Source organism: Aricia agestis, chromosome 17, assembly GCF_905147365.1.
Source record: "Aricia agestis chromosome 17, ilAriAges1.1, whole genome shotgun sequence".
Taxonomy (NCBI): domain Eukaryota; kingdom Metazoa; phylum Arthropoda; class Insecta; order Lepidoptera; family Lycaenidae; genus Aricia; species Aricia agestis.
The window spans coordinates 5,848,003-6,394,188 of NC_056422.1; the positions used below are offsets into that span (position 1 = coordinate 5,848,003).

Here is a 546,186-nt window from a genome sequence, read left to right on the forward strand (position 1 = left end):
TAGGATAACATTTTGATCTCTTACTGTTTGTAATCATGTTTTGTGTGCCAATTTATTTAATTTATGCCGGTTTTCTGAAGAGATTTGCTGGTTACTTCAATTTAATAGCATTTTTTAATGGTTAACGAAAATGTGTTAAAAAATAAGGTGTTATTGAATATATATCTACAAACTCTCTTCGGATATCCGGCATTAGACATGATTGTTAGTGAAGAATAGAACTGAATAAATGTGTAAAATTTTGTTATTATAAATACTTAGTTGTAAATAATGTATTCTGTATATCGTTTTACATTAAAAAATTAATGTTCCACATTTGTTTCATTTTCGATTACTTAGGCTGGTATAAATAGTCAGTACTCAAGCTGCGATCCGGTCTCAAGACGCGGTTCGGCTCTGTGATTGGTCCAAATTTTGACAGCCAACCAATCACTAAGCCTGAACCGTGTCTTGAGACCGAGATGCATCTTGAGTACTGACTATTTATACCAACCAGCCTTACACTTACAAAAATAACAATTACTTAGTCCAAAAAAAAATTATATATTTAAATTTTGCCTAGTATTTATAGCACATGCATCATAATAATATGAATGCTGTAAATATACATTTGAATTTTACTAGTAAATTGGTATACCAATATTAGATTAAAAACCTATGTTAGAATTCAAATCTTACCCGACAGGTGTAAAAAATAAAACAATATCAATATTATCATTCAGTTTTATCTTCATACAAATCCACCTCATCACTTTTCACCATGAACGGAGCACTGGCACACAGGAACTGAACATTGTTTTGAATCTTCTTAACATTTTCTTTACTATCAATGTCCTTTTGCAGTAAGTCTAGCACTTCCATGTCCTTTTTGGCGATTTCACACACATTCTCGACCATGGCGAGTTCTTCTTCTTCAGCTGTAAGGAAAGCTTCCAACAATGCCGCCCTTTCCACCCTTCTCCTTAAAGTAACTACGTCTTCTTTAAGCTTGTTGTATTCTTCTGTAGAAATTTGATCTCGTTGCACTTCATCTTCTGGCAACAGCACATTCTCAGGTACTTTTAGGATACGTTCAATCTCTTTGTCAACAATATCTAGGGAGGGCTCGGCCCTCTGACAATACAACCGTATAAGATTATCACATGATTGTGTTAGTGTTTCCTTATCAGTGTCGTTAAGGTCCAAAGTTTGTGCTAAATAGGTTTCCATATCCTTCACACCAGTCCTAATTTTTTGATCAACCATTTGCCGAACCGAAATTTTCAGTCTTTGAGCACCAAAGCCAAAATGCTGAGTTTCATATTCTTCGTCCGAGCCACCTACCCATTTAGGTAACTTAATCATTATATTCTTGTTCTCTTCTCGTAACTTATAAAAAGTTAAAGCTTTATAATTATAACTTTTGAATAGTTTTACAAAGTTTTGAATTGTTTACAGTAAATTATGCTGCGATTGACATGACAGATAGGTAACGCAATTAACAATTTTTGAATATTGACAGTTGACATTTGACAGCGGCTTTCTTTTTAATATTTATGGTCATAAAGTACACAGCCATAATTATGACGAAATATTACCAGTTGTTATTGTTTTGCGAGTTTTGCGTGTTTTGCGAGTTTTGCGTGTATCTCGACGTTAAATAAGTGTTATAAGTTAAATCCATAAAGTTAATATACCTAGCGGAATAGAGCAACAATCTCGAGCTGTCAAACGTAACCAAAATTGGTTTTCATCTGTGTGAAAAATATGTGTACGTATACACTTACGCAAGCATGATTGAACATGAATTCTATGAGACTAAATTGTGTAAAAAAGAGTGCTGCTGTCATGTATCACACGTCTCTTTTTACCACGCAGTGTTACTGATAGTGACATGTCTCTTGCTCAGGTCTTTGTTTCTCTATTCCGCTAGGTATATTAACTTTATGGTTAAAACCAACTGATTTTGAGTTCAATAATATACGGCAGATACACCGCGCCACGCGGCGGCCGGCGCTGCACGATATTACGAACAATATTGTAGTTGTTTGTTCCTTTCTACAGATGGCGTTAGTAGTATTAATGTATTTTATTTTAAAACTAAAGAACTGCAACTTACCTGGCACAGTGCCAAATTAATCAATGAGAGAAACTAAATCGTTATTTAAATTTTTAGCCACTTGTGAATTATTGTCACCTAGACCCATATTAATTTGTATATTATTTTTCCGTAAGTGAGGCAAGCGTAAAGTCTGTTGATTGTTAGACAATGGAAATGTAGACCACGCACGACTTTGAGATCGCTTCATGTTTGTAGCTACCTATAATAGGACTTCAATCATTAAATTTTAAAGGTAAACAATAAAAAGTTGAAGGTTTCTTTTAATTTTTAGTAAAAACCAGTTACTTAAGGGGCCGGGTGCCATCGAAATTCTAATACATACGTAATACCAAAATCATTTTCTCATACGAAAATATTTAACATGTTTGAGTTACTTTTCAGTTCTGTACTTAGTAAATTTACTATTTTTTATATATTTTTTAGTGTTTTACTATATTTTTAGTGTTTAAATATTTAATAGTAAATTTACTACAAAATATTTAAACTCTAAAAATATTTTTTTGTTTAAATATTTTGTAATAAATTTTTGTGCTGGAACCTAGGTAATTACTATTTTAAGCTGAAAATTATTAAGTCAAACATGTTAAATATTTTCTCGTATGTATGAGAATTTCGATGGCACCCGGCCCCTTAAGCACTTAAGACATGCTAAAACTTATAAAACTGCGTGATATTTTTGTCAATATTTTATGTTACGTGATGTTATGATAAAATTAATTTAAGTAGGTACTTAAATGACTAAAATCATCATTAATCAATGTGTTTGTCTAGTTTCAAATTTAAATTAAAGTGGCACTTTCCAGCTAATAATATTATCTTGTAGAATTTGTTGAATATATTTTTTGACAATAATTAACCATCTCCTTTACACAATTTACTTTACTTTAGAGTTTAGACAATTATAATATCAAGTGTTACGTATAGCACGAAAACTTGCCAAATTCAAATTAGTATTATGGATCAGGATCAGGATTCAGGCTGTTGATGAAGATGTACATTGATGAAGTGCATCTGAACTTCGAATTGTATTGGATTTCAACTCTTTTTTAGGCCAAAAATTAGCTGATAGGAACTTGGCCTCATTTTAACAGGTATGTTTTTGGTGGGATAAGGGATTAAGTGTAAGTATAGGGCAGGGGTCACCAAATGGCGGACCGCGGTCCGCATCCGGACCGCCGCGACGCGGCGGTCCGGACGACGCCCGCGCCGCCGACCCACTGTGTGCGGACCAATAAATGTTCGAAGATGAACTTCGATAACAATAAGTTTAGGTCTCGACTTACTGATGTCCAGGATTTAATTTTAATAGCTTGCACCAATTTCACTCCAAACAAGCAACGAAAAAATGTCACCTTTCTCATATATCTGTTAATAAATACCTACGGTCTTTGTAATTTCCGTAATTACATTTTTTTATGTGCGGACTGTGAAGGTCGTTTTATTTCTTAAAATGGACCCCGAGCGAAACAAAATGGTGACCCCTGGTATAGGACGTCTGTCGGCAGTGCCGGTTTTAGCACTACCAGTGCCCTGGGCGAGATTTCTTCGGTGCTCAGGGTGCTGGTAGTGTGGGGGGCTTGCGGCGCCCCTTTGTTTCCCTTCGGCACCGGCCCCCGTTTATCCGGCGCCCTGGGCGGTCGCACAGCGTCGCCCCCCCCCCCCCCCCCCCTAACGCCGCTACTGTCTGTGGGAGCTTCCGCGAAATAGGATTCCAGCCCAGAATAGATTGGTTATTTGTAATGGTATCAAATTAACAGCTGCATAAGATCCGCGGATTCACTCGAACGAACTGTCGCCAGCAGCATTTCCGGACCATTACAACCTTCAAGTAGAGAGCGTATCCCTCTTTAAAGGCCAGCAACGCACCTGCAGTACTTCTAATGTTGCGAGTGTCCTTGGGCGACGGTAGCTTTCCATCAGGAGACCAGTTTGCACGTTTACTTAAAAAAAAAAGAATTTAAGGTTTCTTACATCGATTAGTTAAAAACTAAAATGAAAAGCAACTTGTATTTTATACTTCTAGATATTCACAATCGGATGCAACTTGCAAACAAGCTGTATTCAAATGTATGACCTATTTCCCTACATCCGGTAGATACTATTATTCAAACCTCCAAAGAAAAGTAATTTCAAAGTTTTCCAATATTTGCTTGACTCGCTCTACATCTGCTATTTACGTAATATTATATTATATGATATTAATTAATAATTAATAAGAATATTTTTATTTTTATGAAACAAGGGGGCAAACGAGCAAACGGGTCACCTGGTGGAAAGCAACTTCCGTCGCCCATGGACACTCGCAGCATCAGAAGAGCTGCGAGTGCGTTGCCGGCCTTTTAAGAGGGAATAGAGTAATAGGGGAGAGTAGGGAAGGGAAGGGAAGGGAATAGGGTGGCGGATTTGGGCCTCCGGTAAACTCAATCACTCGGCGAAACACAACGCAAGCGCTGTTTCACGCCGGTTTTCTGTGAGAACGGTATTTCTCCGGTTGAGCCGGCCCATTCGTGCCGAAGCATGACTCTCCCACGTATAAACTTTTAAGTTTTAACCCATCAATCCCCAAGCAATAGCAATTGAAAATCTATTGTTTGACAACCTCTGTGGCTCAGTGGTGAGCGCGTCGGTAGCTCAAGCCGGGTGGTCGTGGGTTCGAATCCCGCCGACGGAACAAAGAGTTTTCAAAGTTCCCGGGTCTGGATGTGTATTAAATATGTGTATGATATAATAAAAATCTTAAATATATGTATAGTATAAAAGTATTAAATATATTTCCGTTGTCTGGTACTTGTAACACAAGTCCTTTAGGTACCTTAGCACAGGGCCAGACTGACGTGGTGTGAAGCGTCCATAGATATTAATATTGTCTGCGACAATAATAATATCTATGGACGACGACCACGACGGAGGTGCTACAGTAGAAAATTCTTTGCCGACATCACACTTTTTTGGAATAGATGAGTTGCGTCAGGAGTGAGGAGTAAGGAATCAGTCACGTGCTGATCAGAAATTCGTAAGACGGAAGGAAAGCGGACTACCGGTCCGGTGTAGCAGAGGAGGTAAAAATGTGTGGAATGAAGACAGATGGGCTGACGTACCGTACGGCGTACCTTAAAATAATCCATGGTTAATTTTTATACGTGGGAGAGCCATGCTTCGGCACGAATGGGCCGGCTCGACCGGAGAATTACCACGTTCTCACAGAAAACCGGCGTAAAACAGCGCTTGCGCTGTGTTTCGCCGAGTGAGTGAGTTTACCGGAGGCCCGATCCCCTACCCTATTTCCTTCCCTACCCTCCCCTATTCCCTTCCCTTCCCTACCATCCCCTATTATCCTATTCCCTCTTAAAAGGCCGGCAACGCACCTGCAGCCCTTCTGATTCTACGAGTGTCCATGGGCGACTCAAGTTGCTTTCCATCAGGTGACCCGTTTGCTCGTTTGCCCCCTTATTTTATAAAAAAATGTGAGGGAATTTAAAGTTACTTACTTCAAAACTTTATTCTTTTTGACAATTCTGCGTTAACAAGTTATAGACTAGCACGAGTCGGCGCATGAGTACCGAAAAGTTTTCGGTACTAATAATGAATAATAAAATTAAAATACAGTAATTGTTTAAGGGGGGCTCCCATACAAAAAACACAATTTTTGTCTACTTTTGCTAAGTTAAAAAAAAGATATAAACAATAAAATTTTTTGAAATCTCTATTAACAATATTATTAACTATTGTATACAGAATTTAAAAATATATAGTACTTTGACATTATTATTATTTTTAATATATTTTTCATCGGTCGAAAGTACCCAAATTTAAGGTTTTTCGAACCTTTAAAAATTCATATCTTTAAAAATATTAACTTTATCGTAAAAAGTCATAGGACCTTTTTTATTGGTATACATTTTAGTACTTACAACTTTTATTAGGTTAAGAATTTCTACGAAAATGATTGAGATAAACTAAGTACAACTAATAAATTAAGCAATAATGCACCGGTTCATAGATTGCTATGCATCTATCTAAAGTTGTTTTCTTTTTTGTTCGGTTACAAAAAAATAAATGCATGTGACCTGATCTTATCATTCTTTGCTAGTCATATTGAACGTATGTGCAACTTAAATGTAAGTAATTCCCTTATCTTTGCTAAGCATTAGCATCATAATTGTACAGTACCTAGACATAAACAACGCAACTGTCACACATGCGTTGGTTATGCTTAGTAAATTAACATTATTGCAATCCATGTTTCGTAAACAATTTTCCGTCTTTAAAAATATTAAAAATAACTAAATATGTAAATATAGCATCGCATATGCAAAGTTAACATTTAAAGGCACCAATTAAAATAAAAATATTTGGAATATTCCTGTTAGTTTCAAAGGGACAATAAAAAAAAGGAATAAAACTTTAGGCGCGAATTACTCGAAAGTTGCCGCCATGCAGATGCGTTGTTTATGATAAGGACGGCAGCTGACTGTATCGTATACAAAACAAAATACTGATACTTGAAAACCGCTGGTGAGAGGCAAGCTCTAAGTTCTAACCGCAAGATTATGAGAGAGACGTGCCTTTGCGACTGCATGCGAGATTAGTTCTACTAAATAACCGACCAAGAACAAATGTGACGATAGAAAGTATTCAGCTCAGACTAACGGCTGATCTCAGAGTTTAATGATTATTCATTTAAGACTTTGACCAAAAATCGGTTGGCTATGTAACATTTTTTAAAGACGGTCCGGGGAACTGCGTTAGGAGTTGGGTTCTTTCATCCTTCACGAGGTCCTGCTCATATCTGTCGTGTCAACTGTTCATGAACTTCATGACGTATCGGTCTATCCACAGATTAATGCTTCCAGTGTGTACTTAGCAATGAGTTAATTATTAGTGTGGTAGTTTGTGCCCTACACAAGCATAATAATGCTACTTTCTGACTTCTTTCCGAGCGCCAAAATTCGTAATACTATCCATTTTCCATTTTCCAGTCTAAAAAGTATTCTTAGATGGCTTTTCCAGGACTCAAAGTTTATACCTAATAGCAAAATCAATAAAGCAGTTTGGGTGTGAAATGTGAATGAAAGTTCAACTATGTCCATACTAATTTTACTTAATAGTACATACTATTAAGTAAAATTAGTATGGACATAGTATTCATATTAATATGGATAATTTGACGACCTCTGTGGCTCAATTGGTTGAGTGTGTGGCAGCTCAAGCCGGGGGTCGCGGGTTCGAAACCCGCCGACGGAACAAAAAGTTTTCAATGTTCCCGGGTCTGGATGTGTATTAAATATGTGTATCATATAATAAAAATCTTAAATATATGCATAGTATAAAAGTATTAAATATATTTCCGTTGTCTGGTACCTGTAACACAAGTCCTTTAGGTACTTAGCACGGGGCCAGACTGACGTGGTGTGAAGCGTCCATAGATATTATATTATTTAAAAAAAAATGGGGTTGAAAATGCATGTAGGTAGTTATCTTTATTCTTTTCTATTTACATCATATCTACAGGTGTAACAAAACTAAGTGATAATACTTAAGGGTGTATAAGTACGTGTACGTGTGGCAAGCACCAGAGTGTCGCGAGTTACCCCCCCTAAAAGTGAAAAAAAATTTGGTCTTTCAAGTTTCAGCGCTGTTACTTTCACACCAAGGAACACGTACACCCTTAAGTATTATCACTGATCAGTTATCACTGTTTTGTTACACCTTGTATAGTATTAATGCTTGATATCGCAATAGTTATCGGGCACACGCGGTTCAAAGATGTTTGTTTTAATACAGAATACTTATACCTATTACCTATTACAATCTAAACTTGAAAAATGAACCACTTTTTGCATCTCGTCTGCAGGGCTGGGGGGAGGAGTGTCGACATCGAACGCGTTTTGTTCAGAGTTTTGCGACCCGCGGGCCGCGATTCACTAGTTCGGTGTTGCTAGTCTAGCGATTAATCACCAAAGGCGGCGAAAACCCTTACCATGTGGCAGGGTATAGGACTATTGCTAGCTAGCAGGTTTATTCGAACTCACCTAAAATTCATTAACTTGAATGGTATGAAGCTAAAACTTTCATACCTTTTTTCAATTCTTGGTCTTAATGTAAAGAAAAGGTTTATTCAACAGAATTAATTTAACAATACCATAGAGGAATAAATATATGTACTTAATCTAATTATATTACTATTTACCGCGGTAGCATTATAATTTATAAACATTAATAAAGAGCTTTGTTTACAATTTACATTTTGATGAAAATGAGTTGAAACTGATTTGTAACCTACTTGTTAAGTTTGATAGGTTAATACATTTCGGTGCACAAACTACAAACTATCATACAATAATTTCTAACGTCTTTATTATTATAATACATATTATATGTTACTTATAGCAAATTGTTAAGCTAACATTTGGTAAAACTAGTAAGCATTGTTAAAAAACTAAAAGTTACTAATATAGTATTATTAAACATTACACTCCGGACAAACCTCAGTGGTTTATGGAGAGTAATTATACTTGTATTGTGTGTTTTTGTGAAAGTAAATAAATAAATAAAATAAAATAAAAATTGTCGAAACAGGGAACGTAAGTTGGCAACACCGCTTAGCGGCGGCGAGCCAGTAATAATATCGAGTCGGTGGAGCGCTGACGTCCGCTTATCTCGAGCCTAACCTTTGTGTTGTTATAAAAACTTTGCGAGACGCATTTTTATCGCGTGTGTATGTATTAATTGTGCTTCAATTTAAAAATTATATTTTAGAATCGACATTTCTATTCATTCTACTTAATTTATCGTGAAAATCACCTGGGTGGAACGTGTGTTTACAAGTGTATTTTGTGACAGTGTTGGTTTTGAGTGACCGTGATCTTGCTGCTTTTCTGAACCGAGAGGTACTTAGCAATATATTGCTTTGCTTATCTAATTTGAGTACAGATAAAGTTATTTAAACAGCGCGTTACCAGCTGTTAATTAGTTACTTTGCTTTCTTTTTTTTTTATATTGCATTTTTAGAATGTTGTGTGTTGATTCTGCGTTTATAAATCTTCATCGCCTAATGTTTTAGGCGCAACAGGTTGACATGGAAACAAATGCTCATTTATATTATACCTAAAGGTTAGAACTACATTACATTTGAATACCACGTTTTTGTTTGTGACTCGAAACAGCTTAAAACACGTTTGCACTTTGTTGTGTGAGTTTCTTTAAGTATTTTTTCTGTATATTCTTATCTAAGTATTGGTTGTGATAGCGGGCAGCGGCACCAATCCACGCTGTATACATTATACAATACTTATATCCAAATGAACTTCTATGAAAATGTGAAAATTGTTAAGGAGATACAGTGTGATATTTTGACGAGGAAACCTGAAATTCGAAAAGAACATCAAAATAGAACTATAATAAATAAAAAGTTATAGTCTGGATTCTGGAACCCGACCTACATTGCTGGCTTATGACATCAAGACACATTTTTTCACGTCGCAATTAATGTGAGATATGAAAAATGTGTATGTGTGTCGGTGTATGTAACAAAATTCATTCATTTAATGAAGATGTCTAAGGCACAGTAGAAATAATAATTTCATTATGGATTCCATTATCTTCTCGAATATAATGGAATCCATTATCAATAGCCAGCTTCTTCGATACTTGGACGGCCAGGGATTGCTAAGCGACAAACAGTACGGGTTCCATAATGGTCGCTCGGCTGGTGATCTCTTGGCGTACCTGACTCATCGTTGGCCCAGGCAATTGAGACGAAGGGAGAGGCATTGGCTGTTAGTTTGGACATTGCGAAGGCCTTTGATCGGGTTTGGCATAAAGCCCTGCTATCAAAGCTTCCATCATACGGGCTGCCCGAGAAATTATGCAAGTGGGTTACAAGTTTCTTAGCATACAGAAGCATAAAGGTCATAGTTGACGGCGAATTCTCGGAAACTCAATCTGTTGATACTGGGGTCCCTCAGGGCTGTGTGCTATCGCCTACCCTATTCATACTGCATATCAATGACATGTTACAGAGTACAGACCAACGGCATTCATTGCTATGCGGATGATAGTACAGATGATGCTGTAAATACCAGGTCCCCCAATATTTCTCGGCTGAATGTCATTGAGAGTCGAAACGAACTTGCGTCTAAAATAGACAATTCATTGGAGAAGTCTCTGAATGGGGTAGACGTAACTTAGTCCAATTCAACCCCGCCAAGACACATGTCTGCGCGTTCACCACTAAAAAGTCACCAATGGTCGTATATATCCTCGTTTTGAGGGCACATCTTTAACCATCTCCCCTAGCATTGAAATACTTGGCGTTAACATATCAAGGGAAACCCAGTTTCGACATCATCTAGATTCTAGAGGGTAAGGCCAAGTTGGCCTCGAAGAAGCTTGGTAGTCTGAACAGTGCGAGACAGTACTTCAGTCCGTACCAACGCCTACAACTCTACAAGGCGCAAGTTCGGCCTCATATGGAATATTGTTCTCATCTCTGGGCAGGGACGCCAAAATACCAACTGCTCCCTCTGGATCGTATCCAACGAAGGGCCGCTCGAATTGTTGACTGCCATAGTGTTTCGAGATGTAGCTTCACTCTGCATCCTCTATCGGTTGTATCACGGGGAGTGCTCTAAGGAATTGTTCGGAATCATACCAGGTCTGCAACTTTTCGCCATCGTCTCACGCGAAAAATATACCATCCTCATCACCTTGATGAGTGGCAGTCTTCCACCGTGCGTTTCTCGCGTAACTTTCTGCCGCGCACTGTAAAACTCTGGAACGAACTGTCACCAGCAGTATTTCCGGACCTATACGACCTGCAAACCTTCAATAGGAGAGCATAATATTTCCACTTAAAAGGCCGGCAACGCATCTTTAGCTCTTCTGATGTTGCGAGTGTCCATGGGCGACGGTGGTTGCTTTCCATCAGGTGACCCGTTTGTCCGTTTGCCCCCTTATTTCGTAAAAAAGACAAGTGATTATTATCTTCAAAAAGCAAAACAATGCAGTATCCATCGGCTTTTCGTAAGCACGTTCGTTTCCTTCTACTCGTCTTCGTTTCGTCATTATCAGGCAATTTGACACCACGTTTGCCACCACCACCTATAAGACCATAGGAACACTGCAGACAACAACCATTTAATATATTATATTGTTCTTCTTTTACATAATATCGGTCTCAAAGAAATGTAATTTAAAGTTTTCCAATATTTGCCTCGCTTCGTCCGCGTCTGTTCTAGATTGGAATGTGCGTTTATTTTTATTTCTTCGTAAATCCCTCCTACTAGTTTTTCCCCTGGCTCGTTCGCGTTAGAATGAAGAATCCCATGAGAACACAACTTTTTGCGTAATTAAAAGTATAAATAATTATTATTATTAATTAGTGACTTGTCGATGCAACTTGGATGCGCCGAAATTCTCGCGGGAACCGTACAAATTCTCCTCCCCGTCTCGCAAATCGCAATCGCAAAGTATCACCATCCATTTATAATAATTATTATTATTTTTCTTTCTATATTATTAATTAGGGCTGCTTTAATAAATCATTAGTCTTTACTAATCCTTACTTATTTAATCCTTCGATCGCGGATTATTGGAAATCTATTGTTCTCGCGGCCACGTCATGTGGCCATACGAAAGACCCAAAATTTCCACCTGTAAGTCCTTACTCCTTACTCTCTTCAGTTATGATTTATTTTACCTCAGAGTTTCTACGAGTAATATAACAGTGAATAGACTACCTAAGTAAGATTTATCTTGTGCTCCTGTGCGGATTTACTCTAGTACAAAACATCCATCACCGTGACATCGCCGTAACTCTATTACGTGAACGTTCATCATCATCAAGCTTTTCCAGCTCAGTGGCTCAGATAGCAAGTTTTTAAAAATATTACCGATACTCTTGTCTATTTTGTTTTTAAAAACACCGGCCAAGTGCGAGTCGGACTCGCGCACGAAGGTTTCCGTACCATTATAGAGAAAAATTAGGGCAAAATGTGTTTTTTTGTATGGGAGCCCCACTTATTTTTTAAGTTTTTTATATTAATATTATTATTAAAGTAAACATAAAACTAAGGATTATGTGAAAACTTCAAGTACCTACCTATTATTGATATAGAGCAAAAAAGGCCAAAAAAATCACATTTGTTGTATGGGAGCCCCTTATTATATTAATTTTATTTTGTTTTTAGTTCTTATTTGTTGTTATAGCGGCAACGGATATACTTACACAATCTGTGAAAATTCTAACTCTCTAGCTTAATAGCTAGAGAGTTAGAATTTTCACAGATTGTAACAGGCTGCAACTCAAGAACGGTAATCCGTTCTTGAGTTGCAGCCTGGTGACATACAGACGGACAGACAACGAAGTCTCAGTAATAGGGTCCCGTTTTTACCCTTTGGTTAGGGAACCTTAAAAAGTTTTAAATGGTCGTGAATCGTGATGTTACTTGCAATTTGTCGCACAGCGGCCAGCGGCATGCCTCTTCGTTTGAGCACTATTATCTATTCTGTGGTTTGAGCTTGAAAGCACAGATTGCTAAATAGTTACTCCATAATTGAAAGCATCTCCATACCAACTTTCATCAAAATCGGTTTAGCGGCTCTAGCCGTAGTAGCCCAACTGTCGAAAAGCCAGAATTTTATTGGCTGGTTTTCTGTCAAGCGTGCATAGTTTTACTATTGTTCTTAAGCCAGAATAAGCATGGTTCTAACAGGCGCGGTCGCAGTTTTGGAGGGCGTCACACAAAAAAAAATTATCGCTGTTATAGGATAACTAGAAATTTCCTTTTATTATTTGGCAAGATTTTGAGATTTTTCAATTTAGATGTAGATTTTGGAGGAGGGGGGGGGGGGGGTGTCATGTCCCCTGTGACCCCTCCCCTTCGGACCGCGCCTGGGTTCTAACATCTAGTACTAAGAAGCCTAAAGCTATATAGCTAGCTACTTACACATACAACATTTTACATTCAAAAACATTATATCGTTCTTGATTCTACTTATCTCGAAATCGCCGAAGCCGCTTCAAGGTCGTCTCGGAAACAAGAATTGCTTGTTCAGTGGAGGAAATATTCGGCTTGCAACTAATAGCTCTATTAAATTTATTAGCTTGCAATATGATAATAAGTAATAACTTTTCATATATTAATACGCAAGCGAAAAACTTTGTATCCCTTTTGACGAAAAATGCGGAAACGTAGGTGAATGAAATTTTGCACAGTTATAGTTTATATGGTGAAGGAGTGCATCGAGGTAATATTATTTTGAAATTATGCTTTTATCACACTTTTTTTTAACAAATAAAACATTACACACACTACAATACGCACACTCAAGAAGATAATAATAATAATAATAATATTATTATTATCTTCTTGATTATTATTATTATTACTCAAGAAGATGACAGATTTTCGATTGACAAACCTATACAATTATACGAATTATACTCTTTTATTTATGGTTAAAGTCTGTTGACAACAAGGTGACAAATTGAAAATGGATTATAGTTTTTTTATTGAATCTTAGATACTATTAGACAATGCTTACACGGCCAGTCTGAGATCAGCTAGTCCCAGAGACGAGAGTTTAAAAAAAATATGATAAAGTCAATATTTTTTTACAAATTAAACGTAGTAGTCCTAATTTCGTTGAAACTAAGGTCGAATTTCGACCATTGGGCGATCTCTAGTAACTTTAAATATCCATAATGTTATAATATGCTCATTGCCATTATAATAATAATCATCCTTCGATCACGGATTCTTGGAAATGCTATTGTATTCTTTTGTTGTCGCGATCACCGGTGCTCTTATGGGGCTTGAAAGTTAAAGGTAGCTTTAAATGTATGAACCTTGTCACTTTACATAATATTTAAAATATCTTTAAAAGTGTATGGGATTTGACATAAATTATATTAATTAATATCAGTTCGATTAATATTTTCTACACAAGCGAATGAATTACGATTTACAGGAGACTTAGATAAGGATTTATGTAATACTAATAGGTGTTATGACTAATTCTTAATTTAATAATATAATAGTCGCGTAATATGTCTGGGCTTAGGACGTCCTAGGACTAAAAGCAATAAGGACCAATATTCGAGATCATTCAACTCTGGAACGAACTGTCACCTCACCAGTAGTATTTCCGGAAACCGGCCGACGAGTTTCGACCTACAAAGCACAAACCTTCAAGAAGACAGCGTATTCCCCTCAAAGGCCGGCAACGCATCTGCAGCTCTTCTGATTTTGCGAATGGATGATGGTAATTGCTTTCCATCAGGTGACCCGCACGTGACCCGTTTACTTTTACCCTCTTATTTTATAAAAAAATCATTTTTTCAGATTTTGATCATTCCAGTCAGCTTTGTTATGTTATCTTATTGTTATTACAAGTAGGTATCATTAAACTAATTGATCACTATTCACGGGCAATTAATCTTTGACGTTTAAACACTTGCCTAACTGATATCGACAGTCAAGGCTAAAAGTTAGTACCTATAGTTTGTAACTTTGTACATTGTTAGTTGTTAATTTGGAGCTCATAAGGCTTTAAATGAACGTGGCGAAAAAAGAAACTAACGCGAACGCTACTATCATACAAAAACGCCATTTTTGACAGTTCTCCTTTACCAGCTGCGCCCCCGCCCACGTTAATTTAAAGCCTTGTTGCACTTTAACCACTTTTTTTTTACTACAAGATAATATGACAGACTGATGAGCCGGAGGCTTATCAGCCACTCTGACCAAAAGTGACGCTGGAGCAAGATATAAGTGGAAGGCTTTGGAGGTGGTCTTTGGCCAGCAGTGGAGCATCATAGGCTATTAAAAATCAAAACTTATGGCATGATCTAGGTCCAATAGACTTTGATCTCAGATGAAATAAATAATCGGCCAAGTGCGAGTCGGACTCGCGCACAAAGGGTTCCGTACCATTACATATTATGTCATCTGTTCTGTGCCATTACTGAGCAAAAATAGGCCGATTATATGCTTTCCGTTCAGAATTAACGCCGAAACTCTCAAACTTGTATCTATAAAGAGTCAGGAGTTCTCTCAGCAGCTTCCGAACCATGGGGTGGGTAACGCTGGGTCCAAAATCTTACTTGTTGTTAGCATAATCGGAATACTTCTCATGAAACCGAAGTCAGCACATGTTTGGAACCATATAAATTTTGAGGAGTTCCCTCGATCACTCAGGGATTCCTTCATCAGGTCACCACTTAATTTGTGAACATGATACCAAATTGGGATGATGGCCTATACACCATAAGAAAAAATTTGAAAATCGGTTCATAAACGGCGGAGTAATCGTCGAGCATACAAAAACGAACATAACACCTCCTCCTTTTTAAAGTCGGTTAAAGTGTGTTATTCTGATGTATAAGCTATATTATTGTAAAGTTTCATTAAAATCCGTTCAGTAGTTTTTGCGTGAAAGAGTAACAAACATCCATCCATACATCCTCACAAATTTTCGCCTTTATAATATTAGTAGGACAAGCAAAAAAGACCAGAAAAATCACGTTTGTTGTATGGGAGCTCCTCTTAAAATATATAAATATTTTAATTATTTTTAGTATATTTTGTTGTTATAGCTCCAACAGATATAATATAATACATCTGTGAACATTTCAGAAGTCTAGCTATAGCGGTTCTTGAGATACAGCCCGGGGACCATGAAGCTAACTGAAGACAGACAGACGGACGGAAGGACAGACTGACAGACATCGAAGTCTCAGTAATAGGGTCCCGTTTTTACCCTTTGGACTATCAATAATACCATATTAAATTGGACGCTGTTAAGTATTCGTGTACTAACCCACATAAAAATTACGTATTGAGTTATGAATGCTGTTATGTTCTGTAGATGATTTAGAACAAGACAGCATTCAAAATTTAACAACAAAAGAAATTGTGGGTTAAGACACTAATGCTTAACAGCGAGCATTTATTGAACGCCTCCGTGGTCTAGTGGTATAAAGCGCGGCTCTTGACTCAGGGGTGTGGATCCGATTCCCGCGTTGGAAACATGTTATTTCCAAGTTTGGTTAGGACAATGCAGGCTGATCACCTGATTGTCTGATAACTAAGATGATCCATGCGTCGGATATGGGCATGTAAAAAGTCGGACCTACGCCTGATCTCTCGCCGGTCGTGTCGGACTTCCGTCCCACTGGGTTATGAGATTAAAGGAATAGAGAGTGCTCTTGTATACTGCGCACACACTTGGGCACTATAAAATTACTCCCGCGTAGCTGGCCTGGTTTCAATGAAATCGGCCACCGTCACCGAAACCGGTGTGGGAGCTATTAAATACCATATTATACACCAATGCGGGCCACAGGTAGTAATGAATATAAATCAAAACTACTGAATGGTTTTTTATCATTTTTTCAGTGAGTGACATAGGCTATATTATATTTTATAGCCGTGCGAAGCCGGGGCGGGTTGCTAGTAATGTAATAATAATATGCTATTGCGACGTGCGAATTCACGTGTACAAGTAGTGTCACAACAACATTATTATTCGAAGAATTTGGTTAACAAAATGTCGACGATGTATTGCATTTTTATTTAAATCGTGTTTTACATAATATCTATAGTTGTTCCACGGCCTTGTACATTTTACGATTGTAGGTGATACAAGAGTGAAGAAAAGACGTTTCAAGTAAAGCAAACATCATGATATGACTAAAATGAGAACCATCAGGAAAATTGGTGCACAGGCAGACCGCAGACTTACTTTTTTTTTATGAACATATTTCAATAATACGTTCAAATTTCAATAAATCATAGGGGCAAACGAGCAAACGAGTCATCTGGTGGAAAGCAACTTCCGTCGCCCATAGACACTCGCAGCATCAGAAGAGCTGCAGGTGCGGCCTTTTAAGATTCTGTTTTCTCTATATTATTAATAAGTGTCTGTTCTCTTCAAGCTAAAACTGCAATACCTACATGGATAGTATTATGGTAACTAGGAATTTATCAACCTATTATGGTTTAGGATATTTAACATGAAAATTTAACATGTAAGTACGGCTGATTGTACGACAAACAAAATAATTGTGAGCAACATCTCGTACATTTGATAATACAAAGTTAACTCTTCTGTGAGAGATAAAAGATTTATTTGCCTGATTTTGAGGTGAACGACCGATAACTGCTTGATATTTTATGGCAAAATATTATGAATGACAAGATTTATGTGTTTAAATTGTTGGAGACTATAAAAACAGATATTTTCAGAATTAATTTCATATTATAGCCACTTCTATAACTGCCACCAGTTCAACTCGAAAATAATTCAAGTTTCTCTTCGCGCGCACGGGCGACAAAAAAGTCGCGCAGAACTAGCAATTAGAGCTAGCGCGCACTACGACTTTTTGCCGCGCGATTACTTTACCGACCTACAAAAATTCAAATAAAATTTAACTTTATGACATACGATGTAGGTTTCATTTTGCTCTACAGTCTACGCCACTAAAAAGCAGTCAGCGGCATCATGGGTCGGTCATCGGTAAAATAATCGCGCGGAAAAAGTCGTAGTGCGCCCTAGCTCTTATAATAGGGGTGACAGACGTGCGAGTAAGTACGCGGACTTATGGCTCGACGATCTTAATCGCCTGTGTGTCAGCAAAGAGCCGCGGGCCGCGGGCCGCGGGCCGCGAGTCGCGAGCCGCGAGCCGCGAGCCGCGTGCCTGGGGGCATGGTAATCCAATGTGAGCGATTCTCGTGTGGCACCGACGCGAGCCGAGTAAGTTCGCGAACTTAAAACCCGCGTGCTTTAAGTTCGTACGTCTATTAGGCCTAACGTTTGTCATAACGGGTTTACATTATTCCATACCAGTGATCCAATCCACTGGATTGAATTCCAGTGGCCGTTTACGTTATTCCAGTAGTAATTGAGCGCTGGATTGGGTCACTGGATTGGAATAATGACAATCGGATATCAACTTCAAGTTTCAAGTTTCAACGTACACAGAACTTTTACATGCATTTTTTTCTATACTTTAGCTACAGGTTTTAGGGAGAACAAGACTATTCTTCATTCTTAAAGGTTTTTTAGTAGAAGTTAGAATCGACAATGGCATTTGGCTAAAATTACGTAGTAACTATTTAGTATTCAGTGGCAAAAGGTTCAAATAACAATTTATAGGTGAGGCAGAATAAGAAAACTGTTTGATCTTTGGAACCTTCAACTGGTCTATACTCCATACTACGGATTATTCCAAAAAGCGAAACGAATCTTATTCGTACGTGTTTATTGTGTCAGGTCTCTCAGACAGACCTTTACGTTAAGAGGGCGACTAACCCAAAAAATCAAACATCTCCCTTCTCTCTTCACACTCACGCCCGTCTTTCATATGCCAGGTGAAAAAGTACGACGCGGATTCATCGCCAAATTAGTTTTTTCTTAATAACTCGATAAATATACAACATTTAAAAAATCCGCTAGGTCGGTTTCTCAATGATAGAATTTTATACAATGTGTTAAAAATTAAAATATTAACTTAGTTCAATGCACGGTTATGGCAATAAATGAAAAATTCGTGAAAATTAGATGCATCTTTGTGATTTTTTTTCGAAATTATGAGTCATCCTGGGCTTTTCAAAAAATATCTGTTACACTTATTGAGTTACTATCATTAACTTACTTGCACTACTACAATCACACACTTTATAAAATAATAGCTAAAGGAAATATTAGTATTATATTTAATTTTTAAGTAATCATTAAAACATTTTTGGGACTTATGACCTTTACTTTCGTGCTATAATGCGGGAACCGTTGCTACGCGATATTGTTCACTATTAGCTGCAGCGTAAAGCACATTGCCCGGGGGCGCGATTCATGGAATCATTATAATTATATCACGATTGGAGGATAGCGATGTGTGCGTTTTGACAGTAGGCTCTTGATATCGCCCGACCAAATAACGCAGGTCTGCCTATGAATCAATTTTTTCGATACTAATATTTGGAAAATCAGTTGACAATATAAAAAAAAAAACTTTCTTTAGAGCCGTTCGCATGGTATAAAAGTATTAAATATATTTCCGTTGTCTGGTACCTGTAACACAAGTCCTTTAGGTACTTAGCACGGGGCCAGACTGACGTGGTGTGAAGCCTCCACAGATATTATTATATTATTATTTATTATTAACTAAGAGTATTTTGTGAAAATTCCAGGTGCCTACCTGTTGCCATCTTTGACATCGAGCAAAAAATGGCAAAAAATCATGTTTATTGTATGGGAGCGCCCCTTTATTATTGATTTTAATTTATTTTCAGTGTTTCTTGTTCTAGCGGCAACAGAAATACCTAATCTGTGACAACTCTCTAGCTATTACTGTTCGCGACTTACAGCCGTGACAGACATCGAGTCTTAGTAATAGGGTCCCGTTTTGAACCTTTTTGTATGGAACCCTAAAAACATATCGAGCGAAGTCCAGTTCCGATATCATCTTGAGGGTAAGGCCAAATTAGCCTCGAAGAAGCTTGGCGTTCTTAACAGAGCGAGACAGTACTTCAGTTCGGACCAACGCCTACAACTCTACAAGGCGCAGGTTCGGCCTCATATGGAATATTGTTCTCATCTCTGGGCAGGGGCGCCAAAATACCAACTGCTCCCTCTGGATCGTATCCAACGAAGGGCTGCTCGAATTGTTGACTGCCATAGTGTTTCAAACAGCTTGGACCCCCTGGAATTACGCCGAGATGTTGCTTCACTCTGCATCCTCTATCGGTTGTATCACGGGGAGTGCTCTGAGGAATTGTTCGGAATCATACCACCTGCAACTTTTCGCTATCGTCCCACGCAAAAAACATACCATCCTCATCACCTTCATGAGTGGCAGTCTTCCACAGTGCGTTTTTCGCGTAACTTTCTGCCGCGCACTGTAAAACTCTGGAATGAACTGTCACCAGCAGTATTTCCGGACCGATACGACCTGCAAACCTTCAAGAAAAGAGCGTATACCCTCTTAAAAGGCCGGCAACGCACCTACAGCTCTTCTGATGTTGCGAGTGTCCATGGGCGACGGTAGTTGCTTACCATCAGGTGACCCGTTTGCTCGTTTGCCCCCTTATTTAATAAAAAAAAAACCATTAAAATTGGTTTATCAAGACTACTTTCACCTTCAATTGAGAAATATGAAAGATGAAAATAACAACATAATAATAATAGACATGGCAAGTCGAGCCAAGAAACTAGAAAGTGGCAAAAAAGTAGGCCACTTCGGTCTGTTTGGGTCCATTATATGTCATGCTTACATTGACGTAATTGGCAAAACTTTTAAAATATTATATGCCATATCCTGATTTTTTTTTATATTTGGGTTAATTGTTTTTCTGGGTGGTTTATTTTTATACATTAAACATAAAGTAAATTTAACATTAATTAATAGTTAATTACAGCGTTTGATGGTGGAAGGTACCAAAATTAATGTAAAAGCTTTTGATCTTTTAATCTCAATATTCATGTTAAAACGAGGTTGCCAAATTAACGTGTTTTCAAGGCTGCCTCTTTACATACTAATATGTTACCGGCACGCTTAGCATGGCCTCAAAAGAGTCCTTCGCTGTTTCATACCACACATGTTTCATACCGCGGTATGAAACAGCGAAGGACTGTTTTTGAATTGCCCGATTCATGCGGCGGTTCGAAACAGCGAAGACCTATTTTGAATTAGTCAATTCGGACCACAGTGTAGATTTTAGTACAGTTAAGCTTAAAATAATTTAGAAATTAACAAATCTATACTATCTATACTTCTATACTAATATTATAAACGCGAAAGTATCTCTGTCTGTCTGTCTGTCTGTCTGTCTGTCTCGCTTTCACGCCAAAACTACCGAACCGATTGTAATGAAATTTTGTATACAGACAGTCTAAAGCCTGAGAAAGGACATAGGCTACTTTTTTACTGAAAAAAAAAGCGTTGTAAGGGGGTGAAAATTCGTAAATTTGTTCAAATTAAGTTAGTTCCAAAAATCCATAATAGATGGCGCCGTGCGTCTTCTACATCGCGCTAACACTTGCCCAAAAGTCTTTCTATAAGAGGTGGTATTATCTTACATTTGATTTTCGATTTTTTTCGATTGTTATTTCTATTTTACGTTTTACGTTATTTAATAAATCAGTACTTTATCTATGCAGTGACGTAACATTAAACCTATCATTGATAAATAGTTTATGGGTAAAGTTGTGTAATTGGGGGGCTAAATAAGCTTAAAAATTTGGCATAAAATATAAAGTTTAATAAAAAAAATTGAAATATTGAAATAATGTGCACACTGCACAGCTGTTTTGATTTAAGGGGTACCAGGGTTTTTTTTTTTTATAAAAGCTTTTGACACCAATTTTGTAGACATAAACTGAAGTCCACGCGGACGAAGTCGCGGGCAACAGCTAGTACTTAATAATTTTATGAGCACTCTATTTTAGGACCAAACTAAACTGGCACCGTTTTTTATTTTTAGCACTCTAAAACTATTATTATATTAGATACTATAATATATGATATAGTGTTATAAATTCGAAAGTGTCTCTGTCTGTCTGTCTGTTACCTCTTCACGTCCAAACTGCTCACCCGATTTTGCTGAAATTTATAATGAAAATGAAATGAATACTTTGAGTCCCGGGAAAGCACAAAGGATACTTTTTCTCCCGGAAAAACGTACGGTTCCGAATTTAGGCGCAACAGAGTTGCGGGTCATCTAGTTTTAATTATTCTATACGTCTGTACAAATAAATGATTAGACAAAAGAATGTTCACTTAAATTCGTGGTTCGAATCAACCCATAGGTACCAAAAAAAGAATTAGTCGTTTCATACCACTCCAATCACCGCGGTGTCTGGCAATTCAAAAACAGGCTTCGCTGTTTCATACCGCGGTATGAAACATGTGTGGTATGAAACAGGGAACGACTCAAATAGGGTTTTCTACTGAAGAATGGCCTAATAAATTGACGAGTTAGATAAATTGAAATCTGTCATTTTGTCCCTAAATAGTAAATTCTTGTTTCTAATATAGGGAACATGACGCAAAGGTCGAAGGAGTGGGCGCTTCAGCACATAAGTACGGTAACCGTACCCGACGAAAATCCGACATGTTGCGCACGTTTTATTAGAATATTGACAGAATTAGTGTCAATTTTTCACAGCATATTTTTACTTTTGGGACAGTCCAAAGCAGGGGTTCCCAAACTTATTTTGTCTACTGCTTACTTTGTGAAAAAAAGATGTTTTAGCGCCCCCATTGTTTCAATTTAAAATGCATCCAGATGAAATAAATCACCCCCCAAGCTTCTGCACAACGCCCTCATTTTTTCTGGGTCCCACACCGCCTACGGCGTTGTCGCCCACTTTGGGCAAGGCTGGTCTAAAGACGTCTCAAATTTCGTTTTTATCAGGCATGTGCGTCAAGGTAGCCGTAATTTAAAATGACGATAATTATTAATATTATTTCGACTAAATGCAAAATTATACTTTGATATTGACAGAGGGCGTGCAGGGTGTGAAACAGCAGTCTTCCAGTGACACTTTTTATGATGACGGCGCGGCGCGGCGTTAGTCGCGATTTTGGCCACGCGCCAAAACATTCGTAAATCGTCGTTGTATCTTACAAAAAATTATATCTTATACCTTTTAATCTATTTAGGATTTATATGATTAAAGAAAGATTAATGGTTATTAATTATGTAAGTGATAGACTTCATAAGTATTATTTTATGTAAAACTAGCAGCCCGCCCCGGCTTCGCACGGGTGGACATTGATTTTTAAATATTTTTTTCTATTGTGTCTGCGATTCCCATGATCGAGGTAATAATAATTAATATTTACGTGGACTCTCCGGGCGAGCACACCCGCGCGGCGCGCCTTGACGACGCCCAATTCGCAACGTGCAGCAGAAATAGTAATATTTTAATTTCGCCATAACATTAAAACCAAACGTCCAATTTTAATCATTCAAAGACCAAATATTATCTACATTAACTGTACTTAGTAATGAAATAATTTACTTTGATAAGAATTAATGCCATGAGTAAAATAAAGGCATTTAAATGTAGTCCAAAAACATTTCAAGTTTTTAAAAAAAAAAAAAATGGTTATTGTGCCTCACTCAACATAGATAGGTATAGTGTGTCGCGGACTTTTTTGTAGATATTTAAAATATCTACAATTACTTAGAACATTTTATGGTTCTATCTTTTATAGTTTAGGCAGCGTACACGAAAAAAAATAACTTTTCTGGTTGATTTTTTACACCTTGCGTCGGAAAATCCCAAATATCTTACGGAACCCTATTTTTTTCCAAAATAAAATTTAGCCTATGTTCAGCAGAATTAATGTAGGATTCCAATGGTAAAAGAATCTTTCAAATCGGTCCAGTAGTTTCGGAGCCTATTCAAGACAAAGAAACAATCAAATCTTTCCTCTTTATAATAGTAGTGCCCGTTAGTATTAGCTAATGTATAAATTATTATTTAATGTACACAAACCCAAGGTGACTACAACAACGGGTTTATAATTTATTATAATATAACTGGTTATACACCGGTTGTAATAATATAATAAATAATATTAAAAAATATTATGTCCTAATTAATTACGAGGAAACATTTGGACCAAAAAATGTGTTTTTAATTTACGTTAAAATGTTGTTAAACATTAATTAAAACACTCATTAATGTTTTCTGGAATTCCAAAGTATAATAATTGTAATAAGAAATATTAATAATCGGCCAAGTGCGAGTCGGACTCGCGCACGAAGGGTTCCGTACTGTTATAGAGCAAAATAAATAATATCTTATATCTATAAACGAACTTGTATATATCCTACTAATATTATAAAGGCGAAAGTTTGTTTGGATGTATGGATGTTTGTTACTCTTTCACGCAAAAACTACTGAAAGGATTTTAATGAAACTTTACAATAATATAGCTTATACATCAGAATAACACCTTGTACTATTATCTATTCTGTGATAGGCTACAATTTTAACCGACTTTCAAAATGGGGGAGGTGTTATGTTCGTTTTCTTATATTCAACGTTTACTCCGCCGTTTGATTTTCAAAATGTTTCTTTTGGTATATAGGGTATCATCCCTATTTGGTATTATATTCACAAAAGTGGTGATCTGATGAAGGATCCATAAGTAATCGAGGGAACTCCTCAAAACTTAAAGGGAAACATGTGGTGACTTCGGTTTCGTGAGAAGTATTCTAAGCATATGCTACCAAAAAGTAAGATTTTGCACCGAGATATACTTGGTATACCTTGGTTCGGAAGGTGCTGAGAGAACTCCTGATTCTTTATAGATACAAGTTTGGGAGTTTCGGCGTTGTTTTTAGAACAGCAAAGCTACTATGCAAATTACATTCATCATCATCATCATCACTACCATATTATACCATTTCATAGTCTTTTGGATCGAGACTCGAGTTTGTCAAGCGATAATTAAAAAAAATCTCTACCTACCTAATATTATAAACCTGAAGAGTATGTTTGCTTGAACGCGTCAATCTCAGGAACTACAGGTCCGATTTAAAAACTTATCTCAGTGTTAGATAGCTCATTTATCGAGTAAGACTATATTATCACGCTAAGACTAATACGACCGAAGAAACTCAGGAAAATGTGGGAAAAACGGGGGAAATATTTTTTATGAGAAAATGTACGGTTTCCGTAAAACTCCTAATTTACGCGGGCGAAGCCGCGCGGAACATCTAGTACCATTATAATAGTCCATAGCCCATAGCCTAAGGCCCACTTGCAACAGTTTAGAGTTAATCGTGGATTAAATATCATATTATTATCTCTTTCTTTATATTAGTATTTTATAGTAGGTACCTATCTTATCTCTATTGCCCGTATCGTAATATTATGTTTAATATTTTCCTTCTAAGATATTTTAATTTGTTTATTATATCTACATATTACACGCTTAGGACATTTCAAAGGCTTGTACCTACAAGGAAAACTCAAGAAAAATTATGCAGCACCTTTTATGTACTATAAAACAGGGTAATTCATAATAATTTGGAAAGAAATGAAATACAAAAGCATGGTAATTATAATCCATACTAATATTATAAATACTAAGTGTCTGTCTGCCTGTCTGTTACCTGTACTGTGCCTGTTACCCAGTACACTCGAAAGAATACTAAACGGCTTGAGGCGATACGATTACGAGACGGTTCCGAGTTGATGTGTGCTGTGGCCAGCGGGGCTAAAATGGTCACATTTAGCAATTCCTCTCAATCAATTCAGCAAATGAATTGTCAAAACTGTCAAACTGACAAATGTCAAATCACTACAAAAATACAAAAATGAATTACAAGCAGAGTTGCATATTGCGATTTTAGAAAAATGAATCATATTATGATTCATATCATGATTCTTCAAAGCGACCATTTTAGCCCCGCTGTGAGCCTTAACACGTTCACTGCCAGTAGTACAAACAAGGAAACTTTTTGGTCGAAATAGATGTATTAGGTCAATACTTAAACTATGACATAATTTAGGGTTCGATGGGGTGCAGGGTTCCTGAGATATAATAAAAAAACCTGTACGTCATAAATCACACCGTAGCATTTTTCACTTAGCAATGCATTTTACCGTCAGTACGCGTTTATAATCGGTAAGCACCGCGCGTGCTCCCCAGCACCTTTATAATATCAATCTTATGTGGGGCAATAAATAAAATCATATGCTCGGGAACACATTTGGTTTCATTAGCCAAACCCCCACAAAACCCTGAATATACAAGTTTGGGAGTTTCGGCGTTGTTTAAAGAACAGCAAAGCTACTATGCAAATTACATTCATCATCATCACTACCATATTATACCATTTCATAGTCTTTTAGATCGAGACTCGAGTTTGTCAAGCGATAATTTAAAAAGATCTATACCTACCTAATATTATAAACCTGAAGAGTATGTTTGCTTGAACGCGTCAATCTCAGGAACTACAGGTCCGATTTAAAAACTTATCTCAGTGTTAGATAGATCATTTATCGAGTAAGACTATAGGCTATATTATATTATCACGCTAAGACTAATACGACCGAAGAAAATGTGGGTAAAACGGGGGAAATATTTTTTATGGGAAAATGTACGGTTTCTGTAAAATTCCTAATTTACGCGGGCGCAGCCGCGTGGGACATCTAGTATTATTATAAATTATATTATCATGTACATATTACAATTTACAGCGAATTGCAATTTTTATGTTAAATGTCACATATGACATAACACATTGGCGAGTAGGTAATTATGTAACATTGTAATATAATAGCACAATAGACATAATAGCTTTGTTTAATAACTCAACGACATGAGTCATGACTTAATTTGCTAAACTGCGCCCCAAGCAACTTCTAGTGCTTCTAAGTTCTAGAATCTAGCTTATCATTATGATGTAACAAGTTTATACTTACCTACCTAATGACGCCCGCAACTCCGTTGCGGCAAAATTCGTTTATCGCACAGGAACCGTACATTTTCCGGGATAAAATGTATCCTCCGTCCTTTCCCGGGACTCTAAGTGTCTCCTTTACTTAGTCAGATTTCAGCAAAATTGGTTGAGCAGTTTGGGCGTGAAGAGGTAACAGATAGACAGACATACTTTCGGAACACATAAAATAAATTACTAATAAACGTCTGTTCAACAAAAATTTGAACGTTACACAAAGTACCTACTAGTGTCCGACCGAAACTGATTTTTCAGCCGAAACCGAAACCGAAACCGAACTTTCGGCCTTACTCTTAGTTTCGGCCGAAACCGAAACCGAAACCGAAACTTGGTAAAACATTCAAAATTACGATTATTTACTGAAATTTATTGATTTTTAATATAAATTACAATTTTTTAAACTAAAGAAAAAGTACCACATTGAATTTTTTACTTTTTGCGACATTTCTTACCATGAATTCTTAAACTCGAATAACTTTTTGTACTGTATTCCGTTTTTTTATACGATTCCAAGTAGATGCGTTTCGTCACATTCACAGCAAATCCGATTTTTATCTTCTGAACGCCCAATATTCGAGTTTTAACTTCATAAAACACATGTCCTGTCGGTGTAATATATGACAGATCGAAAAACATAGGCGAAAAAATTGTTAAGTTAACAGTTTTCACAGATATGCGTTTGGTTAGCTTATTTATCGTTTCTTGCTATTTGTTACTAAAACAACGTCACAAGGCTCAAAGATGATAAAAACGTATAAAAATCATCAATCAAACGTATAACGTAAACTTAGATTCATTAATCGCGATTAAATGAAGAATGTAAAATCTATTCGAAACAAAACGAGTATCACGTCGCTATATAAACGCGTTCATTGTTCAATCAGAACTCGGTTTAATAAAACGTTTAAGTGTGATTGGTGAAATTCCCCTTAATGTATTATAACGAAGGATTACCCTAAGAAACAAGAGCAGAAGTTATTTGAAGTCATTTTATTTAGGTGCGATTCACCTAAGAAATAGAACGCGCTTAGTGTACACTAAATTAATTCTACACGTATGAACGTACCAAATTGCATTTCATTAACATAAAGTTCACAACAAATCCGAGTTTTATCTTCAGAACGTCCAATGTTGCACGTTTAAATTTCATTAAAGCCGTTAAAGTCCTGCCAGTGTAGTGTTATGGCGAATCGAAAATCATAGACGAAAAAAATGATGCGTTTGGGTAGTTTATATATCGTTTCTTGCTTTTTTATTGATCCCTGTAGGAACGCGTTTCATGAGAACTAAGTTTTATAAAACGAAGTTGTGCGATTGGTGAAATCCTCCCTTAGACATACTACTGAACGACGTACTACTGGAAACAAAATCAATAATTGCAATATATTATTTTTATGGGAGACATGGACACGACCATGGTCGAAGTTCAAAACGAAATGACTAAGCAAACTTGCAGTTGACGTCACATTTTTTTTCTCCAGAAAGCGTTTTGCCGCTAAACCTGAAAAATATACTGAGGGCCGCAAGAGTGTAGCTAGATAAGATTCTAGCAGGGTAGGGACGGTCTAAGTCCTAAGAGATTGCGTGTCCAAAAAAAAAGAGTGAGGCGAGATGATTTACTAGATAAATCTCACAAGATATATCCTTAGATATCTTATAGTCTCACAGACAAACAAAATTCTTAAGTAAATAAAGTTCACACACAATATAATCAATTTATCATAGCATTTACTAAATCGTTTGTTTGGGAAACATTGTTCAAATAGCACGTAATTTGCCAACAGTTATATATATTAAATAAGCCTGCTTTTATCGTAGAAATAAAATTCAATAATATAATTTCTATAAAAATAAGTTAAGACAATTTAATAAAAATAAAACGAAGTGCTAATTTTTGATTTGGAACTAATCTGGAATACATAATCTCAAAACATGATTAAATAGATGGTGGCGAACTGAGCCAGGGCCTCGCTGGCAAGCAAGCTCGAGTTAACTGCAAAGTTTACCGAACGATGCATGAGTTTCGGTTTCGGCTATATTTTGGCCGAAACCGAAACCGATCCGACCGAAGGTTGGTCACTAGTACCTACAGTATGATATGAGTATGGATTTTTTAACGTAACGTAATTGTATACAGATTTTTATATGCTTTTTTAATATTTATCATAATGTTACAAGTTACAACTTACAAAAGATTACATACTGTCTGCTTATCTTTTGCTACTTTATCCTGTCGTATCAGATTTTATCTAAAAAGCCTGTCAAAATGTTACGGTCAGAATGCACACTGCATAATAGATATAAAAGTTATCTAAGTGTATGTAAAGGACATGAAATGGATTCACTTTAGATAGCTCTTTTGGCCTAAATATATTTGAGGCCGAAAGAGTAGTTTGCAACCACGCTCCAAAACATACCTTCTATTAAAAAAATCATTTCATTATCCTCGTAACTAATGGACATAGCTACTGGAATATTATGTAAACGGTCACTAGAATGATTGAATTGCATTCCAGATTCCTGCGGGGCTAAAATGGTCGCTTTGGAGAATCATATTATGAACAATGATGAAAAACTCAAAGCAGATATGTTACTACCGCACGCGTTGTGAAGATTCAAATACGGCCCAATTGGGCCGTCTGTTGTTTAGTCTGTATAGAGCGCAGTCACGAATCTGCCGCGTCTTGTCTTACCTAAATAAATTGAAAATGACGCCGTGCGTGTTTCGAAAATGTACCAATTATGACTCGAAAGTAAACAAAACACATAGAATCTCTTACCACATGTCTTGATTGCAGTAAATACCTCGATTATTTACATTTTCAATAATTTTGTCGAACAATCTGGAAAAATCGAATTTTCGTCATAGCTCAGGCGAAGAAAGAGACAGCGATACGATTCGACGTTTAAAAATAGAACTGTCTCTTTTATGTAAATGGTTTTTGGTATCTTTTGTTTCACTTATCTGTCAAATTTGTCAATGTTTGCAATTTTGAATTTGAAAATTGTTCGGAAGAGATTTAAGCCGGAAAATAGTATGGACGTAACATATCTGTATAAGTAGAATATCATTGATTATGAATCATAATATTATTCATTTTTTTTAAAAATCAAAATGCAGCGTCTGCCTGCAATTCATGTCTAGAAAATCGTTTTGTCAGTTTGACAGTTTTGACAATTCATTTGCTGAATCAATTGAGAAAAATTGCTAAATGTGACCATTTTAGCCCCGCAGTGCCCGGTTACTTTATTCCAGTACCAATCCAGCGCTGCAGCGCTGGATTGGATTGGTTGGAACCTACAACGCAAAACTTTGACTCAGTGTTACAGTTAATTGATAACAAATAACCTTGCACTTAACTGCTAGTTCATCAAATATTTTCTAACGTTATCGCTTTGTTGGTTTAATACGCTCTACTAAGTACTATCATGGTTAATTTTAAAAGAAAATATTATTGTACTTAATGAAAGATTTTTTATATCTTTTATCTTTAAAAATGTATTTTATCCACTTTGAAGTACTTATAATTTGACGATGAGATTTGCTAAATGCAATTGGAGGACTGCTAAATATTAATTTATGTTAAAATTGTTCTTAGCCGCGGATAGCCCACGCTACATACAAAATTGCCCATTCCCCTTTAACATTAACTTTAACCGACCAAAATTGAGCGATTACGGTTATGTTCAAATATGGCGTCCATTATTTACATTAACCAGAGATTTGACATTTTGTTATAGTTATTAGTAAGTTGGTGCAACCCACTTTTAATGCCCCTTTACTAATTAAAAAAGTTACACAGTGGATACGCTGTTTAATGTTTGTACATTGTACAATTTGTACAATCTTGTAGGGAGAGTAAATTAAACACAGAATACTGTTATATCACTCAGCACTACCACTTTGGCTCGTGGATGATAGAAAAATGGAATGTCGAGCGACTATCCTTTTATATATCAACCCCCCCACTCATATTGGGTCTGACTTTATTTATCAATACGCTACATAATATTATATCCAGTGCCTTTTTATAATGTAACAGACAAGGGCAAAACATTTTAAACTTAGCTTATTTATTGTTTAAAAATATTTTTAAGGAAGGCGAAAGTAAACAAACATAATAAACATACGATTCTTAACATAAATGTAAAATATTTTTTAACGAAACTTTCACTGGCATATTAATATAAATAAAATAAATCTCAAATAATAACATTAAAAGAATACCTTCATTATCAGATTTTTCGGAATGTCCCTAAAGCACTCGTAAATCTTGTCATTAAATCTACCATTAAATATAAACACAATATTATTCTTTTTTGTTTATATTCCATAGTATAGACATTTACGTAACAAAAAATGTTTTAATGCCCTTTTAAATTGCCGAATTATTTTAATTTGTTATTTATGTAACACCTTTCTAATGATAATTCGAATTTTTAAACTTAGATTTAAATAAAGTATTATAATGTGGAACATCTAGTAATTTATAATGTGAATAAAATAATGTGTCTCTATTTTTTAAATAACAAGATACGACGTATAATATTTTACATTTACTGCAGAGTTACCGCGCACTGTAAAACTCTGGAATGAACTGTCACCAGCAGTATTTCCGGACCGATACGACCTGCAAACCTTCAAGAAAAGAGCGTATTCCCTCTTAAGAAGAGTCCACACCGCCGTTTTTCCATACAAACGTTGTCCCCTGTTTCCTCCCTGGATAATGCCGGTACTCGTAGAGTTATGATTTTTTTCCTGAATATCTATGGCCACTATTAGCATGTCCCTATGTTTCCTTTTTTTTCTTAATTTTAATAATAAAAAAAGATAAGAACGTCCAAAAACCCAAAAAAAATGGCCAGATTTTCCTCTGTGTTCAAACACCCAGAAAACAAAACTGGCTAAAATATACAAATAAAATAAAACATAGGAACACAGCTCAAGCCTTGCTTTAATTCTTAATGAAAAAAGTAATTAAATCGGTTAAGTTTTGGAGAAGGAATTAGCGGACAACGAATCGAAGATTTTCTGTTCTTTTATTAGAACTTTTGTCGTGTTGTCTCTATCGCGCTCTGCGGTGGGAGACTTGAGATTGGTGAGACAGCAATACATTTTCAAATACCTATTTTCAATTTCTCTCGCCCCTGGTGTATCCTCTTAAAAGTCCGGCAACGCACCTGCAGCTCTTCTGATGTTACGAGTGTCCATGGGCGACGGTAGTTGCTTACCATCAGGTGACCCGTTTGCTCGTTTTTAATAAAAAAAATTTTTATTTAATAAAAAAAAAAAGAGTTATACCCAGTATATTATAAGGTTTTTTGACAGGAGTTGATCTGTTGATAAAGCGTTGTCTATCGGTTATTGTTTCCAAAAAAAATGGTCACTGGTCGCGGGAACAGAATTCAGAAACATCAATCTTTTAAAGTCGGGTAAATAGTTGTAATTAGCATTTCCGTCTCCTAATACATCTGGAACACGAACATTTGGCAGGAAAACAGTGCTATTTCGGTTTGATGCAGTCATACATAAACAAAGCCACGTGCTCGAAACACAGTATGTCAATGTTTTTCGATTGTGACTGTTTATCTTTCTATACCTATATAGTTCGTACTTCGTACTAAACTAATGATAACAAATAATATAGGAATTAGGAAAAGAAATAATATATGGGTGTATGTTAAGGGTGAATTTTTGAAAAGACTAAAATCTGAATTAATAAAAAGTAGAATGGTAAACAGAGGAATTTTAAAAAAGATTGGTACAGGGGAATTTTTAAAAATAGCATAATCTGAATCTAAGGAATTTTCTTTTTGCCATCCAGGACCTGGATTTTTTTAACATAAGAGGGTGAAATTTGAAACTACATAATTTAATCTGATTTTCTGTTCATATTATAATTATTTTGTGATGTAATGCCTTGTTTTGAATTGTTATCATTTATCAGTTATCACTTATCAGTGTTATATAATATGTTTTCCTGATGTTTAGCAATTATCAATTTTTGATTATAGTTCTAAAGATTTGAGTTACATATTTTATACTTCCAGTATAGCGTTGATTTTGTTAAAATTTTTGACAACAGCTAAAATATAGAAAAGATAAACTCCAGTGAAAAAAAACTTTAGAAACCGGACAATAATGACTCGAGCTGAAGATATCAAGCCCATAAAAATGCGTATCAAAGATCGATTATCTTGAAAATCGTTGCGTAAATACGAAATAGGTGATAAATGTTTAGTGTCATCAATGTTACGGCCTCCCAGTCCTCCCCCTGAGTGCGTGCGTCATAGGATCAGTTACGATTATTGACACAGTAACATATTCGTGTGTGACGTCAAACTGGTGATTAACCATAACAGTACATAATATACCCTGAACTCTAATTCAAATCAGTTTCATCTAAAATCCAAATGTATTGTATCAAAAATCCGGTAAAAATGTGACATTTGAATTGGTGCTGAATATAGAACTAAGAGTAACTAATACCACAGAATAGATAATTATAGTACAAGTACTAATGCTAAGTACTCACATACGGTTTTGCTCGATAGTTTTAATCGAAATCGAGCAAAAACTACCGTATAGACCGCAAAACTCACAGCTCGAAGCCCGAAGGCTCGCATCGAGCCAGTTTGAAGGCTCGAATCGAGCTGGCTTGACAATTTTTTTGACACTAGTTTTTATTATTCGTAGCTAATTTCCTTCGAACAGGAGTAAAACTATCGAGCAATGCTGAATGTGTGTATGAAAGCCCGAGCCGTGGTTTTTACTCTACATGATTGCTCGATCGAGCAAAACCGTATGTGAGTACTTACACTTATACTAACTTTTTAAACTATTGCATAGCTTTTATAGCGGGCTTTGAGCGTGGCGACCGAATAAAAAAAAATCGTAAAAAAACCTAACACCCCACTCCGGTCGGTGCTGCGTTGCCACTTGCCACTTCGTTTCATTTAACGTCCGTCTAACGTCGTTTTCGGCCGACTTTGGCACGGTGTTCAGTTTGTGTGCATGCGACTAGACGTATGCGAAATATAAATGCATAAGTTGGTACCGCGGCAGTGCCCGAGTGCCACACGTTTTTCATAATTAGAATAAATTGAGTAGGTAGACAAATTTTGCAAAATAATTTGGTCCCTATGTTACGGATTCAGTATATAAATTTATATGTACGCAAGAAAATTATTGTCATAAATCATAATATTATACAGTATGACATAAAAAGGGTACAGTTAAAGTGAAATTCACAGATTATTATTAGTTCAATAGTTTTTTATCCTCTTTGTTAAATGTTACCATTACATAAAATCATAAGAACTATTGTCATAGGTATAAATATAGCTTACCTAAGTATAGATTTAATTGGTATGACGCGTTGATGGAATAATTTACTGCGTTACAATCATAACTAGGATTTTCCCGTCTGAACTGATGAATAGAGATTGTCTATGTAAACAAAAGATAAAACGTGTGTATGTTTGTGTATTTCTTATATTATGTAAGCAAATACATAATTCTTCTGGAGAAGTAATAAGTATTATATTTTCTTTGATTTTATTGCGCTAGTCCTATTTCTGAAACTTCACACCATAAAGAGAAACGTACGCTTTTACTGATATGAAGATTTTACTTTTTCTCGAATTTGTGCCATATTGTACTTTGGGGCCGTTCATAAAATACGTCACACTAAAATTCATTTTTTTTTAAACCTTCCCCCCCGGTTGTCACGCTGTGTCACACTTTCTGTAAACCCCCTGTAAATATTTCGTCACAAAAACTAACCCCCCCCTAAACAATTGGTGTTGCAACTAATTGGTATTGCATCACTTTCTACATCTTCGAAACTACCATCCACTCCATCGTCATCTATGCATTCTGCATTTTCTGTACCAGCGTTTTCATCTCGAATCAGCGAACGTCACGCTGCCGTAGACCCCCTGTCCCCCCTTGTCACACTCGGCAAAACCCGTCCCCCCTGTATGCGAACGTATTTTATGAACGGCCCCTTTGTGTTTACTTGACTTTCAAGTCTTTTTTTTATCTTCCGAGGCATCCAGCTTGTGATAAGTTATCTGAAATCTAGAATTTCATAACACTAATCACGTGAAATTAATGATAAGATTTTGTTTTTTGGTAGCAAGATTTTGCGGAAAAGATAGTGTAGCACGCACGAGCGCTTATCCGAGAGATTAGCAAAATTTCGCGGAATAACTTGCTATTATTTAATAGTTTAGATTTCGTAACAGATAACGTTATTTTTGCACATAGTATCTAATAAATAATATATAAAAATAAATCGGGTTTTCCTTCCTGACGCTATAACTCCAGAACGCACGAACCGATTTCCACGGTCTTGCATTCGTTGGAAAGGTCTCGGGCTCCGTGAGGTCTATAGAAAAAAAATCAGAAAAAACTTCAAGAGAAAAGCAGGGAAACAGGGAAATTCATTTTATGGCAAAACAACTTCTTTGCAATCTCGGCAAATCTCGGCAAATCATTTTGCCGGGACAGCTAGTTACATAATAATTATATTACTAAGCGTTTGTTCAGGAAAACGATTGGGTAGTTTGACCTAGACATAATATTTAGGGTTCCGTAACCAATGGATTAAAACAGAAATCTAGTACTAATACTTCTCTGTCTGTCCGTCTATCTATCTCCAGGCTGTACCTCAAAAACCGCGATAGTTATGGTGGCCATACACCATCCTTCCTATCGTCCAATCGGCATGACGCTACCGATTGGATCAGCTAGAACTGACCGTGTGTGGGAGTGGATTGGCATGACTCCTGAAATTTTTACAGATTGCATTTCTCATTCCGTTCATTGAACCAATCCTTGGTCACTCAAATATACAAGTGTACCAACTGCTTAAGTATTAAAATATAATATTATTTAGATACTAGATAGTATATACCTAAAAGACCTAAAATCATATAAAATACACGCATTTGTGTATCATCTGACAAAAAATAACGTATTGAGTTATGAATGTAGTCATGTCCTTTAAATCATTTAGAACAAGACTGTATTTATAAACTCAACAAAATTATGGGTTAGTACAAAAATGCTTAACAGTGACCAAATACCAGTACCATAATATTTATATAATAAGTATTTATACGTGGGAGAGCCATGCTTCGGCACGAATGGGCCGGCTTGACCGGAGAAATACCACGTTCTCACAGAAAACCGGCGTGAAACAGCGCTTGCGCTGTGTTTCGCCGATTGAGTGAGTTTACCGGAGGCCCAATCCCCCTACCCTTATTCCCTTCCCTTCCCGTCCCTACCCTCCCCTATTACCCTATTCCCTCTTAAAAGGCCGGCAACGCACCTGCAGCTCTTCTGATGCTGCGAGTGTCCATGGGCGACGAAAGTTGCTTTCCATCAGGTGACCCGTTTGCTCGTTTGCCCCCTTATTTCATAAAAAAAAAGTATCCAGTATTTTAAAAACAATCATTCTATACTCATGATGACCCATATCCGTCCGTGAAGCGAAAATTAATTAACTTAATACCCGCGAGCCGGTAAGCCACTCTAAGCTGGAAATTAAATGTCGGCTCATCTGTCGACGGCACACACATTAAGTGAGAAATATTTAGTGATACGGGGTGAATTTTAAAAAAGCGGGTGAATTTAAAAACGGCGTGGTAAAAAAATATTTTCCGAAAGTTTTTACAAAATATAATCTCAATCATTTTCGAATTTTTGAAACAATAAAAGTCCTTACAGCATTTTTTAATAACAAAAAAGTCAGACATTTCACATCATAATTAAAGGGAAAAGATCTGTCTATTTTTAGATCAAAGTCTAGACGGGATGAAAACCCTAGGAATTGTCATCCTAATTCGTCTCTGCTCAGTTCAATGACCTCAGGTGGATGGTACCGCGGGGCTAAAATGGTCGCTTTGAAGAATCATGATATGAATCATAATATGATTCATTTTTCTAAAATCGCATAATGCAACTCTGCTTGCAATTCATTTCTGTATTTTTGTACTCATTTGACATTTGTCAGTTTGAAAGTTTTGATAATTCATTTGCTGAATTGATTGAGAGGAATTGCTAAATGTGACCATTTTAGTCCCGCTGATAGACTATAGAGCGATCTATAACATCTAATACTATGTAGAATACCAACCATATTATATCTAGACATTTTTATTTTTTCTCTTCAAAACCACTCTTATAATTATTATAATTTGTGCGAAAGTGTCTGTCTGTCTGTATGTTACCTTTTACAAAAACGCTGAACCGATTTTGCTGTACAAAGTAATACTTGAAGTTTTTTTTTATTTCGTCCCCCTAACATTATCAGGGCTATTTATTTTCTATTTGTCTATAAATACTGTAAGTTACAAAAAGGACATAGGATACTTTTGTCCCGGAATTTACGGTTCCTGCGCTATAAACGAGTTTTGGCGCAACGGAATTGCGGGCGTCATCTAGTAACCTCTACATAACAAGAATCAATATTTTTTCGTTTTTAGGGTTCCGTACCCAAAGGGTGAAAACGGGACCCTATTACTGAGACTTCGATGTCTGTCCGTCTGTCTGTCTGTCTCCAAGCTGTATCACAAGAACCTATTTTGGCCTTTTTGGCTCGTAATCTATAATGGCAACATGTAGACACTTGCAATTTTCACAAATTTTCAATTACATGTGTAGGTACTTTAATATTTAATAATAAAATTAAAATAAAATTAATAATCCCATACTAAAAACACATTTTTCCCCTACTTTCGCTCTGTAGTCCGGAACCCTTCGTGCGCGAGTCTGACTCGCACTTATACTAAATCTATACTAATATTATCTATACTAATATTATAAATGCGAAAGTATCTCTGTCTGTCTGTCTGTCTGTCTGTCTCGCTTTCACGCCAAAACTACCGAACCGATTGTAATGAAATTTTGTATACAGATAGTCTAAAGCCTGAGAAAGGACATAGGCTACTTTTTTACTGGAAAAAAGGGTTGTAAGGGGGTGAAAATACGATTTTTTTTTTTCAAATTAAGTTAGTTCCAAAAATGCATAATAGATGGCACCGTGCGTCTCTTACATCGCGCTAACGCTTGCCCAACATCTTTCTATGAGAGGTGGTATCATCATACATTCTAGTTTCGATTTTTTTTAGATTGTTAATTCTTTTTTACGTTATTTAATAAGTCAGTACTTTATATTATATACAGTGACGTAACCTTAAACCTATCAATAGTTTATGGGTAAAGTTGTGTAATTGGGGGGCTAAATAAGCTTTAAAATTTGGCATAAAATATAAAGTTTAATTTTAAAAAATGAAATATTATGTGCACACTGCACAGCTGTTTTGATTTAAGGGGTACCAGGGTTTTTTTTATAAAAGCTTTTGACACCAATTTTGTTGACATTGCGCGCTATAAACTGAAGTCCACGCGGACGAAGTCGCGGGCAACAGCTAGTAAATAATAAAATAAATAAACGACTAAAGTATTTTAATACGTTTAACGTATCATAATCACAGCAATAATTCTACTCACGCTATTCACAAAGAAATTCCAAATCGATTAAGATTCGATACATCGTATTCGGACATTTTATAGCTCGTTGTAAACAGTGATCGATTTACTGAGATTGTTATTCGGTACTCAAACCGATTTCTAATCGACGTGAGACGTGATTTTTGCCGCAAATACTTAGTTTAAAGCTTCTAGAATTTTAAATACCTTTTCCACATACACCTAGTATTAAACTAGATGACGTCCGCAAGTCGCAACTCCGTGGCGCCAAAACTCGTTTATCGCGCGGGAACCGTATATTATTCCGGGACAAAAGTATCCTATGTCCTTACCGGGGACAGCGGTATCTCCATACTTACCTAGCAAATCGGTTCGGGCTTGAACAGGTAACAGACAGCAGACAGACACACTTACGCATTTATAATATTGGTATGGATATTATGTACTAGCATATTTTACTGAGCATATAAAAGGTCTCCAAAGCTGTTAGGTGCGTAGCCAAAAAGGTACCTAACGCCACCATCTTGTAATGTGTAATGTAATGGGCCGTTTACACTCAGCCACTGCCGCTGCCCCTCGCGCTGTCGGCAATATTGCCAATACTTCTGCGGCAGAAACGACGCGAGTCTGTGTTTACTGTTAACGCTCAGCCTATTATCTATTCTGTGGCTCAGCCCTCTACATGCTTGCCGCGTCGGACAGCAGCAGCGGCATGGCGGGTGGCAGCGCGAGTGATTTACATTCTCTCGCTGCACACTTCCCTGCTCACTTCCGGACTGCCCTTCCCTGCCCACTTCCCTGCTCACTAGGGAAGTGAGCAGTGAGCTCACAGGTATGGAATGTAAACGACGCATAAGAGATTGGAGATTGCTGCTTAAATTCCTCTCATACGCTGCGTTTAGCTCTGGCATTCTCCTTTGCTCTGTGTTCTGAGTTTCTGACTCGTCACGCAAATCTATACTAATATTATAAATGCGAAAGTATCTCTGTCTGTCTGTCTCGCTTTCACGCCAAAACTACTGAACCGATTGCAATGAAATTTTGTACACAGTTATTCTAGAGTCTGAGAAAGGACATAGGCTACATTTTGATGTGGGAAAATATCTTATTTCCATGAAAATATCGATGAAAATTAATTCGCATTGCGCGTGGCCAGCGCTCATCCCGGGGGTCCTGGGTTCGAGTCCCGCAGGCGGAACAAAAAGTTTTCAATGTTCCTGGGTCTTGGATGTGTATTAAAATAATATTTCAAAAATCTTAAATATATTTTATGTATAATATTATAAAAAATCCAGAAATATATCGATGCAATGAACATTTTAGTTCTAATACGATTCAACAGATGGCGTTTTATTTTTTACTTCATTGTAACATAGAACTAATCATACTTATTAGTTATAATGTTTTTGTTTATAGTTTTTAATACGTTAGAATATTATGTTTAATAATATTATCACTTGGTATAATAATAATCAATCTATCTTATCTTATAGAACTCCTACTGCATTTCTAAGGAGTTCGAGTGTACCGTGTTGGCCTATATTCCATCCAGAAAATATATCAATGCAATCAACATTTTAATTCTAATATATGAAAACAGATGGCGTTTTATTTTTTACTTCATTATTGTAACAGAACTAATCATACTTACTTTATTATATATTATTGTTTTTATTCATAACTAGCTGTTGCCCGCGACTTCGTCCGCGTGGACTTTAGTTTATAGTGCGCGGTGTCAACAAAATTTGTGTCAAATTTAAAAACTTTTTAAAACCCTGGTAAGTGGTACCCCTCTTAGGGCCGCGCTACACCGGAATGGCAGCGCTGAAAGTGCTCGCCTCGCCGCTGCCATTCCGGTGTAGCGCGGCCCTTAATTAATCAAAATACCCAAAAACAGCTGTGCAGTGTGCACATAATCTATACTAATATTATAAATGCGAAAGTATCTCTGTCTGTCTGTCTGTCTTTCAGTCTCGCTTTCACGCCAAACGCCAAAACTACCGAACCGATTGTAATTAAATTTTGTATACAGATAGTCTAAAGCCTGAGAAAGGACATATGCTACTTTTTTACTGGAAAAAAAGGGTTGTAAGGGTCGTAAATTTGTTCAAAAAATTCATAATAGATGGCGCCGTGCGTCTTCTACATCGCGGTGACGCTTGCTCAAAAGTCTTTCTATAAGAGGTGGTATCATCTTACATTTAAGTCTCGATTTTTTCGATTGTTATATCTATTCTACGGTATTAAATAACTCAGTACTTTATCTGTGCAGGCAGTGACGTAACCTTAAGACCAAATTTCACCAACGACTGTTAAAGTTAATGCTCGAATTAGTATCACGTTAGCTGTTTCGTTTTTCATATGAATGAAAGAGAAGACAGGATATTTTAACAAGCTGTTAACACTAACAGACGTTGGTGAAATTGGGGCTAAACCTATCAATGATAAATAGTTTATGGGTAAAGTTGTGTAATTGGGGGGCTAAATAAGCTTTAAAATTTGGCATAAAATATAAAGCTTAATATAAAAAAATGAAGTACTTATTGTGTGCACACTGCACAGCTGTATTGATTTAAGGGGTACCAGGGTTTTTTTATAAAAGCTTTTGACACCAATTTTGTTGACATCGCGCGCTATAAACTGAAGTCCACGCGGACGAAGTCGCGGGCAACAGCTAGTAAAAAATATATCGCCCGCTAAAGAAGTTTTCTCTTTAAACATTTTCTACGTCGTCAGCAAAAAATCTGAATTCAAGCTAAAATAAACCAAGCTCATATTTTCATTTGAGCCCGTGTACTATACAAGGCTTCAGTATGAACTCAATCTGTGCAATTCAAAAGACGGCATGTAAAAAATTTGCCACAATACAAATGTATATACAGTAGCAATAACTTAGCCGTGTTCTTTTAATTGAAATCAACACATTAAAAATATTTTGGTCGTGCGTTCAGCAGGGCTAAAATTCATTTTTTTTAAATCGCAAAATTTGTACTAATTTGACATTCGTCAGTTATACAGTTTTGACAATTCATTTTCTGTCTTGATTTGGACGAATTGCAAAATGTGACAATTTTAAGTCCGCAGTACTTATGGAATAATGTAAACTCGCTGTAAAAAATCTGAAATCAGGCTTGTGAGTGTGGTCTACTGATATGATTTATATTGTAAATCCGCCGCAGTGGATTTGAAAATTGAAAAAACACGTTGGTTTTGTTCATTTTGCGTACAACCTAACGAGTTGAAAAGGACTTTCCAATTTACGAGTGTTTTATTCGTACTAGAGCCAAATAGAGATTAAGCATAATGGTTGGACCGTTACCTAAAATTCCATTACACGAGGCAGTCCGGGAATATCCAAGAATTTACGGAAAAGTGCAAAGAATTGCTCGATAGCAAGTTAAATAGTGTCAAATTCCGTACATTTTTCTAACATCCAAACTATCTAATACGACTTGACTAAGTACCCTTCGATGGGGAGAAGTCACGCAACTATAAACCCATAAACCGTCTCCTCACGTACGCCATACTGTTCCCGAACACATTACAAAACCGTCTGGGAATTACAACCGACTTAACGTATTTAATATACTGTATAATAGAGCTGTTAATGTATACTTTATTAATGGTATGAATACGCTCGCGACTCCGTTGGGGCAAAATATGTTTATCAAGCTAGAACCGTAAATTTTTCCGCGAAAAAAGTATAAGAGTTAGTGAGAATAAGAGGCTGTTAACAGAGATAGAGAGAAAGAGAGCCTGTTAACTTAAGAGATAGAGAGAAACAGAGCCTATTAACTTACGACATAGAAAAAAAGAGAGCCTGTTAACTTAAGATATACAGAAAAAGAGAGCCTGTTAACTTAAGACATAATAAAGCCTGTTAACTTAAGATATACTTAGAGAGAAAGAGAGCCTGTTAACTTAAGATATAGAGAGAATTATAGATTGTTAATTTAAGAGATAGAGCGAAGAAGAGCCTGTTAACTTATGAGATAAAGGGAATGGAAGCCTGTTGATAGAGATAGAGATAAGATACTATTAACTTTTGAGATGAAGAGATTGAGGGCTTGTTAACTTTAAGAAGCGTTCAGTGGGTACTGGCTACTTCGTTCGGAAGCCATAAACCTCGAATGCGGGTCTGCTTGCTATCGATCACGTTGACATCAACAAGGTCGCGTATATTTTGCACGCGAAAAGGATTCAGAGTTAGTAAACTAAGAGAATATTACTGACTACATTACGTCCGCAACTCCGTTGCGCCAACAGTTGTTTATCGCGCCCGAACCGTACATTTTTCCCGGAAGAGACCTTTCCTGGAACTCAAAGTCTCTGCATTTCAGCAAAAGCAGCGGTTTAGGCGTGAAGAGGTCACAGATAGACAGACAGACACACTTTTCGCATTAATATTGGTATAGATATTGATGTTCTGAAAGCTGACGCAATGTCTATAGCTCTATGTTCTTCAACTAATTACATGGGCTACTTTTATACTAACAAACAACGCCTCGTGCGACGTGCCTATACGCGTTCGTGACTTTAAGAAGAATTCAAACTACAATATTACTTATTTTCCCGTACATTTACAAGCAAGTAACACTAAATACTATTATGTTATCACAGTATACACAATATCGACCTGCCTTCTTTAATAAAATAAAAAATACACAATATACACTAGTCCATCCTCATTTAAAACCGAACCGAGATCACGCACCCAGCAGCTTTATTCTAGTTAACTTGAAGAAAAACAATGCAGTTTTTCGCGTAAAACCTGACTCTGTGTTGAGCAAGTGTGATTTCAAGGACATGGCCGACTCACCACGTGTGCCGCACTCGGTGAGATGTAACTTAGGGGCAATTTATACTAGCGCAGAGTCGAAACGCATCGAAGCGAATTACCAAAATAGAACATAACATAACATTTAAACGTGGGAGAGCCATGCTTCGGCACGAAATTGGCCGGCTCGACCGGAGAAATACCACGTTCTCACAGAAGTCCGGCGTGAAACAGCGCGTGCGCTGTGTTTCGCCGAGTGAGTGAGTTTACCGGAGGCTTATACCTGTTAATTAAATTTAAATCTTAACTAAACTATATGTCTAAAAGAAGGAAAATATATTGGTGATCTGCAGGACAGGCTCAGCCTAGTGCAGGCGCCAAAGTTATACAATATGTGTAAAGTCTGTTATTTATTGTCTTCGTAAGTTCATATACAACTGTATTGTACTCCTAGGTCATATTATAACTACACATTGTAACAGATGCCAAAAGTTTTAAATAAAGATTATTATTATTATTATTTAATGTCTCTAAGCAATAATAATTGAGTCTACTGTATGAAATTTACTGTGGTATCATATTCTGTGTGTGAACTGGCTAGCACTTCCGTAAACAATGTGTACGAGCCATTATGCCGGCTTATCCGTTTACGACTTCTAGTTTTGACGTCATCAAATGTGGAATTGACGGCTAATATTATGACATTTTATCACGTGGATATTAATGTACGTTGTATAAAAGAGGAAAAATTAATAAATTTTATCTTATTAGTTACAAATTACAATGTAGATGACGCCCGCAACTCCGTTGCGCCAAAAGTCGTTTGCCGCGTGGAAACTGTAGGTACATTTTTCCGGGATCAAAAGTATCAGAGAGACAGACAGACAGACACACAGACGAGCTATTTTTGCATTTAAAAATATGAGTATGAATACTTTACCTTTGACTTTAGCTAAGATTTAAGAAGGAAAAACGTCAGACTTATCTACCCGATCTACATTGGATGGTAGGCTTGATGTTATCACTTTATTATGTCTAGAGAAAAATAATATTTATTCTGTTTTATTACTAGCCTTCTAGCTACGCACTACGAAACCATAATTATTTACACATAATACCATTGATTGCAGCTTATGTTAACTAAGCCTATTAGCCTTACATATCAACAATATGATGTTCTTAATTATTCTGTTGCACCAAAATTATTTTTCAGGATAAAAGTACCACATCTTATGAACAGAGTCGCTCGCTAGCTGTAGCATGTAAATATTTTAGATATGAAGTTTTTCTATAGCATTTGCTAGCTGTTTTAACTGTCTGTCGACTTTTTGTGTTACCCTGCTTATTTAATTATGAATATATCTACATAGCCGCAGGCTTGGCCTGGAAGGGATCGCTTATAAGGCCGCCATTGCCCACATTTACTGTAAATATGTTAAGTTAGTCAATAGTTATAGTGCTAATTTGTGAGCAATAAAGAGTTATCTATCTATCTATCTATCTACCCCTACAACACCTACAAGGCCTATGCGAAACTCCGAGGGTCCGCGGACCGCGGAGCACACTTTGAAAATGGCCTTTATCCTAATTTATAATGTCCAATACTTTTCTACCACTTTGTTTCACAACTTCCTGATAAGTGACGAATAGGCTATCCACCAGTTAACTTGATAGAACAAGTATGGATCATCTGTCAAAAAAGTTGTGAATAGCCTATTCGGCACTTTAGCAGAAAGTGGCGAAACAGTCTACGAAAGCTTTAAACATCTTCGTAAAGGTGAATCCCACAAGCACTTAAAAGTTTAAAACCATTTATAGTAAAGTGCATTTGAACTGCATTTGTAAAGTTAGTGCGGCAAACCACGCTAACATAGTGCTTTGCCATTTTGCGGTCAGTTTAACGAAGCACTCGACCAGGACACACCTATACAGCCTATATTACGTGGCTATTTCTCCCCTAAATGACCATAGTTTAAGCTAGCAGCCTCAGTAGTCAGTACCTTAGTTTTCCTTATAATATGTCAGCCATTCTAGAGCTATAGAGCAAGCAATACATAAATTATTTTTATGCTAAGTACTCACATACGGTTTTACTCGATAGTTTTACTCCAAATCGAGCAAAAACCACAGTGTGGACCGCAAAACTCACAGCTCGAAGGCTCCCATCGAGCCGGCTCGATGGAATTAAATATAATATTATTGTCTAATTTCCTTCGATTTGGAGTAAAATTATCGCGTGGGTTTTACTAGAGTAAATTGCTCGATCGAGCAAAACCGTATACAGTGAGTACTATTAGCATTAGAAATGTCATCACTGGACACCCATGGAGACAATTTTGGAGACAATTCATTCCGTCGTGATATAATCTACTATGTTGTGCATGTTTAATGTGACATGCAAAAGTAGGTGAGATTCCGAAATTGGAATGTCTGTAAAGTCTTACCCAAGTGACCTTACAGTAAACTGTACATACCCAGTGACCTACAGGAGAAAGGCCACCTTCAAGATATACCTTTGAATTTTTACTTATACCAGCTTATACTCAAAATTCCTTAGCTTGTAAATATGATATTTTATAAATTCCCGTGTCACAATGTTAGTTACCGTACTCCTCCGAAACGGCTTTACTGATTTTTACCAAATTTTATAGGCATATTCAGTGGGTCTGAGAATTTGTTTGATTTTGATGCGTAATTTTTAATACAGCTTAATTTATTGTTTCAGGTAACGCGACACAACGCCAGAATGGGTTTTTAAAATATGAGAGAAATGTCAGACCTACGTTATTAGTTAGCGTTTTATTAACCTAAACTTAACCGTGTTCAGAGTTCAACCAGCTAGGCTGAGCTTGAAGTAGCACGAACAAATACCTTTTTTACTACTTTTACCTTACATTTTTACGCAAAAAATAGCATATTATGTCACTTCACGTGGTCTATTCTTCATGTGCGCCAAATAACATAAAAAATTGCTCCAGTAGTTCTTAAGATAACAAGCAATTTCGAATAATTTCCCCCGTCTTTTCCACATTTTTATATATTTCTTCGTTCCTATAGTTTTTCGTTCCTTCGTTCCTTCCTCGATAAATGGGCTATCTAACACTGAAAGAATTTTTAAAATCGGAGCAGTAGTTCTTGAGATTAACGCATACAAAGAAACAAACTCTTCCGCTATATAATAATAGATATTACGCCCGAAACCAACATTCGTTTATCGCGCGGGGAACCTTACATTTTCCCTAGATAAAAATGAAACTGATGAATGATGAATACTGAAACCGACGTCCGCTTTTAGGTCCATGCTTAGTATTAAATATGGCTTTTCTTAAAGCAGGCAAATACCCTTAAACCCAAGTTACTACCTGGGCGTGACGTGATTCTAAAAAGAAAACCAAAATCCTCGAATCTCGTTTGCCTGTCGCGTAGCTTATGTGTGCGTTCTGAAAAATAACCTAGTATTAGACAGTGTTCATGACGTCATCGGCACTATACAGGTGATTCCTTCCGATATGTATTAGCCGCATTGACGCTAATGACTTTGGGATATCATTATTGCTAATATTAGTAACAAGCGGGTGCGGACGGTGTTCCGTCTCATATGAAGTTTAAATTCTCAGAAGCGGTAAAGTTGAATGATTCTATTCTATTGGGTTTTAGAGTACATTTTCTTTTGTGACCTACTTTGTGACACATTAATCCTTCGATCGTGGGTTCTTGGAAATCTATTGTATCTCCCTCACCAGTGAGCTCATGGGGCTTGATTGATGGGTTAAAAGACACAAAAAAAAAGAATTAGCAAATTTGCTAATGTTCTCGAGATTATCGTTTACCAACAGATTCAGCGATTCACTTTTATAATAATATTATAGAGAAGATTCGTCACACTTGTATCATCACTAGCACACCGTGGTCATGACTCATGACGACTCATGAGCACAGAGCGCCAGTAAGTATATTGGGTTATATTTCAGAACACCCGCTAAATAAGGCGCGCGATATAATGGTGATTGGTGACATTTCGGTCGACTTAGTATTCAGGCTGCGTGACAGTTTGAACAAAGGCGGGATTCACGCCACGCGCGTGGAACCGCATCACATCCTGATCTATTGATTGATCGATTTTGTTCCTTAGTCCTTACGGAACTTTGCGAAGGAGGAAATTTGGTCCAGTCAGTTTTCTGCACACTATTACTCGTCTACCACAGCTTTATATAGACAGTATTTCCCTTTAGACGTAAGTGGTTAGGTAAGTCAATGTAAGTTGCCGTTGCTGTTATTTTCAAAAACTAACCAAATTAAATTATTGTGTTAAATAGGTCCACCGTATGAATTAATTTCTGTGATAGTCATAACACCACTGATCTCCATTATACGCTGTACGCTAGACTTAAGATACCCAGCTGTTTTTTGTGCCTATTTGAAGCGGAATCAACGCCAGTGTTGCCAGATCAGGGGATTTCCCCCTAGATTTAGGGGGTTTTCGACCAAGATAGGGGCAAAATACGGTATTTCTGGGGAGAAATCAAATACGTTCAGGGGGAAGTCGCCGAGACCATCTGGCAACACTGATCAGCGCCCCCAATGCGGTGGAAGAAAACTAAATCTGACGTTAGTTTGACATTTGAAAGTCGTCATATTGGCGCTGATAGCCGTAGTGAGAATACTTGGAACTAATACTAGTGATGTACAACCAATATCGAGCCATCAAACCCCATAAGCTCACCGGTGAGCGAGACACAATAGAATAACAATAGATTTCCAAGAATCCACAATCGAACGATTAAGCGGCCATTTGTCCAGTACAGTCCAGTACACCATGGTTACGTAAGATTTAGTTCTCTTCCACCGCATTGGGCGCGCTGATTCCGCTTCAAATAGACACAATAAACAGCTGTCATTTCAAAGGGTATCATAAGTCCAGCGCACTTGTATATTGTAGGTCAGTGCATAACACCTATATCTAGATGTTGCTCGCAACAAAACTTTTTGTTTACTGTCTATGCTGCCTCTAGCGTGAAAACATTGCAGTAAATCCTATTAATATTGTAAAGTTAAATTCTTTAGAAAACGCGACAAAGGCGCATCTCGAGTGACGGATGAAGTGAGGAAAGTGTGTCAGGATCACAAGACAGAAGTCTTTTGTCTATGTCTCTTGAGAAACACCTAGATCTCGAGAGAGCACAGTCACAGTATAACGTACAGTTGAGTAACTCAGCTTTGTCTTTGAAATCAAACTCGCTCAGCATAGACAAGTTTAACGTAGCGACATTTTGCATTTGATGCTTGAATCTGAAATCATTCTAATGTGTGTGTGTGCTTGATTAAAATGCGGTTGTCTTGTATGAGAATGGTTTACTTTTTGTTATTTACATTGTGGTAGCTGACTAAGGATGAAGCCAAACGAGCGTAATTTGTGAGAATTGTGACTTGTGAGTCGCAGAATTTCGGCTAGCAGAAATTCTGCTGTATTCAGTTTCACACAAAAGTCCTGTTTGATTCACACGAGCGTAATTTTATGAGTCATGATTTGTATGAAAAGATTTACGCTCGTTTGGCTTCGCCCTAAATTACTTAACTTTTGCTTGTAAAAGTTCCTGATGTACAAAATATACTGTATGCTTTGTTTCACCTTGCTTTCTATCTTCATTTATCTTTTAGGGTAGTAAACCCTACCCGGTAGGTACTATTATAAAAAATCAAAACGATTCCGTACCCTTATAGAGAAAAAAATAAGCCAGAAAGGGTTTTTGGTATGGGAGACTCCCTAAAATATTATGTACTTATTTTGACTTTAGTATTTGATGGTAAATGGATAACGGCAACAGAAAAACACATTTAAAAATTCTAGCTATAGCGGTTCTTGGGATATTCTCCAGACTGGAGACAGACATCGAACTCTTAGTAACAGGTTCCCGTTTTTACCCTTTCGGTACGGAACCCTAAGAAAGAAAGAGAAAAAAAGCGACAAATTATTATTATGTTGCTCCTTGCTATACAAAATCGTCGCTGGTCGCACCAGAATGCTCGCATTTTATGCGGTAAATCTAAAAGTTTGACTTTTGGATCATGTTGTTATTCTAATAAAACCCACATGCATATTATGTTTATCCTTTTATTCGACATTGCATGTCTGATCAAGGTCTTCATGTATTAACAGTTTGAGGTGTCTATAAAGTTTTATTTCTTATTTGATGTTTGTCGCGGCTGAATGGGTAATAAATGTCTTGGGGAAAATTGAAAATTTGGGTAACAACTTACAACAACTACCAAGATGCTTTGGCAAAAGAGGCATGCTAATTATGTAGGTCATACGATGTGGTCATTGCCAATTATCGACTCTTTTTTTTTGGTTCCTCATAAAATCAAAGTAGATTGTCGCGCAGATACCGTCCATTTTTGGAGATGAAAAATGCTCCATGCCTTTATTAGGAATTCGGTTTACATTTCATCATAGTCGGTTCAGCGGTTTTACCGTGAAAAGCTACCAGGTAGACAGAGGGAAAGACCTTCTATAATATTAGTATAGATTATTTAGTAAAGCTATGAATATTCTGTTCGTCATTTGAGCGTATAGTTAGCAATGCATAATTTTAGCACAGTGTTAATTTCTCGTTTCAATTAGACCCATTCGCAGCTAGTATTTAGGTCAGCTAGGTCCGTTATACTGGTACGATTTTTAGTACTTAAAATCCATACTAATATTTTATTATAAATGTCTGTCCCGGAAAAAATATGGTTTCTGCGCGATAAAAGAGTTTTGTAGTTCGGAAGTTGGAACTGAGTAGTGAGTAGAGTATATTTTTTAAATGCTAGTTAACGCCCACGCAGGGCGTTATCTAGCATTTAAAAAATATAATATATTATAGCAAGTGACGAATGAAATTTAAAAAAATCTACTTATAATTTGTTCCCCCACCTTAAAGATTTTAAGTAATACAGTCTAGGTATTGTTGTTTAGAAATATTGATTCAATAGTCCTCAGACATGAGATAGGTTTTCCACGTAATTCAATAGAGAAAACGTCCCGGATATTATCCGGAAACATTTGGACCGAACGGAAAAACGATAAAAAATTTATTACGTAAGTTACTCTCTACAATTTTATATTCGAGGACAAATTATACAGGAATCTACAGTAAATGAACAAAATTCGCATTGAGACTTTGTTTTACGAAAATATTGTAGTTAAATCATTATTTCTATATATTATGTAGTTTCATAAACTTCTTCGTAAATATCATTTTAAGGTGGGGAATTTAAGGAACCGTACATTTTCCGGGAAAGTATCCTATGTCCTTTCCCGGGACTCAAAGTATCTCCATGCCAAGTTTCAGCAAAATCGGTTCAGCGGTTAGGGCGTGAAGAGGTAACAGACAGACAGACATACAGACGGATAGACAGACAGGCCGACAATCGCATTTATAATATTAGTATGGATTATATACGAAAACTGGGCAGTTCTGAAAATAATACTAAACATACGGGTCGAATTGATAACCTTCTTTTATCGAAGTCGGTTAAAAACCGATGTATCAATTATTAGCACCGTCTTTATTTTCTCATTCACATCCGATCTTCCGACATGTTGACATGGTATCTACATTGCAGGCTCGCGAAAACAACAGCCTGTCCTATTTTCGTCGTGGAAATTTTAGCTTTCATTAACCCTGCTTCCGTATTTGTTCAACATGTGACATGGGAGGGTACGTGTGATATGAAGCTTGGCGTTGTCACTCAGTCATATCCGTTCCAGTTCATCTTTTTCATAATTATTAAAAAAGGTATTTATAAAACCCAGTACCTACTTCTTAAAATTCTATTTGCCACCAGGTGCCGCTATGGAGCGGCACCTGGTATGCATGTAGGGTCACATGCATGCTACATAGCGGTTTACATACATGCATGTGTAGGGTCTATCGTGTCAAACCGCTGTCATAATACCTATGTCACGATAATATAATGCCTATTAGACCCTAAGGTTACATAGCGGCACCTGGTGGCAAATAGAATTTCAAACACCTTCATTATTAAAATAGAGAGGTATTGTGATCCTGATTCGTGTGTGACGTGTGTGTCGGTTCCTCCAGGCATCTTTCAAAACGTAGGGCAGGGGCTCCCAATCTTTTTCAGCCTGCGGCGCATTATAACACGTCACAATATTTTGTCACGGCGCCCTACTCTGCCTAGCTATTACAAAAAGATTTATAAATAAACACCTTAAATGATTACAGTCAGGTTAAGCAGGTAATTAATAATAAATATTTATACATCTGCCTGCTTTGTCTAATATTATTATGATTTTGTTTTATAATTTAAGTGGTTTCGGACTTCGGTTAATGATGGAGGATCGACTCACGGCCGCGCCGCGCCCTTCTTGCCTTTCCACGGCGGCGCACCAAGGCGCCGCGGCGCACAGTTTGGGAGCCCCTGACGTAGGGAATTTATTTTCCTATCCGTTCTTGTTGTTTGAAATCTAGCATTTTTAAATAACCATAGTATCCACATTCCACCACATAATATCACCAATACTATTTCTTCAAGAATAATTGTAGAGAATAATAATTGCTGCTTTAAAAAACTTTAATTGTAACACATTATAGCCATGGGCGCCGGCAAAGAAAGAAAACTAAAATTTGCACCCCTTGGAAGTTATTACTTAAAAGGTACTTAAAAATATGACCTTTTTAAAATTATGTATTGTTTAAGTGGAAATTAATAATTAAGTTTCTTGCGAATTTATATAGCAAGGAACACAAAAATTTATGCACTAAGTAAGTGATTCTAAGCTTTTAGTTTTTAAGAAAAGAAAATGGGATTCGACATAAAACACGAAATTCTTTAAATACGGCAAAACAACATTTGCTGGGACAGCTAGTGATTACTAATTATACAGTGTGTAATAATACTAAGTGATAATACTTTAGGGTGTGTACGTGTTCCTTGTAGAGAATTCACTGTGAAAGAAGCAGCGTGAAAAACCAAAAAATTTTTTCACTTTTGTATGGGCAAGTGCCCCAGCGCGGCATCACGACTTTACCCATACAAAAGTGAAAAAAATCGGTCTTTCAGCGCTGCTACTTTTACAGCGAACTCTATACACGTTACTCACACACGTAAAATATTATCACTTAGTTTTGTGACACCCTGTATAAATTACCATGAAAAATCCTCATACATTTTGGATTTTCAACTTCAACAGGCAAATTGACTAAAGCTTTTGGCTTACATCCTTTTTGTTTTCAGTTTTCACCTGATAACTCTCTCTAATGGCCTTTACCCTTTAATTAAACCCAAAAATATCTTCAACTCCAGTCAAATATAATTGTCCCCAAACGTCGTTGGGCGAATTATCCCAAATTGGTCCGGGAAATTCTCCAGTAATCTATTTAAACAAAGCAATTACTGGAGAAAACAACTGAGCCCACGATAAACATCTTAATTGCATTCGTGTCCATAGACAACGAGTGATGGAAGGCTTAGGAATGTTGGTTAAATTAAGTAAACAATGTTATCAATAAAAATTAGATTACATTTCTATCAAAGAAATTTATTCAAGGCAGTGGACCTTCGTTATTCGGTAAGGTTACGTCAAATCAGCCAGATCAGCAATTCAGCAGGACATATCATACAACAGGTTACTTGCAACAGGACAGCAACTTTTGACAGCAGATATTGCACTGATGTCTGCTAAAAACTTGTAGCAGTTTTGTTACTTTGTGCAATATTTACTGTCAAATGCCTGTTGCTACTTGCTCGCTTTTTTATGAAAAAAGGGGGCAAACGAGCAAACGGGTCACCTGATGGAAAGCAACCATGGACACTCGCAGCATCAGAAGAGCTGCAGGTGCGTTGAGGGCCTTTTAAGAGGGAATATGGTAATAAGGGAGGGTAGGGAAGAGAAGGGAATAGGGTAGGGGATTGGGCCTCCAGTAAACTCACTCACTCGGCGAAACACAGCGCAAGCGCTGTTTCAAGCCGGTTTTCTGTGAGAACGTGGTATTTCTCTGGTCGAGCCGGCCCATTCGTGCCGAAACATGGCTCTCCCACGTATCGCTTCTCGCAAGATACGAAATCATCCTTTATTCATTCGGATAATGTAAAATAGTAGGATTATGTTGACACTTGACATAATGCTACTGAATAAAGTATGTAGGCCTGCCATTTGATAATGCCTGAGGAGAGGAGCTTTAAAAAATAGCCACAATTTTGCCGAAAGAAGGTCTCCAGTCTCCTAAATCACTAAGCTTATGAGCTTCAAAGTCCATCAAGATGGGCTTATGTCGGTGATAGATTGTCTATTGATTTAAACTTAGAGCCTGGTAAGCGAAAGATGAGACTGGAAAAAGGCAGCAAATTAAAAAAATCGACGTATAGCAACCCTGTCTATGCCCGAATTATAGTTTTGATCTACGATCTACGAATAATAAAAACTAAGGAACCTTATTATTCGTAGTTCGTAGATCAAAACTATGATTCCGGCTATAGACAGGGTTGATATACGTCGATTTTTTTAATTTGCCGCCTTTTCCAGTCTCATCTTTCGCTAGCCAAACTCTAGCAACATAGACTGAGTTCCGAAATTGAAGTCAGTTTATCATACTAGTTAATACTCATGACGTCATGAACCGACGCCATATTGTGTTCGTTTCGAAATTTTACTGGCCAGTACATTGACGTATATTACTCTATTGGGATGACAGTTTTGCAATTAATTTGACATGTTATAGCTACTACTAATACGTCACACTTGTCTCACCAGTCACCGGGGCACAGCAGTACAATATGCCGTCGGATTTCAAACATCATTAGCACATAGGGCTACCATCCGTCTGGGTTTCCCCGGATTTGTCCTAGTTTGAAGGGCGTCCGGGGACCGTCCGGCCGGGTTTTTAAAAAGTGTCCGGGTGAAATCCGGACACTTTTGTCGAAAGAAATCCAACTTTTTAGTCATGCAACAACAAACGAAAGATAAAACCTTGCTAAGCATACACGCGGCTTCTTTTTTAATCAAAAAGTACGATTTCAAGGATCAGATTTTAACAAATTCTTGTAATTGGAAAAGGAAGATGTTTTAGCAAAAATTAGCAAAACGTAATTGTAAAATGTAATTTATACTTTTTAAGAGGTGTCCGGGGAAATAACCACATTTCGGCCAAATGTCCGGGAATTTTATCGTGCCTGACCGGCCAAGGCAATTTGGGTGATGGCAACCCTATTAGCACATCAATAAATAAATAAAATTAAATAATCGGCCAAGTGTGAGTCGGACTTGCGCACGAAGGGTTCCGTACCGTTGTAGAGCAAGAATAGGCCAAATATTGTTTTTTGTGTGATGAATGGGAGCCCCCCTGAAATGTTTATTTTATTTCGTTTTTAGTATTTATTGTTAAAGCGGCAACAGAAGTACAAAATCTGTAAAAAATTCAGAAGACACAGATAAACATTTGACATGAAAATGAATGAAAAACGAACGAACAATTATAGGTAATGCTTGTCTCCAACAAATATTTCTTTCAGCAATGATAATATGCTGGGTTTTATTTCAGAACTCCCGCTTACCAATATGGCCACGCCTCGGAAGTTACCAGAAATAATCCCATTTGTCAAACAAAATGGAGGCGACAAGCTTTCAGCGCTGACCTTTCTAGGGTTTTGGGTGCTCCCTAACCCGCGTTACACTTGACGTTAAATACGATCAAAACGCTCAAAATTCTATTTTGAGCGTTTTGATCGATTATAACGTCAAGTGGAACGCGGGGTTTTCTTATTATTCTTTAAATAGAAGCCGCCCCTGGCTCCTGGCACAGAATATACAGTGTGTAACAAATACTAGTGATAATACTTTAGGGTGTGTACATGTTCCTTGTAGAGAGTTCACTGTGAAAGTAGCAGCTCTGAAAGACGAACATTTTTTTTTCACTTTTGTATGGGCAAGGGCCCGAGCGTCACGAGTTTCCCCATACAAAAGTGAAAAAAAATTTTGGTCTTTCAGCGCTGCTACTTTCACAGTGAACTCTCTACAAGGAACATGTACACACCCTAAAGTATTATCACTTGTTTTTGTTACACCCGTATATTAGTAGTACTCCTGGTTCGGCGAAAGGTAGCACTTCTATTTGAATAGGGATTGGGTTCAATCAAGTTTTGAGATACAGCTCGTAGTCATTGTTTAGAAAAAAACTTATGAATATAAAAAGTAGTATCTGTCTGTTTGTCTGTTAATTCTTTTATCTCTCTACGCTTAAGAGGATTCCACACCGCCATTTTTTCCATACAAACGTTGTCCCCTGTTTCCTCCCTGGATAATGCTAGTAGAGTTATAATTTTTTTCCTGAATATCTACGGCCACTAATACAATGTCCCTATGTTTTCTTTTTTTTCATAATTTAATTATTAAATAAGATATGAACGTTCAAAAACCCAAAAAAATGGCCAGATTTTCCACTGTGTTCAAACGTCCAGAAAACAGATTTGGCTAGATTATACAAAAAAAGCAAAACATAGGAACACAGCTCAAGCCTTTTTTTAATCTTTAATGAAAAAAGTACTTAAATCGGTTAAGTTTTGGAGAAGGAATCAGGGGACAACGAATCGTTGATTTTCTGGATTTTCTGCAGTTGTCTCTATCGCGTTCTGCGGTATAGGCTTGAGGTAAGGGAGACAGCTATAGATATTACACGTGCTTTTTTTTCATTTCTCTAGCCGCTGTTGTATCCTCGACGAACAACGAGTTCCGAAAATGAAAACTGAAGATAGTTTTTATCGCCTCAAAAGGCATCTCTGAATTTTGGCGCAACAAGAGGCAGGTTGCGAGCTTCATCGGGATTCCGTTAGCTAGGACAGGAGGTTTAAAACAAAAAAAAAATGTTGCGTGTCAAGAGTTTTTTTTTCAGTTAAATCGGTTAACTATAATGGAACTATAAGCCACAATCAAGTCGTCTTTACACAATTCCTTTCATATATTTGCCGCCCGCCCACTATGTCCTATAACAGTTTAATCAACAGCTGCTCTCCTCCTACACTCAATGTTTTACGTAATAGGTATAACATACATTAGAACTAAATACTAGGTATAAAAACACTAGTAATAGTATTTTGAAAAGATAAAACCGACTTCAATATTATTTATTTATTTATTTATTTAAGGTCGCTTTAACATCAGGGTCATTAGCGACCACAACAAAGAATACATTACAGAAGACTTAAATACATTTGTATAAATTTATCATTTTCAAAAATTTAAGAGTTATAATACATCCATTTTCATCGTTTAAACATTCTTTTAGATCGGTAGGTAATTTACAATAGCTTTTTTCAACATTATAGGATAAACATTCAACAAGGAGGTGAAAAACAGAATGTACGTAATTGAGAATTAAAATTACGTTATTTCAAAAACTACTGAACCGATTTTGATGAAACTTGCAGTATTTCCTAAGTTGAACAATACTAAGTACAACAAAAAAGAATTACTCAAATCGGACTTGTAGTTCCGAAGATATGCGAACACAAACATATAAACATACATACATACACTTCTGAAAGGCACATTTGTTCAGACACTGTTCTATAGTAACATATTACATATACATATACAAAAAAAAAATCTCCACAGCCGAACATATAACCTCCTCCTTTTTGGAAGTCGGTTAAAAATAAAATAGTAAGTAATTACTTTGCCCAGCGACATTTTTAACTAATCTAATTTATAAAATAAATAAATGAGTTTAATACTTAAAAAAAATAAATACGTTTAAGGGTACAGTAGGTAATCAACCAAGTTTTGTTGATTACAGAACCCTAGAACGAAACCCTAACGTTAATAGTTATATAATTTAAGAGTAACCTTGTCCTACAAATAAAACAATCCATATTTTAGGACCATCAAGTCAAAGTATGAAATCCTTTCTATCTCTGTTAGCTACCATTTTCGAGATTTTTCGAAAATAAAAATGTTGTTACTTGTTCGTCTTATCAAAATATAGCTACTCACAAAAAATTAGCTTGTTAGTACTTAATCACAAAAAAAAATGTTCTAGGGCTTCCGTACTGTTAAGTAATTAGTATAAATTATAATTATTCTATAAAAAAGTAAAGTAGCTTAATAATTCTTAAATAACTCATATCTTAAGTTAATTTGTGGCAAAATCATGTGAGTTTATTGTTTGCACAACTCTTCACACTATAAAAGGCAAATTCTTATTGTCAATATATTGTGTTTACAATACTATTTACTCACACAATATTTACAAGCGATGTAGGCACTAATTTGTGACGCAGAAAGCATGTGACCTCCGTGCGTATATTAAACTATGTTTTTACTTTTTAACCTCCAAAAACGTTATTCGTAGCTAATCATAAGAACTAGAGATCGCCCGATGGTCGAAATTCGACCTTAGTTTCTACGACATTAGGACTACTACCTATATTTAAAAAAAAAATTGACTTTATCATTTTTTTTAACTCTTGTCTTCTGGGACTTAGCTGATCTCAGACTGGCCGTGTAAGCATTGTCTATAAGTATCTTAGATTCAATAAAAAAACTATAATCCATTTACAATTTGTCAACTTGTTGTCAAAAAGTATAATTCGTATGTAAGTATAGGCTTGTCACTCAAAAATCTGTCATTTCTCATGTGTGTGTGTGTTGTAGTGTGTGTAATGTTTTATTTGTTAAAAAAATGTATAATAAAAGCATAATTTCAAAATAATATTAGTTCGATAATCGATGCACTCCTTCACCATATAAACTATAACTGTGCAAAATTTCATGCACCTACGTTTCCCAAATTTTCGTAAAAAGTGTTAAGTACAAAGTTTTTCGTTCGTGTATTAATATTATGATGATGATGATTATTTGGTTACAGACACGTTACAGATATTACAGCAAACGTCTAATAATTTATGAATAGAATAGTCTAAACTCTAAAGTACTTATAACGTAGTCTGCAGTATAGTTAGTTACTAGATAGTAGATAACAATCTAGTAAAACCCCTAACTCTTAAAATAAATCTTAAAACTCATTTTAGGTATTAGTAATTTCTTGGATTTAAAGATAAGAACTCCTGAATTAGACTTTTCTGTTTAAAATAAACATGTCACATTATATTTCATCTGGGCTTTCGTCAAGTAAAAAGTTTTAACTTTATCAAGTTCGGTGTTTGTGGATTTTCCATATTCACAGTTATAGCGCCATCTAGCGGAAAAGCCATAAATCACTTCCAGCCATTGTTTCCATGAAGACGACCTTTCTATGTGTTTCCAAGGCTTTCGAAGAGATGTCGCTCTGTACTGCATTCCAAATAATAATTATGAATTAATAACCTTTTAATTATTAAACTAATAAAATTATTGTTATTATAAGTTGTCTCCTTTAATTTTTCCTCTTTTAATTTCTTGATTTGGTCGCCGCGCTCAAAGCCCGCGATGAAAGCTATGCAATAGCTTTTAAAAATCGTTTGGTTCTGTGCGTTTTAGGGTTCCGTACCCGAAGGGTAAAAACTTATTAATATAATAATAAGGGTCCCGTTTTTACCCCCGGAATAAATTATTTAATTCAAAAATCAAAAAACCCGACTGCAAAACAATTTTAACTAAAATGACCGAAACAAGACCGGAGGCGTCTAATCCATGTTTTATTATGTCTTGTTTCGGTCTTTTTAGTTAAAATTGTTTTGCAGTCGGGTTTTTTGATTTTTGAATTAATTTATTCTATTTGCCAGCTGTTTTTGCTCTATGACGGCACGGAACCCTTCATGTCCGACTAGCACTTGTCGGTTTTTTATATTGTAATTCTTTTTTTTTTTCAGGTGACGGCTCCAAGCTGGCCTCGTCGGGGCCGGGCAGCCCGGCGCCGCCGGTGCAGTGGCGGGTGCGCAGAAAACCAGGTAAATAGATGAAAGTACAAGGTTCAAGGTGGATTTGAAATTATAGCTTAAACCAATGAGTTTCTAAAATACTAGAGTAGCAATGTCTTACAAAATATTCTCAGAAATGCGTTACCACTTTTTTGTTCAAAAGACAATGTCAAGTCATATATTCGTTATGTCATTATGTATGTGAGATATGCCTGCAGGCATCTTCTAAGTGGCAACGCGTTGCTACCGTAAACTTCCAATCTAGTTACGTTAGTAACATAGAATATCATTGGCTTAAACTGTAAAATGGGACGTAGATCAGATCTCTCTCTCTCTCTATATCTATCTCTCGCGAAGGCTATACAATAATGCCAAGGATATAATAACTATATATAATACTACATGACGTCCGCAACTCCGTTGCGCCTAAATTCGTTTATCGCGTTGGAACCGTACATTTTTTCGGGATAAAAACTATCCTATGTCCTTTCCCGGGATCTCCTTGCTAAACAGCAAAATCGGTTCTGCGGTTTGATCGTGAAGAGGTAACAGACATACAGACTGACACACTTTCGCATTTATAATATTAACTAGATGACGCCCGCAACTCCGTTGCGCCAATATTACCTACATAGTTTATCGCGCGGAAACCGTACATTTTTTCGGGATATAAAACTATCCTATGTCCTTTCCCGGGACTCCAAGTATCTCCATACCAAATTTCAGCTAAATCGGTTTAGCGGCTGAGGCGTGACGAGGTAACAGACAGACAGACACACTTTCGCATTCATAATGGAAGTATGGATATGGATTTTACGTAAGCTTTTGTGGATATTAAAAACGCTCAGATCGGTCCTAACTCCTACCCATAAAGTTAATATACCTAGTGGAATAGAGCAACAATCTTGAGCTGTCAAACGAAACCAAAAATGGTTTCATTTGTGTACGTATACACTTACACAAGCATGTTGAACATGATTTCTATAAGATTAAATTGACAACGTGCGGCACGTGCCGACTGGACGTCAAAAAGAGTGCTGCTGTCATGTATCACACGTCTCTTTTTACCACGCAGTATTACTGATAGTGACATCTCTCTTGATCAGGCCTTTGTTTCTCTATTCCGCTAGGTATATTAACTTTATTGTCCTACCCTACCATTTTCGTTGCTCCAGTTATGTGTTTCAGACAGTAGCTGGAGCCAAATGCTTCTGTAGTAAGTTCTTTTCTACGTCTCATGGTTTAAACTTTGGACTTATCGCTTACTTCAGGTGCTGGTCTGTCGGACTGTCGCTGAGCCTTTGCTGCCTTCTTAAATAAGCTTGGTGTTTAAATATAAGTTTATTCTATTTACGTCTATTTTCCTTTTAAACAAATGTCTTAGGTTGGGTTGCACCAGAGGCGTGGTTAAAGTTAAGGTTAAAGTTATGGTCATAGTTAAGGCTAAATTTAACTTTAACTTTGACCGGAGAAATTGACAGATGACAGGTGGTCCAACAAGGATATACATATATGAACTTGGGCGGGGGCGCTGCTGGTAAAGGAGAATTGTCAAAAATGGCGTTTTTGTATGATGACAGCGTTAGTTCCTTTTTTCGCCACGTGCATTTAAAACCTTGTCGAGGTCTATGGTTATGGTTAAATATGGCGTCTTGATGGCGTCCGCGTCCATTTTTAACTATAACCAAAGATTTGATATAGTGCATTGTAGTTAAAGTTACAGTTATAGTTAAAGTTAGTTGGTGCAACCCAGGTTTATACTTTTCCAAAACTACTTGTCTAAAAGATAAAGAATAATACAAATGTTCTGAACAAACTTTCCTTTAAAGCGTTCGCTGAAAGCGCTGGGTGGGATTTTCCCGAAGTAAAGAATTATGTTTATTTTATTCAAACTGTTCGGAGAACTACAGATTTTACTACTTTAACGGTTATTGAGGGTCGTTGAACTATTGAGTTTTCATTGTATCCACGACGAAAAACTTGATTTATATACTTATTCATTATTTTCTTTACCAAAAAATATTATCGAAGTCAAAACAAAGTTTACTTATCTAATTTTATGTTTATTCATTACTCATTAATCATTATATTAAAATTGCTTTGTTAGTTATATTTTAAAGATAATAAATTAATAATAAACAACTAGGGCCTTTAGTTTAATATTAATAACTAGCTGTCCCGGTGAACTTCGTGTCACTTAAAAACCTTCCCTGGACTTCTACGAATATTTTAAGACTAAAATTTAACCCAATCCGTTCAGCCGTTCTCGAGTTTTGCGCTTAGCAACACATTCAGCGACTTATTTTTATATTATAGATAAAGTACACATATCACACAAAAATGTGTAAAAAATTCAAGTGCCTCTTTCTGCAGTTCTTGCCATTGTTGATATTGAGCAAAAAAGGCCAAAAAATCACGTTTGTTGTATAGGAGCCCCCTTTAAATATTAATTTTATTTTGTTTTTAGTATTTGTTGTTATAGCGGCAACAGATATACACGATCTGTGAAAATTTCAGAACTCTAGCTATAGCGGTTCTTGAGATACAGCCTGGAGACAGACAGACGGACAGACAGACATCGAAGTCTCATGAATCGGGTCCCGTTTTCACCCTTTGGGTACGGAACCCTAAAAAAGGGTTTTACTTTTTGTGAAAGATGTATTCTTATGGTAAACTAGTGCAGTTTCGTTCCTTGTTAGACCCAGTCCGTTTTCTGTCTAGCTAAAAAAAAGTATTCTCATGAAATCGTTACGTTAACAAAATATTATGTAGTAGAATCTGAGGGCTATTTTCGTTATTTTACTCAACGGTCACATTCAAAGTCAGTATTATTGTTTAATTAATTAGTCGCGTAAATGTTTACCTTTCCAAATACCGTAAATAAACACGTTTAAAATGAATGAGTCGCGTGCATGCACTTGTAAACAATAATAATAAACGACAAAACAACTCATAACGGTCAAATATTGTTTTATTGCACACGCGATATCATAACTTGCGCAGACGAACTACTGGAGGGCCGCGTTTGTCGCCACAACTGTCAAACCAACATTCGTCGCAAACGTAATGCCTATTACTATATTATATGCGTTTATATTCAGCCCTGTTGGGCAGGGAAGAGCGAGAGTGTAAATCAGCCTTTCCCAAAGTGGGCGATAACGCCCCCTTGTGGGCGCTAATGGCGGGGCCGTGTGGGACCCAGAAAAACAGGGGAGGCGTTGTGTAGAGGCTTGGGGGAGTGATTTCAGCCGGATGCATTTTAAATTGAACCCCATTGTTTCAATTTAAAATGCATGCGCATAATTTGTTCTCAAAGTGGGCAGTAGACAAAATAAGTTTGTGAAAAACTGGTGTAAATAGTCACTCGCGCTGCCACCCGTCATGCCGCTGTCGCTGCCCGACGCGGCAAGGGAGTAGAGGGCTGAGTGTAAACACTGACTCGCATCGTTACTGCCGCAGAATTATTCAGGGCAATATTTCCGGCAGCGCGAGCAGCAGCGGTAGTGGCTGAATGATATAATGCACAAGAAGAGATATCGATTCATTGGTAGATGAACCTAAATAATATTATTGTCATTGGTCGCCGTACGTCAAAGAACAATGGCCAAATCGTACCAGGTGGGCGGTGGCGTCCCGATATGCCATTAGTAGCAAAAATTCCCTAATATTTTAAGGCATCGAAAATCATTAGAAATGTGTCTATAAAAAGCCACAAAATAAGATCAATATATTTTAGTTTTGTTATGTTCTGACAGCCGGCGATCATTCGCATTCGTTCTATTATTTGGGTAATACTCTAGTAAAATTTAAATTATTAGAAACGAGATCGCCGAATATACACTTGTAGGCCACACTGCAGTCGGGAAAAAGGTAGTTCTTAAGTCTAACCTCAAAATAATTGTAAACGTTATTAATTATTATAAAAAAATCGTGGGTATTTAGACATAATTATTCTCAAACGGAATTATGTTTAGAGCATAAGAACAACCAAATCTAACTATGGTTTATTTTGGGACATCAAAAATAAAAGTCGAGTCCAGCTCCTATACAAATTTGGCCATGATTCTTTAGGCCCAACTGACAGATAAAGATTCACGACTAATATTGACTTAATCTTCGATCAAATATTTCTGGACTTAACGGAACCCTACCAAATTACAAAGGCCATCTGCCTTTGAATCAAGTTCCGTGATATGATACATAGAGTCGCCAAAACCGTTCTGAATCCATACCGGCTATACCAGCACCTGTTGTTCAGCCATCTCACATCTGGCACCAAAATATGTTAATGCCATTTACATTGAAAAATAAAAAATTACAGATAAATACGAAAAAATTAAATTGTTTTAAACTAAAATTATGTAAATGTGTTAATAAAAAATGTTATAAGATAAATTTAAAATAATCAATACTAAAGTATAATATTCCAAAATATTATGGAATATAGATTTTTTAAATATTGAATCTAAATTAAGTTCGTAGCCTGTAGGTGTAAAGCCAAGTCATATAATATGTTTATTATTAAAATATTGGCACTTTTGTCATTCGTAGTTAACACACGCACCGTAAAACTCTGGAACGAACTGTCGGCAGTAGTATTTTCGGACCAGTACGACCTGCAAACCTTCAATAAAAGAGCGTTTTCCCTCTTAGAAGGTCGGCAACGCACCTGCAACTCTTCTGACAATGCGAGTGTCACTGGGCGACGGTAGTTGCTTTCCATCAGGTGACTCGTTCACTCGTCATCCATTTGCTCGTTTGTCCCCTAATGTTATAAAAAAACCACAAGGTCTGCTTGTCTATGTCTGGGGTACTGGAAAAGTCACATGACAGACAGCACATGTATGATCGCTGCGTAAAGGTTGCCATTCCAGCGCGGTCGTCCTCGGTGGCTCGTCTGCGCCAAACAAACACTGTCGCGTGACATTCGGCTGGCCGCTGGGCGATCAATTATTTTCGTTGTTTGTGTTGTCTATCAACCCGTCAGGAGCTCGCAAATACTGCTAATTGCTTTGGACTTGTTTGTCTCCTATACAAGCTAACTGCTAACGGAAAATATCAACGAACTCTATTTACGAGAACTTTTTTAAATATAGCTCAATAAAGACGCTGCGATGGAAACTCAACCTTTGGCATGGATGGGTCGGTTGGATTTTCTTTTGACTTTTATATAGATTTAATATATACTTTTGTGCAAGCGAAGTGTGGTTCAGGATATAATAATTGAGTCCTTATGTTTTCGTTTGATTAAGAAAGATATCGCAAAATCTGCTTCCGCTCGCAAGGATCCAATGTGTTATGTGGCCCACACTTAGTTCCCACAGTCTGTGGGAACTAAGATCTAGCAAAAATCTCAAAAAGGGCCTAACCATTTAAGAAAGCTTTATCTCGAATAAAATATGGCTCATCTTGGCGGGGGCACTCCCGTGCCCCCAGATGTATAATGAAACTATACAGCTAAATTATGGTTATAGGTCTATTTGGTTCACTAGATCTTTGGTCCCAATGCCCATGTAAGGCATAGGCCAGGCAAATAAGGCATCTATGTAAATGGCAAATGATCTTATCGATATCCTAACAGTTTCGAATCTATAAAACAGCCAAAAAACGGTTCATGTCACTTTTATGTTCAAAATTCTATAAATGCTGGTGCCTTCCTAACGGAAGCCGAAATAATGATTATGTCCTAGCCGTTGACCGCAACTCGGTTATTCTCACGAGAACCGCACTTTTTCCCTGAAAAAAAAGTAGCCATTTCCTCAACTGGTAGCAAAACTGTCTTCTTACTAATTTTCTTGCAAATCGGTTCAGTCTCTTGATAGTGAAAAGGAAAACAGACGGACAGGAACATGAAGTCTGAGCTAACTGTTGTCCGGGCTACAGAGCTAAGTGTTTTCATAAGCAGGTCTTTATCACATTAGAAATACAGATAAGAAACGGAATGACAGGTTTCTCTCGTCACTCGGTCTTGTCTATTCATTCATGGGTAGTCTAGAACCTCTTTCTATGGTGACCATGTCAGTCAAAACAGTATTTCGATCCTGTCAAGTGCCAGAGGCCGGTTTAGCCTACTTTCAGCATTATATTTCCAGCGCACTAAATTTTCCCCGGCCCTCCGGATTCCGGACAACGCGATGCAATGTAATTTTCCTCATCAACGGCCTGTGTACAGCGGCATTACACTGGAAATGTCAGCGTGACAGTTTAATCGGGAAAGGCATCTGGTGTGCGCTGAACATTTCGCCGTCCTCGCTGAATGTTTCTTTAGTTACACAATATTATTTTAAATGTTTACCCACAGGCCACAAGATGTTTTCTTTGCACTGAAATTAATTTGTATAGTGCTGGGACCGTACATTTTACCATGGCTAGTACCAGCACGCGTAGCATGGTCACCAGTGAAACGGTTTCTTTGTACGGAAGAATAGACAAAGTGACAGTTAGACAATGGAAATCCGCCATTTTATCGATAAAATTCGTCAGTATGCGATTCTTTCCTATGTCTACTGTTGTTATGCTAGCCCTACAGGTCATGTCCTTTCCCGGTACTCTAATTTCGGAATTTATCGTGAAGAGAGAAGATATATTAAGGGCGGATTCGACCAAACTGGAGTCAAATTTTACTCGAGTATAACTGTTTCCTGATCTAAGAGTAAGCTGGTTTTGCGTTTTTCTAACTTCTAATCCAAGAATGAGGTAATTACACGGGAGTAAATATTTACACGGGCTATTTTGGTAGAGTAAATATTAAACTGTGAATAGTTGCACAACAGGGTTCAACTGTCACGGTCGGTGTCATTGTGAACTATAATTGACATTTTGTTTCATACTCTTTGAGTAACTTGGTAAAATGCAAACGATAATACCCTAGAGTAATTTAAAGGAGTAAAATTATTCTCATGATAGTTTTACTCGTGTAACTTCAAGTTTGGTCGAATCGGGCCTTAGAAGATGTGAGTAGACAGATAGTATATAGTTGAAATATAGTATAAAGATACAGTCACTCTCTATCAACTCTATTGATGAACTCTCTACTTAATCGCTATGAGCGCGGCGACTGAATCAAGAAATTCCGTAACGAAAATAACCTAATACTCCGCCCAGCGGTGTTTGTGTGCGTGTGACTAAATGTAAACGAATTATAATTGCATAACTTGATAAAAAATGTATGCAATATATTTTGCACGGCATCCCCGATTGCCATACACAACAACGTACACACAAACGGTCCCAACGGCCAACTCCCACTTCAGTTATTGTATTAGATTCCTAGAAGCAGGCGATGCGTCAGCTCGTTATATCTAATCATCGGGAAAACTGAAAACGCTCTTGATCACATACGGGATCAATTTAAAAGATTATCCAGAAGGGAATGATTTCAGCGAATTTCGGGAAAACGTCGCGTCATGTTCCGATCATCATTCTGACATTTTTTGTCATCATTCTTTAGTCGTTACTCGTTATTCATGACTAGCCTTCCGTATGGATAAATTATTTTATGAAACTGTCCCATATAACCTACGAAATGTACGAATAATAAAAAATAAGGAAACGTAACTCCCACTTTACACGTGGGAGAGCCATGCTTCGGCACGAATGGGCCGGCTCGACCGGATAAATACCACGTTCTCATAGAAAACCGGCGTGAAACAGCGCTTGCGCTGTGTTTCGCCGAGTAAGTCAGTTTACCGGAGGCCCAATCCCCTAACCCCTACCCTATTCCCTTCCCTACCCTCAACTATTCCCTTCCCTTCCCTTCCCTTCCCTACCCTCCCCTATTACCCTATTCCCTCTTAAAAGGCCGGCAACGCACTTGCAGCTCTTCTGATGCTGCGAGTGTCCATGGGCGACGGAAGTTGCTTTCCATCAGGTGACCCGTTTGCTCGTTTGCCCCCTTATTTCATAAAAAAAAATACTTCAACTTGAATTTGATTGCCAAGGTTCTTTTCGCACACTAAAATAGTATGGCAATAGCTACGAAACACTACATTCAAATTGACAAAATAAAGACATTGACAATAATTGTCACTTCTATAATTAAGTACACAAAATTCTTGCATGTGTTCGGGCCGGGGCAATAAATAAATAAATAAAGTATGCAATATGCATGTTGTATTCGGGTCACATTTAGTAGAATCGGAACAATATTTTTGACACTGTTACTCTTCCTTAGGTTACAAATTATATTCTCTGCTATCATGCAAAATTATTAAAGTTTTTTAAGAAGAAAGGAGGGTGCAGTAACCGTAACAATTAATTTTGTCGTGCGGGCATTGGTGAGTAACCATCTGCAGCACATCTGCAGCACACTGTAATGGATACTTTACCTCATTTAATAAAAAAACAGTGAATGTATGGGACGTAGGCATGGAGCTTATTTCAAAACCTTCATAAAATTATAAAATGTCTAGTGCGGCCGTATGAAGACATGCCTTTTGCCACCATGATTGTGAAGCTGTTATGCACAATCGACATCGCGTACATTAGAAGAATATGCCCCACTACTAGTTTGTAATCGCTCGTATTGGTGCATCGTCCATCATGGGCCAACAGCAAGAGATTTCATAATATTAAGTAATAGCAGTATTTGGCAAAACAAACGCACGTGGGGACGCGCCGGTCAGCACGTGGCGGAATATTTTCGTGACGTCCACTTTTGGACTGAAATAACCCACGAATCAGTCGTTAAACCCAGACCTTGGTTATGGTACAGAATAGATAATAGTAAAAGTAGTTATGGTAGGTAATGTAATAAGACCTTGGGTATATTCAATCAATTGGTATGTTCCATCAGAGAAGTTGAAAAGACCTGCGTAATCGTCAACCCCAGATCGAGATTCACGGATGTTGACTTGACATAATATAAACGACTTTTGGCGCAACGGAGTTGCGGGCGTCATCTAGTACTTTCTTCATAATGTTAAAAATTCAAAAGTGTGTCTGTCTGCCTGTATTTTACCTCTTCACGTCCAAATTGCTGAACCGATTTTGTTGAAATTTGGTATGGGAATTCCTTTAATTCCGGAAAAATGTACGCTATCCCCCACGATAAACGAATTTTGGCGCAACGGTGTTGTAGGCGTCATCTAGTTTGTGTTGTAGGAGAACTTAAGGCCGTATGTCGATTGTCGGGCAGCACGTCCTAGTGCTGACTTCAGAAGACGCATTTCTTGTTAATTTTTTGTCGGCGACATTTCACTTCAAGGCTCATCTGAACAATGAAACATTAAAGAGTAAGATCCAGAGGCAGCCAGACCTATGCATATTATTAATAATACTCCCCACGCCGATTTCGGTGACGGTGGCCAGTTTCATTGAAACCAGGCCAGGTACGCAGGAGTAGTTTTTTAGTGCTCAAGTGTGTGAATAGTACACAAGAGCACTCTCTAATCCTTTACTCTCATAACCCAGTGGGACGGAAGACCGACACGACTGGCGAGAGATCAGGCGCAGGACCGACTTTTTACATGCCCATCCGACGCATGGATCATCTTACTTGTCAGACAATCAGGTGATCAGCCTGCATTGTCCTAACTAAACTTGGAAATAACATGTTTCCAACGCGGGAATCGAACCCAGAAACTCCGAGTCGAGAGCCACGCTCTTAACCACTAGACCACGGATGCATGTTACTGAAAAACTTTCAGCTTTAATAAAATAACGAAGTCCTGACTGACCCTGACTCTTGGGCCGTTTGTGCTGGATAAGTAAAAAAAGTATTCATTCAAGTGAACTAATGAATGAATATACGTATATAACTTTTATAATATCAGTTTCAAGATATAATTCAATTGCTATATAATCACTTTACAAACACTTTACAAATAGTTTCTAGTTCACAAAGTCGTTGACTTGTCTGACAACTGTTTGGAGATTTATTTTCATGATATATTTAACAATTGGCCTAATTTCAAAGTTTGGAGTGCGATGTACTAAAATAGATGGGACTTCGTAAGCAAATCACAAATGAGTTTGAAATAGCTTCTCGTCTCGCGGGCTCTAAATTACACCGTTTACTCTACATGTAAATAGAGCTCAGTATGTGCAGCTATAATGCTATCAATTTAAATAACATATATTAACCGTGCAATCAAATAATATAATATAAGATAGTCAAAACATACACGAACTCTCGTTCTTAAATAAATTGGGTATAAGTAGAGAAGCTCCCGTTAGTGTCCTGCGAAAGTAAGTTTTTGATAATATGACTAGCTCTTTTGAAACAGCTAGTTATATTATCTTTCTATATGTAGCTCAGAACTTACTCAAGTTTTTGTTTTGCCATACAAAAACTTCAGCGAGTTCTGAACCAAAATTATGAATTAATGAATTATCCTTTGAACCTACGATCTCGTAACTTCTAACCGCTAAGCAGATGGCCACAAATCAAGGACAAAGGCCGGGTGTAAGGGTAATGTATGATGGCTGGTATCGATCAGCTGTTTGTTTGGTGACGAGGTCGATCACCCACTACCGATGGTCTATGACATCAATGTACCGCGATGTCGTAGACTAGATGTAGGTAGCTTTATTTCCTGAGAATAAAGGCTCCTAGTACAACAATGGTAAAAGTATAAGAGTTCTTTAGAATTGTATTATGGTAATGCTTTCGAATAATTATATTCCGTTTTGTCTGTTATGTTCTTTTTGTTACTCTCTTGTGGCATTCTTGTAAACTGAAGCTGCTTCTATAAGTAGCTCTACCATGACTTTAAAGCTATAGTATTTATCGTACTCGATACCGACTACGTAAATATTTAGTATGGCGATTTTACCTCCGCAAGTAACCGCAAGAGACGCTGTGAAATTTGCCATACTAAAAATTTACGTAGTCGGTATCGAGTATCGATGAATACTATACTCCACTCGGGCTAACTTGTCGCTAGAGGTCATTGACTCCCTGTTAAAAACTTGTCATTTTCCATATAAAACCACGATTGACAATCTGACACTTCATTGTCAATCGTGGTTTATATGGAAAATAGCAAGTTTTTGACAGGGAGTTAATGATCGCTAGCGACGAGTTAGCCCGAGTGTAGTATATACGCTTTAAAGTCATGGTAGAGCTAAAGATTATTATAAATAGGAGATCTTCGTTTAGTATGATCTCGATGAGGCCCGCAACATCGTTTAATGCACTGGAGCCTTACATTTTAAGATAAAAAGTGGCCTATGTCGTTTCTCGTAACTCAAAATGTTGCCATTCAAAATTCCAGCAAATTCGGTTCAGCAGCTTGGGCGTGAAGAGGCAAAAGACAGACAGACACTTTTGCATTTATATAATATTAGTATGTAAGTAGGGAGTACGTATATTATGGTCTTCGTTTAAGTACTGCTCAAGTTTGTTTCGTGGGAGAGCCATACTTCGGCACGAATGGGCCGGCTCGACCGAAGAAATACCACAGAAAACCGGTGTGTTTCGCCGAGTGAGTTTACCGGAGGCCCAATCCCCTACCCTTTTCCCTTCCCTACCCTCTCCTATTCCTTCTCTACCCTCCCCTATTCCCTTCCCTACCCTCCCCCATTACCTTATTCCCTCTTAAAAGGCCGGCAAAGCACCTGCAGCTCTTCTGATGCTGCGAGTGTCCATGGGCGGCGGAATTTGCTTTCCATCAGGTGACCCGTTTGCTCGTTTGCCCCCTTTTTTCATAAAAAAAAACTTATAAGATTCTCTGAGTCTATTCGTAATGAGAGGTCGGTGGTCAGCACTAAAATACATTCGTGAATGAAAACCGCCGCCCCGGAGGATTCTGTAGCCGTGGAAAATTTCGCATCCGGCTTCGAGCGCACTGAAATGTTTGGAGCGGAGATTGGAACTAGAGTATAGAACTCATCATCATCAGTACAGAGTGCTTTAGTACGTTTGACATGCTAAGTCAGGGGTCTTCAATAACAGTTTCGCTCAGGGCCCATTTTATAGAATGAAATGACCTTTGCGGTCTACACATAGCAAAAAAATATTTAAAAAGGTAATTACTGAAATTAAAAAGGTATTTATTAACATATCTAATATCAATGAGAGAAATTAAAATTTTTGTTGTTTGTTTGGAGTGAAATTGGTGCAAGCTATTGACATTAAATCCTGGAGATGTTTAGCAGTATGTCGAGACCGAAATTTATTTTTAACGAAGTTCATTTTCGAAACTGTAGCTCTACCATGAGTTTAAAGCTATAGTATTTATCGATACTCGATACCGAGAATCTTAGTTCCACAAGTAACCGCTAGGTGCGATGTAAAATTTTCCATACTAAAAATTTACGTAGTCGGTATCGAGTTTCGATAAATACTATAGCTTTAAACTCATGGTAGAGCTACTGCTTGGTCCGCACACAATGGGTCAGCGGTCCGGAATCCGGATCCGGACCGCGTTCCGCCATTTGGTGACCCCTGTACTAAGTTATAACTAAACCTGAGTGAATATTCATAGTTGTGTGATTAATCTACACATTCGCTAGTTTTGACGGCAAAGTTACTTAATATCAAAAACACCATATTATTATTACTAGAGATCGCCCAATGGTCGAAATTCGACCTTAGTTTCAACTTTCATATTTAGGACTACTACCTATATTTTGTAAAAAATATTGACTTTATCATTTTTTTTTCAACTCTTGTCTCTGGGACTAAGCTGATCTCAGACTGGCCGTGTAAGCATTGTCTAATAGTATCTTAGATTCAATAAAAAAACTATAATCCATTTTCAATTTGTCAACTTGTTGTCAACAGACTTCAACCATAAATAAAAGAGTATAATTCGTATGTATAGGCTTGTCACTCAAAAATCTGTAATTTCTCATGTAGGTGTGTTGTAGTGTGTGTAATGTTTTATTTGTTAAAAAAATGTATGATAAAAGCTTAATTTCAAAATAATATTAGCTCGATGCACTCCTTCACCATATAAACTATAACTGTGCAAAATTTCATGCACCTGCGTATCCCCATTTTTCGTAAAAAAGGTAATTAGTGCAGGTGATTAGTAATCGAGAGACAGCGAGTGTGGACAGCGACTAATTAGTGCAAGTTCTATTTATTTTATGAATACGATCACTAATCACCTGCACTTATCACTTGCACTAATCAAAGTGAATACAAGCCCTAATTGTTATGAAATAAAGATTTTGACATCTGTCTCACTTTTGAAGCTTTTGTGTAATGAAGCTTGCTGTAACTTGGCAGCTTTACTTGTAATCTAGCAGGTCAAAATATGTCTTCTAGTTAGAGATCATATTATTATAGCAAGATTTTCCTCGCTCGTATTGGCCTGCGAATCAGTTAACATCACATTCCTTAAAAATTACTTCATACATTGACGATTTTGGGCTAAACTTTGGACTTGATAGATATCGCTTAATCCTATAATACCTATGTCTTTGCAGTGAATATATTATGTCTTTACTTAAACATAGTTTACCAAAAGACGCTTAAGCCTACTTTCTTTTTAAAGGTCGAATGTTTTAGGCGTGTAGGCTTTACTACCCCTAAATGGCATCTATAGAAATAATCTACTCTTAATATTCTGGGAAACTTATTTACTGGTATCAGTAATCGTCAGTCAGGGGGCAAACGAGCAAACGGGTCACATGATGTAAAGCGACTACCGTCGCCCATGAACACTCGCAACATTAGAAGAACTGCGGTGCGTTGCCGGTTAAAGGAGTGAGCACACTGAGACGGGCCGTGCCGGGACTCAGCGTGCCGGGGCTCATCGCAAAAATCCGCCTTCATAAAATTTGTATGCAAGCGGATGCGCGTATCGCACACTGTGTCGGGGCGCAGCGGATTTCCGCTTCCATACAAATTGTATGGAGGCGGATTTTTGCGATGAGCCCCGGCACGCTGAGCCCCGGCACGGCCCGTCTCAGTGTGCTCACTCCTTAACCCATCAAGCCCCATAAGCTCACCGGTGAGCGAGACAAAATAGAATAACAATATATTTCCAAGAATCCACGATCGAAGGATTAAGGCGAGCCAGATCATGACTAACTGAACAGATCCAAATAGTTCGCCTAGAAATCAATTTATTTGATAGTACTTATAGTCTAATACATATTAACTACAATTCTCTAGCATAATATCTTGAGACTGGCATGAGTGGCAGCTAAAAAGCAGACGGATCGCCTGATACAGCATAATTATTATTGGAGTTTATCTATACTTTTAATATTATAAAGCGGAAGAGTTTGTTTGTTTGTTTGTTTAAACGCGCTAATCTCAGGAACTACTTGTCCGATTTGAAAAATTCTTTCAGTATTAGATATCCCATTTATCGAGAAAGGCTATAAGCTATATTTTATAACGCTAAGACTAATAGGAGCGAAGAAATAGAGGAAAATGTGGAAGAAACGGAGGGAAATTATTTGAAAGGGCTTATTTGAACGCGTTAATTTTAGGAACTACTGGTCCGATTTGAAAAGTTCTTTCAGTTTTAGATAGCCCATTTATCGAGGAAGGCTATAGGTTATATTTTACCAAGTTAAGACTAATAGGATCGGAGAAATAGCGGAAAATGTGGAAAATCGGGGGAAATTATTTGAAAGGGCTTATCTCACGAACTACTGGAGCAATTTTTCTGTTATTTGGCACAGATAAGAAGTAGACCACGTGAAAGATCATAGGCTATTTCTGGTGAACTTATTTGTCTGTGAAATATCAAAATTACGCGGGCGAAGCCGCACGGAACGTCTAGTTTAATATAAAACCCAAGTGTCAGAAACGATAAAATATGGCGCGCAATTTATTTATTAGGTAGTCGGTCGTCCGTACAGATGACAATAATTTGTTCGAGATATATTGTTTCTTGTAAAATATTCTGAGGAGTTGTCAGCCAGATGTAATTTATTAGTTCATTAGGACGCGAGCCGAGAATATCCAATTTCGGTATTTTTAAAGAACCGAGTACCGCTAATATTATTATTGCTTTAAAGATTAAATATAGTTTTTAGCGCACTAAAAACGCGCCAAAATTGGTTTATCGCACGGGAATCGTACATTTTTCGGGATAATCCTATGTCCTTTTGCGGGACTCAATATCTCCATACTAAATTGGCGTGAGGGGTAACAAACAGACGCACTTTCGCATAAAAATGTGCACAGTCAGTAACTAATAAATAATTACAAGGTATGAAAATAAAATAAAAATTTATTTATTTGTGAATGAATCAAATGCTCTCAGAATGTCGGACTACTTTACTACTTGGCCACTTTTTACCAAAAAAGTGGAAAATTTGTCTTTATGCTTAGTACTTGGCTTTGCCTAGCATATTTGGAAACCTTACATTCAGACAGATAGTAAAATATTTTTATTAGTAAGTTGCCAAAGAGGTTGAGTGACAGAGTGTTTGGGCAAAATAAAATTTAATTTACAACTAGAGAACTATATATGTATTATATAAAAATGCAACTTTAAAAATCCATAAGAGTACAGGGAAAATATATAATAGCAAAGTTAGTAGAGCGCCATAACTAATAATTTTAATGTAAAACTAAAATTAATTAACGTAGGTATAATTATTAATTACCAACGCATTAGTATGGAAAATTTTTTCTTTTACATTGTATTAAAGTATTTTAACCTAGTTCGAGAGCCCACAGCCTTATTTTAGACATTTTTAGATTCGTTTAGATTTGTAGGAAACCATGAAAAAGCTTGGCTCGATTTGCAAACAGATAAAAATTATTTTGGCACTAAACATTTGTTTTTGACTTATACTTGGCTAAGTATTACTGCAGTATTCGTTAAAAACTATTGCAGTATGACCCCATTTTAATTAATATACGGCTTTAGTACTTCTTTAAGAAAATTAAACATGTAAATTGTAAATATTAATAAAAATTAAACTACGAACTACTACGAATAATTAAAATATCAGTTAACCTGTAAACGGCGTCTCGAGCGTTTGGTCCCATTGAGACGAGTTACGAATTGTGAAGAAAAAATAAGTTTGTGTAATCCTTGTGGGCTAAAAATTGAACTGTTTTCGTTAAAGATTTTTATTTTAATGAACTCTGAAGTTTTTTGTTAAGTCTGAAGACTGTACCTAAGGCAAATTTTAAAATGGTTAACACTCATGAGATTATAAATTGACATATTAATTTACATTCTTAGTATTCTGTAGTCCACATCAGTCACAAAATTGATATTAAATGTTAATTTTTGTACAAAAATATATCCTCATTCGCTTCATGGTTTGAATCTTAAACAACTCTACCTTTCTCTACCTTTCGCGCTTCTTTTTTCCAGTTATGAATGCTTGTTTGCTTATTTTACTAGTTTCATAATTAAGAAAAATAAAATTTTAGGCACGTTGTCAATTATTATGTATTTAAAATAAAAATAAAATCTGAAACAAAAATTATTTACTTAATTTTTTATTTGCTTTTATAACCTTGCTTGCCTTAAATCTAAAACACACTTATCTAAATGCCCTTTAGTGTTTTTTATTTCAGGTAATTTCCATGCACTGAGAAAAATAGATGGCCTTTTACCAAGTGAGTACACATTACTAATACGTTATTTTGTCCGAATTCTAAATCTATACTAAAAAACGATTTTATGGCTATGAGTCTGTAAAATATTATTTCTATTAATAATCAAATAACTGTCATTCTTATTACAAATCTAGGGTTTCTAGACTCTAGACTCTAGATCTAGAGAATACTGCGTATTGTTACAACTTATAAGTTGTAACTGTCTTAAACGGACTTCAGTTATCATATTGTTGTGCTGAAAGACGTTTAGCATATTTGTTATGTTGATGAAAGGAATAGTCTATTTGTCTGGGCAATTATATTCCAAGCTATTTCCTTGGATATATGAACTGACCGTTCACATTACAATATTATATCTTCATACTCCAAGTTAATGTTTAAATTGTCTTTTGGCCAGAGGGGGTTAAATAATTTTTGTATTTTGGTCAAGTGAAAGTCAAATAAAATCTACGGTTAAACAGTCTCGTCTGTGTAACTAACCTTACCTAACATAAATGTGATGTGTGAGTTTGTTCGTTTGCTATTCACTAGTAAAAGGAGATTGTGAATTATTATAAGTCAGAGTAGGTAAGTTCTTGACTGTGATGATTATTAAAATGTTTGATTTTTATGCTAGATTCATTATTACTTATTTTAAAGCATTGTACGGTTAAAACGGGACGATGACTTGAAATTAAATTATCTTCTCTGCGTTACGAACGTTACAATTCTTGATCCACAGTATTTGCTTCAAAATATTAATTAATTATTTTAATTCATATTATATAACTTCGATAAGCTGCCTCAGATACATAAGGCAGGAAACTTCTACTATCTAGTGATAAGTTATTTTAACACAAACAATAATATTATTGTCTTCGTTAGCGTTTAGAAACAAACGTAACTGTAGCTTGAGCCTTTACCTTTTATCCGGTTTGTTTTCCTTGCAATTTAACCTTTGTTAAGGTCGTAGATTTTTCGATAAAAATGTGGTCGCCTCTACTTTCGTGTTCGTCCAACGAAAGGGTTCATAAATAATTCAAGAAAGGAGACTGATGGATGCAGCTTGCAAGGTCAACGCATATTTGAAGACCATCTTATTTGAATTGTTACTACTTTTAACCCTAAAATGTGCAATTGTCGATTGAGCATCTGTTGTTACAATATCATAAATTATTGTGTCAGCAAATTGTACTTCAAACAACATCTGCGATGAATCGACAAATATTGCCAGTTGCAATTATTGTTTGCGGATTAGACGATTCGTGCCATGCCGCATACGTTTTAGACGTATGAACAGGATAGCGGGGACATAAGTGCACTCGTATGGTAGTGTTGTTTTAAAATTGTTTATCAGTTTCGGGTTACGTGCGAGGCGCGCGTGTACATCTGTGTGAGATGCCTCTGTGTGCAGAGTCGGGCGTGTGGGCGTGGAGCGAGGTGCGGAGCGGACGAAGGCGCCAGTTGAGTTCCGAGCGCCGCGGGGTTGTCGCGCTCTCGTGTGATCCCCGTTTTACGATTCCAAGTTTATGTACTGGAAACTTTTAGTCGCGTAGCTTGAGCGTCAATTCATGTATTGCCACCTCGGTAGTGTCTCAAAACCAGTGCCCGGATGTTTGTAAACGTACGCGCGTGTTTTTATTATACGTCCGTCTATTTTTGAATATAACTAAACGCTGCGAAGTTTTCGAAACGCAGCCGACGGCGGGTTAACGGCCGCAGTGTGCAGCGACTGCACCACATTATATCCTCGTGTCTTGTGTTTTTGTTGACGGTTAACATTTGTGTCGTTTGATCGGTGACATTTTATCTGTAAGTATGACCCCGGTCGATTTAGATACTATCTTTATCTATTCACGCTTCGAAAGTACCTGTTGATTGCTCAATACTGCGTACAGTAGGATTAAAACATAAGTGTAATATGCTAAGTGTACATGTGTGCCCCTTATAAATACTCGTACTAGGTCTCGTGTAGGCATGACATTGTGCGCTGTTGCGGGTACGAGTGGTACGAGTCGACACATTATACACTATAATATTACGTACCACAGTCCACAATACGACTACTTCAGTGGCCATCAGTAAATTATATTACCGAGAACAATAAAATTAACATGCTCACCTCAGTACAATAAACCTACATAATATAATGTTTAATATATGCAAATATATTATATTATGGAATATACGACGTATGAGGATTAAAATCTAATAGGTAGTTACTATTTGAAATATTATGTTTAAAGTAGCAATACAAATATTAAAAAAAAACATTCTATTTAAATTTAATGATAACATTAACTTTGAAGTTCTTAGAATTTTAGTAAACACTGTTTTAAAATGTGTAATAATTAACATAATATTTTAGTACCAACGTAACTTCAAAAGGGGTTTGATATAAAAATCATTAAAATGTAATACTCTAAATAACTATTGTTTCCAAGCTAGCGAAACTTAGAATATTATCATTTTTATTTAAACATAATATAATAATAGTCATATTATCAGTACGATTCGTTACAACGTTCTTATATGTTGTACTATACAGTCATACGTGTGTTGGGCTTTGTATGTGTGAGTTTGTTTATAAATACATATTCATATTACGATGTGTCTTGTATTATGTATATGTTTACGTATACACAAGTTTCAATGTCCATGTACATTCAACACTGTTTGCATGGTAATGTTTGTTTAAAATATATGTTAAAATCATTCTCATTTCACTTATTAACAATTTAAATAACTCGATGTCATTAATAATGTCAATATTTAATTAATATTCCAAGAATGATTAAAACTACGAGTAATAAGTTTTATCAAACCATATTAAAATAAATCATTATTTTTAATCGTTAGTAGTACTTAAATTGTACTAACTTTTTAAATTAGTATGAAAACACTTTGAATGCACAATCCACGATAAGATATTATAGTTCATGTAACTATTGATAATTATTTTCTATCATATTTATATATAACTCCGTTGCGACTAAATTAGTTTATCGCGCGGAACCGTACATTTTTCCGGGACAAAAAGTATCCTATGTCCTTTCCCGGGTCTCAAAGTATGAGATGACATGCCAAATTTCAGCAAAATCGGTTCAGCGGTTTGGCCGTGAAGAGGTAACAGACAGACAGACAGACATACAGACAGACAGACACACTTTCGCATTTGTAATATTAGTATGGATAGTCTAGACTCTAGATTCTAGTCAAATGAGATAACTCGTATCAAAGTTCATATAATCATCAATGAGTTAGTTCATGGAAATTCAATTTATCATCCTAATATACTATGTAGCTCTTAGAAATTATGATTAAAAAGTTTTCTTTTTAATCATAATTTTTCAGAGCTATTTTATACTTAAGAACAATAAAATACTCAATAGATATTTGTATATTACTCCAAACAATATTATAATATTATGAAAATAATCCTAAATCTAACATATTTAACCAACTTAAAATGAGGTGTTATCTTTTTCTACTTCTATTTAAAAAGGTTAAAAAAACAGCAACAAACTATTTTACATTCGGGTGGCGTTTCGTCCCATGCTCGATGCAGGCGAGATGTAGTTACGTCGCTTGAGGGTTAATTACATTTCAATTTCACATCGTGCTTCTTGTTAATTCTGCAGGTATAAACTATGGTGTTTTTTAAATATTCCAAGCATATACATTTCTCAGCGCTTTAAATATTAGTCATAATATATATATTTATTGAAAATGTTATAAACACTAAAATATTTTATACTTAGGTGTATAATTATAAAGCATTTTTTACCAAAAATTAGAAACTTCAACATTAAAAGGTCGAGACACGAGTCGGGTTATTAAACTAGTGTTAATAAAAGCTGAATAATAAAATGAAAACAATTTTATAGCCTTCAAATTGCTAAGGTTCTCATCTCGCTTTTATCAGTGCCGACCAAAAAGTTAAAAAAGAATTGAGGTACAGCTCTTGGGTGGGAACACTAGGAACAAAACAAATATTAAAAAATACACTTTTATAATTAAGTGAGTACGATGCTTCTAAATTTAAGTACAGTATGTTACAGCTGAACCTGACGGGTTCACCTGCAGGTGTAGAATGATCACCATAGAGACGGTTTCTTTCTACGGAAGAATCAACATACCTACTGACAGATTTTATCGACAAAATGGCGGATTTCCATTGTCTAACTGTCACTTTGTCTATTCTTCCAAAGAAAGAAACCGTTTCTATGGTGACCGTGGCCTGCAGTATGGGGATCATCAATTAGGTGATGATATGGTAAAAATTGGGCCATTTCCCCTAATTGAGTTTCCTTATTTTTATAAGTATATATAGTAAAAATCTAATTTACTTTAATAAAGTACCCATGAAGATACCATAAAAGTACAACAAATTAATATTTTTCATTAGTTAAAAGTTAAAGCTCTTTTGTTCACTTCATGATTCATGACAATGTTGGCGTCTCATTTTACTGCTGATCAGGTTTCGAAATATGCAATGTTTACAGATAATACGATCGGATCTTATTCAAAGATAGTCTTCTTTATTATATGACAGTCAAAACTCATTCAAAATATGCAGCGCCTCTGTACTGCTATTTACTCTATGGCACGTAGCATCACGAGGCCGCGTAGTAAATTTTCCACTAGGAGGAAACAATATTATCTACTCTTGAATAAATTTATCAATTGTACATAAACTAGATAGTGTCGGCCTGTGTGTACTCTCTGTATGAAATATAGCTGGTGCCCGTATTCGTGATATGAGAATGAATAAGCCGAAGTGTCAAACAGGGCACGTGCAAAGCGCCTAAATTTCAGAGAATTTGTAGAGTGTCAAAGATCAAAAACTTTAAATGTAGGACTTCTTTAAATTATCTTAGGCGAATACTCATTTAAATTTAAAACTATTTTTTCTCGGATTCGTCGGGGGCTAAATCGGGAATGATAAAACTACAAAGTATCTAGAAAACTTTTTATTGTCTTTATAATATATTAACATAATTCATAATTATATTTTTACATAATTCAAATTAATTTTGCTATTATTGTAATTTACAAACCATACTAACTGATTATCATAATAATATAATGAAAACTATGTGTTATCAAGCAGACGAGTACGTCATATTACTTTTATCACGAAGCACAGGCACAAATATTGAATTCTCTTAAACGTATGGACACACCCATTTAAACAAGTTCGGCATTGTTCTTGCCAATCGTCCATTCAATTGCAAAATTGCTTTGAGATACACGATTGTATGTGTGTCGATATAGGCAAACAGTGTGGGGTTCCTGTAACTTCTCTCTGTGTCACATTTTTAAGGATTTGAATCTCTACCGCAGGCTAGGCTAAAAAAGAACCAGTTAGGCTGCATTTATATGCATCCGCCCGACGCGGGTTTGGCGGCTACACCGCGCTATGACAATCAAATTCATGTAAATATTTATTTAAAATTTAAATAGCGACGCTGTCATTTACATTTTACATTTGCTTGTAATCTCGCGAGTCGCGGTGTAGCCCAACCGCGCATTTAGGCGGACGCATATAAAACCAACTTTAGCCAATAATGCGTTTTGCATTCTCAAAAGCTTTTAAAAACCTAACTTTATACCGGAATTAACAAACAGCTTAATAGTTTTATAATTAGGCTACATTTTCATAGAAGTAGAAACAGTAAGGATTACTTGGAGATCATAGGAATGAGAGACCAGCGAACCAATAAACACGTGGCTTTTTTATCGACTGTAACATTAATGTAATGATAAAGTATCAAATTGTATTTTATAATATTATATTTATTTATTCAAAACAAGATGCTTTGTGCTCGTTAAATGTGCTTAAAATTTTTTGGTCTAGTAACTCGTCCCATTAGGACGAGATCTCTTGGGTCGACTAATCAAACTACTATTTTAAACAATATTCAATATTATATTTAAAAAAAACATAACAGTTGAATAAAATATCTATTTTTAATTATTATTTGGAGGTGTAGAGTAGGACTTGGATGAAAGTCATAAAGTTTGGTTCGTTTTTGAAGTTGAGAACTTAGCTCGTTAGGAAATACATTTTTTTGTCCGAGATCTCTTCGACTTTGTTGGAAATATTTCGCTCTAATGATCAACTTTCGTAATAAATGTTTTCCTCATGTATTAAAAATTGTTCGAGAGATGAGATGTTTTATTTAAATATCTTCTTTTTTGTGTCTAGATAACGCCCGGAACCCCCCGTGAGCCAAAATTCATTCATTTCACGGGAACCGTACATTTTTACACGAAAAAAATTATCCTATATCCTTTCCCGGGTCTCAAAGTACCTCCATACCAAATTTTAGCAAAATTGGTTCATTGGTTTGGGCGTGAAGAGGTAGCAGACACTCAGACTGATAGACAATATTATTATGCATAATATGCATGTAAATAAGTAATTAAGTATCTACAGTTTATAGGGTTACAAGATCTTCTTAAATTCTGTATATTTATATTTATTACCAGACGTTCCGCGCGGCTTCGCCCGCGTTAATTAGATATTTCACAGACAAATTAGTCTACAAAAATAGCCTATGATCCATCACGAGGTCTACTTCTTATCATATAGCATAAAAGTTGCTCCAATAGTTCGTGAGATAAGCTCTTTCAAATAATTTCCCTCGTTGTTTTCACATTTTCCTCTATTTCTTCGCTCATATTAGTCTTAGCGTGATAAAATAAAGCCTTCCTCAATAAATGAGCTATCTAACACTGAAAAAATTTTTCAAATCGGACCAGTACTTCCTGACATTAGCGCGTTCAAACAAACAAACAAACTCTTCCGGTTTATAGTATTAGCACAGAATAGATATTAGTTTAGATTTTACCGTAGAACTACGACGTGGGAGAGCCATGCTTCGGCACGAATGGGCCGGCTCGACCGGAGAAATACCACGTCCTCACAGAAAACCGGCGTGAAACAGCGCTTGCGCTGTGTTCCGCCGAGTGAGTGAGTTTACCGGAGGCCCTATCCCCTACCCTATTCCCTTCCCTATCCTCCCTTATTCCGTTCCCTTTCCATCCCTACCTTCCCCTATTCCCTCTTAAAAGGCTGGCAACGCACCTGCAGCTCTTCTGATGCTCCGAGTGTCCATGGGCGACGGAAGTTGCTTTCCATCAGGTGACCCGTTTGCTCGTTTGCCCCCTTATTTCATAAAAAAAAAACGAGTATGAACACACTGTTTGCACACATTAGTATGGAATATTATTAATTATTATATTATTAATAATTATAACAATTATAAAGTAGTTCGCGCTTGTACCTTGAATAGTCAAAGGCATTTACTGTTATTATTAGTTCGATTAGAGAAGCCACTGCATTTGTTTGATCGAGCAAAATGTATTTATCTGCGTTGTGCGCTTTTATGGGATGAGTGAAAAATGTTAAATTCGCGTCTGGGCACGTGACCTGATTGAAAATTCGTAAGAAAGAGACCAGACAGAGAGCAAATCGCTGGTACGGCGCGGCGTAAGAGAAGTCATACAACCTGTCTTCCGTGCGGCGAAAATTTATGTTTATTTTTAATTTAAGAGGAGATACTTCATACTAGTAAGTAACTTAGTAGTAGAGACAAACTTTGTCCCCTATTACCTCCCTGGACAATTCCGGTAGAGTTATACCTTTTTTCCTGAATGTCTATGGCCACTATTAACATGTCCCTATGTTTTCTTTCTTTTCATAATTTAACTATTAAAAAAGATATAACGTTCAAAAACCCAAAAACTGGCCAGATTTTCCTCTGTTTTAAACATCCAGAAAACTTATTATGTAAAAAAGAAATAAAACATGGGAACACAGCTCAAGCCTTGCTTTAATTTTTAATGAAAAAATACTTGAGTCAGTTAAGTTTTGGAGAAGAAATCAGGGGACAACGAATTGTTGATTTTCTATTCTTTTATTAGATCAAGCTGCAGTTGTCTTTATCGCGCTCTGCGGGGGGAGGCTTGAGGTTAGGGAGACAGCAATAGATTTCACAAATACATACTTTTTTATTTCTCTAGCCCTAGTTTCTCTTCTTAAGGCCATTCCCTACGAAGATGCCGTAATTTACCGTATTTAAAGCCTTATAAACTCATAATTTGAAAGCTACAAAGTTATAATAAATACATAATCTTCAGCATATTAACATTCCTTTCCCCGTTTCAATTATGTATTTCCTATTTTTGTTTATTATACTTATTGATATTAGCTTCCAAAGTAGTACCAATTATTTATTAAAATTGAAGCATACTTTCAGCATCTCCCTAGTATTTACAAATTACGTTTATTTGAAACACACGACAATAGATAGACAATTTCATTAACAACATATTCCCTGTTTGAATTTTTTTAGATCAATTTTGAACTAAGATAAGTAAAAAAAATAGGTTTTTGTGCGATCTCGGCAACGCGTCAAATGTATGGTCAAGGTCGTTTGCTCGGGGGATGGCCTTAAGACCAAAACTTAGTATATTAGGTAAACGGGGTCTCGTATAACAGTTACACAGCATCATCTGTTTATCTGGCGCCTCTTAATAGCTTGGAGGAGACTAATTATTATCTGTTCGCATGCTCGCCCCGCCTTCTCCCAGATAACCGCCTAGATTGTAGTAGACACGGCAGCTTAATCATCAAGTTTTAATTTTGAACTTTAAAGCAATGCAATAAGGTCTATCGGTAATTACCGTAGAGCTAGAAAATAGATCCGGCACGTAAGGTGTACCTGATTCTCGTAGACGCGTAATTACTACCGTCTGCGCACAAGTTGATGTAGAAATAACTTTTAGACTGCGTTTATACTTTGTATGCGTCCGCCTGAACGCGCGGTTTGGCGATGAGATTACTGCAAGCAAAGCAAAGTATGTAAATAACAACGCGACCGCACCGCTATTTAAATAAATCGTTACTTGTTTATGATCTCGCGGTGTAGCGGCCAAAACGCGCGGTCGCTCCGCCGCATATATAAACTCCAGCCATACATGCACATTTTTTATAAGTATGATTTTTTATCCGGACCATTACTATGAATCTATTGATACATTTTGACATAATTTTTTAAAATCGTATCCACAGTTCAGGCGCTACGAAGGAACATACAAACATATACTTTCAACTTGTTGCCTTTTTACACGAGCTCCAATTTAATGAACGTCCGCCATTTTAATTAATAATAAAACCCATCGATAAGCACTAAGAAAGTACGTAAAAATAATAAAATTACGATTATTAGCTTAGTCGCCTCGAGCACGCGAGGTATCCATCCATTAAAATAAATGTCATTGGCAATTACTATGCTCTGTGCACGTTAGCCGTGCACGTGCAAAAAAAAACCAAAAAAATATATTTTGTCTCGAGCGTAAATTACGTGAATCTGCATAATCAAGTACTGTTTAATGCTAATAAGAGTCAATTTATGAATAATGAATTAACTATTGCTATTTGTTCGAATCATTTTATAGTTTTGAGGTTTTGAGGAAAATTTATAGTGTCGTTTTCGTATTTTTTTGCCAAGTTTGAGGAAAACTTAAACGTTTTTCTTATATTTTTTGTATTACAGCAGCATAATACGTACATAAATATTTCAGATAATACTTAATGATTATAATATAATTACAATCATCAACAAGTAACAACCTTTACAATACTTTAGATTAGATATAAAAAGAATTCATGAATTAATTTTTGATACTCTACCAATTCTCGTAAACGTAAGTAAACAAAATATTATATTATCTTCTTAACAAACTATTATATTATATAATAGTTTGTTAAGAAGATCTATTCAAATTGTCCAACAAAGATAGGCCGATTTGTTATACCTCGTAATTCGTACAAATATTTAAATCAAACAAATTTTTGTCTCAATTTTAATTGCAATGGATGTAATTATTGGATTAGATTAAATATACTATACTCGATTACGTAAAAAGTATTTATTTTTAAGGTACAGAGAAAAACAGAAAAGCTTTTAATGCTTTAGTTGGCTATTAATTCCTGAGGTGAAGGACCGAATGTCTGGAATAGCAATTGTACGAAACTACGACTAAACCATAAACGATCGCACGGGAATTTTAATGCGGTCATTTTAAATGAAAAACGAAGTGGTTTCGTTTAAAAATTTAAAATAAAACGGATAACAGTTTTAAAACAAAGGTTTAAGTTTACCATTTGGAAATAAATGTTAATATGTTACTAGTTGACGCCCGCAACTTCGCACGTTTTTCCGGGATAAAAAGTATCCTATGTCCTATCCCGGGACTCAAAGTATAACCATACCAAATTTCAGCAGAATCGGTTCAGTGGTTTGGGCGTGAAGAGGTAACTGACAGACAGATACACTTTCGCATTTATAATATTTGTATGGATTATACAAGATTAAATTTTACCTAATACCAAAGTGTTTTGGGTAAAGTTTAAATAAACACGTGTAAATATTTTAATTCCTCAACAGTCAACGTATGGAGCAGGAAAATGTACGAATAACTAGCATTTTCGTGGTAGAGCTACTAAAAGATAAAGCTTTAGAATACATTTTAGTGGTTTTAGTTTGAGATAAGGAATTGAAAACTGAATTCTTGGAGTAATAAAACTTATCCTTCTATTTGTTGTTATGCGTTTTATCTGTAAGTCGAGTTTTGTGGTGCAAGGTTTTAAACCAGATTAGAGATTACATCTTCTGTCCCTTTGGGGTTTAAAGACTAAACTATACTTTCTTATATTTTGTTTTCAACACGTATGTACTATCAGTGAAAACGATTCACAGAAGCAGTTGACGAACCTACGTAATTTGGTAAGATTATGCCAAGCCCAGACGGAAGTACGACTAACATTGATTTGTCATAAACCGATCAAATACCGTAGGTCTGTCAGCCTATGAATCAATCTAAAGTTAGCAACATCATTTCTGTACGCAGAACTACAAGGATGATTGAATCAACACGGGATGACCATGTCATCTCATGTCATTTTCTTCTTTAATAGGATGGTTTTGATTCAATGGTCGTGTCATTTTATTCTCGCCGGATGCAAAATAACCGACTTAGATAATTATTATGGATGATGGATGACAATAATAATTAGAAGGTATCTGTCTCTAAGTGACTTTTCAAAATGTATATTTTCATTTTAATTTCGGCCTAACAATTTTAATATTGTTACAGGATCGTGGTCTATGTTTTCTTGAAATTATGAAGCTCGTGTTTCTACAAGGTTAAAAACCTTTGTCTATGTTTAGGAAAATTCATTAAAATTTAATGTTCCTCATTAAGAGCTATAGTGTGACAGTTAAAATTTTAATTGGCGATGGAAGTATAATATTATTCGACATCTAAAAATCGAGTTTTTTTTTGGAAAAAAAATCCAAAAATTACATATTCTGAATATTAAAGTAGAGTTCCACGGGTTTACAAACAAGTTTATGATAAATTGCTTGTTAAAATTTGATATTTTATCTGTTTTTTCCGTTCCATATCGTAAACTAAAAAATAATGAATTGAAGGTTAATGAGATATTTTTTAATTTATGCATACGTGTCAAATGAGTACCTTTCTATTTTATATTTTTTAACGGGACTTTTGTCCGTACCTTTTTTGTTATTAAAATTATACTGTTAGAGAAATCGATTCATAGACAGATGGCGGAGGTCGGGGTACGTAAAGTCAATGTCATGATCTGTCGAGTGTCGGCTAAGCTTGACTCATGAAGTTTATACCTAGCGGAATAGAGCAATAATCTCTGCTGTCAAACGAAACCGAAATTGGTTAATGATTGAATATGAATTCTTAGGATTAAATTGTCAACGTGCCGATAAGTGACGACTGGACGTAAAAAAAAGAGTCTCTTTTTACCACGCAGTGTTACTGATAGTGACATCTCGATTGCTCAGGCCTTTGTTTCTCTATTCCGCTAGGTATATTAACTTTATGGCTTGACGTAACCCGACCAAATAAAGTTGGTCCGTTAACAGCCTAAAACGTAGTTATTATCTTGTGCGAAAACCAATTCTTATGTCAATGGCTAAAACTAAGATTGACCTCAGAATACGGCCACTCGTTATTACTTTAACTTTTTTGAAATTCGACCGACGGCAAACTGTAGATGTAACAGACTTTTTGGCATTTCTATTATATATTTATATATTTAAAGAACCATGGTTTCACTAAATCTTGATCCTGCAGAGAGTGGCAGAGAGTGGTTCGGAATCTGTCAATTTAGGAATTTGACATTTCAGGAATTGCCATTTTCGGAAGTGGACGAGTTTCGAAATACACGTTATCGGAAATTGACATTTTCGGAAGTTCTCGTTGTCACTTTGAGGGGTCATTAGAACGAAATCATTAAGTTCCAAATTTATCGTAACCCGTGGCCATCCACAAACACAGAGCAAAATTTCACACATATTTTTCTAATATAATATTATTATGTTTCATGATTTCTAACCTTGATGCGCTGAGTTCATTATTGAAAAATGTATAATCTGCATATAAGTACATGTAGACTATGTAAAATGTAGATACCTATAATTAGCATATTATGTAACGTAGTCGAGTATTACTGAAATAGATGTTGCCTGCTCTAAAAACACGTATATTGCGCGGGACATTTTGCAGAAATAAAAATATTCAATGTTTTTTCTCAGAACTCTATTATAACCTACGAATAAAAAAACTAATTATAACTCTATGTTTTTTCCTTAAAATTGTCAATATGTGTGTAACCTATTACTTATCTGGATTTCTTGGGAGTAAAATTTTCTACACCGTTTTTAGCTGCCTGTTGCCTGCTGCTGTTTTGTCTTCATTTCTGCCTGAGCTTAGGAGTGCAATGCTCTGATTTCCAGAGGATTGCACGAGAGTTAATATTTCACATTTTATATGGGATGAGAAAATCAGAAATATTAACCGTAAATTTTACCGGGATAAAAAGTGTCCTATATCCTTTCCCGGGACTCAAAGTATCTTCATACCGAATTTCAGCCGAATTGGTTCAGCGGTTTGGGCGTGAAGAGGTAACAGATACACTATCACATATTTTATAATATTAGTATGACTTAATGACTATGAACAGAGTCACGGGACCCAGGTTACATAAAGTGTGACCTCGCGTTATCGCGGCGAGCCTCCTGTATGTACCGGCCTTATCAGTAGCGGTGTTAACTTCTCAATATCATCATCATCAGTGCACGGGAATTTTAATTTAATGAGGATCTTTTTTAATTTAATGAGGATCTTGACATAGACTTTGTACTTTTTTGTGAGGCATTCATTAAAATTAAGTTATTTTTAATGCATTGCTCCTTCGTTTGGCTGATTCGGTGCGTCTTTACTACGTCTACGTACGTCTTCCTATCAAAGTACGAAATTCTAATATTTCTGATAATATTATGTAAACTAGAGATCGCCCAATGGTCGAAATTCGACCTAACTTGCAACGACATTAGGACTTTATACCTATATTTTGTAAAAAAAATATTGACTTCATCATAGTTTTTTTCAATTCTTGTCTCTGGGACTCAGCTGATCTCGGACTGGCCGTTTAAGCATTGTCTAACAGTATCTAAAATTAAATTAAAAAAAAACAATAATCCATTTTCAATTTGTCAACTTGTTGTCAACAGACTTCAACCATAAATAAAAGAGTATAATTCGTACATAGACTTATGAATTCGTATGTATAGGCTTGTCACTCAAAAATCTGTCATCTTTTTTAGTAGTAGTGTCGTAGTTTGTGTAACGTTTTATCTGTTAAAGATATATATGATAAAGCATAATTTTAATAATATTGTCTCGATGCACTCCTTCACAATATAAACTATAACTGTGCAAAATTTCCCCCATTTTTCGTAAAAAGGGTTACAAAGTTTTTCTCTCACGTATTAATATATAAAATAGATGATATTAGTTTGATATTTCTTCGAGGATTTCTCGAAGCTAAGAAATTTAGTCAATGATCCATTTTATATTAATATGTTCGAATAATCTTTTTGGAAATGTAATGAACGAAAGATCCAAATGCTGAAACAGAACCTACTTTTGGAAAAATGTAAATTAACAGTAAATAATGTGTTGATTCACGTTATTTTACATACAATAATAACCTCACGACCTTGGCATAACATAATTAAAAAAAACAAAAGTTTTTTACGCTCTCCGTCGCTAAGCATTCGTTACCTACATTATTATAATTTAAAATGCGACCTTCGAATTTTGAGTAGGTAATAGGTATACTTAATAAAAATTTTACATTTAAATATGTACTATACTAGATGACTCCGTTGCGCCAAAATTCGTTTATCTCGCGGCAACCGTGCATTTTTCCGGGATAAAATGTATCTTATGTCCTTTCCCGAGACTCAAAGTATCTCCATACCAAATTTCAGCAAAATCGGTTCAGCGGTTTGGGCGCGAAGGGGTAACAGACAGACAAATAGACGCACTTTCGCATTTATAATATTATTATGGAAGTATCAACACGGGTTTTTGCGTGTACGTGTATTGTATGCATGTGTGAAAGTCTGTGTGTGTGTGTGTGTGTGTGTGTGTGTGTGTGTGTGTGTGTGTGTGTGTGTGTTAGGTGTGTGTGTGTGTGTGTGTTAGGTGTGTGTGTGTGTGTGTTTTCAGCTCGTGCGCGATCTCGTGTCAACGCACAGGTTTTAACGTTGTTATTGTAAGATTGTTTGGACGTTTGTTTGTTTATTAATGAGTGTTTGTGGTTAGCGCCAAATATGCTACATTTAATGTTTTACTCCTTGTTGAGTGCCCGTGATAGACTAAAAAGTTAACGTTTTCAAATTTCATCAATTATTTTTTCCCCAATTCAAACCAATATTATTACAGCTTATGGCCGCGCGCGCACTAGCGGCCAGGCTGCAGCGGCTAGGCCGCGGCGGCCATCGAGATAGATACCTTAGTATGAAATCGGCTCCAACGATTTTCATGAGTTTCGGGGGCGATAAATCGATCTAGCTAGGAATCATTTTTAGAAAATGTCATTTTAATAGTGTTTTATATTGTATTTCGAATACCGAGCAAAACTCGGTCGAATAGCTAGTATTATTTAAAGGATTATTAAACAAGCACATCACTAGAAAGTGACATCGATTCTGTAATCGAATCGCACAGTAATGTTTCAGTGATCAATAGAATTAATTATATGTGGGCTCGCGTGTGGTCCCGTGGTACGTGTGGAAGGCGTGGGATACGTTATCTCTTATTACTATCACAATAAGGTACAAAGTACACCGGCTACGTGCTACGGCCACTTGTGCTAGAACAATACATTTCGTAACAATGGAGGCACATTAAGCCAAATGTATTAGACGATTAGAGACCAATACATAGACATGTCACATGACAAGTAGGGGTCTGGCGTAGTTGACAAAACGTCGAAGGATCAACGTATTGCGTCAGAATTCATTTATCGCGCGAACCGTACATTTTACCGGGTTAAAAAGTATTATATGTCCTTTCCCGGGGCTGAAATTCCATGCAAAATTTCTGCAAAATCGGTTCAGCGGTTTGGACGTGAAGAGGGAACAGAGAGATAGACTGAGTTCCCGCGCGACGAATTTCCATGCAAAGGACTTGCAGGCCTTAACTAATTCTTAATAATATTTTCTGTCTCTTCATTAAGTTAAAGAAAAGTAAGCAATCAAAATATTTTGTCTTTGAGTACGACCGTTCTAGCAATAGATAAGTATACCCTATTATCTTTTATCGCATACCCGCAATTGCAGAATCTCAGTTTTATAAAATAAACAGTTTACATCTAGCTGAGCTGGAGACATTACCCTAATGAGTTCACGACCCTCAGATGACGTCATGCTACACATGAATGAACATCTCCCGTCCCCCTCCACCCCTGTGGGAGGGAAAGGGAGGGGTGCGGTCAGTAAAAACTTCCAATATGAGAGCTCTGTTTTGTCTCCAAGTTTTTATTACTATACCTACCTTTTAGAGTAATTTCATATGTTTCCCGAGACTAAGCGCAAAATGGTATTCGTCAGAACCGTCCTCGGTATGAAACAGTGGTCCTTTGTCTACTCTATGTCATTTAAAAATTGTACGTGGGAGAGCCACGCTTCGGCACGAATGGGCCGGCTCGACCGGAGAAATACCACGTTCCCACAAAAAACCGGTGTGAAATAGCGCTTGCGCTGTGTTTCGCTGGGTGAGTGAGTTTACCGGAGGCCCAATCATCTACCCTATTTCCTTCCCTACCCTCCCCTATTCCCTTCCCTTCCCATCCCTACCCTCCCCTATTACCCTATTCCCTCTTAAAAGGCCGGCAACGCACCTGCAGCTCTTCTGATGCTGCGAGTGTTCATGGGCGACGGAAGTTGCTTTCCATCAGGTGATCCGTTTGATCGTTTTCCCCCTTATTTCATAAAAAAAAACATTAAAATTCATGCAGTAGTCTCAGATTCATTCGGCGCAAACAAAGAAACAAAGTTTTTCGTATTCTATTTAATGGCTCTAACAGGACCTTGATTATATTTTTAAAATAACAGTCCTATAAAATTACATAGAGGTAAGTAATACTCTTCAGTGTTCATAGCTTTAAATTCAATTTCTGGTTAATAACTCTTCACCTTTAAATTCCATCTCTGTTAAAGCCTAAAATTTCCTTCCCTTCTTATTGTGAGTCATTCACATTATTAATCATTTAATTGGATTTATAATAATTGTTAAACCATCTTACCTACCTATGTTTTAACTAAAATTTCAGAATAATAATCATAAACTAACTGTCTTGGAAATATTTCACCAGCAGTGTGTTAAGCCCTTAAATATTGAAAACATGATATATCTCATTAATTTTCTTTTGTGTTCTTGGCATTTGTTATTCGTTATCTCAACTGGAACATTTTTCAAAGACTGTTATAAATTACAACGATACTTTTACGCTCATTTTTAGGGTACCCTATTACTAAGACTTCGATGTCTGTCCGACTGTCCGTCTGTCTGTCCGTCTGTCTGTCTGTCTCTAGGCTGTATCTCAAGAACCGCTATAGCTGGACTTCTGAAATTTTCACAGATTGTGTATTTCTGTTGCCGCTATAACAATAAATATTAAAAATTAAAGAGTTCATATTTTAGGCGGGCTCCCATACAACAAACGTGTTTTTTTTACCTTTTTGGCTCGTAATCCATAATGGCAACATGTAGATACTTGAAATTACTTAGGTTCTGGGCCAGGGGGGGGGGGGGGGGGCAAATTACGCAGATTCTGGGCCAGGGGGGGCAAATCAGATTTTTTATAAGCTAGGTGTTTATAAAGAATAAAAAAATAATAATTTTTAGTTGTAAAAATATTGTATTGCAAACAAATGACAAAAATACGTTTTATTATTTTTAATTTTTAAAGATGAAAGTACTAGATAATATACTTAGTAGGGACGTCAAAATGATCCAGGGGGCTGCCCCCCCTGCCCCCCCCCCCCTCGGTACGCCCATGAGTATGCTATTAGTCATCAGCTTATTGTTTTGAAACAAAACTTGCTAAACTTTCATCTATCACATCTCGCTTCATCATGGAAGGTGAAGTTTTTTTTTCATATTTGGCAGGCTTTGTTATCGCTAGTGTCCCTAAGGTACAAGAAAGTATATAAAAGTTAGGAGTTAGAGCAGGGGTTCCCAAACTTATTTTGTCTACCGCCCACTTTGAGAGAAAAAAATTTTTGGCACCCTTCAAAATTGTTTCACCGCCTTTTGGATTGAAGCCTCTACACAACGCCCACATTTTTTTTCGGGGTCCCACATCCCCCTTCAGACCTTCAGCGCCCACAAGAGGGTGTTATCGCCCACTTTGGGAAAGGCTGAGTTAGAGCGATGTAAAGTAGAAGTCGTTTTTGTTGTAAAAGTTGATAAAGTTAGTCAGAATAGTATGGAAATGTTGTTCGCAACTCTCTTGGATCTAAATTCTTTTATCACACGGAAACCGTAGAGTTTTCTTGGATAGAAACTATCCTACATCCTTTCCTAACTAAAGTGTTACTGTCCCAAAATTTTATTAAATCGCCTTAACGGTTATTCTTAACCGTTAAGGCGGTTTAGGCAACACTGTTTTTAGGGTTCCGTACCCAAAGAGTAAAAACGCCCTATTAATAAGACTTCGTTGTCTGCCCGTCTGTCTGTCTCCAGGCTGTATCTCAAGAACCGCTATAGCTAGACTTTTAAATTTTTTACAGATTGTGTAGGTATAGTATCTGTTGCCGCTATAACAACAAATACTGAAAACAAAATAAAATTAATATTTAAGGGGGGCTCCCATACAACAGACGTGATTTTTTCGGCCTTTTTTGCTCTATATCTATCCATAATGGCAAAAGATAGGCACTTTAATTTTTCACAAAGTCCTTTGTTATATGTGTACTTTAATATAAAAAAAACACAATTTTTGGCCTATGTTTGTTCTATAACGGTACGGAACCCTTCGTGCGCGAGACCGACTTGCACTTGGCCGATTTTCCATACAAACGTATTCCCCAATTTACTCCCTGGACAATGAGTAAAAATATGACCCTTCAAAATCGTAAAAAATGAATGCCCCGTCGTACCCCGCCAATCCACCGACCATGAAATAAATTTGAAAGATCTTTAAGATAAACTAAAAACGTAGAGGCTCTCTCTTCTTGAAGATATTTAAAAAAAAAATAGATAGGCTCCACTTTAAATGAGGAATCAGAGGAATATGTTACCTCGATTTACTGTACCAGTCAGCTTTCTCTACTCTATCACAATTCACAATACACGTGCCGGCACAGGGTGAAGCGTGATGGCAATTATAGTTTCTTCGTTTAAATTCTACTGCACCCGCGTTCCTTTTTAAGGTACGCGCACAGTTTTTTGGGCGCGTGCCGGGGCGTGCCGGGGCGGATCGGAGCTCAGCGCAGCGCAAAATGCGCTATAGCATACTATTGCCGGGTCGGGTCGCATCGCATTGACGGATTTTAACGCTCACCGTGCCGGGGCGTGCCGGGGCGAGCCGGGGCGGGTCGGCGCGCAATGCATTGACGGAATTTGAGCCGAGGCTTGCCGGGCCGCATTGCATCACATCCGCGCCCCGCTTGCTATAGCACACTGTTGCCGGGGTGCAGCGGGTCTTGTCGGGCCGTGTCGCATTGACGGAAATCCGCCGAGCAAAAATCCGCGCCGATGCGCCCCGGCACAGTGTGCGATACGCGCATCCGCTTTCATACAAATTGTATGGAGACGGATTTTTGCGATGCGCCCCGGCACGCTGAGCCCCGGCACGACCCGTCTCAGTGTGCTCACTCCTTTAAGATAGACAAACTTTCGGAAATATTAATAAATTAAATTATTTACGTGGTAGAGCCATGCTTCGGCACGAATGGGCTTGATCGACCGGAGAAATACCACGGGCTCACAGAAAACCGGCGTGAAACAGCGCATGCGCTGTGTTTCGCCGAGTGAGTGAGTTTACCGGAGGCCCAATCCCCTACCCTATTCCCTTCCTTACCCTCACCTATTCCCTCTTAAAAGGCTGGCAACGCACCTGCAGCTCTTCTGATGTTGCGAGTGTCCATGGGCGACGGAAGTTGCTTTCCATCAAGTGACCCGTTTACTCGTTTGTACCAACCTTATTTGGCACAGTCGCACAAATAATCTAACGCGTTACGCGCCAACCCTGCGTCTGTGCGCTGCGTTTCTATGCGTAATTATTCTATGCAAGACATAATGGTAAACCAGTAATATTTCATGGCTATCTAGATTCTAGACCGCAAAAACCTCGCCAGGGTTCAGTTAGCGCCGTATTAGGCGCCCGACGGTGACTCACACTCGCTTTACATACTTGTATTACCCACAAAGAGTAGTGTCTTTAACGAGAAAATCGAGGTAATCACAATAGTTTGGTTAGAAGACGTGAGTGGAAGAATACTACAATAATAAATAATAAACAAGTAACATTTCGTAACATACGGACAATAACTCATTTTTTCCCTTATTATAATATTCATAAAACTTGTAACTTATCTACTTCATAACCTAGCTAATATCTCTGGCTACACTTATAATCCACAGTTTTTCTTTTTCAAATAATTTTTCCGGCCCTAAAGCCTCCATTTAAGTAAAAAAACGGGAAGTTTTTTCATGTTACCTTATTCTTCCACTCACGTCTTGTAGCTGTAGTTGTTAGATATGTTACTTTGGATATCTGTAGGACTGTTAGTTATTCTAAATTCATATTATTATTGTGATACTTTGAGTTCAAACCAAAACTTATAAGTTTCTCCATTTGACGTATAATGAATAATGATGATGAGTAATTTGCCCCCCTCCTGGCCCAGAACGTGGGTACGCCCATGATGATGATACTATTTTGCTGTTTGGGATTCAGACTAGATCAAAGCTGTAATAATAATGGATTAATATATCTAGAATAATCATAGACAGAATAAGGCCCCGTCGCTTCCTAGACAATTCAGAGTTCCCATTGCTGAGGTTCCAATCTAACACGATAGCAAAATGTCCTTCTTGAGGACTGATTGCACACCGACCTTACCAGACGCGTGCACACACTCACACGCATACACGCACACACACACTCTCTCTCACATACGCACACACACACACAAACCCACGCACACACATACGATAATGTACAAAACGAATCAGAGCCTGTAGCCAAGACATTTTCTTTTTCGCTTCTTTATAGAATCGCCGATCAAAATTTTAAGGAATTGACATTAGAGTAGTCGAAAGTGAACTGTAATAAATATTTTTGAAAGCTTATATCAATTAAATACATTTTGATCGGCGATTCTATAAAGAGGCGATAAAGAAAAGGTCTTGTCTAAAGAGCCGGATCAACCTGCGATCAGTTCGATCGAAACGACCGGCTTCACCGTATATGGGGGCATTTAGTGCTCTGCCTTCCGGTAGAGTATTCGATTGACCAGTTCTATGACTTCTCTGACCTTGTCAAATTGTTTGTTTGAGTCCGTGCATACCGGTTACTGTTTGTTTTTCGACTTGACTTACGGTATTATAATTGCAAATTCTAAAGATATGTAATAAAGATAAATAAACATGAAGTAAGTATATAAAGTATATTATGTACATTATTTTAAAGAAATTTTGCGAGTCAGGAATAGGTTCTTTATTACTTCAACCAAGAACCTAGTCCGTCAGTCCATTTGACCTATAACCCATCAATCCCCAAGTGGCAGCCGGCTGCCGCATAACAATTGAAAATCTATTGTGCTGCGATACCCACGATGGAGGTGATAATGAGTATACTATGTATTAATAATAATTCGATTAAATAAGAAGGCTCAGGGACAAAAACAGGCCCTATCAATTCATAAGACAATGAGGTTTCCCATTCTTGAATTTTGTACAGCGAAGGCGATGGCTGTTTCTTTGTTCAGCCCTAGCCTGTATAGGTTGATGATATTGAAAATGATAGAGATACGAGAAGTAGACTATAATGTTCTTATAGGAACTTATATATATACGTGGGAGAGCCATGCTTCGGCACGAATGGGCCGGCTCGACCGGAGAAATACCACGTTCTCACAGAAAACCGGCGTGAAACAGCGCTTGCGCTGTGTTTCGCCGAGTGAGTGAGTTTACCGGAGGCCCAATCCCCTACCCTATTCCCTTTCCTACCCTCCCCTATTCCCTTCCCTTCCCATCCCTACCCTCCCCTATTACCCTATTCCCTCTTCAAAGGCCGGCAGCGCACCTGCAGCTCTTCTGATGCTGCGAGTGTCCATGGGCGACGGAAGTTGCTTTCCATCAGGTGACCCGTTTGCTCGTTTGCCCCCTTATTTCATAAAAAAAAAAAAAAACCCCACCCAACTGTTGTGTGGCATCTAGATAACTTAGGCATTCTAATCATAGGCTTATCTCGGGGATGTCCCTTATCTTTAAAAAATATTGTCAGAATTAAAAAAAACAGAATAAATCCGATTAAGATAAATGTTGATGATAAAGATTAGGGCCAATAACAGTATCAGTAATCTGTGGCACCGAAAGTGCCGTTAAAGCACTGACTAAGTGCGCCAAAGCCCGATCACAAAAGTTCGTTCATTACTCATTCATGTCACATAACTGTCTAACTAGTACAGGACAAAAAATCCGCATGGTTTTTGCCTCCCTACGGGGAGTTGGGCTCTAGGGCTGCCGCTAGATAATCAACACATGATGACGTCATGCGTGTTTCCAGGAAAGGGATTACAGGGGACATAATCCTTCCCAAAGTCTAGGTTAAAACCATGTAATTCTTTAATATCGACATGTCACATGGGTAGTTTCATATCCGCTACCCCTCATAGTGTGTGACAAAGATTGACTGTGTGACAAAGAACAATGACAATGACTTTGTGTGACCAAAATTTTAGGCTGTAATGTAACTGTGGCTGTTCGATCTAAATTATTATAGAAATTCATTAGATGGGCTTAGTGTTCTATAAAACATGCAGGTTGCTAATTTTTGTCATTCTACAAAAAAAACTTAATATCATACTCAAAACGTTTAAAGGAGTTATTACAAAATCTAGAATTGCCAGCCCTACGGTACCTTCTAGTAGCAACTAGCAAATGACCCCAAGTCCGTAATTTGCAGACTGTCCTAATCTGTTTATTAAGTATGTGCTGTATTTGATTGATGACTTGAAGTTTGGCTCTGTTTGTACAAAAGATTTAAAACTCAGATCTTTTGTACAAACAGAGCCAAACTTCAAGATAGAAATCAATGACATTAACCAGTAGGTTGACTAAAGTTTTTGAGAGGGCTAAGTTTTGGGTTCTTGCTCTTTTCGCTGTGAAGATGATGTGCCTGATTTCTGAGATTTTTTGACAGGAGCTTGTCTGTCGCTAGCGTTTTTGATTGGTGGTCTTGAAACAGTTGACTAATTATTAACAACGCTATTTGAAAGATAAACTTCAGTCAAAACACTTCAGTAACTGGGCATTAAACTATCATTTTTATGTTGAACCACCGCCTCTAGTATCCTATCTATTTAGACGACATACTCATCAACAGCTCATGTGAGAAGTGCCAAAGCAGTACACTCAACAATAGACAATAAAATAATGATCAATAAGGAAACCGGTTGAGTTATTCGATACAATTATACCATCCAAACTTGTCCTTATTATCGATGTCAATGTCTCAAACGTGTACTGACGTCTGACACACATCCTGAGGTCACGCTAAGGTCTCTTTACACTGCATGTGGTTGCGCAACCAGAACATGCGAATTTAGATTAAGTATATATATTTTTCTATAACGGGCACTTACACTATGAATATTGGATAGTGCTAGTGCTTACTAGTTCTATCCAATATTCATAGTTGCTAGTTAATGCACGGGAATAAAAACTTGACTATGTCCATTCCTGGGAATTTAAGTATCTCCCAAACAAATTTCACCAAGCCGCGGTTCAATGGTTAAAGCGGAAGGTAACAGATACACTTTCGCATTGACGTATCAATTGATTGCGCAACCGGATCCAACCAGCGAAACAATCAACCTTCCCTCTTTCCTACTACAACAATCTGTTTCTTCTTGTTAGTTTGGCATACCTTATCAACGTCTAGTGGTTAAAGTTACTGACAAACAGATACTCCTGCAGTTACGTATGTCTTGGTTGCGCAACCAAACCTGCCAAAACCACCAACCTTCCCTCTTTCCTACTACAACAATCTGTTTCTTCTTTGCAGTTCGTCATATCTTATCAACGTCTAGTGGTTAAAGTTACTGACAAACAAATACTCCTGCAGCTACGTATGTCTTGGTTGCGCAACCAAACCTTCCAAAACAACCAATCTCCCTCTTTCCTACTACAACAATCAGTTTCTTCTTTGTAGTTCGCTATACCTTATCAACGTCAAATGAGTGGCTAAGTTACAGACGAACAGATACTTCTGCATTTCTGCATTAGCATTTATGTCTTGGTTGCGCAACCACGCCAAAACAACCAACCTTCCTCTTTCCTACTACAACCTACCAAATAAAAAGTATTTTTAAAAGACTTTTTATTTGGTCTGAGACTACAACAATCTGTTTCTTCTTTGCAGTTCGCCTAGCGGGCGGGATGTCGCGGTAGTGTAATGGTGTAGCGATGTGACATGAGGCGGCATGTTCACCAAGAACGGCCGGGGCAGATGCCCTCGCCCCGCTAGGAGCTGCAAAAAGAAAAAAAATCCGCACACTCCCTGGAAATACTTGATGAATTGCCCACTCGTTAGGAAATGTTTTGGTACGGTATTCTTTTTAGTTTTTTTTTTTGTTATAGATTAGTTTTTTTTTTGTTGAGTTGTTTGGTTTGGCACGTATTTGACGTTGCGTTTAGGTAAAAATAAGCATTCCTATTTCATAAAAATGTTGATGTCAGAAGGAGGGGACTTCTTGAGACTTATTTTGTATAAGAGGTTCCGCGTGGCTCCGGTCGCATAAATAATTGATTCTGCGGGCCCGTAAATCCCAAAAATGTAGCCTATGTCCCTTCCTGTGGTCTTCTCTTTATCTGTGCCAAATTACATAAAATTCGGTCCAGGTAATTCGTGAGATTAGCGCGTTCAAACAAACTCTTCACCTTTACTTTATTATCTAGATTTGCCTGCAGAATTTATAGAACAAGGGTTAAAATACTTCTCATCAAAGAAACAACTCACAATATACTTCAATCCGAAGTGTTCCCATATTATATGGAAATGTAAAAATTCGACATAAAGGATTGAAATACTGCTTTCGATTTGACTCGCATTGCTTGCATGATTTCGCTTAGAACAGGGGTCACCAAATGGCGGACCGCGGAATGGTTACTTTTCTCATTGAATCCGAAGTGTTCCCATATTATATGGAAATGTAAAAATTCGACATAAAGGATTGAAATACAGCTTTCGATTTGACTCGCATTGCTTGCATGATTTCGCTTAGAACAGGGGTCACCAAATGGCGGACCGCGGAATGGTTACTTTTCTCATTGATATCTAAAAAATACCTTTGTAATTTCCGTAAAACATAAGTATGTTTAATATTATTTATATAAAATGTGTGAACCGCGAAGGTCATTTCATGTCTTAAAACGGACCCCGAGCGAAACTAATTGGTGACCCCTGGCTTAGAATATTATTTGACGTTCTTATGCAATAGAAAGTACTGAGCTAGAATATCCAGGACTCAAGAAATACCCTTTACAGTTTATGTATTCGATAATATCTAGTAATTTATATGTCTGTTCTATGTGACCTAGATTTAAATTATGTATTGGAGTATTCATGAAACTTTTTTGTAGAGTTTAGCTAGGTTTTCCCTAATGCCTAATAGATAAGTTTTCTTAGGCATAAATGAAAGCCAAAATTACCCTGGATAAAAACCATCGCAAAAAGATTTCTGATAAACACACATTCGCTAAATCATTACGACGAATGACCCATGCGAGGCGCAACCGATACGTTTAATGAGATTTTAATGTTTCAGCTATTTTATCTTTGGAGCTTATGCCGACTCCATAAGAGACATTTTATAAATACCTAGGGGTAAAATAACTGTGGACCAAAAGGATTTATTGCGTTTGGCGCCGTGCTGTTTTGCTTATAAATTATTTACACTAGCCACACCGGATTTTCATGGACAATTAATTCAGATTTAAGAGAAAATAAAGTTACTGAGTCTATATGTGATACTTAAATAGTGGAAGGTAATTTATGTTAGGACTGTTTTTGTCGCTAGGATAATATATTGTGGGTGACAAACTTTTAGAGTGGGTTGCACCACAGGCGTTGTTATAGTTACAGTTAAGATTAATTTTAGCAATCTCACAATATTAATACGCGAACGAAAAACTTTGTAACCCTTTTTACGGAAAATGGGGAAACGTAAGGTGCATGAAATTTTGCACAGTTATAGTTTATATGGTGAAGGAGTGCATCGAGCTAATATTATTTTGGAATTATGCTTTTATCATACATTTTTTAACAAATAAAACATTACACCCACTACAACACACACACATATGAGAAATGACAGATTTTTGAGTGACAAGCCTATACATACGAATTATACTCTTTTATTTATGGTTGAAGTCCGTTGACAACAATTTGACAAATTGAAAATGGATTATAGTTTTTTTTATTGAATCTAAGATACTATTAGACAATGCTTACACGGCCAGTCTGAGATCAGCTTAGTCCCAGAGACAAGAGTTGAAAAAAAAGTGATAAAGTCAATATTTTTTACAAAATATAGGTAGTAGTCCTAATGACGTTGAAACTAAGGTCGTTTTTCGACCATTGGGCGATCTCTAGTATTTATAAAATTATATACTTTCCCTGGACATTCACGAATATTTCAAGACTAAAATTAGCCATCATTAATATTCTAGTGACGCCATGACCATTTCATTATCTCATTACATGGCTATAGTTTTTTTGGTGTTTTGCCAGAAAAAGTTGTGTACATGAGCCAACAACAAAATGAACAGTGACCGAAAAACAGTACTGAACAATCCATGTGGAAAATTCCGGAAATCCCAAAATAGTTGCCCAAAAGATTAGAATACAATGTTTGGATTAGGTACATGATTGCAAAATTTTCCCCTAAAAGCATTGTCTTAAAATGTTTGGCCACTTTATTGCCTTATGTTTTGTGTCCAGATTTCATAAACAGTGCATTGGAAATTCTAAACGCGTTTGTGCCACAGTATAGACTATACACAGTAGACCATCCTGTTTTATTTTATTTGAAAAACAAAATATACACAGTAGACCATCCTATTTTATTTGGCTATCGTTAAAATATCAATCAGCAACGCCCTTGCCAAAGACAAGCCCTGTCAAAAAAACATCAGAACCGGGCATGAGTTAAACTACTGTATATGTACCGTGTACTGTATAGGTTATTTTCCTTACAATTTACAATACATAACATACTTAGTATTCTCTCTTACACCCATTGCGTAGTCTTACCTCTGTGCATTTCGCACTTATGAAAACAATACCCTTGTAATACTTTTACTACTTACTACAAGGATGCCATGGTCGAAATCAGACCGTACGCCATCTCGTAAAATGTCATTTGGGATAAAATGGCTAAATCTTATCAATGTACAGCTCGACAAGGCTTTAAATGAACGTGGGTGACATTACGAGGGCTGCTATTTATGTATCCGGAACTGGCCACTTACAAGAACAATATTTAAAAAGTAATTACAACATTTGAAAATAGAACTCTTTGGTTGAAGAATACATTTTGTTTCATGTGACTGTCAATTATTTTTCCATTGTGGCGTCATTTTGAAAATTGCGTGTCTTCATTTGCCATGGATTTAACGCGTGAACATTTTCGTGCAATGATTTACTACGATTTTCGGCGTGGGCTAAATCAACAACAGTGCTTTATTCAACTCACCGCAACTTTTGGAGATGAAGCACCATCAAAAACCACTGTTTATCACTGGTACAGTGAGTTTAATCGTGGGCGGTCTATGCTCACGGATGAAAATAAAGAAGGTCGGCCCAAAAACAGCTGTTGTCCCACAAAATATAGATGTTGTGCGGGAACTAATAATGCGTGATCGTCATGTTACATATCACGAGATAGAGGCGTCCTTAGGCATAAGTATGACGAGCATACATAAGATATTACACGAACATTTGGCTGTAAAAAAAATATGTTCGCGTTGGATTCCGCACAACTTGACAATCGATCAAAAACGGGCTCGTGTCGATTGGTGCAAAAAAGTGATAAAAAAATACAACCGTGGTACGTCAAAAGCCATTTATAATATCTACACAGGTGATGAATCTTGGATCTATGCATATGACCCCGAAACTAAACAACAGTCAACGGTGTGGGTGTTCCAAGATGAGCCGAAACCAACAAAAGTTACTCGTGCAAAAAGTACTTTGAAGCAAATGGTCGCCTGTTTTTTTGGAATTAATGGACATGTGGCTACAGTGCCATTAGAGAATCGTAAAACGGTTAATTCTGAATGGTATACGACCATTTATTTACCAGAAGTCTTTGAAGAAATAAGAAAGGACAACCGACAACGCAGAATCATATTACATCACGACAATGCTAGCTGTCACACCTCAGCTGAAACAACTCAGTTTTTGGAGGGTCAAAAGATCGAATTGACTGGTCATCCGCCGTACAGCCCTGATTTGGCACCTAACGATTTCTTTTTATTTCCATACGCGAAGAACAAATTACGTGGTCAACGTTTTTCGAGCCGCGAAGAGGCTGTTGATGCGTTCAAAATGCACGTTTTGGAGATACCTCAATCAGAATGGAAAAAGTGCTATGAAAATTGGTTCCAGCGTATGCAAAAGTGTGTCGATCATCGCGGCGAATATTTTGAAAAGCAATAAAACCATATTAAATGATATATGTTTGTTTCTTTTTTTAATTCCGGATACATAAATAGCAGCCCTCGTAACAGGAGCGCTGCTGGTAAAGGAGAACTGTCAAACACATGTCAAAAATGACGTTTTTGTATGATAGAAGCGCTTTATTCTTACGCCTACGTCAAAGCAGCACCGTTTAGGGTGCGTTTCCACTGACGTGTAGCGGAGTTTAGCGGTGCCCGAATTGACCAATCGTGCTATTCCAGCGAAATGATGAAATGACAGCGAAGCGGAGCGAAGATTTCGAGCATGGTGATTGGTCAATTCGGCACTTTCCGCTCTTTCCTCTCCGCTCCGCTCCGCGTCAGTGGAAACGCGGCCTTAGGATAAACCACAAGCCACAGCTGTTTTTCAGACAGAAAAATTAATAAAAATCCGAAAGATAGAGATTATCAAACATTTTCGTCAAAATATTCATTAAAATTTACAGGTTTTTTTAAGGTATCCATTACACGGTAGGTTCCTCGTCAGTCAATTCCATCAATCATGACTTTCGTTTGACTGTTGGTGAGTGATGGACTGACGAATGTATCCAGATTTTCGTCAATCACCGTCAGTCACGCTCTTACACGGTAGGTTACCCATCAGTCACAGTCATGACTATGGTAAAACTGACAGCAAAACCTACCGTCTAATGGATGCCGGATTTCATAGGTAGGTAGTAAGTATTTTTAGTGACGGTAACGCGTCACTAAAAATATTTTCACTAACATATTATTATAAAGATCACGAGTAAAAACACTATGCACATAAAATGATATTTTAATTACTTGAATTAAAATGCGAGGTTACAAACAGTTATGATCGGAATAACAATTTAACTTTACGAATTCTAAGTTTTTTCATTCTTTGGTCATTTGTTTTGAGTCTTGTTACCTAACTCTATTTCTAAAGTAGATGAGATAGAGTCAGATATATTTGAGAGTACCATAGACAGAGATAGAGTTCCACAATAATCTGTATACCGGACATCCCCAAAAAACTGTACTTTTTCGGAGTAAAAAGTAGCCTATGTATTAAAACAGAGCCTAAACTACTGCCATACCAAGTTTGATGAAATTTGGTTAAGCAGTTTTTGCGTTACGAAGCAATAAACATTTACGAACTTTTAATAATATTAGTGCCACACGGTAAGATTTATCGTACGATCCGTCGCGTCCAACCGATCGAAACTACAAATCTATGGTGTATGTCAAGATCATTAACGATTTACTTAATCGAAGACGATGTCGGACATCGCAACAAAAACCCATGCAATCATTAATACCGTAACGATGAATCGACAGTGTATGCCTCTTTACGATCAACGATTAGATTTTGTTTCACCCTGGTGCCACATTCTTCTAGGATCTAGGTCATTCTAGGCTTTCTTTTTTCTTTTGAATCCGTATCAACGCTACAACCACATAGGTAATAGTAAGTTCATTTTTCATTTTATGGGGCACGTATTTAATTATTTGAACACGTCCTTATCCTTCAGCTTTAAACAAGTAAATGATCGATCGTTACGACCAATCGTTTCGTGTATGAGCGATTTTGATGCGATAAATCGTCTCGATTTTCATCAGATCAGACGAATCGTACCCTATAGACGGTTTATTAGTACAAAAATGATAATGTAGGGTATCCAATATAAAAGTTTTTTTTATTAACCATGATATAAAGTAAGAGTTATTAGTAATTACGCAAAAGGGAGCTTAATGGAAAAATTAAGTCGAAATTTTCCATACCTTACGTTTCCATGGACTGTAGGTGAGTACAAGGTGTGAGGAGCATCAATGGGTGTTGGCACTCCGCCAGGTACTAGAATAAGTTAACACCGACTGTCCATTGAGTATGGTAATGTCCATTCATGCTTTGAGAGTTGAGACTTATTTTCATAATATGATTACTGAAGGTGTTGTTAAATAATCGGCCAAGTGTGAGTTGGACTCGCGCACGAAGGGTTCCCTACCATTAAAGAGCAAAAATAGTAAAAAAATGTATTTTTTATAATATGGGAGCCCCCTTATTTTTTTTTTTTTTAATTTTATTATTCATTATTAAAGTATAAATACAGCTGAGTATTTTGTGCACATTTCAAGTGCTTACCTGTTGTCATCATTGATACCGAGCAAAAATGTTTGAAAAATCACGTTTGTTGTATGGGAGCCCCCCTTAAATATTTAATTTATTTTGTTTTAAGTATTTATTTTATAGGGGCAACAGAAATACATTATCTGTAAAAATTTCAACTCTAGATATTACCGTTCTTGAGTTACAGCCTGGAGACAGACGGACAGACGTACAGACATCGAAGTCTCAGTAATAGGGTCCCGTTTTTACCCTTTGGGTACGGAACCCTAAAAACACGTTCGTTGCGTCGCGACGTTTATAAAACGTCAAGAATCAAGAAAACTCTACATTTTGCGCCATAGAAACTAATTTTACCTGGGATTTAAAATAATAAGTATTAAGTACTCGCACGTTCCATATTGCCTGTGCCTCGCCTAAAGTAAACATTTATAAAAAACTTAAAAGTCCTTTATCCTAATTTAATTAATTAAAGTAGAGTCAACTTCCAAATTATACCTTATTATAATTATAGGTCTACCAGAATCTGATGGCAAAAAGAGAGAAAATAAATTGACTCTAGCAATACCGGGATAATTGGAATAAAACATTTTGATCCACTGAGGTAGTAAGTACTACTACATACTATGTCAGTGTTTTGATCCTTTTTTTTCTTAAAGCGACCGATTCTGTTTGTTAAACATGCTAATAAAAATTTATCCAATTTTCAAGGATATTTTTTTGTAAAATCTACTGTCAAAAATTACCATCAGATTCTGGTAGACCTATAATTATATTATTATTATTAAGTACTAAATACACATTTCTTCTCTATAATTTACAAAACCAAACTTTATACGTTTTCTTTTTAAAAAGTAACAAGTAATACACAATCTCGTTTAACACCTTCGCTGCGAGACTAAAAGAGACGGTTTTTTATATGGTGCGTTATCAGGCCGATTCGCCTCATACTTAAACTCTCCGTCGCTGCGGTATAGGGCTCATTGACCCAGTAAGGTATCGACCGATATAAATGACTGTAACTATGCGAAAACTTAGAAATTAGGAAAACCACCATTCAATATCGATCGTAGAAGAGTTAGTGTTCATGGTGCTGGCTTCGCCCTGGATTCCTACTATTTACTTGAGAGATACATGCAAAAATATATATAAGGTCTTGTAACCCGATACCGCACTGAATTGTAGGTTTATTTAAGGGAGTTTTAGTGATGGGAAATAAGTTATCGACATATTATTTTTCATATCATTTATTGAAGATACAAAAATATCTGGCCTGTTATTTTGAAAAAATAACGGGCCAGTAAGGATTTTGCTGTGACTATTTTTTTTTTCAAATACTCTATATCAGAACGTTCACTTTCACGATTTCTTCCTTGCTGAAACAATTATTCAAGCATTTTTCTACATTGTTTATTTGGCCGAGGTATTATTAATGATTTAAGACCAATAAAATATCTCAAAACGTAAACAAATGACTGTGTAAATGCACTACCGTACCACTTTTGATAATTACGTCACAACACTAATATGAAGTAAACAATTCAATTACCTATACCAGTGCGGAAGACTTACCTTACGGGTAACGGGTCTTTCGACCCGTTACCCGTAAGGAATGGAAAAAAATATCAATCAGTGCGTTATCAGGTCGAAAGACCTTAGCATGATTTTAATGCTTTATCAAGTAGCCCTTAAAGTCCAAAACTCAAACCTATACTTGTCTCCTTTTAACCTACAAAAATACTTATTATACAGCCCCCGCACCAGGGGAAGTTCGCCGTTTCTCGCCTACGCACAGAGCTCGCGTACATGCATCGGGCGTTTAAGCCTTATAACGCAGCGAACGTGTTTAATACCAAGTGAATAAAATGAAACATTAAATACAAGGAATGGTCGTCCCTATGTAACGGTCAGTAGGAACGCGCCGGCTCTTACGAAGATTAAAATCTGCATAAGTGATTCCGTTGTTTATTCTAGACTGTAAACGATAAACAGTTAACAGACTACACTTCGGTGTTATTGTTATATGAATTTTAAATAATTCTTCTGATTCCTTGACCTTTGAAATAGATAGATAATATAAAAATTAAGAATCGTCAGTTGTAAAGACGGTCCGTCTCTACGTTAGTCCACCATAATTAACTATGATTGTGAAGCCATCAAAAGCCCGTACCATCGGAGAAACTTATTTTTCGGCAGTGGACGGACCTATGTCATTTGGTTGGGTTATGTCAATTCAATAGGTATAAGTCGTGATTTGTCGGCTGTCGGCTGGGTTTGACATAACGCCACCAACTTACGTAGGCCTGCCAACTGGCTATGAATAAACTTCTCTGATAGTACATTTCTCTACTTATTGCTCTACATAACAGTCTTAATATGTTTATGAAATAAGGGGGCACACGAGCAAACGGGTCACCTGATGGAATGCAACTTCCGTCGCCCATGGACACTCGCAGCATCAGAAGAGCTGCAGGTGCATTGCATCTGTACACGGGCAGCCTGTGGGTCAATTATAGTCAAACTACATATAGAGCCCTGCGCACCCAATATAATAATGCCTTCAGGGCGCTGCTGGGGCTGCCCCGATACTGCAGTGCTTCAGGGATGCTAGCTTCAGCTGAAGTGGATAGCTTCTCAGCTATCATAAGGAAATGTGTGGCATCCCTGATACATCGGGTTCGGGGCAGCACCAACAGCCTCCTGAGAACAGTTGCGGAGAGACTGGAAGTGGACAGTGCTATGATGCAGCACTGGACTCGCGTCCACCTAGTTAAAGACACTAATATCACGTATAATAGTTATATTATACGTGATATTGTGCTTGTCCCATAATATATTATTATAATTCGCAATGCTGTTCTCTTGCTAACATAGTTTTTAAGTTAAATGTTTACTAACACTATATGGTCCACAGACCGAAATAAAAACGTTTTATTTTTATTTATTTTATTTATTGCTGGCCTTTTAAGAGGGAATAGGGTAGTAGGGGAGGGTAGGGATGGGAAGGGAAGGAAATAGGGGAGGGTAGGAAAGGGAATAGGGTAGGGGATTGGGGCTCCGGTAAACTCACTCACTCGGCGAAACACAGCGCAAGCGCTGTTTCACGCCGGTTTTCTGTGAAAACGTGGTATTTCTCCGGTCGAGCCGGCCCATTCGTGCCGAAGCATGGCTCTCCCACGTGTAATCTGCGTTTTTATATTGTAAATATAATATTATGCACTTTATATACAACGAATGGTTATAGTATTGAGCAATCAACATTCTCCAATATCCAAATCGACCAGGCAAAGATGTACCTTGGTGGTGTGAGTTGTGAAATTGTGACGTCGACCATGCAAAACGTGTAAAACATAATCTGTGATAAACAAGGACACGGCTCTCTACTCTTTTGTGTGTTATACAAGTCAATATATTGTGGTATTGAGTATAACCCGGCCAAGCAAAGATGTAAAGTGCAGTGTGAGGTGAGGCGGATGGCGGCGCGGCGGTAGCGGCCGCATGGGTCAGGCGGCGAGCATGTGTCGCCTTCACGGATCATGTCTACATCACAAGAAAAGTATGTATTATAGAGCGTTCAAGTATTAATTAATTTTATACAGGGTGTAACAAAACTGAGTGTTAAGGGTGTGTATGGGTCCCCTATGTACTATCAGAGAAGTTGATTCCTATGCAAATCGGGGACCTAAGTAGTTTGGTTGCATTACGTCAAACCCAGCTGACAGATCACAATTAACATTCAATTGACATATTCGACCATGTATATTATAAGTTTATGTATTCGACCAAATAACGTTGGTCTGTCAATTGCACAGGCATCAACTTCCTCGATGGTACATGAAGAGTTCGCTGTGAAAATTGCAGCGCAGAAAGAGTATTAATCTTTCTTTTAACTTTTTTAAAATTCACGGGCTTGGGCGCTTGTCTATACAAATCACAAAAAAAAATTGCTCTTTCGTCGCTGCTACTTTCACAGTGAACTTTATATGTGGGTCACATACAAATCCTAAAGTATTATTTCTTTGTTTTGTAACATTTCGTAGGTGTAGGGTTGCCATCACCCAAATTCCATTCGCCGGTCAGGCACGACAAAATTCCCGGACATTTGGCCGAAATGTGATCATTTCCCCGGACACCTCTTAAACAGTATTTCCAACAAGAATTTGTAAAAATCTGACTAACTCAAGTCCGTGCAAGAAACCGTGTGTATGCTTAGCGAGTTTTTATCTTTCGTTTATTGCTGCATGACTTAAAAGTTAAATTTCTCTCATCAAAAGTGTTTGGATTTCACCCGGACGCTTTTAAAAAAACTGGCCGGCCGCACCCCGGACGCCTTTCAAACTAGGACAAATCCGGGGAAATCCGGACGGATGGCAACCCTGGGCCTACCGTAGGTGAAGCATATGAAATTGGATTTTTTTTTATGTATTTAAAATACTTAATATGTAATAAGTTTTTTGCGTGTACACAATAGAATTCGCGGCGCGCGTCGCTTCCAGGCTATCCGTACAACACTACGAAATACGAATAATAAAAACTAAACAACATGATCCGATGATCTCGATCCTCTAAAGCTGTATCTGTAAATGTATGGAGTTGACATTACATGAGTCGAATGACAACTTCATGTTATCGAACGCGTATGTCAATTCCAAACATTTGTGATCGACGCGGCGATTCTATAAAGCGATATATGTTTTTCTCTACACGGTAAGATTCATAGTGTCTTACGGTGAAAGGATATAAGTAGCTTTGTCCACACTGTGCCTTTTTCTGTTCGTCAAGGGCATGCGTTATAGCGCAGTCAACAGCGAACGTGAGGCATGCCCGCGACGCATGCTCTCTGACCGTATCCAAAACTTCAAAAATTACAATATTGGCGTTGCGTTCCTTGACGCATTCAAATATGAAAGTTGATGACGAAAATTGAAGATGAAAGCGCACAGTGTGGACATAGCTAATGTTATGTGTCAACATCGCTTTATTGATTTGATATTTTTTTGGCAAATTCCGTCGTAACAACTATAATGGCCAAGCGTGCATCGGTGGTCCGGTAGTCGGTAGGATGAATATATTGATTATGTACCCTTGCTACAACAGGCAATGAACAGAAGATGATGTACGAATATTGCCTGTTGCATTGCTGTCGCAAGACACAAAGTCACCTATTAGTGCTCTTTTTATAAGAAATTGGAGAAGTGAATATTATTAAAGCATAGCGAATTTTAGAATAATATTGTTATGAAAAAATATTGTTTTTTTTTTTATGAAATAAGGGGGCAAACGAGCAAACGGGTCACCTGATGGAAAGCAACTTCCGTCGCCCATGGACACTCGCAGCATCAGAAGAGCTGCAAGTGCGTTGCCGGCCTTTTAAGAGGGAATAGGGTAATAGGGGAGGGTAGGGAAGAGAAGAGAAGGGAAGGGAATAGGAGAGGGTAGGGAAGGGAATAGGGTTGGGGATTGGGCCTCCGGTAAACTCACTCAATCGGCGAAACACAGCGCAAGCGCTGTTTCACGCCGGTTTTCTGTGAGAACGTGGTATTTCTCCGGTCGAGCCGGCCCATTCGTGCCGAAGCATGGCTCTCCCACGTAAACGTTTTATTCCTGTAAAATACTAGAATAATATCAGACAAGAATCGCGATAATATACTTTCTTACATTGCGAGTTTACAGATCGCTAAGCGCCAGTTTACAACGTGATAATTTGATAAGTGGAATCTAAATATAGGAGACAGCTCAATATTTCTATTCTTAGACGTCTATTTGCTTGTCGTTACAAAATTTTCCATTTCATCTGTATTTCATTGTAGGAAAAGTAGAAAATGTTTAGTACCTAATTTTAAAATAATTTAAATAAAAAGTATATTTCCTTATCGTTTGGTATTGCCAATTTTAATGTGTGGCAAGATGAAAAAAAAATGAAGGAAAAACAGGTTGAAGTCCTCTCAAAACTTAGTTTCAATACTTCCTGTTAAGTGCCGGTCGCCGGATGAGCTATCCACACAAGTTGAGATACAACTTATCTGACAGATCTTCATACTCTATCTGTCAAGTTAAGTTGTGGATAGCCTATCCGGCACTTATTAGGAAGTGGTAAAACAACCCCTTAAGGCCTTAGGGCTTAGGCCTTAAATTACTAATGCTCAGCAAAGGAAAATGCGTAGTGTTACCACCATTATAGTGGTCTCTTTGATGGAGCGAGGGGTGAGCGGTAAGAGTGAGCTGACAAGGACACGCGTTGGTAGATCAGTGAACAGACGGATCGTTATTGGTAGATCGCCATCAGAACGCGGCACGCCATTGGTAGATATGGTACACATGCGCCGATTGCACCATCCACTTTTTCTGAGCGATTTTTAACTTTTGTGTGGCCTGTTAGTTCTGCTTGTTATAATTTAGCATTCAATTAAACATGTCACAAATCACAATATTACTAGTATATAACTAAGATAAAATTTTTCAATACCTACTCGTGTCGGTTACAGAAAAAGATCCTTGTCTCATGTCGGCTATATAATGTACCATTGTATATGTATAACATCAGTTATTTTGCAGTTGAATAAATTATTATTATTACAATATGCATTTAAGGTTCCCTGTAAGGTTTAACTCTCATGGCTACGTGAAGGATCCTTGTATACCGTGTTACGACGCACTACACCTAGGGCTGCCATCCATCCGGATTTCCCCGGATTTGTCCTAGTTTGAAGGGCGTCCGGGGACTGTCCGGGTGAAATCCGGACGCTTTTGTTGAGAGAAATCCAAACGGTTTCTTCTCTGGTTGATTTCAAGGACTTGAGTTTATCAGATATTTACAAATTTATGTTGGAAAAGAAGGGGAAATAACCACATTTCGGCCAAATGTCCGGGTTTTTTTGTGCTTGACTAGCAATGGCAATTTAGGTGATGGCAGCTCTTACTACACCCAGTATCGATTTCGCATTACCGCCACAGACTAGTGATTTACAAATACATCAGTGATTAGACGAATTGAAAACATTTACTTATTTATTTACCGAGCGAGCTCTGAGGAATCGGGGACTATGAGGCTTCCTTCTACTCAATACCCCTAGTGTCTCAAGACAGACATAGATCAAGGTAGATACCACATGTCGCTCCATTTGTATGAAAACGAGCGTGCCACTTTTTTCCTACCTGCTGTGACGTACCGATGATAAAAAGTGTTCATTATCAAGGCCAACGTTTCTTTTTGAATTTATACAGCTCAATAGGCATAATTAGGCATTTAGGCATTTTTAAAATTTCGATTGACGTCCGATTCCGATAGCAGGCTAAAGAACAGACTTTCGAAAGACGAGCATTGCTCGTCGTTTGGGAACGCGATATGGCACGCGAAGTACATACACACCACTTTGACATTGACTTGTTACATAATACAAGCGTATAAATACCCTAAGTCCTCAATTAATCGCGCAAACCCTACAAACAGTAACAGCTGGGCAAACGAGCAAAAAGAGTATTTTATCTTCACTACTTATTTATGATTTAAGATAGTATAAGTCACGTTTATAGTATAATTCTTATACACTGAAGTTTTACTGGAATAAAAAGGGAAGAATATTCCGGTGCGGGTGTAATCTCAATAAATTCAAAGGGGTATCATTATGGCCTCGTCCCCTCTATTTGTTAAATCTATTGCTTTGGACATAATATACTTGGGCTACTTTTTCTAAGGACTTCCTTTTCTTCGGTCTTATTGGACTTGAATGATAGTTGGTCATCAGAGAGCAAAGGGTGTATTTAAACCATTAAGTTAATATACCTAGCGGAATAGAGAAACAAAGGCCTGAGCAAGAGAGATGTCACTATCAGTAACACTGCGTGGTAAAAAGAGACGTGTGATACATGACAGCCGCACTCTTTTTTTGACGTCCAGTCGGCACGTGCCGCACGTTGACAATTTAATCTCATAGAATTCATGTTCAATCATGCTTGTGTGAGTGTATATGTACACATATTTTTCACACAGATGAAAACCAATTTTGGTTACGTTTGACAGCACGAGATTGTTGCTCTATTCCGCTAGGTATATTAACTTTATGGTCCAAACTGTGCACTTTCATCTTCAACTGTCGTCATCAACGTTCATATTGGCGCATTCAATAATTGAATGCGTCAAGGAACGCAACGCCAATATTGTAATTTTTGAAGTTTTTTTTTGGGCATGAGCATTTGGGCATGCCTCACGTTCGCTGTTGACTGCGTTATAACGCATGCCCTTGACGAACAGAAAAAGGGCACAGTGTGGACAAAGCTATTTGATAATGATACTTGCAGCTTTCATTTGCTACTTGCTATGTCATGTCACTTCGATATTTATAGGAACATCAATCTCCAAACGATTTTAATTATGTTTGGTAATTACTAAAGCAATTACTTTTGCCGGACAGTGCACACAGTCACAAAATAAACATATACAGTAGTAGATACTAGATGGATCAAATCAGCGTACGCACACATAAGCGCAATGGTTTATTATTTTAAAGTGCATAAAAATCAAGTAATAAATTACCGCGTGTGTTTATTACTTGATCCAAATACTTTATTTGCAAAAACCAAGTAGTGTACATAATAACATGCAATTCCAACTCAAGGTTTTGTGCAGGCCACTTCCTTAAATAACAAAAAAATTACATAAAAATATATCTTGTAATTTCTTTTCTCTCTGTTGACAAACTTTTTTATTACTCTACTGTATTATTTTTATACTGTGACCCAGTTTCCTAGTGGTGACTTACATGCAAGTAAATTACTTTCATTAATTAAAAATCAGCTTCATCAGCTTATAACAAACGTTTCAGTAATTTGATTGAATTGCGGTTTCCAAACTGGCCTGGACTCGTCACTCATGAACAATGAGCTTGTTGTGTGGGTTAAAATTTACTGTATGTGCTACTGTAGTGCCCCCTACTCCGACCTTCGCGTAATGTTCCCAATTACTATGATCTTATTGATGATGAGGTTTCGCCATAGTAAAAGGGGGGGAAGTAAGTTATCTTCATACAAAGGCACCGCGCGCGGCTTGTATGTGTGCGCCATAGTATCAATGCGTCGCCACGTACGGCACACAACAAAATCTCGGCCAGTTTTACTAGGCTGGTACCGCCGAGATTTTGTTGTGTGCCGTACGTGGCGACGCATTGATACTATGGCGCACACATACAAGCCGCGCGCGGTGCCTTTGTATGAAGATAACTTACTTCCCCTCCTTTTACTATGGTTCCGCTAAACGAAACTAAGGCTCAGTACGAATAATTTAATAGTTTCCATTGGCATTGAAAATATTCTTTTAAAAATACACAAGAAAAAACTTAATAAAACTAAAAACTTCCAATGAATCTTCGTTTAAAAATTTAACATGAGATTGTTAAAAGCATTTTTCATATTTTCAAAGAAAACAAACTTGCAAGTTTGCGGTAAGGAATTACTCAGAAATAAAATTCTTCGTAAAGATACAAAATGGCTTATAGTTTCTTTTAAGTTTCAACTAAAATGTACGTTTCTTTATTTATATGTATCACTTTGGATTATATTATGTTATAAAATCAAATTAGATCATCAATAATATTTTTATAGTCAGATGATCTGAGTAATTAAGAGGAAGGCAAACCGGAGTGGGGTTCTTTAGTAACATTTACCACTTAGGTCATATGGAAACCTAAAAACCAAGGATTACAATTGGCCAGTGACCTAATATCTTTACTATTAATAGCGTCTCTGTGGTCCAGTGGTTCAAAGCTCAGCTCTTTATTCGGAGGTCGTGGGTTCGATTCCCACGTTGGAAACATGTTATTTCCAAGTTTAGTTAGGACAATGCAGGCCGATCACCTGATTGTCTGACAATTAACATAATCCCTGCGTCGGATGGGCATGTAAAAAGTCGGTCCTGCGCCGCCTAATCTCTAGCAAGTCGTGTCGATCTTCCGTCCCACTGGGTTATGAGAATAAAAGGAATAGAGAGTGCTCTTGTGTACTGCGCACACACCTGGGCACTATAAAATTACTCTTGCGTTTCAAATCGGCCACCGTCACCGAAACTGGTGCGGGAGTTATCCACTGGCTTGTAACTGTCATTGGCGCTTGCCACTGGGCTACTGGTCGGCCACGAAATCCTACCCAATTCCATCCAATTTGACAAACTGCTAAATGTTAACGAGTAATGTATTGTGTTATAGGGAACATAATATAATTTATACACAGTAGACTATATTCATACGCCTGCGCACACACACACACACAAAAGCGTAATTTCATATTTTCTAAACTTATATAGTTTAGAGTCAAAACAACTGTCACGTATCGCGTGAAACTTGTCTCTGTGCTGTAAGAATTTGATTTCACACGGTTGAGTGATTCCACTGCAGTGTTTTTCAACCTTTTGTTATGATACGACCCCCTAGTATAAAAACATCTTTCGTGACCCATAGGTTGATAATCACTGTTCTACTGTATCTATTTATATTATGGTTTACGGGCTTATGGCACGTAAAGGCGGGATTTTACGAGGCCGTATATTACACCGGGTCAGCGCTGATCGATACATCTGTGAAGTGCCTGCTAACGGCTGGACCTGAATAATGGGATCATCATCATGAGCCAAAGCGGATGATGTGTACTAGATATTTTAACCAAAGATATAATAACTAGAAGATGCCCGAAACTAGTTTAATTTTATGCGCAAGGACATTTCTCCATTTCAAACACTATCCATGTTCTCGAACGTTATAACATTTTTACTGAAATGACTTTTTATATTCGGGGAAGCTTCAACATAACTCCAGTGTCCGAAAAACTGACCGAGAGACGAGATGGTATAGCCACATTATGCGCAGAGTCGACAAATGTGTTTTCAAAAAGGCGTTGAGTCTCCCAGAAGCTAAGAGAGTTAGAGGCAGACCTCCAGCCACAAGGTGGACCAGTATGACCAAAGCGCTAGCTATAAATAAATTGCCTAAATAAACAACCCAAGATAGAATTTCTCGGTGCAAATGTGCTAGATGAGCCGACTCTAGTCTCTACGTGAAGAGAAATAGAGCTAAGAAGATAATTATAGTGAAATGACTTTGAAAGTTAGTCTCGGTACAAGATTGGTCTCAACTGTTCTACTGACGTATTAAACACCAATAAAATACTCGTATGCTAGCTGTACTAAAATTAGTTGTTCCGTGACGGTGCTGACGTTACGCGAGTGGGCGGGGCGGATGCCCATCTCAGCGTCCAAACTCATAAAAGCAATTTATGTTGAGTTTGCAGAACAAGGGAACCGCCGCCGGTTGCCGACCGCTGGTAGACAAGTCATGTTTTTTTAAACGTCGGTTTACTGTTTACCGATGTGATTGTATTTAGAGCTAGTTATGTCGAGTCAGACGAAGACATAAATATTTAGGATTAGTGAAGAGTACAAATCGAGCCACTAGTCACAATATACCTCTACAATCATGGGCGTACCCAGGTTATGGGCCAGGGGGGGGCAAATCAGATTTTTCATAAGCTAGTTTCTTAATTTAATTTTATTTCATACTTTTTAAACTTGTATTGCTTTAAATAGTGCAGAATAATTCCTATCAACAGAATCATATTCTCATGATTACCATCTATCCATTCCTTTTCGATGAGGCCGTTAATATGATACTAAACATGAAACCTCCACTTTGGGTCCATACGAAGCTCGGTTCCTATATAATCCAGGTGATGCTGCAGCAGCAGCATGTAGGTACATATTTACTGTTTATCTACTTCTTACTGGTTGTCGCAATTAAAATGAGCCCAAACACCAAACCTCTGCTCTAAGTTGGCGAGGAGTTGGGTATCCTATTGATTACCAGGTGATGCTGCAGCACCAGGTCAACTTTCCATTATTATGTGTACACGTATATTGTATATTCACAAATGTCACAAACTAGAATGAAATATAAAACCCATCAAACGACTACAAGCTGCTAACGGCTTTTCATGAACCAGACAAACCCTGATTGTTCAGCACTGAACAGGCTGATGATGATTAATTATAGCTAAGAACACTCTCGATCATGTCAGCTTTCATTTAAAAAAACTAGATCAAAATCGGTCCACCCGTTTGGATGCTAAGATGCCACGGACAGATACACACACAGACAAACAGACAGACAGACACGTTAAACTTATAACACCCCTCTTTTTTGTCGGGGGTTAATAAATATGTATAAAGAAAAATATACTTATATTTCCCCTTTAGTTTTTCTTCTTTTGCTAAAACATGTAAATCGCCTACCTTTTTGTAATTTTTGTTGATCGATTGAAGAAAAATGATTTATAGTCTCTCTACCCATCGAAAGTTCACCCGTTAATAAAATATGACTCGTAGAAGAGAAGTTGTCTTGAGTACACGCTCGGTTCATTAGTCAAGGGGAGCCAAAAACTAATATTTTATGTGAGATTTATTACATCCCTCCAATAGTGGTTGCAGACATCAGTGGGTGACAACGTTTTTTTAATAAATAAGGGGGCAAACGAGCAAACGAGTCACCAGATGGAAAGCAACTTCCGTCGCCCATGGACACTCGCAGCATCAGAAGAGCTGCAGGTGCGTTGCCGGCCTTTTAAGAGGAAATACGCTCTTTTCTTGAAGGTTTGCAGGTCGTATAGGTCCGGAAATACGTATAACATTGTCATTGGCTTTCAATACGTATGCAAAATTTCGAAATAATAAGACTACTATATAATAGAGGCTGGTACTCGGTATCTCGGCGGTACCAGCCTCTAAAACCCCGCCGAGATTTTGTACGCGGTACGTGGCGACGCATTGATACTATGGCGCACACATACAAGCCGCGCGCCGTGCTTTTGTATGAAGATAACTTACTTCCCCTCCTTTTACACGCGAAAAATATACAATCCACATTACCTTGATGAGTGGCAGACTTCCACCGTTGGTTTTTCGCATAATTTTCTGCCGCGAACTGTAAAACTCTGGAACGAATTGTCACCAGCAGTATTTCCAGACCAATACGACCTGCAAACCTTCAAGACGTGTGCGTATTCCCTCTTAAAAGGCCGGCAACGCACCTGCAGCTCTTGTAATGTTGCGAGTGTCCATGGGCGACGGTAGTTGCTTTTCACCAGGTGACCTGTTTGCTCGTTCGCCCCCTTATTTATAAAAAAATCTATTGATATAATGAACACAGCATCACAAGTAAACAGTCGATATCTCCGGTCGGAATGTGGCATAATAACGCTCGTGTCGATTTCAATTATGTGAAAGTAAACGTTTACACGGTTTAATTGGCACGAGTCATTGTCGATCTGATAACGACCATTAAGATATAGGCCGGACCTGGGTTTTCCAAGCTTCTTGTCTTATGATTAGACATGGGTAGGCGCGGTCCGAAGGAGGGGGGTCACAGGGGACATGACCCACCCCCAAAATCTAATGTCAAATTGAAAAATCTCAAAATCTTGCCAAATAATAAAAGGATATTTCTAGATAGAAATTCCCTAACCACCACTGAGTCCGATTTTAGACAGCTGGCAACACAGAACCGTCCGAGGGCGCAGATAAAAAAAATAGTGTAGTGACCTAGTAGTGCCCCCCCCCCCCCCCTTGATTTTTTTTATGAAATAAGGGGGCAAACGAGCAAACGCGTCACCTGATGGAAAGCAACTTCCGTCGCCCATGGACACTCGCATCATCAGAAGAGCTGCAGGTGCGTTGCCCGCCTTTTAAGAGGGAATAGGGTAATAGGAGAGGGTAGGGATGGGTAGGGATGGGAAGGAAAGAGAATAGGGGAGGGTAGGGAAGGGAATAGGCTAGGGGATTGGGCCTCCGGTAAACTCACTCACTCGGCGAAACACATCATAAGCGCTGTTTCACGCCGGTTTTCTGTGAGAACGTGGTATTTCTCTGGTCGAGCCGGCCCATTCGTGCCGAAGTATGGCTCTCCCACGTATGAGAATTTCAAGCTGCGACCGCGCCTGGACATGGGTATAGTTATTACGGCGCATAGACACAACATAAAATTTTAGGTACCATAGCGATTTTAAGCTATTGCATAGTACTTTGAGCGCGGCGACTAAATCAAGAAATTACGTTACAAAATAACCTAACACTCGCCTAACGTCGTTTCAGTTCGGCCGATTTCGGCACGGTGTTTGTGTGCGTGCGACTAGATTACACGTACCATGTAGACTAGCTATTGCTATGCATTGCATATTATGCTTTACCGCGGCAGTCTCCGACTGCCACACGTATTGGAACGAAGTTCCTTATCGCGTGTTCGGCGTAAGTCTAAAGGCTAGACAGAACGATTTTTTTGACCTTGATTTGACCTCGACACTTTTTTTTTACAACGGAAGAGTAAGTTTTGGGGGTAAGTTTTTATTGGGGGTATTTTGTTCGAAATTGACACATTATGTTTTTTCTTTGTCTGATCACTGATTTTCCAATTTCACTTCACAGGTCGCGGCCCGCGCCGCCAGAATCATGACTCCTACCAAAGTGGTCCTAATCCAACATTACGACTTCCTCTTTTTTTTTTCTCCTATATAAAAAAAAAACTGTCAAATACCTAGTAAAATAATATATTTTATCCGTATCCTGAGTTTGGAAATGTTTGGCTAATAAGTGCTAATAGCTACAGCATGATAAATGGTCTAGAAATCAGGGTTTCCCAACATTTTTGTCATGCCCATGACTAGGAAATGGGTTTTATAGAGCAAGTTATCTAGAATGCAGGGATTTCCAACCTTTTTATCGGGACTATCCACATGACTCATAATATATTTATAACATACTGTCCCGGCAAACTGTCTTGCCATAATCTTTTTTCCTGTTTTCTTGCTTTTCTCTTCAAGTGTTTTTTCTGATTTTTTTTTACTATAGGCCCCACGGAGCCCGAGACCTTTACACCGAATGCAAAACCGTGAAAATCGGTTCGTGCGTTCTGGAGTTATAGCGTCAGGAAGGAAAACCCGACTTATTTTTTTATTTCCTTTAATATTTTAATTTGGTACTAGATGACCCGTAACTCTGTTGCGCCTAAATTCTTGTGGGAACCGTACATTTATTCGGGATAAAAAGTATCCTATGTCCTTTCCCGAGACTAAAAGTATCTCCATACCAAATTTCATCAAAATTGGTTAAGCGGTTTAAGCGTAAAAACGTAAAAGACATACACACTTTCGCATTTATAATATTAGTATGGATGAGCAAAACATAATATTTTGGCTGATATAAAAAAAATAAACTTCAAATCCTTTCCCAAGAGGTACGTGTACAGGGGCAAACGAGCAAACGGGTCACCTGATGGAAAGCCACTTCCGTCGCCCATGGACACCCGCAGCATCAGAATAGCTGCAGGTGCGTTGCCGGCCTTTTAAGCGGGAATAGGGTAATTGGGGATGGTAGAGATGGGAAGTGAATAGGGGAGGGTAGGGAAGGGAATAGGGTAAGGGATTAGGCCTCCGGTAAACTCACTCACTCGGCGAAACACAGCGCAAGCGCTGTTTCACGCCGGTTTTCTGTGAGAACGTGGTATTTCTCCGGTCGAGCCGGCCCATTCGTGCGAAGCATGGCTCTCCCACGTATAAACTACAGGTATATTGAAGAAACCAGTTTAAGAAGTAATAGGATTTAGGACTTTTATTCGCTTATCTAATTTCATTTACCCTTTTTCCTAGTCCCTTAAATTCGACTTATCTTGTTATAAGTTGCGACCGAAAAGTTTTATCATTAAAAAAAGATATTGACATTTGAGTTTTGTCATATTTTTACCGACTTCCAAAAAGGAGGAGGTTATACGTTCGGCTGTATGTATCTTTTTTTTTTTAGTATTCAACTTGGGTCGGCCGTTATTCTACTTCCTACCAATATTATAAAGGGGAAAGTTTGTTTGGATGTATGGATGTGTGGATGTATGGATGTTTGTTACTCTTTCACGCAAAAACTACTGAACGAATTTTAATGAAACTTTACAATAATATAGCTTATACATCAGAATAACACATAGGCTACAACTTTAACCGACTTTCAAAATGGGGGAGGTGTTATGTTCGTTTTCTTATGTTCAACGATTACTCCGCCGTTTGTTAACCGATTTTCAAAATTTTTCTTTTGGTATATAGGGTATCATCCCAATTTGGTATTATATTCACAAAAGTGGTGATCTGATGAAGGATCCATAAGCAATCGAGGGAACTCCTCAAAATTTATAGGGAAGCATGTGGTGACTTCGGTTTCGTGAGAAGTATTCTAAGCATATGCTACCAACAAGTAAGATTTTGCACCGATGTATAAGGCTATATATTATCACGCTAAGACTAATACGAACGAAGAAATACAGGAAAATATGGGAAAAACGGAGAAATATTAGAAATTACGAACTACTGGAGCAATTTTTATGGCAATATTAAGCTCAGATATAGAGTAGACCAAGTGAAGGGAGTAGGGACATTTTTATGGGAAAATGTACGGTTTCTGTAAAATTCCTAATTTACGCGGGCGAAGCCGCGCGGGACATCTAGTTATAATTTAACTGTGTGATATTTATTTTTCAGTTATTTTTTGTGAAAACAACTAGGTATAATAATGTGTCCTAGAATTTTAGTTATTATAATTTGAACAAATTTCTCTCTTTGTTTCCATTCTGACAAAATTTTGCCCAAATATTCTGACATTTCAATTCTTAAACAGTTTAACGATTATTCATTTAATATATTAATAGAAGTAGTGCAATAATTATTAAGTCCTTGAATATTTAAGGCCTGTTTCACCACTTTCTCATAAAGTACCGGATAGGCTATCCACAACTTATCTCACAGATACTCCATACACTATCTGTCCAGTTAACTTGTGGATAGCCTATCCGGCACTTATCAGGAAGTGGTGAAACAGGCCCTTAAACTTTTAAATTCTACCTTCTTTAGTTTATTGCACTGAAATGAACTAATGATGGAGAAACACAAGCTTTCGAACTGCCAAACTGCATGCTATTGGCACCTTCGCAATTTGTGTCAATAATGGTTTTCCATCAGACCATTACGTCAACGTGGTAAGGGGCTTTAATGTTTCAGATTGTAACTATTCACACAGAAAATTGGCCCGATAATGGTTCCATTATTAAGCTAATTAGTTTTGAGTATAATATTAAGTGGTACTTAGTTAACTTTGATCGTAACGAACATTCAAGAGGCTTCCAAAGTCTACCAGCTGTTCTCAATACAGAAATTGTAAACCTTTTTGCGAAGGGAATATTAATATGATTTGTAATGGATTTATTATTTTTGTTATAGTTTACAAGAAACAAAAGGTATCGCTATAAAATGTGGTATTAATAATTATTTAATCTGCAAAGTTGTGTTTTAGACATTTTTAGTTAAAATGCAATTTTTACTTCAAAATTGGAACATACTTTTGAAAACTTATTCAGTTAGAGTTAGTTGCCAATGGTTGTTAATTTCTGTCTTTGAGATAAAATTAGGCGTTTTCATATATTATGTAGTTTATTATTCACAATGGCATGTAATATTCATGTTTGTTGGGCTGTTTATTTATTTAGTAAAATTATAAAATCTATACTAATATTATAATTGGGAAGAGTTTGTTTGTTTGTTTGTATGTTTGAACGCGCTAATCTAAGGAACTACTGGTCCGATTTGAAAAATTCTTTCAGTATTAAATAGCCCATTGATCGAGGAAGGTTATAAGCTATATTTTATCACGCTCAGACTAATAGGAGCAAAGAAATAGAGGAAAATGTGGAAAAAACGGGGGAAATTATATGAAAGGGCCTATTTGAACGCGCTAATCTCAGGAACTACTTATCCGATTTAAAAAATTATTTCAATGTTTGCTCATTTATAGTGGTAGGCTGTATTTTATCACGGTAAGACTAATGGGAGCGAAGAAATAGAGGAAAATGTGGAAAAAATGGGGGAAATTATTTGAAAGGGCTTATTTGAACGCGCTAATCTCTGGAACTACTGGTCCGATTTGAAAAATTCTTTCAGTGTTAGATAGCCCATTTATCGAGAAAGGCTATAGGCTATATTCTATCACGCTAAGACTAATAGGAGCGAAGAAATAGAGGAAAATGTGGAAAAAAACGTGGGAAATTATTTGAAAGGGCTTATCTCACGAACTACTGAAGCAATTTTTTTGGCATGTGCTGTTATTTGGCACAGATAAGAAGTAGACCACGTGTAGGATCATAGGCTATTTTTTGTGGACTAATTTGTCTGTGAAAGCGAAGCTGCGCGGAACGTTATATTTCGCGTGGTCACGACATCACGCGTAAACGGCTGGACCCATTTTGCTGAAATTTGGTATGAAGGTACTTTGAGTCCGGAAAAAAACATAGGATACATTTTGTCCCGGAAAAATGTATGGTTACTGCACAATATACTTTTATGATTTGCGAATAAAGATTTTTATTACACATTTTTAATACACATCTATGACCCAGGGACATTGAAAACTTTTTGTTCCGTTGGCGGGATTCGAATCCGCAACCCCCGGCTTGAGCTACCAACGCGCTCACCACTGAGCCACAGAGGTCGTCCTTGACTTTCAACTTGCACAGATGATCGACAACTGGCGACTAGATCAAATCAGGCGCAGGACCAAATTTTTACATTCCCATCAAAATTGAAAACGACTTTCCAACTCAGGAATCGAACCTACGACCTCCGTGACAAGAGCTTGGCTCTTAAGTCTTAACCACTAGGCGATGGATGGTCTAGTCACCTAGAAGCAACATGGCATAACAGTCAATAGCTTTGTCCACACTGTGCCTTTTTCTGTTCGTGAAGGGCATGCGTTATAGCGCAGTCAACAGCGAACGTGAGGCATACCCGCGACGCATGCCCTCTGACCGTATCCAAAACTTCAAAAATGACAATATTGGCGTTGCGTTCCTTGACGCATTCAATTATTGAATGCGCCAATATGAAAGTTGATGACGAAAATTGAAGATGAAAGAGCACAGTGTGGACATGGCTAATATTATAATAGAGTAGGATCCATAATATATACACACTAATATTTTAAATGCAAAAGTGTGTCTATCTGTTGCTTCTTCACGCCCAAACCGCTGAACTGATTTTGCTGTAATTTGGTATGGAGTGACTTTGAGTCCCGGGACATACTCGTAGGATACTTTTTGTCCCGAAAAATGCACGGTTTCTACGCGATAACCTAATTTGTTGTGTAGCAAAGTTGCGGGCTTCTTCTAGTACTCCATAAAAGACACTTACTTACCACATAACGCCACATCACGATTACATCTGTAGGGTGAAGTGATTAAGGCCAAAGTCGTTACTATTACCTCTAAAATGACCTTTATTACAAATATATAAGGCTCACTCTCAGATCCGAGGTAGAAGGGACACCTAAGTACTGTACTTAAGGGCTATTTGTTGCTTATTGTTGTTATTGAAACTATTATGTTGTACTGATATGACTCTTAACTTAAGCAAAATATGAAATTCATAGTATTAAGCTGAAGACGGTTTGTATTTGTGAATTTGGATAAACGTCACAAAACAAAAAAATACGAAATTTTAACTATTGATGCCAAATTTTAATGACGCTGTGTCAGACGTACATAATACAAAACTACTCTAATGAAAAAGTGTTAGTGTATTGAGTGTTAAAGTCAGTGTAAAAAACCTAAAGTGACTTTGACGAACACAAACAATAATGTGTATTCTCCTTTATAGAACTTTAAGGGTGGTTTGCACCAACTTACTTTAACTATAACTGTAACTTTAACTACAATGCAAAATGTCAAATCTTTGGTTAAAGTAAAAAATGGACGCCATATTTAACTATAACCATAGAGCTCGACAAGGCTTTAAGTGCACGTGGCGAAAAAAAGAACTAACGCTGTCATCATACAAAAACGCCATTTTTGACAGTTCTCCTTTACCAGCAGCGCCCCCGCCCACGTTCATTTAAGTCTTGTCGGATCAGCAACGTCTTCTGTCAAATTCTGTGGTCAAAGTTAAGGTTGAAGTTAAATTAGCCTTAATTATAACCATAACTTTAACTTTAACCACGCCTCTGGTGCAACCTACCCTTAGAAAGTGTTGATGGACACAATCTTAGTTAACTCTACTTAGCAGATTAAGTTAATGTAAAATTATCTATTAGTGTTAGTTAGGTTAGATTGTAATAACGTTACCTACGTTAACTAATAATAGGGATTGTACATTTTTTTTTAATTTTGCTCATTACAAAAACATTTCGAGGAATAAGGTCAGTGATCGTTTTTCTGTATATAAACGAAAAAAATACCCATTAGTTACTTATATTTTTGAACAAATACGTTTAACCTTTGTTTGACCTTCAATGGCGTTAAACTAGCAATAAATTCGACCAACATTACATTTCGAACTTTTGGTAAGCTTCTCGTATCAGCTTTCACATAATGAGAACTTGCATTTGACGAACCAGCCATTATAAATAAGATTGAAAGGAAATTTAAAACATATGCAGAGGTCAATTGGCGGCCGATGATGACGTCAGAGCGAAACTTTAAAAATTTATTGAGAAAAAACTAGCCAATGTATTTTAAAATTATTTAATTTATATTCTTAAAATACCCTATTTTAACGAAAAAAAAATATAAAAAGTACATGTGATTTTTTTTTGACATTGCCCATTATGAAATACCTGTACAGGTATTTTATGTACTTATATAAAAAAAAAAACTGTAATCAATAAAAATAAAACAATAGCTGTAACTCTACATAATAGAGTATAGAGTCATTACTAATAAGGATTATGATTTGGGATTTGGATATTGGGATATTAATTATTATTAATTTATTACGGACCTACAATATCGATGGACGGATGAATAGATCTTGTGGTACTTGGAAAATATTGTTATTTCTCGAGAGTCCAAAATAAATTGTGATACAAAAAGTTGTCAATAATTAAAAATGTAACATAGAAATGTAAAGATTTTAAAACAGATAATATAAACACTCATCTATCAGCCAGTTGCCAACAGATTTAGTTTTATTACGGAAACAGGAAACTGGGATCAGTCATCAATCATCATAGTACAATTATACATTAATAACCACAAATCACAATACAATATTATCATGTTCAGGTGTTTGGAGATTCCTGTCAGCAAAGATGATATTTCATCTATTCATATCAGTCGACTCTTAACATACTTAAATATTATGTTTTATAGTGTAAAATTCTAACGTTATTGTTATCTGATGATATATTTTTTTTTTATGAAATAAGGGGGCAAACGAGCAAACGGGTCACCAGATGGAAAGCAACTTCCGTCGCCCATGGACACTCGCAGCATCAGAAGAGCTGCAAGTGCGTTGCCGGCCTTTTAAAAGGGAATAGGGTAATAGGGGAGGGTAGGGAAGGGAAGGGAATAGTTGAGGGTAGGGAAGGGAATAGGGTAGGGGTTAGGGGATTGGGCCTCCGGTAAACTCACTCACTCGGCGAAACACAGCGCAAGTGCTGTTTCACGCCGTTTTTCCGTGAGAACGTGGTATTTATCCGGTCGAGCCGGCCCATTCGTGCCGAAGCATGGCTCTCCCACGTATAAAATATATGGATAACCAGTAGCCGACACTACTTTCATGATTGTGAAGTTCTCAGCATGCACCATCGACGATCATGGGCAAATATGTCCCTCTATATTTTCCTAATCGCTTGTAATGCTGTATCAACAAACTTATAGAGGCCTTAAAACATGTTTCTGCTTTTTAACCGAATTCCAAAAAGTAGGAGGTTATCTGTTTGGCTGTGGATATTTTTATAATACTTAATATTATGACATTTGATATTACTGCAATGTTTTCACATTAGAGGCATAGACAGTAAACGAGAAGTTTTGTTCGACATATTATTATAAAAATGTTTCAGTCCATATTCTAGTATGAAAGGAGTAAGTACGCGGAGTAATGGCTCGACCACAGTCGACGATCTTATTCGCCTGTGTGTCAGAAAAGAGCCGCGAGCCTGGAGGCATGGTAATCCAGTGTGAGCGATTCTCGTGTGTCACCGACGTCGAGCCGAGTAAGTTCGCGTATTTGAAACCCGCGTGCTTTAAGTTCGTACGTCTATCAGGCCTTTAACGTGTGCAACATGCCGGATTTTGGTCGGATTGTTTACTGTATGTGTTAGTAGCGTCCTCTGCCTAATATTCACTATTCCTATTTTAATCAAAATATAATTTTAATTTGGTTTGACGAGCTTTGTATGGCGGACGGGTCGATCTAATATCGTTTTATTACAAATTCATGGTAATTTAATATGTAATCATGTATGTAAAGGGTTAGCTTGAATAGATTGTAATAACTTTGTTTCGTCGTTAGTGTTATTGAAAAGGATTTTTGTTCGATTCTTTAATCTTTTAAACTTTAGGATTTCGTATGAAACGCGTGAAAAGGCACTTATGACTTTGGTCTCTATGCTTTTACCATAAAGTTAATATACCGCTACCGCTATTAACTTTATGGTTTTTACTAACTGACAGTAAAACCTGGTTAATTGGGATCTCAAGGGACCGAGACTTTCGTACCAATTATTAAAGGCTCCCAATAATCCAGTTATCCAATTAAGCAGGTTTAAAATTATGGGTGTCTCATTTACAGAGGCCGGCACTCACAGGGGTCAATATTATGTGTCGTTATTTAATTTAGAAGCTTTTATTCGTTTGAGTTTTCTTTTTCCATCATCCACTGAGACCGTGAGTGTGTTATTCTCCCTACACAGTTCATCACGCGACTTTCCACAATCAAAATCTAATAGAAGTTTAAAATTTTCTGATACTTAAGTACTGATAACGTTTTATATTTGCGTTTGGACATTATTTACACTTTTATTCCCTTGTTTTTAGGTCAAAAACTGAGATAGTACTGACAAAAATGCATGCACAATAGTTGACGCAAAATATATGTAGGCAAACATAATATTGTCAGTTCAAAACATTAATATTATTATTATGTAATTTATAAAACAATAAATATATATTTATTTATTATATGAATAATACATTATAGTCTATTCATAATATTATTTCAATTATCCTTGGTGCGAAAAATCTAAATAATAAAATAGATAACAAAAAAAGGATATGGACGTTCCAGTCCATAGACGGCCCCAATTTTATAATAATAAAAAAAAACATAATATTGTCAAAACTTGTTACACCTATCATAATTTGTTTTACTAATAGAGGTTAATGAGCTACAGATTCTCAATTATAGAGTTAAATATCGAAAAAGTCTTAGAATTCAAATCTCATTTAATCAGTTTCGAAAAATCCATTAACAGAGGTAATTTAATGAAATAGTGCCGGGACTTCATTGCAACTATCAAAACTAGAGTTTTTCTCTTAGCCAGGTCCCGCTCAACCAGGTTTCACTGTAACTGAAAAATCGCTTAAAAAAACTTCATAAAGTTTAAGGTGATGCTGCAGTAACCAGTGCTTTTGGGAAACAACAATTATTCATCCAATAAAGCCTGTCAAACGATTGATATCGTCAAAATACGAGTACAAATTCATAATTCATAAATTGTGTGTCACACACACACAGAGAGTGAGCCCGTTACACATGAAATTCGAAACCAAATTGCTCAATTATAGAAGTTGCGTTTTTATACTAGGAGTCGGGCATCAACGGTTGAGTGGAGTAATTAATTCGTAGAGCAGCGGCTATGAGCCTACATCCCATGTCAATTGACCATAATTACTGTGGACGCATAGCTCGTTAGATTTCATCTTATTACACACCTACACCGCTGCTTTGGCGCTTGGACGCCGCCATTTTGTAAATATTAATAAAAAGTTGCCTATTCGTTTTAACTTTTATCCAATTTGCAAGAGAAAGAAAATCTCAACAGTAATACTGGCAGTCTGACTATACTAAACGGTTAACGGAAGGACCTTTTGAAATTAGCGGAAGAAGTTAAAAATTAATAAATGCGCCGCGTACGGTGAGGACGAGTTTGCCAGGTTTCTCATCAATTCATACAACAAATTCGAAAATGCGGCGCGTTTGGCGCGTGCGTGCTGATGCATGTGCGATCACCTACTGCCCTCGTTTTCTGGGTGCTTTTTTTTACACATACGTGACAAATCCAAGCGCCAAAACATCTTAGTAGGTGTTCATAGAGCATACGAGAGTTGTGAAGACGTTAAATGGGTTTGAACACGATACACATGTGCGTGTGGACTCTTTTACAAACTAGGCGTTTTTATGGAATGCCTGGAAAAATGCAGGTGGTCTGATGGTAATTGATTAGCGTTGTATAGACACGTAGTAGTTAAAAGTAAAATTTTTTTGTAGACGCTAAAATAAATAACTAATAGTGAACATGCCGTATAATGTATACTAGCTATTTGACCGAGCTTTGCTCGGTATTCGATAAAACACGAACTTTCTAAAAATGATTTCTAGCTAGATCGATTTATCGCCCCCGAAACTCCCTATATACTAAATTTCATGAAAATCGTTGGAGCCGAATTATGCTACTTCTAAATCCCTCTACAATGTTGCATCATTTTATTGGGACTTCTCTTACTCTCGTTAGAATTTTTTTTAATTAGGTCAAAGATTTGTCGTGATATGGTTGTAAAATATGCTGACCGTCAATTTGTCATTGGCATGTAAAGCAGAATTAAGTATTTACACTGCAGATCTATGTGGACTTGAGATATCATTATCTCAAGTCCACATAGATCTGCAGTCTAAAGATTTAATTCTGCTTTACATGCTAATGACAAATTGACGGTCAGCAGCAGGTTTAACATAACAAAGCGATACTACTATAGGATGTGTAAGTACGTGTAGAGTTCACAGTGAAGTAGTGGACTGTACTCAACGCTGGACAAGTATTTTTATTTTTGTATCGGCAAATGCATGATGTTGGGGCATATTTTATCATACAAACTTAGAAGTCAAAAGATCCTTTCAGCTGCTACTTTTACAGTGCCCTCAACACAAAGGACACATACACCATAAACTCTTTAGTATTATCACTTTGTTTTGTTAAATATTGTAGAGTTTGCTGCCCAAACTACAGGTATCCATGATAATCCCCTCTCCTTAAACACCTATGACGTCACTAACCCCCATCCTCCGTTGTTGCAGGTCTTCAGCTGCGGAGTATAGAGGAGCCGGCGGGGGGCGCGGGCGGCGGGGGGGCGCCCGCGCCGACCTGCTACGACGCGGAGTGCGCGCGGACGGAGGCCTGGCTGGACGAGAACCAGGAGTTCGTGCATGATTATTTTTTAAGGTACCTACGCCATGTTCGAGTAGGAACACCCGTTGGGGTTTTAGTGGGTATGCTCGGGCGCGGCCTTCACCGCCCTAGGGAGTCCCGCATGCCCCGGTGACAAATGCATTTCTCCAACTATAAAAAAAGGTACGACATGTTCGAGTTTTCCAGAAGTGGCTGAACACAGGCACTCGCTTAGTCTGAGTAGTCTCTTATGTCCGTTTCCACCAACCATCTCCTAAAGCTAAGTGCTCCCTAGCAGTCTTTAAGGGTCATTTATCTTTAAAAACAAAAACGTTTTATTAATGGCGGCTGTACATGCTTGCTCGGGTTTTCCTCGTGAAAGCCAACGAGACAAGGCTGAGAACGCCCTGTGTCTTGGGGTGTCTCAACGAGTGTGTACAGCCGCTAAAAGACGTTTATCTTTCTTCAATATTCGTAGGCCCTAAAGACATAGGTCACACATAAAATTTGTAAAATCTAGAAAGATAAATGCACTCTTAATGACCGCTAGGAAACAGCGTTAAGAGTCGGTTGGTAAAAATAGGTAAAAGACTCATGTTTCATACATAGATGTACCTAAATCCGATAGAAACAAAAGGTGTAGGAACCCACCAAAACGCTGCTATGTTGCATTTTTCTGTAAACTATATTCATAGTTAAATTGCTTAAGCGTGTGTCTGTTACCTGTTCACGCCTAAATCGCTGAACCAATTTTGATGAAAGTCCCAACTTCCAATAGTTTTTATTATCGAAAATGTAATGTTTCAGCGCAATAAAAGAATATCGGCACAACGGAGTTGCAGAAAACATCTAGTAGATAATAAATCAGCATCAACATGTAATTTCATTCAGCACTTTGAAGGTCATTCCTATGTTAATAAGGCGCTACTGGCCAGTCGGCGGCGCTACCTCACAGTGCACAGTATACTTCTAAACAGTAGAGCAACTCGTGCGTATATTTGTAATGAAAATTTCATCAAACAATATACGCGCTGGTTTTAGCTGTCTTTTCATAGTTTATTGAGAGTGCCTCAAGAGCAAGGCCACATTGCCTCAGTGTATTGCGATTTGCGTCGACACTACAGAATAATGCATTGGATGCCACATCTGCGTTGAAGCCACAGATTTTAGAAGTAAAAGTGGAAACTGTAACGCTATAAATAACAAATCACGTTCCTTCTTCAATTTCATCGTACCAATCGCAATGCTTTTCTTGACTTTCAAGCAATCTTCAATAACGCTTTTGCGCTTGATGCAATACAAAAACTTGAGAAGTGTCAAGGGACACCCGAATGGAACTAAGTTATTTCTTATGTTCAAGAAAACTTTTTTGTACATAGAACTGATATACACTCAAAAAAATTATTTAAAAAAACGCCACTTTTGACGCCCAGGAATACTAACAACGCGTCGCTGTTTATTCTCAAAAAAACGCCATCTAATTGACGCACAGGAACACTATCAACGCCCTCTGCCACTAACATACAGGTACTAATAAAAAAGTGTCGAGGTCAAATGTCGTTCTGTCTAGCCTCCTTTACGCCGACGACCGAACGCGCAATAAGGAACTTCGTTCCAAAACCACTTTATTGGAGACCAAAAATACAAAATAAAACAATTTTACTTAAGAGGATTCCACACCGCCATTTTTTCCATACAAACGTTGTCCCCTGTTTCCTCCCTGGATAATGCTAGTAGAGTTATAATTTTTTTCCTGAATATCTACGGCCACTAATACAATGTCCCTATGTTTTCTTTTTTTTCATAATTTAATTATTAAATAAGATATGAACGTTCAAAAACCCAAAAAAATGGCCAGATTTTCCACTGTGTTCAAACGTCCAGAAAACAGATTTGGATAGATTATACAAAAAAAGCAAAACATAGGAACACAGCTCAAGCCTTTTTTTAATCTTTAATGAAAACAGTACTTAAATCGGTTAAGTTTTGGAGAAGGAATCAGGGGACAACGAATCGTTGATTTTCTGGATTTTCTGCAGTTGTCTCTATCGCGTTCTGCGGTATAGGCTTGAGGTAAGGGAGACAGCTATAGATATTACACGTACTTTTTTTTCATTTCTCTAGCCGCTGTGGTATCCTCTTAATACAATGATGCACAAAAGGCGAACTCATTGCTAATGGGTAATGACTAATGAATGAGCAACCTCTACCGGCCAATCTTTCAGCTACAAGCTTGATTTGAGACATTGTTACTAGTAAAATAAAATAAAAATCGATTTATTTCTGAATAGATTACAATCAAATACTTGGAGAACGTTGTTGCTACTGGTGGTAGGCGGTTTAGGAACTAACCCGGCGAGAAGAACCGGCGTGTTGTGATGAAGATGATCTACTGTGTATGGTTCTACTGTGGTATTGGCACTACGTGTGCCCTTGTTTACTGACTCCGGCCATCAGTCAGCCGTGGCGGCCTTCGTTGTTTCTAAGAAAAAAGAATTTTGAACGTTTATATATGAGACACGTGTATACGAGGTATAATGGAATCGATTAACGTGGATATCGCCCTTATTACCTTCATTAGTCAAGGTTAGGACATCTAGAAAAAAACCTAGCGAAAATCGCTCATTTGGCCTCAAAAATTGGCGTTTTCCTTCTCTACCTGTGCCTACAAAATGGATCCAGTAGTTCCTATTGCATTTTTACAAGAGCGTCGACTTATGTCGCGTCCGTACAAGTTTTTTTACAATAGCAAAACACAGACAAATTTTTACTAGCCCAAAATATTTGTAGTCTAAGAGAGAGCGTTCCGCAGACTTACTGAAAAGTAGCGACTCCACATCATTGTCCTAGGTACATAGATGATGGACCAACTAAACAAGTTAATCATGATTCATGACATAACCCATCTGCTATAGCTATTTAGTAAATCTGAAGTCATCAAAGAATTATAAGTTAGAAGATAGTCAAATTTTTCAAGGTTTGATTAATTAATCTCTCAAAATATTGACCTTCGTACTCAATTACAAATTCATAGCTTCGGTTTCTCAGAATGTAGGTTCGATGAACGAGGTGCTGTGAGATTTGTAAGGTTTAATTCCTCATTTACTTAAGTAAATCTTTGCACTTCTTACATTGTTATGGTACTTATTATACTTAATAGATTTTGTCAGCAAATTCTGAAAAAAAATCTGAAATTAGTTAAGCGCAGAAGAAACATTATATAGATTAATAGTCATATTTAAATTTAAGAGTAACATTGTCCTACAAAAAAATAGTCCATATTTTAGGACCATCAAGTCAAAGTATGAAATCCTTTCTATCTCTGTTAGCTACCACTTTCGAGATTTTTCGCAAATAATAATGTTGTTACTTGTTCGTCTTATCAAAACGAAGCTACTAACAAAAAATTGCTTGATAGTAATGAAAAAAAAAATTAAATAATTATACACTTTCCTTGCACTTACTCCACGTTATTGTGTATAAATAAAGTGGAATAAGTTCAAGGAAAGTGTATAATTATTAAATTGAAGATGAATTTCCACCAAGAAGTGACAGTAGGTACATTCAATATCATAAAAAAAATTGTTCTCTAGGGCTCCCGAATAAAATAGTATATTTCCTTATGCTTAATTTCATCAAAATATTCAACTACTAACAACTCCGTTACGTTAAAGTTCGTTTATCGCGTGGAAATCGTACATTTTTCCGGCATAAAAAGTATCTTCCTTTTTTTATTATGTCCTTTCCCGGTACTCACTGTATTCCCATACCAAAATCGGTTCAGCAGTTTGGGCGTGAAGAGGTAACAGACAGACAGGCACACTTTCGTATTTATAATATTAAGTTTTTTTTTTTAATGAAATAAGGGGGCAAACGAGCAAACGGGTAACCTGATGGAAAGCAACTTCCGTCGCCCATGGACACTCGCAGCATCAGAAGAGCTGCAGGTGCGTTGCCGGCCTTTTAAGAGGAAATAGGGTAATAGGGGAGGGTAGGGATGGGAAGGGAAGGGAATAGGGGAGGGTAGGGAAGGGAATAGGGTAGGGGATTGGGCCTCCGGTAAACTCACTCACTCGACGAAACACAACGCAAGCGCTGTTTCACGCCGGTTTTCTGTGAGAACGTGGTGTTTCACCGGTCGAGACGGCCCATTCGTGCCGAAGCATGGCTCTCCCACGTCTAAGTATGGATTTCGAACTGTGGCATATAGATATAAAAATTCTAACTCAATTCTTGGGACTATCTCGCATAATACTATCCCGTCTATGCGTCTGTTGGCGACGCGACCGCCACCGTACTGCACCTTGCCACATTTTAGAAATGTAAAAAAACGAAAGGTTAATGTCTATGTTTCTCAGGAAAAGGAAGTTATGTTTTTGTCGACGCGAAGCGACGCCTCGATTTTCAACTGTTTTTTTGTTGTATATATAGAGAATTGTCGGCGGATATTTTTTGTCTTTTTTAGTTTTTCTGTATGTACATAAATGTGTTCTTCCGTTAATATACCGTGACTTTACTCGTACATCTAGAATTTTATTCTAAATTCCTCCTCCCGTAGCCTACAGCGTCCATAAGTCATATTATAATCCAATGAAGAACTAATCTATTTTCTAGTACATAATGTGTGCATATAGGTCACACGCGCCGTAGGAAATCGATACGACGTGGTCGCAGGACTAGAAAACGTTCTAATGATCATGCATGTGTATTGCCACAATATGGGATATTTTTTACCCCCGATGTAAAATGAGGGGTAAGGGCTCCCACATATAACTGCGAATTTGCATCGCATCGCAAACATCTGCGAAGTTTTTAAAATGTTAGTATGCGATTGGAATGATTTTGCCACCGTTATTTGCGATGCGATGCGAATTCGCAGTATGGGAGCCCTAAGTAATAAGTATTTGGCCGGCTTTGTAAAAATGTGAGTATTTCTCTGTTATATCTTTCATCACATTACGTTATAAAATATCCCAAAATTGTGAAAGTAATGCTTTGGGCATTTTGATATACTGATATCAAACTGCCTAAAGCAATACATACAACAATTATATAGTGACGAACTTTTGCCTGCGGCTTCGCTCGCGTTAAGAAGTATTATTATATACAAACTTTCATCCCCTATTTTAACTCCTTGGGATTGGAATTTATCAAAATCCTTTCTTAGCGGATGCCTACGTCATAACATCTACCTGCATGCCAAATTTCAGCCCGATCCGTCCAGTGGTTTGGGCTGTGCGTTGATAGATCACCACGTCATCAGTCAGTCACCTTTAAGTTTTATATATATATATATATAGATATATAGATAACTGTATCACACTTGCCAAACTGTGCCTTCTTCAAGATTAATATTTTAGGGCCCAACAGATAAAGCTACTACAAAATTTATTCTACAAGTCAGCAAAACCTTACAAAAAATGTAGAGTTTGTAGGGGATTATATTATTTAAGAGATTTTTTTTTTAATCTTTATTTAGGACTTGGTTCACAAATAGAGATGGTATCCGCAATTTTGTTGCGGAAATTGTGCATATTTTTTCACAATAACATACCCCTTTCCCTAGCTCTCAAGGTCATTGCGATTCAGCGGTTTACTCATGAACAGCCAGAGTCAGACACACTTTCGTATTTATAATATGCATAGTTTATAATACAATATGATAAAATAGGCAGAATATAATATGCGTTGAGTGACAATCACAACGAGATAATATTATAATGAAGCGTATAATACAAACGCGGCCAGAGGAAACCGCCTCGTGGTGGATAGCTACGGTGCGCGGACGTAGACACAGGAATTACATAGATATAATTAAAAAACATGGCCTTTACATCCATTGTGGATGATTTATACGGTATTTTCAGAGGGTAGCTGTAACTACTCTTCAAACACTGTAGTGCCTGGGGCATGATTTTAAATGTCCGTATTGTTGTCCAACGACATACGGCATTCTCGCAACATAGTCGGCCTAATCCAGAGAAATGAGCTGGAGCGTACGTCTAGGACCAACCATGTGCGGGTTCCCTCACGGTGACGGTACGGAGTACGGATTTTGATGGATATGTTACGCTCAAAGACCGAAAACGCTCAGTGAGCGAAAAAATGGCTCACAACGCGTTGTGGTCATAGTGAAACGGCCACGACGCGAAATATAAAATTACTCCTGAGTACCTAACTAACCTGGTTAGAACGCGTCGTGGCCGTTTTCATTAGGGCCGCAACACGGATTCGCGTCGTGGCTGTTTTTAAATGCTCAGAACGCGTCATGGCTTTTCTCGATTACCACAACGCGTTGTGGTCGAATAGCACGTCAGCCACGACACGAATTTCGCGTCGTGGCCGTTTCACTATGACCACAACGCGTTGTGAGCCATTTTTTCGCTCACTGAGCGTTTTCGGTCTTTGAGCGTAACAGATAAAAATAATACAAAATGACGCCCGCAACTTCGTTGCGTCAAAAGTCGTTTATCGCGCGGGAACTGTACAAGTAAAAAGTATCCTATTTTCTTTCCCGGGACTCAAAGTATCTCCATGCCAAATTTAAGCAAAATCGGTTCAGCGGTTTGGGCGTGAAGAGGTAACAGACAGACACATTTTCGCATTTATAATATTAGTATGGATGGATGGTTATTGATTGTACCTATGTATCTGATTTGACTTTGCAAATTTTCGTAAAAGAACCTGATGCAAATTAGCAAAAGTGAAAATTAGATGAAAATTAGGAACATGCACAATAGCTCTTTCTATATTCCATTTTTCTACCCAAGTTTGTGAAACGGCATATCTATAAGATGACTAACTCTACGTACAGTGCACAGCAGTTAATTTATTATCCTGGTTAAATGTACTCGCTGCGTAATGTCACTTGTCGTCCATAACTACACACATAAATTGGACTCCTTATGGAATAGACTTCGTTTGTTCACTCGAAATACTCCTTGTAAAACATTTGAGAAACTTCCGTAGAAATATCACTTTGTGTACCACTTAAAAGTTTCTTACGAATCTATTTCAACAAATTGGATTATCAGGAAAGCGATAGAAGAAATGCCTGTTGGTCATAAAATATGCCAGTATTTGCATGTTAAGCAAACATAATCTTCTTAAGCAAAAAAAATATGCCTTAGAACTGAAAAACTGAAAATGTAGGTCCGAACAAAAGACAAAACCTTCCTAACTTTTGAGAAATACTATAACAGTATCCATTTTAATGCAACTCTTCGATTTTATCAGGAAAGCGACGCGGCAGGTGGTGGACGCGTGGCTGGTGTCGCACGCGACGCCGCCCAGCGCCGAGCTCGCGTCCCCGTCGCGCGCCGGCTCCGGCAGTGGGGCCACCACGCCCGTCAGGTATGGTGTGCTGGAGGTGTTGGGAGAAGTGGTGATCATAGGATATCTAGGGCATAATAATATGGGCCATGGCCCATGGGGTAATGAGGAAGCTGACTCATCATTGGTTCTTGCTGCTACTTTCACAGTGAACTCTCTACAAGGAACACGTACACACCCTAAAGTATTATCATTTGTTTTTGTTACACCCTGTATATGCCATAATATGTAGGTACTGTAATTGTAACAGCAAACAGGACTTCTAAATCTTTCTTTCCATATGTTCAACACTTCGTATACAACTTCTTAATTGAACTCTCATTCGCGGCTAAATGGATACAATTTTTTTGGCTAACAGATAACTGAATTTTGTTCAATGACAGAATCGAACCCTAAACTGGGCTAACTGCTAAGTTCTTCAAGAACATATCACAATTCACAAGACCACAATGTCGTGATTAAATGCCCATTAGTATAACTAAACGCAATTACTACAGTAAGTGCACTGTTCGAACAGGAAGATCTCCGCGCACGAGTTCGAGCGCGGCGGTCTGCTGAAGCCGCTGGTGACGACCGTCGACGGCACCCCCACCTTTCTCAACGACCACTCGCACGCGGCGCCCTCGCGTCCGCAGCGGCGGTCGAGACACGAGCTACGGCAGTTGGATGAGAAGGAGCTCATATTTGAATTAGTAAGTGCTATAATTGTAACTTGTAACTCTTTGGGCGCTTTGAGAAAAAAAAAAAGCTTGAGAGGTGTCAAGGAACACACGAAGTTATTAAAAAAACACAAAAAAGAGGGAGAGGGACAGAGACTCTAGTTGCAATATACCGACACTTTTATGTCATGTCGTTACAGCTTTTTCCATCTAGCCCCCTTTCATAACGCGCGATAAGGAACTTCGTTCCAAAAATTCAAAATTGGCTAGGCTAATGCCTCGGCATTGGCGACAAGAGTTTGAATTGATGAATGCCTTCTGAAACTGCATTTTCTTCAGATGTTTAGCATCCAATGCTAAGTAAGTGTTATAGGAGGCCCGTTGAGTAGGCAAGGCAATAGCGATATTATTTGCGATTGAAGATTTCTGATGTTTTTCGGAAGTTTGGCATATTGGATGCTAAACATCCTGTGAGCTGGATTAAAGTACGATGCCAGACATGTTTACATTGATGGCTGATTAAACGCGCGAATCCAATGATACCGTTACACTTTATTCCGGCTGTGGAACAGCTGTAATATGATTAGTGTAGGCTGATTGCTGCTGTAACAATGTTCCCTAACATTAAGAGCCTGTTTCACCACTTTCTGATGAAGTGCCGACTACGCAAGTAGCACACTTCAGACGCCTTAAATCTATTTATACTTTAGGAGTACTAATCATGGCTTTTTTATAGACAAAATAGACATTGGCATTCTATACATGATTTTAAATAAGAACTAAGTTTCTAATAGAAAAAAATATCTAGTGTTCCTTGTTTTAAAACCTTTATTAGTTCATTACACTGAGTTAAGAGCAAATTGATTTGTTATGGACTATATTTGATCTGTTACAAACGCTGCTGTAGTTCAATTACTCTATAGACTTATTATCACAAATACTTTTTAAGAATTGAAATTATTTGTAGAACAATTACTCTAAAAGTAATCAAAAAGGTTTTTAGATGGATTTGTTAGGCACTTTTTTAAGTCTATACTTATTAGAATCATTGACTAGATACTCAATAGTGTATACTCTAGTGAAAGTATTGTTTCCTCCTTCATTAGGGAACTTAGGCTTTAAACATTTTATTTTAAGAGTATTATAAGTGGATACAGGACTCGTATGGGTCCTCCAAAATGCCATAATATTTGAAGATTTATTACTTGTGCTAATATGCGATAATCGACGGCATTTCCAATCAGTACGACCCTTGTATAACATGACAAACACGTGTTACGTAACAGACGTGCCACAGATAAGGCACGGCCGGGCAATAAGGGGCCACTGTTTACATGTAATTATATCGGCGCCACGGCTATCTGCGACCCGCGGCTATCTGCGACCCGCGGGTCCCGCGATCCGGGGTCATCAGTGACCCGGGTCACGGACTGAATGACTAATGTCAAAAACGCGACGTGACAGGGTAAACTGTAGGATGTTAAGAGACATTGCTAGGGCTGCTCGAAGGCCTGTGAAATTCTCCTCGCTTAGTTTCAGGACCGGTAGCTCAACCAGCAGGACAATCCTAAAAACGTTAAAGTAAGATATAAAACTGTTTTACTGCTTTTATTTTTATGGTTTCATTGGTATGGTAAAGTCAAATTAAAGACAGGCTGGTGACACAAAAAGGGAGACCTTCTATACAACTACATAAATTAAACTGTCGACAATTAACACGCCTTACGCGTCGCGGTTTACGCGTCGCGGTTTCGAGAAATAGCAGCGTAATGAATTCCTGAAGTATGTTTTGCTGGAAATTTAATTCCCTCGTACAAACTAATGACGTAAGTTAAACTTTGCTAGTGGGTGTATACTGGATACACGTCGAATTTCCGATACAAAGTCACCCTAAACCGGGATCAACTTAAACCGAGTTTAAATTGCGCTAAACAATTTGCCTGCGAGTTATGTAGCGATTAGCTCATCTGACCTATTCGGGGAACATCCAATGCTTTTCTATTTCGGGATGAATTATTTCGGGAATTTTGAAAAGTATTTAGTCGGAATTCTATTAGATTTAAATTCGGTATAAACGACCGTTTTCGTTCCACGTGTGTTTAATTTTTACATCTTTGAAGTATCACAATGTTAGACCTTGAGCGCGGACTTAAGGCCCAGTAGTCCCTAAAATAAGCAGGTCGATGTCTGTCAGTACGAATATCGACGTAAAGGACATTAAAATAACATTCATTTCAGCGCGCCTTGTACAGTGGCGGTTACGCGCTCGCCGCGTGCCTTGATAATAGGAAATAGGAGAAAAAACCTTTTGTTGTTAGTATTACACAAATCAAATATATCAAATCGTTTAGGTTATGTTACGACTTACGACAAATGTACTACATTTTTTGTTTTTACTAGAAAGTGTGTAATTTAGCCATAAAATGATTTAATTATGAAAAACGGCGTTATAACAGTCATCTTTGAGATTTTTTTCTATCGAGCAGAATTTTTCCAATTGTGTACTGATATATCTTTGCGTATAGGAAATTTTCTCAATTTTAAAACGGTACTTTTTTATACTTAAATAATGACATTTTCTTTACAAAAAAACATTATAAAGCTCATTTTACCACAACATTTTACAACCACCGCGCCTTAATGGCGAGTAACGCATATTCCAGGCAAACCGCTTCATAGAGCTGTCGTAAGCGTGGTTAAATTTACTATTTTAACCGAGTTTACAAGATTTTGACTGCCCAGGATGGCTGGCCTTTGGGAACTCACCAGTCTACAAAAGTTTGTTTCTCGATCTTTTTAAGTGTTCCTTTTCACCGCAGCTGCGTTGCAACTTGCAACTCGCTAGGAATGCATTTGTTGACGACCTCCGTGGCTCAATGGTTAGAGTGTGTGGCAACTCAAGCCGGGGGTCGCGGGTTCGAATCCCGCCGATGGAACAAAAAGTTTTTCAATGTTCCTATGTCATGGATGTGTAATAAATATGTGTATGATATAATAAAAATCTTAAATATATGTATAGTATAAAAGTATTAAATATATTTCCGTTGTCTGGTACCTGTAACACAAGTCCTTCAGGTACTTAGCATGGGGCCAGACTGACGTGGTGTGAAGAGTCCATAGATATTATTATTATTATTATTATTATTATTATTATTATGTTTGTGTAAGGTATTCCTTGCTCACGGGCAATTAAATCCCGGACCTTTGGAAGGCATGCGTGGGGCCGAAGCCAACACGTAGAGGCCCGTTACACAGTTTTAATCTAAATGTTATGTGACACTGGCCGGCGACTCTCCCTGTCCGCACTATGGGAGTACGACCAAGGAGAGCCAGCGGCCAGTGTAGAACTATTGCACCCTCAGAGGGTCCCATCACGTCGCCCACTCGCCACTTACGCTTCACATCCTCCCTCCGAGCCGAAGCTCTTGCGACTCCACTCTGACCGGCTGGTTAAGGCAAGGCAGAGGTAGGGCCTGATTCTCCGTCAGTGTTCACTCCGGCCGGCCGGTGAAGGCAAGACGGAGATGGAGAACAGGGGCTTCCCTGGGAGCACTCGGGTTCGTGGGGTCGCTACTCCCCAACAGCTCGCCACAAGCTGCCCTGCGGGCTTATTATTATTATTATTATTTGTCTGATCTCAAGAAAAGATCATCCTATTGGACTTTAAAAACACTCCTCGCATTGTAGCATCAACAAACAGACTTTTAGAATGCTTCACACTGGTAACTCCTGATAAACGAAGTCTTAACGTGTAGAAACACCAAAATTTTTCAATCTATCAAGTACCATTATCACACAAGCTGTTTACGATGATATTTATTCAGGACATACGTTACGGACCCTTTTACGGCGTGCTAACGAGACACGAACACAAATATTGTTTCGCCAAATTATCTTCCATTAGTAACGGCAAAACAATTGTTTTGGCCCCAATACTAACTTTTTTGCTCATTCGCTCGCGTCAAAGGAAAATTTAGGGTATGCTTGGGTCTATTTCAAAACTGTACAAACTGTACACATTGGGCCAACGCATCGAGGAACGATTTGAGCAACGCAAGTTGGGAGCTACATTTCGTAACTCCATGCGTTGGCCCAATGTTTACAGTGGGCTTAAGGTGAAAAATAAATTAACTTAGTTTAAAAATTAAAAAATAAACACGCGTTAATTATTTTCATCTCTTATTATTATTAAAGTTTCGAATTAATTAGACTACTGGAGATAGGTAATTTGTGCTTAAAGATTCCGTTACATAACCATGATGAATGTATATCATGTGTGTGGCGCCCAAAGGAAGATCTTCCGACCGAGCGAGGTGTTATGCTCGGTCAGGCCGAAGCCCATGTAATACATTTCAGCTGTCGTATATATACCGACGCGCTCAGAAAACTTCGATAGCGCGATGCAGGAATATTAGGCGAATTGTGGGTTCCGCCACATCTATATTATGGACTTACAAGGACTTCTGAATATATTATATTATTCAGAAGTCCTTGCGTAGCTTCTGAATAGCCCTAAGCCCGGCTGACATTTGAATGATATTCATTGGCAACTGTCAAAGTGTCAACCAATTCCAAAAACCAATTCGTATTGTAAAATCGTTATTTTCATGAATTCAGGTTGCTTCTAAATTCTGTGAATTCAGGCTTTTGAAATCCAATATTTTTGTATATTGAATTTGAAATATTATAACTCAATAGTCTATTCAAAGCTTTTGGGCTGTAAAATAAAACACAATGCGTATGTACAATTTTTAACAAATTTCTAACCCTATCGCCCTAAGCCCTATTTATTTTATACTAGCTGTTGCCCGCGACTTCGTCCGCGTGGACTTCAGTTTATAGCGCGCGGTGTCAATAAAATTGGTGTCAAAAGCTTTTTAAAACCCTGGTACCCCTTAAATCAAAATACCTAAAACAGCCGTATAGTGTGCACATAATGTTTTTTTTTTTAATTAAACTTTTTTATACCTAAAGCTTATTTAGCGTTACACAACTTAGCTGCATAATGCATTCCACAACTTTAGCTTTGCTCAATACCCATAAACTATTTGGTATTTTTATTGGTAGACTGTTGTTTCTGATATCTATGTTGGTACGTGAGTTAATTAATAACATGTATAACAATCGAAATATTAACTCAACATGGTACCACCTCTTATAGAAAGAAATACATATGAGCAAGCGATAGCGCGATCTAGGCGACTCTTGGCGCCATCTGTTCCAGTTTTTGGAAGTAACTTAATTTGAACAAATGTACGCATAAACACCCCCTTACAACCCCTTTTTCCAGTAAGAAGTAGCCTATGTAAGCCTTTCTCAGGCCTTAGACTATCTGTGTACAAAATTTCGTTACAATCGGTTCAGTAGTTTTGGCGCTGTTGTTTTTGAATTTGATATCTAAGTTGGTAGGTGAGTTATTAGTTAATAACGTGTATAACAATCTAAAGAATCGAGCACCTCTTATAGAAATACGCATGAGCAAGCAATAGCGCGATCTAGAGGACTCTTGGCGCCATCTGCTTTGGGTTTTTGGAACTAAGTTAATTTAACCAAATTTACGCATTTTCACCCCCTTACAACCCCTTTTTCCAGTTAAAAAGTAGCCTATGTCCTTTCTCAGGCTTTAGACTGTGTACAAAATTTCATTACTATCGGTTCAGTAGTTTTGGCGTGAAAGCAAGACAGACAGACAGACAGAGATACTTTCGAATTTATAATATTAGTATAGATTTGTTACGTTAATATTTATGTATTTTTCAGTAGTAAGAAAAGTTAATAGAATCAGGCGTTACTTTGCAGATTTCTATAGCTTAAAATTTTGTAATGTGTGGCATGTCCCTAATCCCTATGCGTACCTACACTTACTCATTTACTTACAGCACAGAATAGATAATAGTGCTCACAGGTAGAGGTTTATTTCGCGGAATATTGCTAAAAGTAATAACATTTTAACCTTCCAAATAAAATACTTACTGAATAGGTTACTATAAAGAAATAATAATAGTTTATATTATATACGTAGGCACAGTAGGTGGTAAGTTTTAATTATATTATCGCTAAATTCCTTTTTTTTTATTATAAAATTGGGGCCGTCTATGGACTGTTCGTTCATATCCTTTTTTTAAATTACGTTTAGAAACCGATATCTGCCATACTAACAATTTATTTTGTCTCATTCACTTTTTGTGAGTGATATTATTACTTACTAAATTTACTAAATGTTTACTCAAAAAAAAAACACAGTCGAACATATTATAACCTCCTCGTTTTTTGGAAGTCGATTAATTAAACGTAAAACGACTTAGGCTTAACGTAACATCGTACCACTAGTGCTTTATAATTAAAACCTAGACTTGTTCAAAATCCCTACGTTATAAAAGTTTAATTAAACATCTACGGTCGGAGCGAGCTTACGTGAATAACTGTAGAACTAAGGCCGGTTGCCCACCGTCGTCAACGAGACGTCAACGACAAAAATTCAAATAAAACGCCGCTTAGGCCTAACCTAGGCCAGGGATGGCGGACCTTTTCGTATCACCGTGAATCTATCTGAAAAAGTCATAAACGTGCCTTAAATTTTTTTGTGATCCTATGCGTATTTCAAAATTTGCCTAATTTGGTGCTCACTATGCATAGGAGGATCTATATATTTGAATAATATATGAATTGTTGGTTAAAAAAATGTCGATACTAGTTTTGGGACCAGTGGCGTGCTCTGAATTTTATGTCACGTGCCACTGGTGGCACGCATATCATTGGTTCACCAATCACCTTCCCTGACCTAGAGTTTCATTTAGTCAACGCCACTACAAAGCAGAGGCGGCATGGGTCTCTAGACCATTGGCGGTAGAAAATGAAACCTATAGCCTAGGTCCTAAAGGAGTATCTATATATTAATACGTGAGCCAAAAACTTTGTATCCCTTTTGACGAAAAATGAGGAAGTAGATGAATGAAATTTCGCACAGTTATAGTTTATATGGTGAAGAAGTGCATCTAGCTAATATTATTTTTAAATTATGCTTTTATCATACATTTTTTTAAACAAATAAAATATTACACACACTACAACACACACACTAGGAAAAATGACAGATTTTTGAGTGACAAGCCTGTACGTACCAATTATACTCTTTTATTTATGGTTGAAGTCTGTTGACAACAAGGTGACAAATTGAGAATGGATTATAGTTTTTTTTAATTGAATCTTAGATACTATTAGACAATGCTTACACGGCCAGTCTGAGATCAGCTGAGTCCCAGAGACAAGAGTTGAAAAAATGTGATTAAGTCAATATTTTTTTACAAAATATAGGTAGTACTCGTAGTCCTAATATCGTTGAAACTAAGGTCGAATTTCGACCATTGGGCGATCTCTAGTGTTATTTAAATTTTTGTCGGTGACGTCGCGTGACGGCGGCGATGGACAAACGGCCTAAAGATTCCCAACTCGCAAGTCAATTAAATTATGTAAACATTAATTTCGTGTAGGCCTATTGAGTATTGCTGAAAATGGCGGTTGATTAAAAATAATAAATCACTGATGAGTAACATAAAACTTGTTTGTGTTGGGGCTTCACTTTGATTGCCTTGAAATGGGGAAAAATACTAATTAAATTGTTAAGAGCTATTGAAGAAGGGAAAGGCATATAAAATTATAATAGTTACCTACTATATGACGTCCGCAACTCCGTTGCGCCAAAATTCGTTTATCCTTTAGTCCTTTCCGCGGGACTCAAATATTTTCCATATCAAATTTTAGCAAAATCTGTTTAGCAGTTTGGGCGTGATGAGATAACAGACATACAGACACACTTTCGTAAATACAATATTAGTAAGGATTCTTCATTTAACACCATTGAGTGGTGATAAAACTCAAACTAAGTAGTACTTTAGTTACATTATTATATTTCGTTACTAACCTAAAGCTGTAGATTTAGTTTCAAAGTATATTGTTTGCTTACCTATAATAATATTATGTCCAACAATTTCGTCCCTTATTTCACCCTCGTCAAGTTTCATTTTCGCGATAAACATTTGCATACGGTCCCATACATCATGTTATACGAAAATTCTTCAAATCGGCTCAGACGTTCGGAAAATTAAAGGCTTGAGTTTTTGACGGACGCGTGGGACCACGTGAAGGGAGTATAGCTATTTTTTATGGGAAAATGTACGGTTTCTGTAAAATTCCTAATTTACGCGAGCGAAGCCGTGCGGGACATCTAGTTAATAATAATTCACAAGAATGTGTGTATTACACGGAATTCCAAAGAATTCTAATAAGACTTAGGGCCTGTTTCACCACTTCCTGATAAGACTATCCACCGATTAACTTGACAGATCAAGTATGGAGAATCTGTCAAAAAATTGTGAATAGCTTATTAGGCACCTTATCAGAAAGTGGTGAAACAGGCCCTTATAATATTATAAGGCTTAATATTATACATAAATAGATGTTCCGCGCGGCTTCGCCCGCGTAATTTAGAATTCCACGGAAACCGTACATGTTTTCCGTAAATAATAGCCTATGTCCCTTCATGTCATCTATTTTTTTTTTAATTGCAAGTAGTTCTTAAGATAATAAGCAATGTCATATAATTCCACATTTTCTTCTATGTATTCGCTCCAATTGGTCTTAAGAGTGATAATTTATAGCCTATAGCCTTCCTCGATAAATGGGCTTTCTAACACTGCAAGAATTTTTCAAATCGGACCTGTAGTTTCTGAGATTAGCGCGTTCAAACAAACAAACAAACTATTCAGCTTTATAATATTATAATAGTAATTAATATCTTATAGATATAAATTGTGTTCTCATAACCGTACAACAGATGTATCATAACCTTATTGTGATCATAACTCACCCAAACTTTCTTCTCATCTCTGATCAAACCGGCACGTCTGACCCGAATCCTGATTATTAATCATCAGACACATCTCCAGGGACGTGGATAAACAACTGCGGATAGGTGGATGAACCGGGTAACTATCATTTTACAACATAAGAGCAATTAGGGGCAATTCCGACCCCAACGTGACGCGTGGATGCGTTTCTAAACTTGTATCAATGATTTGACAGACAGACGTCATGCAAATCTGTCAAATCAATACGAATTTAAAAATGCATCTACGCATCGCGAGCGGTCTGAATTGACCCGTACTCATTTTTCCCATAAGGCTTATAATTTGAACATACCTTGTATCTTACCTAGTCCATCATCTAGCTAATATATCTAGCTAGTTGATAAAGAACATAAAATCCACATTTTTAGGGTTCCGTACCCAAAGGGACGGGACCCTATTACTAAGACTTCGTTGTCTGTCCGTCTGTTCGTCTGTCCGTCTGTCTACCTCCAGGCTTTAACTCAAGTACGGTAATAGCTAGAGAGTTGAATTTTTCACAGATTGTGTATTTCAGTTGCCGCTACAACAACAAATACTAAAAACAAAATAAAATTAATATTTGAGGGGGGCTGCCATACAACAAAAATGTATTTCTTGCAATTTTTTTATCTATATCAATAATGGCTTCAGCATAGCTAGCACAAGCACGTAGACAAACGAAAGAAACTAAATTTTGACAGTTTTACCGGAAAAACATTGGAGTAAAAGTTTCTTTCCTATCTCGATATCTTTCGCTTTTGAAAATCTATAAGTCAAGCATGACGATCCGCTTTTGACATTTAGTTTCTTGATTCTGTTTTTATTTTTATTATGGCACTTGGCTATAAAACCATGGCCAGTGTCGAGTAAATGGCGGCAAATTCAAAAAATCGATGTATAGCAACCCTGTCTATAGCCGGAATTATAGTTTTGATCTACAAACTACGAATAATAAAGTTCCTTAGTTTTTATTATTCGTATTTCGTAGATCAAAACTATAATTCTGGCTATAGACAAGGTTGCTACACGTCGATTTTTTGAATTTGCCGCCATTTACTCGACACTGGCCATGGTTTTATAGCCGAGGTGCCATAATTAAAAAAAAAGAACCAAGAAACTAAATGTCAAAAAAAATAATTGCCGTTGCTTTAATGGTTGCTATGGAAATAGTTTCTTGTCTTTGTCCACTGAAACTCAAGTCGATGGGTGGTGCCATGCTTGGGAATAAGATATGTAGACATGGGAAAGAAACTGCCATTACTTTCTTCCGAAGAATCGACTGGGAAACTAGCTACGCTGGTAGGTACTTGAATTTTTCACAAAGTCCTTTGTTATATGTGTACTTTATTATTTAATAATAATATTAAAATAAAATAAAAAATCAAGGGGGGCTTCCATACAAAAAACACAATTTTTGTCCTAATTTTCCTCTTTAATGGTACGGAATCCTTCGTGCGCGAGTCCAACTCGCACTTCTTCTCTCATAATCACCTTATTTGATTTCAAATCATTTTCCCTGTCCTAAAGTGGATGCTTTAAGCAAAAAAAAAATACAGTTTTCAAATTGTTAGTTACCCACTTCATCCACTCGTGTCTTCAACTGTGAATGGAATGAATGGGGTTGTATGAATGATATTAATTATGCCGATAAACTATATTGATAGTTGTTATTACTGTGATAAAGATCAAATAGACGGGCGAATAGTTTTTGTATTGATTTTTGATTACAATTCGCATGTGTAATGTAGTTATAAAATTTATTAATTTATGGACAAAGAAACATATTTTGTTTTATTGTTTTGTTTTGATTTAATTCTTCTTCTTCTTTAAAAATGGCCGACTTGGTGAGTTGCCAATATCAGAGTGGCTCGAAAGTCTTTGCTCTATGTAGTGAAGGTTTTGATGTAATGGGCATTGTCCAAAAAAAATCACATGTACTTTTTATATTTTTTCGTTAAAATAGGGTATTTTAAGAATATAAATTAAATAATTTTGAAATTCATTGGCTAGTTTTTTCTCAATAAATTTTTAAAGTTCTGCTCTGACGTCATCATCGGCCGCCAATTGACCTCTGCATATGTTTTAAATTTCCTTTGCATATGTTTTAAATTTCCTTTCAATCTTATTTATAATGGCTGGTTCGTCAAATGCAAGTTCTCATTATGTGAAAGCTGATACGAGAAGCTTACCAAAAGTTCGAAACGTAATGTTGGTCGAATTTATTGCTAATTTAACACCATTGAAGGTCAAACAAAGGTTAAACGTATTTGTTCAAAAATATAAGTAACTAATGGGTATTTTTTTCGTTTATATACAGAAAAACGATCACTGACCTTATTCCTAAATGTTTTTGTAATGAGCAAAAGTCTGTGAACGTCTTAGCGTCTGTTTCATCACTTCCTGATAAGTGCCGGATAGGCTATCCACAACTTAACTTGACAGATAGAGTATGGAGCATCTTTCAAATAAGTTGTAGATAGCCTATCCGGCGCCTTATCAGGAAGTGGTGAAACAGGCCCTTAATGTTCCCAAACTAATCAAGTGTTTAACGTCATGTATGTACCCAGTACTCACATACTACTAAGGGGATACTACGTATAATACCAAAATCTGATTCTAAAAAGATGAGGTATTTTCTTCGGGGATAAACCAAATAACCCACAAAATTCCTAAAAATGTCACAATAGCAAAATATATTTTGCAAACACGACGATCACCGGAAATTATTTGGGAAGTCGAGCGACAACATTTTTTTAAGTCTCTTTGAGTCTTAAGGTCCCTCTTCACGTTGGACTAAGTTGGATAACCACGAGCCACGACGATTGTGAAAGTGTGTAAAGCATGTACAATCAACTTTGATCATGGGCAATTATACAGAATGTATCAAAACAAAGTAGGATGTCCCTTGTTTAAAGTGTTTACTGTGAAAGTATAAGCACTGAAATATATTTTTTATTTGTATGGGAAAGCGCGCCGGCGTTATGAATTTGCCAATACAGAAGTAACAAAAATACGGACGAATAGACAGACAGACATGACGAATCTATAAGGGTTCCGTTTTTTGCCATTTGGCTACGGAACCCTAAAAATTCACTCTCTCAGCGCTGCTAACTTCCGGGTGACAAATACTTACCCTAAAAAGTATTATCATATTGTTTTGTTACACTGCACTCCATAGATGAATATGAGCCAACGAAGAAAGCCTGCATATAGACCGACAAGACTTTAAATTAACGTGGGCGGGGGCGCTGCCGGTAAAGGAAAACTGTCAAAAATGGGGTTTTTGTATGATGGCGGCGTTAGTTCCTTTTTTGCCACGTTCATTTAAAGCCTTGTGACTTGTCGGTCTATAAAGCATTAAATAGACTTAGATTGTGCATATTACAAACAACCTCGCAATCTTTTTTATTCCTCATGAGTCATGACTCATGACCCAATAGCATCTTAGGTTTATCTTAAAGGCTAAGCCCCAATTTCACCAACGTCTGTTAGTGTTAACAGCTTGTTAGAATGTCATGTCTTCTCTTTCATTCATAAGAAAAACGAAAGAGGTAACGTGATACTAATCCGAGCATTAACTTTAAAAGTCGTTGGTGCAATTGGGGCTAAGAGCCGGTTATTCTCGCCGGGTTAGTTCCCAAACCGGTGGTAGGCCACATGTCGACGTTCTAAAAGTGTTAGTTTTTAACTGATTTCGAAATAAGTACAGCATTTCCATTTCATTGCAGATGTGAACCTTTCATCTGTCACGAACTGTCAAACCATTTTCGAAAATACTTTTGAATGGTCAGAGTTAAGACGCCCTTTGGGCGCTTGATAGACGAGCTAATAATATGACGAAGCTCTGGCTACCTGGTTTAGCCATTAGGATCAACGAGGCGTTTATCTCAAAAACCTTACAGTTTTGTTTTCAACTTTGCTTCATCGCCAAAGGCAACTATCCCAAAGACCCTGTAGTGTATTTGTGTTTTCAGTAATTGTAGAATGTAAAGTCAGCTATATGTTGCGTCGCAATATATCTCCTGCGAGTATTAGGAATTAGTCGTCTATCCATCGCCAATTTAACTGGTTGTGACATAAAGTAATTCAGCGCATCAAATTTTTCATTTGAAGGCCCCAGCCATTGTTCACTAAAACCCTAACTTATCTCATCTTCCTCAGGTTAAGGACATATGCAACGAGCTGGAGGTGCGGGTGCTCTGTCACAAGATCCTGCAGAACGTCTCCATCCTGTTGGACGCCGACCGCGGCTCGCTCTTTCTCGTCCAGGGGGAGAAAGCGTCCGCGCCGCAGCAGAATGGAAGGTAAACAAATTTGGTCATTAAGGCGGGGATTAATCTCAATCCAAAACGATAACCTTGCACACAACCAAAGACCAAGCGTATACGCATCGCAATAAGATTCATTTTAGCTTAGCATAAAACTGTTCTTGCATAAAGCGGATCTTGTCTATTTTTCATGTCTTTTTTAAATATCTTTGGAAATAAACATTGAGAAACAAAATTGTTCGGTTAAAGAAATTTTAATATAGATTTACTAACAATTTATTCAAATAAAAACTATAATTATCCTAGTTACTTTTATATTAATACTTATATTTCGATGAAATAGATTTTTATCGGAGGTGAGTTTGTAAATTAATTAAAGCCAAAGTATTACGTTTTATTAAAATGTTTATGGTTTAAGGTAGGTATTTTAAATATTGTGCTTTATATCTCATATTTTTTAACACTTTGTTATTATATTGGAACTAGGTAAACCGGGAGTCACGGAATAACAAATTGGGGTTTATCCTCGCCTTAATACACATTTCAACTCAAACATTGCTTTACGCCACTTTGCCTTATTTGACTTTAACCAACTGTGATTGTTAAAACACTTTATCAAGACTTAATATTACCACTTTTGTATTTGTTACATTATACCAAACTTGATTTTACTTTACCAGTGGAATTAAAATACTTACTCTGATTTAAAATTTAAAAAAGTACCTACTAGATGATTACCGCGATTGATACTAGATGATTACTTTTCGCAAATGAAAATATACGTGGGAGAGCCATGCTTCGGCACGAATGGGCCGGCTCGACCGGAGAAATACCACGTTCTCACAGAAAACCGGCGTGAAACAGCGCTAGCGCTGTGTTTCGCCGAGTGAGTGAGTTTACCGGAGGCCCAGTCCCCTACCCTATTCCCTTCCCTACCCTCCCCAATTCCCTTCCCATCCCTACCCTGTTCCCTCTTAAAAGGCCGGCAACGCACCTGCAGCTCTTCTGATGCTGCGAGTGTCCATGGGCGACGGAAGTTGCTTTCCATCAGGTTACCCGTTTGCTCGTTTGCCCCCTTATTTCATAAAAAAAAAGAAAAGTAGCGAAGTTATTTCTTTATTTGTGTAATGCATTCAATTATTGCATTATAAAGACAAGAATTTTACCTCTTCACGTTGATTCAATTTGGATGAAAGGGGTATGAAGAATTTTGTACGGAGCCTGGCGTCGGCCAGGCTCCGTACAAACATCAATACAAACAAAAAATATTCTTGGACAAAACCGCGTAAGGTGTCACATTTCGAAGATTTGAACTGCCAAAGTTGCAATATCTTAAATTGGTAAAACTTTAGCAGGTCATATCTTCGAAATGTGACTCTTTACGTGGTTTTGTCTAAGATTATTTTTTGTTTGTATTGATGTTAGCTATCCATTTTTGAAAAAATATTCGTAAACGCGAAAAAACACATTTAGCGAAAGTAGGTCGGCCAAAATCTTCATACCCCTTTGAATTGCGTTTTTTTTTTTAAATTGTATAGAATAGTCAGTTCAGTAAGCAGTAGGCACATGTTTTTCCTACGCCTTTATACTGAAAGAGACAGACATCAGTCCTCTATAAATTCCTTGATCTCTTTCAGTATTAATCAATGGCTCTCTTTCATCCGCGTATAAACAAAAAGTGTCAGATGTAGTTACATCAAAAATAGATCGACCGACACGTTCCTGAATAGAAATGTTGTTTTGACTAGACAAGAGTGTTGTTACGATAGAGTTCGATAGCTAATCGTAGAGATAACAAAAACTAATAATGCGCTATGAAACATGTAATATCTATGCTTAACTTATATATAAAATTATCGTGTCACAATGTTAGGCCGCGTACTCCTCCGAAACGGCTTTACTGATTTTAACCAAATTTTATATGAATATTCAGTGGGTCTGAGAATCGGCTACTGGGTACTTTTTATATTGATAAGTGCATTTATTAAATAAATATTGATAAGTGTATTTATTAAATAAATTATTACAACTCGAGACTGACGGCGACCATTGTTTGTGCGACGGGATAGCGACGGACGTTGCCATGGTGACATACATATTTAGTCACTTCAATAAAAAAATACGGGCGAAATACTTTATATGGCAAAGAAACGTTTGCCGGGACAGCTAGCTTATTGTAAAAAAAACGTTACAGTTCGACAAGGCTTTATATGAACGTGGCGAGAAAAGGAACTAAACTTAATAATTAATTCTTTGTAATTTGTATGGGCCATATTCCTGAATAGAATGATTTTGCCCATGCAAAAAAAATGTTACTCTTTCAGTGCTTCTACTTTACAGCAAACGCTTTCTAGTGGACTCATTATCTCATAAAGAATGAATCTCACCAAAAACATACCTGTTTTAATGGGGCCAAGTTCCTATCGCCTAATCGCCTAAAAAAAGAGTTGAAATCCAATCTAATGCTAAATAAAGTTTAGATGCACTTCATCGATCGTAATCATCTTCATCAACAGCCTGATCCATAATACGTCTAATTTGATTTTGGCAGTTCGGCATACGCACGGCCTGCTGGAACTTGGCCTGCGCTCTTCCGTGCGCTTTGATACATTGTTTTGTTACACATGTAGAGTTTTGCAAGTCTCGGAGTTTGAACCACATTTTCCTAATTTGAGCTATCTCTTCGTGGTTTGGTCTACAAATTATTAATCACTATGATGGTACGTCAAGTATTTTGACGGAGGTCGCCAATCGCAATATCCCCGCAGGCCGCAATGTCTCCGGTTACGTGCTCGATTTAATACTAGTTATATCTTGTGAGTTAGTCTAGTTATACCAATAAGGGAACGTTACGTTATTAAGTTTTGTGTGTAACCCCCTCTCCCTCGCCTAATCACTATTTTGGAGGGGGGAAAATCTCCTAGGGGGTGAGCCAAAATCTTTTCGTTTTCGCTTCGTTATAGAATCGCCGATGAAAATGTATGGAATTGGCGTTCGTTAATATTATGACGTTGACGTTCGACTCGTCTTATGTCAATTCCATACATTTTGATCGGCGATTCTATAACGAAGCGCGTACGTAATAGTTTCGGTTAAATGGCCTGGAACGTTACGATTTACGATGCGTTAGAGCTCCCAGAGTCTGTGGGGGCAGACTTAATTTATTTTACTTTACTATCGTATGGGCAAATTAGAAACATGTTAATCAAAGCTCCTTTTTCAGCGCTGCTACTTTAACAGTGTATTAATAATCTATAGTCTATACTCTATACTAATATTTTAAATGCAAAAGTGTGTCTGTCCGACTGCCTGTCTGTTATACCTCTTCACGCTAAATCGCTGAACCGATTTTACTGAAATTTGGTATGGAAATTCTTTGAGTCCCGGGAAAGAACATATTATAATTTATACTAGAAAAATGTAGAGTTGGATTTGGCGCAACGGAATTGCGGGCGTCATCTAGATGACGCCCGCAATTCCGTTGCGGAATAATTACTAGTAATTATTTTACTAGTCTCTTATGTATGTTAGGGACACATACACAACCTAAAATATTATCACTTAGTTTTGTAACAGCCTGTACAAACGCAATACGCAGAATTCTCAAGAACGTCTAAACATCTTATACCCATTAGCAAACTATGTTGGTAATATTCTAACAAACTGTTGTAAAAGAGATAATATACGATATAAGTAATAACTAATAAGTAATCATTATTAATAAATTAAACGCGAACGAAAAACTTTGAATCCTTTTGACGAAAAATGCGGAAACGTAGTTGAATGAAATTTTGCATAGTTATACTTAGTTTATATATGGTGAAGGAGTGCATCGATATTATTTTGATATTATGCTTTTATCATACATTTTTTAACATTACACACACTACAATGTGCACACTACCATCATTACGAATAATTATACTCTTTGGTTTATGATTGAAGTTTGACTTGTTGCCAATTTAAAAATGGATTGTATTTTTTTTTATTAAATCTGAAATAGTCAATACTTTAAACGGGGAGCCAAAAGAAGAAGATAATTAAATTTAAGGTCGAATTTCGACCATTGGGCGATCTCTAGTAATATTAAATAAACTAAAATTCTGTACGGTCGTGTTCATGTAATTTTTATTAAGTAATTAATTTGTCGTTGTTTGCATAATAAGGTGTAGATTTAAAACGTGTAGTACGAGTAGATAAAATTAGTCTCAATTTATATATTTTTAATTTAATTTTTGATAAAAAATTAATGGTTACTTTGTTGCCATGTTAATTAATTAAAAGTCAAGAAGTCTCGTACAAAATTAATTTCACCCATTTAGATCGCGACAAAGTAAATTAATAGTTGATTTTATATTAACTGTTAGCTGTTGCAACAAAGCCAGCGTTAGTTTTAATGAAGGTTACATTTTAATGAATCTTTCCAGTTTGTATAGCCACAGTGTAAAGTTGCACAGTAGAACAGTGCATTTCAAATCAAACTTGCTTTAGAGTTAAGACAAGTTCTACGTACGACGAAATTCTGCATTGCTTTGTTCGGTCCGGGTATCTGTGATGTCCACAGTGATGTTTGAGCAGCGCGGATATTACAGATTGAGGCTTTACTCGCGTGATGAGATTCTGCATTGTTTTTTCTGGAAATAACGCTTCTTTTTAGTCACTTTTCTGACATGGTAATAGCTTTGTCCACACTGTGCCGTTTTCTGTTCGTCAAGGGCATGAGTTATAGCGCAGTCAACAGCGAACCTGAGGCATGCCCTCTGACCGTATCCAAAACTTCAAAAATGACAATATAGGCGTCGCGTTCCTTGACGCATTCAATTATTGAATGCGCCAATATGAAAGTTGATGACGAAAATTGAAGATGAAAGTGCACAGTGTGGACATAACTATTCGTCGTGTATCGATCAACATTATAATATTTCCTCAGCTATTCCATCGGAACAAATTAAACAGTAAACTATCGTTTTCAGTCATTAATACAAGCATCAGTTTTGACCCTTTACCTCTCACATTTTGAACTCTATCACAATGGTACAGTGTTGATAATCGCGTGCACCCGCATACCAGTAAGATAAGATCCTTGGCGGTTTGTTTATGTACTGAACCACTATCGGTTGAGTCACTGCATCCTTGACTCCGTTTCACTCGTTCAATATTCACTGCACTCTCTGTAAACGATACAGGCTGTTCGCAGCTCTGGATTTATGTATAGGCAGTATAGGCCATGGCCTATGGGGCATCCTATCACCTATGGCGTCCTAGGGGGGGTGGCGGCGTAGGATGGCGACAGAGTTCGTACACAGGGGCGGCAAAATTAAAGTGGCCTATACTCATCTTCTTCTTCTATCTTCTATCTATATATATATAAAACTCAAATGTGACTGACTGATTGACATAGTGATCTATCAACGCACAGCCCAAACCACTGGACGGATCGGGCTGAAATTTGGCATGCAGGTAGATGTTATGAGTTATGACGTAGGCATCCGCTAAGAAAGGATTTTGATCAATCCCACCTCCAAGGGGTTAAAATAGGGGACGAAAGTTTGCATTTAATAATTCTTCTTAACGCGAGCGAAGCCGCGGGCAAAAGCTCGTTAAAATATATATCCGGCCCCGGCTGTTTGTAATATGTCAGGGGGCTTAGGAAACAAGTTTTGAAAATGAAAATGCACCACCGAAATACTATGGTATAGAAACAGTTAAATGATTCCGCGAAATGCACTGTTTACATCGAAATACCATGCTATGGAAGAGTAACGACTCGAAAAGTGGTTCCGTTAAATAATGAGGGTTTTTGACGAAATTTAATATCGACACACTTTGATAGACGCGAAAGGACATTGGATAGTTTTAGTTGCGTGAAATTTACGTTTTCCGCGCGATAAACAAAATTCAGCGCAATGAAGTTGCAGGCGTCATCTAGTAATAAATATAATTTGTTGTTGGTAGGCCTCATGTAGACACGACGTTCTAAAAGAGTTAACTTTGTTAACCTATTTGGAAATAAATATTTTTGATTTTGAATTTTAGGCCTTACGTGATTAATGGACGGCCCCTAAAGTAATATCTAAGGCAACTTATATTATGATAGTGAACGACAAATATAGAGCCATTACTGAGATGTAAAGGAACCGATAAGTATCATTAGTAGAGCCTACTTTTTGTTGAGGCCGACTCACAAATCTTTACCAAAAGCTGTCGTTAGTCAAATCGATACGAGTAATACGAAAACTCATTTGTATTATAGTAATCTCTTCTTTATACTTTCTTATTAGCTATAAGGGTCTCTTTTCTTTTTATTGTTCAGTAGATTGTCTTAAAAACGAAACCATTGATTGATTCCTCTTGGCTCTTAAGTACAAAAGCTATGGCCGATCATTGTTCACGCCACTGAAAAATACATAAAACCCAGGACGTAAGGGCGACTGTGTGCAAAAAAAGGATTTTGGCGCCCCTTTAGGCAAATTTTTTGGGACCTTGGTTTTGGCGCCCGTAAAGATGGCAATTTGGCGCCCCTAGAGGATGGCGCCTGCGTGCATTGCACACATTGCACATATGGTAGCGGGGGCCCTGCATAAAACCAAAAAGAAAAACTTTTATCCGCATTCCGCAGACGGCAAATATTCGTCATGGTAGGTACCTATTCTTTATGACTAGGCTACGCAAAAATGTGATATTCATACTTCGCAACTAAATTCTGCCGGAGTTCGTACAAATACAGCAAAATCGGTCCAGTAGTTTTGGCGTAAAAAGGTTACAGACCGACAGACACGCTTCGACATTTATAATATTAGTATGGATTGTAGATACCATCATTCATGGTCCACAAACGTCAACAAATGTCATAATAAGGTGACGCCGCGAAGTAAAAAACCGTGTTAGATATGTTTTAGATTGCTTGTTTTCTATGAGAGACCTCTCATAGAAAACAAGCAATAGAACAGCAAAAAATGAAAAGGGCGTTAAGCGACAAAATGGTTTTTGTCGCGTAATTTTAGAAACCATAAATACATTTCATATAAGCTATGGGCAAATTAAAGTGTATGCTTGAACCAAAAGCTTAAATCACTCTCCTCTGGTGGCAAAACAGGAATCCCTTTTTTTACAGAGGTATTTTTGAATTAACTGTACCATATCTTCGTAACTTTAATTTAAAGGGAATAAAATACACGCTAAATCGTTAGGCCATGGCCCATGGATCATGATTAATGCAAAACAAATCAATATGGGGCTCTGAAATTCCGTTCCGCGGACCGTGTGCCGTCGGATTATGCCACTATCAAAGGCCAGGTTATGTCAATTATTATGCCACTATCAAAGCCCAGGTTACGCCAATTATGCCGCTCTCAAAGGCTTAGGCCTCATGGACAGGCCTTTGATCGCCATTCGCCATAATCTGATTATTGCAATCCACTGTTTCGCAGAACCATGTTGTATTAAATTCGTTTGTATCAGTGCATAATGCTTACTTACATAATTATGTAAGTAAGCATTATGCACTGATACAAACGTTTAATATAATATAATAAACGTTTGTTTTGTGTTTGATACTATATAATTGAATGAATTAAAAAAAACGTAAAAGTGTAGCCCTGAAGTCAGTGCCGTAAATAGCCTTTTTTGCGCCCTGTGCGAGTGCGCCCTTGTTTTTTTTTTTTTTAGATAAGTATTATTATAGGTACCCAAAGCAAGTATGCTATGTATATTGTATAGGCCTGTTTTATTTCATTCAGTGCAGAATAGACAGAGTTATGTCTATTGTGTTCAGGCCCCCCCCCCCCCAGTTTAGATATTACTAACCCAGAGTTAGTTTATTTTTATAAATTATTTAACCCTCCGACATAGGTGGGTTAAAAATTTAAAAAATTAACTCGAGGTTAACTCCTAACTCTTGGTGGATCAAGACATGATATGAATTTAAATTCTAAGTATAATTTAACTCAGAATTAAGCGTGTTAACCCAGTCTGGCGCAAGTGGGCCTTATTTAACTATAAAAATAACTTTAACTTTAACCACGCCTCTGGTGCCATCCAACCTAAATCACATATTTATTATATATATTTTTATATAATTTCATAATGCCATAATATTATTACAGTATAATATATTATACTGTATTGCAAAAATTAGTCTGTAATCAAGAACTAACGGTACGGAACCCTTCATGGGCAACCGTCTGTCTGTCTAAAGTTGTGATCAATACCGAAAGTACTTGTGCTCAAACATCCCATCAAGCGATAGCGCGATGTAGGGGCACAGCAGCGACATCTAGTTTATAATGTAGGAATCACATGACTCCTACTTCAATTTTCTCTCACTGCATAATAAAGTTGTAACTTGTAAGTAACTAAAATAAAGTGATAATAGTGGATAATTGGAGTGTGTCATGTGACCCTTATGTAGTGTTCGCTGTGAAAGTAGCAGCGCTGACAGAGCGATTTTTTAACTCATGCTACACGTCGAGTTTACTGTTATAAACTTATAAAATAATGGAGCTGTGTCGTATGAGTAGTTTTTAAATAGGCAAATTTCTGATGTTAGATCCCTGGTCGTCAGGACCTGTGGTTGGCAAGGGGGAGGGGGTGAGTCTTTTGGGAGGTCTCTTTTATTTTTCATTGGTCGTGAATGGGCCGTGTTTATACTTAACTATATATTATTTTCCTTAGTCAATTATACATATAACTGTTTAATGTATATTATGTGTATCAAAATACATCAATACTTAATATTATAACTCTGCAGAGTTTGTTAGTTTGTTTGTTTGTTGGTTTGAACGCGCTAATCTCAGGAACTACTGGTTCGATTTGAAAAATTCTAAATTCTTTCAGTGTTATATAGCCCATTTATCGAGGAAGGCTATAGGCTATATTTTATCACGCTAAGACTAATAGAAACGAAGAAATAGAGGAAAATGTGGAAAAAACGGGGGGAAATTATTTGAAAGGGCTTATTTGAACGCGCTAATCTCAGGAACTACTGGTCCGATTTGAAAAATTCTTTCAGTGTTAGGTATCCTATTAGTCAAGGAAGGCTATAGGCTATATTTCATCACGCTAAGACTAACAGGAGCGAAGAAATAGTGGAAAATGTGGAAAAAACGGGGGAAATTATATGAAAGGGCTTATTTGAACGCGCTAATCTCAGGAACTACTGGTCCGATTTGAAAAATTCTATGTTAGATAGCCTATTTATTGAGGATGGCCATAGGCTATATTTTATTATTCTACGACTAATAGGAACGAAGAAATAGAGGAAAATATGGAAAAAACGGGGGAAATTATATGAAATTGCTTATTATCTTAAGATTCTTAAGAACTACTGGAGCAATTTTTATTTTATTTGGCAAACATGAAGAATAGACCACGTTAACGGACATAGGCTATTTTTTGCGGAAAAATGTACGGTCGCGTGAAATTCCTAAATTACGCAAGCCAAGCCGCGCAGAACATCTATATACAATGTGTCCCGTCACCGGTGTCCGATCCTTTAATGTCATGATCTATGGCATATTTTATCGACATATTGGCTCTCAAATTTTTTCTCTCTCTCACGGTTGTAAAATGGCAGCCATTTTAGTTTTCTCGGGCTTTCACACTTATTTGACCAGTACTTCTCATGTAAATATCATATTAAGAAAAAAATAGGTCTTATTTGATAGCTAAACTTATGAACTACGCTTACACAGGCATATGTTATAAATTAAAAATTGCGATTTTCGGTACGCCCGTTTCGAAGTGGGCGCTACCAAGGTGGGGGTACGCCTTGATTGCGCCGCGAAGATTTTGACCGGCCCGGCAGCGGGTGAATCTATACTAATATTAAAAATGCGAAAGTATCTCTGTCTGTCTCTCTGTCTCGCTTTCACGCCAAAACTACTGAACCGATTGTAATGAAATTTTATACACAGATAGTCTAAGGCTTGAGAAAGGACGTAGGCTACTTTTTAACTGGAAAAAGGGGTTGTATTATATAATTCGTTCAAATTAAGTTAGTTAAAAAAACTCATAACAGATGGCGCCAAGAGTCGCCTAGATCGCGCTATCGCTTGCTCATAATATGTATTTCTATTAGAGGTGGTACGATGTTGAGGAGGGTTTTTCGATTCTTTCGATTGTTATACACGTTATTAATTAATAACTCACCTACCAACTTAGATATCAGAAACAACAGCGCCAAAACTACTGAACCGATTGTAGTGAAATTTTGTACACAGATAGTCTAAAGCCTGAGAAAGGACATAGCTCTTAAATACACACAGGTATATAATATATTATGTAATAGGTAATATCGAGTATTGTATTGACTATTGACATTACAAATATAAACCCACTCACGACATTGTTTATATACCAATAACATCCAATAGTGTAATGAAATATTGAAGCATAAAATCTATACATCTATACATATAAATAAAATTTCAGTGTCTGTTTGTAATATTGAAAGAACCGTTTTTACTACATGCATATGAATCTATATACGCTACATACACCAAAACAACATTTTTTACAATTTTTGTCTGTATGTCTGTCTGTTTGTTCCGGCTAATCTCTGAAACGGCTAGAGCTATTTTGCCGGGACTTTTTTTTGTTGATAGCTGATGTAGTAAGGTGTAACTTAGGCTACTTTTTAACCGACTTCCAAAAAGGAGGAGGTTATATTTTACTTTTTTCATATTTGTTAGCGGACTATCCTTCTTTGTTATGTCTGCGTCTATGTTGACGCGGACGAAGTCGCGGGCAACAGCTAGTATTTAATAAAATCTATGTATTGAAAAGATTTTCGTAGTGGCCAGCGGGGCTAAAATGGTCGCTTTGGAGAATCATATAATTAATCATAATCTGATTAATTTTTAAACTCCACTTTGCATGCAATTCATATAGTGATTCACTTAGATTAATGATTGGTCCCGCGAGCGGCGTTCGCGCGCGGAGAGCAATCATTAATCAATAATCGAAGCGAATCACTTTTAAACTCCACTTTGCGTGCAATTCATATAGTGATTCGCTAACATCAATGATTGGTCTCTCGCGCGGCGCTCGCGCGTGGCGACCAATCATTAATCGAAGCGAATCACTATATGAATTGCACGCAAAGTGGAGTTTAAAAATGAATCATATTCTGATTCAATATATTATGATTCTCCAAAGCGAACATTTTAGCCCCGCAGTAGTATTAAAAGCGTGGCCATATTGCTCTGCTACGTTGCGGACTGCGGTGCGTTATCGCAACGGACGATCGCACGTTTCACAATTCGAAAGTGTGTCTGTTTGCAGCGTTGCCAGATTTTTTTGTGCCAAGTTGGGACTTTGGAACTTTTTGAGTAAAAAAGCGTTATTCTTCAGTCAAAAGCGGGACAAAGTAAAAAAAGGTACTTATAAAATCAAAGGTTTTTTGATTTTTTTTATCTCTTTATTTGCGTTAAAATAACGTTTACGTGACAATAGATAGCTAAAGTAGCCAAAGAAAATCCACCCCTCTAGCTCCCTACTCCACACTCTTATCTTCATTACGCGCCTTTCTTCCTCAGCACGGTGCACGTACGTTCGGGCTTTCCCCGAAAAGACATTTAATTTTAATTAAAAAAATCGGGACGTCTGGCAACGCTGTCTGTTTGCCTGATTACCTCTGGACGCAAGAACTGAAACGATTTAGGTGAAATTTGGTATGGACTATGGAGATATTTTGAGAGATGGGAAAGGACACAGAATTGTTTTTGTTGCCGAATTATGTATGGTTTCTAGATTAAACAATTTTAGCGCAACAATATTTTATGACATGCCAAAACTTCTTTAGACGAGATGTTAGGAAGAAACAACGGACAGTCTGAGATGAAGTAGGAAGCGCTACGTTGTCTCCATCTTAATGTATTATGTTATTGCGCGTTTCCGCAACGCATACAATGGGATAGGGCCAGGCTACGACACTGCGTTGCGGCGTCGTATCGCAAAAACATCTTTGCACAGAAATGCGATGCGATGTCGCAACGCAAAAAGGCCATATAGTATAGCCTAGCACTCTTTAGATGGGTCACGATCCATTCTGCGGCGTCGTAGATTTATATGATGCGACGCCGCAACGCATTGTGGCCTGGCCCTTACTCCGTTCCGACAACGCAACGTATCGTTGCAAAGACGTAGTATAGCTTATCTTTAGTAATAATTTAAATGTGAAAAGCTGCATATAAATAGCTCGATTTTTAGTTTTTCAACAAAACTCACTTTAAAAATGTTTTCTGAGTTTATCTTATTAGGTCATCTAACATCTTGAAAATGTTTTCCATTTTGTACTAAACTAGAAACTTCTACATTTTTCACCGCTCCGAAGGCATTTGCTTCAAGTCGATTCTAGAATAAGGAGCATTTCTATAGAACCGAATAGTACTTATTAGCTTCAAGAATGCTATACTTCTTTCTGAGTTCTCACTAGTTACCATAAATACATTGGATTAATGCGCGATGGTTGAAAAAATATTCTTAGCTACGTAACTTAGTTACTGTCTGTAAGTTGATAAATGTGTAAAATTGTTTTGGTATTACTTAGTAGTATCTGTACTTAAAATATCCATTTGAAAGCTCTTTGTCTATATTAGTGGTTTTCAAACATTTTAAGAAGTGACATTTTTGACGGACCCCCAAAAAAGTAATATAAGTTTTGTCTTTGAATAAATTGTCGCCACGCTGGTGTCTGATGACATTTCTAAAAACAATTATGTTATAATATGTAGGCTGTAGCGCTGGCGCAGCCCCTACAGACAATTGCGTAGCCCCAGGGCTCTGCGGAGCACACTTTGAGAGTGTGTCTGATTATGTGAAACTGGTCTGTATTATGTGCTACGAAACAGTTTGGTGCTAAATAATGCTATTTTCAGCACGCATGTTTATCAAGGCTATATGCGACAGAATCTAATTTCGTTAACAATTTTAACATACCTATGTCGCGAAATGTTGTGAAATAGCGTATTGTTGTTGTGTAAATATTCTACGTATCACAATTGTCTGTTTCGGACATGTTCTAGGCAGAATTAAATTAAAACGAGCTAAATGCTCTACAATCTGTGTTCTTGTGGTTCTGTCAGACTTCTGACAAGAAAATCGGCCAAGTGCGAGTCGGTCTCGCGCACGAAGGATTCCGTACCGTTATATAGCAAAAATAGGCCAAAAATTGTGTTTTTTTTTATGAGAGCCCTTAAATATTTACTTTTATTTAATTTTATATTGTTCATTATTAAAGTAACAATATAATTAGGTTTTGTTAAGTGTTTAAGTTAAGTGAAAATTTCAAGTGCCTAGCTGTTACCATTATTGATCAGAAGTCTAGCTATAGCCGTTCTTGAGTTACAGCCTAAAGACATACAGACAGATAGACAGACAGACAGACAGACATCGAAGTCTTAGTAATAGGGTACCGTTTTTACCCTTTGGGTACGGAACCCCAAAAACTAAGAAAAAGTAAGTCAAAAAACATGTTCTACAGTACTTGTCAAAAAATATGTGCACCTGATTTTCAATACATTTTGCAATTTTTTTTTTTATTAAATAAGGGGGCGAACGAGCAAACGGGTCACCTGATGGTAAGCAACTACCGTCGCCCATGGACACTCGCAACATCAGAAGAGCTGCAGGTGCGTTGCCGGCAAATAGGTGGTAAAATTATAATTTAAGTGGCCTTGAGCGGTATCAGGCTGACCTCAGAGGCTGACGTTACATGACAGTTCGAAAGGAACCTACAACGGTAATAGTATCATGGGAGTTACATTTCCTTAGTTTTTCTTATTCGTAGCATAATACACTATACAGATTGATTTATTTACGATATGACATTAAAAACCCCAAAATTAACAGTATTTCTCCACTATTTAATGAATGTTATTATACTCATAAACCTTCCTCTTTAATCACTCTATCTATTAAAGAAAACCGCATCCAAATCCGTTGCCTAGTTTTAAATATTAAAGGGAACAAAGGGACATGAGGGAAAAAAGCGACTTCGTTTTATAATATGTAGTGATTGTTAATAAAATTAAATACACAATAATAAATACTTAGAGGCTTAGTGGTGATGCAATAGTACAATAGCTATTCATATGAAATTTAATCCAGGTGAATATAATATTTCGTAATAATGAAAAAGATACCAATGCTATGATAAAACATTTTATTGTTTTTAACCCCCGACAAAAAAGAGGGGTGTTATAAGTTTGACGTGTCTGTCTGTCTGTTTATCTGTCTGTGGTATCGTAGCATCCAAACGGGTGGACCGATTTTATATTGTCTTTACTCGTCTAGAGCCAGGTTTCTGTAATATTATTGTTTGTGTGTACGAGTATTGTAAGCTGCGGGAAACATTCTGTCTCTTATAAGCTTCTCATCATCATCGTCGTTTTTATTTTATTACTAAATGTCCCGCGCGGCTTCGCCCGCGTAAATTAGGAATTTTACAGAAACCGTACATTTTCCCATAAAAAATATTTCCCCCGTTTTTCCCACATTTTCCTGAGTTTCTTCGGTCGTATTAGTCTTAGCGTGATAATATAATATAACCTATAGTCTTACTCGATAAATAATCTATCTAACACTGAGATAAGTTTTTAAATCGGACCTGTAGTTCCTGAGATTGACGCGTTCAAGCAAACATACTCTTCAGGTTTATAATATTAGGTAGGTATAGATTTTTTTAATTATCGCTTGACAAACTCGAGTCTCGATCTAAAAGACTCTGAAATTGTATAATATGGTAGTGATGATGATGAATGTAATTTGCATAGTAGCATATGCTTTCTGTTCTTAAAACAACGCCGAAGCTCCCAAACTTGTACCTATAAAGTATCAGGAGTTCCCTCAGCACCTTCCGAACCACGGTATACCAGGTATATATCGGTGCAAAATCTTACTTGTTGGTAGCATATGCTTAGAATACTTCTCACGAAACCGAAGTCACCACATGTTTCCCTATAAGTTTTGAGGAGTTCCCTTGATTACTTATGGATCCTTCATCAGATCACCACTTTTGTGAATATAATACCAAATTGGGATGATAGTTGATACCCTATATACCAAAAAGAAAAATTTTGAAAATCGGTTAACAAAAGGCGGATTAATCGTTGAATATAAGAAAACGAACATAACACTTCCCCCATTTTTAAAGTCGTTTAAAATTGTAGCCTATGTGTTATTCTGATGTATAAGCTATATTATTGTAAAGTTTCATTAAAATCCATTCCGTAGTTTTTGCGTGAAAGAGTAACAAACATCCATACATCCACACATCCATACATCCATACATCAAAAACTTTCGCCTTTATAACATTAGTAGGATCTTTATTTAGGGAGCTTATTCAACGTTGACTACGTCGCTCCATTACTGCACCAACAATTACCTGCATTTTATCTTAAAAATTAAAATTAACATTAATCTATTGCACATTTGCACGTCTGCAGTTAATCTTAATCATCTTATGGCACTTTTTTCATCAAATGTCCAAAATTCAAAGGAATATGGCCGGAACGAATTCCAAACGCTATAAATTCATAAATTAATATTTATCTTACAGTTTCAATCATCATTGTTGCAGGTACCTGGTGTCGAAGCTGTTCGACGTGTGCTCCAAGTCAACCCCAGAACAGATGCAGCAGTTGGAGGAGATCCGGATACCCTGGGGGAGCGGGATAGTGGGCTACGTGGCTGAAAGCGGCGAGCCGGTCAATATACCGGATGCTTATAAGGTAAGATGATGATGAGGCGCGTAAGGTAGCTGACGGCTGTTCTTTTCCAGGGTACTATAATGGTGAGATGAGCTTAAGCTGCTGCCGGTTTACAAGGAACAACCCATAGTTCTTGACAAAGAATTATAGTCAATAGCCCTTGTAAATAAGGTTCGTTTCTGATACCTCAGCGTTTCGATTGCAGGCTGGGTTGTACGCACAAGATGTCACACCCGCGAGAAAAACAACCCATCACATAGGTACATAGTGTAAGCTTTATGTTTAGTTTATATAATAACTAGTTGTCCCAGCATACGTTGTTTTGCTATATATATATATTTTTTGTATGAAAAATAGATGTTGGCCGATTCTCAGACCTACTCAACATGCTCACAAAATTTCATGAGAATCGGTCAAGCCGTTTCGGAGGGGTATGGCAACGAAAACTGTGACACGAGAATTTTATATAATATTAGATTTACGTTAAACCTTATTGATATAATATTTAATTATCTCGGTATCAATAAATATTTCTTGATTACAAAATGTAAAATGTAATGGTAAACGTATTTGTTTTCCGGGAGATTGATTCTAACATCCGGTCGGGGAAAATGAAGGCAGATGCCGTTGACGTACGGAAATGATGGCAGGCTAAAATCAATCTTCAAGAAACACAAAAGTCATAAATGCACGATTTTTACGTGGGAGAGCCATGCTTCGGCACGAATGGTCCGGCTCGACCGGAGAAATACCACGTTCTCACAGAAAACCGGCGTGAAACAGCGCCTGCGCTGTGTTTCGCCGAGTGAGTGAGTTTACCGGAGGCCCAATCCACTACCCTATTCCCTTCCCTACCCTCTCCTATTCCCTTCCCTTCCTTCCATCCCTACCCTCCTTTATTCCCTATTCCCTCTAAAAGGCCGGCAACGCACCTGCAGCTCTTCTGATGCTGCGAGTGTCCATGGGCGGCGGAAGTTGCTTTCCATCAGGTGACCCGTTTGCTCGTTTGCCCCCTTATTTCATAAAAAAAAAAGATGAAATATTAAGAGCATTTTGTACGTAATATTGAACAATAAAGAGTTTGAAACATAAGTATTGAGTTCATGAGATTATCTTAGAATATTTCCTGGCAGTTTGGTAGAAGGCTGTTTCAATGGCAGCGATACCTTATTGTGGGTGCGATTAGCCTGCTATTGAAGCTGTTTTTATGTATGAGTATCGGGATTTTCGGGCGCAGTTACTTCTAATCTTCGATTGATTGAAAGGTTAATGAAAGGAACAGTCTAACTAGCAGTCGATCCAAGGTTTGAAGTTAAGACTAGCTTGAACAACTACTGTAGTTATACGTTTTGAAACCATTTTGCTATTTTGGTATTTATAATTTCTGAGCGGATTTAGGTATCTATATATTAATACGCAAGCGAAAAACTTTGTATCCCTTTTGACGAGAAATGCGGAAACGTAGGTGAATGAAATTTTGCACAGTTATAGTTTATATGGTGAAGGAGTGCATCGAGTTAATATTATTTTGAAATTATGCTTCCACACATTTTTTTAACAAATAAAACATTACACACACTACAATATGCACACTCAAGAAGATTTGAGTGACAAACCTATTCATACGAATTATACTCTTTTATTTATGGTTGAAGTCTGTTGACAACAAGTTGACAAATTGAAAATGGATTATAGTTTTTTTTATTGAATCTTAGATACTATTAGACAATGCTTACACGGCCAGTCTGAGATCAGCTGAGTCCCAGAGACGAGAGTTGAAAAAAAAAAAGATAATGATAATGTCGTTGAAACTAAGGTCGAATTTCGACCATTGGGCGATCTCTAGTTATAGTAACTAATTAAATGAAACTCTTTCTCTATTCCTACTGATAAAAGTTAACCTTTTTTTTCATAATAAACGATAATGCTCATACTTTACGAACCAACCTCAGTAAAGTATGCAACATTTTAAAATACATAAATCTTATATGATGAATCTTGATTCTAACATGATATACGCACGCATTATTTCAAAAGAGCAATATAAAGAGTAATAAAACTTTTCTCAAAAGTAATAAAATGTCTCCGATATGAAAATTGTTGAATGATAATATTAACTCATTTCGTACTCACTTTTATATGTTGCAAATACATTGAGACAAACCGAGTCGTCTTTTATGCTAATAAATAAAATTCCACGTTGTTTTCTTTTAAATCCCCGGCTGAATGTAATATTACATTCATTTTGTTTATGGTAATCGTCGAGCAATGAAAATTTACAAGATATTTAATATTGCTGAAATTTATGTTATAAGCAGAATTAATCTGGCCGTATTTTTGTCAATTATTTGTACAATAAATTATAGCTTAGGAGATCTCCGTTTCTATCATGTTCAATGCGTACGAAAATTGATACTGCAGTGTACGAGTACACTTCAGTATCAATTTTCGTACGCATTACGTACGATTGCAATAAATAACTGTATCCCTAGCGTCCGTGAAAACTGATACATGTCAGAAATACCCTGATGAAAATTATTTTCAAAATTGGTATGTTAATACATTGATCCTCTCAGAATATTATTCAGAGGGAATACATTTTTAGGGTTTGCATACTGGCCTGGCTTGTATTGTAGCTAAATGTCTCTGAGTACGGCAGTGCCAAGTCGAGCAAAAAAGCGGCACGGCCGTACCATCCTTTTCTCGAACCAATTCAGGCTCTTTTTGACCCCCTATAACTTCATTGTGGATAAACCAACAAGCCTGAATTTTCAGTTGCTAAGCAAGCATTGTATAAACACGGTATATTTAAAATTTCATTCAATTTGCACCAGTAGTTTTCATGTACCTACGTTTCCCCATTTTTCGTAAAAAGGGTTACAAAGTTTTTCTCTCACGTATTAATATATATGTAGATTATAAAGTGGAAGAGTTTGTTTGTTTGTTTGTACGCGCTAATGTCAGGAACTACTGGTCTGATTTGAAAAAATCTTTCAGTGTTAGACAGCCCATTTATCGAGGAAGGCTATCGGCTATATTTTTTCACGCTAAGACTAACAGGAGCGAAGAAATAGAGGAAAATGTGGAGAAAACGGCGGGAAATTATTTGAAAGGGCTTATTTGGACGCGCTAATCTCAGGAACTACTGGTCCGATTTGAAAAATTCTTTCAGTGTTACATAGCCCATTTATCGAGGAAGGCTATAAGCTATATTTTATTGCGCTAGGACTAATAAGAACGAAGAAATAGAGGAAAATGTGGAAAAAAACGGGGGAAATTATTTGTCAAGAACTATTGGAGCAATTTTTCTATTATTTAGCACAGATAATAAGTAGAGCACGTGAAGGATCATAGGCTATTTTTTGTAGACTAATTTGTCTGTGAAATATCTAATTTACGCGGGCGAAGCCGCGCGGAACGTCTAGTGTTATAATAAATGCGAAAGTGTCTGTCACTTTTTCGCGCCCAAACCCAAACCGCTAAACCGATTTTCCTGAAGCTTGGTATGCCGATACTTTGAGTCAAAAGAAGGAAGGAAAAATGTACGGTTCTCGTACGATAAACTACTTTTGGCGCAACGGAGTTACGGGCGTAATCTACTGAAAAAACTCTAGCCAAAAAACTATAGTAATCGGGCACTGCTCATTGGGATTTATTTATATTTTATTACAAAACCCTCGCCATATCGCAAGTAGATACCAGCGGGGTTAAAATGGTCACATTTAGCAATTCCTCTCAATTAATTCAGCAATAGAATTGTCAAAACCGTCCAACTGACGAATGTCAAATTAGTACGAAATACAACCATTTTGCGATTTTAAAGAAATGAATCATATTATGATTCATAATATGATTCTCCAAAGCGACCATTTTAGCCCCGCAGGCACAGCAAATCCCATTACACTACAGAAAGAAATAAATATAAAGATCGCATCATATAAGTAACCCTTGTAGCCCGAAGCCAAAAATTTCCGATATTGATACCACATGTTAGAATTCCACTTGTGACATGAGTGATTGACTGGCTAAATATCCGATGTTAGCTATGTAGGCCACAGGATATACAGGTTGTAACAAAACTAAGTGATACTACTTTAGGGTGTGTTTGTGTTTCTTGTAAAGAGTTCACTGTGAAAGTAGCAGCGCTGAAAGACCAAAAAAAATTTCACTTTTATATGGACAAGCGCCCCAGCGTCACAAGTTTCCCCATACAAAAGTGAAAAAAAAAATTGGTCTTTCAGCGCTGCTACTTTCACAGTGAACTCTTTACAAGGAACACGTACACACCCTAAAGTATTATGTGATATGAGGAAATCGTTGTTCTGGAAAAGTCAATGATATTTTATTGGCTTTCGGTCTATTTAGGACGAGATGAAGTCCGCAACTCCGTTGCGCCAAAATTCATTTATCGTGCGGGAACCGTACATTATTCCGGAGTTGAAAGTATCCGATGTCCTTTCCCGGGACTCAAGTATCTCCATACCAAATTTCAGCTAAATCGGTTTAGCGGTTTGGGCGTGAGGAGGTAACAAACGGACAGACAAACTTTCACATATTTTAATAATCGTTGTTCTGGAAAAGTTCATGATATTTTATTGGCTTTCAGTCTATTTAGGATTAAATTAATTCTTCTTTAGCTTGCTGTTTCTTGTTAGATTTATATAGTGCGGCATGTCATAATAGTTTTTCCTATATTGTCTCAAATACTTCTATTTAAACTGAATTGTCTGTAATTTCCATAGAAAAACGCAGATTTTCGATTGTCATTACTCATTATGCTATATGCTATAACCTGCTACCATTTGCTGAACTTGCGGTACTCATTTTGAATTCTGAAAATTGAGAATCAAGTACCTATCACATTTAAAAACTTTCAAATATTGTGAGCACTAATAATACAACACGTAGAGAAACAATCTTATATGTATTAATCCTACGATCGTGGATTCTTGGAAATCTATTGTTGTTCTATTGTGATTTGTGTCTCGCTCACCGGTGAGCTTATGGGGCTTGATGGGTTAATGTTGTTTTTATGAACCTTCTCAATAAATAAAATAAAATATTTGAAAACCCGAACCAATATTTAAATTATTCGTTTGCTCTCGGATGAGATTGGATGAAAATCCACCATCAATTAGTGAAATGGTGACACGACGGATACTGTAGGCCGGAATATGAACGAAGCAATTTGCTAATGACGAGGGAACCTCAAATGTTTGTACACCTGCATTGAGCATATTTTGTATCAATGTTGAGCATATTGGTACTGATATTAAGGATTTGTAATAATAATACTCCCCACACCGGTTTCGGTGACGGTGGCCGGTTTCATTGAAACCAAGCCAGTTACGCAGGAGTAATTTTATAGTGCCCAATTATGTGCGCAGTACACAAGAGCATTCTCTATTCCTTTACTCTCATAACCCAGTGGGACGGAGGACCGACACGACTGGCGAGAGATCAGGCGCAGGACCGACTTTTTACATACCCATCCGACGCATGGATCATCTTACTTGTCAGACAATCAGGTGATCAGCCTGCATTGTCCTAACCAAACTTGGAAATAACATGTTTCCAACGCGGGATTCGAACCCACGACCTTTGAAGTCGAGAGCGACGCTCTAACCACTAGACCACGGAGGATTTGTGCCAGTTTTATGTGTTTGTACTTTGTACCTTTCTTAATTATTATTATTTATTACTCTTTAAAAATTTGAATGGTTCAGTGATGGTACTACCATACGTTTTAAGGATATATAAATAACCGATTTGATGAAGTTAAAAATAATAAAATCTGATAAATGCAGCTCAGCGTCGATATTCAAGTTAGAAGACACAAACCCCCTTACTAATAAACGCTGTATACAGGGTGTAACAAAAACAAGTGATAATACTTTAGGGTCTGTACGTGTTCCTTGTAGAGAGTTCACTGTGAAAGTAGCAGCGCTGAAAGACCAAATTTTTTTTTCACTTTTGTATGGGGAAACTTGTGACGCTCGGGCCGTTGCCCATACAAAAGTGAAAATTTTTTTTCGTTTTTCAGCGCTGCTACTTTCACAGTGAACTCTTTACAAGGAAGTATTATCACTTATTTTTGTTACACATTGTATAAGCTTTGAATAGTTATACAACGTTTTGTCTTCTTCAATCCGATTAAAAATGTCACTTGTGTGACAGGAACAAAACACTGTATAACTATTCAAAGCGTATACAACGTTTATTAGTAAGGGGGTTAATATTATGTTAAATATGTATAACTCTCTTATTATGGTGAGTTTTTGTAATTTGACAACGCGTTCAAGCGTTCTGCGTTTGTATTCTACGTTCGAGCGGTCAGTCATAACAGGAGCAATTCTGACGCGGTCAGAACGGCCTCGGCGAGTATATATCTATTATACAACACAAAGAACGCAAAACTGACCGCTCGAAAACTGCACCGCGTGACCGCTCTCTGAGTTCTGACTGACAGGTCCCAGTCAGCTGCAGACAGAATGTAAAAGCTCAGAAAACGTTCAGCATAGAAACTAATATTATTATAACTACCATCTTTATTCAATTGAAGAGCATTTTTTTATGAGAAACCAATCAGGCATCACCTGATGGAAATCACATTCAGTATTCACATATCGAGCTGAGAAAATCATAAAAATGCTCATATTATTACGATGCCGAGAATTATTCCAACCCGCTGTGTGAGTGGGTCATAAAGTCGCCATATGCATCAGTTTTTATAATACTTTTATTTATTTTTATTTCAATTGCGCTTAGATGTTTCTTTGGATCAGGGGCTCCCAACCTATTACCCTATGCGCTTCCTTAAGATCTAAAATTTACGCTAAAATACTACGACCCCCTAATCCCAACTTAACTACAATGGAAAAAAAGAAACGATGAAAACTTTAATGGATTTTGTTAATCGTGTACAACGTATAATAATGACCATCAGAACATTGGGCCTGCATTTTATTTACCAATTTATCAATTCATCATGTTGCTCAGTGCACAGTGTAGATCATTGTAGATCACACATGAAGTCTATTTATTTACTTCGTTGTTGTATCTACCAGCGTCGAAAAACCCCGTTTACAAAGATAGGTCGCCACTAGCCGCTCGTGGCGCCCCCCTTTCCTTTGGATCAATTTACACCCCCCAAGTTGGTGGTTGGGGACCCATGCTTTAAATGGTATAAAGTAAAAATTAATAACTCTATAAGTATAACTTACTTTTAATACGCAAAACACATCCAGCATCATACGTGTAAACTAAACCTAATTTTGTTCTCTTACAGAGGGATGAAAATATGATTATCCTCGTTGAAAATCGGTCTGAATTTGTCCTTTTACCCAAGACTATAAAAATCTTGATTTTTAACTTTTAGCGCTTATGCGAAACAAACGAATAAAAACAATTATTTGTTTTTTAATTCGTTTGATGAAACTAAAAATCTATAAAACCCGATACGCGAAAAAATCCGCACGCCCACAAATCCACGATACAAAGACCCTCAAAGGGCTGAAAAGGTCTTTAAAACCACAAAACCTTTCGGCCAAAATGCTTTTCTATATAAATAGAAAGGCTTTGTGCAGTGGCAGTTCATTAATCACAGTTTTCGGCACAGCGTGGACGTCGGGCTCAGGGTGTGAAGGGGATGGAGTCTGAACAACGTACCTACAATAACTTATCATTTTGTCACTACATTGTTTACTGAAGTGATGTTTTTGTATAGGTACTGTAAAACACTGCATGTGGTGACAGTCTTTTGTTCTTTTGAATGACTAGCTATTAATCAAGGATGATAATTATTTCGAAAAACAAAACTGGAAAATATGAAACTAAACACTCGGGAAAAATTTACTTATTTTAACAAAAAATTGCATTAGGAATACTATTGTAATGTTGCGCTTTTGTTTTCTTTAATACCGATTAGATAATAAAATTTCAAAGAAAATTAGTTAACTATTTAATGATTTTCACAAACTCTATTTATCGATTTATTACCTGCAGATCTTTACAGTAGTTATGACTATCTGTATCTATAACAGTCTTTCCCAAAGTGGGCAGTAACGCCCACTTGTGAGCGCTCATTAAGGCCTATAAGGAGGGCGGTGTGGGACCCAAAAAAATGGGGGCGTTGTGTAGAGGCTTTGATTTGAAAGTACTTACGTGAAACAATGGGGGCGCTGAAAATATTTTTTTCTCAAAGTGGGCGGCAGACAATAAGTTTGGGAACTCTTGATCTATATCTACATAATCGGCAAAACTATTGTGTGGCTAAGGATGCTGATTGCTGACTGCTGGCGGTAGACCTACCGCCAGCAGTCAGCAATCAGTAATACCTGTACTATTTAACCAAACGGCCGTTCAACACTCCAAAACACCACAAGTAAAAATGTACGTACGTCCGTTTGGGTGGAAGCCATGCAGGACTAAAATGGTCACATTTAGCAATTCCTCTCAATCAATTCAGCAAATGAATTATCAAAACTGAAAAACTGACAAATGTAAAATTAATAGGAATTACTAGACATGAATTGCAAGCAGACTTGCAATTTGCGATATAAAAAAAAACATTTATTATGATTCATAATATGATTCTCCAAAATGACCATTTTAACCCCGCTCTTTGTATTGTACTACGATCGAAACGGCCGTCCCGTCATACACACCAAACTCGTACAACGTCGCACCGGAAATCCTGCATGCGACATAAAAGGCAATTAAAAAACCATTCATCTTGTGGAAAAAACTCTCCTTATGATTAATTCATATCATTAATTTCAATATAACAGCCTGAACGGGCTGGCAGACTTCCAAAATCTCTCTTATATACGATACTAACTAACGACGGAATAAATATTTATTGTACAAGACAACATGCTGTTGTAAAGTAGGCTTTTGTTTTACGTTGCTTTATGTGCTCAGTGCTTCCGAAAATATGGCTAGCATAGTAACTGTAGGCGGTGTTGTAATATTGGCTCTCTATTGTGAACATAAAAATGTTAAATAGTGGTTAGCGCGATCCGAAACCGAAGGCCCGAAGCATTTTGCTTTACTCAAAAAGAGAACAGCTAGTTTTAGGCAACCTCTTTAAAATAAACGCTATAGACTATAGACTATAGTCTATTGATTAACGTGATTGATATGAAAATTCTCGATGTGAAAAAAACTACAAAACGGTATTCTCATATATAGATAAACAGCATCAAGTCGTTTGACATGGGCTTACTGCCGCACTCAGAATGGAACATTAATTACTTAAATGTAATTAAGTAATTAAAAAAATGACATAAGCCCCATTCATTATCTGTCAAACTCTTCATTAAATTAAAGGTTAATCATAATTAAATGTCTCTCCGACGTACTCAGAGACATATTTTAATTACGATTAAACTTCAATTTAATGCATAAAGTTAATATACCTAGCGGAATAGATAAACAAAGGCCTGAGCAAGAGAGATGTCACTATCAGTAACACTGCGTGGTAAAAAGAGACGAGTGATACATGACAGCAGCTTTCTCTTTTTTGACGTCCAGTCGGCACGTGCCGCACTTTGACAATTTGATCTCATAGAATTCATGTTCAATCATGCTTGTGTACACATATTTTTCACACAGATGAAAACCAATTTTGGTTACGTTCGACAGCTCGAGATTGTTCCTATATTCCGCTAGGTATATTAACTTTATGATTTAATGAAGAGTTTGACAGATAATGTATGGGGCTTATGTCAAAATTTTGAATTAATTACATTTAACTAATTAATGTTCCACTCTGAGTGCGGCGGTATGAGTACGTCGGTTAGGAATTAGAATTCAGACTGGAGAAAATGGAATTGTAATGTAAAGTTTTAATAATATAGTAGCATCAGAAGAAATTTCAACGTTTCACAAACGTCGTCGCGGGTGATATGTACAAACACTTTTATTTACTCGGTCGTCTCTACGAGCACGTAGGACTCGTACAGATGTAGAATGCAATATCGAACCCAAACAGGAGCATCGATCTTCCACCTATAGACACTACAATGCACGTTGAACTCATACGACAGACTTAGAAAAGGCACAGAAAAGACATTAATTATGCAAGAGAGTAACATTTTAGGCGTTATTAATACGAGTAATAAGTAATAACCTTTATAGTACTCTACAACTTTCCGAAAAACTTCTTAGTTGGTTAAAAATATTGTACCAAGTCGAAGTCGTTATGTTCTCTTTAATCTAGAGCTAACCTTAAATATCACAGTCCAAATTTTATAAGGCTACTCAGTTATACTTACAATTATAACTGAGTAGCCTTTGAAGCTTGGCGTTCTTAACAGAGCGAGACAGTACTTCAGTCCGGACCAACGCCTACAACTCTACAAGGCGCAGGTTCGGCCTCATATGGAATATTGTTCTCATCTCTGGGCAGGGGCGCCAAAATACCAACTGCTCCCTCTGGATCGTATCCAACGAAGGGCTGCTCGAATTGTTGACTGCCATAGTGTTTCAAACAGCTTGGACCCCCTGGAATTACGCCGAGATGTTGCTTCACTCTGCATCCTCTATCGGTTGTATCACGGGGAGTGCTCTGAGGAATTGTTCGGAATCATACCACCTGCAACTTTTCGCTATCGTCCCACGCGAAAAACATACCATCCTCATCACCTTGATGAGTGGCAGTCTTCCACAGTGCGTTTTTCGCGTAACTTTCTGCCGCGCACTGTAAAACTCTGGAATGGGCTGTCACCAGCAGTATTTCCGGACCGATACGACCTGCAAACCTTCAAGAAAAGAGCGTATACCCTCTTAAAAGGCCGGCAACGCACCTGCAGCTCTTCTGATGTTGCGAGTGTCCATGGGCGACGGTAGTTGCTTACCATCAGGTGACCCGTTTGCTCGTTTGCCCCCTTATTTAATAAAAAAAAAAATTATTTTGAAATACATAATATTAAAAGAATAGTTAGGAGCTCTACTTCAATAACTTGTTTTTTAATTTATAATATGCACACATATAAGTATGAATTTTAATATTGCAATGAGGAGTGAATTTTCTTTGAAATGTCAGCGATCATGTTCTATTCAAATTCCTGACATAATTGAGCCCCTAGGGCCCTGTCACAAGATATCACACCAACGCGAGCATACGTCAGTGTGGCTGTGAATAATTTGGAAACTTCAGCCTTTTTATTCCAGCCTTCATCTGCTTACCGTTCATGTTTATTCATGCCGCTAAAATATGCGATAAATTATGAAAACATCATCGATAACAGAACATTTACATTATGGCATGTCTAATGTTTACACGATCTATGGCCAGGTCTGAAGAGCGCTTAAAAAAGCAGGGATTCCGAGTCAGTGATTTCAAATTGTCTAGAATTATCGTACACGTTTTGTGTTCAATCGTTTAGATATCGAGTGCAGAAACCGCAAAAATCAAGCTCTCGTACGAGCAATCATCATGATCATCACGCCACGTCTCTTAGTAGAGCCATACATTTCTCGTCAATGTTATTATGCTAAGACCTTCTCTCTTTAATGCAATTTCTACTTATTATCCAACTTATACAGGTTGTAACAAAACATAGTAATAACACTTTAGGGTCTGTATGTGTCTCTTGTACACTCCGTCCACTGATGGTCCACTGTCTTGTTCAGTAACTTTTTTTTTTACTTTTGTATGAATGTAATGAATGTCATGAATTTGCATGACACTGCTTTTTTTTCTGCTAGATAGCGTGTCTGTCGGACTCACGAAATCAAGTGCATATCTACATATTATTTAGTAAAGATTAGGGAGATCGCAGACGACAGACTTTTTGTGCGATCTGCCTTAAGGCAGATCGCACAAAAAGTCTGTCGTCTGCGATGAGTCCGGGTGCCATCGCAATTCTCATACAAACGTAATACCAAGATCATTTCCCTTACGGGAATATTTATCATAATTGAATTATTAATTATTATTCAGCTTAAGATAGCAATAATTATCTAGGTTCCTGTACAAAGATTCACTGCAAAATATTTACATAGGTACCAAAAATATGAACGATTACAATATTCACATACTAAATTGTAATCGTTCATATTTTTTGGTACCTATGTAAATATTTTGCAGTGAATCTTTGTACAGGAACCTAGGTAATTAGTAATTACTATCTTAACCTAAATAATAACTCAAATATGGTAAATATTCTCGTATGGGAAATGATTTTGGTATTACGTTTGTATGAGAACTGCGATGGCACCCGGACTCTTAAGTCTGGTCTGTAGGTCAAAAATATAAAGAGGCAGTGTTAATCAGTTTCGCCCTGACCGTATACTGAGCTTGGGGGCCTGCCAAACTCCACCAGATTACATCTCTATATATCAGAGCCGGGAGTTCAGAAATCATTTTAGGAAAGCCTTCGGGCAGGGTTGTGCAATTTAGTTCCCACTCAGAACTTGTCGACGGTTAATTTTCATGAATATTACTATGCTAGCTTATATGATAAAAGTTTTTTTGCCAGTAGTACAACATTTAAAGAATCTATTAAATATCTTATTTTCCTTACACTAAAAAGCTATTTTCAGACCTAACTTTAAAAGCTTCACGCTTAGCCAAATTGCTATTGAAAGTGTTTCTTTCTACGGAAGAATAAACTTAGTGGCATGACAAGGAAAATTTGTTATTTTATTCCTAAAACCTATTTCTACCTCCTTGCATATTCTCTGTAAAGATAGGCTGGTGTTTCTCGGATCTGTCCATAACTTAGAATAAGTTCCACTGAAAATCTTGAAGTTGGCAACCCTATTTCAAGGTTGATATATTCACTAGAGACTGTGGGGTAATTTGATGGAAAATTACTTATGTAGCCCATCACGTAACTTACATTGCTACATTATTGAATTATGGCGTAGTAAAACACTTACACCGCTGCCCTATGAATATATAGGAACTTTGAAGGATTTAGAAGTTTTATCCTTTCCGACTTTCTTCATTGTCAGAAGTCAAAACTATTTTTCAAACCACAAGTTTAAGTGGTTTGAAATATAGTTTGACATTTAATGAGTTTATTATAATATAATGTCAAAATTCAAATGACATTTATCATCCTGCAATTTTTGACTTGAGTTTATCTACACACCAGCGTTTTTGATTGGCTAACGTCAAAGCATTAATTAAATGGCAATGGCAAAATAATATCATGTCCTATCATAGAAGATTGCTTCATTTGTCGACTTAGATCGATAAGTACACAACTAAAGGCCCTTACTATGATCTTTAGATCTAAAAAATTATATACAGACTACAGATTGACTAACAAATTACCAAATGATTGAAGTATTAACCGTACGTATCGTTGGACGACTGTTTTTGAAGTAAAAAGTAAAAACGTTAGTCGAAGAAAAGTTGAAGAAGCATCCAAACGGGTTGACCGATTTTGATCTAAATTTTTTTGTTTGAAAGCTGACACTATCGAGCGTGTTATTAGCTATAGTTCATCACCATCAGCCCGCTCAGTGCTAAACATTTTGAATCTACTTATTTTATATTAAACTTTTTGAATCGGGGGTTGTTTTTAAGTTTCATAATTTCACGTTATTATTTTTTTTTTTTTTCATTTACAAATTGTTATTTTGTTTACGTTGTAATCTCTACGAAATGAAGCAGATCCGAGTAAACTATTAGCATGTACCAACGAACTTCGTCCGCCCCATTACTCCGTCTGATTGCTGCAGAATCTCCGTGGCTTTGTTTATATACTGTATACGTTTATACTATGTATGTACAAATACCGTGGGTGAACGACCTCTGTTGTATCGGTTCAATTAGTTATTTGATGGAAATGTCTTCTATTTTCTTGGGAGTACATAATATGTTGTTTATTGCGCAAAGGAAAATTTTGCGGCAATCGTACAAATTTTTATGATTATGAAAAACAAGCTGTAAATAACATCAATATGATCCAGGAGTCTATCGACCTGTGGTAGATCAGATGGCAAGTCGTAAACTTTATTTCTCGTCCTTCTATAAAGCATTATAGTGGGTTTATATTTTTCCAATCCAGTGATCCAATCCAGCGCTGGAGTGCTACTGGAATAAAGTAAACGGGCACTGGAATGCATTAGAATACAATGCTTTTATGTGGTTGAGCCGTGCTCCGGCACGAATGGGCCGGCTCGACTGGAGAAATACGACGGGCTCACAGAAAACCGGCTTGAAACAGCGCTTGCGCTGTGTTTCGCCGAGTGAGTGAGTTTACTGGAGGCCCAATCCCCTACCCTATTCCCTTCCCTACCCTTCCCTTTTCCCTTCCTTACCCTTTTCCCTCTTAAATGGCCGGCAACGTACCTGCAGCTCTTCTGATGTTGCGAGTGTCCATGGGCGACGGAAGTTGCTTTCCATCAGGTGACCCGTTTGCTCGTTTGCCCCCTTATTCCATAAAAAAATGCTGTGCGTTCTGTGCAATAATTAAACGCTTAAGTGCGTTTACATTATTCCAGTAGCAATTCAGCGCTGGATTGGATAACTGGATTGGAAGGATGTAAACCGGCCAATAGCATTAAGTCAACACAGTGAGGGTTACCACTTCGCACCCAAATTCTACGTTTTGTAGATAAGTCATTTCTTCACACTTTCGGTAAAGAATAACGCTTAATTAAAATTTGATGGAATAGGCATTCCACGTTATGGAACTTGGATGCCGCAGCACATCGTTTACTAATATAATTTATTATAAAGTATACATATACCTGGGCGTTTCTACGGGACAAGGCCGTCTCCTACGATGGCTGGTATTTTTGTACCTTACACGAGTGACGAGCTATTAATACGAGCCGATCACGAGAAAAGGGCAAAGAAATAATGTCATCTACTTTCAGTATTGAGTTGATGTTTGCATTACTCCCCTCACCGTTGGGCTATGATGAACAACCATGATTGCCAAGCTGTAAGCCTCTATCATGGGCGATAACGAATATGCCCATTAGTCGTTTGGCCAACATTGGTCTTTATCAACAAGTAAAGAGTGACACCACTTTTTTATTAAGAGGAAGAGCAGTTTTTTTAGTTTTTCTTTATCCATTACATAACTTCGGGAGACCGAGCTTTGCTCTGAGTTCAAAAGAAATAAAAACATTATTCGCGCGGGTGAGACTCAGCTTAGATCGTTTTTGTCATAACCAATGCATCCTAAATTTGGTGGAAATATATACTTACAATGTTTATGAGAAACACATTGTTTAAAAATAGAAAAGTCTGTCTATAAATTTAGAACATAAAAATATACCTACCTACATAATTTCTACTACATACACAGGTAGCTGCAAAGTTTTCTCAAATCGCGCGAGAAAAACTTCAGTTTAAAAATAGAATTCCATTAAAAACTACTTCTATTCAGCCAGTCTGAGCCTAATTATATTTGATTTGTAAACGAAACTGGAGGGGAAATTGCTAATTAGTTTTATAAAGTTCTGTGAAGAAAAATTTTCCAGTTTTAACGTAGTTTTAAAACTTATTGGTCTAAAACTGAGTTCGGTATTCATGCACGGTACCTGCTTGGAAAAATCCGGAAAATTTCAACGTGTTTTTGAGTCATAATTACTGCTTTTATTAGAATTTGCTAAAGAACAAATACTTAATTATTTATGTAATTAAAAATGTTCTAATTATGTCGATCCATATATAAATTCAAGAAACTTTAACAAATAAATTAATGTTTTATTGGCTATATTAAATTTCAAGCTAACTTATTACTTAACTATATTTAATTACATCAAAAGTGATTAACCTCTTTTCATGACGAGGAAAATCTTAGAAAGCTCATAATAATTATATTAACACTTTATCCACACTATAGTATTGATGTGAAAGTACATATATCTGTCTGTTTGTTATACACGCTTTAGCTACTGAACCGCTTTAATTGAAGTTTGGTTTGGTGGCACCTTGAGTCAGAGAATACTTATAATCGAAGAAAAATAATATGCTTCTTCTCGGGATATAAAACAGTTAACTTCCTACGCGATCAACATAATTAATTATACATAACTAGCTGTCCCGGCAAACGTTTCTTTGCCGTATAAAATATTTGGCCCGTATTGAGATGACTAAATAAGTATGTCACTATGGCAACGTCCATCGCTATCCCGTCGCACAAACAATGGTCGCCGTTAGACTCGAGTTGAAATAATTTACTATTATTTATTCAACAAATGCACTTATCGATATAAAAAGTACCCAGTAGCCGATTCTCAGACCCACTTAATATGCATATAAAATTTGGTTAAAATCAGTAAAGCCGTTTCAGAGGAGTACGCTGCCTAACATTGTGACACGAGAATTTTATATATAAGATATATGTTGACGCATGACATAATAATATGACATAATATGGTAGTAAATTGTAACAATTGTTTATAGTATACTATAATGTACGCCAAATTGGAGTTTATTATAGTACGAAGTCGCCGGGAAAATTATGTACATGATACGTCATACGTAAAAGAAAATTCATAAATTAATTTATTAGACGCTTTGCATGGTCCCGTGCTGTTTCCATCAGGGTTTCTTTGTCTCGGAAATGTATACGAATATTTAAATTATGACGTGTAGAGTTTCCATTTTCTTTGTGCTGTGAATTTTCTTTATGCATGTTACCGCAAAATATCGTTTTATCGTAAAAAAAATTGGCGAGATTATAAAAAATCGACAGATTGGAATACGAGTTGCGTTTTCGGTTGAACGGCATATTATGTCCGGGCCACCAAACTTGTTTTTTTATTCATTTGTCATATAGTTTTTCAGTCACTGTTTTGGAATTAAATGAATAAAAATGTCGTGGAAGTTTTAAAAATAGAGTTGTTTTTCGTTTTTAAAATAGATTCGCAATTCTGCGATTTATATCGAAACAATTTTTTATGGAATGGAAACGAAGAATGAAAAAAGAAAACGAGTTTGTGATAATTCGTTTTTTCAGTTAGTTTTCAGTCTCTGAATACTTTATAAAATTTACGGTAACACTTACTTTAGCATGTACAGTCTGTGTCTTCATATAAATAAGCCTCTACCCACACATTTCGCTTTCGGGTTATTTATTAAGGTACACTCAAAATATAGCCCGGAAGCCCCATAGAGCAGAATGTATGGCCAAAACGTTTCTATAATTTTGTTCATTTTATACACTGTGCATATTGCGGCGTGGGAGTTTTTTTGCTTTATTTGTATTTTGTACGCCAAGTTAAAGTAGGAGAAAGGTTTGTTAATAAAGAAGCCGTAATTTTGGTATAAAATATAATATGAGATGTTGTTTATTATGTAGAGACTAGAGATAAATTATCACGACTAAAAGGGGAGTTTGAAGAAAAGAAATAGGTAAGTTCCATAGTATATCAAATTTTGTAGGAATGTAGCCGCTACTATAGCCCTGACCCCTGATAAAACATTCATGTTCATGATAAAAAATTAAAGACCACAAAAGTTTGTAGATAAAAATATGAATTGATTTATATCCGAACATAGTTCAGAAAGGCTTTATACGACAAAGGGTGCCAAATTATAAACCAAAGGAAAGACGCAAAACAAAAACAGCTTGTCCGAACTCCGAGGAAATTATCTCCAGACTCCTACATGTCTACCAATACTCATCAGCTCGCGTGGACGACTCATTAATGATTGAATTAATGAATAAATGAATCAATTGCGTATTATCTGATTCCTCTCACGTTACTTTTCGATTTATATAAGCATCATCATAATAACATGAATAACCGTGTCGGCATAATTAGCCAGTATTACTTTACTTTGCTATCGATGTTTGGTACTACTAGCTAATATATATTCTGCGTCGATGCTTAGATTAAGTAATCTATGCATCGATGCTTTATAAAATAATAATCGTTTTCGAACTTCGTAGTCGTAAAATGGAAAATAGATCATAAATCATTTTGCAGATCTCTTCTTTTTTCACGCCGCATGATTATAATTTATATTGTTATTAATAAAACCCGTTCTTTTTTAACAATCACCCTGTCCTTGAAATCCGTGATTTAAAAATAAATATTCAAATGTTTTCAAGCATAATATTATGGTCAATCAGCACAAAGTGACTTTGCTAGCTTGCTGTTGCGCCAAAAATTTGATACGTGGGAGAGCCATGCTTCGGCACGAATGGGCCGGCTCGATCGGATAAATACCACGTTCTCACAGAAAACCGGCGTGAAACAGCGCTTGCGCTGTGTTTCGCCGAGTGAGTGAGTTTACCGGAGGCCCAATCCCCTAACCCCTACCCTATTCCCTTCCCTACCCTCAACTATTCCCTTCCCTTCCCTACCCTCCCCTATTCCCTCTTAAAAGGCCGGCAACGCACTTGCAGCTCTTCTGATGCTGCGAGTGTCCATGGGCGACGGAAGTTGCTTTCCATCAGGTGACCCGTTTGCTCGTTTGCCCCCTTATTTCATAAAAAAAAAAAAATTTAATCGCGCGAAAACCGTACATTTTCCCTGGATAAAAAAGTATCCTATATCCTTTCTCGGGACTTAAAGTAATCCAACGTCCATACCAAAATTCAGCAATATCGGTTCTAATGTTGGACGTGAAGAGGTAACAAACATACAGACACACTTTTCATTTATAATATTAGTATGGAAGTATGAATATAGTAGTGTAGTATAATACTAGCGATAGTAATAATTACCAATAATAAAAATAATAGCTCCCACACCGGTTTCGGTGACGGTGGCCGGTTTCATTGAAACCAGACTAGCTACGCAGGAGTAATTTTATAGTGCCCAAGTGTGTGCGCAGTACACAAGAGTTTTCTCTATTCCTTTACTCTCATAACCCAGTGGGAGGGAAGACCGACACGACTGGCAAGAGATCAGGCGCTGGACCGACTTTTTACATGCCCATCCGACGCATGGATCATCTTACTTGTCAGACAATCAGGTGGTCAGCCTGCATTGTCCTAACCAAACTTGCAAATAACATGTTTCCAACGCGGGAATCGAACCCACGACACCGCTGAGTCAAGAGCCGCGCTCTATAATACCACTAGACCACGGAGGCGTTCACATTATAATTACCAATACAAGTAGTATTGTTACAGATGTGGTCTGCGGATGCGGTCGACATAGCTACTGGGTTACGGCGGGTTGTAACTTCATTATAACTGTCAAATAGTCATTTCCTATTACTGTAAATCACTTTTGGTTAATCTTAGAGACATCTAATAATAATTACTTTAATAATAATAACTTTAAGTTAATAAAGAGTTTGATTAAAATTTTATGTGTAGAGTATTTCAACATCTTCACTACATTAAAGTTATTCATATTATTGAAAACATGTTATTTCCAAGTTTGGTTAGGACAATGCAGGCTGATCACCTGATTGTCTGACAAATAATATGATCCATGCGTCGGATGAGCATGTAAAAAGTCGGTCCTGCGCCTGATCTCTTGCCAGTCGTGTCGGTCTTCCGTCCCACTGGGTAATGACAGAAAGGAATAGAGCAGAGTGCTCTTGTGTACTGCGCACACACTTGGGCACTATAAAATTACTCCTGCGTAACTGGCCTGGTTTCAATGAAACCGGCCACCGTCACCGAAACCAGTGTGGGAGTTATTACATATATTTTTTACTAAAGTCGATTCATGCTATGTAACATCGAACCGTTTTGGTAAAAAGAACAGTTTACAAGTTTTAATCAGCCATCCATAATCAGCCACAAGAAAACATTGAACGGTTGCAAGTTTTTGTGGAGATTGTTGACTTGTGGTATTTAGTCAGTGTTCTGTGATCTGTCTGTGTGGCTGTCAGCACCCACTTAGTCTTTCAGGTGATTCCTCTTCATTATGATCAGCACTTAAGGGCTTTACTAATAAATTATAATGTTCCCATTTGTTGCAGGACAAGCGCTTCAACCAGGATATCGACCAGCAGACTGGGTACCGGACAAGGTCGCTTCTGTGTATGCCCATCAAGGACATTGGTGGAGAGGTCATTGGAGTAGCCCAGGTCAGTGTCATCAGGTTATCACGACTTTTTTGTAGGGCAAACTACCCGAACGTTGGTAGTCATCCTATAATGGTAAGGATACACGACGACACCAGACACTAAACACTCATATTGCAGTTAGAACAGCCTATATGATAAAATAAAATAGAACTCTTTAACTAGTCAAAAGTACTATTGACTACCAAAGTCAGCCAAAAGTACTTTTGATCGTATGCTTTATACATGGAATGTCTGTGTGTGTACACTGCCGCGACAGTTAGTTGCAATTTGGACGCAATCGACACTAGCGTCGACATTTCTGTCGAGTCACGAGTTTCAGTGTCTTCGTGTATACTTAGCATTATTGGCACCTGCTTTATTATAGGGCAAACTTCCCAAACGTTGGTAACCATATTGGCACCTTCGTTTTGATTGAAAAATTAGTAATGCTAATGGTGGAACTTTCTATAGAATTAACTCTTACCAAAAAATGGGTGTGTAGCATACGTCTTATAATTTGGGGATTTCAAACTTTTAAGATTTTGGTATTACCAAGCAAAAATTTAGTGTAACACGTCTCAAAGTTGGGTTATTCCTTAGCTTAGGTACATAATTATAACCAAAGGGGTACGAACCTTTGTGGCATATCTAGCCGCCGGCCATCTTGATTTTTTGCCGGCGGCTAGATAATATGTCAGGCTCCATACAAAAATGTTCGAACCCCTTATAACCTTTTTTGGCGAAACCCTATCAGGGTTATGCCGAACCCACTGTAAGTAGATCCTTAGATTACCAATATTTTATTTCAAAGGTCTGCTAAAACGTAAAGTGTTTTTAAACCATCTTTTGACGTGGAAAACTCAAAATGTGGTATTAGCGTTGCTCATTGAATTAAACTACTCCGTATGGCGCAGTGTCTGCATTGGTCCTAAATAAATAAACGAAAATAAATTTAGACGCTTCGTATTTAGTCACGAGTGCTTTTAGCCAAGTCTGTGGCTGGAGTGATATTTTTGTCAATATTATCCTTATTTAGCTTCGCCAGTTTGAGAGCCAATTTCAATGGGACGTTTTCAGTCTTTATTTTAGTTTCTGTAATTATTTTGTAATAACATTGATACAATTTAAACACATTTTAGAAGCGAAATGAAGGCTATAGTTATATTTTAATGGTGAAAGGTCAAAGATAATTTTTCTCCTAAAAGACTGCAAATAATTATGAATAACATTATTTACTTTGATTGAAATGCAAGATCATAAGTTTTATCCTATTTTGGCTATTAAAAATCTGTGGATAAAAATATTTTACCTACTAGATACATTTTGGCAAGGTTTGAGATTTTCTCCGCATTTGTACTAAAGAGACACTTCGAGCTGTCACTTTCGCATTAGAAAACCTTTTTCGTAAATTACCTACACGTCGCATAAAAAATACTTATTATTTATTGAAAGCTTTTACAGTAACCATACGTGTCGCTTAGGTGGGAAAAACACTTTGACATTGTCCATAAATCACGATTTCCCGGGACAAAATTGGAATTATAAATTGAGTATTAATTTTACCTGACGGCCTCTGTTGACTAAATAAATTAGAATGTAATTTGACGGGCGATTTTTCATTAAGCTGTATTTTTTATTTTATCTCAAACTTAATTATACTTTAAGTATCAGAAATGAGCGGCAACACAGTTTGTCTTATTTTGGCGACTGCGCATGGCATCTTAGGATGCATGTTTTAGCGCATTGATAATAATCTAGCTTCAATGATTTTGCTCGTCTGAAATGTAGCCAATATCCTTTTTCGTGGTATTTATTTGGTTATATCTATGCAAAGTTTTATTAAATACGATTCAGTAGCTTCGGAGACTAATGCTTGATGTAAAAAACACACAGGTCTATACCGAAAAAATATTATTCAAGAAAAAGACTCGGTAAAAGCCATTGTATGAATGTGTTTAAGTTTACAACACAGGACTTCTTAGCACGCTACAGGGAGTAGTTGTCTCAAGTATAACGACAATAGTCGTTTTCGAACGTTGAATAGCTCTCTACGGCCATGTGTACGAGAATATTATGATTATTCGATAAGACTATAAATGAAAAAATAGAATAATACAGGAGGTAAAAATTTACTACAACTGAAAAAGTTTTAACTTGTTTTTACTTAAAACACCTTATCTTCTACACTATATTATGCTTAATTGTCAAATTTAAAATTTAATTTTTAATAGAAAACTTCCTCTTTCCTACGACCCAAAGAAAGTCACCTGTTTCTATGGAATTTAATGCCAATAATGCTTTTCCGTTAGGATGTAAGACGTTCTTTGGATCAGTTTGATCCTAAGAACTTCTTACCTATTTCCTGGAAGTTTATCTACTTCAGAATTTGACCCTACTGCTGGAGGTCCTCCCGAATGCTGCCTCTGGTCTGGCCTCGTCAGCCGTTATAATAACAAGCGCCTGTAAAGGAAGGATATCTTTTAAATGAAAGAACAATATTGTAAACCACAAGTAGGTAATATTATCTACGTGGTAAGAGCACTCTACCTGCCATGCGCAGTACATCTCACCTGCTTATAGTTTGACACTGATTGTAGATTATAAGATAAGAAAAAAAAACTCTACAGTCTTAACCTCATTCTAACCATTTACTTGCAGGTGATAAACAAACAAAACGATGGGCCATTCACGACGTACGACGAGAAAGTTTTCTCCGCCTACCTTCAGTTCTGCGGGATCGGTCTACGGAACGCTCAACTTTATGAGCGGTCCCAGCTCGAGGTGAAGAGGAACCAGGTGCTGCTGGACCTCGCGAGGATGGTGTTCGAGGAGCAGAGCACGATAGAGCACATGGTGCTGAGGATATTGACGCATACGCAGAGCTTGATACGCTGTCAGAGGGTGCAGGTTAGTTCTTCTTCTTCTTTAATCGCCTCCCATAAGGAATTGTTAGTGTCAATAATTTGATGAGGACTGTTGCCAGTTGTAATAACTTTGCGCTAGAGTTGGTTTTTGTGAAAGTGAGAAAAAATCCAAATATAACGGGTTCAAGTTAACTCGTAACTAAGTAACGTTAATTAAGTTACCTCTATTACATTAGTTACTTATTACTAACGCCTCTGTGGTCCAGTGGTTAAGAGCGTGGCTCTTGACTCGGACGTCGTGGGTTCAATTCCCGCGTTGGAAACATGACGTTATTTCCAAGTTTGGTTAGGACAATGCAGGGTGATCACCTGATTATCTGACAAGTAAGATGATCCATGGACCATGCGTCGGATGGGTATGTAAAAAGTCGGTCCTGCGCCTGATCTCTCGCCAGTCGTGTCGGTCTTCCGTCCCACTGGGTTATGAGAGTAAAGGAATAGAGCTGCCGCCATAAGAAAAAGGCCGCTAAGTGATATAAAGACCGCTAAGTGATATTTGCGTATTTTCAGGTTTTGAGTCCACTGAAATTAGTTCAGTGGACTCAAACCTAAAATACGCGAATATCACTTAGCCGCCTTTTTTCTTATTGCGGCAGAGAGAGTGCTCTTGTGTACTGCGCACATAATTGGGCACTATAAAATTACTCCTGCGTAACTGGCTTGGTTTCAATGAAACCGGCCACCGTCACCGAAACTGGTGTGGGGGGTATTATTATTACTAAGCACTAACTAAAATGTTTTGAATAACAAAAGTCACAACATGTTGATGTTGATTTTCGGTCTACTGATGACGTAATATGCCAGGGGACAATATTCTCGGATTTTCGATCTTCGTTCGATTGTTCATTCTACGCGAGGCAGCCTTACAAACAAACGAAGACTCGATTTGTGAAAAGTTGGACCTTTGGTTTAAATAGTGTCACGATGATCTTCCGAGCTTGCTTGATTTGTCAATCATCTATTTTGCGGTGATCAATATCTATTTTGCGGTATTTTAGCGTATGAATAAAACAGACAATACACATATCAATGAATAAAATATTTCGATGTGTTCGTGTGACCGGACCGATCTCTAGCAGTCTGCTAGTTTAATAGAGTTAGACAGAATTAGCATACTAAGTCAATACTTAATGTAGAGTTCGGAGTAAGTCTTCTTAGCTCAACTCTCAAAACCGTTGTTTATTATGCTATCACTAACAAGTTTTAAAGTATTTAAAGGCTTAGTACTATAAATCCTCATTTAACTTCTTACATTAATAGTAAAATATTATCTTTCCGAAATGTTCTATCTATTGATAACTTTAGAGACACTTAGTAACTTTTGCGATAACTCGGGGTTTCTCAATTCCGAGAATTGTTCTTTGATAAATTTAATTAATTGTAATAAAATAAAATTGTTGTCTTAATGAGTTTCAATAATTAAGAAAGTTTGTAGCTATAATGAAGAGACAATTGTTGGTAATTTAATTATTATGAAACGTGTGTTCGTTTTGAAGAAAGTTTGCGAAAACAAATTTGTACGTGCCCTCATATTTTTGTTCAAAGAAAACAATTTTAATTATTTAACTAAATACAAATTTTATGGCATACCTGCTTATAAGAGAGTTTTTGTTATGTAATTAGTTTATTATATTTTTTATCCTCAATTATTTTTGCTCGAATCCATTTTTTCATAGATAAAATTATTAATAAAAAGTACATTTATTTTATAATTTTTGCAAACGTTATGATTCTAGGAATTTTGGTCGATAGCATTTTAACTTGTTTTAATTTTTTGCAAGATTATTATTTTGTTTCAATTTATGAAAGAAATAATCTCAATAGCAACATCTTAATAATAGCAACATTAACTAACTAAACATTTTTGTTTATGTTTCTTTAGTTAATACTGTTTTTTTCCTAGTACTTGGTGTGCCTCAAAAATGTCATCGTACCTACATATTCCTAATTTATTAGAAAAAAGGCAGGACGATTGACGAAGAGAATAGGAATTCGGACCAGAGCATACACGCCGACTGATTTGTAACGGACCTCCAAAAATTTTTGTTTTTCTAGCTGTATCTTGAAAACGGAAAAGTTTGCGGATCACTGCTTTATCTCACACTTTTTCGTTCGGGCCATACTTTTTATTCAGTCTGTGATTGGAACATTTTTGGGCTATACCTAAAACATTAGGACAATCATTGTAGACTCACACTGTATGAATTACTGCCACTCTTTCTACGGGCCAATTTTATTGGCCGAGAGCAATGTCTCGCCAATACTCGTGTCAGTGTAACACGGCCCTATGAGTCTATACTTTTTATTCCTTCTGTGATTGGAATATTTTCGGTGTATGCCCTATAATGGACGGTATTTTCCGTGTGTGAGTGGAATCTAGTTTGTAATGGATGTTTTGATCGACGGCGATATCGTATCGCCGCGGGTTATCGCAATTTGTGTAATTTGCGGCGCCGCTGTCCTCCGCCCACGCGACGCCGGCCTATAGGCTATAATGCTGCCTGTACACTGCTAGCAATGTGCTAGTTGCTAACTTGCTATACTACCAATTTACATGGAAATAAAAATTGGTGCTACTAAATTAATGTCCTATTGTATATTCTATTGATTCTGATCTGTAAACTCGGTAAAGGTAACTAATATCTACTAAACTCTATCTTGATTAAGGTATGTTATTCGAATATTCGAATACTCGTTTTATTCGAATATTCGCCAGATTATTTTTCGAATAATTCGAATAGTAAAAATATTTTTTATTTTTGTTTCAAATGCTATCAAACATAAAGTTAACATGGAATAAGAACATAATTAAGTTTATTTTAGAAAAATAATATTATTTATGAATATTCTATATCTTTAATGATAATATTATAATATGTATAAATCTGTTTTTAGTCTAACTAATGAGTATACGACCATTCATCGTCGCCGTTGACCATGTTTTAGAAACGTCTAATAAATTCATTTGCATGTTTTTAGGCAAAATAACAATCTTGCCTAAAGACATGAAAATGAAGATATTATAAACTCCTTTCTGTCATGGATTTCAGTATCGTCACTCGTCATTAATGGTCACTCACGATCTGTGTCCATTGACTTCTTTAAAGCATAATCACATGAGAAAAGTAAAAGGTGCTACAATCAAAAACGGTTTACACTTTACAGCCTTTCTTTTATTGCCCAGCTGTAACCTTAAAATATACATTTTTAAAGTGTTTAACGATAAAAATTAACTATGTCATTTACAAAGATTTATGTTGATAAAAGTAAAAATTAGAATTGCTTACTTCGTAGTATTAACAAAAAAGGTTGTACATGGTTGTACGAAGTTTTTTGTTACTTTTGTTCAGAATTTTCAGCATTTTTCAAAAAATTTTAATTATTCGAATAATGTTCGAATTATTCGAAAACTTTTGTAAAATATTCGAATTATTCGAAAACTTTTGTAAAATATTCGAATTATTCGAAAACTTTTGTAAAATATTCGAATTATTCGAATAGTAAATTGTCGAATAATAGCATTCGCTAATCTTGATTCAATTTATTCTGATCCTAATGTTTAACTCTACCAATTAATGTGCCATTGTATTTTTAATTCAGAACTTGATACGTGACATAAGACATTATTAAAGCCGCCTGTGCTTTGTTTACAATAATTATATTTAAACAAATTGAAACAGAGTATATAATTTTGTCTATTAACAAGTTAACAATTTTTGTCTATTAGCAACCTTGTGCTATATAAAATAATATAAGGTTTCTAACCTTGTTAATAGAGTTGGAGAGTGTTAGCTGCGCGAAGAAAATCGTACCTACATTGCCTCATCGCTTCTTGTTTCTTTTAGTAGCATTTAAAATTTGCTATAATTGCATGAATGATTAAACTTATACAGGTACGCGATAGCAATATATCTTTACAGTTAATTGTTGTGACAAATTGGTCTCAAGTTCGAATCCTGATGAACCATGTTTTCCAAGCTCTAAAGTACCTAGTAAAGTAAGTATAGCTTACGGAGTTGTCACTTGCTACTAGAATATGACATTAATCACACTTTGCCAGTAAACGCTTGTTAAACTATTTTATATAGTAAACGGGCCAGCATGTTATAAAGCGATAATATTTTCAGTGTTGTATTAACAGCTATTTGTTAGAAATGAATTACAATATTATGGCGCCATTTACAGATAGCATGTTAAGGGTGCACTGGTCGACTTCACACTGTTGAGGATTTTATATAAACATTAGCATGGTTAACCCAGATTTTAGCGTCGTATAGATTTTCATTAAAAGTATCTAGGTCGCTACGTAAACATTTTTTATTTAATTGGAATTTCTTTGAATATTTAAACTTCTAAAGATCGAATTTTTAACGCCTTTTCACATGCGTGCGACAAAGTTTAAAATTTTAATTGTATTTAACAACTGATATAACTTGGCCTCTTGTAAATAATATCGAATACTTTTTCCCATAACATAAAGAGCTAACTGTCAACAGGACGACTTTTCTAATAGTATTGGATCCGACCGTGAAATCCTGCAGGAATCGTTTTTTTCGATCAAATATATTTTAAAATAATCTTTAGAACGTATAGAATGGATTAATGTTGGGTTGCCTTGTCAAAAGTAGCCGCAAGTACCTCTAACTGAGCAAAATCAAAGCCCGTAATACAAACTTGCGTGTATTCAATAGAAAAGTAGGAGAATTAAGAAGGAATGACATTGAGGAATGACATTTATTTATGGTTACGACTAATTAATTTTCTCCTCGAACGTTGTAACGTAACGCTCGTCAGACCAGCGCCGTCTTAAGGCTTTGTCGGCCATTCTGATTGACGCCTCGCCGGCCTTATCACGGTGATCGCAATCGAATACTAATTGATATTTGTCTCCTCTCTACATACATGTAGCCACGGCACGAATGGGCCGGCTCGGCCGGATATTTCGGAAACTTTAGTGTTTCGTCAGCGAATAAGGTTAACGAAAATTTATTTTTTAAGGATGTCTTAATTTTATGGGCCTAAAGTATTTGCTTAACGCCAGAAAGATAAAAATCTTCTTAAGCAGGAATAATTGCAATTGGCAGTTATTCCTAAAGTTTTAAATCCATAATATAATATTATAAATGCGAAAGTGTGTCTGTCTGCAACCTCTTCACCCCCAAACCGCTGAATCTTTGCTGTTTGGCATGTAGATACTTTGAGTCTCGGGAAAGGAAATAGGATAATTTTTGACCCGGAAAAATGTACAGTTACCTAGTTATCTAGTTTTCACATTATATTTCCACAATGCTACGAATAAGTAGCCTACTGCCAATTTTCAACTCTTTCTGGTGTTGCTATTGTTATTGTTTTAATGAGCCGTCCTTAGAAATTCGAAAGTTATATTATAATGGATCTTACGCCTGAATATCACGATCAAAATTACTTTGAGCTTTATTTTACGGCTCTAGTTATGAGTCTAGGTTACAAAGTAAGACCTAAATTTAGTGTTAATAGATTCGTAATGCTATCTTAAGCCTGATTTACTATTTGTAAGTAAGCCGGTATGAAGTTTTAAGGTTCAACTATACTCGTCCGATTTGCAGAACAATATTATGAAAACGGTCTCCTTTGTAACTAAACTAGGTAGGTACCTATAGACGTTGGCGGAATCTCGCGGACTGAGACGGAGGACCCATAATTTTTCCCTCAAAAGAAAAGTACCCTTTTCCCCCGTAGTCTACTCTATATCTGTGCTAAATTAATAAAAATTAGTGTCAGTTCAGGTATTGTGTCCAAAAGAGGTAACAAACATACACTTTTTTATGCTATGCAATATGTTAGTGTAAACACCGTTATCCTTGAAAGCATCAAATGAGCCCGTCAAAATGAACAACTTTTTCTATGAGAACAATTCTGGGAACTCAAAAAAATCCGTTTTCATACCCATACAAATTGCCCATCCGGATTCCGGGCATCCGTATGGGTATGAAGACGGCATTTTTTTTTGAGTTCCCAGAATTGTTCTCATATAAAAAATAGTTCATTTTGACGGGCTCATTTGATGGTTTCAAGGATAACCGTGTTTAAACTAACATACTGTATAATAATTCATGAGGCAAGTGATTTTGTTTATTATCGATCGATCATGTTTATCAACGTAACTAAATGATTGATTAATTGAAATCATCAGTTTAATTAGTATGGCGACCATCGCAAGAATGTTCTTACAATGTTGCATGTGCTTACATTGTATGAACTGTACTTGCCGGGCTAAAATGCACTTTAATATCCTGTTTTTTAAAAGTTACTTAAGTTATTTTTAGGTTGGGGTTGATTCTTTTTTGATTACACCACCCTTTAAAAATTGCCTAAAAGTTATCGCAGAACTCATTACAAACTATATTTTTTATGTTTTATGACAGTCAAAAAGGTATCATAGTATCCTTTTTTGGAAATCGGCTAAAAACTTATTTTTTAGCGCTTTAAAAATTAATAAAATAATAACATACGAACATAACCATGTATATTTTATTAAATATTTTTGCATCACTGCCAAGTTGTTAAGTTTTTCATTATGCTGCCATAGCTCATAAATCTCTAACAACCGAAAAATGTAATCAAAATTGTGCATAAGAAGTTGGCACTTGGCACCTCCTTCTAGCGTATCGGTTACGTTAAAGACAATATTCGAGTTTGGCTCGAGTCCAATCTTTTCTATCCGATCTGTTTGAAACCCAAATGCACACTGCACAGTCTGCAGCAGAAAACAATGTAACTTTTATTTCGATGCGGTTGCATTTTGTTATTAAATATTTTTACTTTGTTTTTGTGTTTCTAAGTTAGTTTAGCGTCTACCTCTTTGTGTAGGTTGATTTTTACCCTACTACAACAAACCTAAAAAGGGTACAGATGGGCCTAGACAAGCGGCAAGCGATTATCATAAACGTCAACTCCAACGCCACAAAATGTGACATTAGTATTCGCTAGCGAAGCGATAACTTATGTTTACATAAGTTATCGCTTCGCTACATACATAATACGCATACATTTTGTTAGCGTTTACAATAATCGCTTGCCACATATATATATTTTAAACAAGCATAAATCACTGTAAAGATAAATGTAACGTGTCTGACTAAAAGAGCTGGGGCCTGATCATTAACTTTGTCAAAACCTGAGCTAATCCGCGCAGCTCAGAAAACACTTGTAAAGTAAATTGTTCTTTTTTCGCATCATAACAACTTTTACTTCTGAATGGTTGTAACCTGTAATAATTGTCTCTGAAGTCTTCTTCTTCTTTTTAAATGGCTATCTCTGTGAGTTGCCAATGTCAGAGTGGTTTAGAAAGACTTTGCTCTATAATGCAGGTCTGGTAAAGCAACAAGGGTACAGTTACGTGAATTATAATTATTTACAAATTGATTTACCTAAAACAAAAACAAGTGTTAGTAAAGACATCACAATTTAATATTGTTATCACGAATATATGTACACAAAATCTCGATAAAAGATGTATTTACATAACATAAAACCGATTTAAAATTGATAGGGCGAGGAATGGATTTGGGAAGATAGTCATATAGGGATGATTGGTTTCTAGGACAACAAAAGAAAATGTGATCTAAGGTCCCCTCATCTAAACCACACTCACAAAGAGAATTATCCCTAACCCTAATTTTGGCAAGGAACACTGGTGAACAGCAATGTCCAAGCCTAGCACGACAAATTGTCGAGCATACTGATTTACTACATTTTAAGTATTTAAAAAACCATGGTCTAACAGGTACACTACCCTGAATATCAAAGTAGTGTTTACCTTTGGTGGTACTTGAACTGGTCCATTCTGTATTCCAATTGCTAGAAAGGTGAAATTTTGCTACTGGAATTAAGTCATGGCAATAGAGTTGATAATGACTAAGTGCACCTGATGTTATGGCAGCTTTGGCATAAGCATCTACACTCTCATTGCCAGTAATTCCACTATGACCAGGAATCCATGCTAATTTAACTTGAATATTTTGAACACGACACTTAAGGAGTAACTGTCTTATTTTCAGTATCAATGGAAATCTAGACTTAGAGCGGAACTGGTTGGCTGAAATACCCTCTAAAACGCTTCTGGAATCCGAAAGAATAAGTGATCTATTCAGGCCATGGGACTCAACAAACGAAAGTGCCTCAAAGATGGCAAGTGCCTCACCTGTAAATACTGAAGTAATGGGTGGTAATTTAAAGTTCAAGATCACATTAATTCTCGGCATCCAGACAGCTACTCCAACACAACCATCCACTGAAAGTTTAGATGCATCTGTAAAAATAAGCAGCCAATCCCTATAGTGCAAATCAATAACCTGTTTAAATTGAGTGTTAGCTAGTGAGGAACCTTTAACTATGGGGAGGTCAAGAATTATGTCTGGAGAGATTGTTAAGGCATGATACGGAATGGAATAGAGAGGATTAAGTCTACACTGGAAAATTGGACAAGGAACTTGAGTAATCTTACGGTAACTGACCAAAAGACAAGGGGGATCTTTATTTAGCCAATAATTAGATGAAGAGGTCAATTGATTTAGAATATGTAGTTTGCCTAAAAGGGGGTGAGAAGAATTTTGAAAAGCTTTATAAAGGAACCTATCTGCAAGATATTGCCGTCTAATATTGAGTGGAGGATCAACACACTCAACTTGAAGAGCGTTGATTGGTGTTGACTTCATTGCTCCCACTACTATCCTCAAAGACTTGGCTTGGATTTTGTCTAGCTCCTTTAGCGGAGCTTTATAACACGGTTCCAGCAAGAAAGATCCATAATCCATGTGACTGCGGATAAGAGCATTATACAAAAGTTTCTGAGTAGAAGGGTGAGAACCCCACCATACACCACTGAGAGATCGCAAAACATTAATATTTTTTTCGCATTTCTGCGAAATATGAGCAACCTGGTAGGCGCCAGTCAGTCTTGAGTCCAGATAGACACCTAAAATTTTCACTTTATCACTAACCGGAAAAACTTGTTGTTGAATACGTATATCAACCTGAGGTATAATTCTAGATCGGGAGAACACCACCACTGAACTTTTGGGAACCGAGATACTTAGACCGTGTCTATCCATCCACTCTGTAAGGTAAAGAATGGCAGAGTTAAGACGGGCAGCACATTCGGTAATATCCTTCGAAGCAATGTAAATTGTCAAATCATCCGCAAACTGTAGGATCTCACAAAAACTTAACACAGATAAATCTAGGTCATGGGTGTATAGATCATAAAGGGGGGAACTGAGGGGAGATCCTTGGGGAAGGCCTATATACGTTATACGGGGAGGAAAGGTTGAATTTGGTGTGGAAACCACGACAGAACGACATGATAGATAATTACAAATATAATTCGTCATCTTCAACGGGATACTCAGATTGAGCAATTTCTGCCTGAGTATTGGAAGACGAACATTGTCGTAAGCGGATGCTATGTCAAGAAACACTGCCACCACATGTTCTCTTTTCGAAAAGGCTATGCGAATATCAGTCACAAAAGAACCCAGACTGTCCATAGTGCTATAGCCCTTTCGAAAACCGAACTGTGTTTTGGATAAAATGCCCTTGCTTTCTATAAACCATTCCAACCTATTCTTAATTAAGTGTTCCAAAATTTTTGCCAGAGTTATAGATAAAGCAATGGGTCTGTAGCTAGATGGATCATTACTAAGCTTTCCCGGTTTAAGTATAGGTATGATTATTTGCGTCCTCCACTCCTCAGGAGGAATCTCAGATTGGAAAATACGATTAAGAACATTTAGACATACTTCTTGCGTAATCGGACCACTGTTGCCTAAAAAAGAGTAAGGTATTCCATCACTGCCTGGACTAGTATCCTTTAATGAACCTAAAACCAATTGAAACTCCTCCCGAGTAAATGGACTATCTAAATAAGATGTTGATGGACTGGAAGATACATAAAACTGACATTCATCAAAAGATGGAACTGACGGTGGTGCCAGTTTTTGAGAAAATGCATCTATCCACTCAGTTGGGTCATTAGACTGTTGATAATTGCTTTCTAATGAACCCCGAAATCTTCTTATATTTTTCCAGACCATCGATGGTCGAGACAAAGGGGAAAGACTTAAACAAAACTGGCGCCAACCATCCCTCTTTTTCTCAGATAACAGACGTCGCACTTCCGCTGCTACTTTTTGATAATTCAAGTAGTTTTCCAGAGTCATTGACCTCGAAAACACTTTCTCTGCATCCTTGCGACGTTTACAAGCAGCTGTACACTCTGAGTCCCACCATGGAGGAGAAAGAGTTCTATTAAAGCCTGTTGATTTACGTGGAATGGTCTTATCCGCAGCCAATAAAAGGACGTTTTTCAAATGCTGATATAATAAAAGAGTATCACTGTCATTGGTATTTACAATCTCTGTATCAGTAACTTCAGCAAATTGAGTCCAATCTAAATTATTTGTTTTGAATTTAAGTCTGGAAGAAGGGGATGAAAGTATCTGTCTAGTCTGTCTGTGTGTTATTGATAATATAATGGGAAAATGATCGCTACCATAAGAATAAGGAAGGACTGTCCAGGAACATGAAGGAGAGAGGGATGGGGAGCATAATGACAGATCCACCACGCTCCTCGGATTCTGCAAAGGAGATACCCGACGAGTGGGAGTTCCATCATTTAGGATAACAAGGTTATGATGATCGACCAGATCAATAAGGAAGGAGGAATTACTATCATTGTAATGGGAACCCCAAGATGCATGATGGGTATTAAAATCGCCCAACACAATCATGGGGGAAGGAACGGACGATAAAACAGAAGAAAGTTCAGAAAATACGGAAGAATTGGGATGAGGAATGTACACAGACATAAAAATAATATCTAAAATACGGACAGCCACAATATTAAAATAACTACTATGTACAGGAAGTAAATATACAGAATATGTACAACGGCTGGAAACAAATATGGCTGCTCCAGCTCTACCATCAGATCTGTCATCCCGGAAACAGGCATAACCCGGAACCCGGAAACGGGAATCAGGTGCTAACCATGTTACCTGGATGGCAAAAATTGATGGCTTATAAGAGTTTACTAAACTAAGGATATCTTGTTTTTTATTCCTTATGCTGCGGCCGTTCCACTGTATCACAGTGTAAGCCATCTTTAGGTAACAAATTCGCTAGCTGGGTCAGGTTAGCCAAAGTTTTATTTGGCAATGAGTCACTGAATCTCGAAATGAGGTCAATCATGAACAGGGTCAAGTTGTCGAGTAGGTTATCATTCGGGGAAATGGAGGAAATTTCAGAAGGAAGAGGGTATGCACAACCATTGGGAGCCTGGGAAATGGGTTCTTCAATTAGGTTTCTATGAGCCTGGTGGTCATAACCAGGGGACCTAGGGGGAATGGGGCGACGGGGAACATAAACAGTTTTTCTATAGGATGTGGTTGTTGGGGATTTAGTCAGTCTGTCAGTCTGTCTGGAAATACTTGCAAAAGCAGAGGGAGAAGTTCTGGCCAAATCAGCAAAGGACCTCTTTACATGGGGGAATCTAGCTGATGCCTCCATGTACGGGATATTTTCCTGGCTCATTACCAATTTAATCTCTTTTTGTCTACAATACTCTGGACAAGAGACATCATTGGCTGCATGTGGGCCACCACAGTGCAGACAAGTAAAAGTTGAAGCATTACAAGTGGATCCCTCGTGCTTTTGCGAGCATTTGTAACAACGAGGTAAGGACCTACACTGTGCTTTGACATGGCCAAAGCGACAACAGTTATTACATTGGATTGTAGGTAATTTATATATTTCTACAGGTAGGGAATTATAAAAACAATAAACGTGGGTAGGTAATTTCTGACCAGTAACAGTTATGACCACTGATTGGGTAGGTAACCAAATGGAGGAATTTTGCTCATTCGAGGTTCTGCGACTCATTCTACGCGCTTTCACTACCTTACCATATCCAACTGGAACTTGCAGGTTTTCTACAAGCTCTTCCATCGACCAATCTACAGGGACATTGCGAATAATGCCCATACGGGATACACTGTATGAGGGTATCACTACAGTATATCCAGCACTTACTACTGCAGGCAAATCGATAAAAGAGTTAGCATCCTGTGGGGTTTTAAATTCGATGGAGATACGATTACGTCCAATCCTCTTAATACCGTCCATTTTAACGCTATGAACATTGTTTTTGAACAAAAATTGGCCAAATAGTATTGGACTTAGGATGGAATCAGTCTCTGGCTTTGACACTTGCACAATGTACGGCGCAGCATCATCGGAACCATATAATTTTTTATCAGCAAACTCAGGGTTCACATAGTGAAGCTGAATAGAGGGTACTGAATGTGCATTACTACTAATTTTTTTTGCCACTGGCTCAGAAACATCATTATTGGGTCTTTTTCTGTTACCTCCACCAGGGTCAGGAGGATCTGTGTCCAGATCCATCTTAAAACCTAAAAAAACTACCTAACCTAAAAAACAAACAATGACTAAAAACTAAATACTTACTACTCCACAAAAACAAATTATAATAGACAACACAAAGTATAAATAAGATAAATCAACAGTTGAACAAAAAATCTCCTCTTATCCTAAAAATCACAACTAAATATAAAAATAGAAAAAAAAACGCTTGTTAGCGACACTCAAACTATGAGCAAAGTCCGTCTCTGAAGTCTGAACTGGATTAAGAAATGTCAAACACAAACGTCAAATTTGACTCACGGAATTGTTTTTTTTTTTAGATATTGAAATGGCTTAGCCATAACGACTAACGGAAAAATTGTAAATCAAGATGAAAATATAGTTTAAAAAAAATTGATATTTTTTATTATAAAATATACTATTTTCTAATATATAACGTGGTCAATGTAGGAATAGTTACGTTTGCACCGATTTATTGTATTTAAAGGTAATTATTATAAATGTGTAAATGGTTTTATTTATATTTTTTTGGTATTTTATAAGCCCTTTATGAAAACACTGAGAAAATAACACTCCTTCATGTTTATATTATCACAAGCATAGCGATTTAAAGGAGAAAGAATTCTCTGACATTGGCAACTGAGTCGGCAATTAAAAAAAAGAAGAAGAAGGAGACAAAAAAAAAGATAATTAGATATTGTTATTAAGTTTATAGAGATTATGTTATATGCAAGAAATTGATAAGTTTATTATATCCTATACCTATTTGATACCTACGCTAAATAATCTACCATAAAAAAGTCTTAGAAATGCATCAAACTTGTGGATTACAATTACATGCATTACAACAGAGTTGATGTCATGAGTTGAACATAGTTTGTTGAACTTGAACTCATTCTTGAACACCTACGTTTTTTTGAGCTTTCAAATAGGTATTATTGTAACATAAACAGGCAATTTATAAGTTTAATAATCCTCTTTTCGTGCCTTGTAAGGCATTTTACATTATTAGTATTGTGTACGCTGAACCAAATATTTTTCAGGATAAAGGATGATTGCTAACACTGAGATACTATAAGTACTACATTTTATAATAAAGAATTGCAAGTGTAATGATGACAAAGTCCTAGGAAGATAATATATATTCACTCAAAAGCTTTAATTAAAAGAAATTTAATAAATACTCGTTTTTAAATGTTTTTTCATTTATTTTCTCACTTAAATATACCTACCTTAGATACATATTCATACACAGCTTTCATCAATAGGTACTATATTTGTCTTACATCTTATTATCAACCTAGTATCAGATAGGCAAGTGGTAAATCTCTTTTATATTATACTTATAAAAATATTTATACAGCGGAAATCTTAAACAAGGTCTTGTCACTTAAAATCAAAGAAGATGAATCAAATATCCCTTGTGTAAATATTAATTTATTATTATTAAAGGAGTTCAAATACAAACTTTTGATGAAAGATAAAAACAATATTATAATTTCAGACTTTTATTTGGCAAACCAATAACAATTAGAAACTGCATTGCAAGTTGCAACTATGGGAAATTGCCTGGGATATCTCAGACAGAGAGCGGTCAAGGGTTTTGTGTTCTTTGTGTTGTATTATGTTGTAGAATGCCTCCCGTGTGAGTATCTCTATATACTCACACAGGAGGAGTTCTGAATGTGTCAGAATTGCTCCTCAGTCACCAACGCAAATGCTTCAACGCATGACCACTCTGTCTGATAGGTCCCTAAAACGACCACATCTTTTTAAAATGTATAATACATGAGGACTTATTAAAGTCCTCATGTATTTTAAATTTTAATGTAATAATATAAAACTAATATTATTATTATTGAGGTACAAAAGTATTTTTGGTAATAATAATATAAGTTCCAATGAAAATATTATGTTTTATGAACAATAAGTATGTTTGTTATGCAATTTTTGTTATGTCTTTTTGGAAAAAGTACTATAAGTAATGTAGGATTATATTTTTGAGTTTTAGTGACTATTCCCATTGTATATTATATCATATTGAAGTCAAGAGAAGTTATAAATGAAAAAGTGCATATGAGAATTTAGCTAATTTGGATTTTATATTATCAATGATTTAACTTTTCTAGTAGTTTAGGTGTATGTGTGTGTGTTAATATTTATTCGTGAATACATGAATCTAAAGTTTCAAAGGTTGTGTTCTCAAAATTCTTGTTATTGAGAAAGTAATACTGTGTGAGAATGACGTTACCAAATGGTGCGGTCGGGATAAGATGGCCGATTTTAATATGGCCGTGTCTGGCGATTTGCGGAAATGTCTTTACTTTATTAAGCAAATAATTAATTTAGGGTTTAGGTGGACTGTATTTCGAAGGAGAACTGGTAATCGCCAGCTCTTAATATGAGCGATATTGCTGGAAGAAGGAAAAGGAGAAAGCACGCTACCTGAGAGTTGATGACGCCGACCTCGTCTCTTCTTCAATTGTCTTCGGATGTGGTTTTGCTGCACTTCACAAATCACTATCACTCATCTATAGTTTATAGTTATTAGCGAGCGCGCTCGATGCGGATAAAAGCACAGGATTAAAGTTATTAGCGGATATATCGCCCGAGGAGCGAGCGGACGCGGCTAGCGACGATTTTCAAGAGACAATGCATAATGCATTCTCCTCGGGGGTTGATTCGTCAGCGCAGGAGCTTGCAGATCACGCCACTTGTCTTGACCAATCAGTAGCGTGCATACGGCGTCAGTGGAAAAGGATGGGGAATATCGCTCAATTTGAATTAAAATGTATAAGACATAATAGCGGAATACAGATGGCGCTAACATTCCCCCGGCCTTAAAGGGTTACCTTTAAAAAAAGACTGAAAAATAGTAGTATATTTTTTAAGTAAGTAAACTATCGCATTACCGTCAATTTACTGAATTATATCCTACTTATATTAACCTATAAACTAAAGGAAGGAGATCTAGGTTACAACTAGATCTCACTGGGTAGGTAATGGACAGAGACGTACAACAGGGCGCACGTAGCTTCCCTTCGCGGTCTTAACAGTCACAACGCGAGTTGTACCATCTTTAGCGGTATGTAACCTTTCGATGACACCTAGTGGCCACGAAAGCGGTGGTGAATTGTCATTAATGATAATAACTAACGTTCCTTCCCGTATAGGCGAAGCAGGACTACTCCACTTATATCTAGTCTGCAGCTTATGTAAGTACTCTAAACGCCAGCGCCGCCAAAATGACTGCACGAGCTTGTCGAGCAGTGTATGTCTTTGAAGCATGTTAGATGAATGTGCTTCAGGAGCGGGTAGTGACGACAATGGCACTGTGTTTAGGAAGTGCGCAGGAGTTAAAGCAGAAGGCTCAGCGGGATCGCTGCTCAACGTAGTAAGCGGACGCGAGTTTATCAATGCCTCGACTTGAGCGAGGACAGTTAAAAGTTCCTCGTAAGAAAGAATTTGTTGACCTATAACCTTAAAGAGGTGCGTTTTTATTACCTTAACCATGCTCTCCCAGCATCCCCCGAAATGTGGAGAGGCAGGCGGAATAAATTTCCAATCAATGTGATTGGTCAAAAGTTCGTCTTGAAGACGTGTGCGGTATTCTTCATTTAGAAATTTATATAAATCGCGTAAGTACGAATTAGCGCCCACGAAACAAGTGCCGTTATCAGAGTACAAGCACTGTATAGGGCCGCGGCGCGAAAGAAAACGTTTTAGTGCGGCTAGAAAAGACACCGTGCTCAAATCCGTCGCAATCTCAATATGCGTAGCGCGCGTTGTTAGGCATGTGAATATGCATAACCAAGCCTTACGACCTTTAACACCTCGACCACGTATCGGAGTGTACTGTAGAGGTCCAGCATAATCGCAACCGGTAAATGTGAACGCCTTATCTACCTGGTTCACGCGTTGGCTAGGAAGGTCTGCCATAAGAGGATAAGTTGGACGCGGACGAAATCTAAAACACGTGTTACATTTATGTATTATCTGGCGAATGGTTCGCCGAGCAGCTAAAATCCAGTACTTTTGCCTGAGTAAGGACATAAGTAGCTCTGGACCGGCATGAAGATGCCTTTTGTGATAAAATTCTACAAGAAGATCGACTACATGATCATGACGCGGAAGAATGCACGGATGCTTATAGTTATAAGGCTCGTCTGAATTTGACAAACGACCACCGACGCGTATTATACCGTTCTTATCGAGAAACGGTTTAAGTTTAAGAAGAGCGGGGGAAACATGTAAGTTATTTTTTAAACTTTGAATATCATTATTAAAATGAACAGCCTGTACGGATAATAATAATTTGCGTTCTGCGTATTCCAGATCGGATATTGAAACAAAAGTTCCTTTAGGTAGTTTCCTAAGAAACCTGCAGACATAAACGATGACGCGTAACAACTTAGACCAAGATGATATGCGCTGTGCGAGTGTATAAAACGGGGAATGCGCAACATCAACGACCACGGGATGAGAGACAATTTTTTGCTCGGGTACGTCCTCAACTTCTGTATTCTCTCTATAGGGTTCAATGGGCCACTCTGACGGATCATGGCTAATCCAGGGTGGACCACGTTTCCATAAGGGATGATCGAGAAGGGCCATTGGAGGGATTCCACGAGACAGGCAGTCAGCGGGGTTTTCAATACCCGGGACGTGATTAAAACAAGTGGGGGGAACAAACTCTATAAGTTTGGTAATGCGATTGGCGACAAAAGTCTGCCAGCGATGCGGAGAAGAATAAATCCAAGCAAGTACTATCTTGGAGTCAGTGAAAGCGAAAATATTATTAATGGGGTAGTGGGCCGAAACTGTGTCCTTGACCTTGCGAAGCAATTGTGACAGCAGAAGGGCTGCACACAATTCAAGTCTTGCAATCGAAATGGTTTTGACTGGCGAGACTTTAGACTTGGCACAAACTAATTGCACAGAATAGTTACAGCCATTGCGGACTTGCATATACACTACTCCGCCGTAAGCGCTTTCGCTAGCGTCAGCGAAACCTATTAAATTAACACTGCATCCATCCACTAATCCTAAGTGACGCGGTATAATAATTTGATTGAGCTTGGGAAGCTCGCTGCAAAACTGCTTCCAGGCTGCGACTATATGTTTAGGAGGTGCGTCATCCCACTCACACTTTGCCAACCAAAGCTCTTTTATCAAGAGCTTGGCGTACAAAATGGTGGGAGCCACAAAACCCATTATGTCCCAAAGTCGAGCTATTGTGGACAGCATTATGCGTTTGGTACACTTCGCATCAGGCAGTGCGACGTCAAAGCGAAAACTATCTTGCGATCTGTCCCAGCGCAAGCCAAGGACCTTATGCGGAATGGACTTATCGAACTCAATATCCGGTGAAGCCTTATGAGAATCAGATAAGTGTGCGAGAACCTCCTTTGAATTACTCGTCCATTTGACAAGATCAAATTGGCCTCGCTTGAAAAGCTGAATAAGCTCTTCACAAAGCGAAATTGCGCGCGGAGTGTCTATAACGCTACAAACGATATCGTCCATAAATAAAGACTTAGAAGCTGCTAACGCAGCAGCGGGAAAATCATCGCCTTCATCAGCAATCAGTTGACGCACAACTCGTAAGGCGTGATATGGACTGGACCTAAGTCCGAAACAAACGCGGTTAAATTGGTAAACCGTTATAGGTTCATCATTACTAAAGCGGTAAAATATACGCTGGAATCTACGGTCAGATTCGTGAACGCCTATATTAAGAAACATTTGTCGACAATCAGCTGACAAAGCAATTTTGAAAAGACGAAAATTTATTATTATGTTAAATAAATCACCCTGTAGATTCGGTCCAGTATGCAAAATATCATTGATAGACTGGCCCGATGTAGTCCGACAGCTAGCGTCTAAAACTACGCGGAGTTTAGTGGAAATTTTATCTTCGCGAACTACACCGTGATGCGGAATATAATATGCGGGAACGCAGTCAGCGTTATCACTCACAACTGGGCTCAAAAAATATTTATCGATGTAGTCACGAATAACGTCATTATAAGCGCGGCGTAAGTTAGGTGACGAATTCAGTTTTCGTTCTAAACAATGAAAACGTCTGAGAGCGACGGCGTACGAATCGCCTAGCGAATAAGGGTCACCACAAAATGGTAACGCGACTATATACCTACCACTGTTATCGCGAACAGTAGTAGCGCGGAAATGTTCTTCACACTCGAGGTCCTTATGACTCATCGAGGGCGGCGCGGAAATCTCTTCAAGCTCCCAAAATCGCTTTACGAGAGAATTAATGTTATTTTCTTGAAGAACAGAACAGCAAGACGTAGTATAACGAGAACTATGTGACGTAGGCACGGCGCCCATAATCACATAACCGAAAACCGTCTCAATAGCGGGAGGTAAATTATCTTGCTCACTGCGTACTATGTTAGGTAGCAGTAAGTGCGGGAATACTGCAGCTCCGATCAAAATATCGATATTACCCGGAAGCGCAAAATCTAAATCTGCGAGAGGCAATTTCTCGAGATGAGTAAGTGCGGATACGTCTACATGAGCGTTCGGCAACATGTCCGTTATACTATCCACTATAAGCGAGGAAACATTAAAATTAATATTATTATTAAGGCGCGAATATATTCTAATATCTACGGAACCCTTACACGGTTTTTCCGAGCCACCGATTCCTGTAACTATTAAATTACAATTTTTCATTTTATTCCATAGTCCGAGACGTCGGAAACAATGGGAAGTAATAAAACTACTTTGCGACGCGCTATCTAGTAAACAACGCACGATTATCGGTGATCCACTCGTATCGTAAACAATAGCTTGCGCGGTGGCTAGAAGTATAGTACTGTTTGTGGTCTGCCGCGCGGTCACGTGCGTGCGCGCCGGCAGCGCGACGAATGTGCTACACAAAGATACTTCCGGCTGGGAATTTCTATCACTAGGCGCAGTGCACCCGGGTGCAGCGTTATCGCGATGACCTTGACCGCTAGAAACTGGATTGTTATTTATGTTGCGCGGCGAATTTTTATTAAAATGCAGTAATGTATGGTGACGCTGGTTACACACACGACACTTGGATGTGCTTGAACAATTGCTTATCTTATGTTTTAAACTTAAACAATTAACACAAGCTTCATTATCCTTAACATATTTAAATCGAGCGGTCGGAGTCAAGTTATTAAAAGCGGGACATTTAAAAAAGTGATCGTGCACAATGTTGTTGCACATACATTTAAGTAAACTATTATTATTATTGATAGATTCTGAACATGTTACGTACGACTGCGGATTTGGAGCGGAATTACCGCCTCGTAGTTTATTCGAACTATGTTTACCGATATTATGAGATGAAATATTATATGAAATATTTTGTGTATTAAGAAATATTCGAGACTGATCTCTTATAAAAGAAATGAAACTATCGAGTGTAGGTATTTTGTTATTACGCTCCGTCATTTCGAACGCACGTATAGTGTCTCGGTCGAACTTTTTCAAAGCGAGTTGTAGCAATATGAAATCTGAAAGGTCGTCTAATTTTAAGTTTTTTAAAGAGTTTACTGCCGTGACAAAGTTATTCATAAATAATTGGAAACTAGAAACTGACGCGGGTCCAGACAATTTAAGATTTAAAGCTTGATCTAAGTACGTAGATGCGAGGATGCGAGTATCCTGATACCTATCAAGAAGCGATTGGAATATTATTTGATAATTCTCAGCATTTGGTGTAACTCCTGCGAACACGGTCCGCGCCTTCGGCGACAGTTTACCTAATAAATAGTACAATCTGTCAGCGTCGGTCAGAGAGCCATTATCGTGCACAGTAGATTTAAAACTTGCATAAAAAAGCGGCCAATTGCATATATCACCGTCGAATGACACGAGCTCGATCGCAGGCAGCCTCGGCTGCATACGTACTGTATCGATGCGTGCCGCGTCGCTGGGCTTATGCCGGCTCTTGATATAGGCGAACGCGTTGGCCAACGCGTCTGCAGACGCGTTGGCCCAATGTGTAGAACGGGCGTTCGCGCGTTGGCCGTAGGTATTTAGACGTTGGCCGACGCATCTGCGAGCTTGCCGCGCGGGTCGGAAATGTCGGCAAAAGATCAAAGGACATTTGTCGCAAGCTTCGCGCTCCATCCACACATAGGCCGCGCGATCAGTTTGCCCGGAGTTATAATTATGATAATTATTATAATATGTAATAATTTTTGTATGTAATAATTTAATAAATAATAAGTAGGTAATAAAATAATTACTTATATTATTTTAATATTATAAAATATTATGTAAAAGTGAGTTTATTTCTTTGTTTGTTACGTTTTCTCGCCTTTTATTTATTTATTTCCAGAATACTCTTTAAAAACTTTTTCTTGTCCACATTTACAAAGTAATTATAAGCTGTGAATAAATAAACAGCTGCAGCTGTTAGCGACTAAACATCCATTTTGAATCCGTCCGCACATTGGCGCGATCCAAAGCATACTGAACGACCTTCCTATGTGTGGATTACTCACAAACGCCGTTGCAAGCGCACTGCCAACGCGTCTGCAGACGCGTTGGCCAACGCGTTCGCCTATATCAAGAGCCGGCATTAGCGTAGTTACATTCCAAACGTGATTGTACGCGTTTAATAACGCAATACAGTTCTTCAAATGACATGTATGCTTGATAGTCTAGTTGGGAATCAGGATTTAAAGAAAGTAATTCGGCGTTATAGTCGTCCAACAATTTATGAAAATTAGTTCTAATTTCCTCTATCGTCATGCAAGAACTGAGAAATAATTCCTTATCAGCTTCGCATGACTCAGCGGTTTTCGAGCGATCGTAAATGTTTTGAATGCGCTCAAATAAAACGTTACGCTTAGCTAATAACATCGCTAACTCTTTGTTATTCAAAACAGACTGTTTGTCTTGTTTCGACACTTTCGACATTTTTAAATGTTAATATTCTATTAACGACCTTGTGAAACAAAATCTAAGTATTTAAGTACCTAAGTATTTATTTAAATGTGCGAAAAGATTAAATACTTGAGATTGCGGGAGTATAAACAAATATTATGCGGTTTGTAAATACGTACAAATTACAGCGAGCAATTTGGCGGTAAAATATTAAGTACCTACTTGTATGGAAGTAAGGTACGCGATGCGGTGCGGGGTATAATATAATCCTGTGACTTTAAATGCGGGAAAAGATAATGCGGAAAAATAATAGATGCGGGGAAATATTTAAAGTAAATTGCGGTAATGCGTAATGCGATAGGTATGCGGTATGCGGTAATTGTAATTTATTAATTATAAAAGGCAACACTTTAGGCAGTTTAAATGAAGCGCTTGAAATACGGAATTTGCTAGCGACACTATAATGTTGAATTAATATTATGGATGTCCGGCTCGTAATGACCAAAATTTATGTGTGAGAATGACGTTACCAAATGGTGCGGTCGGGATAAGATGGCCGATTTTAATATGGCCGTGTCTGGCGATTTGCGGAAATGTCTTTACTTTATTAAGCAAATAATTAATTTAGGGTTTAGGTGGACTGTATTTCGAAGGAGAACTGGTAATCGCCAGCTCTTAATATGAGCGATATTGCTGGAAGAAGGAAAAGGAGAAAGCACGCTACCTGAGAGTTGATGACGCCGACCTCGTCTCTTCTTCAATTGTCTTCGGATGTGGTTTTGCTGCACTTCACAAATCACTATCACTCATCTATAGTTTATAGTTATTAGCGAGCGCGCTCGATGCGGATAAAAGCACAGGATTAAAGTTATTAGCGGATATATCGCCCGAGGAGCGAGCGGACGCGGCTAGCGACGATTTTCAAGAGACAATGCATAATGCATTCTCCTCGGGGGTTGATTCGTCAGCGCAGGAGCTTGCAGATCACGCCACTTGTCTTGACCAATCAGTAGCGTGCATACGGCGTCAGTGGAAAAGGATGGGGAATATCGCTCAATTTGAATTAAAATGTATAAGACATAATAGCGGAATACAGATGGCGCTAACAAATACCTTTGAATTTACCTCTTTGGTGCAGTGTTTATCATGCATGGTTTACAAGGAAATAGTTTGTGAAATAACACAAAGACCTACTGCAATCAAAAGATTGTACGAAATGCTCCTAAGATAGGTTCCTAAGAAGTACATAGTAAGTCCTCATGTATTTTAAGTTTTAATTTAATATAAAACTAATACTTATTATTATTATTGAGGTAAGTACAAAAGTATTTTTGGTAATACATAATAATATATGTTCCTATGATAATATTATGTTTTATGAACAATAAGTTCCATATGTTTGTTATGCAATTCTTATTAAGTAAGTCTTTTTTGGAAAAGTACTATAATGTAGGTTTTTGTTTTTGAGTAAAATTTAGTTATTTACACTATTCCCATCATATAATACCATATTGTAGTCAAGAGAAGAAGTTATAAATGAAAAAGTGCTCATATGAGAATTTAGCTAATTGGGATTCTATGATATTATCAATTATTTAACTTTTCTATTAGTTTAGGTGTGTCAATGTTTATCCGGAGCATGTTATAAGTACATACATCTAAAGTTTAAAAGGTTGTGTTCTGAAAATTCTTGTTAAAAGTAAGTACTTAATATTGAATTTACCTCTTTGGTGCAGTGTTTATCATGCATATACCAAAATACTTCAGGTTTACAAGGAAATAGTTTGTGAAATAACACAAAAACCTACAATGCAACTATAAGATTGTACCTGTAGGTTTTTGGTGAAAATTCATACTTGTTTTACAGTAATTATACACAACACTTGTGTTCCTTATACCTTGTATGTGTTTCTTGTGTACTAAATCAATGCAGTCTTAGCTCATCGCACAAATGCAAACCTTATTGTTGACTAGACATATAGGTATATTGTACTAATATACTACACCTCACTTATGTTATTATTCTGAAACCTCACTAACACTAAATGGATTACTAAGGTCTCTACGTCTTTACTTATGTATCACTTCGTGATTAACTTGAGAATACTTAATCGTTTTCCAAAAATTTGGACACTTCGAATGTTTAGTTTTTTGGTTTTAATAACGAATTATTTTCACTAAAATATATGCTATAGACTAAAATATAACTTATTAAGTAACTAACCAACTAAATAGCAATATAATTTAAGACTAAAAAGTATGTAATAAAATTACTAAAATGCAAACTATTCAGTAAAAGCTACTCGTTGGTTGGTGTTTATTGAATTGCTGTATTTGACGTAAAAGCAAGTGAGCTTATGTCAGAAGTGTTGTCATGATACCAAATGATACGAAATTATTACTCAGTTAACAATGGAGAAGTGAGTTTTGTGTCACGTGACCACTGACTGGCTGGAAAATATAATAGTTTGACGACCTCTGTGGCTCAGTGGTGAGCGCGTTGGTAGCTCAAGCCGGGGGTCGCGGGTTCGAATCCCGCCGACGGAACAAAAAGTTTTCAATGTTCCCGGGTCTGGATGTGTGTACCTATTAAATATGTGTATGATATAATAAAAATCTTAAATATATGTATGGTATAAAAGTATTAAATATATTTCCGTTGTCTGGTACCTGTAACACAAGTCCTTTAGGTACTTAGCACGGGGCCAGACTGACGTGGTGTGAAGCGTAAAAAAAAAAAAAAAAAAAAAAAAAAAAAAATAGAGGTCATGGTACCAAAATGCGAGCCAGTCAGTATTCTGGCTGGCTTTAAGAGCTCATGATAGAGGGGCAGGTCTTTCTTATTTACAAGTTCTACTTAAAAGGAGAACCCCAACGCATTGCAAATATAAATTTAACGAAAATAAAAATATTTTGATTTTGATCAGTCGCGCCGCAGACGGCAAACCTAACGCACGCAAACATCTGTTGTTCTAACCTGTTCTGTTGTTCTAACCTGTTTTTTCAGTAGTGCTAATCCTTTTTTACACCTTTTATCTTCAATCATGTTTAAGTGCAGTCGTTGCAATGAGGAGTTCAGAGATGGTGTCAAATGCTGAGTTTGTTCTCAAGTTTTTGATTTCCGCTGCTCTGGGATCACCGAAGCTGGACACAGGAAACTCGGGGATAGGACGTTTACTTGGAGGTGTATAAGCTGCAAGAGAGGTGGCGCAACAAGCCCAATTCCGTCGGGATCTTGCTTGGCTCCATCACCTGTGCCCGCGGACCTGGAAGCTGTGATGCTCGAGCTCAAACGTCTGACAGCACAAACTGCCTCCCTTCCCGACATCATCGCTGACATTCGCACCATCAAATCGGACCTGGCTGCGTTATCATCGATCAAGTCTGAGTTACTAGACCTGCGAGCTTCCGTTGACTTCGTACAACATTCCTTCGATAGTTTCACGAACAGGATTTCTAATGTCGAAAAAGACGCCCAGAACTTGGCCAAAATGAGTGACGACTTTGCCACACTTCAGAAAAGAATCGACCATTTAGAGGGATTCACCCGCGAATTTGATCAAAGATCTCGTTCGAATAACATCGAAATAAAAAACGTTCCTGCTGCTCCTTCTGAACATCTAATAACATTAGTTTCGAAAATCGCCAATTTAATCAAATGCCCAATAACCAAGGGCCAAATTAACTATGTGGCTAGAATACCCACCACCAACGACAGGAAACCTAAATCTATCATAGTTTCACTACACAACCGTTATCTTAAAGAAGACTTTGTTGCCGCTTCTAAAAAGATAGTTATCATGCCATCTAGTATCGATCTTCAAGGGGACGGAAGAATTTATTGTTATTATTCTTATAGCTTAATATCATTAAATCTTCATGCTTTTTATTATTACTTAAACATTTGTAACCGTAACTCATCATCGCATGACACTAAAAGGTTGAGCACCTCTGGCTCGAATTGTTTTTGTTACGCTTACCTACAAGTTTTTGTCAAAAAAATATTAATTTTATCTTCACTGTTCATTCCACCACATAATTGTAGTGTACCTACTTTTAGATTTATTTCTTATTTTTAACATCCATATTTACATTGTTCTTAATATATCAGTCACTAACTATTACCTCTTAAATATATTATTTTGCTTTATAATCTATCCTATCAGCCATACTGTGTCACATATGTTCATTTTCACTATCGTTCATACCATGTTGTTGCATCTTCCATCTCATCACGTATCATACCATCGTGCATCGATGCACCTTTTATTTAAATCAACCCAGCGACATAAACTTAAAATACCCAGATGATAAGTATTTAATAACCCATACATAAAAAAGGCGATATTTCACAGGTTACCAACTACAGACCTATCTCTAAGCTCTGTATTATTGCCTAAATATTTGAACGTCTTGTTTACAATCAAGTATATAATGCCTTAAAAACTTCTTTCAGCAACTCGCAACATGGTTTCTTAAAGGGTCGGTCTACACATTCAAACCTCATTCTCCTTAACGAATATCTGACTAATGAAATGGACAGTAACAACAATCAAACTGACGTTATATATACTGACTACTCCAAATGCTTCGACCGTATAGACCACAGAATACTCAAAAGCAAACTTTTTAACATTGGCATAAGAGGTAATCTTTTCCGTTGGTTCTGCTCATACCTAGAAAATCGGTCTCAAGCAGTAGTCATCAATAATTACATTTCCAGTTGGGTTCCCATCCCTAATGGTGTTCCCCAGGGTTCACTACTGGGACCCCTCCTGTTCATAATTTTTATTAATGATATTGACTCATGCTTTCACTGCTCCCGTTATCTCTATGTTGCTGATGACATGAAAATTTTTCTGCCAATCTCATCGCTCGCCGACACTGAGAAGCTAAAAGCTGACCTGAGACGACTAGATTCCTACTGTGTTTCTAATAATTTGGACCTGAATCCCTCTAAATGTTCCATTACTACATTTTCCAGGAAAAAGAACCCAGTCCTTGCTACATATCTTCTGAAAGGTCAAGTAATACCAAGATGTCATGTCGTGCGTGACCTTGGTGTCTATCACGATGAAAAACTAATGTTTGATGAACATATAGATAAAATCATCGGTAAGTACTTCCCTCAAACTAGCAAAAACGTTAAAAATACTTTACTGTACCTTCGTTAGAAGTCATCTAGATTATTGTTCACAAGAGTGGAATCCTTGCTATAATAAGTACATTGATAGAATTGAAAAAATTCAGAAACGATTCTTGCGATTCTTATGTTACCGCCTCAAAATTGTTTATAACTCAGAAAACTACCTTGCCCTTTGCAGACAATTTCACATTTTGCCATTATCTAAACGAAGACAAATCTCAGACTGCACTTTTATTCTGAAAATTATTAATAATGAGGTTGACTGTCCAGACCTTCTCCAAAAAATAAATTTTACTGTACCTTCCAGATCAAAAAGATACAATCATCCACTTGCTTGTGAAACCTACAGCACTAACTATAGAGGTAACTCGTTCCTGGTGCGAGCAAGCAGATATTTTAATTCTCTTTGCAAAGAACTTAATTTAGATCCTTATACCACCAAAAGCACTAAATTTCGATCGGATTATAATAAGAGGTTTTTTAGTATGTGACTGATAGGATTTCTATATCAAAAAATTTATATTTAACTTTTCATGTATAAATAATTAAATAAGGAAAAAATATATACATAATAAGGATATAATATTGTATCAGTAGATAATGTTGTGGGTATATTGTGAGGTTGCTAACTATGTTATATTTATCTAATAGTGAAAACCTGTTATTGGCTTTCTTTTTATATAGTATTGGTTCTATTTTATTATAAACATAAGCTGTTGGTTTTCCAAAACAAATAAATAAATAAATAAAAATAAATAAACAACTGTTTTGCTTAGTTACTGTTTTAATTTAGTCATTCAGTTACGTCTCTACAAATATCTTTTTGGCGCGTGGTCAAAAGAACGCCGCTATGATGTAAAGTCACTTTAGAGACAGCTAGCTATTTCACACTTATACGACCTGATGACCTAGGAAGCCTTTTTTTAACAGGCTTTGGCCCACCATACATTCCCACCACTGTATCTCCTGTGTCGCCAGGATCTACAGCGGTATCCAACCACGAAAACCCTTTTAACATTTAAACCTTCCTAGGTTTAAATGTTAAAAGGGTTTTCGTGTTGGAGTTTTCGCGTAGGTTACTCAAGCCAATAGCCAGTAAAACCTATATTCCGCTCTACAGAGTGTAACAAAGAGTCCCCTGCGAAATAGAGTATCCCCATAGAGTTTACTGTGAAAGTAGCAGCGTTGGAAAAGTATTTTTTTCAGCCTTTATATTGTAAAATTCATGACGCTAGGTACTTGCCCATACAAATTACAAAAAATCCTTTTTCATTGCTGCTAATTTCACAATGAGCTCTATATAAGTGATACATACACACCCTAAGTATTATGACTATGTTTAGTTACACCTTGTAGTGTATAACTATATTGCTCTATGAACGTCTCCGTCGTCAAGTGGTTAAGAGCGTGGCTCTTGACTCGGAGGTCGTGGGTTCGATTCCCGCGTTGGAAACATGTTATTTCCTAGTTTGGTTAGGACAATGCAGGCTGATCACCTGATTGTCTGACAAGTAAGATGATCCATGCGTCGGATGGGCATGTAAAAAGTCGGTCCTGCACCTGATCTCTCGCCAGTCGTGTCGGTCTTCCGTCCTACTGGGTTATGAGAGAAAAAGAAATAGAGAGTGCTCTTTATGTATACTGTGCACACTTGGGCACTATAAAATTACTCCTGCTTAACTGGCCTGGTTTCAATGAAACCGGCCACCGCCACCGAAACCGGTGTGGGAGTTATTTTATATTGCCCTATGTACTAGCAAATTTTTCACCAACGAATTTATATATTTCAACTGGCGTCTGGCTACACTAGCTCGCGGGTATAGTTTCTCATTCCAATTACAATCAAGCTCAGTCGGTGAAGTTTCCTAGCCTGCGGCTATCCGCTATCCACATTATCTGTTCAATTCCCATAGTCTGTCAGAACTTCTAAATATGTGTTGGCAAAGTCTATATTAAACGACTTTTGGCTTTCGCTGGATCCAAATAGTGTATGGTAAAGGAAATGAAAGTAGCATTAATATTTATTAATGATTATAAATATGTAACTTTTTGTATTTGTATAATTACTACTCGAAGTTGCTAAGTTTAACTTATTCCAGCTTACTAAATTTAGACGACTAAATTGATTCAGTAAGTAAAAGTCAAGTGAAATAACATTTAGAAAGTTAGGATCATAATTAGCGTTCTAAATCGCAAGAAGTGTGGCTTTTGATTAGTGGAATGAGAGCTCCTAATTAGTCTTATTTTTAGGATCCCAATTAGGACGTCTAAATTTAGTAATGTGGAATATAAGACCTTTTGTTAGCGCAAAAATATTTTATTGAGGTAAAATGAAATGAAATGAAAAATTATTTATTGTTCTCACCACAAACACACAATATTATTACAAATAAGTGAAGTACAATTAACTATTTTGTGGAAGACTGATGCCTAAGCTAGGCATAGCCTGTATTTCAGGACACCAGACCTCCATCTTAATTTAAAAAACAAATAACACAATTTGGAATCGACAGACAGAAAAAAAAATTGCACATCGAAAGTCTAATTTTACGACCGTCCTAGCCAATGGTTTTAGGACTCCTAAACGTAATCTGGAGCTTTTATCTTGCGAAGTAGGCTCCGGCCTTATGAATCTGTAAAAACCGAGTCTAGATTTCCTGAGAAACTATAATGTCTAGTCCGCATTATTGTCTAAGATCCCGAGAATTTCACGTTTTCCATCGTTCAGCCGCAACGTACATCGTCGCTCTTATGGTTAACGTTTTATAGATGACGCATGTTACGCAAAAATTCCTTTTTTCGCGCGGGAACCGTACATTTTGCCGAGATAAAAACTATCCTATGTCCTTTTTCGAATTTCTGAAGTAATTTTTTTAAGATTTGCAGAAGTTGTTCGTTCATGTACTTCACCATGATAAAAATGTTATGTCTACTGAATAAACTGCCAGTTTCAGGTCGATGTTAAGTGAATGGGTGCGTCCACAAACTAAATTCAAAATTGTCAAGTCCCTATTGGAAAACCCCTTATATTCACACAAAGTTTCAGCTAAATCGGTTCGGCGGTTTAAGCCAGAAGAGGTAACAGCCAGACAGATACACTTTCATAATGTTACTAGGATTGTGACTGACGCGCTGACGTGGTATACCATCGCATGAACCCCATAACACTTGATTTTGGCATCGCGTGGGAACGTGGGAGAGCCATGCTTCGGCACGAATGGGCCGGCTCGACCGGAGAAAGACTACGTTCTCACAGAAAACCGTCGTGAAATAGCGCTTGTGCTGTGTTTCGGCGAGAGAGTGAGTTTACCGGAGGCCCAATCCCCTACCCTATTCCCATCCCTACCCTCCCCTATTACCCTATTCCCTCTTAAAAGGCCATCAATGCACCTGCAGCTCTTCTGATGCTGTGAGTGTCCATGGGCGACGGAAGTTGCTTTCTATCAGGTGACCCGTTTGCTCGTTTGCCCCCTTATTTCATAAAAAAAGCGCCGCAAAAACAAAGTATATTTTTGCGACGCCACAAGCACACCGCGGTGCATACTGCCGTTATTCCGTCAACGCAACGTAAAGGAGCTACGTGGCTTCGCTCTTGCTACAACATAATATTATACTTGGTATGTTGTACGAAAGTAGGTTTATATATTGTGTACATTGTATAGCCCAAGACATGATCTTGGCTGGATCCCAAAGTGTTAGCAAGAAAGCGAATAAAAAAACTATTATTCGCTTTCAGAAACTAGTATTTAAAGAACTAGAGGCATATTAATTACGATATTAGACGATGATTTGTGATAAGTTCGGAAAATTGTTGGAATACTTTGAATATGAAACAAATATTCATAAAATGAAAATTAGTGATGACCGAACTTTCGGTTTCGGTTTCGGCCAGTTTCGGCCAAAAAATCTAGTTTCGGCCTTAGTTTCGGTTTCGGCCAAAATATAGCCGAAACCGAAACCGAAACTCATGCATCGTTCGGTAAACTTCGCAGTTAACTCGAGCTTGCTTGCCAGCGAGGCCCTGGCTCAGTTCGCCACCATCTATTTAAACATGTTTTGAGATTATGTATTCCAGATTAGTCCCAAATCAAAAATTAGCACTTCGTTTTATTTTCATTAAAGTGTCTTAACTTATTTTTATCGAAATTATATTATTGAATTTTATTTCTACGATAAAAGCAGGCTTATTTAATATATTATAACTGTTGGCAAATTACGTGCTATTTTAACAATGTTTCCCAAACAAACGATTTAGTAAATGCTATGATAAATTGATTATATTGTGTTTGTACTTTATTTACTTAAGAATTTTGTTTGACTCTTAGATTATAAGATATCTTAGGATATATCTTGTGAGATTTATCTAGTAAATCATCTCACCTCACCCTTTTTTTTTGGACACGCAATCTCTTAGGACTTAAACCGTTCCTACCCTGCTAAAATCTTATCTAGCCGACTTCCCCGTAAGCATCACTCTTGCGGCCCTCAGTATATTTTTCAGGTTTAGTGGCAAAACGCCTTCTGGAGAAAAAAAATGTGACGTCAACTGCAAGTTTGCTTAGTCATTTCGTTTTGAACTTCGACTGCGGTCGTGTCCATGTCTCCCATAAAAATAATATACTGCAATTATTGATTTTGTTTTCAGTAGTACGTCGTTCAGTAGTATGTCTAAGGGAGAATTTCACCAATCGCACAACTTCGTTTTATAAAACTTAGTTCTCATTAAACGCGTTCCTACGGGGATCAATAAAAAAGCAAGAAACGATATATAAACAACCCAAACGCATCATTTTTTCGTCTATGATTTTCAATTCGCCATGACACTACACTGGCAGGACTTTAACGGCTTTAATGAAGTTTAACCGTGCAACATTGGACGTTCTGAAGATAAAACTCGGATTTGTTGTGAACTTTATGTTAGTGAAATGCAATTTGGTGCTATAGACGCGTTTAAACGTGTACAACCAATTTAGTGTACACTAAGCGTTAATTAAGAATTAAGGGGAATTTCACCAATCACACTTAAACGTTTTATTAAACTAAGTTCCCATTGAACAACGAACGCGTGAATCTCGTTTTGTTTCAAATAGATTTTACATTCTTCATTTAATCGCGATGAATGAATCTAAGTTTACGTTATACGTTTGACTGATGATTTTTACACATTTTTTATCATCTTTGAGCCTTGTCACGTTGTTTTAGTAACAAATAGCACAGTATAGCAATATGACATATCCCTACAGTAGTGAAACGAATGTACTTGCGCAGAGCAACGGAGGGGTACCCACGGGGAAGCGGGTGGCGCGGGCTCGCGTACACAAACTCGCGGAGTTTGTATACCTGCGCCCACAGGGGTGACGTTGGCGCGTTGTCTACGAATTTTGTGTTGTAAAACGATAATTTATCTTATAAACAATGGGATATTATAAAAAATGTTCAGTGTACGGATGTAAATCTGATTCAAAAAACAAAAAGGATTTAAATTTTCATAAATATCGGCTCACAGTTTACACTAATATTGTGTTGGCCTTGGTGGCATTTATTTGCATCTCTGTTTTATTATTTACGTTGTAAGAAGTGTAACAAGGAGAGAAGCAATATAGAATAAATTAAAAATCGGTCAAATACCCTGTTACATACTAATTAGTACCTACCTAGCTAGGTACACACACCAAGTGTAACATTTTGTCCTTTGGACCGCCCTTACCGCGCACGTAATAAGAGTTTTGAACAGGGATGTTAGACGGCCACTTGAAAATCCCTGGCTGAAAACTGGTATCGGAGACAGAAAACTGGTACGCCTGTGCTCCGCTCCGGCGCTGCGAACACTGATGATAAACTGTGTCGGAAATCGCATCCCAGTGAAAAAAAATAATAATTTAATTTCGTATACTAAAGACACCGGCAAAATTAGAGGAACATAACAAAATTTTCAATTTTTTTTTAATTGTTCACTGATTTTTATATATTTATTTATTTATTTACTAATTGATTATTAAAAAATAAATTTATTATGAATTTAGGGCATAAAAACGTGAAAAATAGAAAAAAATCAGCAAAAATAAAAAAATTAAGAAAATCTTATAAATTTCAGTAGTAAGTTTTTAAGATAAATTCTTCATTTTTATTAAAGAAATGCCATGTTAAAAGCGTGTAATGCTGGTGTAATGCCTTCTATGGATCTCAAGAGGGCCTGGATACGCCATTCCATGCTTGCATTTTAATTGTCAATCATTTCCTGTGGATATTCTCCTACTCCTCCAGTAGCGCCAACTCGAGCTCCTGGACTCATTTTGGAGCTGGAGTTTTAACTCGTACCGTTCACCCATTGATGTGCCACACGTCTTCAATCGGATCCACATCCGTAGACCACGCTGGCCTCTCCACCTGGGCTACGCCAGCATCGTTTAGGTAATAATGCCCGATTTTCTTACTCTATGGACGCACATAAAATTGAAAATAACTACCTAAAACTGTGTAAAAGGCACACCATGCAGTTCCAGGATGTCGGTGCTATAGCTCTGTACTGTCAAAGTACCATCATCTATAATCATCAGCTCCATGCGGGCTCCAAATCATATGCAACTCCAAACCATTACGAAGCCTGCATCATAGGCCACTGTTTCCGGTAAGTTTGATGGCCTGTAGCTTTCCTTATGATTTATCCACATTCTTTATCGCCTGTCAATACAATGTACACAGAATTTGCTCCCATCACTGTACAGCACAAGATTTCACTCACTTGTCTAATTTTGATGTTCACGCGCAAATCTTAGCCTGGCTCTTCGGTGTCCTGTCTCAAGTTTTGGTGCCCTTGCTGGCACTTTTGAGTTTAATTTAACTTATTTGAGTCTTCTTCTTACTGTACAATCACTTACACGTTCATCTTGGACCTGTTCCGACAGGTTTCGTGTCTGCATAGCAGTTTGAGGTCGATTTCTTAAGTTTTGTTTCCTTACAAAATGGTCATTCTGAACCATTGTCACCCGATATCTGCCTTGTTCTCGTCTCCGAACGTAAGATCCAGTCTCTCTGAAGCCTTGAAAGTTACGATGAACCACGGAAGCCGACACACCTAAGGCCTGACTGACCGAACGGTAGGTGTGACCTTTCTCTATCGTGGTTACAGCTCTAGCTGTCGCAGATGCTGGGAAATCACTAATTTTGTATCTAAGCAATGTGTTCTTCCAAAAACCAAACAATCAAATGAGCTGAGCATACCTTGCACCCCGCTAAAACGCCATTCTTATCAGGAACACTTACAACGTCAATAATCGAAAAACACTTATTAGGGTATAATTGCTATAAAAACCTGTCAACTTGCCAGTTTTGTTCAATATTTTATTTCTTGAATGAGCTTAGAAGCTATAAAAAAGGCTTTCAGACAGCCCGGCCCAGTTGAGTTCAAGTTTTGGCCCTTTTTACCAATGTTCCGCTAATTTTGCCAGTGTGTGTATTAATAGAGGGCAGTAATCATCGAACGCATGGAAGAAATATCATTTTGAACTGCATTATCTTTTTGATATTATACTGCATAATTCGGGTATAAAATGTAAAATATATTGGAAAAAAGAAGATTTTTATAAGAAACGAGGGTTCGTTTGCTTAACCAAACAATAGAAAAGAAGTCCGAAGTAAACAAATTGAGATTTCGAAAAAACATTTTTACACAAAACACAACTGTTTATCGAGACTGCTTGCCATAAAAAAGTTTTATATTATAAAGGAAATCTGATTGGAATGTTTTTTACATGCATCTTTGAAATTTGCCGGTTATTCTATATGGTCAGTGTATTTTGGTCGGTCAAGGGCCAATCTTGGTATTTTTGCGTACAAGGACCGAGTAGTCTTGGTACATGGTACGTGGAACCAAAACCTGGTATGTGTACCAAGAAATTGGTAAGTCTGACATCCCTGGTTTTGAAGTGCTTCTCTTACACCTGACATTCGAAATTTCGAATGCGTCTTCATTATTAATCCTTCGATCGTGATTCATGGATCCTTGGAAATCTATTGTTATTTTATTGTGTCTCGCTCACCGGTGAGCTTATGGGGCTTGATATATGATGGGTTAATTAAATTTTTAAATAGAGAACTAAAATCATCTATTAAAATAAAGTTTCACGTAAATATCTGGCAGTACGATATAATATGTAAATATAACACGCTGGTTAAACAGATTAAATGATAACATTTGCATTACAAGCGCAATATTTTATTTTTATTTTATTTCCCGTTCCGTGGCAACCCTGGCATATCTGCTCGGTACCTGTCATCGGTGGCGGCATCGTGCGACATCAAAGGCTTTTCGTTACTGTAGGGACTAATATTGCTATACTGTGCAAATAGCAAGAAACGATAAATAAGCTAACCAAACGCATATCTGTGCAAAACTGTCAACTTAACAATTTTTTCGCCTATGTTTTTCGATCTGCCATACACTACACTGACAGGACATGTGTTTTATGAAGTTAAAACTCGAATATTGGTCGTTTAGAAGATAAAAATCAGATTTGCTGTGAATGAGACGAAACGCATCTACTTGGAATCGTATAAAAAAACGGAATGTCGCAAAAAGTAAAAAATGTAATGTGGTACTTTTTCTTTAGTTTAAAAAATTGTAATTTATGTTAAAAATCAATAAATTTCATTAAATTATCGTAATTTTAAATGTTTTACCATGTTTCGGTTTCGGTTTCGGCTGAAAAATCAGTTTCGGTCGGACACTAATGAAAATGTTACAAAATTATGTACATGTCGCAGCCGACTTTAAATAGCCGTTCAATCAGACAGCTAGCCCTTTGACTGAACAACGCCATTCAATCACACGTCTAGCTTTTATATTGAATATTTTAGTCGCTCAAAACGTTCAACACTACAGCTGATTCAAAAGCCGCCGTCTCATTGAAGTAGTTCAGCGCGCACCGCTGCGGCGCTAGGTGCGTTTTATTTACAATATGGCGTCAACTAGCAGGTGTACAAAAATTGTCGAGGCACATACGAGTGAATCAAAATTTCAACAAATATTCGAGGAGAAATTACGGGATTATGAAATGGATGGACGCAGCCCCCGTGAAAGGGGGGTTCGGGGGGCACAGCTCCCCGTCAAAACAAACACAATCCAGAAAGTCCAAAAGTTGGTTAGGTAAGAACTTAGACCACAACACTGAGGGAGCCGAGCGAGCGCAGCGAGCAAACCAGTTAGCTGCGACATACGGCACGCAAGATGTTTACGTATTTAAACTTTTAAAATGTAAAAATAATAAAATAATTCTTGTTTTTCACCAAATACAGAAGAACCAAAAATATTGTATGTATTATAATCGCTACTAAAACAAATTTTGTTGTACCAGAAATATAGCGAGCTAGTTCGCAATAAAAAAACTAATGTCTATGTTAACAAAATATTTTCAATAGTCATTTATAACGTGAACAATTTTCACGTGTTTTATACTTTTATTCGACCGTAGGGAATCGTATTTAATTTTTACAAACCATGATTTCTCTAAATCTAACGCCCAAAGGTTTTCCCATAGGGATTTCTGCTACGCAATTTTTATTGAAAAAGGTTTTTTGTTAAAAGAAAGAAAGGAATTTTTATTGAGAATTTTATTGTAAAATCTAGCGCCATATAACGGAATTTTCTTTGCACTGAAATAAATTTCGGGCCGTTTTAGCGCCAAATTTATTTTTAAGTACCCCCAGGCTGAGTACATTTACAATTTACAATCTTTTTTGTTTAATTCCAAATCTACGGCCCACGTGCGCCAGTCTGGGTTATTGTTAATCGTCCGTCAAAATATCATGCTTTCTCTTTCATTAAGAGGATACACCAGGGGCTAGAGAAATGAAAAAAAAGTACGTGTAATATCTATAGCTGTCTCCCTTACCTCAACCCTCAGACAACTGCAGAAAATCAACGATTCGTTGTCCCCTGATTCCTTCTCCAAAACTTAACCGATTTAAGTACTTTTTTCATTAAAGATTAAAGAAAGGCTTGAGCTGTGTTTCTTTGTTTTTTTTTCTTTTGTATAATCTAGCCAAATCTGTTTTCTGGATGATTGAGAACAGTAGAAAATCTGGCCATTTTTTTGGGCTTTTGAACGTTCATATCTTGTTTAATAATTAAATTATGAAAAAAAGAAAACATAGGGACATTGTATTAGTGGCCGTTGATATTCAGGAAAAAAATATATTTCTATTAGCATTATCCAGGGAGGAAATAGGGGACAACGTTTGTATGGAAAAAAGGGCGGTGTGGACTCCTCTTAATACGAACAACAAGGTAGACAATATGATATCCTATCCACTTTAACCCACACAGGCGCAAGTGGACCTAAGAAACAACACAGTCAATACTTTTATACTTGCGAAGTACAAAAACTTACCTCAAGGCGTTACAGTGCGTTGAGAATAATTTTACCTCAGAAAGGGCCTTTGTGCCAACGACATAAAGATCACTAGAGTAGAAACTCAGAAGGAACTTTGAATAGACCACAAACTTGGCTTTATTTTCAAAGTTTATACGTGGGAGAGCCATGTTTCGGCACGAATGAGCCGGCTTGACCGGAGAAATACCTTCTCACTGAAAACCGGCGTGAAACAGCGCTTGTGCTGTGTTTCGCCGAGTGAGTGAGTTTACCGGAGGCCCAATCCCCTACCCTATTCCCTGCCCTACCCTCCCCTATTACCCTATTTCCTCTTAAAAGGCCGGCAACGCACCTGCAGCTCTTCTGATTCTGCGAGTGTCCATGGGTGACGGAAGTTGCTTTCCATCAGGTGACCGTGACGTTTGCTCGTTTGCCCCCTTATTTCATAAAAAAGGCTTTTTCGACATTACGCCACCAATGTTGCCTACAACTTATAATTGCATTGCAATAGGCATTGTCCAAAAAAAATCATATGTACTTTTTATTTTTTTTTTCGTTAAAATAGGGTATTTTCAGAATATAAATTAAATAATTTTGAAATTCAGTGGCTAGTTTTTTCTCAATAAATTTTTAAAGTTTCGCTCTGACGTCATCATCGGCGGCCAATAATTATTGACCTCTGCAGTATGTTTTTTCCTTTCAATCTTATTTATAATGGCCGGTTCGTCAAATGCAAGTTCTCATTATGTGAAAGCTGATACAAGAAGCTTACCAAAAGTTCGAACCGTAATTTTGGTCGAATTTATTGCTAATTTAACGCCATTGAAGGTCAAACAAAGGTTAAACATATTTGTTCAAAAATATAAGTAACTAATGGGTATTTTTTCGTTTATATACAGAAAAACGATCACTGACCTTATTCCTCGAAATGTTTTTGTAATGAGCAAAATTAAAAAAAATGGACAATCCCCATTAGGTTTTATACTATTTAAACCCAAAGTACATTTACCTGGTTCCACCCAAATCGGTTAAGTGATTTGAGCATGAATAGGTTAAACTGATAGACTAACCTGCACATGAAAGTGTGTTTCAGATTTACAATGTTAGTACTCGTATGGAGATTTCATTGCACTGTGTCACTAAACTCAGAAAACTTTGATAACGGGAAGCTGGATACGATATGACCTACCTTTTTCTCGTCCCCAGGTACTTCTAGTCCACGAGGCGTCGAAGGGCAGCTTCTCCCGGGTGTTCGACTTGGAGGCGGGGGATGACGACGAGCCCGGCACCCCCCGGACCTCCCCCTACGAGAGCCGCTTCCCCATCAACATCGGCATCACGGGATACGTGGCTACTACTGGAGAGGTGAGAGGATACCATCCCCCTATGTTTTTTCTGTTGGCTGGTGACTGCATCTGGGTCTTAAGGATGTTCCTTTGGAGTGTTTGGTGTAGAGATCTCAATGTTGTCTATTGTTGCGAAATTCGGCATTTAAGGCACTGGAGACGTGCGAGAAACGCTTTTCTTTCCTGTAACTCAAAGTAACATACAAATCGGTTCGCTCACTTAAGCTTAATGAGAAAGCCGTGAAGACATAAGTTCTTATTAAATTGCCGACTGTAATACTGCCTGAGAACCGAATTATATATATATATATATATATATATATATATATATATATATATATATATATATATATATATATATATATATATATATATATATATATATATATATATATATATATATATTTAATCGAATACCGAGCAAAGCTCGGTCAAATAGCTAGTTAATATAAACATCGTCTCTCTCTTATTGTAGAATAATAAAAAATTCAATGAACTTGATTCGCTATTTCTTTGTAGTTATTTCAGTCAGTTTCAGCAACTGATGTGTGCACTATCTCTCTAACGCCTACGTGGTCTAGTGGAATAGAGCGCGGCTTTTGACTCGGGGGTCGTCGGTTCGATTCCCGCGTTGGAAACATCTTATTTCCAAGTTTGGTTAGGACAATGCAGGCTGATCACCATGCATTTGATGGGCATGTAAAAAGTCGGTCCTGCGCCTGATCTCTCGCCAGTCGTGTCGGTCTTCCGTCCCACTGGGTTATGAGAGTAAAGGAATAGAGAGTGCTCTTCTGTACTGCGCACACACTTGGGTACTATAAAATTACTCCTGCGTAGCTGGCCTGGTTTCAATGAAACCGGCCACCTGCACCGAAACCGGTGTGGGAGCTATTATTATTATTATCTCTTTAAACAGAAGATCGAAAAGCTATTTTGTTTGTGTTTTCGTCCAACTAACTAGATCATCTATGTTCTCAGACGGTGAACATACCAGATGCGTACTCGGATCCCCGGTTCGACCCGTCCGTGGATGAGGACGTGGGCTTCAAACACAACACCATCCTGTGCATGGCCATCAAGAATTCCGAGGGCAGAATCATCGGGGTTATACAGGTCAGGTCAAAACATTGTTGACTGTATTAAGGGCTTTTTAGGCGACGAGAGGTTAAAAAGAATTGAGAGAAGAAAGGCTTTATTTTAGGGGTAAATTTTTGTGGAGTCTTTATTAATTTATAGTGTGTAAATAAACATAGTGATAATATTTTTTTATTTTGGGTGTGTATGTGTCCCTTACATATTATTATATTATTAGTTCACTGTAAAAGTAGCAGCGCTGAAAGACCAATTTTTTTTCATTTGTATAGGCAAGCGCGCCTGCGTCATTCATGACTCATGAGAACATGAATTTTTCCATACAAAAGTAAAAAAAAGTTCCTCTTTCAGCGCTGCTACTTACACAGTGAACTCTATACAGGGGACTCATGCACCCTGAAGTATTATAACAATTCACAATATTTTGTTACGTCACCTTGTACCTTGTATATCTACCTTGGCATCTCCCTCTTACAAACAAAATTACAAATCAGCCATAATAGTGTCCGAAACTACATTAGGTTTTGTTGCTAATACATTGTAACAAAAAATATAACCTTTTATTGTGCGGCTCAACGTTATTACACACTTTATAACACTGTTTTTCCAAGTATATGAAAAACTGAAACAGTATTGAAAGTCCGCATAGTTTCGTTAGCTGAAACTTAGCGATTATCGTTGGTCCCTTTACGAACATTGGACCCTCATTGTCTTTCTGCTGACACCGACCCCTGGTGTTGCAAAACGACCCTTAGCGGGTCATTACGGCCCCCCGAGGGACCATATAGTCCAATTTGTCATCATACATCTTTCTGTAGGCGTATTCGGTAGAGATTAACTAGAGCATGGTGGTAGTTTGACGTATGGATAAAGGCGGGATCTTTCGTAATATAATGTCGATCTCTAAAGACCCCTTCATCCTCTCTTCTTGTTGGGCTTTGATGTATTACCATGATTGCCCAACTGTCTACAGAATACAGAATTGACGTCAATCATGGGCAATCTAATCGGCCGCCTTACATGAGCAATTTTATTGTCAATATCACGCTTAAGTTTTATTGAACAGTTTATTTGACAATTATATTGAAGGCGCGTGATGTTCAATATCAACCCTAGACGATCAATAATATTACGCAATACGCGATGTTCACAATAAAATTGCTCATCTAGACTCTAGGCGGCCGGTTAGACCGAAGCTCTTAGACCGACGACGGACCTTCTACAGTTTCATGATAGCCTATTTATTTCTCAGTCCTTGGTCATAGTGGAGTGGCCGCTTAAATACCTATTCAGTTTTTGTGCAGAAAATGGAGACAGGTTAAAATTCTTGCTATCATCTGATTAATCAATCTCAATTCTAAAATTACTGTAAATACATAATAGAATTACATACAAAAGTGGAATGATATAGTAGGTATTTAGTGGAATTGTATAGTTTTGAAGTTAATTTCGGCCTTCGCTCCAATTTGAACATTATACGCCTGATTACATAACACAGCGTTTACGGCAATAATATAAATGTATGCTAATTTGGTGTGGGATTTGGCGGTAATTCGAGCCGTAACTCACGTTGGTCCGTAAATCCCGAAGATTTCGTGCGCATTGCGGTCAACTGTTTAAACGACGTGCGTGTGATGCCCGCTACATAGGAATGTTATCTGTCTAGGCTGAATAGACGGTACTAAAGGTGATGTTAGAAAGTTCATTTCACTGGAATAAATGGTTAGTTTTATTCAAATACATTATAATAAGGCACTATACAAAAAAATACAAAAAAAAAATTCAAAAATCTTTATTCACAAAATTTATTCAAAAACTTTATTTTTGAGACCCCCTTTTAAGTAAAGTTACCTTTAGTTTAGTTTTAGTTAGGGGAATCTCGCTCTGGCGAACTATGACTATGATATTATTATGTTTCATTGTATTCGACGCGTCACTTGAAGTGATAGAATAGGCAAGACGAAAGACGGAATTGATCAAAAATAACTTGGTTCTTGTCAGCGCGAATAACTATTTAATCCAATTTTTAATTTCCGATTACGCCGATAAGATGCTGATACCTGACTGCAGACATTGTGATGGTTTCATTTGTTATTACTGCTATTTTGTTTCGAATTTACACCTTCACGATATTATGGCGATAGAAAGCCTACGGCCTATGGCAGCTCCACCTCTTTAATAGTTAAGTAATTACTAAAGTACTAAATGTACACCATTTAGGTGTCGATACACCATTTATGGCTCTCTATACCTACCGCGTTAAAATGGCCAAAATAAAAACGTTTAGGGTGGGTTGCACCAGAGGCGTTGTTATAGTTAAATTTATTTATTTATTTATTTACAGTTAATTAAAACGGGTTGAACCCAAATTACATTAATTAACCTAGAACTAAGATAATATTAATACATAATTAAAATAACAACTTAACTAATAGACAATAGTAGAAGCTCTTGCATACTTTCCCTCGTAGAATTTCACACATACTTTCCTTATATCCATTCACTTGTCAGCAAATATATCACACTCGGGGTTGGTAGACAGGAGAGTGTTGAGCACGTCTAAACCACGACACAGTGGGGAATCTGCTCTCGCGACAGAATTGCAAACAGGTAAGGCAAATAGTTTAGGCCGACGGCAAGAGCGGTACCTGCGATAATTGTCGGGCACGAACAAACGGCAAACGAGGGTGTGAAGTTCTGGACAGTCTATAAGTCCACGAAGAAATTTTAAAATTATTAGTACTAGGTCCACACCTCTTCTGACCTCTAGTGAGTGGTATCCTAGGATACCTAAAAGGAAGTTCGTGGGGTACATATAAGGATAATATCCATGAACTCTTTTGTACAGGAATCTTAAAAATGTTTTCTGTACTGTTTCAAGCATCAGTGTTGATGCATCTGTGTGAGGGCTCCAAACACAGGCATCCGTTTCTAATTTACTGCGTACTAATGTATTATACTGTAACTTAATTACATTGGGATTTTTAAAATCCCTCACATTACGGAGAACAAATCCTAAGCGTTTGAAACTTTCTTTGGCAATAGCTGCAATATGGTCTTTAAATGTAAGGGTTTTATCAAAGTATACCCCTAAGTCTTTTGTGTTGTAGACTCGAGTCAAGGGTTGCCCGTCCATTGTGTAATTAAATACAAGAGGCCGTAACTTCCTTCCATATGTCATAACGGTACACTTACTCATATTAAACAGCAGATTGTTCAAAATACTCCATCGGTAGACAGCATCCAAATCTTTTTGGAGAAGTAAACAATCAAGCAATGATTTTATTACCATTATAATCTTCAGATCGTCGGACCATGCTGAGCGTCCGAGAGTAATTCACCAATCTTTTCTATTAAGATATTATGAAGCGCCAGCTCAAACACCTTTGCGATAGTGGGTATGACTGCTATAGGTCGATAATTTTCAACTGATTGAGTGTTACTTGTTTTGGGGATGGGAACGACTCTCGATAGTTTCCATTGCCTGGGATATATTCCAGAGCTGAGCGATCTGTTAAATAGGTGACATAGAGGAGAGGCCAGGATACTTTTGCACGCTTTCAAAATATATGGAGGTACGCTATCAGGACCAATCGAGCTTTGGGCTTTGAGTTTGTTAATTGCCTTTTCAACATTAGCAGGAGTTAACGAAGGAAGAGGAATGTCGAAACCCACACCTACATCACACAAGCAATTTGGATCTAATGTTGGCACTTGAGGCAGAAAAACACTCGAAAAGTACTGAGCGAATGCTTCAGCACTTTTTGTTCCAGTATAGTGGATACCCTTAAATGACACTATTGGTTCGAAACCTCCTTTAGATTTAAGGTTGGTTATGTGCTGCCAGAACTGCTTGGGATTCTTGAACAATCTGCCCTCAATAGAAGAACAGTGTGAGGTATACGCGGCTTGAATGTCGATTTTTACTTTTGATCGCAAGGATCTAAAGTCAGAGTAAGTGCGCTCACAGCGTGTACGTTTCCATTTAGCGTGCAAACGATTTTTTATGCGAATACTATTAACTATTGCTGCGGTGAACCAAACTGGATAACGTCTATTGCCTGAGACTCGCCTCTTTTTCTTAGGAACTGATGTATCAAAAGAGTTGTACAATAACCTATAGAATTTATCAGTAGCCAAACTAACGTCCGTGTAATCTAGGACCTCGCGCCATGGAGTGGAATTCAAGGACTGATATAGCTGGAGAAAGTCAGCTCTACTAAAATTGTAATCCCGAAGTCCATCAATGTTGCTAGGCTCTATGGTCTCTCTAGATTTGCTTGAGATAGTATTAACTGAAATATCAAGGGGTGGGTGGTAGAGGTCGATCGGAACCAGTTCCATTCCTGGACTACGTCAGTCACAACCCGCATCAACACCCTTCTGCACCAACACCACATCTAACTTGCTCCCATGCATGTTCATCACATCATTCACGTCAAATAAATTACAAAAACTTAGGAAATAACAGTAATAATTTTTTATAGATACAGAGGCACTATTTAAATTTAGATCACCTAAAATTACAACATGGCCTTTTATATTCAGTATAAATCCTTCAACGTTACAAAACCATGTCATATAATCGTTGTCAGTCGCAGATGGCTTCATGTAAACTACACATATATGCACTGAGGTACCATGATAGAGGAAGGAGTCCCACAGGTCTTCACCATGGTTCGTTTCGAGTTGATGACATCTTGTTAATGTGATTCCGGAACGCGCCGCTAAAAGAACTGCACCACCCAACGACATTCTATCCCTACGAAGTGCGCACCAGCCGTGAGGACAGATCTCAGAGTCGTCAATCCATACTAATATTATAAATGCGAAAGTATCTCTGTCTGTCTGTCTGTCTGTCTGTCTGTCTCGCTTTCACGCCAATACTACTGAACCGATTGCAATGAAATTTTGTACACAGTTATTCTAGAGTCTGAGAAAGGACATAGGCTACATTTTGATGTGGGAAAATATCTTATTTCCATGAAAATATCGATGAAAATGAATTCGCATTGCGCGTGGCCAGCGCTCATCCCGGGGGTCCTGGGTTCGAGTCCCGCAGGCGGAACAAAAAGTTTTCAATGTTCCTGGGTCTTGGATGTGTATTAAAAAAAAAATTCAAAAATATTAAATATATTTTATGTATAATATTATAAAAAATCCAGAAATATATCGATACAATGAACATTTTAGTTCTAATACGATTCAACAGATGGCGTTTTATTTTTTACTTCATTGTAACATAGAACTAATCATACTTATTAGTTATTATGTTTTTGTTTATAGTTTTTAATACGTTAGAATATTATGTTTAATAATATGATCACTTGGTATACTTAATAATATAATCAATCTATCTTATCTTATAGAACTCCTACTGCATTTCTAATATATGTGACAAGTTGACAACAGAAGGCGTTCTAAAATAAAGGAGTTCAGGTGTACCGTGTTGGCCTATATTCCATCCAGAAAATATATCAATGCAATCAACATTTTAATTCTAATATATGAAAACAGATGGCGTTTAATTTTTTACTTAAATATATTTTATGTATAATATTATAAAAAATCGAGAAATATATCGATGCAATGAACATTTTAGTTCTAATACGATTCAACAGATGGCGTTTTATTTTTTACTTCATTGTAACATAGAACTAATCATACTTATTAGTTACTAGCTGTTGCCCGCGACTTCGTCCGCGTGGACTTCAGTTTATAAAGCGCGATGTCAACAAAATTGGTGTCAAAAGCTTTTATAAAAAAACCCTGGTACCCCTTAAATCAATATTAATACAGCTGTGCAGTGTGCACACAATAAGTATTTCATTTTTTATATTAAACTTTATATTTTATGCCAAATTTTAAAGCTTATTTAGCCCCCCAATTACACAACTTTACCCATAAACTATTTATCATTGATAGTTTTAAGGTTACGTCACTGCACAGATAAAGTACTGAGTTATTTAATACCGTAGAATAGATATAACAATCGAAAAAAATCGAAACTTAAATGTAAGATGATACCACCTCTTATAGAAAGACTTTTGAGCAAGCGTCAGCGCGATGTAGAAGACGCACGGCGCCATCTGTTATGAATTTTTGGAACTAACTTAATTTGAACAAATTTACGCATTTTCACCCCCTGACAACCCTTTTTTCCAGTAAAAAAGTAGCCTATATCCTTTCTCAGGCTTTAGACTATCTGTATACAAAATTTCATTACAAACGGTTCGGTAGTTTTGGCGTTTGGCGTGAAAGCGAGACTGACAGACAGACAGACAGACAGAGATACTTTCGCATTTATAATATTAGTATAGATTATGTGCACACTGCACAGCTGTTTTTGGGTATTTTGATTAATTAAGGGCCGCGCTACACCGGAATGGCAGCGGCGAGGCGAGCACTTTCAGCGCTGCCATTCCGGTGTAGCGCGGCCCTAAGAGGGGTACCACTTACCAGGGTTTTAAAAAGTTTTTAAATTTGACACAAAATTTGTTGACACCGCGCGCTATGAACTAAAGTCCACGCGGACGAAGTCGCGGGCAACAGCTAGTTGACTTATAAAGTGACGCCGCGTTGGATATGTTTTAGATCATTTGACTATAGTTAGAGTTATAGTTAAAGTAAGTGGGTGCAACCCACCCTTAGTAGAGTAGGGTAGGTACTTTTATTTTATCATTCAACAAACGTATATTCGAAACGTGAGGTAGAAACTGTGTGAACATCCCAGACATACAGATTTATTCTAATGCATACACAAATACTGTATTATTTGAATGTACGAGATAAAAAGTCTCAATATTTACTTAGCCCGAAAGCTTTTATTCTAGCTATATTTTAGTATTTTCTATGTTTTTTCTACGGTTTTGCTTGTGTACCTAAGTACAGTGTACCATATGAACTTTTTTGTGGGAAATTACATGAAATAGATTTCCAAACCCAGAACCTTAACTGTACTTTTCATAACATCGTAATTCGTGATACGTGGTGACTGGTGATACGTGGTGACTGGTGATACGTGGTGACTGGTGATACGTGGTGACTGGTGATACGTTCTGTTATTTCCCAGTTTTTGGGGTTCCGTACCCAAAGGGCAAAAACGAGGTCCTATTACTAAGCTAACTAGACCTCTGAAATTTCCACATTGTGAAAAAAAAACAAAATAAAATTAATATTGAAGGGCTCCCTTACAACAAACGTGGCCTTTTTTACTCGGTAACAATAATGGCAACAGTTGGGCGCTTTAAATTTTCTCAAAGGCCTTAATTATAGTAACTTAAGTGTACTTTAATAATCAATAATAATACTTATTTAAATAAAATAAAAAATTTAGGGGGGCTCCCATAGAAAAAACACAATTTTTGGCCAATATTTGCTCTATAACGGTACGGAACCCTTCGTGTGCGAGTCCAACTCGCACTTGGCCTATTATTATTATATCCATGCATTCTAACATAAATTCACAATGTAACAAGAAGCTTACAAAGTTGCGGGCAACTTTGTTGCACCAAATTTGTTTATCCCTGTTTACACTTTTTCCAGTATAAAAACTTTTTATGTCCTTTCCGGTACTCAAAGTATGTTCCATCATAACCGGTTTAGCGGTGTAAGTGAAGAGTTAGAGTAGAAGAGTTAGGCTGTGTTCAAACCAACGTTACGCAGTTTATTGTATTTCCATACATATTCACTTTTTCGTTCACACCTAACCGACAATACGTTATTACGCTAGGCGTAGGCGCAGACATTCGGCGGCTGATTATTATAGCACGTCACTACGCTCCGCGGACGCTGATGACTACGTATCTGCGTCTAGTCGGCATACTGTGAACGAAAAATACCGTATACGCTCACACTGGGGCTCACTGTGAGCCTGCTCACATTCGGCGGCTTACAGTCAGTTTGGTTTGAACACAGACTAAATGAACAGACAGACACATTTTCGCATTAATAATACTAGTAAGGATAGCGGCATTTTGAATAACTATTATTCATTCCTAAGGGTGCCGTTTGGGACATAAATGTAAATGGAAGTGCTTGGTATTACAGAATGCCGATATATTTATAAAGATGTTATCTCACTGCCAATACGGTGGTCCCTGGAGGTCCGATCCCGGGTAAAATATTATACGCTGGGTTGGTCGCTGGAGTATATTATTGAGTTAAACTGTTCAGAGTAGGTCAGAACAGTAAGTGTTAGATTCTAGAAATACTATAGAGTTAATAATCTATGGAATAGCGGAGTTCGTTCATCGCGCGAGAGCCTTACATTTTCCAGGGTAAAAAGTATCCTTCCTTTCCTGGGACTAAAAATCCCCATGCTCAGCAAAATCTGTTCAACAGCTTGGGCGTGAAGGTAACAAACAGTCAGATAGACAGACAGACACATTTTCGTATACATGCATGTATAAGATTAGTATGGATATACATAAAGTTATGATTTTATTATGCCCGAAATGTTTTTTGCGACGAAATTGTTTTACCAACTATTGCCACAGAATATATAATATTAGTTGCTATTGCGCGGGAAAAGCATAATATTTTGTCGCAATAAAAAAATCCTACCTATGCATAATTATGTCCCACGGAGCTAATACAAAGATATGTCCTATTTCAGAGCTCACAGTTTGTCACAGTTTAGCAATAGCAACAGAGTTCACCAATAGCAACAGAGTTTGAGTATAGCAAAAAATAAGTGTACTTCTGACCATCGATCGAGTTCAAAAATTATTTTTTTTTCGAATTTCTATTATGCGCATTTTTTTAAATTCAAACAAAGTATTTTTATTTATTTATTTTATTTAACATTTTATTTTTGTGCAAAAAACCAGAAACGATAGATAATGAAATTTAAAAAAGTTGGTACATGCAGAATTCGGAATTATCTACATTGCATTGTCTAAATTGTATCTTTTGTTGTAATGTTTCCTCATTTAATTTAGCTCAGTAAATGGATACTTGCTTAAAGCTTCAAGTCACGTTTTCGAATCGCTTTATACTAATTATATTAAGCTCCAGTTGAGTTGAGAATTTTGTTCCTAGATACTTGAAATGCATGCAAATATTATTACGGTCGTTTAAGGTTATGGTATTTAACTAGCGTTTTATATTATTGAGACTATACTAAGTTCAACCGTTTATAAAGCTATCAAATTTAATGTTTAATAGCTTTGTCCACACTGTGCCTTTTTCTGTTCGTCAAGGGCATGCGTTGTAGCGCAGTCAACAGCGAACGTGAGGCATGCCCGCGACGCATGCCCTCTGACCGTGTCCAAAACTTCAAAAATGACAATATTGGCGTTGCGTTCCTTGACGCATCCAATTATTGAATGCGCCAATATGAAAGGTGATGACGAAAATTAAAGATGAAAGGTGTACAGTGTGGACATAGCTTATTAGCTTAGAAGTTGATTCATAGGCAGATGGCAGACTTAAGTATTTTGGTCGGGTTTTGTCAAACCCAGCCGACAGATAACGACTTATATTTAAGTTGGCATAAACCGACTAAATGACATAGGTCCGTCAACTGCCTACGAATCAATTTTTTCGATGGTACGTATAAAGTGGCACAATATATAATTTTATGCCACATTATGACTATAATGGGACATATTGATAAAAAATGTGGGTTTACGTTTGGGCCAAATTGGTAAGTATATTTAGGTATTTAACGAATTTCTGGTATCGAAACGTTATGATTTTTACCGTTAGGATCAAGATAAGATCGCCATATATTTTATTTCCTTTTGTTTGTAGGGCGACGCAAAAAAAGTTTTTATATTGCGGAAAAAGTAAATCTCTCAAATGAACATCTCGACTACGCCGAAAATTTAACAAGAAAGTTTATATATAATCCCATTTATTATGTTTATATTTTACTAAAACCCATTTATAACGCTAAAATAATGGCAGTTTGAATTGTTTCGCAAATGTTATTTCAAGTTTGTAATTGTGACGTTAACTGGGTTTCACCGCGACGTCGGTGTTTAAAGTGCTTTTAACTTTTAACTATTTGGGAGACGTCACTATCTATGTATTTCACAGAAACTAATTTCGCTCAAAAAGTATGAAATGTTAATATATTATATCCAAATCATTTAAAAACAGGAACCCGTGACTGTGGCTTATAGTTTTTTTGCAAAATTATAATATGTAACTTGTAAGTAATTGTTTTATGTTACAGTTGGTCTCCGGATTAAAAATGTACACCATAAAATGTTTTTAGTTTTTCCTTACCTTACCAGTTACCACCTAAAATGCGTTTTGCGATTCTTCTTTATTAAAAAACTAGCTGTCCCGGCAAACGTTTCTTTGCCATAATATAAAGTAGGTAATTCGAATAGATAAGTATGTCAATGTCACCATGGCAACGTCGATCGCTATCCCGTCGCACAAACAATGGTCGCCGTCAGTCTCGAGTTGTAATAATTTACTATTATGTATTCAAGAAATGCACTTATCAATATAAAAAGTACCCAGTAGCCGATTCTCAGACCCACTGAATATGCATATAAAATTTGGTTAAAATTAGTAAAGCCGTTTCGGAGGAGTACGCGGCCTAACATTGTGACACGAGAATTTTACATATAAGAAGATGTGACAATAGTATAATAAATAACATTGAAGCTAGGAAGTCCAAAAAAAATCATAGAGAGAGTTAGTACTACTTACTCTCACACTCTACTGCTGTAGAGTAGAGTACTTCTTACTTATTTTTTATAGAAAATATCTATCGAGTGGGGAATAGTAACACATTCGAACATACTTTCATTTATTAGTTGAGGTTGTGCGCATTGCGACAAGTTCTCCCGACAATGCTATTAAACTTATTGTAGAATATTCAACTGGCTTTGTTCATACTGCGGTTGTATTAACACTTTACAAATTCATCACATACTTATTGTACTACACATTATTTGTGTGGTTTAAAAGTACATAATATGTCCAAAAACTCCTTCCTTCCGCGGCTTCGCTCGCGTTAAAAAGTATTATTATATACAAACTTTCATCCCCTATTTGAACCCCTTGGGGTTGGAATTTATCAAAATACTTTCTTAGCGGATGCCTACGTCATAACATCTACCTGCATGCCAAATTTCAGCCCGATCCGTCCAGTGGTTTGGGCTGTGCGTTGATAGATCACTATGTCAATCAGTCAGTCACTTTGAGTTTTATATATATAGATTATGTAGTAACTATTGATCTATATTATCCTAACGTTCAGTATTGCTAGCGGTCTTATGAAAGGTATTGGGTACTCTTTATAGAGTACCCAATACCTTTACTCTTAAGATTTTTTGGTGGCAAGGTGAGCCTTTAATGACTTACTTAGTTTGTTAAAAACATTTTTGTTTTATCCTTCATGAGATACTTTATACATGACCCTGAAAGGCGAAGCGATGAGGAGCATTAGGGCCTGTTTTACAATTGAATATTAATAAATTACGAATAACTTATTAAAATGTTTTGTCTTTTAGTATGAAGAAAGCAGCAATAAATTTCCTTTTCTGTTAAACTGTTTTGCAACACGGATAACCGATAAGCTAAATATCCTGTCTAATGATAAGTACTCACATACGGTTTTACTCGATAGTTTTACTCCAAATCGAGCAAAAACCACCGGACCGCAAAACTTAAAGCATTGGCTCGCATCGAGCCGGCTCGATGTTTCTTTCGAACTTACTCGACGCGAGCCGTCGAGCTTTACTCAAGCGTGTGGACGTGACTTGGAGTGGCGCGAGTCGACCTTCTCCTTGGTTGAACAGACATCTTTTGGCTCGAACGCTTCGGTGAAGCGAGCTTACTCGATAGAGTAATGCTGAATGTGCGGACGAAAACCCAAGCAGCGGGTTTTGCTCGATCGAGTAAAACCAAAGACATATTTTTAAAATGTGTCAGTTTAAATTGAAGTCTTTGAGTAAAACCGTATGTGAGTAATAAATAAAATAAATAAATAAAAAACTCTTTATTCAAACAAACAAAACAGATCAATTTACACAAGTTACAAAAACAGAAATAGTTTGAATTGGCGGCCTTACTGCTGGAAGCAGTCTCTACCAGGCAACCGTAAAAAATGTTTATAGCAGAGCGTGGTTCCGATCCACGGATGAGTACATTAGCTTCGATGCGCTTCAAATTCGCACTAGTATAAATTGACCCTTAATCTTCGTTTATTAATAAGACTGGTCGATTTTAATAATTTCTAAGTTGTTAAATAATAACCTCTTATTTTCAGCTCGTCAACAAATTCGACGGGCTACTGTTCACTAAGAACGACGAGAACTTCGTGGAGGCGTTCGCCATTTTCTGCGGGATGGGCATCCACAACACACACATGTACGAGAAGGCGATCACGGCTATGGCCAAACAGAGTGTCACCTTAGATGTGAGTATTGTTAAACTCGGTTAAATATAATTGTCTCTTTCATTAACATAAAGTAAGAGAGAGACGAGGCGTTCGCCATTTTCTGCGGGAGGGGCATCCACAACTATTAGCTTAGCGAAATTCTTTTTAGTTTTAATCATGATTAACTTTGACCTAAACTGGTGCAAATAGGCTAGCAAAATATCTTTGAGTCACGTTGCTTTTTCTATAGACTTTTCATTCAATTCAATGTAAACGTAAGCGAAAGATAAATTGCCAAAGTAACTAATATGCTAAGTACTCATATACGGTTTTGCATGATAGTTTTACTCGTAATCGAGCAATAACCACCGTGTGAACAGCAAAACTGACGGCTCGCTTCGAGCCGGCTCGATGGAATTAAATATGTCAAATATGTCATTTCCTTCGATTCGAGTAAAACTATCGAGCAAAACCGTATTTAGCAATAAAGTGTAATTTTACTGTAATGTGAGTACTTAGTAATAAAGTGTACGAGTATATTATTGTATATTTATTGTATTCATTCTTTGATTTTGTGACTCTATAGTCTATGGCCTTCGATAACGCCGCACGATAGCGTTCCGAACGATCTAACATATTAATTAAAACATGAAAATGAGGCCTGAACGGAGTTTTTAGCAATCCGAAATTTGCTTACACAAATTTGAATTTCAAACACTCGGTACACAAACTCGACTATTAATGAAATATTAAACAGCCTCTCAAAATAACAATTAATCTTAGCTAACGAATGTTAATCTTAGTTAACGAATGCTTCGTCATGTTTCAGGTTTTGAGTTATCATGCCTCTGCCTCTCTGGACGACGCGCAGCGGTTAAGAGTAAGTGCATTTATAGTTTGTTAGCTAGTTTGTAACATACCATTAGTATAAATAGCCAATATTACGTTTCAGATGTTTTCAGTTTTCACATAAATTGTCGTGAACAATTTTACATAACGTAATATAATATGCTGGAATGGAGACCAAGGCTGGGAACCTCGCGACCTCCAACTAGGTGGGACGACGATCTCCGCTTAGTTGCAGGCCCATGTTGGATGCGAGTAGCAGGAGATCGGTCCTCTTGGCGTTCATTGAGAGAGGCCTATGTCATGTGGACGACTATAGGCTGATATGATGATGATGATGAATATAATATTATTAAGTTCCGTGCCTTCAAGCGTTTTTGTCACAATTACTACTGGCAACAGTCTAACACAATAAATTAATTTAGCTGTAGCATAGTAGTCACTATTATTTTTAACGTTAATTCCCGTGGTGCTTCTCCCCTTCAGTTCTTTGACTTTCGGTCACTGCAACTTTGTGCTGTCTCCCGCTTTATATTGGGAAGGGAATCTGGAATTCTTCCTACTATATACCTATTTTCTTCTGATTAATTTCGTTGCGGGTCCCAAGACAGCTTTAGCATGTCCCTAGGGCTCCCTGAGATCATATCAAAGGGTTTTCGTGGTTGGATCCCGCTGTCGATCCTGGCGACACAGGAGGTACAGTGGTGGGAATGTGTGGTGGGCCAAAGCCCGTTTAAAAAAATATTATTAAGTGTTACTTGAATTAGTCAACGTAAATAATAATATTATGTAAGTTCTATTATGTAGCAGCGCTTCGAAAATTCTTTTAAGCACTCCCTAGATGGTAATTCAGCATTACATGCGTTAAGTGCTGCACGCATGATCGTTTATTGTGTTGATTGATGCGAATGACATGCAAATTGCAAACTACGTGCTGTTCATTAATTGACAAGTTTTTTAATTTTTCATCCTGCAATATGTGCATTACATGTACGCAATGATCGTTTCGCAATCGGCATGTCAGGCAAAAATTAATGTCACGTAAATGCATGTAATGCTGAATTACCGTGTAGGGAGTGTTTTAAATTGATAAGTTTTTCATTCATTTTCACAAGTGAGTGATGAAAATTTAAATTCTCTGCGACCGTCGACCGTGCCAACCCGTTATTATGAAAACGATGAACGTGATTTTCATTTATTTAATAAATTACACCTGTAATTATTTTGGATATGAAACATAACGTTTACCTTTTCGTTGTATGACTTTTCGTCCTTATTACTTGGACGTACGATTCAAAATGGATGATATAAATGTAATGCGAAATATTTCATTCATTTTAAAATGACGCCTTTTTCCAACCTTATTACAATTTGTTCGAAATCCAAACGCTTTATTCAAATGCGGGTGTATTTTCCGACGTTTCAAAATTAATATTTTATGGTATACTGTTGAAATTACTGAATATTATCTTTTTTATCATGATGTAAATTGATAAACAAGCTGAACCTACTTTGCTGCTTAGCTCCTGGAAACGGCTGGGGTGATTTTGTTTAAAATTTTGTGTGGTCTAAAAATTTTTAAACATCATAATATTTTCATCCTCGAAACGTTTGGCAATATTGCTTTAATTGTAAAACTCTTAATTATTATATTGTACGAACTATAGGGTCAGTTACTATTTTATTTTAATGTCCTTTGAAGTTTGAGTATCCGAAGTACCTTTGAATTTCGGAATTATTTTGTTCCAAAAAGCCTAATATAATTCAGGCGCTTCAGACTCCAGGGTATCCGTAGTATGTTTATTGTTTACGGAGATAATGGCTTCTAAAATAATAGACCTATATTCAGGTTTTATTACGGTCTAAATCTAGACTAGAATGTAATTACCAGAGACCTTAGCCCTATTGAATCTTCGTAGAATATTTATTAGATTAAATGTAACAGGGACTCGATATCGACTACTAGCAGTACCTTTAGATCCAATTTCGCCAAAGACTGTTACAGTTAACGATCGAATTAATATAATTTTACCTCTCTCGTTTTTCGTGTGCATGAAAGAGAAGACATGACTTTTTAACAAGCCGATAACACTAATCAATCTAGAAACAGAGTAAAAACGAAATATATCAAACGTGTTTTATAGAAATCAGAATGGCCCAATTGGATTTTGAATATCGAATTTTATTGATTTATTTACGTGTTGTCGAGTGAAATATCTCCGAGAGAATTGTTTGTACTAATAAAAAAGTTAGAGGCAATAAATTGTGCGTTTCTCTCGCAATTCAATTGTTATTGACGTTTTAATTGTGACGTCAAATCTTTATTCAATCACGACTGACGTCCATTTACGTGTATTGCATTGACGTTCGAACATTGTTATTTGTGACGTCATAATTCTGTATCCTGCGTTTATACAACCATGCTCAATGTCGCGCGTCGGCCTTGGTCTCGCCGAAAACAAAAGAGTGTCATATGTTTGTCTACTGTATGCTCATTGAATTGTAACTAAGTAAAAAAACTTATTTGATGTAGTATTAGTCAAAATAAACGGGTGTCGCCAAGCGCTTATTGGCGTTTAAAAAAAATTGCCTTATCGAGTGTTTTTTTTTTTTTTTTTTAATGAAATAAGGGGGCAAACGAGCAAACGGGTCACCTGATGGAAAGCAACTTCCGTCGCCCATGGACACTCGCAGCATCAGAAGAGCTGCATGTGCGTTGCCGGCCTTTTAAGAGGGAATAGGGTAATAGGGGAGGGTAGAGAAGGGAAGGGAATAGGGGAGGGTAGGAAAGGGAATAGGGTAGGGGATTGGGCCTCCGGTAAACTCACTCACTCGGCGAAACACAGCGCAAGCGCTGTTTCACGCCGGTTTTCTGTGAGAACGTGGTATTTATCCGGTCGAGCTGGCCCATTCGTGCCGAAGCATGGCTCTCCCACGTATAATGTGCTCAATCCACTGTTAAAAGTAGCCCAATTCCCACGTTTTATTTTAGACTACATAACGCTGCGCTGTTTATATTAGGTATAGGAATTTGGCTCACGTAACTCTACTTTTATGGTAGAGTATTTATAGAGTTAGCTTACACCACAGTTAATCGTGGCTTAGAACATATCGTCTCGTCTCGCTCCTTCTTCATATTAAAGAAAGAGATGACATGATAGTTTAACGATTAGTAACATAGACTAGTGGTAGTGGTTCTTAGGGCATTATGGTCACGCACGCCCCGTTTGGCTCGCACTCCCAGCATTAGGTGCCAAATGCAACTTAATTATTATTAGATGTGTCACTAGAGTGACTCATTGTCAAGGGTCATTCGCATTAGATGCCGATAATGCGCAGTTGCAGAAATTATGATGAGGGATGAGAATATTATGTATTTTGTATCTTGTATCTTATCTTAGGTATACAAAAAATTGAAAATATAATGTAGTACGCGCAACTTGCGATGCAACAACTTCGTCCGCGTAAAATTTCGTCTATACCATAAAGTTAATATACCTAGCGGAATAGAGAAACAAAGGCCTGAGCAAGAGAGATGTCACTATCAGTAACACTGCGTGGTAAAAAGAGACGTGTGATACATGACAGCAGCACTCTTTTTTTGACGGCCAGTCAGCACGTGCCGCACGTTGACAATTTAATCTCATAGAAATCATGTTCAATCATGCTTGTGTAAGTGTATACGTACACATATTTTTACACACAGATGAAACCAATTTCGGTTACGTTTGACAGCTCGAGATTGTTGCTCTATTCCGCGAGGTATATTAACTTTATGGTCTATACCTATCGCGAGAGCCGAACATTTTCCAGAAATAATTATCTCATTAATCATCATAATCGGTTCAGCAGTTAATTGTTAAAATGTAAACATCCAGATGAATACACTCACGAATTTAAATACTTGTGATAGCGTTTCATACTTTTATACCTAGTTCATTAAAAATCGGCTCAGCCGAGGCGGTACCACAGACATAGATCGAGATAGATACCGCATCCGATCCGATATCCGATAGCAGACTAAAGAACAGACTTTCGAAAGACGAGAATTGCTCGTCGTTTGGGAGCGCGATATGGCACGCAAAGTACATACACATGCGGTATCTATCATGATCTATGTCTGTGGGCGGTACCAATACGTTCACTATAGCAAGTCTCTTAAGTGCTTATAAGTAGTCGGGCTGGCAATAACTTAGAATGCAAGGCTGCATTCACACCAAATTGACTGTCAGTCTTTTCTCTGAGCTATATTATCTCACAGTCAGCTGTCTCACTGCCTCTTTAAATAAGTGTCGTTACTATCTTGAGCAATAATAGCTCACCCAAAGTTTAGTGTGAACGCAGTCTTAGGAACTACTAACCACCCCTATAACGGATCTGAATATAATTTATATTGAGAGCAGCTTTCTTTTTCGCAGAGTCTCCGGATCCCCTCGTCGGCCCACTTCAAACTCCACGAGCTAGACTTCGACGACATTGAGATGACTGACGACGAGACGTTGACGGCTTGTCTCAGGATGTTCCTTGACTTGGATTTTGTCGAACGCTTCCACATCGACTACAGCGTGCTCTGCCGGTGGTTGTTGAGCGTCAAGAAGAATTACCGCAATGTAACGTACCACAACTGGAGGCATGCTTTTAACGTCGCGCAGATGATGTTCGCTATATTGACGGTGAGTTTTTTTAATATGCTTTATTCCATCGCTAGTTTGTGCAAAAGTTTGCAGTTCGGTTCTATATATTATGTACTAAGATTTTGAAAAAAAGATGAAGTTCAGAGGCGTTGAGAAGATTATGAAGCTGCCTCCGCTACAAATACGTAGGTATAATAATAATGAAAATATATTGTTCAATCATCTGTTGTTCTCAGAGCTTCTCTGCTGCATATTTTTTTCGTTTTTTTTCTTACCTGAACAATTTTTAAAGCGCCAAAGTTTCCATTACTTATACTTGGTACTACTAATATAGGTATGTATATTCTGTGCTTATACGAAACCTAAACCTACCAGCGGGGCTAAAATGGTCACATTTAGCAATTCCTCTCAATCAATTCAGCAAATTAATTGTCAAAACTGTCAAACTGACAAATGCCAAATTAGTAATTTAGTACAAATTACTAGACATGAATTGCAAGCAGACTTGCATTTTGCGATTAAAAAAAATGAATCTTATTAATATGATTCTCCGAAGCGACCATTTTAGTCCCGCTGTTACCAATAACGAACTATGCATAACCATGCAAATCCATTCGGACAGATAAATAATATCGGTGATCCTCGACGCGATATGAGATAGTTTTAATCTCGGCACATACAAATATTTGCTTGATGAATATGAACTGACGTCAGCCTTATCGCTCCGAGTCGGCTGGAACCTGGAATACAGACGGAATACATTAATGTTGAAACTTATTCACTCTGAGAAGTGTGAATTTGTTTTTAAATTTAGATTTCGGCTGTACATTAACGTGGTAGTAGTAACCCCGATTCTGCTAATATTATAACGTTGGATTAAAACCTGTAGGTTTGAATTTGGGGGGGTGAATTTTGAAAATCCTGTCTTTGGGGTCGAAAGCTATTTAATATTTATATTTTGATCGCGACTGTACGTAAACTCTCTTTTTATTTGGCGTCGATTTTTGAAAAAAATCTTTAAGGGGGTGAAAGGTTTCTCAAAATTCAACCCCTTGATAAGGGGTTAAAAACTCTTTTTTGGGTTGAAAGTGTCATGACAGATTTCTACACAATCTGTCATGACCCAAGCTATCCAGTAGACGAATAAGTAATTCTATCAAAATATACGATCTTTATATTACATGAATAAATAAGATTCGGGATATGAAATGTGAGGTGTTGCTGGATTTTAGGGCTCGTAAAAAGTCTCTACAGCCAAGTCGATTACGGTACACACTGAAGTATCTAAGCTTATTACTCTCGGTGTAATAATTTCAAGAAAAAAAGACAAAAATATTATGAATACTTCGTATTCGAGAGTTCAAGACATGAGTGGACGAAGTGGGTAACTAACAATTTGACAACTGCGGGGCTAAAATGGTATCTTTGGAGAGTCGAATTATAATATTATGATTAATTTTTAAAACCGCAAAATGCAAGTCTGCTTGCAATTCATGTCTAGTAATTCGTACTAATTTGACATTTGTCAGATTGACAGCTTTGACAATTCATTCATGCTGAATTATTGATTGAAAGAAAAATTGCTAAATGTGACCATTTTAGCCCCGCTGTCGTTTTTTGCATAAATGGAGGCTTCGGGACCAAGAAAATGATTTGAAATCATAAAAAATAAAAATGTAGATTCTATGTATAGTTAGATATCCTATCATTGGCTGAAATTGATGAAGTAGGTCAGCAACAAGGATTGTTCAAATTATAACGAAATTAAATTAAGGAATTTAAAAAAACCCCCGCCAAAACAACTTTAAAAAGTAATGAAATAATATTTACTGCCTTTAAGTTCAAATAATTCCTAACTTGTGTAAAGTAATATTTTAGTCCATAATTGTTGTCACGGTGTGTCGGGGGATCGCCAAGTAAACTACAACCTACAACCGCCAAGTCGCTGGTTACCTATCTCGATTCAGATCACTGTGAATGATCCTTAAACTTGTTATGTGAAATCAAACATCTACATTAGCGGTCCCCCGACACACCTTGACAACAATTATGGACTAAAATATTACTTTACACAAGTTAGGAATTATTTGAACTTAAAGGCAGTAAATATTATTTCATTACTTTTTAAAGTTGTTTTGGCGGGGTTTTTTTTTAATTCCTTAATTTAATTTTATTTCATACTTTTTAAACTTGTGTTGGTTATTATTAGTGCAGAATAATTCCTATCAACAAAATCATATTCTCATGATTACTATCTATCAATGTCCTTTTCGATGAGGCCGTTAATATGAGCCCAAACATGAAACCTCCACTTTGGGTTCATACGAAGCTCGGTTCCTATAGAATCCAGGTGGTGCTGCAGCAGCAGCATGTAAATATTTACTGTTTATACTATATCTACTTCTTACTGGTTGTCGCAATTAAAATGAGCCCAAACACGAAACCTCTGCTCTAAGTTGGCGAGGAATTGGATATCCCATTGATTACCAGGTGATGCTGCAGCACCAGGTCAACTTTCCATTATTATGTGTATACGTTTATTGTATATTCACAAATGTCACGAACTAGAATGAAATATAAAACCCATCAAACGACTACAAGTTGCTAACGGCCTTCCATGAACCAGATAAACCCTGATTGTCCAGCACTGAGCAGGCTGATGATGATGAATTATAGCTAAGAACACTCTCGATCATGTCAGCTTTCAAACAAAAAAAACTAGATCAAAATCGGTCCACCCGTTTGGATGCTACGATGCCACGGACAGATACACACACAGACAGACAGACAGACAGACAGACAGACAGACACGTCAAACTTATAACACCCCTCTTTTTTGTCGGGGGTTAAAAAAATTATAAATTTTACAACACGAGAGTTGTAAAATTTAGTTACGCACTTCGTCCGCTCATGTCTTCAGTTATAAATAGGCCCCGTGATATCCGTCGTAACAAAACTCCGGGCCCGCGCTAAAAAATGATGAATTCTTTATTCGCGGGAATTTTCATAATTTCGTAATCTTGGCGGTCGGAATTTTTTGGCCTATTTAAATGTTAATACGTGTCAGTTTCCCCGAGTTGGAGTTGGGAATCGAAATTGTGCAGCATCAACATCAGACATTTACAAATCCATGTACATATACAGGGTGTCACAAAACTAAGTGATCATAATGAATAATATAATATCTATGGACGCTTCACACCACGTCAGTCTGGCCCCGTGCTAAGTACCTAAAGGACTTGTGTTACAGGTACCAGACAACGGAAATATATTTAATACTTTTATAGTAGCTTTAATACTATACATATATTTAAGATTTTTATTATATCATACACATATTTAATACAAATCCAGACCCAGGAACATTGAAAACTTTTTGTTCCGTCGGCGGGATTCGAACCCGCGACCCCCGGCTTGAGCTACCAACGCGCTCACCACTGAGCCACAGATGTCGTCGCGTTTAATTAATAATTAAGGTGACGCCGCGTTAAAGTAAAAAACCGTGTTAGATATGTTTCAGATTGCTTGTTTTCTATGAGAGCCTGGCCCGGCCTCTCATAGAAAACAAGCAATGGAACAGCAAAAATAATAATATAATAATAATAGCTTCCACATCGGTTTCGGTGACGGTGGCCGGTTTCATTGAAACCAGGCCAGCAACCAGGAGTAATTTTATAGTGCCCAAGTGTGTGCGCAGTAGGTACACAAGAGCACTCTCTATTCCTTTACTCTCATAACCCAGTGGGACGGAAGACCGACACGACCGGCGAGAGATCAGGCGCAGGACCGACTTTTTACATGCCCATCCGACGCATGGATCATCTTACTTGTCAGACAATCAGGTGATTAGCCTCAATCAGGTCATCAGATGAACAGCAAAAATGGAAAGGGCGTAAGCGACAAAATGGTTTTTGTCGCGTAATTTAAAAATCATAAATACATTTCATATAAGCTATGGGCAAATTAAAGTATATGCTTGAATCAATCTATGTACCATCGAGGAAATTGCCTAGGAATCAGGCAGTTGACAGACCAACGTCATTTGGTCAGATCGTATCAATTCAATGTTAATTATGATCTGTCGGCTGGGTTTGACATAACGCGACCAAACTAAGTGGGTCCCCCATCTGCCTAGGAATCAACTTCTCTGATAGTACAAATTTTGGAAGCTTAAATCACTCTCCTCTGTTGGCAAAATAGGAATCCCTTTTTTTACAGAGGTTTTTTTGATTGATTATTCTGTGTTATAAAAGTTGACCAATCGTGTTATGCTATGGGTAATTCAAAGACAAAGACATGATGAATACTGACAATGAACTTTATTATTTTCTTAGCTTTAGTCATTACTGAGAAAAATCGATATCGCTACAACCAAATTATCAAGGCGTCGCCTTAAGGGTGTGTATCAGTCCCTTGTATAGAGTTCACTGTAAGTTGGCAGCGCTGACAGAGCAATTTTTTTTTTCACTTGTATGGGGAAACTCGTGACGCTAGGGTGCTTGCCCATACAAATCAGTGTTTTAAACGGCATTTAAAGGTGACTTAAATGCATCATTACAAAACCTCATTAGTCATTACCTACTAAATATTCTTGAAGGGTGCTTAACTTAGAAGGAAAATGGGTGTACAATTTACAAGCAGGTATTGCGTAGGCTGAGTAGGTTTCACGTCTCCAAGTGGGGGTAAATTTAACCCCAGATTTGTAGCGAGGCCGAGTGTTAATATTTAAGTCGTCTTGTATTTTTAATTCTGCCTTAAGAGCCCATATGACCCTGACTTGACTACATACTTTAACCTAGATCTCAAAATCTGTAAGGTCTACTGATTGATTTTTAAAACTGATTTTTTGACACAAGTAACTTCAGTTCATAAAGATTAAATGCTCAAGACGAAAACACGATTACTCAAAAAATGCTCGATAGTCTCGATAGATATTATAGACATTTCTAGCTGTCTACTTAACTCTTCTCAACTCTACTCAATTTAAACTCTACTATATTATGTACTTACTACTGTACCATATGTATACGTGGGAAAGCCATGCTTCGGCACGAATGGGCCGGCTCGACCGGAGAAATACCACGTACCACGGAGAAAAACCGGCGTGAAACAGCGCTTGCGCTGTGTTTCGCCGAGTGAGTGAGTTTACCGGAAGCCCAATCCCCTACCCTATTCCCTTCCCTACCCTCCCCTATTCCCTTCCCTTTCCATCCCTACCCTCCTCTATTACCCAATTCCCTCTTAAAAGGCCGGCAACGCACCTGCAGCTCTTCTGATGCTGCGAGTGTCCATGGGCGACGGAAGTTGCTTTCCATCAGGTGACCCGGAGTTGGCCCCCTTATATTCATAAAAAAAAATTTTGGAATTTTCGCTTCGATGCTGTTAAATTATATCCCTCGTTCGAAATTTGTGTTTGGTTATTTACTTGATATGACGTGTGTTTGCTGCACGTTCTCTCATGAAAAAATGCTGCCAACTAGTGTTTTATATTTACTTAACATATGCTATGCCAATGTTCTTTGGTGTCCCTGAGACCATATCACGGGATTTTCGTGATTCGTTTCCACCATCGATCCTGTCTCACAGGAGTGGTAAGAAAGTATGGTGGGCTAGAAGGCCTTTGCATCCGTTGTGGATGATTTATACAGCATTTTCAGAACGAAGTAACCACTCTTCAAATACTGTAGTACGTGGGACAATATTTTAAATGCAACCATACAGGCATTTAAATATTGTCCCAAGCACATAAGGCATTCTCGCAAGATAATCGGCCTAGTTCAGAGAAAAGAACGGGTCAATACGTCTGGGAACAACCATGTGCGGGTTCTCTCACGATGTTTCCTTCACCGTACGAGCGTCCGTATTGTGTACTTGAGATCAGAAAATGTCTCATAATATGGTGGGCTAATGTGCTCTAAAAATATACTGATGAGTATCTGTACCGTTTCAGGAGACGCAGTGGTGGAAGATATTCGGTGAGCTGGAGTGCCTGGCGCTCATCATCGGCTGCCTGTGCCACGACCTCGACCACCGGGGGACCAACAACTCCTTTCAGATCAAGTATGTATTGTTCACTGCTATATTATATTATACCGACCCGATAGACGTTGTCCTGTGCTCATGTAAATAAAGAAACTTTTTACCCAACTACAGCGAAGCCAAGGGGTACTAGGTATATTAGGGTATTTTTGGCAGTCTAAGTATGTTCGTGTTTGTCAGGTATGAACTGTTCACTGCTATATTATAACTAGCGCACCCGACATACGTTGTGCTGTGCTCACTTTTAGTAATAAACTTTTTACCCTACTGCGATGAAGCCAAAGTGAAGGGTAAGTAGGTAAGAAAGTTATATATTATCTAAGTACCTATACTTGGGTAAGAAAGGGTATTTTTGGCAGTCTAAATTTGTATGTTTGTGTCCTCGTACCATTGTAACGCCGCGACTAAGATTTCACGACATTTTTTTTGTAATGAAAATTAAAACTACGATTATCTTGACGAGCGCATTATTTACAAATACATGTAAAGTATTATGTTACACATATCATATAATATATTGTTAATTTTAAATATCAATATCCTCAATTTCAGAGCATCATCACCTCTAGCGCAGCTGTACTCCACATCCACGATGGAACATCACCACTTCGATCAGTGCCTGATGATCCTCAACTCCCCCGGAAACCAGATCCTGGCCAATCTATCCTCTGATGACTACGAGAAGATTGTGAAGGTGCTCGAAGACGCCATACTTAGTACGGATCTGGCTGTGTATTTTAGGTGAGTTTTTTTATTTATTTAATCCAGCTCTAGATTTATATATAGGCCCTGGCATATGGGCAGCAGCATCCTATGGCATCCTAGGGGGGGCAGCAGCGTCCTAGGATGGCGGCAGAGTTCGTACATAGGGGCGGCAAAATTAAAGTTAAGCCTATATACGCATAAAAAATATAAATCCGGCCCTGATTTGAACCTACAGCTTGTATATTTCAATGAAGCACAAAATATTGCTATTGCGCTTCAAATTGAAGAGGCGAGTAGTGAATAGCTAACTAACAAGCTTGTGTCAGCCATATGTGTCAGCAGAAAGTGTATTTTGGGTGGATACCGTAATATCATAGTAAAAAGGAGGGGAAGTAAGTTATCTTCATACAAAGGCACCGCGCGCGGCTTGTATGTGTGCGCCATAATATCAATGTGTCGCCACGTACGGCACACAACAAAATCTCGGCCAGTTTTAGAGGCTGGTACCGCCACAGAATATATGTTAGTAGTACCGCAGAGATTTTGTTGTGTGCCGTACGTGGCGACGCATTGATACTATGGCGCACACATACAGGCCGCGCGCGGTGCCTTTGTATGAAGATAACTTACTTCCCTTCCTTTTACTATGGTAATATGATGTGAATTACTGCTTATCAATTATTTTTCTGTCATTATACGTTCCCTTGATCCTTGAAGCTTTTATAAATAAAGAAAATATTTCATCCTGTTTACCATCTTTACTTACTAATTATATAAATGCGAACGTGTGTCTGTCTGTTTGTCTGTATGTTACCTCTTCACGCCCAAACCGCTAAACCGGTTTTGATGAAACATCGGGTCACTTTGAGTCCCAGGAAAGGACATAGGATACTTTTTATACAAAAAAAATGTACGGTTCCCACGCAATAATCGAATTTTGGTGCAACTCATCTAGTATTTAATATAAGTAATTATAATCTTTATGAAATGTCAGAGACATGCAAAAAACACAAAACGTCATTATTCTTTGTTCCCTTGCGCACAAGTTTTTTTTTTTATTAAATAAGGGGGCAAACGAGCCAACGGGTCACCTGATGGAAAGCAACTTCCGTCACCCATGGACACTCGCAGCATCAGAAGAGCTGCAGGTGCGTTGCCGGCCTTTTAAGAGGGAATAGGGTAATAGGGGAGGGTAGGGAAGTGAATAGGGTAGGGTATTGTGCCTCCGGTAAACTCACTCACTCGGCGAAACACAGCGCAAGCGCTGTTTCACGCCGGTTTTCTGTGAGAACCTGGTATTTCTCCGGTCGAGCCGGCCCATTCGTGCCGAAGCATGGCTCTCCCACGTACAAGTACAAATTTTCATTCCCATCTCATTTACAATTTCAGCAAACGCAAAGACTTCATCGACCTCGTAAGCACCGAGCGGTCAACCACTACCTGGAGCTGCGACGAGCGGCGCGGGCTGCTGCGGGCCATGCTGATGACGGCCTGCGACCTGGCCGCCATCACCAAGCCCTGGCCGGTGGAGCGAAGAGTGGCAGCCCTGGTCGCTGGAGAGTTCTTCCGTCAGGGCGACCTGGAGCGGCATAATTTGAATCTTACGCCCATTGTAAGTTAATGACCTTTTTAGTAAGTAATAGCTGGGATGTGGAGTGGCTGTTCCCAGCCCTGGTTGCCGGAAAATTATTCCGCCAGGGTGACCTGGGCACCGAAATTCACAATGCCGAATTCGACTCGGATTCGGAAACTTCATCGCGTGACATCCATGATCCAATAAACGCTCGCCGCGCTAGGCAGACCAATGACCGCACCGTGAAATTTCCGAATCCGTGTCGAACGGGAATCGTGAATCGCCCTACTGGAACGGCATAATTTAAATCTGACGCCTATTTTGGGTGACCTTCCTCCTACCACTTATAGCAGTGTTACTTTAAGGTTTCTTTGCTTAACTGCAACAAAAACATAGTTTTGTTTATATAAATAAAGATAATGTTAGTGTATAAGAAAATTATGAAATAGTATTAAAGGAATACTGCTATAAGACCTCAAAATTTCTTGAAGCCAATGAGGGGATATCACATAAATCCATAGAAACCCGTGATTGGCTACGCAATACGTCGTTTTTCTGATTTATGACTGCTGCTACAATTTTTGATTTTACCTTTTATGTAAGTATGTAATTGAATTAAAATGTATTCTCTCGTTTCCAGGACATAATGAACAGAGACAAGGAGGACCAACTTCCTGCCATGCAGGTGAAGTTCATCGACACGATATGCCTTCCCATATACGAGGTAAGAACTGAAGATACTATTTAGAAAGACATGTAACTAGTTACTAGCCGAAGTACTAAAATATGTTATGTACCTGTCGTAGCCCACTGGTTTAAATAGCCGTCCAATCAAACAGCTAGCCCTTTGACTGATCAACGCCATTCAAGCACACGTCTAGCTTTTTAATTGAATATTTAAGTCGCTCAAAACGTTCAACACTACAGCTGATTCAAAAGCCGCCGTTTGATTGAATTAGTTCAGCACACACACACAAATTATACACTCTTGAATAAATAAGAATTTTTTTTATTAAATTTTTTGCTTTATAATTATTTTCAGGCATTCGCAGTCCTATCATCATCACTCCAACCGATGCTGGATCGAGTGAAAAGCAATCGCGCACACTGGATCGACCTGTCTAACGACAACTACTGCGGGGAGAACTATCTGGAGGCAGACAAGGACAGAAATAGCCTCTCCTCTCACGTGGACGACACAGAGAATACGTGCGAGGGAGATAGCAGTAACACCGTAAGCTTGTCGTCAGAGAATTCCAAATTCGAAAATCTCGAGAACCCCGTAGTCGGTCTCGTCAGTAGTACCACGCTCATGTCGCGTGACATCAAGTTCTGCCAACTTAACGAACTTAATTGAACAATACAAGATGGCGTCCAATAGACCAAGCCCCTTACTAATAAAAAATTAGCGAAATAATACAATGTGTCCTTTTCCGGCAAGCGACTTCTGTAAGTTATAAGACAGAGACAAAACATTGTGTAGCGTATCCATCGTGTAAATATTTTTATTAGTAAGGTGGCAATAGTTTTTCGAAGCTTTATCGCTATATTTTGCTTTTAAGCGTTATATCGTGACATGGGCATATTATGATTCCCCATAAAATGGGTTAATATTTTTATAATATTGTATTAAATCATTGCTGAAGAATGAGTATATTTTGTATAGTCGGCGAGTGGTGTTGTCTAGATGTAGGATCGAAAAACAGATAGGTAAAAGCAGACTTTGAGTTGAATGTTTAGTTTTAGAATATATTTTGATGCCTCGATTTGAAATAAATCTTTACATTTGTAATCCACCGATGAAGAGTTGCTATTATAGCTACTTTTGACCATAAACAAACCTGGACCATAGACTAGAAAAGAGGATTTATACAGCGTGTATCTAAATCCTTGTAATACGAAGTAAAACCACATTATGCTTTAGAAAATATAGTTAAAAGTTAAAACTATTGATGTAAAATGATAAGAAAATGTTACTCTTAAATCATCGTTGAGTCCAGGTTTGGAATATGATTTGATGAAATCGGTCTCGAATCGTTTATAGTGCGTTCAGAGTTATTTTACAACTGACAAGACTTTGTTATCTCTCTATCGAGGTAAAATATCTTATCTGCCAAATAAGATCATTTGGCAAAAATTAAAGGGAGACGCTGGCAATTTTTAGCCCGGCCGCACATTGTCCGAATTCTGATCAGAAACAGTTGAATTTCGCCGGACCGCCACCCCGCACACTATCCGAAATATCCTTCCGGCAAGTTCGAGCTCACTCGGCTCAGTACAAAATGTAAGAGACGGCGCGGACGTTCAACTGTTTCTGATCAGAAATTTCGGACAATGTGCGGCCGGGCTTAACTTGTATCTTTGATGCCTCTTTCCAGTTAGCGATCTTAAAGTTTTGCGCGAGCTACGCTGATATCCTACCTTGATATGAACCTTATGTGGTAGACATAAGATCCTCTCAGACGTAAAATTACCCTGAATAGGCTATATTGTGAATGACGTGTCATAAATGTTCCTTCTAGCGTAGAATTCGAGCCGTTTTGTCGACCGCGTGTGTTGTGTGTAGTGTGATATTTTAGTTAAGACGAATGTATTTAGTCGCGACGTATTCCAGAGCACATAAACCCACTATAGTGTAAATATTTTAAAATAATAATACTAAGATTTTAAAAAACATACGTTCTTGGCCCTAAGTATTGCACATTGACCTTTAAGATAAGGTTAAGAAATCGGAAATTCAGGTAAATAAGAATATTATGTAATAATATTCTGTTTCCGTTTCAAAATTATTGAAACTTTCCTGCCCTAGTAGACAGGTGGCAAGCGATTATTATCGTAAACGCTAACAAAATGTATGCGATTTGACATAAGTCATCGCTTCGCTAGCGAATACTAATGTCAAATCCCATACATTTAGTCGCGTTGGCGTTGGCGTTTACGATAATCGCTTGCCGCTTGTCTAGGCCCTCTGGTCTTGGGTAGCGAATACGAAAATAGCCGATGTAAAATGTCAAGAAATACTTCGTGGATTATCGGTTATCTTCGACTGTTTGTGTCAACGTTTTGAAGTCAATTTCAAAGGTCAATGAGGATAATTTTATCTCTTGCTTGAATATTCTGGAATTTTCTAGAATCTAGACGCTCCAGGGATACGTCACAAAACGTGTGTATGTCCTTAACTTACCTCATTCTATTCCTAAACATTCGTGTTGCTAGTGATTCCAGCATCAGGTCCTAACTGTCATTACGACCAAGATACCAAAAATTCTTATATCTAGTTACTTTACTTAATAAAATTAACAGGAAAATGCACATGTAAACCTAGTTTAAGTCACACTTGTAAATAACATATTAACAGCTAACCTTTTAGTTTCGTACATCTGAGCTTACTGCATTTGGGCGTATAAGTTTTGTACCTAAGATTCTGTGATCATAGGGATAAAATTTATGACTCAAATGAACCGTTATTGGTGGTTAATAGAGATTGGCTAAACAATATTATCACATCACCATGTTCACTATACAGGTTGTTAGGTTAAACACCGTTATCCTTAAAACCATCAAAAGAGCCCGTCAAAATGAACAACTTTTTCTATGAGAACAATGCTGGGAACTCAAAAAATCCGTCTTCATACCCATACGAATTGCCGGTATGAAGACGGACGGACAGAAGAAAATTTTGTTCACTTTAACGGGCTCATTAATTGATGATTTTAAGGATAACGGTATTAAACCTAACAACCTGTATATTAATAAAGAACATGTTATGAATAGCTACAAAGTAAGTTTCAAAATCACTATTACAAGAATACACGTGCACACGACAACGTCATGATGACATGAATGTGTGCCGTGTATGCTTGTAGCAGTGAAATGAAATTGAAAAATCACTATGTAGCTGGTTAAACCTTGTTCTTCACTAGCGTTTATCAAACATGGTGATATTATAATATTGTTTAACCCTCTCCAACTACCTACAGGTTGTTTTAACCCCTAGGAACCGCAGCCTCGCTACATAGACAGTTACGGTACCGTCGTTCATTCCACTCATGTGTATACCATAAAGTTAATATACCCAGCGGAATAGAGAAACAAAGGCCTGAGCAAGAGAGATGTCACTATCAGTAACACTGTGTGGGAAAAAGAGACGTGTGACAGCAGCACCCTTTTTTTGACGTCCAGTCGGCACGTGCCGCACGTTGACAACTTAATCTCATAGAAATCATGTTCAATCATGCTTGTGTAAGTGTATACGTACAAATATTTTTACACACAGATGAAACCAATTTCGGTTTCGTTTGACAGCTCGAGATTTTTGCTCTATTCCGCTGTTATATTAACTTTATGGTGTATACAATATAATTAAATGTGTCAATTACATGTTATATCCCATTTCCTAATTCGGAATTGTATATCAGTAGTTGACTATCGCCATCTGTCGAACGACAAGAGAGTTATAGAGATTTTAAAGCAGTTATTGCAGATTTTTCATAATAAAATTACAAGAAATGGTGTTTGCTAATGTTTATGAAACTTCTTTCGAAGGCTTTGCCATCAATTAACTTCTTTAATCGTTCGACAGATCGGCTAGACGTTATCAACGTATGTAAAGTAAGGTAAATATTTAATGTTATCGCTTTGAAATACCTCTAAACTTAAAATATAATTCTGAAACCCTAACTTAGCCTTGGCGCGAAAATCAAATTAAGTAATATAGACAATTTTAAATTAGCTTTTATAAATATCTTTATAAGTAGCAAGCAAAAGGTTTTGTAATGTAGTAGATGAAATCGCGATACTTAGGTTGGGTTGCACCAGAGGCGTGGTTAAAGTTAAAGTTAAGGTTAATGTTATAGTTAAGGCTAAATATAACTTTAACTTTTACCTTAACTTTGAACGGAGAAATTGACAGATGACAGCTGGTCCATTAAGGTTATAAATGAACGTGGGCGGGGGCGCTGCTGGTAAAGGAGAATTGCCAAAAATGGCGTTTTTGTATGATAACAGCGTTAGTTCCTTTTTTCGCCACGTGCATTTAAAATCTTGTCGAGCTCTATGGTTATGCTTAAATATGGCGTCTTGATGGCGTCCATTTTTAATTTTAACCAAAGATTTGACATTTTGCATTGTAGTTAAAGTTACAGTTATAGTTAAAGTTACTTGGTGCAACCCAACCTTAGTAATTTTTCTACGTCAGGCTGAGCTATAACTACCTAAATTTTTAATTAATTCCCTTTGAAAGATTGGAAGGGTGAGGGGATCAAAACCATAATAATTAAAACGTTAAAAAGTTCAATAAAATTGAAAAAATCTCTGCTTTCCGATAATATGTTTGTTGTAGAATAATAAAAAAAATATCAAATAATATGACCAAGCATACGTTTCAAATAATTCTCTCTATATGCATTAGATATTTTCGTTAAAAATCTCAATTGTGGTAAATATAATGTACAATGTAAACATAAGATTGCTGTAAGTATTATTAGAAAGTAATTAGAAAATTATGAAATGTAATACACTGTGAATGGCGTGTGAATAATCATGGAGGTTGTTTTGTTTCAAACAAAAATGTTATTTATTTATGAATAAACAAATTTTGAATAAACATGTTTTGTTTTATTGTTCGTGTTCCTTTTTCTTGCCAAAAATCCACTGACCTCTATAATACACTGGCTATGCCGTACAAAATGACAGCTATTTCTTATGCCGATTTGAAGCGCCGCGGTGAGCGTACTGTGAACTAATTTATATAGAAAATGACAACCGCCATTTGCAAAATAGTAGTTCCAAATACACTCACTACTGTTTTCACATAGCAATCAGCGCCAATATGGCGACTGTCAAATAGGAACATTTTATTGATAGCGATCGCCTGTCCAGTGTATTATAGAGGTCAGTGCAAAAATCTGATGAAAATTATTATGTAGCAGTTAAAACTTCCCTGTTTCATTTCATAGCTTCAGTGATTAAAATGTACGCAAGTCAAAATAGACCTAAAAATAGATGACAGTTACAAATAACCAAAAACTCCAAATATTTATTTTATTTGCCACTTTATAATTTTATTGTATTATCAATGCCGTATGATATAACAAATCCTCGTATTATAATCTTCTTGATCGAAAACTACGAGAAAGAAAATCGCTTGCGATTGAAATGGATCGAAAAGAACAAGAAGGAACTGCTCGAAGCGGCCACGCTGTCTAGGGAACCCAAGAACTATACTCAGGCTGATGTTCTCGCTTTTAAGATGGAGAGCGGGCTAGCAGCGTTATCAAGAGACCATAAAAGCGGCGCCAAAAACAAGATAAAACTCCAGAAAAAAGACATAGACATTATCCCAGGAATCAAGCAACTTAGACATGAAAATACATTATCCGATGTGGGCCTAGCAGACTCCGAAGACAGGCATTTAAAATTAGACACCTCTCCAGACCCAATAATGAGACCAGTTGATCCAAAAGTGTCGAAAATTATCTACAAATCGAAACCTGAGTACGGCAGAGATGTGTATTTGAAAGAGCGAAGCAAGTTAAAGCCGGAAGACAGGTACTACTTCTCGGAATGCCCCAATTTCGACTACGGCTGGCGATTAAGAGATAGCCAGGTGCAGAATATCTCGCTCCACGGTCGTAGAGGACATCTGACTAACGAAATTCGAAATCGAGTTGGACCCCAACCCGACCCGAACCATTACAAAACTGTCACCATCTCATCGTTACATAGGTGCACCGATTTGTAACTAGATGGCGCTTTTTTAATTTGAATTTTTAGCTCAAAACCTGAAAATGGTACTTGCGATTGTTTAATTTTTTTTAATAATCTAGATTTTAGACTTTTATTGTGTTTTGGCTTTTATAAATAGTACTAAATAAAATTTTACATAAAATTACAATGTCTTTAATGTAGAAGAGACTTAGGGCCTGTTTCACCACTTCCTGACAAGGCAATCCACCAATTAACTTGACAGATCAAGTATGGAGAATCTGTCAAAAAAGTTGTGAATAGCCTAATTAGGTACTTTATCAGAAAGTGGTGAAACAGGCCCTTAGGTATATTATAGAGTTATTAAAAATAGGGATAGATCTTAAAATAAAAAAAAATGCTGTAAGTACTTATCTTTTTTTTATGAAAATATAAGGGGGCAAACGAGCAAACGGGTCACCTGATGGAAAGCAACTTCCGTCGCCCATGGACACTCGCAGCATCAGAAGAGTTGCAGGTACGTTGCCGGCCTTTTAAGAGGTAATAGGGGAGGGTAGGGGATTGGGCCTCCGGTAAACTCACTCACTCGGCGAAACACAGCACAAGCGGTGGTTCACGCCGGTTTTCTGTGAGAACGTGGTATTTCTCCGGTCGAGCCGGCCCATTCGTGCCGAAGCATGGCTCTCCCACGTGTAAATTTTGAAATCTTGAAATGGCTTCCTAGTGGTTAGCTGCTTACTATAATATTTACTACGCATTGACAATCAATAATACCTATACATATAGATTTTCCTGTACCAATAAGGCTTTGATTGGAGCCCTACGTGACCTTGAGTGCAGACAACCCTCAGACCTATAAATAGACCTAATATTTAACCTAAAAACTTTTTATACGTATCTTGTGTAATCAAAAGCGTCAACATGCCATGTTCTGTCGATACAACTGCGCACGCAAAAACTCATCCGTCGCTTTTTAATGTGAGCAGCAGATAGGGACAGAAAATAACCTCAAAATTCACGCATGCGCGCCAAAATTAAGGGGAGGAAAAGTTGTGACGTGTTACGGAGCCTCGGCTAGTTAAAATATGCACAGCAATATGTGCACTATACAAAATATTTGTAAAATGCTGTGATCCAAAACCCACGATAAAGCTGACATTTTCTATGTGATAAACCTAGTTTTGTAAACGTAGTCACGTAGTTTATTAATTATTGTGATATGAACCTTTGAATTAATAAGTAAGTATTAATTTTTATCAATACGTAGTACCTTTCATGTTCTATTCATTTACCTTCTAGCATAAAAATAATTTACTGTAACTACGTAGATCATAGGAAGAAATACAATTTTGTCAAATTTAAGTAGTAAGTACATACCTAAGTACTTATATTTTACGTAATTAATATTATTTAAGTATATTATGTATTACTTATGAATTAAATTTTCCTTGTTTTGCTTAAAAAAACAACGGTGCGGAACGATAGCGTTATATACAAACGTTTAAGCTTTTAATATTACAATTTACAGACCATCTTCTAGAACCTAGCACTTTAATTTTGATGTAACTTGTGTAAGCAGACCTACGTACTTACCTAAATTATATTTTTTCTATTACTACATAATATTATTTTGTATCTACTGTGGGTCAAACTGCTGCTGGACTTATTATCTTATATCTTTAAACGAGCAATTCTTGTACCTACCTTTAATACCTATAATATAACATATAATTGGAATTTCGGAATCGGCTCCAACGATTTTCATTAAATTTAGTATATAGGGGTTTCGGGGGTGATAAATCGATCTAGCTAGGAATCATGTTTAGAAAATGTCATTTTATTCGTGTTTTATCGAATACCGAGCAAAGCTCGGTCAAATAGCTAGTAATAATTATTAATCGCTTTACAGCACTTAATCACGTGATCGCACACATACCCACGTGTTAATTAGTAGTTCTGTCTGCAGTCGTTGCAGTTTGAGTTTTGGACTGAACCAAAAGGAATTCTGACTATATTGTAACAACTTGAACTCTACAAAAAATACTTAAGAGCTCACCTGACTCTAAAAATCAAACATCGTCCTTCTCTCTTCACACTCACGCCCGTCTTTCATATGCCAGGTGAAAAAGGACGGCGCGGAATCATTGCCGAGTTAGTTTTACTTGAATAAAAGACGAACTATAATGATTATGAAAAAAGTGTTTTGAGCAAATTTAGGTTTTATCAATACCTTTTTAGATATTAAAAAATATTAAAGAAAAGACAGCAAACTTCGAAGATCCAAGCAAAAATGTGTCTAAAACAAGGTTTTTTGTAAAAAAGAAACTATCGAGCATTTTTTGAGTAATCATGTTTTCGTCTTGAGCATTTAATCTTTATGAACTGAAGTTACTTGTGTCAAAAAATCAGATTTCTAGACCTTATAGATTTTGAGATCTAGGTTAAAGTATGTAGTCAAGTTAAGGTCATATGGGCTCTTAACTAGGACTTACTTGCTGAAAACCCTTAAAACGTAAAAGATTACAGACATATTTCGAATTGCACTACGTACCTACCTATTTGCAAGCTTTAAAAATGTGTCGTGTAGTTGGGTTAAGTCGTTAAGTATGCGACCTACAAATGAATTCGAGAAAGGTACCCTTAAAATTTAATTTTCATTACCCAGGGTGACGCCGCGTTAAAGTAAACTACGGAACCCTAAAAATCCTGTTGGATATTAAGTATATGTTTTAGATTGCGGCCGGCCTCTCTTAGAAAACAAGTAATTGGAACAGCAAGAAATGGAAAGGGCGTAAGCGACAAAATGGCTTTTGCGGCGTAATTTAAAAACCATATTAAGTATATTTCATATAAGCTATGGGCAAATTATAGTATATGCTTCAACTAATCTATTTACAAATTTTGGAAGCTTAAAGCACTCTCCTCTGTTGGCAAAATTGTAATCCCTATTTTTACAGAGGTCTTTTTGATTGATTATACTGTGTTATAAAAGTTGACCAATCGTGTTATGCTATGGGTTGGTAGAACTAATATTATATATTCTGTGCTATGGGTAATTCACAGACAAAGACAATATGATGAATGCTGCAATTAATGAACTTTAATTTCTTAGCTTTAGTCATTGTTGAGAAAAATCGATATCGCTACAGCCAAATTATTTATCAAGGCGTTGCCTTAACTTTCTCACGTTTCACTTTGAGTCCCGAAAAAGGACTTAAGAGGATACACCAGGGGCTAGAGAAATGAAAAAAAAGCACGTGTAATATCTATAGCTGTCTCCCTTACCTCAAGCCTGTACCGCAAAACGCGATAGAGACAACTGCAAATGCAATCAACGATTCGTTGTCCCCTGATTCCTTCTCCAAAACTTAACCGATTTAAGTACTTTTTTCATTAAAGATTAAAAAAAAGCTTGAGCTGTGTTCCTATGTTTTGCTTTTTTTGTATAATCTAGCCAAATCTGTTTTCTGGACGTTTGAACACAGCGGAAAATCTGGTCATTTTTTTGGGTTTTAGAACGTTCATATCTTATTTAATAATTAAATTATGAAAAAAAAGAAAACATAGGGACATCGTATTAGTGGCCGTAGATATTCAGGAAAAAAATTATAACTCTACTAGCATTATCCAGGGAGGAAACAGGGGACAACGTTTGTATGGAAAAAAGGGCGGTGTGGACTCCTCTTAAAAGAGTTTTACCGTGGAAAATGTACGGTTCTCCGGCAAACATTTCAGCGTAGTATAGTGGCTTGCAAGTAGCAACATCAAGTCATAAATTATTATATTAATAAATCCTCAGTAGAATGTAAACAAAAGCAGTAAAGAGTGTGTTGAGTTCGACCGAGTAGGGTTCCGTAGAAATTAAGTTTTTGCGTTCAAATTTTATAACAATGACGTACTCGTACCTATATTCTTGTTTCTTACATTCATAAATCATAAAGTTATGATAATGTGATTCCATTTACCTGTTTTTTTTTCATATGACTAGATATATTCGCAGCAGTAACACAACTAGTAAGTATAGGTAAAGTAAATGATTAATGAAATATCTAAGTACCTACTCAAATTTAATTATTATTTTATCTGTTTTTAAACAGCATATTATGCGAATTGCGAGTACACATTAAACGCTTGTATCTGTCCTATTTACATATTGATTAACTAGTTATCTATGTAAACTATGTACTATTATATTCCGAACGTGTGTTTGTTTGTATTCATTGTATTTTGATATCGCACAAATATAATATAGTAAATCGCAGGAAAAACATGGTTAGAACTTGACAAGGCTTTAAAATTTGGCGTGGCCGTGGCCTTGACAAGGCTTTAAAACAAAACGCTGCCATCATACAAAAACGCAATTTTTGACAGTTCTCCTTTACCAGCAGCGCCCCGCCCACGTTCATTTAAAGCCTTGCCACACTTTAACTTAATTTTATCGGAATAAAATGTATGGTGTCTGTGAGATTTCCTTTAATTGTTCGCATGTAGTCTGCATTCTGCATAGACAACATTAATGACCTGTTTCACCGCTTCCTCATAAGGTGCCCGATAGTGTTATTTGACAGATTTTCCATACTCCATCTGTCATATTAAGTGGTGGATAGCCTTATCAGGACGCGGTGAAACAGGCCCTTACACTAACGTATTTTGTTTATTTTTTTATATTTTATATTTAAATAGATTTTGTTTAAAAATTAAACTAATTACTATCATATCATGGTCCTACAACATCATTACATACTATTTCATGATTATTTAATACCTACTATTATCTATTCGTATGAGTTATGTGTTTATAATCACATTTTTGTACTTACGTAACATTTTATTATACCTAATACTTTTGTACAGAACTGTGTTAAAACAACACTGCGTTTTGTTAAAATTAAAATAAATTTAAATAAAGCCGGCACATTTGAATTTAATATTATATTCTAGTGTTAAATTGATTTTCGTTGTGACTGGACGATAGGTGAGCAAGTTTTTTTTTATTGATAACAACTGGTTTGTTGAACACGTTTTAAACCGGCTTACAATGTGAAGTTTTTTTTTCTTTTTTTTAAGCAATATTTTTCCTAGATAAATTTTATAATTACTTACCTTTCGAGAATCGGTGGCAACTGGCAGGGTTGTGTTATGTGTAGACGTTCAGAAATTATTTTGTACTAAAATTAATATTAAATTTTAATATTTCAGTTGATTTAGACCAGCTTCTTACAGTATTGCACGAATCATGTAATGCTTTCTAAGTTACATAGATACCTACTAGAGATTTTCATCGTCAAGTCTCTATTTACCGATTTGTTAAGACATAAGAGAGAGGACTTCAGAAAGTCCATGGATATTAAGAGTTAACACGATTATATTATTATAACCTCCTCCTTTTTGGAAGTCGGTTAAAATATTGTTAAATATTATTTAAAAGTCTAGTTCTAAGTACCTACTAATTTCTTGAGTGCGGTTTTTAAAAGTATTTTGACCTCATACCTCTTAAAGTATTATAGTGTACATACCTCTTACCTGCTCATCAAATATTTCTTGCAACTTGAATCGCAGACCGATCTTAATGTATCTTAATTTTTTTGACGGAACCCTAAATAATAGTTTATTATGTAAGCAAACATAAATGGCGTTGTTCTTTGCTGTTTCCTTATCAGACAGTTAGTAGCTGCGGTTGTCGTAGTCAGTATATCTCGTAAACATAGTATTAAGTACTCACATAATATATAATCGTATACAATTCATCTAATTTTGTGTTTTTGTTCAAGGCCGGCTGTACACAAGATGTCTAAATGTAAGTATTTTTATTATTATTACTATTAAGTAGTTGTTAATATTTTTGTGTACAAAATATGTTAAAAACGCGGGAAAACATGTCGTCCCTTGGAATTTCCCAACTTGCATCAAATCGGCTTATGTATGGTATAAGTAATGAATGAAGAAACAAACAACATAATGCAGTAAGTATACAATATTTCGTTTTAAGTTTTTTTTATATTTTTACAACAAATCTAAGCTTTCTTAGCTACAGAAAGATAGTTAAAACTATCAGATTTCTATTACGATAACTGATAAGTTATCATAGTAACCTCAATGCCAGCGACCGTGTTTTTCTTCAAAATTTTCTTGAAAAACTGACAGAAGAACTGACCTTTTTTATAGTTTACCCATTCAGATTTATACCTAGAGGTTTAAAATTGAAAAATGTACTGGTTTATATGCTTATCATATTATTGCTTATATATATATATATATATATATATATATATATATATATATATATATATATATATATATATATATATATATATATATATATATATATATATATATATATATATATATATATATATATATATATATATATACTAGATGTCCCGCGCGGCTTCGCCCGCGTAAATTAGAAATTTTACAGAATCCGTAGGTACATTTTCCCATAAAAAATATTTCCCCCGCTTTTCCCACATTTTCCTGAGTTTCTTCTGTCGTATTAGTCTTAGAGTAATAATATAATATAACCTTCTCGATAAATGATGAGTCTTACTCGATAAATGATCTATCTAACACTGAGATAAGTTTTTAAATCGGACCTGTAGTTTCTGAGATTGACGCGTTCAAGCAAACATACTCTTCAGGTTTATAATATTAGGTAGATATAGATTTTTTTAAATTATCGCTTGACAAACTCGAGTCTCGATCTAAAAGACTATGAAATGGTATAATATGGTAGTGATGATGATGATGATGATGATGAAGAATGTAATTTGCATAGTAGCATATGCTTTCTGTTCTTAAAACAACGCCGAAACTCCCAAACTTGTATCTATAAAGAATCAGGAATTCTCTCAGCACCTTCCGAACCACGGTATACCATGTATATCTCGGTGCAAAATCTTACTTGTTGGTAGCATATGCTTAGAATACTTCTCACGAAACCGAAGTCACCATATGTTTCCCTATAAGTTTTGAGGAGTTCCCTCGATTACTTATGGATCCTTCATCAGATCACCACTTTTCTGAATATAATACCAAATTGGGATGATACCCTATATACCAAAAGAAAAATTTTGAAAATCGGTTAACAAACGGCGGAGTAATCGTTGAATATAAGAAAACGAACATAACACCTCCCCCATTTTGAAAGTCGGTTAAAATTGTAGCCTATGTGTTATTTATTTAATATTTTAATCAGCACATGAATTGAATAACAAAATTTTTTTCAAATTAATCGTAGCACCATCTGTCAGGACAAACTAAAATTGAAATAGAATAATATTGAATGCGATGATAGCGCCGTCCGCCGGATCTAATGTAAAACATTCCAAAATCAACAACTCCTTATAAATAAGAAATTAATTGAAAAAACATTTTCCAGTAGACCAAACTGTAAATCTAAACCATTCTCGAATCTCCACGAACACACACAAAAAATTTCATCAAAATTGGTCCAGTCGTTTAGGAGGAGTTCAGTCACATACACACGCACACAAGAAATATATATATTAAGATATATATATATATATATGTCGCAGCTGACTGGTTTAAATAGCCGTTCAATCAAACAGCTAGCCCTTTGACTGAACAACGTCATTCAATCACACGGCTATACGTCATTTAGCCGACTTGTTGACTACAACGTTCAACACTACAGCTAGACGACGCTTAGCCAACTGGTTTGTTTTTGTTTTGGCGGGGGGCTGCGCCCCCCGAGCCCCCCTTTTGTTTGACGGCGGCAGCCGGCTGCTGCCGCAGCACGCTCGCTACGCTCGCTCGGCTCCCTCTGTGTTGTGGTCTAAGTTCTAACCTAACCTTACCAACTCTTGGACTTTCTGGATTGTGTTTGTTTTTGTTTCCCCCTACCCCCTTTTGGGGGAGGCTGCGTCCATCAATTTCATAATCCCGTAATTTCTCCTCGAATATTTGTTGAAATTTTAATTCACTTGTATGTGCCTCCACAATTTTTGTCTCTTTAATAACACTTGTAACTTTTATAAGGTAACTACTTTCTGTCCAAAAAACAACCACAAACACCAACAATCACCTGCTAGTTGACGCCATATTGTAAATAAAACGCTAGCGCCGTAGCGGTGCGCGCTGAACTACTTCAATTAGACGGCGGCTTTTGAATCAGCTTTAGTGTTGAACGTTTTGAGCGACTAAAATATTCAATATAAAAGCTAGACGTGTGATTGAATGGCGTTGTTCAGTCAAAGGGCTAGCTGTTTGATTGAACGGCTATTTAAACCAGTCGGCTGCGACATATAGCTTATCACTTAGTTGCATCTATAGGTATTAGGTACCTTAATATTTATTCTGACTCACGCATTTACTATATTTTTTACAGTCGCGCTTAAAATACTTACTTTGTACACTCGCGTGGAAAGTTTGAATCAAAATTCATAAAATCTTTATAATTTCATATTTTTTTATAATTTCAAACCTTTTCTCCTGATAGTTCAAAATAATAATATTATTATTAGGACACACCGCCATAGCGCCAAATTATTTAAATTTTAAAGGGCGAATGCCATTCGTTCTTATAAGCGACCTCCAAAAAGGAGGAGGTAAAATTACAATAATCGTATAGTAATATTATGTTACTTATGTTCTCTTTATGTTGTATCACTCAATTTTATACAAACTTTATTTCTTATTTTTTTTTTTTTTATGAAATAAGGGGGCAAACGATCAACGGGTCACCTGATGGAAAGCAACTTCCGTCGCCCATGGACACTCGCAGCATCAGACGAGCTGCAAGTCTGTTGCCGACCTTTTAAGAGGGAATAGGGTAATAGGGGAGGGTAGGGAAGGGAAGGGAAGGGAAGGGAATAGGGTAGGGGTTAGGGGATTGGGCCTCCGGTAAACTCACTCACTCGGCGAAACACAGCGCAAGCGCTGTTTCACGCCGGTTTTCTGTGAGAACGTGGTATTTTTCCGGTCGAGCCGGCCCATTCGTGCCAAAGCATGGCTCTCCCACGTATAAACGCATATATTAGCAAAAGATACTTATTAAGTTTAATAAAATTTCAAAGTCCAAGGCTGGCTTTTTTGCAGTAATTTATATATCCTGCGCAATAGTTATTGTCTATTGTAGTTGAATTAAAAAATATAATATGAATGTATTAAGTATACATTTTAATACGCCGAATGATGCCGAATGATGCCGAATGATGCCGAATGTTCCGAATGTAATCTCTAATTATTATCTTTTTGCGAAATTTTGTGAAACAACATTAGAAAAGAGCGAGAAGAAAAAAGTTTATGATGTACTTATATCGAAATAAGGCTAACGGACAGCTAACGACTACAAAAGCAGAAATTATTATGAGAATTTAACATCCAACTTAAAAATATTGTTCTCCAAATCGACCGTCCAACTCAAAAATTTCTTTAAATTCGCCAAGAAATGGGGATATTTATTATTGGTATCTGGTAACTACTAACAGGTAACTGGCAACCCAGTTGATCTCCGGTCTGACTGGATCCGGCGGTGACCTACAAACCCCGTGATCACAGTGACCGAGAACCGAGTGCATTGACCATCCACAAAAACAACGCTAAAAGTGCCCAAGTGTAGATGTGTGTTGCTTTTGTTTTATAAGGCAACTAGTTGACCCGGCAGAGTTGTTTTGCCATATAAATTGTTTCTAGTATCAACATAAAAAGAAGATTAAAATTTTAAAAACTATTCTCAGGCCTAACGAATGTACACACAAAATTTCACTAAAATCGGCAGAGCCGTTTTGAAGGAGTTTGCGCACAAACACTGTGACAAAAGAATTTTATATACCTATTTAGCTTTGCCGTGTGCTAGTAAATTGTATCCTACGAGTATGTGTTAATCACGGAGCTAATGAGCTCCGTGGTGTTAATCCAGGATGTCAGCTAACTTCATGGCCATGAAAATTTCTTCAGCCGTTTAGACGTAAAGAAGTGAGAAACATACACACTCAGAAACTTTTGCATTAAAAATGTTAGTACTTAGTATGATAGATTAGGTTTTTTTTATGAAATAAGGGGGCAAACGAGCAAACGGGTCACCTGATGGAAAGCAACTTCCGTGGCCCATGGACACTCGCAGCATCAGAAGAGCTGCAGGCGCGTTGCCGGCCTTTTAAGAGGGTATAGGGTAATACTGAAGGGTAGGGATGAGAAGGGAAGGGAATAGGGTAGGGGATTGGGCCTCCGGTAAACTCACTCACTCGGCGAAACACAACACAAGCGCTGTTTCACGCCGGTTTTCTGTGAGAACGTGGTATTTCTCCGGTCGAGCCGGCCCATTCGTGCCGAAGCATGGCTCTCCCACGTATAATTATAGGTGTAATTTATATAGCTAATTGTTGGCATCTTACTTAGTATAGGCCTACGAATAATGAAAACTAAGGAAACCTAACTCCCATACTTCCAACTGTTTTGAATTTGGTTCCTTTTCGCACACTAAAATATGGCAATAGCAACGAAACTCACAAACTCAAATTTACGAAATAAAGCCGTTGACATTGTCACTTCGATATTTACACAAAATTGTGTACTTACCGAATACAATACACATGCATAAAGTATGTTACATACGTACTTTATGCATGTGTATTGTATTCGGGACAAATTTTTTGACACAGTTACTCTTCCTTAGTTTTTATTATTCGTAGGTATAGGCATAGAAGTAGGTAGTATTTAGATACATCACGTCATACTCGTACTAATTAATATTATATTATGCAAAAACTGCTGCGAAGTTATGTCACCCAATGTAAATAAGTGTATACAAGGTACATGTTTTCGACCTTTTTCTTGTGTGGTTAGTAAGCACTGTAGTTAAAAGTTAAAGTTACAGCTTTAAAAAAACTACGGGAGAGTATTTGCGTACTATTTTCTAGTCATTCATAATAATTGTAACTAGAGATCGCCCAATGGTCGAAATTCGCCCTTTAGTTTCAACGACACTACCTATATTTTGTAAAAAATATTGACTTTATAAATTTTTTTCAACTCTTGTCTCTGGAACTTAGCTGATCTCAGACTGGCCGTGTAAGCATTGTCTAATAGTATCTTAGATTCAATAAAAAAAAAAACTATAATCCATTTTCAATTTGTCAACTTGTTGTCAACAGACTTCAACCATAAATAAAAGAGTATAATTCGTATGTATAGGCTCGTCACTCAAAAATATGTCATTTCTCGTGTGTGTGTGTTGTAGTGTGTGTAATGTTTTATTTGTTAAAAAAATGTATGAAAAAAGCATAATTTCAAAATAATATTAGCTCGATGCACTCCTTCACCATATAAACTATAACTGTGCAAAATTTCATGCACCTACGTTTCCCCATTTTTCGTAAAAAGGGTTACAAAGTTTTTCGTTCGCGTATTAATATTATGATGATAACTGAATACATAGTTACTACGTAAGAATAACATTGACTCAGTAGTCAGTACTCGAAATATGAAATGTGTAGATAATTTGTTTACAACATAATATTTTAATTGCGTAATAAACAGAATGTTGCCCTTAATATTATACTGATGTAAAATATTGTAGCGTAGTAATGTTCTAAAAATAGAAAATATTACGTTCATAATATTATCATAATTTACAATTTGCATAAATCATTTTCAGCATTACTATGTAGTACTATGATATCGGAAATAATAATTTAAGTTAGCGCTTCAAAATAATATAATATAAAAAGTAAAATCTATGTTTTAGGACGTTTTATTTCAAAATTATTTAACGTTTACTCCAATCTCCAGCTAAATAAAATACATTTTTGTGTAATACGCAAATGGCTAAGCAAACAAACGATTTTATCACAATAGGAAAATCGAGAAAAAAAACTCGTAGCTATTCGAAAGCAGAATTTTATTCATTCGGTAATAAATGAGAATTTATGAAAATTACATAAGCTTTTACATAACATCGAGGAGGCAGAAGGAACTGCCAAAAATTCGACGCAATGCGGACGGGCCGTGACATTGGGACTTTGAAACAACATCTTAGCTGCTTATGTTAACCTGGTACAAATTTTCTCGTAAAATGACAAATTTGTTCATAAAAAGACCGTTAAAGAGCAGGTTTATCGCCTAGTGGAATGGGTTATGTGATGGATGCCTGTACCTGAGGAATTTCAAGTGTTTAGTTTGAAAACTTTGGTATAAGCCCTAGCTTATATCAATGAAATAGTATTCACGGGGTGCAGAGGTATACGGTGTAACAAAACAAAGTGACAATAGCAGCCTTTCCCAAAGTGGGCGATAACGCCCCCTTGTGGGCGCTGAAGGTCTAAAGGGGTGTGGGACGCAGAAAAAGAATGGAGGCGTTTGTGTAGAGGCTTGGGGGGTGATTTGTTAATTCATTTCATCTGGATGCATTTTAAATTTAAACAATGGGGGACGTTAATACATATTTTGTTCTCAAAGCGGGCAGTCGACAACATAAGTTTGGGAACCCATGCTTTAAGAGGATACACCAGGGGCTAGAGAAATGAAAAAAAGCACGCGTAATATCTATAGCTGTCTCCCTTACCTCAAGCCTATACCGCAGAACGCGATAGAGACAACTGCAGAAAATCTAGAAAATCAACGATTCGTTGTCCCCTGATTCCTTCTCCAAAACTTAACCGATTTAAGTACTTTTTTCATTAAAGATTAAAAAAAGGCTTGAGCTGTGTTCCTATGTTTTGCTTTTTTTGTATAATCTAGCCAAATCTGTTTTCTGGACGTTTGAACACAGCGGAAAATCTGGCCATTTTTTTGGGTTTTAGAACGTTCATATCTTATTTAATAATTAAATTATGAAAAAAAAAGAAAACATAGGGACATCGTATTAGTGGCCGTAGATATTCAGGAAAAAATTATAACTCTATTAGCATTATCCAGGGAGGAAACAGGGGACAACGTTTGTATGGAAAAAAGGGCGGTGTGGACTCCTCTTAAGGTAAGTAAATTGAATTATAGAATAAACATTGTAAGATGATGGACTTTAATTAGAGAAATAAAATTTTATTACTGGAAAAAATCTAACAATAGCGAAATCAACATTCTTTACAACTATAATTATTTCTTAAAAAATTTATTAACTTGTATTCCAAAGAAAATTTATTTTTTCAATCAATTTGGTTTTTCGTTTATCTACGGAAACCGTACATTATGTCGCGAATGTAATAGTTACTATGACCTTTTGCGGGCCTTAAAGTTTTTTCATTATTTTGGGCCAACCCACACTTACCATAACCACACCACGTCGCAACGACAAGATGCCGTCAAGCAGTGGTTACGTGTGATTGGTGTCGCCGCAGCTTTTTGTAGTTGCGTCGTGGTACAGACAAAATGTCGATGTGGTTGCGTTGTCGCCAGTAGTTGCGATGTGGTTACGTACGAAAGTCAATGAAACGGGAGAAGAGCGCGGGCGGTGTGTGCGCACTGTGAATGTTGCATTGACGCAACGTTGTGGTTGCGATGTGGTCGGTATCACACAAGTGGTCGACAACGACTTAAAAATGTGGTACGTGTGTAGTCATAATAGTCCAGCATTTACAATACGAAATATACGCCCGACCACGTGGTGTGGTTGTGATTGTCGTGTGATTGTGGTACGTATGGGCGTACCGAGGGGGGGGGGGTAGGGGGGGGCAGCTCCCCCCCCCTTAATCATATTGACGTACCTGCTAAGTATATTATCTAGTACTTTCATCTATAAAAATAACGATTTTTTGCCAATTGTTTGCAATATAACTAAAAATTATTAATTTTATATTCTTTATAAACAAAACCTGGGTAATTTGCCCCCCCTCCCCTGGCCCAGAACCTGGGTACGCCCATGGTGGTACGTGTGGGTTAGCCCTAAGGACGCGCCTCGTATCGTGGTTTGGAGTTTGTACTCAGCCAACCCTAGTGCAGTTTACTACTTAGTACTTTATGTATTTATTACAGCTAAGCAATAAATAAACCGTTGTGTTATCTGCCATCACCGGACGTGGTAATTGGGGCCTTATAATGTCACAAATAGCACAACGAAACGGATACATTGCAGTTAATTCATTTTAAAAATTATAATAGTAACATTTGCGCGTGATTCAAGTTAATTTTGAAAGTGTAACAAGACTAAATTGATAATACTTAAGGGTTTGTATGTGTACCTTATATTAGTAGTAGTTCACTGTGAAAGTAGCAGCGCTGAACGAGCAAATTTTTTTGTCATTTGTAAGCGCAATCGCCTGAGCGTCATGAATTTTCCCACACAAAAGTAGAAAAAAGTTACTCTTTCAGAGCAGGTACTTTCACAGCGAACTTTGTTACATAGGGGACCCACACAGACCCTAAAGTATTATCACTTAGTATTGTTACATCCTGTAGACTTACAACTTATCTTCTGGCACTTAGGTGAGGACGTGGATGTGAGACTGTCACTCATCACACCAGCCTACATAATATACAAAATCATACTTAGATGATAATTGATATTGAAAGGGGGGAAGTGGATGTGATGTTGTCTGGCATGATGCTCTTCCACTGCTAGACACCCCTAAAGTAGTAGATTTTAAAGACAATGAGGCTTCAGAACTGGATACCTCCTAAAGTAACCGCAACCAAAACTCCAAAGTAGCTCGTCGATCTTACCTCCGTTCCATTGGGAACAATTTCAGCTTGTATAATGACGAAAGTCTGGCTGTCGCTGGCTCTTAGGCTATGATGTAGTGAAGTTAGAGCGCTTACAGACGAACGGCACTAATTGTCGACGGCATGCAGGCTGCAGCCATCGATACTTGTTCTTCTGTAAGAAGCCTTAAGAGCCCATATGACCCTAACTTGACTACATACTTTAACCTAGATCTCAAAATCTGTAAGGTCTAGAAAACTGATTTTTTGACACAAGTATCTTCAGTTCATAAAGATTAAATGCTCAAGACGAAAACACGATTACTCAAAAAATGCTCGATAGTTTCTTTTTTACAAAAAACCTTGTTTTAGACACATTTTTGCTTGGATCTTCGAAGTTTGCTGTCTTTTCTTTAATATTTTTTAATATTTAAAAAGGTATTGATAAAACCTAAATTTGCTCAAAACACTTTTTTCATAATCATTATAGTTCGTCTTTTATTCAAGTAAAACTAACTCGGCGATGATTCCGCGCCGTCTTTTTTTACCTGGCATATGAAAGACGGGCGTGAGTGTGAAGAGAGAAGGACGATGTTTGATTTTTAGAGTCAGGTGAGCTCTTAAATGCCAAAAATATGTAAAATTAACGAAAACGTATTCTAGCTAAATAGTACTACTACGTTCTGCCGCTCTAGTGAAGTTTATCGAATCTAGTAAAAAAACGTATAAAAATAAGAATCATGTTAACATAGCCATTATTACGGAATCCTTGTAATAAATCTTAAATCTTCTATATATATAAAAGAAAGTCGTGTTTGTTACAACACTTATAACTCGAGAACGGCTGGACCGATTGCCATGGTTTTTGATTTGTTGGATTTGTTTCTGTCCCGAATAGCAGAATACATCTTAAAAACAATGAAAACTCGATATGTGTAATGAATACTTAATCATTTCAATAGATGCTGATTTGTTTATTACATGTCAAACATTTGTGTCCAATCCTGTCAAATAGTGTAACAACAAATTTTTTTTGGAGCTTATGGCCTGGTTGCTGAGACCTTTAAGCCACAACTTTATTTTTTTCTGAAGACATCATCTGTGCGTTCAGAAATTTATTTTTTGTAAAATGTCTACAAATTTCAGGTCTACAAACATAAAATCATCGGAAAGCAACGGAATTTAGGAAATAAAAAATCTGTTGGTAAAGGTTATAAGATTAAGGAAAAAAATCTACAGGTTAACAAAAGTGTAAATGTCTTTTTATAGGTTGTATGATTTTTCTTGATAAGATATTCATACGTAGTGGTTATATACTCTTTGAGCTATTGTCTATGTCTCGAAAGTTCAGGCATTGTTATTATATTTCGGACATTTTGCCCTTTGAGTTTAAACGAATTCAATTCCCGATTCGTCTTGCCTTCGCCATGACGATCAACAAATCACAGAGCCAATCCTTGACTATTTGTGGCCTCAATCTAGAAAATGCATGTTTTTCTCATGGTCAATTGTACGTGGCATGCTCACGTGTCGGCAAACCATCCGCTTTATTTGTTCTTGCGCCTGACCAAAAAACAAAGAATGTCGCTTACCACAAAGTGCTTGACTAAAAATCCTATTAGTTTTTTTTTCCCCAATCTGCACAACATAGTTTTCAATCATTTTTTTCTGACATGAGTTTGAAGTACTTAATTATTATTTTTTATTTTTATTCTCATTCTGTATGTATGTTTTCATCATCATTCATCATAATAATATACTTTTTTGTTTCTATCTATATAAATATATTATTTTGTATCATTGTTTTACGTTCATCAAAGCCTAAATTAGTTCAGCTAAAAAGTAACACGACATTCATTGACTGTTAGGCGGTACGAAGTTCGCCGGGTCAGCTAGTAATTTATGTAATAAAGTGTAAGTAACTCAAAAAGTAAGTTAATAACACTAGCCATAAGTACAGTTTATTGGTTTTTCTCACGAATCTTATAAATATGATACTAAATTATTTTTTATTTATTCCTTGTGACTTTTTACTAGCCGGTAAAAACCACAAATTACTGAATAGTTAATACGTAAAACCTCGTCGTAAAATTTTCCCATGAGCATACTATTCTTTTTAGGAAAACTTCCTAGTTTTCCTAAAAAGTATAGTGTGCCCATGCGTGAATCCAGAGTTCAACTAGGTAATAATATTTATAAAAATCTGTCAAGTTTTAGTGCAAAGAGACAAAACCAACTTAGCCTATTTAAACAAAAAAAACAATTTTTATTTCGTTCAAATTTGGATCTCTATCTTAAGATTTATAGACCACCTTGATTTTTGTGATTCTATAAATTAAAAAAAAACAGCAGTCTGCGAATGTTGTTTTGCTATTTGGCCTCGGTTGGGGACATAATTATCAGAAATCTAAACGAATGTTAAATAAACAATGTTTACTAAAAAGAGACCAAGTGTAGTTGTGACTTTTAAAATAAGGTTCCGTAGTGTCTGCTTCAGAAATGGTAGGCAAATCGCGCCCAGGGTACTCATAATGCTGAAAAAAATTGGCGCCCTTTGCCTTCAGCGCCCCTTTTTATCCGGCGCCCCGGGCGATCGCTCACGAAGCTACTGAATCAGACGATGCAATGGTTTGCCATTGAGAATAGCATTTTGTATATATCGAGACTGCGAAAACATATTGAGGCTGTATTATTGTCAGATTCTTAAGGACGCTATCACATTTTTTTACAAATATCAGTGATTTTCAGGTACCATTTTAAACAATTAGAAGTCACACTGCAAGGATATTTTGGTTTCAAATGAAAGATAATATATTCATCTCCACGTCTATACTATAAAAAATTTATAGCCGCATACAAAATTTTCACATAAATACGTTTTAACCATCACAATAATCGCAAAATATTTAAAAAATGGGGTTTGTTTAGGTACTACCATTATAGCTAAATACACTGAACTAAGGAAAATAAATATACAACAAAATTGTTGCTTATTTAGTCCCCTATACGAATAGCTAAATATTTAATATAAAAATAAATAACATTTCCCTTTAAAAGAAAAATAAGAAACGCTCTCAAATTTCTTCATACATTTTCGCCTATCAAGAAAGCGGTGAGCTTCGTAACCGCCACTGTACAAGGCGCGCTGATATTGAACGTTATTTTAATTGCCTTAAGGTCGATATTCGTACTGACCTGCTAATTTTTGACATCATTTTTGTGATAGCGTCCTTAACACAATTTGATCTAAAACCTTTTGAAATATTCATGTGTTTATATTCTGAAGTTAAGAACTCTATATTATTGTATTCGTGGGGGTATGCTTGATAAAAATCGTTACGGAACCCTAGAAATGTTTTGTATCGCATACCTCCGGCTGTGGCATGCCCACGGGACCCTGGCATGTGGAATATAATGGGTGAGGTTTTTTTCCATTTAGGCTCCTCAAAAATGTCTATTCCTCAACCGGCAAGCCGAAAACGAGTCGAGGTCGATGACCCTCAAGGCCTGATATGATTGGATAGCTAACTGTACAAATATTTTTTATCTAACACAAAGAGGTTGTCTCTGATTTGTTTTTTGTTTAGGCCTATGTATTTAAAAAATAATTACAAGAGCTGAGCTCAGTATGATTAAGCTATATAATAATTGTGGATTGGTTCCAATGTCAGTCATCAGTTAAAAATATGTAAGTATGTTATAATGTACTATAATGCATTGCTTTACTTCTTTTGTGGGATTTATAAAGATTCTAAATTATTTTTGCAATATTTTTTTCATATTTTGAACTATTCAACCCGTTTGATTAAATTATTTTTTCCTAATATCACTCACGAAACTATTACCTCTCAAGCTTCTAAGATTACGAATCTAATCCATAAAAAGACATGCTGTATACTCTACAGTCTTCAGCATGTCTTTTTATGGATTTTTCTCTCTACAGTGTAGAGCTAAAACAATGAACTCGAAAAACACTACTTCTAGCGCCGTCGCCAAAATAGTAAATGATGTTGACAAGACGATGGCTCATAACGCGGTATTACGCGATACGTTACTAGGCAACGGTGCTGGGAACGGTACATTTTTTATTAAAAACTTCAAATTCGCCTGACCCGTGGACTCGATTCGGGGTATTTCTCAGAATAAAACGTATTTTAAATTGAAATTGGTACTAAAATATGGCTTGTTGTTATTGCAGTACTCAATAAATCATTAGCAGCTAAGTGCAAATCAAAATGTGCTCAAATTTTTGAATAGATTTGAGAGTTGAGACATACAAAAACTGGAATTGAGCTGAATAAACACAGACTTATGGATCTTGGACTTGAATACATAATATACAATTATAGCGAAGATGCTAATTGCTACAAAAATTGCAAGCTGATCGTGCTGTAAGAATGACACTACAATATTATTTTAGCTTCTTCTGACTAGAAGAAGCTAAAATAATATTTTACGTTACCTGACTAGGTAACCAATATCTTATTAGAAGAGTGCCTTTCCTTGGTCTATTTAGATTTAAGACCAAAACATGAAGATGCAACAAAATAACATTTACAAACATGAAGATTCAGAAACACAAAACCGCTTCCATAGAGCCTTTTTTATAATTCTGGGGGCACGGCAGTGTCCCCGTCAAGTCGAGCAAAAAAGCGGCACGGCCGTACCATCCTTTTCTCGAACCAATTCAGGCTCTTTTTGACCCCCTATAACTTCATTGTGGATAAACCAACAAGCCTGAATTTTTGAATTTTCAGTTATTAAGCAAGCATTGTATAAACACGGTATATTTAAAATTTTATTTAATTTGAACGAGTAGTTTAAAAGCTGTAACTTGTTAAAGTTTCTTAATTTTGTCACTGACTGACTGACTGACCGATCACCAAAAGTCTAAGGCACTTCTAGCAGACATAGAACCTTCAAACTTAGAATATAATTAGTGTTTAGTGTCTAAATCAAGGTAAAATTCAAATATTTCAAAATTTCTTTCCAGTTTTCTATATACACTAACTTCGTAAATAACTTTGTAATCCTATATAAATATATAGGATTACAAAGTTACATTTGCGGTTGAATCATTTTACCCGTACCATCAATATCTCCGGTTTATCGTCGGTAGAGAGATATCTAGCTAGTGTTTAGTGTCTTAATTAAGGGAAAACCTAATAAACATTTCATAATTACTATCCAGTTTTCTTCTTCTTTCTCCAACTTCGTGAACAACTTTGTAATCCCATATAAAACATGTATAAGATCACAAAGTTACATTACTTGCAATTTATGAATCATTGTACCGGTACCATCGATATTTCCGTACGTATTTATATTCGAAGGAATAATAGTTGTAGATACGTATCTATATATACGAAGCACTAGATTTTGCCCGCGGCTTCACTCGCGTGGAATTCAAAAATCGCGTAAAATACGAACATTCTTGTAAACCTCCTTTGGAAACCTGACGTTTTTTATAGTAGTAAAAGGTACCAAAAAGGAGAAAAGTAGGACTCTACAAAAAGAAGTGAGATCCCATCAAAAACATCCTGTAAAAAAACCAAGTCTCGTAACTCATTTTTTATACCGTAAAATTTATGAGATCCATGCAATACCAAGTCGGTTAATTTATTCAGTCCCTACCTAGGGGACCTTCTGTCTCAAGTTAGTACGTAAGTTATTATCATATCAATATTAAAAATCTTTTACGTTTTAAATAAATAGATCGACTTGGACATCGCATGATTAGATTTAGTATAACACTATCCACTAGACTAAACAATCTAATCTATACTAATATTATAAAGCGGAAGAGTTTGTTAGTTTGTTTGTTTGAACGCGCTAATCTCAGGAACTACTGATCCGATTTGAAAAATTCTTTCAGTGTTAGATATCCCATTTATCGAGGAAGGCTATAGGCTATATTTTATCACGCTAATACTAATATAAGCGAAGAAATAGAGGAAAGTGTGAAAAAAACGGGAGGACATTATTTGAAAGGGCTTATTTGAATCTCAGGAACTACTGGTCCGATTTGAAAAATTCTTTCAGTGTTAGATAGCCTATTTATCGAGAAAGGCTATAGGCTATATTTTATTGCGCTAAAACTTATAAGAGAGAAAAAATAGAGAAAAGTGCGGAAAAAACGGGAGAAATTATTTGAAATGGCTTATTTGAACGCGCTAATCTCAGGAACTACTGGTCCGATTTAAAAAATTCTTTCTGTGTTAGATAGTTCATTTATCAAGAAAGGCTTATAGGCTATATTTTATCACGCTAAAACTAATGAGAGCGAAGAAATAGAGAAAAATGTGGAAAAAATTGGGGAAATTATTTGAAAGGGCTTATTTGAACGCGCTAATCTCAGGAATTACTGGTCCGATTTGAAAAATTGTTTCAGTGTTAGATAGCCTATTTATCGAGAAAGGCTATAGGCTATATTTTATTGCGCTAAAACTTATAAGAGAGAAAAAATAGAGAAAAGTGCGGAAAAAACGGGAGAAATTATTTGAAATGGCTTATTTGAACGCGCTAATCTCAGGAACTACTGGTCCGATTTAAAAAATTCTTTCTGTGTTAGATAGTTAATTTATCAAGAAAGGCTTATAGGCTATATTTTATCACGCTAAAACTAATGAGAGCGAAGAAATAGAGAAAAATGTGGAAAAAATTGGGGAAATTATTTGAAAGGGCTTATTTGAACGCGCTAATCTCAGGAATTACTGGTCCGATTTGAAAAATTGTTTCAGTGTTAGATAGTCCATTTATCGAGAAAGGCTATAAGCTATATTTATCACGCTAAGACTAATAAGAGCGAAGAAATAGAGAAAAATGTGGAAAAAATTGGGAAAATTATTTGAAAGGGCTTATTTGAACGCGCTAATCTCAGGAACTACTGGTCCGATTTCTAAAATTCTTTCAGTGTTAGATAGCCCATTTATCGAGAAAGGTTATAGGTTATATTTTATCACGCTCAGACTAAAAGCAGCGAAGAAATAAAGGGAAAATGTGGAAAAACGAGGCAAATTATTTGAAAGGGCTTATCTCACGAACCACTGGAGAAATTTTCTGTTATTTGGCACAGGTAAGAAGTAGACCACGTAAAGGATCATAGGCTATTTTTCGTGGACTAATTTGTCTGTGAAATATCTAATTTACGCGGGCGAAGCTGCGCGGAACGTTATTTTTCGCGTGGTCACGACATCACGCGTAAACAAACGACTGGACCCATTTTGCTGAAATTTGGTATAAAGATACTTTGAGTCCCGAAAAAGAACATAGGATTCATTTTGTCCCGGAAAAATAACTGTTTACTGCACAATATACGCTTTGCGCGTTAACTATTCAATCTATTTTGATGGAATTTGGTATGGAGATACTTTGAGTCTCGAGAAACGACAAGGAATACTAATGTTGTCCCGGAAAATGTACGGGTCCGCACAATAAACTTTTATGATTAACGCCTAAAGTCTAAACTATTCAATCTATTTTGATGAAATTTGGTATGGCAATACTTTCAGTCTTGAGAAAGGACAAGGGATTCTTTTTATCCTGGAAAATATACGGTTCCCGCACTATAAACTTTTATGATTCTCGCCTAAACTATTTAATCTATTTTGATTAAATTTGGCATGGAGATTGGAGATACTAATTTGAATTTGGGACAAGGAATGTTTTTTGTCCCGGAAAAATGTGCGGTTCCCACACAATATACTTTTCTGATATGCGAGTCGATCTATTTATTTAAAATGTAAAAGATTTTTAATATTGATATGATAATAACTTACGTAATAACTTGAGACAGAAGGTCCCCTAGGTAGGGACTGAATAAATTAACCGACTTGGTATTGCATGGATCTCATAAATTTTTACGGTATAAAAAATGAGTTGCGAGACTTGGTTTTTTTACAGGATGTTTTTGATGGGATTTATAATATACGTGGCCATACTAGTAAACGGGTCACCTGATGGATGGATGATGGATTAGCTTATATCGCGGTGCCTAGTTAACTTTTTCGTAATAATACACGTGTACTATTATGATATTAAGCAAATATATCGATATTCTTTACTAGATGACGCCCGCAACTCCGCTGCGCCAAAATTCGTTTATCGCGCGGGAACCGTACATTTTTCCTCGATAAAAAGAACCCTATGTCCTTTCCCGGGACTCATAGTATCCCCATACCAAAGAGCAAGATCGGTTCAGCCATTTGGGCGTGAAGAGGTAACAGAGAGACAGACTAGACTTTCGCATTTATAATATTACTAGCTGTCCAACGTTGTTTTGCCATTTAAAGTATTTCGCTCAGTGATAAAAAACATCTTTGATTTCGCCCATATTATTTTATTGAAGTGACTAAATAAGTATGTCACCATAGCAACGTCCATCGCTATCCCGTCGCACAAACAATGGTCGCCGTCGGTCTCGAGTTGTAATCATTTACTATTATTTATTCAACAAATGCACTTATCAATATAATAAGTACCCAGTAGCCGATTCTCAGACCCACTGAATATGCATATAAAATTTGGTTAAAATCAGTAAAGCCGTTTCGGAGGAATACGCGGCCTAACATTGTGACATGAGAATTTTATAAGACTAAAGTAATATGGATATTCGGAGGCATCGTCCATCGAGGTCAAGAGCGTCGAATTACGTGTAACTGCTTATGACGCACCGCAAGTTCATTATGTTGTGACGGACGACATAGAGTAGGAGACAGACGGTATATTCCGAATAAAAGCAAAGCGCCTGCGATGAAAACGTATAGCAACGTCGCGAATATGGTAGTTCTATTTGAGAGATGATTTTATTACCAGTGTGCAGCGCGTTAAATTATTATTAACGAGGACGGTATATTAATTACTACTAAGGGGCTATTTCACCACTTCCTGATAAGCGCCGGATAGGCTATGCACAACTTATCTGATATATAGAGTATGGAGAATCTGTCAGATAAGTTGTGGATAGCCTTTTATGCACTTATCTATTCTTTTCTATTATCTATTCTTATTATTTACAATTCATATCTAATTTTGAATCAATCTTAGATAACGTTGTTGTAATTACTGTTATTTTCCTAAATAAAAACTATCCTAAATATTTTCACTTATGCCGACCTTCATCTATAGAAATTGGCGTAGACATTTTGCCACTTCCTGATACATTGTGCAATTAACAGGTAACAAAACGCCACATTTGGACATTTGCACACGAACAATAATTTATGGTTGTGTATGAAATATTCTCTCTACGCGTGTACGGACTGACCGGTCTACATAGCCCGTGTTTTTGTTCTATGACGTCGCCGCGGCCGGCAGCCCCGTTACTCGGCACAGTAACCGCAAAACGAGAGTAATGTGCCTCTCTATATAAGGGCCTTTCGGGCTCCTACGGTGCACTAGGCCATATAAGGGGACACCGTCTTTGAACACCGTCGAATGTTCTTTGACTATACGCCCGAAAATCTTTATACCGACGACATAGTCATACCCCTGAAAAAAAAATGTAAGTCGTCGAATGTTCTTTGAATAAACGGCCAAAAATCTTTGTAGTAAGTACTAACGTAATGATTTTTTTTTAATGAAATAAGGGGGCAAACGAGCAAACGGGTCACCTGATGGAAAGCAACTTCCGTCGCCCATGGACACTCGCAGCATCAGAAGAGCTGCAAGTGCGTTGCCGGCCTTTTAAGAGGGAATAGGGTAATAGAGGAGGGTAGGGATGGGAAGGGAAGGGAATAGGGGAGGGTAGGGAAGGGAATAGGGTAGGGGATTGGGCCTCCGGTAAACTCACTCACTCGGCGAAACACAGAGCAAGCGCTGTTTCACGCCGGTTTTCTGTGAGAACGTGGTATTTCTCCGGTCGAGCCGGCCCATTCGTGCCGAGGCATGGCTCTCCCACGTATAAATATCTACGGTCCAAGCCATGGAACTAGTCACCAAACATACAACAGCTAACAAACTACTATTCATGACAAGCTAATAGAGCAAAATGTTGGGGTTTTTACCGCCTCCTTATTTATTAACTAAAAACATAACTAACTCTACCGAGTAGGTAGATCTTACTTGGCTTTCAATATCTTTAGTTATTCTTTACACTGACATAGTCTTCATGACGTCATTTCTTAACCGACTTCCAAAAAAGGAGGAGGTTTCTCATTATGTATTTGATAAATCGTGCCATAGGTTGATATAATTTAGTTACCGTTACATAAATATAATAAAAGCATAACATAACAATGTTATATATTTTGAAAAGTAGGCCAAATTCGGTCAGCTCTTTCGCTCGACAAAGCTCAACCGGTTGATAGGTCGTTGACCCCACAACCTACTGTCTATTCGCTAAGCGAGAATCTTAATATTCATCAGCCATCACTATTGAGTCTATTAATATTAAATACTTTGTCAGGGGCAATTAAGAAAAATTTTAGGAGTATTTAAGTTGCGTTCTAAGCACAATATACATATTTGAGAAATATTTAAGTTACTTTGCTTTAATTGGGATAAAAGTTTCCTTTGTCCTTTTCTGACACTCAAAATTTTAGACATAGAGACGTCCTAGAACAATTTTTTTTTATTACTATGAAGCTAATTTTTTGTGAGTAGCTTCATTTTGATAAGACGAACAACATTTTTATTGGCGAAAAATCTCGAAAGTGGTAGCTCTATTACAGAGATAAAAAGGATTTCATACTTTGAATTGATGGTCCTAAAATATGGACTGTTTTATTGGTAGGACAATGTTACTCTTAAATCATATAACTATTAACCTATCAATATACAAGTCCATATTTTAGGACCATCAATTCAAAGTATGAAATCCTTTCTATCTCTGTTAGCTACCACTTTCGAGATTTTTCACAAATAAAAATGTTGTTCGTCTTATCAAAATGAAGCTACCCACAAAGTGATCATAAAAAATTTTGTTCTTCGGCTCCCGTTCGGCTTTCTGACCGAGTGATAGACGAACAGTAACATTTTCGATTTATAAAATTAGTAGGGATTAGTTTACATTCAATTATTATAATTTGAAGATCAACAAAAAAGCCATATGCTTTCTTACATATCAGCTCTTTATTGATGTCTTACAAAATACTCTCTTCTCTTCATGCTATCCGTACGAAACTTACCTAGCCAATAACGACTGGAATAAGTCCCTGTTTATCCTGTGCATAAATAGCAAACGTCAGTATTCAGTGTCCGATTTCTATGCGCGGTTTATTTTCATGTGCAATCGCCATGGCCGGTCATAAGCGTCACATTGCGACACGGACGATTGTTGGAAAACATTAGCTGGTTAGGGGGATTGTACACTTAATTTACTAAGTGAATTTAAATTTAATCAGTTTTTAATATAATTTATACTTCCATACTATCCATATATTATAAAAGCGACACTTTAGGGTTAGTCGCCCCCTCAATATTTAGTAGGTAGGTATAAATACCGCGATTCTGTTAAGTTTCTAAAATACTCTTCTCCCGGCATTAAAGATTTTACCCTCTTTGCTAACAAAAACGTCGATGGTTATTCCCGAATTACAAAATATTTTTTTTTCGTATGATACGCTAGAAAAGTCGCTTGACAGACATGTACCCATATACAGTGTGTAACAAAAATAAGTGATAATACTTTAGGGTGTGTGCGTGTTCCTTGTAGAGAGTTCACTGTGAAAGTAGCAGCTCTGAAAGACGAAAATTTTTTTCACTTTTGTATGAGCAAGGGTCACGAGTTTCCCCATACAAAAGTGAAAAAAAATGTTGGTCTTTCAGCGTCGCTACTTTCACAGTGAACTCTATACAAGGAACACGTACACACCCTAAAGTATTATCACTTATTTTTGTTACACCCTGTATACACAGTCTTTTTAGTCTTTAGTATCTTTTTATTAGTTAGGTTCATGTACAATCACCTTAACAGCGTACATGACGTGCTCGCTAGAAATGGCGTCGGCTTTCGCATTTATCGCATGGAACTGCACCGGCCAAGTTCAAGGCTGGTCAAGTCTTCCCATTGCATGTGCAAATGCATTAATTCTCCTCACAGCTACCACCATTGTCTAACACCGGGGCAAGGACCTTAATGGCTCTATTGTGGGGAGTATGGTGTATCCTTTTTCTGGTTGCATCCAAAAAGTGCATGCGGGTGTGCGGATTTTGTGGTTGCGAATGCTGGAAAATAAAGTGAAGCTTTAGACTCAATTTCACCAACGTCTGTTAAAGTTAATGCTCCAATAATTAGTATAACATTACCTCTCTCGTTTTTCATACTAACGAAAGAGAAAACATGTCATTTTTACAAGCCATTAACAGAAACAGACGTTGGTGTAATTATTATTTAGTACTGAATACTGAGTGATCATAAAAGAAAAAATACGTGTATTTTTATTCTTAACAAGGATGAATATATCAAAATTTGGCCGCAACGTTTTCCTGTATAGCAGGGCGCTTAAAAGATTGGCTAAGAACTTAAGCAGCAATAGCCGGTAGGCAAGAATTGACAATCAAAATGTTAGCAGTTAGAGGTATTAAGTAAAACCGATATGAATAAATCAGGAACTAACAGTGTTCAATTTCGTAATAGCCTGGGCGTTACAGATGCTCTACAATACTCTACATATTCTTATATATTTTTTACGAGCAAACGGGTCACTTGATAGAAAGCAACCACCGTCGCCCATGTACACTCGCTACATCAGAAGAGCTGCAGGTGCGTTGCAGTTTGTTCCAGAGTTTTACTGTGAGTGAAAGAAAGTTACACAAAAACGCGCGGTGGAAGACTGCACCACTCATCAAGGTGATGAGGATGGTTTATTTTTCGCGTGGGGCGATGGCGAAAAGTTGCATTCCTCGCACTCCCCGTGATACAACCGATAGCTGATGATATTATAGAGAGATCATAATATACCTAGTTGCCAAATTAGCACTCAAAGTTGAGTAGCCGTTAAGTACGTGACGTTTGCGTGGCGAAAGACACGTCTGCGGTCTGTCGGTGTGCTTCATGAATTTGACGAGGAAATGACCTTATAAACCAGATCAAGAAAGGTTTTATCTTGAAAGTAAATCTTATTAAATGTCTCTTTGTTTATTCCATATCTCGTTTTTTACAGAAAAAGTTGCTGATGAAATCTTTGGAAATTGTTTTTTAAGTAATATGATGTGATCTGAACTTATAGCTTGACTACGCAAAATATATTTGGCGCTACAATTTGTTGCCCAACGACAATAATTAATAAAGTAACTTTCTATAAAAAATATAGAAAGCGTGTAAAAATCTAGATTCTATTTGATATCACTAATGGGTTCTAATGACCGCATGATGCTTGCATGGACTAGCATGTGACATGCATACGTCGCATAGCTCTATACCAATCATGGGTGTTCGTGCCAGAAATCATTAAACCATGATAATAAACAAGATTTTAGTACACTGTAATTTGAATAGTGGAATATTTGGTAATTTTATGTTATATTGGTAAGGCGCAAATGGGCTAATTCTCCGCATTTCTCCATCACTATTGCTCTTATACCCAGAATGTACTCAATTTCAAAAACTCAATCTCAATCAACAGTGGTTGGTGACTGCTCACCAACCACTGTTGATTGAGATTGAGTTGTGTGTCTTTAAAACACACTATGCCGAAAATTCGGAAATTCCGTATGATTACGTCAGCAATGTCAAACGCATACAAACGCGATGGAATTTCGGCATAGCGTGTCATCGGTCGGAATCAAGCCGAACTTCCGCCGCGGAAATTCGGCATAGTGTGTTTAGACACTAAAAGTGCACTTCTTTTGTTTTGCGGTTTTGAGACGAAACTTTTCTTATGCCCCAGCCTCCAAGCTGGCAAAAGCTTATTCGATTTTGTGGTTTAATACCATCATTTCTTTTGCTTATTGCTTTGAAGGCTTTTTTGTAGGGCTCAAGTTGTGTGGTTGAAGACCAAACTATTACTTTTGCTTATTGCTTTGAAGCCATTCTTTCTGTAGGAACTAGGGTAGGGCCTAAGCTGTCTTTGCTCCCATCATTTTCTGTTTTGTGGTTGGAGACTACCACTATTCCTTTTGCTTATTGCTTTGAAGCCATTATTTCTGTAGGAACTAGGGCCTAAGCTAACTACCCTATCAGCGAATTCGCCGCTAGTGAATCACTTCGGCAGACACGTCTATGGTTAGGAAACGCATTGCAGGTATCTGCCAGACATAGTGTGTCTGCCAATTCGCTTATTGGCACACAGGTTTCCTATATGCACATAAACAATCTTAATAGATGTCATATGTCACAGTTTTTGAATACGTACAAAAGTAATGATTAGATACTTATTAGTTATTAAGGTTTTGCGTGTAAAATGGGTTCCGTATTTTTTTCGTTTCGTTTAGCTTTTAGGTTTGACGATAGTGCCTAATGGTTTCATATTGTAACATTTGCAAGATAGTTCTCTTTTGATCGTTATTTACTACACAATAAGACTACATTTTTCATTGTAAGAGCAACCCTTAGCTATGCTGCATATTTCGCTGATACTCTGGATACGCGCTCGCAAAAGTGTGAACTGACCATTAAATGTACCAAACCAACATTCAACAAAGCTTACAGGCTACAGCCTAGCAAAAGGTGCCTAATTTCAGCGACACGAAAGGGGTTCGAATTCGTGATAAAACAACAAAGCTCCTACTAACCGAGTGGTATTATTATACTGACATCGTTAAGTGGTCCAGTTTGAGAATAAAGCCCTAAGTGCTTGTAACTCGTTTCCAGCAAGTAAATTCATTTGACATATTAATTATTTTGAAATTATAGTCCGAGCGCCGGTGTCGAATGATAAATCTAAAGCTAATAATAAGGTAGAGATATTTGCAGAAAGAGGTGGAGTAGCTATGTTTACGGTTCCCATAACACAAATCTTGTAGGATAAAGGTATCTATAATAGACAGATGTTTGTCCTGCCGAGCTAGCACGGCCACCAGTAGAAATGTGAAAGTATATACTGTGGAGATAAACTTAAGGTGAAGTTCCGATCTTTTTTCGTTCCGAAAAATTCAATTAAAATGCCACTTTATGGCAGACTATAGTCCTAAGAATTCAAATAATATCCTACTTTATTACAAATACTAACAAATAGTCTGTCATAAAGTAGCATTTTAATTGAATTTTTGTTGGTCGCGATTAGCCGCGGTAAAGATCAGAACTGACCTTAAGTTTATGTCCACAGTTTGTCCATACTTTCGCATTTCTACTGGTGGCCGTGCTAGCTCGGCAATAGTCCGTTTACTTCACGTTTACGTTTTTCCGCAATTTTTCCTTTGTGTATCCGCATAAAATTCCGCAATAAAATTTTTAAAAGTCGGGTTCTTACCAAATTTTTAGGTGAGAAGAGTGACTGACAAATACCCTTTCACATAATATTATAATATTTTTGTATTAATTTTTGTTTTCAATTGACTGCCTAAGAGGGTTTTAGAGTCGCAGATAATATTTAGCGATCCCTAAAATCAATTTGTTACCTGTTTGGCAATCGTTGATACTCTAATAAATAATCTCTATCAATTGATATCACTATTTCATCACAGGTATGAAGCGGGTAAATTAGAAATACAATGTCTACCTTACTAGGTGATACTTCACATATTGTTAAATAGTTGAATGAATGAAATGAAATCGTGCATACAAGACAAAGATACAAAAGGAATATAAGAATTTAGTTTGTACTACGTAAGTACTTAAAGTTATCCCTAACATTATCGTCAGTAATTATAATATTATGTATTTTTATCCGATTCCAAAAAAGAGGACGTTCAAGGTTCGACTGTAAATATTATTTTGGATTAGGATTTATGGTTATTTGATGATAATTAATTGATGTTTTTGTAATAGCATAATATTCCAAAAAACACAAAAATTACGTTAAGCATAATATATTTAGCTAGTAAAACAAGCTTAACATAATATTTCTCGTTATTGTTTATTAATATGTAAATAAAACAATGTGCATCTTTGCCAATTTGGACGTGCTAGTTCGATGACCTTGTGAACTGTGAGTATTGTCTAAAGGAGTAAGCACATTACACACTGAGAAAAAAAAACTAAAATTTTGATGTTTCCTTCGGAAAAGAAACGACATGTATGCTACGTGTCTTTTAACTGACTTCCGGAAAAGCTCTATGTCTTAGAAGCTCTGTTTGGGTGGACAAAAGCTGTTGCGGTGAAAAAAAAGTGAGCCACTGCTGCTATCGCCAAGGATAGTTAACACTTAACAGTTTCTTTTTTTATAAATTAACGAGCAAACGGGTCATCTGATGGTAAGCAGCTACCGTTGCCCATCGACACTCGCGACATCAGAGAGTTGCTGGTCCGTTGCCGGCCACAGTTCGTTCCAGAGTTTTTCTGTGCGTGGCAGGAAGTTATGCGAAAAACGCATTGTGGCAGACTGCCACTCATCGAGGTGATGATATTTTCATATAATAATAGCTCCCACACCAGTTTTGGTGACGGTGGCCGGTTTCATTGAAACCAGGCCAGCTACGCAGGAGTAATTTTATAGTGCCTAAATGTGTGCGCAGTACACAAGAGCACTCTCTATTCCTTTACTCTTATAACCCAGTGGGACGGAAGACCGACACGACCGGCGAGAGATCAGGCGCAGGACCGACTTTTTACATGCCCATCCGAAGCATGGATCATCTTACTTGTCAGACAATCAGGTGATCAGCCTGCATTGACCTAACCAAACATGGAAATAACAATATGTTTCCAACGCGGGAATCGAACCCACGACCCCAGTCAAGAGCCGCGCTCTATACCACTAGACCACGGAGGCGTTAATATTATTTTTTTCATATATTGGTATAGTTAGTAACTTAGTACAAATAAAGCGGAGGAGCCACCTTCAGCTTGTACTGGCTTGCACCAGATTTTGGAAGTCCATAATTTCCTCAATAACCTATCACTAATTTGTCTCCACACATCTTCATCGATTTGTGCAGACCCTTATTCGATTCATTGGACAAGATGATCTAATTAGACACAACATAAATGATACAGTGTGAAGGTATCATTTGAATTACCCCGTATACCTTCAAAGTAGGGATTCCCGTATGGAATGTCTTTTGTCCAATCGATTAGCTTTGCTAAAGCAGTGGTAGATATTTATTTAATACAGGGTGTCACAAAACAAATTGATACTTTAAAGCAGAGGTTTCTTATTTTGTCTACCGCCCACCTTAACAAGAAATTATATTTTAGCGCTCCTATTGTTTCAGTTTAAAATGAATGATGAAATGAATTACCTCCAAGCCTCTACACAACGCCCCCATTTATTCTGGGTCCCACACCGCCCCACAAGAGGGCGTTATCGCCAAATTTGGGAAAGGCTGATTTAAGGTGTATAGATACTGTGGATCATGTACTTTCACAGTCAACTCTATGCAGGGGACTCACCCCTGTATAGAGTCACCTGATGGAAAGCAACTATCGTCGCCCATGGACTCTCGCAACATCAGAAGAGGTGCGTTGCCGGCCTTTAAAGAGGGAATACGCTTCTTGAAGGTTTGCCGTTCGAGTGACGTGTTGGTCCGGATATACTGCTTGCGACAGTTCGTTCTAAATTGTTGAGTATTGTGTATGTTCATTTATGTATTTCGCCAAACGGATGACACAAAATATTTGCTAGAATTTCGCAACAGTTTACAGTACGAGGAACGCAGTGTTGATATAAGAATGTGCATCGTCGCACCCCACTTAAATTGCAAACAAAATGTATTGCTATAAGTCTGATGGTCAGTTTTATTTGCTATGGAAGTTTGGAACTTATTAGAATAACTTGGAAGCTAAATATCTTTATCAGACTAGTATAAACACAGCCTCCTAGACGTTGTCTGAAACTTCGATAGAAATTCATGTGTCTCGCGGAAACCGTACTTTTTTGGGGTGAAAACTATTAATGTTCAGTCAAAGCTAAAGGTGGTAACCTGTGGTAACTAATACACACCATGAAAGATACATAATATACTACTATGTAGCTAGCATGTCTCTTGATAACAAAAGAAAATCCTTTGGCAAAAGGGAAGCCTTGTATAACTAGCTAAAAGCCGAGCTTTGTGAGTGTTCACGTCATCACACCTTGACTGACTGATGATAACACATCTACATAATAATTTAAATTACTAAGTACATGTGTCATAATTAATATTAATAAAAAAATTACTATATTAAAGCACAAATCAATAGGCGTGGTAGTTTTTCCGTAAAGTGTACTGCAAAATAAATGTATAATATAATAAAAATCTTAAATATATGTATAGTATAAAAGTATTAAATATATTTCCGTTGTCTGGTACCCGTAACACAAGTCCTTCAGGAACTTACCACGGGTCCAGACTGACGTGGTGTGAAGCGTCCATAGATATTATTATTATTATTTATTAAAATGTTCAGGTTGTGGGATATACTACTAATATTTTGCACCCTTAATAGCTTATTTGTCTAGATACAAGGCTTGAAACACAGCCGTTCGTCTTGCCGAAACTTTGACTTTAAAGCTATCAATTATTCAGTGGTTATAAAAAATTGTTACCGATTTTACATAATATAATGCATTAGCATCTCAAATCCATATTACACATTCATAAATGAATATGTAATATGGATTTGAATTTCTCTAGGTGTGTAGTTTACATTTCGTCGTGTAGTTATGGTGCCCAATATCATTTACTATACTTGGGGAACAATATTACTACCTTATTTCACATCTATTAATATTTTCATAATATCAATATCAGTAATGGGATTAAAGCTGCGCGTCCACCGGGTCGGGATCGGAGCGTACGCGTTGTTAAAATTTGACAGCAACGACTGCAGAATATGTGATTGAACCATATTTTACATTAAGGCGGGGATTCATCTCAATCAAAAACGATAACCTTGCACACAACCAAAGACCAAGCGTATACGCATCGCAATAATATTCATTTTAGCTTAGCATAAAACTGTAACTACTCGGGCGGATCTTCTCTATTTTTCATGTTTTTTTTTTAAATATCTTTGGAAATAAATATTAAGAAACAAAATTGTTCGGTTAAAGAGATTTTAATATAGATTTACTAACAATTTATTCAAATAAAATGTATAATTATCCTAGTTAATACTTATATTTCGATGAAATAGAGTTTTTTCGGAGGTGAGTTTGTAAATTAATTACAGCCAAAGTATTACGTTTTATTAAAATGTTTATGGTTTAAGGTATTTTGAATATCGTGCTTTATATCTCATATTTTTTAACACTTCGTTATTATATTGTAACTAGGTAAACCGGGAGTCACGGAATAACAAATTGGGATTTATCCTCGCCTTAAGTACCCCGCAAACGATCAAATTTGTTTGACAAACGTGTTTGATGTAATTTACGTTTTCATCAACAGCGCAGACGAACAAACGTGCATAAAACAAGTTTGTCAAACAATTATCTAGAATCGGTTTGAGATCATGAGATCTTGATTGACAAAATATACAGCGGAACACGTTCAAACACGTTTGTCAAACTCTACGCCAATGCAAATTTTCTTCAAACAGATCAAACACGTAGTTTGTTTGACAAACGCTTCAAACAAAGCTGTACACTATCAAACTGTTTGACAAACATGTAAAATTTTACAAACAATTTGATCGTTTGCGGGGTACTTAACTAGAATATTATTGCATCTCGCAAAGAGTTACCATTAAGAAAAAAACTGATTATGAGTAATAGGATAAAAAAAAACATATCCACAGCCGAACATATAACCTCCTCGTTTTCGGAAGTCGCTTAATAAATATGGATAACACAATGGATCACGTGTTAATTGTAACTTGTAAGCGTTTTATCGCCCTGGCAAACAATTTTTACCTTACTTGAGTTGACGTCCCTAAATTCTGATATTTTTATGTTCGTGTCCAGTTGAAGTATTTCTTCAATTCAGTTCCAATATCGTCTCGTTTGCAGTCCGGTCTGTGATGTAGAGCTTTCAATTTATTCAAAGACAATTCCACATTACAGTTCGCGATCGCCGTAAAGTTTTATGCTCTCGAAAGCGATTTAGATCGCAACTAAATGGACACCATTTTGTGTGGGCGTTAAGGTTTGCTACATTGAGGTATCATATATTTTCAGGATGTTGCATTTGTTTAGGACCTACGAGATTTATATATTTAACGAAGAATGCTAAGACATAATATTTTAATATTCTTGTTATTATTTAGAAGTTTCTATTTTCTATGAAATTTATGAATGGATTGGCTGGCATAAATAACATATTTTGTTGCATGCGACTCATAATATTATTGGCTGATGTTGCTATTAATTTGATACAAGTTATATACTTTTATAAAAACATTTTCTCTACCTACGTAAATATTGGCGTCACTACAGTAACAACTTTTGTAGTTTGTGGGTATCGAATACCAAATGAAGTTAAGTCTTCTACAATTTACTGTGAATTTTTTGTCAACCGTGTCGTCCGTAAATATGGTATGTCAAGTGTATAGTGGCTCACATTACTGGGAATTGGAGTTCCACAGTTTATGTCAGTTCGCTGCAATCTTCTCGTGCTGTTGTCAACAATTTGAGAAGCTTGTTGCTGACAAGCTGTCAGCTCATCATCGTCAGCTTTCGAGCTGGTTCAGGACAATGTTGCTTTATTTCTTCTCTTTTTTCTAATCCAACTTACATAGCATTAATTATGACTGGGAAAATAGATTTCCACTTGATGCTCCTTCCATGTAACTATATGCCTTGGAAAATATTTCATCTTTTGTCATCAGACATGAAGGCAAAACTTTTAATGTTTTGAGCATTACAATACATTTTGATGGCAAAAGCGAATTTTAGTGACATCTTGTAACAAGCACTGTTACTATTAATTTAAAAAAAAGTTTGTCTGTCATGTAAAGTTCGACAGTTTGCACATTATATGAGTTATCACGTCATATTCTAGACACGTAATGATCATATTCTCTTTGATCTAGATTCTAGACCGATGGTGATGTATCAATCACCTACAGGCATTTTTCATTTTTCATCGTCTACTCCTATAATCGGCGCGGCGAACCTTGATCCTTATGACACTGACAGTTAATAACATTGTAATGTCGTCACCATTAAATTAGGATCATATTGGATGCATCTAAAAATGCCATTTATAAATTTTACGTAGCTTTATGACATTACAATAATATTCCATTAGAACTTTTAACAATTCTTAACATTTACAAGAAATTATCTCAATCTGAATTTAAGTTTACGTCCTGCAAAACTTACGTCATCACACAACGTAAGTTTTGTAGGACGTAAACGTAATTTCAGGTTGAGATAATTTCTTGTAAATGTTAAGAATTGCTAAAAGTTCCAACGGAATATCATTGTAATGGCATAAAGCTACGTAAAATTTATAAATGGCATTTTTAGACGGCTCTAATATGATCCTAATTTAATGGTGACGACATTACAATGTTATTAACTGTCAGTGTCATAGGGATCAAGGTTCGCCGCGCCGAGTATAGTATTGGCTGATCCATAACTTGCCCTTGTTCTTACCCATTTTCATACTTAATCTGTTCCTAGCTTCTTGATCCATTATGGGTACTTATTTACCCTTATAAGTCAAATAATTCCTTATTAAATGTCAATTAACAAGTGCCCCGGTAACCTGCTGCACATTCGCACGAAATACAACCAGTTTTAGTACGGAACCTTGTATTTCCGTGAAGTGATATGCGATTCTGACAACTCACTTGTTTACCGATCGATAGTTACTTAGTATTAAGGGGTTGATTGGTTTATAGCTTTTTAAATGGACAATATAGATTTTTGTTTAGTGATCATTGGAAATCCCATGTTACGGTTTGTATGCTGGCGCACAATATTTTTATTTTGTACCAAGGCTTGCGTTGAAATATTATTACAACAATGGTGAAATACAAAAAAAAAATTCTTTACTAATTATATTTTTTTAAAGAAGTACACCCCGCAACTCTCTTGGGTCAAAAATTCATTTATCACGGGGGAACCGTACATACGGAGATAAAAAGTATCTTCATTTTCCGCGACTCAAAGTGTCTTCATACCCAGCAAAATCGGTTCAGCGGTTGGGGCTTGAAGAGGTAACAGACAGACAAACCTTCGCCAATATTAGTATGGATTATTATACATCAATAATTATACTTCAGATTTTATTGTTTGAAAATACTTCTCATTTTATGTCCAAAATTCAATTATAACAAGAATCTGGCTATAACTATAACCGTTCAATTAATCTTCATAAACGATTACTGATTTGTCTCGCGTCATGTCAGTTACTACTAACTTGTAGAGCAATGACACTAAAAGGCTTTAATATAACGGACTTTTAAGTATCTAGCATCAATCAAGTTGGAATGATAAATGTTACGCATCTCCTGATTAGAGGATACAATTTTGACGTTGCAGTTCTTGAAAGATTCCTCTTATCACGCTTTTGGTTAGATTCTATACCAAGATTAAGGACCTGTTTCACCACTTCCTGATAAGGCAATCCACCAATTAACTTGACAGATCAAGTATGGAGAATCTGTCAAAAAAGTTGTGAATAGCCTATTAGGCACTTTATCAGTAAGCGGTGAAACAGGCCCTAAAGATACTAAAAAGTAGTATGAATTTGTGTTTTGTTTTTAAAGTTACTGCTAGTTAGGTACGTTAGCTTAGTTTTTTAAATCATATTTATTAAACCTATCATTTGGTATAAAATGCTAACTTTGTTTTGAGTCTCTTTTTCTTTCTTTTTGTTTTTTTTTTATTGGAAGGCTTCGTGTAGCTTAACCAACATTAATAACTTTCTTTCCCAAGCCCAAGCAAGCAATTACACTAAGTCGAATGCGGGTAGAGTAGTCACTGACAGCGCCCGCATGCTTCTATCCTGTTATTAATATCCTTTTCAAAACATTATCATCATCATCATCATCATCCTTATCATTGCTTCCCACCCACCCACCCACCTTTTTATGAGGTTTGAAGTTTAATTAGGGGGTAATGGAAGTTTAAATATGAGGCTTTCACCGATTTTATGAATTAGGACATGAAATAAACTTTATTGTCCTAATTCATAAAATTGATGGTCACAGGATGGACATTAACTAAAAACCTCTTATTAAAAAATAAAAAAAACACTAAAACGACTGCCTAGCAAGTAGCAACTTACAAAAAGGACTGAAATCCCACCAAAACACTTTATGTAAAATGTTACCTCGACGACCACAAAAGTTTGCCCTGTGAAAAAGACATCAGATCTAATGTAGAGCCAAGCTTCTGAATCTACGCCGCTTAACTCTATCGACCCTAACTCCAACAAATTCTACTTATAAGTAAGTATTCGCCGTAAGTAGTAGATCAGAAACTTAATATTCGCCTCAAACAGCCAAGCCATATATACTTACTGATATTATGTAGAATTTGTTGGAGTTAGGGTCGATAGAGTAATAGGCCGCGTAGATTCAGAAGCTTGGCTCTACATTACATCTTATTTCTTTTTCACAGGGCAAACCGTTTGTGGTCGTCGATGTAACATTATACATGAAATATTTTTGGTGGGATTATGTATGTCTTTTTTGTAAATCTTTTTTGTACAATTCGTATGTAATAATAAGATTTTCTATGTAATGCCTAGTTGACCCATCAATCCCCAAGCGGCACCCGGCTGTCGCATAACAATTTAAAATCTATTTTGTCTGCGATTCCCACGATCGAGGTATTACCAAAACGCTCAAAAAACAAGATAGAGTAGGAACTCTCAGCTCCCTTGTGATAGGAATATTAGAATCAAATGAAAATGTGTGACGATTTCCATAAATGAAAGAGGCTTATCTAAAATTATTGCTTTTAAACCCTTACTTACATAAAAGAAGCAGTTGGAATTATCAATTTATTTCCGAAATAGCGACAATGTGCATAAAAAAATAATGGGGAATATCTACGGCCTGTCAACCAAAAGAGAGAGGTGGCTAGGCCAACTGGGAGGCTTGCGGTATCATTGTCGCATCGACCAGCGATCGTACTGCGCGCCTGCGTACGCGCACCGCGTTAAGTGACTGTGTTGGCTCCGTAAGTACCGCGGTGTACCGTGTTTCTGTGATCATTGATTTCATCTCGCATATTTTTATTAAGTTCGTCATCCATAATACTAAAAGGATTAGCGTGTACGTGAGTTGATGTATCTCATGTCACAATATTTGAGACGGTAAGGGTATTTTAATAAGAGTTTGCGGCCTTAGGCGGTCACGATGCTCGCTGAAATTCGATCTCCATGTTTGTGGGTCAAAACGTGTATGTAAGGAATCGTTGTATTCGCTCTATGAACGCGGTCGCTTTATTTTTCGCATGAATGGAACGTCTATTAGGACTTCTATTAGGCTTAGAAGTATATTTTCTTCTGAATTCGAAAGAAACTTTGATATTCATAGGAATTTTCGGAGGATAGAGCTGTTTGGTTATACGCCTAAAGTTTTGTAAAAATAAATAGGACGGAACAACGGTACTTAAAATACGAAATTATTATCACATAAAATATGTTAACAGCTATAGAAACTCCCAACAAACGTAACAATTTTGTCCAAAATAAGCAATAAAAACTGCACGAAACGATTTAACTGTACTTAGATAGCGTAAAATTACGTAGCTCCTAACAGTATTTTAGTAAATTTTATTTTATGACGAAATCAACGGGAAGTACTTATTTTAATATTTAAATGATTATGTCCGTAAGTTCATTGCCTTATTAATTAGTGAATTAAAAAATTCTACACCTTTCATGTTATAATAGTTCTTTTCCTCGTATTTATATTTACGGTTCAATGACCTCTTATTTGTGAAAAGTGTGCCACAAGGTACAGTTTTAAGACCTATATTTTTTATTATTTATATTAGTACTGGCATATTACGGAAAACATGATAAAACATGGTTCTAATTTTCAATATCATGTATAATATAAACTACGGTAAATGAAAAACTTATTTTAATATGCCATTGTCAAACACAAAGGACTTAATAAATATGCTGCAGAATGATGCATATGTAAAGAGTTCCCACTTCCCAAATCGTTACGAAACGGCTGTTAAGTAATTTCATACAACACATGTGTCCAGAGTAACCCTCTTTTTAAAACCTGTCCCTCTTACAATCCGAACTTAACCTTGAAACACGATTCGCCTGTTGCTCTTTGATAAAGTGCATTCTTATCCAACCGTTACCGAGGTGACGTCATTGTGCATTGATCTTTTTCTAAACGTATATTATGTTGTTGGAATATAAATATTCCATGATGCAACCCTTGATTTTTACCCCTATAATGGGGATTGGAAAATCAAGGAATTGAAAACGGAACAAACTAAAAATGACGCTAGGCTAGGCTCTCTATTTAGGTCTTTTTCAATATTTTTCAGGAATGATTTACAAAAGTTTTGAATCGAGCAATTTGTTTGCTTAATTGCTATAATTAAAATTCGTGGCGACTTGCCCAATGAAATATTGTTTACATTCACGTGACGATACTGCTATCTGATTGACTATTAAGATATAAACAGCATTGTTATTACTAACACAAGCTTTGTAGGGGAAGTTATAATAGTACCTTTATTTACCCTATAAAGTATACATTCTTTGTTATTGAGTAGAGCATTGACCCCAATTTTTCCTTTGGGAATTCCTACTTTTATCGGGGTGTTTTACCACAAGGTAGTTGGTATAAATTACTACTTTACGTTTGCAGTCTTTTATACCTTGCATTAGTCAGTTTTTCTCCATTTTGATTATTTTGATTAGTGACCCTAGAAAATATTTACCGATAAATTTAAATCACACGATTGTATTTTGATTTCATTAAGAATTTGGCGCGTCAAAATGAACACTGCATTTTTTGTTTCAAAAAGTTTATTATCAATATATTTTATTATTCTATGTTAAACGCATTTATCTTCGATCTCAATAAGTGATCGTTAAATAGATGAGATGATAATGCATGTGTGTTTTTAATATCCACTTACACAGTTTTAACATTCTCATAATTAAACGTGTGTTGGATAGTAAATTATTATTATTAGCATTCTTTTAATTGAAGGTTATGCAGTTCGAAGACCTCATATAAAACCTGTAAATAACCTGCACTATTACATTGTTGGATGCTGGCTTAGTATTTCAATTACCAAGATTTGCAAGAAACGCGAGCAACAATCTGCTATGAAGGAAATGTAAAGTTGCAATAATTAATCAATATGATAAGAGGTATTTAGTTCATCAACGTAAAATATAGCATTATGTGACAATTTGAAAACGTTTTTAACAGAATAATATTTTTGGAATCTTATATTTAAATAAACATAGTATTTGAAGTAAAGTACCAAGTTAATAGACACCAAAGTACATAATTTATAAAGTTGCAACAGTGCAATTGATATGATTGGTTCCTAAATTTAAGGAGAGAACCTTCGAAAAGAAGTCCCTTTTTTCGGCAGTTATTGTTCCATCCAGAGCACGAAAGTTACTTTTTGATAGAATCATATACAGGGTGTAACAAAAATAAGTGATAATACTTTAGGGTGTGTACGTGTTCCTTATAGAGAGCTCAGTGTGAAAGTAGCAGCGCTGAAAGACCAATTTTTTTTTTCACTTTTGTATGGGGAAACTCGTGACGCTCGGGTCCTTGCCCATACAAAAGTGAAAAAAAATTTTCGTCTTTCAGAGCTGCTTACACACACAACACGTACACATCCTAAAGTATTATCACTTATTTTTGTTACACACTGTAGAACTAGCTATTTGACCGAGCTTGGCTCGGTATTCGATAAAACACAAATAAAATGTTATTTTCTAAAAATGATTCCTAGCTAGATCGATTTATCGCCCCCGAAACCCCCTATATACTAAATTTCATGAAAATCGTTGGAGCCGATTTCGAGATTCCAATTATATACTTATATACAAGAATTGCTCGTTTAAAGATATAAGATTAAGTTTTGACTTTTGTGTCTCGTCTCGGCGTGCACACTATAGGGGTTTATCCAATATCAAAAGTATTGACGATACAGGATAACATTGACTTGCACCTGGGGCCTGGGCAGATTGCTGTCCATTCATAGTCATTTATCTCGTTTTAATAATGGTCCTTATGCCGTTGGTATAAAGGTGATGTCAGAGGTGTAACTTGTTATTTTTATTGTTATGCAGATGCGAGGGTTTGTTGCACTGTGTGTGAATAAAAATCAGTCAAGTGGGAAACTTAATTATGTAATGTGCTTGCTAAATATTTTAAAGTTTTATGACATTTTGTTAAGCTACAGCTTGCGATTATATTATTTCAAACTAGAACGTTGTGCCAAAATTTGTTCATCGCGAGAGAGCCGTATAGTACAAGAGCCTTTGAACAATTTTTTTTTTATTACTATCAAGCAAATTTTTAGTGAGTAGCTTCATTTTCATAAGACGAACAACATTTTTATTTGCGAAAAATCTCGATAGTGGTAGCTAACAGAGATAGAAAGGATTTCATACTTTGAATTAATGGTCCTAAAATATGGACTGTTTTATTTGTAGGACAATGTTACTCTTAAATTATATGACTATTAATTTATTAATATACAAAAAATCTGCTCGTTAGGGTTCCGTTATGGGGTTCTGTAATTAACAAAACTTGGTTGACTACTGAACCCTAAAACGGAACCCTAGCAAGCTGATTTTTTGTATATTGATAGGTTAAAAGTTGCACAATTTAAAAGTAACATTGTCCTACAAATAGATCAATCCATATTTTAGGACCATCAAGTCAAAGTATGAAATCCTTTCTATTTCTGTTAGGTACCACTTTCAAGATTTTTCGCAAATAAAAATGATGTTCGTCTTATCAAAATGAAGCTACTCACATTTTTATAAGACGAACATAAAAATTAGCTTGATAGTAATAAAAAAAAAGTTCTAGGGCTCACGTACCTACTAGTACATTTTTCCGAGATAAAAATCTATGTCCTTTCCCGGGACTCGGGAGGAAATTTTATCGAAATCGGTTCAGCGGTTTGAACGTGATGAGGTAATAGACCGACAGACAGACATACATAATACATACGTATTACGTATAGAACTTATAAAAGAGCCGATATCATGATAATATTTTGTCTAACTATTATAACTATCCCGGGCCATACCGATATTTCAGTTTTTGATGTGTAAGCTTACTGTATGTTGTGGTCTGTGGATATTATATTTTATAGTTCATGGTTTTGCTTACCAACTGCGGATCTTTAAAAACAATTAAAGGACTGACGTCCTACGGAACAATATAATTATTGTAAGTACCTAGAACTTACAATTACTTCTTTGTACCTACAGTTTGGAGAAACAGGGAGTAAATTAATTGCTAGGTGAAGGGAATAGGGAAAAAGTATAAAAAATACATATGGCACTCGGGACTGCATCGGTAAAGTTATTGCATAGCATTTTTTATCAACTTATGCAATTATAATTCGCATACGTCTGGTGTCTAGTCGCACGCACACAAACATCGTGTAAAAAACATAAGTTTCAAACACTAATCATAATATTTACAACTTAATTGTGCCTATACTGGACCTTGTACTAATATATTGTATTCTGTGACTGGGCGTACTATCACGTCCAAATTTAAACAGATTTAAAAACTTTTGGGATCTCTTATCATAGTAGTAGTTATAGATAGTAGACTAAGGCCCTGTTTCACCACTTCCTGATAAGGCTATCCACCAATTAACTTGACAGATCAAGTATGGAGAATCTTTCAAAAAAGTTGTGCATAGCCTATTAGGCACTTTTAATCAGAAAGTGGTGAAACAGGCCCTAAGGCCGGTATAAATAGTCAGTACTTAAGACCCGGTCTCAGGATGCGGTTCGGCTCTGTGATTGGTACAAATTTTGTCAGCCAACCAATCACAGAGCCGTGTCTTGAGACCGAGATGCATCTTGAGTACTGACTATTTATACCGGCCTAAGTTCCTAGCTGTTCCAACTTCCTGTCGACTTAATGTTAAGCAAGTCTAAAAGTTCAATTGAACGTTCTAACCTTAACCATACCATTTTACTGCAAAATATTTACAAATACTATCTTAATCGATCGCTAAGCGAGCAAGCGGCCACCAGGCCATTTCGCCGAAACTTTTTCGTTTTCGCTTCGTTATAGAATCGCCGATCAAAATGTATGGAATTGACATAAGACGAGTCGAACGTCAACGTCATATTAACGAACGCTTATGTCAATTCCATACATTTTCATCGGCGATTCTATAAAGAAAAGAAAACAAAAAGATCCCCTGTTTACATTTTTTACGTTTTCTGCGACTGCAATTATATTCTAGTCGGACACAAGCTCCTGCGATATTCAAAGATAATCGTATAAAAATGGTAAAAGGCATTGAAAAATTGCTGATTACCATCACGACAACCGCCCTGAGACCACTTTATTAAAGGGACATTGAAAATAAAAGGATATTCACTTAAGACAGAATGTAAATAAAATGCAGTAAACGGTAAACCACACTAGACCGCAAGAACGGCGCACGCGCACACTAGCGAGATTAGTATAGAACTTGTTACTTTGATTGCATGGACTGGGCAGCGTTATGCTACTCTATGTTATTTATACTGTGGTGACGGCTTATAGCTTTTAGAGACAAGTCTAGGGTATGTGCTAAAATTGATCTGAATCAAAACGATGTCGGTAAAGTCGAAACCACTTATTTTGCTAGTGATTGTGACAGAAGTTAGGCACAGCAATAATACAATAATTTTAATACAAGCTTTTCTAATTTGGAAACAGTCAAGTTGTCTCGTTAAACGTCGAATTTAAACGGCAGAGCGCGGTGGAAGCAATAACTTTCTTTAATTAGATATTTCACAGACAAAGTAGTCCACAAAAAAAGCATATGATCCTTCACGAGGTCTGCTTCTTATCTATGCCAAAAAACAGTAAAATTGCTCCCGTAGTTCGTGAGATAAGCCCTTTCAAATAATTGCCCCCGTTTTTCCACATTTTCCTCTATTTCTTAGCTCCTATTAGTTATAAGGTGATAAAATATAGCATAATATCCTTTCTCGATTAATGAGTTATCTTACACTGAAAGAATTTTTCAAATCAGACCAGAAGTTCCTGAGATTAACGCGTTTAAATAAGCCCTTTCAAATAATTTTCCCCCGTTTTTCCTTCTTTTCCTCCATTTCTTCGCTCTTATTAGTCTTAGAGTGATAAAGTATAGCCTATAGCCTTCCTCGATAAATGGACTATCTAACACTGAAAGAATTTTTCAAATGGAACTTCCCATACCCATCTAGGTACGTATGGCATATCAACGGTAATGTTGATAATAATGTTGAATTCATATCCAAGTTCAATAATCATTAGTAGTTAATGATAATTGATAAATCAATACGGTAGTACTTCATTTTACGTATCGAACTTTATTATTATCTAGAGTGTCACATAAGTTACAATTAGTCTTGGTGACTTTCCTTCCTACTTTGCCGGTATTGTTATATAATTAATTGTTTTGATATTTAATAAAGGACAGTCATATTAAAATATGTTATTTTGACATGATATAATATAATAGTCACACTATCTGCCATGTCGAATCGAAATTCCAATATTTATTGGGCTGATTGATTGCAAAACAAAGCTTTTCACAAATAATATCCTCAAATTTTTACCTTCATAGGTATTCAAAATCTTACGTCAAAATCTACAATTTGTAATTTTTCGCATTAAGAATAAAGAAACGGGGTCAAGCGATCCTTGTTATTTCATCGATCAGGGAAGTACTTAATTTAAGAGGTCTCACTGGGCTGAAAAAGACTTCGAGGCCCTTGTTGTGATTATGATAGATAACAAAATAAGAATTAAGAATTAAATATAACAGCAATGTTATTTCAGGTGATTTAATGTAAATAATATTGAACGAATTTTAGGTTACATAAACAGTTACAACTAGTTGCCTTTTTAGATTTATTGATTTTACAAGTTGTAAGAGCACAACTTGTTGTAAAATCTGGTTATTATTTTATTAGTAAGTATGTAGTTGTCAATTGTCATTTTCTTTCAAATGGCTTTTCCATAGATGAAAATTGATGCTGTATATTTCTTACACTATGTAAGAAATATACAGCATCAATTTTCATCTATGAGTGAGTAAATACGTACTGATAGATTTTGATGAATTGATGCTCATTTTGAAAATTGAATCTCATTTAATAAACGTAGATTAAAAATCTACGTAACATTTTAAAATGAGATTAATTCCTTCTATTGCCACAGAATACATATTAACTGTACACTATTGCTGAAAAAATACGTTTGCCGTACAATAAACTTTTTAATCTCTCTTTCGCGATAAGTCGCAGGCAATAATATGTAGTATTAATATCTTTATGTTTTTTTTTTAATTTTTTATGAAATAGGCGGGCAAACGAGCAAACGGGTCACCTGATGGAAAGCAACTTCTGTCGCCCATGGACAGCATCAGAAGAGCTGCAGGTGCGTTGCCGGCCTTTTAAGAGGAAGGCAAGGGAATAGGGGAGGGTAGGGAAGGGAATAGGGTAGGGTAGGGAAGGGAATAGGTTAGGGGATTGGGCCTCCGGTAAACTCACTCACTCGGCGAAACACAGCGCAAGCGCTGTTTCCCGCCGGTTTTCTGTGAGAACGTGGTATTTCTCCGGTCGGGCCGGCCCATTCGTGCATGCAGCACAGCATGGCTCTCCCACGTATAAATAATCGCAATATAACAACACTTTACTGAAGAAGCTACTATCAGTCATTGGTCATTGAGATTATTAATAAGCCTTACACGATAACGGAACTGATATTATTGAAAAGATAGAGTAATTTTAACTCTTGTAGATTGTATCTTATTTCTCCATTATGTTGTATATTGGAGATATATTTTTTATAAAATATCTTATATCCATAATAATTAGGGTATGTGGTAAATAGAAATAAAAAATATTTGATTTTTCCCGCTACTAATTTGCGCTAAAATGAGTCCTTGTATTTTTCCGGGATAAAAACTTTACAATGTCGTTATTGAGCTTCAAACTATCTTCATAATATTGAATTTGAGCTAAATTTAAGTTTCTATTTATACGTGGAGAAGTAGCAAACAGAGGGACAAACATAATTTCGCAATATTTATAATAATATGAGCAATGATATTATGTATTTTCTTTGCGAGGCAACCCTAGCACAATCGTGAAATACTCGCGGAACATTTTTCGCATGGCAACATCGCGCAAGTTTCTTCATCAGTATCACTTTCTATCAACGGTATATTTACTACGTCGTGACTATAAAGTAATTAAAACGGTACGCAAACCGCATCACAACCGTAACCGCTCAAAAAGTGGCAGGTGTCGAATTGTAGAGATGCCACTTTCGGTTCATTGATCTCAGGGCTGCTAGAGTAAAGTTTGCCATTTTTTTCTAAGTAAGAGTGCCAAAACAGCGATTTCTTTATCAGTTTGACATCGAATTCGTCGTGAACCTGTAGTCCTTAGATGCCATTTCCCGGGATGCAAAATATCTCCATGCCAACTTTCAGCAAAATCGGTTCGGTGGTTTGGGTGTGAACAGTTAAAAGACAGACAGTCACACTTTCGCATTTATAATATTAGTGGTCGTAAAAATGATCAAAATACGCGTGCAGCCTGCAGTTAGCGAAAACATGATGGAAAGAACATCAACGACCATAAAATCGTAGACAAAGTTTCTACAATGATCATACTTATTAATATGTTACGTGTGTGATTTTAATTAACTACATAATAAGATTTGTATGTGTGAACTACCAATAACGAAATGTATCACGATCCACCAGCCCACTATAAAATGCACGAATCGTTTCTTCAATAGGGAAAAATAATTGCAGTTCGCTTTCAAGTCGTAAAAGTAAATTGAGTTCTAAAATCCAAGTTTCAAAGCAAAATTATAAGTCCGTTAACCTCGTATAGGGGTGTTAATGTTTAGCCTAGGCTCAGAGCAAGTTTAGACTTTTATTGCCCAGTTTGATTTCATATTAGCATATCAATATTGTGTCTATTTAAAGACGATTCACTTTAAAAAGTAAACTTGAATGCACATTGAATTTAGTTTCAAAATGATATTGAATTTCTGAAATTAAATGTAGTTAGATAATTATATCTATATAGAGGTATAAGAGCACAATATATTTTTTGATATAACTATAATATTCTTTTCTATTTCGATTTAGATTCTTATAGTCCTATGCATAGTTTCTGAGGTTTTTTAAAGGAAGTTTAACTATTTATCTGTGTCGTTGCTTAATGTTTTGACGTTAACTTTTCAATAGCGTTTTTAAAAACATGAGCTCTAGTCAAAAAACTTAAGAAACTAGGCATTAAAGTTTCTAAAATAGTGGCAAATTTTCCTGTTCTGAGACTACGATTAATAAAAACTATTATTATTCGTAGGGCAAAAATAAATATTGTCAACCCTACGTCTCCATTTTTTTCCAAATATTTTGGCTGATTGTGTAATACCGTAGGAGTTTCAGCATCGTAATTAGATTTATTATTTTAATTACACAAGCTTTGTTAACGTATGAAATTAAACTTTTGCAACATGGTTTATTATACATGTGGTTTTTATGATTGCGAAATATAGTAATTATATACTCGGTTTTATGTATTTAGAAAGTTATACTTTTGTATACTGTGAAATCCTATTTTGACCACCCATAAAAGTTAGCGCGTCTAAAACTTGTGAAAGCAAAGACAAGTATTTGTAAGGTCATTAAGGATAAGTACAAATTAAGATAATTTAGCTTTTATAGACAGGACAATAAGGACGAAAATGGTAATGATAAGGGCGATAATGATATTGACGGTAATGATAATGACAATAACAGTAAACCGAATTTACCTCGTTCCCCACAATGCCAAACAATACGGTACACCATTAAAGACAATGATTGGGTGCTTTTATGGACCCGTGAACCAGATCGGACTAACGGTGTACAATTCACTACCACGTGGTTTTAACCGGACTAGTTTACATGAATAATTTAGAGAGATTTGAGTGTTTGTTTGGATAGATTTTGATAAAATTTTGGAAAGATGTAGAATGAAAGGAAGGAAGAACATTCGTTTCTTTTCGTGTATTGCGGAAAACGTCTTATAGAATCTAGCGGTTTTTGAAGTGGAAAATTAATTGAATGCAATAAAATAATGCACCCATGTTGACGAAATTTAGGAAAAATGTTGAGGAAATTTTAGTGCGTACCTAAAATTACCAGAAAAATTTTAATGCGTAAAAATGAACGGTGCTAGATAAATTTCCTTTTGCACGGCCGAAGTCGCGGGTAGTTGATAGTGAACTACTATTTAAGTATATAATGGTGACAGTTGGCAGTTTACATAATTTATGTTCGCATTGGCCAAATAGGCTTTGACCAAACTCGGGGAATGTTTAGGCGACAAATTAATTTATTTTATGTTTATTAGCTCTACTGTTTATGGAATCTGGATTTGTTGTGTTTGGATTTGCCTATTCAACAGTATAACGTTGTATTTCTTTTCAGTTATAACGTAGATTTTGCTTTATTTATCTCTTAATTATTTATATTTTGCGTTTATAGTTTTTTGGATGTAATTTGATTAGTCACAACCGTAGATTTAATACCTACTCTTTTAAACAATTCCTACACTCTGACACTGAAAACTTTTTTCTTAAAATAAGAAAAGAAATATTGTGTATAAGAAAATTCAACACAAGAAGTAGTACGATATAAAATGTATAGTGTTGAAATATTTCTTCGTTTCTATTAACATTTCGCAATAACAATTTATATTGAGAAATTGCACCTCAATAAACTTAGCAGTGTACGGCTTCTGTTGTGAATTGTCGTTAGAACCGGACGTTATTCAACTACGATTAATACTCTAAGCATTTGTTCCTACCGCAGTTAGGGCCTCGGACTTGCTGATGTCTGCGAGCGGCAGCGGTAGCGGTAGCGTTTTCAGTACCTACTTTATAAGTGGTTTTCACGCAAAAATAAACTTAAAGTAATGGTTTCATTAGTATTCATTTAGTTTTAGTTGGTTAGCTTGTAAAACTTTACTTAAAAACCTTGAAGACATTAAAAAAAAACGTTGAGCTTATTTTTCTTTTTTTATTTTGATGGTTCATGGTAGTAATTCGTCTATCAGCTGCGTCACAACTCTCAACTGGCTACATAAAAACTTTGGTACATAGGGCCTTATTACATCTACCGAGTAGAGTGGCGAAACAGCTTGCCCTCGGCCGAGCACAAGGTATATATCAACATAATACATATTACATATTATTACCGAGCGACAGCACGCGATAGGCCAATATAGTATTATACATAGGTACCGGCCAACTGTCAAGGGCTCTATCTAGCTACTCTACTCGGTAGGCGTAACCAGACCCTTACATTTCTAATAAGACATGATATTTAAATAGGCTTTGAAAAAAATCACATCGATTTACTCTAGAAGAGATAAACCGCCATATTGTATATTATCCTCTTCCGCTCATAACTCCGCTTTCGCTTAATTCGTCGACTGGGCTTTATATTGTTGTATTTAAACCCACTACGGTACTTTCGAAATATTAGGTCACACGGCGCAATGCATAAGGCAGTCGGATTATTGACTACTGTTTATCACCAACTCAAAACACACTCGAATAGCATTCGCCTCATAATGAGCGGTTAAACAGCCATTGATATTCTATAGCTTTAGGTTTTAATGGTATATTGAATCAAATAGAGTAGAATTATTAATAACGTAGAAAGAGATAGGAAGCTATATAGTTATAACTTCGACAATGGTGATGATTGGGTTTTAATTAGGAAACAAAAAGGCAGGTGTCAAATGATGAAACAACTGTGTTTCTATTTTACAATGATAAGAAAGCGGTCATTGAAATCAGTAGTGAGATTATTGCCTGATATCGACACTGGTGTTAATGACCCCTACAAGGCCTACGCGACCAACTATAAAAACCTTTTAGTATTATGGATTTCGAATCATTCCGCAACAAAATCCGATCGAATTTTATGATAGTCGTGCTGTATGCGGAAATGGAGCATGCTGATTGAACAGCTGAGAGCAGTTCTAGCAAAATGTGTCTTGTGAACCAGTGATTAAAAAAAACAAAATGGAGAGTGAAATGGACAGTGCGAACTTTAAAGAGGCTAACAAGACTGAGTTTAGTGTTAAGGAGATGTATCGCAAGTTGAAGAAGAAGCTGATGAAGGCTGAGAAGAAAAAGACTGAGATTATTGAAACGAAAGAGAAGACGATCTGGTGGAATCAATGCAGCAGCTGTAAGTATTTTTGTGAATTTTAAAATAAAAAAATAAAAGAATAAAAGTAGTGAATTACTGGTATATGGAAATTAGAAAAAATAAGAAATATCTCACAAACAGACTGGTTCTTGTAATTATCAAATTACTTAAAAACTTAACTATTTTGTTTAAAAAAAAACAAAGTAGTGATAATAATAATTTTAACCGCAGGATAATGTTGAACTTAAACATACATGTTTCCAGTCCAACCTTTAACATTAAGCAATCAACAGATCACGTATGTAAATAAAGGGAAAAAGAAACGTTTAACAGGGCAATTTAAAACATATTATCCGTACAGTTCCCACTTAAAGTGGATGCGGTTTTGTCACATTTTATACAATCGTTGCCGTTAAAAATAAAAGGTTACTTGCTCGATATCATAGCCCTTGAAGGGCCGCCGTCAAGCTCGTTACGCTCATTGAATCACAACAAGGGGAAATTAGAGCATCAAGGTTTTGACTTTTGAAATCGGCCATCACCTCCGGGTATCTAAAGACATGTGATCGAGGCCAGAGAGACCTTCGGTTACCGCCTCAGCCCTTCTATTGAGCGAAATGCTGATTTTGACATTACTCTTGTGAGAGGCCCTAATCCTTTGCGTTGCGTATTCTGACCTCGATACGTGAACTAAAAAGATTAACTGTGTAAATGATTTGCAATACTTTAGGGCCCTTTGAATTGTTGTTGATTTTTGTCTTGCCTTTGATATTTTCACCAACGGTCTCCTAACGCTAAGTATTCCCTAGCGATCTTTACGGGTCAAATATCTCTTAAAACAAACACATTAAAAAAACTAATGTTTTGCAAAAGTTCTTACGCCCTAAGAACGAACGTGACACACAAAAATTCGTGAAATCTTGAAGGATATGTACCCTTAATGACCGCTGGGGGACCACTTAGCGTTAGGAGGCGGTTGGTGAAAACAGGCATTAATGCTTTAAATAGCGTGGTTTGATAAGACGAACAATATAATATTTATTTAATTGGGATCTACAGTCAAAACTAAAAAGAAACATGTAATTAAAAAAGAAGGAAAAGTATGACACAAAGAAAATTCACAGCACAATTTTCTTCGAACGATTCTAACGCATCGCAAAAGTATGTCAGTGGAAAGTACGAGAGAATCCCGTGAAATCAGCGCTAATGTGATGTCGCTTGCACTCCAGTGTCCACTTTCTAAACCAGCTGCAGCTAGATAGTTTATAGATCAGGAACTAGTCTCACCACTCGAAAGTTGTTCGATATTTCCTTGTTGATAGCCATGCTCTTTGTTGCAAATTATTCTGAAGTGTTGTGGCCAGTTGAATAATGGTAGACTTTTCGAAATTAATCTCCTATAAGAACGCAATTTGTTTTAGATATTCTTTATAAACCTTTTTTTAGTTTGATTTATTAGATAATATAAACTATGAGAATGTTTCCCGGAAGTTTGTTCGCGCGGTTTATTAACAGCGCGCGACATCTTAAATTTTTCCGTAATGGAAACATTTTGACCTCTTCTGGCACTAACTCTAAATACACCACTGTACTGATTTAGATGAAATTTCGTATGGAGATCCATATTATAGCCAATCCATCTTAATTCATGTAGAATTTTAAGCGCTATAATATATTATACATTAACATTTTACAAAAACCCTTTAGCATTTTATCTTTTTATGTTAAAAAGATTATTATTATTATTTGTTTTATCCAATATCCATATTATCTATATATTAATACGTGAGAGAAAAACTTTGTAACCCTTTTTACGCAAAATGGGGAAACGTAGGTGCATGAAATTTCGCACAGTTATAGTTTAAATGGTGAAGAAGTGTATCGAGCTAATATTATTTTAAAATTATGCTTTTATCATATATATTTTTAACAAATAAAACGTTACACACAGTACGACACTACTACTAGGAAAAATGACAGATTTTTGTGTGACAAGCCTATACATACGAATTATACTCTTTTATTTATGGTTGAAGTCTGCTGACAACAAGTTGACAAATTGAAAATGGATTATTGTTTTTTTATATTTAATTTTAGATACTATTAGACAATGCCAGTCTGAGATCAGCTGAGTCCCAGAGTCAAGAATTGAAAAAAACTATGATGAAGTCAATATTTTTTACAAAATATAGGTAGTAGTCCTAATGTCGTTGCAAGTAAGGTCGAATTTCGGCCATTGGGCGATCTCTAGTTATATTAAATAAGAAATGATTCCACTTAGTCTTTATTATATTTTGTTAATTTATTACTGTGGTATAAAACAATAAGGCAAGTGAAGTCGACCATTGCGTGTAACAGCAAGTGTCCACATAAATTAATTAACATTTGTTGTCTTTTTAAGCATTGACAGGAAGGGCCTTGTTCTCTTACATTAAATTACTTTTCTCTTCGCAGGCTTTAATGGATTCTGTCACTGTCGATCCATTTTTGGTTTTGACACATCAGATTGATGAATCGACAAAAAACGCTTAAATGTCATTTATATTTTTACAAATACCTACAAGAATAGGTACTTACATTAATTAAGGCCACGCTACTTTCGAATTGTCGGGAATGGTTTCCCAAATTTCCTGAAAATTCAGAAAACTCGGTTTATGTGAAGTCTCGAACTGTTGTTTATCCAGGTAATTTAATCAAAATATCGCAAACAGAAATACTTAACGATCCCTAATGCCGGGTTTTGGTAATGGGCTATTACGGAATTCCGCTATGCCCGATTACAAAGTCTTTATAATAATAATACTCCCCACACCGGTTTCGGTGTCGGTGGTCGGTTTCATTGAAACCAGACCAGGTACGCAGGAGTAATTTTATAGTGCCCAAGTGTGTGCGCAGTACACAAGAGCACTCTCTATTCCTTTACTCTCATAACCCAGTGGGACGGAAGACCGACACGACTGGCGAGAGATCAGGCGCAGGGCCGACTTTTTACATGCCCATCCGACGCATGGATCATCTTACTTGTCAGACAATCAGGTGATCAGCCTGCATTGTCCTGACCAAACTTGGAAATAACATGTTTCCAACGCGGGATTCGAACCCACGACCTCCGGAGTCGAGAGCGACGCTCTAACCACGGAGGCGTCTCACAAAGTCTTTATAGCTTTATTGACCCTTAAATTTTACCATCGAAGAAATTTATTCAAGAGCAGATGGCGAATCTACGTCATTTGGTCGAGTTTTGTCAATTCAATGGACGTGATCTGTCAGCTTGGTTTGACATAACCTGACCATTGACCAAATTGGTCCGCACTCTACATAATATGAATCAGCTTCTCTGCTAATAGGTACAATAGCATCATAATATATTATATGTGATGCCATGTAAAGCCACAGATTACTAAATACTAAATAGTCACTTCGTAAGTTAAGCGTCCAGCTATAACTAATATTGTTTTTTTTTTTTGTTTCAGTAAGTGAAATAGATCAGTATTTATGGATGGTGGGGGGCTCCGCGGGGGCGCTTGCCCTGACCGGCGTGGCGGCGGCGTCGGCCTACTACCTCAGCACGAGGCCGAAGCCCGAGAAACCTCTGGTCACGCTGCACGAGCAGAGCCTACTGGAACCGGTGAGTTGAATTTACAAAATGGCGGCAAATTCCAAATTCAAACGCAAAGTTTAAGCTACCCTATCGTTTGCAGTCATCTTAATGTTGGCACTTTAGATTTTTGTTTACAAATATCTAGTAATGGCAATTGTTATACTAATGAACTCGTATAGTTCCAATAATTTTGTACTATCAGTGAAGTTGATGGCAAATGGGTGACCTGAGTAATTTGCTCGCGTTAAGTCAAATAAGAATTGACATAAGCAGACCAAATGACTTAGGTCTGTCAACTGCCTAGGAATAAATTTTCTCTGAAAAACTTTGTTAAACTGGTAGAAAAGACTTAAGTCTGATCGATAAGGTAATAATTATTGTTTGGTGGTAGGCATTATGTAGACTTTCAGAGAAGATTTGCAAAAAATTATTCTGAATGAAACAAATTTGAGTTTAAGTTTGTTTTCAAGTATCTTATGCCTTTTAAAATATTTTAACGGGAGTTCTTTTCTCCAGCATTGTTGGTTAGTTATCGTTTTGACGTAAGCTAATCAAAAGCACTAGTGAATAGATAAACTACAGTCAAAACAGTCAAAACCATAAAGTTAATATACCTAGCGGAATAGAGAAACAAATGCCTGAGAAAGAGAGATATCACTATCAATAACACTGCGTGGTAAAAAGAGACGTGTAATACATGACAGCAGTACTCTTTTTTGACGTCCAGTCGGCACGTACCGCACGTTGACAATTTAATCTCATAGAAATCATGTTCAATCATGCTTGTGTAAGTGTATACGCACACATATTTTTACACACAGATGAAACCAATTTCAGTTTCGTCTGACAGCTCGAGATTGTTCCTCTATTCCGCTAGGTATATTAACTTTATGGTCAAAACTTACAAAACGAGCAAAATACATACCTATATGGAATACTGAATAACCATACTATTAGTAAAGGTGCGTCTATTACATCAATCGGTGTGCCTGTGAAACAGTTATCATTCATCTTATTGCGATTAATTGCTATGCCATTACTTGTGATTATGGATAGGCTGAACTTTAAAGGCAAACATAGATAAATACTACTTATCATTTGAATTGTAGGTAACATGATGAATGGTTTACACAGAGAAATTATAGATGCGAAATCGACTGTTTAAGAACCTAAGAGTAGAGATAATTGAGATATGATGAGAACAGGACCGTCAAAGGAAATAAGCAGTGGAAGCGAGAATCATGTTTCCCCTATTCATATAGCTTTTCTAAGTCAAATGCAATTCATATTTTTCTTATAAAAAGATATTCCAAAGCCTACATTTACTGATTTTAATCGTAAATTCTTTACCAGTATATATTGTATCCTCTTCATCAAGAAACATGAATTGTCTATCGTAAAAATACCACAAAGCAAGATATAATCTACGGATTAATATTAAATCAGTCTATCAAAAGCAGTTTATCTTTATATTCGCGTGTTGTCAACATTTGGGTCGAGGTCAATGACCGATAATGTTGTATTTTGGATATGACATAAATATCGAATATAGAATCGATAAACATCCTCTTGAATTTATACTTACATGCTAATCTTGTATCTTGGCATAGGGAAAATTTAATATTAAAATGTTGAAGAGTAAAAACATCAATCTTCGGCATTTATTTAGATTGTATTAGATTTATGGCTTATTATAATATTATACTTATAATAGTCACTGGTGAAAACTCATGGTAATGGAGCTATTGAAAATTAATAATGCTTTCCACCTTAATGAACCAAGGGAAAATGACGATAAAAAGTTTAACATCAATAAACATGTAGACGTTAATAATAATAATGATGAAAATTTTACGCGTGCTGATCTTACTAAACCTCTTATAGATCTGTAAAATTTTGTAGCTCTCATATAGTGTCATCGGTCATTAAAAGCTTTTACTGCCCATATTCATGGGGACGCTATTAACGTGGCGGTTTCCACACAACACCAGAACTGATAAAGGAACTCCCTTATCCCAAGGTACCAGGGCTCAAGATTCCCGAGATCGAAATCTCCGATTTGGCAGAGCGCATCTTCGAGCGATATTTTTAACTCATTGTGCCAAGAGCTGCCCAGCTGGCTGCTCCCATGTCAGTACGAAGTCTCTAGCGAAAGTGACTGAAGACCTCAATTTTCGCCAAAATATTTACCGAAGATTCGGACAATTATAGTGTTGTGAAAAGTTCGTTAACGGACCTGTTGCTTCGCGAGTTATGTCGAACGATGAAGATTTCGGTTGCGCAATGAGCGAGTAATTAAAATCGTAATCTAATTGCAAACTGTGAAGTGTCAACCAACAATGTCGTGCTGCAATTGTTGCATCGGGGTGGCACCCATTCGCCCGCCGATCAGTCTGAGCGACCAATCGGATTCGATCAAAGTAAGCAATGAAGAACCTAAATCCATACTTCCATACTAATCCACACTAATATTATAAAATATGCGAGAGTGTGTCTGTCTGTTACCTCTTCACGCCGAAACCGCTGAACCGATCTTGCTGAAATTTGGTATGAAGATTCGTTGCGTTCCGGGAAAAGACGTAGCATACTTTTTATCCCGGAAAAATGTACGGTTCCCGCGCGATAAACGTATTTTTGCCATCTGGTTATTAAATTAGGAATATTAATTGAAAACATACACGCTTTACCACACCCACATTCGAAATGTTTACGTCGGAAAACATTTGAATTTATTTTTGTCAAATTAAAAATGAAATTCGCGTGAGCCCTTTGGCCGCCCAAATTTCAAGGTTTCGTCTTTATTTTGATGCCAATGTCATAGGCAATCTTGTGATCTAGAATCTAGTCCTATTTGGATCATGTGCGTTAAATAGTTATCTGACGATCCTCTACGGATGTGACTTTGTTGATTTATCAATTGTTGGCAGTTGTTTCGTATCATTTTAATTCAGATCGGCATAGATACGAGGGAATGAATTTAAATAGAATTTTCTAGTAAAAATTATATAACCTTTTAAATGTTTCGCTGCTTTGATATTATTATCGTTAGTTGTTGATGTAGTTTTCATTTCGAATAAAACAATGGACGCTTCTCGATAAAACTTATTTCTTTTATATGAACTATAGACTGCTACTGCCTTTTAGTTTTCAACTAACAATACATTATACTTAGGGCCTGTTTCACCACTTCCTGATAAGTGTCGGATAGGCTATCCACCACTTAACTTAACAGATAAAGTATGGATAAAAAAGTTGCGAATAGCCTAAGTGACGAAACAGGCCCTTACATAAACATATTTTTGCTAGACAGGACTTAAATTTACGAAGTTTTAAAATTAACTGTTTAGGTATGTAATTAGCGAAATCCTTTTCTACATTCATAAAGTAAACACATAATAATATAATAATATGTCATATATAATTAATTTCGTTAGACATAAAATCAAACTACGAAGTAGTTAAACTGTTTGTTGAAAGCGTTTTTACAGCTCTGAAGTAGTAAATTTTATCCACTACTTCTAGTGTCGTAAATTTGGAGAACTAAAGATTTCGTTGAAAAGAACGTAAAATTTTTACTTACCAAAACTCTATAATATATTATTTTATGTAATTCTTTAAATTAATTTGTTTTAACTACGATAAAAGTTTTAAGTTTAATTTCAATGTACCAGTTTGAGTGATCCTGAATGAGATACCAAAATACTACTCATAGTTAAAATATTACGGAAACGCGGACATTGGACAAACCTTGTAACATGTATATTTATTTTAAATGTTTTAAGGAAAATAATTATTCGAAGAAGTTGCGGGGATGTTAGGAAAAAGTCATAGAAAAAATATGTTTAATTTTCTTATTCCTTTAATATTAATATTTAGAACGCGGAAAACAATCATTATTATTGGAATGTTGTTTAAAATCCCCAAATAAGTTACAGGAAAGCCAGGAAATTAACGTGTTTTTCAGTGTTTTACGAAATATGATTCCTAAATTTTCCGGCAAATTCTTTAAATTCTTGAAAAAAATTGGCAAAAGTCTTGAAGTCACGAGGCTGAGTCACCAGAAAGTGGGAATTGACGAAATTGATGAAAGCTTTTTTGTCACATGCACGAACTATGAGTACCTAATTTTTCTTTCGTCGACCGCGTAGTAATAGTAGTGCTTAAAATGTAAAATTCTGCAACAACATACTAGAATACGATGAGTGGTAAATAGAAAATTCACGCGAGAAAAGTTTAGTACAGAAAATGTAGGGTCTGTAGTTTACCTTAGTTAAGGAGATAGGTAGTAGGAAGTAGGAAAATTCATTCCACCAAAACATAACACACCACACAGGGTGCAGAAGTAAGTCATAGGTATAAAAAGGCGGGCTATTTATTCATACTACCGATTCATACGTGTTTTTTGTAAGCAGGTAAAATATTATAAGCAAAATGCAATGAATATTGTATTTAGTATTTACCACAAGGTACCATGTAAGTGTTACATCCGGATGAAAATATTAAGGACACATAATTAATATTCTGTCGCATTATTTTGGAGTCTGAAATACCTAAATGATTCATGAAAAATATTTTGAACGTTAATTCCAGAACATCCGGAAGTCATACTGAAAAACAACATCTGAAAATTTTGAGTCACTGAAAATTTCCGGTCGTGTTTTGAGTTATCGATGAAATCTTATGAGTTATGACTAGATTATGAATTTATGAGTTACTATGCTCTCTCACTATACTATACTAAAAGGAGAAAAAAGGTGCTGAGGGTTTAAATGTTAAATAGTCCAGGAAACGATCGTAATCCTGGATAAATTTGTAATAAATCAACGCTATTAGTTGGTTTATTTAAATAATTATAATGTCGGCCGGTATCGTTTATTACTTTTTCAGAATACTTTTTAAGACTTTTTAACCAACGCGCGACTCAACGAGAAGCCAGAAAAACGGCTAAAAGTGGCTCTTAAGTCAATTGTTTTACAAAGTCTTCAACATATACTACCTTATACTACCTGGGTATAATCGCAGCGATATATCTATGTTGTTATAAACATAAGTCGTTGACCTTTGCAAGCAGTGATTTTCTGCATTCTACAGCGAATTATGTGTAATTAAAGTAAATGATTTTGATTTATGCTCGCTCGTCAAAGTGTTAGTGCCCTTTTAAACTTACTCTTGTTTTTGCGATAAACTGGAGATTTCTCAACCCGGAAGTTTGGCGCCGGCTCAGCCAATGTCATATACTTTAGAAATAACTATTATTTTTAACCATAGAAAAAATAAATGCTATCCATCTTTTCAACCTTCAATTTTATTGCTCTTTGATTTTGAATTTTATTGCTACGAATCTTTTGAATGGCAGCGACTGAAACGTGAAAAACAGTTTAATCTTCAACATTGCAGTTTTATTTCGGCCATCAATTACTGTAACAAATTGGCTGTGCCAGATTTGGAACTTCAATATTTTTTTAATTAGATCGGAGCCCACTCGAGATCAAAATATTTTGTTGTGGTCATTAAAACAATATGCCGACGAGTGCAAAGGTGTCACTTTTATATGCCGTCCCGAAATATCGGGGCCAACGTGTGCGTTATGTCACCACGTGACGAAAATACCCGCAACCGCTGACCGCAACTGTCTCGTCGTCTCTCTAAATCTTGACCTTCGTCGAATGTCATTACGTCGAATTTTTAAACAATTCGTCGGATTGAGTGTGTCGAAGTTTCCATAGTTTCTATATATTTTATTTATTAGGATACAAAATAAATTGGAGAGTCTTATTTACATCTACATATTTTCTTTTGTTTTTATTTTGTGCCAGTATTGATTTGGGATATAAAATCAAAAATGATTCTTTTTCTCTACCTATATTGACTAATAACAAAAAAAAAAAAAACACATTCAACCCATCTTCATATTATGTTTACTTCGTTTTCTCGCAAACTAATGGTTAAAATGTAGAGTCCTCGTTTTACACTTTCCTTCTATAGGAAAAGAATACATTAAGGCTAACGTTAACTTACCCTACAAAGGTGTGAAGACAACAGGGTCCTATTTTTCTTCAATTTCTGTTGGCCCCTTTTTACATCTATAAAATAAAGTATATAATATAGACTGTTCTCTATCTTATTACTAAGTTGTTATTCCTAATAAAGTCATAGTCATATGGCTAGAGATAATATTTATATTCGAGATAATATTATCTCTATCGTATTTTTATTTTATGATACTTCGAGATATATGAGACCTCATTTAACTGACAGACAATCATTTCATGCACTTAACTTATCCGTTGGCTGTTCCCATTTGGGACCAATTTGGTACTATAACTTGAAAACAAAATACCGTAAGCTAAGTTAGTGGGTCAAATATTCGTTGGGTTATATTTGCATAAGACTTTAGTGAGTCACTCCAAACTTGTTTATGAATGTTAGACAACCTCTATGCGTTTCTCATGTCAATGGAATGCAGTAACTATCATCAAAATCGATACAGCGTGGTATTGAAAATATTTTAGTAACAAAATAGTCACGGCTCTTGGCTATAAGAATGAAATAAGTACGGTAAAGTAAAGAAATGATTCTAAAATGAAACTAAAAACGTTCGAAATTTCAGCTCAGAAAAAGTAACTTTTTTATCACTTCATGTGGATTCTTTGTTTGTTTGTATAGGTACTATTTTAATTGGTAGAGTTCCAACGCTCCAATGGCTTTTCAATTCCAATTCAATACAGCCTATGCATTGAATGTCTATACAAACGTAGCCTATGTAGTAACTGTCTGGTTTAGCATTATGTCGGACGTTTTGTAACTGGATTACTAGTGTCTTTTACGGCTTCCGAGTAATAAAGTTGATGAATTGAAGAACAGATTTATTGTTGTTTATTTTTCATTCATTCAGTAGTACATTGTATTAAAGTGAATATGATTTATTGTACTCTATAGTACTAGGGTTGTGCCCGTTGTATTACTCTCACTACATTATAGTTTTCAGTTTTGCCACATCTATAAAAACTTCGTAATATTATGTATTGTATTCAGAAAGTTATTGGCAGAATGTTGGACTTTTGAATTTTTCCTTTTTAACCTTTTTTAGACCTTTTGTACACCACATTCATCCAAAAAATAAATAATAATAATATGTTCCCACTTTTTTGTAAAATATGGTGACTGAGTAACGTTAACATACGTTACGGCTTACGCTATATGAGTCTCAGGGCTTATTCCACCTTACTAAATTTAGACGCTTCTAATTAGTCTTCTTTTTAGGATCCTAATTAGGAAATTAGGATCCTTAAGAGAAGACTAATTAGAAGCTTCTGATTCCAACAATTAGAAGCCACACTCCTTCTGATTTAGTACGCTAATTAGGATATTTCTAAATGAATCAATTTAGACGTCTAAATTTAGTAAGGTGGAAATTTGTAAGGTGTAAATTTGGTAAGGTGGAAAACCTTTAACTGAAAGCTGAGGCCTGAGACACAGATGTTTTCAATCAATAAAATTAAATGAATAAAAATAGTAATGTTTAGTAAAAGTAGCCATTTTCAAAAAATAATCCTTATTTTTCACAGGGACCTGAAATGGTACGAGTGTCGAAGTTCTACAAGGAGGCCAAAAATGGAAAGTTCCTACGGTACCTGCACGACGATACGCGTACCTTATACGAAACGTTCCGAAGAGGAGTCAAGGAATCAAGTGAGTTTATCACATTTTTTTATGAAATAAGGGGGCAAACGAGCAAACGGGTCACCTGTTGAAATGGATTGGATTTCAGAATAGGGATCCGTACCTAATCTCTATGTATATCAACTGATGTGGCATTGACAGTTTCCGGGAAATCGCTAATAGCTTTTGTAATTAATGGGGTGAAAATTAAGATGTCCAGCCAAAACGGGCCATTTGTCATTATGTCAAATAGAGGGTCAAGATTCACATCGTTTCTATGGCCTCTCCACATTGGCCCTCTCCGAGTTATTACGAACATTAGGGGCATATTTGTCTATGATAGCCTACGAATAATAAAAAACTATATTCGTAGAAGATAGCCAATAGGCTATGCTTGATACTAATTGTGCAATGTGCATGCTCTAGACAGGTTCACAAATCTAGGCCTTTACATCCGTTTTGGATGATTTATACAGTATTTTTCAGAGCGAAGTAACCACTTCTCAAATACTGTAGTGCCTGGGACAAGATTTTTAAATGTCTGTATGGTTGCCCAAGCGCATACGGCATTCTCGCATCATATTCGGCAGGTTCACAATTTCACAATCACAGGTTCACAATCATGTTGGTAATCACGGCCTAGCGTAAAGGTGACGCCTAACGCTGTTAAGAGCCGTACACTTTTGATTTTGTTATAAAAAAATATCACCATTTATACAGGGTGTAACAAAACTAAGTGATACTAATTTAGGGTGTGTACTGTGTATGGGTAGATATTATATAATTTGATTTAAAAGTTGCAGCGCTGAAAGAGCATCTTTTTTTAAACAAAAAAACTTCTAGTTTACTGCTTAGTCGCTGTTCGTTGATAGGTGAAAAAACAACGCAAAGGGAACTCTTTCCGTTGATAATGTTACTGTATTTATGAACTGGTAGTACAGTTAGTAATTTGTATGTAATCGCCCGTACTCTTTTTAACCTGACTACAGTAAGATAATGACATATTAAGATAACTAGAAATAGCGGTAAAATAGGTGTCTTCGCTTGTCGTAGGGCTACAAATAATTGGGTATTAACTTTAATAAATAACTTTATTGACTACTAGCGTTGGTTTCTACAAACCTACTAGGTCTCCACGGCACTCGAGTAACAACAAAAATAGCATTCTAGCCTACTATAATATTATTGTTATTACAGAATAATAATATTATGATAGATAATACAACAAATACGGTTTGGTATAACTACAACTTACAAGCTACAAAGCTGTAATAGGTTGACTGCCATAGTGTTTCAAACAGCTTGGACCCCCTGGAATTACGCCGAGATGTTGCTTCACTCTGCATCCTCTATCGGTTGTATCACGGGGAGTGCTCTGAGGAATTGTTCGGAATCATACCACCTGCAACTTTTCGCTATCGTCCCACGCGAAAAACATACCATCCTCATCACCTTGATGAGTGGCAGTCTTCCACAGTGCGTTTTTCGCGTAACTTTCTGCCGCGCACTGTAAAACTCTGGAATGAACTGTCACCAGCAGTATTTCCGGACCGATACGACCTGCAAACCTTCAAGAAAAGAGCGTATACCCTCTTAAAAGGCCGGCAACGCACCTGCAGCTCTTCTGATGTTGCGAGTGTCCATGGGCGACGGTAGTTGCTTACCATCAGGTGACCCGTTTGCTCGTTTGCCCCCTTATTTAATAAAAAAAAAAAAAAGTTGGTAAATGGAAGCTAGTTATATATTTTCCTTCGAGGAATTCTGGGTATTGCATTTAATCTGATCCAAGTCCAATTGTATGTAACAACCAAAGAGAATATAATCACTAAGTAACAACTATCTAAAACCAAAAAGAAAATGGGAATGTAATATTAATCTGGAGTCTGGACTAGCTAGGCTTATGGAATTGGCCAGTGCCAAGTAGTTGAAGCCATGTCGAAACAATTTTCTTCAGGCATCGACCCTTAATAAGGCTAGGTTATTTCTTTTATATATTTACCGCTTATATTTCCTTTTTTGTAGGGTTAGTGAATCTTTGTATGTTGCTATCAGAAAATTCAAACCTCAAAATGAGAAATCACGAGATCAGGAGTTGCTTAATAGCCATATTTTATATATTTTTATTTATTATTGTGTCCTTGTTTTGATAGTTTTTTAAATTGCTATTTTAAATATAATTATTTATTTGTTTTTTTTATTTAAGAATTGGCAATCTTTCACAGGCAGACGAATCAAAATTAATGATCATCAGTACGTTGAAGGTTAATAATTATTGTTAAATAGTTATTCAATTTTCTTCTTCACAACTTTTAAACTTTTTGTTGTGTATTTTTTTATATTCTATGTTTAACCTAGGAAAATTCAAAAAATGTGTTATACAGGCTTTCAAAGACTTCTAACAGATGTTATTTTTGTGTAAATACTAATATTAAATATAGAAATAGTATTCACAGAAAAATAATATCTGTAGAAGTCTTAAATTTTACTGTTAATAATAAGGCGTGTTCTTAAACTTGTATCAGTATACTAACGGGTACCCAATCAAAATATCTCGCTAAATCGCACATGCCAACTCTTAGTTTTAGAACACGCCTAAAAATGTTTTTTCTGAGTGTTCTAAATTCAAAAGACGTGTACATAAAGGTTTGTAAGATTGCCCGCATTGAAACAGCGTGTGCATATTTTGACCTATTTCGTCTTTCTTACACTTCAGTGATATTAAACGAAATTTTAAGCAGAAGTGGAAAACCTTGTATAAAATTTTCGTATTTCTTTAATATATTATAATTCGACACATCGAATAAATTTCTTAATATGCAAGAAAGTGTGGTAGTAGAAATCTTCTAGAATCTAGTGGTTTGTGTGTTGTTTTAAAAATTGTAGACAGTGTGATATTTTATTTTGTTTCACTATCAAAATTTCTTGATTAAACGTCTGATGATATATCGAAAATCTCTAAAAAGTTACTTTAAACATAACTTAAAGTAACAATCACCTGTTTCTAATCAACTTGTACTATCAGAGAAATTGATTTATAGGCAGATGGTGGACCTACTTATTTTGGTCGCGTTTTGTTAAACTCACCCCAAAGATGACGTCTTACATTGAGTTGACATAATCCGACCAAATGGCGTAGGTCCCTCAACTGCCTATGAATGAATTTCTTCTATAGTACTATAAGTATTTCTGCGGTGGCAAGTGGCAACTCTTTCAGATACTTCAGCCCTATGAATAGTGGTGACTTATAGACTATATCAACAATAAGTTAGGCTCAACTTACACTGGCAGTCGAAGCAATGTGACTCGTCATATTTTTCTTTTTTCCGATTCTGAGCCAGTGTGAGTTGAGCCTTACTGTGTAGATAATATTACGCCTATTTTTACCGACTTCCAAAAAAGGAGGAAGTTTCTCAATTCGACCGTATATAATATGTTTTTTTTATGTTTGTTCACGGTTAACTCCGCCGTTTGTGGGCCGATTTTCGATTTTTTTTTTAATTCAGTGACAGGTTGTATAACAAGTGTCCTATTCCAGATAATGGCAACTGCCTGGGCTGGCGGGAGGGACCAAACCGGCCGTACATGTGGCAGAACTACAACGAGACACTGCTCAGGGCCAAGAACTTCGGCTCCGGGCTGATAGCCCAGGGCCTGGCGCCGGGACAGAATACCTTCGTTGGTGAGGATATTTTGTTTATTTACTAGCTGACCCAGCAAACGTTGTTTCGCCATATATGTACATTATTTCTAGTATCAATATAAAAAGTAGATAAAGCCTATTCTCAGGCCTAACGAAAAAAAATATATTAAAATCGGTTGAGCCTTTTTGGAGGAGTTCGCGCACCGAGAATTTTATAATATATTAGATTAAGGGCTTGTTTTACCACTTACTCAGCCTGTTGGCTTTTCACAACTTATCTGGTAGATAGAGTATACTCTATTAGTCGTGGATAGCCTATCCGGCGGTGGTTAAACAGGCTCTTAGTATTTTTTTAAGTTTACAAACAGATAGGTAAAATATGTTGTAAGTAAATGATTTTTAAACGAAATAACCTCTGAAGCGGGCACTTTGTACTTCAATTTGTGATTGATGACTAATTCAAGTTATGATTGGTTTCTGATATTTTGGCGGGAGTTTATACATTCAATAGACTTCTTGATTGGTTGACGTGTTTGACGTAAGCCAATCAAAAGCTATTGAATGGATAAACGTCTGTCAAAGATTTCTTATACCAGGCAAAGGCATATCCTATACTTGGTTATGGTTACTTAAAACTTATTAATTATTATTATACTATTAACGCCTCGTTCATTTATTTATTCGAATAAGTTGTTCAAGCGCTATGTATACACATTTAAAAGAGAAAAGTAACGATAGTTCAATGCACTATCAGAGAACTTGATTCATAGATGGGACCTACTTAATTCGGTCGCATTGTGGCAAACGCAGCTGACTGATAATGAGCATTGAATTGACGTAAGCCGACCAAATGACGTAATAGTAGATTACTAACTTCTATGTGCTACGTAACGCACTTCAGGACTTTAGCTACTTTAGCCTGAAAACGAATCTACCTACGAATCAATTTCTTTGATGGAACATTGTATGTGCTACGGCGTAGCACATACAATTTAGTAGCGTAGCAACTACGCGCTTCAGGACTTTAGCCACTTTAGCCTGAAAACGAATCTACCTACGAATCAATTTCTTTGATGGAACATACTTAATTGTGTGTGCTACGGCGTAGCACATACAATTAAGTAGCGTAGCAACTACGCGCTTCAGGACTTTAGCCACTTTAGCCTGAAAACGAATCTACCTACGAATCAATTTCTTTGATGGAACATACTTAATTGTGTGTGATACGGCGTAGCACATACAATTAAGTAGCGTAGCAACTACGCGCTTCAGGACTTTAGCCACTTTAGCCTGAAAACGAATCTACCTACGAATCAATTTCTTTGATGGAACATACTTAATTGTATGTGCTACGGCGTAGCACATACAATTAAGTAGCGTAGCAACTACGCGCTTCAGGACTTTAGCCACTTTAGCCTGAAAACGAATCTACCTACGAATCAATTTCTTTGATGGAACATACTAAATTGTGTGTGCTACGGCGTAGCACATACAATTAAGTAGCGTAGCAACTACGCGCTTCAGGACTTTAGCCACTTTAGCCTGAAGACGAATCTACCTACGAATCAATTTCTTTGATGGAATATTGTATGTGCTACGGCGTAGCACATACAATTAAGTAGCGTAGCAACTACGCGCTTCAGGACTTTAGCCACTTTAGCCTGAAGACGAATCTACCTACGAATCAATTTCTTTGATGGAACATACTAAATCGTGTGTGCTACGGCGTAGCACATACAATTAAGTAGCGTAGCAACTACGCGCTTCAGGACTTTAGCCACTTTAGCCTGAAGACGAATCTACCTACGAATCAATTTCTTTGATGGAATATTGTATGTGCTACGGCGTAGCACATACAATTAAGTAGCGTAGCAACTACGCGCTTCAGGACTTTAGCCACTTTAGCCTGAAGACGAATCTACCTACGAATCAATTTCTTTGATGGAATATTGTATGTGCTACGGCGTAGCACATACAATTAAGTAGCGTAGCAACTACGCGCTTCAGGACTTTAGTCACTTTAGCCTGAAAACGAATCTGCCTACGAATCAATTTATTCGATGGCACATACTAACTTCTATGCTTTCCGCGCTTCAGGACTTTAGACACTTTACCCTGAAAACCACCCAAACAAATTTTTTATCGTTAATATGCGAAGCACTTACAAATTCAAACGTTGACCTATCTACTTGTGTCCTGTATGCTTGGTCGGTTCCACGTATTTCTCACTGGACTGCTCTAAGACTAGGATTCACGGTAAGTCTAGCATCAGTTCAGTCCATCATCCTGATCCAGACTGACTGGAGAATGATCGTGTGATTGACGGACTGTTATTTTTTTATTATGTACTTTCCGGCCATCATTCTGAGACTGATGGACTGAATTGATACCAGACTGATCATGTAACCTTAGTCTAACGCGGTGTACTTTCCAGGTATCTACGCCCAAAACTGTCCGGAGTGGGTGATGGCGGAGCAGGCCGCCTACTGCTACTCCATGGTCATAGTGCCGTTGTACGACACACTAGGAGCCAACGCATGTGCCTTTATTATTAATCAAAGTAAGTATTTTCACAATATTCATAATATAGTAGGAGGTTAGCGAACCATTTCTGTAGAAATCTAATGCGAGGTCACGGACGTTAAATCAAACTATTTTTTTATACAGGGTGTAACAAAAATAAGTGATAATACTTTAGGGTGTGTACGTGTTCCTCGTAGAGAGTTTACTGTGAAAGTAGCAGCTCTGAAAGACCAAATATTTTTTTCAGTTTTGTATGGGGAAACTCGTGACACTCGGGCCCTTGCCCATACAAAAGTGAAAAAAATTTATCACTTATTTTTGTTACACCCTGTATATGTGAAGGTTTGGTGCGCCGAGACCATAATATTTTGACACTCTACCCTAACTATCTGTGGCAGATCTATACCTTTAAAAATGTTTTGTTATCGCCTATCGGTAGTTAAATCAGAATTGTATGTGCCTGTTCTTCATACTTGTTGAATCGGCGCACGCGCATATATTGTGATGTCATAATTTAAGAAAGTAAATGTGACGTGACACCAGTCACGTCGCACGCGCGTAAAACTTGTCTATGCGTTGAGCGTGTTAGATTTTAAGGGCATGCATGTTCTATATTTCGACGCCTGTTAGTAGGAAGTAGTATTAGCGGAAATTCTTTTAGATTTAAGGGCAAGTCACTATTTTGATTACTAGACAAGTAAGATAACTAAACCCATTCACAAAAATGATTTTGTTACAAAAAGAAGCTATAAGAAGCTAAATGTGACTCTAATCCTTAACGCCTAGCTGTTGCTATGCGCAACGGCTTAAAAATAAATTGCCTACATTGAAAACAAGTGTTAATGGCAGCTGTGCGAAATACAAAAGATAAAACAGCATTAGATCAGTTGTTTACGATAATAAGACTTTCAATTTTCCTTAATGAAAACTTCAAACGATTTCAATAGATAACTACAGGCTCTTGGATTAAAATGTTTGAGATTGCATTCCTTTTCATTTAAGCCATCATTCTGTTATTGCTTAAATTCGCCACATTCTCTTTGGCTATATTTGGCACTAGATGAAGCCCGCAACTACGTTACGTTGAAATCGTTACGTTATACGTTACGTTAATCGCATGTAGCAAATTTTTTCGGGACCAAAACTATCCCATGTCCTTTCCTGGGGATACAAATAGTAACAAATTGACACAATATTATAACTATTACGCAACTAAACCCAACATTTTTTTTGCAGCTGAAATGTCAATAGTAGTGTGCGAGGACGACAAGAAAGCTAATCTCCTACTGGACCAAGCACCCCGGTGTCTTCGCAAGCTGATCACGATAAAGGAGATCTCCCCGTCCACTCACCAGAGGGCGCGCAGCCGGGGCGTCGAGATAGTGAGGTTCAGTGACGTGGAGATCCAGGGGGCGCAGAAGGACCACCCGTGCGTTGTAAGTTTTGTTGGATCCTAGACAATATTTTTATAAAAATTACCTATCCTACACTATCCAATCAAATCTTTATTTCTAGATTATATTTCTGTACCTACCTGACACCTGTGCTTTCCTTAAGTTGGCTACTTTATTAATTTAGTACAAGTACTTTCTTAACGCTCTTTGGAAATAATTATAATTGCACCATCAGAAAAGTTATTTCATAGGCTGGTTATTTGCTTGGTCTATGTCAAGTCATTGTAAGTCATCGTCTGGGCTTTATTCTTTAGTCTTGATATAATCCGTCTTAGTTAAGTTGGTCCGTATCTGCCTTTAAATGAGTTTCTCTTATAGTCTACGAATAATAAATAGGTTTTTATTATTCGTAGCTCATAGTACATGGCGGTGCGTGAAGAATAAAATTTTCTAAAGATATATATTATTTTATATAGGTTTGATTTCATGTTTTTTATCCAATCTAATATGCGTTTATCATATTTTCACAACGTGTCTTTCGTAACTTAATTTGCGTGGACAAATTCTCGATCATTATCTTGCTAAATATCTGGAACTGGTCCAATTTATGGGATGAAAAATGTATTATTTATAATATAATAGGAAGCGTCTATGTGATAAATTTATCCGTAATCCGTCCAGCTGTTACCTCGTGATGTTTTTCCATTCGTAAGGTCACTCTGGACACTATTAACAAGACTGTTCACAAGCCAAACTTATGTAGATAATATAATGCTGACAAAACCAAGAGATGATTCTCCTTCTTTCTAAACATCTGTTCGAAATTAAAACTCAAAGGCAGACTTTTTGTAAAAAGTTAGTTAATCTATACTTTAAATATAGATAGGTACTTATTTTATAATTGCGAAAGTATGTCTGCTTATCTGTCGGTCTGTCTGTTACCTCTTCATGCCCAAACCACTGAACTGATTCTGTTAAAGTTTGGAATGGAGATACTTTGAGTCCTGCGAAAGGACATGACCTGTTATCCCGGAAAATGTTCGTTTCCCTGCGCGATAAACGGATTTTGGCGCAACATAGTTTTGAGCGTCGTCTAGTTTGGAGATGAATAGTCTTAAATACAAGTGACGTCCATTCCCAATTTATTCTAACAGTTTAATCTAAAACTAAGAAAATTAATCCAAATGTCCATTCTCTTGCCGTCCCGGTTAGTAGTGTTTGCGAAAAAGAGTAACAAGTATCCACACATAAAAACTTACAAACACGCATCACCAAGAATTAACCAACTTTTTCAGCCACCGAGACCAGAAAGCCTCTGCACGATCTGCTACACGTCAGGCACGACCGGCACCCCCAAGGGTGTGATGCTGACGCACGAGAACGTGGTCGCGTCAATGTGCAGCGTCATCATGCAGCTGGGAGAGCACAGACCCTCGAAGCACGACATCATGCTGTCTTTCCTGCCTCTTGCGCATATGCTGGAGAGGTGTTGTGAGGTGAGTTGACGATGATGATGGTGGAAGTGATGATGATAATTATAATATTTTTATTTTATATTATTTTATTTTATTAAATTCGGAAAACTTACGGCTAAACACAAGAGCAAATACAAATTACACAAACATGAAGGCCAATTACAAGTTTTCACAGATAAATAGAAAAAAAACTTACATACAAAATTGGAGTCAGTGGTTAACAAAGTAATTATAGTGTAAGGTAAAAACAATACGTTACAATACAAAAGACATAGGGTACAAATAAAGATGTGAAGAATTTTTTAACAAGACTGTTCTTCATTTTGGAAATACTGGTATTAAATAAATCTAGGTCTGCGACATATGCAATCGTATTATAATATTGATGATATTGGTGATAACGGTGATGATGATTTGGAACGTAATGTGGTTGATAATATTTTATTAGCAGTGATAGGACATCGTCGTATCGGTCACCACTATCCTGTATTTTTTCGCTCCATGGCTGAGTAGTCATGGACCCACAGAAATGAAGTTATAAAATGATTTTTACCTACTTATAACTAATTAACTATTATATTATTCGTGAATGTGAACGTGAAAGATAAATATGAAATAATTAAGTAACTTAAATAGATTGAACAAAGAACAAAGTAACTTAAATTCGAATGCAATATTCATATTATTTAGTTCAAAACGTATAGTCATCATACACGTTTTGAGATAAATTATGAATATTAACCACAACACAAAACGTAACCAGAAATATAATGAATTGAGATGTCGTAACTGAACCTAAATATACATTGAACCGAAATAGACAGGGAAACAGATATTTATACAATTTACTATTCGACGTTGAGTTACTGTGTTACTGCGGCATCTGCCAAAATTGTTACTCAGTAAAGTACACGCACCGAATGTAGTTTTATTGACTCGTACGATAACTGAATGACTTTAATGTCGATTTTATTACCCACAAAATTAATATTACCTTTGATGTTGAATTCGAAATGTACTGTAATTTTAGTGTTAGTTTTAGTTTTGTGAGTGCTAATATTGCATTCGTTTATTAATTTGAATTGCCATTTGAAAATAGCATCAAAATCACGAATCATCGTTGCGCATTTACTTTAATCGACCAACAACGTTTTATAGTTAATAGTACGGGAGCCCTAGAACAATTTTTTTTAAATTACTATTAGCTTCATTTTGATAAGACGAACAATATTTTTATTTGCGAAAAATCTTGAAAGTGGTAGCTAATAGAGATAGAAAGGATTTTATACTTTGATTTGACGGTCCTAAATTATCGATTGTTCTATTTGTAGGACAATGTTACTTTTAAATTATATAATTATTAACCTATCAATATACAAAAAATCTGCAGGAAGAAGACAGTTTAGTTAAATGTAATCATTATCATATTATCACAAAGCAAGCATAAAAAATGCACCAAAATTTTTATCTTGAGCTATAATAATTATATTATAAAATTTATATCTTCAAAATAACAAACCGTATGATAACACTTCAAATATCTCTTTTCTAACAAATGAAATAGATATAAGATGTAAAACTAGACATAAATGATGCAGAAAACCACGCATAAAAATTATTTAAAAGCTTTTCATACAACATAATGGATTAGATATAAAATGTACTACGCAAACGGAGATCATAATAAAAATGGCAGGTGCAGAAATAAACGTTTCAAATGTATTGATGATTCACACCGACGTCAGATGAACCTGCATAGATACTGTTATTTATGATTCTGATATTGGTATGCCGGCATGCTAGATGGATTTGCGACTGGAGTGGAAAACAGAATCAGGAAATAGTAATCGACTTATCCATTAGCTACTGCTGTTGAGTCAGTGCAAATCTCAAAATTTGCCAATGCCGGCTAAAATTAGTAATTGCATCAGCCAATTAATGTTAACTATAGGTAAAATTACAAACACAAAACAGAATTGAACCCTGTTAGATCAATCAATTGAATGTTCATAATATTATCACAAATGCTCGCAAAGGAAATTTAGCAAATTCAAGACTTCTGGGATTTATTTGCGCTTTAAGCTTTGTTGTACCCACATCATAAGCTAAAATGCATACTGTTAGTTCGCATTATTTATATTCAATTCATCATCTTACACGTCATATTCGTAGACAGTTCCGTATCTGCAATCATATTCATACGCCATAATATGGTAACGCGAAGAAATAATAATTTACTCGCTATCTAATTGACCTGTCATAGTTTGGCTAATCTCCCATTTCGCATTCTATCTACACCCATTTGCATGGCAATTCCTCAGAATTCCTCGTCTTTTGTGCTAATTTCGTCTGTTTGAAGTCTATTTATTTGATTTATTTCTATTTGAATATTATTACGGAATTCCGCTTACGCAATGTTTACTATTTATAGAAATGAATAAATTAGTTTGGTAGTAATGTTTCAATTACAAACCGTACTAAATATAATTAATGTTACAACCATACCAAACGATTTTGAATTGAAGAATGATAAACAATGAAAAAAGAAAAAAATATTTTTAAGAGAAATTGCACGTAAAAACAGTAGCTCATGTAAAGGTGACCTAAAAGGTATCCTAAGGGCAATTATGAAAATATTAACCATAACAATATTTTTATTACAGAATGCAGTATACATGGTGGGTGGTGCTGTGGGTTTCTACAGTGGAGACATCAGGAGAATAGGCGACGATCTGACCGCACTAAGACCTACAATAATGCCAGCGGTACCGCGCCTCCTGAACAGACTATACGACAAAGCCCAGAGCGAAATATCTAACTCGAAAATCAAGAAACTGCTCTTCAATATGGCATTGTCGGCTAAGGAGTCTGAATTAAAAAGGTGAGTACTGACGTCTAGATGATTATAAAGCATGACCAGGAAAATAAAAATAAAAACTTCCCGCATAGAATGGCTGAGTCGTCAATACCTAGGCGTTAAAGAAAATCACTTCCCAACACTTGAAGTGATTTTCTTTAACGCCTAGTAAGTGTTGGGAAGCGGGAAGTGTGCCTCAGGATATGCGTGATGCCAACATCTTCACGTTATATAAAGGAAAAGGTGATCGAGGGGATTGTAACAATTATCGCGGCATATCCCTTTTAAGCATAGTTGGCAAGCTTTTTGGTCGTGTCGTATTATCTAGACTCCAAAAGCTTGCAGAACGCGTGTACCCTGAGTCACAATGCGGGTTTCGCTCTCAGCGTTCCACGGTGGACATGATATTCACTCTCAAACAATTACAGGAGAAATGTAGAGAGCAGAACTCCCCCCTTTATGTGGCCTTTATTGACCTTAACAAGGCCTTTGATACAGTCAGTAGGGATGTTTTGTATCTAGCATTGGAGAAAATTGGGTGCCCACCTAAGCTCCTGAGCCTCGTCAAATCCTTTCACGAAGATATGATGGGTGCCGTGGTTTGTGACGGTTGTATGTCTCAGCAGTTCAGCGTTTGTAGAGGTGTGCGTCAGGGCTGCGTTTTAGCTCCTACCCTGTTTGGTATATATTTTTCTCTGTTATTACGCACTGCGTTCCGCGAAAACCAACAGGGAATCCACTTATATACGAGGGCCGACGGAAAGTTATTTAACATCTCCCTCCTAAAATCTAAAAGACACCGCGAGGACCTTTTCGTCGACAACATGCTATTTGCTGATGATGCAGCCTTTATAGCTAATTCCGAAGTCGACCTCCAGTCTATGATTGATAAATTTTCCGAAGCGTGTGTCCTATTTGCCATGTCCATTAATACAAAAAAGACAGTTGTTCTAACCCAAGGTACTCAAGAAGCCCCCTCATTAACTTTGAATGGCACGCCGTTAGAGGTAGTAGACAAATTTTGCTACTTAGGATCGACAGTGTCCAACAATCTTTCTTTGGACACAGAGATCGACATCCGCATTGGTAAAGCGGCAACAATGTTTGGGAGGCTTAGTACGAGAGTATGGCACAATAAATACTTAACAACCAAAACTAAAATTGTTGTTTTTCAAGCTTCAATCTTAAGCATACTCTTGTATGGTGCCGAAACCTGGACAACGTACGCAAAACAAGAGCGTCGTCTTAACACCTTTTATATGCGTTGCCTACGCAAAATTTTGGGCTTGACATGGCAAGACAGGGTCACAAACGAGAGGGTATTAGAAATAGCACAGCTACCTAGCTTGACGGCACTGCTAAAGCAGCGACGTCTACGCTGGCTTGGACACGTGTACAGAATGGAACCCTCTCGCTTACCACGACGTGTTATGCTAAGCGAGGTAGCGAATGCTAAAAGAAATGTGGGAAGGCCGTTACTTCGCTTTAAAGATTGTGCAAAGCGCGACATGATGGCTTTCGGAATTGATCACCGCAACTGGGAGAGGCTCGCGGAAAACAGAGCAGATTGGCGCAAACGGACAATGGAGGGTAGTAGGATTTGCGATGATGCCTGGTTCCAAGCTCTGAAAGATAAAAAACACAAAAATCAAAGTTCTGTACCATCAACCTCTAATTTCTCCTGTCGTTACTGTGGTCGTCTATGTCGGTCGCGTATCGGCTTGCACAGCCATGAAAAGAGCTGTTACACAGACCAATACGCCGTAAATCGTCTGGCACAGACGTAAAGGCCAATGATGATGAAAGAAAATCAGTATTTAACAAAGCTTATGTTGTGTTTCGCCGAAATGCCGAGTAAGTGGAATAACCAGAAGCCTAATAGAGACAGGGATTTTAAAGACCAGGAACACAATTCGCAACACTAACAGAGTAACACTTGTAACTTCTTCAGTGTTGTAAGTATCCATGGATGAAGATCTCACTTGCCACCAGGTTTTAGGATCAGGTTGTTTCAGTAGTCATTCATTTTAATCAAGCAGACATTTTAATAAAACAATGCTGATAAGTTTGTTCACCCATTACAGAGGCATAATCCGCGGCGACTCGATGTGGGACAAGCTGGTATTCCGCAAGGTGCGCGAGGGCATGGGCGGTCGCCTGCGCATCATGGTGGTCGGCTCCGCGCCGCTTGCCGGCAACGTGCTGACATTCGCACGCTGCGCCCTTGGCTGTCTGGTAAGTTCTTTGGTTACCTTTATATGAGTATCCCATAAAGAGTAAGTGTTTTAATTCTCAAGTGAGAGAGCCATGCTTCGGCACGAATCGGCCGGCTCGACCGGAGAAATACCACGTTCTCACAGAAAACCGGCGTGAAACAGTGCTTGCGCTGTGTTTCGCCGAGTGAGTGAGTTTACCGGAATCCTAATCCCCTACCCTTTTCCCTTCCCTTCCCATCCCTACTCTCCCCTATTACCCTATTCCCTCTTAAAAGGCCGGCAACGCACCTGCAGCTCTTCTGATGCTGCGAGTGTCCATGGGCGACGGAAATTGCTTTCCATCAGGTGACCCGTTCGCTCGTTTGCCCCCTTATTTCTTTAAAAAAAAAGATACTTTTAGCTGCGTTATACCTGTATACCGTCTGTACGGAACTTTCAGAGAAGTTGATTAATAGGCATCCAACAGATCACGATTTATGAGCTACGACTAATATTAAATTGACATAACCCGGCCAAATGACGTGGGTCCGCCATCTACTTATGAATAAATTTTTTCGCTTGAATAATCAGAACCTTTGGTAGAATCTCTAATAAAACAAAAGTCTATAATATTTATAATTGTTATGTTAATTAAAATCATGCATTTTCCGGTAAAATTAAGTGCGAAAGGTTTTCTACTCTTAATGCTTTTAAGAGTAGAAAACCTTTCGCACTTAATTTTACCGGAAAATGCATGATTTTCGAATGCGTTTTAAATTCCAAATACTTCATGTTATTTGGTTTTTTCCCAGAAGTGATACACAAAATATGACAGCCATTTCCTTTAAATATTTACTACCGTGGTAATATTCCTACATTATCTTTGTTATTGAAATTCGTCAGCGGTTCACTGTTTATTTTGGATGTAAGATTTATTTGTACAAAGATAATAATAACTGACAAAACCCTTGGCCGTTGTTTGTTTTCATGGCTCATAATAATATGATTTATATGCTATGCCTCACGGTTACCTCTTCTGAGAACTGAAGAATTGTTTCAGTGGGGCTTAGGAGTATAATAAGGTTAATCTTTAGAAGAACCAATAAATATCATTGGAACTTTTATTACAGCACTGTTACTAAGCACTAGCAGCTAATTCTTTTCTCTTTCCCTCTACTGCCTGTATACTTCCCATTTTAAATGAAAAAACTGCCTAATTCGTTCCAATTTTATTGAACCCATGACGAAAATAAACGTCTGTTTTTTTATTCACAGATAAATAAGGATGTGCCTTACATCTTAGTGGGTTAAATATATTTACAACTTAAATTTCGGCTTCCATGAATTGAAATGTATCTAGAACTTCCTTTTTCTCTTCAGATCGTGGAGGGTTACGGTCAGACGGAGTGCACGGCGCCGGTGACGCTGACGGTGCAAGGCGACCACGTGCCAGAACATGTTGGGCCTCCCGTCGCTTGTTGCAAAGTGAAGGTATGTGCAGCCACCAAGGAAGATCTTCGGACCGAGCAAGATGGTATGCTCTGGCCGGCCGGACTTTTGATAAACCATAAACACTGTTAATAAAGCCTGATTTCTTAAATTACTTACAAAACATAAACCAATAACATAATTATTGACCATGCAAATTATGTTGAGGAAAAAGCAAGTATCCACAATTTGTTACTTGTTCACCAAGCAGGATGATGCAAAGCATTATCAATTACATCTATAGATTGTTTAGAAAATGGCTGATAGAATAAATAAAGTTACTATTAAAATAACTACAACTACAATAATGATATGAAATACAACATCTCATAAATGATTCTTTGCTGTTTTCAGCTAGTGGACGTCCCAGAAATGGAGTATTATGCGGCGCAGAACCAGGGTGAGGTGTGCGTGCAGGGAGCCAATGTGTTCAAAGGCTACTTCAAGGAGATAGAGAAGACGAGGGAGGTGATAGACCAGGATGGATGGCACCACACGGGAGACGTGGGGAAGTGGCTGCCGGTAAGTTGTGGAAAGATTTGAAAGTTAGTCTGATAGGTAGTGGAAAAAATTTGATGATAAATTAGAGGTCAACTTGAGAAGAGGCAAAGTCGATAAAAAGATAAAACGATATTATAAAAAAGTTGTCATTGATATTATACTTCTGTACAGAATTGATGAGATTGTGCTCACTTGTTACAAATTTTTGTTGAAGACAATACTCCAGACGACAATATCAAATCGCACTAGATACCTATATTGGTTGCAGAATGCAGAATGTTATACTTGTTATATTTTTTTGGCGCGTCAAAATAACTTTGACTATATCATCACCAAAGACATAGGTACATAAAATACCTACTAACGAGATTATTAGGTCAAATAACTTCTATAATAAATTAATTTGTGTTTTCAGAATGGTACACTGAAGATTATTGACAGGAGAAAACACATCTTCAAGTTATCACAAGGAGAGTACATAGTTCCGGAAAAAATTGAGAACATTTACATACGGAGTCAGTACGTTGATCAGGTCTTCGTACATGGCGAATCTTTGAAGGTAATAAATACTCCTATTTCTTTTTCTTCTTCTTCTTCTTTAATCTTGAATAGTCTTTCGAGCATATTTTTATGTGACTCTAGAAACCGATTAATCTAGAACTACAGTAGGTAGAATATACCTTTTTGTTATCAGGAAGTGCTCTACCGCATTACCAACTTCTAACTACGAGGGACAGGTGGTTTATTGTTATAGGATATAACATTTCACGTGTTTTTACTTGCAAAAATTGCGGTACAGTTAATTTAATTAATCCTATATCTTTAAACGAGCAATTCTTGTACATATTTATAATATATAATTGGAATCTCGGAATCGGCTCCAACGATTTTCATGAAATTTAGTATATATGGGGTTTCGGGGGCGATAAATCGATCTAGCTAGGAATCATTTTTAGAAAATGTCATTTTTATTGAATACCGAGCAGAGCTCGGTCAAATAGCTAGTTTTAAATAGCTAAATTATTATTATATGCTGTTTTTTCCATGCTTTTGATTGGAAGTCTCTTATCAGCAGTATGAAATTATAGCTATATGGCGCACTTGCCGGGGTGGCGCGCTTTGCCACACTCACTTTTTTAATTGTTTTAATATACACATTTTTTTTCTCAGTCGTGTATAGTGGCAGTGGTGGTGCCAGACGTGGACGTGATCAAGTGCTGGGCGCTGGAGAACGGCATCAAGGGCACGCTGTCGGCGCTGTGCGAGAACCCACAGGTCAAGAAGGTCATCATGGAGGACATGCTGCAGTGGGGAAGGAACGCGGGCTTGAAGACTTTCGAACAGGTATTAAAGTTAACTAACTGGGCCGCTGCAGTTTTGGCGGGTCCGGCGGCCCAGCAATAACGAGGCACTTGGTTTTAGGGCTCCCACACATAGCTGCGAATCGCAAATATCTGCGACAAAATTAATAATAATAATGGCATTACTATGCAATGCGAATTCGCAGTTTTTAGTGAGAGCCCTTAATAGGTAAACCTGGGTGCTCTACTTTACCGTAGCACCTGGGAAGTTCCACATATCCCGGCGGCTTTTCATCCGGGCTGCAGAGAATGCTTCCCTGTGACCCCCCCTCCCCCCTTCGGACCTTGCCTGGAAAATAGCGGCGCTTAATTAATTTTTTAGGTCCAAATTATTTCTAAAATATAGTACCTACCTAAAAAAGAACAAGAATATAATTGAGAATTTCACATTTTCAGGTTAAGGACATCTACCTACATCCAGATCCCTTCTCAGTGCAAAACGGCCTCCTGACACCCACGATGAAGGCGAAACGGCCGGAAATACGAAGCTACTTCAAGCCCCAAATCGAGGATATGTACAAGCAACTAGAATAACCCTAATACATGTAAATATTATCTGTAAGTCCACGTGTTTGTGCGAATTTGTAAACCTTTACATGCTTTTCAGGCAGGGAATTTCAAATTTAGATTGGCAGTTTTTTTCTGCCACTCACAAGTTCACTAGACCAAACATAGATGGCGTTAATTTTTTCTTGTAATGCGGCCGTCCATACTCGCGGCGCGAAAGCCCGCGAAGGCCGTGAGCCGCGAGTGTGGAGAGTTTCGTGGCTTCGCGTTCGCGCTTCGCGGCTTTCCCCGTCCGGTATCGGTTTTTTGGCCCGCGACATTTTGATAAGCACACTATGTAAGAGCTGCAGCAACAATTACTTCAACGTCCATTTTACTCAAATGCGCGACTGTAAATACGAAGATTGCGAGCATGAATTGCGAGTGTAGAGGGCCGTATTTATCCGCGTCGTGTTCATGGCGCGTAGCGCCCGTGAATCGCGGCCGCAATTCGCGCCGCGAGTGTGGAGCCCGCATAACAAAATTTATTGCAACTGTTTGTCAAGTGAAATAATTAAAAAAAAACTGAAGTACCTATTATTTGTTAAAAATTCCCGCCTAGCTGGCTATTTGCCTGGCAATATTTTTATTCAAAAATTAAAAAAAAACATAGAAAGCTGAACTGAATTTTCAGTAAAGGGTTGTACACAATGTGACATTTATTCTACGATTTTTTTTCAACTTAATGAAAAAATGGGAACTTGAAATGTCCGGTCTAAATATGTGTGTGATAGTTAACAAAAACGGTTTATTATAATTTGCACTAGATATAACTATATTAGTCTAATATCAGCCACTATGTTTCAATTAAAAAAATAATGCCTCGCCGCCTTATTCACGGATTCCTTGTTTCATCTGGTTTAATGTTAATTAAACAATATAGTTTGTCGTTATATAGTTTTAACGAGTATATATTGGTTTTAATAGCTTGACTGTAGCTAAACTTAAACGACAGAAGAATTAGTTACAAAATTGACTATAATATGGTTGTAGCTACTATAAATACTGGTATCTACTGTAAGGCATCAAAATCGCAATAAATAAAGAAACTGGCGTTTCTTTGGTAGTCAATTAAACTATTGATAATAACTTAGACGTATATTGTTATTGATAGGGATTTGATATTTTGTTGATTTTATCATAAGATATAAATACCGCTGTCACTTACTTATACCGTTTGACATGTGACATCAAAGCAATACAAAAATAGGTAACAAAATGTACTGATGTAACACTTACAACTGACAACTTACGTTAGTTATTATCATGACAAATTGAACGTGCAGATAAAGAAACAATTTGCAAAATATAACGTAGAGTAAGGGTCAATTCAGAAAGAACGCGACGCGTAGATGCATTTCTAAATTTGTACTGAATTGACACATTTCAATTGCGTGTAACGTCTTGAAAATCTGTCAAATCCATATAAATTTTAAATGCATCTACGCGTCTCGTTGCGATTTGATTCAAGTATCAACCCTAAAACAAATGAAATTAATAAGAGCTGCAATCACTTTCTTACGTCGTAAGTGTGAGACAACTACCGTTTTTTGGAAATATTTTCTTGACGTGCGCGAGTAATTTCGTAATTTCAATTATTTCAAAATATATAAATTTATTAGTAATATTATGTAGAAAATGCTATTAATATTACAGCAAAGTGCTATAAAAGTTGTTTTTTTTTTACATTTGGAATGTTACGCGCTTTTAGGTGAAAATTTACGCAAGTCACGTATCAGGGACCGTACTACGAAACCGTTTTGAGGCTCCATCGAAAGAGGATGCCGCGTCCTACTCTAACAAACATAAAATGACGTTCTTAGAGCAGGACGCGGCATTCTCCTGCGATTGAGTCTCAAAACGGTTTCATAGTAGGCGTCCTGCAGTCGTTCAAATTTCGACACATGGAAAATAATTAAATTATAATTCTCACTATTAGATATTAATGGTATTGTATTTATTAAATCAACTAAAATCATGCGATCATTATCAATTTGTAAAAATCTTGTTACTTAGATAATAATTTGTTTGTCACATTTTGTATAAGACTAATTTTCCTTCTCGTCTTTAAAATAGAATTTATTCCTGCCATCATACAGATTTAGATAGATGTGTTTTCAGTATTGTAAAATAGAAAAAAATATTTTTTTCATTAAACTGCAACATTGCATATAAATCGTGTGTAGACGCGTCTTTACTTCATTATCGTTTTGTACGATTTTTGAATTAAGATCAAAACATTTTTTATACAATGACAACAAAATAAAAATATCCGATATTGTAATAAGTTTGCTTATACTACTTTGAGTGAACTACGGTCACAATATTATGGGTTCGGTACAAAGCATGAATCTCTTTTCGAGTGGATGAACTGTTCCATTTTGATAAACAATAAAATTCTACAATACTTACAATAAACAAAATATACTTTTGTTGATCTAGTTTTTATTGTATATCAAAATACACTACGTATTTTAATTTTAATGTAGCCTATCTGCACCTGTAGATAATTTTATATTGTTAAGCTAAGCTTCGAGTTACGGTTACGATAGAAAACCAAAATTATGTTGTTATTGGTGCAAGTTGTACAACAATAATTTATTTTTTAATAAAATTGAAAAGCTTAGTTTTGTTTGATTACCTTCAGGCTTCAACTTCATACCGAAACTTAGGTTGGGTTGCACCAACTAACTTTAACTATAACTTTAAGAGGATACACCAGGGGCGAGAGAAATTGAAAATAGGTATTTGAAAATGTATTGCTGTCTCACCAATCTCAACCCACTCTCTCTCTTACCGCAGAGCGCGATAGAGACAACACGACAAAAGTTCTAATAAAAGAACAGAAAATCTTCGATTCGTTGTCCGCTGATTCCTTCTCCAAAACTTAACCGATTTAAGTACTTTTTTCATTAAGAATTAAAGCAAGGCTTGAGCTGTTTCTATGTTTTTTTTTTGTATATACCCAGTTTTGTTTTTTGGTTGTTTGACCACAGAGGAAAATCTTGCCATTTTTTGGGTTTTTGGACGTTCTTATCTTTTTTAAAAATATAAAATAAAATTATGAAAAAAAAAAAAGAAAACATAGGGACATGCTAATAGTGGCCATAGATATGGATAAAAAAATCATAACTCTACCGGCATTATCCAGGGAGGAAACAGGGGACAGCGTTTGTATGGAAAAACGGCGGTGTGGACTCCTCTTAATTTTAACTACGAAAAAGGGAACTAACACTATACGAAGTAAGAATAACTGTTTTAAATTACGATTTTCGCATCACGACAAAATGAGCCTGGTAACTAAATTTACCGTGGAAACTGGAATTAAAATTGTAATATTGTTTATCATTAGATACTGTAAGAAAATCGTTTTTGGTAGCGCTTAAACTCCGTTTCAACTTCTAATAATTATTAATAATAATAATACTCCCCACACCGGTTTCGGTGACGGTGGCCGGTTTCATTGAAACCAGGCCAGTTACGCAGGAGTAATTTTATAGTGCCCAAGTGTGTGCGCAGTATACAAGAGCACTCTCTATTCCTTTACTCTCATAACCCAGTGGGACGGAAGACCGACACGACTGGCGAGAGATCAGGCGCAGGACCGACTTTTTACATGCCCATCCGACGCATGGATCATCTTACTTGTCAGACAATCAGGTGATAAGCCTGCATTGTCCTAACCAAACTTGGAAATAACATGTTTCCAACGCGGGATTCGAACCCACGACCTCCGGAGTCGAGAGCGACGCTCTAACCACTAGACCACGGAGGCGTTGAAAAAAAATTTTATTATTAATGTCATAATGAAGTTAGGCATGTCGGCTACTAATGTTAGCAATTTTAACATAACATATAAACCACGTATTAACTATTAGGTACTTATAGAAATACAATAACATATTAAATTGACATTACTTTAGTAGTGTTTACATGTAAGTATTAGAACTTAGATTAAATTAAAGTAGAACTCTGAAACGTGGAAACAATAAATTATAAAACACTGGAATGGACTGTCGTCAGCAACTCAGCAGTATCTCGGATCATTACGACCTGCGAAGGCAAATCTTCAAGACGAGAGCCTATTCCCTCTTTAAATAGGCTGCAGCGACGCACTTGCAACTCTTATGATGTTGCCTGTGTGATGTGTCATGTGTCCATGGGCGACGGTAGTTGTTGTCCCGTTTGCTTATTTTCCCCCTAATTTTATAATGTCGGCACTACATATAGGCGAACGCGTTGGCTGACGCGTTGGCCGGTGCGCTGGCCCAATGTGTAGAACGGGCGTTCGCGCGTTGGCGGTAGGTATTTCGCCTATTCTACACATTGGGCCAGCGCGCCGGCCAACGCGTCGGTCAACGCGTTTGCCTATATGTAGTGCCAGCTTAAAAAAATCAAGGATCGCAATTCGCAAACAACAAAAGAAAAAAAGAAAATTTTGTAACGAGTCACTGAATCACGCTCATTGCTCAGGCATGTGACCGCATCCGCCGCCCTTGTTACAAGTGTGTCCTTCATGAATCATGAGTCAAACATGTAAAACTGTGTAGGGTAATTAAAAAAATATGTGCCCTGATCTAAAGTTTCATTAAATTGTAACCGTACTTACTATGCCGATATTACCTACTTATTAAAATGACTGGATATTACAACTGTATCATGATGTTCTGCAATCTACATAGATCGTCCGTATAAATGCGAAAGTGTGTCTGTCTGTCTGCAGTCTGTTTCATAGACTCTAAGTTGTAAGAAAACAATGTGTTAATACATTAGGTTGGGTTGCACCAGAGGCGTGGTTAATAGGTAAGGCAAAATTTAACTTTAACCTCTTTGACCGGAGAAATTGACAGATGACAGCTGGTCCAACAAGGTTATAAATGAACGTGGGCGGGGGCGCTGCTGGTAAAGGAGAACTGTCAAAATGGCGTTTTTGTATGATGACAGCGTTAGTTCCTTTTTTCGCCATGTGCATTTAATACCTTGTCTAGCTCTATGGTTATGGTTAAATATGGCGTCTTGATGGCGTCCATTTTTAACTTTAACCAAAGATTTGACATTTTTCATTGTAGTTAAAGTTACAGTTATAGTTAAAGTTAGTTGGTGCAACCCAATCTTAAGAGGATACACCAGGGGCGAGAGAAATTGAAAATAGGTATTTGAAAATGTATTGCTGTCTCACCAATTTCAAGTCTCCCACAGCAGAGCGCTATAGAGACAACACGACAAAAGTTCTAATAAAAGAACAGAAAATCTTCGATTCGTTGTCCGCTGATTCCTTCTCCAAAACTTAACCGATTTAAGTATTTTTTTCATTAAGAATTAAAGCAAGGCTTGAGCTGTGTTCCTATGTTTTTTTTTTGTATCTTTTAGCCAGTTTTGTTTTCTGGGTGTTTGAACACAGAGGAAAATCTGGCCATTTTTTTGGGTTTTTGAGCGTTCTTATCTTTTTTAATAATAAAATTATGAAAAAAAGGAAAACATAGGGACATGCTAATTAGTGGCCATAGATATTCAGGATAAAATCATAACTCTACCGGCATTATCCAGGGAGGAAACAGGGGACAACGTTTGTATGGAAAAACGGCGGTGTGGAATCCTCTTAAGGTCTGCAGCGCTGAAAGCGCTTTTTTTATTGGTAAACTGTAGAGTTCACTGTGTAGCAGCGCAGAATAAATAAAAAATTTTTAAGCTTTTGTATGGGAAAATTCATGACGCCGCACGGGGGCGCTTGCCCAATGCACATCACAAATCACAAAAAAAATTTTGCTCTATATTTCAACGCTGCTACTTTCACAGTGAACTCTACATAGGAAAACATACACATCATAAAGTGTTATCACTTTGTTTCGTTACAACTTACAGCCTGTACCCCCGGAGATTCTCAATAATGAAGTCAGACCGTAAGTCTAAAACTTTTACTACCAATCTAACGCCATCTTGCGTCGAATAGCAAAAGTATTTATAGAGTCTGGCACAAAGGTGAAGAAATTAACAATAATCAGCCAAGTACGAGTTGGACTCGCGCACGAAGGGTTCCGTACAATTATAGAGGAAAAATGTGTTTTTGTATGGCAGCCCCCCTAAAATATTAATTTTATTATTAATTATTATTAGACTACAGAGAATTTCAACTGCCTAGCTATTGTTATTATTATTTACGAACCAAAAAGGTCAAAAAATTACGTTTATTGTATGGGATGCCCCCCTTAAATATTAATTTTAGTTAGTTTTTAGTATTTGCACAGAATAGATTTAAAAAGTAAGTACCTACTTACCTACCTAGTATTTGTTGTTATAGCGGCAATAGAAATACATATAATCTAGGAAAATTTCAGAAGTCTAGCTATAGTGGTTAATATTTATTTTTATTTTTAAAATTAATAATCTAGATTAGAAAAAAATATTTATAAAACATAAATTATAAATCATTCGGGTACAAAACAGCATAATATTAAATTAAATAAATCATACAATTTAGGTATATTAAAAAAAAAACAAAATAAATAAATGCATTAGATCACAAAATAATATGACACGGGGTAAAAGCGTGCACAAAACTCAAAAGTGCTTATTGGAAATAGCAAGCGTGCTAAAATTAGCAATTTAATAGACGTGCAAAAGCAATATTGTACATTGTATTAAAATATTTATTATTTCTTATGAATATTTTTAAATATTAAAATATAAACTTTAAAAGATATTATGTAATAAATCTTACTGGGTAATTAGTAATTCTAACATTTTTTACGTTACATTTAACATTTCTAACCTATAATCTTTGTACACCGTACTAATTTCCTCTTATTCTCTTTTGTTATTATTTACTTTATTATAAATCTATTTTTAACAAATGTCAATATTGATAAACTAACTAGTCACTGCCTAAGCTTTTGCGCACGGATAATTTCGCGTGGAGTCATTCATCAATATATTTTATTTATAACTTAATATATTTTTATTAGCAGTAGCCAATACTATCCCACTGCTAATGACCTATTTTCTTTCTCTCTAGCGCTGGGTCTCATGGTTTATTCCATTTATATTCCAATTTTCATAGTCTCACGGCTGCGGCCTGAGCCTACTTAAGAAACAGCATTAAGCTAATGAGAAAATTACTTTCTAAAAATAGAAAATAAATATTACCTACATTATTTTTTTTGAAAATTATTATAATAAAATATATGTATTTTTATTTTATTTTAAATTTATGACGAAAATGTATTCCAATTTCACAGCTACTCACACTTGCTTTTGTGCAAAAATGAACAAAGAACTGTTATTTTTGTATGCATTGTTTAGTTTTTACAATAACTCCCATCTTTTTGCTAACAGTGCAATTTTTTACTATAGATTGGCTAAACCACTTAAAAAGAAAGGTTTTATGATGGGCAATAAATGTTTTTTTTTGTTTTTAGACTTGCAACCTTTTTACAACCCAACAGCTAGTAGCTACTTCTATATTTTGTAAGAATTATTATATTGTTTACTGAACACCCGCTAAAAATATAACGCGGAACAACACACAGAATAGTTGGAGCCAAAATAAACAAGGTATTACAAAGGTGATTTTCGAATAAATAATACAATCCATACTAATATTATAAATGCGAAAGTATCTCTGTCTGTCTGTCTGTCTCCCTTTCACGCCAAAACTACTGAGCCGATTGCAATGAAATTTTGTACACATCTATTCTAGAGCCTGAGAAAGGACATAGGCTACATTTTGATAAGGGAAAATGTCTTATTTCCATGAAAATATCGATAAAAATTAATTCGCATTGTAGTTCTTATATGTGACAGCAGATGTCGTTTTTAATGCCGACGCGATGGCTCCGTAGCTCAGTTGGTTAAGCGTGGGTTAAGCGCGTGGTCAGCGCTCATCCCGGGGGTCCCGCCGACGGAACAAAAAGTTTTCAATGTTCCTGGGTCTTGGATGTATATTGAATATTATAAAATATGTATCATAATAATATTTCAAAAATCTTAAATATATTTTATGTATAATATTAAAAAAATATTAAAATATACCGTTATATTTCCGTTGTCTGGCATCTGTAAGCTGTTGTAACTGTACCTACTGTAGGCACTTAGCACGGAGCCAGACTGTCAATAGGGTATTAATTTAGTTCGATAGTTGTTATTTTAGTTTTATTATATGACAACAGATGGCGCTATTTACACATTTATTAAATTTTTAAATTAGAATATTTTATTTTGGACATTTTATCACGGCATTCCCACGGAAACGGAAACCACCGTACGCTATTAACTAAAGTCCACGCGGACGTAGTCGCGGGCAACAACTATATTATAAAGTTTAAAAAGTCTAAAAATGTCAAAAAAATCTGACCGATAGCTCATAAATGACAAAATTGCATATTGTAAGTACCTATAGAAAACTTATCAGTCTTGAATCTACTGTCAAATTAAGTTAGTTACAAAAATTCATAACAGATGGCGCCAAGAGTAGTCTACATCGCGCTATCGCTTGCGTTTAAGTGATTCTAGAAGACGTGGTACCATCTCAATTTACGACATTTCGATTCTTTCGATTGTTATACACGCTATTTTAATCTAACTTCTCAGTACTTTATCTATGCAGTGACGTAACCTTAAACCTATCAATGATAAATTATAGTTTATGGGTAAAGTTGTGTAATGGGGGGCTAAAATATAAGCTTAAAAAATTTGGCATACTTAAATAAAGTTTAATTTAAAATAATGAAATATTATGTGCACACTGCACAGCTGTTTTTGGGTATTTTAATTTATTTTAAAAAGCTTTTGACATTTATGTTGACACCGCACGCTATAAACTGAAGCCCACGCGGACGAAGTCGCGGGCAACAGCTACTCGTAGTAATTAATATTATAATATATTTTTTCAACATTTGTTACGAATTATGACCTAATTTTGATCATAATTAGCGGAAATTTTGGTAGCGTATTAAGAATAATAATTAATATTTAATAGCCACATCAGCTGCTACCTACATAAAAAGTAGGAAAACAAGTTTTTAAAATCGGGAAAGTGAAAAAAAATCATCATTTCTTATAAAAAATATACAATGTGTCCCAAAACCGCCATCCGATCCTTTAAAGTTATGATGTATGGCATATTTTATGGACAAATTGGCTCTCAATTCTTTTTTTCTCTAACTTAATTTTTTTTTTCACTGGCCCTCATACTTAAATCTGACCAATATGTACTTCATAAAAAATCATTTTATCTTATCCTCTTCCTCCTCCTCTATCTTTTTAAAATATAAAAGAACCAGTTCAATGCGCTAGATTTTTCCCAAAAAGCCATTACTTAATTAAAAAATACACGATTTTTTTTAAACTTTGGTTTTTCTATGTTTCATTCCACGTTCAAGTTCATAACATAGGTATTGCCTATAAATTATAATATTAGCGTAGTCCACAAGTTTAGCTATCAAATACGACCTTTTTTTAACTTTATAGGATATTTAAATAAGAAGTGTAATTGGTCTGATTAGTGTGAAAGCCCGAGAAAAACTAAAATGGCTGCTATTTTACAACCGTGAGAAAAAATTGGAGAGCCAATTTGTCGATAAAATATGCCATACGTCCTGACATTAAAGGATCGGACACTGGTGTCAGGACACATTGTATAATACATATTTTTTTAAGATTTTACCTTCGGAAAGATGGTGTAAAAGTTGATTGTAATGTATGTAATTTTGATTTTTTTGCTTGAAAACCACCTTTCAAATCAATGGCTAGTTTTAATGAATGTATAAAATATCTTTTTAGATTAGATTAGATATCTCCAGAATTGTGATTGCTAGTGTATAAAACGTTTTGTTGCAATTTTTTAAACCCTTGTTCGTGGTGATATGATATCTTATCCCTTGTGTGGATTTTAAATTTTTTAGTTTACATAATTATTCATTTCAGTACTTAAACTTTTTTCTTTCAAAATCAAAAATCTTTATTAACTTCTCCCACAATACAAAAGAAAGTAGTACAATTATTAAGATGTAGTTACAAATGATCGCAGGAGACTGGTGCCCTAACTAGGTTGCCCTGTGTTAAGGGGTCACCAGCCCCCCCTCCCCCCCTCAAAAATATTACAGATTTGTTTAATCTATAATATTTTTGAAGTTACGATAATGATTAAGTGATTTTGGTGATTCAATTGGTTTTATATCCAGGAACATACGCAGTAGCGCATTCATTCATATTCACAAAGCGAAGTTTTTATTTATATCTTAAACCGCTTATCGGCGCATCACGGCGCACAGTTTAGTTGCCATACGGGCGGCGAGGCAGGCGCTCGTCCGCGCGCGCCCTCTAGTCCACACCGTCGCGCACCGCTGGGCAGCTTCCAGTGACCTTGACGGCCGGAGCCGTTCGTTGGCCGCGATGCCAGCCGCGTTCGCCGCTATCCCTGTTCCGTGGTATTACTCGTAACTCGATTCATCGTCTAACCGGGATCGACCCCGGACCCCGGCCACGCGGGCAGGTGGCGTTGACGTCGCATGTCACCTGTCAAAATGTGACAAGTTTTTCAAATGAATTATGGACTAAAGTGATCAAAATGTGTCGGAATACGCGTTATACTCTCCTGTGTGATCACGGTGAGTGGTGATTGTACAGTTTTTTAGGTTATGGCGTGACTGTTTTGAACGCCGGCGATGCTGCGTGAGCGCCGACTCGTATACATTAGCAACAAAGTCGTGATCACATTGCAGAATCTAAAAATAGCTGAGTAGATACGGCGGCAGCATAATCAGCATTTTAAACTCAAATGATATTATACCTACACCGAGTCCCCGATACGTGCCGCATTCATATTCATGATGTCTGCATATGATTGCGCAAAACTATGAAATTGATAAAAAATATAAAAGACTTTCCAGCTCACAAAGATAATAACATTGTTTGCTCAAACTTCCTAAAACTACTTTTTACCGCTACGGTCTTTTGGCCGTACTCATGATTCTTAGAAAGGCATTATGCTAATAAATTAAGTTGTAAATTATAATGTTAAAACATACAATATAATAGCATAAATATTACTCACACAATTCACTTTGCACAGACCTAACTTTAATCTTAAATTACTTATATCAAGATTTAGTTGAAGGTCGTGAATATTAGCAAATATAAATAAACTGAAGTAAACCCACAAACGCTACAAACCACAAAATATGTTAAAATTAATAACATCGTTGAAACGATGACTAAAACGCTGACTTTTAAATCTGTGCTACAAACAGAATAACCATAAAAATATAAAATTTACCTGAGTATTATCTTTTTTTTTTAAATATATTTGGAAGTGTCTTTTCGACCTTTTTATTACATTGTATGCTAGTTTAAAAATCCTTTCCAATAATTTTAAATAAAATAATGTTCTCAAAACTGTAACACTTTTAAGGCGATTATACTTTTTGCTGAACTATCACGGCCAGACTGAGATACTTTTTTTTTTTTTAATTTGTATCTTTAATTAAGTACATGAATTTGATGATAAATGTCAAAATCTTCATTAAATTCAAGTTGGGTAAAAAGTTATCATTAAATCTCTCTCAGTGCGGCCATTGACATAGCATTACCAGTGACCGCTATTAGCTATATTTTTTAATACGTTACTTAAAAAAAAATGTATTTTTAGTTCTAATTTTTGCAATTATTTTAAGCAATAATTCGTTGGGACTTGGAAGATATAACTTACGTGAGTCCTTTATATAAGAAGTCAAAAACATTCTTAGCTCGCCACTAAAATAAGACGCTCATAGTCATTTTTAACCGACTTAAAAAAAGGAGGAGGTTCTATGTTCGGTTATGGATATAATATAATATAATATATTTTTTAATACTTTCAACGTCAGACACATCACAAATATATTATTTTTTCATAAATTATCGCCATGGGGGAAGGATAAAATATCGCGAAAATTATAAAATATAATATGATCAGATAGAGATAAGAAACAATTAAGTAACAAACAAATTTGGTGATTAGGATGAATTATCTATCAAATTATTATCGAAAGTGACTCGACATTCACAACGTAATTTCGATAACTATGACGAGTCTTGATAAATAATTCAAATTCAAATACTTTATTTGCAAATCTACTATGGAAGTTTTTGTTATATTATTATTATTTATGATATCTATATACTTGTTATACAGTGTGTAACAAAAATAAGTGATAATACTTTAGGGTGTGTACGTGTTCCTTGTAGGGCAATAGGCAAGAGCCCCAGAGCCACGAGTTTAACCATACAAAAATGAAAAAAAATTTTGGTCTTTCAGCGCTGCTACTTTCACAATGAACTCTCTACAAGGAACACGTACACACCCTGAAGTATTATCACTCATTTTTGTTACACCCTGTATATGACGTCGATTATAGCTTACCTAAAAGTTAAAACCTACTACATAATATATTATGTACCTTTTTTTTTATGAAAAAACGAGCAAACGGGTCACCTGATGGTAAGCAACTTCCGTCGCCCATGGACACTCGCAGCATCAGAAGAGCTGCAGGTGCGTTGCCGGCCTTTTAAGAGGGAATAGGGTAATAGGGGAGGGTAGGGATGGAAAGGAATTAGGGGAGGGTAGGGAAGGGAATAAAGTAGGGGATTGGGCCTCCGGTAAACTCACTCACTCGGCGAAACACAGCGCTAGCGCTGTTTCACGCCGGTTTTCTGTGAGCCCGTGGTATTTCTCCGGTCGGGCCGGCCCATTCGTGCCGAAGCATGGCTCTCCCACGTTAGCTGTCGACTGAGTTTGACATAACGCGACCAAATTACGTAGGTCTGCCATCTGCCTATGAATCAACTTCTCTGATAGTACATCAACGTATGAATAGATGACGCATGTAACTCCATATTTTGTACTAATGTGACTCCGTTGCGAGTTGCGACCAAATTGTGACCACGTTGTGAACAGTTAATTTTCCGGGACAAAAAGTATCATATATCCTTTCCCGAGACTCAAAGTATATCCATACTAAGTTTCAGCAAAATCGGTTCAGCGGTTTGGGCGTAAAGGGGTAACAGACACACGACAATACAGGATACAGTAAACCTAATTGCAGAATACATACTCAATGCTCATGTATTTACTTTTTCAAATATGATAAAATCCACTAACCACCATTTCTGTTACGTCAGCTTATTACTTCTCCGAATATAATATTGACTATAACAACACAATTTTGGTGCTAGCTCACATCAGCACTTATGTTTAGTATTTAGATTACAACGATACATCAGTACCGCGATATTAACACTAAAAGCTTATGATGCAGTGACAAGTGATAGATGTTTATTGGGTACTACATCGCATATTCGCAAATTGTGTATCAATCTGCATAAAATTGAAAATAATAATATTATGAATGCATGGGCGTAGCCGGTAGCGAGGTACGGCGGAGAGTCCCCCCCCCCTCCCCCTCCCCCCTCTACAAGAGCGATCGGTCGCGACTCGCGATAACGTCCCCTTGTGGGCACTGAAGGTCTGAAGGGGGGCGGTGTGGGACCCAGGAAAAAATGGGGGCGTTGTACAGAGGCTTGGGGGCGATTTATTTCATCAGGATGCATTTAGGATTAAATTGAAACATTGGGGGCGCTAAAATATCATTAATTAAGTAATTTCTTCTTAAAGTGGGTGGTAGACAAAATAAATTTGGGAACCTCTGCTTTAGGATATGTACGTGTTACTCGTTGAGAGTTCACTGTGCAAGTAGCAGCGCTGAAAGACCAATTTTTTTTTTCACTTTTGTATGGGGAAATTCGTGACGCTGGGGCGCTTGCCCATTGCGAAAGTGAATTATTTTTAACAAAAAAGTAAAACCGACTTCCAAGGTAAAAACAATAATAATATGAACTAAAAAGTATTAAATAACTCTTACTATATAATAGTGCCTTTTTCAGAATTCGTCTAAGTCTCAACTATTTCTGTACATATTACAGTCTTCATTATTTTGAAGTCGGTACTTAAATTGATGTGTTGGCTTATGCTTTCAGTTGTTTAAACAACGCCGAAAGGGTCGGGCCCTGTATCTATAAGGATTCAAAAGTTCTGTTGGGTATCTTCGGATCCAGGGTACAACCTGGTGCGAAATCTTACTTTTTGGTAGCATTTACCTCGAATGCTTCAGAAAAAATTGAAATCACTAAATGTTTCGATACAAATTTCACGGAGTCCCCTCGTTAAACCCTATACAACACAAAAAGAATTTTGAAAATCGGATCACAAACGGCTGAATTATCGTTGAACATACAAAAAAAAACATACAGCCGAACGTATTACCTGCTCCTTTTTGGAAGTCGGTAAAAATAAGTTTGGTCTTTCAGCGCTGCTACTTTCACAGTGAACTTTCTACTCTCTTTTATCACTTACCGGTAGTTTTATTACACTCTACACTAACGTTGTAATTGTTGACGGTTACGACGCCATGCGTCGTTAACGTTGGTTGTCATTTCAATAGTGCATTTCATTTATGTTTTGCCTAGTCGTGCTAGTCATGCTCGTTTCATTTCGTTTCAGTATGAACTGAAGCTTAACTAAAAGTTGGTTATATGGGGTATATACATAACCAACTTTTAGTTAAGCTTACTAATAAACGTTGTATAAGCTTTGAATAGTTATACAGTGTTTTGTTCCTGTCACACAAGTGACATTTTTAATTGGATTGAGGAAGACAAAACACTGTATAACTATTCAATGCTTATACAGCGTTTATTAGTAATAATAGGGGATAGAGTATAGACTATAGAGTTATGAAGGTTAGATTAGGGGGCCCTTCCCGATTTTAACGCCAAGCATTCTGCCTGGGGGTCTCGCGTGACTGACGCCCGTGGTGACGCCGTGTTGGAGTGGGCCATCATGACTGGTCTCTCGCTTTTAAACCACGGGAACGCACCTACCTGCGTCCGGCATCAGGGGAGCTCAATCGTCGATCTCTCCTTTGCCAGTCCCGCGGTTGGAGATCTGGTCCATGACTGGAGAGTAGTTGGGGATGTCGAGACGCTATCAGATCATCAATACATCCGATTTAGCGTCTCCCCCTCAAGTGTAGTACAGGCTGACCTGCGACCACCAGCGAGTGCGCCCCAGTTTCCACGCTGGGCGCTGACGAAGATGGACAACGAGGCGCTCGACGAAGCGGTACTGATTGAGGCGTGGACACCAAAGCCTACAGCTCCCATCGCCGTCAATGAGGAGGCACTCTGGTTTCGCGGGGCCCTCACCAGGATTTGCGATGCCGCGATGCCCCGTGCGAAGAGCCGCTCAGAGAAAAGACAGGTGTATTGGTGGACGGATGAGATCGCGGAGCTCCGGCACCAATGCATCAGGGCGCGCCGGCCGTACCAGAGGCAGCGAGTGCGCAGGACCAGGAATGAATCTCTAGAGAGGAGACTCGAGACAGAGTATAGAGCCGCCAAAAACGCGCTACGCGTGGCCATCAGGATGGCAAAAGAAACTGCTCGGGAGGAGATGCTGGAGGACTTAAATCGGGACCCATGGGGTCGTCCGTACCGTTTAGTGCGGAACAAGTTCGGCCGTGGTCCTCCAGCACTGGAGACATTGCCCCCAGAGCAGCTGCCTGATATCCTGTCGGCGCTTTTCCCAGCTGCGACAAACTTGGAGCCTCTCGAAGATATAGAGCCGGCCACAGGCGAGGAAGTGGCACCTGTATCGGAAAGCGAGATGGAGGCCGCCATTCTCAAACTAAGTGGGCGAAAGACTGTCCCAGGGCCCGATGGGATCCCTGGTCGAGTGTGGGTTAAGTCGATGGGCCCGCTCAAGGACAGAATGAGGGAACTATTTAGTGCATGTTTGGTGCAGGCGGAGTTTCCTGAATGCTGGAAGGAAGGTAGGGTCGTTTTGCTGAGAAAGGAAGGTCGTCCCGCCGACTCCCCGTCGGCCTACAGACCTATCGTCCTACTGGACGAAGCCGGAAAACTCTTGGAGAGGGTGATTGCGTCTAGAGTCATAAAACACCTAGAGCGAGAGGGGCCAAACCTCTCTGAGGCGCAGTATGGCTTCCGGTCGCAACGCTCGACAATAGACGCAATCCTCCAGGTCAAGGAGCATACGGAGGAGCAGATTGCGAATGGCAAAGTAGTGTTGGCGGTGTCTTTTGACATCGCCAATGCCTTCAATACGTTGCCCTTTGAATCCATCGAGGCAGGCCTCCGATATCACAACGTGCCATGGTACCTCCGGAAGACCATCAGGAGGTACCTTAGAGGCCGTGTGATAATCTGCGTCGGCCGCGACGGTGTTGTAGTCCGGATCGCGACTGAGTGCGGTGTTCCACAGGGGTCCGTCCTCGGCCCTCTCCTGTGGAACATTGGATTCGATCGCCTTCTGCGTGCGGCACTACTCCGAGGGCTCAGAATCGTAGCTTACGCCGACGACACTTTTATGCTGGCTCAAGGCGAGACGTACGAAGAAGCCATCCGCCTGGCAAGAGTTGAGCGGCATTGGTGGTGGCACGCATTGAAGCGCTAGGGGTCCGAGTCGCGCTACACAAAACAGAGGCCATTTTCTTCCATGGCCCCCGAAGGCGCCCTCCTGCTAACTCGATCCTCCCCATTGGAGACATTCAGGTGCCGATCGGAACGGAACTGAAATACTTGGGTCTGGTGTTGGACTCCAGGTGGTCCTTCGTCGCTCATTTCCGCCGGTTGGTACCTCGACTAAAGAAGACGGCCGTAGCCCTTGGACGCCTCCTGCCCAACTTGGGGGGTCCTGGGTCAACTTGTCGGCGGCTCTATAACGGGGTACTTCAGTCCATGGCCCTGTATGGAGCTCCCGTCTGGGCGGAACATCTTAACGCCCAGACCAGGGCGCTACTACGAAGCCCACAGCGATCGATGGCGCTGCGAATCATCCGCGGATACCGCACCATATCCTGCGAAGCAGCGCTCATCCTCGCCAGAACTCCGCCTTGGGACTTGGAAGCGCGGGTTCTGAGCGAAATTTACTATCGCACGGTGGAGTTTAAGCAGAGAGGAGACAGAGTTTCCCTTGAACTGACCACACGGTGGAGGCGTCAGGCTCGCATAATTATAATGCGCACTTGGGAGGACAGGTTGGCGACTCCAACGGCTGGACGTGCAGTGGCGGCGGCATTTCGACCGCACCTGGAGACGTGGATAACCCACTGCAAAGGCACCCTCACCTTCCGTATGGTGCAGATGTTTACTGGGCACGGGTGTTTCGGCCATTACCTGCATTGCACGGCTAGGAGAGAACCGACGACGCAGTGCCACCACTGCGATCACGGAGACGACACAGCGCAGCACACGCTCGAGGACTGCCCGGCATGGGCGGAGCAACGAGCGGTGCTCTGCGCAACCATCGGATACGACCTCAGTCTCCCGGCCATAGTGACAGCTATGGTTCGGTCGAGCCAAGGATATGACGCTATAGCCGACTTCTGCGAGGCTGTCATCTCGCAGAAAGAGGCTGCCGAACGGGAAAGAGAAGCGGACGTGGCTGCAGATCCCGTTCGAAGACGGCGCGGAGGGCGCAGGCGCGCTATACACGAACGCCAGCTCCCGCCGTAAAGGGGGCTTGGGCGGAGGATTGGGGAATCCGCTGCCCATTGCACGAGCCCTGCCCGGTAGAAGAGCGCCCGGTGCCTCGGGCTGCTCCCCGGAGGTTTAAGCAGCTATTAGCTCGCAGCGGAGGAGTCTGTACAAGCAGACACCGCTAACTGGGCTGCCGCAGATATCGCCCCCGTAGGCGGGTCCGGTGGCCCAGCAGCGTAGTGGAGGAAGGAGGCACCGGTGGGTTTTAGTGGGTAAACCCGGGTGTTCCTCTTTACCGAAGCACCTGGGGAGCCCCACATATCCCGGCGGCCTTTCCCCCGGGTTGCCGGGAATGCGTAATGCATTTCCCACCGTGAAAAAAAAAAAAAAAAAAAAAAAGGGGGCCCTTCCCGTTTCATACCACTTATGTTTCATACCGCGGTATGAAACAGCGAAGTACTGTTTTTGAATTGCCTGTTTCGTACCGCAGTGCTTGGAGTGGTATGAAACGACGAATTCTTTTTTGGTATGGGTGGATTCGTACCATAAATTTTATTAAATATTTTTAGTCTAATCACTTATTTATACTGGCGTGTAGAAAAGTGGTAACAAGAAGAAATAAAAAAATATTTTGTATAAAGAAATGCCATTTCTTTCAAAATCAAAAAATATATTATATACTATCAGACTTCTAACAATAGAATCACAGCTTGATTACACACAGAACTTTCAAATTAACCTAACACTATATAATTAACTTTAAATTATCAAAAAGAATATAAATGTACTTAAATGGTCCGGGAGCTGTCAATCTCAAAAGTGCCCTCATAGTGTGCATTGATTTTTTTGATGAAAATAGATAGTTTACAAATAAAAAAAACCGGCCAAGTGCGTGTCGGGCCACGCGCAATATAGGTAGGGTTCCGTAGTACCGCTATTTTTTTTTAAATTTTGTATGGTTGTGACATGGGAGAGCTATGCTTCGGCACGAATGGGCGGGCTCGATCGGAGAAATACCACGGGCTCACAGAAAACCGGCGTGAAACCCGCGCGCTGTGTTTCACTGAGTGAGTGAGTTTACCGGAGGCCCACCGCCCAATCCCCTACCCTATTCTCTTCCCTACTCTCCCCTGCCCTATTACCCTATTCCCTCTTAAAAGGATGGCAACGCAACTGCAGCTCTTCTGATGTTGCGAGTGTCCATGGGCGACGGAAGTTGCTTTCCATCTGGTGACCCGTTTGCTCGTTTCATATTCTTTGATTTATTTCAATTGAATGTGTTGATCTTTTTGAATTTTTTACATCATCAGGTTTTTTTAATAAAGCACAATAATACTTGGAGTCTTTTCGTATACCATCAATAAATTGCCCAATGTGTATTTGGTTTCTCTGAGATGAATTTATTTAATTTAAGTAATCAAATAAAATAATAATATGTAATAAATAATAATCATAAATAATAAAATAAAATTAAATAATTTAATATTTTATAATTTTTATGATATGTATCTATGTATAGACATTTTGAGCTTGACTGTACTAAAATCTGCGCTGCGGTACGAATCGACTAATTCAAAAAAGGTCTTCGCTGTTTCGGACGCCGGTATGAAACAGGCAATTCAAAAACAGTACTTCGCTGTTTCATACCGCGGTATGAAAAATTTGTGGTATAAAACGGGAAGGACCCAGATTAGGTTAGCTACATTCAAATGTCAAAGTACCTATAGAACTGAGGTCTAAAACTTCTTGAATTATGTAGTTATGTCTATTGTGATTATGGTCTTACTAGCTGTTGTCCGCGACTAGGGTTACCAGATACAAATTTCAAAAGTCCTGACAAAATTCCTGATTTTTGGCCAAAATTCCTGACACGAAATATATTTTATTCGTTGATTTTATAAATTTTTAATTTCTCAATGTTGATTGATTTATGTTTATATCGTAAAAAGTTAATTACGATAATTTATAAATTATTTATAATATTAGTATAAATATAGAAGTATAGATAGTATAGAAACAATTTTATTTGATAGCGCAGCAGCGGTTTCGCAAGGTCTTGAATAAAATTATTACATTATGTTATACTTACGTATTAAAATATTACGTCAAAATACGAGTGTATCAAACTTTTCGGACGACCAAGATAACGACCAAGGGCAATCAATATTCTATTTATAGAACCGTGACATTTGGTACTTATATTGTTTATTTAACTGTGATGTTCTACATAATGTATTTTATTTAAATACGAAGTTGGTTAAAATGAGGTCGGCCTATTTACCTATAAAGGAAGCGGGCTTGTCACTACATTTATAGATAGTACCGCGGCTAATTTTTCATTTTAATTTTCTAGTTTACATTCCAGTTGGAATAGCAGATAGCCTACCTTTAAAAGAATAAGGTAACCTATTGGCTATTGGTAGCCTGCCTAGAATAGAACTAGTAGTAACCTAGAACAGTAACTCTTTACTAGGAACTATAGTATTATAGACTAGTAACCTAGGACATAAGATAATATTTTAACTTACTAGAAGTAGCCGTAAGCAAGCAGATAACACAATATACAAGTCCAATCACTTTAGGCCAAATTAGGAGCAAACCCGGAAAATCGAGGCAGCCAGTAGGTATATTACCACGTAAAAACTTGTAGTTTGGCATTACATTCAAAAACAGTTCTCAATATTCACAAATAATTGGATGATCGCAAGTATTAAAATCAGGGGTCAAAAGTCACAAAAATTTTCCAAATATTTTGTTTTTTTTTTATGCGTTTTACTATAAGTACGTTTTTTGTATAAATAGAAAATTTAATACTTGAACTGTTTTCAAAATAGAGGGCCTAGAGCGTGCGGTCAGAGAATTACTTGAGGTAAACTAACCTTTGATCCTTTCACCGGCCCTGATTTTAAAACTTGCGACCATCCAATTATATTATGTGAAGTTTGAGAACTGTTTTAGGATGCCAAACAATAAGTTTTTATGTGGTAATATACTGGATATCTCGATTTTCCGAGGTCAACCCCCTATAGTTGGGCTAAACATTTAGTAAGGACTAAGGCCAAAGCCTTACTTATTTGACAAATTCTAGAATTCACAATTATTGTTTTCAATATCTATTTATTTACACTGTGCTTATATTGTGTGTGTGTCAAAGAGTTATTACACACTCAAAATATTAATAAACCAATTTGGCTGGAATATAATATTATGTGAAATTTTATACGTGGGAGAGCCATGCTTCGGCACGAATGGGCCGGCTCGACCGGATAAATACCACGTTCTCACAGAAAACCGGCGAGAAACAGCGCTTGCACTGTGTTTCGCCGAGTGAGTGAGTTTACCGGAGGCCCAATCCCCTAACCCCTACCCTATTCCCTTCCCTACCCTCAACTATTCCCTTCCCTTCCCTTCCCTACCCTGACCTATTACCCTATTCCCTCTTAAAAGGCCGGCAACGCACTTGCAGCTCTTCTGATGCTGCGAGTGTCCATGGGCGACGGAAGTTGCTTTCCATCAGGTGACTCGTTTGCTCGTTTGCCCCCTTATTTCATAAAAAAAAAAGAAATTCAAGTAACATTGTGTACCGACTCCCGAGACTATACTTTATCTCGAAAAAATTAACAACGTACGTAGCAACCAGCTAGTAACTGCCGTATAATAAAATATTATTATTGTTCTTTTTCTATACCTAAACTTATTATGATTAAGATAAAGCCACTTTCATAATTTGTTACATTTTTAAATAATTTTGTCTCTACTCTCCACGGAGAAAATTGATGCGTTCTTTGAAGAGTACAGTATTTCATATTTGGCTCCCTTTGAAGTTTGAAAACTAAAATGCCACTCAGAAATCATACAAAATTATCACAGCTGTGTACACTATAAACGATTTCAAAGGTTTTTGCTGTAGTTTGAAAATACTTTGAGTCCAGAGAAAGGTAAAGGATACTTTAACCCCGGAAAAATGTACGGTTTCCGCGCTATATACAAATTTTGATGCAACGGAGTTGCGGGCATCATCTAGTATTACCATGTATTACATAAAATCGATAAGTAAATCTTCGCTACAACCAATCACCATTTTTAACAGCTTTAAATCGAATCAAAAAAATAATCGTTTGCATTGTAATTTGTAACCCATATCATGACCACGAATAATAATTATTATGGAGTTATGTAAAATATTCGTTGACCACGTGATCAGTGATCACAAGCTCCATTCGCGTATTGAATAACAATAGTAATGTTATAATATTATGTTACGTTAGATAATGCCACGTGTAACGCATATACAGTGTATTAGTGTAAACACCGTTATCCTTGAAACCATCAAAATATGAGCCCGTCAAAATGAACAACTTTTTCTATGACAACAATGCTGGGAACTCAAAAAAAAAGCCGTCTTCACACCCATGGCCATACGGATGCCCGGATCGACATTTTGTATGAGTATGACGGCAGATTTTTTTGAGTTCACAGCATTGTTCTCATAGAAAAAGTTGTTCATTTTGACGGGCTCATTTGATGGCTTCAAGGATAACGGTGTTTACACTAACATCTTGTATCATAGCCACCGAATTTATCTCTCACACTTCCCTTTTTTTGTAAATTTTGTATAGACGGTCAATGACTTTTAGGGAGACTGCCAACCAGCCTGCAGGCGGACTGTTAATGTGTGGGACCCTTGAAGCTTCTTAGTCGGGTTGTATCGAGACATCGACATAACTATTCAAATAAATAAGTAATAAGTTAATAACGTAGATCCATCATCAGCCTATGAATAAACTTCTCTGATAGTACTAATATTTACCTAATTTGTGTTTGTGTACAATCACTACCATCAAATAAATTTATTCGGAGGCAAATTGAACACATTATTCGGTCGGATAATATCAAAGGCCATTTGCCTTCGATAGGAGCTGCTGTGGGCTACGATAGCGGCCACAGCCTGTGGTATTAATACAGTTGTCGTATACAATAAATTTTTGATCTTACAGTTCCGACGTCAGAAAATTGTTTTTACAATATAATTTTGGTCGGATCATGTCATTGTGATCTGTTGGCTGGGTTTGACGTAACGCGTTACGCGACCAAAGTACGTCTCCCATCTGCCTAGGAATCAACTTCTCTGATAGTACATCTACCAAAATAGCGCGTCAACTATAGTCTATACCACAGATGTTAGATTACTAAAAAGTTAGATACTAGGATACTACGCAAACTATACAGCGTGCACTCGCTGTATAGTTTACGTGTGTGTTGTTACTTGTAGTAGATCTACCAATAACGCATCGTCTTTTAATCAACCAATAGCGTGTCTCCGTGCGAACACGGCCCGCGCTCTCTTCACTCCGCGAAAGAGATTTACTCGAATACTCCTTATTGCCAAGCGATCTTAATATCTTACGCAGCCATTATAGAATTGCAGTCTGCAACCATAATAAATGTAATTTATACACTATAATATCGCATTAATGAATAATATAAAATACATTCTCGAGCGCTTACGTAATACGGTCTAGTTAGACACAATCAAACCACATAGGTTACGTATCAATGCATATTAAGGTTATAGCTGGTAATAGGGATCTATAGACCAGCTAGAATAGATCGAAGATTAACATTTGGGCTAATTAGTGTGGGAAGAACGAGAGGATTAGTTACCTGTGCACGCTTAAAATCGTTTAAATGTTTAATATAGAGCTATATTTTATTCATACAAGCATTTTAAATTCCTGTTCCTCCCATTCTTTCTTTGACTTTCGGTCATTACAACTTTGTACTGTCTTCCGTTTTTTAATTGAAATATTTCCTGTTCATCCTATTTTCTTCTGATTAATTTCGTTGTGGGTCCCAAAACAGCTTTATCATGTCCCTCGAGCTCCCTGAGAATCCCAGTATCTAACCACCAAAATCAAAGGGTTATGGCGGTTGCATACTGGTGTCGATTCTGGCGACACAGGAGATACAGCGGTCGGAATGTGTGGTGGGCCAAAGCACGCTTAAAAATCTCGTCATTTTCTGTCCTAGAAAAGTATTTAAAGTACCTAGGATTATTTTAATGCGGAGAAATGTACTATTTTCCCGATAAATAATTGCTGCACAATAAAGTTGCGAGCTGTGTCAAGATTCAAGTGATCTATAGCAATTTGTATCGTTATAATCAGGAAAAATTATACAGCTTATTACGAATTCAAGGGCAGTTCTATTAATAAACCTATTTTAAATTATTACGACATTAATAATGTCATTATTGCTTGCTGTGGATTGCAATTGCATATTATTTTCTGTTCTTAGTACCTACTTATTTGAAAATGTCATCTAGATGTTAGAATCTGGTAATCTGGTGGAAGAGAAATATGGTCTACTGTCTACCAGAATCTGATGGCAAAAAGTGGGAAAATAAATTGACTCTATCAATACCGGGCCCCGGGATAGTAGGATTAAACATTTTGATGTATTTTTATTCCTTTAGCGGCTTATTTTGTGTTTGAAACATGCACTTATAAAAAATTATCCAATGATCAAGCATATTTTTAGAAAATCTGCTGTCAAAAATTGCCATCAAATTTTGGTAGACCTATAGATTCAGGTCAAAGCAGAAAATTAAAATAAACTTTTATGTATAATTTTTTCATTCAATTGATTTAATTCTGCTATGCGGCAAGATAATTTCACCGTTTTGAAAAAAATGTCCCTACAAATACAAAATCATATCATTCCAAAATATATTTTTTTTACAAAATGGCAGACAGCATACTATGTCATACGACAAAATACTTACTTTCAATATGCTTTCAATGTAGCTTTCAATGAAAAAGTTCAAAAAATGTCATATTAAAATTTTTAATTATTACGCTCTACCATAGAGAAATATAATACATACCTACACCGGATACGCTCTGCGTTCTGACTTCTTGTATAAAACACATTTTTTATAAACACGTAAATTGTAGAATCTATAGTAGAGAGCTTTCGTTCAGTTTTTACCTTAATAGATTTTCCTAGAACATAAATTATATTAAGAGTTTAGACCTTAGTCTATTGATGTTTAAAAAATTCAAAAGATCTTCAATGTTTATAAAACGTTTTATAATACGTTTATTATAAACCGAATAATAAAGGTAGAAATCTTATAAAATTAATATTTACACAAAAAAGTGTGATGCCGTTAATTTCAAATTAAATGCTCCAAAAAAATAACTGCTTATATAAGTATGCATAAAAATGCGTTTTTGTAAAATGCGTCTTTATTTAGTAAAGAAAGATTAAAAACATTCAATTATATTACGGCAAACACAATGTATACTGCAGATATTCATGAGTATTTTAGTAGTTATTTATAGTGAAATGTTACTTGCGTCGGAACAAAGAGTACATAAATAAGACATCGCGTAAGACTCACCCAATGTGTTGTTGAGATATAAATACACGGACATACATTCTTAAATTTTAATATGAAATGCAAAATAATGCTATGCAAAATAATAATGTGTAACGAAAGTTATTGCAACTATATTCTTGCAAATAAACATTTATTGTCACCTGAAGGATGAGACCTATCCTGAAACTATGAAAATAGACGTTTATGGAAAAAAAACCTCTGTATGGCGTGTTAGCAATAATTATAATTGTGTATAATTTTAACATCACACATAGAACACAAGACTAAAGAATTAATGTATAAAACGTTTTTTTACTGCAGAAGATGAAGAATTAAAACAAAAGCTATTATTTTTGAGCTTAAAATTCAATAGAAGACAAAATGCAAAAGACAAAAATATTGAAATACATTTTTTAAATTTAAATAAGTCAAGCTTTTGAAAACTTTATATAGAGAATACCCAATAACAATAAATAGAGAATCAATAGCCAGCTTCTTCGATACTTGGACGGCCAGGGATTACTAAGCGACGGGTATGGGTTCCGTAAGACTGGTGTCCCTCAGGGCTGTGTGCTATCGCCTACTCTATTCATACTGCATATCAATGACATGAATATTTCTCACCTAAATGTCATTGAAAGTTGAATCGAACTTGTGTCCAAAATTGAGAATTCATTGGAGAAAGTCTCTGAATGGGGTAGACGTAACTTATTCCAATTCAACCCCGCCAAGACACAAGTCTGCGCGTTCACCACTAAAAAGTCCTAAAAATTCGCCAATGGTCGTATATTCTCGTTCTGAGGGCACCTTTTTAACAATCTCCCTAGCATTGTAATATTTGGCGTTAACATATCAAGCGAAGCCCAGTTCCGATACCATCTAGAGGGTAAGGCCAGGTTAGCCTCTAAGAAGCTTGGTGTTTTTAACAGAGCAAGACAGTACTTCAGTCCGTACCAACGCCTACAACTCTACAAGGCGCAGGTTCGGCCTCATATGGAATATTGTTCTCATCTCTGGGCAGGGGCATCAAAATACCAACTGCTCCCTCTGGATCGTATCCAACGAAGGGCCGCTCGAATAGTTGACTGCCATAGTGTTTCAATCAGCTTGGACCGCTTGGAATTACGCTGAGATGTAGCTTCACTCTGCATCCTCTATCGGTTGTATCACGGGTAGTGCTCTGAGGAATTGTTCAGAATCATACCCCTGTACCAGCTTAGTGACAGCATGCATGCTGCATGCTGTCACCTACGCTGCCGCGTCGCTGGCGAATTAGCAATGTCTTATGTCACGGTAACATTTTTTATATGACCGGACAAATTGCATCCGGTCGGAAGTTAGTGACCTGACCCCAACAATTTCTTCTAAAACCCAACAGTCCGTTCGAAAACCGGACGGTTGGTAACCCTGCTTTGCCCCTTATTTTATAAAAAAAAATACCCCCGCTGGAATACATTTTAAAACGACACGTATAAACTTCCGTAAACAATGTTATCTTTCGTACTATGTATATGAATTGTAAACAGTTTCTATAAATAGAACGACTGGAATTAGCTGTAACTGTTATTTTTAAATAATGACTTATTCTGCTTTACTTTGTTTCACTTAGCGAATGAAACTGTTGCTGTTAATTTTGAGCTGAAAATACCGTGTTGCCGTCGCAATACAGGTGAATGATGGTAGACCAACTCATATTATATGAATACATACTTCCTTATTAATAGTTAAGTATTTTAAATTTTGCTGAAACTTGGTATGCAGGTACTTTGAGTTTGAAAGGACATAGGATACTTTTAATTGCGAAAAATGTACGATTCCCGCGTGATAAACGAATTTTGGCGCAACGGAGTTGTGGGCATTCTAGTCTTCTATAATATAATTAAAAATATATTCTATAATATAATTAAAAATATTCTGAATAATTTTGTTAGTCTCTCTAATACTCAAGAACGGCTGAAGATCTGAACCGATTTCACTAATTTTAGTCTTGAAATATTAAAGTCTAAGGAAGGTTTAAAGAAAAATATAACTAAAAAACGTTATTTTATTATCCGAAGTGATACGATACCGGGTCAACTATAGTAAATTAAAAAAGGCATGTATTTAAATCAATATCTGTATATTTCCTTTTCTCGATCAAAATATTTGAAAGTTTCACCAAAAATACTGACTTGCACACTAATTATGCACCCTAAATAGTGCGAATTCAACATACTATTTAAATTTATTTGCGAAACTGTTTTACTGAACGAATAACTATTATTAAAATAGTATATCTAACAATTCCTTAGTTCAACAAACATACTACAACTTTTTAAAGGAAAACCGTCACCTAAATTACTTTTAGGAACATCATATTTTATTCTAAATAAAACCCAATTTAATCTGTTATGTTCACATAATTAGGGAGCATACCCATACTACGTGACCCATTTAGGGGGGGAGGGGGGTCTTCAAAATACTACGCTCGGTCACGAGAGGGGGGGAGTGTGTCTAGAGTTTTGTCACGTAGTCAATTTCGCCGAGAGAAACGTCCTACGGAATTTTTTTTCTCGTCATTTTTTCTCGACATTAACACTGGCATTTATTATGGTTATTTATAGCCAACAGCCATTAAAAAAACAGGCACTGTTGTCACTTATCAGGCATTTTGAAGTTTGGTGAAGCTGTCAAGCTTGGTGATCTTATTTACTATATATTTTAGTGTTCGATTACAATTTTAACTACAGTCGTGACTAAAATAGTAGGTACCATCGAGGAAATTGATTCCTAAGTAGTTGACAGACCAACGTCATGTAGTGATCTGTCGGTTGGGTTCAATTTTAAACGCGACCAAATTACTTAGGTCTACATCTGCCTAGAAATTAATTTCTCTGATTGTTCTATTGTAATTTTAGACTATCACTAAATATTATAAAACAAAGTTTTTCTCCCATGTCCCTTTGTTCCCTTTAATCTTTAAAACTACGCAACGGATTTTGATGCGGTTTTCTTTAATAGATAGAGTGATTCAAGAGGAAGGTTTATAAGTATAATAAATTTCCTTAAATAGTGGAGAAATACTGTTATTGTTGGGTTTCTAATATGATGTCGTAAATAATTACATTTTTTTCCGCTTACATTGCAAACGCAGGCTGAACCCTACGAGATTTATCAAAATAATGTACCAAGTACTGTACACATTGAAAAGGTCTACAGAAAACTCTGCTGAATCGGTTTTAATAATTTTTTCAGTTACTATATATTTTATTATACCCGAGTCGTGCGAAGCCAGGGCGGGTCGCTAGTTATTATACAATATTATACATAAATCTAAGTGATAATACTTTAGGATGTGTATGTGTTCCTAACATAGAGGTCAATGTGAAAGTAGCAGCGCTGAAAGAACATTTTTTTCACTTCCGTACCAACCAAAAAATCTTAAAAAGTAGGTCACGTAGTATGGGTATGCTCCCTTAAGAACACATAAAAATCTTATCCTTTGAGTCATGTATCTATGCATAGCTATGATTATAGGTAGCAGATACATAACCTTTGAGTCATGTATCTGCTACCTATAATCATAGCTTGCGATTTGCTGGGGTTAACCAACAAACCGAAAGACTTAGCCCAGTTAGCTATTCGTTCGAGATCAGAGTTTAGGTTTTCGACTGCAGAGATGATGTCGAGAATGTGTGAATGACGGTAGATTTGCAAGTCGTCTGCGTAGAGATGGAAGTGGGATGTGATTATTGAAGTGATATTATTTATAAAAATAGAAAAGAGGAGGGGAGAAAGCACGCCACCCTGGGGTACACCCACATCAAGATCGCACCAGTCCGAGGTACCCACGCTGGAGCGGACTCGCTGTGAGCGTCCCCGAAGATATGACTCAATCCAATTAATCACTGAAGGTGATAAGTTAAGGGAGCGCAGGATAGAGAGGAGGATGTCAAAGTCAACAGAATTGAACGCACTGCTAAAGTCGAGCAATACCAGTATGGAGGCATCGTTCGGTAAACTTCGCAGTTAACTCGAGCTTGCTTGCCAGCGAGGCCCTGGCTTAGTTCGCCACCATCTATTTAATCATGTTTTGAGATTATGTATTCCAGATTAGTCCTAAATCAAAAATTATCGCACAAGAGGTGCACCTTTCGATATCGTTTTTAGAAATTCCGTTGTAAGATTGTCCAATTTCTCTAAATGCAAGTTAGTATTTTTGATAAACAATTTAAATTTTAGTTTTACAAATAATATATCCGATGTATGAACCATATTTTTGGTGTGAATTCGGTAATAAAGGTCGTCTCGTTTTGTATGATGTTTAAGTTTTTTTTAAGGACATGTTCAGTTAATCAATTGTTTTTTTTTGATCAGGATTAGTTTTTCTGGTATGCATTCAGTTAATTAGCGGAGTTAAGGTAGTGTGCTGAAAAATTATTCTGATGTGCATTTAATAATATCCCATTAAAAAACAGCGTCCATTATGATCGTCAAAGCGCGAACAAAGTTGGGGACAGTATTAACTTATAGCGAAAACATGCCAATTTGTAATACTTTAGCATTCGAGTACCTTGCCAAACAATTATAATTCAGGTAAGCACATTTGAACTGCGCTAAATGCGAATTGTCGTTTAACATGTAGAATTACTATCGCACACAAACCTCCATTAATATTAATGCGTTGTGTAACATCGTTCGTTGGTAAAAAACGGTACGTTACGAAAATGCGCGTGATAGTTCTGTGAAAATGTGTAATGAATCGCAAATATTCGCAAAGTTCTAATGTTACGGCATTAAGACTTTCCACGCAAGACCTTAGATGTGTAAGAAAGAAAAGAAGAAATTGCGTAAAATTTCACAGAAAAATCTTATAGACTCTACATTTTTATATTTCAAGAAAACTGGTTTTTAAATTTTAATAAACCTCGAAAGCTTCTTTCACTATCAGATATTAAGGTTTAAACTAAAATGTTTACTATAAAAAACTAATAGGTAAATTAAAATATTAAAAGCTTCCCATTAAAATAATCTCGAAATTCTCAAAACATTTATTCAAAATTCACCGCAAAGCAAACATAATCCATTTCGGATGCGCATCAAATTGATTTTAATTACACTTACGTTTTATGTATCCGATACCGAAATGCGTAATAAACGAACGGTATAATTTATTTCGGCGCTAAATCCACCAGGAAATGTGGGCATATCGCCAATAACCACCGATATCTATTATTTTGGCACCATGACTGATAAATAATCAGCCTGCTACTAAGTCTAAAGTATAAAATGGTATAAAAGTGTCCATAAATGCATTATTTACAAGTGTTAAGTTTATTTTTTTTTATTTGTGACAACATAGGCTTAATATTTTTGCGTCTATGCTGAAAAATAATAAAATTAATATACTTTACTTTCATTAAGAGAGTTTAGACATGGACAAATTGTAATTGAAAAAAAAATGCGATCTGGATCCGAAATAAAAAAAATCGATGCCAATACGTCTTAATGAACAATCCTTGTTTTCGGATACGAAAAAAGGATACTTAGTATTCAAATACGAATGTTAATATATGTATAATATACTTATTACGAAAGAAATACAATTTATATACTTATTATTAATATGATTATGGCATTACAGGCGCACCCCACACCAGTATCTTACCCATTTTGTTAAAAAAAATATCCATACAAAAATTAAAAAAGTAACTCTAACAGCGCTGCCACTTTCACAGAGAACTCTATTATATTATTCTACCAATATGGTAATTACTACTATAAGGTAAATTTGTTTAAAGATATTCGTAATTTGATCAGTAATATATGTAAAATGTATTTGATCTCAAAAGATAAACTCTTCGTGTTTAGTTTAGTTTAGTTTAGTTTTTTATAGTTCTTTGATGCTAAATATGTAATTTACAGATGTATGTTTAATGTAAATGTTACATTTAAATGTTTGTAATAGGTGTACTAAAATTAAACACTTTATAATTAGACATTTAATACGTGTAGGAAAGAAGTTTTCCATTATACCTCTACGCAGTTTATATATTATGCAGGGATGATGATTCATAAATTTAGCATACGACATACCGCGTATACCTACTTATTAGGTATATATAGGTAGGTACTACAAAGTACTTAAGCGTGAATCGATTTTTCGATTTTCGAATTCGTAATTGAATTACTAACTTTATATTTATTTTAAACTAATGTTAGACTGAGTCGATCTCATGATGGCGATACATAGAAAACTGCAGTAACAGTTCATAGACCCGTTCAAAACCTGTTGCACGCGGTATATTTACATATTACTTAGGTAGTACCTGGGACACCGATATTTTCTGGCACACGGTGTGAAGCTACTTGTAGCCATTAGAGTACTGAATAATTTTATTACTAATAATAATACTTCTATGCCTAAATTATAAGGAGAAAAGGTATGTTACTGGCTCTGAAACGAGTAACGACTAGTTTAGACGAGCATGACAAAATTTTACTTGATTATATTTCTAGTCAACTATGTAAAAGTAATGTAATATATTATGTATTTCACTTCAAAAAGACTGATTCCTAGCATATTTTTATACTTAAATCCGCATCATTTATTTTACGTGCAAAAAATGTAGTTAGATGTGTACGGACTTACATTTTTTCACTTTTTTCGAATATATCCTATTTTGGATAGCAATTTTATCCGTATCCGAAACGATTAAAACGTACCGTTATAAAATATCAAAATAAATTTTATTCACTTAAAATCAGATTACACCGTTACAAACAGCGGCATATCTAATACATAAATTAATTCAGTTACTCCCTTAAACTCTTAACCTTTTGTATTTATAGATAACTCGCCTATAAATAAGCTTGTATCTGTATACAAATGACCTTCGATGCATTTGTTTGCAAGTGATTGTGTATTCCAAACGCGCCTTATAATGCAACCTATTCATCAATGGTATGCGTGGGCTTCGGCTTGCGGGTTTGTAATATCACGCAGCACGCTTACCATGAAATTACCTTATCTATGTACTTTTATTTCAACTGTAGTAAGTCTAGGATCAATATTATTTGGTATACCTTAATTCCTTAAACCCTTAGCTTTGTTTCAATAGCTTATCAGTTATCTTGCACGTTTTCTTCGTATTGAGATTTTGAGTTAATATATTATAATAATGATATATTTTAATAGATACATAGATAGATTATTATAATGAATAATAATATCATAAGGCTTGATAGTTCTATAGGACAGGCCTTAATTAGTGTCCCTGTTAATTTTTTTGTTTAAAAAACCATGTTTGTCTAAAAAACATGCTTAAAAACGTTAGAACTTCGAGTTTTATAAATTTGCAATTGAAAAAACAAAATCTGTTTATACATTAGTTAGTCTTTTTACTAGACTTTAATTTAGACATATTTTTCATTTTTATTTTTACTCGTACTTTGTAAATTGACTTTACGAAATTGCTCATAAATACAAACTTTCAATTCTATAATTAGATAAAAAAATAAGTCTAGGCTTCTCCAGTCAAACATGTTATCATTACCGGGCTGCCCCCCTATCATTAACTTTGTCAAAACCTGAGCTAATCCGTGCAGGTATGTAAACAGTTGTAAAGTGAATGGTTATGTTTCCGTATCATGTGCACTTTTACTTCTCAATGGTTTTAACCTGTAATATTTGTCTCTGAACTGGATTAAGAAATGTCAAACACGAACGTCAAATTTGACTAACGGAATTGTTTTTTTTTTTAGGAATTGAAATGGCTTAGCCATAACGACTAACGGAAAAATTGTAAATCAAGATGAAAATATAGTTTAAAAAAAGATTAATATTTTTTATTATAAAATATACTATTTTCTAATATAAAACGTGGTCAATGTAGGAATAGTTACTTTTGCACCGATTTATTGTATTTAAAGGTAATTATTATAAATGTGTAAATGGTTTTATTTATATCTTTTGGTATTTTATAAGCCCTTTATGAAAACACTGAGAAAATAACACTCCTTCATGTTTATATTATCACAAGCATGGCGATCTAGAGGAGAAAGAATTCTCTGACATTGGCAACTAACTGAGTCGGCAATTAAAAAAGAGAAGAAGAAGGAGACAAAAAAAAAAAGATAATTGGATATTGTTATTAAGTTTATAGAGATTATGTTTTATGCAAGAAATTGATAAGTTTATTATATCCTATACCTACTTGATACCTACGCTAAATAATCTACCATGAAAAAGTCTTAGAAATGCATCAAACTTGTGGATTACAATTACATGCATTACAACAGAGTTGATGTCATGAGTTGAACATAGTTTGTTGAACTTGAACTCATTCTTGAACACCTACGTTTTTTTGAGCTTTCAAATAGGTATTATTGTAACATAAACAGGCAATTTATAAGTTTAATAATCCCCTTTTTGTGCCTTGTAAGGCATTTTACATTATTAGTACTGTGTACGCTGAACCAAATATTTTTCAGGATAAAGGATGATTGCTAACACTGAGATACTATAAGTACTACATTTTATAATAAAGAATAGCAAGTGTAATGATGACGAAGTCCTAGGAAGATAATATATATTCACTCAAAAGCTTTAATTAAAAGAAATTTAATAAATACTCGTTTTTAAATGTTTTTTCATTTATTTTCTCACTTAAATATACCTACCTTAGATACATATTCATACACAGCTTTCATCAATAGGTACTACATTTGTCTTACACCTTATTATCAACCTAGTATCAGATAGGCAAGTGTTAAATCTCTTTTATATTATACTTCTAAAAATATTTATACAGCGGAAATCTGCAAATCTGGCAAACCAATAACAATTAGAAACTGCATTGCAAGTTGCAACTATGGGAAATTGCCTGGGATATCTCAGACAGAGAGCGGTCAAGGGTTTTGTGTTCTTTGTGTTGTATTATGTTGTAGAATGCCTCCCGTGTGAGTATCTCTATATACTCACACAGGAGGAGTTCTGAATGTGTTAGAATTGCTCCTCAGTCACACACTGACTGCTCCAACGCAAATGCTTCAACGCGTGACCACTCTGTCTGATAGGTCCCTAAAACGACCACATCTTTTTAAAATGTATAATACATGAGGACTTACTAAAGTCCTCATGTATTTTAAATTTTAATGTAATAAGTAATATAAAACTAATATTATTATTATTGAGGTACAAAAGAATTTTTGGTAATAATAATATAAGTTCCAATGAAAATATTATGTTTTATGAACAATAAGTATGTTTGTTATGCAATTTTTGTTATGTCTTTTTGGAAAAAGTACTATAAGTAATGTAGGATTATATTTTTGAGTTTTAGTGACTATTCCCATTGTATATTATATCATATTGTAGTCAAGAGAAGTTATAAATGAAAAAGTGCATATGAGAATTTAGCTAATTTGGATTTTATATTATCAATGATTTAACTTTTCTAGTAGTTTAGGTGTATGTGTGTGTGTCAATATTTATTCGTGAATATACTTGAATCTAAAGTTTCAAAGGTTGTGTTCTCAAAATTCTTGTTATTGAGAAAGTAATACCTTTGAATTTACCTCTTTGGTGCAGCGTTTATCATGCATGGTTTACAAGGAAATAGTTTGTGAAATAACACAAAGACCTACTGCAATCAAAAGATTGTACGAAATGCTCTTAAGATAGGTTCCTAAGAAGTACATAGTAAGTTTTAATTTAATATAAAACTAATACTTATTATTATTATTGAGGTAAGTACAAAAGTATTTTTGGTAATACATAATAATATATGTTCCTATGATAATATTATGTTTTATGAACAATAAGTTCCATATGTTTGTTATGCAATTCTTATTAAGTAAGTCTTTTTTGGAAAAGTACTATAATGTAGGTTTTTGTTTTTGAGTAAAATTTAGTGATTTACACTATTCCCATCATATAATACCATATTGTCGTCAAGAGAAGAAGTTATAAATGAAAAAGTGCTCATATGAGAATTTAGCTAATTGGGTTTCTAATTGGGATTGATAATATCATATCAATTATTTAACTTTTCTAGTAGTTTAGGTGTGTCAATGTTTATCCGGAGCATGTTATACATACATCTAAAGGTTAAAAGGTTGTGTTCTGAAAATTCTTGTTAAAAGTAAGTAATATTGAATTATTTACCTCTTTGGTGCAGTGTTTATCATGCATATACCAAAATACTTCAGGTTTACAAGGAAATAGTTTGTGAAATAACACAAAAACCTACAATGCAACTATAAGATTGTACCTGTAGGTTTTTGGTGAAAATTCATACTTGTTTTACAGTAATTATACACAACACTTGTGTTCCTTATACCTTGTATGTGTTTCTTGTGTACTAAATCAATGCAGTCTTAGCTCATCGCACAAATGCAAACCTTATTGTTGACTAGACATATAGGTATACTACACCTCACTTATGTTATTATTCTGAAACCTCACTAACACTAAATGGATTACTAAGGTCTCTACGTCTTTACTTATGTATCAGTTCGTGATTAACTTGAGAATACTTAATCGTTTTCCAAAAATTTGGACACTTCGAATGTTAAGTTTTTTGGTTTTAATAACGAATTATTTTCACTAAAATATATGCTACAGACTAAAATATAACTTATTAAGTAACTAACCAACTAAATAGCAATATAATTTAAGACTAAAAAGTATGTAATATTGATAAATAAAATTACTAAAATGTAAACTATTCAGTAAAAGCTACTCGTTGGTTGGTGTTTATTGAATTGCTGTATTTGACGTAAAAGCAAGCGAGCTTATGTCAGAAGTGTTGTCATGATACCAAATGATACGAAATTATTACTCAGTTAACAATGGAGAAGTGAGTTTTGTGTCACGTGACCACTGACTGGCTGGAAAATAGAGGTCATGGTACCAAAATGCGAGCCAGTCAGTATTCTGGCTGGCTTTAAGAGCTCATGATAGAGGCCCTGCCCCCCTATCATTAACTTTGTCAAAACCTGAGCTAATCCGTGCAGGTATGTAAACAGTTGTAAAGTGAATGGTTATGTTTCCGTATCATGTGCACTTTTACTTCTCAATGGTTTTAACCTGTAATATTTGTCTCTGAACTGGATTAAGAAATGTCAAACACGAACGTCAAATTTGACTAACGGAATTGTTTTTTTTTTTAGGAATTGAAATGGCTTAGCCATAACGACTAACGGAAAAATTGTAAATCAAGATGAAAATATAGTTTAAAAAAAGATTAATATTTTTTATTATAAAATATACTATTTTCTAATATAAAACGTGGTCAATGTAGGAATAGTTACTTTTGCACCGATTTATTGTATTTAAAGGTAATTATTATAAATGTGTAAATGGTTTTATTTATATCTTTTGGTATTTTATAAGCCCTTTATGAAAACACTGAGAAAATAACACTCCTTCATGTTTATATTATCACAAGCATGGCGATCTAGAGGAGAAAGAATTCTCTGACATTGGCAACTAACTGAGTCGGCAATTAAAAAAGAGAAGAAGAAGGAGACAAAAAAAAAAGATAATTGGATATTGTTATTAAGTTTATAGAGATTATGTTTTATGCAAGAAATTGATAAGTTTATTATATCCTATACCTACTTGATACCTACGCTAAATAATCTACCATGAAAAAGTCTTAGAAATGCATCAAACTTGTGGATTACAATTACATGCATTACAACAGAGTTGATGTCATGAGTTGAACATAGTTTGTTGAACTTGAACTCATTCTTGAACACCTACGTTTTTTTGAGCTTTCAAATAGGTATTATTGTAACATAAACAGGCAATTTATAAGTTTAATAATCCCCTTTTTGTGCCTTGTAAGGCATTTTACATTATTAGTACTGTGTACGCTGAACCAAATATTTTTCAGGATAAAGGATGATTGCTAACACTGAGATACTATAAGTACTACATTTTATAATAAAGAATAGCAAGTGTAATGATGACGAAGTCCTAGGAAGATAATATATATTCACTCAAAAGCTTTAATTAAAAGAAATTTAATAAATACTCGTTTTTAAATGTTTTTTCATTTATTTTCTCACTTAAATATACCTACCTTAGATACATATTCATACACAGCTTTCATCAATAGGTACTACATTTGTCTTACACCTTATTATCAACCTAGTATCAGATAGGCAAGTGTTAAATCTCTTTTATATTATACTTCTAAAAATATTTATACAGCGGAAATCTGCAAATCTGGCAAACCAATAACAATTAGAAACTGCATTGCAAGTTGCAACTATGGGAAATTGCCTGGGATATCTCAGACAGAGAGCGGTCAAGGGTTTTGTGTTCTTTGTGTTGTATTATGTTGTAGAATGCCTCCCGTGTGAGTATCTCTATATACTCACACAGGAGGAGTTCTGAATGTGTTAGAATTGCTCCTCAGTCACACACTGACTGCTCCAACGCAAATGCTTCAACGCGTGACCACTCTGTCTGATAGGTCCCTAAAACGACCACATCTTTTTAAAATGTATAATACATGAGGACTTACTAAAGTCCTCATGTATTTTAAATTTTAATGTAATAAGTAATATAAAACTAATATTATTATTATTGAGGTACAAAAGAATTTTTGGTAATAATAATATAAGTTCCAATGAAAATATTATGTTTTATGAACAATAAGTATGTTTGTTATGCAATTTTTGTTATGTCTTTTTGGAAAAAGTACTATAAGTAATGTAGGATTATATTTTTGAGTTTTAGTGACTATTCCCATTGTATATTATATCATATTGTAGTCAAGAGAAGTTATAAATGAAAAAGTGCATATGAGAATTTAACTAATTTGGATTTTACATTATCAATGATTTAACTTTTCTAGTAGTTTAGGTGTATGTGTGTGTGTCAATATTTATTCGTGAATATACTTGAATCTAAAGTTTCAAAGGTTGTGTTCTCAAAATTCTTGTTATTGAGAAAGTAATACCTTTGAATTTACCTCTTTGGTGCAGCGTTTATCATGCATGGTTTACAAGGAAATAGTTTGTGAAATAACACAAAGACCTACTGCAATCAAAAGATTGTACGAAATGCTCGTAAGATAGGTTCCTAAGAAGTACATAGTAAGTTTTAATTTAATATAAAACTAATACTTATTATTATTATTGAGGTAAGTACAAAAGTATTTTTGGTAATACATAATAATATATGTTCCTATGATAATATTATGTTTTATGAACAATAAGTTCCATATGTTTGTTATGCAATTCTTATTAAGTAAGTCTTTTTTGGAAAAGTACTATAATGTAGGTTTTTGTTTTTGAGTAAAATTTAGTGATTTACACTATTCCCATCATATAATACCATATTGTCGTCAAGAGAAGAAGTTATAAATGAAAAAGTGCTCATATGAGAATTTAGCTAATTGGGTTTCTAATTGGGATTGATAATATCATATCAATTATTTAACTTTTCTAGTAGTTTAGGTGTGTCAATGTTTATCCGGAGCATGTTATACATACATCTAAAGGTTAAAAGGTTGTGTTCTGAAAATTCTTGTTAAAAGTAAGTAATATTGAATTATTTACCTCTTTGGTGCAGTGTTTATCATGTGTTTACAAGGAAATAGTTTGTGAAATAACACAAAAACCTACAATGCAACTATAAGATTGTACCTGTAGGTTTTTGGTGAAAATTCATACTTGTTTTACAGTAATTATACACAACACTTGTGTTCCTTATACCTTGTATGTGTTTCTTGTGTACTAAATCAATGCAGTCTTAGCTCATCGCACAAATGCAAACCTTATTGTTGACTAGACATATAGGTATACTACACCTCACTTATGTTATTATTCTGAAACCTCACTAACACTAAATGGATTACTAAGGTCTCTACGTCTTTACTTATGTATCAGTTCGTGATTAACTTGAGAATACTTAATCGTTTTCCAAAAATTTGGACACTTCGAATGTTAAGTTTTTTGGTTTTAATAACGAATTATTTTCACTAAAATATATGCTACAGACTAAAATATAACTTATTAAGTAACTAACCAACTAAATAGCAATATAATTTAAGACTAAAAAGTATGTAATATTGATAAATAAAATTACTAAAATGTAAACTATTCAGTAAAAGCTACTCGTTGGTTGGTGTTTATTGAATTGCTGTATTTGACGTAAAAGCAAGCGAGCTTATGTCAGAAGTGTTGTCATGATACCAAATGATACGAAATTATTACTCAGTTAACAATGGAGAAGTGAGTTTTGTGTCACGTGACCACTGACTGGCTGGAAAATAGAGGTCATGGTACCAAAATGCGAGCCAGTCAGTATTCTGGCTGGCTTTAAGAGCTCATGATAGAGGCCCTGGGCTAGTTTCTCAATAACCTGTACCGATAAGCTGTCTTCACTATTAAAATCCGATCAACACCTAATCAGCTCGCTATATTTTATAAACACTATTTTACGCTGGATTTCTTTGAGGCCTTAGAAACTATAGTTTACTTTCGCACGCTTTTGAGATGGAATTGGAAAAATAAGTAGCTCCTGGCTTTTCTTTTATTTTCTTACTGGCTTGTATTATCTCATAGTCTAACAAGTATTTATAAAAATAACCGAAGTATCGACGGATGTGAATAATCTCGGGAACTTTGTCGTCCTGGGCCTCTATCATGAGCTCTTAAAGCCAGCCAGAATACTGACTGGCTCGCATTTTGGTACCATGACCTCTATTTTCCAGCCAGTCAGTGGTCACGTGACACAAAACTCACTTCTCCATTGTTAACTGAGTAATAATTTCGAATCATGACAACACTTCTGACATAAGCTCGCTTGCTTTTACGTCAAATACAGCAATTCAATAAACACCAACCAACGAGTAGCTTTTACTGAATAGTTTACATTTTAGTAATTTTATTTATTAATATTACATACTTTTTAGTCTTAAATTATATTGCTATTTAGTTGGTTAGTTACTTAATAAGTTATATTTTAGTCTATAGCATATATTTTAGTGAAAATAATTCGTTATTAAAACCAAAAAACTAAACATTCGAAGTGTCCAAATTTTTGGAAAACGATTAAGTAGGTATTCTCAAGTTAATTACGAAGTGATACATAAGAAACGTAGAGACCTTAGTAATCCATTTAGTGTTAGTGAGGTTTCAGAATAATAACATAAGTGAGGTGTAGTATACCTATATGTCTAGTCAACAATAAGGTTTGCATTTGTGCGATGAGCTAAGACTGCATTGATTTAGTACACAAGAAACACATACAAGGTATAAGGAACACAAGTGTTGTGTATAATTACTTACTGTAAAACAAGTATGAATTTTCACCAAAAACCTACAGGTACAATCTTATAGCTTTGCATTGTAGGTTTTTGTGTTATTTCACAAACTATTTCCTTGTAAATCTGAAGTATTATTGGTATATGCATGATAAACACTGCACCAAAGAGGTAAATTCAATATTACTTACTTTTAACAAGAATTTTCAGAACACAACCTTTTAAACTTTAGATGTATGTATAACATGCTCCGGATAAACATTGACACACCTAAACTTCTAGAAAAGTTAAATAATTGATAATATCATAGAATCCCAATTAGCTAAATTCTCATATGAGCACTTTTTCATTTAAGTATAACTTCTTCTCTTGACTACAATATGGTATTATATGATGGGAATAGTGTAAATCACTAAATTTTACTCAAAAACAAAAACCTACATTATAGTACTTTTCCAAAAAAGACTTACTTAATAAGAATTGCATAACAAACATATGGAACTTATTGTTCATAAAACATAATATTATCATAGGAACATATATTATTATGTATTACCAAAAATACTTTTGTACTTACCTCAATAATAATAATAAGTATTAGTTTTATATTAAATTAAAACTTAAAATACATGAGGACTTACTATGTACTTACTTCTTAGGAACCTATCTTAGGAGCATTTCGTACAATCTTTTGATTGCAGTAGGTCTTTGTGTTATTTCACAAACTATTTCCTTGTAAACCATGCATGATAAACGCTGCACCAAAGAGGTAAATTCAAAGGTATTACTTTCTCAATAACAAGAATTTTGAGAACACAACCTTTGAAACTTTAGATTCATGTATATTCACGAATAAATATTGACACACACACATACACCTAAACTACTAGAAAAGTTAAATCATTGATAATATAAAATCCAAATTAGCTAAATTCTCATATGCACTTTTTCATTTATAACTTCTCTTGACTACAATATGATATAATATATAATGGGAATAGTCACTAAAACTCAAAAATATAATCCTACATTACTTATAGTACTTTTTCCAAAAAGACATAACAAAAATTGCAAAACAAACATACTTATTGTTCATAAAACATAATATTTTCATTGGAACTTATATTATTATTACCAAAAATTCTTTTGTACCTCAATAATAATAATATTAGTTTTATATTATTACATTAAAATTTAAAATACATTTTAAATTTTAATGTAATAAGGACTTTAGTAAGTCCTCATGTATTATACATTTTAAAAAGATGTGGTCGTTTTAGGGACCTATCAGACAGAGTGGTCACGCGTTGAAGCACTTGCGTTGGAGCAGTCAGTGTGTGACTGAGGAGCAATTCTGACACATTCAGAACTCCTCCTGTGTGAGTATATAGAGATACTCACACGGGAGGCATTCTACAACATAATACAACACACAGAACACAAAACCCTTGACCGCTCTCTGTCTGAGATATCCCAGGCAATTTCCCATAGTTGCAACTTGCAATGCAGTTTCTAATTGTTATTGGTTTGCCAAATAAAAGTCTGAAATTATAATATTGTTTTTATCTTTCATCAAAAGTTGGTATTTGAACTCCTTTAATAATAATAAATTAATATTTACACAAGGGATATTTGATTCATCTTCTTTGATTTTAAGTGACAAGACCTTGTTTAAGATTTCCGCTGTATAAATATTTTTATAAGTATAATATAAAAGAGATTTAACACTTGCCTATCTGATACTAGGTTGATAATAAGGTGTAAGACAAATGTAGTACCTATTGATGAAAGCTGTGTATGAATATGTATCTAAGGTAGGTATATTTAAGTGAGAAAATAAATGAAAAAACATTTAAAAACGAGTATTTATTAAATTTCTTTTAATTAAAGCTTTTGAGTGAATATATATTATCTTCCTAGGACTTCGTCATCATTACACTTGCAATTCTTTATTATAAAATGTAGTACTTATAGTATCTCAGTGTTAGCAATCATCCTTTATCCTGAAAAATATTTGGTTCAGCGTACACAGTACTAATAATATAAAATGCCTTACAAGGCACAAAAAGGGGATTATTAAACTTATAAATTGCCTGTTTATGTTACAATAATACCTATTTGAAAGCTCAAAAAAACGTAGGTGTTCAAGAATGAGTTCAAGTTCAACAAACTATGTTCAACTCATGACATCAACTCTGTTGTAATGCATGTAATTGTAATCCACAAGTTTGATGCATTTCTAAGACTTTTTCATGGTAGATTATTTAGCGTAGGTATCAAGTAGGTATAGGATATAATAAACTTATCAATTTCTTGCATAAAACATAATCTCTATAAACTTAATAACAATATCCAATTATCTTTTTTTTTTGTCTCCTTCTTCTTCTCTTTTTTAATTGCCGACTCAGTTAGTTGCCAATGTCAGAGAATTCTTTCTCCTCTAGATCGCCATGCTTGTGATAATATAAACATGAAGGAGTGTTATTTTCTCAGTGTTTTCATAAAGGGCTTATAAAATACCAAAAAATATAAATAAAACCATTTACACATTTATAATAATTACCTTTAAATACAATAAATCGGTGCAAAAGTAACTATTCCTACATTGACCACGTTTTATATTAGAAAATAGTATATTTTATAATAAAAAATATTAATCTTTTTTTAAACTATATTTTCATCTTGATTTACAATTTTTCCGTTAGTCGTTATGGCTAAGCCATTTCAATTTCCTAAAAAAAAAACAATTCCGTTAGTCAAATTTGACGTTCGTGTTTGACATTTCTTAATCCAGTTCAGAGACAAATATTACAGGTTAAAACCATTCAGAACTAAAAGTGCACATGATACGGAAAAAGAACCATTCACTTTACAACTGTTTACATACCTGCACGGATTAGCTCAGGTTTTGACAAAGTTAATGATAGGGGGGCTGTTCTATATTTGTAACATATTATAATACATACAAAGATATAGTCAGCAAAAAAATCATATGCCTTACGTACTTCTATCATTTTTGATTACGTGTTTCTTCTCATTTGCTTTTTTTAATTCATTTTGTTTCAACAATTATTCGATTCGAAATTTAAATTTGTTGTTTATAGTAGAATAATAAAGGTGGAAGCTATTTTCAGAGACTATTTGAAATTGAAAATAGTTATTTTATTTTATTTTTTCTGACTGTACCAGTCGAGTTAACGTACACATCTCGTTGACCATCCCTGGGAAGCTATTTATAGAACTGTTTAGTCATACGCACATTTACATGCGTACAGTTAAGTGGAGAAATCGCTGGTATATAGGTTACCGTGGGATAGTAGGCATAACTGGTTAATTTACAGATTTCTGGAAAACTGGTGTGGGTAAAAAACTTCAAAGTAATAAAAAGTTTTCTTTCTATAATAAATTGAAAAAAAAAAATGGTTCGATGCAGAGCTCTAGTTCGGATTCGGACACATTTCGGATGCATATAAAATATTTTACTATAATGTTGAAAACACTTCGGATTTAGATATCGAAGGTAAAAACATTATAATAATATATTTTGTGGTATGCAACATTTTCATATTAGAAATAAATGATAATTGCTACATAATAATATGTAATATTTTAGTCAACTGTACAAGGTAATAAAACAATGGCTTAAGAGATTAATGTGACACGGTTCTAAGCGCTAATTACTGTAAGCGCGTTTAGCACGTAAGTAGGCAATAAATATACTGTATTTGTATGATTAAATAATACCTAATAATAGGTATTATTTAATACTTATTAGGTAAACAGTAATGTGTAATGTAATAGACGTACTTCTTCTAGCATTACATAGCAAAAATAACCACTAAAAGCCTTACTAAATATATTGTATCAATTTTGAGATATTTATTTATTTTATATAGCGTAGCATAATATAAACGATTCTGTTTTGAGGTTTTCTTTTATATTACTCATAACAGAAAACCTTGAAAACAGAATCGCTTATGTTAATTGTTAATTTTTTTTTTATGAAGCATCCCGCAAACGGGTCACCTGATGGAAAACAACTTCCGTCGCCTATGGACACTCGCAGCATCAGAAGAGCTGCAGGTGCGTTGCCGGCCTTTTAAGAGGGAATAGGGTAATAGAGGAGGGTAGGGATGGGAAGGGAAGGGAATAGGGGAGGGTAGGGAATAGGGGAGGGTAGGGAAGGGAATAGGGTAGGTGTTTGGGCTTCCGGTAAACTCACTCACTCGGCGAAACACAAGCGCTGCGCTGATTCACGCCGGTTTTCTGTGAAAACGTGGTATTTTTCCGGTTGAGCCGGCCCATTCGTGCCGAAGCATGGCTCTCCCATGTCTAATTGTTATTAACATGAATGAAGTAGCCCTTAATAATAAAACAATAAACAAATTATAAAAACGTACTTATTAAAACCAACCTCAACTAGCTGAGATCGTAATTCGTAAAACTTATTCATAGGATTGAATGTACTTTTCTTATTATATATTATGTATATTACTGAATGAACAATATATATTATGTAGTTTCTTAGAAATTGCTGGTTGTTGGTCATACAGTATATTTATTGATGGTTTACCTGCATCTAGGTACTGCATGCATTTAACATCGACCTCTCATAAAAATGCGGGTGATGTTTATACAACACTTCTATGAAATGGTATAACGAATTAACCGAACCCGACCGTATCCGAAACAGTTAAGAAATCAAGTGGTAGCCCTATGTCGAACACAATAGGCCCTATGTCTTTCGTTTATAGAAAGAAACAATCGATTTTATACACAATTCCATAATATAAGAAAACATTATAGACTTACACAACTTAGTATAGGAAATGCACATAATATTATTATTGAACATAAAAGTAACAGGATTTTTAACACCTTACACTGATTTATAATAAAAATAACAAATCAGGAATCAGTAGCAATGCTTAATTAAGCATTAATACTAAAATATTTAAGAGATATACAAAACACACTTACACCGACGTATTATTTTATATATTACAATAAATAATACGCATGTTAGTTTGAACTTTAGTCTTAGCTCGTAAACAAGTCCTATAACGCGAAATACCTATTTATACGCGAGTATGAATAGACATAACAAGCTGCCGAAAGATAACTGAATGCTTTTAAACACATTACCGACCTTTTTGTATATTTCATTAAACATTTTGAGATAAGTTCGTCTTTAGTTCGGTTGCATATTATATACACTATTTTTGGTATTAAAAATAATTATAATGCCTGTATCTTATGCATTTGTATATTCACAATAAAAGTAGACTTAATACTCACAACCATTTATTTCTGTAGACTTATCTATTTTACTTGTCTATATTGCCTATTTTTTATTGGTTTTTCTAGAATATGTGCCGATCTGATCATAACTTAGGTGTTAGCTTACACTCAAACTCGCCATAAAAGGAGGCACTCCTTAGTTGAATTAGAATTTTATTACTTCGCACGGTGTTGTGAAATAACTCTTGAACATAAGAAAGTTACTTGTAGATTGTAGTGTACTTACTGTGGTACACACATAAAACGTAAAATACAACTACCTAACAGATCGAGTTGAGCTCGGTTAGTGGTGCGACCGAAGGGTACGACAGATAAAGCATAAATAACTTAAAAATACTTGGTTTACTGGGATAGTAACTGGCCTTTTATAATATACACGACGTGTTACAATAATTATTAGGTTGCCCAAATATTGGGTTGTAGAAATGATAAACATGGTTAATAAGAAAATACTGAAGACTAAATGTCTTTTATAAGATTACAGATCTTACAAATTAAAAAAACCAGAATTTGCTTATGGATCTCAAAAATATGCTTACTAAAATGTCAGCTACTTAAAGTTTAAAGAAACATATCCTAAAGCTATAACATACTTTGCAGATAAACCTATACTAGTATTTAGTAATGACTTTAACTACGCAATGCACTTAGCGCAAGTCGTTTGAACATGTTAATGCAAATGTAAAACTGTTAATATCCGCACAAGTTTTAACGTTGTTTTGCTTACTGTATAAAATATGAGCAATAAAAATAAAAGTATTAACAAGCACTTAGGGAGGCCACTTATGTGATAGATCATTGCGATTCATCGTCAAAAAATACTCAAAGAAAATACTTATTTTAAAAAGATAAAACAGACTTCAAAATTGTACGTACCTAATTGAGAATTAAAATTCCCTATGTCAAAAACTACAGAACCGATTTTGATGGAATTTGCAGGATTCCCTGAATTGAACAGTACTTAGCAAAACCAAAAAAATACTTAAATCGGACTTATAGTTCCGGAAAAATGTGAACACAAACATAAAAACATACATACATACACTTTTGAAATTTAGCAACTTGTTCAGATGCTGGTATAGACTAACAAATACGAAAACTGCGCAGTTAAGTTCTAAAAATATTACATACATGATACGGGTCGAATTGATAACCTCCTTAGTCCTTTTTTGAAGTCGGTTAAAAATCTTTCTTAAAATTTAAGGTGCTTAGATTGCAGCCTTTCCAAACGGACGTTTCAAGTTTGGCCGCTTTTATTCTGAGAAAGTTCTATTTTTATTTTTAGTTTTAAAATGTTTGTTTTTAATTGTTAACAAACTATAAACTAGTTTCATATCCTGTCACAAGCCTAATTAATGTGGGAAAAAAACTAATTGAAAAGTTATACTTTGCATTTGATTTTCTGCAAAATTGTTTGATATTAGGTGTTTTATTTTTTATTAATAGACAATTTGCTTACCTCTTACTTTCTACAATGGTTTCAAAGGCAACGTCGAAAAATATTTTAATTAACTACAAGCGAATTGTATTATCCGAATCCGTATCCGAAACGGAAGTCCAGTGTGTTACAATTTTTGGAAAATATGTATTTATGGCTTAATATTTTTATGTTTGCAGTGCCTAAAAATATAATTTGGCAATCCATACTAGTAATATAATAAATAAATTCGAAAATGTGTGTGTCTGCCTGTCCTTACCTCTTTACGCCCAAACCGCTAATCCGATTTTGCTGAAATTCGGCATGGAGATACATTGAGTTCCGGGAAAACGGACCTAGGATACTTTTTATCCCATGAAAATGTACGGTTCCCGCGCGATAAACGAATAAATCTTGATTAAGTACTTTGATATAGCGCCGACGCACTCGGCGCATTTCAAGCCAGAGACCGGTTCCCAAAATCTTGTTTTATTGGATCAATGTGTTACACCAGTACCCTGATTGTGCTATTTTAATTTAATGTTAATTCAGCTTCGTTATGGTCTGGATAAAGTATCTATAGATATAAAAATGGATTTTCAATTGTGTTAGTAACGCTAAAACTCGAAAACGGCTGAACGGATTGGGCTAATTTTAGTCTTAAAATATTCGTAGAAGTCCAGGGAAGGTTTTAAAGTGACACGAAGTTCACCGGGACAGCTAGTAATAATATAAAAATAATAATATCTATGGACGCTTCACACCACGTCAGTCTGGCCCCATGCTAAGTACCTAAAGGACTTGTGTTACAGACTTACAGGTACCAGACAATGGAAATATATTTAATACTTTTATACTATACTTACATATTATTTTTAAGATTTTTATTATATCATACACATTATTTAATACACATCTAGACCCGGGAACATTGAAATTTTTTTTTCCGTCGGCGGGATCCGAACCCGCGACCTCCGGCTTGAGCTAAAACAAGCTAAAAAAAGCAAAGTGTCAGTTTAATAAAACTATAAAATGGTAGTCTCATAAAATTGAAAGGTACGTCGACAGCGGGTAGAATATTACATAGAAGTACTAATATTTTTTTGTATTATAACTCAAAACGAATGGAATATAATTATAGTCTCTCAAATGTATTTCCCGCGACTTCAAGAGCAAAATGAAATCCCACGGAAAACGCATAATTTTCATCGTTTCTACATTATCTGCTATTTAATCTAAATTTCAGCAAACTAAAAACCTTTCATCTCTATAATAGGCATGGGCGTACCGAGGGGGGGGCAGGGGGGCAGCGCCCCCCCCCCCCCCCCCCTGGATCATGTTGACGTCCCTACTAAGTATATTATCTAGTACTTTTAAATATATAAAAAATAAAAATTAAGAAAACGAATTTTGCCATTTGTTTGCAATACAATATTTTTACAACTAAAAATATTAATTTTTTATTCTTTATAAACACCTAGCTTATGAAAAATCTGATTTGCCCCCCCCTGGCCCAGAACCTGGGTAATTTGCCCCCCCCCTGGCACCAGAACCTGGGTAATTTGCCCCCCCCCCCCCCTGGCCCAGAACCTGGGTACGCACATGATAATAGGTACTAGTACCAATAGTTTAACAATTACTAGTACATAGAAAAACCATGATAATTTATATTAAATGGTTTTCCCATACGACTGGTTTGATAGATGTACCAAAGTCCAAAGAATAATTACTAATTAGGTTGTACTAATCGAGTATTATTATGGACTTATGACAGAATATTTTCATTTTTTTGTGGAAAGAAGAGTCTAATTTTATTGTGGTACGATACTTATCTGGTGTAGGTGGTGGAGTAATCTGGTGGGCTGATCAATTAATACTCTAATAGCCCAGGCCATTTAGCCGAAACTTTTTCGTTTTCGCTTCGTTATAGAATCGCCGATCAAAATGTATGGAATTGACATAAGCGTTGGTTGATAACGAAGCGAAAACGAAAAGATTTTGGCTCACCCGCCTGAGCTCTTTTTTTTATCGCTTCTATATAGAATAGCCGATCAAAATGTATTGGAATTGACAAGAACGTCATATCAACCAACGCTTATGTCAATTCCATACACTTTTATCGACGATTCTGTAACGAAGCGATAACGAAAAAGTCTTGGCTAAATGACCTGGTAATTTATGCGCAAAATTAAACTTGTTGTTCTATAAATAGGCGGGTTTTTCCTGTACCCCAATTCTGCTTCTCTAATCCAACATTGATTCAACTCCAGTCTAAATCCTATCGAAAAACGATAACGCGTTTCGTTGGTTTGACGTTTTTGTAGTTTTATTTTACAAAACTATTTTGTAGTTTTATTGCACTGAGACTACATCGAAATGGCATCGAAACAGAAGTATTTTATTATATTACGAGCTTTTGCCCGCGGCTTCGCTCGTGTTAGCGAGTATTATTTTATACAAACTTTCATCCCCTATTTCGACCCCTTGGGAGTAGAATTGATCCAAATCCTTTCTTAGCGGATGCCTACGTCATAACATCTACCTACATGCCAAATTTCAGCCCGATCGGTCCAGTGGTTTTGGCTGTGCGTTGATAGATCACCATGTCAGTGAGTCACCTTTAAGTTTTATATAATACGAGCTTTTGCCCGCGGCTTCGCTCGCGTTAAGAATTATTATTATATACAAACTTTCACGCACAGCCCAAACCACTGGACGGATCCAGCTGAAATTAGGCATGCAGGTAGATACTAGATGTTATGACATAGACACTAGACATCCGCTTAGAAATCTATAAATCTGAACACCTTATGTACCAATTTCCTGAAATAAATGATTCTGATTACTGTAAGGATTCTGATAAATTCTACCCCTAAGGGGATAAAATAGGGGATGAAATATAAAAAAATTTAGTTTGTTATTATTGTATTGATGAAATATTGTAATGATACTCCTTAATGCGAGCGAAGCCGCGGGCCAAAAGCTAGTAATAAATAATACTATATATTGGGTATGTGAATTGTGAATGCACAATTGCTCATAATAATTACGTTATTATCTGCACTAATACAGCGATAACCTATGTTTAGTTGTTTGTTAATTATTATTATTATATTGATTCGTTATGCTCATTTGGACACGAACGAAACGCGTGACATACTATCTATTAGACAAGTGTTTCCCGACCTTTTTCTATCACGGACACCTAGAAAATCATGCACAGCTTTCACGGATAATAAAGCAAACACCAAAAAAATCGGTTTCGCCGCCCTCGTATCCAGGTTCAAAGATACAGTTCACCGCGAGCCGCAATCATAAAATAATATTAAAATATATACTCGCGGACCCCTAGGGACCTCAGGTTGGGAAACACTGTATTAGACTATAATCAGCTATCTATCTTCTATCTACATATTATAAATAAATAAAAAAACATTTTTTTAGTGTCGACGCTGAAACTCGAGAAAAGCTGAACCGATTTGCCAAATTTTAGTCTAAGGAAGGAAATTGACCGTCGTGGAAGTCTTGGGAAGGTTTTAAATATTGAAGAGTGAAGTTGTAACAATAACACAATTACCTGTATTCGATGTTGTAAAACAAGGAACTGGCAAGAGACATCACAGGTTTATATTGTTGTTTTGTAGAAATCAGCAACATTTTTTGACAAAAGTGTCAATTGACGAAATGGGTGACCCACATTTGGGTGTATAAATTTTAGAAGCTTTAAATAAAAAATATTTTAAATATTCTTTAAAAATATTTTATATAATATTTAAAATATTTTTTAAACTGAATATTCTTTAAAAATTAAATCTAGACTGAAAAGCGTCATCTATGTATTAGCACGCAACCTTTAGTTTCGCTACTCGCCGCTAGATGGCTCTGCTAAGCCGCGCCCGTAGCGGTACAGATAACTTCCTGTAATATTTTTTTTAGACATTGAAATACCTGAACACAATAGGAAGGAGTCATGCTCGATCGAGCGTTGTAGGGCCGACCTTCAGGGCATAGCTGAGGAGTTAGCGGCCTCGGTCAAACGCAATGAGGTTTTACTCAGTGCTAAGGAGTTCGTGGCAGACAATATTTAAAGTTAAAAGACGAACGTACGATCTAACCTTAATTCAACTTTGAAGGTGTTTTGGAGGCTTATATTATTAATAACTGTATTTTAAAAAGATAAAACCGACTTCAAAATTTTACGTAATTGAGAATGAAAACCCTCTATATCCAAAACTACTGAACCGATTTTGACGAAACTTGCACTATTCCCTAAGTTGAACAATACCTAGTACAACAAAAAAAGATTACTGAAATCGGTGTGGTAGTTCAAGAGATATGCGAACACAAACATAAAAACATACATTCATCATACGTACATACTTACATACACTTTTGAAATTTGGCACATTTGCTCAGGCGCTGATGTATACTAAACATATACGAAAATTAGGCAGTTCTAGAATTATTACATACATACCCGTCGAATTGATAACCTCCTTTTTTTGAAGTCGGTTAAAAATGACATTCACAAGGAAATAAGGAAATTAGAAAGTTTGTGGAAAATGCACACTGCTGCGTTCAACGTTGTATGATTTTAATGATAATACCTAATCAATATTATGTCAATCTAGTAATTACTAATTAGTGATAATTTCTTGCCGGCGGCTTTACCTATAGTAACTATAGGTCATATGATACAATTTAAACATTTACTACAGTCATTAGGGGCAAATTAATCTTTTATATATAAAATTCTTGTGTCACAATGTTAGGCCGCGTACTCCTTCGAAACGGCTTTACTGATTTTAACCAAATTTTATATGCATATTCAGTAAGTCTGAGAATCAGCTACTGGCTACTTTTTATATTGATAAGCGCATTAGTTGAATAAATAATAGTAAATTATTACAACTCGAGACTGACGACGACCATTGTTTGTGCGACGGGATAGCGATGGACGTTACCATGGTGCCATACTTATTTAGTCACTTCAATAAAATAATAATATGGGCGAAATACTTTATATAGGTAATGGCAAAACAACGTTTGCCGGGACAGCTAGTACTACATCATGACTTTATAAAATATACAGCAACTTCGACTGTGCCGAATTAAAAAAAAAAAATGCGAATATACTTTATTTTTCAGAGATAATATTGATTGTGTAACAATGTGTGTGTAAGAATGAGGCTTTTGGCCGCACTATCATAATAATTAGAACATTACTAACAATTCTACGAATATGAAGTTTTATATTCGTAGAATACATCCATTAATTCCAATTTTATATCTTCCTCGCATCTTTGCCGTGTCGAAATTCGCGGAAACGATACATTTTTGCTGGATGAAATGACGAAAATTTTCTGCTAGAGCGCTGAATAAGATGTAAATTGATAAATAGTTCTAACTCTTTACCGATTTTCATTTTATTCAGCCGTATAAGCTTAAGATAAAAGCAGACACTATTGGTAAGAACTTTGCGTACTAACTACTAGTATTATAAATGCACAGACGTGTGTCTGTCTGTCTGTCTGTTACCTCATCACGCCCAAAGCGCTCAACCGATTTTGCTACGAAGATACTTTGAGTCCCGGCAAAAAACACACATTACTTTTTATCCCGGAAAAATGTAGGGTTCCCGCGCGATAAACTCATTTTGGCGCAACGGTGGCGGGCTAATCTAGTATTTTAATACAAATTCATTAATAATAAAACAAACTCGCAGTCATATTTAACAATAATGAATTTCAGATGTAGCTTATCACTTTAACAATCAGCAACAGTAGCTCGACATTATCAGCAACCATCAATCATAACTTTGTGTTCACCGCCGATGGACAGCACTCAGAAACACGATATCCATCAATTCTCGTTTCAACGCACCATTTGTAACAATCAGAAGGCGCGGATCGTTACGATCAACTGTGGTGACTGGTTGGCTCATTTTCATTGTATTAAATACTATAATCGTAATATTCCACCGTACATTTTTCCTTGATAGATATTCTTTAAGAAAATTAATAATACAGTAGGGCCTCGGTAATCGCTTGTTCGGTGATCGCTGTAAAAAGTAGACGTGCGTATCATGAGCCAATGCACCGTCTATAATATTTTGTTTATGGTTACGACTTCGGTAGTACAGTGTCAATTACGCGTTCGCTAAGATCATAGCGCCGCCGATTAAAGCTAACAAACCTACGCGTCAGTGACGGAGCGTCAAGTTGCGTCATGTTGTCAAATGTGTTTTTTGTATACAAAACACACATTTGACAACTTGACGCTCCACTTCGCAGTCGCCTGGTCGCGTAGGTTTGGCCTAAGCTTTAATATTCGACATTGAATTTAAAAAATATATTCAAGAAACTATGGTTAAACATGTGTTTTATTAACATTAAATATTGCATACTATAATCCGGACGCCTCGATAATTCGAAAAGGGTCGTGTTTTTGCCTCTCCGGATTAACGGGGACCTGCTGTATAGTATGTACATGCTGTAGAGATAAGAGCATGTATAAAATAAAGTATTTTATTAGTTATGTGTAAAGTAAAGTTTTTCAATAAAGTTGTTCTGCAGTTTCTAGATAAATTATTATTATTGACACTTTATTGAGTAATAAAAATATGAAATTAGCGATTATAGAAAAACCTACAGAAAAACATTTAAAATCATCACTTCAGAATAAAATTTGGAAAAGTATTTTTATTATAAATTCTGTAAATTAAAGATTAGCCCTTAAGACGTGATTCAGTGAAAACTTTTGTAAACACTACGTCACTATTACTCTCCCCGTGTCATGCACATGTCACCAATGCTTATGTCACTTTGTTCTATGTCACTCGTTCATCACGACATCGTACATGTCAGACTGTCAGTATATTTGTGTCTGTTTTGTCAGTCGCGCGTCTCGAAGTGATACCGCGTTGGGCAGTGGAAAGACAATCTGTGTCGATTTGTTCAAGTGTTTTGTTTGTGTAGTTAATTATAAGGTAAGGTTAAATTAACTATATAATTAGTACAAAATATTTATTACACAAGTACTAAGATAAAAACTTTGTGAGCAAAAAGGAGTCAAGCGAAAACATTAAGTTTAGTTTTTCGCATTAAAAGCTTATGTTCTTCCAAGCGATATGAACTATCCTCATAATATAATGGATTTCCCTGGATTTCCACGAATATTTCAAGACTAAAATCAGCCAAATCGATTCAGCCGTTCTCGAGTTTTAGCGAGACTAACAACATTTAAAATTCCTTTATATTCGAGATACGTCTACGATAAAAAAATAAAAAGTACCTACCTAAGCTTTTAGTAAACGAAAAAATTTTTGGAATTTTATGTTGAGCTAACTCTCCAATCTACATGCGGTAGGTACCTACCTCAAAGAGTTTAAATTTCATAATAAAATTTCTTCGATTTCAAGTTAAATTATTTTATGTACCTAGTCAAGTATTATATTTTCGTTAGTTATTAAACCTCGATCGTGGGAATCCCAGACACAATAAATTTTCGATTATTATGCGGCACCCGGGTGCCGCATGGGAGTTGATTGGTTAATGAAGAGATCAATCCATACTAATTACTAATATTGTAAATGCGAAAGTATATCTGTTGCTTTTTCACTGTACAGTCTAGTGCCCGCGTGATAAAAGAATAATTTTGTTTCAATGGGGCGTCATCTCGTAACTATTATAACATTACATTAATTCATACATTGACTTTTTTGGCATTAAATAGGCTCCAGATCGATTTTTTTATTCATTTAATTCGAATACATTAGGCGCATATATTATGACGGGGAAGACGTACTGAATAACTGTGTACTATCAGAGAAGTTGATTCCTATGCAAATCGGGGACCTAAGTAGTTTGGTTGCGTTACGTCAAACCCAGCTGACAGATCACAATTAACATTCAATTGACATATTCGACCAAATAACGTTGGTCTGTCCATTGCATAGGAATCAACTTCCTCGATGGTACCTCGCACTGTACTATCACTTCCCTCATTATATAAAATAATCTCTTTTCCACGAATTTTTCGAGACTAAAGTTAGCCAAATCGGTTCAGGTATTCTCGAGTTTTAGCAAGGCTAAGAAAATTTTAAATTACTTCTATTTATATAGATAGACATAGATAACGATTCTCTTAAAACTATACGTTACTCGCAACGCACCTGCAGCTCTTCTAACGTTGCAAGTGTCCATGGACGACGGTAGTTAATTTCCATCAGGTGACCCGTTGCTCGTATGCCCTTATTTTATTAAAAAAACTTTGCGTAACAGACAGATACACTTACATTAATTATTAGTACAGATCATGGCGTATCTATGGCAACATGACCTGTGACGTCACACGACACATACTGAACAAAGACATATAATTACACTGATGTCACACATTGTAGCCGTCACGCGGTGCCAATTATCGCCCCTCGACTAAACGCTCGCTCGTTCCATCCATCATTACTTTCCGCAGGTTCCGCAGTTTGTTAGTGGTTTGTGAAAATACTTAGTGGTCGCCCGTCGAAATCTATAGCGGTTGACTGCTGAATAGATTTTCCTTATCGAGACAGGTGGTTTCTGACCAATTTCTGCGGTCCTTTGACAGGAGTTTATCTGTTCAATAGCAATGTCGATTGGTTAATATTTTGACGTTAGCTAACCAAAGCGCTTGTGGATAAACTACTGTCAAATACCTCAGAAACTACGGTTATATTTGGCACAAAAGTACCTAATTTATTTTACTTGAATAAAAAAGGTTTGCAAGACATCAATCAGGTCTCCTCTCAGCAGAAGTGAAGACCCAATAATATTTTTACGTGCAGGAGTAATCAACGTCCGCGTGGACGCGCGGTTTGGCCGCTTCAACCAGGCGCGGTCCGAAGGGGGGGGGTCACAGGGGACATGACCCTCCCAAAATCTAAGGTGAAATTGAAAAATCTCAAAATCTTGCCAAATAAAGGAAATTTCTAGCTATCCCCTAACCACCACTGCGTCCGACCTTAGAAAACCGTCCGAGGGCGCAGATAAAAAAAATGTATTAGTGTAGTGGGTGACCCCCCCCCCCCCCCCCCCCCCCCAATTGTAGGCAGCGACCGCGCCTGGCTTCAACACGAGATCACAAATGCATGTAACAATTCATTTAAATATCGCCAAACCGCGCGTTTTCGCCGCTGTTTGGCGCCTTAGCCTGGTTTAAATAAATGCAAAATTTAACCACAGAATAGTACATTTTCTCCTTGACTTATATTATTTTGTGTGAATGAAACTAAAACAGGACGAGGTATGGAACCCTAAAAAAGTTAGGATTCCGCATACCTCGTCTGTTATTGGCTTAGAAACTGATTCTTTGATTAACACTGGTGAAGTCTACTATGAACTATGTTTCGTCCAGATCTGTCTGCATCTCATCTGATCTATGCTCTTTCATTTGTGTAAGGACAAATAAATATTTTTTTATTAGCAACAAAGTTTCTATTCCTCACAAGTCACAGCTATGACGGTATAGCAACAAAGTATTGTGCTAAAGATTTTGCGATCCAGTTACTAAAAAAGATGAGTGTAAATTATTGTAATTGATTGTATAATAAAGTATGTAAAAGGCACCTTAACTTAGAAAATTTACGATTTTGCTTAAAAAATCCGATTTTAATGGGTATTTCGGGTGGTCATGAAATCATCGCGAAGTGCACATCCTTCTTGTACTAAAAAGATTTATAGACTTGTATAAACTGTTCGTGTTCGTGAATTTTGTCTTTATTGTTTAGTACTTTAGTCGTAGGGTAGTTCTTTTTAAGGTACATCCGTACTTACTGTGTATACAGACGTAACATCAGTCAAACTATAATTAATATTTAACTACAAAATGACGCCCGCAACTTTGTTGCGACAAATTCGTTTATCGTGCGGTAATGGCACATTTTTCGGGAAAAAAAGCACGCTATGTCCTTTCCCGGAACTCAAAGTATCTCCGTAGCAAATTTCAGCAAAATCAGTTCAGTGGTTTAGGCATGAAGAGGTAACAGACAGACAGACACTTTTGCGTTTAAAATTTTAGTATGGATAAAGGTATACAAAGTCATCTTTTTTGTAAGAATCCAAGATAAAGACAAAATAGCCTACAAGAGTTACATACAAATGACCACATAATATCGCTGTCTAATATAATAATATATACCTAAGGGAGCGGCTAAAAGCTTCGATAAATTGTATACAACGACTGTTATCTAGACCTTGTTCTATACAATGTTGGACACGTTGATAGCGTTATTACACTAATTACAACACTATGATACTTATCAATAAAGTGCTTAAGAGGATACACCAGGGGCGAGAGAAATTGAAAATAGGTATTTGAAAATGTATTGCTGTCTCACCAATCTCAAGTCTCCCACCGCAGAGCGCGATAGAGACAACACGAGAAAAGTTCTAATAAAAGAACCGAAAAACTTCGATTCGTTGTCCGCTGATTCCTTCTCCAAAACTTAACCGATTTAAGTAATTTTTTCATTAAGAATTAAAGCAAGGTTTGAGGTGTGTTCCTATGTTTTATTTTTTTTGTATATTCTAGCCAGTTTTGTTTTCTGGGTGTTTGAACACAGAGGAAAATCTGGCCATTTTTTTGGGTTTTTGGACGTTCTTATCTTTTTTAATAATTAAATTATGAAAAAAAAGAAAACATAGGGACATGCTTATAGTAGCCATAGATATTCAGGAAAAAAATCATAATTCTACCGGCATTATCCAGGGAGGAAACAGGGGACAGCGTTTGTATGGAAAAACGGTGGTGTGGAATCCTCTTAAGTATAGCCCTTATACATTATCACAAAGACCTTTTAACTTCTACTAGGCCTAGGAAGTAAAGAGATAATGTACGTTTTCACTAAACAGTAAACAGGCCGTTAAATGTTTGATATTCATCGATAAAACTAAACTCTTAAGTACAGTATAATTGGAATTATTATTTCATAAAGCTATATCTTTTAGGAGAAGCAAAACTAGAGGAGTAGATAGATTACGTTATAAGCTGTCAAATACTCACTTATCTGAGGAAGTATTCAGAAATATGTGTGGTTATCAGTATACCGTAGCAAGAGTACGCAGGTGTAAGAAAACGTGATTTTTGAATCGCAACCACAAAACTATTAATAAGCGAGTTGTAATAAAATGTATAATTAACTTGAACGCAATGCGAATAGAACTATAAATATTATTTTATTAATAAACTAGCTATAAATAGGGGTATAATAATAAACTAAAAGTAGGCTAGCGCAGAAAATATTATGTTTGAATTGTACGTTTGTGGTAACGCAGATATCTAAAACGGCGTATAAAATTACAATACAATATTGCAAATGGCGATTTATATCAGCTGTTATATCGTTTATTGGAACGTTTATTTTATATGTTACAAGAGGAAAATATTATATTGCTTTAAATCTTGTAGATAAGATACTTACCTACTGGTAAACGATAGAGCGAACCGATAGTTTTTAGTTTTTATACTACTGCGAAATTTTAAAGTATAAACTGTTGAACTTGAATAACAATTAGCAAAAACTCAACTCTACAAGGGATGAAACGGGTGTCCAAAGTGTGTAAGGAAAAAAGTTCAACGCGAGTGAGGCTGTCCAAAATATCGTATATTAGTAAAATACTAGTTACGCAATTTCATCTTTATTATAAAATTTCATCTTAGTCAGCGTCTTTTCAAACGTTTTAAAAAGACTAAAACAATGTATGTCTAATATGATATTATTAATATTAATACTAGATGACCCGGTGAACTTCGTATCATGTTCGCAGTTCGTCCTATTATTTATAAATCCTTCCCTGGACTACTACAAGTATTTCAAGACTAAAGTCAGTCCAATCAGTCCAGCCGTTCACGAGTTATAATGAGACTAATAAAATTAAAAATTAATTGTAATTGTGGTTATTATTATAACTAGCTATTTGACCGAGCTTTGCTCGGTATTAGATAAAACACGAATAGAATGACATTTTTTAAAAATGATTCCTAGCTAGATCGATTTATCGCCCCCGAAACCCCCTATTTACTAAATTTCATGAAAATCGTTGGAGCCGATTCCGAGATTCCAATTATATACTTATAATATACAAGAATTGCTCGTTTAAAGATATTAGATTAGATATGCACCTAGATCGTGGGAAATCCAGACACAATAGATTTTCAATTGCTATGCGGCACCCGGGTTTCGCTTGGGAGTTCTGAGAAAAGCGTTATAGCATTTAGACAAACTTTCAGCAATTTCTTGAATTTCCATTTCGATTTCGGACCGTAAAATGATTTTCTCGGAATCAATTCCATTAACAAAAAAGTCCATAGCTCATTATAAGGCCATATTATTGTCATATAAGGCCTAAGGGGCGCATTGAGATATTCCGATATGACAGATGTATAATCGACTACCTTTAAATGTCTCATAATACTTTGTTTTATGTGGTTTTGTAGTAATTAATGTGCGTACATAGTAGGCAAACTTCAGTGCTGCCGTCGTCGTCGTTACGAAAAGTACTTACTTAATAATAAATTGAGTTTTTGTACGAATTGAATTTAGATAAGGTCTTTGCACTTTTCGTAAGGACGGCAGAGTGGAATTGAAGGACACTCTTATTTTTATCATATTAGATGCCTCTTTATTTTTCTCTTGTTTTTCATTTCCCTTTTTTTTAGGGTTCCGTACCCAAAGGGTAAAAACGGGACCCTATTACTGAGACTTCGATCTCTGTCCGTCTGTCCGTCTGTCTGTCACTAGGCTGTATCTCAAAAACCGCTATTGCTAGACTTCTGAAATTTTCACAGATTATGTAGGTATTTCTGTTGTCGCTATAACAACAAATACTAAGTATAAAACAAAATTAATATTTAAGGGGGGCTCCCATACAACAAACGTGATTTTTGGCCTTTTTTGCTCGTAACCAATAATGGCAACAGTTAGGCACTTGAAATTTTCACAAAGCCCTTAGTTATATGTGAACTTTAATAGTTCATAATAATATTAAAATAAAATAAAGATTTAAGGGGGGCTCCCATAGAAAAACTATTTTGGCCTATTTTTGCTCTATAACGTGCTTTTATACGTGGGAGAGCCATGCTTCGGCACGAATGGGCCGGCTCGACCGGATAAATACCACGTTCTCACAGAAAACCGGCGTGAAACAGCGCTTGCGCTGTTTCACGCCGGTTTTCCGGTTTTCCGGCCAAAAAAAAAAATAAAAAAAAAAAAACGGTACGGAACCCTTCGTGCCCGAGTACGACTCGCACTTGGCCGATTATTTGAACTTTACCGTTATAATATCATATTATTTTACTCTCCAATTCTTCATTAGTGACTCAACACTATTGAATGTTATGGTAAGTAGGTATGTATATATAATGACAGATGTTGAAAATGATGTTACAGAAACTCCTTACTGCTGGTTATGAACGAGCAACCTAACCTTCGTAGCACCATTTCAATCGGATTCCTTCACTACTTACATCTCAGCCTGAAATACAAAATTAGGGAGATCGCAGACGACAGACTTTTTGTGCGATAGAGTCTGCGGCGCCCATACGGTCGGCATGGCGCGGCCATGAGATCGCACAAAAAATCTGTCGTCTGCGATCTCCCTAAATATAATAATGTTAAGTACATCTTACTTTTGTGTTAAGAGGCTAGTGATTAAATTAGTGGATTCTTAATATTCGGCCGCAAGTGTGTACGCAATTAAGGCTCAAGCCACGCCTCGCGTCAAAACACCAGCGAAGGCGTATTAAAAGTAAATTATTGCACAAAATTGCCCGTCGACCTTACATTATTAATTCAAGTTTAGCGCAGAGCAAGACCACGGGGCAATTAATTGTACACTTTACACGGATCCGAGCGGATTTATTCTTCGATTTCCATTTACTTTACATAAACTTTATCACATATAACTTCTTTACCGCCGACGTCTCGAGGCGGTTAATACATAAATAAGAAATTACAATTTAGATTAAATGTCTTTCCGATAAAGCAATATTTATAGGTAAGATAAATTGTATGATTTTATTGTATAAGTTATGCTTGCGCAAGTTGGTAGTAGCTTGGTAGCCCTTTTAATGTAATTTTAATATATTTGCATATTAAGTAGGAAATAAAAAAATATCCGCAGCCGAAAAAGAACCTCCTTCTTCATGAAAGTCAATTGTTTTTTGCGTAGCACGCCCCTACGCGTTCTTTAAATTTTCGTTCCCTTTTAAAAATAAACTTATTGCTTACAACATACGATGGTTGAAAATAAATCCCTAAAAATCGTTTAAAAGGTGTTACATATTGTTATTTATGTATCAATTTAATTAAGAAAATGGTGCACCTACGATAAGAATAATTAAGAAATCTCATAAGTTGGTCGAGAATTCGCGTTCTGATAAATAATTTATTGTACAGCCCCGTTCTGGTATGAATTTCGAGTCGTACTTATTACGTTTTAATGGTTTATGATGCACTGTATAACGACAAATAAAGTAAGTTATGAGTTTTTATGACACATTACGAAACCAATGTAATATTTACTTTTATAATATAAATAAGATAATAACTTACTCTACATGTTAATTTATACTTAATTTGAGTGCCTAGTTTCTTGATTTCATTCATTTATCTTCTGTAGCGTTTTTGATTGCCTGACATTAAAAAGTTAACCAATCAGCAAAGCCGACAAAGTCCTGATTAAAAATCCGGACTGACGTGTACTAAACAGAAGTTTTAGAAATTTAATTTTAATATTACCCTAAGGCTTAAGCTATTAATGCTGGATTGTGATTTTGTGATTTGTTAATTATGCAAACTTAAAAGCCATCAATTTCTATCGCTCCGTTATAGGCCTACCAGCTATAAATCTCTGCCTCCGTCGTGATAGTATTTACTGTTTAGAATAATCTAATCTTGTCTGACAGGTGGCGACTACTGATTAATTGGGAGTTGAAACTGATTGATATACTAGTATGTATATTAAGCTGGAATAATTATACATGTTGTAATATGCCCAATGTAGAAGCAAGTGCAGAGATATAGAGGTCCTAGAAGACCAGCTAACGAATATGAAGTTTAAACAAACTGGCTACCCTTTTGTTGAAACTTCAGTTTACCAGTTCATATTTAGCTAAATAGCTTATTTCAATCCATTTTGAACCAAGCGTAAAAAATCTTCAGTCGCGGCATATTATACTTGATATTTAATTTAGTATCATTATAGATTTATAGCCTCTCTTTGCATTTGGATCAAAAATTTTAAGTGTGACAACGAGGAAGTTTGTAGCTTTTATTGTACATTTTTAGGGTTCCGTACCCTAAGGGTAAAAAGGGGACCCTATTACTGAGACTTCGATCTCTACCCGTCTGTCTGTCCGTCTGTCTGTCTGTCTGTCTCCAGGCTGTATCTCAAGAACCGCTTTAGCTAGACTTTTGAAATTTTTACAGATTGTGTATTTCTGTTGCCGCTACATCAGCTAATACTACAAATAAAAAAAAATTAAGGGGGGCGGGACCCAACTACAAACGTGATTTTTTTGGCTTTTTTTTTGATCGATATCAATAATGGCAACAGGTAGGGCCTTAAAGTTTTCACAAAGTTAATTACATATTTACTTTATTAATTAATAATAATATTAAAATAAAATAGGGGGTAAGGGGGGGATCCCATGTAAAAACACAATTTTTGGCCTACTTTTGCTCTATAATGGTATGGAATCCATCGTGCGCGAGTCCGACTCGCACTTGGCCGATTATTTCTGTTAAATATAATATGTCGATTGTCGAGGCGTATTCTGAGTTTTGAAATTGCAACTATAAATAGATATATAGAACATCTGTATGTCATTTATATCTACACTATCGGCGGTATCTCGTTGGTCACGAGTTTTGTAATTTACTATTGACAGATATCGTGTTATTTTCCATTGTCTTATTGCCCTAAATAGAGAACAAGCAACAGATCCACTGCAGCTATAAATCTTAAAAGCGTCAATTTAATAGCACATTTATTTTATAGAGCTCAAAGTATTTTATAATACAATCACATAAGTGAATAATGAATATACTGAAAATGTATGGAATAATGCTGTAAGACGCATTGCCCAAAACGAATTTTACACAATTAGAAAAATTGTAATGTTATTGTAACGGAAATATGGATTAAGAAATTTAAAAAAACCCCCGCCAAAAAACTTTAAAAAGTAATGAAATAATATATTTTACTGACTTTAAGTTTAAATAATTCCTAAGTGTAAAGTGATATTTTAGTCCTGGATAATTGTTGTCACGGTGTGTCGGGGGACCGCCAACAGTGTCTTTTGCATTTTGTATCGCCATGGTCACTGATTGTCTCGATTCGGTTCGCTGTTAACTGAATCACTATAATGATAAGTGAAATCAAACATCTACATTAGCGGTCCCCCGACGCACCTTGACAACAATTATGGACTAAAATATCACTTTACACTTAGGAATTATTTAATTTTAAAGTCAGTAAAATATATTATTTCATTACTTTTTAAAGTTTTTTTGGCGGGGTTTTTTTTAAATTTCTTAATTTATTTTTATTTCATGCTTTTTAAACTTGTGTTGGTTATAGTGCAGAATAATTCCTATCAACAGGATCATATTATATCCCAATGAATACCATCTACGAATGTCCTTTTGGATGAGGCCGTCAATATGAGTCCAAACATGAAACTTCCATTTTGGGTTCATATGGAGCTCGGCTCCTATAGAATCCAGGTGATGCTGCAGCAGCAGCATGCAAAAATTTACTGTTTATCTACGTCTTACTAGTTGTCGCAATTAAAATGAGCCCAAACACGAAACTGTTGCTCTAAGTTGGTGAGGAGTTGGGTATCCTATTGATTAGGTACCAGATGATGCTGCAGCACCAGGTCAACTTTCCACTAATGTGTAAATATTCATAAATGTCACGAACTAGAATGCAAAATATAAAGCCCACCAAACGACTGCAAGTTGCTAATCGGCCCTTCACGAACCAGATGATCCGCGATTTTCCAGCACGGAGCAGGCTGATGATGATGAACTATAGCTAAGAACACTCTCGATTAAGTCAGCTTTCAAACAAAAAAAACCAGATCAAAATCGATCCACCCGTTTGGATGCTACGATGCCACAGACAGACAGACAGACAGACATGTCAAACTTATAACACCCCTCTTTTTTGTCGGGGGTTAAAAATCACATGTGCGTAAGGACTAAATAATGATAATATTTTAAAACATAGTACGTACACACAAGTGATTCAACTTCTTTGAACCGAAATTCGTATTAGGTATTACGAGCAGAAACCATACAATATAATTATACTAGCGACCCGTCCCGGCTTCACATCGGGTATAAAATATATAAGAAAGATCCATAAGAGATAGACATATACCATTGCGGAGTTTTCTGTAGACCTTTTACCTACTAACAAGCCCTTACTTTTGTTACAGCCTGTATACAGGCACAGATACAGGCAAAAGAAAACCCTTATATTTAGCAGTTCGCAAGCGGAGTACGCTCACAGAATCTCTGGTATCGTATAATATTAGACCGAAGTCATTGTGTTCAATTACATAATGACGCGGGTACGGAAGACGCTTATTTGAGTCTGGGCTACCAGCTGTACTAAAATAACATATTTTGATACTAATTTCTAAGGACTGAAGATCTCGGCATATTTTTTTAAGCGGCAGTGCCGAAACCGAAAGAGATTTCGGCGAAAATACAAGCAGCGAATTTTTGACAGGAACTAAAGTGGAAAAAGTGCATGAAAAGTGTATACTATAACTGTGAAACATGAATTTCCACCAAGAAGTTACGGTACATTCAATATCATATATATTTATGGTAAATTATCAACTCATAAAGAAATCTCTCATAGAAAACTGAGGCAACTATGAAAGAACTATAATTTATATTCTGTCTAATAGTTATTTTTTGGCTTTCATTTCGTCCGGATAAAAGTGTAACATAATATTTTAGGTTGCCATTTCAGACTAAATAAAAAAAATTCTATGTTGTGGGAGTACAAAAAGTAATAGACAGATTTCGATATATTTTCTACTATAAGATTATTGAATCTTATAGTAGAAAATATATCGAAATCTGTCTATTACTTTTTGTATGATACGACCATTATCTTATTAACATTTCCTCTTCGAAGTCTATATAGATATATAATATTATGGTCTCCAGTCTGTCCGTTGGTCATGGCAACTAATCTCATAATTGCCACAACCGCCAGCCAATAAAGAATCTATTATACTTTACTCTAAATAAACGCAGTTTAACTGCCCATGCGACTCCGTGTCATGTGAATAATGTTACTGTAGCGACAGCAAAACAACAGCATTTGTTATGACAATATGGCAGTTGTCTTTTTGTTGTGTTTTTAAAAGTAAATGAATCAACAGTGGGAAGGACCCCTATAACATTTATAATGATTTTGTTGTTAGGAAATTCTGAAAATGTACACATTCCCTATTTTGTAACAGTATTTTTTGACGGTCTTTTGGCCCACCACACATTCCCGCCGCTGTATCTCCTGTGTCGCCAGGATCGACACCAGTATCCAACCGCTAAAACCCTTTGATATGATCTAAGGGAGCCCGAGGGACATGCTGTCTTGGGACCCGCAAAAAAATTAATCAGAAGAAGATAGGAGGAGTAGGAAGTATACAGTAATTATATACTTTGTTACAATAGTAAAGTTTTACTAAAGTATTAATTAATTGTTACGCGTGTTTCTTATGCCGGTTCCCCTCGCCGGGTAAGTTCCCAAACCTTTTTTATATATAAAAAACCTTTTTTATATATAAAAAACCTTTTTTATATATAAAAAAGGTTTGGGAACTTTTTTATATAGAAATATTTTTTTTACAAGTTTACAACCTGTATTTAACGCTAGGCGCTACACCTAATATAAAATCTTGGTTTTTTTGTTTGATACATGACTATTACTATACTCAACGCCTCCGTGGTCTAGTGGTATAGAGCGCGGCTCTTGACTCGGAGGTCAAGGTGGGTTCGATTCCCGCGTGGGTAACAATATGTTATTTCCAAGTTTGGTTAGGACAATGCAGGCTGATCACCTGATTGTCTGACAAGTAAGATGATCCATGCGTCGGATGGGCATGTAAAAACTAGGTCCTGCGCCTGATCTCTCGCCAGTCGTGTCGGTCTTCCGTCCCACTGGGTAATGAGAGTAAAGGAATAGAGAGTGCTCTTGTGTACTGCGCACACACTTGGGCACTATAAAATTACTCCTGCGTAGCTGGCCTGGTTGCAATGAAACCGGCCTCCGTCACCGAAACCGGTGTGGGCGCTATTATTATTATACTATTCATCGATGTTCGTGCTGACCGTACCGACATATCACAGCCTGTTGCAGGGTTAAATTGAAGTTAATTGAAGCGGTCTAAAAATAGTCGATGAAAGATAAGAAGTTTAAAACATGCTGGCCAATATGTGAGAATGTGTGGTTCAATAGTTCAGAGATTGCTGGGAATTTTGTAGAATAACTAACAGTTGGAACTTGGATGTTCAACTAAGAATACTAGAAACTATTCTGAATACTGTCTGTAAACTTCTACTATATAAATTTCATCAAAAGCTTCTACTATATAAATCGGCTGAGCAGTTTAAATTTTAAAAGTTCAGAGGCTCTACTATTTTGTTCTTATCATAATAGTTAATAATAGTATTTGATTCAAAGTTTGGCAAGATGCCTTTAGAAATAAGCTTATATTATACAATGTGTCCCGACACCGGTGTCCGATCCTTTAATGTCATGATCTATGGCATATTTAATCGACAAATTGGCTCCCAAATTTTTTCTTTCTCTCACGGTTGTAAAATGGCAGCCATTTTAGTTTTTCTCGGGCGTTCACACTAATCTGACCAGTACTTCTCATGTAAATATCCTATGTAAATAAAAAAGGTCTCATTTGATAGCTAAACTTGTGGACTACGCTTACACAAGTCTAAGTCAGATAGTTTAGAAGTTATAACGATTTTCCTATGAAGTATAGGTCAGATTAGTATGAAGCCAGAGAAAAAATTTTTTTTTTAAAGTTGGAGAAAAAAAATATTTGAAAGCCAATTTGTCACTTAAATATGCCATAAATCATGAGTTCAAATTTTTTTTCTCCAACTTTTGAAAAAAAAATTCTCTGACTTCATACTAATCTGACCTAAGTAAACTTCATAGGAAAATCGTTATAACTTCTAAACTATCTGACTTAGAGCATTGAAATAAATAATTTATGTAAGATGAAAACCTCTTCTATCTTTTTAAAACAAAAAAAGAACAAGTTTAATGCGCTTTATTTTTCACAAAAAGCCATTAATTAAAAAATACACAAATTTTTTTCTTAAACTTTGGTTTTTTTATGTTTAATTCCACGAAATTTATAACATATTGCCTGTGTAAGCGTAGTCTACAAGTTTAGCTATCAAATGATACCTTTTTTATCTTCATAGGATATTTACATGAGAAGTACTGGTCAGATTAGTGTGAAAGCCTGGGAAAAACTAAAATGGCTGCCATTTTACAACCGTGAGAGAGAGAAAAAAATTGAGAGCCAATTTTTCGATTAAATATGCCATAGATCATGACATTAAAGGATTGGACACCGGTGTCGGGACACATTGTATAATATTACAGCTTATTATAATTAGAGATCATAATATTATTATCTTGTCTTTGCTATAATAGAGCCGCCCCAATTTTGAATTAACTTTTGTTTACTAGGAACTAGGTTCTGTTTGCAAAAATATCATGTGAGTGTATCGCCAAAATACTATACTTACCTACTAGAACAAATATTTCTCCAAAAATATTTTTGACCTGAAACCCGTTTTTGTACCCTCATTTACAAAACCCCAGGTAAAAGAAAGGGACATGAAGCAACGACTCAACGTTACCATTTTTAAAAATAATGATTTATTAGAGAACATTATAAAAAACTTGAGAGGTGTCAAGGGACACCCGGATGGATCGAAGTTATAAAAAAAAGGAGAGACAGAGAGAGAAACACGCCCTACTGCATGGCTTACAACTATAGCATTTTTGCTCTAGTTGTAATATACTAATATACGTCCGACACCTTTGTGTCATGTCGTTACACCTTTTTTCGTCTAGCCCCCTTTCGCAAGGCGAGATAAGGAACTTAATTCCAATATATAATAAAAACAAATTTAAATATAAAATTTTAATTTTAAAATTTAAATGTGTCAAATTAAGTTAAATTCAACAGCTACTTTCCTAGAATTTTTAAACATTATTAAGCTGATGTTCCTTTTTGGTATTGCCAGAAATAGAAATACAACATTTTAGATGTCACCTAATTTAATGAAGATGACACTATATATATTTTAATCTTCAAGCTTTGTAGGCGTTTTACAGTGACGATATCTATATATTATGTATATGTCGTAGGATGATTTGATAAATCCGTGTTTTCGCGAAATCCCTAGAATTTTCGCGAAAATTCGATTTATCAAATCATCCTACGACATCGTAGGATGATTTGATAAATCGAATTTTCGCGAAAATTCTAGGGATTTCGCGAAAACACGGATTTATCAAATCATCCTACGACATATATAAAACTCAAAGGTGACTGACGGACATGGTGATCTATCAACGCACAGCCCAAACCACTGGATCGATCGGGCTGAAATTTGATATGCATGGGTAGATATTATGACGTAGGCATCCGCTAAGAAAGGATTTTGATCGATTCCACCTCCAAGGGGTTAAAATAGGGGATGAAAGTTTGTTTATAATAATACTTCTTAACGCGAGCGAAGCCGCGGGCAAAAGCTCGTTTATTATAAATCCCCTTCACGTTGGCCAATGATGGACCAAGACAAGCGATTATGAATGTTCGTCCGTGATTGCTCGTGATTGTGGTCGATTGTGAATGCTAAAGACGGCTTCGCAATCATGATGACAATCATGTGGATGCTAGGTCATTTACATGATAAATTGTAAGTATGTTATTAAAAATAGTTTAAATAGTTCCATTTGTCATTAGATTATTGTTCGTGTCAGGGATTCAAAAGAATCTTTAGACAAAATTATATCATTTCCGACTTTCATTCATTATATCTTTGAGATAGAGAGCCTATCTATAATAATCTGTAATATATTTTATTACGCAAACTTTTAAAACATTAATGCTTTAGCACCAGAAAAACTAAGATTATAAATCTTGAAGATGCGACGTTTACAATGTGTTACAAAATTACAAAATTCTTGTTAATTATAACATGTAATAAATGTCATCTAACATGTATGATGTATCGTAACAGATTTGATATGTAAGAGATATAATATACAGAAATAATTTATACTAAACGAATGGAACACAGAATTCGCCTCTTGAAATTTCTAATCCAATATCTTTCCTTTGGCAGAACACTAACTTTAATAAAGTATTAATTAAAAAAAAAAACAATTTGGCTACTACACTACTTTACTGCATATTACATAATATATTTGCGTAACACTTCGAGTCTAAATACTAAGTATATAGAATAGTTTTTATCATTTTAAACTAATATCTACGCAACTAAGTTTCGGGTAACAAATATTTGTTTAAATTTAACTGTAAGATTTACACGTTATAAAATATCGTGTTAAATTTTTGTTAAGTAGATAAATGATTATTGTATCTGACTCGGGAACACCGATTGACTAATGAAAGTATTTTTTGTTTGACACAATTCTTTCATCGTTAAATTAATGTAACCTACATACATACCTACATTAAATTAATATGATATCTAATATTTATGGGATATGCAATAGTGCTGTTGTCAACAAAGTATCTGTCACCGTAAAGAAAATGAAATTATGATCAAAATAATTATGTTTGACCACTATTTCATTTGAACTTTGAAAAGAAACGAGTAATTTTAGTATAGAATGAAATTTTTAATAATTATTAGATTACAATGACATTTTTGCACGTTATTCTTTCATCACAATTTTTTTTAATTTTTGTTCGACGTTAAATACTAAGGCCCACTTGCGCCAGACTGGGTTAACACGCTTAACTCTGAGTTAAATTATACTTCGAATTTAAATTCACATCGTGTCTTGCACCACCAAGAGTTAGGAGTTAACCTCGAGTTAATTTTTTAAATTTTTAGCCCACCGGTGTCGGAGGATTAAATCAACTAACTCTGGGTTAGTAATATCAAAACTGAGATTTTTCGGTTATGACTTATGTACTTTGTTGTGTTCAGTAATAGGTACCGATTTTATTTTGTGTTTAACCATGATAAATGATCAGTGGTGGTTATCTGATGATGATGAAGAAATTATCGAATACATTAGTTCGGACTCGTATTACAGAAGGATTGTAGAACGGACCGATCTGTTTAGGGTCCCGTATTTACTCACAAAGAGACAAAGATTTCCATCGAAGATTTCGCCTAGAAAAAGAAACTGTTCTCTTTTTATTAAATAAAATTGAATATACAAATGAGCATAAAAAGTAATTCCCTACCAAAGTTTAATAATAATATCATTGAATTAGTGCGTCTTTAGTGAACTCCTTTATAAAAAGGTAGACTAGATAAACATTGGACACAAGTGTTTCTTCCCAATTTTTATCATTTTCCGCTTAATTTATTATTATATTAATTTCCGCACAAAATATCACAATTCACAACACAATGCGACATAGAACCACGTGTCATTTCAAATCTGACATAAGGAGATAGCCTTATTTAAAGTACTGTGGAGCGAGAGAGAGCAGTACACTTAAATTGTTCAGCAATCGCTCTATCATATTTGGCTGGATGTAAAAAGAATGAATGAACATGACATAAGCCCGGGTTAGTTGACTCTGGGATAAATTCTTCTGGTGCAATATGTAGTATGAGTTAAAAATTATAAACGTTAACACTGAGTTATTAAGCCCCGGGTTATTTATTTTACTTAAAGTTTTGGCGCAAGTGGGCCTTAGACGTATATTATTACTTATTTAATTAATTTGAAAAGTGAAATTTGTAGAGAAAGATAGGTACTGACAAATCCTTTTTCAGGAGCTCATAGAAACATGTACAAAAAAAAGGATTGTTACTATTTCAGAGCTGAAAATCAAATAAAATCAAAATCAAAATATTTATTTCCAAATAGGTTAACAAAGTTAACACTTTTAGAACGTCGCGTCTACAATATGAGCAACCGGCAGTATAGTATAAACTGCCGCACTCAGATTGGAATATTAATTATAATTACTTAACTGTATTTTAGTAGGTATACACTATACATTATCTGTCAAACTCCTCATTAAATTAAAGTTTATTTATTTATTTAGCCTCATTTATTATTTCTTATTATTATTCCTTAATTATTACAATATGCATACATGATAATATTATAAAATTACAGTGTTTTAATTGTTTTAATACATTTTCTAATTAAGTACATATTTATGAACAATTCAAATATTATTAGCAAAAAAATTTAGTAACATTATATTATGGATTAATATTGTCATTCATTAATTTATTAAACTATTAGATTATTAGTTTTTAAGGACGTCTCTACGAGTACAGGCCTCCTCCATACTTTGCCATGCATCTCTATCATTTGCCTTAGTCATCCAGTCTTTTCTGGCTATTTTTATTATATCGTCCATCCATCTTGTTAAAATTCAAATTAAAGTTTAATCATTATTAAATGTCTCGGAGTGTGGCAGTTAGCCTGCCATATATTTTCAGTTTTCCGCCGCAAAAGTCTTGCACATTTGTTCACCTGCAAAAGTGGTCCCATTATGACGTTGTTCAAGTTAATTGTTTCACCTGCGCTTATCACTTCGAATATTTTAACGTAAACTGTTGATAGCCAATTTCGGTAATAACATGTTTATAAAAGTCAAGTAAAAATTATACACTACACTCTTAAAGTAATTTTTTATGCAAATATTGTGTTAAATGCCATCAGGTGTGACAAATATCTTAATATTGAGACATTTTGTTTGCGCGTTTTACAGACAATTTAGGGATGTAAACTTGCATAAATTCTTATAATTTTGATAATATAATAAATTACATATTATGTAACTAATAAACTGGCAATTATTAATCTACTTAATATTATAAAAATACTGTTAAGTAATCAATAAATAAAAAAAAAATTTTTTTCCGTAACGTAGCGCGTAGGTTTCAAAATTATTTAATATCACATTATTCGTCATTACTCATATTTTGTCTTCACGGTTGTCAAAACATTTATTTACTTTTACATAAAAACCAGATCACCATGACAACCTGAACTTCAATTGTGTGCATATGTAGCATATATACGACATATTATGCACACCCACCGGAAACAGATGAAATGTAAAAAGTAGGCGAAGGCAGACATCAAAACAAGTACATAGAGATCAGTAATAGCCCCTTTACAGGCTGTAACAAAACTAAGCTATAATACTTTATGGCGTTTGTGTTCCTTATTAATAGAGTACATTGTGAAAGTAGCAGCGCTACGAAAGAGCAATTTTTTTAGGATTTGTATGAGCAAGCAAGTCAGGGATTTTCCCATACAAAAGTAACACTTTCAGCGCTGGGCCTCCATATAGGGTCCTCCAGGGACCTCTATATAGGGTCTAATAAACACCCTAAAGTATCACTTAGTTTTGTTACACCTTGTATACGCGGCCGATCGATCCGACCAAACTGATCGCAGGCCGACCTGACCTAACTAAATATTTATACTTGGGTGTGTAAAGCTCAATTGGCGTAGAGCTACTACGCCGCCGTTGCAAAAAAAGTTTATTTTTTTAACCGACTTCCAAAAAGGAGGAGAATATAATATGTTCGTCTGTGTCCATTATATATTTTTTGTATGTTCAACGATTACTCCGCCGTTTGTGAACCGATTTTCAAAATTTTTTTTTGTTGCATAGGGTTTAACCTCAATTTTATAACAACGTGTTTGTAGGAACTCTTGGTCATGGTAATCTACTTTCTTAATCGAAAGTATATCTCTCTGACACCGCTGAACCGATTTTGATGAAAATTTTGTATGATGATTAATAAATTCCCAATAAAGGACATGGAATATTATCTCGTAAAATGTATGATTACGAGCAATATCTTGTATTTACCAAAGATAGCGGTTTTCATTGCGACTTTTATTTTATCTGACGGCATATAAAAATAACAGCTGTCTATCTTATAAGTTATAAGACATTATTCAAAGTGAATTCGCAATTGAAAACTATTAATAGTAATTGGCGAGTTGCCGGATTGTTATAATTGATCACCAACTTGATCTTGAATATTTGTTCACTTGACTGAAACTAAATTGGAGCACTTTAGGTCATTCAAAGAATTAATCATTTGTGTTAAATTTTGGCAATACCTGATGCAGCTGCAGCGTAGCTAAACCTCAAGAACAATACAACTACAAAAAAAATCTAGGTACCTAACTGGTAAATCAGAAAGTGAATATGATGATGGTGATGATGATTATTATGATGATGATGAATGCTAAAAACAGTCTAGATTTAAATCTAGACCCATGTAGAATGTAGATCAATATCCATGAATTCACAAACACTATCACAGATACCTCTATGAAACTCTGTTTTGTCTAATGGAGTTGGAAATAGAAGGCATAACGTTGTTAAGCCAACCTGATGGTTGGTTTGAAAAGCAAGCCAACAATTTTAATTTGAAATAGATTTTTCGTTGTTTGTTCTTTTACAGCAATATAAACGTAAACATAACGACGCTATTTTAACAGAAGTAGAAAGAAACCACAAAACGATTCCCAAAAATCGCTATAAGGGGGATTGCAGACGGCACACTTTTTGTGTGATCGAGTCTGCGGCGCACATACAGTCGGCATGGCGCGGCCATGCAGACTTTATGTGCGCCGCAGACTCGATCACATAAAAAGTGTGCCGTCTGCGATCTCCCTATGTTTCAATCTAACAATCACAATACAAGGATAGATAAACTTGAAACAAACGCAACGAATAAGTGGTTCCAATTCCTTGAACAGATTTCAGAAGTTATTACGCAAGCAGATAACTTTATTTTCAACGTAAATAAGATTACAGAACTATTTTAAAGTCGTCTCCATATTAAAAATCTGATAAGATACCCCGTACCGTCAGTAGATAGGTTTAAGATTAGATAGGGATCATGTGCGCGGATCAGGTGATCCGTTTGAGAATACTTACGCGCGTCGAACAGAGATGTAGCATTGAACTGATAAGCCAGCAATGGTTATCGTGCGTAAAATTATCATCGTCATCATTCCTTTTTTTTAAAAGACATCTTATTTGAATTTTTTTATGTCCTTGACGTAAATTTTAGGCTGACTACGAAAATGGAGGTGGTTATAATAAGGTCAGCTGCACCCAGCCACAATTTAGAGATATTTTGATATGACTATTCGCTTATAGTAAAGCAACTTGTACGATTTTTTATTTTATCATACTTTGTAAGTTCTAAGTTCTATTTTAAATAAATTCGCGAAAAAACATAATATAATCCCAGGTTTTATATTTCTTAAACTTTTAATTGCCAGTAAAAATTGAAGACGGCTCTCTATATTTTTAACTAAGTGAGCAACATAATATTATGAGAAGAAAGCTTTTCATTAGGTATCTAGACTAATGGAGCTATGTTCTATAGTTTAGGTAAAATGATGCATACGTAGCTGGAGGGTGGTACAAGGATATTTTAATGTATTGGCATCCATGATTGTCATTTGACATAGGAACACGTCATCACGTCATTTCGGCCAGATGCAAAATTATACTTAAAGACATTTTCAGGATGGCGTTAGGGTTAAACAGTTGAACTCTACATTTTAGGTTGATTCAGACCGCAACGCAACGTGTAGATGCATTTATAAATTTATATGGATTTGACAGATTCGCAAGACGTCTCACGCAATTGAAATCTGTCAAATTCATATTTTATGCCGCGCCGCGTCTCGCGTCGCTTCGTCGCGTTGCGGTCTGAATTGACCCTTAGGGGCGTAATAGTTCTAGGTAACTGTTTTTAAAACAGGCTTGTAGGTCTGATAAGCAATTACAATAATGAATAGGATATTTTTTTTGACGAGAAACGTCACTTTAATTCTGCAATTCTTTATAACCATGCCTACAATTATCATTGCTTTGTCATCGTCACAGTATCGGTTTACATGTTTCCATGAACACGTAATTTTTAAAATCAGATTAGTTCTTCATAATTTTTTACATCTTCTACATAATATGTACATAATTGATAATAATTATTGTGGTCTAATTTCTAATAATAGACATTCTTTATCTTTCGGCAGATATAATGACCGATTACAGCAATCGTATCATCCGCAGTGATTAGATTATAATTAATAAACAATTTTTATTTGTATGTTGATTATGAAGTCTTGAACCAAATTCCAATTGAGTGTATGTCATTCAGAAATATTTTAGCGGAGAGATCTTGGCAATTCAAATGTAAAATAACTCTATTAATTACAGAAGTGACGAATTCTATTATAATTATATTCGTCCCTATAATTTCTATAATCGAAAGGCGCAAACAAGTAAAAATGTTATACTTGGTACTTACATGGTCCTTACTAAGTAGTAAACAATAATTTAATATTATTAAAAAAATTGTTACTGGATTCCGACACTCATATTTTATTAAAAAAAAAAACTTTTTATGACAATAAATAAAACTTACACAATACGGTAGCCGGCAGCGGATAAATTAAGAAGTTTGAGCGTATTATTTGCACAACTTTCAAATGAATTCTTTGATGAGCGTGCACCGGCGCGTTATCACAACAAACAAATGAAGCATTTCCAAAATAGTAATTGATAATGTTGCAGGTGGCGAGAGCGGCGCGCGGGGCTAGCGGCCACGCCGGGATAGTAGCACGCGCGACACCGCCCGCGACGCACGACACCGCCGCGACCACTGTTCCCCCCTCCCCCCCCAAACCGAGTGAATGCGGGTCTGCTTCGACACCCTCTGCTTCGGATCGTCACAGCGAGCGGCTGCTGACGATGAACCCAGGACCGTAGTGCAGACTTTAACCGTGGCCCCAACTGTCAATGGTGATAGACGTGCATTGGACGAAACGTACCGCGAGAACGGAACTATGGGGACTCCCAGTGCTAACGCCGACGAGAACTGCGCGAACGCGGCCGTGTCGAACGACATGCAGCCGCTGGTGGAGAGGATCAGGGAGCTGGAGGCTCTCCTGAGGAAGCGCGACCAGGAGATGTCGGAGCTGCGCTCGCAGCTGGACAAGCTGCAGAGCGTGTTCCCCTACCAGCAGTACGCCAGGTCCCGCGGGCCGCGCAAGCAGCGCGCCCAGGGTATCTCCGCGGAGCCGCAGACCAGCTCCTCACTCCAGGACCTGGCCCACCAGACCTTCCCCGTCTACGACAAGAGCGAAACGTGAGTTATCTCTATCTTATCGTAAGGCACTCGAAACGTCGCGATACTGGATGTAAATTTTCCACATGTATCGACAGGTTAGCTATGTCGATTGTTTAACATTAGTGGCGAATTAGCGATATCTATTATCTACATAAGTGGTCGGACATAAACTACACGCTTGAATGCTTTTAATTGTTACAAAACTATCTTTAATGATCGCTTATCAAATAATATATTCAAATTGAATACTCTTTGTACAGAGAAAAACATGATTTCGGAAAGAGTTAATTTTATGTTTACGTATTTCTACCGTCTTCGTTCATTGAAAAAGTTGCGATTCTTATGAATAAATATGATAGAAGTCGGTTAAAAAGTAGATTTTTAGATGAACACGGCACATTTTGATACAAGCGAAAATCTGAGACTCTACATTTCTTTATAGTAGGGGAGGGGGATCTGATTTCTAGACCATGATAACTAGACACATGTCGGAAACCTATACAAGCTTAATCTGACACGCTCGAGCTTGTCCCAAAATCCCCTCTCCCCAACTATTACTCTTACATGCTCTACAATTAAATACTACGTTTAACTATTTTAACTATTCTAATTTTCTATGCAACTCCTTTAAACCGTTTAATAATTATTAATATTATATTTCACTTTAAGCATCGTAAATAAATAAATAAATAACAGTAATCGTTTTTAGCCATTAAAATTCAATTAGATGCAAAATACCTTAATAAAACATAACCAACAATGAATTATCATTATTTATTTTGTGTAGAGAATCTACCAATAAAATACTTCAATCTAATAGTACGTTACAACTTACATTATACATTTTGTTTTTAAACTTGTTTAAATACATTATGCACAATTTATAAATCAATCTTAACAATATAGCCCAATTCTCATATAAGCCAATTAACAAGTCGCTAGATTTAGCACTAAAGTAATTTATAACGTAATCTAGTTTAATACTCCACATGTTGTAAATCGTTATAGTCTAATCTCTACCAAATACGATTAAAACTTATTTAAGTATAAAACAATAATAAAGCAATAAATTTATGTTATATTCATACATCTCTACATACATTATGTTTATCTTTCTCTTAAGGGGGCGACTAACCCTAAAGTGTCAATTTTATAATTCATTTTTATACTTGAAAATAAGCCCCGATTTATTTCATTTTCTAAAATTAGATACTACATTATATTTCCGAGAATTTGATCTGAGCAAAAACACGATATCTTAAAATTTTCTCGATAGAAAAAAATCACAAAGATGCATCTAATTTTCACAAATTTTTCATTTATTGTCATAACCGTGCATTGAACTAAGTTAATATTTTAACACATTGTATAAAATTCTATCATTGAGAAATCGACCTAGCGGATTTTTAAAATGTTGTATATTTATCGAGTTATTAAGAAAAAACTAATTTGGCGATGAATCTGCATATGAAAGACGGGCGTGAGTGTGAAGAGAGAAGGACGATGTTTGAATTTTTGGGTTAGTCGCCCTCTTAATATTATATTGGTATCGGGCTTTGACGAGTAAACGATCCTCTTTAATAGATGTTTATTTTCCATATTGCCATCTTTGTCTCTCAAATAGCTAAATCTTAACATATACGAGTAAGACGACAGTAACAAGGATATAACAATTTTTATTAATAGAGAAGAAAGGTTTTCCAGATTAGGGATGAGTGAACGAAAGAGTCAATGTACGTGCAATCCGTACTTCACAAAAACAATTTGTCAATGATTATCACAATCATTTGTTGTAGATTATTCATTAGATCAATTCACAACACTCAAATAATAATCTCGTGACTGCCAATGCCAAATATTAGTACTTTTTACTTAGACGCGCTAACAGATACAGCTAAGATACGTATTTGTATGTATCACACACTTGTATCATGATCATTATTCACGCGGGTAAGCCACTGTTATCGTTCCTGGAAACACTAAGGACCTCTTTGTTTGAAGTTTGGAAATGTAGAGCAAAAAGATCTTACCGGGAGGTAGAGCTCATTATACTTTGTCCAATTTCGAGACTGAAAATATATCTATAACAAAATATATCAAAATCGGTTTAGTGGTTTAGGCGTAAAGAAGTAACAACAAAACAGAAAGCCACACTTTCGTAATAATAATATTAGTTTGGAATAATAAGTATAGATCTTATGGTTCTGGTGCAATTCATGCTTTAAAAATGCTCTTAAGGTGACGCCGCGTTAAAGTAAAAAAACGTGTTGGATATGTTTTAGATTGCTTGGTTTCTATGAAAGGCCGGGCTGGCCTCTCATAGAAAACAAGCAATGGAACAGCAAAAAAATTGGAAAGGGCGTAAGCGACAAAATGGTTTTTGTCGCGTAATTTAAAAACCATCAATACATTTCATATAAGCTATGGGCAAATTGAAGTGTATGCTTGAACCAATAAATCACTCTCCTCTGTTGGCAAAATAGGAATCCCTTTTTTACAGAGGTCTTTTTGATTGATTATTCTGTGTTATAAAAGTTGACCAATGTGTTATGACTTATGCTGTGGATAATTCAAAGACAAAGACATGATGAATATTGACAATGAACTTTAATTTCTTAGCTTTAGTCAATAGTCATTGCTGAAAAAAATCGTTATCGCTACAGGCAAATTATCAAGGCGTCGCCTTAAGCCAATGAAACTCCTAGGAACTTTATTCTGCATATAATTGGCTGGTGCGTGGTCGTAGATAGGAAGTGCATAATACGACATTCTCTACACTCTATCGTTGGTAGTTTCGCTACCGTGTTCTTTGTAGAGAAGTTACTCGTTGCTAGTATAAGGTCTATGTGTTATAAAAACTTCACCTGTTTCGCCAAACTTAGTATTATAATAAATATGATCTTGAATATAAATGTACTATTATTATTCTTCCTTTTGTAATCTCGATATTGTTTTGGAGCCAGTTCATTGTAAGTAATAAAGAATTGTCTCTTTTTAATATTAGTAGGTAGAAATAATTTAGAAGCTACAAATATAATAATTATACCTATAGTAATTATTATTTTTAACAAAAAATTAAAACCGACTTCCAGGGAAAAAACAATAATAATTTCTAATGAACAAAAAGTATTAAATAATTTAATAATTCTTACTCTTTGAAGTGCCTTAGGCATAATTCTCCTAAACCTCAACTATTTCTGTACACAATATCTTCATTATTTTGAAGACGGTACCAGCTAATAATACTGAGTTCTATGACAAAATATTTTTTATATTTAAAACTGGTACCGACTTCAAAATAATGAAGATATTGTGTACAGAAATAGTAGTATCCTCGTTTTTTGGAAGTCGGTTAAAAATATTATAACTGAACGTTAATAGCCGGTGCGTACGCAGATGAAAATTCTGGGAAATGCAACTTTTTGATTTACTAAACGAAACCCTGAGTTAATATTTCAGAAACATAAAATTAATCTTAAAAACTGTAGCATTTAATAACAAAAATTTTAATGTGCAGAAGTTGGCATTTTTCCAAGAATTTGGGGTCAGTGCATAGCGTTGACAGTCGCAATCATTAGCTACAGAAATCAACAAGCAATTTTCCCTGTGGCCGATCTGCTCTACTTTTCAATACCACACACGATGAACTAGAATCGACTAGCAAAAGTTTTCTTTTATTCATATATTGTATTGTATTCTAAAACGAATTTACATTGAATACTCTGACGGACCGATTTTCATGATATAAGAGTAATTTAATCAAAAGCAGATGACGAACAAAGTATGAATTATATTATGTTATTTGGTTGATTGTGTCAATCAATGTTACGCGTGTTCCAACTTTCTACTTTTGTGGGATTGGCATTATCTGACAAAATTACTAATCCTGCAAAAATTCCGTATACAAACTTTATACTATTTTTTTAAAACTACAATAATTATTGTTACTTTTCTATTAATATTATAGTTTTATAAATATGATCGCCAAATCGTGGCAAATTAAGTGCAAAACACATAGCAATGCCTCTTTTTATATTAGCCAGGTCCAAACAAAATATATTGTGATAGGTCAGTAACCCTGCTTTTGGCATTCCCCCTTATATTTGGATATAAAAGCAATTATATAGCTAACGACTTCTGCTTTTAGAAATCTATATGGGTTTACTTTGGGCGTGCAAAGACAAATAATAATAGAAATGGAAATCGAGCGAAAAGTTTGGTCATTAAGTACAATATATTTGTCATATCTCAGCGCTGCTACTTTCACAATTATCTCAAGGGACACATAATATTATCACTAAGTTTTGTTACAACCTGTATATAAAGTACACTATTTTTTACTACGAGAAATGCGTTACGCATTCCCGACAACCGGGGGAAAACCGCCAGAATATGTGGGACTCCCCGGGTGTTGCGGTAGAGAACCCGGGCTTACCCACTAAAACCCATCGTGCATCATTTCCGCCGATTACTGAAACCGTGGATTAAATTTATTTCTCTCAGTCGGTCTTTTTATTTAAGTATTCTGTATTCGTACTTACTACCTCATGAGGTGATATTAATATATTCAACTTAGGGGCTAGGGCTGACTTCTGAATCTGAGCTTTTTATTTGACACTATCGTCGTTCATCTTACACAGCAATATAGGATTTTTTACAAAATATTTCAGCTATCTTATCTCACATAGGGATAGATACTATTAATAGATAGTTCAATAAATTGACGATAACAATGATATTCTGCTAAAACTGAACTATCAAACAATTTTGCCGAAATGTTTTCGTATTGCGTGAAATGCTATTACTACAATAAAATTAATATAATGTTTCATTGCTATATTTTTTAGAGCGTCCGTGGCCTAATGGGTAGACCTTTGGTTCGCACTCTTAGAGGGTGCAGGTTCGAAGCCGGGTGGAGGCGTATACTAATGAGCATACGGTGAAGGAAAAATCGTGAGGAAACCCGCACATAGTTGGTCCTAGACGTATTGACTGGTTCTTTCCACTGGACTAGGCCGACTATGTTGCGAGAATGCCATATGCGCTTGGGTAACCATACGGACATTTAAAAATATTGTCTCAGGGACTACTTATTTGAGGAGTCGTGACGTCGCTCTGAAAATATTGTATAAATCATCCACAACGGATGTAAAGGCCTATAGTTTTTGCTATATTTTGTAAACAAAAACCTTACTCTCTAGGTATATGTCTTAACGAAACCGCATAAAAACTGCATGCGTAATTTTGATATATTATAGGTGCCTGTCCTAAAATATATTCAAAGAAATTATAGACCTGTGTCTGCGTAGGCAAAACACGGTAATATTATAGTATTTATGAACGGTTTATAATTTATACTATACAAGTCATATAATTCTGATAAAACATTTTCTTTATATAAAGCAAATTTGGTACAATAATAATATTATAATGTAGAGTTATAATAGTTAAGCGATTAAGAAGTTAAAAATAGCTGTTATCTAGGAAATAAGGTGATAAAAAGATGCAATGAGTTTGTGATAATTTTAACGAGTATTTGCTTTGGTCTTAAGATAAAAGTTGCAGTATTTTTACACAATGTCTTTCTTTATAGTCGTTGAAATCACTAACTAGTTAAAATTGCTATTGACGAGAAAAATAGAATACTTATAATAAAACATTCTTAGAGTTTTTACAGGTATCTAAATAAAGTTGTTATAAATATATTGAATTCCTCAACAAAATTAAGAGGAAACATGTTAATTTTAACCAAAATCATATTTGCTATTGATTATACTGTAGGCAGTAGGATCACAGTTGCAATTCATGTTGCATACACTACTTCCATGTTCTCATAATTTCACCGAATATACAATATACTTAGTTACTAGATGACACCCGAAACTTCGTTGCACTAAAATTCGTTTATCGCGCGGGATCCGTATATTTTTCAGGGATTTTCAAGGAATCAAAGTAGGGGGAAGTCCCTTAAAGCCGGACGGCACCAGTGTCGGACACTAGTAATATTTTGATAATTTAAAACGCGGTGGCTTGAAAGACGTGTGAGAGGAGTGCGGGGGACGGTTTCAACGCCGGACCTCATAGGGCAGCAGGCCACTGGCCCACGAGTGTAAGCTAGAGAGGGTTTTTGTTTGTGTTGGCCGGAAAACGATGCACCGCATAAGATTCAGGTAACTATCAAGCTTTTGGTTTTTTATATACTACTATGCTACGTTCTCTTATACACAAAACATGACATCATATTCCATGTAATCTAAAAAAAATATCAACTTTTATAGTAGTATTTGTATGAATTGCATTAATTTTTGACGTTCTCGTCCCCTAGTACCGGACAAGGGCATTTCTCCCAGTACCGGACACGAACATGCTCCTTAGGTATTTTATTTTAATTGATATTTTTAACCTAAAATAATTTATTGAGACTGTGAAAAAGAAAGGACAGTGAGACCCAAAGAACTTACAAGAAGCGATCGATAACGTGTTATCAAAAAATGAGTTTAGAAGACTACGACGAAGATTGGATACAGTGGTCCAACTGTCATGGGTGGGCTCACGACGAGTGTGCAGACATTCCTGAATGCGCAGGTTGCTATATCTGCGCTAGGTGTTTGATTCGCAGATTATGTCCGGCGCTACGGGTTTGACTTGATATGCGTCTGGTACAAGGTGCCACTTTCAGAAACTGATTTATTTTTCACCAAAGTTCAATTTAAGTTCCTAATTATGTTTAAGCAAAAATTGCTGTTTTGTTAGTTTCTATTGATTGTATACTCTGTTACTCTTGAGATCTCATGAATAAAAGTTATTTTTTTATTTTCTATAGTGAACTATTTCCTAAAATCCTTAAGTGTCCGCCACTGGGGGACCTCCCCCTATCTCCATAACAAATTTCAGCAAAATCGGTTCATTGGTTAGGGCGTGAAGAAGTAACAAACCATTAGTATGGATAAAACAAACCGAAATTCATTTAACTATCTTTTTAAAACGTAAAACTGCGGATTTGCTTTCCTTGACAAAATAATCGAATTACATGCTATATTGAATATTTAGAGCGCCATATTTATTGTATCGTAATATTATAAGTTTTAAAACAAGAATCACCACCCAATTTACGACGATATTACAGCAGTTTTACCGCGGCAAAACATATGTAATAACTGTAAATTATATATAAATTACGTATGTTTCCCATTTTATTGTTACGGTTTATGACAATTTGTAAACGAGGAAAGGATTTTTGAGCGCCAAAAATACAATAAAACGTAAACTTCAGGGTTGTTCTCAAATCTCAAGTCTAAAAACCGTATTGTATACAAATATCATCTTGAAATTCCATAACAATGTTTAAAACATTTATTTATTTAAATGAAACACAAAATGTATTGAAAATGTTCAAATAATACAAACAATTGTCAAGACAAGTGCGGTGTGTAGTTTTTATTAAAAAATTCCAGGAATAATATTATGTTTTAAAACAAACAATTCTCTCCATATAGTTAGGTAAAAATGTTTTATTTTGTTTACGGTAAATGTTGAACTATGATAACCCCTTCGCCTTGTGATCTACTTATCAAGGTTGTCTACTAGTTTTTATTATTCGCGACACGTTTTAAAAACTTTTAAATTGTTCTCAAGACCTTAATTGTAATTCTGCTTAAAGTCCTTGGAGACCTTAAGCACTTTAGGAGATGGCGTAAATGAATATAAAATGTCATCTTACTATCATGTTTGTTGCTATCTTACCAGTTTTTTTCATGATCAAGTTGTACAAAAGATAGTGAATTTTTATAAAGGAATTTTCAGGTTGCAATGTGTGTCAAACTCATTGCAACCTGAAAATCTGAAAAGTTTATTGTGGTACATGCTCGAGCCTCCTAGAAAGTTCCCACACTTGTTTACTTGTTTACGTGTATCGGGAACTTTCTGGAGTTCGTCTCGCCATATAAAAAGTGTTATATTAACTAAATATATTAATATTTGGCAATAATTAGTTATTTACGTGTAGTAAACATTGATGCAAATATATAAGACGTACTTTGTGGCATATAGGGCGCTTGCCTATACAAATCACAAAAATGTTCTTTCAGCACTGCAACTTTCACAGTGAACTCTATTTATATAAGGCACACATACACATCCTGAAGTATTGCTACTTAGTTTTGTTACACCCTGTACACTTCAGACTATAAATTATAATAGTACCTATATATTTTAAAAATGTAAAACCGACTTCAAAACAAAATTGTACGTAATTGAGAATTAAAATTGCCTTATCTCAAAAACTACTGAACCGATTTTGATGAAACTTAAAGTATTCCCTAAGTTGAAAAATACCGAGTACAACAAAAAAAGAATCACTTAAATCGGACTTCTAGTTCCGGAGATATGCGAACACAAACATAAAAACATACATACATACATACACTTTTGAAATTTGACACATTTGTTCAGACACTGAAATAGACAAACATACTCAAAAATTGGGCAGTTCTGGAAATATCACATACATACGCGTCGAACTTATAACCTCCTTTTTTGAAGTCGGTTAAAAATGCCCGATGGAACTACATTTTTACTAAAATAGTCTGACAACAACTATTCCTTCAGTATTTCTCATTACTGCATAATTGTAATTGAATAGGAAATATGATGGCATACAACAAGATGGGTACTTGGCACGTTAGAGTCAAAGTCTATGACGTGAGTGTTGACCCCGATAGAGTAATAGCTGAGCCAGTCATATTTCATGAATATTACAGGTCCTTATACGAATACTAGTAGTTCTACTATTTTGAATTAGAAACACGGCTCCGCCCAAGTTTATCCCGCCGTAGTCGTGCAATTTCCTGAGCCAAAAAGTATCATATTATGTGCTTCGTAGTCCACTCTATGTCTTTGCCAATATCAATATCGGTGCAGCAGTTTTGAAGCTGATGCATGATTTATTTACGCGCGGGGTACCGCGAGATTAGAGAGCCGTACATTTTAACGCATTCGCATGTTCATTTAGTAATGTATCAACTAATGATAAAATATAATGTTGTAAAAGTTTTAAAAGTTGTTAGGATCCTACCAGAATCCTACAAGTTCATGAAAGTAAAATATAGAGAGCTTTATCCTTATTACAACTAAAGTAAATATTTGATTTTATCTTAACTTTAATAAATACCACAATTTGTCAAGCGGCAATATATAGGATGACTCAACTCCGCCGAAAGCGAACCTTTACGGTCGGTAAAATGAGCGATATCCATAAAATTCAGACCATCAATTCAATACCACCTACTGTGTTATATCAGCGTAAAATATTTAACTCTTTATCGAGCAAGAAAAGAGCGTATTATTCCCCTGATGGTACCGCCGAATTTTACGCGCAAAGTGTTAAATGTATGGTAATTGGTAGCTTAGTTTTGAGAAGGTACGAGACTGGAATTACTATATTATTTTCTAAACAATGTTAAAACATTAGCCAAGTGCATCAAGAGGAGTCTGAAGTGGTCGCTCTCTTTCTGGTATTAACAATTATAAGCTTTATTCCAAGCAAAGTTATTCAGGAAAAGGATATTTTACACGCCATTTGTTTTGTAGTCTGAAGATAATTGTATGGCTCTATCATTTGTTAAAAGAATAAAATTGTATAACATGTTTAATCGTTCGCAGTTTTTAGTTTATCAAGTTTTATAATAATGTTTTTGTTATTTAATTAATGTATTTCGCGTTGATTATTTGAGTTGTTAAGATAAAGCCGAAGCTTAGAAGCTTGTTTATCTCATGCCGGATGCTGCAGTTGGTTAACAGCTGTTGTTGATAAGAGTGTATGCTCTACACCAGTGGCCCCAACCTTTTTTTCATGCGGGCCACAAACGTGTTCTGTTGTCTAAAGTCTTGGAGTCGCGGGCCGCAACAAAACATTTTAGGGTTAAAAAAAGCGTTCTTCAAAACTAACGATTTAAAAGTGAAAAATAATCACGACTTTCACGACGACTTTACATTATTTTGCCGGTGGTCGTAAATTTTGAAAAAATGGTTTAACATCACGCGGGCCACAAATAAAGTCCCGTCGCGCGGCGGGCCGCGGGTTGGGGATAGCTGCTCTACACATAGCATATTATGTGTTGCAAAACTGTTCGCGATAACTGAGCGGTAATGTTTAAGTAAACTTAAAAATTTAGATAACTCAAGATATAAACACAAGAACTAATATTATAAATAGGATTGTGTCTTTCTGCTATATCACTTGACAGTTTAGTTGTAGAAAAAGCGATTAATCAAACCATTTAAAATACCTATAGTTTGTTACACTAGTTACACACTACTGATTTCGATAAAAGAAGATATTTTGGGTTGCAGGAATGGACACTGGATAATTTAAATAACGGAGAATGTACAGTTACAGCAACATAATCGGTGGTATGTTGCAGAATTGCTATAATTCTACTTACTAGGATTAAAGATTCTACTACATAAGAGGGAATAGGGCAATAGGGGAGGGTAGGGAAGGGAAGGGAATAGGCTAGGGTACGGAAGGGAATAGGGTAGGGGATTGGATAATATTAGAAATGGATTAAAGATTCTACTACATAGGAGGGGGGGGGAGATGTAAAGCTATGCAATAGCTTAAAAACGGCATTTAATTAGTTTTTTTGTGTTTAAGCTCTTTTCATTTTTTTTATGAAATAAGGGGGCAAACGAGCAAACGGGTCACCTGATGGAAAGCAACTTCCGTCGCCCACGGACACTCGCAGCATCAGAAGAGCTGCAAGTGCCGGCCTTTTAAGAGGGAATAGGGTAATAGGGAAGGGTAGGGAAGGGAAGGGAAGGGAATAGGGTAGGGGATTGGGCCTCCGTTAAACTCACTCACTCGGCGAAACACAGCGCAAGCGCTGTTTCACGCCCGTTTTCTGTGAGAACGTGGTATTTCTCCGGTCGAGCCGGCCCATTCGTGCCGAAGCATGGCTCTCCCACGTCTAAAATATCTCATTGCATTGCCTCTCTATTTCCTGTAGCGGAATAGATCCATACGATAAGCTCTATTTACCTGGCAGAGGGTCATCCACACGTGCCATTAGCGTGTGTATTGTCAAAACTCGGTTCAAGGCATCGATAACCTTCCGTCGTCCTTATCGCCCGTATGTTAGACAACTTTGGGCCCACTGCCTTGAGGTTACCGCGTTTGTGTGTTTTGGTGTTTACAAGAAGCCGTGCGTTGAATAAAGATTAGCTGAGATGCGTAGATAAACTATTTTTGTACAAAAAATAGAATATTTAGACAGTAAAAATACGCGAGCACAAACTGACAGATGACAAACTACGCCTTGTTACGCCTGTGTGTGACGAAGGTGTAGTTATTCATGCATGTAGTGTGAATTGTTGTGTGAACGCGCACTACATGTATTAAGAGGATTCCACACCGCCCTTTTTTCCATACAAACGTTGTCCCCTGTTTCCTCCCTGGATAATGCTAGTAGAGTTATAATTTTTTTCTTGAATATCTACGGCCACTAATACAATGTCCCTATGTTTTCTTTTTTTTCATAATTTAATTATTAAATAAGATATAAACGTTCAAAAACCCAAAAAAATGGCCAGATTTTCCGCTGTGTTCAAACGTCCAGAAAACAGATTTGGCTAAATTATACAAAAAAAGCAAAACATCGGAACACAGCTCAAGTCTTTTTTTAATCTTTAATGAAAAAAGTACTTAAATCGGTTAAGTTTTGGAGAAGGAATCAGGGGACAACAGAAAATCCAGAAAATCAACAATCGTTGATTTTCTGGATTTTCTGCAGTTGTCTCTATCGCGTTCTGCGGTATAGGCTTGAGGTAAGGGAGACAGCTATAGATATTACACGTACTTTTTTTTCATTTCTCTAGCCCCTGTGGTATCCTCTTAAATCTAACCTCACTTTTTCACACAAATCTCTGTTAGCAACTTTTTGCTTGAGAACCACACATGGCACTAGTAATTACAAATTCTAGTTAACGTCCTCACAGTAATCAATGACAAAATCTCACACAAAGCATACGATAATGTGTTTTCACTTTTTAAGTGGGAAACAGGCTTTGTCAGACCAACCGCATATTCATATTGATGTGTGTTCAGTATAATTTTCGAATCCTGTAGGCATGTAATTATGATTAAGAGGGCGACTAAACCAAAAATCAAACATCGTCCTTCTCTCTTCACACTCAAGCCGGTCTTTCATATGTCAGGTGAAAAAGATGCGGATTCATCGACAAATTAGTTTTTTCTCAATAACTCGATTAATATACAACATTTAAAAAATCCGCTTGGTCGGTTTCTCAATGATAGAATTTTATACAATGTGTTAAAATATTAACTTATTTCATTGCCCGGTTATGGCAATAAATGAAAAATTCGTGAAAATTAGATGCATCTTTGTGATTTTTTTCTATAGAGAAAATTTTAAGATATCTTGTTTTTGCTCAGATCGAATTCTTAGAAATATAATGTAGTATCTAATTTTAGAAAATGAAACAATTCGGGGCTTATATTCAAGTATAAAAATGAATTATAAAATCGTCAATTTTGGGTTAGTCGCCCCCTTAAGATAAACTTTTACAGGTGTGCGCGACTAAAGGGCAGGTATGCCAAGCTATCTGATTGCAATAAAATTTTACTACTCATTACTTTACGCTATAAGGCTCTACTGGCTCGACCTGTATTTATCGTTACATTTTTATGTAACGTTACACTGTCCAGTTAGTGACATAATATTAAATTGTGTGTCTAATTTGGGATTTGATTTTTATTAATTGTGATGTAGATAGAAACCAAAAAAGTTTCTATTACATTATTGAGCAGTTTTTGGTATCAACTATTATTATTTTTCTGTAAGGAGTAAGGATCATTTGCGATCAGTACATTCTGTGTTTAACGCCCAGATTTTTAACACCATTCTATAATTAAATAGGTAGGTAAGGACGGAAATTAAATAACTTATTTTTTTCATTTCCTTTGCATTTAGTTCGGAATCAAATGTACAAAATGCATTGGAAACTCTCGGGCTTCTTCCGTATACCAATTGTATGTTTTTTTGGTATAGAAAAGACATGATAACACAGATTACAGTGAAGGTCAATGGACATACACAAATAGACTAGCCATGATAATATTTTCGGATTATTTAGACTTTAGATATGCAGCTTGGCCATACTAGCTTATTGCCCTATATCGCCATAAAAAGACGTAATCTTCGCTCCATGCTAAATATACCTCGCCTTAGATCTGATAAGACCGATGGCCACTATTTGAATTTTAAAACTTCGAACAAGCTGCAAATCGTGTTCATGTCAATCATCAGTAATTTATACATTTTGTACAACATGTCAGATTGTGTAGTTTTATTTATGGTTTTATGTTGTCAAGAAAGTTTGTATGTATTTGGATCACTTATTTTTATATATTGGAAGCAAAATAGCAAATTTTGTATTATCACATTACTAGATGATGCCCGCAACTCCGTTGCGCCAAAAGTAATTTATCGCGCGGGAACCGTACATTTTTCCGGGATAAAAAGTATGTCCCATGTCTTTTCCCGAGACCTACCACACAACCGATTTTGTTGAAATTTAAATTTCAACAAAATCGATTGTGTGGTTTGGGCGTGAAGAAGTAACAGACAAACCGACAGACATATAGAAAAACAAACAGACATTTTCACATATTTTATAGTATTAACTATTAAGTATGGATTTATAATACAAAATTTTATGTGACTCGAGCTAGCTTAATAATTATTTTGTAAAATCTTATTTTGGTACTATGAACTATAGTTATCATATTTTATTATACTTAAAATCTTACTAAGCTTACCCTGAAACACCTACCAGCCACCTGACGATAAGGTAAGCACATATTGTCATAATCTAAAGACGACTCTAGAATTGGGGTACTTTGGTTGTGGACACTTTGTGACTCGATGTATCTTGTCAAAAAAATATGATGTAGGTCTTTGTTATAAGTCATAGTATAAAAATATCTACCCAATAGTCAAACTATAAGAAATTCTATAAGTCAATGAACTTTTATCACCGAATTTCGTATATCGTAACACTTGAATTTAAATTCAGGTATGTGATATTGATAAGCCATAAATACCATCGAATGAATATTATGTTATCTGCTTAGAAGTTAGAAAATATAATAAATAATTAGTCCTAAGTAGAAAGTTTATTTTTCCTGGAGTACTTAATAGGGATCTATTCAGTTAAAATGTGGCCCGTGGATACTATTATAACCATGCTAAGATTAACAGTATTTAACGACATCAAAAAGACAGGTCTTTAGTTTAACCTGCATTGAAATATGTATTCTATAGCAGAAATTCTAAAGACGCCTAAATTACACACAATGCGAGTATGTAGGAAAATATAATAATGAGCCAAAGCAGACCTTTGAAACATCTGGACGCTGAGCTTCCTTGCATCACGTTTTTGCATTATTAAGTGTATTTTAAATTCCTTTATGATGAGCAAATAAAGTAAAACTCTTCTCGCTAAACTGCTCCTTGGCGGTTCTCCGTATTGCATTCTTGTGACTTTTAAAGAGGTAAATAAACTAAAGAACAAGATACGCAAAACGACGCGGCGGTGCATTCAACATGAATTGAACTTTATGTACCATCGAGGAAATTGATTCCTAGGCAGTTGACAGACCATCGTCATTTGGTCTGTTCATTTAAAATTTGTGTGGACTGGGTTTGACGTAACGCGACCAAACTACATATCCTACAGGTCCCCCATCTGCCTAGGTATCAACTTCTCTGATTGTACTACACAAGAAGATAGTTCATTAAAATGACAGACTTGCCCGCGGCGTTGGACTGTCCGTTCCAATTTTGAATAACTCATTTAAAAATTGCATCGCATCGTTTCGTCTTGTTGCATTATGAACAGACCCTAAGGCTGTACATTGAGATATTGGCCAGCGGGCGGAAACTTATCTGTCGGCCTGACCTCTGCACGCACGTTTGTTTTTTCAATAATTTTTGCCTCGCCTTTTGTTCATGAGGTATAAATCATTTATATTTCGTGAAAATATGTCCTCTTATTAACTTTTAAATGTTTTGTGTAGAGCATACGACTATAAAGCTATTTATAGCTTAATTTTTATACGGTTGTTTTACGTAAATTGTTATTTCACATGCACTAGCAATGTGTTCAATGTTAAAGGTTTTTGACAGGAGTTCCAATAGCAAAAGCTCCAATTTCTTAACTTTTTGAAACAGTTAGTTAATCAACATCAATTTCAATGAATGAATGAATGAAAATACTTTATTGCACCAAAACAAATATGACATACAAAATTTAGTAACTATAAAAGTAAAAAGTACAAAAGGCGGCCTTATCGCTACAAGCGATTTCTTCCAGACAACCTTTATTGTAAAACTATAAAACCAACGAATAATAAAAAACTATTGTTATCCGTAGCTATTAACATAATCTCCTATCAAGAAAACTCAGAAACTCATAGGTAGCAAACTTTGGTGGCAAATTGTCAACGATGCGTTTTATTTCCAAAAGCGCCAAGGCATATTCGCTACCAAAATTTTAAAATGCAACTCAACTAAAAACCCAGATACGTAAGTAAGCCGGGTCAATTTATACTAGCGCAGAGTCGAAGCGCATCGAAGCGAATTATTACAACTGAACATAACAAATTCAACCTTAACTCCAAAGCGTTAAAGCACTTTATTACTTCTGAGAATTTAAAATGGCGCGCGCATCCGCGCGAATTCGCGTCGATGCGCCGACCAACGCTGATTGGCCTCGCAGATGTAATGTATGCGTTACGCTCTGGAGTTAAGGTTGAATTTTCTGTGTTCAGTTATTGGGAATTCGCTTCGCTTCGCTTCGACTCTGCGCTATTATAAATTGACCCTTAGAGAAAAGTCTTATTAGTTGTCAGGAATTTAACATACTTCTCTGTCGCGTTTATTGAAATAAGACGTTATAAATTACTCATTCGGCAGAATTGAGTCAGGTCGTCGAGACAGCTGTTATATATTATGTTTCAGCGGCCAGTGGCAAGCAATCGATTACAGCGGCTAAATACCTTACATGTTATGAATAAAACATGGGTGAGATCAGCTCTTATCAAACCGTTTAGAGGTTTTTTACCTCTGATTGATCCTTATGCCGACGATATAAGCGTTACTTTCATTGAAATTCTGCTCTAAAATAATCCTGAAGGAGTACAAATTTAAAAAGATCGACCATTTATCATCATACCCGATACAAAGTTGTAGCAGATTAACAGCGCTCATTCCTGAATCGCGCCATTGTTGTTCCGGAAGTAGGAGGTTCTTGAAGAAGTTGTCAATACAACACCTTTTTTTTTTTTAACATGGGGAAATGCTTTACGCATCCCCGGCAAATTGGGATATCGGCCGGGGCATGTGGGACTGCTGTCTACCAACTAAAACCCCATGGTGTTCCACTCATCGCTTAAGGCAGAGTTGCGGGTACGATAGAACCTACCACAACACTACCAGCGTGTCAATACAACACCAGCTATTCTGGCCTCATAAATGACTAATCCTTGCTCGGTGGTAGGGTCTTCTTTGAGGCTCTCAAGCATCTTTAGGTTTAGGCTAACTTAAATCATGAAAAATTAGACCCCTAATTTTCATTCCAACTTGGAATGAAAATTAGGGGTCCGGTGTGCGAATTAAACTGATAAGCAGGTATTAAAGGCCGGCAACGCACCTGCAATTCTTATGGTGTTGCGAGTGTCCATGACCCGTTTTCTATCTTGCATTTCCATCATTAAAAAATATGTTTGTTTTTGGTTGTATAAATCAATTTTTACGTGTGGTGTTAGTATGAGAAAAGGATACAAAACGATTTTTAAATTAAAATTTTACTGCCGAATGACTTAAGCGACATGAGAGCTGAATATAAAATTAAAAATTAATAGCCGGATGAAGTAACGACTTATTTCATTATATGGCTTACTGTTTGTCGATACGGCTTTTAGTTTTTATTGATATTTTTAAGTAATGTCAATATTTTTACAAACACAAATTAAAAGCTCTTACTCGTAAGGTGACGCCGCGTTAAAGTAAAAAACCGTGTTGGATATGTTTTAGATTGCTTGTTTTCTATGAGAGGCCGGCCTAGCCTCTCAAAGAAAAGAAGCAATGGAACAGCAAAAAATGGAAAAGGCGTGAGCGACAAAATGGTTTTTGTCGCGTAATTTAAAAACCATAAATACATTTTATATAAGCTATGGGCAAATTAAAGTGTATGCTTGAACCAATCTATGTACAAATTTTAGAAGCTTAAATCACTCTCCTCTGTTGGCAAAATAGGAATCCCTTTTTTACAGAGGTCTTTTTGATTGATTATTCTGTGTTATAAAAGTTGACCAATCGTGTTATGCTATGGGTAATCCAAAGACAAAGACATGCTGGATACTGACAATGAACTTTAATTTCTTAGCTAAAGCTAAGCCATTGCTGAGAAAAATCGATATCGCTACAGCCAAATTATCAAGGCGTCGCATTAAATCTTTTAAGGTGGCTTCCGTTCCTTGCCGCAACGACTGACAAACATTCAAATAAAATGCCACTTTATGACCTAGGCTATAGGTTTCAATTTAACTCTACGTAACAAAGCAGCGGCGCGTTTGGTCGCTAGACCAATGTCAGTAGAAAATGAAACCTATAGCTTGTGTCATATAGTATCATTATAGTATTTGAATTTTTGTCGGTCGTGGTGACTCGCGTGAGTCGCGGTAAAGATCGGAAAGATAAGGTATCTTGGTAATAGAGCTTAGTAATAGAGAGGTAATAGAGCCGATCCTGATCAAGAGACAAACCAAACTATCAGCCGATAGAAAGTCTGCAGTCTGCCAATAGGTACAATTTATTTCAGATTCAATGTAGGTCTCCTGTTTGTTTGATTGTTACACGCCTTAGCAAACAATAACAATAACAATTTCATAGATGTATTGAACTAATTTTAATAAATGTAGTTTTAATCCCGGAAAATGTACGGTTCTCGCACAAACTTATATCGGCACAAGTTGTGGGTCATATCTACATAATACTTTATCTACTTTGCAAACACTTTTGCTCAAGAACTGCATTTAATAAATAACACATAGCAGTTAATTATAAATTAAAACAACAATTAAACAGTTTAAATCACGAAGACTCGCGACCTTATCTTACTCGAAAAAGCTTTCGGACCAATTATATGGATTTAAGACAACATGAGGTACTGTATAAGGACTTAACCTTAACCATTTAATGAACAAATAAAAATTTATTATAGTTCTGTCTCTTTTATTACAGTTCTGTCTCTTTCGGATGTTGTGCTCGTCAGTGTTGAAACAAGTTGAAAATGCCTAAAGGCTTCAGAAACACGCAACTCTTCATATTATATCAGCGGGGCTAAAATGGTCGCTTTGGAGAATCATAATATTACACATTATGAATCATAACATGATTTTTTATAAACGCAAAATGGTCACTCTTTGACGACCTCTGTGGCTCAGTTGGTGGGCTGGTAGGGAGTCGTGGGTTCGAATCCCGCCGACGGAACAAAAAGTTTTCAAAGTTCCTGGGTCATGGATGTGTATTAAATATGTGTATCATATAATAAAAATCTTAAATATATGTATAGTATAAAAGTATCAAATATATTTCCTTTGTCTGGTACCCGTAACACAAGTCCTTCAGGAACTTAGCACGAGGCCAGAGTCCAGACTGACGTAATGTGAAGCGTCCATAGATATTAAGGTACAGTCGCCATATTATATCGTCCCCTTTTTTTAAAAACGTTCTAAAAAATAAAATAAAATACTACAGTTATAAATCAAACATCAAACTTTAGCTTCACTATTCCTTTATTCTTAAAAATAATCAAAAATGCGTTTTCAGGAACGTTTTCAGGAAAAGTTTAAAATTAAATTTAACAAAAATACTCATATTTTCAACATTTATTTTTGGGCTCCTAATTCCGTCCCAGTAATATAAATATATTAAAGGGATAAATATAATATATTTATTTTTAGTATTTGTTGTTGTAGCGGCAACAGAATATATGTAACACAATTCCTGAAAATTTCAGAAGTCTAGCTATGATAGCTAGATAGTCGACTCGATTGTCCATATGTGCATCACTGCTGTGCCATATCTCACGGTATGGAGCAGAGGTGATGCACAATGTAGTCAAAATAGGTATCTTATATCTTTAAACGAGCAATTCTTGTATATATATATATATATATATATATATATATATATATATATATATATATATATATATATATATATATATATATATATATATATATATAATTGGAATCTCGGAATCGGCTCCAACGATTTTCATGAAATTTAGTATATAGGGGGTTTCGGGGGCGATAAATCGATCTAGCTAGGAATCATCGAATACCGAGCAAAGCTCGGTCAAATAGCTATTTGATAGCTAGCTAGTTATTATTTATTTAAACATAAAAGATAATTTTACTAACATAATTTATAAGCCTTTACTAACAAATGAGTCTATGTAACTTGATTTAATAAACTATTTCTATTTCTATTCTAGCTATACCGGTTCTTGAGATAGAGCCTGGAGACAGACAGACAGACAACGAAGTTTCAGTAATAGGTTCCCATTTTTACCCTTTGGGTACGGAACCCTAAAAAAACATATTTTTCTACAGTTTCAAGCAAAAAGAAGTGATATGAACGTTAGAGATCCATTTACTGTTTGAGATCCTGATACCGTATTGGGGACGATATTAGGTTCATGTAAGGGGACGATATTAAGCAATTTTAATTTTTTTTGGTTCATCTATTTAAACAAAAACCGTGTTATAATCTCAAAATGTTACTTAATCGATTAACATCTGAGGTAATAATAATTAGTTTTACAAACAAATTGTATCAATAAGTCAGGCATCTCAATATTTTATGGTATCCAAGCTACGAATAATAAAGTTTTTATTATTCGTAGTATCCAAGAATATTATTTCAATAAAAAACTTTTTTGATTTTCCAATTCCTGCCAGTACGAAAGGCGTGATGCCCTCACTTCTTCACAATGACCGACTGATGCAACTAGCTCCTAGCTCGTGCCGCTTAAGATAGATGGCAGTTTTTTAAACAAGTAGATATCGAAGGAGACGGAATTAGGTTTGGGGACAATTTGGCGACTGTACCCCTATTATTATTACTCTACTTGCAATTCATGTCTACGTCTACGTCGTACTAATATGACATTCGCCAGTTTGACAATTTTGACAATTCATTTGATGAATTGATCGAGAGGAATTGCTAAATGTGACCATTTTAGCCCCGCATTATAATACTTCTAAAGTTTGTCTGTCAGTCTGTTTGTGACCTTTTTACACTTAAGCCGAGAATCAAAGTATCTTACCATAATACTTGCACGGATTTTGGTGGAGGGATACTTTGATTCTCGGGAAAAAAGTACGGTTCCGGACGAAACGAAAAACGAAATTGCGGCGACACGGAGTTGCTACTATAAAAAGTGAATTTTTAAATTGAAGACGTAAGTGGATAAAGTGGCTAACTGACACTTTCTAACAAAAGGGCAATTACCCTTATTTTCTCTTAAGATTTTTACAAATTGGTAACTTATCTACTTCAGCACCTAGCTAATATATCTGGCTATATAGTAAATCCACATTTCTTTTATTTTAAGGGTGGGTTGCACCAACTTACTATAAGTACCTAACTGTAACTTTAACTATAAAATTAACTATAACTATAATGCGAAATGTCAAATCTTTGGTTAAAGTTAAAAATGGACGCCATCAAGACGCCATATTTAACCATATAGCTCGACAAGGCTTTAAATGAACGTGGCGAAAAAAGGAACTAACGCTGTCATCATACAAAAACGCCATTTTTGACAGTTCTCCTTTATCAGCAGCGCCCCCGACTACGTTCATCTAAAGCCTTGTCGAACCAGCAACAGACATCAGCTGTCAAATTCTGTGGTCAAAGTTAAGGTTAAAGTTAAGTTAGCCTTAACTATAACCATAACTTTACCTGTGGCCAATTAACCATGCCTCTGGTGCAACCCACCTAAATTATTTTCCCGGTCCTGGCCCCTTAGACAAAGTCCCTTTCGTTAAAAACAGTGAAGGAATTCGTTATCAAAATGTATGGGATTTGACAGTAGTCTTCGCAAGTGAAATGTCATTCAACGATGACTTACCTATGTCAAACCACATACATTTTGATAACGAATTTCGTCATCGTTTTTAACGAAAGGGACTTTGTTTAAGGGGCCTGACGCGTCTATTTATGCAAAAAACAAAAAAATAAATGCTACATAGCTACTTCATGATGAAGTCTTCATCCACAACATGAAATTATGTTTGTATATTAAGGTTATATTATTTCGTACCATAATCTAAATAAACAAACATTTAAATAAAACCTATTTCTATAAATAAACATTCGTAATTAGAATTTATCACATGGCTGAGAATCATACTAGCCCTAATTACTGTATATGGCGTGAAATATCACGACTAAACGCTTTTATCTGACAATTATACACTTCATTTTTTGCCGCTTACTGTAATCACACATAGACCTATAAGGTAGAGTTGGTTCTACGGAGGGTTCCGTAAAAATTAAAAAATAAATAAAGAACGGCTAACACTTTTTTACGATTTATGCATCAGAACATCACCGGAGGACTGAGGACATTTTAACTTTTTTTTTGCACCTCTCGTAGGCCACCATATTCGCTTTAAATCAAATATTTGCGCAATATTTTAGACTACGGTTACACGGTCAGTCTGGCATCAGTTCAGTCCATCAGTCTGAGACTGACGCCATCCAGAATTATGGCTGAAAAGTACACAATAATACAAAATAAGTAAAAATTATCAGTCCGACAATCAAACGGTCACACGATCATTATAATGACCAAACTGACGAACTGAACTGATTCCAGACTAACCGTGTGACCGTCCTTAAATCAAGTAGAGTAAAAGATACGTTTATTATGTTTTCGATAAGCAAAAAATAAAAATCAAAGATGTAAGTAGCACTTACAATAATATCAGCCGTTAATTTTGGGACTTTCGCATCGCAAGCGGAACTCTAAAACAAAAGAGCGTCGTATTCATTTCCCATGAATGGTAAGGACCACGGCGCTGATAATTTCAAGAATTTAGGTAATTATTTATGGAGATTTAATCATGAGATACGAGAAACAAGATTCCTGAGAGAGGTCGGAACTGAAACGGACACCATTAATTGGACCTCAAGTATGTTTCTTTATTTGTTCTGCTACCGTGTGCAGAAAAAAATCTCATTGTTGAAGACTACAATGTAATCGTAAAAAAACTAAAAGAAAATTCGATTGAAGAAGATTGTTCGGCAAAAATTTATGGGAATTGTTTGGTTTTTATGCACTTTTGGTTAGGAGTTGCCCTATTTTTGAAACGACGCGACAGTATTCAAAACGCCTAGTATGATTAAATGTATGACTCAGGAAACTTCAAAAATTTTAATTCCCTTGTTTCAAAAGCAAAAGGCCACCGGAGCTATCAAGGCATAAAAATAACAACACTTGTTAAATAAAATAATAAAGCATTAATGCACCTGCCACTTTCACCAATTTATCATGGATATCCAATCAATGGATGGAGTAGCCAACTAACATTTAACAACTAGAGCAATTTGAACGATCCTTGTAACAATGAAGTAGGTCGCCATCTAACTAATATATATCTAGGTATACAAAGAATTCATATTTATTTATTTAAAAAAAAACTTGAGAGGTGTCAAGGGACACCCGAATGGAACGAAGTTATTTCTTATGTTCAAAAAACCTGTATACATAATATATCGCTTGTTTGCGACAACGTAGTCATAACTCAAAAAACCGAAATTTTTAGTTAATAATACAGATAAAATCTGCGAAAAGAGTAGAATTTGCTTCAAAAACGACATTTCTCGCGATCGTTCATGTAAGAGCGAGACATAAGTTGTGACGATATATCGCTATCTCGCCCGTTTTGGTCCTTTGCTACGACATCGTCACTACTCAGTTGCGCCGCGGCAGTGTCAGTGGGTGGTTGTGCGTGTTTTCGTCAAGACCGAAATATTTCGAATTGAAACGTTGTTGATGATAAAGGTAAGTTGAATTTTCACTCTTACTTTTTTCTTGTAATGTCTTATTGCAAAATGTGACGATGTTGCTTAAAAAATGTCGAAGTTGAGCTATGTAAATATTTCGAGCTATTACTATATCGTAGAAAAAAGCTGATCTTATTGAAGTCAAACTTTGAATAAAGACGATATTGATGTTAAGCTAAGTGTCAAACTTTGATTGCCTTAAATTTTATTTTTGCTTATGCCATTTTAAAAATAAACAGTGACAATAATTATTTACTTTATTTTTCAACAAGTTGTTTTAGAACGTTATGTATGATAAAAATCAACTAACTAATTTGTTATATTTTCAGGTCATGTAATGATGGAGTCCAGGGGTAGGAAGATGCTAGCCTTATTAGAACGGAATAAAAATGATACTGTGGGCACCAGCGAGGAACAATGTACTTCGGCTGATAGCAGTACGTATTAGTAGTACTGACCTACCTACCCTTTGTGTAAGATGCTTAATATTGTTGTTTTAATTTTATGTCTTATCTTTCAGGTTCGAAAGGAGTTACCCAGACACCCAAAGAAAACAGCGAAGAAACAGATGTAACAAGACCTTCATTGAATGAAACCGGTATAATATGAGTGCCATTATTGTTGTTTTGCTAACCTTGTTTGCTGATTTAACTTAATTTATAATTTTATTATTGCAGGCTATGGTAATTCTACTCAAACTCATGTCAGTAGCAATTCTAGCAACTCATCAATTGATTCTTCAGACTCATCATCATCTGATTCGGAATCCTTTTGTGAAGGTAAGCTGTATTTACCTATTACCTACCTGTTGAATAATTAAATATAATGTAACTTAGGTAAATGCCAATTTTTTTTTTTCAGATAGCGACGACTCTATCTGAAAGGACTCTATCTATATAAGGATCCAATGTATATACCGCCCGAAAACCCAAGTCAAAACAACCACGATGAGTTACCTGTCGACGAAGAAAACGAAATGTTGTGTGTCTTTGATAGCTCTATACAAAATTTGCCCTCGACCTCGGCTCCAAATACGACTAATACTTCTGCAAGGCCGTCTACTTCCAGAGAAGGGAGAATCCCAACGAGCCCTGCTGTGAGTCCTGAAAAAAAGAGAGGAAGAAAACGCAAGCGTGATGAAGCACAATGGAAGAAAAATATTGCCAAAAGATTACGAAACACAGGAAGGCTTATCAGACTACAAAAAAGAAGATCAGAGAGGAGAGAAAAATTAAAGAACCTTATGGAGAAAAATGTAGACTAAAATGTGGGTCTAAATTCACGGAAGAAGAAAGAAAAACATTGTTTGAAAACTTTTGGGCATTGGGTGACAATAAAAAACAATGGGAATATATTTCAAGGAGCATGACTGTTATTACTCCAAAATACCGATACGTCCGTGAAGGTGGAACGAGAAAACCTCGACAAAAAAATAGTGCATTCCATCTGAAATTACCCAACAAAACAATAAGAGTGTGCAAAATGTTCTTTAAAAACATCCTATACATCAATGACCGTCCAATTCGAACTGTTTTGGAGAAACAAGATAAAGTTGCCAATTGTTTGTTAGCTGAGGATAAGCGCGGCAAACATGACAACCACGCACACGTCGATGAAGCCATAAAAAAGGAATAAGGGAGCACATAGAATCTATTCCCAAGATAGAATCCCATTACACTCGTGCTAATACTAGCAAAGTTTATATAGATGGCAGCAAAAGCATCGCAGACATACACAAAGATTATGTTGAAAGCAAACAAAAGCAAAATCTTCCTTTTGGCAATTAAATTCTGTTTTACAGAATATTTACACAGGAATATCTCTTTTTTTCTTTTTTTTGAATTTTTGTTAGATTTACTAAATAAAAACCTGATTCCGAGATAGAATCTCGGAATCAGTCTCGAAATCGCTCCATTTTATAATGCTCTTTAAGTATTCTACAAGATATCTACATTTACCTATTTTTTCTAGAAAGTTTATAAAGATATGATATTAAAACAAAAGGCTGTATTTCTAAAGTTGATCTCGTTTCTAGTTCCTAAACTAAAATTAAGACTATGTGTCTTAACAATACTGACTGTAGATTAAGTTATTGATTGGTTTTAATTTAGATTGTTTTTGTGATGAGAGTAAGTATTGAATAATGACTGTAGTAGTTTTATTTTTTATTGTTGTTCAGTTTTGTTTCAGTAACAAGAAACAAGATCATCTTGCTTATTTAGGTACAGGACCTAAGTAAGCAAGTTTATTTCGTTTCTAGTTAACTAAGTAAATAAGTTGATCTCGTTTCTAGTTCCTAAATTAAACTTAAGACTATGTGCCATATCAATACTAACCGTGTAGTGTGTACTAAGATTGTGCATCACATAAGTTTTGCGTTTTTTGATTTGTTTTATTTTAGATTATTTTTTTTGTAATGAGAAAAAGCAGTTGTCTATTTTGGTTTCCATAATTATTTTATTTTATTTTAATAAAAGTTTTGTTTCAGTAATGACTTTTCTTGTTTTATTTATTCAAATTATGAAAAAAATTGCTCATACAACGACATAAGTCAGAATAGTACCAAAATATATTAAATTCTAACAGCAACAACGTCATAAGTGATTCCTCGTCACATTTACTTGTCAATAAGTCATTATAGGTATATAGTAGCTAAAAAAACTTAGATAATAACATTTATTTACGAATCAGGCAACATTTTTTGCAAACTAATGTTCTTCAATAGCTGATAGTTACCAAGTTACGTACATCTGAAACTTTTAAATGGATTTTCTGCAAATTCGTCTTTTTTTAGTAATGACTACCTTGTCGCAAACAAGCGATATGTTATGTCATATATACTCAAAAAAATATATTAAAACAACGCTGGTTTTATCGCTGTTTATTCTTAAACTGTTTATTCTCAAAAAATGCCATCTAGTTGACGCACAGGAACATTATCAACGCCCTCTGCCCCTACCATGCAGGTACTAATAAAAAAGTGTCGAGATCAAATATCGTTTTGTCTAGCCTCCTTTATGCCGAACGCGCGATAAGGAACATCGTTCCAAAATTAAAGCCTCCATTTATGCAAAAAAACGTCAGTTTTCAAATAGTTAGTTACCCACGTCATCCACCCATGTCTTCAATTGAAGCACAAGAAAATGTTTCGGCAAAATCAATGGAAACTATAATTAAAGTGTGACCTCACTGGACACTCAAATTGTCTTAAGTTTCAAGATTAATAAGCACTCGAGTATCAAGAACATGTCAAATGTCATCTAAAATGGACTTTCGATAAAAATTCTGGTGGTTTTATCACGGTTTAAAAATGTCACTGGTATTGATGAATAAATAATTAATGTATGATAGAACATCATTACCTCATATAAAACCGGCGTGACAACTGCCGCGGCCGTAGTGTTTTGCTTAATGACTTAGTAAGCCTAAGTAGTAGAGTTTAGTTAGAGGCTTAAAATTATATCAACACTTAAAACTCGTATGTTAATTGTTAAACCTCATCTTATTAAAATTATTGATCGAAAGAAGATATTGTGATAGTCTTTTATGTGTTTAATTTTCGTATTTTTAACCGACTTCTAATAATCGGAGGAAGTCTTCTTTTTCGTCTTTTGTCAAACGACTCTTTACTTTTGGAATTTTTCATGAAATTTAATTTAATAAGTAATAAGTATTATAAAAATAATATTTTATTTAATATTCGATTAGTTGAATCCCTTATTAACCGTATTAAGAGGTGTGAAAGCCTTCATTAAGATTTTAAGCGTTCTCGACAAATTAAAGTTAATTTTGTCGATTGTTATCTTTATGACTTAATGCAAGATATCTCAGAACATAATCTATAGCATTTTATGGGCTTGTTCTTGTGTATAATAATACTTATAATATAGAATATTTAAGGTTTTTATGTAAGGGTTTTATCCGTTTTTCGTAATACAAGGAGCTAAATACGAAGCTCTTAGGACCTCTGATCTTGAGTTATCACAATATTGGACAGGGCAGTGTCCCGTCGGTGACTGCTGCTTCGCATGCACTCGGCTGTGACAATGTCATCTTAAAGTGACATGGCCCTTGTAGTTCTGAACTAATGTAACGAACTGACAACTGACAACAAAGCTGCGTATAATACCTCTACTCATCATTGGCCTTTACTGTGTCAGACGATTTACGGCGTATTAGTCTGTGTTACAGCTCTTTCCATGGCTGTGCAAGCCGATACGTTAGCGACATAGGCGGCCATAGTAACGACAGGAGAAATTAGAGGTCGATGGTACAGAACACTGACTTTTACTTTTCCCTTTTTTGGCCTTAAGAGTTTGGAACCAGGCATCATCGCAAAATTTGCTACCCTCCATTATCCGTTTGCGCCAATCTGTTCTGCGATTTGGAATTGATACCTCTACTAGATAATGAATATTATATTTAAATTCGAAAGTGTTATCTGTCACCTCTTCACGCCCAAACCGCTAAACCGACTGGGTAAGTATGGAGATTCTGCCTTGTGGATTATTGTTATTTTAATTCTACCTTAGCGATCTGAAACCTTATACTCTTACTAAAACCATGTTTTATTTTTTACTTTAACTTTTGATAATTAAGAACCATTTTAAAAATAGACTGTTAATTATATGAGCAATCACTCAATTTTATTTTTGATCAATATTATTTACAATATTATGAGTAATTATAGCGTGGAACAGTTTACCTTTATTGAATTATTTAATTACTGTGCACGAATATTACTTAAAGTATTATGTAATGACTTGTAATAAAGGTAGTAATTAAGAAAATAATAATATGGTACTCTACCATAACAGCGGTCGGCAACACGTGGCCGGCGAACGCCTTACTTGCGGCCCGTGAATGTGTTATGAATAAGTTATACTCGTATGACGTATCAAAAACAGTGTTTTCTAATATTGGCAGTAGTATTTGCCTCTTGAGGCGGGGATTAATCTCAATCCAAAACGATAACCTTGCACACAACCAAAGACCAAGCGTATACGCATCGCAATAAGATTCTTTTAGCTTAGCATAAAACTGTATAGTTACTCGGGCGGATCATCTATATTTTTCATGTTTTTTTTTTAAATATCTTTGGAAATAAACATTAAGAAACAAAATTGTTCGGTTAAGGAGATTTTAATATAAGTAGATTTACTAACAATTTATTCAAATAAAATATATAATTATCCTAGTTAATACTTATATTTCGATGAAATAGATTTTTATCGGAGGTGAGATTGTAAATTAATTACAGCCAAAGTATTACGTTTTATTAAAATGTTTATGGTTTAAGGTATTTTGAATATTGTGCTTTATATCTCATATTTTTTAACACTTCGTTATTATATTGGAACTAGGTAAACCGGGAGTCACGGAATAACAAATGGGGGCTTAATAAATACGTCCTTAAGGCGAGGCCTTAAGGACGTAGCTGTTTGTGTCATTTTATAACAAACACTAAACTTATTTCCCTTCATTATGTGTAGGTATACTGAGCTTCTAGGGTTAATAATACGAGTATGAGACCTGCGGCCCGCCTTTAGTTTGTTTTGCCACCTTGTGGCCCTTACGTGCCAAAAGGTTGCCGACCGCTGCTCTATACGGTAGTACTTGTCATTATAGACATGTAGCTATTATTGCAATGTTTTCACGCTAGAGGCAGCACCAGCATTCAGCATTGACAGTAAACCATAAAGTTAATATACCTAGCGGAATAGAGAAACAAAGGCCTCAGCAAGCGATATGTCACTATCAGTAACACTGCGTGGTAAAAAGAGACGTGTGAGCAGAATTCCTTTTTTTGACGTCCAGTCGGCACATATCGAATCCGTTAATCAAATATTCGGAGCGTGCGAAGTGGGTGGAGGGGGTAAAGAAAGCGATTGCCACGCTTGCCGTGGCAAAAATATGCAACCAAAGGGGCTCAGTTAGTAGTCAAACAAACTTGTCAATCTTGTTTTGAAATTTTTAGAAATTGGTCTTAATGGGTTTTGTATCGTAAACTGCAAAAATAACAGCAAAAATAGGTAGTCAGCATACAAATTTAATGTTTTTCCTAAATCCACTAGGAAATTAGATCAGATAGCTGCTGTAAAAATGAAAAAGTATGTGATTCGATATAACCTAAAATTGCAGTATCAGTCAAGTCAATTTTATTTTAATTGCATTTTATAAAGATATTAATTGAGTACCTAACTATTGTTTTAGTGTTGATGAATGATGGACCACCATGTTCTCCAAAACCCGACGACAAAACTTGCAATGATAGTTTCATAGAATCCAAAGTATCAGGTGGAAGAAACAGTGACTCACAAATGACGATAAACCAGATACCACATCTGGTTTAACTGATCTTTTAGAAGCTGGAGATAGAGTTTCAATGAAAAAGGTTTTTCAAGTAAGCAAGTCTTAGATGAAAGGGGTAAAAAAGTTAAAATTATTATGCCCCCATTTTGAGCAAAACAAAACGAGAGGACTTGCTCGCTGATATTGCTCGAGTAAGAATCCATATTGAAGTGATTGAAAGCAATGATATGTTACTATTTTAGAAACTCATTGACTGAAAGTGTATTAATGCAAAAACTCAGAAACATGAAGAATGTTTGCAGTGTTTTAGTAAATTTATAGACTCCGATTTTCTTCCAGAGTATTAATGTTGTAAAAAATAAATAAAAACAAGATTTTTAAAAACATTAAGTACATTTATTTTTTTCAAGTATAAAGTATTGCTTGTATTTTTGTTACTGATTAAAGCAGCAATATTATGTTTGCACTTGCCGCTCTGGTTATAAACGCAGCTGCATTTTACTCCAGCAACAACCGACCATTATTATCTATCTGTAAGAATGAATTAAAATGTTTAGACTAGCTTTATCCAAATGATTAGTTACGTTTTTGGTTGGTTCATTACTTACGTTTGAACTCGTTTTATAGGGTGCTAACCTTTTTTTTTATAATATAATATCATAGGGTGCTAAAGTCACCGATGTTCAACGAATTATATTGGCTCGTATTAAATAACATTGCCATTAGTTCTTAGCTCTTCTACATCCCTTATATATCCTGCTAACACCAATTTATTTGAAACTTATTGAGTGTTTTACAGTCTCAAAACCATTTTTTATGATTATATATATTTTATTTGCTTTAATATTAACAAAATAAACAAACTCTTGTTGTTTATTTTTTGACTCACGCCCCTAAGAGCTGGCGCGCACTACGACTTTTTGTCACGCGATTATTTTACCGACCGACCAAAATTCAAATAAAATGTTACTTTATGGAATAGGCTACAGATTCCATTTTCTACCGACATTTGTCTAGCGACCCGTGCTGCCGCTGCTTTTCAATGGCGTAGAGGAAAATGAAATCTATAGCTTTTGTCATAAAGCGGCATTTTATTTGAATTTGTGTAGGTCGATAAAATAATCGCGCGACTAAAAGTCGTAGTGCGCGCCAGCTGTAAAACTTCTTTTGAAATATGTCACTACTCACGTGCACGTTCAGAATACCACTAATAGATATAATTTTCCTTGTATATTCTAGTCAATTTAGCGTCAGTTTTTCGTTCAGATATTTTAGCTAATATATCATAAAAATATTTTACCTTTTTTATAAAGAGGGGTGAAAAAAATATATAATCGAGGTGAACAAAACATTTGGCGCACCCCTGTTTGCTTTAATTTTTAGGTGTTTTATTTTATGACAAAACTATATTTTCGTACCTTAGATTAAAAAAAAAGGTGAATTCTTATCTGAAACAGCAGGAAGAGGTAACTAATAGATGTTTGGTGAGTGGCTAAAGAGTCTTTGTGAACCCAGGAGTTCACAGTTTTCCGACCCACCGGTTGAAAAACACTACATCGAATGAAAATGCGCGTTGTTATTTAGAATAGGTTTGTTTTCGAGCACCGAGCGCGCATCGGATGTCATAGTTCCGTTTCCCTCCCGATAACCATGCTTACCTGGAAAACTCATTAATGCTACATATACGTAGAATTACTAGGCACTATGCATACAAAGTCGCCTTAGAAAACTATGAACATCGCATGAATAGCACATGCACACAGATGTGTAAACTGTGCAATGCGTAGAAGTCCTATGGTCCCCGCCCTAGAACATTTTTTTTGTGATTACTATGAAGATAATTTTTGTGAGTAGCTTCATTTTGATAAGACAAACAACATTTTTATCTGCGAAAAATCTTGAAAGTGGCAGCTAACAGACATAGAAAGGATTTCATACTATGATTTGATGGTCCTAAAATATGGATTGTTCTATTTGTAGGACAATGTTAAATTATATCCATAACTATTAACCTACCAATATACAAATAATCAGCTGGTTAGGGTACCGTTTTAGGGTTCTGTAATCAACAAAACTTGGTTGACTACTGTACCATAAAACGGTACCCTAACCAGCTGATTATTTGTATATTGGTAGGTTAATAGTTATGGATATAATTTCAGAGTAACATTGTCCTACAAACAGAACAATCCATATTTTAGGACCATCAAGTCAAAGTATGAAATCTCTGTTAGCTACCAGTTACCACTTTCAAGATTTTTCGCATATAAAAATGTTGTTTGTCTTATCAAAATGAAGCTAATCACAAAAAATTAGCTTGATAATATGTTCTAGGGCTCCATGACTACTAGTGTTTCAATGTTCTGTCTTCTGAGGAGTCTAAGCAAAGTTTAAAGATATACTTTGTCAAAATTCTAAGAGTTGGTAGAGTAGGCTGTACGAAGCTGTAGCCTGTAACCGTAGATTTACCAAATATACCTATTATATAAAATTAGTAAATGGCTCGTACTTATAAGATTTTTTTCGTTGAAGATACTAAACATAGTAGTTATAATGTATAACAAGCGTTTGCCCGCGGCTTCGCTCGCGTTAAGAAATATTATTATATACAAACTTTCATCCCCTATTTTAACCCCTTGGAGTTGGAATTGATCAAAATCCTTTCTTAGCGGATGCCTACGTCATAATATCTACCGGCATGCCAAATTTCAGCCCGATCGTCCAGTGGTTTGAGCTGTGCGTTGATAGATCACCATGTCAGTCAGTCACCTTTGAGTTTTATATTGTATTTATTATAATATATGTGCTATGCGTGACTGAGTGTCATTACTGTTAAATATCAAGTATAATGATATTATATTAACCGGGATTACAGTACCAACCGCAAAGTTAGACCTCGAGACGTTTACCTAGATACACATTTTAGGCTGCGAACACAGTGGGAGAGGTATAAAAGCAGATTTGGCTCATGTAGTGAAAATAAACAAAAAATAAATTATAAGCAAAAAACTTTTTGAAAAAAAGCTTTTATTTAAATATACTTACTTCAAATGGAAGAAAATAAATTTCCTCTTAAAAATTCTAACTTTTAAGTTATAACCTCAATATATTATACAATTTGCATTATTATAAAAGCTTGTCGCGTGATTTGTTAGTAATAAACTAGTAAGTGCCAACTTAACTGAGTAAACTGATATTATATTTTTTTATTTTATTATAGTAATTAAATGTTGACAGATTGTTAAGTCTCGCGACAAGCTTTTATAATAATGCAAATTGTATAATATATTGAGGTTATAACTTAAAAGTTAGAATTTTGAAGAGGAAATTTATTTTCTTCTTTTTGAAGTAAGTATATTTAAATAAAAGCTTTTTTTCAAAATGTTTTTTGCTTATAATTTATTTTTTGTTTTTTAGTTAAATCTCTGACTAGATTTCTTATGTTTGATTGATTGTGGTTTGTTTTGTTTCAAGAGTTTGTTAAAGTCTTGAAATTAACTTAATTTAAGTCTTTAAAAAATCGTACTTAATTTTATGACTAAAAAGTTAAATATCACTTAACAAAAATTACCGGATTCAACCGGGCATTTTCTAATGCCCGACTGGTTTTGACTTGACATAATAAGACACGACACGACACGACACGACACGACACGACACGACACGACACGACACGACACGACACGACACGACACGACACGACACGACACGACACGACACGACACGACACGACACGACACGACACGACACGACACGACACGACACGACACGACACGACACGACACGACACGACACGACACGACACGACACGACACGACACGACACGACACGACACGACACGACACGACACGACACGACACGACACGACACGACACGACACGACACGACACGACACGACACGACACGACACGACACGACACGACACGACACGACACGACACGACACGACACGACACGACACGACACGACACGACACGACACGACACGACACGACACGACACGACACGACACGACATGTGTCGACGACGAAATTTCGCAAGCCTTCCGTAAATTTTTTTACCGCCAATTTCTCATTTAAGGGGCGTAAGATTTCATAAGCCTTCTCGTCACTTCCAACTTGCGAAATCGTCAACTTAACAAAAAGATCCTCTAGTTTTTTACCAAAGTCCTCGATAGAATTACAACCCTGACGAGTTTTCATCATTTCTACTTGTAAAGCAGTTGCAGATTGCTTGGTTAAAATATGTTTTTTCATATCTACATCTACATCTACACTACTATTATAAAGAGGAAAGATTTGATTTTTTGTTTGTTTGTTTGTTTGTTTGAGTCGAATAGGCTCCGAAACTACTAGACCGATTTGAAAAATTATTTTACCATTGGAATCCTGCATTATTTCTGCTGAACATAGGCTAATTTTTATTTTGGAAAAATATAAGGTTCCGTAAGATATTTGGGATTTTCGGACGCAAGGTTTAAAAAATCAACCAGAAAAGTTACTTATTTTGCGTACGCTGCCTAAACTATAAAAGATAGAGGCATAAAATGTTCTAAGTAATTATAGATCTTTTAAATATCTACAAAAAAGTCCGCGACACACTATACCTATCTATGTTGAGTGAGGCACAATAACCATTTTTTTATTAAAAAATCTAGAATTTTTTTTGGACTATATTTAAATGCGTTTATTTAAATCATGCTATTGACCCTTATCAAAATAAATTATTTCATCACTAAGTACAGTTAATGTAGATAATATTTGGTCTGTGAATGATTAAAATTGGACGTTTGGTTTTAATGTTATGGCGAAATTAAAATATTACGATTTCTGCTGCACGTTGCGAATTGGGCGTCAAGGCGCGATGCGCGGGTGTGCGTGCGGTAGGGGAGAGATTTAATTATCAGTGCCACAGACTCGCCCGGAGAGTCCACGTAAATATTACCTCGATCGTGGGAATCGCAGACACAATAGATTTTCAATAGTTATGCGACAGCCGGGTGCTGCTTTATTGATTTGATATAGACTATCGTGCTTCATTATTATAATCCTAATTTCAAAAAAGCTTTAAAAGTTATGACTACGAAAGTAATATTTAGAACTTTTTAAAATAAGTTTTGAATGACTATTATTTTTGATTGCTATTATAATTAATTAATTTCTTTAACTATAAATCTCCAATAGCGGCAGCCGGCTGCCAGCATAACAATTGAAGATCTATTGTGTCTGCGATACCCACGATGCCGATGCACGATGGAAGTATTAATGCATATTTTTTAATCCACACTATTTCTGCTGAATATAGGCTATATTTAATGAGAGAAAAAAGGGAACCGTATTAAGTGTTAATAATTGTGTGAAAAATCTACCAAAATATTCCTTCTTGCTCATAAGCATAAGCATTATAAATTATAGACTATACTTACTTATCGCAAAGTGATGTACTATAGTCTTATAGAGGACATTAATATCAACGTAAAAGTCCGCGATATCGTATGTCTGACTACTACAATTATTATTATCTTACAATAACTACTTTTTAATCTAAAAATATGCAATAGTAACGTTGCGCTGGTACAAACCATGCCAAACTACTTATCAGCAGGTATTAGTACTTACCAGATTTAATAATAATTAATAATTCAGCAACTTATCTCAGCGTCACTGCAGTCAGTGCAGCGCGGCGCGCGGTGCCGCAGAATAATATTTCCGTAGCGGTGCGGGAGGGGAGTCAATATCACAAAATACAGTACCAGGGTTGCCAGATTGGGCGACAAGTAGCCAATTGGGCTATTTTGCGGTCCTCCGCGGCTACAAAAAATTTGGAATGGCGACTTATCGCCTGTTGGGCGACACGGTTTTTTACTTATCGCCTATTGGGCTACTGCCTACTATTGTATTTTCGTGAACGCGGCCATAATATCAACGAACGCAGCGATGCGTTGTCTATGCGCGGCCACTTTCACTCATAATCTGTGGTTCGCCGCGTGGGTGGCTGTTGAATATCATTCTGTTCAGGAGCAGAGAGAGCTCCGGTAGGAGTGTTAGTGTTCTGTGAGAGAGAGGCAGTAGATATTATAGATAATCTATACTAATATTATAAATGCGAAAGTAACTCTGTCTGTCTGTCTCGCTTTCACGCCAAAACTACCGAACCGATTGTAATGAAATTTTGTATACAGATAGTCTAAAGCCTGAGAAAGGACATAGGCTACTTTTTTACTGGAAAAAAGGGTTGTAAGAGGGTGAAAATACGAAAATTTGTTCAAATTAAGTTAGTTCTAAAAATTCATACTAGATGTCGCCTTACGTCTCTTACATCGCGCTAACGCTTGCCCAACATCTTTCTATAAGAGGTGGTATCATCGTGAATTTGAGTTTCGTTTTTTTTCGATTGTTATTTCTTTTTTTACATTATTTAATAAGTCAGTACTTTATATTATATTATATATACAGTGACGTAACCTTAAACCTATCAATGATAAATAGTTTATGGGTAAAGTTGAGTAATTGGAGGGCTAAATAAGCTTTAAAATTTGGCATAATATATTATAAAGTTTAATTTAAAAAAATGAAATATTATGTGCACACTGCACAGCTGTTTTGATTTAAGGGGTACCAGGGTTTTTTTATAAAAGCTTTTGACACCAATTTTGTTGACATCGCGCGCTATAAACTGAAGTCCACGCGGACGAAGTCGCGGGCAACAGCTAGTCCAAAATAAGTTCTTTACATGTTTTATAGGTAGAATTAAGACGTAATTTCGCAATCTCCGATAAACGAGTTTTTAAAACGAAATTAACCAATAACTGCTCCTGACTATCATTTAAGGGGAGGTTATTCCTAAATTAGCAGGCCGATGTCTGTCAGTGCGAATATCGACGTAAAAGACATTAAAATAACATTCATATCAGCGCGCCTTGTACAGTGGCGGTTACGACGATCGCCGCGTCCATGATAGGGCGAAATAGGAGAAAAAACCTTTTTACTTAGATAAAAAATAGTATAACTAAACATGTATCCGTACATTTCCCTGTAAAATTTTAATAGTAATCGAACTATCCAAATTATTTTTTGATTGAGTCCCTGTAAGTCCTATACAACTGAAAATGTTTTTAAAATCGAGGTTGTTTCGGAATTTTTTTTTATCGAGTAAAATTATCTGTATTGTGTTTCTAACCGTAAAAGTCACTAGTTAAAAGATGTATCTATACATGTATATATTTTTCAGTTTTTTTTAATGACGCTTTCTTTAAAAATTACTCATTCTAGAAACGTGAATTTGGAATAACCTAGCCTATAAAATTCTAGAGCGTCAATTAATTTTTTAGTGACGTCTTCTTCTCCTGTCATAGCAGGGAGAAGAGAAGCCGCAGTTTTCACGTCAAACTCAGCCATGGTTACCTTACATTAATATTCGCAATACAAAAGTCCACAATTTGCTTATAATTTCTCTCTATTTCCTCACAAATATTAAATAATTTTAAACTTTCATCCTCCTTAATATCTCCTTTTCCAATTATTATTTCTAACTCCTTTCGTTTTAAAATATATTCGTCATATAAAATCTGAGTTTGTTGTAATTTATTTTCTAATAATATCTTAGTCCTTCTAACTTTACTTAGCTTAACTAAATTTACTCTTATGCTTTTTAGCTCATCACAAATATCGATAATTTCCATTTATAAAATAAAATCAATAAAATACACTTAAACAATAGTGCATGAATTACGTTACATTAGAATCACTAATAAACATTTTTATTTTTAATAGGTCAACCGTTATAATATTACCTATCAAATTAATATTTAAAAATACCAATTGGAGTCACGTAGTCCAAATTTTTGGGGAGAGTACCGCCGAAAACGCGCTGACCGAAGTGTTGGGTGTCCTGACTCGGTGATTCCCTGCGCCTACTCCAGTAGACCCCTCACACTCCGACTTCCTTGGGCTGGTCCGCTCGAACGGGGCGTCTGGCTCCTGATCGCCTAAACGCGCTCCTCGCCAACTCTTGCCGGACCCATTGGATGTGGCACTTTTTGTACAGTATGTAAAGTCCAGCAACCACAACCAAAACCAGTAGGACCACAATAACAGTCAATAGTGTATTATTTCCACTTAGATTTTTGTGAATTAATTCAATGTCCGCCGAATTTACACCACCCGCGGCATTTTGCGCTATTATTACTTCTTCTTTCGATTGAGTTTTTCCCATTTTAGAATTAAAAAAAAATAAGTCTATTAAAGAGAATTAACTAATTAAGTAATTAATATTATTTTTACGCGGTGATCGCGGCGCGCGGCTGACTCCCGTCGCGGCTCAAGTGGCAGGGTCGCCATATGACGTTGGGACAAAGAAGACTACATTCCCGGTTAACGATCAGTTTATTAATCCTCGCTTAAACCTAATACATAGGTTCTTATACTAATACATTGTATACGTTAACGTATACTTATTACTTATAGTCACTACGCCACAATACCCATATTGCAGAAGTGCTTTAAAAATAACTATATTCCTCTATCTTATATGATCCGCCATATTGGATGTAGTATGACATTACATTCGTTTTCGAGTTACTCTCAAAAAGCCCTTTCATTTAATATCCATATTGTAGAACTGCATAGAAAATAACTATTTCACCATCTTGGATGGTCAGCCATATTGGATTTAGAGTGATGTCACATACAATATCATGTATTGTCATCCAAACTAAACGTGCCTGCAAAATTTCAGCTCGATCGGTTAAATATATCTACTCCAAAATTGAGTTCCAAGATTTCACCCGAACATACATACTTACATACATACAGAGCAAGTTAAATAAAAGCTTTTAAAAAGGTAGATTTCAGGGGCTCCACCATGAGTTTAAAGCTAAAGTATTTATCTATACTCGATACCGACTACGTAAATATTTAGTGTGGCGATTTTAGTTCCGCAAGTAACCGCTAGAGGCGCTGTAAATTTTGCCATACTAAAAATTTACGTAGTCGGTACCGAGTATCAATAAATACTATAGCTTTAAACTCATGGTAGAGCTACAGTTCGACAAGAAGTCCACGGCACTTAATAGAAAGACCAAAACTCTTTCAGTTTAATTTGCGATTGTTATTAGAACTTGTTTTACCCGATTATTATGAAAATTATATTTAGGGTTTTCAGGGGATTCAATTGTATCAAAGATTTTAACATCAAGAATATAATATATTTTAAAAATGTAATTTTTTTTCTTGAGAACAAGGAACGTAGTTGCATAATAGTAGAATCTAAAATATAATATGAATAGTAGTTCTACATAGAGTCTTTGAACATTTAAATAGAACTGTTACTACGAGTATAAAATATAGATTTTTCGATTAAAAATCTTCGTATGATTTGAGCCTTCGCTTAAAATTAATCTCGTGTATCTAGTTTATTAAGATAATGAGTCAAGGGTACAGCAATAGTCGCGGTTCTCGTGTAGATCACAACTGCGTCATATAATAATATTATATAGATGTTGCCCGCAAGATGTAGCACAGAATTGTTTAGTACTCGGGAAACCGTACACTTTTCCGTGGCAAAATCTTCACTATAGCCTTTCCCGGGAATCAAAGTAAAGCCCAACTTTAAGAAATAACTTTTACCTCATTTTGGTTAAAGTTAGCCCCGAACAAAATTATTATGTCGGTTCTGAACTTCTGACGCAAGTGTAACATTTTTAATTTTTATCCTGCATCCTTAAAACACTGATTAAAGCTAAATAAGTTTTCTCTTACAATCAATATTATTTAAACTAGCTGTTGACCGAGCTTTGCTCGGTATTCGATAAAACACAAATAAAATGACATTTTCTAAAAATGATTCCTAGCTAGATCGATTTATCGCCCCCGAAACCCCCTATATACTAAATTTCATGAAAATCGTTAAAATTTCAAGGTTGTTCTGGCTAAAATCTCGAGAACGGCAATCGATTTGGCTACTTTAATCTTTAAATATTCGTGATAGTCTTGAAATAAAAGGAAAGTGATACGTCATACGAAGTTCACTGGGTTATCTAGTTGGATAAAATTTAGTGAATCTATTATTTTAATATCATACTAGCTGTCCCGGTGAACTTCGTGTCACTTTAAAACCTTCCCTGGATTTCTACGAATATTTTAAGACCAAGACCAATCCGTTCAGCCGTTTTCGGGTTTTAGCGCGACTAACACATTTGAAAATCCATTTCTATATATAAGATTGTGATAACAAGTAATTTATGTCTGTCTAATTACTGTAGTATACGGACTAGACTGGCCGGGTGTGATGTTAGTCTCAATGTTGCCGCTAATTGACTAGATTGCCTTATTGTCTCCTTTACCAGATATATACAATTAAAACGTTTTTTGTACGAACACGCGTCGTTATGAAGCCTTTATTTTATTAAAGTATCCAATGGGAACAGTTTTTTCGGGATGAAAAGTAGCCCATGTGTTAATGTAGAGTCCACATTACTATCTTACCTTTGAGATGCCTTTATTTTATTATATTTAGGTAGTATCCCACGGGAACAGTTTTTCGGGATAAAAGAATGGGGTTATGTAGAGCCTACCTACTTACCTTCCAAATTTGAGCAAAATCTATTCCGTAGTTTTGTATTGTACAAATAACACAGTTTGCATAATTATGATTGTAGAGGAACAAAATAAAATTATTTTTTTCATTCGCGTAAACGACCAAAGAATTAACGAAGCGCCTGATACAAAGCAGGTACCGTCCATGAACAGTCGCGACACCGGAGGAGTTGCAAGATCATTGTCGGCATGGTATTGAAAATAATGTTCTGTCACTGTATTGACATTAAAAATAATGTTCGTAAGTTCTGTCCATAAAGTTAATATACCTAGCGGAATAGAGCAACAATCTCGAGCTGTCAAACGAAACCGAAATTGGTTTCATTTGTGTGTAAAAATATGTGTACGTCTACACTTACACAATACAAGCAAAACATGATTTCTATGAGATTAAATTGTCAACGTTCGGCACGTGCCGACTGGACGTCAAAAACAGGTGCTGCTGTCATGTATCACACGTCTCTTTTTACCACGCAGTGTTACTGATAGTGACATCTCTCTTGCTCAGCCCTTTGTTTCTCTATTCCGCTAGGTATATTAACTTTATGCTTCTGTCAATAGTCTCAATACACTGGCGTTGAAATACGTTTCTCTGCCATCGAGCGTCTTTGTCAATATACGTTTTTATTATATATAAGGTGGCAGACGGCTGTCCTATTTTTAGTTCCTTAACAAGGCACATACTCAAGTTGATTCCATTAACAATCACACGCAATCAATTTGACCTATCTGGACGCATTGTTGTATGCCACTGATGTTGCTGGAAGAAACATTGTTGAGAAGTTTGTGCTGTATTGGTGACTAGAGACCCCGTAAACTTCGTATCACATTACAACAAAACCATAATAAAAACCTTCCCTGTACTTTCACGAATATTTCAAGGCTAAAATTAGCCAAATCGGTTCAGCCATTTTCGAGATTTTGCGAGACTAACAAAATTTAAATTTCGTTTTTGTTTATTTTTACGGTTAAAAGTATTTTAAAAAGTTTAAGGAATGATAAAATCTCTATAGTAATTACTCACATCAAAAATTTAACTATTTTAATGTAGGAATGTAGATATTATAACCTCAATATCCAGAAGACAAAAGAAGTCGAGTGCTAGAGTCACGCTAGAGTAGACAGTGGTCTCAGTCTCAGGAGTAGATACTAGATAGGCACTAAAATACTACTAAGTACTGTATACTGCAGTAGTATAGTGTTAAGCTCAAATGACATTCTATTACAATTTCCACTTGAAAATAATATATTATCAAAAAAATTTTTAATAGGTTTTAAGAAACATTTTTTATCTATTTTATTTTATTTAGGTTTTTAATATTTTATTTAAAAATAATAGGCTCACCATTTTACATCATCCATCGAGACAAAAAAATAAATACATTTTTTATTTATTTTCTAAATTCTTTGCGCCATCTTGCGACGAGTAGCTGACTAAATGAAGTTAAGAGAACATTTGATTAGTTTACATACTGTTAACTAGATGGCACTGCTTTGTGAATTGATATATTAATTTTTATATTACTTTTTTTAAAGATTTTTTTATTGTGATTTATTTTAAATCTTTATATATTTTTTAAAAATAAAACATATGTGGCCAGAGCTTAATTAATGTAAAATACGCAACCAGTAACCACTGTACAAAATAATTTCTTGATTACTCTACCGAAACACATTTATTGTATAAAAATGTTTATCAATAATATTATTTAAATATTTTATATTATATTGCATAATAATTATAATCCAGTCGAACTGTTTTATAAAATATGCAGTAGTGTAGGTAGGTGATTTTGGTCTTAAAATATGCGTAGAAGTCCAGGGAAGGTTTTTAAGTGACACGAAGTTCACCGGGACAACTAGTCTTATATATAAAAATGGATTTTCAAATGTGTTAGTCGCGCTAAAACTCGAAAACGCCTGAACGGATTGGGCTGATTTTAGTCTTAAAATATTCGCAGAAGTCCAGGGAAGGTTTTAAAGTGACACGAAGTTCACCGGGACAGCTAATTTAATTATAATAATCAGTGGCGTAAGTATAACATCCGGGGCCCGTGGCAAATCGATGGGGCCCTATCAGTAAAAATCGTCACGTTTATAATAAAACAATGTGAGTATAAAAAAATTCTGACCTAACGGCCTCTTGGGCCGGGCCACTTTTGGGTCGGGGACCCGTGGCATTTTTGCCAGCCTGGCAAAGTACGCTACTGTATAAAATTTTAATTTTGAACTCTACGTAATTAACACAGTTTAGGAAATCAAAGGTTTATGTATAATTCGCATTAAAATTATTATGATCTAGATTCTAGACGCTCTAATCTGTGAGTATTTCCTTATTTATTTATTGCTTGGACTTTCTATAACCTGAAGGCTAAACAGCACATGGAACTTTTCGTATTTCCTCAGCCCACCTAACGTTTGATTGATATTGCTGAATTTAGAACGCATGGTTTATAGCAAAACATCGCGAAGGTCGTCATGATGTATGAAATTATTTCGGCAAATTATAACATTAAAGTTGAAAATAAACCACATTTATGTATAACTATGCATTTATTATAAATAAAACTATTATTCTAGATATAATAAAAAAATATTTATGTGCTCAAATTAACGAAAAGTTTTAAAAAATAAAGGCCTTATTGTTGTGTTTTTCCTTAGAGCAACAACTTCATTGCAAACCTAAATAAGATTACGCGGGAATCGTACGTTTTTCCGTGATAAAAACTATCCCAGAGACGTACTAGCTACAGACAGTAACATACGCATTTAAATAATATTAACTGTTAAATTTTTACAGCAATTTTTAGTTTTTTCTCAGAACTTTTTTTTTTTCTCGGAATGATATCAACTAATTTATAAGGTCAGTGATCATTGAATCAATTCTGTTTATTGACGAATGCCACATTTAATTGAGAATCATTAAGATTGTACCGTGACTGGCCGCGGTTTCCTTGAGTTGTTATTTTCTACCTTGCGCGCTGGTGATACATTTAAATTTAGCATGTTAAAAAAAAGAATATTTAAAAATAATTTAATATTATTAAGGCGGGATTATAGGCCACTGACATTTTAGAGTTTGAGGTAAACTAGCTCAATAGATGGCTCTCGAAAGGTACATATTTACATAGCAAGCCATCGTCGATTTTAATATTTTCAGAAATAGTGTGATCACGTGGTAAACTCGACGTACAGAGTAAGGATTAGCAGAGAGGCCATGTTCACCACTTGATATAAACGAAATCTTTAATGAATTTTGTATTATGGCGGCTCTCGACATAGGCGAACGCGTTGGCCAACGCGTCTGCAGACGCGTTGGCCAACGCGTTCGCCTATGTCGAGAGCCGCCATTATAATAAAACGATGTATTAGGTATTTAAATATGATGTTTGTTCTGTACTCAGTACTCACGAACATAAAAAAATGTATTTCCTCTAAATAATACATATACAATATAAATAAAGTATTACCCATACCTATACAAAGTGTAACAAAACTAAGTAATAATACTTTAGGGTGTGTATGTATTCCTTGTAGACAGTTCACTGTGAAAGTAGCAGCGCTGAAAGACCAATTTTTTTCACTTTTGTATGGAGAAACTCATGACTCTGGGGCGCTCGCCCATACAAAAGTAAAAAAAATTTGGTCTTTCAGCGCTGCTACTTTCACAGTGAACTCTCTACAAGGAACATGTACACACCCTAAATTATTATCACTTAGTTTTGTTACACCCTGTATAGTTTATTGCATAAATATTTATGCAATACTTGTGCATGGAAAATACGCCAACATTATGAATATGCCATAAAATAGTTATAAAAAAATACTATATTATTTATCATATTGGCGTATTTTCCATAGAAACATGGAACTCGAAAGTAACTCTTTTAGCACTGCTACTTTCACAGTGAAAATTATAATATAATATACGTACCTACCCCAAAGTATTAATACCGAAGTCGATTTAAAATTCGGTAAAGTATATTCAAAAGTTCTTAGCTACAATAATTTCATCATCGTCAGCTCTCTGCTGGAAAATATGGAGCTTATTTTATGCCCTCAATGAGAAGGGTTCAAGTATTTTTTTGTGTTTGGGTTTATTGCAATAGCTTTAATAAATAGCCCTTAACCCTGGGTCTACCCCATGACAATAACTTGTATCTGACGCTGCAGCATCACCTGGAATCTACATAACACCCTCCAAAAGTTCAAAAACTAAAACTCTACTTGCAGCAAGGTAACGTTTTTGACCCGCTTGACAAGTTTTTAATTAGATTATAATATTCATTATAGTTATGCAGATCATATTCATATTTTCTTTGTCATTTTCAGGAATCTGTTCCCAAAAGAGACCCTTGGCCCGGGAAGTCTTCGCTTTGCTATCTATCCGTCTGTCCGTCTCCAGGGTGTATATTGTTACGAACTTACGACATATAATGCCATCTAGCGTCAAACCGATGGAACTTATCGGGGGATATTATACTCTCAAACAACATAAAACCCCTACTCGATACTAGATGGCGTTAGGCTTTCAAAAATATTCCACACTTGTTAACGGGAATCGGGTACATTCTAGAAAGGAATGGAAGGAAATTCTCGTACGTTCTGGAACTCGTCTCGGCCCATATAAATAGCCACTGGTAGATGAGTCAGTGGATAGCACGTAACAATATCAAGTAACGCGGTAGCTAGAGAATTGAAATTTTAAAGAATATGTATTCTTGTTTTACCATAACAACAAATAGAAACAAGCTAAAATGAATATTTAAGAGGGCTGGAATATTCAAAACAAAAACGCGAAGGTCTAAACCTTTTTTGTTTTGACATCAATAATTAAATAATGGCAAGCGGTAGGTGTTTGAAATATTTAGGAGATATGTACCTTATTATATTTCAACTTTAATAATAATCAATACTAATATTAGAATAGTCTGTCTGTCATCTTTGATTTTGATTCATGCTGAACCATTTTTTATGAAATTTGGTGAAGAAACTAGAAAGGATACTTTTTATCCCGAAAAAATTTACGGTTCCTGTATATTGCATCAAATTGTTGTGAGTAAAGAATTAATAATTGTATAAATGCTCTTTACTATTTACTTTTAAATGTCGTCGCGATTTTCGTTCAAAAAATATAATTTTTTGATAAAATCAAATAAGGTTTTAGGGCATTTCATTTCGATCACAATATATTTTCTGTAAAGAATCCTTAGTTATTTCCTCCCGAGGTGCACCAAAATCATGGTGTAGGTATCTATAGATCTAGATCTATCCGCATGATAATAGCACTATGTTTTTGCGATTTCTTGTGCAGATTTCAGTACTCCAGTGCTAAGATGTGATAATTCTTTCTATTGCTATGGATTGGACATGTGCGATAAAATAACATAATATCATTTTACAAAGTTTTGACACATAGATAACTCTCTGTTGCAGTACTCTGTACATTGTTTTCTGACTAAGCTGTAACATTTTATGACTTTAAAACCTACCAAAAACGTAAAAATGATCGTTTGGCGAATGTAAATTATCAAATAGCATCTTATTAGATAGTCCCTCGCCATATAATTTAGGTTACAAAGCAATATTGTAGTATTTGTAAACCAAAAATGTTGACTAGGTTCCGAAATATAACTCAGCCTACTGACAATTGCTCAAGACGTCAAATTACGGCGCTGTACTATTGTACGGCCAGAATACTGGGATATATTTGTGAACATACTCTATGATAGACAATCAGCCTCTGACAGACAGATTTTACTTATGTTATTCAATTTTTATCCATCAAAGCGCCTGTGGAATTAAAGTGGCAAATTCAAAATCAAATCGTTGCTTTTGTAAAATAACAAATCGTTCGAATTTGTGATCTAAACTACCTACTTATTTTTATTATTATTATTATTTATTATCAAAAACGAAGCTGACCAGGACCTTCGAAATCATAATTTAAACATTTTTGTGTAAAAATATTTTTTCCTGCATTTATTTTCGCTGAAATCTAGTCGAAATAAAATGTTGAAAGTATCATTCTTTATTATTTTTTTTTAGTAGTAAATGGATTTAAATCAAAATTCTAAGCTGTCAGAAACCTTGGTAAGGAACGTAATAAAGCTACAAAAAATGTTTAAATGCCTATAATTACTTCTGGTCAAAGTTCTAGTGAAAATAAAAAAATGAAATTTCACTAATCCTCGTTGTATACGACCTTAATAATAATAATTTAATATTCTGGGAGTGAAGTTTTTTGTAGCATAACCTAAATTTGAAGATTAAACATAAACGAATGATGTGAAGTAAATAATAGCCCGGGTACCCTATTGATGGATACCATCAAGCATTAACCTATACTAAAAACATTTGTACCATTTTACGTATAACGTATCTATAATAAAATTATACATATTATTATTATTTTATATTGCTTATAACAATAAAATTAAGGCTTGTTTTCTCATATTGTTATCTTTATACTTAATTATTTTACTAAAATAGATATACTTAATCGTAAAAAAGTCAAAAGCTTAATAAAAATCACATACCTAATTTTACTACATACCGACCATTATTTGTTTACGTTTTTTATGTGTTAACATAATACATGTCATAAATTATAACATGTCACCGATTAACACTCATGTCGGGCGTACGAGTCTAGTTCACTCGCGCGTTTCGCACGGACACAACGCGTCCGAGTTTTTTTTCAATTCAGTTAGTTTTTGTTGCCGGCCAGTGTTAATCATTCGGCAAACGAACTGCCACCTGCAAAGTGGTTTTTTTTTCACCGGTAACTGCCTGAGACTACATGCAAATAGGCTATTTTTCTGTCAGCTGATTCGACGTTAGACGAAAATTTGGTAAAGCCATCGAAAATAAAACTTTTATAAAGAAAAGTTTGTACTTACTGGAAAAGAGGGTAGATATAATATTTTTCTCCAGCCAGGTATGTCATGATTTTATTTCATTGCTGGCCAAGGTTTTACTATATTGGGAATCTGTGAAGTACACCTTGCCAAATAAATTTGTTGATCGGCGTGTAGCGTTTAATTCGTACAATACAAACAAGCGTAAAATATTCGATCTTGGATATTTCAATTCGATTGGTAACAGATGATATAACATTATTTATGTAAGTTTAATAGCTACTACAGCTAGGCAGCTAATCACTACATAATATAAGTAGTATAAAAGAAAATCGCTTTTCGCCGTGTGTCTACTTCTGAAGTATGCTTAGACGAATTTTGATAAGGTTTTTTTAATACTTCGATCGTGGATTCTTGGAAATCTATTGTTATTCTATTGTGTCTCGCTCACCGGTGAGCTTATGGGGTTTGGTGGGTACAGAATACGATTCAAGAAGAAGATTGAAAAGTTATGTTACGAAGTATTATAGTCAAGATAAGTCGCTTTACAGGTTAACAATTTGAACTGCATTTTAAAGCCTTAGGAAGCTTAAGTACTTAAAGCTTAGTAATTCCTTACTAAGTAACTTACACATCTGAAGCTATGTCCTATAGGCAATACGGCTGTACATTGTACAATGTCGATTTATATGGCAACAACAACGTTCATAGTTTAAGCCATATTTGGTACAGATTTGTCCAGATCCTTAGCTAGTGCAAGGAGATAACGAGCAAAAGTCATTATGTTGAGCCCAAGTTTTGCAGTTAACATGCATTTTTCTTCAATTTTTTGCGCGTTAGCGTTACACAAACCTCGTGTTCCACTTGACGTTAAAAACGACCAAAACGCTCTAAGTAGGAGGCATTTTGAGCGCTTGGATCGTTTTTAACGTAAACACTATGCGCTTTCGTCTTCAATTTTCGTCATCTTCTTTCATTCAACTTTCGTTTTGGCGCATTCAATAATTGAATGCCTCAACGAACGCAACGCCAACTGTCATTTTTAATAACAAAGCGAAAGTTTTGGATGCGGCCAGAAAGCGACGCATGCCTCTCGTTCGCTGTTGACTGCGCTATAACGCATGCCCTTGACGAACATAAAAAGGCACAGTATGGACAAAGCTAATAGGTGCCTAGATAGTAGATCTATACTATAGTATACTAGATGTTCCTCTCAACTTTGTTTTGCAGTCATTTGTTTCACACACGGGAACAGTACACCAAAATCATTTTATCCACCCCAAGTGAAATTAGTTCTTCAAGAATTGTTGTGCTAAGAGCACCGGAGATCGCGACAACAATAGAATACAAAAGCATTTCCTGGAATCTGCGATCGAAGTATTAGTGTTAATAGGCTGAATAATAGAGAATATTATGCATAGAGGTACACTCTAGTGCCCCTATGTCTTTCAGTCCTTGGAAGTACGTGACTTGGGATAGATGTCATGCTCGATTGGCCCGTTAACAAGGATCAACCTTGGCGTGCATTTCCGTAGTTTTTTCTAACTTTGGTCTATTTTTGTATATACTGTAGCTTTTGTGTATACTACTTCCCTTGTTGCCTTTGAATAAGAGAACAACTTCCCTGCGATCTGGGGTGAAATAAGCTGGTTTTATTTCAAGTGGACGCTTAGTCCTAGTTACTTTAAAATATTTTATTTACTTACTGCAGTTTTCTAAAGTCATTTTAGTTCTGCAGTACCTACACAAGGACCTTTGCCCATTAGAGCTTAGTTATTATAACCAACTTCCTCCTACTCAAAACATAATATGAATTAACTAGCTGTCCCGGCAAACGTTGTTTTGCCATATATATTTTTTTTGGTATGAAAAATAGACGTTGGCCGATTCTCAGACCTACTCAATATGCTCACAAAATTTCATGAGAATCGGTCAAGCCGTTTCGGAGGAGTATGGCAACGAAAACTGTGACACGAGAATTTTATATATTAGAAGTATCAAGTACATGATTAAACTATTATACCCTTACTCGTAGGAACAATTTAATTTAATCAAAAATAACTTGAATAAAATGCCAACCTGTTACATAATTCTTATCTTTGTATTTTAATCTTAATCAACATTGGAAGGTTTAAAAGTAAGTTTGGTTTTACTTATAATTAAAGGTCACATTACTGATTTTCTTTTAAAAGTTGACACGTTTTGTAATTGCTTCTTGTATCAGCGGGGCTAAAATGGTCACATTTAGCAATTCCTCGCAATAAATTCAGCAAATGAATTATCAAAACTGTCAAACTGACATACTGAGGCCCGTATAAATAGTCAGTACTTGAGATACGACCCGGTCTCAAGACGCGGTTCGGCTCTGTAATTGGTCCAAATTTTGACAGCCAACCAATCACAGAGCCTGAACCGTGTCTTGAGACCGAGATGCATCTTGAGTAGGTACTGACTATTTATACCGGCCTAAGTAGTAACTTAGTAAGTACACTAATAAGTGAATCGTAATATGATTCATTTTTTTAAATCGCAAAATGGTCACTCTGCTTGCAATTCACGTCTAGAAATTTGCTTTGGAAAATCACATTATGAATAATATGATTCTTCAAAGCGACCATTTTGGACCCGCAATTCAGAACTTATGTCAGTTTTTTTTTTTTCAAGAATAATAAATAGTAAGTAAGTACATAATATAATATTATAATGTTTTAAATTTTGAAACAAAAAATCTAGACTTTGTATTGTTATAATTATAATCATAATAATAACATTGCAATTATTATAAAATAGTATAAAATATATACTTAAGTATAAATATTATGAATCTAAATAAAAACTATAGGTAATTTTAATTTTTTACCATTTTGGCCTCAATTTTTTGTTTTAAAATAAGAAGGCAGTTTTTAATTAATATTTAAGTAGGTAATTGTATTTTAACTTTTTCATTTTGTTTTATACCCACCATATATTTAGTTGTAACTAATTATTAATCAGTATTTAAATTAATACGACAAAATTCCATTAATTTATTAAATTCTTAAAAATAGAAGTAATTAACTGTAGTATTTTTAGTTTATCTCGTTTTAAAAATAAACATTCTATGTGAAGTTTATAAATAGCAGGAAAATAGCTAGCAGTTATTAACATAATACTGTTAATTAAATTAAAAAATAGTTTTGTGGAAAATTTTTGTATGTATCTTCATTCTTGAGACTAAGTAATTATTACAACATAACATTTTAATTCAAGAATGCACTATATTATATGAATTCAAAATACAATAATTTATTTATTTATTTATTTAAGGACCAAATACAGTTTTGTATCACTAAATGCATAAATTCACGATTAATAAAAAATTACAGCTAGATACAATAACTAGTTACATTCGGCCTCAACATGCATTAAATAATAAACAATATTTTAAACTAAAACTAAATTAAATTATAAAAAAATTAAAATTAAAAATTAATAATTGATAGGCATGATTAAAACCGACTGAAAATGCGCCTATTCCATGACCTACCGATTGAGAATGATGACCGAATGAAATATTCGTTTGCTCGATCGTTGAGAGTTGAGGCACCCATCTGTTTTCGTTCAGTTCACTGTGTGCGCTCGGTGGAAAATCTTTCGACCCTGTAACACCTGGAATATTCTTAATGTTGTGTATATGTTATAGGCAAACTCCGAAGCTCCGGCGCTCCTAGGTTGGACTGGTCAATCCTCAGGTCAGACTGAATGACTTAGTCAAAGCCCAAACAAATGTAAATTTTCGGCCTTTGACTAAACAATTTTCGTCAAACCTGGGAGGGACTAATTTGGTCAGACAAACGTCAAAACACAATTTTATTAAATCGGGGTTTGACGAGTCAAACTCCGATATAGGTATGAAGTGTCTTATCTTCGTATATTTGGAAGCATTTTATCATTTAAGCAGCTTTCAAGTCTTAACCGCTTAACTCTGCCAGTTCTGACACCTGATTGGTCAGCTTACGTGATTTTCACTTTTATATTTGAGATGCTTTGAGAGAATGCTGTGTGGCATTAGGCCCGCCTTTTGTACGATGTGCAATAAAGTATAAAATAAATAAATGCTTTGGAATATACGGAGGTTAGTTGGTAAGATTAGGTATAAAAAAATAACATTTTTAAAATAGGGATGATGACAAGGTCAAAGATTAGCGAATTTTGTTAATAAAATAAAGAAATCACGGTGAAAAATAAGTGTTCCCAAAATTTCAGCTCGATAGCATTTTTATTTTTTTTGTTATGCGCCTTCAAAGTTGGATAATCAAGTCGTTTTTTTTTTAATTAAATTTCTTAATATTTGTATACCATTCGATATCTTATGCAATTAAAAGCAAATTTGTTATGAAAACACTTTCATAAACGCAGTATTTAATATACCTATCGAACAAAGTTCTCTCCCGATGCGTACAAACTACGAAAGAGTGACGTCAGTCTTTCGTAGCACTTTGTATGGAGCGTTTTGGGCAGGTCTATTTTATGAGATGTTTGAATTGTCATATCTTGGTGAATTTTTAAGCTATCAGAGTCATTCTTTCAGCAATGTTTCTATTTTTTAAAGGTCTTTCAATTACCAATAAGAAAAAAAATAGTCATCAAGCCTATTTTGATATTTATTGTTTTAATAATTTCTTAAGTAATTAAAATGCAAAATTAATCATTTTTCTGACATGGTGAGGCATTAACTTTAATGTTAATTGTTTTAATAATTTCTTAGGTAGTTAAAGTGGCAAATTAATCATTTTTCTGACATGGACAAAGCTTCTTTATCCACGTTTTTAGTAACAACAACACCGTTTGATTCACTCATCTTCAATTTTACACAATTACACGCCCGCACGCTCAATGAACGAACATGAAATGACAAAACAATCGGTCGGAACACCGCGAGAGACATTATGAACCTGTTTAAACATGTTCAGATCAACGTTTGACCGAGTTTTGCAGTCGCTTCTAGGATTGACTAGGCCAAAACCGAAACAGAATAATTTACTTTCGACGTTTGACTGAAAAGTTAGGAGCTCCTGGGTTTGACTAAAAATACTTCAGGCAAAGGGCGAAATTGAAATGTATTTCGGGGATCGCCTGACGGCTTTGGCCAAACCTAGGATAAACCAGTCCTTCCGCGAAGAGACTGTGTATCGGACTTTGACTATAAAATATACAATAACAAAGTATATAATTCTAACTTTCATAAAGATACGTAGCCAGGGTTAGAATGGGTCAAAAGTGTCAAAACTCAGGGACAAGTCACAAGACGTATTTTTGTCAGATAAGAATCAAAGATTTGACTTATGAGAATTACTTTTTCACTCAAAAAACCTAAAACCACTCCCAAAGTGTGCTATGCCCGTTATGAAAATTATCTTTGAAGTCATTTTAAACACAAAATTAATGTAAATAGAATTCTAGCAATATTACGATGACACATAAACAACAACATAAACGACCATAATAAAGCCTTAAAGAGGTAATGATTAATTCAAAAACAGAAGTTGCACGGATCAAATTACACCATTAATCAGATCTACAGATAATTTATCTAAATGACAGAGATCATGACTGCCACAAGACTAATGACTAAACCTATTCGAAATTTGCATTGAGACAAACGTTTCGCGTTCGAATCCGAAAATAGTTTACAACAGCTAATTATGAGGACTATTTTCCGAGTTGTAGGGTTGCCAAAGTTCGGACAGTTTTTGTTTTTTTTTGTCCCTTTTTAAAAACAGACTTGTATGAGTTTTAAATCAACGTACTTACGTCAGATCATTTAGACCAGGTTTTTAAGCTATGCTGCTTTTTAATCATAATATTAAACGCCAAAATTATAATAATAACACGCAAAGTATTACTAGCTACTAAGTTTCTTTTTGTTGACAGCCCTAAAACTTTCTTCATCACAATAGTGACTTCGTCAAGTGTGTCAAGGAAAGATCAAAGATATTTTTACGGTGTTTAATAAATTCTAGGTACAGCGTCGTAAAAAGATGACAACGCTAATTTGTAGTCTGTGTTTTAGGAACAGAAACGTATTGGTCAGGAAGGTCACGGTTTTCAAAATTAAATTAGAGTTATTGTTGGTATAAATAACTTTTACGATTGAATTATTATTATTTATGATTGTTTTACAACACGGTCTTCCCACTGGGGAAAGACACGAGTAAATATTTGAAGAGAGAGAGCAATGATTTATTAGGTTTCAGGTATATCTCATTTTATGATTTTGGTATCGGCAGACAGAACAGACTACAAATTTGTTAAACGGCAGGTAATTATCATTAAGCGAGTGTAAGAAATTAATCTTATGCAATAATTTAGGCCTAACCTTTGTAAATTATCAACACGCATTTCCAAAAAGGTTATGACTTGTTAATATGCAATCAATCATTGTCCGTGAAAGCGTTTTTGAAATCAAAAATATGCAAAAATCTGACCTTAATCTGAATCATTCAACGCCCGATAAAGATAATAAATATTGACTCACGTGGGATGGAAGATGCCAGCGTGCGTTTATTTTGCTTGGATAATTTTCAATATAGGGAAAGAGCTTAGCTACGGAATACGGATACAAAATTTATCATTTACAAAGGGTCCATAAAATATATATTAAAGATAGACTATAATTTATATTTGTATGCTAAAACCAAAAATGTTAAAGTAATGATGATAGTTTTTTCAGATGCAGCAGACAAGCTTAATGCAGCTGTAAAAAAATTAACATACATATATTTTCGTATTGGATTAACCAGATATTATAATGATTAATGACAGTTCACAATGGTTGCCGAATTGAGTATGGGATTTAGCATGTCGGATAAATTGTAAAATAATTGCTAAAAAACATACAAACTTTTTTGGTCATAATCTGCCATGGTTAGTAATCGTATTTTTTTTTTGCTGAAGTCTTGTACTATTCTATTATACCTGTACAGAACTCGATCATAATACAGACCCACATTAGGCTAAATTATTATTTTCTCTACTTTAGTATATTTTTCACAGCGTGGAAAATATACTAAAGAACAACACAAGCCCAAACCAAACCAATTTTTTTTTCATTTACTCCTAAATCCTAATGGGATTTTTCTGGGTTAATTGCTAATATAATTCTAGTGAGGCATATGTTTTATCGATTGAGGTTAAACAAGCACTTATCGTAAATGCTTTTTTGCGGCTTTTCCAAAAATAGCTTTTTGCATAGATTATGCAATCATGTAACCTAATGGATTCGGCCGTTTCTGTCGAGATAACGTCAGTCTTGTAAATAGCGTCCTGTCAACGTCTAAACGGCTTTAGTCGTGACGTCACACTATCTGTGATAAGTCTATAGACATTATACATGATTTATCGGATTATGGAACTCTTCCATTTTTAAAGTTCGTTGCTTTTTTAGAATCTGCTGTTATTTTTTCATCTCATAATTTGTCCACGAAAGCTATCTAAACTTTTGGATCTTTAGCGAGATGGTACATTGGTTTTGGCTCACATTACAAGTCAATTTGAATCTCTTTTCTAATGTGTTTATCGTCTTAAATTGAATTTAACTACTAGTCATTAAAAAGCTACATATTTTTCAACATTTCAAGCATAAACTCTTGCAAATTATAAATAAACAGTGCTAATTCAATTACGTTATTATGAACTATGTTTACACCATGAAGATGCTATGCAGAATATTTATATTAGAGCCATTAGGGTTTATGCTCTAGATTCAACGACCTCCGTTGCACTATTAGTCGGACGCGGAGAGTAATTGTCTTCAGTGTTTCACTGCAATTTATTTGAGCCATTACTTTTAATTGTTGAGTTGTGAGTACGTTTAGTGAGACAGTTTGAGATATTTAGCTGATTGCTGATAGGCATTTTGTAATATGACTGTTAATAGTTTTGTTGTTTCTTTTGCTTTGCGTTTCTTTAATTTTTTTTACATAAATAATAATGGGTATGGTTCTTTAATACTAATTTGCTCCTAATCATTCAATATTATTAAGACTACTTAATCATTAGTTGTCTCTAGGTCGTTTGTTGTTTTCTGTATTTACTAGTATAGTAATATAATGTGACATATGACAGGTAAATTTATTTCAATGACAATAATAATTGTAATTCCAACATTACGCCTCCTCAATTTCTCTGCGTTGGTAGATTTGTGTGGTAGTATAACTTTATTACATATCTTCTAGTGCTTGTATAATTGAATAGTTATTCATTTACCTAATTGCAAATGAAAAAATTAAATAGCATATATATTCAACTCTTCAACTCCCAAGCGGCCACATGTGCCCGCATAGATTTCCAAGAATCTGCGATCGAAGGATTAACAAATAACTTAAAACAAAATATAAAAGTTGGTTTAAACCTGTGTTAAATATTAGATACCAATAACGATAATATTAGATTAGACCAATATTTAAACAGAATATTGAACACATATTTAAACCGAATATTTAACAAATGTAAAAACGTTTAAATGTACTCGATTAATGATTGAATATTTTAATCTCTAATCTTATCACTCGATAAAGTTAATTCTGGATCTAAAAATAAAACGTGAAGTGTTGTTAAAATGTGCTTACCTCTTAATATTTAGGCAATTGACGTAAAAATAGAACCAAGGACACAAGGTATAGGTATAGATAACTATACAGGATGTAACAAAACTAAGTGATAATATTTTAGGATGTGTATGTGTTCCTGGTAAAGAATTCACTGAGAAGGGCAAGTGTCCGAGCGTCACGAGTTTTCCCATACAAAAGTGAAAAAAGTTTGGTCTTTCAGCGCTGCTACTTTCAAGTTTCACAGTAAACTCTCTACGAGGAACACGTACACATCCCTAAGTATTATCACTTAGTTTTGTTACAACCTGTATGTACGACGTTTAAAATTTGCTCGCCATCAAACCCAGAATCATAGAGAAATAAATAGAGCCTTAGGGGCTTTAGACGCCTTGAAAACTAAATGTTATTTTTTCAACAGACGCTAATGTGTTAATAATAAATTATACTCTTAATCACCTAAGAACCACTCTGGAAAATAAAATTGCTATTTTTGACCTTTAACAATAAATCTTAGATTACAAGTAATCAAGTGTTGACCAACGGAATATATCAAGTGCATGACATACTAATAAATATCAAACATGTAGTTTTTAATAACAGGATCGTGTACCGAATTTATGTAATGCATAAATCTACATGACCTCTCTAACGCTTTGAAAGGTCTGACCTTACACTTTATATGCCCAGTGCCCACACTTTCTACACCAGACAACAATGCTGACGTGACGAAAAAGGACGATTGATTTTGTCAACTCATTCAACACACTTGTATCTCGCAGTACCCGTCAAGTGATTTTGTCATCAGTTTATCTATTCAATAATGCTTTTGATTGGTTATTTTAAAATAAATTTGTATTTTCTGTTACCATTTGGCAAGCGTAATGTTGAGCTATAGAAATGTGTTGAAGTATTAGTTTCTGTCTGTGATTCTCATGTAAACTGTATCGCTTGCCAATATTTTACTGAAAGCAACATAATATCGGATGCTAGTTTTAATAGAATAACTGTAACATATTATTTATTTGTATGTTAAAATAATTTAAAGTATTTTTATTGACAGCTACAGTATAACGGCTCTAAAATGACTCGCCAATCGATATCTAAATTTATATCGAAGATTCAATGAATCAACCTTCACTTGCGGACAATAACTTTTCATTTAAACAATAGGAATATTACCGCTGCGTCATGTGCTCCTAATAAGTCTCGACAGCGACTGCTAAATATTTCGTAGACAGTACTCATTCAATAGTCCCCGGCAATAAACTTAAGTTTTATCGTATCGATGGATCGATAATAATTTATTAACTAGTCGTATGTAGTCTCACGCGGTCGTTCCAGGTGCTTCGATAATGTAGGACTAGTGATAAATAAACTGTGATATAGTTAAAATGGCGCAAACGCACACGCACTGCAAAATAGACCACTACTACAAACTCGAAAAAAAATGTATGGAATTGAAGAGACTGGTGTTCGAAAAGACGGAGGAATTGAAGAGACGAGACAAGATAATCGCGCACTTGGAGAATGAAATTGACGAGAGAGATACGAAGATAAGATATCTGAAGAATGAGATAGACAAGTACAGGCAAGTCGTGAAGCCGCTGACGAGGCAGATGTTCGATATTCAAAAGAATGGCACGATTCCTGAAGATTTTGAAGTTCATGCCTGTCCGGGTATCGAAAACACTCGAATATTTCCCATCGGAGAACCCAGGCTGAAGAGGACGGCTATATCTGCTGAACCACTGTCATCTCTTTCTCAAGACCATGAAATAAAGCTACTGAAAATACCGAAGAGCCACAAGTAAGTTGCTTAACGCGAAGTATGCTATCAGAATTAATGATAGGTAATAGGTATTTTAGATTAGTTTGAGATATTGGTAATGACTAGTAACTGATAAATGATAGCTATATCCCGATGATTTAATTCTACATTTTGTTTCCTCATCCTGATTTAAAATTGTGTCTTTCACATAACACATTCATCCTTTTATTGGTTGATAGATTAATTATTCAATGATTTTTAGAATGTATGTACTTGGCGCCTTCCACACCAGTGCGAGACCTTACCCTGCTAGAAAAACTTATGTAGAATATTTTCTGATGAATTTGCTCTTTCTGAAGTAAGTGAATACTGGATAGATAGCTAAACACTAGCAGACAGTGCATCAGATGTTTCCCATCAAACACGTGCAAGTCATTGACAAGGTGTGAACTTGGATCGATACTATACTGAGATTCAATTTCACATATCTGTCAGATCGAGGCCAGCCTGTGCCACCTAGAGTGCCTTCGAGCGACGCATTTGGTATAATTACCTACGAACTTTAGTTGTCCTCGCCTTAGGCACTCGATGAAGGGTTTTTTTTTATATCTGAGTGTTGCCAGTAGCAAAAAATTTAGTTCCAGGTGTAGAAATTTTGAGGAATTTTGCAAGGAAAAATTGAGGATATTCAAATTTTTTTCAGTTTTGTAGTAATGCGTGCTTTTATTATCTACTTAAAGATGAGTTGCAATTAGTTGAATATCAAAGCAATGTTTACTTAAGTAGTTTGGGATCAGAAAATCTTCACGATTTTGTCTTTTTCGGTAAAATGAGCTGTTACAAGTGGTGATTTTATGAAAAAAAGTCGTCCAAATAAAATAACTTCCCCTGGGAAATTAATAAATTGACAACATTGTAACATAATGCAACCGATTAAAACGATACTTGTATTTGGATTAATGAACACCGAACAGGTTTCTCGTATGAATCACGAGTTTTCAATAAATAGCCAATGATATATTAATATCTTTTTAATAAGGTTTTATCTAAATGTTTTGAAATGTATGTACTATGTCATAATTCATGCAGAACAAAGACCTTCCACTTTAACCTGCAGGTTAAAACATTCGGTTAAGTAGGCATCTGTGATTGATCTACGTCTGACTAATACTGCTCTTATTTAGAGTCCAAAATTATTGTAAATTGGTTCATTTACAATAATTTTGAAATTGAAATTCATGGAATATGATGTTCTCGGCAATTTATTAATGATTAGAAGCATTATTGAAAATCGCATTTTTGATGGTAAAATTTATGTTACTATCAGGATTAAAACAAATCCTGGTAGTAAAATAAATTTGAATTGAAAGACTGTGTGAATTGCATCTTCTGATGATGTAATGATGTTACTTCCACAATTTTCATGATTATTGTTCACCAAATTATTAACATCCGGTTCATATATTTTATTTTCCTCGTTATGTTTTTAGTTTTCCTTATGCAATAAAATTACATAGACATTTTTCATTTATTATTATTATTTATTGTGATGTTGTGTTATTTTAATCATATCCGTCTTTCGTGGGAACAGCAAAGTAAAATGTAATAAATAATATTATGTATTTTTTATTTCCCATTGGTTTAAATGTTAAAATCTTTTATTTTAAATGCATACAGAACATTTAGGTATTTCTTGAACTCTCTTAACTTGAGTACTTGATTACTAACACAACTAGATATAAGACTATACTAAACGTTTTTATTATTTATTTATTTATAACTAATAATAGTATACTAAGATTTCATCTTAAAAGCGACACAGCCATAATACGTAGTCTCATTAAATCTTATCGAAAGCTTGGATTTTGTCATGCCGCATGTAATGTAGTCATGCCCTTGTGCAAAAGAGGTCAAAAACTGACTGCAATTTTGTTTAGTCATGAACTCGAACAAAGTTTTAAACAGGCGTCTCAGGAAATTTTATAACACTACTTACAACACTTTAAATTACGATATTGAATTTAATGAAAAATTTTGACCAGCCATGTAGAATGGACTAAAGTGTTAATTTTTACTTATTTTAATAAAAGTTTTTACTTTTTAACCATAATAATTACTGTATTAGTATAGAGTCCAAAGTAAGACTGTGAGCTAAAACATCATAGTAATCTTTAGGTTGGGTTGCACCAACTAACTTTAACTATAACTTTAACTACAATGCAAAATGTCAAATCTTTGGTTAAAGTTAAAAATGAACGCATTCAAGACGCAATATTTAACCATAACCATAGAGCTCGACAAGGTTTTAAATTCACGTGGCGAAAAAAGGAACTAACGCTGTCATCATACAAAAACGCAATTTTTGACAGTTCTCCTTTACCAGCAGTTGTTGGACCAGCTGTCATCTGTCAATTTCTCCGGTCAAAGCTAAGGATAAAGTTAAAATTAAAGCTAAATTTAGTCTTAACTATAACCATAACTTTAACCTTAACTTTAACTTTAACCACGCCTCTGGTGCAACCCAACCTAAGTTTTTGTAACAATAATCGGGTATTCTTTCAATCTTAACATTGGAGATCATCAAGCTTGTAGTTTATCACGATCTCTTTCAAGTTAACTAATAATTGTTAGTTGTATGTAATATTTTAGTACTACTATTGTATTAACATTGATGAAATAATAACTTGGAGGTTGCTTTGTAGTTTGTTGTATTAGTAATTGTAATATTACAACAAAATACAAATTATTTTGTTGCCTGCGGTCCTTAATTTTAACCATACTTTAATACATGTAATTGTTAATTTTAATAATAATTAGCAGTCGAAACTAAATATTAAAACCACAATTTAACTAATGATAATATTTATTATTTCAGATCACGGGAGCTAATAAAGAGTGCCATACTTGACAACGACTTCATGAAGAATCTAGAGATGACGCAGATCAGAGAGATCGTGGACTGCATGTACCCGGTCGAGTACGCGGCCGGCAGCCTCATCATCAAGGAGGGCGATGTCGGTAGCATCGTGTACGTCATGGAAGGTAAGCTTATATAATATTATAGAGTATATGCCCTTATACCATTGTACTTGTTGTGCTATTAGGGGTAAGTTGTTGGTAAAGTGTTGTAATGTTTATGTTCCTATAACTATCTTCTATAAGTTTGTTTAATAAATAAATAAATTACTTTATTACGCTTATATTTGTACGTAACTAGGTAATCTGAGGGTCAATTCAGATAGCAACGCGCAATTCTAAATTTGTATCGATTTGACCAAGAATTAACCCTAAGTATTAGCTAAGAAGGTTTTTGTAAAAAAAAGTAAATATGCCTTTTTTGTATTTAAATTAATTATTATTGATGAAGTTTGCATTTTTTGCCTTTGGAAGTGTTCTGCTGTTATCAAGAGACATCTAGCGGTGAGAAGCAATAAAGTCACTGCTAAAGCGCTATCTATTGTCTAGTAGTAGTACTAGACAACTAGTAATAAAAGCGCCATCTAGTTTTGTATATGAGAACTACACACATTTCAGTTAACATGTATACAATATAGATGGCGCTGCAAACAGACTGCTTTACCATGAATCTTTTTCGCCATCTAGTGGGCAGTAGTAAAAACATTTCAATAATAGTTTGAAATTCCTTTTTTGAAAATTTAAAAAAAGTTTTTTTTATTTATTTGAATTATTTATTTAAGTGGGGCAACGTGCAACAAATGACTTGCCCTTGGTTGGATTTTTTGCTTAACATCTTGCCCTTTAAAATTATTTTAATTTTAATTGACTGAAGCGCCAAAAAAAAATTATTAATCTGTTCATTACTTCAACGTCACGTTTATATTTAATTAATATTAAGCTTTATATATTTAAAATTGAACGCGAAAGTTTGTAATAACTAATAAGTTTGAATTACTTACTTCTTCACGTCTGAACGGCTTCAGGAAGTGATGTTGATGAAATTTACTATGGATTTAGCATCTGTGGATTTAGCTGACATCCTGGATTATCAAATCTAGGTTACATTTTACTGCGGAGAAACATTTTATAGGAAATCATCTATGAATAATGAAAACTATTTATTATTAGTCCTACTAATAATAAATGGTTTTTATTAATCATACTAATTTTAGCGGGTAGCACCGCGGGGCACAACTACCTAGTAGGTATATGGTATACCTATACTATAACTGGTTCAACTTACTAGCTTACATAACGGCTTATGTTTATATAACTTAATAAAAAACCCCCAATTTAAAATTTAAATATACTTAAGTACTTAATATTAAGTAAATTAATAAAAAATTCAAATCATAATGAAAATGTCGCATAATTAAAATAACTTTCTTGTCATATCTTCAATAAATATCTTACTGTGTATAAGGAGTTAGTTAATTTATATTTAAACTATGTAATACAGTATACTGGTAATCTAGTAGACTTTCCCTTGGATGAGAAAGCGGAAAAACCGGCTACCGGCTTTTCCAACAAATTACTAGGCAGATGTGATTAGTTCTTGCCTAGATTGTGGTCTGAGCTAAAAGTGAGCACTAGGCAACTGTTACGATGTCTTTTTGACGACCGTTGCAATAGTTACGTAAAGTGTTACGTAGAATATGATTGCGAATTCCAATTCAGTGGCGAATACGGTTTCTGAAATGATATTGATTACTTATCTTATATCTTTAAACGAGCAATTCTTGTATACTTATATATATAATTGGAATCTCGGAATCGGCTCGAAATTTAGTATATAGGGGGTTTCGGGGGCGATAAATCGATCTAGCTAGGAATCATTTTCAGAAAATGTCTTTTTATTCGTGTTTTATCGATAATCGATAAACTGAAAAATATGACTCTTCCTGACATCTATTGGCGAATAATAATACTATTTTGTTGGCAACTAATTGTTTTAACGACCAGCAGATGGCGTTATTAAGTAACACGAAGTCAATGAGTGTTTGCTATACCGAGCAAAGCTCGGTCATCCAGGTACTGTTTGTTTAAATGCACAAAAATTGTATCTTTAATCTGAATAATCTACATTTAAATAAATTGTTTGTTGGATTTTATTCAAATTTGGCACAAATAGAGTATTTAGAAGAACTTTTCCCAAACCATGTTTCTAATTTTGAAATTATTTCTCCGTGTGCTGTACAATGAAATAAGAGTTGGAAAATCTGTTTAGTAACCTTATAATATATCTGATATGACTAGTTTTTATTATTCGTAGGATATTACCATATAAAATCTGTATAGACACTTCAAACGTCAATAATTAATTATTATTTCGTCGTTGGAGTTCTAACACCACGTATAGTCAAAAATAGCAACTTTTCAGGAGAGAGAAAAAATTAATCGAATTCTAACTAGTTCAGATTTACTTTTTAACTATTTTACGAGTTTTTGTTGGCCGACACGTGTTCCGATTGGCTAAAACGAGACGTCTTCCGATTTTCTAGCGAATTGCATCAAAAGGTCAAAATAGGCAAATAGTGACTTACGTGGTGTTAGAACTTCAATGACGATTGGTCTAGTACAGGGTTTCTCAAACTTTCGGATCCACGAACCCCTGTTACAATTTTTAAGGTAACAGCGAACCCCTTACTAACTAATGAAAACACATAAAGTAGCAAAAGAGTGCCGCGCATGCCTATGCTTGATCTTGTCGCGAACCCCCTGCCGTCGAATGGCGTACCCCTAGGGGTTCGCGGACCCCACTTTGAGAAACCTTGGTCTAGTACAAACAAAACAAGTAATAATATGTAGTACTAAAAGTACAATTGCTACAGTATCTTGTATTTAGCAACCTCAGCGCTGATCGAGCAATACGTGGACCTTGACTAGGGTTGTCAACTTTATTTAGATGACTATCGACTCATTATTCCTATAATACATTATAAACTATTTGTATTGAAAATAATTAGATAACTAAGGTTACAACGTTGTAGTTTGTACACACAAAATTAATACTAAGTAATTGCGGTATAATATATTATAATATACATTCTTTCTTCTTTAAAATGTATACAATACAATACAAAAATACTTTATTGCACACCAAAAAATACAAAATGAAACAATTTTACATAAAACAACATATTCTAGATGATGCATGTTTAGTACACTTGCATTCAAAGATACTTACTAAATTTTAGAGCGCCTACTGCGCTCTCATACGAAATGAGTGAAATCGGCTTGGCTATAACAGCTATTTTATACTTAATATTACATTGTTATTTAATAAATCAGAGTATACTAAAGAATGTAGGCAGCCCTATAACCTTGAGTGACGTCAGTGGTTTTCGTGACCCGCCGGAAGTGAAAGGCGGTGGCGTATGACGCCGTGTGCGCCCGCCGCCTGTCGCTATGACTGCGACGTCGTCAGACCACATAATCGCAAGCACTTATCTTTTTGGAATCTGGTTTAAATGTATTTATTTTTGCGTACTATATCTGCAGTTACATTATCTAGACCAGCGATGGCGAACCTTTTCGTATTAATCCATCCATCCCTGATCTAAAGGTTACACTCTAGAGCTGCTATCCCCAACGGGCCACAAATCCGGGACTTTATTTGTGGCCCGCGCGATGTTAAACAATTTTGAAATTCACGCCCACCTGCAAAATAAAGGTAAAGTCTACGTGATAATCGTTAATTTTTTTCCGACACCAAGACCAAAACATGTTTGTGGCATGAGAAAAAGGTTGGGGACCACTGCTCTAGAGAGATGGCGAGGCCGCGAGGGCACTCTGGATCAGCTATACTTAACCTGCGGCCCGCAATACCAAGACCAAAAGGTGTTTGTCGCCCGTGTAAAAAAAGATTGAGTTATGAGTACCACTGCTCTAGATAGAGTCAATGACTGGTTAAGGTAGTCTAAACCATTTCGAGAGGGAGACTGGGTCTATAGACATCACATTATGTGATGGCTATAGACCCAGTCTCCCTCTCTCTTCATTGGGATGTCAGTTGTCACCAATCACTTCATAACTTAGCATATTGTGTTATCAGCTATAGCCTAAAATAGCATGTTTTAAAAAGATTAGAACAAGGAAAAGTCGAAGTCAATACTAGAAATTCAGTTCGGGTCGGGGACACCGCACACTATCCGATGTTGTATTACCGGGACTTAATGTATAGAATCTTTATTTCTATTAAAGTTGGTTTAGTTGTTGAAGCATGCAGTAGACAGGCAGACATATTTGCGCATTTATGAGTATGGATAACAGCACTTACCGTACGGAACCTGCTTCTTCAGTAGTAAAAAGCGATCAAACCCGTCGATCAAATTGTCCTTCGATAAGTAACCCGGAATTGAATTTTATCGTACTAGATCCAGCTCTATGCACTTTGTAATAAAGTATATTTTACAATGACTTAGTCGGACAAGGTCTTCTCTATGTGGTTTACAGTAATCTTCGAATAAGCTACGGTCACTTAGGGTTGAGTAATTTGGCCTTAATGTCTATGGGCGCATTGTAGTATTGTAGTGCCATATCGAGGCCGAGCGCAGGAGAGAACGGACCCCTTGACACGGCCGAGAATATAAGACGGGCAGCAAGGAGTGGCCGCAGCGCCTGGCCTTAGCCGGGATACTCGGGAGTCGGGGTGGCAGTGTGGGGGTGTCCCCACCACCCATTGCTTCGAGTCCCAGAGAGCCATGATGCGCATGGTGCACCTGATCATCGCGGCCCCCGTGTGGGCTTTTCTAAGCCCACTGTGATGAGTCTGCGAGACACGGACAACCGCTGGTAGAGTTGTGGTGGGTTGATCGTGCAAAAGCCTGCATACTGTAAAGAGTCAGTGAGACGCGGACAGCCGTTGGTAGAAACTAGAGAGGCGATTGAAGCACTGTGGGGTTTTAGTGGGTAGACCCTACGAGGAGTCCCACATACCCCGGCCGATGCCCTCAATCCACCGGGAATGTGCAAACCATTCCCCCATGAAAAAAAAGTTATACACCTACATGGATGTCAAATAAACTAAATTAAAATGACTGCTAAAAATATATGGGAAAAGACCATTCATTAAAAATTGTATTCTTCTTAATAAAGTTGAGTTAATTGCTCTATTTAGCAATTAATTCTTTTAATGCTCTATTAAGTATTGTACTCTTGTTGTAGTACTCTACTCTGTCTGTGTGTGTGAGTAAATCAAACTCTTTCTTTGAACAATCTCGCTGTCAAACAATTATTTTATTAGTATTGGCGACATTTAAAATGTAAGAATATTACTTATGTAGATTTTTTGTGAATAAATATTATATAAAAAACAGACCACTCTGTCTTCATAAGGAATATAGAGAGTGGCACATCAATATGCGATAGTGCATGAAACTCGTGCATCGAATGATAAGATCAAATTTCATGCATCACTAATTTAAAACAATACTTTTTGTGCTCATAACCTAAAACCTTATACGATCGAATAAACCAAGATAACATGATTTATTCTATGAAGCCACTTTTACACGCATATGTCGCAGGGAAATGAGGATATCAGGGATTTCATGAAATCCCTGGGGATATCACGAACTCCCGGTACACAACAAACTACGCTACTTTCGTTATTGGTCGATAGTGCAGTGGCGTAGTGTAACTCAAACATGTTTTAAACATGTCTCATTCTCAACTCTGTCTATAGTTTTTTTTTTTATATTTAAGGTCGCTTTGACATCAGGTTTATTTAGTCTGGGAATAAAAAAAATATTAACAAACTTACTAGACTCTTAATTTTTAAGCCTTGCAGTTTTCTTTTCATTATCTACTGGCGCGGTTTCCATGGGTGGAAATCGCCGATATTTCAGCACGTTCATATTGAAAAAAATCTTGAAAACACATTAGTGGCATAATAAATGAACCAGCTATATTTTTAATGAGAATATTAGATTCTTCAGGGGTGCCCAACCGTAGCGCGCATTTTCTCTAATATCAAGAAAGTTTTATTTTCACTGAGTGAAAAATAATTAATTTTAATGATATATTATATCGATCGAGTTTTTATGACACATGTTAATTTTCTACTAATATTTTTCGTTTTGACATCAACAGTATTCCTACTAATATTTTTCGTTTTGACCTCAACAATAAAATCATTTCATTAACACCAAATGTAGGTAACATTTGGTGTTAATGAAATGATTTTATCATATTGAATTAAAATAATCGTTTTTTTTAATGAAATAAAGGGGGCAAACGAGCAAACGAGTCACCTGATGGAAAGCAACTTCCGTCGCCCATGGACACTCGCAGCATCAGAAGAGCTGCAGGTGCGTTGCCGGCCTTTTAAGAGGGAAAAGGGTAATAGGGGAGGGTAGGGAAGAGAATAGGGGAGGGTAGGGAAGGAAATATGGGAGGGTAGGGAAGGATAAAGGGTAGGGGATTGGGCCTATTATATTCTGTTATATGTATAAGTAATCTGTTAATTTTTGCTTAAATTCCAAAATATATTCGGTAAATATCGCCCGTATACAATTGAAAGAAGCACAAAAGTACGAACTACATATACGACACAACATTGTACTATATTTTACAACATACAACATTTTGCCAAAGTGCTAATAGATTTAATAGAGACATCGTTACATACGATGATTGTCGAGAATTACAACTATATTATGTTGCAAAATATATTTTCCTATGCGATATTGCATTGTATTTGGAGTTCCTGCCATTATTTATCCTTTAATTTATTGTTAAAATAATTGCAATACCACGCACGCAACTTGTTTTAAAATAATAAATAATGCTCTAAATATACAGGGTGTAACAAAAATAAGTGATAATACTTTAGGGTGTGTACGTGTTCCTTGTAGAGAGATCACTGTGAGAGTAGCAGCGCTGAAAGACCAAAAATTTTTTTACTTTTGTATGGGGAAACTCATGACGCTCGGGCCCATGCCCATACAAAAGTGAAAAAAAAATTCGTCTTTCAGCGCTGCTACTTTCACAGTAAACTCTCTACAAGGAACACGTACACACCCTAAAGTATTATCACTTATTTTTGTGTATATAACATCACACTGTATATATCATTAATTAATTATTATTATTTTCGAGAGCTAAGACTAGGTTTCGTAGGAAGATTCATTCCATAGACATGAAAAATGGTGTATCAACTATCAAGGCAAAAAAGGGTAGCCAAAAAAGGCCGGGATTCGGTATTTTAGGTCTATTTTGACATTTGTATTTTGACATTGACATTAATAGCAATGTCGTACCTTTTTGTAGTTTTCTTCTTTTTTCTTGATTTCTACTGTTAATAACGTGGTGCTATACCACAGAATAGATAATAACTACAAGTAGGTACACTCTGAGTCCTGAAATATTTATAATATAGTTAGTTCCATTTATAATCTTATTACATTTAATGCCTATGATCGCATAACATACCATATATTATTATATTATGTACATACGCCATGTTAGCTCGTTTGTTACAGTTACGTCGTTTTCAATGTTCAGCGACTCTGAAATCGCCTAAGATAACAACATATTACTTTTATTCACTGAACAATGAAATGTACCATCGAGGAAATTGATTCCTAGATGATTCGGCGCGGCATAAATTTGTATGGATTGGCATTAAATTTGTATAGATTTGACAGATTTCCATTGCGTGAGACGTCTTGCGAATGTGTCAAATTCATATAAAATTTAGAAATTCATCTACGCGTTGCGATTAGGGTTCCCAACCCTCCCGGATTGCCCGGGAGACTCCTGTAATAATGCTTAACCTCCCGTCCTCCCGGAGAACGATAATTTCTCCGGTTTTACAAAAATTTATAATTATTGCATAATTTATAACTGACTTAGTGAAAAATTGTAAGATGAAGTTGGATTGGACAATCCTATTTAAATCTGTTCGAAGAAATTCGCTTGGATTAACGACTACCTTACGAAATTGTCCTGAGACTATGTTCTTTCTCAATCCCCCCCCCCCCCCCCCCCCACAATTCTCCCGGGTTGGTCCTTTCGAGAGTTGGCAACCCTAGTTGCGATCTGAATCAACCCTAATGCGACAAAACTACGTAGGTCCCCCATCTGCCTAGGAATCAACCTCTCTGATAGTAATAATATTTCGTCTCTACTTGTTGGTTAATTTTCGCTTTTCTCATACAGGATGTTATTCTGTAGCTTAAGTAACCAAATGAATGACAATGGAACTCTCAAATATTGTGAGTTCCATCAGACCATCACCTTATAAGTTTGTCTACAACTTTACAACCTCTTCCATTGGCCGCCACCCTATATCCCACTGTACCTTTCAGTTTATGCTACCTCTAAATATTACCTGTTAAATTGAACGTGAAGTTTAGCACTTGTTTCCTAAGGAACTTCTCGTAATGACATAAAGACTGATGGTAAATTCAGGTAAGGAAGTATACCGGCGAGAAGAACCAGTGTAAGAAACTCGCACGAGGGGAAAATTGACCTTTAACAAAATAATTACAATATAATGAGTAATGACTATATCTCTAGAACTACTCAACTTTAGGTTATGCACCATGACACGCATCAAATCGCAATTTTAGCGAAAGCTAAGATCAACCTTGACCGTTAATTCACGTCACAAATTAATTTCGACTGTCGCTTCTTCACTTTCGTTGACTTTTACTTGTTTTCACCTTGAAAACCATTACTTTGCTTATTTCGATGGCAAGACATTAGAGATCCATACTTTAATACTATATGTCAGTGTATCTGTCTGTCTGTCTGTTATCTCTTCATGTCTAAACTGCTTAACCGATTTTGCTGGGTATGAGACACATTGAGTCCCGGGAAAGGACATAGGATACTTTTGATCCCGGAAAAATGTACGGTTCCAACAAAAAATAGACTTACGGTTCCAAACAAATTTTGGCGCAACGGATTACGAAGTTGCAGGCGTCATATTCTATATCGTTGTATAACTAATCATTAAGAATCAAAGGCCTCAGCCGCATTTGATTAAAGTTTTCTACTGTCATAGACTATTTTACGATATTACCATACAAAAACCCTTTCCATGTTAAATATGCATGAGATCTTTGTGTGCACAGCTGCTGATATCGAAAACATCTCGGTCTTATCACACCGCGTGATGATAAAGTAAACAATGCTAGCTTAGGCGTTACAAGAAACTATAAAGCAAAAAGTATTCTTAAACATCGGTTAATAGAAAAAAAAGCAATAAAGATAAAAAAGGTGGTAAAAGACACAAAAAAGAAATAGGCGAAAAGATGTAAAATACGGCCTTAATGCATTTGTCAGTTTCGATAGCGAAGTTAGATGTCACAAATAAATTGGCTTTGGCCTTTGACATAACGTATTGCTAAGTGTCACGATTGTGTCATGGCGCTTGCGATGCGTTATGTCAAGTATAGCTTGTCAAGGCTTGTCAAAAATGAGTAGACGCTGAACACAATTTTGAAATTACAAAAAAAAATATGAAAACCTGATGAAATCGAGATAAAAATGTGCGAGGTGATAATATTTCCAGTGTAAAAGTGTACTCTGTGGAAATATAAAAAGAACAAAAACACCTTTTGAGAGTGATTACGTTTAAAAAATTATGTACTTCGTCTACTCTTTTCTTGACAGAGTGTACCATAAATTTTGATTTGTTGATTTTGATTTGATTGATTTTGAGTTGATTGATATTGTCAATGATGATGACAAGGGTGATGATAGCATTAATAATGACGGAACTGGAGCGATGAATTAAACGAAAGCAAAATATTCCATTGCAGCAAGTGGAACGTATTGAACGCGGTCGTGAACTATGTCAGCTTCGTTAGCGGCCAAAATGGCGCCCGCGATAATTGCTCATTATTATTCGATTATTGAATATTTTGTTTTGCATATGACTGCGCAATATTTCGATCGGATCTACATAATATTAAGCTGGTTCGAGCAGGCCGTTATGCTCTTCGTGTAAAATGTCTAGAAAATAAAGAGAATATAAGTTGTCCAAACCATGTAAATTATGTGATACAAAGCTATTTTCCTAATAATATAATATAATATATATATCGAATTGTACACAACTTTATATATAAGTAAAACAATAAAGTTTACTTACTCCGTTCTATCTCCAATTTCTATTTATTTTGTATTACAATTACTACTGGAGAACACTACAAACACAACACAACAAAATTTTCTCGAAGATAGTCTTTTGTAATTTATGCTCGAGCAGAGACAGGAAGTTATGCGGCCAATTAATCTACTTAATAAAGTGTTTTCAGTTGCGGTTACAATGTCGTAGAAATTACTTATTCAAGTGGAGAAAAATGTCGAGAAATTAACCACTTAGTTACTGCAGTGGTTAACAGTGAAAGTTCGGTCTAAGAGTAATAATGTTATAACATAATATTCTAACAATAAACATTGAACGCATAACATTCGATACTGAAAAACCTTTAAATATCAATTTTTTTAAACTATTTCTTGGTCTAATTTCTTGGTCTTCTTTTGTGTGTAAAGGTCCCGTAGGAGGCAAAATCTAAATGTCTAATAAATATTTAACCAAGTGGTTAAATTATCGTTTTTGTTGCCGAAGATCGAGAGTATATTCAATGATCTTTAGATAGAAGTATTTTAAGATTTCTTATTCGCTAGTGTCTTCCAGAAATACAGGAAGAAGACAAATACTCGAAAAGTGTAATTCCGAAAATTTTGAAAAAAAATGAAACTGTTAGATTTCAAAGAATTAAAGAATATTGCGGATTAGATCGAAATTTGAATGCATGTCATGGAAAGGAATGAAACACAGACCAAAACAAGCAATTTTGGTTAGGAATCCGCAATATTCTTTAATTCTTTGAAATCTAACAGTTTCATTTTTTTTTCAAAATTTTCGGAATTACACTTTTCGAGTATTTGTCTTCTTCCTGTATCTCTGGAAGACACTACTGAATAAGAAATCTTAAAATACTTCTATCTAAAGATCATTGAATATTCTCTCGATCTTCGGCAACAAAAACGATAATTTAACCAGTTGGTTAAATATTTATTAGACATTTAGATTTTTCAGTGTACACCGTTTCACTTTCTACTCTGATGTTTTTACTTTCCATAATCCATTGCGTCATCTTGATTATGATGTGGTCATCTGTAATTTAAATTTAATCGCTTAACGAATGTTTTATGTAACTATTCAAATTATCTTGATTGTAACCGTTATTTTGTGGTGCACGGAGCCTATTAAGTTACTATGTTTATGATTGGTAATCCTTGATGTAATATTATTATTAATAAGTTCCTAATGATTAGTATAATCGAGTATTTATTGCCAATTACTCCATTTCACTATTCTTACTATCAACATCACAAATCACAATGTATACATCAATCCCAACAAAGAGAATTTTACCTGTACATATACATAATATAACAGATGAGTTATGACACTTGTAATTTTTAATAATATTCTTGGCTGCTCTCCAACAATATAGTATAAAGTCTGAAGATAAATCTATGTGCTTAGAACTTGGTTGGACATGGCTTGCATTTTAAACAGGATTCTTTGAAACTCTGTAGTTCCAAGTGAAAGGAGATAAGCAATTTCTAAAAAACATTTCTTAGTGCTGTCATTCAACGTATAAACTTAAGGCTTAACATTGAATGATGTGGCTGCTAATGCCATTAAAAGCGTATTACATTCATTGTTCATGAAGATAATATTATTATTGAGCTTTCAAACTGCTGTTTAAAGCTCTTCAAAACTACATTTTATCTGTGATATAAATGAAAGGTTATTAGGCTTTTTTCGAATGAATCTTTGATAATATATTAATTTAAAAGATTCATTATGATTTATCAAAATATATAAGTAATTTAGATTATTTTTACAGTCATAGCTGACTGTAAAATCATATTAGGAATAAACATGAAAATTTTGCAATGCTACCAGAAACTTATTTTCGTAGACTTTTAACATATATTTATTTTTGTAATAAATGAATAGATTTAACAATCTCCTTTAATGACAAAAACAAATTTGGATTTTGGACCAATCAAAACGCAATGTTGTCAAACTAACCTCAAAGTTTATTTATTTATTTAATAAGTACTACCACATCATGTAGATTATCACCTTAAAACTAAAATCACATACAGTATTACGTCGAATGCACTTAACAACAACGGTGTACATAGCATTTCCATAAAAAAGTGTTTTACATTTAACTTAAAATTATGATTCCTTAAAATTACTTAAAAATTCAAACGTAAAGTGTTGTAAAACATAGGAGTTACGACTATCAGAGAAGAATGAAAAATAAATAAAATAGGAATGAATTGTCAAGTTCTCAGGTGTACTGTGAATTGTATTTGTTACAAAGAATCGGTAACAAAGATCGGCCTTCAAATATTTGGACAGTCGGTCACGGGCAGTACCTTGCATTGAGTTTTTACTGCATTCAAATTTTACCAGACGTCTATTTTCGAAGCAAGAATTTGTCGTCTATAATCAGAGACCTTAGTTTGCCCTGCCCTGCACCAGACAGGTTTGGTAACATAATTAATTTAAAATAAATATATATACATAAGACAATAATAAAAATAACAATTATACATAAGGAAGAGAAGCAGTAAACTTCCACCTTTAAATAATAGTTGTAATTATAAATGTGTTATATTTATAATTAATATCGTCACGGTATATAAATACCATAATAACTCGTAATAAAAATTCTAGGATAAAAACGTTACATAATTTTAACGAGTTGATGTTAAACCGAACGAGAAAAGAAAGTTTGTATTAACAAACACTCATAATATAAAATATGACGTATAGTAATAAAACGAATAACTATTAAAATTACACTACTGTGAACAAAAATGAATAACATGTAATTTAAATACGATAATATTCAGAACTATGAAATGTAAAATACAATAATCATAATTATTAAAAATCGTAGAAGGCAAACTTTGTATAAAACGACAAAGTATTTGATTGTACAAACTAAAGATACTGAAAAACAATGGATACAGGACATACTTGCTGATGAGAAAATAATATTATGATACTGTTTTAAACTGACACGGGGAATACCCTGACGTGTCAGTTCCAGCTAGAAAGTTTCCAATTTAGTTGATAATAAATCAATAAATTTCATTTTCTCACTACAATTATAATATTATCATTTATCACTTATAGCGTTACAATTAAACGATAATATAGTTCAGTTTTTGTGGGGAGATTAGAGTCTCAACTCTCAAACAAAGCAGTATCCTGCTTGTATTTCAGGATCCAGGCCCCCATCCTTAGTATAAGCACATAATAGTATTATTCAAATTAAATTTTACACTAGCTATTTGACCGAGCTTTGCTCGGTATTCGATAAAACACGAATAAAATGACATTTTCTAAAAATGATTCCTAGCTAGATCGATTTATCGCCCCCGAAACCCCCCTATATACTAAATTTCATGAAAATCGTTGGAGCCGATTCCGAGATTCCAATTTTATATATATATACAAGAATTGCTCGTTTAAAGATATTTTTACATTTACAATGTAGATATATAAACCGTTGTAAAAAATGCTGTTTAAACTTTAGAGATTTAGGCATAAATATTTGAAGTACTAATAAAGATTAATAATGTTATATAAAAATTAATATTGTACATTGTTTATGGATCATAAATAAAATTAAATAAAATTGTTTGAAACGTACGTCAGATTAGATCATCATTCATCTGAATTAATATTATTAAGTAAAAAAAAAATAATATTTAAATATTAGTGTAGTGAAATATCAAATTTTTTTTACATAGGAGTATGCAGCTAAATAGTCAAGCTCTTTAATAAGTTTGCGAGCTATAAAACAATATGTTACAACTTTTATGATAAGACGATCAACATGTTATGACGGTAATTATTATTTAAACGGTGATTCGAATACATCAGTCAAAAATATTTGTTTATGGTATAACAATATCATATCAGAAAACAACGCATTGTTTTTTACGTTCTAAGAATAATAATTTTAAAGATACTTTAAAATTTGTTTCGTTTGTATTTAGCGATTCATTCAAATATGTACCGTTCCCGCATTTTTTTTCATTTAAGTCATTTAAAACTTTTAAGTAAGTCCTTGGAACAAAAGGATCAAGATCCTTTTATCGTAACTGTACTGTCACCGTGACAGTGGAGACACCCTGTCTATTGTTGTTGTGAACTTAGAGCTTTTGAATCCAGGTATACATGATCCATCTCTCTTCACACATGCCGTCCCCCTCGCACCCGTACCTAGAACGTGCGCAGGAGTTGATCCGAGACTGAGTAGAGCAGTAAGCGGGGCGACGCTATCGCGATTGGCCGTCGCGTGCTCTATGTCTCGCGTTCTAAATTTAAAAGTCACGATAACTTAAGTAACAATGATTAATCGTTCGGTAAATTAAATTGGTTTATATATATTTAGTGAATTAGTTCCAGTACAGTGATTGTTTGTGAATGGGTTTCGGCTCCCCTCGCAGCTGTCAAACCGTCGATTTCGAAGGATATTCGTGTTAAACTTTAGGATTGCGTGTCTACTGTCTATGCTACAACAATATCTTGAAGTCAAGACTTTCGAACGTTTATACATATCATTTGTATATTTATACACGATTTTGTGTCCGATTTTATCGTTCGTAATACGCATACATTTTGTAATCGTGAAAGTATGGACAGTGACTTTATGCAAAGTTAGAATAATGTCCGAAGAAAGCTTTCTACGTTTGTTTTGCAATGTTCACTCACGAAAATAAACGAGAAACTGGAGCGGCTTGCACAGAATGTAGTCGAAGAATTGAATAATTGAGTGAAGCAATAAATAAACAACGAGTGTGAACTAGATACTGTACAATTGCATGAATCTATGTGAACTAATAGGAACAAAATTGAAGGACTTAAAAACGTTGAGGAGAAAGTGACAAAGTTATAAGCTGTGTCACAATGTTATTAATAACTTTAAAATATTTACTGTTATAAATACTTTACTCATTAACAAACTATGCCTTACAGATATTCATCGTTGTAACATAAGATAACATAATAGACGTTAAATAATATTTATAAAGCCATAAACGTAAATATCAAAAGAGATTAGAAAGTAACTGAATTTATGAATATTGATTATATCATTCAGACTCATACAACACACAATCAGTCTTGATACTATCAAATAATAGCAGGATAGTCACGGCATAGAAAGTTATGATGGGTTTTACAATGTCATTATGACGTACATTTATAATCTAACTACATATTTGTAAGTTAAAAACGTGAGAAACGGTTGCAAAGTTGTAAATGAATGCGATGATTTGTCGAATTATTTGAAGGTTATTTTTTACAACATAATTGAAATATTATGTTATTGCGGTACTAGTTTTATTAAAGGATTTATTATGTGTCTTCATAATTAGGCCTTGTGCTTTATTATTTTCGTTTAAGTTAATAGCATAACTATAAGTTTAGAAATTACTTGTCCATACATATGTATTGGAAAATAAAATCTGAAATGCAAATAAACTACTCAAAACAAAATAAGACCCACCACGATTTTTTCACAAAAAAACTTTAGAATAAAAAGCATAATTAAAATTACAAAACACCAAACTGATGAAACATTATAATATAATAGAGTATGCACTATGCACATTACATTAAAAAAACGATCAGCTGATCAACATTTTCACACTTAAAGCTTTCTAATGTCATTAATTTTCATACAAATTACATTTTCATCATAAAAAAAGCATCATCTAAATATTTTTCTATCGCCTTTCCAAATTTTACATGTCTCCCACATGTTCATACTTTGATGGTTCTCTGTTCTTAATGTTCAAGAATTATGGTAATGAAGGCGTTATTTCTCAACGATATCTTTAATAAATTAGCACATTTAGTAATGAAACCATGCACAAACATGTTTTGTACAATGGTCTATTAATTATGGAGTGCAGGTATTAACATATAGCCATTTCATCATCAACATATTCTTTAACTCTCAAGCCATGTATTTTGAGTCATCAGCTTAATGTTATTCTTGCACATAAAATTAATTTGGTCATTTTAAGCTATATATAATAATCATTTATTCTAACCCCATTTGCGTTCGAACTATGTTCATATCAGTAACAATAGTGTCTTGTTATGTTATTTAAGGTTCATTGTTCCTTTCTGATACTTTAATGTTCCAAGTAAAGCTATTTCTATTCTATAGCATTTGAAACGCTTTGTTTTTAGATTTGATAGCAATTTATCGCCAATCGAGAACACGAATATAGGAGTCTTCGTACAATTTAAGATTATCATAAAATAATGTATAAAAAAATATTTTAGCTACTTTGTAACCCACTTAAGAAATGCATGTACGCTTTTTGCAACAGAGGTAAGGTATCTTATTTCTCTTCGAGTAACACTCGATACTTATTAAGAGAGTTTGAAAGCTAGACGTGGATTTCTCAAGTTCCTAGATTTGTTTCTCACATATCAGCTGACCACTCGGTTGGATATGTGGACCAACGAACTGGTTTCAACCCGTTCGTTGGACGATATCTAGAAATCGTTTTCTACCGACTCGATGATGCGTTCAATAATTAAGCTCAATTTGCAAAACATAGTTTACGATATGATTAACTGCAGGATATTCGTTCGCAACGAATGAGATCGTTCGCACGATTCGTTAAATTGAACAATCGAGATTAACAGCAACAAAATAATTTTGTGAAATACTCGTTGCGCTTAACATTGACCTTTGCATAATTTATTCAGCTGCATCTCGTAACACTAAATTTATATACCTAAGCGTTTTGGTTTGAGTTTCTTTTCTCATTGTTATTCAAATAAGAAACCGAAGAAACTTGGCTCGTTACATAAGTTGAGAAATCCTCCTGAGGTTGCAGTTAATTTAATGCATCCTAATTTTTATCGTAATGCAACGCTCCGTTGTGGATTGCGTCGAATTGCAGTGAAAGTGCAACGATAAAGTTAAAATTGGCTTCTGTGCAGGCAGCTAACGGCGTATGGTCGCTTAGCCCATTATCTAATTACTACGCAAGATATGGTTCGTGTTCGTTTGATGGTCTCTCGAGACCCAGTTTCCTCGCAGATGGTCTTGGACTTGTGCAATTTGTGTTTGTACGCATTGTAGAGTATCCGGTTCTCGACTTACTCTAATATGTCGGAGCAATTCAGAAGGAATCTTACCAATTTGGCGTGTACATCAATTTAAATAACAGTCAGGCCATATTCGGAGAAGATAGAATCGCGGTTAGCATTTTATAAGCCTAGGTTCTTGAATATATTTTTATCTATCATACTTGTATGAAAGTTTATCGAAACTTAAATTGGTTTGTCGAGTTCTATTTTTATATAGTAATAGGGGCTATATTATTATAATAAAGTATTTACAAAGAACTTGTTTTGACCTAAGATGAGTCATTTATAGCAAATGAGTCAGATTGACCGTTGTCATTTGATTTTATTATTAAAGCTATGTAAGCCATAATGGTCTCAGGTTACACCAGTTAAGAATACTGATATTTGATGACTTACAAGTTACATACGTACATACGTGGTTCATAGTTCACCATAATATTGTATGCGTATTATTTGAACTCTTGTTCAATTAGTAATTCAAATTAATAATATTGTTGTAGCACAAAACAGTTATTATATCGGCTATTAATTTCAGAAGTAACTTGAGTTAACGGGACTATAAATAAATAATGGCGGTATTGTTACCACATCTTCAAGAAGTGACAAACACGGATACATTCTGGATCAAAATTGAGGCATCCCCGAAGAGCCTAAGGTCATTATGAAAATTAAACATTACCCAGGAAAAGCGGTCATGGAGGACCCCTGGCTTTCCATCGATGACAGGACTATGGACCTCGTCTATGCCGCTAATTGGGTTGGAGCGAAAAATCTCAACAGTTACAAAAATGATACTCAATCATCCAAATCTAAATTTAACTCTGTGTCGAGAAGTAAATCGTGCAAAGACGTCGGTCGTAGTGTTGAAGACGAAGACAGTCATAATGGTTACCTAGAAAACCACAACAATAACAGCTTCTCCAGTACTAATCTATCGCCACTAGCAAAATATCAGCAGGACATCGAGAAAAAGACTAAAGAAAATGATCTGTTACTACAAAATAAATTAAAACATAGCTTTAGTTTTAAAGACATGCCAAACGGCTACAAGCCATCGACGCTGAGAAGAGTAAAGCGAAGGAACTTCACGGAATGGGACATTGATTACTTTAACTCAGAAGATGCTCAACCTACCGTATCCGCTTTTAGAAAAGATTCTATTAAGTATGCACATAGGCAAAGAAAAGTAGATTCGAAAAAGAATATTCCTCTTCCTGACCCCGGTGCAGCTCCGGTAGATCCATCGTCAGAATCTTATTATGAATATTACGCTAGAGTAAGCCAGCAAAATAATGATACTGATAGTGATAAAATAAAAAATTTAAGCAAAGACCAATCACAAAAAGAGAGACATAAAAATGGCACAGTACGTGGTTTCGGTAACGGAACCATGTATCAATTAATAAACACAATGGCTACGCTAGATCTAGCATCAATAAAATCGCGGCCTGCAAAGCCAAACCCTGACATGGATTCTGAAGCGGAAGATTTGGGTCTATACATGCATCCGATCAACGAAACATCACGCGATCGGCTTCCTGAGCATGTAAAGCAATCAGAAATGTTGCCGAATCATGTGCAAAATGGACGCATAGAAAACAAGTCTAGATTTAATTCCAAATCGTTACGTGTCAAAAGTGAAGGTAGAGCACCGCTGAGAGATTATCTCGATCCGCCTCAGTACGACAACCCATACAATGGTGTCACAGTCACTCAACCAAAAAGAAATCTCTCACCTAGTGAGCAACTCACGTTGATGCAATACGACATGTCACGGGGCAATCTACCTCCTCCAGTAAATTCAAATGGAACTAATTTGAGTGTAAGAGCAGACAGTGAATATCGGACTGCCAATAGTGTCTTTAAACATTTAAAACCTAATAGCCACGACAAGTTGTATAATACTGTTAGGGTAAAAAGTGATACGGTTAGAGTAAAAAGTGACGATAGAAATCGTTACAACGATAGTTTAGCGTTTCGTAATGGATCTCCAAAAAATGGTGTGAGTGATGTAGTAAATGTGTTCTCTCGGAGTGCAAAAAGTTCGTCTAGCGGATCCGACTCGGACTTTTCGATACCTAGGCCGAAACTAATTGTGCCGGTGCATACATACGGAATGAGAAAACGAAAAACGGGAAACCTTTGTCAGCGTGAAAGTAACGCAAACGAATCAACTCTAGATGCTGGTGTGTTACTCGACGTTACGCGTCTCGAAGATGATAAAAAATCACCAAACCCAGGTAAACTATTTGCATAAAACATTCTTCCTAAAATATACGCTAAAACAAGATAAGCTAAATGTCATGAGTTTGATGATCTCATGTTGCTTCTTTGAAGATTTTTTTTGAGTGTTTTAAATTTATTTACCTCAGTGTTTAAATGCGATTTATGGCGTATAATAACTTGTATTTTTTATCCTTAGTGATAACTAATAAGTATTATAGCCAATGCAATAAATGTTCATAATATTATAATGTACATGGTAAATTATAATTTTTACATTTGCCTACTTTTTTGAAAAGCTATTGAGGTTGACAAATATAGTATCTAGGTTCCACTTAAAATAGCTTATTCAATTATTGTTACTCAATATTTAATTTCACAATAAAAATATTCTAAAAAAAACTTAAATGGTTCATACTTAATATCATATTATTTTAATCGTTTCCTTTACTATTTGTAACATCAAAGTTTATAAAGATCATTAGTCTCATTTTATTTATAAAAAATTTTTGTCGCTATTCAGAGAAAACGACCAATTTCCTGTGTCCTTGAACTTTCTTGAGAAGTCATCGAAGCGTAAGCGCATTCTGTGACAATTTGTCAAGCATCAATTGCCCTCAGATTGAGTCGTAACTCGTAAGCTACGTGATGACAAATAACTTGCCACTTTCTTTGTACCTAAGTAAATGAAGATGATATAAAGACAAATATGACATCAATAATCCTGTTGCAAAGCAGCAACTTTACACGCTTACATTTTTTGCATCTATTCATATTCAGGGCCCACTTTAATCTATATTTATGAAATAGACATGTTTTTATCGGTTGCTATCAGACGAATTCAAAGATCTTGACATTTGATCGATGTTGGTACATCCACGTTCTGAACGTTATCTTTGCCATGTTATCTCCAGAGTATGCTTCCTTTATGTAAATTTTAAAACTTGTTGCTGTTATTATGCTTACTAATAAGTCTTTTAAATATCTTCTGCTTTTTGTTTTTATTGCATTTTTCTTTATTTTTTGAAAATACAATATTATTATTAATAAGTACATTTTTTATTATTTTAAGGTTTTATTTATATATTTGCAATTTTAAACACTATGCATTAATTCTACGAATAGCCGGTCATTGATACTCAACGGTCCCATAATCTTCTAGAGTCTCGACGTCAGAAAATCATTCAATGAGTTGACAAAGACTTGGGTCATTGAACTGAGCTTGAAACGTCCCTTGTAGACCACCTAGAATTCATCGTTTCGCTAATACCTCAGCTTCACAGCTGATTACCTCTTCCGGCCTGAGAATAGTTGTTAGAGAGACGTAAACTAATCTGATCAAATTGAATAAGAACCTTATTGTGGTCTGTGGATCTATTGATGAAAAATCGAAGATCCTTGGATTAGAAATTCTCTAGCTTTTGAGTATTATTTGATTCTATCATACATTAAAAAAAACACTACCACAAAAAAAATACTCTACCTACCTGACCTATACAAAACTACGTCATTAGGCACTTGCTTAAACATTCTGAACGTAGGTACACTACGTAAATAGCGTACTATTGTACCTACTTTCTTTGCTGCTGATACCTAATAACCGGCTCCTGTAGCCGAAATCGGCAAGCAATTGCAAAATGGAATCACTATGTCAGTAGCGTGTTTACATTCAGTTGCCACATACACCGAGGCGAGCATATTAATTAAATCGTCGACACGACCCACTTCTGTATCAAATGATCCGTAAACTTTAATAGTATCATTAGCTCACATAGTATGTTATTTGCTCATAAAGATAGTGTTAATGCCGATAGCTATTAACATGATGAATAGCTTTCTTCAATTTTCTTTACTAAATTATAGTCTCAGGTATTTCCTTTTTCACTTAAACGAGTTTTATTCTATTTTCAACCGTTATATTATAACCTCTACTGGATGTTTAGGGGTTGAAAATCTTGGGGAACAACTTTGTACAATAAAGAATAAAATTCACGTATCTCATACCATAGTGGCTGCTCTAAAAATATTACTACTAATATTTATCATTTATAGTTCTCTAGTTTCAGTTGTGTATTTGATATATTAATTAGTAATAGATATTCTATACGAGTCTTTAATTCATTTTAATTAAGTCAGTTTAATTCATGATTGATTAATATAACGTTCCGGTAACCTATACGGGCTCATACTTCGTCTAAATTATCAATAAGTATTAATTTCAATCAGTTTTTATGGGGGCTTCCGATAATAATAATACTATCGGAATCCTAAATGTTGATGTTAATTCGTAAAGATTAAATCAGTACGTCTTATTACTTTTTATAGAGATTAGTTTTTGGTTCCCACGCAATATAAAATCCTTGGTCATGACGTGTTTCATGTTCGTTTATTTCGATTTTATTACATTCTTAACTAGATATTTCATTTTAACTATCTTTGTGCTTAACATAGTTATTTTGTTATCAATTTTGGCAAAAACCTTTAACCTTAACGGTAACTGATATTTTTGCTAAAACCCAGTCTTAGTAAATATAATATTATGAATTACTTTTTATATTTTTTAAATTATTTTAGCATAAAACTAATCGCGATCTTTGTTATTAGATACTATTTGAGTATTTCGTATCAAATACGTCATATTTGTTATCAGTCTGTTTGTTAAACCTCCTGAACTGTCAGGCTAGAACAATGGAACGTTAAACTACGTTATAACTATAGTTCAATATAAACTTTAGCACAAGCTTCACTCACATCATGCGACCACCTTGAAACACTTTCGTAATTTATCTAATGTTTTAAGTCATTAGATGTTATGTTTTGAAATTATAATTTAGAAGACGTTGTTCACGATTTGTGTGCGCAATAGAAAAGCTAATGGGAACTGTACATATTATAGGCATAGTATCCCCGTTATCTAATCTATTTATATACTCCTTTTTTGCTTTTTTGTTAAGTAGGTTAAGTTTACGAAATACGAAGCGATCCATATCACAAATAAATCTTTCGTCTCTATAAGCATTATTAAAATTAAGGAATAAGGTTGACTAACAAGGTACATAAATTATATATTAAATATATTACAATTTTGCGTTTATTAGGTACTTATGTGAATATTTATGCCATTAACGCTATTCTTCAACATATTATTTTATCACATCATATTCAAGTTGTATGTACACGACAAGTTTCACATTTCGCAAAGACGTGCTAAGTGCTTTAAATTTGTAAGTAATAGCTTATTAATATAACTGTGGGAGAAATTTAATTTTCCCATGCAATAGTGATGAAAATGAGACTCTTACTTTTGTGACTGCAATATTATATTGTAATTTTATTTTTACCTAGTGTTGAGTTAACCTCAACACTAGGTAAAAATTACAATACATATAAATAATTATAATTAACAAAAAAAATGTGTGGCACTCAGGGATTGCCACGATATAGCATTTTTATGCAAAAGAAAAGTAAAGAAATACCAAGTAAGAAAATTGTGTATCTAAATAAAAGAAGAAATACAAAAAAGGCACATTAGCGATACACATTTAATATTTTCAAACAAATTACTATGACGATCAAAGAGGCAACTGTGATAAAAGTTAAAAAATAAGCAAATAATGATGGGGACAAGGTGCCAGATTTCTTGTGGACAAAAGAGGTGCTAAATGTGCAAGTGAATTTCTCTGCACGTTTTTAAAATGTGCAGAATTTTAAGCGTTGATTTTAACGTTTCTAGTGAAAAAATAAGTTTAACTATTTAAATAATTTTGTAGGTTATAATGTCCATCGATTTAATCCTACACTTACTCCATTTTTGCTAAAAATATATTATCGCAACGGCGTTTTTTGATTTGACGAAAACTGCTAAGTAATACTTTTTGAAATGTTTTTCCTACATCGCTCGCTTTAGTTTCATATAAACAATAACTTCAATAGCTTTCAATTCTATGCAATAAAACAATGTTAAATCTACTTTCAGTTATTATTACTTACTATTACATAAAACATGTTATCTGCTATGTAAATCTGTACTTATATCTTTATTATCGCTTGTCGTCAAGTATGATTAAGATGAATCTTTTATTTACTGCTTCAGAGATAGCGGAAAATAAAAATATATTTTAGTAACCACTTTACAAAATATTTTACTGTCATTTTTTAAAGCAACCAATATGAAACTCTATGTTTTTAATTAATCAAATTTATTGATATGCTTATTTTTTTCTTGACTTGAGTTTTTAGTTTTCTCAGGATGCTAACGCTATCCTAAAAGATTAGTAAACTATTATATATTTAGAAAATATCACATACATATTAGAGTATTATGTTATTAAAGAAACAAAATATAGCTAGGTCAATGGCCAAGTTTCTACGTAGTCTTGACGAGACTGTATTACTCGTGTATTTATAATAAATATTATTGTCGTTGTTTACTCTTCGATAACAATTTAATCACAAGCTCTGAAAGCCTCATTCTGTCAATTAGTTTCTTGACAGAAGACTGACATATTCTAATCTCTAGCACTTAGTTTGATATTTAATATTGTTGTTTAATTAGAACAAAGTTTAAATATTTATTCTCTACTTGCTCTAGTTACTAATAGATACTAAACAGCCATGGCTCTTACTAATTTCTTTTTCTGTATTTAGATTTAGGAGTTACCTTTACGCTTTAGTTTACCTAAGAAGACTTCAATAATAAACTGTTAGTGTTAACTTTTAACCTCTTTAATATCGTGTTTCTTTCAATAATGAATATTATAGGTATTTATAATAAATATAAATAAATTTCAATTTTGTTAGTCTCGCTAAAAGTTGAGAACGGCTGAACCAATTTGCCAAATTTTAGTCTTGAAAGTTGAAATATTCGTAAAAGTCCAAACAAAGGGAAGTCTTATACAGTGAGAAAAGAGTTAAATGATGAGTCATGACGTTATTTTTTGACGCTTATTATGTCAGATATCTGACGTTACAGGAGTTTATCTGTTCAACGGTGCTGTTGATTGGTTAGGGCCCTTCCCCTACGGAGATTCCGTACTTTACCGTATTTAGAGCCTTATAAACTCATAACTTGAAAGCTACAAAGTTATACTGAAGATACAGCAATAATCTTCAGTAGGTATATAATATATCAACATTCGTTTCCCCGTTTTTTAATTTTCTATGTTTTGTTTATTAGACACATGATATTAGGTTCCAAAGTAATACCAATTTATTAAAATTGAAGCATACTTTCAGCATCTCCCTAGTATTTACAAATAACGTTTATTTGAAACACACGACAATAGATAGACAATTTCATTAACAACATATTCCCCGTTTTAAATTTTTTTAGATCAATTTTGAACTAAGATAAGTAAAATAATGGGATTTTTGTGCAATCTCAGCAACGCGTCAAATGTATGGTCAAGGTCGTTTGCTCGGGGGATGTTTTGACGGTAGCCATGCTAGTAAATAGCATGGCTACCGTCTATCGTACATTAAATTCCTGTTAGATAACCTCAGTAAGCGGCCATTAATCAACGATTCACTTAAACAGACATTGGTGATGTTGCAGTTGGCATTACCACATTTCGCTTCTTAACAAATGACCGTAAACTTTGTAACAAGTAAGAGCTGCATTTCCAGTTCGTTAATAGAATGCAACAACCTTGTGATATATAAGAAACAGGTCTAGTGTTCGTAATTATTTTAGTTAAAATAATAACCGGTTAAAAATGACCGTCATAACAACATTCTAGTTAATTTTCTAGGAACCCATCGATCAAATTTAAATGCGAAACGAGTATTTACTTATCACATCTAAAACTGCATTTCCAACCCTTTCTTTTAGCTTTTCTTGCACTACTTTGTTAAAATATTTTTTAAACCTTAGCTTGCACATTGCACAATACAGCATATTGTGACATTATAGGTGTTCCTAAAATTAATTAATTATTTATTATTTCAATACTATCGATAATTGTATATTATAGGCCTTGTTACAAGTCACTTACTTCTAAGTTGAAAGAAGTATGTAAGTTTAAACTATGGTCTATGACGCATAGTAATTTTATTATTATTATTGTCTGCCTAATGGCTGGACAATGACATACTTCTGAGTAATATAATAAATTGTTTACGTTGTCCACAGAGGGCCGAGTTGAGGTGTCCCGGGAGAACAAATACCTCAGCACGATGGCGCCAGGCAAGGTGTTCGGTGAGCTGGCCATCCTCTACAACTGCAAGAGAACAGCCACCATTAAGGCGGCGACCGACTGCAGACTGTGGGCGATAGAGAGACAGTGCTTCCAGACCATCATGATGAGGACAGGGCTGATACGGCAGGCGGAGTACACGGACTTCCTTAAGAGGTTGTTACCTATAATTTATGCTGGAGTTTTTACTAAGAGTGGCCATACGCGGACCGCAAGTCGTACACGACTGCAACACGACTGCATCATTCAGTCGACCATACATTACCTTTGTTGTTCGACCGCACGGTGAAACTCGACCGCAGACTCAGAGAGACTGCTCTGAGTTCTGACCGCTCAAGAACTGCTCGAGCGATCCGCGTATTGCAGATATGAAAATTTTGTATGGAAATTACAGATCGCCGTGCGGCAACCGCATCTTGCAGTCGGTCTCGACTGCAAGATGCGGTCCGTCTATAGGCTTTACGCGGATTATCCTAGTCATTATTTATTTTTAATCCTAGGGTTGTTACTTTCCGAAATACCCAATACGGTATTCGCTTCTTAAGATACAGCCTCAAGAATTGTGATAGATAGACGGACGGACAGACAGCGACGTCGCGCCTTAAAGTAATAATATGGTCACGATTTTAGCCTTTGGGTACGGAACCCTACAAAAAACTATCCTGCAGATATTATGAATGAAATAAAGATTACTTAATTAGTTACAACATATTTTGTTATTCATTTTTTATCGATTACGGATATAATAATTGCTCGAAACGGGCAATATTTTGTAAGAGCAAACAAAGCCCTTTGTTTATATTTTAAACACTGAAGCGATTTTAAGATAGAAATCTGCCATTTTTATTCATTTTTCTACTACATTTTAGCTCGTAACTTTAAGCAGATTAAATCTTTACATTTAGCCGCTATAAAAATAAATAGATCTTCCTTGGGATTTAAGAGACTTTCATTTCAGATTTTTTTATACAGTTTATCCTAGTAAGGATTAGTAACGCATACCTAGATACATTGTACGCACAACATTTAAATAGTCTTCATGTCTTTGACATTGGTCGCAATGACAGTTTTCCTTTATCAGGGCCTGCATATTAACTTAACCTAGATTTGTATTCACAGTATGGCGTGTTTATTGGTTCCTGTTTTAAATTGCCAAAATAACCATTATTGACACCATAGAGAATAAACTATTTTACGTAGGAAGACAGGTATGAAATAGAGACTCTATTTAGCTTCCTATATGTTTTAAGGCCTTATGTTTACCAATAATTACTGAATTCAAGTGACGAATGGCTTAGTTGGATTTTAAAATCACTACTGCTCTAATACTTTTCATAAATATGTTTACTGTCGTGTGATTATAATCCGTTTTACTAGATTACAAGAATAAAGACATAGAGAGTGCTCTTATATCTAGTCTAGTCTAGTGTATAGTGCTCTTATAAAACTTCTGGAAATTCGGTATCATCTTGAAACATACCAAGCTAAAAATAAGTTACCCAATTCACAAAGTGGCCTCCTTACAGCGTGTTTATAGCTTTAATTACAGTAGTGTAAGCAGTAAGCATTCGATCAAAGTGCAGGGTAAACGACCTCGGTAGCCGGGACACCACGAAAAAGTGGTTTTCCGTACTTGATTCATTAACTGTTAGTTCTCACGAGTGTTACAAAATATTAGTTTAATTATGTGAGTCATACGAAAAAGTGTAATGGCGTTTAGATGTAATTTAAATTATATTACATTAAGAATTTTGAAAATTAAATTTTGTTTGAAAGTAAAAGATATAGGTATATTATGTTTATTTTGTTGTTTAACTGGTACATTTTACTTTAAAATTTAGACCCGTATGCAGTAGGTAATGAAGTTAATATTATAGAAATACAAAGTGATATAATAATTATTATTTAAGTGGAAGGTTAAATATTAAATGTTGCAAATGTTAATTCATTATACAGTATTATTGTATACGCATTTAACACTTCAAAGCCGATGCGGGTACAAAAGACCCCCAGTACCTATTATGAATATTGTTTCGTTTTAGCCCCGACACTTATACCCGTCGATCGTGGAAAAACGAGACACAATAGAATTTCTATTGTGTCTCGGTCACCGGTGACCGTATGGGGCTTGATGAATTAATGTAGATAGGTACTTCTCATATATAATGCTGTGTCTTGGACAATTCACACTACAGAGAGCATACAATACCTAATTTAAAGAATTGAGTCGTTTCTAAATGTTGTCTTTATTCTGCTATAATATATACATATCAGCTAGTCTCTACACTTTCCATTATTAATTACAATCTTTAAAACATACTATTATTATAAGGTAAATTATTATTAATGATAGTTTTTGTAACTTTCCTCTGTAACTACGTCAGAAAACAGAAAATAATCGTCTTGCTCTATAAACCTAAGTTACTTTCTTGATACGTGTGGCAATATGCGTTACGTAGAAAGTCTAGATTTTTATACTGTCTAATTGCATTAAAATGTTGGTTTTAATTATTATACATACTTACCTATTCTCGTATTTAAAGGTTTTTTTTCTGTTATTGCATCATATAAAAGCTGTTGGCGTATAGTTCGTTATTTGGCAAGTTAATCATAATTCATAACTTTTGTTATAGCGACTAGAATATTTTTTTAGCAACAATAGGCTACTTGACCTATATTCAATTTCATTGAACAAATACATATTTCTAGTAGAACTTGGCCTAGGAAACCGTATTTCACCCTTATCATCAAATAAAAGCTTATGATTGATAAATAAAGTCGATTTGAAAATATGATTTTATGAAAATAGGATTTGTACTGACGAAAACGCTTTTGCGGTACTTCCGAATTGGATGTGACGTCATTCTATTCGTAATTTAATATCTTTTATTTATCGCGCTCGTTATATGTAAGTTTATTTGTACATAAATAATAAAAATAAGCCTAGAAAAAAAATTGTAAAATATATTTTCTTGAATAATTCAAATAAAACATCAGTTTTATAAATTATCTCCATTTATTGTAGACGGGAAATGAAATGGCCAAAACTTTTCTCCAAAAGTTTTCAACATTACAAATAATTTCTAATTTCTTATTTAATTCTTTTATAATTTTTGGGCACTTTTAGACGCGTACATTTAGCATATAAAAAATGTTCAATAAAGAGAGCTTAAAATACAAAATGTATGACATCACACTATGGCGGACAGTGTTTTCGGCGCCATTTATAGGGCATATTTTTCAATTAACATTTTTATGGGTTTCTACTGTGTAAAATATTAAAATATTAGTTTTTTTTTGTAATAATGAATGATTATGAAGCGATTAGCTTGAAGAAAAAAATGAGGTCAAGTAGCCTATTGCGTGAATCAAGTTTCAAGTTAACCCTGGATTAAATATTATCCCATTTAGGACGAAAGAGATATTTAACCCATCGTCAATATTAATCTAGAATCTAAATTAGTGCATGAATCTTTTTTTTTGTCTCCCTAACAGAATTTGTTGTGTTCATTGTTTTTCCTTTTTTTCGAGTCTTAGGCGCCACAGAACAAAGACATTATCTTGCTCAATCTGTCACGTGCACTTTGCAGTTTCCCGCCATCTGATAATTCGCAGAAATGTGAACCAATCACCGATAACCCTAAAGTGAATATCAATTTCATAAGCGTGTTGAAACGTTGATAGGGTTATGAATTGCAATTGATCACAGACATAAAGTACGATGTCTGTGTATCGACTATACGTCAGCAGTCAGCTCAAAAGAAACTAACAGTCTTAAAAACAAGCCCAATATAATGTTACATTTACTTATTTACTTGGAAATTGTCAATGGTATTGTGTAGTTATTGTGTAGTTGTCTTTCTAGCTTAAATATCGCATAGCTAAGCAGTACAATTTATTCCTCTATTTAGTTCCGCAAAATAATTGTGTGTGGGTACAAAACGCCCCACCAGTCATTATTAGGTTAGCCCAATGTTAACTTCATTATGGCACCAATCCAAAATATCTGACCGAATTTCGTGCCAGTTTAAGGACGAAACAAAAACAAAAAACCGGCCAAGTGCGAGTCGGACTCGCGCATCGAGGGTTCCGACAGCTTAAAGGTATTATAGACCTGAGTATTTGGTATGAATTTCAATTTAATACCTCTACGCGTTTATGAGGAAATGGGTAGTAAGTTTAAAATTATTAAAAAAAAATATATTATGTGATGTAACTAAAAATTTATGGTTTTCGTAATTTTTCCTTTATCTATGCTATAAGACGTTGCTTCGTACCAAATTTCAAGATTCTGAGTTCACGGGAAGCACCCTGTAGGTTTTGATTCCCTTGCAAGTGTCGAAAATTTGCGGCATAAACGGCTGTATCTTTTGATTGCGTTGGCTTAGAAGTTTGATTTTTTCACAGCTTCAAGGGACAGTAGACCTGAGTAATTGATATAAATTTCAGCTTCATACTTCCACGCGTTCCTGAGAAAAAGGGTCTTGACAGACGGACAGACGGACAACAAAGTGATCCTATAAGGGTTCCGTTTTTTCCTTTTGAGGTACGGAACCCTAAAAATGAATCCTAAATACTTTGTCAGTTCCAGAATTCAGATCTGTCAGTAGTTCAGAACTTACTTTACAAATTAAGTTTAACTTATTACTAAGGTAACTTCAACAAAGGTTCAAACTCAAACTCAAAAAACTCAAACTCAAATTTTTTATTCAGAATAAATTTTTGCAAATGTTCTATGAAAGTCTACATGATGCCTACCACCGGTTCGGGAACTAACCCGGCGAGAAGAACCGACGTAATCGGTTAAACTTTAGTTAGTAATCAGTTAAACCGGCGTTAGTAATCAGTTAAACTTTATAAGGTAACTTGAACAAGGTGCCAACTGAGATTTTCAAAAATGTACCGTTTGGAGACCGTTAAAGTGACAAAGGTGACATTCGCTAACCCAGGCACGTAGGCGGTCTCTTTGAACCGTTTCTGCAGAACGGAAAGATGTGGTCGGTGTTGCAAATACTAAAATACAGTGCGCAGTCATCAAAATAAATTCATATCCTCTACAATCATTAAGGGTGGGTTGCACCAACTTACTTTAGCTATAACTGTAACTTTAATTATAACTTTAACTTTAACTATAACTACAATGTAAAATGTCAAATCTTTGGTTAAAGTAAAAAATGGACGCCATATTTAACCATAACCTTGTGCTCGACAAGGCTTTAAATGAACGTGGCGAATAAAGGAACTATCACTGTAATCATACAAAAACGCCATTTTTGACAGTTCTCCTTTACCAGCAGCGCCCTCGCACACGTTCATTTCAAGCCTTGTCGGACCAGCTGACATTTGCCAAAATCTGTGGTCAAAGTTAAGGTTAAAGTTAGCCTTAACTATAACCATAAATTTGACCATAACTTTAACTTTAATCACGCCTCTGGTGCAACCCACCCTAAACTCGGTGTACATAATATATTAAAAGATTCTTTACTGTGTGGGTTCTATTCTATCTGAATAGAACCCACACAGTAAAGATCATCTTCACAGAAGTTATAGATCTGCAGGTCAAGCTTGGGCAAATACTATTTTAAAACAGCCAAGCGGATTAAAAATACCAAACTGTGCATTGTCTTGCACATTGCATGATTTGTTGTTTTATACTCCTAATTTACCACGCACCAAAAAAAAAAACTAGGCCTTTACATCCGTTGTGGATGATTTGTACAGTATTTTTCAGAGCGAAGTAACCACTCCTCAAATACTGTAGTGCCTGGAACAAGATTTTTAAATGTCCGTATGGTTGCCCAAGCGCATACGGCATTCTCGCATCATAGTCGGCCTAGTCCAGCATAGGAAAGAACTAGTCAATACATCTGGTACCAACTATGTGCTGGTTTCCTCACGATGTTTTCCTTCACCGTACGAGACGCTCGTACGGTGAAGGAAAACATCGTATAACGTACTTGAGATCAGAAAATGTCTCATAGGGACACGCCTCCACCCGGGTTCGAACCTGCACCCTCTAGGAGTGCGAACCGAAGGTCTGCGGACATTGCCATTAGGCCACGGACGCTCTCCAATACCACCACGCACCAATACCTATAATAACATACATACATCCTTGTTTTAATTGGATGTGTTTAAATTCTGACTAATATTATACCTAAATGTGAAAGTATTCCTGTCTGTCTGTTCACGCTAAACAGCTTACACGATTTTTATATAAGGAAAAGCGTACGGTTACCGCGCAATATACGAATTCGGCGCAGCGGAGTTGCAGGCGTCTTCTAAGTTCTATCACAGAATAAATAATAATAGTACAAGTTCTATATAAATCCATACTAATATTATTGATGCGAAAGTGTCTGTCTGTCTGTCTGTCTGTTACCTCTTCACGCCTAAACCGCTGAACCGATTTTTCTGAAATTTCGCATGGAGATACTTTGAGTCCCGGGAAAGGACATAGGATACTTTTTATCCCAGAAGAATGTACGATTCGCGCGCGATAACCAAGTTTTGGCACAACGGAGTTGCGGGCGTCATCTAGTATTATGTATATCGTACAGTATACTAAACCATAATTCTCTGTTACAGTGTACCAATCTTCAAGAACCTTCCAGAAGACACCCTGATCAAGATCTCGGATGTGTTGGAGGAGACGCACTACCAGATGGGAGACTATATTGTGCGACAGGGAGCCAGGGGTGATACCTTCTTCATCATCTCCAAGGGACAGGTAGGATTCATTCTGTTTATACCTCACTGCTGAGGCTCACGTGTACAAAAAAAGGTAGGATTCATACAGTGTAATTCAGTGTAATTCATTTCTTTTTTTCATTTTTTATTAATTCAGTGTTTCTTTTCAATTTCAATTCAATCAATTCTTTCATTAATTCAGTGTAATTCAGTGTAATTCTAGTTTTGGCTAAAGGTTTTCCGCTTTTAGGAATAGAATAGTTATCACTTATCATCTTACTCGTTCTTCGTTTTGGGAAAGAGAAGGTATGAAGTTCTAGCAAAGTCTTCAACCCAGACTGACGGAACTGGTCTTAACACTTAATAATTTACTAGACGTGATGTAGATGCCAATCAAATAAAATAGATCATCACCTTCATAGCGATTCCTGAAACGATCGAAGTGTTTAAAACGGCTGCCTTTAAATGAAATTGAAGAAAACTGTTCCTTCTTTCCTGAATAAACACTCTGGCGTCATTTCTGTAATTTTTACGTGGTAGAGCCATGCTTCGGCACGAATGGGCCGGCTCGACCGGTGAAATACCGCGTTCTCACAGAAAATCGGCGTGAAACAGCGCTTGCGCTGTGTTTCGCCGAGTGAGTGAGTTTACCGGAGGCCCAATCCCCTACTCTATTCCCTTCCCTACCCTCCCCTATTCTCTTCCCTTCCCTACCCTCCCCTATTACCCTATTCCCTCTTAAAAGGCCGGCAACGCACTTGCAGCTCTTCTGATGCTGCGAGTGTCCATGGGCGACGGAAGTTGCTTACCATCAGGTGACCCGTTTGCTCGTTTGCCCCCTTATTTCATTTTAAAAAATCCTACATTTTTTTGTCAAAATTGCCACGACCATAAAAATAGCTTTGCGTAACCACAATTTAAACTGTGTAACTACAGTAGTTATGTTGCTGAGTTATTACGGAGTATTTTCGACCAGCAATAGTTAATGCGCCCGCAAGGTCCGCCTACGTTTAAATCGCTAACTGTCGGAAGGATTGTCCTTTAAATCGTTAACATTATTAAATTCTGACGTCATTATTACAAGATTATTTGTAAGAGCTATCTGAGAGTTATTCTCTACCATTCAACATGTGTAACATAGTAGTTTTGTATTATTCTTTACTATTTAGTCTTATTTGTACAATCATCAAATAATCCGCTAGTTTCACTATTCATATTATGCTTATTGCAAATTAAACGACGATTGTTAAGATAATAAATTAAGTACCATCGAGGAAGTTGATTCCTATGCAATAGACAGACCAACGTTATTTGGTCGAATATGCTTCTTCTTGAAGCTTACTTCAAGAAGCAAGTCTGCTACCGCGGCGTACGACCTGAGCTTGCTAGTATTTAGACTAATTTCAACTCTCGACCTCTGTGGCTCAGTAGTGAGCGCGTTGGTAGCTCAAGCCGGGGGTCGCGGTTTCGAGTCCCGCCGACGGAACAAAAAAAGTTTTCAAAGTTCCTGGGTCATGGATGTGTATTAAATATGTGTATCATATAATAAAAATTTTAAATATATGTATAGTATAAAAGTATTAAATATATTTCCGTTGTCTGGTACCTGTAACACAAGTCCTTCAGGTACTTACCACAGGGCCAGACTGACGTGGTGTGAAGCGTCCATAGATATTATTATATTAACTCTCACTATACTATAAAACTCTATAGTCTAGTACGAAATCTCTAACAAAAGACAAGTCCATTGTAGAGTCGATTATCACGTTGAAGATGTCCGATGTTTTCACTTTCGTTCCGGCTCGGCCACGCCCCTTGTAAACAGTATAACTTCGACACGGTCTGATGTTACGAAATAAATATAACACTTTATACTTGGTGCTACAATTTTCCGGTTTTATTGTAACTTGCGCAACTTGTATTTTTTTCTTGCTATGTTTTAGAGCACAGCGTATTTATCACTACTGTAGACCAACTACAGAAGTGATAAATAGATCTGTTATTTTGAAGATTTCGGGTAATATTGTAATGTTGGTTTACTTTTAAAGTTAATGATTTTATTAATTTTGTAGCCATATTTTAGAGCACCTTGGTCTACAGAAATAATAAATAGTCCTTGTTTCGTATATTTCGGGAATATTAATGTTGATTTACTTCTAAAATTAGTAGTTTTATTACAATGAAAATGGCATGCACCAGCTTTGTCCACACTGTGCCTTTTTCTGTTCGTCAAGGGCATGCGTTATAGCGCAGTCAACAGCGAACGTGAGGCATGCCCGCGACGCATGCCCTCTGACCGTATCCAAAACTTCAAAAATGACAATATTGGCGTTCCGTTCCTTCACGCATTCAATTATTGAATGCGCCAATATGAAAGTTGATGACGAAAATTGAAGATGAAAGTGTGGACATAGCTTGAAAGCTGCGTCACGATAACGCAAAATTAACATTTTAGGAGTACGTCCAAACTGCGAAATATACATTTTCCTTGTATGTACGTTGCATGTATATTATACTTAGCATGTATGAAAAACGTACATACAGGTAAATCTACTATTTCGTGGGTGGAAGTTTGGTAATCAGTAACCGGAACTTCCAAGAGGTCATTGTTTCACGACTAAATTGTGTGAACATTAATGTTTGATTACTGCTTTACATCTTATACTTTAAACAAATAATTCTTGTATACATGTTGAGCCATCTAGCTAATGTAAGCTTAGGCCAAACGCGAGTCTCAAACTCATAACAAAAAACGCCTGTTTTATGTAACCAAAGTATTTTATGAACGTCAGTGAAACTAAATCGTCGATTTAAAAACATGTTACCTCTCTCTTTATTCGCTTACAAGGAAGACTATGTCTTGTTTTTCTTTAAAATGAATAATGTTTTTAACAAGCCATCAACACTAACAGACGTTGGTTGAATCAGAGTTTAGCATGTCATTAATTTTAATCAATGATTACTATTTTGCGTAGTTGTAACTCTTTAAGAGGGCGACTAACCCAAAAAATCAAACATCGTCCTCCTATCTGTGAAGAGAGGAGGACGATGTTTGATTTTCATATGCCAGGTGAAAAAGGACGACGCGGATTCATCGCCAAATTAGTTTTTTCTCAATAACTCGATAAATATACAACATTTTAAAAATCCGCTAGATCGATCGCTTAATGATAGAATTTTATACAATGTGTTAAAATATTAACTTAGTTCAATGCACGGTTATGGCAATAAATGTAAAATTCGTGAAAATTAGATGCATCTTTGTGATTTTTTACTATCGAGAAAATTTTAAGATATCGTGTTTTTGCTCAGATCGAATTCTCTGAAATATAATGTAGTATCTAATTTTAGAAAATGAAACAATTCGGGGCTTATTTTCAAGTATAAAAATGAATTATAACATCGACATTTTAGGGTTAGTCGCCGTCTTAATCAATACTCTTTCTTAATTCATTTACAGTTGAACAAAGGCATAACTATATTGTGTGTTACCAGTTTACCACGCTACCCACGAAGCAGAAAGTATAACAAACCTATTATTGCTATAATGTAAGGGCTTTCTTAATTGTTTCCGTCGATAGAGTTCATAGTACATGAGAGCCATTTGATTTGATGCATTCTTTGGTAAAGGAAATGCAAATGAAAAAATACACAAACCATATATTATTTTACACAAAACATAATATACAGTACCTAACACAAGTTTTTAATATCATGAGACTCCCAAAAAAACCTAAAGATAATATAATAAGACATAGTATTTGGGATGTTGCACTTTACTGCATCTCTACATCTCTATCATTTCTTTCTAAACGGCTTGTAATTAGTTTAAAGTTTTTTACTTCTCTGCAATGCAACCAATCTCTTGCTTTCTTCTAATTCTAAGTCGAATGACTGACTAAGTCGTTCAGAGGTAAGAACTAAGAAGAGAAGTCGCTGTCAAAAATTTAACCAAGTTTGCGAAAATAGCCGCACTTAGTTAGGAAGTAAGTCGCGGATATGCTATGACTTCTATAGGTAATCTCTTAAATTGGTAAGCGCTTTGTACCAATTTGTCTCTTTGTAGCCGTTCTACAAAGCTACTTATATCTTAAGGGAACTTGAAGAAAGAAAGACGGACGCTTAGTGAAAAGTATTTCACGAAGTGACTGTCCAATATCCTTTCCAAATTCAAGTTCCCTTCAAGAAGACAATTTGCAGTCAAAAGTTTCACCAAGCTTGCAAAAATAGCCGTCCAAACTAAGTCGCGGATATGCTATGACTTTGAATATGAGGTGGTGATTGTACAAGTCGCTCACCTTGGCATTTAGTGCGAAAGGCTCGGAGCGACGCTCGCTGAGTTTATTTATTTTTATTCGTGCTGATTTTAGATTGGTTAATATCGTAATATGTATATTAAGTATGACAGGAGAGGTAAGGAATAACATCATAGAAGGAAATACACGTGTAGCGAATGAGATAGAGTTTCGTAATGTCTGGAACCCGCCAAGGTCTGCAGAAATGTCTCCATCTTGTAGCATTTGTATTACGATTTGTATTGGTTCTAGTTTAGTAAAGTTTTTCCAGCACACTCAAGTTAAGTGGAAAAGTAGGCTTAATTTGCAGTGGCCAAAGTACACGCTGATTGCCTGCGTATAATAATAATTAAAATTATATTAACAAACATCTTTACATTTTGCAATTTGAACTTGAATTTATGTATAATTAAAATAGCATTCACGTAAGTGATTTTTGTAATCTTTAGAGAATTAGGTAAAGAATCTTTAAACCTAAAAAACCTAAATGAAAATTGTACTATTTTATAATCCTTATTCACATGATACAATGATATATCCAGATTTTAGTCATATAAATTAGACAAAAACAAAAGGTCAGGCCATTATTGTTCTGACAAGGTCAATACCCTCAGATCAGATCAGCTGTTCCCGGAATGACAACGTCAATTTTGCATATTTACGACCCCATAGAGGTCATTGTCATAGAATTTGGACAAAGGCTAGTATTTCCGTATTTAAATGTAGTATAAAAATCGAATATAAAATTACTATATGTTACGCGAGGAATGAACAATTATATTCATTCGGATTTAGAGAAAAAGGAGGAAAAATCATATACCCATCAAGATCAGCTCTTTGTTTTTTAAAGGACACGAATTATTATGACAATATTTATACACAGAGCCATTTTGGTGTGTTATGGAAAACCATTTATATTTTATCAGGGTATATTAAAACAAAACAGCAAACAAACTATTATATATACTTTGGTAGTTCGATGTAAATATTGACTGAAGTCATTGGCCTTTTGTTTATTTTCTAAACAATACTTTACAAAAACAATAATAATAGATAATAATAGACAGGCATTAGTCACTATTAACAATTATTACGTGACCCAGATATTAGATTAAAATTTAGGGTTCACTGATGAGTGATGAGTTGATGACTGATGACTAATTTTGTGCACGAAATATTTTATAATATTTGTTGAAGCAATATTTTTTAAAGGATAAATAATAGTACTCGAGCATATTTTGACGCAATTTATACAGTCACATATTATTGTGATTCTGACTAAAGTACTTATATACTTACCACAAATCAGTAATCACAACAATTTACAATGAAATATGTACAGAGTGTCTTTTAAAATGGGAATTTGTCATTTTATCTATACTTTTGTATAATAAACAATATTTCGGTTGTCTGGAAGAAAGTGCTTAAAGTAGTAAGACCGCCTTTATGCACAATTTTGTAAAAAAAAATATACTTTTTTGTTGTTGTTATTTCTTTTGTTTTTTTTTTGTCTCTTTTATGTGCTTTTAAGTAAGTATGTCTTTTCTTTTGTGTGTGCAAATAAAGAATTTATTATTATTATTTTTATGAAATAAGGGGGCAAACGAGCAAACGGGTCACCTGATGGAAAGCAACTTCCGTCGCCCATGGACACTCGCAGCATCAGAAGAGCTGCAGGCGCGTTGCCGGCCTTTTAAGAGGGAATAGGGTAATAGGGGAGGGTAGGGATGGGAAGGGAAGGGAAGGGAATAGGGTAGGGGATTGGGCCTCCGGTAAACTCACTCACTCGGCGAAACACAGCGTAAGCGCTGTTTCACGCCGGTTTTCTGTGAGAACGTGGTATTTCTCCGGTCGAGCCGGCCCATTTGTGCCGAAGCATGGCTCTCCCAGGTTTTATTATCCACGGTGGTTAGTATGAACTAAGCTTATTTTAAATTGACATACGGAACCCACGAGATAAAACACAACTCGCGCCACCGTAAGACAAAGTATAATGCTGAGTCGCTCTTTTTCATTCATGTGACATGTCATATCAATACTAGGTAATATTTTGTATATTATCTGTCTAGCATAGAGCCACATTATCACGTTTACTGCATAATATTAATTAATATATAATAATAATAATAGTTAAATAATACATTTGTGCAATAATCATGACGTCGATGTCACACTTGGTACGTATATTTTTTTGAAGATTTTCCTGGAGACTTTTTTTAGATTATTTTTTGCCGGGAGGGGTCTTGTCTTAGGTTGGGTTGCACCAACTAACTTTAACTATAACTTTAACTACAAAGCAAAATGTCAAATCTTTGGTTAAAGTTAAAAATGGACGCCATCAAGACGCCATATTTAACCATAACCATAGAGCTCGACTAGGTTTTAAATGCACGTGGCGAAAAAAGGAACTAACTCTTTCATCATACAAAAACGCCATTTTTGACAGTTCCCACGCCCCGCCCACGTTCATATTTTATAACCTTGTTGGACCAGCTGTCATCTGTCAATTTCTCCGATCAAAGTTAAGGTTAAAGTTAAAGCCAAATTTAGCCTTAACTATAACTTTAAACTTAACTTTAACTTTAACCACGGCTCCGGTGCAACCCAACCTTAGTGAGGTTTTGACTATCGTGAAATGTTTTAAACCACTTTGCAGTAATCCTACGTAATATTGGTAAAAAGAAGTACATAATAATTAATTGTTTTGGTATTTGAGATTTGTATTATTATTGTTTTGTTTTTTTTTTTTGCTTCTTAATAATTCTTTTCGCCTAGATAATTAAAAAAATATCCTCAATAATGTTTAGTAATATTACGTATAAACTTAACTATTAACTACCAGTAAGTATAGTATTTAATACCATTTAAAGGACATCAGTTCTTTCGTAATATCCTTGTAGAACGTATTAGTCACGGTGTTAAGTAACATTAATACCGGTGTTAACTTTATGTTAAGTACATTTTATGGAAATCATTTAATTTTTCCATGACTTAGCAACTCTCACTTTTTTTATTTCACGTTGCAAATCTTCAAATTTTTAAACTTAAGCATACCAAAATTTGCGCATTGTACAGAATACGGAAGTTTATAATGTTGAATATAATAATTTTTGTGTTTATAAGATCATCAAGCAAGCGAAAGTTTAAATATTTTATTGGCATAAAACACCTTGTCTGGTGCGATTCTGGCTATAACTATAATAGTCATGGGCGTACCCAAATTACCCAGGGGGGCAAATTACCCAGGTTCTGGGCCAGGGCGGGGCAAATCAGATTTTTCATTAGCTAGGTGCTTATAAAGAATAAAAAATTCATAATTTTTAGTTGTAAAATATTGTATTGCAAACAAATGGCAACAATTACTTTTCTTAATTTTTAATTTTTATAGATAAAAGTACTTAGTAGGGACGTCAACATGATCCAGGGGGGGCAGCTGCCCCCCCCCTGCCCCCCACGGTACGCCCATGTTAATAGTAATATTTTATTAGATTTTTATACTATAATATACTCGCTACCTATTACGTCATAATAACCTCACTTGGAATAAGCCTATAACCGAAGCATTCAGAGATTTCTGAATTAAATTGAAAAAAAAATATGCTAGATGTGTATGACGGCCTAAACATAGAATGCTGATTTAAATCGACACAGTAGCTGGCTTAAGCTATTATAGCTTTAGTATATTATTAATATATATTTTCCGGCTCTGCAAGCCTACAGTAATGTGTGTAGATTGGCATTTGGTTACAACCGTGGGAGAGCCATGCTTCGGCACGAATGGGCTGGCCCGACCGGAGAAATACCACGTTCTCACAGAAAACCGGCGTGAAACAGCGCTTGCGCTGTGTTTCGCTGAGTGAATGAGTTTAGCGGAAGCCCAATTCCCTTTCCTATCCTCCCCTATTCCTTTTCCTTCCTATCCCTACCCTCCCCTATTACCCTATTCCCTCTTAAACGGCCGGCAACGCACCTGCAGCTCTTCTGATGCTGCGAGTGTCCATGGGCGACGGAAGTTGCTTTCCATCAGGTGACCCGTTTGCTCGTTTGCCCCCTTCTTTCATAAAAAAAAAAAACCAAAGTTGACTTGGCTGTTAGTCATTCAATTAAATGATTATAACTTACATTCAATGAATTCGCTAGTCATTCAATCAAATATCAGATTCAATCAGATGACTACTACATTATACATTGCTGATCGAGTGCTGAATCCGTTGTTACTTGCACCCGCTACTGTAATCAATAGAAATGAAAAATTTAATAGTAACTGTAGTTGTAACAGTTTACAGTTACAGTGTAATCGTTGAAAAGGATGAGCGTTTCGGCTTCATTGAGGAACATCGGAACTACACTTTCCATTTTAACCACGCTCCAGTTATTCTACCGTATTAAATCATATTTATCTGTTGATACACTGCTGTTTGTTTTAGGATACTGTTTTTTCAGTATCGCAGCCATCTTATTGAATTAGACAACCAACTTAATGCCTAGCTAACTTAATTTACAATTTAAACATTATTCATCTGTATTCTACTAACATTTTCTTTGACATAGTAGATTTAATTAGTAGAAAAGCTAAATCCCAAAACACCGAAGAGTAACCCTAGACTGTTTTAAAGTTTACTTGCTTCTTAAATAAGAATAAGAATAAAAATGGATTTATTTTTAGCATCACACAATACATCATAATATAAGTATACAGTTCGACTATAATATTATAAAATTAACTACTACAATGCTGTGTGACACCAAAAATTGGCGCCAGCTCAGCAAACGCAGCAAGCAAGCCCGCTGCACTGATTTTCTGCAGAGGCCAATGAGTGGCTTCACAACGCTTATACTAAAGTCTAAACTAAACACAAAATTATTTACAGAAAAAAAAAACATTAAAGAAGTCAAGAACTATAATTAATTTATAAAATATAGTTACTGCCATGTTTGGACACCTCGTTGTAACAGTTTTTTCGTTACACTAACCCATACAAACTTTTTGCAATGGATGCAAGTATTTCAATACTTTATTACAAGGCTTGATCCGAATTAAAAACTCGTTTCAAACTGGTTCATTAAAGATACATCTTAATAAATTCACTAGTTATGGTCTTTTAATTTGTATAAATATGTATGTAGTCATCAGTATCTTTGTATGGCGTCATCCGCCATTTAACATTTGCATATTAGGATGAAACATAGACATTTTTTTTATGAAATGAGGGGGCAAACGAGCAAACGGGTCACCTGATGGAAAGCAACTTCCGCCGCCCATGAACACGCGCAGCATCAGAAGAGCTGCAGGTGCGTTGCCGGCCTTTTAAGAGGGTATAGAAAAAAAAAGAGGGAAGGGAATAGGGGAGGATAGGGAAGGGAATTGGGCCTCCGGTAAACTCACTTACTCGGCGTAACACAGCGCAAGCGCTGTTTCACGCCGGTTTTCTGTGAGAACGTGGTATTTCTCCGGTCGAGCCGGCCCATTCGTGCCGAAGCATGGCTCTCCCACGTATTATTTATAATACGTAGCTGAATTAAGTATTTCATATATTATGAATAAATATTTATCTTTTTTGCGTTGTATTTGATATTTACGCGGTAAAATTGAAAATATGTAAAGCGTCATGCTATAAAAATAGCGTAAATTCGGCTTTATCCTTTTTACCTAACAACTCAAATACAAAGACTTTAAGACCTAGGAATGCTAATTCATTGCTATAAATTTTTGATCTTATAATAAGGGTAAAGATAGACTTTTAAACCTGGGAGGTATGGTTGATCCATGCAAATTCTAACTTTATTGAAACGTCTGTCACACAGTCAATCTTAAACTAAAACCACTATGTAATAAAGATGAGTCAATCAGATGAAAGATCGTCATATTTCCGTCGCCAGGCTTCCGAGAAGTGCAATTAGCTGGTTCTTGTTACAAGAATTGCGCTTGCATAATATCAATTTGCAGCACATAAGTCGTAATATACTATTGTAAGATAGCTTTATAGCGCTATAATATGACACCTATATTATGTTGCTAACTTGAAGTGGTCAGGTAATACGGCTAAGGTTTCGGCCACCCACGGCCAAAATAACACCTGCCAAAACTCTGGCTTCGGAAAAAAATCACAGCCGATGACGATTCGCTTTGAAGCTACATAGGAGGTACAAAGAAGAGTTTATTTTTTATTGTACCTATTGTATATTAGAAGTATTATGACCACAGATTACTTCATTTATTATCCATTAAGGAAGCCTTTCTACTAAGACGAAGCGTCGACAATAAAATCTATACCAATGTGTTTATAAGTTAGCTGACTAGAGTTGTGTTTCGTTTGTCGTTTGCAGTGCTTTACAAAATATGAACCTAAAATTGTAATTCCCATATGTTTTGTTTAAATTATGATGTACTAATAAATAATTGTCCATCTTTCCAGGTCAAAGTTACCCAAAAACCTCCGAACAGCAACGATGAGAAGTTCATCAGAACTCTTCAGAAGGGAGACTTCTTCGGCGAAAAGGCTCTACAAGGGTCAGTTTCTTCACTATCACTTCTTAGTATAAATAAAATGGCGTTTTATGTTTTTCCCTATGTATGCTTAAATCTTTAAAACTACATAACTGATTTTAATGCGATTTTCAATAATAATAGAGTGATTTAACGGGAATGACTTTTTATAACCTCAATTTATATAGGGTAACCATAAAGGTTTTTAGAAATGTTATGCTTGTCTTTGTTTTTAGTCTATTTTTATTTTTTCTGCAAGTCTTTCTTGTTGCAATTAAAGTTGGAAATTGAAAGTTATTAGCGTTTACGATTTACGAAGTCACTACACACTTTTTGTTTGCCGCTAGCAAACCGCTAGCCTCTTCTTTTTCCTTATTCATAAGATGACTAGAAATCTAACGACCGCACTTAGAGTCATAGCCAGGTAATATTATTTAAATGATTACACCGTAACTTTAATTTAGTTAAGAGTTTAATATGCAAAAAGTTAGTATGGAAACCTTAACTCAATTAAAGTAAAGTTGTCTCTGAGTTCGATCGTAAAAAAACAAATTCTAAGCTTGGAATGGCAACATCTTTCCCGCTTCACTTCGCCAAATTTCACTATATCTTTAATTCCAGGGATGACCTTCGGACGGCAAACATCATCTGCGACTCCCCCGAGGGTACCACCTGCCTGGTGATAGACCGGGAGACCTTCAACCAGCTCATCTCCACCCTGGACGAAATCCGCACCAAGTACAAGGACGAGGGCGACGATAGACAGAGGTATACTTACTTACCTGTTTTGTTTTACTTACTTAACTATTACATGTTTCACTTACTTACCTATATTTTTACAATTACTATTACGTCATAATTTAATGACGTTTCGTATCAAATAAAATTTAAACGGATTTTGCTCCTGCAATTATATTCGCTTTACAATGGTTGTGTTTATAAATAGTAAAATATATAAAAATAGTAAAATATAATATAATAGGTAATATGGTCATATGATATAATGAACTGTATGTTATGTTATTTTATAATGCACGCGTGCGAGAGCAAAATCCCGTAACACAAACGACCTTACTGGATGGGTGACTCAATGATACGGTTTTTGTCGAATCAAAATTAGGTCACAGCGTCGACAGAATACTCGTCTTCAGAGTTATTAATTATCCAGATTATTAAATCAAAAATCTCTACATATTGGTACATTTTACATCACTACCATGCATTACAAAATACTTCTCTAATAGTAGAATCACTTATAGTAGACCGTATCGACTGGTGCAGATGGTAAATACCAGACACAATATACCAATTATTTGAAAGAATATTACATCGTTGAAACAAGCACCTAGTAATGCCGAAAATATTCTTGAAATTTTAAATCCATGATGACGGAATGACTCATGAACAATCCGTCTGTAAACTCCTGAGAAATCAAAGTAAAGAATGTAATCTGTATGCAAAATATCAAACAATAGAAAGATCAAATATGCCATTGTCTTGTATATCGTTGTTGTACTATTTTGGTAATAAAACAATTATTGTTTTTACCGCTATCACTGGCTTTCTATTGTGGTAAGTACGGTTTTAAGATAATACACCTACAGTAATGTATTTAACCGCCGTGCTCAGAGAAATTTAATGATGATTAAACTTCAATTTAATGAAGAGTTTAACAGATAATGGCTTAAGGGTGGGTTGCACCAGAGGCGTGGTTAAAGTTATGGTTATAGTTAAGGCTAACTTTTACTTTAACCTTAACTTTGACCACAGAATTTACCAGATGACAGCTGGTCCGACAAGGCTATAAATGAACGTGGGCTGGGGCGCTGCTGGTAAAAGGGAACTGTCAAAAATGGCGTTTTTGTATGATGACAGCGTTAGTTCCTTTTTTCGCCACATTCATCTAAAGCCTTGTCGAGCTCAAGGTTATGGTTAAAATATATGGCGTCCATATTTTACTTTAACCAAATATTTGACATTTGTAGTTACATATAGTTAAAGTAAGTTGGTGCAACCCACCCTAAGTATATCAAAATCTTCATTTAATTATAGATAAGTAAACTGTAATGTTCGTCTTTGAGTGCAGCGGTCGCTGGTTAATTTGTGTTGCATTTTATTTTAATACTTAAGTACAGATAAAGAATCTTTTATTTCTAAGATTTTTGCTCCCTTTATAATGGGTGTTATTATTGTCACTGTAGATTTATATTCCTAAATTTTTATCAATTTGGTTGGAATTTTTAAACGTGACTTTATGAAGTTTGTAAATAATTTTATCACAAATACTGTTCGACCTTAATGTAAAATATTCACCGAATTTTTAATTCAAAGAAAGCATCTGTTTAGGTTTTTCTTACAAATATATAATTATTACACTTTATCCTATTTTATAGGCTGTGAGCCTGTGATACTATAATAACAATATAGGTACTTACTTATTAAGATTTAGACCTATATTGTCCAAATTCTTTTAAGAATGACAATATTGATTTTGTCATGCTTAGAAGTAAAAATATAGGAATGTTTAAAAGTTTTGAATTCAATTTCCGTATCCATTAGCATTAATAGCAATCAAGTTTTGAAAAACCATGTGATAAGTTGATAACCCGCTATTGTAAATAGATAGAGCCTTTTCGCTTTCATTATTGATAAATGGAAGTATGTGTTTATGTACTTTCACTCACACAATACTTGTCTTGTGGGTTATTAACTTTTCTCATTGGCATAGAAACTGTATGGTTCCCGCGTTTTTATCTGTCAATTTTATCGCACAACACATTGCAATGTATTTTGAAATTCGAACGAATTCTGCTGAATTTTGTTTGAATTTCGAAATGTTTTTGAATTTCGAAATGTGATTTCGAATATCATTTGAAATTTCGTCATGATCCTAAATTCAAATGTTAGGTACCAGTTTGGCGTCTAGTTAGACCTGTTTGAGAAATTGAAATAGGTTATAAATAGACTTATTAGTCATGCCGACAAATGTTTTGTCTTCAAGATATTTCAATTATATATTCCGTTCCGACTAATTTTGATCTAGTAATGTAAATTAAATTTTATCTGGCTACAATGCTACCAATTTAAATACTTACCTATGTTATAAAAGCGTGGCACATTAGAGAAATAATATGTATGCCTGAATGTGTTATATGCCTGATTCATTTGGTACAGTCACAGAATACATATTAGTGTGGAGATCATTGGTGTGGAGTATCAAGTTTTTGTTTACGGATAGATCAAATACTTTTCTCTACCAGTTAATTTTCATCAAGAAGAATTTGACAGCTTTAAGATTGGCTTTAAGGCTATTTCCAATATTACCTAGAATAATATAATATGCTTGTAGTAAAGTTATTTTTCTTGTCGTTATTGATTACATTACATCCAATTTATCGAGTATGTAGCAACCCTAAAGCTATATTCCCAGGGCCGGACCGTGAGTTTAGGGCCCTGGGCTACTAACTTACTTAGGGCTATTACATTTTAACTGTCAGTTAGCAACTTAAAAGTGCCGACATCTAAACCAGAGTAGACAGATATTATCATAGGATTCGTAGGGCTGCAAACTACATTATTTATTTAATTTAAATAAAATTATTGACTTGATTCAGCTACCCTTGAATTCACGGGTGCCTGGGCTTAAACCCAAAACGCCCTATGGTACATCCGGCCCTGTATCCTCTCTAATCTCCATTCCCACATTCCAGGCTAAACGAGGAGTTCGCGAACCTCCGTCTCTCTGACCTTCGCATCATAGCCACCTTGGGTATTGGCGGCTTCGGCCGAGTGGAGCTCGTCCAGATCCAGGGTGACTCCAGCCGGTCATTCGCCCTGAAACAGATGAAGAAGGCCCAGATCGTGGAGACCAGGCAGCAGCAGCACATCATGTCGGAGAAGGAGATTATGTCAGAGATGAACTGTGAATTCATAGTGAAGTTGTACAAGACGTTCAAGGATCGGAAATATCTCTACATGCTGATGGAGACCTGCCTTGGTGGAGAGCTGTGGACTATTTTGAGAGATAAAGGTAATAAAAAAATGAGTATATTTATGTTTTGGTGGCTTGAAGGAAAAAAAGGTTTAATTGCGTTGCCTTATTCTTTAGTTCAAGTCGGTTTAGACTTATGCGGTTTGTATTTAAAGAGGTAACAGAACAACAAGACTATAACTAATAAACCCAGATGATACTTAGCATAAAAAAGCTGACTAAGAGGGCTTTGTTACACCTACCAAGTAGAGTGGCGAGACAATCAAATTGGCCGAGGGTACTGTCTCGCCACTCCATTTGGTATGTGTAATCAGGCCCTGAGTAATTATTATCAATACCAATTACCAATACCACATTGATGATCTAGTATTTTTACAATTAATAAAATAAATTTTGTATTTTCCAGGCCAATTCGATGACAGCACTACAAGGTTTTACACAGCATGCGTCGTCGAAGCTTTCCATTACTTACATTCTAGAAACATTATTTATCGGTAAGTTCTATTTTTATTATAACTTCGGAATTTAAGTATTTTGAAAATTTTGTTATTTTAACTTGAAACTTAAAATGGTCATCTAGCGGTGAGTAGTTTACATCTGTTTTCCTTAGAAAAATTTTAGTTAATTTTGACACCGTCAGATGGCACTTTTTACTAATGTTGCTAGTTGCCTAAATTCACCGCTAGATGCTACCCACTGTGTTGTTGGTGCATAAATTCGCCGCTAGATTTCGCTTTTAAGTGGCTTATACTGTTGCACCTTCTCGGCGTTAGATGTCGCTTTTTATTTTATCATTTTATTAGTTCGCCGCTAGATGTCGTTTAATTTTTATTTTGAATGAAGTAACAATACATTTTTAATTCCAAATTCTCTTTTATATTTCCAGCGATCTCAAACCGGAGAACCTACTGCTTGACTCGAAAGGCTACGTGAAGCTAGTGGACTTCGGTTTCTCGAAGAAGCTGCAGGCGTCGCGCAAGACGTGGACCTTCTGCGGCACGCCCGAGTACGTCGCGCCGGAGGTCATCATGAACCGCGGACACGACATCAGCGCCGACTACTGGTCGCTAGGTGAGTGAAACGAGCAAACGGATCGCCTGATGGTAATCGTTTACCAGTTACCACCGCCCTGACTATAATGTTAAAGTACATGATTTTTAGGTTTTAAGACACTTCTCATAAGAATTTTACTTAATTTGAAATTTCACTATCATGAGAAAGACAATGAGGTAAGGAAATAAGAACAATGTAGTAAACTTTACAAATTACATCGAGCGAGCTTAGAAGTTACAATCTTGTCTTAACAAATTTTTCCACAACTACCTACTTTTATTCCACAGAAACGGTTCTTTTTGTATAAAAAGGTATGAAAGAGCAGATTTTATCTTCAATTCAGTAGAGAATTTAGGTAACACGAATAAAGTATTAATGATTTTATTTTCCCGAGTCAAACACTGAGAAGTCACTTGCATTTTTCGCTGCCCACGGCTACCGAATGAATATGTTTCGTTTATTCCAGGTGTACTAATGTTCGAGTTACTCACGGGTTCACCTCCATTCACGGGCGCGGACCCCATGAAGACGTACAACAAGATCCTCAAGGGTATAGACGCCGTGGAGTTCCCGCGCTGCATCACACGCAACGCCGCCAACCTCATCAAGAAGCTGTGCCGCGACAACCCGGCCGAGCGGCTCGGGTACCAGAGAGGAGGGATCACGGAGATACAGAAGCACAAGTGAGTTTTTTGCCACGACAGCTTATACAGACCTAAAAAAAACATTTATTTCGAGATTCTGCGACCCATAAGGCCATAGACGGACTACATCTTGCTGTCGAGAACATACATAAAGTTAATATACCTAGCGGAATAGAGAAACAAAGGCCTGAGCGAGAGAGATGTCACTATCAGTAACACTGTGTGGTAAAAAGAGACAAGCACTCTTTTTTTGACGTCCAGTCGGCACGTGCCGCACGTTGACAATTTAATCTCATAGAAATCATGTTCAATCATGCTTGTGTATTAGTGTATACGTACATATTTTTTACACACAGATGAAACAAATTTCGGTTTCGTTTGACAGCTCGAGATTGTTGCTCTAAATTCTGCTAGGTATATTAACTTTATGGTCGAGAACCAACTGCAAGATGCGGTTGCCGCACGGCAATACACGGATCGCTTTTTAAGGGACCGCTACAGCTAGTCTAAGGGTCAATTCAGACCGCAATGCGACGCGCATTTCTATTTGTATAGATTTGACAGATTTGCAAAAATCTGTCAATTCAGTACAAATTTAGAAATGGTCCGTCCGTCCGTACGCGTCTTGTTGCGATCAGCCTGCCTAGCATACGCCAACGAGATATCTAACTCTACATGTTTTCTCGATGTTTGATGGTTTGTCTCTTCACCTATAGAGTTTTGTCGAGATAATGTCGAGATTTTGACATTATAAGACGAGTATTTTTTAATTATCTCGAGAGTGAGATATCTCGTTGGCGGTATGCTAGGCAGGCTGAATTGACATTGTCTCAATTTGCACCGCCGCGGACATAGGTCCGTCAACTGCCTAGGAATCAATTTCCTCGATGGTTCAGTGTCTAAAAATATCGTAATCGCACAATCACTCAGCAAGTCAGCAAGTATACGTGGGAGAGACATGCTTCGGCACGAATGGGCCGGCTCGACCGGAGAAATACCACGTTCTCACAGAAAACCGGCGTGAAACAGCGCTTGCGCTGTGTTTCGCCGAGTGAGTGAGTGAGTTTACCGGAGGCCCAATTCCCTTCCCTATCCTCCCCTTTTCCCTTCCCTTCCCATCCCTACCCGCCCCTATTATCCTATTCCCTCTTAAAAGGCCGGCAACGCACAAACCAAACCAATACGCAAAAATTAACCCCAAGCTAATAAAACCCTTTAAAATGTGAAGTGTAAATTCCGTCCTTGAAGATTACATGAATCCTGATGGGTTTTTTTGTATGATCTATCTAATATAACCCATCAATCCCGAAGCGGCACCCGGCTGCCGCAACATATACGTATATAACAATTGAAAATCTATTGTGTCTGCGATTGTCACGATCGAGGTAATAAGATAGGTGAATTTGTAAACATAATATCGAGCTAGGGACGACAACTTTAGGCCGGCAACGCGCCTGCAGCTCTTCTGATGCTGCGTCCATGGGCGACGGAAGTTGCTTTCCATCAGGTGACCCGTTTGCTCGTTTGCCCCCTTATTTCATTAAAAAAAAAGTCACAAAATATTTGTCCTTCCAGATGGTTCGACGGCTTCAACTGGGAGGGCCTGGCGCAGCGCACGCTGGAGCCGCCCATCATGCCGACCGTCAAGTCCGCCATCGACACGCACAACTTCGACCAGTACCCGCCCGACGCCGACGAGCCGCCGCCCGACGACCTGTCAGGCTGGGACGCCACGTTCTAAGCCTGACGGTTCATGCCACACGGAATTTATGTCAATGCAGCTCTGGATTTATGTATAGACAGTATATGCCGATAGACCATCCCATGCCATTCATTAGGAGAGCTCTGGATTTATGTATAGGCAGTATATAGGCTATGGGCGGCAGCGTCCTATGGCGTCATGGGGGGAGCGGCAGAGTTCGTTCGTACATATTATGGGCGGCAAAATTGAAATGGCCTATACTCATAAACCATGATGCTATGCCCGCCATGATGCCACATCAGGCCCATATTATTGGAGCCATCAATAAGTTATTGAAGGAGGCCAAAGATGGCATTATGGAACGCTATGCCCGCGATTCGTGAAACACATGGCAAGTATTTCAATGTGATGCCAGGCTTAAGTCTACTATTTTGTAGCCACAAAGTTTTTGGTATGCCACATTCTAAGCCAAAATTATGGCGCCACTAAAATTATGAGGACTCCACGATCAATAAAGCCTACTAAGGAACAATAAATAATTGAAAGGCCAACTTGAAAACATTTTGTACTATCAGAGAAGTTGATTCCTATGCAAATCAGGGACCTAAGTAGTTTGGTCGCGTTACGTCAAACCCAGCTGACAGATCACAATTAACATTGAATTGACATATTCGACCAAATAACGTTGGTCTGTTAATAGGCATGATGACTATATTTTTTTCTAATCGGTAATTGAAAGACACTTAAAAAATAGAAACATCGTTGAAAGAATGACTCTGATAGCTTAAAAATTCACCAAGATATGACAATTCAAATATCTCATAAAAAAGACCTGCCCGAAACGCTCCATACAAAGTGCTATGAAAGTATGACGTCAGTCTTTCGTAGTTTGTACGCATCGGTATACAACTTTGTTCGACAGGTATATTAAATATTGCGTTTATGAAAGTGGTTTCATAACAAAAGTTGTTTTTAATTGCATAAGTTATCGAATTGTATACAAATATTAAGAAATTTAATTGAAAAAAAAAATCGACTTGAATATCCAACTTTGAAGGCGCATAACAAAAAAAAATACAAATGCTATCAAGCTGAAATTTTGTGAACACATAAGTGTTCATAAAATAATTTTTACCGTGATTTCTTTATTTTATTAACAAAATTCGCTAATCTTTGACCTCGTCATCATCCCTATTGCATAGGAATCAACTTCCTCGATGGTACACTGATGATGTTATTATGATATACTTATCACTCCATTTATGGAGATAAAAATGTCTTCTGATCTAAGTGCTTTTATACTCTTGGAATTTTTAAATAAAGTCCAAGTAGGAATTTACACGATATGACAAAAATTAAGTAAAAAATATTACATTACTGTTAATGCCTTACTATTGTTTTAACTAAAACAAAGTACAACATAAATCTACTTTATCAATTCCGGTTCTTACCTAAGACCAAGGACGATAGTGGGTAAGTGCCTTTATGAAACTAAAATGACTTTTATAATGAACAGGGTAACAAAACGCCAAAACTTGTTACCAATGTAAATACATCAGAATGATTTACAGTATATTTTTATACTGAAGTAAATACTTTTGTTCATAAAATAGAAGCAGCCTATGCCAATAATTTTGTGATAATTTAGATTTTTGAAGATTTTGAGAGCTTAAATTGCGCTCAAAGGCAAAATTCTATGAAAACGGATTTTCAATTTTTTTAAGATGAATTAAGTTAGGTAGTAATGTTATATACTTGTAAATTAGCCTAAATTGTTTATAACTTTTATGTAGTAAACTGAATCTTCATATTTTACCTTATAAATATTATTTAATTTTATGATAGTGTATAGTCGTGTAGAACGTTTGTTTTCGGCCTATTTCTTTGTAATAGATGAATAATTTAATAGTAATCCAGATTTACAAATATTTTTAGCAATTTATAAGAATTTTATTTTTATGAAATCTCTTATTTCAATTCATAATACATTACTAGTATCATCGAAGCATAAAATCACGATTCATTATTTAATCTATCCACTTTATCTAAATTAAATTTAGAACTAATTAATTGTACTAGTTAAAATAAAATTAATTATTTTTGTATAGTGTTTATTGAATATTTTATCGTATTTTATTCTGTTACCTGCCTGGAATGAAGTCATATGTTTGTAAGTCTTCCACGTAATGTAAATAGGTTGTATGTGAATAAACTAGGAAAGTAGATCGTCTTAACTAAGAACATTTATTTTTATAATCATGATTTATGTAATTGTTAGATAGTATGCGATTTATTAAAATAAAATACCTAATTTTAAATAACTCGTTTCAATTAATGTTAAATTATTACACAAGCTGTAGTTAAAACGTATATTTAATGCAAAAAAATAACTAATTTCCCCTTTTTCTCGACAAAAATCTGTAAGAACTCAAAATATTTAAGGTTGTTGTTTCAAATCCCACTAAATACGCCTTTACTTCCAAATACGCTGATAACAGGTTTACTTTAGCAAAATCCAGTAATCCAATCCAACATTGGAATGCACTAAATCGCATTCCAGTGCCATTTGCATTATTCCAATTATTGGATCATCCAGCGCTAGATTGGATCACCGTATTCGACTACGAATAATATAGTTTTTATTATTCTTAGGTATTCGAATAACGAAAACCGGCCATTAAAGGAAATCAGATATTATGATAAATCTTCGTGGAGACGTTCAAAGGAAACCGTAAGAAGGTAGGTGCAATATTACTTTTAAACTACCTGCAAAGTGACTTGCACCAGAGGCGTGGTTAAAGTTAAAGTTATGGTCAAAGTTATGGTCATAGTTAATGCTAATTTAACTTTAACCTTAACTTTGACCACATAATTTGACAGATGACGTTGCTGGTCCGACAAGGCTTTATAAGAACGTGGGCGGGGGCGCTGCTGGTAAAGGAGAACTAAAAAATTGCGTTTTTTTAATAATGACAGCGTTAGATTCCTTTTTTCGCCACGTGCATTTAGAGCCTTGTCGAGCTCTATGGTTATGGTTAAATATGGCTTCTTGATGGCGTCCATTTTTTACTTTAATCAAAGATTTGACATTTTGCATTGTAGTTTAAGTTTAAGTTATAGTTACAGTTATAGTTAATTTACCTCTAAATACGCCTTGTTTATTTAGCATTATTGTCTTTTTTTTTCTTTCTTTTTTGTTTTTTATTTTATTTTATTTTGTGAATTTGTTGTTCTTTTGTGCTTTTTGTCTTACCCAGTTTCCTTCATAGTATTTGTCTGTATTATGTATTATTGTTCTAAAAAAATCTTGATTGTTTGTATTGTGTCGTAGTTTTCCTTTTATTTTAAATGTAGGTAGTTTGTGTAATGTTTAAATTTCCGTCGAATAAACGTTTATTTATTTTATTTATTTATTTAGTTAAAGTAAGTTGGTGCAACCCACCCTTAGTGTCTAAACAGTAAACACACCATGCCGAAGTTCCGCGATGGAATTTCGGCATGGCGTGTCATCGGTAATTTAAAATACATTGCAGGCGGAATCATCCCGAACTTCCGCCGCGGAAATTTGGCATGGTATGTATACACACTTATGCGAAATAAGCTAGTCAGTGAAGTTATAGGGTCTCTACATTAATAAGGGTTCCGTAGGTACCCAAGAACCCAAATAATATCAACCTTTGGTAATAAACCTAACCTCTTATAAAATAAAACATTAAAAAAGAATAAAATAAATATTAAACGGTAATCCTATAGGTCTAACAAATATTTTAAAGTTGTTGTTTCTAAAGTTCTAAGGTTTATAAATTAAAGCAATTTCTCACATTCCCTGCACGAAATTCGTCGCCAATTTTCGTGAATTTAGGTCACCTATAATGAGTTTGGACCTAAATGGGTTAGCTGGAAGCAAAATTATCCTGTGTGCGTTACGAAAGTTTACTCATAACAGCTTAGTTTGTTTACCCAATAACTTATAATTGAACCGATTTTGCTGAAATTTGGTATGGGATCTCCATTTGAGTTTTTTTTAGTCCCAGGAAAGGACAATAAGCTACTTTTTATCCCGGAAAATTTTCAAATCAAATCAAATGTCTTTATTGCCAGAATGTTGTTGATATAAAGGTCTTAATAATTCTTATGGTTCTAACATTCTGCCATAACAATGGCGTGCAATGAAATTATTAAGTTATTCATACATTTTTACGATAATTTATAAGTAATTATTATCATTCATTAGTAAAATATTCTAAGTAATTTCTCATTATTACAAATGTCAAAATTAAGTTATGAAAGTCAAATAATCTAAAGTACTGTCAAAGTTAGCGCATGTCAATATAACCTTAAAACTAAACCAACTACTTATCTAACTACATATACATTAGAAAACATAATATTATACAGTATAATCTAAATAATTTTATATTATTATCAGTTTCATTACAAAGTCAATTTCAATCAAAAAGTCAATATGTCATGTCAAAATATAAATACATTAAGCAAAATATAATGTCAAAGAAGTTAAGTTGAAATAAAATTTAATTAGTAACAGTACGCTCATTTTTTTTTAAGATTCTCGCGTGACAAACGAATTATGCAGCGGAGCAGCGGCCGTTATCTAAGTAGTAAGTATAAATACTTTGTTCCTTGAAAGAAAATTGAAGTAAAAATTTAAACAACCGAAATAATGTGCTATCGTATTTCTTTATACTTTATTGCGCGTATTAGCCGTGCAATAAATAGTTAAGAAATATGTCCTACTAGTTCTTAGATGGGTAATAGACTAATAGGTAGTAAATACTAGAATACATATAATTTTGTCAAACTGCCTGATACCGGGAAGTTAAACTTAAGGCTGGATTTGGAAAAATGAAAATTAAGAGCGCTGTTACAGATTTACTGTCGCTAGTCTCTAGAGTCTAGACTCTAGACTACCTAGAGTTTAAAATGGGAGCATCATAAAATATTTAGTCTGAGACCGATTATCAGATAACAGATTATCTGACAATTAGACAAAGGTATAGGTAGTCAAAATAATGAGACAAAGAATTTCATACAAATTTTAATATTGCATAATTTAGTGGTGAGACTACAATATAAAATACGTTGACGTATGAAACTTAGTTTTGATACGTCCATGAGTGTTGATTAGTCATGTAAATGATGTAACGTCCATGACTAGGTATACCTTTCCCTGGCTTTCTGAATTTCCATTCTTACAAGTTGCAGACATACTCGTCTTCATCGCAAAAAAAAATAACAGCAGAGGGGCAGAAGCATTAAGAGGATTCCACACCGCCATTTTTTCCATACAAACGCTGTCCCCTGTTTCCTCCCTGGATAATGCTAGTAGAGTTATAATTTTTTTCCTGAATATCTACGGCCACTAATACAATGTCCCTATGTTTTCTTTTTTTTCATAATTTAATTATTAAATAAGATATGAACGTTCAAAAACCCAAAAAAATGGCCAGATTTTCCACTGTGTTCAAACGTCCAGAAAACTGATTTGGATAGATTATACAAAAAAAGCAAAACATAGGAACACAGCTCAAGCCTTTTTTTAATCTTTAATGAAAAAAGTACTTAAATCGGTTAAGTTTTGGAGAAGGAATCAGGGGACAACGAATCGTTGATTTTCTGGATTTTCTGCAGTTGTCTCTATCGCGTTCTGCGGTATAGGCTTGAGGTAAGGGAGACAACTATAGATATTACACGTACTTTTTTTTCATTTCTCTAGCCGCTGTGGTATCCTCTTAAGTCAATATACCTAGCGGAATAGAGAAACAAAGGCCTGAGCAAGCGAGATGCTACTATCAGTAACACTGCGTGGTAAAAAGAGAAGTGTGACACATGACAACAGAACTCTTTTTTTGACGTCCAGTCGGCACTTATCGGCAGGCTGACAATTTAATCTCATAGAAAGATACTTGTGTAAGTGTAGGTATACGCACACATATTTTTACCCACAGATGTAAACCAATTTCGGTTACGTTTGACAGCTCGAGATTGTTGCTCTATTCCGCTAGGTACTTATATTTTATGGACAGAAGTGTCTGTCGAAAGCGAGATAAAAATATCGGTTTATATTCGGATCCCTTTTAAGTAACTCATACAATTAAATTATCAGAGGTGAAAAATCGTGTAAAGCCAGCAAAATTAACCCCAAGCTTATACCATTTTTATTTAACCCTTAAACACGCATCCGAAACCCTTAAAATGTGAAGTGTGAATTCCGCCCTTGAAGATTACATGATGCGTTTTTTTGTATCTTATATAACCCATCAATCCCCTAGCGGCACCCGGCTGCAGCATAACAATTGAAAATCTATTGTGTCTGCGATTCCCACGATCGAGATAATAATAATGAGTAGGTGAATTTGCACAGTTCGACAAGGCTTTAAATGAATGTGTCAATGGGCGCTGCTGGTAAAGGAGAACTGTCAAAAATGACGTTTTTGTATAATGACAGCGTTAGTTCCTTTTCTCGCCACGTTCATAAAAAGCCTTGTCGAACTGTAAACATAATATTGGCACCGTACGAGTATAGCAATAATATGTCATATTGCTATATTCTAATTGAGTTCTAATGTTGCGAGTGTCCATGGGCTGATGGAAAACAACATTTAGTTGTTTTCCATCAGGTGACCCGTTTGCTCGTTTGCCCCCTTTATTATATTTAAAAAAGGGACTAAGGCACTGATTTTTTACCTTGTTTCCTAGTCATAATGTAAATTTATTTTAATACTATGTTACATACAAAATGTAACAAAAGAAAGTAATAATGCTTGAGAGTGTGTTTGTGTCCCCTGTATAGTATATACCTGTATAGTTTTTTTTTAACATTTCTATGGACGAGTTCATGACGCGGAGGCGCTAGCCCATACAAATAATAAAAAATGTTCTTTCAGCGCAGATACAGTGAACTCTAATACAGGGAATAAGGGACACGTTTTTTTTAATGAAATAAAGGAGTGAGCACACTGAGACGGGCCGTGCCGGGGTCATCGCAAAAATCCGCCTCCATACAATTTGTATGGAAGCGGAAATCCGCTTCGCCCCGACACAGTGTGCGATACGCCCATCCGCTTCTATACAAATTGTATGGAGGCGGATTTTTGCGATGAGCCCCGGCACGCTGAGTCCCGGCACGGCCCGTCTCAGTGTGCTCACTCCTTAAGGGGGCAAACGAGCAAACGGGTCACCTGATGGAAAGCAACTTCCGTCGCCCATGGACACTCGCAGCATCAGAAGAGCTGCAGGTGCGTTGCCGGCCTTTTAAGAGGGAAAAGGGTAATAGGGGAGGGTAGGGAAGGGAATAGGGGGGGGGGGGGATTGGGCCTCCGGTAAACTCACTCGGCGAAACACAGCGGAAGCGTTGTTTCACGCCGGTTTTTTGTGAGAACGTGATATTTCTCCGGTCGAGCCGGCCCATTCGTGCCGAAGCATGGCTCTCCCGTGGGAGTTTATATTACTTACCCTGAAGTAACCATTAAATATCACTTTGTTTTCTTACACAATGTATATATTTTATTTGTCTAAAAATACTTGAAAGTTTAAATATTTAGCTACTAACTTTTTCTCGAACACAATTTACAATTAGTAAATCCTATACAACTACAATGCCATAGCTATTAGAGTTCCCTAGTAGTGTGTCGAAATTCAGCGTTGATGCGTTCATTCCTGTAGTTAATGTAATAAGTGGTTCCGTGGGGTCGCGCCCTACTAGCTACTAGCCATCTGACTGATTGCAGACCAATATAGTGCCAAATTAAATTCATATACTACTGTAGTAAAAGAGAAAATAGATTACGGGTCAATCATTTAAAACTTAATTAGACTAAGCCTCAAATCTTTCGTTTCTAAAACGACCTTGATCATACATTTGCCGCGTTGCCGAGATCGTACCAAAATCCTTCCAACTACAGACCAATCGCTATAACTTCTCTCTTCTCGTAGATAATGGAATCCATTATCAATAGCCAGCTTCTTCGATACTTGGACGGCCATGGATTACTAAGCGACAAACAGTACGGGTTCCGTAAGGGTCACTCGGCTGGTGATCTCTTGGCGTCCCTAACTCATCGTTGGGCTCAGGCAAGTGAGTCGAAGAGAGAGGCATTGGCTGTTAGTTTAGACATTGCGAAGGCCTTTGATCGGGTTTGGCCTAGCTCCGTGGGTTTGGCAGAAAGCGCTGCTATCAAAGTTTCAAATAAATACTAGGGAGATGCTGAACGTATGCTTGAATTTAAATAAATAATATTTGATATTTCTTTGGAAGTTGATATCATGAGTTTAAACAAAAATAGGAAATTAATAACAGAAAAAGGAATGTTCATATGCTGAAGATCATTTCTTTATTATACTTAATGTTGTAGCTTTCAAATTATTACTTAATATAATACTAAAAACGGTAAATTACGGCATCTCCGTAGTGGGAGCGCAGTCCGCAAATAATGTATAGTTCCTGCGCGAATTTTGTCATAAGCACAACATAACTAAATAACCTAAGTATTAGTTAGATGCAAAGGTAAAACCTCAAACATTCTAACAAAAATAACCTAATAAATCTCCCTTGCCCCCAATCTGTCTACATCCAGCACTACTGACTCAGTAAAGGGACTAGGGAGTAAAGAGCTTCACTAGCGAAATTATCCTCCCATGGGAACTCGTTTTATTGCCATGGTTCAGACTTCAGAGAAAATCGAATTGCTAGTTTTAAATAATGCTATTAGAAACCACTAGCTAGTTGTTCGCCCAATTAAAAAAAATATATCTGAACATAATATTATGTTTTATTAAGTCTTCATGATTGAAATTTGACTTTTATTTGAACACAGATTGAAAGTTTAAATCTCAAAATTTCAACTTTCGATCTGTGTTTTAAATTGAGTGTTATAAGTTTAAACATTAAATAATTAATTGTATAAATCTGCGTATTATATGTAACGAAGTTTCTATTCTGATATTTTAATCTAATGTAGCTTCGATCCAGTTCAGATCCAAAATCACAGTGACCTACACCATGCTTAAATTATTATTAATTCTGCATCACTGCATTAAATATTTAAGGTAAAAGACGCATATAAAATGGAGTTAGAACACAAAATCTTAACCCAGTAGGGAGAGCCATGCTTCGGCACGAATGGGCCGGCCCGACCGGAGAAATACCACGTTCTAACAGAAAACCGGCGTGAAACTGCGCTAGCGCTGTGTTTCGCTGAGTGAGTGAGTTTACCGGAGGCCCAATCCCCTACCCTATTCCCTTCCCTACCCTCCCCTATTCCCTTCCCATCCCTACCCTCCCCTATTACCCTATTCCCTCTTAAAAGGCCGGCAACGCACCTGCAGCTCTTCTGATGCTGCGAGTGTCCATGGACGACGGAAGTTGCTTTCCATCAGGTGACCCGTTTGCTCGTTTGCCCCCTTATTTCATTAAAAAAAAAAAGGGAACACACAGCCAAAACACTATTTAGACTATTTTTCCAAAACTAAACATTAATTAGTGTGTCCAAAGGATTTATCGAGGTGCGCGCGCCCGGTACACCTATTAGTTATATTGTTAAATGGACAACCTAGTGGTCCCTGGGGTGTGAGGTATGGATAGAATAGTTTATGTTTTAACCATAAAGTTAATATACCTAGGGGAATAGAGCAACAATCTCGAGCTGTCAAACGTAACCGAAATTGGTTTCATCTGTGTGTAAAAATATGTGTACTATACACTTACACAAGTGACAAGCATGATTGAACGTGATTTCTATGATATTAAATTGTCAACGTGCGGCACGTGCCGACTGGACGTCAAAACAGAGAGTGCTGCTGTCATATATCACACGTCTCTTTTTACCACGCAGTGTTACTGATAGTGACATCTCTCTTGCTCAGACCTTTGTTTCTCTATTCCGCTAGGTATATTAACTTCATGGTTTTAACTGGCTTCTAAAAAAGAGACAGTTCTATTTTAATTGTCACTGATAGTTGCATATTTTGCTGTTGAATGTATAATGAACTGTGGTTAGTAACGGCTATAACTTAAAAGGCCCATTCACGGCACGACTGCACGGCAGTCCTGCAGTGAATGGGCCTCACTGATTGGTTCACACTCGGTGTTTCCGGCCGGCAACACCGAGTGTGAACCAATCAGTGAGGCCCATTCACTGCAGGACTGCCGTGCAGTCCTGCCGTGAATGGGCCCTTTTAGTTTCATGGAAATCGATACGGCTGAAGGTATCAATGAAAAAAGTTGTAAGAAAGTAGATAAGTTAGTACCTAACAATAAAATTACAAAAAAAATATTTTAAAGCAGTTTAAACTATAATAGTGAGGGGAGCCCTAGAACATTTTTTTTTATGATTACTAACAAACTAATTTTTTGTTAGTAGCTACATTTTGATAATACGAACAACATTTTTATTTTCGAAAAATCTCGAAAGTGGTAGCTAACAGTGATAGAAAGGATTTCATACTTCGACTTGATGGTCCTAAAATATGGATTGTTTTATTTGTAGGACAAGGTTACTCTTAAATTATATAACTATTAACCTACCAATATACAAAAATTTGCTGGTTAGGGTTCCGTTTTAGGGTACAGTAGTCAACCAAGTTTTGTTGATTACAGAACCCTAAAACGGAGCTACTCACAAAAAATTAGCTTGTTAGTAGTCACAAAAAAATTTGTTCTAGGGCTCCCGTACTATAATAGCTTTTGTCACAATGAACTATTAATCAGCATTATTATAGGATATTTATCGCAAGTACATGTTATATAGCAATAGCAAACCATTATATACGTGGCTGAATCCTTAATTTTTTGTCGCTGATGTATCGCAAGCGCATTTAAGTGTGGACCACACCGAAGCAGTATTTACATCCCACATCGTCTCAGCCCCGGTTTTCCATAAGGTATTTACCGGAGCCTTAGTTGGAAAAGTAAGGGCAAAAACTTCTCCTAAGGTAAAAAATTGCATAACAGAAAGGCATTTCATCCTATACACTGTCACATTTAATTAGCTCAGCGTGTGACGCGATAAAGAGCCTTACAAACTGTCGGAGGCTGTGAAGTACAAATGAATGGAAAAACTGACGTGCAGTAAGTGCCTTATTGGTCGCTTACAGCGTAGCGCGACTGGTGCGTTTTGATGTTTTTTAGGTTTTTTTTTTCTTCAAAATTACAAAATAAGTACATAAATAGATACAAAAGTGTAAAATTGTTGATTACCATCAACTACACAATATATAGAGGTAAATTGTGTTCCACTCGAATTGTTACATTGTGAGTGAATTGGTTTAGGAAGTAGAGTTACTTTAAAATTATAAATTCTAGCCTTTAAATATACAGCAAAATAATCGACATTACACACTAAATTACACTTAAATCATTAAATCGTAGCTTCTGCCTTATTCCAAAATTCAGAACAATCGTAATGGGTATTAACTATTAAAGTCAAGAATATAGAGCAGTAGATAAACTAGAATTAACATGGCAAAGTTTGAAACCGACCATAGTTCGGAGTTGAACCAACTTCGATACTCTTCGAAATAACCATGAATATCACTAAGTAACTTTAAATATATTGTTGGAAATGTTGTGTAATAATAATAATAAATATCTTATTGTTGCTTCTTCTTTATATCCTTTTATGGGAATTTGATAATAAAAACTTTTTTGTTTTTCTTTGATATACTTATATTATGCAATACCTATTGAAAATATAAATTTCTCAAGGCTAGTTATAAAAATAAAAATAAAAATTGTATGTGGTTGAGTCTCCAAATCTTTTTCTTCAATACAAAAGAAAGAATAAATTCTCAATTCATTTTGTTCGCAGTACACAATATTAGATTGGAAAACGTTATTTTGTATAGAAACCTCTTAGCGGAGTCCATGCGGCGATCAGCTGGTGGTTTTTATCGAAGCCTTAAAGGGCCTATTGAAATCAAGGCCTACACAATAAAGAGGACGATGTACGCAGCATTTTAATGATGCGATTCTCAATCATTACTAGAACCAGCTAGAACGTAGTGTAATCAGGGCCTTGCTGGCTAGTAACGGCTCCGTGGTCCAGTGGCTTAGAGCGTGGTCTTGACTCGAAGGGTGTGGGTTTGATTCCCGCGTTGGAAACATGTTATTTCCAAGTTTGGATTTAGGACAATGCAGACTGATCAGTGATGATCCATGCGTCGGATGGGCATGTAAAAAGTCGATCCTGCGCCTGATCTCTCGCCAGTCGTTACGGTCTTCCGTCCCACTGGGATATGAGATTAAAGGAATAGATAGTGCTTTTGTGTACTGCGCACATAAATTGCGCACTATAAAAATTACTCCTGCGTAACTGGCCAGGGCTTGTACGGTGTACCATGAAACTGTTTTGAGACTCAAACAATCGGACGAGAATACCGCGCCCTACTCTTAGAAACGTGAAATGACGTTGTAGAGCAGGACGCGGCATTCTTGTCCGATTGTTTGAGTCATAAAACAGTTTCGTAGTAGGCCTACTGGTTTCAATGAAACCGGCCACCGTCACCGAAACCGGTGTGGGAGTTATTATTATCGAGTAGATTGGCGAGACAGTGAATACAGACAGGCTTGATGACTATTTTTTTTCTTATTGGTAATTGAAAGACCCTTAAAAAATAGAAACATCGCTGAAAGAATGACTCTGATAGCTTAAAAATTCACCAAGATATGACAATTCAAACATCTCATAAAATAGACTTGCCCGAAACGCTCCATACAAAGTGCTACGAAAGGCTGACGTCACTCTTTCGTAGTTTGTACGCATCGGGAGAGAACTTTATTCGGTAGGTATATTAAATATTGCGTTTATGAAAGTGGTTTCATAACAAAAGTTGCTTTTAATTGCATAAGTTAACGATTGGTATACAAATATTAAGAAATTTAATTGAAACAAAAAATCGACTTGATTATCTAACTTTGAAGGCGCATAACAAAAAAAATAAAAATGCTATCGAGATGTAATTTTGGGAACACTTATTTTTCACCGTGATTTCTTTATTTTATTATTAAAATTCGCTAATCTTTGACCTTGTCATCATCCCTATTCAATTAGCCGAGAGCACTCGTGACTCGTCACTGTCTCGCCAGTCGCCACTCTACTCGGTAGGTGTAATCATGCCTTTAGTATGCACTAGATGACGCCAGCTACTCCGTTGTGCCAAAATTCGTTCATCGCGCGGGAACTGTACATTTTCCGGGATAAAAACTATCCTATGTCCTTTCTCGGGACTCAAGGTATATACATGCCAAATTTCAGAAAAATTGGTTCAGCGGTTTGAGCGTGAAGAGGTAACAGACAGACGGACAGACAGACACACTTTCGTATTTATAATATTAGTTTGGATTGTCGCTCTCATTTGAATGTTGCCAACAGCAAAGAGCAAATCTTTAAAGAAACTGGCTATTGCAATTTGCAAAGTTAATAGGCACTTTACTAAACAGTAAGTAGTTAAAGTCAAAACTGCAACTTGCAAACAGCAAACCTTTGATTGAAGAAACAGGCTACTGCAATTAGCAAATTTACCCGTGTCACTTTATTAAAACTAGGTATTTGATCGAGCTTTGCTCGGGTTTATAATACTTTATAAGAGTTCGGTGGGAAAGAACAAGCGCTTAAAGAGTAACTTTTTTCAACTTTTGTATGAGAAAATTCATGAGGCTCTTCTTCGCTCTTGCGTATACGAATCACAAAAAAATTTTTGCTCCTTTAGCGCTGCTACTTTCACTCTATAAAGGGACAACACACCCTAAAGTATATCTTATATCACTTAGTTATGTTAAACTTTGTATAGTTAAAGTTTAGTCATCATAATCTTATATTTTCTTTAAACGAATCGGCTCCAACGATTTTCATGAAATTTCGTATATAGGGGGTTTCGGGGGCGATAAATCGATCTAGCTAGGAATCATTTATAGAAAATGTCATTTTATTCGTGTTTTATCGAATACCGATCAAAGTTCGGTCAAATAGCTAGTGTTCTTTATGCAGTGTGTAAATTATACATAAGATTATCAAATAAATACGAGTTCAGACGAAACGAAACGTGACGAAGCTGTACATTTATTAAAATAATGTCAAGTCAACTTTTAAGCGGGCTCTACACTCACGGCGGGAGAGCCCGCGAAGGCCGCGAACCGCAAATGTGGAGGGTTTCGCGGCTTTCCCGTCCGGTGTCGGTTTTTTTCCCCTAGGGCTCGCGAAGCGCGAAGACGAACATCATCCACACTCGCTTTTATTCGCAGTCGCACACAATGTCCGAGCAGCAGTGCCAAAAGTGACTTCAACGGCCATTTTACTCAAATGTGCGAACGTAAATGCGAAGGGTTGTATTTTTCGCGTCGTGTTCACGGCGCGTAGCACCCGTGAATCGCGGCCGCAATTCGCGCCGAAAGTGTGGAGAGGGCTTTACATTGAGTGCGTAAGAAAGTATGTGACATCAGACATTCTATGATGTCTTCTGGTCATCTTATGTAGTGAAAGCTCAATTTTTAAATGTGTCATGACTCATGAGTTATGACTATGGACTAGGGTTGCTGAGGATTCCTCTTCCGCTTCCTCATAATGAGGAAGTTCCGCAATATTTTGGGTTCCTCAACCGTTACCGCATCCTCATAAATAAAAATAAAAAAATCCTCTTCCGCTATCGCTTCCTCAAAATTTAAGAGGAATTTATGAGGAATTTCACTGCGCATGCGCGTCGCGTATCCAATCATGGCAATGCACACGCCAGAGCCAGAGAATTGTATTATTTACTCATCTTTTTTTTGTGTGCGTGTGTTGTGTATGTTTTTTTTTATTGCTGAAAGCAGGTCATCTATTGTGACTCCTTCGCATTAGAGTACCGTCCCCAACCCAATGCTGCTCATAAATTGAACGATGTGGTTATGGTTGGTGCCACGAATTTCCTCTGTGGATGAGTATTCGTAGCGACCAAGGTACCTGTTCCTGCTCTGTAGCAGAGCAGGACAGTCAAGGAGAAGGTGTATAGGTGTCTCATCCTCCTCCTCGCAGAATCTGCAAGTCGTTAAGCTACTAACACCTATTCTGTTAAGGTGCTTATTGAGCTTGCAGTGCCCAGTTAGGCTTCTGGTAAGGATTCTTAATTGATTCCTACCCATGGTGAGCACTATTTTTGACAGTTTCTTGTTAAAGCCAGCAATTAGTGCCTTGGAGTGTTCAAGGCCTGGGACTCAACCCATCGCTTTCTGCTTAGTTCGCGAACCCATTCCTCGAGCAATTGCTTTGTAGTACTGGGAGATATTCCGCAGACCGGTTCTGGGCCATATATGAGACTCTCGGCCCCAAGCCTAGCCAGTTCGTCTGCGGTTTCGTTGCCGGGGACGTTACTGTATTGTCCCTCCCTAGCATATTCAACGTCTCAATGCATTCCAGAACCAATTTCGATGAAACTTCTGCAGCAGTCAGTGCTTTAAGTGCAGCTTGACTATCAGAGAAGATAAAAAATATTTTTGTTAACTAGTGCCATCTCTAGGCTTTCTAGTAAGCAACCGATAATTGCGAAGACCTCAGCCTGAAACATGGTCGCAAACTCCCCCAAACTGGCATGTTTGCCTCTTGGTGGCTTGCCCCCGTAGAATCTGGCTCCCGCACGGTTCTTTCCTTGATCCATCCGTGAACCAAACTATATCGCTAGGGCGAATATTAATTGGGATATTTCCTTTCTAGTCCTCCCTGGCAGGTATAAGAACCTGATATTGCTTCGAAAAGCTATGCACCTTGATCATGGCGTCTGATTGCATGTCCATGATGGGTGATTCACGAAGAGACTGTTCCAGCTGTCTAAATGGGGTGGATGCCTAATTTGTCCTGCCCGCCGTCCTGGCCCTGGCCTTTCTAGCCTCCATCTAAACAAGCAGAGGAAGCGGAGTTAGGTTGATCAGGCCCTCGAGGGAAGCGGTGGGTATTGTCGAAAGCGCACCCGTGATTATTAGGCATGCCAGTCTCTGGACGCTGTTCAGATTTTTGCGACAGTTTACTTGTTCAGCCTTTTTTGGCACACTACGCAGCCATTATATGCGTGGGAGAGTCATGCTTCGGCACGAATGGGCCGGCTCGACCGGATAAATACCACGTTCTCACAGAAAACCGGCGTGAAACAGCGCTTGCGCTGTGTTTCGCCGAGTGAGTGAGTTTACCGGAGGCCCAATCCCCTAACCCCTACCCTATTCCATTCCCTACCCTCAACTATTCCCT

General features: G+C 36.1%; 7 protein-coding genes and 5 long non-coding RNA genes across 25 annotated transcripts; 8 read left to right on the forward strand and 4 right to left on the reverse strand.

Annotated features, from left to right (window-relative positions):
• Positions 1-713: 713 nt before the first annotated feature.
• On the reverse strand, positions 714-1,452 carry LOC121735457 (protein MIS12 homolog). The gene has a single exon (XM_042126294.1). It carries the CDS (start codon positions 1,342-1,344, stop codon positions 715-717), a length of 630 nt encoding a protein of 209 aa, XP_041982228.1. The 5' UTR covers positions 1,345-1,452; the 3' UTR covers position 714.
• Positions 1,453-8,740: 7,288 nt separating this feature from the next.
• LOC121735454 (dual 3',5'-cyclic-AMP and -GMP phosphodiesterase 11-like) lies at positions 8,741-257,674 on the forward strand. 7 transcript variants are annotated; one of them, XM_042126285.1, is made up of 20 exons: positions 8,741-8,991; positions 58,677-58,754; positions 99,251-99,432; positions 130,790-130,934; positions 138,117-138,233; positions 138,730-138,904; positions 151,918-152,060; positions 167,606-167,756; positions 187,603-187,710; positions 190,348-190,596; positions 228,654-228,812; positions 229,772-229,906; positions 242,121-242,270; positions 243,061-243,111; positions 247,481-247,750; positions 253,662-253,771; positions 254,303-254,491; positions 255,845-256,067; positions 256,669-256,752; positions 257,071-257,674. In XM_042126285.1, the coding sequence occupies exons 3-20, from the start codon at positions 99,312-99,314 to the stop codon at positions 257,383-257,385; spliced, it is 2,895 nt and encodes a 964-aa protein (XP_041982219.1). In that variant the 5' UTR covers positions 8,741-8,991; positions 58,677-58,754; positions 99,251-99,311; the 3' UTR covers positions 257,386-257,674. The 7 variants fall into 7 exon arrangements, with proteins under 7 accessions (XP_041982219.1, XP_041982218.1, XP_041982222.1 ...); XM_042126284.1 differs by lacking the exons at positions 8,741-8,991; positions 58,677-58,754 and adding an exon at positions 76,634-77,004; XM_042126288.1 differs by lacking the exons at positions 8,741-8,991; positions 58,677-58,754 and adding an exon at positions 76,635-77,004 and having other exon boundaries at positions 247,496-247,750.
• LOC121735462 lies at positions 123,318-123,574 on the forward strand. The gene is made up of 2 exons (XR_006036862.1): positions 123,318-123,351; positions 123,522-123,574. It is a non-coding gene; the product is annotated as an uncharacterized LOC121735462 (long non-coding RNA).
• LOC121735456 lies at positions 191,046-203,194 on the reverse strand. The gene is made up of 2 exons (XM_042126293.1): positions 201,399-203,194; positions 191,046-191,056 (listed from the first exon to the last, which is right to left on the reverse strand). Exon 1 carries the CDS (start codon positions 203,055-203,057, stop codon positions 201,708-201,710), a length of 1,350 nt encoding a protein of 449 aa, XP_041982227.1. The 5' UTR covers positions 203,058-203,194; the 3' UTR covers positions 191,046-191,056; positions 201,399-201,707.
• LOC121735461 lies at positions 198,461-218,382 on the forward strand. The gene is made up of 3 exons (XR_006036861.1): positions 198,461-198,732; positions 214,357-214,360; positions 218,372-218,382. It is a non-coding gene; the product is annotated as an uncharacterized LOC121735461 (long non-coding RNA).
• Positions 257,675-261,922: 4,248 nt separating the features above from the next.
• On the forward strand, positions 261,923-262,812 carry LOC121735366. The gene has a single exon (XM_042126176.1). It carries the CDS (start codon positions 262,105-262,107, stop codon positions 262,768-262,770), a length of 666 nt encoding a protein of 221 aa, XP_041982110.1. The 5' UTR covers positions 261,923-262,104; the 3' UTR covers positions 262,771-262,812.
• Positions 262,813-263,810: 998 nt separating this feature from the next.
• Positions 263,811-343,055, forward strand: LOC121735227 (long-chain-fatty-acid--CoA ligase 5). 4 transcript variants are annotated; one of them, XM_042125974.1, is made up of 15 exons: positions 263,811-263,972; positions 268,505-268,530; positions 317,134-317,288; positions 324,830-324,953; positions 328,459-328,602; positions 330,998-331,123; positions 332,323-332,522; positions 333,776-333,976; positions 336,619-336,836; positions 338,897-339,047; positions 340,388-340,498; positions 340,850-341,017; positions 341,412-341,555; positions 342,167-342,340; positions 342,754-343,055. In XM_042125974.1, the coding sequence occupies exons 2-15, from the start codon at positions 268,521-268,523 to the stop codon at positions 342,889-342,891; spliced, it is 2,064 nt and encodes a 687-aa protein (XP_041981908.1). In that variant the 5' UTR covers positions 263,811-263,972; positions 268,505-268,520; the 3' UTR covers positions 342,892-343,055. The 4 variants fall into 4 exon arrangements, with proteins under 4 accessions (XP_041981908.1, XP_041981909.1, XP_041981907.1 ...); XM_042125975.1 differs by having other exon boundaries at positions 263,965-263,976; XM_042125973.1 differs by lacking the exons at positions 263,811-263,972; positions 268,505-268,530 and adding exons at positions 301,363-301,426; positions 313,437-313,699.
• Positions 343,056-353,167: 10,112 nt separating this feature from the next.
• On the forward strand, positions 353,168-530,219 carry LOC121735255 (cGMP-dependent protein kinase, isozyme 2 forms cD4/T1/T3A/T3B). Of its 4 annotated transcripts, none has more exons than XM_042126017.1 (12): positions 353,168-353,507; positions 418,700-419,273; positions 479,417-479,583; positions 505,032-505,251; positions 511,684-511,825; positions 522,497-522,591; positions 523,189-523,335; positions 526,278-526,597; positions 526,965-527,052; positions 527,445-527,629; positions 528,078-528,294; positions 529,831-530,219. In XM_042126017.1, the coding sequence occupies exons 2-12, from the start codon at positions 418,819-418,821 to the stop codon at positions 529,994-529,996; spliced, it is 2,202 nt and encodes a 733-aa protein (XP_041981951.1). In that variant the 5' UTR covers positions 353,168-353,507; positions 418,700-418,818; the 3' UTR covers positions 529,997-530,219. The 4 variants fall into 4 exon arrangements, with proteins under 4 accessions (XP_041981951.1, XP_041981952.1, XP_041981953.1 ...); XM_042126018.1 differs by lacking the exon at positions 353,168-353,507 and adding an exon at positions 396,730-396,788; XM_042126019.1 differs by lacking the exons at positions 353,168-353,507; positions 418,700-419,273 and adding an exon at positions 476,131-476,580.
• LOC121735656 lies at positions 359,692-360,468 on the forward strand. The gene has a single exon (XM_042126557.1). The coding sequence runs from the start codon at positions 359,692-359,694 to the stop codon at positions 360,466-360,468; it is 777 nt and encodes a 258-aa protein (XP_041982491.1).
• Positions 442,134-443,601, forward strand: LOC121735258. Of its 2 annotated transcripts, none has more exons than XR_006036827.1 (4): positions 442,134-442,415; positions 442,747-442,854; positions 442,938-443,015; positions 443,279-443,601. It is a non-coding gene; the product is annotated as an uncharacterized LOC121735258 (long non-coding RNA). The 2 variants fall into 2 exon arrangements; XR_006036828.1 differs by lacking the exon at positions 443,279-443,601 and adding an exon at positions 443,095-443,145.
• LOC121735260 lies at positions 450,189-471,364 on the reverse strand. The gene is made up of 3 exons (XR_006036830.1): positions 470,999-471,364; positions 461,460-461,462; positions 450,189-450,199 (listed from the first exon to the last, which is right to left on the reverse strand). It is a non-coding gene; the product is annotated as an uncharacterized LOC121735260 (long non-coding RNA).
• On the reverse strand, positions 499,840-520,280 carry LOC121735259. The gene is made up of 3 exons (XR_006036829.1): positions 520,203-520,280; positions 500,495-500,505; positions 499,840-499,851 (listed from the first exon to the last, which is right to left on the reverse strand). It is a non-coding gene; the product is annotated as an uncharacterized LOC121735259 (long non-coding RNA).
• Positions 530,220-546,186: the final 15,967 nt, after the last annotated feature.

What these genes read in the sequence shown, in the direction of transcription:
- LOC121735457 (XM_042126294.1), bottom strand. Translation starts at nt 1,344, where the DNA reads ATGATTAAGTTACCTAAATGGGTAGGTGGCTCGGACGAAGAATATGAA.
- LOC121735454 (XM_042126285.1), top strand. Translation starts at nt 99,312, where the DNA reads ATGTTCACCAAGAACGGCCGGGGCAGATGCCCTCGCCCCGCTAGGAGC. An exon ending in AGGAGCTCATATTTGAATTA is followed by an intron (nt 138,905 to 151,917) that starts GTAAGTGCTATA and finishes CATCTTCCTCAG; the next exon opens with GTTAAGGACATATGCAACGA. An exon ending in AGGTCATTGGAGTAGCCCAG is followed by an intron (nt 187,711 to 190,347) that starts GTCAGTGTCATC and finishes ATTTACTTGCAG; the next exon opens with GTGATAAACAAACAAAACGA.
- LOC121735456 (XM_042126293.1), bottom strand. Translation starts at nt 203,057, where the DNA reads ATGGATCTGGACACAGATCCTCCTGACCCTGGTGGAGGTAACAGAAAA.
- LOC121735366 (XM_042126176.1), top strand. Translation starts at nt 262,105, where the DNA reads ATGCCGTATGATATAACAAATCCTCGTATTATAATCTTCTTGATCGAA.
- LOC121735227 (XM_042125973.1), top strand. Translation starts at nt 313,531, where the DNA reads ATGGAGAGTGAAATGGACAGTGCGAACTTTAAAGAGGCTAACAAGACT. An exon ending in TGCCTTTATTATTAATCAAA is followed by an intron (nt 331,124 to 332,322) that starts GTAAGTATTTTC and finishes TTTTTTTTGCAG; the next exon opens with CTGAAATGTCAATAGTAGTG. An exon ending in TACATGGCGAATCTTTGAAG is followed by an intron (nt 341,556 to 342,166) that starts GTAATAAATACT and finishes TTTTTTTCTCAG; the next exon opens with TCGTGTATAGTGGCAGTGGT.
- LOC121735656 (XM_042126557.1), top strand. Translation starts at nt 359,692, where the DNA reads ATGGCCCTGTATGGAGCTCCCGTCTGGGCGGAACATCTTAACGCCCAG.
- LOC121735255 (XM_042126016.1), top strand. Translation starts at nt 497,340, where the DNA reads ATGAAAATTAAACATTACCCAGGAAAAGCGGTCATGGAGGACCCCTGG. An exon ending in GGCGAAAAGGCTCTACAAGG is followed by an intron (nt 522,592 to 523,188) that starts GTCAGTTTCTTC and finishes CTTTAATTCCAG; the next exon opens with GGATGACCTTCGGACGGCAA. An exon ending in GAGGGCGACGATAGACAGAG is followed by an intron (nt 523,336 to 526,277) that starts GTATACTTACTT and finishes CCCACATTCCAG; the next exon opens with GCTAAACGAGGAGTTCGCGA.